Raw genomic sequence first — 516,909 nt, 5'->3', positions numbered from 1 at the left:
GTGTGTGTGGATTAAATGAGACCATGACTTCCCCGCACATTGCAGGATGCCCATCAGACACTGCTTCCTGGGCCCATCCTCCTCCCCCAGAGTCTGCCTAGCCAGCCAGCTGGACACAGCCCCTGGGAATCCCAGAGCTACTAGGTCCTTCCACAAAAATGCAAAATCAGAGTCAGTCCCCAGAGCGCTGAGCCTCCTGCCCCCACCCCCACCCCCGTGTCTGAGGTCAAGGGACAAGGGAGACAGCACATGGTCTTTGTCTCTGGACATTTCCTCCTCATTAAGCTCAGATGTCACCCCCATCCCTGCAGTTCCCCGTCACACAGGCAGGAGAAGGCTGCACCCTGAGGGGTCATCACATTTTCTCTTCTCCCTCCAGCCTCTCCCCACCCCCCCCCCCAAGATCCCCAAGCTCCTGGCAGAGCCAGGGAGTGCCATACCAGGTGAGCCCTGGGGCCTCAGGGTCCTAGCTGGCAGGGTCCCAGGTAGAGTTCTGTGTCCTCTCAGAGAAGGACCTCTGCTTCTTCTGGTACCCTGTGAGGATGATGGAGCCTGCCCCTGAAGGTGTCATCAGTTGATGTAGAGGCCTTTCCAGCCGGCTATGCCTGGTCTCCAGGAAATGCAAGCACAGGTGGGATTTGGCCTTGTAGCAACAGAGTTTGGGTTTGGCTCTGGGCTGGATTCTAGGCTAATTTTTTTTTTAAAGATTTTATTTATTTATTTGACAGAGAGAGAGAGAGAGAGCCAGCGAGAGAGGGAACACAAGCAGGGGGAGTGGGAGAGGAAGAAGCAGGCTCCAAGCGGAGGAGCCTGATGTGGGGCTCGATCCCAGAACGCTAGGATCACGCCCTGAGCCGAAGGCAGACGCCCAACGACTGAGCCACCCAGGCGCCCCTCTAGGCTAATTTTTAACAACTATCCATAAGGCTAGACTTGGGTGAGTCCTGTGGATTCCCCTGTGCTTTCCAGAACTTGCTTCCTAATCTATATGTTAGCACTGCTGCCCCCTCAGCCTGAGTTTGTCTAGAGCTGGAGGCTGGGCTGTTGTTTGCTCTGCAGGCACTGGGTGGCAGTGTGAAGTGCTCTCCTGCCTGCAGCCCTGATTCTCAGACTTGAGGGCACCAGAATCATCTAAGGACTTGTTCAAACATTTTGTCCTGCTTCTTACGAGCTGTGTGACTTTGGGCAGGTTACCAATCTTTCTGAGCTGATTTTCTGATTCAGCACATGAAGGCAGGGCTGAGAATCTGCATTTCTAACAAGTTTCTAGGCAATACTGTTGCTGCTGTTCAGGGGACAGTATCAGGGGCTAAGAGCTCTCCCGGGTCCCTGGGAACCCAGTTGCTTGGGATCAAGCTCTCTGATTTCAGGAAGGAGGTGGAGGTGGCCACAGCTCGCCTCCCTGGAAGGCTCCTCTGCTGACGCCCCCCACCCCCAACATCCTTTGTCACTGAATCCCTAGGGCACCTCTCCACCAAAGCCCTCAATGGCCAAACAATTAACGTTTCTCCAACCACAGGAGTTCAACAGAGGGCAGGTGCCATTGAAGAGAGAACGGGAATTGGAGGAAAGTAACTGGAGAAGGTCAGGGAGGAAGGAGACAGGAGGAGGGAGCCCTATACATACAGTGGTCCCACGGCCCATCCCAGATGGGATAAGCACCATGGGCCCCGGGCACCTGAGATCAGGAGACAGACCTTGCCAGCTCAGAAGACCCCTGGAGGCCAGGTGCTAGAAGCCCCCTCATGCACTTCTTCCTGGCCCCGTTCCCAGGCTCTTTGTGGCCTGAGACTGAGTTCTGGCCGGTGGAATGGGTGCTAAGGGATGCCATTCCTGACCTGGCCCACAAAGGCTCCCTTGTGATCCTCCGCTCTCCCAGCGTGTGTGCCACTTGAATGCCAAAGTCCTGGCCTTCCTCAAGGGTGACAGAGCCTTTGGCATCCTACACGAATGCATGGGGCAGAGCACCCCAACCCCCACCCCATGCCATTAGACTGCACAGGACAGAAGCATGAGCTCCTACTGGATGAAGCCGCTGAGATCTCAGTATCTCCCTGTTACCACAGCTAGCGTTCTCTTGACCAATGTATCTGACGCCCGCCCTGACGGGAAATGAGAAAGAGAGCAGGTGCCAGGGCAACGTACAACCGTGCGGGTTTCTCCAAGAGCCTAATCGAACAAGCACACTTAACATTTCCCGCTCAGGACAATCAGTCACCACCTACTGAGTGTTACCAGGTACCACACATGCTTTCTCTTCATGAATTCATTATTCCTCGCAGCAACGTGAAAGGTGGTGCTATTATAATCCCCATTTGGAAGATCCAGACCCGAGGGGGGCGGTTGGGGTGCTGTTAGGTACTATGCCCAGATCACATCGTGATAGCCTCCCGCAAGAGGCAGAGCTAAGATCCGAATCCAGGATATCCGTCTATAGCCCACACACTCTGAACTATACCATCTGCTCCCCCAAAGACTCAAGGCCCAGTCCTCAGCTGTGAGGGGCTTATGCCGAATTGGGAAGACATGATGGATACCCGGGAGTCTGAGTTTGGGATTGGGGAGCAGAATTTTTCTGACCCTTCGGTTGCTTGCTGTGATACTGTGATCTATAATAAGAAAGATATATTTGGTCTTCGTCACTGTTTTTGGCTCAAGAATCCTAAAACCCTTGGAATTTCCTGTGATAAGAGTGATGAAGTGTCTTCGGTTATGGTAATGAGAGACTTTTGGAAATTACCTAAGGATGGGAACTGGTTGCCAGGGGAACAAACTACATGATTAGAAGGATAGAACTTTTGGTCTCACCCCCCTCCACACACACACACCTACCTCGGGGAAGGGGAGAGGAGGCGGAGGTTGAATCAAATGCCAATGGCCGATGATTTAATCGATCATGCCTATGGAATGAAGCCTCCACAAAACCCCAAAAGGACTGGGTTCTGAGAGCTTGGTGTTGGCGAGCACGCGGAGATTCAGGGAGAGTATCTCACTTGGAGGGCACGGAAGCTCTGAGCCCCTCCCCATACCTTATCCCATGCATCTCTTCCATACGGTTGTTCCTGAGTTACAGCCTTGTATAATAAACTGGTAGTTTACTAGTAACTAGAATGTTTCTCTGAGTTTTGTGAGCCACTGTAGGAAATGAATCAAACCCAAGCAGGGGATCATGGGAACCTCTGATTTATAGCCAGTTGGTCAGAAGTACAGGGAACTTGCCACGGATGTCTGAAGTGGGGAGTCTTCCGGGACTGAGCCCTTATCCTACAGGATCTGAGCCTATTTCCAGGTAGATTCTGTCAGAGTCGAGCTAAATTGTAGCACGCCCCGCTGGTGTCCGCGCGTTGCCTGGTGGTGTTGGTCAGCCCCTGCCCCCATGTTGGAATCGGGTGCCAGAACTGACTTAGTAAATGCAGAGACTGAAGGCTCCACAGTGGAAGAGGAAGGAGGAAAGGAAGGCGGGATTAATGTATCAGGACAGATCCCAGGAACTTCATCCCTCAGTTCGATAAAATGATGTGTAAGTTTGGCAACTCTGTGTGAATCATCAGATTCCCAAACTTCCCTTCCCTTCTGGCTCTCTGCACCATTCTGCCCCCTCCTTTCCAGCTTGTGGTTTCAGATCTGTCCCAAGAGTTGAACACAGGAGAGGGTCTGTTCGCTGTTATATCCTCAGCATCTTGAACAGTGCCGGGCACATAGCAGGTGCTCAATAAATACTTCTGGAACAAATTAAGGGGGCAAGGAACACAGCTGGCTGGAACTTGGCACCGGGAGCCTGCGTATCCCCTTGGAGTCTCAAATCATGGAATCTCATGGACAGTGGGACTCTGAAGAGGCCATTTGGTCCATGCCTTGCTTCTACTGAGGACTGCTTGCCAATCGTCCTTTCTCTCCTTTCCTTAAAGTCTTAATGAATGGCAGGGCTGAATGAGACCTTCACAGACCATCTAGCCCCGAGAGTCTCCAGCTTGGCTGTGGACAGTATTCCAAGCTGTGGGAGACTGATGCCTGGATCCACTCCCGATGATTCTGATTTCCCTGGTCTGGGCTGCAGCCCCCTAGGTGGTTCCAATGTGCAGCAAAGGTTTAGAGCTAGTATTCCAGTCCAGGCCCCTCATTTTACAGACTAAGCCTTAGAAAGAGGGAGGAGAAGTATCCAGGATTATTTAGCCAGTTCGTGGCAGGCCTGAGCCCCCAAATCCAATGAGTGCTCTTAAAAATTCATTTAGGACAGAACACCCTTCCCAAGGTCACACCTTTTCTTCCTTTTTTTTTTTTTTTAAGACGTATTTATTTATTTGAGAGATAGAGTGTGTGAGTGGGGAGGGGGAGAAGGAGTGGGAGAGGGACAGGATCTCAAGCGACTCCATGCTGAGCAGGGAGCCTGAGCCCCATGGGGGGCTCGATCTCACGACCCATGAGATCATCATCGGAGCCAAAACCAAGAGTCCGACACCTCACTGACTGAGCCACCCAGGCGCCCCCCAGGTCACACCTTTTAAACCCTTCCTTGACCAGAGTGAATGTAGATTTAACCCAGAGTTTCCGTGCAGCCCAGAACACAGCTCCACGCGACCCTCCTTCCTGCTCGGTGCTGCCCTCCTTCTACACCCCTGCGCATCAGTTCCCTCAGCTTCCTGGGGAGTCTCCAGCCCACGTCCTCTGGAGCGGCTCTCGTTCGCCTCCCCTCCCCTGGCCAGTTCATGTCTGCTCTTTCTTCCTCCACCTCGGCTGCCTTGAACCCACTCACTCTTTGGCCGGCCAAAGTCCTCCCCAGAGCCTCCCACCCCCACGGAGCTGATCGGCAGCAAGACCTGGAAGAAAGGGAGTTCTGCCTCCTTCTGTTTCATCCTTCTCATTGACACCCCCCCCCCCGCCCCCGCCATGGCTCTGCAAAGGGAGGGCTGGCCCCAGAGGACCCTGCTCACAGCTGGCAGACAGCTAACCTGAGTCACAGCCTTGGAACACACATAACCTGTTCTCGTTTGTTTAAAAAAAAAAAAACCAACAAAAAAACCCCCAAACACCAGTAGCCAAAAAAACACTGATAAAGGCTTTGTTGAAAGATGATCCCGAGCAGATAAACTGTTCCTTCATCAGTGGTGCAGTAAGTAAAGCCCCTCCTGGGGGGCCCCACTGAGTATTTTGGGCAGTCTGGAGAGTTTTTAACCCTCATTAGCCCCAACTAAAAATGGCCCTCCCGGAATTTTTACAGGCAGCTATTAAGCCTGAGTAGAACTTCGGTGCATTATTACAAACACTCTTACTAATTATGCCTCCAGACCGCTCAAGAGCAGAGGAGACTGTTTTGTTCCTGCCTCCCAGGGCTGGAATCTCCGCTGCTCTCATGCCTGACAATCCGCACCCCCTCCCCCCCAGCCAGGCCCCCGGCCTTGCCGGGTCACCCTCTGCTGCCTTTTAGGACTTGGCGCACCGATCGATTCTATTTCAACAATGTTACAGCCCCGGAAGCCCGAGTCTCCTGTATGGACGCAGCACGAACACCTAACATCGCGGCCCCTGCCGGAGGACGGGAAGCACTCACACCATGTCCCCGAGCCCCAGCAGGGCCCCCCACACGGCTGCTTCACTCTCTGCCCGCTGCCTCCTCACGCCCAACCCTATTTAATCCTTCCAGAACTCCTGTGAGGTAGCTGTGATTGGACCCATGTTCAGAAGAGGAAATGGGCTCAGAGTCACGCGGCTCAACCCAGTCGACAGAGGGCTCTGTGCACGGACTGTACCTTAACACGTTTTCTGGATCATGGTGGTACCCATTTTCCTAAAGGCAGGGGGCTTCGAGTCCCCACATGGGAGGGAGTCTCACCAAAGGCAAAGAGTCATGGAGGAGGCGGGAGGAGAAAAGTGTGTAGAAAAGTCATCTAGTCCCGAGGGGGCACAAACTGGACATTGTGTGCCAAACATAGCCCATAGTCAGGTCTTAATGAGGCCCCACACTGTTTCCTGATGGAATGTGGGAGAAATCGTCTTTCCTAGAGAAGATCCAGACATCCAAGTCTGTCTTGAAAACCTGCAGATCTGAGCACACCAGCCATTCGGCCAACAAGCTGTGGACACTGACAGGCAGCTGCCCTCCCTAAAGGGACCTCCCCTCTTCGGTTTGCAAGGGGCCTCTCGGCCAGCGTCCCCTGCTTCTGTTACCTGCCCGACGTCTGTTGACATTTGAGTTTAGGGCCCCTGACCTCTTTCTACTTACCCCTTCCCACAGGAAAAGCAGGACCCACCCTGAGAGGTGAAGAGGCCAAAGGCAAAGGCAAACGGGGTGACCTTAAGACCACTTCGCTTCCCTCTGCTGCAATTTCCTCACCTGTCCAACGGGAATAACACGGATAGTGCCTGTCTCAGTCAGCTCAGGCCAGCCTAACAACATACCCAGACTGAGGGGCTTCATTAAACAACAGAGGTTCATTTTCTCCGGGTTCTGGATGCTGGAATAATCAAGGTGCCAGCAAATTCGGTTTCTGGCGAGAGTTCCCTTCCCGGTCCTGCAGACCTCAGCCTTCTTGCTGTGTCCTCACATGGCCTTTCCTCAGTGTGAGCGCTGGGGGGAAGGGGCCAGCTCTCTGGCGTCTCTCCTTACGAGAACACGACCCCTCTCAGATCAGAGACCCACCTTCAGCAGCTCATTTAGGCGTAACTACTTCCTTAGAGGCCCCATCTCTGAATAAACCACACTGAGGGGTTAGGGCTTCAACATACGACTTCGAGGCGACACAAACATTCAGTCCATAACAACACCACCCACTTCCTAGGGGGAACCACTACATGCTCGAAAAGCACTCAGAACAGTGGCTGGCACATAGCGCATTTTCAGTAAATAGTAGCAATAGCATATGATGATAATACTGAGGGTGTGGGCTTCCTCTCACGTTCTGTAGGGCTGCTGCTGCCAAAAGCCACGTCATCGTGATTCCCCAGACACTCTGCTCCCCAGACGCCGCTGTCTTTCATAAAGCCAAGGAGAGTGCTACAATTAAGAAAGGAAAACATGTCGGCATATTTCTAATGTGGACCCTTTCCTCAAAGTGGGTTCTCGGGGAGCACCAAGGGAGATGGTCAACGAGAGACGCCTGGGTGCTCTTCTCCGGGTATGTCCTACCACCTCCCCGCACAGCGCTGGGCTCACATTCTTTCTTCAGCTCACCCAGGAAGGCGTTCAGCCTCTGAACGTGCTTATCCATGGTCTGGATACACGAATGCCTTGTCTTCCCAAATGTGTGAAGTCCTTGTGACATCTTACCTGTCCTTGTGTGAGATTCTCCGGAAGGCACTGGGGCCTCTGCCTGGATCCTGAGGATCGAGGTCAGCAGTCATCTCTGTCCACCCCCAACCCACTTTCTGCTCCTCTCTCTGCCCAGGAGGCTGCCCTCAGTGGACTGCACCCCTGTCTTCTGCTCTCACTGGGCTCCTCCAGGCCCAGGGCAGGGAACAGCTCCAGGGTTACTTGTCATCTTTGATGGTTCCCCTCATCCTGTCAGTGCCTCTGCCGACAGACCCCTCAAAAGCTTTATTTCACTTAAACCTTCTTGAGAGTTCCACCTGTTTCCTGCTTGTCCTTGATGGATACAGGAGGAACCTGACCCACATAGTTTCTCAGGAGACAGAACAGAGCTTGGAACCCAGAGAAACTGCTCAGTGGCCAGGTGTGATAGGGTATGCATGCACTCATCCTCTTCAGGGAAGGTCGTCTGACTCCAATTTCCAAGAATATTCGTAATACTCGTCTTGAGGCATTCCCTAAATACCAAGAGGTGGCTACTTGCCTCACCCAGGATGTTACAGGCAGAGCTAAGATTAGCAGGTGCTGTGCCCTTCACATCACAGAGGATTCCTGGACCTTCAGAAACTCCCCAGTGTAGCTCCTGTATGACCCCAATCACGTGCCTCCCTAGTAACTGCTTTAGGTCTCATTCATCAGCTGGGCAGGCCTGGGTCAGTGTGTTCCCATTTTCCTTCAGGACGGAGGCTATATTGTTCAGCTTACTTCATTTTCACCTTCCTAAAGTACCCAAGAATCCGAAGGACAGCGTTCTCACATAGCCCAGCCATCCTGCGGCATCTGAGCAGTTGCTCCTCTCCATGTGGATCTCAGGAAAACCCCGCAGAGGCCAAATCCAAGTATTTGCAAGATGGTTGCCGTTACAGAGTGAATGTGTGTGTCCCTCTGAAATTCATTCGTGAAATCCTAACCACAGATAGGATGGTTTTAGGAGGTGGGGCCTTTGGGCGGTGAGGAGGTCACACGCGTGGAGTCCTCATGGATAGGACCAGCACCCTCATAAAAGCTCCCTTGTCATTTCCGCCACGTGAGGACACAGGGAGAAGATGGCCGTCTATGAACCAGGAAGTGGGTCCCCACCAGAGCCTTGAATCTGCCAGCACCTTGATGCTGGACTTCCCAGATTCTGGAACTGTGAGAAATGAATGTTTGTTGTTTAAAAGCAATGAAGTCTATGGTATTTTTGTTAAGGGGTAGGCACAGAGCCTTCAAATGCACTGTCCAGAGGGGGACAACAGGTTTCTTCCCTGAAAGCTGCCATTGTGACAGAAGGCGGTGATTTTACAGCAGATGATTCTTTTATTCTCTGGGTGAAAAGTAGCTGTAATCCAAGAAAGTCTTAAATTTCTGCTCCCTCGGGCCAAATGTCCTCAAAGGACCTTAGAACCCTAAGCCTGGTCGGAAGGACCATTGTCCAGGGCCTCGGCTGCTGCCAGTGCAGTCCCTTCCCTGGTGGCTCCTCTGGTCTTGTTCATCCTGTTTCTCATTCTCCGACGTGCTCCCTGCCCTCTGGCACCCCCTCTTCAGGGGATAAGTTAGAAAAACAAATAAGCCTGAAATTCAAGGGACTCCCTGTGAGGGAAAAGTGTGAAGCGTCAGAACAGTTAAACTTTTTGGTCGTAAGGACATCTGGGAATTGTCTGTGATTACCATTTAAGTCCCTGTTCTTCCTGTTAAAAAAAAAAAAGTGAAAAGAAAGGCAGGAAAAAGAAAAGCACAGGATCAGAAGGATCTAAGTGTAATTCCCAGCTCTGACACTTACTAATTACATCATCTTGTGCAAGTTACCTAAACTTCCAAAACCTCATCTGCTTCCTTTGTAAAATAGAAGTGATACCACCTATCTCACAGGCTTATTATAGTAGACATTTACTCTGTTCTCAGGGGTTATTCATTCCCCCTCCTTTTTGAGGTGTTTTACTTGGAAATAACTTCAAACGTACAGAGAAGTGAGTCTAAGAATAGTGCAAAGAATGTCCATATACCCTCTACCCAGATTCATCTACTGTTAACATTTTGTCTTATTTCCTCTCTCACTTTCTCTCTGTACACACGTACACACACACACACGCACATACTTGTGCACACAGTGGGGTTTTTTTCTGAACCACTTGAGAGTCAGTGGCCCTTTCCCCCTCTATACCTCGGTGTGTATTTTCCAAGAATAAGAATCAGGACAGTCCCTGGACATCATATAGTAGAGTTTATCAACTTCAATAAAGTTAATATAAACACAATACTTTTTTTAAAAAAATTTTATTTATTCGAGAGACAGAGACAGAGCATGAGTGGGGGGTAAGGCAGAGGCAGAGGGAGAAGCAGACTCCCCGCTGAGCAGGGAGCCATTATGGGGCTCGATCCCAGGACCCTAGGATCATGACCAGAGCCAAAGTCAGACGCTCATCCAGGTGCCCCTTAATATAGACACAGTACTTTTATCTACTCGAATATCTATATTACTATTATGTCACTTGGTCCAATAATACCATTCACATCATTTTTTCCCTGCAGGTCAAGACCTAGTTTTTGATCAGGTATCACACTTAGTTGCCATGTCTCTTTGGTCTTCTTTAATATGGAACATTTCCACAGATTTTCTTTGTCCTTTATTACATCGACAGTTAAAATATACAGTTTTAAAACCAGAATGTTCCTTATTTTGGTTAGGTCTGATGCTTGTTCGTGATTAGATTCATGCTATGGATTTAAAAAGACTGAGTTCCCCTCAATACCTCTAACTCCAGTTCATCCCACAGGGTCCTTCTTTGCCTCTCCCCGTGCCATGTTGCTATGTTTCCGCTTCCATATGAAAGCACTGTCTTCCAGGGCTCTCAGGGCATGGACTCGTTTGCTTAATCCCATCAGACATCTCCTATAGTTTCAGAATCGTGCAGCCTCTGTTGAACACGCTGGTTATGTCTGGGGGGATTGCCCACCATGTGAATCTTCTTTTTCTAAGATAAAATCTGGAAAACTCCCTCTCTAATTTCTTTGCAGGTAAGGCACAAAGAGGTGACCTGAGTTCCACTAGTCACGTCCACTACATTCAACCATCATGAAATACTGATTCCCAACAAGACAGGGGAAGACGGAGGATCTGGTAAGGGTGGCTGAATAGTCTGGATTTGAGGATTTACCCTTTTTCCAAGACAGATACAAATCCCTTCAGTTATGAAGTCCCTTCAAGGTTGTGGCCAGTTACGATCTCCTAGAAGATTGAAGGGAAGAGAGTCAATGAGTGGAGCTACAGTCTGCCTGATTCAAGCTAGTAGAGCTGGTCCCAAGGCTTTGATTAATATTCATTGTCTCCCTTCTCCGTGACCTATTCTAGACTTCCCTCCCTCTTGTCCAACACTGCAGCTGCTTTATCCGGATGGGTTGCCTAACTGGGTCATCTTCATAGGTGGGAGGAGGTAGGACGCTCTTAATTGAACTGCCTTTATTGAATTTAATTGCAATCGCTGTCAAATTATTGCTTTCCCAGGAGCTATCCCAGTGAGTCCCTGGGGTTTCCTGCCATCCAGGCCCCTCGAGGTAATTAGAATCATTAAACTTTAACTCTTATCTTTGCCCTCTGGCCTGAAATGGCCAAAACAGCCAGGTAGCAGTCGCAGCTTCCAGGTCAGTGGAACCTCACTGTGTACCCTGGCAGAGTGATCTGGAAACCAGAACTGCTTACTTAGCAGAGACCAAAGCTTCAGGGACAAAAAGCACGAATTCCTCAAGTGGGTCACGGGCTGTAACAGTGAAACGTGCCACCTGTACCCCCGTGCCTTGGTTCCGGGATTCATTCTTTCTAGCTATTAAGGAGTAAGTGCCATACAGTGGTCGATAGCTCAAAGCAGGTTACAGCCTGGGGAACGGTACCACAACTCTACAAAGCACTGTACCCTCGCTTTGCCTGAACTGAGTTCCAACGGGCTTTTTCACTACATTATCGGGTGGGCTGTTTCTGGGTGTGGGATTCATGGTAAGACCAATAGACCACGGTCATGGGCCCATTGTTGACCTATCTTTCACCATGAAATGGATCTCTTGTTCTGAGGAAATGTCTAAGGTAACATGTCAATGGATAAGGTATTCTGGAAGCTCTCAGATGGTGGTAGTGCTTGAAGCCCTGTGGGCAGGGAAGGCAACCCCATATATGGTGTTTATATTGATTATGGTTAAGTCAGCTCTCCGCCCCCTCCCAAGTAGAAGGTCCATATAAATTTACGTGCTCTCAGGTGGCTATTGTGAGACTGAGTGCTTGGCATCCATCCCTGCAGGTGGCCAGGTGGGCTCACTCAGCGATGGCAACAGCTTTGGGCCAGATTGGGCTTAGATTTGGAAATTAGGTGAGGGTCTATGATCTTTCACTATGGTGACCAGAGCCAGCCTTCTGCTCACCAGCTATTTTTTTCTGATGATACAATCAAGCGATAGCCCAAGTGGCTCCTCCCCTATCTCACCCTCGGTAGGGTGACCATAGGTATCAGTCTGACTGGGAGGGTCCTGCTGTATACCTCCTGTCCCCATGTAATCATTACTAGCTCACCTTTTCATTCTCAAAAGGAGCTCAGTGTGGAAAATAAATTATCTGAGTACCCGTCCCTTAGGAACACCATGCTGTATTAGCCAGCCTGAGTCCATGCAGAGAAAGTGACCCTGATTGCTCTCCTGCCTTGCTGTCTGTTGGGATATGTTCACCTTGTCCTGGATGATTAAGTGCGCCCACCACGCCTCTGCGACTCGGGGATTGTTGTCTTCTTTGCTAATAGTAGGCAGCCCACTTACACAGCACCCTTTCCCCCCACCATCACTCCTGGACTACGAGGATAGCCACTACCACCTACCTCCTTACTCAGGCACCCTTTATTGCCTTAGTGAAATGACTGTCCTAGGGCTGGCCCAGGGAGCTAGTCAGGTGATCAGTCCTTGAGCCTTACTTACAAAACCTTCTAATATTCTATCTAATATTCCCTCTTTCTTGACTCTTTTGATGCTTCCTCTGCACTACACAAGGAAGTCAGCTTTTTCCACTTTGCTTATTGTTGAGACCAGTCTTCGAAGACCCATCCAAGAAACAAGGGGGTAGGACAAGCCCCAGGCTTCCTTGCTGAAACATTAAATGCTGAGTTCTGTAGGAGTTCTGCTCCCCCCCAATATAACATCTTCAGGATCCACACATGTTTCCACAGTTCCTGCCAGTGCACGTTAGCCAAGCCCTACAATATCTTTGGCCGGGATGCTTTTTCTCCACGGTCTTCTTTCCAGTGTGGGGTGTGCTTGCACTTGACCCTGGGTATTGGTGGAGGCAATAAGTGGTTTTGAGGAGAATAAGCCATGGAGAAGGGGGTCTTTTCTGGGCAGGATTCGAAGGGTCAAGAACACTCATCCACTGAGACAGCCCTATTCTAGGACCCTGGGTCCCACTCTTTCCCTATCAGGGCTCTGACTGGTAGGGAAGCCTGAAAAGGCCATGTATTTAGTATCCTTTGCTGTTCTGCTACTGTGTGATCAGGTCCTGGGCTTGATTTTAGGACTCTATCTTATGGTGGCAGGAAATAAGACTCTTAAACTTGCTGTGGAGGCTCTCTGGCTTTCAGAACTTTCCACGAGCAGGTAATTAACGGCGCTCAGCCTGTCATTTTCTATTTCCAAGGTCTCTCATAGCTTATAATCATCATTGTTTCCAAACTGATTGACTGCCACAGCCACTCGAGCTCCTACTGTCTTGCTCTCCACCCAATTCACTGCAATTAAACACGAGGGCAAGCTGCGGGGCTCCTGCGTATCGGTGTCCTTGCCTTCCCTCCAGTCACCAGCAAAGGGTTCTTCTGATTTCAGAGAGGGAGGCAATACAGCCCCAAAATCCACCCTGATCATTTGCTTTCTAGAACCACTTGTGGAACCAAGTGTTTTAGCTCAGTTTCCCTAGAAAAGCAGAATCTGAAACAACGAGTAAATCCGGCTGAGAGTGAGCAAAATGGGATCCAGGAGAGGACAGGACGAGAAGCAATGCAAGGTGGGGTGTTCCCACGCCAGTAGCTGCCTCCCGAGCGGCTGCAGAGAGCCGGGCAGCTCGCTCAGTAGGGATGTCTGCCCAGCCATGCAGGACATCTCCAGACAGGCTCTGCTGGAAAATCGTGCCTCGGAGTCGTCCACAGAAGGGAGGACGGAAAACCGACTTACGTGCCCGGCTCCCTCCCGCCTCCTGTTTCTCACTGATCAAAAGGAATTGATTCCTTAAGATGCCTCATCTAGCCGCTGGGACGGCTGCTCAGAAGCCACATCCTGCCCTGGGGCATCTCATCTGAGTCTAGAAGTAGTGAGGGGTCAGAGAGTCCGCACGTGTGGCTGGCCAGCCGGGCTGTGCAGCACCTGCCAAGAGGCACCTGCCTGGGGCAAGTGACTCGTCAGTTCCAGGTGGTTGAACTGCACAGATCCGGCTGGCTGCAGAGGCAGCCGTAGAACCAGGAGAAAGGCGAGGTCCAGCCAAGGTGTGTTTGATACATGCCTTACTAGGCTAGTAACATCAACAAGTGGCGAAGCTAGAAATACAACCTCTCAGGTGGGATTCTGTCTGAAATATCTTCGAGACCCCAGCAGCTGGCCCTTGAAAAAGGAGATGCTATTCAATCTGTTTTTCTTGCTCCAAATCTTCGATGACACAGGTCTGCTATTCTAGTCATTATGTCCACAAATGGCAGTGACTGTGCTCTCAGAGGTTGAGCGTCTTGTCACCATGTGTCGCTGTTCAAATCAGAAGTTGGCTCTGTCCCACTGTGTATATATATATATATATATATATATAGCCACGTCACTCTTACTATTTGAACTTTCAAAACCCATAATCTGTCTGGGCCTGGGTTCAGTGTTATGTAACACTAAGTACACAAGGAAATGAAGAATAGAGTTGGCTGGTCCATGCAATGAGCACAATTCTCTAATGCAAAAGAATTCTCAACAAAAGGGCTCTCTGCCTCTCAGTCCTTCACTGGGACAGCACAGTTCACTTCAGAAGCCTCCTTACCACCTTCCAGGAAAAGTAGCCAAATCTCCCAGCTCTCTTCATATGCCATGTCACTTGGGTCCCTACTACACCCCGCAGACCCCTACTGCATTCCAACCAGATAGTTGGAATCTTGGAGATGAACGAAAATGCTTTCCCCCAACTGTCAGGCAGTTCTGGGGTGCCTGGAGCAGGAACATGAACTGAGAACCCTCTATGGTCCATAGGATTTCATTCAGGTAGGGCAGGATCCAGTCCCTGGTATAATAGGGTAATTGTACTTGTTTGGACCTGGCCTGAGTGGGACACTGGGAACTTATGCCAAGGAAGGTGAAACTTGCCAGACATTCTTCGATGTTCGCCAACTGATCACTTGGGCTCCATTTTCTCCTGCGGGATTATGAGGCCAAATTCTCATCCTGTGCACACAGGTCTTCCCCCTCATATCGCCTCCTGGACTTGAAACTGGGAGGAAGTAAGGAGAGTGAGGCGGATTGGAGAAATGAGTGAGCAGAGAGGAAGGATGTTCAAGATGAGAAGATCATTCACTGAGGCATGTTTTCTTTCAACGGAGAAACAAAGCCTGAGGCAATTATATGGTGAGACGATAATTTTCTCTCAGTTTCGTGATTTTTTTCAAGGGTGCTATTTCACTTGTATCATTCAGATAATTTCCTGAATCGGCCCATTGCTTGTTGTCTGAATGGACCTACATTATTGTTCTCATTGTCCAGAACCCTGGTCTCCTCGTCCAGGCTCTGGCTCTCAGCTGGATTCCAGGGCCTCTGCTGGCACTGGCCGCTCACCATGCCCTCCACCATCCGTGGCTCTTTGATGACCACTTTCTTAATTTCTTAACTTCGCATTGCTATCACAACTGCTTACCCTCTCAAAGCTGCCACGGAGTTTAAAGAGAAAGGACATTATGGCCGGGTTCCTAAGTGTCCCTGAGAGAGGAAACCAGAGAATCACAGAACCTTAGAGCCAGAATAGACCTTGAGTGTGTGTGTGTGTGTGTGTGTGTGTGTGTGTGTGTTTGGGGGAGGGGTGTCCTACTCTCCTCTTTTCAGAAAGAGAAGTTAAGGCATAGAACAGGCAAGTGGCTTGTCCTGGGTCACACAGCTTAGCCAAGTGACAAACCTGGACTTAGAGCCAGGCCCTAGGTCAGTAGACTGGTGCTCTTCCCATTTCAGTTTTCTTTACTTTTTTCTTAAGAAAAAAAGGGCGGGGGACGCCTGGGTGGCTCAGTGGGTTGAGCAATGGACTTGATTTTAGCTCAGGTCATGATCTCCTGCTTGGGGGATCAAGCCCCACATCTGGCTCCCTGCTCAGTGCAGAGTCTGCGTGTCCCTCTCCCTCTGCTCCTTCCCTCCCCTCAAAAATAAAGAAAATAAATAAAATATTTTTTTTAAAAAAGGAAGAGAGAGGGAAAAAAAGGTGGCTTTACAGCAAAAATGTTTTGTGGAGTGTGGAAAGGCTCCCAGTTCGTCATGGCTTTCAAGCATCTCTCCAGCCCCTGCTCTAGTTCCCACTGTGACAGAATAGCTGGGGCCTGGCTGACCTCCTAGGTTTTAGTGTCGCATATCAGCATGGGTTTAAAAGGAACTTATTAATCATGACTAATGTCAGAAGGTACATGCTGTGCCCCCTTGTTGGTTTTGGAAATTTTGTAATGTGAGATTTAAAAAAAAAAGGATTTAATTTTGTGCCTTCGTTCGGCAGTCCCTGCCTAAACCGTCCATCACTCCCTGCTAGGGCCCGGTGACTGTGTCCAGCCTTCCTCAGGGAACCAAGTTCTAAGGACAAGCGCTCCAATACCTCCGGGGTCACTTCTTGGGTGGCTTGTTTCTCCACTGCTTCCCACAGCTGCAAACCTTCGCAGTGCCACCATCCCTGGGGAAACTCCGTCTTAAGCCCCATGAAAAAACGCTCCAGCCCCGCGGGGCGCCCAGGACAAGACAGCGATCGGATTTCGCGTGGCCGCCCAGCTCCCCCTGCTCCTCTCCCCTCCTGCCCGGGAACCCCCGGAGCCAATCAGAGCGTCGCGGAGCTCCCGGTTGTAGAGTCCCGAGCCCGGGACCCGCCCCTCTTTGTTGCGGTGGCCAATGGACGCGTTCGGAACATCGGCGGCTGCCCGGGTGACTCGGTTATATGTCACAGAATAACATTCGAGAATGGGACATGGAATGAGGCGACGGCCGCGGCAGCCCCAGCAGCCCCAGCAGCCCCAGGCCCAGGCCCCGCAGCCGCAGTCGCCGCAGCAGCCCCCGCCGCCCGGAGAAGCTCCGCGGCCATGAGGCCGGCCGGCCCGAGGTAGGGTCCGGGAGCTGCGGCGCGCCCGCCTCGCGCCCCGCCCGCAGCTAGTCCCCCGGGTGCCCGGCGCTGGAACTTGGGGAGAGGGGCGGGTGGGGCCACTTGCACCGGCGCCTGGGGGCTGCAGCCGGCCCTCGCCCACCCGCTCCGGGAGGGCCTCCGGGCGGAAACGCGGCCGCCTTTGCAAGCCGAGGCTGCCGCTGCGCCCTCGCGGCAGCCCGGGCGCTCACGTGCCGGCACGTTCTGGGCTCGGCTGGCGCTCCGCCACACCTGGCGCCAAGGAATGCGTGGAGCCTTGCGGGGACCTCCTGCTCCTTCACGCAGCACGAGCTGTCTTTCTTCTCTCTACCCGTCCACTCCGCATCCTCCCGGCTCCTTGGATCCCCCTCCCGGTGTCTCGCGGCGTGTGAAGCTTTGGGGCAAAATTCGAGTCGCCTTCCGCGGGAATTGCAGGGCTGCAAGCCCTTGTGCAATTCCTGGAGGGGGTCTGTCGGCGCGCGGGGGGGAGCGGGGAGTGACGCGGGGCCACTCCGAGGCCCCACCGCCGTTGGACACAGCCCCCGCCTCGGTTCCTCTGGTGTCCACTCACCCGTGGTGTGTGCTGTATCTCCACTGATTTCAGGCTTGGCCCGTAAGCGGAGCTCCCGGTTCGCGTGTCCTGCGGAAGCCAGAGGCATGCAGAAGGCCGTCCCCGCGGGGCGCTGATCCCCGCGCAGCGCCCGCGCGCACACGCCCCCCGCCGCCGCCGCCGCCGCCGCGCACCCCCCACCCCCCCGCCCCGCCCCGCCCCGGCCCCACCATGACCGGCTCCGCGGCCGACACTCACCGCTGCCCCCACCCCAAAGGCGCCAAAGGCACCCGGTCCCGGAGCAGCCACGCGCGGCCCGTGAGCCTCGCCACCAGCGGGGGCTCGGAGGAGGAGGACAAAGACGGCGGGGTGCTGTTTCACGTTAACAAGAGCGGCTTCCCCATCGACAGCCACACCTGGGAGCGCATGTGGATGCACGTGGCCAAGGTGCACCCCAAGGGGGGAGAAATGGTGGGCGCCATCAGGAACGCCACCTTCTTGGCAAAGGTCAGAGGCTTCGATGGACGGGGTGGGGTGGGCAATGATGGGAACACTTCAGTCTGCATAGCAAGTAGAGGCGATGTCCATTTTCCTGGTCCCGCTCTGAACTCTCTTATGCTCCTCACCCCCTTCGCTTAATTGAGATGTTTGTCTTGGAAGCCTTAGAAATGGGGGAGGGAGAGGTAGAGGGCTTGCTGTCCTGGGACTGTGGGGTCCGGTCGTGCTAAGGGTTCTTTAAATCTCAGGCCAGACTCTGTTTGCTCACCCCCATGTACATCCTTCTCCAGCAAAAGCTGTAGCCACCAGGTAACATCGGCAGTGTCAAGAATGCACAGGGCCCCCCTAGGGATCCCACCCTAATTTTCCTCTTTGCAGACTCTTAAGTCCTCCCCTGTCTCTCCCTCGCAAATGATTTATCAGGCTGTGAATGAATTTTGCAATCAACCAGTCAGACTTCTCAGCGTGAATCATTTCTAGACTCTCTGCCAATTTTTTTTCATGACAGTGACTTTCACCTCTGAAACTTGCAAAGCGGTGAACTGTCTCTTTTCCCAGCTTATCTGAGCTCCAAGAAAAGAAGAAGAGTTTTGGCTATTGCTTGAAAGGGACTTTCCAGTGCACATGATGCATTAGTCTCACTGGACAGAGAAAAGAGGCTCAGGAGTGAAACTCTTTTTACCTTGGAGAGAAGCCAGTGAGCAGACTGAGTTTGGTGGCCAAGGATATAGTTAGTAAGGCGGAGGGAGGGAGGTGTGCAGTGGTCACTCTCTGAGACATCAAAATGCAAGCTGCAGAGAAATGCTGCAGAGCCTGGGGGTTATGTCATGGCAGATGGTTTCCGTTGACCCCTGGGGACACTGGTGTGGCTGAGAAGATTCCTGGGCTGGTCTAGGAATGCCAGACCTGAGACCTGAAAGGCCATCTGGCTGAGTCCCCAACCTGGAGCATCTGGTGACCTGAGCATCTGAGCCCTGCAGGCCAGAGAGCTGTGTGTGCCCTTGGAGGAAGTGACAGAGCCCAGAAGCTTCCTGCTGCAGTCAGTCAGTGCTTTAATACAGCAGGTCGAGAGATCTTCATTATGCCCAATGCCCAGGATCTTTCCTGCTTCTGTGTCAGCTGTAATTACCCTTGCTGGGTTTTCTTTGAGCACGAGAACAGCACTGGTCTCGGCTGGCAGTTCTGACTTCAGATTTTGTCCTTGCTTGAGTGAGTCTTGCTTTACTTAAGGAGGACCTAGGAGCCCTTTAACCCTGGGAGAGAGGTGGCCACAGGAGACAGAGTCCTGTTCCTACTGTCCCATGCTCCCATTCTAATTCATCCTCCTGAGCACTGACCCTGCTTCTAACTGTGGCTTCCTCCTGGCCATGTGTACGGGGACCCCTTTTCTCCATGGGAATCAGGGAATGTTTGTTTTTGTGGAGACCAGTCTCCTGCCTCTCAGCAGAATCCCTTCTTCTTCCCAGAGACTTTTTTGGGATGGGGGGCTCATCACCTCACAGGGCAGCTTGGCCCCGGTGCCTGGCCAGATTTGGGTTTTGGTTGTTCGGAAACTCTTTTCTTTGGTGGCACAGACATTCTCCTTCTTCACCTTCAGCCCCACGTCATCACTGATTCTTGCATTGCCCTTTGAATCAGGGCAGCACACGTCGACCTCCTTCGCTACTCACAGCTCCCTAGAATGTTACGACATGGTGCTCTTGGAGTAAGGAGGGGACTTGGAGTAAAAATTAAGGGACTGAATTCTAGTCCTGGTTGTACTACCTATGGGCTTTGTGGCTTCAGTCACTCACTTAAAATCTCTGGCCTTAGTTTTCTCATCTGTAAAATGGGAGTAGAACAGATTTCATATAAAGTTCTTTCCAGCTCTTCAATCCCTTGACGTTATGACCCTTGTGTCTCCAGGTCTCCAGTGCTGAGCTGTGTGACAACAGAGTTGACTTAGAACAAGTCCTCAGGACCTTGACCTTCTGTCATTCTGCATCTTCCTTTAGTCCTTTGTCCTCATGTAGCTCCTTTCACTGTGTCTTAGTGTCACAGTTCCCAGATCAAAGCACTCTCCTCTTTCTAGGACACCTGCTAGTTTGTCACCAGTCAGTCCACTAAAATAAGCATGTATGAAACACAGTCTTCTCAATGCTGTCTGAGCAGTTAGAACACAGATTGCTCTTCCCTGAGATCCATACTTGATGCTTCCATTATTGTGACTGAATGCTGCCTTCTTTAAAAAAAAAAAAAAAGTTCCCTTTTTTATATAGCAGCCACACTGTCTTATCTCTTCACAGTAACTTGAAGTCTCATGAGAACTCCTGCCAAGTCAGAAAAATCCCAGGCCAAACATGGGCCTTGGCTTTTTGAACCTAAATAAAGAACATTTCTCTCTCTTACATTGCATCATAATAGCTGGTTCTCCACCCCCAGCTCCATCTTGGCATCCCCTTCTCCCAGGTCCTGACATTCCCCAACCCCTGACCCCTACCTAGGTCCTGAGATGGGCACAGCTTCAAAACAGCTCCTGGTCCAAGGGTTGTTCTTACACTCAGTTTGGCAGACTTTTTCCTTTGGGTCCATGTCCTTTTCTCCTTTAACCAGTGTCTTGCTGAGGATTTTGCAGCAAGGGGTGGTGGGGTGGTGATAAAGGGTTCGAGAGTTTCAGGCTAACATTTTTTTTTTTTTAAAGATTTTATTTATTCGACAGGACAGAGACAGCCAGTGAGAGAGGGAACACAAGCAGGGGGAGTGGGAGAGGAAGAAGCAGGCTCATAGCGGAGGAGCCTGATGTGGGGCTCGATCCCATAACGCCGGGATCACGCCCTGAGCCGAAGGCAGACGCTCAACCGCTGTGCCACCCAGGCGCCCCTCAGGTTAACATTTTTGACAAAAGAGGACAGGGAAGGTACCAGAGGTTTAGGAGGAGGACTGAATGATACTTCTTTGCAGGATATTTTGTGAGCTGCCAATGGGAAGGTCTGCCCACAGGTCCAGGCGCCCCTACCTGGGCAGGAGCGGGGGAGGGGGGGGCAGGGGGCTCACCTCTTCTGCAAGCCCTCCTTTTCAATGTGTGACTGCAGGCCTCTCCCCCTGATGGTTACTGGGTCCAAGTTAACAGCTGACTACATGAAGGCCCGGGCTTTTCAGGGAAAGTACGATAAAGCAGCAGAGTCAGTTGGAGGATGACAGAGGAAGAGAAGGGAGAGGCAGGCCTGGCTGGCCTGGAAGGAACAGCAGGGTGTGCGAGGAAGGAGCTCCTCCTTCTTCTCTCCTGGCTGAGCTGGACTCTCCAAGGGGCGACGAGAATGGATGCAGCAGGAGACAGCAATGGTTTCTTATAGCCCCCATGTTTTTGTGCCTTGTTCTCATGTCGATTCTAAATTGGGAAAGAATTCACTTTTAGAGGACTCAGCTCTGCCTGAGCGGGGAAGTGTGAGACTGTGGGGGGAGAGTTTGCCGTCAGGGCCCCATTTCTGTCCCCTGCTAGCTCACACAGGCAGCTCACTCCCGCCTCTGTCTTCGATTCAGAACCATGGCCTGTCCTTCCTGCTTGGCCCAAGGTTGAGACCCCCAGAGCTCCATACCAGGCCACCATGCACAGGCTCCGGGCTGCCCCTGATGCAGAGGACTGGGTCCGTCCTGGGCTCACGAGTGACGTTCTGTGCTGCTTCTCCAAGTTGCCAGAGAAGATTCTTCTGCCTGGCGTGTCTGCATAATCACCTGTATTTCCCAGAGCAGGGACAGCAAAAGGCTTTGCTTCCTCCTTGTTCTTTCTTATTGAAGATTCCTGGTGCCGACTGTTCTGGCTTGCCTCCCTGCTTCCTTTTCTGCCTTCCCCCTTCTCTTGCTTATGGTGATGCCAGGTACACACCTACATCTATTCACATCATTTCTCCCTGCATTCTTTGGATAGGTAGTTGTGTTTGCCAAGAATGGGACGAGAGAGAGCCTGACCACAGAAGCCTTGCCTGGGGTTGGTTTCATTATTCTTCAATAACTGTGTTCCCGTCTTGCCCACTCTTGCCACCTGCCCCCACTTCCCAGGGCCCCCAACCGCAGACCATCGGCACAGTGCCTGTGGAGAGAGGCTGGTTTCGATCTCTTCCCTCTGGATTCTGCCTTCGTCAGCTGGGCTGTGACTTGAGGGGCTGGTTGCAGGTGGCAGGAGGCAGGAACCTTGAGGAGAAGTGCCCTGGAAAATCTAGGCTGGGGTTTCAGGTGAAACAGGGCAGGAAAAAAACATGAAGGGGAACTCTTAGGATGCGTCAGGGAGGAAAAAAAAAGAAAAGAGTGTGTTATGGGCATTTTATAAAAAGCTTGTACCAGTTTGTGTTCCCATCATGCCTTATAAGAACATCCGGGTCAGCCTCAGGCCTCCACATTTCATAGTATCTCTACTAATTGGAGGTGAAAATGGCATTTTGCAGTGGCTTCACTTTGCATTTTTCTTTTTCTTTTTTTTTTAAGATTTTATTTATTTATTTATTTGTCACAGAGAAAGAGAGAGAGAGAGCGCAAGCAGGGGGAGTGGCAGGCAGAGGGAGAAGCAGACTCCCCACTGAGCAGGGAGCCCGGTGTGGAACTTGATCCCAGGACCCTGGGATCATGACCTGAGCCGAAGGCAGACACTTAACCTACTGAGCCACCCAGGCACCCCTTTACTTTGCATATCTTAAATTATTAATGAGCTTGAAAATTTTTTTCAAATATCTATTCACTTCTTTTGTGAATTGTCTTTTCATGACTGTTTTTAAAAATCGTGGTAAAATATACATAACATATAATTTACCATTTTAATCACCTTCAAGTATACAGATCTGTGCATTAAGCAATTCACACTGTTGTGTTCCATCTCCAGAACTTTTCCTTCTTCCCTAGCTGAAACTTTGTACGCGGTAAACACTAATTCCCTCTTCCTCTCTCCCCTCTGTCCCCGGCAACCACCCTTCCGCTTTCTGTCTGTATGAATTTGATTACTGTGGAAGCCTCCTACAGTCGGCCCCCCTTCTCCACTGTTTCGCTTTCTATGGTTTCCATCACCCATGGTTACCCACGGTCTGGAAGCAGAGGATCCTCTTTCTGACCTGTGGTCAGAAGGTCACTAGTAGGGGGCGCCTGGGTAGCGCAGTCGTTAAGCGTCTGCCTTGGGCTCAGGGCGTGATCCCGGCGTTCCGGGATCGAGTCCCACATCGGGCTCCTCCGCTGGGAGCCTGCTTCTTCCTCTCCCACTCCCCCTGCTGTGTTCCCTCTCTTGCTGACTGTCTCTCTGTCACATAAATAAATAAAATCTTTAAAAAAAAAAAAAAAAAGAAGGTCACTAGTAGCCTAACGCCCGGTCACGATGCCTACGTCATTCCCCTCACTTCATCTCATTAGGTAGGCATTTTATCACCTCCTATCTCAAGAAGGATGAGCTCACTACAATAAGAGATTTTGAGAAAGATCATATTCACGTAATTTTTATTCCAGTAAATTGTTATCCTTGTTCTATTTTATTGATAGTTTTCATCTCCTTACCGTGCCTAATTTATAAATGAAACATTACCATAGGCATATGTATGCATGGGAAATGACATGGTATATATAGAGTTTGGCACTCTCTGCAGATTTAGGCGTCCGTGGGGGGGTCTCAGAACATACGCCCCGTGGATAAAGGGGGACGACTGTGTAAGAGGTATCATATGATATTTGTCCTTTTATGTTTTGCTTATTTCACTTAGCATGGCCTCAAGGTTCATCCATGTGGTAGCTTGTGTCAAAATGTCCTTTTTTAAGGCCAAATAATATTCCATTGTATGTATTGACCACATTTTTAAAAATAAGCTACACCCAATGTGGGGCTCAAACTCATGACCCCGGAGATCAAGAGTCGCATGCTTTACCGACTGAGCCAGCCAGGCGCCCCTGAAGTATTTTCTTATAACTTTGTATGAACTGTTCATGAATTAAGGATATTAGCTCATGGTCAAGATGTGTCCCCAAGGGGGAAGTGGATGTGTTCTCCTCTTCCATTAGGGTGAGAAGGCATCTTCATGATGTTCCATGTTGAGTGTGCAGAGACTCAAGTCCTGCTGATTCTGTCTTCCAGTTCCAGAAGCGAAGACCATTCAGGCTTCCCCAGTCTAGGTCCCGAAAACACATCGTTGATGAATAATAACATAGCCTACCCTTCTAGAGTACCAAGTGCCAATCCCCAGTTGCCTGCTTTGTACATTAGGTCCCACAGTCTTCACAACCGGCCCAGAAGGTCTGAAGTAGGTGATATTCTCCTATTTTATCAGGAAAGAAACAGAAGCTTAGAGACGTCATGGAGCTCGACAGGGTCCGCAGCCAGTAGGTGACGGAGCAGGGACTTGGATCTTGTGTCTGTCTCAATATTACTGGCCAAGGGGGCCGCCTGGTCCATCGTCCTGTGGGGGCATCGGTGACCTGAAGTGCTGGTTGGGCGCCAGCCCCCAGCCTGAGCCCCAGCCAGCTCTCCCAGACAGCAGGGTGAGTTGTAGTCTGATGACATCAGCCCCTCAGCTGTCTCAGCTCCTCTCCCCACCACAGCCCTGATCCCCAGCTGGGCTTGTGGAATGTGGCCACAGCGCCTGCACTCTCTCAGCCGGGCCTGAGGTAACCAGGCAGCTGTTTTTAAAAGCCCTTGGGCGCCACCGGGCTGCTATTCTGAGGACCAGCTGCTGCGTGACTCCTACCCCACCATCTGGCTCTTGTGGGCTCTGTTGGGCTTGGGGGAGTTGAAATAATTTGGTGGTTGGCCCCCATAGCCACCTCTGAACCAAGTCCCTGTGGCTATGGCAAGGCTGTGACCAAGGGACACCCCTCTGAGGATCCCTTAGGTGACTGGTGATTCTTGGGAGGGGGGGTCATTTCCCCATGCTTACCATCTTTTGTATTAAATAGGTACAAACAGCACTTTTCTGTGTAGAAATATGTTGTGCTGTCTAATTTCCCTCCTTTCTTCCTCCATCTCTGTGTTTCCTCCCCCTGGACTAGAGCTTGGAACATAGCAGGTGCTAAAGAAATGTTTGTCACATCTCCCCTTCTCTCCTCACTTCTCTGTGAAATCTCTGGCAAATTCTTACACAGAATTCCAGGTATGGGCAGATCAGTGGCTGTTACTGCAAAAGCAAGGACAAGATTGACACTTCTAGTGTTTGTAAGGGCAGGAATATAAGGATACATTTCATAATACATCATACATACATCTCATCGGTGTGCACGTGCACCTGAACGTGTGGAAGGGTCACGTGAGTGAATGGTCACGGGGGAATATTTTGCTCCCCACAATTACTCTCCAAGACAGAAATGTGATTTGAGTGGATATGTTGTAAACAAAATGTAGTTTGCAGAACAGCTGTGCATGCGTGTACACACCCCCCCTCACATTCACACACACACTCAGCACCTTGGCTGCGAAATAGGACGTGTGACTAGTTTCCTTTCTGCTGAAGGGGCAGTTGCCGTGACGTAGAAAGTTGCAAAGCCAAGAGGAAAGAGAAGCACTGAGAGGAAGCGAATGTCAAGGAGCATTTTAAGTAAATGCAGCGAAAGATGCAGAAGGTGTGGAAGGCCTAGAAGTAAGCAAGGGGCCCCGCCGCAGGCCCAGGGGCAGGGCACCCTCCAGCCTTACTGCGGGGGCCTGAGCCTGGAGTGCAGGGAGAGTGCCAGGGCATGTCCTTCGGCGGTGTTTGTCTCTGGTGCCCAGCCAGGCTGCCCGGCACTGTCCCCGAGTCTCTCCACCAGCGGCTTCTCCTTCCATCATCTAAGCACTAAATCCCCAGGGCCTCCCTTTCCCTGTTTTCTCAAGGATGAACTAATCCGTCCTGTGGCCCCTTCTGCTCCTCCCTAAGTGGCTTAAGCCTGGAGGAGCCTCCCCTTTCCTTCCTGGCGGCAGCTCTGCCAGAGCCACAGGCTCACGGGGGACCGAGCCTCTCTGTCACCAACAGCCCCGCCCCGCCGGAGGCCAAGCTTAAAAGACTGAGAAGCATAGAGGGAGGAGAAAGCACACACCGTCCCTTGCTTCCCAGGAAAGGAAGGGCTGGCTTCGAAGGCCCTGCTCATTCTTGCTCTTGGCCTCGCTGGCAGGGGTGCTCAGAGCGGCCTGGTGTCTCAGAGCTGGGGTCTTCGCTCTAAATTCCTGAGAAGAGGCACTTACCTCCCTCTTTGCAGTCCTTGCCTGCTGTTGCTCCTTTCTTTTCCCAGTAGTGTTAGAACTTTGTGCGCTCAGTCGCAGACACTCGGTGGGTGGTGACCAAGGGGCAGGCGAGGAAAACAAGAGGTGCCTGGTCAGCTGTAAGGGGTGAAAGGGTAAGATGGCTCATGAGTCAGAGGGACTGCACTCACCTGGGAAAAGTCAGGGCAAGAGGGAAATCTTTTCTAATCCACTTGTCCAAACTCAGGGAAGGGCCGCGACGGGCATGGTGTTGAGGAGAGATGACACGTGTGGGGCCATGCTGCATTTCTTCAGGGCACCAGACATCTTGTATTCGGTGGTGTCCTGGAATATAATGGGTCATACCAGCCATGCAGCAGAAGGTATAGTCATGCAGTAAAAATGTGAGGGGTCCCGGGGCATGCCTGTGAACATCCTGGGCCAGGCTGAGTGGCAGACACTGTAGGACATGGTCCTTGCCTTCAAGGAGACGACGCTGAGGCTCCCGTGGGGAGGCAGGCTGTGTTCACATTCACAACCCACAGAGGGCCAGAGAGAGCCATGGTGCCCAGGGCACAGTGCATGGAGGGAACTCAGAGAAGCAGAACTTCGGCAAGGGACCACGTGGTCTGGGGAAACCTGGTGCAGGGGCCGTCTGCTGTCAGGAGCAGCTCTCTGGTGCTTTCAGCCCCGTGGCTGCCCTCAGACCTGGGGTCCCGGAGCATCTCCTTGATGAAGAGTTCTCTCTACTTCTTTGCAGCCTTCAGTACCCCAGGTTCCAAACTACAGGCTGTCGATGACGATCCCAGACTGGCTGCAGGCAATCCAGACCTACATGAAGACACTACAGTATCCTTCCGACTAGGGTCTGGGCAGACCCAGCCAGGGCACGGGCGTGGCGATCTTGAGCCTGGTGGCAGGTCTGTCCCCAGCTGGTCAGCAAATGCTCTCTAAGGTTGGTGAGGCCGGGCATAGAGGGATGCCCCAGTGTGCCTCTGGAAGGCATGATGATAGGGGAGGGACTTGCAATGATCAGACCCTTCCCCCGTTAGGCAGGTGCGGGCCAGGACGGCAAGGCACGGTGAGGCAGCGGTGCCCACCTGGAGCCCCTCTTCCTTCCTTCCTCTTCCCTTTCCCCTCTCCCCTCCTCAGTCATCTTTGTTTCCCTCCTCCTCTCTTCCTCTATGGTCTGTCTTTCTCCCTCTTCTCTCCTGAGCTTCTTTCTGCTCTTTTTCTTTCCTTTCTCACTTTCCTGCCTTCATCCTGACCGCTCATAATCTGTAGAAGATCCACCCGGTGCTGCCTTTGGCTCCCTAGGTGCCCCAGACCAGCAGCCTTGCTCCCTTCCTCAGGAAGAAATGGGGCCCTGGGATGGGGGTCCTCTCCCCTCATGTGAGCTTGGAGAAGCATGGAGAAGCCCCGTGGGTTCAGGCTGAATTCAGACCAGTGGACTCTGGTCCTTCTCTCTGCCAGTGTCTTTGGCTTGTCTGTAGCCAGGATTAGATCTCTTCTGTGGGCCCGCACCAGCAGCACTGTAAGAGCAAAGGAGCAGAGGCGGCTGGTTCATTGGCCACTGCTGGTACTTTTTTCAGGAATAGGAATCAGATGGGAGCTGGGCTGTCAGAGGTGTCTGTGAGACGGACAGACCGTTCGCCCACGTCCGTGAACATCTCAGAACGAAGCCAGCATCAGATGCCCTACTGATGCAGCTGTTGGCACCCTAGCCCCCAGCACATTGTCCAAGAGGTCAGTTCTCTGCTGACCTCTGTCCTTTGTCCCGAAAGACATAGAATTCAGCAGAAAGGAGTCCATGGGGCACCGCACACATGTCCCACGTGCCCAGCAGAGGCCCTTCCTCTCTGTGCTATGTGCAAGAATCTTTCCTGTGGATTTTTATGTCTTCTCTGAAGGGAAGGGCATACCAGAGGGGGGTAATGCCAATTGCTACTGATTTCAGTAGGCAGATTACCTCATTAGCCTCTCAGTGCCCCCTTCACAGATGATGAACTCCCCTGCATGGCATCTTCCCAGTGGAATCCTGAAACAATAGTAGAGGGGGAGGTGACACCAGCCTCCAGGGGTGAAGCCAACAGCCTTAACCCTGAACAGGATATCTGCTATTGGTGCTGATCCCCAGACTGGGACCCCTGGGGAGCGCAGCATAAACTTCTGCCAGGATAGCCTTGGACCCCAAGAGCCAAGCCTTCTTGGGTGTGACTGACTCCTCACAGAACATTCCAGAAGGTGACAGAAACTAGAACGGCTCCCCACTTCTATCTAGGACATGATCTTCGCAAGGATCATGCAGCCAGAGGTGAAAGGGAATGAGCCTGGCTGGGAATGCCCTATTAGGGGCAAATGTGCATGTGCTTCTCGTATCATTTGCTCATTCTCCCATAAACCCCACAGCACGTTCTCAGCCAACTTTTCACAGTTTGCCTGAAGGATCTGCTTTTTCATTTTCTTCTCTGACCCATGATGAAGGTCACTGACCTAGATCACTGACTGCAGAGAGGGCCGGAAAAGGGAAAGCGCCGCAGGCTGCTGGGATCATACCCCGGTCGCCTGGTTGTCTGAGCCACTGCACAAAGAAGACAGAGTGTGACCTCTGTGTTTTCTCTTCTGACCAGACTTTTACAGGCACACCTTGGAGACATTGCAGGTCTGGTTCCAGACCACTGCAAGAGAGCGAATATGACAATAAAGCGAGTCCAGTGAATTCTTTGGTTTCCAGGGCATGTAAAAGTCATGTTGACACTGCCCTATAACATATCTAGAATAACATAAAGCGTGCAATAACACATCTAAAACAGCAGTCTACGTCCCTTAATTTAAAAGCTTTTATTGTCAAGAAATGCTAACCGTCCTCTGAGCTTCCAGTGAGTCTCAATCGCTGGTCACAGGTCACCACAACACATTATAATAATAATGAAAAAGTTTGACATGTGAGCATTGCCAAAATGTGACACAGAGACACCAAGGGAGCACATGGTATTGGAAAAATGGTGCCGACAGACTTGCTGGATGCAGGGTTGCCACAAATCTTCAGTTTGTAAAAAAAACCCAAAACAACACTAAACAAGAAACCACAGTGTCTGCAAAGGGCAGTAAAGCGAAGGGCGGTAAAATGAGGCATGCCTGTATTTAGGTCCTTGAGACTTCCTACGGCTTTGTCCTGGACACAGTAACGCATGCTTGGCTACCAGGCCAGCCCTGACTATAGACGTGCTCTTTTGGGGACGTGAAAAGACAAATCCTGCCCTCCCTTCTGACAGCTTCAGAGTGTTGGCCATCAGGAGTGCTGATCTTGCATGGGCTTCTGGAAAGACAGGTGCCTCCTGAGCTCTGCTGCATGGGGAGAGGCCTTCTGAGAGTCGGCTCGGGCTCAGTCTGTCATTCTGAAGGCTGTTTACAAGAGGCTTCCCACCCCAGCTCACTTTCTGGGACTCATAACTGCAAGGAACTGAGAAAGGAAGGCCGGGCACTTTTTTGTTATTTTATTATGGGTTTGTCTCACTTTATACACTAGGTGTATAGACTAGATTTATGAACAGGGAGAAAGGCATACAGGTGCAATTTTTGCCCACTGAATTCTACTTTAAATGTACCAGAAATATCACTGTTTGAATAAGATCTTTGGTCAAGTAAAAAAATTGCTTCACAATGAGGTTACATAGCCCCTTGTTTTCTCTTTTCCCTCGACGGTTTTTTTATATTGTATTTTTCAAAAACTGGGCAAGCCTACATACTGTGATGGGCTCTCTTATGGCTCGTGCTGATAATTACAGCTCGGCGAGCTTGTTAAATTCATCTTCTGGCTCTCACCCTGGAACGTCCATCACAACAGCCCAAGGCGGGGTGACTCTGAATGACATCGAGGGTTAGGACCATGGTCTGAAATTGGAATGTCCAGGGGTGGAGCCCAGAGTCAGCTTATAATGAGCCCCCACCCCCCACCCTCCGGTAGTTGTTACGTGTGCTTGTGTCTGAGTGGTCAGGCATGCCTGTCGGGAGGGAATCCTAACCTTCCCCGGGAGGGTGCTCAGCGCCACCCTCGGCCACTGCCTGTCCCACTGTAGGGTCACACATCTACTGTCATACCTCCTGCCAGGTTACAACTTCTTGATTCATTAGCACCTTCCCAACATGCACTTTTTTCTATAGGATTTTGTTTGAGGCAGGAAAGAGAAATGTGTAAAGCAACTTTTCTTTAGGCTCTGAAAAAAATCAAGATCTAGTTTCCTAGAGCATGACATCAGGGAATCTTTGGTCTCCTTCAGAATGACCTGGTGCAGGCTTGCCAGTCCCTGACACTTTTCTGGACAACCAGCTAACTCCCAAGTTGTGGGTAATAGTGTCATCTTCTCAGACTTAATAACCATGGTCTAGTATCAGTCCAGTGAAATGAAGGTGATGTCTCCACAGTAAGCTTTGCTGCAGAGACTGTGCACTATTAAGAAACCATACTGCCATCCACCCACCCTTCTATCCATCATCCTTTCCTTCCATCCATCCATCTGTCCGTCCAGCCACCCACCTGCTTACCCACCATCCGTCCACCTTTCCATTTCATCCTCCCTTCCATTCCATCCACCCCTTCCATCCATTTATCCATCCACCCATCCATCCATCCATCCATCCATCCACCTCAACTCTTCTATCTATCCATCCATCCACCCATCCATCCATCCATCCACCTCAACTCTTCTATCTATCCATCCATCCACCCATCCATCCATCCATCCACCTCAACTCTTCTATCTATCCATCCATCCACCCTTCCAATCCATCACCCTTCCATTCTATTCATTCTTTCCATCCGCCAACCATCCATCCAACGATCCATCCATTCATCCATCCATCTATATACATCCATCCACCGACCTTTCCATTCCGTCAATTCCATTCATCCTCCTTCCTTCTATTCTTCCATCCACCCTTCCACCAATCCAGCCATTTATCCATCCACCTGTCCACCCACCTATTCACTTATTCCTCATTCATTTAATAATATTTGCTAACTGGTATATGTTGAACTTGTGCCAGGCTTTGTGGGTGATATAAAGATAATAAATAAATGGTCCTAACTCCCAAAGAGTTTGTAGTTTCATAAGTGAATGAAGACATGTATTCAACTAAACAGAACACAGAGCAGATTGAAAAAAACTATTATAAAGGTCCGAGGTGTTTTGAAGCATAAGTTAGAAATTAGATTTTCAGGGAAGGGCAGTGAGAAGTAAGAGGCTCTTGGCTACTTTCTGGCTACTGGACACTTTCCAGAAAGCCCCTCACTCTTCATTCCTCATCCCTTTAAGAAATCAATGCATAGCTTCCTCTGCTGGATCACCGGGTCCTTTGGAGTTTTCTGTCACTTTCCCTTTACATACTTCACACAGATACAATCATACAGGGACCCAGTTCTTTGAAATTAGGAAAATGAGACCGCTGAGTGGGTAAGTGGTGCATGATCTGTGGGCCAGGGGACCTCTCTCCTCGAAAGCTGCCAGCTCCCTTTCCCACCCTTTATCCCTGTATCCCCTGCTCTAACATCCTGGTACGTAAGGGGTGGGAGTGCGGGGGTGCCCCAGGGCCAGGTTGGCAGTGGGGCTAGGGGCTAGGGGATGGGCCACTTTGACAGCTAAGCTCCATGGGGGAGACTAACTCTTACAGGGGTGCAGGAGGCCTGTGAAGTTGGTTTTTGTTTTTTGAGTAGGCTTCAAGCCCAGCATCACACAATTTCAGGCTTCTTTTTGGCAATGCAGTTTCAGAGTATATCATTTAAGTAGGCTCCACGCACAGCGTAGAGCCCAATGCAGGGGTTGAACTCACAACCCTGGGATAAAGACCTGAGCTGGGATCAAGAGTTGGACACTTAACCAACTGAGCCCCCCAGGCGGCCCTGAAGTTTGCTTTATGTGGCCTCCTTTCCTTGCTCTTTGTAATGCCCCTTGTCCTAGGGCAATGAGAGGATGCTGTCGCATACAGGCACTAACCTCCAGGAACTAACTCTTGGGGAGAGGAGTGGAGAATTTAGGCATTTAGTTCGGCCGGGTCCAGATGTCCTTTGGCTGCGGCGTCCTGCATAGTGAGCTCTGTCCTTTCCCTCTCTAATGATGCATGGCACTGGGTGTGGAGACAGGCACCTTGATGGATTGACCGACAGACAGACTGCATAATCAAATAAGTCGTGAGATGGTTTGCTGTGCTCTACCCTACAGGTTAATGGAAACAGCGAAAGAAATGACTCGGGAGTCCTTGCCTATCAAATGCCTTGAAGCTGTCATCCTGGGCATGTATCCTTGAAGTTATGTTTGCTCAAGTTTACTCCATAGAGGGTGGTCTCACTATGGGGCCCATTGTGCCTTCGTTGTCCTAGACTCACAGAGGTGATATGCATTGTCTCCTTCGGGGAAAGTATCCAGCTCCCCTGGTGCTTCTCTTTAACTTTCACTTTCTGCAGTTGAACCAAATCAGAGCTTGGTTCCTTGGTTCATCGTCAATGTAAACTGTTAGCTGCACCAGGCCCAGCTCACAGGCCAGATCCACTAGTCAATGGGAGAATTCCAACTTAGAGGGACTGCCCAGAGAGCATGTATCATTATTTTTTGCATGTCTCTGGCATTTCAACAGGATAGTAGATACTCGAGGGGAAGTGGGGTTATCCAAACGCATCTCTGGGGAAAGTTCTAAGAATGGATTGTGGAGGAGACCAAGCAATGGCATAGCGTCTTGACTCTGCGGAACGTAGAGCTGAAACAAGGGTCTGGGCTCTCCCATACTTTCTGTTCCCCTTTCTGCCAGACTCCTGGCTCCTCAGCCTGTGGGAAATATGGTCCAGAAAAGCTGTGATGGCGCTGACTTACTGGCATCAGAAGGCAACAGAATATGATCTGGTAGAGGAGCAAAGAAACTTGCAGTCGTTTGCGGTGGATGGCTGGAAGGGACGGTGACCAAGGGGACGCAGCAAGACATGAACTTGGGAGGTGGTCCCAGGAAAGACCAGGTGGGCCGTGGAATGCCGTGCTGAGTATGACCCTCCTCCGGAAGGCAAGGGCAGCCCCCGTGGAGGCTCTGCAGCAGAGGCACGACACGATCAGGCATGCATATTAGAGAGGTAGCTCTTCTGGCAGACTGAAGGGCGGACTGGAGAAGGTGCTGGATCTGCAAAGCCAGTTGGGGCCGCTCCCTGAGGGAAATGGAGATGCTTGAGCCATGGTCCTGGCCAGGGGAATGGAGGTGAGGGGACATCAAGGAGATAGAATTTCCAGGACTTAGAGGCCAACTGAGTGCAGGAGTTGATGAGGAAGGAGTCAGCCATTACGGTTTCTGGATTGGGTGACAGTTTGTGGAGGATGGGCTGGAGGGATGAGGGCAACCGAGAGGTGAGATACTTCGGCCCCGTAGCCAGGAAGGTGGAGGAAGGAGCTGGGGTCATCAACACCACATGTGGGCTGATTAGCTCTACGTGTGGGAGGAGACAGAGGCAACGAGCCCACATTTCCTGCTTGGAAAACAGGGTGATCTGGTAAGTGTGCTGCAGCCCAAGGGAAGGACTTGTGGGGAGAGTCAGATTTATGGGGAGAGGAGTTCAGATTTGAGTATGTTCAATTTGAGACGTGGGGAGGGGTGGGATGTCGGGGTGGGGTATCCAGGGTGTGATGCTCGGGAGAGGGCTCTGCACTGGAAATAGAAATTGGGGAGCTGCGAGTATTCAGGGAGTGGTAGCTGCTGTCTAAGGAGCGAGAAGAGAAGTTCAAGGACTAAATCTCACCCTTTTTTGGTTTAGTTGGACACAATGAGCCCGTGACAGAGACGAAGAAGGAAAGTTAGAGAGCTGGAAGGAAATCCAGGAGAGAAAGGGGCTAGCGTGACGTCAGCGGAAGGACCGGTGGCTCAGAATCAGACTGGGGACAGGCGGACAGGTGCAGTCTGTGGGCTTGGTCTCCTGGACACGTTCATGAGAAGGGGTGTTTCTGGCCCTCTGCAGTCTGCAGGGCACTGGCCGGCCTCGTCTGAAAGAGATTGTCCACAGGTGCCCAGACTGACATTTGAAAAATGGGAACTTGAGCCCTATTGTGGCCCTTCCCCCACAGTTCTGTCCTACCTCCTTCCTGCTCCTCACAAAGCAGATGAGATGTGTGTCCAGGGAGCCCAGCTGGAGGGCAGAACGGACTGGAAGCGGCAGATGGCTCCGGGGACTCTTCTGTGGCAGGAGTCAGGCACAGCTGTTGGGCAGAGCCTCCTGTGAGTTTAATGGGGGTGAGCAGTTGTTGGGGATTTGCTGGGAGGATCAGGGAGGGAGAGCCCACGGGCCCTTCCCTGGGCGGACTAGCCACCTTCAGACTCCACACACGGGCGGAGGCCATCTTGCTTTACACAGTAGCCGCGTCCCTGCGCAATTGTATAAACCCAAACACTACTTTAGGCTTTCCTGGATTAATCAATTCTTTTGGGATTGTGAGGGATACACTTGTGACTGGCCTCTGGGCCTGTCCAAATCAGAGGACAGTGTGCTCTTTGTTTTCCTTTGTTCTTAACCATGTGACATTTCAGAGAAGTGCCGAGAAGGTGGGGAAGGGTGGAGGAATGGGGCTCACACTGCTGAACGCAGGGAAATTTCACTCTTGGACACAGACAAGAAACACAGACCTGAATTCCAAAAGTTACAGCATCTTTGTCTTTTCTCTTTGCTCTCTGTCAGCATTCCTATGGCCTGTTTTTCTCTCGAGCACAGTGAAGGACATGACTTGGGTCATCTGTCTGTGTCTCCCACATGCCCCTCTGGGGGTTCTTGGGAAACAAATGGCACCTCAACAACTTTGAAACAGGTCAGCTCGGCTTCTGCTTGGAAGCCTGTGTCTCCCGTCTTGTCCTTCCTTGTTTTCTCTCTCTTGACGTTAGTCCAGAGTTCAGGGTTCATTCACGGAGAGCCCCTTCGTTTGCTCCTCAGTGCTTTGCGCACGCTTTCACATGCTTGCCGGAGACAGAGAACTTTGGTTCATCTTCCAAATCCTGGCAGCATTTTGGGGGTCCTCGCTGACCGTGAAGGGGCTTAACACAGCACTAAAGTGCTATGGCTGATTCAGGTGACAGATTTGTTATTAGAGGTGGTGAGGCACGTCCCCAGCAGGCTGGATGCTGGACGGATCTTCCAGGAGCTTGGGCATGTGCTGCTCCCTCGTCCCTAGAAAAGCTCAGGCACTTCCCTGCCCTCATCCACACTTCCTTGTCCCCTCCATCTCCATGCCCACTTCCTCCAGGTACCAAGGCCTTCCTGATGGCCCTAAAAATGGAACAAATTCTAGTGATGGTGACTTGTGACAGGATGGACTGGTGGTCTCTCCCGTCCCCTGTCCCCTCCCTCTTCTTCATGTGGCTGACTCTGCTTGTCCCACAAAACGAATTTTGGTGTGGTCACCCCATGGCCTCTTCTCTGCTCCCCCTGGGGGTGCTGGGCTTGCCTCTCTCACAGCACACATCACGCTGGGTGGTTCTTCTCAGTTTCACCGAGACGGCATTGACATACAGCGCTGTGTAAGTTTAAAGTGAACAGCATAATGGCTTGACATACATGTATTGTGAATGTGTTTTTTTAATTGTAGTAAAATAGTCATACCATAAAATTACCATTTTAACTATGTCTAAGTGTACGGTTGAGTGGCATTGAGAACATTCACGTGGTCGTGCAAGCATGGGCACCAGCCGTCTCTAGAACTTCATCTTCCCCAACTGAACTGAAATTGTGAGGCCCACCGAGCACTAATTCCCCATTTTCCTCTGCCCCCAGCAACCACCATTCTACTTTCACTTCTATGAATTTGACTACTCCAGATAGCTCAGAAATGGAGATCATACAGTGTTTGTCCTTTTGTAACTGGCTTATTTCACTGAGCCTAATGTCCTTGAGGTTCATCCATGTTGTAGCACAAGCCATAATTTCCTAACGTTTTAAGGTGGAATACCATCCCGTTGTATGTATACGCCACATTCGGTGTATCCAGTCATCCATCCGCGGGCACCTGGGGCGCATCCCCGTTTTGGCTACTGTGGGTAATGCTGCTGTGAACAGGGGTGTGCAAGTACCTGGTCGAGTCCCTGCTTTTAATTCTTGTGGGTACACTCCCCGAAGCAGAGTTGCTGGATCATATGGCAAATCTTGATGTTTCCCTTTTGAGGAACTGCCATGCTGACCATGTTGCGTCCATTTTGAGTCTGTCTCCCTGACAGGCTTCCAGAGGAGGGCTGCCTTCTTCATCTTTGGCTCCACAGCCCTACCTGAGGCTGTCTGGCACAGGAGATACGCACCCAGTAAAGGTTCGTTATCCTGACTAAAACAACGAGGGAATGCCCTTCTTCCAGCCCCAGAGAACTTACCTCAGAAAACATGCAGGAATGGATGTCAGGGGACTCAGAAGGTTGTGATTTCACTCCCTCACTGCCGGTTAATCTCACAGGAGGAAGTGAAGACAAAACAGGTAACTTTATAGAGAGGAGCTATCTGTGATTCAGTTGAGGGCAGAGGACAGGGCTGACCTCAGGGCTGCGGGCTGGCTTCTGGATTGGCCCTCACTGAGGCATTCTTTTGAAGTCTAAGGAAGGTGTCCTCACAATGGAGGGTCATCCTTGCAGCAAGCAGTAATGACGCACTTCTGTGTGCCAGACCTGTGCTACACCCGGGGACAGACACCAGCATGCAAAACACCACTCCCGCCCCTACAAGATGCAAACGGACACACAATGACAACCCTGGATATTAAGCACCAGGTGCTACAGGGGTGGGTACTGAACTCATACTGAGGAAGGTCGGGAAGGGGGGAAGGAGGGAGGGGAGAGCAGTGAGGCTGTTCCAGTTGGGGTGCCGCCAGTGTGAAGAGAGTAAGCCTGCAGCATCCTTCTCACTCATGATTCTTACGAGACCCCGAAGATCTCTGCCAGGTTTGAATCCCCTGCACTAGAAGGCTGATATGTGAGTGAAGCCATAAGAGAAGTTCTAGTGCAATAGGGGGCATCGTGTGCAGAGTATGTTTACTGGTGTTTTGTTGAATTGGTCTCAGAGCTTTGTAATGTCAAGGTCATTTAAAAGTCATTTAAGACTTCTAGTTATAGATGACTTCCCATTAGGAGGGAATATATGTGCCAAGGGCATGGGTGTGGATTCTTTATGGTCTCGGCATATCCTTCAAAAACGTCTCGTGGTTGACTGTGGGTCCGTATGCTGGTCCAGGGTGTCGGGGGTGGGGGAGAAACTGGACAAAGGAATGATGAGCAGGGGCTGAATCGTGGCAGGACTTTGGTAAAGGATTTGAACCAAGTCTGGAGAAGATGACAGACAATGAAAACTGAAGCAGAAGAGTTGACACATACCAAATTTTGGCTTGAATAGAACATTCTGGTCTCTGTGTGGGAAGCCCATTGGAGTGGGGGCCAGAAACAGTGAAGACAGACTCTCAGAGTGTGGAGAACTGTATCCACTGACTGAGCGCTTACCACGCACAGGCTGCCATGGGAGCACCTGGATTATTATTTACCTCAGGAACACCCTGGAGTCACCACAGGTTTTCAGCAGAAAAGTGACACCGTGAGTTTGCAACATGCCTCTCCAGAAATACTGGGTCCTTGCCGGGGCTATCCTGGGATTTTGAGATGGGCTTGAGGATGTGGTACTTCTTGTCCATCGCTCCATCGTGTGGAGACAGTGAGGTAGTTACCTGATGCTGTACCTGTCGGGTTGCTGGTCCCAAACCAATACAACAGTAAGAGGCTGGGTTGCTCGATCCAAATGGGCTGATAAGTGGGGAAAGCCAATCTGTGATGCCAAGTATGTTGGGGAATGGGGGGAGCCTGAGGTTTGGGTACTGGAGGCAGCTTTCTGTGTGATACTCAAGGCTGTTGGCATGGGTGTGCTGGGGCCCATGAGAGGAGAAGATGAGGGGCAGGTGTGACCTATTCTGATGCCTTCCCATCCAGATAATCAACCAGTCTGTTTGTTTGTTTCTTTCTTTCTTTTGAAGATTTTATTTATTTATTTGAGAGAGAGAGCATGAGTGGGGGGAAAAATAGAGGGAGAAGCAGACTCCCCGCTGAGCAGGGAGCCCAATTCTGGACTCAATCCCAGGACCCTGGGATCATGACTTGAGCTGAAGGCAGACGCTTAACCGACTGAGCCACCCAGGTGCCCCAGTCTGTTTCTTTTACATCTCATTGCCTTGCCTTGATTCTGTTTTTCATTTTTCTCCTGGAACATTGCAGAGGCCTTCAATTTCTGCTCTGTCCCACACACTCCAGCCAGAATTAATGTCTGAGAACGTAATTCCGATTACATAAAGCCTTTAATACTCATCATACTCTGTAGAGAACTAAGGGAGGGGAAAATCCATGATTTTGTTTTGCATTTATTTAATTACTAAAGTAGAAGGCAAGTTTTTCTCATTGTCCCCTTTGAATTTGTCTTCGGTATGCACCATGTAATAGGTACTCAAAATATCAAGTGAATCTTTTCTAAAAGGATTCGTCTGGATAGGTTAGGTGTGAGCCTCAGAGGCAGAGGGATGGACACTTACTTTGCCTGTATGGGCCACTTCCCTTCCTGGGAGTCCACACTCTGAATTTTCAAGGCCTCCTTTCTCTTCCTTGACTCGGATGGTCTAAGATACTTAACCAATGGACAGGCTTCCATCGAGCGATTCCCCATCAGCTTTAAAACCTACTTCTCAGGAAACTACTTTCACCACGTTGTGCTGGGGATTTATTGCAATGGCCGCTATGGCTCACTGGGCATGAGCCGAAGGGCTGAGCTGATGGACAAGCCGTTGACCTTTCGGACTCTGAGTGACCTCATCTTTGACTTCGAAGACTCCTACAAGAAGTACCTGCACACAGTCAAGAAGGTCAAGATCGGGCTGTACGTCCCCCACGAGCCTCATAGCTTCCAGCCCATTGAGTGGAAGCAGCTGGTCCTCAATGTCTCAAAGATGCTAAGGGCTGACATAAGAAGGGAGCTGGAGAGATATGCCAGGGACATGAGAATGAAGGTGGGTGCTGGGGAGACTAGTGAGTGATGCAAGAGAGGTCTATCCCCATCCTCTGTCTGTCTCCCTCTTGCCTCATGCCCCATGTTTCTGGGATGGTCCAAAGCTCCTTGAGTTTATCTTGCTTAGTAGCCACCCTATTAAAACAAAAGGTGTAAATCATTTGCTATTTGACATGGACAATTAAAGTTACTCTTTGCATAGACTGCTCAAAAACTGGGGCTAAAGTCAATTTAGATGTTAGAGTTAAAGCATGTCTTGGCCTGTACTTCCTTCTAGGAAATCAAATCCGAAATGTTAGTCATTTTAGATTGAGGCTCTCCTTTTGTTTTGTTGTTTTGGTCTTTATAATAGGGTGACCAATCATTCCAGTTTGCCTGAAACTGGGGGGTTTCCCAGGTCGTGACATTTTTCCTACTTAAAACCAGGAAGGTCCTGGGCACACGAGGATGAGGGGGGCACCCGGCTTTATAATCTTCTGCAGAGTTGCATTATATCTCTGCTTTGCTTTATAAATTGCAACGCATTTTGCCATCAAATTCTGACCCGGTGTCACAATAGCAAGGGAGCATTCACTGTGCTGGCTTCATAGAAACTACACTCATGAGCCCTTCTTCTTTCTCCCATGTCACTTCCATGGTGACATCATGCCTGCTTGTCCTTGTCCCTCCAGGGCTTGTGGAGTCACTGAGAGAAAGCCTGTGTGTACTCGGAGGACCACAGGGGAAAGCGATTTTGCTGACCTCAGGCTTGGTTCTGTTTAGCGCCTGGGGACTTGTCATCTTCACCCTGAGGGACCTGGAACCACTCTATGCCTGTGTGTGGGGTGGGGGAGTCCGAAAGAGCAAGCCCATTTCTGGGGCAATGCAGATGGGACTTCGCCCTCACAAGATAGTACCCAGAGGCAGCCCCACGAGGCTGAGGCATGGGGCTCTGCTCCTCTGCTGTGGAAAAGGGGACACAGTGTAATCATCTCAGCCTCTGGGAAGGGGTCCTTTGCTCCTTGCCAGTGCAGACTGAGCGAGCAACATCTGTCAGTACGCCCCCTTGGAAGTCTTCCCCTTGGTACCTCCTAAGCACCGGGATCACGGCAGGCTGGGGGCGGGGGAGGGGGTGCTGTAGGAAGACGCGAGGGCGGTTTCCTTTCGGAGCCCGTGTGGTAACTCCTCACATCTCCTTCAGATCCTGAAACCTGCAAGTGCCCATTCTCCAACCCAAGTGAGAAGCCGGGGGAAATCCCTGTCCCCCCGAAGGAGACAGGCGAGCCCCCCGAGACGGCTCGGCAGGAGAGACAAGTCGTGAGTACTGTTTCCTCTTCCTTGGCTCAAGGCCCAACACACACACATCCGTGGGGTTGTCCTGGCCCATGGGGACAAAGCTGTGTCCTGGGCGTGGCATCTGAACCAGGCCAAGATCTCCAAGAGGACCGCCCCTCATTCTGGGGCATTCCTTGTGGAGAAGGATCCACTGTGCATATCACCCCCATTGCTCTGACGCCACCGCCAGTCAGTTGTAGACTCAGGTGAGGGGATAGGCTCCAGACAGCAAGAGATGAAGGATATCCCCAAATCCTGGCAGTGTGGGAGGAGCCTGCGTCTGGGGCCAGCTCAGCTCTTCGTGAGCCCCGTGACATGAGGCCTGTCATGTCACCTTCCTGGGCTTAAGTTCCCTTAGCCAGAAGATGGGATTGTTAGAACTGATGAAAGTTTCCTAAAACCCTGTAGCCCTCCGTGCCTGGCAGAATTCATGATCATTCTTTGGATCATGGCATCAGAAATCATCTTCCTTGCTGACTCCACCCTCCCCCATCTTAGCCTGAGGCCCGTGATTTCACACCAACTTCTGAGGTCAAAATGACTCACTTGACAAATGACAGATTGGAGAAGCTGAGGAGGCCCAAAGTAACCGGGGATAACCACTGGCCGATATTTGGGCCATAATTATACAGGAGAAAAAATACCCCTTTGACTAATCCCGGCAGCACGCTGGGTCACAGGAGGCTCTCGCTGTGCCCGGGATGGTGGTATGGCCCACGGAGGTCCAGCACGAGCCCCAGCTCTGCCGCCCCTCAGCCTTGCGGCCTGGCAAGGAGCCTTTCAGGAGCCTTGGTTTGCCCATCCGTCCAAGAGGATAAAAACGCTTCCCTTGCCTCTCTCTCTCAAGGAGTCATAGGATCAACTTAGAAGACGTAGTGAGAGCGATCTGTTCATGGTGAACTGCTTTCAACACAAGCATGTCATTATTGCCACATTAATCCTGTAGAGTGAGAAGGGAGAGTTTTAGTTTTCACTGTCAGAGGAAGAAACCAGAACATAACCCAGGTTTGTTATCTTGTGCTCTCTTGTAGCTGCTCAGTGATGGGACTGGCACTGGAGCCCAGGTCCCTTGGCTCTGGGAAGGGGGAGGGAGACAGAAGTGTTGGTTCTGTCTTTGGAAGAACAGGACAGCATGACGTGTTGTCAGTTCTGAGGAAGTTTCCCTGTTTGTCCCCATTCCACTTGCCACTGCTAAACCAAGGTCCGGAATCTACAGCCAGAAGGTGTTGGCTGAGATGACTGGGGTCCGGGCTTTGACAGGGAGGGAAGACGAGGTGGGGGAGGGAGGGCTGGGGAGCTCCTGCAGCAAGAGAAGCTGGAGAACAGGGGGGACTTCAGCATGGTTTTGTCTTTTTAGGGAGCAGGATGACTTCAGATCTTTTGCACAAGCCCCTGACCCTGATCCTGCCTCTGATGCTGACCACCACCCTTGCCTCTTGACCCTGACCTTCACCGTAACCCTACCTCTCCCCCTCTCCGATGCAGTCATCCATTCATCGGCATCCCTGAACAAAGTAGCAGTTGTCTGAGAGGACTGCGCACACGTAAACCCTTCTCGGAGGTCACGTAGCAGGGAGCCAGTGACCCAGAAGTGGCAATCTGGTTACTCAGGAAGCAGGCGAGGGGCCCTTTTCTCTGATTTGTTAGCTTAGCTGCCCCAGGAGGGCTACATCTTCCCTTGGGAGCTCCCGGTCTGCAGCAGACATCTAGCCGTTGATAAAGCCCCGCGTTGCCCTCTACACCCCAAAGTCCTGAGCGTGCCACCTGACAGACTGATGCACCGACTGGCAGTGTGGGGGTTTCGGACCATTCCTGTCACATTTATTTTACTTGCATCCACTGGAACTTTGCCGTCCAAGGCATGTTAAGTTTTTAACCAGAAAAATTTCCCACGAGTGCCCAGGGATGAGAAAGCCAGCAAGATCTCAGACACTGGCTGCGGAGAGAGAAGTCAGAGGCCGTGCCAGGTGCTGGTGGCCTGAGAACAGTAAGGGAAGAAGGTGCATTGGGGCCTGGACTGTGGGATTTGAGCCACTTCTCAGGAACCCTGGGGAAGACCCCTAGAAGCTGCTGAAAATGCAGATCTGGAGCTCGAGGATTAGAGGTCATGACCGTAGAGACATCTGCTTAGCAGTGACAGCTGAAGCGCTAGCTGGATAAGTCGGTGAGGAAAGAAGGAAGCGCGGCAGGCCCTGAGCAGCCCGGAGGAAGAAGCAGCAGAACAGGAGATGGGGAAGGAATAGGCAGAGAGGTTGGGTCAGGAGTGTGGAGGGGCCTGTCTGCACCTGTGGAAGCCAGCTGTGCAGATCGTAGGGGTGGAGGAAGGGGGACATGAGGGAGCGTTTCAGGTCAGGTAGATGAGGACGTAGAAGTTGACGGACTGCATTAAGAGGCTTTTATCCTGCCGGTGAAGGAGGTGCGTCATCGGGTGGGAGCGAGGAGGAGCGGGTGGGTTATCTGCACGGGGTGGAAAGGGGGCTGCCCACGGCACGAGGGCCCAGCTGTGGATAGATAGATAGAAGGATCCTACACCCCCTTCTCAAACGAGCAAGCCCAGATCCCCAGAGGGCTGTTCAAACAGGCTGTGGGGCCCCTTCCCCAGGGTTTGTGATTCAGCAGATCTGGTTGGGGCCCGAGGACCTGCTGTTCTGGCACGTTCCCAGGGGATGCCGGTGATGCTGGTGCAGGGACCACTCTCGGAGAGCCACGGTTTGATCAGTCAGAATGGGAGAACTGATTTGGGGGTTGATTTAAGAAAACAACATAATGTCAGGGTGCAGGCACTGGATCTGCTGAGGGGGCAGAGGAGGCCGAGTGTGAGTCTGGGGCTCAGCTCCTCCCAGGCCTGCCTGGGCCCCTGGAGCCTGAGGTGCTGAGGTGAAGTTAGAGGTTGTGACCCCCGCCTGACCCCCATGGTTGGGCTCCACTGAAGACGCCCTGGGAGGAGCCTGGCTGGTCATTCTAGGGGCCAAGTAGGGACACTGGTGTTCAGTCACCCCCAGGCCATGCCCATACCCTAATCTCTGGCTACTTTGTCACGCAGCCAAGGCAAGCGACCGCGCCTGTGCCTGCAGAGGACGGCTCTTAGACTGCCGCAGTTGTGAGTGCAAAGCCACCTTCTAGTGTCTGGGGCCCCACTCACCCTCATCCCTCCTGTCGGCCGGAAGTAGGAAGTGGGCCTGGGGATGGGGAGAAAGGCAATAGGGAGAGGGCAGTTATCACCGGAGGGGTCAGGAAGGAAGACCTGCAGGAAGATGGGGGTTCCGTTCCACCACCGACTTCCCTCTACACCCCGAAGTCGATCCCAGCCCCAGCAGGGCAGGCCCCAGGTGCACAGAGGTGATGGCTCATGGTTCAGTGAAAACATAAACTTTTCCAAAATGGCAAAGAGTAGCTACAACCAGCCCCTGAACCCCACAGCCCTTTCTCCCAGGCACAGCACTGGTTCCCAGGAGTCTCCCTCCATCAACTCTTTCTAGTGGGTCAGGTCTTAGGGATTTTCTTTTTCACAACCGGGGCAGGGTGACTTTGGAAGAGTTTGACCATCAGGGGAGTGCGGGTGGCTTGTGAGTTCCTCTGGACCATTTCGTATGAGCAAGCCCAGGAAGACCGTGGCCATCCTTGGTAGTTGAAGCCCCTGCCACTATCTTTCCCAGTTTGGAAAAGATTCTAGAGGGCAAATATCTTGGCTGAAGTTTCAAGTGGGTTGAGGTGTTACAAGGTGTTACTAATTCCTCCTAAACGCTGGTTTCTGAGTGGCAGGGCTGGGTAGGGGGTCACAGGGGTTTGAGGGGACAGAGAGGCAAGGGTTGAAAGTAAAATGAAGGGCTGCGTGAGGCAGGGAGGACAAGAAGGACGGAAGCACCAAGCCCCTCCCTCCCTCTCCAGATCCCAGCTTCTGCCATTGCCACAGACTAGAGCCCAGGACACCCTGGTTCCTAGAGCTGTGTCTGGAGGAGAGCGGCTTCTCAGCTTCTGCCCCTGGCCTTCACCAAGCAGGCTTGTCTCCAGGTAATCTTGATTTGGTGAGGAAATGAGAAAGGGACACATCTGGTTGTGACTGAATAACTCCACCAAAATTCCGGGCGTCCTATGGTAGAGTGGCCAGCACTAGGAAGGGTTTGGTGGCTCTGTCACGGTGTTATTTTTTTCAGCATTACATAAGGCCATCAAATCATTTCTAAATGTGTTGGGTGCCATAATGAAGTTTGGGAGTGGCCCAAAGGGTGGAAAATTACCATAACAGGCAAGAGGCCCATCAGCTGTGGGGTCCCAGCCCCTTTCTGTGCTGGGATAATTTTAGTGGCTTTATATCCCTGCCGACCTCATCCCTACAGCTGGAGTTACGTCCAGCCCTGCATTCCTCTCCAGTTTTGCACTTGTCTGAACAATCCTTCTGGAAAGGAGGATCGGTGTCGCTGGGTTGACAGAAGAAGAGTCAGCTGGGTGGGAGGGCAAGCAGCAAAGGCCACACTAGTGTCAGCTCAGGGCAAGGTTTCAAGAGGGAAACAGCGACTCCCCCTCCCTCCACCTACAAGTCCTTTGTCATCCTCTGCTCCCCTAGGAGCGTTTCAAGCACCTTCCACACAGAACAGTCAAATTGTTTCCTGTGGTTCTAAAAGAGACAGGGAGATCGAGGTTGAGATCCAGGGTTTAAGGCCTGCTGTGAACTTCTACGAACTGCTTCCCAGTGCTAGGCCCGGTCCCCTTGCCGCTGGCTTCTCAGCAGCAGACGGAGGGGGACGCCCTCAGGGGACAAGGGTTAGAAATGAGGTGGGAGGAGGGGAAGTTTTTCCTTGTTATAATGATAGATCCCGGGGACAGGGAGTGGGGGCAAGGATGGTAAACTTCCTGCAAAGCTCATCCTCCCCCATTAAGAACCTTTCCACCTAAAATGCCAACAGTTCCCCTACGGAGAACCACGAATACTCCCTGGGGTCCTTTCTGTCTCTGACAGTCCACACTTCTTGGCTTACTGCTTATAGCCGCAACCTGGGAGCACAGGGTGAGCAGACAGTGGTTTTCTGGTTGGGCTGCCCGTGTCAGCATGAAAGCAACTCATGCCAATTGGAATGACCACGTGGAACATTCTTCCCAAGTGGGGCAAGAGTCCCTAAGGACCCCTGAGAACATCTTTGTTCTCTCTCCGCTCTCTGGCTCCTCTTTTCCCCCTCTGTCCCTCCTTGCTCTTCTTTGCTATTTCTGATTCTCTTCCTCCCTTTTTCTCCCTCTTTGATTTCCCTTCTTGGTCATCTGTGTCTGTGGCGGTTTGTGGCTCTAGGGGGCTTAGCTCACCCTGCTGGAGACCCTCAGGGTCACAGAGGTTACTCGGCCCCATCTTAAGATAAGGTCTCCTCTCACTGCTGGCCGCAAGCTAGACAATGGAGTTCCTGCTGGTTCTTCCAGGCAGCTGCCCGAGGGAGGCCAGGAAGTCATAATGAAGTCCTAGAGAATCGGTTTGATTCCATGGTCTAATCACATTGAAGATATTTTGAATGAGGCCTAAGAAGTCATTCCGTTCTCCTTCCATTCCGGATGAGAAAATTTCCCCAAAGGTGGAAAGGAGATAATTTCCTTAGCAAGGAAAGTAGAGGGGAAGCAAAAAAAAAGGAGAGAAAAGTAGAGTGGCTGCAGAAGGAGAGGGAGAAGTAAGCCTCCTGCATGATGTGGAGTTTCCTTCTAAAAGCCCAGACCAAGGAGTGCCCGGCTTAGCTCCCCCGGGATCTCGGAGGGTGTGGGGTCCCTGGCGACACTTGGAAACCAGGGTGGGTGATGAGCTGTATCCACGAAGACCTCCTTACCTGAGTGAGCAAAGAGCCTCCTGGAGGTCAGCCACCACCGGGGGTCCTCGAGGGCTTCTCTGCCACAGCAAGGAGGGGAGGCTGTGCCCTGGAATCTCAGACAGGGACCTGCGGCTCCTGGTCTCTGGCCAGAGCCGCCTACCTCGGGAGGCCTTGGAAGAACGGGCAGGGCCTGGAGAGTCTCTGCTGAGCCGAATCTCTTGGGCGGAGGCCTGTCTGCTTACATGGCAGCTTCAGCTGTCTGCCCTGCACCTGCCAGCAGGGTACCTACCGTCCTGGGGAGTAGGGAATGGGAGCGAGGAGCAGGACGGGCTTGGAATGAGGGTGACGGGTGCAAAGGAACCAGTCCCCCCTCCTGTGGCCCTCCAGCTGAGGCCTACCCAGACAGGTCAGAAGTCCTAAAGTGGTGCCCAGCCTGACCTGATTCCTGCCAGACTAGACAAGAGAGGAGGGCCTGGGGTCTCTCCTTGAGGACTGACAGGTCCATGCTAGAGTTGCACCCTTACTGTATATCCCTTTCTAGAATCCTGAGTCCGCTGGAATAGAGCTAAACTGGTCTTCATCGGTGTGTTTGTGTGTGAGGGTGAGTGGGTGAACACATGGGCGGTGACATTGCCCACCCTCGGGGGCTGTGATCTCAGGGGAGACAGGAGTAAGAAGCATGAATAGACGTGAGGCCCGTGCTTCCCAGTCAAGCAGCCCTGAACTGGACATAGATGGGCCGTGTCCCCAAAGTATCTCCCACTCATAGGGGAGAAACAAAAGGCAAATTTCCATCAGAAGAAAGGGAATGCACTTTGGGTCCAGTGAGAGCAAGAGCTGCTGTTTGTCCTGGTGTAACCCCGAGACCTACAAGGCACTTAGCACGAAGTGTTATTTAATAAATTCTTGTGGGCGAGTAATAGCAAGCAAGTTGCAGGAGCCTTTGTCTCCCCGCCCGGCTGCCACTCAGGCCTGCTGACCTCTGCTCCCCAGCAACTGCTGAGGGGAGAGGGGGCGGGGGTTGAGAAGTGAGGGGAGGAGATGCCCCAGACACAGGCCTTAGTCAGAGGGGCAGAAAAGGGATGCAGGGTTTTGGGGGAACCCTGTAGGCTCTCCTTCCACGTTACTGCTTCTTTTCTTAAGCCCAGTCTCACACAGACACACACCAGCTGGTATGTTCAGCCCTAGGATGTGATGTCCTCACTTGGTCCCCAACATGCTGCCATGAACTTTCTGGTTCTAAGGCTCCTTGTGGCCGCACTGACACAACACAGAATCGAGCCAAGCTCTTTCTGGACACTGAGGCCGCCTCAAGGCGTGTGCGAGACTCGAGGAGGTGGTTCATTCCCCCGGACTGTCAAGAGTTAGGAAGCAGGGGTGAATACGAGCCGTCTTTTACGTATACATTTGGATCAAGTCAATGAGTCACCAGCCATATAAGATGAAGACAAACTGGAACAAAAGATCCCATTGAAAATCTAGAGCGCGGGGGCGGGGGGGGGGCTCAGTCGGTATGGCAGGAGACTCGATCTCAGGGTCGTGAGTTGAAGCCCCACCTTGGGGGTAGAGCTTACTTGAAAAAAAAAACCAGAGTGTGAATTTCCACCATGTGTCACAAGGATGGAAAACTAAGGTTTCCGTGCTACAGAATACCTTCTCTATGGAGCCGCCATCCTGTCCCCCTCAACGTACCTCCCGTCTGAGCAGCCTCTATGGTGGCTGGCTCCAGGAATGCAGGCCTGAGGTTGGGGATAAGGGTCACCTGGGACCAGGCCATCAAGCCGTCACCCTAAATCACCATGGATATGTTTACGTGACAACAGACGAGGCTGGGATTATCCATCTGTGTGCTGAGGGATGCGCCCCTCCTTCCTTCCACAAAGTGTATTACTGGAAACCTGAAGTCCCCTTCCCTGCCTCCCCTAAAACAGAAGGCGGGCTGAGAGCCCTTCGACAGGAAAATCCTCTGAGATCTTTCCCTTGTTTGGACTGGGGAGGGGTTTGGAGAAACACATTGTTCAGTCTAAAATAATAACCGTGGATCTGATGAGAGGTTCTGGGCAAGTGCAGTTTCGGCTGAATCATCATCCCGGTGCTTGTGTTTCTTAAAAATAAATGCCTTTGCAGAATTCTAATTATAGCCAGGAGAGCACTTGGAAGAGGTCCCTTCACGCACAAGCTCCCCCGGCTCTGGCCCTGAGACGAGCTGCTGGCCAGGAGGGAGGAGTGTTTCTGGCTGGGGCCCACAGGCAGGTGGCGGGCTGTGATAACCCAGTTCTGCCCTTCGCCAGGCCGGGAGATCGCAGCCAGTGTCGCGAGAAAAGGGTTTCCTCTTCCAGGCAGTTCACTGGGGACCTGGGTTGAACTCCTTTTCTGCCAGTATTAGCCTTTCTGCCAGTATTCTGCCGTATCCCTGGGTTCTGGATACCTGAGGGGAGAGGGGAGGGTGGGCTACAGAGGAGGGGACAACCTAGTTCCTTTTCTTTGGAAGCCCTCGAGCACTCTGTGCTTGCAGACCCACATTCAGCTTTTCCAGTAGGCAGGCTCCCCGGCAGCTTTCAGAGGTAGGATAAAGCTTCTCCTGGACGGGGTGGGAGGTGGGGGTTTCTTCCTCCTTCTTAGTTCTTAGAATGTCATCATGGTGACTTGAATTCCTGGCTTAGGACGTTGTTAAAAATATCCCATGATAAAGGTAACATAATGAAGGCCTATCAGCCACTGACACGTTAATGAGAACTTGACCCAGGTTTAATTGAGAAGCACGGGCTATTCAACGGTAGGGATTCATAGCTGAACGGACTTGATGCCTGTTCTCAGTTTGTTCGGTCTCCGAGACTGGCGTAAGGAGTAGGAACCTGCAGGATTCTTGAGCAGGCGTAGCAGAGAGAATGCCCCAGCATACAGGGGCGAGGAGTTATGCTGTGTGAGGGAGGGGAGTCAGATACTTCATGGGAGAAGTGGCGTTTCGGTTGGACCCTGAAGGGATGACAGGACATGGTGTTGGGGATTCCATGTCATGGCGCAGAGGCAGGGGCCATTGTGGTGTCATCCTTCGACGCTTGGGAGGATGCTTTGTGTGGGGAGCGGAAGGATGGGGTCTGTTTGCTTTACGGTTAAGGGCATGGGCTCTCGATTCTGGGGAGGATTTCTGGCTCCACCACTTGCTAAACATGTGGCTTTGCTTTAAGCAAGTTCCCCTAACTTTCAGTGCCTCGATTTCTTCCTCTGTAAAATGGGTAGGAACAGTATCAACCCCATCAGGTTATGGTGAAACTGAGTTAATCCCTGTACACCTCTCAGAGCAAGGCCTGGTGTGTTCTCAGTGCCAGCTAAATGAAAGCTATTAAGGGTGATTTCTCAGCACCTGGAAGACCCTGCCAGGGTGGGCAGGGGGAGTGACTGGTGGAAGTGCTAAGGAAAGGTTTAGAAAAAAGGAGGCCAAAAACTCCCAAATTAAAGTACATCTGTTTTCAAGGGAGCCAGTAGCAGACCAAAGGTAAAGATAATGGGTGAAGTTTTAGGAACACAGACACTTTGAAGAATGTGGTGAAAATTCCATTTCCTCGGGGCTGATGGGCTCCAAAGTGAGGGAGTCAGGTGAGTGGCTAGGGACAGCAGCGATCCTAGGCAAGCCCACAGCCCAGGGCCGAGCGGCTAGTGTTTGTCCTCCTCTCGAACCCCTGGACCCTGCAGCCTGTCCGCTGACTTCCCAGCAGGCGCTGTTGGTGGCGGGACTGAGGGAGAGAAAATAGGTCAGCGCAGACCTACTCCACCACCCAGGAAGCCATGTTAGGCTCGTGTCTTTCTAGCACTGTTCTCACACAGGAAGGCAGCACATTTATTAGAGTTTCAGGGAAGGAGAGGTGTGACTCGGTGTTGAGAAAGAGGCCTGGTCGGGAAGAAAGGTGCAGAAGCTGGGGTGAGCTCACTGGTGTGTGCTGCAAAGGGCCCTGGAACGGGGAGCCTCTTGGGGAGCCCGAGGAGTTGCTTGCTCTTGACAGACAATGGGAGATGTGACATAGGTCCTACGCAGGGTGCAGGGCCCCGGCAAAGAAGATGGACTCTTACAAGTGAGTCTCCAGACTTCGTGTACGGTGTGGATTCTTCTCCTGAGTGAGTTCTAGAGAACTTGCTAGGAACGTGTACTCACTCCCCAGGTGGACCTTCCTCAGGCCAACTCAACACCCACCATGACCGGCATTGGAGTTGGTGTTGTATTAGCGAGTTAACGGACGGACAGGATCCCATCAGGATCAGGTTTGGTGGCGGGTAAGGTCGGGGTGAAGCTGTGACTTAGCCGGGACTCACCAGGGTGGGAAAGTGGCCCAGCAGAGACGGTACGGGGTGTCTTACTGCTCAGGGGGCCACGCTCCAGCCACCACTTCCATAAGACAGAAGAAAGAGCGGGAAAACCCAGGAAGGGCACATGCTCCTTGTCTTTGGAAGAGGTATCTGGTCACCTCCACGTCAATCTCAGTGGCTACAACTTAGTCTTGATGCCTGGTCAGCTTCAGAGAGGCTGGGAAATGTGGTTTGTATTTTTGGCAGCTCTGTGCCTGGCTGAAAATTGGGTTTTTACTAAGGCAGAAGGGGGGAGTGGACGTGGTGGGGCAACTAACAGATTCTGCCATGCAGAGATCATTAAAAACATCAGATAAAGAAAAAAAATCATGCACTACCAATGTAATTTATATCTGGATAAGGAATATATGCCCACCTAGTTCCACCATCAGGAAAGGTAGTGGGGAAATTATATTTTAATTGCTCTAGGAAATGACCCCCCCATTTAATTCTTTTGTAAAGTGAGGAATGCGTAGGGATACTTGAAGCTTCGGCAAGTGAATTTTTTTGATTTGCTGAATTTTCTAAAAGTGGGGCACATGGAGGAGGGGAGAAGCAGATTTGCCTTTCTAACCACATTTGCCTTAGGGTGATGTTAACTTAATGGGGAGTCTACCTGAAGGAGGAAGTCCCATATTAGCTGTTTGAAAAGATGACACACTTCAAGCAGGGAAACAAAACAGAGACTCTATTTCAGGCTTTTTGAAAAAATGAACTAGAGGGGTGCCTGGGTGGCTCAGTCGGTTGGGCGTCTGCCTTCGGCTCAGGTCATGCTCCCGGAGTCCTGGGATCGAGCCCTGCGTTGGGCTCCCTGCTCGGCGGAGAGCCTGCTGCTCCCTCCGCTTGTGCTCTCTCTCTCCTTCTCTCTCTCTGTCAAATAAATAAAATCTTAAAAAATAATTCTTTTAAAAAGGAAAAAAAATTAACTAGATACAAATGGACTCTGAACCAGACTTGTCTGCAAGAGCCCTAGTTCTCTTGACGTTAGTGGGCTAAGGGCTGAGATATAAGTGTAAGTTTGAACCCTCAGGCAGAAGCGTGCTCCCTTTAGCTGCCAGCTCAAGAATGGCCCTCACAGTGGCCCCTGGGGTCCACTCTGCCAGTGGCTGTGTTGATAGGGAGTGGCTGATCTCTAGGACATGTACGGCTGGAGGACACCATCGCCCTGAAGGTCAGGAGCCTTGAGCTCTTCGATGCAGTGTGCAGGGGTCTACAAGCAAGCGAGTACGGGGACTTCCATCCTCTGTCAGCCGTATTTGTCAGCATCATCTGTGCACCCTGGGCACCATGAGCAGAGACAAGGAACGAGAGGCAGGATTCCTGACCAGTAAAGCAGGGCACATGGTCACGCTGAGAAATCAGCCTCAAGCAACAGAGGCAAGGAAGTTTAGTCAGCGAAGGTTTCTTGACCACTCTGAATGATCGGGCTCAGAGGGGATGTTCATAGGCTGTAGGGTGTTCATAGGGTGAAGAGGAAGGGAGGGAGAGGAGATGAAGGTGGGCAGAGAGAGAGAGACAGAGAATGAGAATATGTAGGGCGGTAGAACTTGTTGCCCAAATTTGAGCCTTGTGTCCTTCAGCGGCTCCCTTGACATTAGCTGGCTATTGATTTCTGGCTCTGTTAATACCAAAGGAATTGGAGCACATTCATGCCAGGGGGAAACTATTTGCTGTTAGGAAACTCTTCAAAGGATAAACCACGAAACTGTTATATTTTCATTTTGGCCTTTCTTCTTCAAACACTTAAAACAAGGTTCATGTGTAGCCTATAAATATCTTCAGTCTTCTGGTAAAAGTGGCTGAATGTGGAACTTTTGAATTCGAACTCTCTAGCCATATTGAGCCTGCTAAACTTGGTTTATAAGCTCCGTTCTCTCTTATCAGAGAAGGTAGGAGGCTGAGAAATGGAAAAACTGAGAGAAGTTGTGAGAACGCTTAGGCATAATACTTTCATATCAGGAAATCGTTGAGGAAACGTCTTTCACGAAGACAAGTGATGTGCTTTCTGATTTTCCAGCTTGAAGTACTTTCTGACATGACTTCACATAAATGCTTATTAGTACTTTGGAAAATGTATTTAGGGAGAAGAGAGGATTTGCCACGGAATGATTTTCCACATTGACATGCTTTTTCAGATGAGTTGTAAAGGGTTCGCCCCGATGTTATGCACTGAGGCCTGGAAGAGTAATCCTCTATCAAAGATAGCCGAGCATCTCTCTGTGTGAATCTGGCACCTGAGAGGTCTTGTAGTTGCTGGGTTTCCCCCAGGGCACAAGCACCAGGAAGCCAAGGTTTCAAGGAGAGTCTGGCTGAGGTTTTTAGTTCCACGGTACTACGTGTGATTTGTTTTTGAGACCCTTTCCAGGTTTACAGATACCTGGGTTTCAGAAGTTAAGAGTGTGACTGAATGCAGGTTCGAGCTGGACAAACTCATTCGGCAACCTGTGTTTTTTTTCAACTCTACATTGAAAAGCCTGTGAAAATGTTCCCTACATCCCTTTAAAGTGGACTTGAGAACACAAGGTCAAGCTGGGGACCAAGGCTGGAGGTGGGGGGGCTGGGAGCAAGCATCTGAAGGGTCAAGAGAATGAAGTCGAGTTCTCTGAATCAAATACTAAGTGATCTTTCTCTATCCCAACCCCCTCCCCCACCACCTTCCTTTGACCCTTAGGCCTGCACTGCCTGAAAAGAAGGTGGCTGACCTCAGCACGCTGAATGAGGTGGGCTACCAAATCCGAATTTAGGCAAGCCATATCAGCCGGCAAGAGGGCTTCCGTGGTGCTTCTCTCTGCACTTTACCCCAGCATCTTCAGGAGGAACTGCAACTATTTATTGAGAACCTGTGGATTTTATTTTTAAGGATTCACTTGGACACGGAATCTGAGTGGGTGGTAACAACTAATGTTGAAATTCACCAAGGGGCCACCACGAAAAGGCTGAAGTAAGAAACCCCACTGGGGTTGGACTGTCCCCCTCACTACAGATAGAAAGGGTAATACGTAACTGTAGTTTTCTATCTTCCCATTGACCTACTTTTGTTTACTTGCTTTTGAACATGATGCCTCCTCACCAGTAGTAAATATTACTGAAACCCTCCCTCCCACTTTTGATATAGTAAGGTAACTCAGCCAGTATTAATGTCTTTTTTCAGCAATAACAGAGGCAAAGATTGGTGGGATTTTTTTTTAAGCAGTCAATATTACCTCAGCATCTTGACATCAGATATGCAAACTTAATGGTGTTTTTTTTTTTTTTAATTCTATTTGTATTGTTTCCCCAATATTTCCAATGGGGATCTCCATAAAGTTTGGACTTTTTTCCTGGTGCACACGTAATAGGATTTAAGGTATTATATCAAGTGTTTTACTAAAAAGCACTGAAATTCTTCTGGCAATACGGGAAACTATTTTCAGGACCTTGGAGTTACTTCTTTCTTAATCTTTCTTAAAGCATTCACTGACAGCGGTTTTTGTTCTTTCAAAACAAAAAGCACGTTCAGAAGGTAGTCTGTGTTCTGTCACTAACATTTAAACTTTGCAAACTCCAGCAAAAAAAGCACAAGAGGTCTTGGCAGTGTGACACAAATTTAGCAGTATTGCAATTACCTCTGACAATCACAAACTCAGAAAGGCAGAGGCCAGGAGTGAACCAGTCTTCAGAGTCTTGAGAACCAGATAACCTTTCTGTTCACATTTCATCTGATTTTTTAACTCTGAGTCAGGCCTTGATTCTGAAGGACTCACTGTTGTCAGAGAGGTGTTCTGATGTCTTATATTAAGACCAGATGTGGCACGGTGTGATCACCTTCCAGTCCCTTGCTTTTAAGGACCACTTCATGACATTTAGGAATTGCTATTGGAAAATGCGGTGAATTAGAGAAGCAGAACCTTTTTTTAAATGGAAAAGTCTTCAGGTAAGAAAATGGAAAAGTCTAAGGTGTTCCACCTTAGAGCGTGATGGAGTCCATGAAGGAGTGTGAATACCTGTGTGGCTTCTGACTGCAGACCGCACAGAGGAGCTCTACCTGCCACGTCTGTACGTTATCCACGTCACGAGTATGCTTGTTTCATCTGTTATTGCTCAGTGGTCGTGCTGACTCATGAGACCAACTTGCATGTAAGTGATGTCTTCTAGTCAACAGAAGTGTTATTTCAGTTGTCAGGGCTTCCTCTCTGGCTCTCTTTGCCTGAAGGTGAGTTTAGAAAGGGGAGCAGAAAAATAATCTGCTCACTGAGATTCTTTACCAATATAACCACTGAAGGTGACGTCCTCCCTTGGCCACGTGCGCAGGAGCTCACTTTATGCCAGAACTCAATGGCGTTCATGGAAAGTGGTATTTTCTTGAAAAAGAAGGAAGTGTAGTGTCCTTTACATGAAAAGGACCAAACATCTCAATTAGATTAAAATACAGAAGTTAAAACTTCTGAATTTAATCACTTTCTTTAACAATAGTATTATCCGTTCAAGATGTATCTTTGTATCTTTTCGTAAGGCAAACTCATTTGGAGCCTCACGGCCACATGGACTGAAATATTTGAATTAGTCAATTCATTCTTGTTCTAAAACACTACTGATTTAGCTTTCTCTATGAAAAACAATATATATGTATCTTATGTTTGTCAATCTGAAACTTTAAGTCTCTAATAAGTATACAACTTAAAACACTGCGGTCATTCTAAGAGCTTGGAATAGGATTTTCCAAGTATTACTTAAGTACTGTCCCATCCAAAACATAGAATGTCATTAGCTGCACGGCCTCTTGTTCCCACACAGAAGGGTAAGAGAATAGGAACACGGACTGTTCTAATATGCTGACGTATAAGCCTTAAAACTGCCCGCTGGTTTGGTGATTCAATTAGTAACCTGATTTTTTTTCCACTCACTTCTTGATTTTAAGATTCAGTCCCCCAGAGCAAGGGTTAGTCACAGAAACATGAAAAGTAATTTAAAATGCCTATGGAATTATGTTGATTTCTAAAAGATTTGAGAAAGGCACCAAACTCTTAAATTCTAGTGCAGAAATTTAATTAAAATGATATTAAGGCAAAAACAGAACCAAACCATGACATGATTTACCCGCCCCCCCAAACTGATGTTAAAACTGGCTATTATTCAAAAGATAAAACTATGAGATGATCTGAATCTAGTTTCTAAAGTTATTAATGCAAGAGAAATTTTATGCTTAAGCCATTATGGGGGATATATGCAAAGTTTAAATGGATGACAGAAATCTTGATTTTAGACTCCATGTTGTGCTGTTTTGAGTACACTTTATTTCAGAAAGTGATATTTAGTATTTTCTATACACTTTGAAATCATGAGCATTTCACTTTTTCTAAGTCAATTATTTCATAAGGATTTTATTAATAGATATTGGTAAATAGAACTTTGGAAATCTTACTTCTGTATTCTTACTATACCCGAGGCTTTTGTAAGCTATAGTTTTATGTACAACCTTGTACAGTTTTTTTGACACATAATTCAGAATCTTGTTTATTCTCTTGGACTTTGTTCTGGCCAATACATTTTTTTTTAAAACTTTAAGGAAAACTGTGATTGTTTTAGTGGGTATTTTTCTAAGTAAAGGCAAACTTGTATAATGGTATTTTAGAGAATGCCAGATAAGTGCATGTTTCAAGTTAATGTTTTTCTCATCACTTGTATGTTTATACACAGCATGGGACTTTAATAAAACCATCCTGGAAACTTAAGGATTGTTTTTCTTCCAAAAATGTAAGACGGTGTGATTTATTTTTTTCTTGCCCTTTTACTACATACTTGTCCTAGTAAATGCATTTATCCCTCCCTCATCCTTGTCTTCTTCCACAATTCAGACTCTGTACTCAGCACTCTTCTGTTTTGCCACATCTGATCTCACTTACATTTTAGCACCACCCTAAGTAACACAGGCTTAGGGTAATGAAATAGCTTAGAAGGGGCAACAGCCCAGCACACACACTTAGCGCGCCTACCACAAACTCTCCAGGCACAGGTGCACCAGAGTAATAATTTATTAGGTGATTCACAGAGACAAAGTGCAAATAACTTGACTTCTCTGTTTCCCCAACCCCTTGAACTCTCTGGATCTCTAACCTGGTTTTTTAGGAAAGCAAAGGGTTAAAAAGCAGACAGTTGCTAAATCCCACCCCCCCAAAGGACAAGATTTCAAACATGCATATTATCTTGATCTCAAAAGGTATAGTAAAGCCAACATTTTTTACTCCATAGCATCTCTTTCCATTTTAAAACTTGGCCAGTACAGCCCTTCAGACTAGGGGTGATTTGGCTTCAGCAATTAACCAGATTTAAATGCTTTTGGCAGGTAAATACAAGGGTCCAACAAAGTTATCAATTCTTCTGACCAAAAAGAGTAAAGACAAGTGGGTAGTTAATTGTAGTGGAGCTTTAAAAACCTGTGAGAAGGTTGTTACATGGACCCTTTGGCCTCCAGTTCACAAAATACTATTATGTCCTAAAGGCTACAGTGGAAAGCATTTTTATGGATTAACTCTACAAAGTGAAGCATGTGAAAAGGGCCTAAAATCAATATTTTGATCAGGACATAAAAAATCAAATTTTCACAGACATTTTCAGAGATGTTAGTTTAGCAACAATGACCTATACACAAAGTTATCTGTTAATAAACTCACATAACACAAAGCAGTAATTAATGAACTTTCATTTTTCTCTCCCCAATATTAAAAGGGATTAATGATACTATTATTTGATGATGACAATATCTGCTAATTAGAACATACAATATTCTGCAAACTGTTACTAGAAAATGTGGAAAATCTTAGAACTACAGTTAATACTGTAAGTAAAAACCCAAAAAAGTGAGAAATTAAACATTTAAAAATACTTGCTTATTGTGATTTTTAGTAGGTAAATCCTTATAACCCACATGCCTTGTTCAGGTAGTCATTTGATTTCTTTTCTTAAAAAATAACTGTAGTAAATATACTTTAGTACAAAAACCTTTAAAGTCCAGGACCTGGAGTAACAACTGCTTTCTAATTTAAGATGAGGCGTTCTCTGAAGAACACCCGTTGTAAAAATTTTTATAATTCAGTATAATTGTATATAAAATTACTACTTAGTAAAAATGGACATAATTCTTTGATCCTAATGTCTAAAAAAGAGGACATGTTCACTTTTTCTGTTTTAAAATGTTTGCTCCAAATACTCACAGAGCGCCAACTATGGGACTCACTAGACCTGCTCTTAACCACTTTACCAAAAAATGTCAGCACCCCCCACACTGCTGCCTCATTATAAAAGAAAACAGTAACATCTTAGAAACAAAACCACTAAGACGGTTAAAATTACTACTTAAGAGTATTACATCTCCAAGTGGGTATCTCCCCACTAGTTCTGTGGGCTTCCTAAAGATCTGAGGCAAAACCAAAAGAATCTTATAGCTGCCACTTTCTTCTAAAGATAAGCTTCCTAATAAAATAAATTTCCCCAGAATTGGTTAAGAAAAATAAAGTCTCTCCCCCAACCCAGGGATCTCTTCTTGAAACTGAAGAGAAAAAAGAAAATAAACAAACAAACTGGAAGGGAAACAAAGGCGTTCTAACCCAGTCTCTGCCTCTCTCAGGCATGCCGGAATGGTCTGTCTGTCACAGGATGGAAAGAGGGCGTGTGTGAAGCACCTCACCTACTAGTTCCAGTGACCTACATCTCCCAAAAAAATGCAGACATAGCACACGGCTCAGGAGAGTAATAAGATGGATTAAGCAATCTGTACAATTGTAGAAAGCACTATCAAGCCCTCTCAAAACCACACTAAAATGGTTGGTTGGACACTTGTGAGTGATTTCTGAGATGAACTAATTAGGACTCAACAAACAGATGGTCCTCACAATGAAACCAGGCCTTCTGGAAGGGAAACGAGCTGTGGTTCTCAAGAACTCAAAGATACTTTGGATCCACCGTAAAGCTTGCCAAAAATATCAACTGAAATTCTTTACTAACTAAAGAGGATGCACTGTATTTAAAAATCACTGTCAATTTTACTGAGATGTAGAATAAAAAATATTTACAACTCTTTTACAATAAGGAGCGTTCAGACCTCACTTGTCAGGAAAATATTTTGTCGGTATTACAAAGAAAATTGTTGTAAACTTGTTTCTTCTGACCTCTGTCTCAAGCATTTAACATAACCTCTTCAGAAACTCCACGGTGCAAAAATAAACATGCAAACTCTCAAGAAATATTTTACATTTTTTGAAAAAGAATATAAATTGGAAAGAAAAGTATGTATGTAATCAAGAAGAGTCACAGCTCAAGTCTGAACTTAGCCAATAAAGGGAGATGATCTGAAGAATTATTTTCATTTGGAAGTCCGTTAACCGTCCATAAGTCTTGTTCTGTAAGGAGTGATAGTCTGGCCAGAAGTTTCAAGCCACCAACCAGAGCCACTTCAGCTCCTGCATTAAGGAAACACATGTTTAGTGAAACTGTGTCAACAGGTTATTGTAAATTAATCATACAAGTCCCTTTTTGAACAATGATACAGAACTTCAAAATCGTCGGGAGTTTAAAGGGAAACAGCTTTTAGAATATGATTCAATTTCATACTGAGACCTAATTATAGTTCTCAGACACACAAGTTTCAGATTTTTTTTTTCTGGTTCAGATTTTTTTTTTTGTTTTGAGTTCTACAAATAATCTTTAGAAGAAAATACCAGTGTAATACTTAAGTATGTTAAAAGTAATGTGAGGGGTGCCTGGGTGGCTCAGTCAGTTAAGCATCTAACTGGATCAGGTCATGTTCTGAGGGCTGAGACTGAAACCTCCGCTGGGGCTCCACTCTCAGCAGGGAGCCTGCTTGTCCCTCTTCCTCTCCCTCTGCCTCTGCCCCAACTTGTGCACGCTCTCTCTCTCAAATAAATAAAATCTTTAAAAACCAATAAAAATAAAAAAACAAAAAATAAAGTAACTTGAGGGGTGGCTGGGTGGTCCAGTTGGTTGAGTGTTCGACTCTTGGTTTTGGCTCAGGTGGTGATTTTGGGATTGTGGGGTCAGCCACAATAGGCTCCAAGCTCAGTGCAGAGTCTGCTCGGGACCCTCTCTCTCTCTGCCACTCCCCCCACCTCCACGCTCACGCACATACTCTCTCTAAAATAAATAAATCTTAAAAAAAAAAAAGTAATTTGAGATTGACAACTACATAAGAAATTCATCAACTACTCCATAGTTGTATAAACCAGACAGACCCAGCCACGGCTGAGTAGGAAGTTTGTTAGGTGACTGGAGAATAGATTAGTATACTCTGGTTCCCGAGTCTGTGCTCACAGTAAGAGGGCCTGCTGCTAACAGCAACATTTGAGGTGCCAGTCCATGGCACACTCCCGCCACCTAGTGAGCACTTACAGCATGGCAACCATCAGACCCTGACTACAAATTCAAAGCAGCTAACATATTTCATAGTTGATCTAGTTGGGGAGGGGTAAGCCATTTCCTGAGTAGTACTAATAAGGTTATCCTCAGCAGGAAGGAAAACACAACCTGAAGAGAAAAGGAGAAAAGGAAAGCACAAAAGAAAAAAAAGGAAAGAAAGAAAAGAAAAGGGAGAATCAGAAAAGACAAAACAGCTGTCCATATTTTGGATTTGTGACGTTTTCTGCATGATATTTTCTGACTTCCAGTCATTTTAAACTACATTTTCTTCTCCAGATTAAATCCTTTGGTTAATATTTAAAACCATACTTTCACTGAATCATGCAAGGAAAAGTGTTTTATCACCTCTGTTTTTGAAACCACATATTCATATAATGGACTTCTCTTTTCAGAAAGATCCAATATTCTAGAGTCGACATGACAAAACTGTCTATTGCTGGCAATATAAGCAAGGTCCTCTGATGAAGGCAGCATGCCTTAGTAAAATTTAAGTACAAAACTCTCTGTTTTGCTGTCACACACACACACACACCCCCAGTAAATTTATAGTAAGTAAAACCAAAGGACAATATGAGAGACCCATAACTCAGAAGCTGACTGGAACTGGAAGGGGGAGCCAAGGATATCATTCTTAGGCAATAATTTGCTTTGAGGTGCTTCACTGCCTCCATGTTTTGCAGGTGATTAACTGATTTACTCAAATACATTACCAATTTCAAAATATTTTTAACTTTTAAATTTAGAACTTCACCTAGATGTTTAGCTGACTTTCTCGACCTCAGCCCTGAGGTTGGAGTTACTGTCTTCTCAAGCACAGTGTAAGAATCCTGCATTCTTTACCTGGCTGCCTGGCAACATCTTCCTTTTCAGCAGAATAGAAAATATAATCCACAGTTATGGCACTTCGGGAATGACAAGTGGTCACTTCTGGAATTCCAGTGTCAGGAAAATAATGTGAATAAACAGATGACAAGCTGAAATGGTGCTGTAAATTTGAAGATAATCTAAATTGAAAAGAAAAATAGCTTAGCATCCATAAAGTTTTTCTTGATTTTCAGAATCCTTCCTGTTTAAAGCACTTTCTCATTTAATTTCCAGACAAAGCCAGACATTCAGACAAACTTTATTTAAACAGACCACATCACAACTTGGCATTCTTTTATTCCTGTGGTGATATCCAAAACCCATTAACAAGGCTGTGATACGTGGGGTAAAAGCTCATTAACATATTAATATGATTTATTATTTATGATGTGGTTTATTATTATTAATAAAACATATCTGAGAGCCTGCACTTCCTAATAAATATGTATTTTAAAACAATTTATAAGTTATTTGTTGTATTTTTAAGAAAGAAAAATGGCTTTTATGAATGTTACGTAGAAGCCACCAGAGTTTTGATGTCAGAGAGGCTATATTTTTCTACGATTATTCTTGCTACGACATATCACATAATTTTGTACTGCATCTTAAAACAGCTTCTATAATGGTTTATATTTATCTCATGTTACAAATACATGTGATGTACTAAAGAGTTTAAAAATCATTTCCAATAAACACATCTTGAAGTTTAAAGATCTTTTAATTGTGAAAAAAAATTTTTTTAAGCTTTTAAAAATTCAACATTTAACAAATATCCACTAAGTTTTAGGCACCATCTTAGGTGCTTACGATAGACACATAAAGATGCCTTTTAAAGAGCTCAATGTCAAAGAACAAAGGTTATTCTTTCAAAACGCCCTTACTTTCCAGTTTTAGCAACGTTTTATGTCTAAGGACTTATATTTACAATATTATTAAATGTAAAATAGGTTTCCTGCAAACTGTTCTCTTACTATAAATCTTTTGGTTTATAGATATAAGCGTTGCATATAAGCACACTACATTTATATATGCTTAAAAGTATCTTTTCTTGTACCTCATTTTGTTATAAAAAGATTTTAGAATTACTCAAAACACAGTATTTGTTGGGTTTGTCTTTGTATTAATCTTACTCAGGGAGGGCGCCTGGGTGGCTCAGTTAAGGGTCTGCCTTTGGCTCAGGTCACGCTCCCAGGGTCCCGGGATCCAGTCCTGTATCCAGTTCCCTGCTCAGCAGGGAGTCTGCTTCTCCCTCTACCCTTCCCCCCTGCTCGTCATCTCTCTCTTTCTCAAATAAACAAAATCTTTAAAAAAAAATCTTGGGGAAATTTTTACTGTATTTGAAAGGTTTAATCATGAATTTTTAAATATTCTTTTTTAAAAATTCAAAAAATGTTGCTTCCTATCTTACTAGGTTCTTGTACATGAGATGATATTTTCTCAATACAAAGTATACAAAATAAAATAAGACCGAGAAGAAAGCAGATAAAATAAGAGGGGATTCTAATTTGGTCCCTAAATATAAATGTTAAAACAAAAATTAAAACAAATAAAAGAGCCACAATATAAAATCAAAACAGTTTAAGAATCTCCGAAAGAGACAAGATTTCAATCTCCATCCTGCTATATTCACATACATCTGCTTCTCAACCATAGCCCCAAATATTCATGCTTCTTTAATAATAAGGAGTCCAGGGCACCTTCACCCCTCCACCTTTGGTAACTTTTCCCTGTAGTTCAAGAGATATAAATATTTATGTAAACTATATCATTTAAATATAAATACTTATACTGGCATATTCTTTTTTGGATCAATTCTCCTACAGATTGTTTTGAGATCTAGTAAGTCAAAGGAGGCTAAGCATCCTCCTGAAATCTGAAAGGTATTTTCCCGTAATCTTGACCTTTGTTTAAACATGTAATAGCAATATATTTCAGAGTTCTAGCTGCTCCAGGTCCATGGACAGGCTCTTTGCTTTAAATAACACTGTTTAAGCCCTTACTATGAATCAAACATCAAGCTTTCCATGCTTTTCTCATGTAATCCTCCCAACCATCCGAAGCATAGATAAGGAAACCGAATCTCAGAGATGTTAAGTTTCTTGCTCAGAATCACACAGCTAAAATGGAACACGGTTAGGAACTCAGGTCTATTTGAGTTAGGAGCCATCATTCTTCACCAGCATGGAAAAACACCTTTTTCATTTTTTATCCAAGTGATTTTTGAGAAACGATTTTTTGCCCAACTAAAGTCAGTAAATGTCTACTGTTACTTTCCAGAACTCACTTTTCAGCTGTCACTAGGACCTCTGTTTTGTCCAGCTCTGTCTGTGTCAGGTCACTGTCTATAAGAACAAAGAAGAACATATTAAACTATTCAATATACTGTTCTGTTCTAGTTTGCAATAGAATAGTCCCCTTATTCTAGGAATGATATTCAAGACATGTCTAGTTTCAATAAATGCCTAAAGTTAAACGTTCCATCAGGGAACCTTTATGTTTTGATGGTCTCCATAATTAGCAAAACTGAAATGAAAACATTTCCAAAGCAACATGCGAGTAACTCATGCAGATAATTTTGGAAGGTCAACTTAAGAATGGTAAATTTAGAATTCATTAAGAAAAGGAATAAGCAGGTATCATGTTTTTATATATGAATATTCATCCCTGAGATGTTATCCCTTGAAAAATTTCGTTTGATGTCTTCAAATGGAACACTATTATCAAGGAGACTGCCCAAATGTACTGCAAACACTTACCTGTCTTCTCTACCTTTGGTAAGTGCCGTACCTCATACACACAGTCCTGTGAGATACCTAGGTTTGGGGGCCAGATTGGAATAGATAAAATTCTTTGTCCCCGTGAAGACTGTTCCTGGCCAGATACCTAAACAAAATTTCAACAGGTATCTTAAGTGAATAGATTTTAAATAGTTTATGTATTGAAAAGTTTATGTCTTAAATAAGAGGAAATCCAAGAATGGTATGTATTACCCTTTATTCATCCTAGTAAGTGATTATTTGTGCTTATGACATCTTGTTGAAATACAATTCAGAAAGCAGTTATTATTTACATAAAAATGGCAATATTCTCCTTTCCTGTACATGTCATTCTAATTGGCACATTTATATGATCTATTACCTTGGACTAATACTGCCCCTCCTTTTTTGCTACCTGCAATTATATTAATATAAAATGTATATAAAATACTAAGTGAGATCAACTCTTACAAAATTTTAAAACTATCGCTCAAACCTCAGTGGTGGAGAGCTTATTTTGGTTAAAATCCTGAAGATCAAATGATCTGAAGTAAGCAACAGAAAGCACAATGAAGATAAAACATGAGAGAAGTATGGGATATAGTCAGCTAAGAAATTAAAATGTTTACCATTATGGAAAGGAAAATGTACATAATAAAGAAATATTAAGTTACTCTTTTGCCAACTATAGTGCCCACATCCAACATTCAAAATTCTGTTATACCCCATTATGAGAAGTAGCTTATTTATGAAGTATTAATGTCCATCAATGCTTTTATTTTTCTTCTTCTCCCTCATTTTGGATTTTTTGCTGCCTGCCAATTCCTCCAAGCAGAATGTTGCCATGAATAGATGGAAAAGATGAAATTCAACCAAGCGAGCATCATTACTCATTACTAGTTGGGGAACATCAGCATAACTTGGTAAAGCGAGGGTCCCAGGTCATCCAACGTTTTCAAACAGCCATGTAATGAGTATCCTCACACTACAATGAACAGAGAGACTAAGTCCGCCTCCTAATAATGATGAAGCAAGCACTTACCTTGCCGATGGCAAGTCCTTCATAATTCAATTTTCCTTCCTTTATAAAACTATAGAGCGGAGAACCAGGAACAGAATTAAAGTCACCACACATAATGATAGGGCAGAAGCTGCCATCTTTCTGATGGGCAACACTGGAAATCTCTGCCAGAAGCATTGCCAATTGGGTCAACTTAATATCTCCTCGCCTTGGGTTATACAACAGATGTGTGTTAGCTACACAGATCACAGGAGAGGCAGCACTCGGAATTTTGGGCTGCAAGAGTAACACTAATCCAACATTGTCTCTGTCCAACAGAGGAACGTCACGGCGGTAGAATTCCACTGGGTTCACTGATAAGAGTGAAAACTTGGAATGTTTGAAGCATATGGCACAGCCATCAGGTTTCCTTCCGGTCCGCATCTTGTATTCACAGTGATAACCTATGAGGAAGAAAGAAAATTAACATGGGGACTGCCATATAAATATATATGGCAAAACACAGCTCTCCTAATATCTCTTGTCAAAGTGGATTCTCCAAAGCACTAATAATGCAGGATGTTAAGTGTGGGACTGGGTCTAGGTCCTAGGAATGGGTCTCTTTACTGGCAGACTTCAGTCTTAAATACGCTAATGTATGATCATGCTCTCATTTCCATCCTAGGAAAAGTCATGACAAAGACAGTAAGGCCTTATGATAACCTACACCCTCCCAGCCCCCTCTCTGACCTCTCTGCCTCTGACTCTTCCTTGCTTGCTCTACTCCACACACACTTCACCACATGCCTTTGGGCACTTCTGGCTCAGGGCCTTTGCTTTGCTATTTCCATTGTCTGGAAGGCTCTAGGCATGGCTCGTTCCTTCACCTCCTTGAAGTCTCTGCTCAAATGTTACCTTCTCTGGTTGTTTAAAATTGAAACCTGACCCATTCTACTTTCCTGCTTTTGTCCAAAATTATCATTACTTCATATGCTATTTAAGTATTTCTTTGGTTTATTATCAGCCTTTCTCCACCAGAATGTAGGCTCCCCAAGTACAGAGACTTCTTACCCTTTGGCTCACTGCTAGAGCACAGCCTAGACTAGTGCACAGGTTACAGCAGGCATTCAAAAAATATGTGCTCAGGAATGAATGCAAAGTAGGCAGCATTTCTTAAATAGATGAACTGTTTCTCGAAGTGTTCATTCATCAAACAGGTTTTTAGCTTCTACCCATTTGTTACTGGTAGACACTGGTGTTATAATGATGAATCAGACAGAATGGTCCCTGATATGGAACTCAGAAACTTAGGGGTCTAGTGGTGGGTAGAACAACTCCTGGAAAGGAATCCATTAAGAGATTCTTACATACTTTTCTGTCTGAATTAAAATTATATATCAAGGGAGGCCTGGTTGCTGCAGTTGGCCGAGTGTCTTGACTCTTGGTTTTGGCTGATGTTGTGATCTCAGGAGTGTGGGATCGAGCCCCACAGCAGGCTCAGCGTGGAGCCTGCTTAAGAGTCTCTCTCCGTCTGCCCCAAACCCCCAAAAGAAATAAATCTTAAAAAAATAATAATAAAAAATAAAATTATATATCAACCCAAAAGTTCCCACTTAAAATACCTCAATCTTTTTCCTGACCTTTTGAAATGGGTATTAAGTTTTTTCAAAATTAAGATTTTTTTGCCTAAATACACCATACATCTTTGTTAGCACATTAACAATACACAAATCTTTCTCAGTAAATTGGGCTAAAATAAAGGTCACATTGTACCCAAAGATTCCAAACTTGGCCTGATCTCTGCTCCATAATGATCTTCTTGAACTTCTTGCAAACAAAGTACCTTGGAAGAAAAAAATGGCTTGAATTAAAACAGAGAGCAAATACGAATTTTCTGATGCTTTCATCTTTAAAAACAGGCTTCTAAAATTCTAAAAACCTAACGAAAGTTGAAATAAAAAGACATAATGCTTTTTTCTTAAGACTACCAAATTAATATCTCTAGATTTGATCAGTCCCCAAAAACTTGGCCTTTAATTACATGAAGCTCTCTCTCTTACTATCCAAAACTGGAATTTCCCAAAAGAGGTATTTTAAATTTATATGTTGAGATATTTTTTCTGAATTACAATGTTCACCAATACTAAATCCTTCTAGTCCTTTCTTAAGGTGATTTCTTTCAATGTATGTAGATTTTTACAGGCATGACTTACATTTCAAATCAATAGGAATACTTACTGAATATTTAATACACTGCCAGTCCCTGTCTCAAAACTGATGGGCAAGCAGAACTTCCTGGGTCTTTTTTGAAAATTCAATGATTATTTATACTAACAGCCATTAGCAAATGCCTCTTTGGAAGTCATGGCGCATTGTTATAAACTGTTCCATCACTGCATTTAAAACCGTCTTCCCTTCCTACCCCACAAACAAAAGGGATAAAACCATTTAGTTCACGAATGACCTTTTCTTATGGGAAGAATTCTGATGATATTCTGCACTTACGTCTGCATCAAAGTGTTTAATTTCTTTCAGAATATTAGGAAACCTAAAACTCCAGTGTAAAACTGGCCGCCGGCAGTGTCTATACAGGTGTGAATTGTCTTCCAATAAATCTTGTGAAAGTATATTATAGGACATCACTGAAAAGTCGAACTTGTTATCACTGTCTTCACATTTGGGGTCAACATTTTTGTCTCCTAGGATCTTCGTCTTGTCTTTGTTATGGTTACATATATATTCCCAGTGTCGTTGTATTGTGCCTGTTAAAATATATTGAACAAAATATAAATAATTAATGAAAAACAGATGAAATATCACCTTGCATGTAAGTTATTTCTTGCCTTTTAAAAATTCTCGCAAGCAATGAACAGAATGTTTTCCCCTAGGAAATGGCAACACAGCACTAAGAAACTAGAAGTTGTCATCAAATCGATTACAAAGGCAGTACAGTGATATAATGACTGACCAGCAGGTATAAAACAAGTTTAAAAGATCTAGCAAGTCATTTTGGAGACTGAGAGAGTGTTAATAAAGCTAAGACTGTATAGTTTCTCACTTACTTATGGTTAAGAAGTGGCTCTGCCAGACATGCTCAGCAATTTCCTAACCAGGATAATATACAGTTGACCACTGAACAATGCAGGGGCAGAGGGGAAGGTTAAGGGCACTGTGCAGCTAAAAATCCACATAAAACTGCTGACTCCTTCAAAACTTAACTACTAATAGCCTACGGTTGACTGGAAGCCTTACCAACAACATAAACAGTAGATTAACACATAAGTTGTCTATTATATGTATTTTATACTGTATTCTTACAATAAAGTAAGCTGAAGAAAAGAAAATGTTATTAAGAAAATCATAAAGAAAATACATTTACAGTACTGTACTGTACTTATCAAAAAAGTACACGTTTAAGTGGACCCACGCAGTTAGACTGTTGTTCAAGGGTCAACTGTATTTGTATGTCACAGTTGGCTTTTCAATAGTTTATTTCCTATTAGTAAGATAAGATTATCAAATGATTAAGTTCTAGAAATGACTCATCTCAGAACTCTGGTTTAGACATGAATGGTATATGATGGCAATATATGGAAGTGGTATTTAATGGAACGATGCAGACAAAATGAACAAAAGATGTCTTTTTAATGTACACCAAAGCAAAAGTTAAAGATACCATAGTTGTAGAATGCTAGTAAATGACAAGGGCTGGTTGAAGAACCTAGCATGCAGCAACCAGGAACGTGTGATGGTTTATATTCTGCAAAGACACGTGTACCCTGACAGTGATGAAAAGACAATCAAAAAGCATGAGATTTCGCAAATATAGGCAGTCTTCGACTTAGAAATGACCTACAAACACACACACAAATATACATACATACACCCCTTTGATCTTGTCTCCCTCACCCCACTGAAGGAGGACACTCTTACTGCCATAGAAGCCATGAGGAAAAATGTGGAACTTCTAGAGAATCTATGAGCTCAACAGAAGGGGAAAACAAGAAATGGGAAGAACTTGGGAGAACAGATTTGGAGATCAATTTTCAAGCATGATTAAATTTACAGGAAACACCTCAGCCCTAGAATATCTCCCTTTTCCTGCCTGAAGTTTTCACTTTACTGGATTACGATGCCTAAGATTCTACCAATTAAAAATTAAATTGAGGAAAAATAATTCTATACACAGGGGAAAAAAAAAGACCAAAAGGAAATGTACTGGTATTTTTAAGAGCAGTTATCTCCGAGTGGAAGGACTGTGGGTGATTTTTCTAAATCTTCCACAATGATGATATATTCATAATCAGAGTATCAATATACTCCATGAAAATGCCAATAGAGTGAAATTTAAAAATACCCTCTGGTAAACGAGTTTAGTAAGATTGCTTTCCTCAAAATCTAAATGCTGATAGTGGCTGCACGGAGGGAATAGACATTTTGACCAGAGGCTAGAAGAGGAAGATCATTTTTATGAATAGTGAGGTCTGGGTGGAACAGGGGTGTTGGAGACTTACGATACCATGAAGGTACTAAGAGCCTGAGGAGAAGGGTCCAGAAAAAAAGGTGGATGGAAGGAAAACCAAACTAAACAAAAGCCGTCCAGGATTATAGAACTTAGCCTGGAGCTTGTCCTATGGTCAGGAAAGGGACGGAAAAACTATCCCCTTCTGTATCCTTCGCTAAACATGGAGAATCCTACCTGCAAAGGCCCAGAACTACAGCTAATTGCACGGACTCCACAGGACTACTCTGAGATTTGTAACAGTTTCCATGGGGGAAACGGAAATGGATGGCGAACAACTGACTCTCAAGAACTAATTACCTAGAACACAATTCATTCATAAATTGGGGACTGTCTATGATGGTTTTAGCCACAAATCACAGTCTTCATAGGTATATGAGCTGCAAAGGGCTCTAGGCATGCAAACAAAATACAAGCGACCATCACAAAGTTACAGCACTATCCTGCTGTCACCACCACATTAAAATATGAAAGATGAAGGTCCAGAGAAGTTGTTGATATTTTCTTGTAAAATATGTATATGTAAGGGCATTGAGATTGTATTGTCCGGACAAGTGTCTGTAAGCCAACTCTTTTTGCAATTCCATTTTTGAAATAACTGAAATCATGAGATTACCTAATTAACAGAGTGGCTTTCAAACTTCTAGACCTTGTACAACTCTTTGACATTACTTTTCATGTCATGACCATCAACTCCTGGTATCCTGGGGCTGGGACGATGGCGTATAAATACATATTTTCTCCTGACCACATTTGCTTTTAATAAACATACAGAAATGTGTTTGAATGCTAGGGTTCCATGGAAGACAACTTGAAGACGACTTTTAGAGACGACCATCTTTGGCCTTCATAGACTTCACAACATAAATTCACACTACAAAAGCTTATATACCTTCCATGTCAGGAGGAACAAGGTGATCACAGCAGAGAAGACAGATGAATCAAAGAAAGTAAGCAATAGGCCTGATCAGGTTTTTAGGGTGCCTAATTAAAAAGTCATAATTGTGTCACACAAATCCTTCAAATGCCACTTTAAAGTGACAGGCAAGTTAGAAGGCTGTTCTCTTGATGGAAAAGTATTAGTGAGTTATCGGAAGTCACAAATATGGCTTAACGAAGAGCATTTTCCTTATTCACAACACCTAGGAAGAATGGACATATAAAGAGTCAGGTCGCAATCAAAGTTTATCAGTATGTAAATGTAATCCCCCATCTGTTAAAGGGAAAACACCACCACCAGGATTTTCTGAGTACCTACTATGAAGCCGACAATGTATTAGGCACTTTGACATGTCTCATTTCATCCTCAACAGGCTTTCAAAGCAGGCATTATTTCACACTAGGAAACCAAGGAGCAGAGAGGTTCCCTAACCTGTCCAAGTCCACACAATTAGTGGTGGAGCGGAATGAGAGCCCATGTTTACTTTAGTAGGCCACAGCTCCGCTGAGAGCACACCAGATTTACAAAAGGCTAAACCAGAGAGTAGTGTGCTGACCTGATGAACAACGAATACGGGAATGAAAAGCAATCTCATGTCATCATACAGCCCTAGACTTATAGATAATGGATTGATTGTTCTTAGAAACCTAATTTTAATGCCTCTAACACCTTTCATTCATTCAAATATTTGTTGATGAACACATGCTGTGATCAAGTATTATACCAATAGATTTTCACTCCCAGTGCTTAAAATTTCTACTCAAATGTGTAGCAGAATTTCTACTTAAAAGAGCACTAACTTCGAGCTAACCTTCTAGCTCTCACTTCCAAGTGAGACTCACTTTGAGTGTTTTCCTTTGACAAACTTCTGTGAGCTCCCTACACATTAACACCTACACGGTCTATTTCCAAGTATCGTCAGAGGAATTCTCTTCACTGAAAACCATTGCTCAGTAAGAAAGATAACTCAAAATTCTACTTAGATAATTCATATATACTTTGGGGGAGGAGCAGGGCTGGCAGCACAAAGGGAGTCTTGTGAATTATTTGGAGTAAAAAGAATATGACAAAACTAGAAAAGATCAACATATTTAGAAAAAAACTGTTTCTCAAAGTTCAATAAGAGGTCATTCCCTTATTAACAGATAAAACTTTCCCCAGTCTCTCAAGGTTATATCAATAGAATCCACTATGAGAAATATACTGAATAAGCTAAAATCTTATTCTGTAAGAAAATATCTTTCATTTATGATTGCATCTATTTAAGAATATCCTTTTGTCTTACATAAAAAAGCCAGCATTAAACTGGCTGGCACAGTTGCTACAGCACGCAATTTTTGATCTTGGGGTTGTCTGAGTTCCACGTTGGATGTGGAGATTACTTAAAAATAACATCTTCAAAAAAATAAATAAATAATAAAAACATGAAATTTAATTTTTTAAATAGATATGTGGACTCCCTAGAACATATACCAATTTCTAGGAAGTCTAAGAACCTCTGTTTTAAAAACAATGGATTTGATAATTATTCTTAAGTTAGACTTAATGTTTTACTTAGTCGTACATTCCTTCCCAACCTTATTCTCTCTAGATATAGTTCCTTCTATATTTACTGCCAGAAATACACAATAAAAGATAAAAATAGATATAAAGACCTAATTTTAAAAAATCATTTCCTTTTTCCTAATGGAAAACTATTGGCTGAAAATAAATACTAAACCCCTCCAAAATCTGGAGGAGTTTTTAAGGATTATTAGATAGTAAAGTTTCAATAATTCTACAGCTTCTGTCTATTTCTGCACCAAGATAAATGTCACCTTTACCTTGGTGTTTTCTTCGTTTTGATGAAGGCTCATCTCCCTCAGAGTTCATGATGTAACTAGAGAGATGAATCAAAGAGGTCTGGCTCAGGTTGTCAGGTCTCCAGTTCCAGTACTGAAACGGAGTTCTAGACTCAAACAAACAAGGTGGTCTCCAATTTAGTGAAAAATGCCTACTACTGAAGTATGGGTAAGGAACACGAGAATAATGTCCAGGCCACCTCATACAACTAGAAATATGTCTGTTCCAGCAACACCTTTGCAGATTCTCCCACGGTGTCGTCCAATCTCTGCCCAGACTCTTCTGGTGATGGGGTAACATGGGGTATCTAAAAGAAATAAATACACTCCTTGAGGCACCACTATTTGTTCAGCTATAGTACCCAAAATCCAAATCTGTTTCCTCAAGGGAAGATAATGTCTAATATTTAAAATCTGACTTCTAAATCATGAAGGATGGTTGAGGGGGAACAGCCATGATTTAATTATTAGTAGCAACATCTCAAAACTCTCTCTAAACACCTATGAATGGTATTCGAAATACTTAACATAGAATCCACCAGCCTCCCAAAATACCACACACACTTCAAAAAGTCCTCAGTTCACCTGAGAGATTAACCAACCATCAAACTGGTTTTCAGAGTAGCTTTCTAATATCAAATAAACTCTATGGATCCATAAAATCCACGGCAAATGTAATACTTGATTCAATATGGAACACTTAAGCTGAGTACAATTAAAGCGACTCTCTCCTCCAACTTGGGTTTGGGGTAGAAACATGTTTCTGAACAATTTTTTACACCAAGATTACATATTTCCGAACATTTGTATAGCTAAGAAAACAAAAACCTATCACAACTTCACAAAACTACCTCTCTTGCTAATCAGTAGGTGGATAATTTATTTTTCCATCTTTTTTTTATTTTTTTAAGGCATGCCTCTCCTTGAGGGAAATGAAATGGGATAGCCACTACTTATTAATAATTCACCAATACTTCAAACCCAACAGCACCAATTTACTGATCATCCAAAATATCTCCAAAGTAGTGTTATCATTAACTTGAATAGTTATGTTGCTCTTGGGCTCTCTTAAGAAACAATGCAACTTAAGCACCATTTTCTTACCATACTACTCTGGCCAAATTTTGGATTCAGAGGACTTCTATCCTTTCCCAGAATTCATTAAAGGTGCACTTTCACGATAGTGTTAATAATGTCTACTTCTACCACCAAAGAAATTTTGCTTAAACTGTATTTACTGTTATTTGATTTTTATACATTCATTTTAAAGGCATTTAAATTTTTTATGATGTATTTTTGTTGTTTAAGCATTCTCAAATTGTTCTCTAAATTCAGCTTAATTGTAAATCTTTAAAGGCATGACATGGACATCCTATTCTGCTTTGCAACAACTCTGAAAGCCAAAGAGATTTAGGTGCTTGCTCCAGACGCTTTCTATCCTAATAGAATACCATATTGAAATACAATTCTCGCCCTACAAAACTTATTCTCTATATATGCAGTTACTTATATAGATGTCTTTTTCTCAAGATGATGACCTCCTTCAAGGCCAGAGCTTTCTTATTAATTTTAATCCCGGTCTCTCCCCAAGTGCCTAGCACAGTGCCTGGCACACAGCTGGTACTCAGGAAAACATTGTTGAACTGAGTTATCATCAAGCCCCGGACTACAGGAGATTAAAACCAGATCCCCATAATTTATATAATAATTAATACAGTGTTGTGCTTCCCAGGTGCGGTACACCAGTCCGTTTCACATGGTACACAATTAAACTTTTTGATTTTTCACATCTAAGTATTTATTAGGAAAAACCCATAATGAGTACGTCAAACCCAAGATTTCGTGGATACTGCTTAGGGCGACGCTAATATAGGCAGCATTACTGAAGTGCTTTTTTTTTTTTAAATGAGTCAATTTCAAGAAAAAATGTAGTACACACCAGTGTGGAACGAGAATTTGCTAACAACCTTAAAGGCTGGCATACAAATGACTGAAGTGTGAGAGACACTGACACCAGAAACAACAAACCCCTGGACGTGCGTGCGCCGCACGCGCCCCCCTCGGGGTCAGGCCACCCCCGGACCTACGGCGGACCGGCAGTCTCCCCGCCGACGCTCAGCACCCAGTGGGAGCTGAGGGCTGGGAGGAGGCCGGCGATCGGGGGGCTCGGGCTGGCTCGGGGGCAGGGCAGGGGAAATGGGCCGGGTCTCCAAGGCCCAGCCAGGTCGGGTAGGCACGACCCTGCCGGCGACCGATAGCCCCGGGCCCAGCCCGGACCCCGTCCGCCGAACGCCCCGCCGGCTGCGTGCCGGGTTTACCTATCCCTCGGGGTCTCCGGAGGCTCGTCCCGGCGGCACCGCCGCCCGGACCCTCTTCCTCCTCCTTCCTCCCCCAGCCCGCCCCGCCCCGGGTTAACCCGGGCCGCCCGCCCCCGCTCCTCCCTCCTCCCTCCTGCCACCCAGCCCTACTGACCGGCCTCTCCCCACCACACAGCGGCCGTAGCCCCTCCTCACACAGCGCCACGCTTCCATCTTCCCCTCCGCGGGCGTCCAATTCCCAGGCTCCGGGCTCAACCTCAACCTTTACGCCCGATCCGGCGGCCCAAAGCACCAGGGGTTCCCCATCACTAGACGTCGGGACTCCCGGCCCGGCTGCAAGGCATGCTGGGAGGCTCAGGCTCGCCCGCCGCCAAGTCCCCATCTTGCGCCGCGAAAGACTCCGAATTGCTTCAACCCCGAATTGCGTTCAGGTAGCATGCGCAGAGTGTGGAGAAGCCCGCGCAGCCATTTCGGATTAGGGCAAACACCTGACCTCTCTCTTAAAGATACAAGAACTAAACTAAGGGCTAAAGGGCTTTATGAAGGCTACCGGAGGGTACGGGGTGGTTGACTGCGTGAGAGCTAAGAAGAAAAAAAATATGTTTTAGCGTATTTTTATGATGTTCTTGGGAGATGCAAAAGGCGGATGCCCAAGGTGGGGAAATACCATTCTCTGTGTCCCCGTAGAACTGGTACCAGGGATTTTTGCAGTTAATTTTGAGGGAACACATCCACGGGGGTCACTTTTAAGTGTATGCGTGTGTCCTGTGTGTCTTTCCTCAAATTTAGTATAGGACGCTAGGTTATTGGAAAGCATTACTTAAGCGGAGACCATTCCGAGAGAGATAGAGACAGAGACAGAGAGAGAAACTGAGGAAGAAGGAAGAATAAACTGGGGAGGGGGAAAGGGTACTGGAAGGCAGAATCACTGTTTTTGTAGGCTCTGGTGGAAATACAGGGGTTCCCGTGAGCCTCTGGTTACATTTTAGTCACCTAATCGGTACATAACATAACATAACAGCACTACAACTTAGGCATGAGTGAAGCTTATCTAACCCACGTATTTTCTCTGCAAGTCACCTCACAGACGTGCTTAGCAACACTAGACAGCACTTCAGAACTGCACTTGGGGGGCCACTTTAAACAGCAGAATCACCAACAAAAAGCACAAAAATGTGAAATGCATGGTACTAAATAGACTGTGAAGAGGACACTTGTTTATAGTGTGAGAGCTGAAACGAGGGCAAGCTTTGTTTCCTTCAGCCTCACCTGGGAACATGCAGGTTGGACAATTAAATTTTTCACCACTCCGCATGAATGATTGCAGAAGCATCTGAGGGGGCACCTGGGTGGCTCAGTCCGTTAAGCATCAGACTCTTGATTTGGGCTCAGGTCATAATCTCAGGGTTGTGAAATTGAGCCTCCAAGCTGAGTGTAGAGTCTGCGTAAGATTCCCTCTCTCTCTCTCTTAAAAAAAAAAAAGAAAAGGCACTTGCAAGTATTGATTTTTAGAGTTACAGATACATTTTAGTATATAGGCAAAATTCATGAATACATAATGCACGAATAGTGCTGGTCAGATGTATTTCTATTTTATGCAGCCCTATTTTCTGGTTGCACTCAAAATTTTGCAGTTTATTAAATGTATTGACTGGTATCTTGTATGTCTTACCTCTGTAATAAGATAGTAAGTATCTCATGAGCAAGGATGATGACCCATTATTTTCAAAATTTACCCCACCTAGTGCTGTGCTAAGTACACAACAGATTGTAGATAAGACATTTTTGAATGACTGATTAACACAGGACCAGAATTAGAGCAGATCTGAGAATGAAGAGAAACTTCTCCCTCTAATACATCTTATAACCTCTGGTTTGTGATGTGTAAGGAGAAATGTAGCACTTTGAAATAATTAAAAAAGAGATTAATGGATGTTAGAATGTTGGAGTTTGGAGGATTGTCTGATCCTAAAAGATACTCACCTTTATCGTGAATGACTGTTTTAGAATTCTGTAGTGATTAATGTTAACTTGTTGAGAACTGATGGTAATTCAAATGATTATTATCTACGAACATGTGAATGAGTTCTATTCAATGGGGGGGAGAACTTTCCTCCTCTGTAGAAAAGCCAGTTTTGCCTCCATTTGCAAGGTCAATATTACTGATCTGTAAAGTGTCTGCTTTTTGGATTCTCCTGAAACAGACTGTAACATCTCTCTGGTTCCCTTATTCAATAAGTTAAATAAAATCATTTTGTATAACTTTACTTTTTTTTTTTTTTTTAGAATTACCCTTTAACAGTTTTGCAATTCCCATCAAGATGCCCTATGTATTCATTTGACAGAAACAGATGAACTTATGACCAAAGAGGTGTGCCTCATGGATTGCCAAGTCCAGGTATTTCTTTTCTTGCTCCCAGAGGTGAATCTGAAGCACAACAGAATTTTTTAAATTAATTTTTTTTAGGTAGGCTCCACACCCAGCACAGAGTCTAAAGTGGGTTCCAACTTACAACCGTGAGATAAAGACCCAAGCTGAGGGGCACCTGGTGGCTCAGTTGGTTAAGCGTCTGCCTTTGGCTCACGTCATGATCCCGGGGTCCTGGGATCGAGTCATCAGGGGTCCTGAGATCGAGTCCTGCATCAGGTTCCCTGCTCAGCCGGGAGTCTGCTTCTCCCTCTACCCTTACCCCCTGCTTGTGATCTCTCTCTTTCACTCACTCTCTCTCAAGTAAATAAACACAATCTTTAAAAAAAAAAGAAGAAGACCTGAGCTGAGATCAAGAGATGGTTGCTCAACCGAATAAGTCACCAGGTGCCCCTCAACAGAACTTTTTAAAATCTGTGTTTTTCTGGGGCGCCTGGGTGGCGCAGTCGTTAAGCATCTGCCTTCGGCTCAGGGCGTGATCCCGGCGTTAAGGGATCGAGCCCCACATCAGGCTCCTCTGCTATGGGCCTGCTTCTTCCTCTCCCACTCCCCCTGCTTGTGTTCCCTCTCTCGCTGACTGTCTGTCTCTCTCTGTCAAATAAATAAATAAATAAAATATTTTTTTAAAAAAATCTCTGTTTTTCTAATTTTAATTTTCTTCTCCACCAGTTTTGTGTTTTGGTTTGTACAGGGACAATAGATTATGTGCCTCTAGTGGCAGCAGTAATCAGCAGTTTTGTAATATGATCTGAGCATTTGGTGATCTCTGTGAAAGGATTAATGATTTCTAGAGATCTGTCTTTTATTGAGTGAAAGATAGCAGAGAGTCTGGTTTATTAGTCTTGTCTGTCTATTCTGAGCTCAAGAATTCTGTGCCCACTGGGAAGAATAGCTCTTTGGTATCTGGACTAGTGAGTTTTTGTGCTTCTGTGTTGACTCTTGACCCATGGCTGAAATTGTAGAATCAAAGCCATAAACTCTCCATACGTCTGTCTATGTGTCTGTTATTCATGGAGGGCTTTCTCTCTCATAATATGAATATGAGATGTCCTACATGTGGAAGATAGTAATAAGTTAAATTATGAAGTTTATTTTATTAAAGATGTTGTGTCCTGATTGGCTTATAGAGATAAATGAGCACTTCTATACATTTTTTTAAAATATTTTATTTTTAAGTAATCTTCTACACCCAGTGTGGGGCTCAGACCCACAACCCCAAGATCAAGAGTTGCATGCTCCACCAACTGACCCAGCCAGACACCCCAGCACTTCTATAAATTTAATTCCTAAAATTACTGGAAAAAATAAAGAATTAGAAATACATTAATTGTGATGTACTTAAAATAACATATTATTCTTATAGAAACTAATCAGAAATGTTTTAAGAATCAAAACTTACATAATTAAGGTCAATCTCTAGTGAGCAGGTGATTTTTTTCTTGAAATAGTTTAATGCTAATGAGATATGGGTAGACACTGATTGATGTTTCAAAATACCATCTCATCATAATTGCACAGATAGCCAAGGTATTGAGGCAGTGAAGAAGGGTAGTCAAGAAAACCTCAGGGTCCAAGGTCTCTCCTAAAGGGAAGCCAAGTTTTTTGGACAAGCATACAGGTATTCATGTGCTACTCAGGGGACTGCTTAAGAGCTCAGGATCTTGAATTGAGTGGGCTGGGATGTGAACAGCAAATATGGCAAAAAGTGTGAGTTAGTAAACCCCACCCAGAGGGACTGATGTTAAAAGAAAGTGGAAGTGCTTGAAAACCCACATTTCTATGATAGGGGAACTCTCGAGAATTCTGTGTGGGAAAGGACACAACTCTTTAATATCCAGACTGGTGAGTTTTTGTGTTTCTGTGTGTACTCCTGATCTATGAACATGGTTCTTCCTGCCCAAAACTAAAGTCAGTAAGACTGCCTCTCTCTTCCACTGAAGCTGCCAAGGCTGAATTTGGAGCAGAGAGGAGAATGGAGAGATGCAAAGGCATGAAGTCAGAGAGTGTCTCTCTCTAGGAGTAAGTCGCTAGCGGAGGCACTTTTCAGAGTGCCGCAGAGGTACAGCGAGGCTCCCGAAGTAATTAAGGACTGTGCAACTAGAAATAGAGCTGGCTAGAGCTATAGAAATGTGGCAGAAGAGAAAATAATACCAGAAATACACATTTTGAACAATAGCAGAGAGACTTAGAATTATTTGAAAATTGTTTTTCAAATCCTTGGGCAGGGAAGGGACCATTTCAGTGTCTGTTCTGGGACATCCAGATTCGATCAGCCAACAAGGCAGAGCCAGGAGACAGAAGAAAAGTCTAGAACAGACTGAAACAGAAAAACATTTTCCTTTGACACATCTAGAGAAGGCCTTTCAACTAGTTAGCAGAGGACAGGAGGAATCAAAATCCCCATGGGGATTACGGAGGGCACTTGAAGTACTGAGCGCTGAGTGTTGTATGCAACTGATGAACCACTAAATTCTACCTCTGAAACTAATAATACAGTATGTTAATGAAATTGAATTTAAATTAAAATTTTTTTTAAAGATCTACTTTCTATATATGGAATTGTTTTTGTTTATTCTGATTGGTATTCGGTGTGTACTTTTTGTTCTGAAGATTAATTTCTTTTACAATTCAGAAGTTCTGACCCCCATTATCTCTGTGAATTTTGTTTTTCCACCATTTATTTCCTCTATTACCTTTTTCTGGAATTCCTATTAGATCACGATTAAAGCCTCTTTAATTATTTTGTCTTCTGACTACTCTTAACCACTCCTCCTGTCTGCCTCCTTCTCTTTCTTCTTTTCATCTTGTCTCTCTATGCTGAGATTGAGTGAATTCTCAGTTTATGAATTTACTAAATTTTTTCTTCAACTAAGACCACTGTAGAGTGTATTTTGTCTGTTGAGTGTTTATTTCAATGGCTATATTTTGTTATTTCTAGGATTTCTAGTAGATGCTTTTCCACATCAACCTTTATTTCTCCTTGCTTTTATAATTCTTTGTATTTTTTTCTTTTAACTCTCTCAGAGAATAATAAACATACTTATTTAAAACTCATTTTCAGATCATTCTCTTATGTCCATTTCATCTGGAATGAATTTATCTCCTCTCTTTTAATCTTGTTGGTTGCTGTTCTGAATATGAATTCCCTCATATGTTTTGGAATTTTGATATGCAGACATCCTGATTAGGAAATTTGTTTTTCCTTTCTTGCTCTTTGTTAACTCTTAGTTGCCTCCATTTTCCCCCAAGGGACTCCCAGACTAGAATCAGGTCTTTTATTGCTGGCTTAGTCTTGTCTGGCTATGCTATCAAGGGATATTGCAGATTCATTCTCTGAACTAGTGGACAGCTTAGCCCAGGTGCTAGATGTGGTGCTGTGTCACCTTTCTCCTGCCTCCCTAAGCAATGGCTCTGGAAGCAGTCACTGCAGCCTTTTTCAACTTTTTTTCATGGGTGAAGAAGCCCTTAGTTTTAGCAGTGAGCCTGAGACCATTCCTTCCCTTCCTTGGGAGGACTTTTGATCCCTGTTCCCAGTAAGGCAAATTCCTAGATGGGGAGCCCAGCAGGTCTCAGCTTTGGTGTTGTGGGCCTCAGAGAGGTTTATATTGGTTTTGAGCATATCATGGTTTTTTGTTTGTTTGTTTCTTAATTTCTCTTTTTACATTTTAGGTCTCATTACTATGTGTTTGGAGCAGAGGATGTCTTCAGTGCAAGAACATACGAGGTATCTTAGCTGGAAGTACAAATATATTGCATTATATTGCATTATATATTGCATTATGGTCCAGAAACAATTTGTTTATAAGTGCAAAGTCTGTGCCACGAGAATTATGAGGACATCGAGACTCAATGTAACATAGGAAATGAGAAGACTCTCAAAGAGTCAAAGAGACCTGGGTTTTAACACAGACCCTGACACTCCCAGCTGTGGAATTAGCAAGTATATTATCTCCTTGGTAACAGTTATTTCACCTCTAAAATGGGGATAATAATGCCTATGAAATACTGTGAAGCTTAAATAAAATGGTAGCTATGAAGTATCTGTTATAAGACACAGAGAGGTAGACAAGTTTTTTTTCATTTTACATCAAGTTTGTAGGCAAAATAAACTTGAACACATAAACTTGGTTAAGTAAACTAGCATATACTGAGTAGACAATACACATATACAGAACTTTATGCAGACCCTTTGGGAAATAGTATGAAGGAAATTAAAAATAGAAGATAAAAATGTTATAAAGTCAAATGAAAAGTAAGGTAGTGTGATTTAATAGATAATAGAAATCTCCATCTGAAGGGCACCTGGGTGGCTCATCTGACTCTTAATTTCAGCTCAGATCATGATCTCAGGGTCCTGGGAGTGGGCCCTGAGTCAGGCTCTGAGCTCAGCAGGAGTCTGCTTGAGGATTTGCTCTCTCTCCCCCTCCCCCAGCTTGAGGGCATGTGAGGGCACGGGCTCTCTCTCTCAAAGAAATAAATAAAGCCTTAAAAAAAAAAAAGAGAAATATCCACCTGATACTTTCAGATTTTTAAGCCAAGGATGGGTAGGCTAATGTATAATAACCCATTTTGAGCCATTAATTGATGTAAATTTCTCCTGCTTGTCAAGAAAATTTGTATCCTTCGTTAATGAAAACTTCCTGACTAGTGAAGTTACATATACATACAGGTACATAACATTTATATATAAATATGGGGTATAAAAATGACTTTTACCCCTTTGCCCTTAAAAAACAAGATTTGGCAACATGTGGATTTGCAAGGAAAAGCTAAAAAAAAAAAAAAAAGATGAAAATCCAAATTTGAAATGTCTCTCAACTCCCACACATGTTCTTATACATCACTTTCAACCTCCAAATTCTGAAAAATGTTTCTGTATAGCCCATCAATTCTCTCAATAAAAATATCCCAGGTTGTCATGGTGACATAGTTCTTTCCCCTGCAGAACCTTGTCTGGTGTAGTCATTTCCTAAGTCTTCATGGTTGTGGAATGTTTCCTTTTTTTCTTTCATACTGTTTCTCATTTTTCCAACCTCATATTAGCCTGCTAGAGTGGGGGAAAACTAAAGACTTAATTGAAATAGGGAAGATTTAAATAATGGTCTTATAATAAGAAAATTAGTCTGGAAAGCTGATGGGATCCTCCATGAGCATATGTTCTGCAGTAGTCTTTGATGGAAACATTACAGCGCCCAGCCCTTCCTAGTACTTGTTTCTTTCCTAACTTACCGGGTGATGCAATTGAGAAGTCTTGATGTCCAGGCTTCTAAAACAGAGGTACAATTATAGGAATTTGGTAATCAGAATATGAAATTCAGGTTAACCTTTCTCTCTTCTCTACCCCAAACCCTTTCTTATTCCCATCTCTTAGTCCTGAATGGGGGCTTTGCTGATCTGTGAGTCCCTATAGTGCAGAGATTTGTGGTTGTTATGGAATTGAGCTCATCTCTGACAAATGATCTTGATGCCTGGCTTGGTTTGTTTTAGGGCTCCTAGAGTTATCTTTCTGGGAAGGTATTAAGGGGTAAGAGCAGACCTCAGCTGGGGTTCCTTGGGCGCAGAGGGCAATGAAGAGACAGAGCAAAGGAGCATTAGAGGAAAGCATGAGAAATCTGCATGTAAGAAAGAGGAAAAACACGCTTTGTGGATGTTGATACTTATTTGAGGAGATGAACCATGTTTTTTTTGTTTGTCTAAATAATGAATAAATCAATGGCTATTTGGTGGTGACTTTCTCAAGTATTTTGACTCCGCCCGTGCCCAAACTAGACATTTAGCTGGGAGGAATCCTTCGTGAAGGCTAACATCAAAGTGTAAGGTAAGGTTAACTTTTTAAAATGCATTTTTAGTTCATAAAGAGTTACCTTAAGACGGGGAAATCTGGGATCATGGATGTCAAAAAAAGATTTAAGGGAATCTTTGAGTTATTACAATATTTTGAAAAATCTCCTAGAAATTGAAGAAAATTCTGTGACAAGGAAGCAAGGTTTACCAAACCCTCAAGTTTCTTTGCTTTCGACTGAGCTTAATATGGGTACATTTATTTGTTCTTTCATCCACTCAGAAGCTCAGATCAGTAGTTATTTGTTTGTGACTTTGGCAAAGAAGAAAACCAAATAATTGTAACTTAACATACTTTAATTGGCTTGGCAGTAAAAAATCTTTAGAGCTTTGGAGTTCATGCATTTAGCAAATACCTCTTACCTTTCAGCCACTGCAATAGATACTGGAGATACAAATACGAAGGAAGAAGAGCCCCTGCCTTTAAGGAGCTCACAGTATAGTGGAATAAAAACACGTCAGCCTTAAATTAGCCTGAATGGCAGATCACTACTCTCTTGTAGGTGTTGTAGTAGAGATGTGGAGTAGAGATGTGGTAGCAGAGAGGAAAGAGCACCTAATTCTCCTTGAAAGGGAAATGGGGGCTGTGAAAGAGGGCTTCAGGGAGAAACTAGTCCTTTTGTGAGCTGTTTCCTGAAGGCTGGTTGGAGGTGGTGGGAGGTGGGAGTTTCAAAAGAAACAGTCAGCTGGAAGATCTGGAGGTGTGAAATTGCAAAGGGTTTGGCTGAAACCCAGAGAAATGAGATAACAGGTGAACAGGGGTCCAGACATGATGGATCCAAATATCATGACAGAAAAATCAGGGTAACAAGACCCACTGAGGTTTTACAGAGGAATGATACAATGACATACTCTTTTAAAATGGATAATTTTAATGGGACTATGAAGGATGAATTGGGGGGAGCTAGGAAGACCAGGGTAGTTTTTATTTCTTTAAAGATTTAAGAAACTTACTAATTGGGTACAACATACACGCAAAGTTCATAACTCTTACATGTTTAGCTTGATAAATGTTTTCATGTGTCTACACTTGTATAACTGCTAACCAGATTATGAAATTGTCCCAGAAGAATCTCTCATGTGCTTCTCAGGCAATCCTCATTGTTTATCTTTCACCCCCCCGTCCACCTCTACCTTCTGGGATAGCCACTATTCTGACTTCTATCCCCATAGAATAGTTTTAGATGTTCTTGCATTTTATATGAATGGAATCGTAGAGTATGTATTCTTATGTCTGGTCTCTTTTGCTCAATATTAGGTGTGTACATTCATCCTTGTTGACACGTGTAACAGGAGTTCATTCTAACTGCTGTGTAAATTTCATAGTATGATGTATTTTATACCATGTTTAACTTATCCATTTTACTGATAATTGACACTTGGGTTCTGGCAAATTTTGGGACCTTCTGAATAATCTACAAACTTTCTTCTGTGTGTATTTTTTTTTTTTTTAGTGGATATACCCACTCACTCTTCTTGTGTGTATATCCAGGAATGAAACACGTATTATCAGTATTTTTACCTTTAGTTATTCTGGGATGACCATCCCTTGGCTGGGCATTGGGTTGTTTCCATTTGGGGGCTATTATAAATCAAACTGTATAAATATTCACATGTAGGTCTTCATATGCATATATGTATTCATTTCTCTTGGGTAAAATACCTACAGGTGAGATTGTTGGGATATATAGTAAGTATATGTTTAACTTTATAAGAAACTGCCAAATTGTTTTCCAGCATGTCTGTGTCATTTTGAATTCCCAGTGGCAACCTATGAAAGTTTCAGTTGCTCCTGTCCCTGTTAACATTGGGCAGCATCAGTCTTTAAAATTTTAGCCATTGTTTTAGTTGGAAGGTGATATCTCAATGTAGTTTTTAAAAAGAATTAAGATAAAATTCATATAACATAAAACTCACCATTTTAAGTATATAATTCAGTGGTTTTAGACTATTTGCAAGGTTGTGTAATCATCACCACTAATTCCAGGACATTTCCATCACCCCCTAAAGAAACCTCATACCTCCTAGTTTCCTCATCCCGTTTCTCCCTCTATCCTTCGTTAACACTAATTTCCTTTCTGTCTTCATAGATTTTTCTATTCTGGACACTTTGTATAAATGAAATTATGCAATATTCAGACTTTTCTGTCTGGCTTCTTTCACATAGCATAATGTTTTCAAAGTTCATCCATGCGGTAGTATCAGTACTTCATTCCTTTTTATGGTTGAATAATACTCCATTGTATTGGATAAACCATATTTTGTCTGTCTTTTCACCAGTTAATGGACACTTGGGTTATTTCCACTTTTTGGCTATAATGTATAATATTGCTATTAACATTCATGTGAAAGTTTTGTGTGGACATATTTTCAATTCTCTTGGGCATAGGAGTGGAATTGCTGGGTTATATGGTAACTCTATGTTTAAGTTTTGAGAAATTGCAAAAATGTTTTCCACAGGAGATGCATCATTTTAAATCCCCACCAGCAATGTATGAGGGTCAAGTTATTCCCCATCTTCACTAACACTTGTTATTGTCTATTTTTAAAAATAGCACTCTGTGTTAGTTTGCTAGGGTAAACATGATGAAGTACCACAGACTGGGTGGCTTGAACAATAGAAATTTATTTTTGTACAATTCTGGAGGCTAGAAGTACATCAAGGTGTTGGTAGAGTCAGTTTCTTCTGAGGGCCTCTCTCCTTGGCTTATAAATGGCCATCTCTCTGTGTCTTCACATGGTTTTTCCTCTGTGTGTGTGTGTTTTTTTTTCCCCAAAGATTTATCCATTTATTTGAGAGAGAGAGGAAGAGAGCAAGCATGTGTGAGCGTGGGGAGGGAGGGGCAAAGGGAGAGGGAGAGAAAGTGCCAAGCAGACTCCATGCTGAGTGCAGAGCCTGATGTGGGGCTCAATCCCAGGACCCGGAGATCATGACTTGAGCTGAAACCAAGAGTGGGATACTCAACTGACTGCACCACCCAGCCCCCTCCTCTGTGTGGTCTTAATCTTCTCATATGAAAACATGAGTCATTAAATTAGGACCCACCCATGCTTTCCCTTTACCTTAACTGCCACGTTTTAAGGCCCTTCCTCCAAACACAGTTACATTCTGAGGTAACAGAGATTAGAACTTCAACATATAGATTTTTTGGGGGGGGGGACACAATTCAGTCCATATCACCATCCTAGTATAATTTCTCCCATTCTGTGGGTTCTCTTTTCATTTCTTCATAGTGTCCTTTGATGCACAAAACATTTAATTTTGATGAAATTTATTTATTTTTAGTTTGGTTGCTTGTGCTTTTAGTGTCGTAGCTAAGAAACCATTTCCTTGGGGTGCCTGGGTGGTTCAGTCAGTTTAGCGTCTGCATTCGGCTCAGGTCATGATCCCAGAGTTCCCAGATTGAGCCCCACTTCAGGAGCCCTGCTCAGAGCAGAACCTGCCTTTCCCTCTGCTCTTCCCCCCGCTTGTGTTCTCTCTCTCTCAAATAAATATATAAACTCTTTAAAAGAAAAACAAAAAGAAACCATTTCCTAATCCAAGGTCACAAAAGTATACACCTGTGTTTCCTTCTAAGAGTTGTATAGTTTCAGTTCTTACATTTAAGTCTTTGATACATTTTGAGTTAATTTTGGTATATGGTGTTAGGTAGGAGTCCAGATTAATTCTTTTTCATGTGGATATAGTTTTTCCAACATCACTTATTGAAAAGACTATCTGCCACCACCCCTTTCCCCCACCTCCCAAGCCATTGAATCGTTTTGGAATCCTTGTTGAAAATCATTTGACTGTAATGTACCAGTGTATTTCTCAATTCTCAATTCTTTATGTCATTTATTTATATGTTTATCTTTATGCCACTGCCTTGATAACTATAGGTTTGTAGTAAGTTTTGAAATCAGAAAGTGTGAGTCCTTTGTTTTTTTAAAGATTGTTTTGGCTATTCAAAGGCTTTTGCATTTCACATGAATTTTAGGATCAGCTTGTCCATTTCTCGAAAAAGAAGCAGTTACAATTTTAATAGGCATTACATTGAATCTATAGATCAATTTGGGGAGTATTACCATATTAACAATATTCCAATCCATGAACATGGGATGACTTTCTATTTATTTAGGTCTTCTTAAATTTCTCTCAGCAATGTTTTAGAGTTTTCAGTGTATAAGCCTTGCATTTCCTTGGTTAAATTTATTCTCAAATGTTTTATTTTTGATGATATTGTATATAGAATTATTTTCTTAATCTCATTTTCAGATTGTTCATCACTACCGTCTAGAAATAAAATTGGTTTTGTATGCTGATCTTATATTCTGCAATTTTGCTGAACTTGTTTATTCTAATAAGTTCATTCTTTCTTCTTTCTTTCTTTCTTCTTTCTTTTTTCTTTCTTTCATGTATTCTTTAGAATTTTCTAAATATGAGATCATGTCACCTGCAAATAAAGAGCTTTATTTCTGTCTTTACAATCTGAATGATTTCAGTTTCTTTATCTTGTCTAATTGACCTGGCTAGAAATTCCAGTACAATGTTGAACAGACGTGGAAAGAGTATACTTCTTTGTCTTGTTACTGATCTTAGGGAGAAAGTTTCCAGTCTTTCACTATTGATTATGATGTTAGCTATGAATTTTCCATCAATGTCCTTTGCCAGGTTGAGGAATTTCCTTCTATTTCTAGTTTGTTTTGTGCTTTTATTGTCAAAAAGTGTTGGATTTTGTCAAATACTTTTCTGCATTTATTGAAATAATGATGTATTTTTCCTCTTTATTCCATTATTGTGGTCCATCACATTGATTTATTTTCGTATGTTAAGCCTACCTTGCATTTTTGGGGTTTATCCCATTTGGTCATGGTATGTAATTTTTTTAATATGTTGTGGGATTTGATTTGTTAGCATTTAGTTGAAGATGTTTGTATATATGCATATGAAATATTAGTCTGCAGTTTTCCTTTCTTGTGATGTCTTTGGCTTTGGTATCCAGATAATACTGGCCTCATAAAATGAGTTAGTAAGTATTCACCCATCTTCCATTTTTTGAATGAGTTTAAGAAAGATTTGTGTTAATTATTTTTTAAACATTTGGTAGAATTCACCAGTGAAGACTTCTGATCCTGGGTTTTTATTTTGTTGAAATTTTTTGATTACTGATTCAGAATAATTACTTATTATAGGTCTATTCAGATTTTCTGTTTGAGTCAGTTTTGGTTTTGGCTGTGGTCAGTTTAGACAAAGTTTTCTTTAGCAATCTGAACATATTTAAAATAGCTGATCTATTGAATATTTTATTTATTTATTTGAGAGAGAGAGAGCGCATGCACAAGCGGGGGGGGAGGGGCAGAGGGAGAGGGAGAAGCAGGCTTCCTGCTGAGCAGGAAGCCAGATGTGGGGCTTGATCCCAGGACTCTGGGATCATGACCTGAGCCAAAGGCAGACGCTTAACTGACTGAGCCATCCAGGTGCCCCTAAAATAGCTGATTTAAATCTTTGTCTAGCAAAGAATATTTGGGCTTCCTCATAGAGATCGTTTTCATTTTTATTGATTGCTTTTTTCTCCTGTGTGTGGGCCATACTTTCTTGTTTTTTAGGATGCCTTATAATTTTAAGATTTTATTTTTATGTAATCTCTACACCCAATGTGGGGCTCGAGCCCACAACCCTGAGATCAAGAATAGCACGCTTCACCGACAGAGCCAGCTAGGCACCCCTAGATTGCCTTATAATTTTTTGTTCAAAACTGGACATTTTGAATATTATAATGTTACAACTCTAGAAATCAGATTCTCTTCCCTGCCCAGAGTTCATTGTTACGATTTATAGTTGTTGTTTGTTTAGTAACTGTACTAATTTGTAAAGTCTATTTTTTGTTGTGTGTGGCCACTGAAGTCTCTGTTCTATTAGCTTACTGGTCAGCTAATGGTTAAACACAGATTTTCTGAAATGCCTGGAAATAAAAAAAAAAAATCTCCATCTTGGCAGTGGGGCTATGTTTCTATGTTGGGGTACACCCTCAATACACAGGCAATTTACAACTCTGTCTTAGCCTTCTTTTCTTGCTTTTGCAAGGTCGGCCAGAAATGAGAGCTTCGGGCCTTCTTAGGCCTTTCCTAGGCATGTGCACAGTCCCAGTTATGCGCACGATCTTCTAGATTCCCTGGAGCTTTTCAAGGTCCTACTCCTCAAACCTTCTCATTCTCCATCCTTTCCTCTCCAGCTTCTTGGCAGTCTATTATTTGCTCAACTGCTATTAATCACCTGGTGGCAATGGACTAAAACACTGGCCTATAAATGTTTTTGACAAATATCCCCTGGGTAGTGGCTCTAGCACTGGACCAAGTTAGCTAAGAAAAAGACAAGCCTTTTGAGCCCATCCTCCAGGAAGCCACCAGATGGGTCAAAAGAAGTAATGACTATTCTGTGAGAATCAGGCCTCTTTTGCTCTCTCTGGTACAGGTACCAGCAAAGTAGGCCATTATTTTCCAGAACACCACTGAGTTGAAAGTAGGGGATGGGACTAGGTTTTAAGTTAAAAAGTTAGAAACCTTGGGGCACCTAGGTGATCTTGGGGAGTGAGTTTGAGCTCCACATTTGGCGTAGAGATTACTTTAATAAATAACTAGACAAAAAAAAAATGTTAGAGAGCTTGCTGTTCCTAGAAATTTAGCCGTTTTTCTTGAATAAGTGCTCCCTGGGTTGCTGCAAGTTTTTGGTTAGTTTTCAGAGTCCAAAAGAGTTGATTCTGAAAGTTTTTGCCAGCTTTTTTCATTGCTTATATGGAACAGTGGACTTTTGGATTTCCTTACTCCACCATTTCCCTCCTTGTGGCTTTAATCTTTATTTCCTTAAAGATGAATGAGGTAAAACATGTGTTTTATCGCCCTCTGTATATCATTTTTGCTGAAATGTACATTTAGTTCTCTCTCATATTAAAACAACTAAATTGGTTCTTTTTTACTATTGAATTGTAGAAGCTCTTTATATTTTGGATACAAACCCTTTATCAGATACATGTTTTGTAAATATTTCCCCCAATCTGTGGCTTGTTTTCATCCTTAGTGATATCTTTTATAGTGAAGAAATTTTCAATTTTGATGAAGTCCAATTTATCAATTTTTTTCTTTTATAATTCAGACTTTTTGTTTCCTAAGAATCATTTGTTTAATCCAAAGTTACAAAGATTCTTTTCTGTTTCCTTCTAGAACTTTTATAGTTTTAGGTTTTACATTTATGGTAATGATCGACATTAAGTTGCTATTTGTAAATGATGCAAGGTAATTGTTGAGGTCCTGTAATTCTTTCTTTCTTTTCTTTCTCTTTCATTTTGCTTATGGATGTCCAAATTTCCCAGCATCTTTTGTTGAAAAAGTATCCTTTTCCCATTGAATTACACTGGTGTGTTGTCAAAAATCAAATGGTCATTTATGTGAGGATTTATTTCCGAAGCCTCTGTTCTGTTCCTTGATCTATATGTTTATCCTTATGCCAGTACCTCACTTTTTCAATAACTGTACCTTTATAGTAAGTCTTGAAATCAGGCACTGTGAGTTCTCCAACTGTTTTCTTTTTCAAAGTTGTTTTGGATATTCTAGTTCTTTTGTTTCTCTATATAAATTTTAGAGTGAGCTTTTCAATTTCTACAGGAAAGACTGCTGAGATTTTAACCAGGATTGCACTGAAGCTTTAGATCACTTTTAGGAGGTTTGACATATTAACAATACTGAATCTTCCAACCCATGAACACAGTATATTCTCTCCATTTATTTTGCTTTTAATTTCATTTAGCAATGTTTTCCATTTTCTGTGTGGACCTGCACACATTTTGTTAAATTTAGCCTAAAGGGTTTTACTTTTAATTCTAGTTTTCCATTTTTGTTGCTAGAATAGAGAAATAAATGACTTGTTCTGTATTTACTTTGAATCCTGTGATTTTGCTAAATTTGCTTGTTAGTTCTATTAGTTTTTTGTGGATTCCTCAGGATTTTCTATGTAATTGATCATGGCCTTTGAAAATAAAGGCAAATTTTATCTTCCTTTTCAAACTATACATTTATTTATTTATTTATTTATTTATTTATTTATTTTTAGATTTTATTTATCCATTTGTCAGGGAGGGAGAGAGAACAGAAGCAGGGGACCGGCAGGCAAAGGGACAAGCAGGCTCTCCACCGAGCAAGGAGCCTGATGCCCTACTCGATCCCAGGACGCTGGCATCATGATCTGAGCCGAAGGCAGACGCTTAACCAACTGAGCCACCCAGGTGACCCTGTAGTATTTTTTTTTTAAATGTTTTTGTTTCAGGGTAAAGCTGACTTCACAAAATAAGTGGTAAATGTTCCCTGTTCTATTTTTGGATGAGTTTTGGTAGAACTGATATTCTCTTTTCCTTAAATGTTTAGTAGAATTCACCACTGAAGTTACATTGGCTTGGGGTTTTCTTTGTTTTGAATGAAGAATTCAAGTTATCTTTTTATTCTTTAAAGAACTTTGGTAGTTTCTGTCTTTTAATAAATTTATTCATTTCACATAAGTCATCAAATTTATTAGCACACAGCTGTTCACATAAATCATTTTCCTTTTAATAACTATAGGATACATTGTGATGTAGTTTTTTCACTCTTTTTTTTTTTTTAAGATTTTATTTATTATTTATTTGACAGAGAGAGACAGCCAGTGAGAGAGGGAACACAAGCAGGGGGAGTGGGAGAGGAAGAAGCAGGCTCCCAGTGGAGAAGCCTGATGTGGGGCTTGATCCCAGAACGCTGGGATCACGCCCTGGGCCGAAGGCAGATGCTTAACGACTGTGCCACCCAGGCGCTCCTAGTTTTTTCATTCTTGATACCTATAATTTTTTTCTCTCCCTTTTTTTCTTTTTTAAGGTTTTTACTTATTTATTTGACACACACACACACACACACACACACACGCAGAGCACAAGCAGGGGGAGCTGCAGGCAGAAGGAGAGGGAGAAGCCGGCTCCCCGCTGAGCAGAGAGCCCAATGTGGGGCTCGATCCCAGAACCCTGGGATCATGACCTGAGCTGAAGGCAGATGAAGGCAGACTGAGCCACCCAGTCACCCCTCTTTTTACTTTTTTCTTCAGCCCTTTGGCTAGAAGTTCATAAATTTTCTAGACTTTTTCCCTAAAGAATCAGATTTTGGTTTTATTGTTTGTTCTCCATTGCTTTTCTCTTTTCTATTTTAGAGTTCTTCTTCTCTATTTTTTTCTTCCTTATGCTATTTTTGGGTTAACATTAATCATCTTTTTAAAAGTTCTTAAGGTGGAAGCTTAGATCATTGATTCATGACCTTTCTTCTTTCTACTACAAGACTTTAAAGGCTATAAATTTACCTCTAAGCACTATTTTAGCTGTGTCCCACAAATTTCTGGTATGTTATGTTCCATTTTCATTCAATTCCAAATATTTTTAAAGGTCTATTGTCATGGGTTTTAACCCATGGGTGTTTAGAGTTATGTTTTTTACTTTCTAAGAATTCATGAATTTTGCAGGTAATTTTCTGTTATTAACTTTTATTTAATTCCCAGAGGCCCCAGAGCACATATGATTTATAGTGGTCTTTTAAAATTTACGACGTTTATTTTATAGCCCAGGATATGTTCTGACTTGATGAATGTCTTGTGTGCACTTGAAACAAATATATTCTGCCACTATTGAGTGGAGCGTTCTGTAAATGTCAATCAGGTGGAGTTGGTTGATAGAGCTTTTCAGGTCTTCTACATCCTTACTAATTTATTTATCTACTTGTTTTATTAATTACTGTAGAACAGACAGAACAATGGTTTTTGTTTTCTACATTTTTAAGTTGTTATTAGGCACATGCACATTTAAAACGGTTACACCTTCTTGATTAATTGAATTCTTTATTATTAAGTTTTGTCTCTCTTTTCTTGGCAGTATATCTTGTTACGTCTTACGAGTAGTGTTTTCCACGGTATATCTTGTTCCATTCTTTTAGCTCTAACCAATGGCATTTGTGGAATCAAACAAATTTGGAAAAAGTGGGAGAGAAAGTTGTTAAGCATGATTCTCAGAAACTTGGCTAATGTAACTAAGTGGAGAATAAAATCAGTCATTGAGATAGGAACAGGCTTATGAGGAAAAGAAAAGTGCAGATTTTTATCTGTTTTCAGCGGTAATTAGACATGCAGGTAAAGATGTAGGTAAGATGAGTCAAATCCTAGAAGAGAGATATGCCTGGGGATATGGATTTGTAAATCAATGGGAATAAAGAACAAAGGATCAAAGGCAAAATCCTGAAGAGAAGGAACACTAAATCTTCCTAAAAGGAGGAGAAATCGGCCAAGGAGACTGAAAAGGAGTGAATGATTCAGAGTGTAAAAGAAAAAGCAAAGAGAATGCTGACTCACATTCTAAGGACATAGAGGAGTTTTGAAAGGGTGGAAATGGTCAGAAATGTTCAGATTCTGAAAATATTTCAGAATACAAATATGAGATGAAGGTGTTTGTACTAAGGGCTCCTCCCTCCTTCCCCTCCAAGAAGGGCGGAGACAAACGATCGAGGGGCAACACTAAGAGGAACAGAGAACTGAAAATGGCAAAGACTTGGAATGAATGTCAAGGGGAATGAGAAAATCTTGATCAAGGAAAGGAAAAGGAATTGCCAAACACTGGATAGCAACCAATTGAATGGAACGCTCTCTTAATAGTAGCTTTCAGAGGCCGTGTGATTCCCCCCTCCCCCCCCCCCCCCCAGTTAGACGCAGGTTCCAACTTTTAGAATCCGAGGGGATGAATTTTAAGATTGATATAGGGTTGAGGGCTGCTGTGGAGGTTGAAAGACAGGCGCACAGGTGGACGGAGTTTGTCTGAGAAGGAAGGAATGGTTATGTATGCCAGAGTTCTTGCCCTGGGTATTTGAAATGATAGGCCGTGAGTCAGGAAGGAGAGAAGATGCTAGGCTGGGCTATCCCTCCATCCCTTTACGACTCCACGTAAGTTTGTACACCAGCCGCGCGAGGGTGTGGAGCACCAAGGTCTCACCGGCGTGCCCTGGCTCTAACAGCGCTCACAACATCTAGGTGTCGGAGCTAGTGCACAGAGACTTGGTGGAGCAGTCTCAGCTTCCGCAGTGACGAGAGTGGCGGTGCGACCACTTGATCTTGTCCACTTGCCAGGCCCACGCCGGAATGGGGCTCAGCTTTTAGCGTGGAGTCTCCCCTCCCCCAGGGCGCTGGAACCTGACCCGGAAGCTTCTCTGCCGCGCCGGAAGCAGAGCTGCGCGGCGAAGGGCCGCCGTGGAGCCACCGCCCCCTCGCCGCTTCGCCGCTGTTTGGGGAGCCCGGACCGCGGCGGCGCCGGGTTGCCCTGATGGTTCCCGGCCGGTGGCGGCGGCAGAGGCGGCGGGAGGATGACCTCTCCCCGGGAGCGGGGTGCCGATCTGGCCCGTTTCTACACTGTCACCGAGCCCCAGCGACATCCAAGGGGCTACACGGTGTATAAGGTCACCGCCCGGGTGAGTGAGGGTGTAGGGCAGGCGTAGAATCCTGAGTTGGGGGCGTGAGGGACTAGGGTTGGACCCTGGTGTGGGGGTACCCGACCCTGGGTCAGAGCCTGGGGTGGGTCTGGGTGCGCCCAGTGCCTGGACAGGCGTCGGAGGTGGGGACTTCTGGAAGATTGGGGTAGGGGCTGAGTGTTGGATGCTATAGAAGTCGCGGTAGTGCCTTCATTCCAGGGTGGGGCAGGCGTTGATGGTTTTTAAATTGATGACTCAGACCCTATCCCAATAGTACTTTCTCTTCTGAGGCTGAAATCAGCAGAAGTGGTTTTGCTTGCTTCTCCAGGATAGTGTAGATTGGAAAACTAATTTATGTATAATTTGATTTATGTAATAAAAGATATTTCTTCCCTTGACCTTTTATACAGTGTCAGGTCTGTAGTGAGGCAGACTCTTGAGAAGGATGTCACTGTTAGGATCACCAGCCGAGGCCCTCTGTGTCTGTCTTTTTGCCTGAGATTTTCATGATTTGCAGTAGTAGGAGACATAGGAGAACTTCTACTGGGAGTGTGTTGTGTGAGTTGTTTTGAGGGCATATTTAAAAGGTGTGAGGCTCCTTTACATCAACTAACCAATTTTAGTACCCACTTTGTTCATGTTTTATTGCTTTTGTCTTGAGTTTTAAAGAGAGTTTGCATTTCTATTCTTGGAAAAGAATAACAAAAGTAAGTCTGAATGTTTGTAATGTATGTATGTATGAGTATGTGTGTATATTAAGCATGTTGTACATATTACCCAACTGAATCCTAATTTTAATGATGAAGAAATTGAGGTTCAAGGAAGTTTCATAAGTTGACCAACTTTATATCATAAGCAGGTGCACATTTGGGATTTGAAACAAGTTCTGCTTAACTCCAAGTTATATAAAAAGAATTAATTTCATCATTGTCATTAGTTGTTAAAAAAGAGAGGTACAGATAGTAGTAATAGTGCAACATAGCATTTGGAGGATGGAATCCTGTGTGTTGGAGAGCTCAGTAGGTAGGATTTGAGAAGAACCATAAAGGTTAGGTGTATTTAGATAAACAGAGTTTGGGGCATGAAAGTGGTACATGGCTTATGAAAATGGCCCACAATTCAGACAAATGTGAGAAGATGGGAGGAGCAAATTTGTTTAAAGATAAGACCAGGCCTGGTTATCTCAGAGGATTGAACTGAGAATTGAATGAAGTTTGTTACTCCCCCTGCAATGCAAGTAAGGTGGCTATGTAGGTGGGAGTGTTAGTTTCATATTAAGAAATTTTTTCAGATTAAAATTAAGGGACCCTTATTATATCACTCTTGAAACCTTTCTAGTTATTGGGCCCTTCAAAATCTAGACTTAGTTTCCTAACTAACATTTTTTATGGAATTAGAACTGTTTTCAACATACATAGTGTTCCCTTCACAGCACCCTATTCATCCCTTATGATAACACAACAATTACATTGTATTAATCTGTTGACATGTCTGTGTCCCTTAGTAGATTTACAGTAGGTCTCTATCATTGGTATTTGTTTCCTTTTATATCACCTATGGCAATGCATGGCACAAGTGTTGAAAAAAATATTATTGAATGTTTTCCTTCCCATTCTAGGCAGCACACCCAATAAATGTTTAGTTCCAGGCCCTAAGTGCTAAGGGGAATACAAGGTTGAAGAAACCATGTACCTTTCTTCCAAGGACGCTCACAGAAGAGAGTTAACGGGGCTTAAAGAAGTGTAGTACAAGATGGAAAATGTTGAATGTTGTAAGAGACTACAGAAAAGAGCTATGGGATTTCAGAAGACAGATAGCTCTGGCTCACGGGATCAGGGAACATGGACCAATTAAGATTGATGGTGAAAGATGGCAAGAATCCAGACAGGTGGGATCAAAGGAGAGGGCATCATACGTAGAAGGATGAATGGGAGGAATAGAGCCCATAAAGGCCTGAAGGTATGCGTGTGTGTGGATCTTGAATAGGAAACGCTGAGTATGATTATTACTTGTAGTCTTACTTCATAGGAGGAAAGGTTTACCTAATTTACATCTCAAATATCTTTTCTTAAGCTATGAACTAATTTTTATGACAACAGTTAACTTACGGCAATGTAAATTAGAACACGAAGTAGCACATTGCCTTAGAAGTAACCAAATCTATATAATATGCATGCTACATATTGCTGTGGTTATTTGAACTGGGTAATTGCTTACACTGTCTTTTTTCTCCTTGTAAATGGCTATTTCCTCATTTTTTGTTTCTGTTACGGAGTTTTTTTTTTTTTTAAATTTTAAGGCTTGAGGGTCAACATGGAAGTATACTTTTAAAAAATAACTGTGCTTAATATTATAAAACAAGTAAAATATTTATTATTTTTTGAAACTTAAGGAGAAAAACATCTTTCCTCAGGAGAATTAATCAAGTTAAGTAGTGCTCCCCTGAGAGAACTTCATGAGATAAAGATTAGGCATGTCTTCTCAATATTTCCTACTACTAATTTACTTCTAGCCTTAAGAAATAGTCTCTATATTCTTTACCCTTATAGCGTTCTTTATGCAGAAATAGAATTAGAATCATGGGAAGTACTGTTGTTAAATTTTAGGTAGCACAAGAGCTCTCTCATCTTTTAAAAACTCCTTGTTATTTTGTTTTTCAGTTCTCTGGAACCTAGCAGGCTTGGATAATTTATGGCCAGTTATAGGCTTGCTGACAGACTTCCTAGTTAAATTCTGTGTTGTTTATGAATTTTTATCTAGAGTATTTCTGTTAAGAATTGGAAAATTGTAGATTTCCATTGATTTTTTAAAGAGGGCACAGATATAAAAGAGCCATTAGCCATGTTTTTGGTTGTGTCATCATGCTACGTTTACAAAAGTCTTATTGTAATATGGATTTCTCAACAACATTAAGTGAATGGTAATCCTTGCGTGTGTTCTTTCCATGAATAGGGAAAGCAAAAGGTATGCTTTAATTTTTAAATGGCAGTGTTGCCTTATGACTGTATTTTGTTTATATTGAGGCATACTTTATGTACAACCAAGCTCATCAATTTTAAGTGTACAGTTTCTTGAGTTGTGACAAATGTGTATAGTTGTGTAACCACTGCCATAGTCCTCACTGCAGAAGTTCCCTCATGCTCCTTTGCATTCAGTTCCCCCTCCCTACCCCCTGTCCCTAGGCAACCACAGGTCAGTTTTCTGTCGCTATAGATTAGGTTGTATTTTCTAGAATTTGATATAAATGGAATCGTATAGTATGCACTTTGTTTTTTGGTCTGGCTACTTAACTCAGCATGATTACTTGAGATTCATCTATGTTGTTGTGTGTTTTTATTCTCTTTTATTGCTGACCAGTATTTCATTGTATGGTGATACTACAGTTAATCCATTCTGTTGATGAGTGTTTGGGTTGTTTCTGATTTTTGGCTATTACGAATATAATTATCATGAACATTTGTATAGAAGTCTTTGTATAGACATTTGCTTTCATTTTTCTTGATGACACGCCACCTTATTTACTGTGGCTTTGTATTAACATCTTGAAATTAGGTTCTCTTTCTGAGAATTGTTTTTTGACTGTTCTAGATTGTTTGCATTTTTGTATAAAGTTTAGAATCAGTTTGACAAATTCTACAGACATACCTACCCAAATTTTGATTGGCATTACATTGAGAATACAGATCAGCTTCTACAGAAGAAGATATCTTAGCAACATTGATATCTTAGCAATATTGAATCTTTTGATCCATGAACGTATGTCTTCCATTTATTTAGCTCTTTAAGTAGTGTGTGTGTATGCAAGTATGCACGTATTCAAGTATGCACGTCTTGTGCATATTTAAAGCAATTTGGGTGTTTTTTCAAACTGTGAGAATACATGTCCACATTTTATATAGCAAACACTTAATGTGGTGCTTATTTGAGTCAAGCACTGTTCTAATCACTTTATATAAATTAGCACATTTTCTACAGCAGCCCAATGGGTAGGTGCTATTATTATTCTCACATCATCAATGAGGAAATTGAGGCACAGAGAGTTTAAGTAACTTGCCCAGGGTCACACGGCTAGCCAATGGTGGAGTCTAGATTTGAACACAGACTGGCCCCAGTCGCAGTGCTTTTATCCCAGTGCTGTGCTTTTGAATACCTATATAAAACACATTTCATTAGGTGCTGTGGGTGGATGTATGGGGGTGCCTGTGTGTCCCCACAGGGCCTTACTGTAGTTAGGCAAAAGTGATGGGTACACGGAGAATACAGTGACTGTGATAATGGGGAGCAGGGATTGAATGGAAGAAATACTTAGCTTGATTTGAGTCTGAAAATTGCCATTACCAAGGCTTCAAATTGGAACACTGTTGTGTTGCTTGGAGGGAACCTGTTTTCAATTCCTGACCGTATTCTTGTATGGCCTTCTTGTGCTAGGGAAAGGAATTATTTGTAGTTTCTCAAGTATGTTAGTACACTTTTCTCTTAGACCTTTACCTTAGATGCTGTTTCCTCTGTCAGGAATGCTCTTCTCTTTTGTGTTGGTATCCCTGCTCATCTGAAGTGTCAGCTCCTGCCCTGTGTTTTCCAGGAAGCCCTTCTTAGGTACAGAACTCCATGAGTATTATATATTCCTCCATTAAAGCCTTTATCATAATGTACTTGTTTGCTTCCTTCTTTGAGGGCAGACTGCCTTTTTAACTTTGTGTTCATGGTGCCTAGCACAGAGCTGGATGATAGCAGGGATTTGAGAGAAGGCTGAAAGAGGCAATATTTTTCTTTTTACGTGTTCCTTTTTAAATCGATATATAGTAAAATTGACTTGTTATATAATTCTCTGAGTTTTTTACACAGTAGATTCAAATATCCACCATCATCTTCAGGAAAACAGAACAGTTCCATCAACCCCAAACACTCCCTCATGCTATCTATCCCTTTTACATACTCTTCTCCCCACCTCTTAGCCCCTTGGAGACCACTGATCTGCTCTCTTACCACTCTACTGTCTTTCTGAGAATGTTGTATAAATAGAATCATCCAGTATTTAACCTTTTGAGATTGTCTTTTCCCATTTTTTATTGGATTGTTTTCTAACTGTTGAATTTTGAGATTCTGTATTTGTTCTGGATATAAGTTTTTTTGTCAGATATGTGATTGTATGTATGTTCTCCCAGTATATAGCATATTTTTTCGTTATCTTAACAGTGTCTTTCACAAAGCAAAAAGTTTTAATTTTGGTGAAGTCTGTCTTTTTATTTTCTTGTGTGAAGTGTGCTTTTACTGTTAGATCTAAAAATTCTTTACTAACCCCAGGTCACAAATTTTTTCCCCCAGTGTTTTATTCTAGAAGATTAGTGTTTTGCATTTAACATTTAGCTCTGTGATCCATTTTGAGTTTATTTTTGTATAAGGTGTGAGGTTTAGGCAGAACATGCATATGGATGTTCAGTTGCAACAAAACACCTTATTTAAGAGACTAGCCCTTTTTTAATTGAATTGTTTTTGCATCTCTGCCAAAAATCAATCAGCAATATATGTGTGGATCTGTTTCTGGATTCTCTATTTTGTTTCATACCACACTGTCTTTTTTTTTTTTTTTTTTTTTTTTTTTAAAGATTTTATTTATTTGACAGAGAGAGACAGCCAGCGAGAGAGGGAACACAAGCAGGGGGAGTGTGAGAGGAAGAAGCAGGCTCCCAGCAGAGGAGCCTGATGTGGGGCTGGATCCCAGAACGCCGGGATCACGCCCTGAGCCAAAGGCAGACGCTTAAGGACTGCGCCACCCACGCGCCCCCATACCACACTGTCTTGATTATTGTAGATTTATATTTATATTAAGCCTTAAAATTAGGTAGAATTCCTCCAACTTTATTTTTTTTCAAAATTGTTTTGACTATTCTAGTTCCTTTGCTTTTCTATATCAATTTTAGAATCAGGTCGTCTATATCTACAAGAAATCCTGATAGGATTTTGATTAGAATTCCATTAAATCTGTGGGTCAGTTTTGGGGAGAATTGACATCTTTACTCTGTTGAATCTGCAAATCTGTAAATGAACACACAGTATGTCTTGCCATTATCTTAGGTGTTCTTTGATTTTTTTCTTCAATGTTTTATAATTTTCAGTATATAGATTCTGGACATTATTGTTAGATACATAGGTACATATACATATATATTCCTCAGTATTTCATCTATTTGTAGCTACCCTGAATACTATTAAAATCTGATTTTTTTCTGGGGCACCTGGGTGGCTCAGTTGGTTAAGTGTCTGCCTTTGGCTCCCAGTGTCCTGGGATCCAGCCCTACATGGGGCTTTTGGCTCAGCGGGGAGTCTGCTTCTCTCTCTCTCCCTCTGCTTATGCTCTCTCTCTTTGTATCTCTCCATCTCAAATAAATAAATAAAATCCTTAAAAATTTTTTTCATATTTTTTTTCAATTTTTTGTTGCTAGTATAAAGACATTTGGGTTTATTTTTGAGTTGACTTTATATCCTATGATCTTTCCAAGGTTACTTATTAGTTTTAGGTAGAATTTTCATTTTTGTCTACCTAGACAATACATGTTTGGCAAAGGGAATAGTTTTATTTCTTCCTTCCAATCTATAATCTTTTATTTCTTTTTGTTGCCTTATTGTTCTGGCTAGGACTTACAGTGCAGTGTTGGATAGGAGTGGTGAATGTGAATATCCTTGCCTCGTTCTTGATCGTAAGAGGAAAGCATTCAGTCTTTTTCTCCTAAATATGATATTCACTGTGGAGTTTTTGTATGCTGCATGCATCGTATTTAATTTTTGGTTTTGATAGCTTTTTATTTTGAAAGTAATACATATTCATAAACATTTCAAGTAATAATTTAAATCACTGTAAGGAAATAAAAAGCTGCTAAATTTTAAACCCTTACCTGCTTACATTATTACAAATGCCTAATGTTAAAGCAGTGAGAATTATCAGTAACTCCGTGAAGGTTTCTTGAAAAAATGGTTGGTGTTGGCTTACTCTGGAAATATTTTTCAGCAAATGGAGTAGTCATGGGGTTAGGGAGGGAGATTAATTTGTTGAAAAATGTGTTTATGATGAAAAATTTTGAAAAATCATGGCTCTTAACGTTGTTCAGTTTTTTCTAGCATCTTGCTTTATTCTACCTTTCTTTTGTTTTTGATTGTTAATACTGCTTAATAGAAAACTATCTCATGTGAAAAATGTTAGTAAGCAGGTTTTTTTTTAAAGATCTTTGTTTGTTTGTTTGTTTCTTTCTTTCTTTTTTTTTTTTTTTAAAGATTTTATTTATTTATTCGACAGAGATAGAGACAGCCAGCGAGAGAGGGAACACAAGCAGGGGGAGTGGGAGAGGAAGAAGCAGGCTCATAGCGGAGGAGTCTGATGTGGGGCTCGATCCCACAACGCTGGGATCATGCCCTGAGCCGAAGGCAGACGCTTAACCGCTGTGCCACCCAGGCGCCCCTCTTTCTTTCTTTTGAGAGAATGTGAACAGGGGGAGGGGCAGAGGGGGAGGGAGAAAGAGAATCTCAAGGGGATTCTGCACTGAGAGTGGAGCCCGAGGCGGGGCTCCATCTCACGATCCTGAGACATGACCTGAGCTGAAATCAAGAGTTGGATGTTTAATTGACTGAGCCACCCAGGCGCCCCTAGTAAGCAGGTTTTAAAAAGTGTAAGCCAGTCCTGTTTTCATTTTGTGTATTGACAGTTTATATGCTCAGATATTAAGATTTTGTGTTAAAACTACAGACTTTTAAGGGTAATGATTTTGATTTTCCTTGAAATTAGATTGGAAAATAGTTTACCTTAGAGTGGTGCCATTAAAGTTGGTAACTTTGAAGTGGGAAATACAACTTAACATTTACTGAGTATCCAAAGGTACCTTGCTGTTATGGTTTCTTTATTCTCTCTTTAGATTTTGGGAGTTTAATGATGTAGAAAGTAATCATTCCTTTCAACATATTACTTTTATAAAAACTTGTTAGAAAGTGGAATGTCTTAAGTTTTTCCTATTGACTTATCTATCTTCTATGGAAGTTCTTTCATTCCAGAGAACTAAACAATGTTGTAAAATGTCTAATTATGGTTTGTGCAGGTGCTGTCTCTTGGGTCCAGACTACCTGGGTGGCGGGTGATTAACCAACCCAAATATTCTTGCCAACCAGTGACACCTGCAGCTCTGCAGGGAAAAGAGGGAGAGAGGAACTGAGATGCAGGTGATGGGGGAGGAGGGAGGTTGAGTTTGGTAAGAGGACACTTGCCTATGGGAGCTGGGCGCTTTGAGGTACTTACTATTCTTGCCAGAGGGTGTGTGTGTGTATCAAATGCAGTTTAAAGGTGTAAGTATGTTTATAGGAAAGTATGGATTTTATGAAAGTCAAATGCCTGAAAGTCAGGATTGTGTGCATTGCATTGATGAATGTGCCATTTGGTTTACCTAATCACCACAGTGGGAAATGTTAAGTGCAGTACAGCCTTACATTTTTGTATATCCAACTATTCCCATCCCACATTTGGGGAGTCGTATCTTTGAGAGATGAAGAGTGGGCATGTGCCCCCCCTTTTTATGTTTGATTATTTGTATCTTGATACTTAGTTTAAAAAAAAAAATGTTGCTTTTGTAAACCCTTTATCCTCTTAGCTCTGTTACCAAACTGGTAGCTGAACAGCGATCAGATTTGACTGTACTAAGTTACTCATAAAAGTAGCTTCTTAAAATTTATGTTTAACTCATTTCTACTTGGTTCTAAAGGGACTAATTTTGTGATCATTTTTTGTAAGCAATATAATAGATTTGACTGATTTCTGTAGTTCTGTTTTCCAGGAGTTACCTTTCAATCTTATGAAGAAGACAATTCTTTTGTGTGGGTCTGAGTTAAGAGGGTGATTTCAAATCATAATTATGATGGTAATTAGATAAATGAGTATTTTAGACTTGACTTTTAAGGAAAGTTGGTAATACTTATTAAGAAGATAAAATAAGTTAGCGCTCTGAAAAGGATCTAGAGGACCTAATGAATGTTATGATCTGTTGATTATAATGGGCTAGAGCTAGTCCAAGCCCCAACTTTGGGTCTTTTTTTTTTTTTTTTTAAAGAGTTTATTTATTTATTTGTCAGGGGGGGAGAGAGAGAGAGAGAGAGAGCGAGCGAGCTAGTTCACAAGGAGGGAGAGCTGCAGGCTGAGGGAGAAGCAGGCTGCCTGCTGAGCAAGGAGCCAGACTCTATCCCTGGGATCCTGGCCTGGGCTGAAGGCAGAAGCTTAACTGACTGAGTCACCCATGTGTCCCCCTCAGGTCTTTGTTTTAAAGATAGGAAAGAGGGCTCATTTTAAGGTTGCTTTGTCTTTGGTTTATTATTGAACTGGCAAAAAAGCAGTCCATGGCTAGTACCAGAGCCTGTAATCAGACCCCTTTCTTCTTAGCTCCTTCTCTTCTGCCAAAGCATTTCTTCAGCTGCTATTTTTTGGTCAACTTACATTTCTCTGTAAAAGACAAAATGGGTTTACCTAACAGGCATCAGGAATATTACTTGCATACTTGGAATTTTAATCTTTAGGAGGGTTGATTCAGTTGTGTCCTGGAAGGAGTACTTTGTTTGGAATCATGGAGTTCTGAGATCCAGTCTTGCCTGTACCTGATTAATAATGAGTAGTATTAGTATGTGACTGTATGCTCTAGGGCTTGGTTATCTCATCCTACCAGGCAGGATTGTTGTGGTGATTAAATGAAGTAGAGGACTTAATTTCTTAGCATAGTAAGAGATAGTGACCTTCACTGTAAGCCCTTATTTGTTTTCCTAAATTCAGAATTTGCTGTTGGCATTAACAGGGGCAGATGGACTACAAACTGGTAGCATTTCCCAGCTGTATTCTAACTTTAGTGGGTGTTGCACTAAGTAAATAAAATAATAGCACATAACATATGATAAAAATAAAAGTTGACTGGACAGATACTACATATTTTCCTTTTGGAGATTTACTATGCATGATAATATGTTAAAAGTCTTGAGAAATTCTGCTGTAAAAAAAAGTTTCTAAACAAAGGTAAACCGAATTGGTCATTAAGCCCTTCCTTTGAGAGCATGGATTTTAAAGAATATTAATATTCCATACAACACAGTATGGGAAGCACTGCTTTAGGGTACTAATTTTGAAGGTGACTTGGTGATAGAATTCTCTATACCAAGAGGCTCTACAAGATATATGTATAGGTGATAGGTAAGGCTTACAGTGGACATTTATGAAATTAGGCAGAAGGAATCACTGCTTTAAATTCCATCTTTTTGCCCTGCAACAGATGACTGGATTAAGAAGTTGTGGTCCATATATACAATGGAATATTACTCAGCAATCAGAAAGAACGAGTTCTCAACATTTGCTACAACATGGACGGCACTGGAGGAGATAATGCTTAGTGAAATAAGTCAAGCAGAGAAAGACAACTATCATATGATTTCTCTCATCTATGGAACATAAGAACTAGAATGATCAGTAGGGGAAGAAAGGGATAAAGAAGGGGGGGTAATCAGAAGGGGGAATGAAACATGAGAGACTATGGACTATGAGAAACAAACTGAGGGCTACAGAGGGGAGGGGGGTGGGGGAATGGGATAGACTGGTGATGGGTAGTAAGGAGGGCACATATTGCATGGTGCACTGGGTGTTATACACAACTAATGAATCATCGAGCCTTACATCGAAAACCGGGGATGTACTGTATGGTGACTAACATAATATAATAAAAAATCATTATAAAAAAAATATTTCGGGAAGTGAAAGCAATTTTGAAGATAAAACTATCAGTATCGGGATTTATGTAGGATTTTGAAAATTTGAAATCAGCTAGATAGTAAATCTACCAGTGCATATCAAGTCCAGAATGAAGATAAATGACTCAGATTTAAAAATATTAAGTTAAGTGATGTGCATTAACACTGTAGATCTTCTAGTTCATCTCTCTTTTACCAGTTGAGGAGATGGGGTCCATAATGTTATAGGGACTTTCACATTATATTTTGGGAAACCTAAACTCCGGGAAACAAACTGAGGGTTTTAGAGGGGAGGAGGATGGGGGGATGGGCTAGCCCGGTGAGGGGTATTAAGGAGGGCATGTATTGCATGGAGCACTGGGGGTTATACGCAAACAATGAATCATGGAACAGTACATCAAAAGCTAATGATGTACTGTATGGTGACTAACATATCAATAATAATAATAATAATAATAATAATAATAATAATAATAGAACTTTGGATTTTCAGATTCTCTATGTAACACTTTCTTCATCTGACCATGGCACATAAAGTAACATTTAGAGTAAAAAAAAAAAAAATAAATAAATAAATAAATAAATTCCATCTTTTGTGGCATTTATTGGCTGAATTTTATGACAAGATATTGAAAAAAGTTACTAAATGCTAGCTAGTAACCTAGATCAGAGGGAATTTACAGTGTTTTGTTTGTTTGTTTTTTAGAGTTGATACTACCTGTTGAGATAATTGCCAAGATAGCTTTATAAGTTATAAAAATCTGGGTCTGAGGCCTCAGTTTGTTCACTTTCATTATGATTATATTCTTTCTTCAGATTTCTGATTGATATTCTTATTTTTCACCAACTTTAAATTCCTGCTGAAGAGAATTACATGGTTAGAAGAGTTGGACATTTGGGCTCAGCCTATGTTATCCTAACTAACCCTTTTGTGCTTTTGATTTCCATCTCAGGGGACACATTCTTAACTATTTAAATAAGATTACAGATGTAGGAATACTGAATCTCTTATAGTGGGGGGCCAAGTGGTTGAACTCGCTAATGTATTTGCCAGGTGATTATATTTTTATAATATAGTGGTGTAGAAATCAGACTCAGTGTATTTTCTGTTACAGTTCAGTATCTAGAAGTGGAGTAGGCCCTAATATTTGTTGAATGAATAAGTGAAAGAATAAATAAAACCTAATGGTGACAGGGTTTGTGGCAGTAAGTAAACTTAATTACTCCTGAAAATATTACAGATAATTTGAGGGATAAGTATAGTACAGTGGAAAGAGCATTGGACCAGGAGTCAGAAATCCAAGTTCTACTTCCAAATCTAAAGGTGAATAGTCGTGTGGTCTTAAACAAGTCTCTGAATCTTGTTTCCTTATTGGTAAAAGGGAGACTCATAATAACCACTCCTGCCTAGTTCATATGTTGTTGAGGGAATAAAATGAATCACTAGTAAAATGCTTTGCAAATATAAATGTACAAAATCAGTTTTTTTCCCCTCCATGCCTAGCACAGTACCTTGAACAGTATTAGCACCGGTTATAGACTTTCTTTCTTAACACGGAAAGGGAGGCTAAGAAACAGAGTCTAGGACTGATTCTTGGAATGCTCACAGATTGTTGGGGAATAGAAGGAGGAAGAGGAACCTGCAAAAGAGAAGCAAAAGAACCAAGAAGGAAAGAGGAGAATCAGGAAAGTATAGTCCTGTACTTTGCAGACGTAATTTTCACTAAGCTTTGCTTATGCTCTTGGGGAAAGGGATAGTTAATACTTGGCAGATAGCTTTTGATTTAATTTTCTGAACTCCGCCTGAGTAAATCCCTCACCCCTTTACATGAGAAGTATTTGAGGGTGAGGAGAAGTTCTTATAAGCTTAAATTAAAGACCTTCACTTAGGTAGTTTCAGAATACTTAAACTTTGGTTTTCTGTATTTTCTATACTAACTGTGAATAATTTATTTTCATGAAAACATTAAAAGTCTTAAATCCCTCAGCTGTTCTTGACGGCTTCTGGGATGCCGCTGTGGTGGGAACTACGAGCATTCGGTGTCAGGGAAGGTTCTAGGATGAAGTGCTTCCCAACCCATTGCTTAGCACACTGCTGTTCTCTGAGATACTAAAATAAGTTTGGGAAATACAACCCTCTTCCTCCACTCTTCCTTTCCTTCTCCCTCCTCCCCACTTACACATGTCACTAGACTGTGACCTCTGTGAAGGTGTGAATGCAGGGCCTTTGTCTTACCATTGTAGCAGCAGCACATGGAACTGTGTGAGCCCCTGAGACTGTAGATGACAAATCATAATCAAATTGGTTATTTCTGATAAAATGGTTTTAAAATTGTGGGTATTGGGCACCTGGCTGGCTTACTCGGAAGAGTGTGGACTCTTGATCTTGGGGTTGTGGGTTTGAACCCCACATTGGGTGAAGAGATTACTAAAAATAAATAAATAAACTTAAAAAAATTGTGGATATTGTTAGGGGATGGCTAATGTATTTTTGTTTATGCAGTATACATATATTTGATTTCCAGGAATGGCTTATCTGAAGAAAATCCAAAATGTGATTCTTCAGATTGCGTACCAAATCAGGAAATAATTTCTTTTTTTTACAAAAAGGTCATTTGCATACGTAAAGGAAGATTATTTAAAATAGTAAGATATCTTCCTATATTTGCAAAGTGATTGAGTTGTAAATTAGTAAATCTATTAATTGTCCGCAAAAGAAAATTCATAGAATGTCAGGTACAACCAGAATAAACTTTATTGCCAGTGATCATATGTTGACTGTTCTTGGTCGGTGGATTATTAGTGGATTGATTATACCTCGTTCTTCTCATTAGCATATTTTACAAAAATTTAAGAAAAATTTATAGTAGGCAAAATTAAATGATTATGTGAAATACTGTCATAGTTTTAGAAAGGTGCCTGTGAGTTGGGAGGGTGCTAGTATGTGAAAGTAATAGCTAAAATTCAGTATTTGAATAATTTTATGGTCATTAGTTCCCTGTTCTACTCTCTTATTCTAAATCTGTGTTGTCTAATACAGTAAGGATCAGTCATATGTGGCTATTGTTATTTAAATGTAAATTAATTTAAATGGGATAAAATTAAAAATTCAGTTATTAATTGCAATAGCCATGTTTCAGGTGCTCAGTAGCCATGCACATGCATGTGGCCAGGGGCTACTGTGTTGAACAGTGCAGATTTCTTTCCACGATCAAAGAAAGTTCTGTTGGATAGCACTATTCTAAATTAATGAAAATTGCTAAGAGATTTTACCAAATTTATATATCCTGAAAGCTGGAGAATAGAGTGGCAAGAAATTAGAAACCTTTCCTGTCTGGAATTCTTAGGTGGGACCTCTCAATATAAATTCTCTAGTAAGGAAGAGAAGGAACTAACTTTTTTATTATGAAGTTCTTGGCGTGTTCTGATTTGATGTCCATCAGAGCCAGGCCAGGCAGGGAGTATTATTCCCCATTTTATAGAGGTCATGCTTGTTGAATGGCTCATAATGTTCAGTTTATGGTTCTGTCACCAGTCAGCAAAGACTTTTCTTTTTCTCATCCATAGGCAACTATTTTAATGTGTTTGATGTATCTTTTTGTCTTTGCAAAATGCATATTATAGCATTCAGTTCATGAAATTTACATTTACATAGATGGGATTATGTATCTAATGTGAGATTTTCCCACTCTTCAGTGCTGTTTGATGATTTAAACACCCTGCCTTCTTAAGTTTTGTGAGGAAATCTTTCTAAATGGTGTTAGGCTTTTTAGTCTAATTAGAGAAGTGTAATTAGAGAAGTCTGAAACAATCCCCTCTCTTTCTCTTCGCTCAGGTAATGTTGATAGGATTATTTGTCCCTGAATGCTATATATAATTTTTTTTTGTAAGTTACTTTTGTTTTTTGTCTTCACCATTAGGTGGTCAGTGATTACTTCTCACAGATATTGGTGTGTCTGAGCATTATGGCTGCTTTTTTTTTAATTGGAATTTTTATTGAGCTAATTGTAGATTTACGTACAGTTGTAAGAAATAACACAGAGCCATCCCTGTGTACTTTGTATGGGTACAGCTGCTTTTTTTGCTTCTACTCTATATGTAGGCTGGGAAGGGGAGTAGACAAGCTTGTTAGAATTATGTCAAGTAAGAGTGAAGCCAGGGCATTCTCTTATGAATGTAATGCATGAACTTTAGTGTGTGGGCATTTTTTTAGCTGCCTTTTTCTTTTTTTTTTTTTTTTTTAAAGATTTTATTTATTTATTTGACAGCCAGCGAGAGAGGGAACACAAGCAAGGGGAGTGGGAGAGGAAGAAGCAGGCTTCCAGTGGAGGAGCCTGATGTGGGGCTCGATCCCATAACGCCGGGATCATGCCCTGAGCCGAAGGCAGACGCTTAACGACTGAGCCACCCAGGCGCCCCCTAGCTGCCTTTTTCTTAATTTTTTAGCATGTGTTTCAGATGGTGAAGTTATTGTATAGCTGAGTTCTTTGTAAGTGATACAATATAGTGTTTCTTTTCCTTTAAACAAATTGAATTTCTCAAATACTGTTGTAATTAATTATACGAATGTGAAATCTTAAATTTTGGTAATGATGAGATATTTCTGTGTATGTTTTATTTTAGGTTGTTTCACGAAGAAATCCAGAGGATGTCCAGGAGGTAACATGTTTATACATATGAAAATATTATTTTATATATTTGATAAAAAATTAAATGCTTTGTTGAGGAATCGGAATTGTTGGTATGCCTGTCTTCGTATTTATGTGTTTGTCTGCAGATTATCTTTAGCTCACAAAACAGTAGCTGAAGTTTCCTATTTCAGACCTGTTAAGTACGTGTTAAGTTTTAGTAGGTGTTAAGTTATACAAAGAAGAATTTAAGGAATTATAGTGCTGTTTAATAATGTGATAATGTTTCTGATAACTAACATTCCTAAGATTTTAGTACTAAGAGCTCTTATCTATTTCAAAATCATAAATAATAAAAAATGAAAAGTATTTGATAACTAATATTAATTTTAAAGATCATAATAAATTATGGGTTCCTGTCTACTTTCACTTTTATATTGAGTTGATATGTTGACACCTTGGAAAACTGCTTTGGGTGTAGATGTCTGTTTCTTTTTTAAATTTGTAGTTAGTTCATTTGCAGACTCTTTGTCTCTCAAATGATACCAGCTTGTGTGTTTTTGCTTTAAACTATGGAATTCTTTATTTGTAATTATGTCGTGCTTGTTATATACCTTTAGGAATCCTAACTGGGGAGCTTCCTTGTCTTAATGTTTTTTGATTTACTTTCATTTTGGTACCTGCTCATTTACACCATATTAGAAGGATGTATGTTGGGGATTTTTTTTTTACTAAAATGTTTAAGAAAGACATTATAAATTGGAAGTCTTGATTCTGCAACAATTTTTTTTCCCCATTTGAATTTTAATGTCTTCAGATGAAGTATGTATTTTCCAACAAGCCCCACTACTTTTTACTTAATAAACCTGGCTTGATTCATACATTTAAATCGATTGTTTGGTACTGGTTGGTTTGAGTGTGTGACATCAGGTATAGACAATATTTGAACTTTTATACATTAGCATTTAGACCTGTGCCAAAGATGTCTTTGATTCAGTATTTGTTTTGAGGTCAATAAAACACAATTTTAAAAGATTTCATATAATTTTTCTTAGGGGCTTTAAGATATCTCACTTTTCTGCCTCAATAACCAGGAAGAGAATATTGTAATATAGTTATTTGGGAAGAAAAGGATATATGTATTTCTGTATCAATATCCTTCCAAAATGGAAATGAAAGTAATTTGCACCATTGTATAAAGTACTCTCTCTACTTAAGTGTCAATCGGCTAGTATGGACTTCTTTGGAATTCTTCTAATTATGTTGAATTAATAGTCAGTACAGGCTGTTCTGCTTTTGAAATTTTACAACTCTGTTAAAATTAAAGATGGGTTGTGTTTCCTTTGAATACATTGTCTGATTGCTATGCTGTAGTTTGTAGCTTGATGTTCCCGTTTTCCAGGGAGAATCCTGAACCAACCTATCCATGAACATACTCTCTGCCATTTCCTTAATCCTCTTTTGGGGAAAACTCTTTTATATTAACAACTGTTGGTGAACCATTCATCACAAAACTCTTGTAAGTGTCCTTTAGTTAGATGATTGCATGGTCCTTTGCTAGAAATGGTATAAAAATTTTTAAAAATGTCTTCTGTCTTGCCAGCTTCTTGAAATATAGAATAACCTTGAAATTTAACACTCTAGCTTCTCATGTATTTCATTCAAACATTGGAATTCTCATTTAGGAGAGAAATTTGTTACCTAGAGTTTGTTTCCATTTCCTTTCCTTTCACTTTCTCTCTCCTGTTAACGGAGCCAGTTAGGTACTGCTTTAGAATTTAGTCAGGCTTCCCAAGAGCTATTGAGGATTAGAAGATGTCCTGTTAATCTAACCAAATATAGGGCTAATAATATGCTATCCTCGTAAAACTGGAGATGTTTTGTTGTTTTTTTTAATAGATATGTTCGCACACCTTGGTACATGCTACCAGGTAGCAGTGTTTTTTTCCTAAGAACGCTGAAATACTCACATGGAGGAAATAATTTAAAATTATCCAGGATAGATTTCTTTTACAAAATTTTATCCTTCAAAAATTCCCTCTAAATTTTTATTTATTAAGAACAGCACAGGATGGGGCACCTGGGTGGCTCAGTTAAGCATCTGACTTTGGCTCAGGTCATGGTCTCAGGGTCCTTGGATCGAGCCCCACATCTGGCTTCCTGCTCAGCGGAGACCCTGCTTCTGCTTCCTCTGCTGCTCCCCGGGCTTGTGCTCTCTCTCTCTCTGTCAAATAAATAAACAAAATCTTAAAAAAAAAAAAAAAAAAAAGCAGCATGGGAAGATCTGAGGGGGACAACAACAGTTAATGTGGCCTCTTGTTCAGTAGATTCTCTAAAGCATGAACAGCTGCAGAAGGGTTAAGAAAAAAGTAGAGCTGTTGTGCCCTCCCTCCCGTACCTTTTTCAAAAAGTGACCTATAACTGTTGCTCTATAGGTAGTAGATTTTACTGGTGACATTTGGGAAAAGGAGAAGAACTGAAATAGAACTTTCTATGTATCATGTCAGAAATCTGTTAAGTCATTTCATAAATAATATAGTTTGATAAAAACCATTTGAGAACATTTAAAATGTGTCAAGGGAAAGAAAAGGCTCTTGAAAAGGGGAGAAAGAAAATCCGTAAGCAAATATGGTAGTGATGCTGGTTGCAAGAAAAGATGATCCAGCAATTTAAAAATAATATGTGAGAGGACAAATTTAATCGAATTGAGTGGTTTTGTTTATGGGATCTAAAGGTTTTTGCTATCACTAAGTGAAATTATCTGAAAAGAAAACATTGATTTTATGTAAAAATTACTTAAGGGAATGCTTTTAATGAAAGTTAAGCTTTTACTAAATTCGTAGTGTATATATGACTGTCACTGAATTAATATTTAATTGGGGAATTTTATGCAAAGTAACTATAATGAATAAGAAATTTCTGCCAGGGTTGGTTCAATAGAATAGTAGTTGTTACACAATTTTTTTCTAATAGGAAAGAATTACTAGAGAAAATAATTTTTGCATGCATCTTTTGGGACTTTGCGTAGTTCAGTTATAAATATTAATACTGCGAACGTAATGGAGATGTGCTTTTGTTCGCTTTGACATTTTGAAGATTTCTAGAAATGTCCAAGGTTAAAAGGAGTATGAAGAAAAGTAGGCAGTAGATGGTGACATTTTGTGATGCTTTGGTTGCCTGCATTTCTTGAGGGTTTATATTTGCTCTTAGATGTTTTGGTTCTGTAGTTCTAGTGTTGAGAATAAGAAGGACGTGAGTGAATAAATTAGGCATGCTAAAAAAGAGTCTCACCTTGGAGGCTCTAATTCTTACTCTGACAGATTATATGCTAGTTTATAGACCATGTTGTTATTATCATTATTCTGATTAAGTTATTAACTTTTGCCCCTTAAGTTACTCTGCCTTTATTTAAAAATGACCCTAACAAGAATAGAAATTTTACCTGCAAATTTAACTGTTTCCATGAGCTACAGTCTTTTGAGTAGTTCTCGTTTCTAGTTTATAATGGCTGTAAGGATGGCATTTATCTTATGTAAGGTTACTTTCACAAGCCCATCACCCATTTCTTCCTTAAGCCTTTGGCAGCGTGGTACCACCACAATTTGATCTATTTTAAAAATATAAAAAAGCACTGTTTTTTTCCCCATGACAGAATTATTTTCATATATCAAAATTAGAAATTACAGAGAAGCAAAAAATATGAAAATTAAAATCACTTGTATTCTCACTGTCCTGAGACCATTTACTTTTCAAGTATTGGTTTGGCTCTCTTCCTTGCTTGTTCCTCTTGCTCTTTTACTGGAACTGTTGGTTCTTTGCTATCAGCTTTTGTCTCATTCACTTCCATTTTAAAATAAAATCTTTTCTTCCATCCAGGTGGTCTGTGTCATGGCACAACCAAGCTTCTTAAACACCTACTTTGCACTTGGTTTCCTCTTCTTTATTTCTGGCTGACTTCTCAGTGTTAGGGTTCCCCATTGTTTTGTCCTTAGCCTCCTCATCTTGTTACAAATGCTGAGAAAGCTTTCCTGAGTGATTGCCACCTCTCTGCTGATAATTCCCAAATGAATACATCTTGCTTAGTTCTCATTCTTGAACTCCAAACCTGTGCCAAAGATGTCTAAAATTGAACTTTGTTCTTATTGTAAAGGTTTCCTCTCCCCTTTTTTTCACCTCAGAGAATGGCCCACCATTTATTCAGTTGCAAAAGCCCAAATTCTAGTGGTTAAATTTGGCATCTCACTCATTTTAAAAACTTCATCCCCAGGGGCACCTGGGTAGCACAGCGGTTAAGCGTCTGCCTTCGGCTCAGGGCGTGATCCCGGCGTTATGGGATCGAGCCCCACATCAGGCTCCTCCACTATGAGCCTGCTTCTTCCTCTCCCACTCCCGCTGCTTGTGTTCCCTCTCTCGCTGGCTGTCTCTTATCTCTGTCGAGTAAATAAATAAGATCTTAAAAAAAAACAAAAACAAAAAACTTCATCCCCAATCCCTTCTCTCTCTCTTTTTTGTTGGTCTAATCACTACTTGCCTTCAGTATACTTACCTAAGGTAATACCTTCCGTAGGTGCTCCTTTCATAACAGGGATTGCTCCTTGGGCTTCCTTTGTCCACATTTATTACACTGTCTTGTGACGCAATTACTGTGTTGGCTTGTCCTGCTCACCTAGACCGGAAGTCTTTGAAGGCAGGGTCTGTGTTTCTCATTTCTTCATTCGTCGTGCTAACACAGAGCCTAGTACAGAGTAGAGACATGAAAATACTGGTTTTGGTAACTAGTTTTGTTGAGTAAATGAATAAAAGGAAGCATCAGAAGGAAACAGTTTAAATTAATTCATATTAAATCTGACTACACTCCTAGGATTATAACTATAGTAAAAATAAGAACCTCATCATGGTAGAATTTTTGGTAGTATGATAAAGTTTAGTGAAGAATTTTTCTTTTTTTTTTCTTTAAAGATTTTATTTATTTATTTGACAGAGATAGAGACAGCCAGTGAGAGAGGGAACACAAGCAGGGGGAGTGGGAGAGGAAGAAGCAGGCTCATAGCGGAGGAGCCTGATGTGGGGCTCGATCCCGGAACGCCGGGATCACGCCCTGAGCCGAAGGCAGGCGCTTAACCGCTGTGCCACCCAGGCGCCCCATAGTGAAGAATTTCTTATATCCAGAGAGTAAATTTTTTGACAAGAATCTCTTAAATCTCACTTAATTACCTGCTTGGCCTAAGATTTGCTTATTATTAACATTACATTCTATTGAGTTTGTTAGAAGTGAGGTAATTAGTTTTTTTTTTTTTTTTTTTTTTTTTTTAAGGAGCAAAGACCTACTATACCATGTAATGGAGTTTAAAACTCAGTTTTATCCTATTTTGTGGTGACTGAGGGGCTGAATCAGTGATATCAAAGTCATGTGTCAAATCTGTTTTCTTTATAAAGGTGTTTTTTTTTTCCTTGAATTTAATCTAAATAAGGTTAAACTAATTCAAATTAATGGAGGTAAACTTTTATGTGTTATATAATCTAGATGACTGTGATTTCTGTTTTGAAATATACTAGTTTTAATGGTATTCTGTTCAGGATTCGTCTTGCTTTAAGAAATCCTTAGTATTACTTTAAACTGAGATTTGTGAAATAAGGTTTATGAAATGTAAAAGTTAAGATTGATTACTTGGTACACAGCCATTTCCTCTTCAGTGTTATTTATTCTTTTAGGCAAATGCTATGTAGGTACTTTATGTTTAAAAATTGTTTAGGGGCATCTGGGCGGCTCAGTTGCTTAAGCGTCCAGCTCTTGATTTCAGCTCAGGTCATGATCTCAGGGTGGTGAGATCAGGCCCTGCGTTGGGCTCTGCGCTCAGTGTGGTCTGCCTGAGATTCTCTCTCTTCTGTCTGCCCCGAACCCCCCCCACATGTGTTCTCCCTCTCTCTCAATAAATAAATAAATCTTTTTAAAAAAATTGTCTAAATTAGGGGTGTCTGGTTGGCTCAGTCAGTTAAGCCTCCACCTCTTGATTTTAGCTCAGGTCATGGTCTCAGGGTTGTGAGATTGAACCCTGCTTTGGGCTCTGTGAGCTGAGCGTGGAGCCTGCTTGGGATTCTCTCTCTCTCCCTCTCCCTCTGTGTGCCCCCCACCCCTGGGCTTGTGCATGCACTCTCTCTTTTTCTCTCAAAAAAAATTTTTTTGTCTAAATATTTTGTGTTTATAAATATGCTCTTTTTGCGACAGAATATGTATTTTGACATCTAGCTCACTTCCAGGCCAATAGTAATTGATTTTTGAAGAGGTTAAGTGCCATTTTAGGTGGCATAGACCTTCTTTGTACCAGGTTGAATACTTTTCCAAGGACACAGTACTGTGTAAAATGAAATTTAAAAACCAAAACAGAAAAGTTAGAGAAAGAGTTGCTGCTTTTTATTTTTAAATCAGATATTATTATTTAATCTGAGATAGTTAACCATATTGGTTAGAACATATATTTGTTTGCCTTTGCATGACAATTTTAGGCACTTTCATGAAAAGATTTTTTGTTGTTCAGATATCTGAACCTACATAGTTTCACTGTGAGAGACACATTTGATTTTTCTTTTTCTTTAGATAATCGTATGGAAGAGATACAGTGACTTTAAGAAACTACACAAAGAACTATGGCAAATTCACAAAAACTTATTCCGGCATTCAGAATTATTTCCTCCATTTGCTAAAGGAATAGTGTTTGGTAAGTGACTATTTTGAAATTGTGATTTTTAGAAAGTAATGATTGGCTAATTGTGTGTATATGCTGAACCCTGCAATTCTATACGATGAAGTCAAGAGCCCTTATTAGGATGACTCACATCAGGCAGCAAGCACTTGAAGTTGTTTTTTCATGTTCCTGGTGTAGGCTCGTTAACTTCGAATGCATTTACTCTTCCCTTTTGTGAAACAACAGCACACCAACTTCAGTTCCAGCCAGTCAAGCAAATAAAAAAACAAAACAACATGTAGGAACATAAGAAGAGATGATACTGAATTATTCTTATAGTTCTGAAATTTGGGGATTTTTGAAAGTTTATACTTCGTACATTTTTTCTGATACCTTTCTTACAATGTGAATGGTCATGATTTGAGGCACCCAGCCAGGCCAGATATAGATATTTTGGGGTGGTAGCTCTGGGTGTGTTACTGATTAACAACTATTAGATTCATGGCTTTGCAAAATTTTTACAGGAAACTGAGGCACAGAGGTTCCTAATACTCTGCTCCTGTTGCTGTGTGCTGCCATTGGTGTGTTTATGGGGGGTATGTCCCCCTCTGGCAGATTGTGTGGCCAGTTACTGTCTGCGCCTCCCTGCCTTCCACTCTTGGCATGCTGGTGCCACGGCAGAGAGGTTCCTGCTGATCCGTCCCGGCCTGCCGGTTCTTGTCCATCAGCTTCGGCCTTCCTACTATAGAACAGCTCTGACTGGGGTAACCCAGCTGACTTCTCGCTTTCCGTGTGCTGGGGCCACACTGTCTCCAGTGAGATGTAAAGTCCGCCTTGGGAGGGAGGTGCCCCTTCCAACTACTGCCTCTGTTTCTTTCCCTCAGCCATAGGGTATTCTTTAGAGTTCTCTGCTCTTGCCTCTTAGTAGTTAATCCTGTGCAAATAATTAATAATTCCTTATAAGACTGTTCAAATTGCTGTGTGGACTCCATTTTCTCGTTGGACCCTGGCCACTATCTGGGCAGTAGATAGGCTCATTGCAAGTTGCTTCTAAGGTTCTTTTCAGCAGCTAGTGTTAGGAAACATAATGCATTTCTGTACATTGCATACATTATACGTGCTTCCATCCATATACCCTTCTGCATACATACATCAGTGTGTGATATATACTTTTATATACACTACGTAGACATATTTTAGAATTGTGTATAATAGGTTTTGCCAAACACATTTTTATATGTTCGGTTCTGTTCTTGCCCCCTCCACCTCCTAAGATTTTGGGTTTCTGGTCTCGATTAGAAATGTCTCCCAGTTCCTCTATTTGCTTGTAAGATGATTTTTAGAGCTTAAAAAAATTCTTTTTAATATCCATGTGGAATTTATATTTGAATGGGATGTCAGATGATACTTCATTTTATGTTTCTTTCAGATGGATAGACATCTGAGATATTTATTAAATACATGTTTTTCCCAATGAAATCGATACCATCCTCATTATGCATTAACTTTTTATGCATTGCCACTAATTTAAAGTTTTTCTTTTATGGCATTTATTTATTCTTATAGTAATACGTATTTCTGTGCCATGTTGATTTTTGTGCAGTGGCTTTATAGAGTATGTGCTGATACCAGCTATATTTCTCATTGACATTGGAGAAATTGCTGCCTTTTAAGACAGGCCTGGAATTCCTGGGGCTTTTACATTGGTAATTCTAAGAAATCATGACAGTTATCCATTTAGTGCCTCTTAGTTTCAAGTCTCTTTTTTCATTTTCTGTTACACATTCATGGGTTGGACTCTTTAAATATTTTTCCTTTACAGTGAGTATGCTGTTCATGGTAGAGGATGCTGGAGGGGCATTGCGGGAGGGTAGGGGGCTTCTGTTCCTCCTTCCAGTGTGCTTTGGATTTTGTTTTTCTTTTTGCTCCTCCTACACTGTTGCCGGAGGCATCTGCCTCAGCCACACACCTAAACACAGTCTGCTGCCAAGCTTGCGTCCCTTGCCCATTTGACCACTTGGCTGAGTACACCAGGGCACCCCAGATCTAGTGGAGAGTGGGCTTCTGATTCTGTAACTCTGACTCTGTGCTCTGGTGACATTTTAGACTCCAGACCTCGTTGCTCTGCAGGTGAGCAGGCTGCTGATGCCCTGTCTCCTTCTGCATGCCTGTCTGCCAGCCTTGGCCTGCCTTTACCCCAGAAAATTGTTTCCTGTGGCTTTGTTAACACAGACATTGTGTACCCCAGGTCTTGTGTTACCTTGCTTGTGAGTGGGCTCCCAGCACTGTGATTCTCTCTTGTTGCTCGCCTGCCATTCTGGTCCCATGTGAACTCTGGAGGGGTCTTTCTCGCTTTCCTGGCAACTGTGGACCAGCTCTGGCCTAGGGAACCCAGCTAACTTCTCCCCCATTCAGTGGCTACAAACACATCTTCTCCAGGAAGATCCCAATCCCAGCTTTGGGGGAGGGGTTCTCCCTTCCAGGTTGTTCCTTCCTTTGGTACTTTCCTTTACCCTGGGGTACTCTTTAGAATGAATAAGTTAACTGTTGTTTAGTAGTTTTTGTTTATATTAAGCTTTCCTTGTTCAAATTACTATGCGGATTTGGTCTCTGGACTGAACCCTACTGATGCTCTCTTTGATTGAGGGAGAATTTTGGATGATTTGAAATTATCCAATCTCTGCTGGCTTATAGTTTATATGGAATAGTGATTCCTTCAGGCTGATTGCAGGACCACAGTACTCAACTGATCTTTACACCTTTCTTAGGATATTTTGCATGTTTCGCAACTCCTTGAGATCTGGGGACAAGAAACACACCTAATAGTATAGTAACATCAGTGGCATTTATGACAGAATGAAGTGGCCATCAGAAGCTTTTGCTACAATTCTTTAGTTTTAACAAATACTTAATATTAACAATTTATGATATTTAATGATGTCTTGAAATATAAGTAATCTCAAGACGTATCTTCAGTTCATAATTACAAAGAAAAGTATCTATATTTCCTTAGGTGAAAAACAACTGAGGGATGTGGACAACAGGGCAGTAGCAGTAGAACCATTTGTTTTGATGGTACCATCAATTCATTTTATTACCCTGCGAAGCATTACGGGAATCCATAAACTCTTGTTAATCTTTGCTCGCTTTTGGCGTTTGAGCTCAGAATCATGGTATTCACATTTCTGGTGCCTTCTTTTCATTGTTATTACCCAATATCTGTGGTTCCTTACTTTTTTCCTTGACACTTTTTCTGATTAAAGTTGTAGTTGCTTTTTGCCTTTGAACCTTTTCTGATCATGATTCTGCTGCTATTAGTAGTCTTCTTTGATTAATACCAGTCCAACTGTAATTATCTGGAAATTTTATAGGCATACTTAATTCAAGAAACATTTTAAAAATAGGCACTATGGGTATGATGATTCAGCCTCTGTCTTCTGAGAAACTTAGCTGAAGTGAGCATCATGATCTAGAAGTTCTGAAAGGGAAGTGTGACATCCTTACTGTCAAGTTTTTAAGTTTTGTAGCACTCTACTTTTTTAAAAAATATTTTTTAAATTGAAGTATAGTTGACATATATAATATGATAGGAGTTTCAGGCATACAACATAGTGATTAAACATTTACATAGATTATGAAATCAATACAATGAGAATAGTTACCATCTGTCACCATACAAGTTTATTACAATATTATTGACTATATTCCCTATGTTATACTTTACATCCCTGTGACTTATTTATTTTATAACTGGAAGTTTGTACCTCTTTATCCCCTTTATCCCCCAACCTCCCTCCCCTCTGGCAACCACCATTTTGTTCTCTGTATTTATGTATCTGTTTCTGTTTTGTCTGTTCATTTGTTTTGTGTTTTAGATTCCATATATAAGTGAAATCGTACCATATTTGTCTTTCTCTAACTTATTTTACTTGTCATAATACCCGGTAGGGGCATCCATGTTGTCACAAATGACACATTTTCATTCTTTTTTATGGCTCAATAACATGCCATTGTGTGTGTGTATGTGTGTGTGTATATACACCCCATCTTCTTTATCAATTCCTCTATTGATAGACACTTAAGTGACTTTCATATCTTGGCTATTGTAAATAATATTGAAATAAACATAGGGATGCATATATCTTTTTGAATTAGTGGTTTCATTTTCTTCAGATAAATACCCAGAAGTAGAATTGCTGGATCTTATGGTAGTTCTATTTTTGATGTTTTGGAGAACCCCCATTCTGTTTTCCACAGTGACTGCACCAATTTCCGTTTGCACCAAAAGTTGCAAGAGGATTCCCTTTCCTCTGAATCCTTGCCAACACTTGTTATTTCTTATCTTTTTGAGCCTACCCATTCTGACAGACGTGAGGTGGTGTCTCATTGTGGTTTTGATTTGCATTTCCCTGATAATTAGTGATGTTGAGCATCTTTTCATGTGTCTGCTGGCCATCTATATGTCTTCCTTGAAAATATGCTTATTCAGATCCTCTACCCACTTTTTAATTGGATCGTTTGTTCTTTTGGTGTTGAGTTGTATGAGTTCTTTATCTCTTTGGAATAGTAACCCCAGTGACACTCTGTTTTAATTAGAAAGATGCAAATAATTAAAAATCACCAATCTTAGGAGTTTTTTTTTTTGTTTTAAGATCTTATTTATTAGAGAGAGAGTGTGCATATGGGATGGGGGAGGGGAGAAGCAGAGGGAGAGAAAGAAACAGACTCCCCGCTGAGGGGGGCTCCCAATGCGGGGCTCGATCCCAGGACCCTGAAATCATGACCTTAGCCAAAGGCAGATGCTTAACCAACTGAGCCACCCAGGCACCCCCAACCTGAGGAATTTTAAGAATCATGCTTCTGAATGCACATCAAAAAGTGTTCTTTTGTATTCTAAAAATAAGAGTCCTCCTTCATACTTAACTGTCTTTTCCTCCCTCTTTCTCTCTCAGTCCTTAACACGACTGCATGATTAGAGACTGCTTTATTCTTACTTATGGCTGTATCTTCAGCATGTAGGACCATGCCCGATATATAAATGCTTAAGAAATAAGTTAAACAAAAAGAAAGAATGAGTTAAAATTTAAGAGACAGAGTAGTTATAGGCAATGATATCGTTGCAAGTCAATCTCAAGGCAGAAATTAAGAAGTCTGATTATTCTTAGTACGGGGATATAGGTGCACAACAGGAAGAGTATAAATTTGCACAGGTTTTGGAGGTCAGTTTGAAATATACCTTTTCCTTAAAAAAAATGCCTTTTCCTAACAGTTGTGTTTTTACTAAATTTTACTACACATCTATTCTCACATCTGCATAGGAGATGTTTATTTATCAATGATTATTAGACATTTTAGTCTCAGAAGGCTCCTTTACACTCTTAAAAATTATTGAGCATCTCAAAGAACTGTTGATGTAGTTGTACCTACATATTTCTAATACTTACCATATTAGAAATTTAAAAATAATGTTGTATTAAAGAAAAAATAAAAAGTATATTACATATTAATATTTTTATGAAGAATATTTGTAAGAAAAGTTGTATTAATTTACATTTGTGAATCTCTAATGCTGGGATTAAGAGAAAACAGCTAGATTTTCATATCTGCTTGTGGATCCAATCTTGGTGATAGATTGTTTTGATTGAAGTATATGAAGAAAATTCAGCATCATAGAGATGATGTAGGGAGGAGTATTTTAATAGCTTGTTGGGCAATTGAAGATAATCGTCTTTGATACACCAAAGCTTAGTAAGTGGTAATTTCTTAAAAGTTTAGTTGCATTATGGAATCTGAAATCTTACCAACAAACCTTTGGTACTTTATTTTATTAAAATTCATTTTTCTATCTTAAATTTGAGTGGTTTTTTTAACGTATGCATGAACTTGTAACATCATGCATTGGTCATGTGAAAAATATTGGTTCCCTGAGTTATGCAGATCTTGCATATGTTGCCCTATTTCATTATATGGTATAAAAAAATGGTTAATGTCATCATAGATCTCTAAAGGAAATATTTTAAGTATTGGGAAGCAGTCAAGCTCACAGTGACTTGATGGCTTGAATTTCATCACTGACAACAATGCAATTGGTAGTTTTCCTTGAGTTGTTGGCCTCACTGTGTTTATGTTTTTTTTTGGAGGGGGGGAGGTTTTAGCCAGATAACCAAATCTGAAAGGTTATAGTTTTTTTCCCCACAGACTTTTGAAAAGAAATGGTCTCAAGGGTCGAAATTTAATAAAGTTAATAATTTTTATTGCTTCATCAAAGATGTTCTTAAGTGAAACTGACATTTGGAAATTTTTTTTAATATGGGTGAATGGCAGTCAGGAATATGGTGATTACTAGTAAGTATAGTTTGGTGCCATTGTCTTGATTCCTGCTAAGAGGTTTGCAGTTTTACTGCTATTGCTTTTAGGTGATCAGTGCAGATGTCAATTCGGTGGAAAAATGCCTATTTAAGAAGCTGGACTGTGTATCTCCCAATATTAAAGCTTAAGAAATATGGACACAGTGAAATTCCATAGTACAGAAGGTATAAAATAAAAAGTAAATAGGAAAAGTAAATAGGAAAATGCAACTTCTGTCTTAGTATTATTATGAAAATGGTTTTGACCTTGTTGATCCCTTACAAGGCCCTCGGGGACCCTCAGCAGTCTGCAGATCACGTTTTGAGAATGCATACACATACAGATGTGTGCACACATATGTACATACATATGGGTGTTCTCTGCAGCATTTTCAGTAGAAGAAAACTGAACAGAAACTGAATATTCTCATTATATGATTGTACAGATATGCCATAATTTAGGCAGTTAATAGAATTCTTTAGCTCTTTGAAATATTTCAAATATTTCAAATCTAGTGTGGTAAGATATCCAGGCTATATTTTTAAGACGTGAGAACAAATGTTGCACAGCAGTATGTTTAGTAAGCTCATACCTGTGTTTGAGTAGACATACGTACTTGTGTGAAGACACACCTACACACGTTTGTATAATGTACCTTTTCAGGGTGTGGGAGGAGGGATGTTTTTACTTTTTATTTTATACCTTCTGTACTCTGGAATTTAACTGTGTCCATATATCTTTAATATTGGGAGATACACAGCCCAGCTTCTTAAACAATAAGCTTGTCACTGGGTGAAAGGGAGTGGTTCCTAAATTGGTTGAGATTTGTAGTTATTATTGCTGTTGCTAATGGATTATCTTCAACTTTTCTCCACATCCTTACTTATTAAAGAGTGAAAGTTTCTTATTAATCTTGATAAGTAAGCAGTTAATCTTTCTCAGTAAATGGTACAGTCCATTTGTAATACTTGATAACTGCAGTGAACCCTGCAGCCTGCAGCTGTGCTTGTGTGGAGGGACTTGCTGGTTAATCGTCTGTCTTTTTTTTTTTTTTTTTTAAAGATTTGATTTTTTATTTATTCGACAGAGATAGAGACAGGCAGCAAGAGAGGGAAACAAGCAGGGGGAGTGGGAGAGGAAGAAGCAGGCCCATAGCGGAGGAGCCTGATGTGGGGCTCGATCCCAGAATGCCGGGATCACGCCCTGAGCCGAAGGCAGACGCCCAACCGCTGTGCCACCCAGGTGCCCCAATCATCTGTCTTTTTAACTGCTTTCACATTTTTAGTACGTGAACCTCAGCAGCAAAAGGGGATCCTATTGTAATTGACACAGCCATCAAAAATGTAGTTACTAGTCTAGCGGTATAGTGAAAAGAACATGCCTTTTGAAATCTGATGGCTTTAGGCCCAAATCTTCTATCCATGATTTACTAGCAGTGTGATTTTATACAAATTAACATCTGAGTGTGTTTTTCTTGTTGGTAAGATAGGGATAATATCTTCCTGTTCTGTGCATTACATTTGCAGTGTGTGTCTAGCTCAGTGCTTGACACACACCTGCTACCGTCGGCTATCCTCTCTTGCTCAGTTACCGCTAACGTACCATACTCTCTTGTGTCTCTGAATTCAGCGTTGCACTGCTCCACTGCGTACTTTCTTGTGAGCCTTGCAAACTTTTCAGATGTCTCCTCTTCTTGGAGGTTTTCTCTTGTTTCCTTTAGGCTGAGTTTGTTGTTTTCCCCTTAAGTTTTACATGTTACCAGTAGAGCACCTAACTTATTTTTTTCCAGTTTTTTTTTTTAATTTGCAAAATTTTTAAGTTTACAGAAAAAAACACAAAAGAATAGTGTGGTAAATACTTTTATGCCTTTGGCTCAAGTTCATCGATTGTTAACAATTTGCTGGATTTGTTATAACTCTCTGTATATCTCTCATTTTCTTTCTGAACCAATTGAGATTAAGTTGCAGATATTGTGACATTTCAACCCTGCCGTTCATATTTTCTTATAATCAATCCCATATCACACTCAAGAAATTTAACCCTGATACAATAATATTATCAAATATGTAGTCCTTATTCATATTTTCTCAGTTGTTCTAAAAATGTCCTTTTCAGGTTTGTTTGTTTGTTTTTGGATCTAGGATCATGCCTCTAGGTTAATCTAGAGTATTCCTTATGCATTTTTTGGTCTTTCATGACAATGACATTTTTAAAGTGTATGACAGTTTCTTCATAGGTTTCAAAGTCTCTACCTGTCTGATTGTTTTCTCACGATTAGATCATTGTTTTGTTTGTTAGATCTGTTATCATACTTTGCTTTTCTACGAGAAAGAGAAAAGCAGTTCCTGATAGCTAAGAAAGAAGTGGCCTTGTACTACCTATTAGTTCGACCTTGGCGTTTCCTAGAGTTGGCTTGGCATTCATGTCTAGGCTGTGTTGTTCTCTTGTTGAACGTAAGCAGTTTCACAGAACAGGAACATTAGACAAGGCCACTCTGTGTCCTTGGATCAAGACAAAAACAAGACCATTCTGGTATCATGTCTGAGCATAGACAAAAACATGAACATTGTTAAAGTCACAAAAATGATCAAGCATGTCTTCATCCTGGCTACCGTGAGTGACTGCAGCTTATTTATATAAATTACAGCCTTAGCCTCTCTTCATTCGTCTTGCCTCATAGTAAGATTTGTTAAAATTGTAGCATCATAGAATTAGATAGAATTCATAGAACCATGGAATTATCGCCACTTCCCAACAGCATCAGAACAAGGGCAGAGCCCCCATTTCTTTAAACCTTTCCCCAAAGTACCTAACACAGGCCCAAATCCTGCAAGTCCATTCTAACACCCTCTTAGTGAAATGTCCCAGGGTTCCCAAGAGTATACATTTTCCCTAGTTGCAAGGAGTAATAAATCCAATTTGTTCATTTAGAGATATGTTCTTGGTGCCGTTGACTGGAAATTATTCATACCCGAAAACCTTGGCCTCTCTTTGTTTTTACGCTGAATGAATTTTTGCTTCAGTTAAGAATCAGCATCAAGCTTTTCTAGCTATTTTCTTACTGGTCAAGGGCAACTTTTAGTTCCATATAGCCAGTTTTTGATCATTGACATTTGCATTTTAAAAAAGTTGTAAGCTCTGATATCTGGGTGTTGTTCTACATTAAAAAAAAAAAAAAAAAAAAAAGATCCCAAAGGCAGCTTAATAAATCAGAGAGGGAGACTTTATTTCCGGTGATTTACCAGCTTAATTAGAATGTTTGAATTTAGTTTTTCCTCCCACAGCTTTTAATAAAGAAAGCATTATTTGGTCATTGGGAGTGAGCGGCTAGCTTATACATAATAAATGTACATACACACAAATAATATAGTATATAATATGTAATAGTACACAGTAAATCTTCTTATGAAAAATACGTTTTGCATTTTCTATTGTAAATCAGCTATAATTTTTACTCTGTTCACAGGAAAATAAACATTGACCCTGTGAATGGGAATTTAAAGCAGTGATAAAGAAGTTCCTGTTTATGATTTCTCACTGTTGCTGCTTTTGAGCAAGGTTTAGGTGCCACTAAAGGACTAGCAACTAGAGAAGAGGCACTACTAGGGTGTTGACTACCATTAGGATGACTGTTGAATCTTGCTACTTTTTTTTTTCATTTAAAATTAGGTGGCTTTGTTAAATCTATTAAGGCTAGTAGTTATTGGATTAAAATTCATCTGCTTTTTTGTTTATGCTACAAATCCTGTTTTTTTGTTGTTATTCTGAAATATCTTAGGAACAAAGAAGTGAGCATGTTCTTTCATCTGTTTGTTCTGATGATAAGATTCAGTGTAATTGAACCTTTTACTGCATAAGCCTTTATTTTTGATTGTGCTTGCTCCATTCTGAAAAATATTTTAATTCCTCTCCACTTGTCCAAGTTTAGTGGAATGGAAATGCATAAAGATGTGTTTTATTCTCTTTAGAAGTTGATGTACTCATTGCTTAAGCATTTTAGTCTAGCTTAATAGGGAGGTGGGATGAATCACTGATTACAGTTAGGATTGAAGCTCCCAAATTAATATGTATTTGTTTTAGCTACTGAATGAGATTTTTTAGGGTGTCATTAAATATTAGTGAGTTTTCCATTAAAATTTCTCAACAAATAGTTAACGCATTTAAAGATAATATCAGGTGGTTTTGTGGGTTGAAACATAGTATGATTTTTTAATGCATTTTCTGGAGTTTTGTTCTGAGATTCTATATGTTTACAAAATTATTGATATTAATTCACAGGCACTGGAATTAAATTTTGTTTAAGGGATAAACATATTGGACTATAATCATAAGTACCAGTGTATACTTAATTTCTTATTTAGATAAGAAACGGAATAAGGGACATTAGCTATCATTTTAACCGGTTTGGCCAGTGCATTTTTCCCAAGATTGAATAACTTAGATTGCTGTCCAGAAAATTTGCTTTACAGGGAGGGGCACTTGGAAGTTTGTTTCTAGATAATATTATTAATAGCTAAGCTAGCACATCATTTTAGATTCTCATTGGAAGAACTGAGTTAAATTGAATTGTTACATATGAACTGGGAAATAATAGAAACACAGAACGCTGAAACACCAAATAGCGTAATGGTATTAGGTTTGGTTTCGTGTGATAAACCTTAAAACCAGATAGAAGTTGATTTCTTTCTCATGGTGTGAGATCTGAAGGTAGCTCCAGGCAGGGCAGCTGCATAGTGATCAGGAATCCAAGCTCCTGTCTTGTTGCTCTGTCACTTCTAACCACCCACGTCACAGTCCTTTCTGGAAAGGGACAAGGAGAAAGAAGAAAAGGCTATCTCTTAAAGAGATTTTTAGGAAGCTCCAGTATAATTATTGTTTCTGTGTTTTGGCGAGAACGTCGTCCCTGTCCCCATGGAACTGCAAGGCAACCTGGCAATGTAGTGTGTGTTTGTTTTTCCTGGTTTGCTATGTCCACCAGTTAGAAATTGGGGATTATTTTACTAAGGAAGAAGGTAAAAACAGACACTGGGCTAGCAACTGGCTGTCTGTTACATAGTATAAATAAAGCAGTGTCCTGGATGTTAGGGATCCTCTAATTGACTGCCTCTGGCGTGTTGGCCTTTACTGGGCCCTGGGCTCTTTGGTGATGCTGATAAGAGCTACATACTCGTTCCCTGGAAAAAGGTACTTGTGGGCACATGCATGGAATTTTGTAGGACTCTTGTCTCCGGAACCCATCCATTAAGCTGAGTAGGTCGTTTATGGACCACTGTTAAGATTAAAAAAAAAAAAAAATCAAGAAGAAAAAAAAGATTTTTTATTAATGAAAGATGACTGTTTTCTAAAAATGTTCCACTGTTAAGACTGTTCTTTTTGAGAATTTTTCTAAATTTCCACCATTCATTCTTATAGTTAGGTATGAGTTAATTAGCATGCTCTGTCTGCTAGACAGTGCGATGAGACAGTGTGATAGTCGAAGGCATCGTGATTAATTTATTAAGTGCTAACTATGTGCCTGTCATAGGAATCTTAAGTACATTGTTCATTTCCTCCGATTTACAAATGAAGAAATTATCTAAGATTTCGTAGCTAGTGAATGATAAAGCTAGTATTTACACCAGGTTTGACTCTAAAACCGTTTCTTTTAGTTTTCATGAAATAGATACTTCACCATAAGCATGAGACACATTGAGCTGAGAGTTTTTAGTGGTTTACTTTTAAATTCTTGTCTTGGGTTATATAACTAGGAATCTCTTTGTGCGTCAGTTTTTTGTTAACATTTTGCAAAACCGCTTGAAATATTTATGGGATGATGCTCCTCTTTTGATTTTGTATTTTTGAAGCCTGGATTGCAGTCTGTGTGCTACATGGCATGTGACAAATGCCAACCAGGAATCTGATCTAAGAGGAGTACAAAATGGTCGTATTTTAAAATGTCTTATCAGCATTCAAATTGTATATAGCATTAAAACAATTCTATGAAAACCACCTTTCGATCACCATGTAAATCAGAGCTCACTGGTGCTGTGCGGACCGTCTTTTTTCTCACAAGCACGCTGTCACATACGCTGACAGTGGCACACGTGGAGTTTGGCTTCAAAGCTTTTTTGCTTCAAGCTGAGGTTTTTGACCCCACTGATATACAGATGTTCTCATAATTTCCTCTCTTCAGCTCCTTTATAAATCAAAAAGAGTGGGAAAGGGAAAATTATACGAGTAATTACAGTATTAAATTACTATGGAAAACCATTTGAGTTCTTTAGAATTCTCTTTTCAGCTTGAGTTTCAAATCACCAGCTTCTTAAATGTTAAGTTTCCTACATGGACAGGCCTTCAAGTAGGGCTGCACCATTGATTTATCAGTTCACACCTCTGTTTCATGTTGTATCAGAAACATTATTGTCTTTTTTAGGGAACAGTACGCTGATTCCGATAGTGCAGTGATAGGCCTGCTGCTTCTTTCTGATCTGTGAAGGTAAACTCTCATAAGCCTTCGTTCCTTCCTTAAGTCTTGGTTCTTATTTGATTCTAGGACGATTTGATGAAACGGTCATTGAAGAGAGAAGACAGTGTGCTGAAGACTTGCTACAGTTCTCTGCCAATATCCCCGCTCTTTATAACAGTAAACAACTCGAAGATTTTTTCAAGGTTTGATAGTCTTTCTGAAATATTTTGTACGTTATTAAATATTTTTGTTTTCTAATTTGTAGTAAGGCGGGATTCAAATTTTGTTTTTTAACAGAAAATGTCATTTACTGTTGGATTTCATTATTCACTAAAATACGTAAAAGTTAGTTGCTGAACAACAATGTCTTTGACATATCTTCTGTTTTTAGTGTAGAAATGTTTAAGATTTTTGATTCATAGATTTAAAAAATTGATGCAAAAGGCTTAGAGATTATCTCATTTACTCCATCATAATTGAAGTACAATAGAAAAAATTGAAGTATCATGAAATTTTAGCTGTTGCCTTCATTTTTTGAGGTGTCTTTCGGTGGTAGACTTTTTGGGATAGAAACCACTATAAGTTTATATTCACTTTGTTATAATTGTACTAATTTGTGTAAGAGATGGAGCAAAAATAGTCACTGTTTAATTTTAGAGAGGTAGGCTAGTATAAATTATGTGACCAGAATCATTGGATATTAGTGTTTCCTGTTTCTTGACATGAAATGTTTTCATTCTGAGTTCTTTACCATTTTATTTTATTTTATTTTATTTATTTTATTTTTACGACTTATTTATTTATTTAAAGAGAGAGAGAGAGTGCCAGCAGGGGTGGGGGGGAGCAGAGAGAGAGAGAGAGAGAGAGAATCCCAAGCCGACTCCGCACCCAGCGTGGAGCTCGACGCAGGGTTCCATCTCATGACCCTGAGATCATGACCTGAGCTGAAATCAAGAGTTGGACACTTAACCAACTGAGCCACCTAGGTGCCCCAGAGTTCTTTATTGTTTTAAATAATAATTTTCTAATTTATTTTGTATTGAGCTTGTGCAGGTTGTTGATATCAGTGTCTTTAACGACCACAATTTTCCTATTGCCTTTAGACTTCCAGAAAAAAGCTAGGCAATTGTGCCGTACTTGTTTTTTCCTTTCTTCAAACATCTACTCATTTGTATAAATGTAATTGTTAGAACATATGAAATATATGAATAGTATATGAGTATGGGGATTTTTAATTTTAGTGATGCCGGTGGACCTACAAAAAGAAATTATCTTTTATGACCAATTTTAACTTGCTGAAGAAAGTTGATCTTTTGAAAGATATTATAAACTTATGACTTTACACTAATAGGAATACAAATAGAAATAGAAAAGTTTGTAGTACCAATAAGATTTCTAGTAATTGATTTCATTACTTAATTTTTCATTACTGTGTCAACCAGGCTGAGATGATGAATGTGGTTCTGCTTATGACATACTGCGGATCTTTAGGATAAAAGGCCAAATCAAATTGATACAGTATTTGCTCTTTGCTATTCTTGGTTTACAGCTCTATCTATGTGACAAGCAGTCTATGCTTATAGAAAAAGGCAGGATTAGGGGCACCTGGGTGGCTCAGTTGGTTAAGCATCTGACTCTTCATTTCAGCTCAGGTCATGATCTCTGAGTCATGAGATCGAGCTCCTCACTGGGCTCTGTGCTCAGGGGGAATCTGCTTGTGATGCTGTCTCTCCCTCTGCCTCTCCCCCTTCTCTCTCTCTCTCAGGCACATATATGTGCTCTCTCTCAAATAAATAAATCTTAAAAAAAAAAAGGCAGCATTATTAAGCAAGAAGGATGTGGCTTTATAGAAATTGTGAAAGGCAGTCATGCAAATTAACACATGCCCAGGGCTAAAAATATCAGTCTAGGAATATAGAAGTCAGATCTTAGACTTTGAACTATTTATTTATTTATTTATTTTTATAGATTTGTTTCTTTATTAGAGAGAGGGAGAGAGTGCACGTGCACTGGGGGGGGGGGCAGAGAGAGAGGGAGAGGCAGTCCTAAGGAGACAACCTGATGACCCTGAGATCGCGACCTGATCTGAAACCAAGAGTCTGCTGCTTAACTAACTGTGCCACCCAGGTGCCCCTGACTTTGAACAATTTAAATATAAGTTACCTATTCATTCTGTTTCCTTTGGATCTGGGAATTCCTGATTGTAACTGCTGCTGAATGACACTTTATAGGCTTTGTGGAAAGAGACAGAAGAAAAGAAAGAAGACATTGGGCACTTTAAGGGAAGTCAAGCTAATCTTAGAAAATATATTAGAAATACCTTAAGTAGTGTGCTGGGCAGGAGAGAGACACTGATTTGATAATATCACAATAGTGGTAGTCAGTCTCTAAATAAAGATTAGAAAATAGGATCCTTGAGGGTTATTTAGCTGCAAGCAAAAAAAACATAAAAAGCTTACTATATCGGTTTAAATAAGAAAGGGGTTTGTCTCATACAACTAAGAAGTTGAGTGAGGAAGATAGGACAGGGTTGATACAGAGCTCAATGATATCATCAAAGCCTTAGGTTCCTGGTTTGGGGTGTGAAAGGAAAAGGGCTGATAAATGAATGAATGAATGAATGAATGCATGCCAGTTTTGAAAAGCTTTCCTAGAAATTCTACCTAGAGTTAGTCCTTACATCTTATAGTTCAGAACTGGGTCACAGGACTATCCTTAGCTTCAGAGAAGTCTGGGTAGGTGACTCTTTTAGCTATTTCTTATTGTGGATGAAGGTATGGAGGGGAGGTTTTTGGGTAGCCAGGTCAGAGGGTGTGCTACAATAACGTAGGTTTTGGTTTTTTTGTTTGTGTGTTTGTTTGTTTTGGGGGGAAACACTGATGATAGATACCACATGCAAATGACTACCTAGTCACCTGATTTGATTTTTGTTTTAACATACACAAGAGTAGAAGGAATACTATCATGAGCCTCCATTACACATTACTCATCTTAAAAAATTATCAGCATATTGCCAAATTTTTTTCATCTCGATGCCATATTCTTTGCTGGTTATGTATGTATATATATATATATATATATATATATATATATATACGTATATATGTATGTTTTTACAGTTTTATTGGCATACTTTAAAATTTACCAATTGTAGTTATAGCATTCAGTGACTTTCAGTAAATTTATAGAGTTGTGCAACTATCACGTTTCTATCACCTCAGCGAGTTTCTCCGTGCCTGGTTGCTGGCAACCCCCTTTCCCAGCCCCATCCCTGGGTAACTACTTACCTGTTTTCTGTCTATAGATTTGCCTCTTCAGGACATTTCAAATAACATGGAATCACACAATATGTGGTTTTTTGTTCTGGTTTCTTTCACTTAGCATAATGTTTTGTGTTTCATCCATATTATATCGTGTACCAGTATTCTATTCCTTTATGTTGCTGAATAGTATTCTCTTACATAGATTATACTGCATGTTGTTTATCCATTGACAAAATGATGGACATTTGGATTGTTTTCAGTTTTTTGGCCCTTTGTCCGGTACTGCTGCCAACAAATTTTTGTGTACAAATCTATGTGTAGATACATGTTTTCATTTCTCTTGGGTAGATTCTGAGGAGTGGAATTGCTGTGTCTTCTGGTAAGTTTACGTTTTTAAGAAACTGCCAAACTGTTCTTCAAAGTGACTGTACAGTTTTACATTCTCCAGCAGTGTATGAAGGCTCTGGTTCTTACACAATTTCACCAATTGTGTGAAATTTAGATTATAGCTGCTCTAGTATGTGTTTAGTGCTATCTCACTATACTATTAGCTAATTATCATTTCCTAATGGCCGGTGATGTTGAGTTTGTTTTCATGTGCATATTCATATACTTTGGTGAAATGTTTATTAAAATCTGTCCAGTTTTGGTTGGGTTGTCCTATTATTGAGTTGTAAGAGTTCTGAATATATTCTGGATACAAGTCCTTTATTACATATGTGTTTTGCAGATATTTTTCTCCCAATCTGTGGCTTGTCCATGTTCTTAATGGTGTCATTTGAAGTATAAAAGTTTTTAGTTTTGGTGAAGTCTAATTTAGCAGTTTTTCTCTTTTTTTGAATCATACTTTTTTTTGTCATATCCAAGAACTCTTAGATTAACCCAAAGTCTCCTGTGTTCTTTTCTGGAAGTTTTGGTCTTACATTTAGATCTGTGATCCATTTTTGGTTAATTTTTGTATACAGTGTGAAGTAACAGTCTAAATTCATCTTTTGGCACATGAATATCTAATAGTCTTGGCACTGTCTGTTGAAAAGGCCATCTTTTCCCCACTGAGTTACCTTGGCATTGTTGCTGAAAATGAATTGAATGTAAATGTAATGGTTTATTTCTTGACTTTTGATGGGTTCTATTGATCTGTGTGCCTGTTCTTATAACAGTACTGCATTTTCTTCATTATTGTAGCTTTATAATAAGTTTTGAAATCAGATAGTGTAAGTTTACTGTCTCACTTTATTCATCCTTTTTCAGAATTGTTATGGCAATTTTGAGTCCCTTGAATTTCCATAAAAATTTTTAGCAGCAGCTTGTCCATATAAACAAAAAATCTGATGGAATTTTGATTGGAATTGTATTAAATCTATAGTTCAATTTGGGGAAAATTGTTTCTTAACAATATTGTCTTCCAATTCATGAGCATGAAATGACTCTCCATTTATTTAATTAGTCTCGGCAGTGTTTTGCAATTTTCAGTGTATAAGTTTGGTACTTCTTTTGTTAAAATTATTCATTGTGTTTTATTCTTTAGATGCCTTTGTGAACAGAATTGTGTTCTTTCTCTTAGCATTATGTCTTAAAGGTTTAATCGATGTTGTAGCATGTATCAACACTTCATTCTTTTTTGTGGCTATATCGTATTCCTTTGTATGGATCCGTGGATATACTGCATTTTGTTTATCCATTCATCAGTTGAGCACATTTGGTTTGTCTCTCCCTTTTGGCTATTACTAATGATACTGTTATAAATATTGGCATATACGTATTTTGTGTGGCCCTATCTTCATTTCTCTTAGGTATATACCTAGTATTAGAATTGATCTGGGAGGATTTCAAATTTTAATTCAATTTATTTACTTGTTACAGGTTTATTATGATATTCTCTTTCTTTTTGAATCAGCTTCGGTAGTTTGTTCTCTCCCAGGAATTTTCATCTAAATCGTGTAATTTGTTAGCATAAATTGTTCATAGTATTTCCTTATAATGTCTTTTGATTTCTGTAGGGATGGTAGTGATGTTCCTTCTTTCATTCTTGATTTTGGTAATTTGTATCTTTTTTATTTTTTTCTTGGTCAGTCTGGTTAAAAGTTCGATATTGTCGATTTTCTCAAAGGACTAACCTGGTTGGGGTGCCTGGGTGGTTCAGTCAGTTAAGCATCTGACTTTGTCTCAGATCATGATTTTAGGGTCCTGGGATAGAGTCCCACATTGGGCTCCATGCTCAGGAGGGAGTCTGCTTCTTCCTCTGCCCCTCCCCCTGCTCATTCTCTCTCTCTCTCTCTCTCAATTAAGTAAATCTTAAAAAAAAGAAGACTAACCTGATTTTGTTGATTTTTCTGTATTTTCTATTTCATTTTTCTCTATTTCATTTTATTGATTTCTACTCTAAACTCTATTTCCTTCCTTTTGCTTGGTCTGGATTTACTTTGCTGTTTATCTGATTCCTTAATTCCTTAAAGTGGAAGCTTAGGTTACTGATTTGAGATATTTCTTCTTATCTAACATAGGCATTTACAACTATAAATTTTTCTTTTAGCACTGCTCGAACCTCATCCCATAACTTTTTATGTTTTGTTTTCATTTTTATTCAGTTCAATGCATTTTTTAAATTTCTTTTATGATTTTTCTGTGGACCCATTGATTATTTTGAAAAATGTTCTTTAATTTCCAAATATTCATTGTTTTCCTAAAGTTTCTTTTATTGTTGATTTCTAGTTTTCTTGCAGTCATGGTGAGGAAACATATGTTGTATGATTTCAATTCTTTTAAATTTATTGAGACCTGATTTATTTCTTAGCATATGACCTGCCCTGGAGAATATTCCCTGTGTACTTGAAAGGAATGTATATTCTGTTGTCAGGTGGAATTTTATGTAAATTTTAGTTCAAATTAGTTGTCAGTGATGTTTAAGTGTTCTGTATCTTTGCTGATTTTCTATCTAGTTCTGTCAATTACTGAGAGTGAGGTATTGAAGCCTCCAGTTATTATTGTTGAATTTTCTATTTGTCCTTTCAGTTGTTAATGTTTATTTATTTTGGAGCTCTCTTGTCATGTGCATGTGTATAGCTTCCTGATAAGTTGATTTTCTTAGGCTTACGAAATGGCCGTCCTTGACCTGAGTAGTATTTATTGTCTTAATGTCTATTTTGTATGATTTTAATACAGACCACTGTTTAATAAAGACTATTCTAGGTCTCTTTTTGCATGGAACCTTTCTTTTCATTCTTCTTCTTTTTTTTTTTTTTTTGGCAGCAAAGCAAGGTTTACTGAGCAATAGTAAAGTGATAGCACGAAGCTCCCAAGGAGGGAGGGGACCTGAGAGGGTTGCCGCTTTCTTTTCATTCTTTTGCTTTCAGTTTGTTCGTGTTATTGAATCTAATGGGTATCTCTTGCATGCACTATATAGTTTGACCTTATTTTTTTTTTCCAGTCTCAAAATTGCTGTCACTGATTGGCATAGTCAGTCCTTTAAATTTAAATATACCATTTTGCTATATGTTATATATATTTCATATATTTTTTGTTTTTTTCTCCTTTTTGTCATCTTTTGTGTTAAATATTTTTTATTATACTATTTAAATTTCCCTTTTATGTTCTTTAAGTTATGTATGTATTTTAAAGATTTATTTATTTTAGAGAGAAAGGGAAAGAGAGAGAGCCTGAGAGAGTCATCATGCCAGGAGTGGGGGAGGGGCCGAGGGAGAGGGAGAGAAAGAATTTCAAGGAGACTCCTGTTTAGGGCAAAGCCCGCTACAGGGCTGGATCTCACTACTCTGAGATCATGACCTGAGTCGAAATCAGGAGTTGGACACTTAACTGACTGAGCCACCCAGGTGCTCCTTAAATTATATTCTTTTTTTTTTTTTTAAAGATTTTATTTATTCGACAGAGATAGAGACAGCCAGCGAGAGAGGGAACACAAGCAGGGGGAGTGGGAGAGGAAGAAGCAGGCTCATAGCGGAGGAGCCCGATGTGGGGCTCGATCCCACAACGCCGGGATCACGCCCTGAGCCGAAGGCAGACACCCAACCGCTGTGCCACCCAGGCGCACCCTTAAATTATATTCTTAATGGTTGTTCTGGGGATTAAAATAATGCATTTTAATTTATGACAATTTACTTAAGATTAATGTTAACTTAATTCCAGTAGAATATAGAAAGTTTGCTCCATAAAGCTCTATTCACTCCTCCTTTTTTGTTATCATATGTGTATCTCAAATATATTATAAACCTAACAATATAGTGTTATGATTTGTTGTCTTTTAATGTTAAGGAGAAGAAAAGAGAAGAACATATATAGTCTTTTATATTTACCCTCATATTTACCTTTTTCTGGTGTTCTTTATTTGTTCAGGTTGATTTGAATTACCGTATGTTGTCAGCTTGAAGGATTTCCTGTAGTTTTTTGTGTGTGTCTAAGGCGGGTTTATTAGCAACAGATTTTCTTTGTCTTTGGAACTGTTTTTGTTTGCCCTTCATTTTTAAAGAATAGTGTATCTGGATATATAGAATTATTGATTTACTGTTTCTTTTAGCATTTTGAATTTATCATTTCAGTGCCTTTTGTTTTTCATTGTTCTTTTTTTTTTTTTTTTTTAAAGATTTTATTTATTTATTCGACAGAGATAGAGACAGCCAGCGAGAGAGGGAACACAAGCAGGGGGAGTGGGAGAGGAAGAAGCAGGCTCATAGAGGAAGAGCCTGATGTGGGGCTCGATCCCACAACGCCGGGATCACGCCCTGAGCCGAAGGCAGATGCTTAACCGCTGTGCCACCCAGGCGCCCCTGTTTTTCATTGTTCTTAATGAGAAGTTGTTACTTTTACTGTAATTCTGGTATAGAAGTCTTTTTCTGTTGCTGCTTTCAGAATTTAGCGTTTATCTTTCAGTAATGTGATTCAAGGTGTAGATATCTTTCTGTTTATCCACTTGGGGTTTAATTTATCTTCTTGTATTGGTAGATTATTATTTTTCATCAAAGTTTGAAAGTTTTCTGCCTTATCTTTTCAAATATTTTTTTCCTCTCTCATGCCTGGTACATGTAAGTTGGTATGCTTGATATTATCCTTACAGCTCTTTGATTCTCTTTATTGTTATTAGGTCTTTTTTTCCTATGATTTTCATTTTGGGTAGTTTCTATTGATTTTTAAGTTCATTTATTTTTCATCTTAAATCTGTTGAATTTTGTTACTATGCTTTTCAATATGATTTCCATCTGGTTTTGTTTTTAAAATTGAGATTCACATAACATAAAATTCAGCATTTTAAAGTATAAAGTTTAGTAGTATTTAGTATATTCACAGGGTTATGCCACCACTATCATTGTCTAATTCCAGAACATTTTCATTACCCCATAAAGAAATCTTCTGCCCAGTAGCACTTACACCTCCTTCCCCACTTGCCCTAACTCCTAGCACCCACTAATCTATTTTCTGTCTTGATGGCTTTACCTATTCTGGACATTTCACATGAATGGAATCATACAGTATGTGGCCTTTTGCATCTGGCTTCTTTCACCTAGCTTAATGTTTTCAAGGATCATCCATGTGGTAGCATGTGTCAGTGCTTTGTTCCTTTTTATGGCTGAATAATATTCCATTAGGTGGATATGAATATGCCACATTTTATTTATCTATGATTCAGTTGGTAGACATTTGAATTATCTCCACTTTTGGCTCTTATGAATACTGTTTCATTTGGTTCTTTTTTATAATTTGTATTTATTTATATTTTATATTTGCTATTTCATGAGTCATAGACATCATACTTTTTTTTCATAGACATCATACTTTAAGAACTTCTTTAATCACGACTTGTTCAGTTATTTAATATATTTATAAATAGCGCTTTGAAGTCTTAGCCTTTTAAGTCCAGTATCTTTATCCCCTCAGAGTTAGTGCCTATTGATTACTTCCCTTCCCAATCCCCTGCATATGGAGCACACACTTTCTTATTTCTTTGTATGTGTCATGATTTTTTTTGTTGAAAACTGGAAGTTTTGGATAATATAGCAGATCGGAGTTCTGATTTTTGCCCTGAGGGTTGTTAGCATTGTTTTGTTAGCATGTTCAGTAAAGTGTCTGTACTGAATCTGCGGAGTCTATTTAATGGGCAGTGAATGACTGCTGATATCTCTGCTCAATTTTTAATTTTTATTGTATTTTTAAACCTGGCTAACTGTGGATTAGTCTAGTATCATCCTAGCTTAGTGGTCAGCCAGTGATTGGTCTTTGCTTGTATTTAAACACTTTGTTCCATTATATGCTTCCTCCACATGCTGATGATTCTTGGTGTATTTTCAAAGTTCAATCAGTTTTCAAGTTTGCCCTGGCTTTTGCTTTCCCCTGGGATCTCTTGGATTTCCTTTGTGTGTGTGCACCATCATGGTTTGCCAGGGATTTGTAATTGCTCAGTTTCTCTCTGGTCTCTCCTGCATGGGGGGGTACAGAGCATATTAAGAACCCACATGGCTGTGTATTTTCTGTATCTCCCTGCGAAATGTCTGGTTAATATGCTGGTTCTTCGCTTGCCGCAACGTCATGTATGCTGAGCCACTGTGTGTTAGCACTGGGATCGCTACTATTACTGATAGTGCTGTTTGGGGTGGACTTTTTCTGTGCTTCAGTCCAAATCGTGCCAGCCTCCTCTGCAAGTGAATCTGCTGAATTTCAAGGCTTGCCTTGCCCTTGTATAATTACCATGGCAACCCAGCTGGGCTGGAAGGTGGGAGAAACCCTGGGCAAGAATGCCACAGACTCCCACAGTTCTTACCTACGGTTTTATGGTTTTTCACAGGTAACCGCTTCTTCATTTGTTTTACATTTTTGGTCAATTTCCAGAGCCCTCAAATGGTCGTCCTGACAGTTTTCTCTAGTTAACTGCTTTTTGGGAAGAGTGTTTGCTAATCTACTTATTCCATCATACCTGAACTCCTTCACCCTCCAGACTGACATTTCGTTAACAAAAAACTTTGAAATGCTGTGTAACAAGAGGTGTCTGCTGTGTAGTGAAGAACACCAAATGGTTAATGTTTTGGTCTAGAGATCAAAGTAGCAATTAATTTAGAGATTTAATGTAGAGATTAAAATAGAATTGTGACATATTTTCCCACTACTTTCCTCAGGTTCCTATGGAACAGTTTTTATTATTTTGTTTAATTAAGGATTTAGTCTGCATTACTTTGTATAATATCGTTTGTTCAATTAGGTAAATAAAATTTCTCTGGGATTCTGAGCTAAAACATTTTCTGCATTCTTTAGTATTCTTTTGTTATTTTATCTTGTAAACAGATCTTATATCAGCTAATATTAACAAATAAAATTATTTTGAGTGCTTATGTTGTTCTAAACACTTTACGTGTGTGAAATCTTTTAGTCCTAACCACTTACTGAGTTATAGATAATGTTTCCCTTTTATAGATAGGTAACTTAAAGTCACACACCTGGTGGTTGAAGAGGTAGTTAATAGTTGAAAGGTACCTTCTGTTAAGTGAGATTATAAACAAAATCAGCTTTGTCTATTAAAATTCTCAGGAATATTTGCAGATTTTCTTAAGATTTGATTTGGATGGCTTAGTCTGAAATAGATACTCTTCTTTTTTAGAGAAGAATGCAAGTATAAACTGTGATTTGAATATTTTAATAGACAAATAGAACAAAGTGATATAAATTCTTGCCTCTAAAAAGAATAATTGTGGGACTCCTGGGTGGCTCAGCCAGTTAAGCGCTTGGCTGCCTTTGGCTCAGGTCGTGAACCTAAGGTCCTGGGATCAAGTCCTGCATCAGGCTCCTTGCTCAGTGGGGAGCCTGCTTCTCCCTCTCTGCCTGTTACTCTCCTTGCTTGTGCTCACTCTCTCTCTCTGATTAAAATAATAATAAAAATAATAAAGAGAGTAATTGTTTTAAAGTTTCAGCTCACTTAACACTCTGAGAAGTAAAAGTTGGTAATCTGAGAGGGACCATTTAAAATTTTTCTTTCTTAAAGATAAGCAGGCAGGGAGACTTTTTTTTTTTTTTTAAGATTTTATTTATTTATTTGTCAGAGAGAGCACGCACAAGCAGGGAGAGCAGCAGGCAGAGGGAGAAGCAGACTCCCCACCGAGCAAGGAGCCTAATGTGGGACTTGATCCCAGGACCCTGGGATCATGACCTGAGCTGAAGGCAGACGCTTAAGCGACTGAGGCAACCAGGCGTCCCAAGACTTTTGATTATGTAAAGAGAGTTGTTGAGTTCTTTGTGCTGAAGGTGAGAGGAAGTAGGGGGTCTTGTGTTTCTCTTGGGTTTTGCTATCATGGTAGTAGTGTTTGGGGGCATGGAACTATTCATGGATGGTAGAAGGAAAGATGTTAAGAAGCAGAAGAGCTATTCTTTTAGTTATAATTATTTAAGGATTATAAGCCTTTATATCCGTGATTGGAGCAGTCCGTGAAACGACAGCACAAAATCACACCACCACCACTTACTTGGTAAGTACCATTCTCTAGTTGCACATAGAGTGAGAGAAAACAGCCTTTTGAGGGTTGAATTTGCAAACCTAAATATAGAATTAAAATAATGGTCACATGGAAAAATCAATTTTGTATTTATTAAAAATAATACAAATATCTTAAATTTGTTTAATTTTACATACATTATTATGTCTTAGTGGTTTTCAAATTTAGGGTATTTCTGGAATCACTGAGGTTCTGTGTGATGTATTGTAGTTTTTAATTTGATAAAATTAAATGACTTCTAATGAGGTCCCATCATTTATCACTAATCAGAATGATCGGTCACTAAGGATACTGAGCAATAGTCTTTACTTGGTGGTGTTTTTTTTTTTTTTCTTGCTTTTTTTAAATGAGTATTTTCAATACATTTAAAAAATATGCTTTTATAACAAGCCATATGATATTATAAACATAATATTCCTTTTGAATGTTAATAGACCAAAAATAGATTTTAATAATAGATTATTTTTTAGAGCAGTTTAGTTTACAGAAAAATTGTGCAGAAAGTATAGTGCTTTCAGGGGTGCCTGGGTGGCGCAGTCGGTTAAACTTCTGACTCATGATTTCAGCTCAGGTCATGATCTCAGGGTCATGTGATCGAGCCCCATGTTGGGCTCTGCGCTCAGTGCAGAGTCTAAGTTTCTCTCTCCCTCTGCCCCTTACCCCTGTGTGTGTGTGTGTGTGTGTGTGTACGTGCGTGCGTGCGCGCTCCTCTCTGTCTCTCTCTGTCAAATAAATAAATCTTAAAAAAAAAAAAGGGAAAATTTAGTGCCTTCCTGTAGATCCCCTTCCCCTTCACAGAGATTCCCCTGTTATCAATACCTTGCATCAGTGTGGTACGTTTGTTACAGTTGATGTGTCAATACTGATATTCCTATTGATTTTTTTTTTTTTAAAGATTTATTTTATTATTTATTTGACAGAGATAGAGACAGCCAGCGAGAGAGGGAACACAAGCAGGGGGAGTGGGAGAGGAAGAAGCAGGCTCATAGCGGAGGAGCCTGACGTGGGGCTCGATCCCGGAACGCCGGGATCACGCCCTGAGCCGAAGGCAGACGCTTAACCGCTGTGCCACCCAGGCGCCCCCCTATTGATTTTTTTAAAAGCAGTTATTATCTAGTTTAACAGATGCATAGTTCCTGTAATCCTTATACATACTCAGTTGAGATAACTAGTGTTCATTTATTATTCATTTTTAAAATACTCTTATTAACAATGAAACACAATTACTCTCCTTTTAGGGTGGAATAATTAATGATGGTTCTGAATTGATTGGTCCTGCTGAAGCATATTCGGATTCCCTCGTTGATAGCTTTCCTGAGTGTAGTACAGAAGGTAGGATATTCTGATTTTTTTTCATTTCATGGTTTTGATTGCAGACTATAAATCATATTTGAATTGCAAAAGAATAGATGGCTATAGGAATTTGAGAGTATTTCACCAATTCTAAGATAGTTTTTTCCTTCACATTTTAGTATCACTGATATTGGGTGCATGAAATTGGGTCGATGATATCTTAGATTTATTTGACAGCTTTTTTTCTTTCTTAGTGATATATAATATAATGTAATGATTTATCCTACAATTAATGGCAAATTAGATTTGATGAAATGTGGTGTAATGAATGTTCAGAATTTGTATTGTCTAAGTGTTAAGAATATTTTGCTAAAGTCTATTTAGCAGCATCTGACTTTTAGAGAATTAATTTCAAGACTGGCTTTAAAAGGTTAGTCATGTTCCCAGAAAGAGGGCAGTTTTAGTGTTTTTAGTATGTTTTATAATAACATGAGTCTAAAGCAAAGCAGTTTTTGAAATTTTAATCACTTTAATTCAAGAATGCTTAATGTCTTGTTTTATTCCTTTGTTAAGCCATCCTTGAATTTTTATGAAGATTTAAAATACATACATTTTGGTCTTTAAATTTCCTTAGCTAGTTTTCTTCCAGGGACGATTTTGGAATTAATAAAGAGAGATTTGGAGATAGGGAGGGAGAGTCTTTAAAAATAGGTAATTAGATTTGTTTGAGGAGGCTTAGGTTTGTTTTATATAAAAGTAAAATCATAAACTAGGTATTTCTTGATCTCTTTCATGGATAACAGTTTATGGTAGAGGAGGATGCTGAATATGGGAGGTAGCCATAGTCTCATTTCAGTGATGTTTTTGTAGGGATATGTACTGATGTCATATATCAGCAGACACATCGATATAGGTTTATTGCAGTAAATTATCATCTTAATTTGGGGAGCAGCAAGTTCCCATCCATCATGTAGGCTGAAGCATTTAAAATTTGTTTGTCAGGGGCCTTGTTAGCGCAGTAGTAACATGTCAGTCTCATAAAATTTGTTTTTCTTTTGTTGCCACCACATTGAGAAGTGATTAGCTCTTCTTGTTTTTCATGGTGGCTCCCATTGACTTAAAAACAAAGTCCGTTCATTTATACCTAGTGTTTTGTGTAATGTATGGGGACCTCAGGCCCATGGATTTCCATCAGGTCCTCAATATCTTTAACTCCATACTGAATCAGCCAAGGTCATAGAAAAACACTGCTGACAGTAATTTTACTTTACAATCCAAATACCTATTCTTTGTCACCTGTTTTGAGCTGTGGATCCTTGCTAGGCTTTGAAAAATCTAGTCCCTGCTTGGGATCCCAGTGTGATTCTGTTTTTAGAGCTGGTTTCCTTGGTAGGTGACTTTATCTGGGATAACCTGATCTGGTTGTTGCCTCAGAGATACTCTTTTCCTGAGAAGGAGGGAGAGGGTATCATCTGCCTGTAGATGTGCTGATTTGGTGACATCCAGTAGTGGACAGATAGAAAGATTTGTAGGAGAGTGTTCAATGAGGAGTACAGTTCTTGGAAATGGTAGAATATTTCTTAGTTTCTCTCCTTTTGTGTTTTGTTACAGGAATCTAAGGTTGCATGATTTGGGGATGGCTATATTCTTTTGATCTGTGCTAAGCCGTTTTTACTACGTGTACGTCAGCTACGGTGGGAGACGTGTGTCTCAGGAACCTATTTTAGTGTAAGGTCGTCATGGATGGGAATGAGGAAGAGGTCTTTTGCCCTTTGTTATCATCTGGAAGAGAAGGGGAGGAGCATTAGGGAAAAAAACATAGGAATGTGTTTTCTTGGGACGATGTTCTAAAATATGGGAAGCTGTTCAGGGTAAAAATGTGGCTATGGTAAAAATGTGGTTAAAAAAAAAAAAAAAGGATGGGGCGCCTGGGTGGCACAGCGGTTAAGCGTCTGCCTTCGGCTCAGGGCGCTATCCCAGCGTTCTGGGATCGAGCCCAACGTCAGGCTCCTCCGCTATGAGCCTGCTTCTTCCTCTCCCACTCCCCCTGCTTGTGTTCCCTCTCTCGCTGGCTGTCTCTGTCTCTGTTGAATAAATAAATAAAATCTTTAGGAAAAAAAAAAAAAAGGAGATAGTACCTAAAGCTTGGATGAGTTTGTAATTTATTGTCCAAACTGGGACACACATTGCTGAGAAGTAAAGAGGATGCGAGACCACTCTCATAAACCAGGACTGCCCCTGGCACACTGGGACAGACAGCTTGGGTCGTCCTACTTAAAGCAGTTGTTTCAGGGTTTACGTTTGAAGTTTCGAAAAGATGGGTTTTCCTTGGAAGGATTTATCTTTTTTTTTTTTTTTTTTTAAGATTTTATTTATTTGACAGAGATAGAGACAGCCAGCGAGAGAGGGAACACAAGCAGGGGGAGTGGGAGAGGAAGAAGCAGGCTCATAGCTGAAGAGCCTGATGTGGGGCTCGATCCCAGAACGCCGGGATCACGCCCTGAGCCGAAGGCAGGCGCTTAACCGCTGCGCCACCCAGGCGCCCCTGGAAGGATTTATCTTTTAGGAATATGCTTTTATGAGAGAAATTGGGGGCAACCTTTTTGTTAAAAAACCCCAGAGAAGACTTATGCTACCAAAAAGTAATACTGGCATTTCATCCTTTCCATGCATAGTTTAGTTCTCCAACTGTATTACCATCTCTGAAACACGCTGTGATCCGTGACGAATGCAAAATGTGGAACTAGAAAGGCTGTTAATGCTTATTTTTTTTACCCCCTCCCTCTAAAAGCCTTTATGCCTGACTAATTAATCCTGCTGAAAGACACCTTGTTGACAAATACAGATCAGAGTGTCAGACAGCTTGCAAATTCATTGTTATATGAGAGGGGAAATGACTTTTAAATATCATGAGATTGTCTGGCATACTGGGTAAGTGGAAGATACACTTTCCTACCAAAAGGTCTGTAACACCCCCCCCCCCCCCCCCCCCCCCGAGACAGCCAAGGGAGAGGGCCTCTTCTAGCAAAAGAGCAGGAAAGCTGGCAGCCGGCCAAGCCCCACAGGTATGCAGTGAAATGGAGGGTTGTAGAGGGATTGTGGTGGTAAGTGCTTGTGGTTTGGATTTAGAGCCAAAATGTGAGGAGGTGATTCACTCCATAACAACTCCTCTGAGTGTAGTATTTTAAATGGTGTTTCAAAGGTGTATTCATTTTTCATACTTGTGATTTAGTTTGCCGGTGAAATGAGCCAGAGGGGCAAATCTTAATATATCGTCTGCTGTTTCAAGGTCCTTCAGTAGAGTTAGAATGACATGGCAAGTATATCACCTGTCAGAGAACAGATGTAGAGGCTAAGTGATCATTATTTTTATTAGTACCATAAAAATGCAATCAACAGGTCTTAATTTACCTTGAAGGAAAGTTTTCTGAGGAAAACTTTAAGAGCTGGAATAATGTGTTTTGTTTTTTTAAAATTATTATTTGGTAGTAATGGGATAGAGGAAACCTTTTTTAAGGTTTCATAAAACCAATAATTTGGTGATTAACTGGTAAATATATTTTATTTAATATGAAATTGAAAATTACAAAATTATTCAGTAGGTTTTTAGATAAAAAGTTAGTATTGTTTTATGTTTTTAAAATGAAATGCTGGTCACTCTTTATCTCCTTTGTCCAGAGAAATTAAGCTGTATATATTTTTAAAGATGAAAGAGGATTGACTTGATTGTTAACATCTTATTTCCTTTTTAAACTTGCATCTTTTCATTTGATTAAACTTAGCTATGAAGTTAGTATGACATTTGTGGAAATCTGGCCAAAATAGTGCATTGGAATTGAGCTTCTTGACATGTTTCTCTCATCTGTTGGCCTGTTTGAAGGGTGTAGGTTGCTTTACTGCCATACTGGCCTTGATATTGGAGCCTTTGATGTTGGTAGACTCTCATCTGGTAACCTGTGTCATTTCCTCTTCCTAATACGTTACTTGACTTCCTTTGCAGTTACGGGAGGGACATTTTCCAGGTGTATGCACCAAACAGAGAAAATAATTATTAGGTGATCATAAACACAAATACAATTGAGAGATCAGCTTCTTATATGTAGATCTTAAGAGTGAATGTTCTTAAATGTCTCCTGGGGTAGCTGCTGCTGCTTCTTCTCCCCCCCCCCCCCCCCCCCGTGGTAAATTGTGGGTTAAGAGCTCCCTGGGGTTCAATTGTAGCAACTGTAGACGTAAGAAAGGATCTATTAAGCTGTCTTGAATTAGCCATTTTAGAGTAAATGAGAGGTACATTTTGAGACTAGCATCCCCCCATTGCTGGTCTATGTAAGGGATCTCTAAAATCATTTTCAGTTCAAGATTTGTGTTTTTATTTGATGGAGGAGTGATAATTCTTTCCATTAAAGCATGAAGATTACGGTTAAACTCTATTAAATTGAATAATGTTGATTAGTTTTAAACTGTTAGGGGAGACTAATTGGAAGGGTTTATAGTTATTTAAATTTGAAGAAAATCTTCTGTGTCAATGTACCATTTTATTATTATATTTCGTTTTATTATTTGTGTTATTTTCATTTAGTTGATTTAAAGTCGATGCTTTGAGGCAGGATCATTTTAAAAAGGAATATTCTTCAGTTGATTGGCTACTTAAGAGCCTAAATCTATTTTTCAGGCAAACTTAAAGTCTAGAGGTGGTGTAAGATGTCAAAATATAGAAAGCCTGATTAAAAGTAATTTAAATTTAAAGTAGAATTTAGAGCGAATGTCCACTAGGTGGCACCATGAGAACTCTAAATCTTGTTACTGGGATTATTCTAAGCCCTCCTGTATTATGAGAGTGGGTTTATTCACTTTGAAGTTCCTTTTTCTTTTAAGTGCTTATCTACTTAATGTTATTCATTGTCCTTTATTAGTTGAATCTTCTTTCATGAGGGAGTTTAAAATAAATAGGGAAAAGAGAATGGATCATTATTCTCAAGAAAAAAATGAGAACGTGTCATTGTTATGTGTGCATGTAAAACAAATGATACAAATTATAAATATTGACTCTTAAAAACCCTAGGGCTATTGAGGATAATGTTAGCTATTAGGAGTTTAGGGGTTGGGTGGGGAAAGTAAAAAAGAAATTCATGATATGTCATGGGAAGTGTTTTAGAGTAGAAGGAACATTAAGAATGTTATACATAAATCCCTTATTCCACAATTAAAAAATTGGAACTTCAGAGAAGTAAAGCCGTGTGCCTAAGGCAGTCCAGGCATTCTAGGTAGTCAGCAGCAATTATAGAAGTATATTTTGAAAGAAGAGATTTAATTTTATGGAGAAGGATGCAGTGAGAATACATATTTGGTATAGAGAGCTCAGCGCGAGCTACTTGTGTGCTGGTAGCAGGTTTGATTTGCAGAGAAGATTATGGAGAGTAGCAACATAAAAAAAGTTCATTAGGTAGAAAGGAAAGCCAACTCATAGATCTTTGTTGTTCATGATAAGATAACAGTATTAGGGTTGTAATTTTAATTGATGTGTTGTTTTCTGAGGTTACTCTCTTTTTCACCAAATATGCAGTAAATATACTGGTGCTCTTTTCATAAAATTTCAAGGGTGAAGCAAAGACTTGTCCCCAGGACATTATAAAAATGTGAAACATCACAGGAATGGTACTTTTTCGTAACAGTAGCTCTTTCTAAATGATAAGTTGGTAATCAAGTACAGGAATCTTCATTAGCATCAAGTTTTAGATTTAGGTATTTGCCTAAAATCATATTAATAAGGGCTTGTTTCTTAATGGGGATTGACACGTATGTCTTCTATCTCAGGGTGACCTTTGTTCTGCTGCCTAGATATTTTGCTTTGTGTGTGAAGCATGAGTCATTGCTACTAGGAAAAGTAGAAATTCCCTTTCGTTGACTGAACCTCAGTGCTCAGTGAAAGCTATCAGCTAATAATAATGAGGCCATGTATTTTATATATAGTTGACCATGAGAGACCACCTGTTGTTCTAAAGGAAACTGATCTCTTTTTGCAGATGGTCTTCAAATACAGATTTCTGATAGTTTATAGTATAAAGATTTATTCTATAGCAACTCCACCTTTTCCCCTGGTGCCTGTCTTTCAGAGGTGGTGTCCTAGACAGATTTCACTAGACTGCCCTACTCTGAGCAGTTCAAAGCACAGAAGGTGAGGGTAGGTAGGTGAACTGGGATGCTATAGAAACCCCTCATGTCTGTAGCTGCTTTTTAACCGGTCACCTGGGGCCCTCTAATAGCCCTGAGACTTGAATCTCTGTGATATGAACCTGGAGGCAGAACGCTTTCATAGAACCTTTGACTCTTCCCCCTCCCATCTCTTCCCCAAAAGGCTGAGGTTTTTGTCTTGATGGTGTTGGTGAAGCATGTACCTTTTACTCTCATGATGGCTCCAGAGGGCCCCTTTAAACATGGATTGACTTCAGGTTGGTTTAACTTTTGACAAAGAGTCTCTGACTTGTCAATTGTTGCCCTGCCTTATCCACAATGTTCTTCCTACTCACCCTGAGAACCTCTTGCTTGTTGGCTGCTCTGTATATCTTATTAACTTTCTTTCTGGGTTTTAGGAAGCTAGTTTCCACTTCATGTGCTATTTATATGGAGCTTTGTGTAAAACAGGTTGAATGACAGGACCGTGATTTCAAGGAGTTGAGCAAGCACTTTATTAAGTAGATATGTTAAGGATATAAGGTGAACAAACTAGGTACTGAGTGTGTGTGTGCATGTGCGTGTGTAAGTAAATGGTTCTTTGCTGTGGTGGTGAAAGGGAAGTGTTCTCGAGTTGGTTGGGAAATACTTCATTGAGAAGAAGGGGATTTAGAAATAGCTTAAATGCAGAAGGGAAAGATTTCAGAGAATACTAGAAGACGATTCGTTGCAGTGTATGATTGCGATATGATAGAGTTAGGCTTTTCAGATCTGGTAGGGTGAATCGTAAGAGGAGAATTAAAGGAAGAAGACAGGCAAGGAAGAAGTGTCAAGGGTTAGTCCGCTTCAAACAGATCTGTCTATAATCACTTCTGCCTTCTCTCTTAAGTTAGGAATTCTTGGCACTGGCTGCTGGATGATTCATTTGGGTCTATATTTCATAAATTATGTCTGTGTAACATAGATTTATTCACAAATAAATTCCCCGTTTTAGCCCTCGCTGTATCTCCTTTTATATCCTTCAGATACTGAGGCTTAAGAGCTTGTCATCCACGTAAAGGAATGTGGTTAAGAGTCACCTGTAATCCCACCGTATAGGGAAAATTACTGTTAATGTTTAATACACTTCTCTAGTCTTTTTTCCTGTGTTTTTGTTTTAAAATTAAAATTATAGTATATGTATGTACTGCTTTACAGTTTGTCGTTTTTGCATAATAATGAACACTTTAGCATTAAGCATTCTTCTATAACATAATTTTTAATAGCTGTATAACATTTTCTCAAAGGGATGTACCATAATCTCCTATTGTTTGGAATTTGTTATTTCCAAATTTTCACTAATTTTTGTGATGGATATTCTCATGTATAGATCTTTTATCATATCTCTGATTGTTTTTGATATAAATTGCTGAATTTCTGGGTCAAAGATATAAGCATTTTTTGCATTTAGTATGTATTGCCAAATTGTCCTCCAAAAAGTTTAAATCAGAAGTCTTTTTGCTTCCCTTTGCTTCTCCTAGTTGGACTAGAAAAATTCCTCATCCTAACTTGCTTGTTTTTCTTTGTTTGCTCACTTTGAAAGATTCTTCATTTAGAATTAGGTAGAATTTGAAAAGGAAACAATTTGAATATTATTATTTATTAGTTTGTTTCGTTATCTGACTTTCTTCCTAGGTATTTTGATGGTCTTACTCTTCTGATCTAGTTTTATTTAATCATGATTTCCTTTGCTAAGAAAATATGATTGGAAAGGTAAGAGAGGAAATAAGACTTATGTCACCAGATTTTTGTGGTCAAAAGCCAAGAAACTGAGTACACATAATTTTACCCCTTTGCCCTTTGGTATTATTGTTCTTGTTAGAAAGGAAAATCAGGCAAAACATGAAACAGTACAATGTGATAGATGATGTGAAGGTTATAGTGACAAGACACCAGAGAGCAGACAAAAGATCTGTAACAGCATTTCCTTTCTTTTATGATTAGCTGTATAAACCAGAACTTGTTTTTTAAACTTTGACTATTTGTTTATGAATATAAATGGACCAGGTTATATAAAGCCCCCAGTTAAGGAAATAAATGTGCGTTGAAATATATAAAATATTTTTAGATCATTAAAAAAAAAATCTCTTATAAAGTTTGTATATTTCTCAGAACAGTGGATAAATAATTTTGTAGACTGCTATAAAAGATTTTGATTTTGAAGTGCTGTCTGTACAGTTGAAATGTCAGAGATTGAAAAGATTTCCACTAGGTCCAGTGACTCTCATCTCAGATTGTGGATTTAACGAAGTCTTTTGCTTTTAGGGAGCAAAATGAGTTCTTTATGGGCATTCTAAGGATTTGCGAAAAACCCCTGAAAACAGGATATGTTGACAGGGTGCCAAAGTAGTGTCTGGAGCTGAATTGAAATTTGAGCTTAGCTGCCAGTAACATGTTTTTACCCTAACTTATTTTATTTGATATAAAGTAAGCAATTTGAGTGTATAAAAAGGGTTGACAAACTATGGCCTGTGGGCCAAATCCGACCTGCCACCTGTTTTTATATGACCTACTAGCTAAGAATGGTTTTTACATTTTAAAATGGTTGACAGAATTCAAAAGAATATTATTTTGTGGCATGTGAAAATTATATGGAATTCAAATTTCAGCATCCATAAATAAAGTGTTACTGGAATACAGCCATACTTAGTAATTTACATATTATCTGTGGCTGCTTTTGTACTACAATAGCAGAGTTGATTAGTTGTGACATAGATCATATGGTCTACAAAGCCTGAAATACTCACTCTCTAGCCCTTAGAAGAAAAGTTTGCTGATCCCTGATCTAGAATTGTATCGTCTAACCCACCTTTAAGTTTGGCTTTATATATGATCCTGAGGAAATAATTTTCTTTTCAATATATTTTCTTTCCTGAGAAACTTGAAAGTCAATATTCAGTGGTAATACAGGTCCCATAGTTGTTCCCAAACTTAATTTTTACGTAGCTTTATTGTCCTGCTTATTGAATGATATAGATCAGTGGCTCTCAAAGTATGGTCTGAAGACACCTGGGTATTCCGGAGATCTTTTAAGGGGTTCTGCAAGGCAGAAACTATTTTTTATAATAGTCTAGGGAATTATTTGCCTTTTTCATTGTGTTGACATTTGCACTAATGATGCAAAAGCACTGGTAGGTAAAACTGCTGGGCCTGAGTATCCATCAGGACAGTGACAACAGACTGTCATAGGAATCATTGCATGTACTTGCAGTAATGCCAATGCTAATTTTGCCTAAAATGCCCTTGGTAAAGCAGTAAAAACTATTAATTTTTATCAAATCTCAACCTTTGGGTACATGTCATCTTGATATTCTGTGTGATTAAATGGAAGTATGCATACAACACTTCTGCATACTGAACTGCTGTGGTTGTCTTGAGGAAAAGCACTTGTTTGAGCCATGAACTAGCTGCTTTTCTCTTGGGACACCATTTTTGCTTGAAAGAACCTTTTTTTTTTTTTTAATAATAATTTTTTATTATGTTAGTCACCATACAGTATAGCCTTAGTTTTTGATGTAGTGTTCCATGATTCATTATTTGTGTATTAACACCCAGTGCACCATGCAATATGTGCCCTCCTTAATACCCATCACTGGCCTATCCCAGGCCCCCATCCCCCTCCCCTCTGAAGCCCTCAGTTTGTTTCCCAGAGTCCATAGTCTCTCATGGTTCATTCCCCCTTCTGTTTACCCCCCCTTCATTCTTCCCTTACTTCTCCTACTGATCTTCCTGCTATTTCTTATGTTCCATAAATGAGTGAAACCATATGATAATTATCTTTCTCTGCTTGACTTATTTCACTTAGCTTAATCTCCTCCAGTCCCGTCCATGTTGCTGCAAATGTTGGGTAATCGTTCTTTCTGATGGCTGAGTAATATTCCACTGTATATATGGACCACATGTTCTTAATCCATCTGTTGAAGGGCATCTCGGCTCCTTCTACAATTTAGCTATCGTGGACAATGCTGCTATGAACATTGGGGTGCATATGGCCCTTCTCTTCACTACGTCTATATCTTTGGGGTAAATATCCAGTAGTGCAATTGCTGGATCATAGGGTAGCTCAATTTTTAACTTTTTAAGGGACCTCCACACTGTTTTCCAAAGTGGCTGTACCAACTTGCATTCCCACCAACAGTGTAAGAGGGATCTCCTTTCTCCACATCCTCTCCAACATTTGTTGTTTCTTGCCTTGTCAGTTTTTGCCATTCTAACTGGCTAAGGTGGTATCTTAGTGTGGTTTTGATTTGAATTGCCCTGATGGCTAATGATTTTGAACATTTTTTCATGTGTCTGTTAGCCATTTGTATGTCTTCATTGGAAAAGTGTCTGTTCATATCTTCTGCCCATTTTTGGATTTGATTATTTGTTTCTCATGTATTGAGTTTGAGAAGTTCTTTGTAGATCTTGGATACCAGTCTTTTATCTGTAGTGTCTTTTGCAGATATCTTCTCCCATTCCGTGGGCTGCCTCTTAGTTTTTTTGACTGTTTCCTTGGCTGTGCAGAAGCTTTTTATCTTGATGAAGTCCTACAAGTTCATTTTTTCTTTTGTTTCTCTTGCCTTTGGAGATGTGTCATGAAAAAAGTTGCTGTGGCCAATGTCAAAGAGGTTGCAGCCTATGTTCTCCTCTATGAGTTTGATGGATTCCTGTCTCACATCGAGGTCTTGCTTGAAAGAACCATTGACAGACAAACTGTCGTTCAGACTTGGGTATTTGTCAAATATTTTTTCAAAAGCAAACAAAGTGAGCTGACACTTTAGGGAAAATGACTGACAGTATTTGTTGCCAATGATAAAATGTGAGTTTTCAATTCCAAATTTGAATTTTAGAGAACTTGTTTTTTTGTTTCTGTTTTTGTTTTTTTTAAATCTTTACACCCAGCATGGGATTCAAACTCAGGACCCTGAGATCAAGAGTCACAAGCTCTGCCAACTGAGCCAGCCAGATGCCTGAATTTTGGAGAACTCACACCTGCTACTTTGAGCTTGACAGTTTCCTAGTGTCTAAAGAATATTCTGATGAGATTGATGATGATAATAACAAATGTGATTTTGGGGGGAATATTGTAATAATGAAATTTGTCAGTATTTGCAAGATCTGTATAACTCAGGGAACCAGTACTTTCAAAATGTCCAGTGTGTGATGTTACAAACCCAGGCATGGATAAAAGAGCCATTCAGTGTGTAAGACAGACCAATGGATTTGAATGTAACAGAAACAGAAATTTCACTGATAAGAATTTATATTCTACATGGCAACTAAGCTTTAAGAAACTACCACTTGTCAAGTTTTGGTGTAGTTTCAAAAAATAATATCTGTAAATATTTGAGAACGCTACTAAAATATTCACTCTATTTTCATTACACGTCTATGTGAGATTTTCCTCAAATCTTTCGACCAAAATAACATGACAACAGATTGAGTGCGGGATCAGATATGAGATCTGCTCACCTTCTGTTAAAAAGATTTGTGAAAATTTAAAACAGTATCACTTCTCTTACTAAATACTTTTTTGTTTTGGAGAATATAGTTTTTTTTTTTTTTAAAGATTTTATTTATTTATTCATTTTGGAGAGAAGAGAGCGAGAGTGCATGAGCCGGTGGGGGGAGAGGCAGAGGGAGAGAGAGAAGCAAACTCCTCGCTGAGCAGGGAGCCCGACATGGGGCTTGATCCCAGGACCCGGAGATCATGACCTGAGCTGAAGGCAGACACTTAACCAACTGAGCCACCCAGATGCCCTGAGAATATAGTTATTTTTAATAAAAATTATGTTAACATATAATGGTTTTTAGTGTTTAATTAAAAATTTTTAGTCTATTTAAATATTAAGATTGGTAAATATTTATAGGTATAATCCATAAAAACAAAAGATTTTTGAGACTGTCAATTATTTTAAGAATATAAAGGGAGATCCTAAGACTTTATGCTCATTTACCATGAAGTCAGTTCTATGAAATAGGAGAAAGAGTTTTCATTGCTGAATATTTCAATACCACCTGTTTGTTCATTTTCTGTCAGAAAACTAAGAGATGTATATAGACCAAAGCTCTCTCTAAAAGCTTGTGGAAAAGATTGAAAGAAAGATTTCTAAAAATTTAGTCCTTTAAAAAAAACCCACAGCTAAATGGCATACATTTTCCAGATATGGATGATTATCTAAAAGCACACCTCTGTGAGGGTACATTGTATAATAGTTAAATAATGATTATATAATTGCTATAATAGTTGTAATTGAATGATAAGTCTATTATGCTTTATACGCATTAACTCTGTTCCTCATTTAAAGTCCTGCATAATAAGTAACATTAAGTGACTCGCTCTTGGTCCCATAGTAAGTTTTAAGAGCTGGGATCCAAGCACTTGTTTTTGTCTTATCCTGAAGCTCTTACTCTTTTCCATTTATCATAATGATGTTGTTACAAGATCTTGTGGTAAAGGCTCTTCTTTTTGACAGCAAGGCTAGATAAAGAGTTGCCTTCAGTTTTACTGTGATAATTAAGGCAAAGAAGATTGGCTTCGAGAGGTTACATTGAGCGTAGACATGAATGAAGTAAGCAGAAACAAATTGCTAGGCACCAATCTCTATCAGGCAATGACAGCCTTCCTAATCGACTTGGATAGTATGAACAAATGAATAGTCAGCATGAGTTGTATTCTTTTTGGCTGATTCTTATTTTAATATCTATTTACTATTGTGATCATATTTCTAGGTTTCTCCAGCGACAGTGATCTGATATCTCTTACTGTTGATGTGGATTCTCTTGCTGAGTTAGATGATGGAATGGCTTCCAATCAAAATTCTCCCATTAGAACTTTCGGTCCCAGTCTTTCTTCGGATCCTTCAGCACTAGGGGCTTTTGCTTCTGACAGCGAACAGAACAAACCAGAAGAAGAACGGGAAAGTCGCAGCCTCTTTCCTGGCAGTTTAAAATCCAAGCTTGGCAAGAGAGATTATTTGGAGAAAGCAGGAGAATTAATAAAGCTGGCTTTAAAAAAAGAAGAAGAAGAAGACTATGAAGCTGCTTCCAATTTTTATAGGAAAGGAGTTGATTTACTCCTAGAGGGTGTTCAAGGTACAATTTTATCTGTATTAATATGTTCTGGAATGTTTTTATGTTGGTGTCTGCAAAGAAAAGTATATATTTATAAATATACTTTGCATATAATCCTCTGTAAAAACAAGACTGAAAATGAGAAATTACTGAAGATTACATGACCTGCATTTGGAATTGTGTATGTGGCTCAGTCATTTAAGCGTTTGACTCTTGATTTCGGCTCAGGTCATGATCTCAGGGTCTTGAAATTGAGCCCCGCATTAGGCTTTGTGCTGGGCATGAAGCCTGCTTAGGATTCTCTGTCTCCCTCTCCCCTGCCAGCTCTGCTCACATATGTTCTCTCTTTCTCTCTCTCTCTTTAAAAAAAAAAAGGACCTACATTTGGGTATATACTTTTAATTATATGAATGGAAGGCAGTATCAGAGCTGCTTTAACTCTCTACTTTGATCAATTAACCCAACAAGTTTTACAAAAATGAAATCTCCATGTCTCTTGTGTGAATAATAATCTTTTTTCTGACATGGCTAGTGTTCACCAGCCTTCACCTCTCTCTGAAGTATTTGCCGAGATTCTTTAGTGCATTTACTCGTGCTGGCCTGAAGAGAGGATATGAAACGTAAAGGCTCTTGATTTGCCTACTCTTCTGTTGTTAGTTATCCTACATTCTCAGCTAATTACTGGGGTGATGTGGGAGCTGAATGTTTCTGAATGTTTGTTAGTAGGACTTGACTTTTTTTTAAGCTTCAGATTTTTTTTTAAGTCATTTGTCTTTTTCTTATAGAAAGAGTGTGAAGCATAACCGTAGTTAGTCATGTGACTTTCGGACACATTAATCCAATGTTGATAGGACCTTCTTCCAATTGGTTGCTTTCCAGAAAATCATTTTTACTGTTGTTCTGTGACCTTTGACTTGTTAGTGCCATTCAGATGACCATAGTCTCCTGTAGCAGTAACACTTCCCTCCTCACTATGCTTGGTGTCCCGTCTAGAGTTTTCTTTTTTATTAGAGTATGAACTTTCAGTCTTCTACTGTGGTATAAGATGAATACTTGGCTGCATGGACTGAAGAGGGAGTGGGTGTCGTGGTATCAGTGCTTTTTAACCAGAATTCTGACTCATTCTCTTGTTTTTAGCCCTTACTCTGATTTCCACAGCTACCCAGTGTTACCAGTTCCCAAACTTTTGGAGAGATTTACGGTGTCATGTATGTCAGGCAGCCTCCTTGAGCTTCCCAAGTCAATAACCACTCAGCCATCTGTTCTCTAGCTTGTAAAATGTTGCTGCAGTCTTCTCTCTTAATCTCTTTGTCCTTTTGGGCTTTTGCCTTAAAAATAGTTATTTTACTGCCATTTTTTTTTTTTAAAGATTTTATTTATTTATTTGACAGAGAGAGACAGCCAGCAAGAGAGGGAACACAGGCAGGGGGAGTGGGAGAGGAAGAAGCAGGCTCCCAGCGGAGGAGCCCGATGTGGGGCTCGATCCAGAATGCCAGGATCACGCCCTGAGCCGAAGGCAGACGCTTAACGACTGAGCCACCCAGGCGCCCCTACTGCCATGTTAATGGAGTTTCAGAGAGAGCATTTCTCATGGTTTGACTGATACATTATTTTGATACAAATTTTTGTTTCTCAAGCAGTGTCATGGTCAATTAGGGTTTTTGTTTGCCAGTAGAGCATTCTGGTCTTTAAAGATCTACACATTTTTCTTTTTTGTCTTAACTCTCATTTTGGGTTGGGAATTTAATATCGAGATAAGTTGCATTTAGCTCTGATACTTTTCCTTTTCTTTTTAGATAATTGTGTGCTAAAAAATCACTAGTGTTTAATTGACATGGATACATCAGCGTGATATTTTTCTGTCTAAAAGTTATTTGCATTTAAATTTAGAGCACTTCATAATGTTACCACTTGATGGCACCAGAAAAATAAAAATCTTTACTTCAAAATGAGAATTATGGATGCATATTAGCAAATAACAGAATAATATCATTTAGTTAGTTACTTTGTGATATGATGGTGAATTATTTCTCACTAGAACTTGATACCAAATCTACTAGACCACTATGTCTAGGAATTTTACCATTTAAACATATTTTTCCCATTTAACATATGCCTCTCTTTCTGAAACGACAATATCCATTCCTGCCATGGATTGGTTTTTGTTGTCAGTGTGCCATCAAATCCAAAAAATTATACTTGACTCATTGCTTTTAGCCTTTTATTGTTTATTCATAATGTGATCAATTTTTTTCATACAAACTGTGGGAACCACAATCACAGAATTCTAATTTTTAACCAATATGCAAAATAATCTTTGTTTTAGTCCTTATGGTTATGCTTTTGACTATGTGTCCAATGTAATGTCAGGGCAGTGCTTTTGGTCGGTATTTAAAAGTGTACCAGTCACCACCTAACAGATGTATGGACATTATTGGTTTAAAAAAATTTCCCCCCAGTTTTATTGAGATATAATTGACATATAACATTGTATTAAAGGTACAACATGATTTGATAACATGTATATATTGTGAAATGATTACCATAGTAAGTTTAGTTAACATCCTTCCCCTCACATAATTACGTCTTTTTTTTTTTCTTGTGATGAGAGCTTTTAAGATCTACTCTTTTATCAACTTTCAGATATATGATACAGTATTTTTTTTTAAAGATTTTATTTATTTATTTGACAGAGACAGCCAGCGAGAGAGGGAACACAAGCAGGGTGAGTGGGAGAGGAAGAAGCAGGCTCCTAGCGGAGGAGCCTGACGTTGGGCTCGATCCCAGAACACCGGGATCACGCCCTGAGCCGAAGGCAGACGCTTAACAACTGGGCCACCCAGGGGCCCCGATACAGTATTTTTAAACTATAGTCTCCATGTTGTATATTATGTCCACGGAACTCATTAATCTTATAAATGGAAGTTCATACCTTTTGACTGCCTTCACCCACTTCACCCATCCCCTACCCCTGCCTCTGGTAACCACCAATCCCTTCTATGAGTTTGGTTCTTTTTAGATTCTACACATAGTGAGATCATTTAGCATTTGTTTCTCTGTCTGATGTGTTTTACTTAGCATAATGACTTCAAGGTCTATTCATGTCATGGATGGAAGGATTTCCTTCTTTTTTGTGCCTAATAATATTCATGTGTGTGTGTGTGTGTGTGTGTATGGACACACTCATATATCATATTTTCTTTATCCATTCAGTCATCAGTGGGTACTTAGGTTTTTGTTTCCTACAGATGTATACCTAGAAATGGAATTGCTGGATCATAGGGTAGTTCTATTTTTAATTTTTTTTTTTTTTTTAAAGATTTTATTTATTTATGTGACAGAGAGACAGCCAGTGAGAGAGGGAACACAGCAGGGGAGAGAGAGAGGAAGAAGCAGGCTCCCAGCGGAGGAGCCTGATGTGGGACTTGATCCCGGAACGCCAGGATCACGCCCTGAGCCAAAGGCAGACGCTTAATGACTGCGCTACCCAGGCGCCCCTCTATTTTTAATTTTTTGAGGAGCCTTCATACTATGTTTTATAGCAGCTGTGCCAATTTACAATTCCACCAGCAGTGTATGAGAGTTCTCTTTTCTCTGCATCCTGGCCAACGCTTGTTATCTGTTATCTTTTTGATGGTAGTTGTTCTAACAGGTGTGAGGTAATAGCTAGTTGTGGTTTTGATTTGGAGTTCCTTGATGATGAGTGATGTTAAGTACCTTTTCATGTACCTGTTTGGCATTTTTATGTCTTGTGAACATATCTTTTCAATTCCTTTGCTCATTTTTTAATCAAATCGTTTAGGGGTTTTTTGATGTTAGATTATGCGTTCTTTATATATTTTGGATATTAACCTCTTATCAGATCTGTGATTTGCAAATATTTTCTCCCATTTGGTAGATGGCCTTTTCATTTTGTTGATGGTTTCCTTCGCTATGCAGAACCTTTATAGTTCGATGTAGTTCCACTTGTTTATTTTTGCTTTTGCTGCCTTTGCTTTTGGTGTCAAATCCAAAAAATCATGCCAGGAAAGCTTACCGCCCTGTTTTTTTTCCCCTAGGATTTTATGGTTTCAGATCTTATGTTCAGGTCTTTAATCCGTTTTGAGTTAATTTTTGTGTGTGAGATAGGGGTTGTGTTATTTTTTTGCACGTAGTTTATTTTTGTCAGTACCATTTATTGAAGAGACTGTTCTTTCCCTAGTGTATATTTTTGGTTCCTTTGTCATAAATTAATTAACTGTATATGTGTGGTTTTATTTCTGTGCTGTTTTATCCCAATGATCCATGTGTCCAATACCATACTGTTTTGATTACTGTAGTTTTGTAATATAGTTTGAAATCAGGAACTGTGATGCCTTTAGCTTCATTCTTTATTCAGGGGGTTGCTTTGGCAATTTGGGGTCTTTTATGGTTCCATACAAATTTTAGGATTTTTTTTTTAATGTGAAAAATGTCATTGAAATTTTGATAGGGATTTCATTGAATTTATAGATTACACTGGGTAGTATGGACATTTTAACAATATTAATTCTTTGAGTCCATGAGCATGTAATATTTTTCCGTTTATTTTTGTCTTCAATTTCTTTTGTTAATGATTTGTAACAGATTTCATCTGTTGTTCTAACAGTTTTTTGGTGGAGTCTTTAGGGTTTTCTATATATAATATTATGCTCTCTGCAAATAGAGACTGTTTACTTCTTCGTTTCTGATTTGGATGCCTTTTATTTCTTTTTCTTGTCTGATTGCTCTGACAAGGACTTCTAGTACTATGTTGAATCAAGTGGTAAGAATGGGCATCATTGTCTTGTTCCTGATCCTAGAGGAAAAGCTTTCAGCTCATTACTGTTGAGTGTAATGTTGAGTATGATGGATTTATTCCTTAATTTGTGGGGAAACTGGGGGCTCTAGCTTGTGAGCTGACTTGACGTTTATGAGTAGAAGAGATGTTTTCTTAGGGAAAGTTTGTTTTAGTGTAGTAAAGCTGTAACTGAAACATCACTATAACCAGTAATACCTCTGCATCATTTTAATGTAACTCTTGCTATAAGAATGGTTGCCTGTGGGAAAAAAAGAAAATAGAATTGTTATCTGTGACCTTGGTTTGGTTTGATAATGCTTTATAATAAAATCATTATTTCTGGTTATCTGATAATCCAGAGAAAATTATTTTCCAGAGCTAAGTAGGAGTGCTTTATACAGGGTTCTTACCATTTGGCAAATTTTGTTACTCTAAATACTAACTATTCATTCTAACTAAACTATTCATCCTAAAGGAGTTTATCTGCGTTATTTGTAGATCTGATAAAGATGGCTTGATGTTTTTCTTACTTAATTGGTGTTTGCACAGCTGAGACTAGAGGCAGAACACAATAGCAGCAGTTCTCTTTGCCCATCCAACAGAGAAGAAGCATACCCTGATAGTGGTAACTTTGAATTTTCCTTTTGAACCTGACACTTCCACCTATTTCTTCAATCTAGGAATGGCTCTTGAAGTTAAGGTACTGTCTACTCTTCTAAGTCATCAAGTCTTTATGTGTTTAAGATAGAAAATCCAAAAACCAAGATTGAAGGAATCAGCTGGAATTTTTGAATACATATCCTTCACTTCTGTCTTGTTTATATATTTCTGCAGTGGCCTGATATGATTAATCTATATTCTCAGTGTGGGTTTATTAGAATAATAGTGAGAATGTAGAGTGGCAAATGGATGACATAAAGGTATTAGTAAAATACTTAAGTAACCAGGATTTATTGTCTATTATGCCTGTCACTGTACAAGGGGTTTTTCTTAACTTTATTTTAACCCTCAGAACAAACCTATAATCTGAGCTATGGCTGGTCATACTGGGCTTTGTCTAAGGACACCAGAATTTAGAGGGTGCAAACATTTAATGTAATGATTCTAGAAGCTTGGCACCTAGTTAGCAAGAATAATTATTTAAAACAGGAAGCTACCAGATGGCGAGCATTGTTAGTAACACCCATCTGTGGGCTGCATTATGAATTACAGAGTTGATTGGAGAACTGGTTTTGTTTAGTTTGTTCTAGGTGCCAAAATTGCTGGTTTATTGTCTTTGTAAGGTAGATACTGTAATCCCCATTTTATAGGTAGAGAAAACTAAGACTTGTGTGAAGTAAGCAATTTGTTCCACAATACAAGCCACTAAGAGTTTCATCTAAGATTTAAATCTCGGTCTTTCTGAGTTCAGGTCTTGTCTTGTTTTCACTGTGCCATGTTATTTCTCATACATTTCTTCCCTAATTAGAGTAGCTTTTTAAAATGGAGAAGATTACAAGTCTTCAGAGAATATAAAATATTTTTAAACTCTATTTTGTTATTTGTTCTTTTTCCTTCCTTTTGTTTATTTGCTCATTCAGCCATCTATCCATCCAGTTGAGCTTTCAACAAGCTTCGGTTAGTAGTATGTACTAGGTATTGTGATAGTGAATATAGAATGGTTTTTAAATAAAAATATAGAATTGAGTGATGACCTCCTCTCTCTGTTTCTGTTTAAATCTTGTGCGTACATTATAAATCTCACCTTGAAAAGCATTCCTGGATGTTGTTGATATCTAAGTTTTCTTTGATCATCTTGATGATATTTTTAAGACCAATGGGACTATTTCTGATGTTACTACTCAGCTAAGAGATGCAGACAATCTTCTGCAATTTTCATCCCAGTAAATGGTATCATAAACAATACAAAGCCATTTTTCTTAGTTTATGCCATCCCTGGTCATATGTGTGCTAAGAGATGTCCAGACTTATTTAAAAAACTGTGACCTTGTGTGTTGAGGTATTGCATCATTCTGGGTCTCTTACTGGGTGTTGACTATTCTCTTTCCCCTTCCCACAATGACGAATCGAATTCCTGGGGAGACTACAAACCCAACTGTATTTCTAGGTTTCCTTTGAGTCACTTAGAGTAGCTTAGAATTGTAGGGTTGGTTTTAGAACGTGTCCAGACTCTATGAATATGGTTAGTCTCTGTGCATTCATAATGATATATGCTCAAGTATTGTAAAAGGCAATTTGAGTCATTGATTTATTGCTTTGAATAAAAGTGACTCAATTATAGGGGCGCCTGGGTGGCACAGCGGTTAAGCGCCTGCCTTCGGCTCAGGGCGTGATCCCGGCGTTCCGGGATCGAGCGCCGCATCAGGCTCCTCTGCTGTGAGCCTGCTTCTTCCTCTCCCACTCCCCCTGCTTGTGTTCCCTCTCTCGCTGGCTGTCTCTCTCTGTCGAATAAATAAATAAAATCTTTAAAAAAAAAAAAAGTGACTCAATTATTAAGAAACCCAAGTACATACTTGTTTGATTTAGAATGGATGGATATATGAGAAGTATAGTAGTAAATTTATGTTTGATAAAGGGAAGGCAGTCACGTGGTTTCTTATTGCTGAATTTCAGAAGTGAAAATGTATAACTTTAAAAATAAAAATTTGACTTGTTTATTGTTTGTTAACTCTGAAGATAATATGAAAATATTGTCTAGCCCACTTCCTTTGGGATTGCCCACTTCACTATGAAGTATGGTATAGTGTAAGTCTAACAACACCAAAAGCTGTAATTTCAGTTTATTTATTTTTTTTTAAAGATTTTATTTATTTGGAGAGAGAGAGAGAGCAAAAGAGAGAGAGCATGAGTAGGGGGAGGGACAGAAGGAGAAGCAGATTCCCTGCTGAGCAGGAAGCTCAATGTGGGGCTTCATCCTGTACTCCGGGATCATGACCTGAGCTGATGGCAGACACTCAACCAACTGAGCCACCCAGGTGCTCCCAAAATCTGTAATTTTAATAGGCAGTGGTGGTATAATCATATTGTCTTCTAATGCATTAGCTTCTAGCTGTTTCGACTTATGATCTTCTTTGAGCAGTTTGTTCTTTTTCAATATTATTTTGATTTTTTTGGGTCCCCTTCCAACTCTATATAAATTAAAAATCACCTTTTATTTATTTTTTTCAATGAAAATTAGAAGGACTTTTAATTTCTGTCTTTTGAGAAAGTAAAATTAATGCAACAAAAATCGAAAGATCTAGCTAATAAATTTAACAACAAGCCAAAGTAGTTTTGTTACATAAGTTAACCCATTTGTTGTAGGCTAGCAGTGTTTCAAATGGTGGAGCTTCTGCTGGTCTTTCAACTCCTTCAGTCTTCTGATGGCAGACTTTGCTGTGATGGCAGAAGTGGTGCTGTAGGTCCAGGCACCACTGGCGACAGTTTTCACACAAGAGCCACAATGCCAGAGCCCCACAGCTCGTCGTTTCATCTTGGTTTTGTCACAGAAAGAGCAAGTGCACTTGGTTGGCATGCTGGCTTATTTCAGTCTTCTTCGCCATTATCCTGAAGGAGTCACCATAACAGGTCCCGTATTTACCCAAGATTCCAACCTTCTTGGCGCGTAGCCATGTCGCTGCAAAGTACGTCTGTGCCCAGGGAGAGCTGAAAAAATCACCTTTTAAAAAAGTGTTATAGTTGATGTTTTATTTATTTTTTTATTGTTTTTCTTTTTCCTTTTAGAAAATCAGTTTTTCTGTTTCTCCCCAAAAGGCTGTTGGAATTTTGGTAGGGATTGCATTAGATCTGTAAATAAATTTGGGGAGTATTGCCATCTTAAAAATGTCATCTAATCCATGAACACAGGATGTCTTTCCATCTATTTAGATCTTTAATTTCTTTCAGCGGTGTTTTGTAATTTTCAGTGTATGCCTTTCACCTCCTTGGTTAAATCTGTTCCTAGGTATTTATTCTTTTGAACATTATTGTAATTAGAATTGTTTCATTAATTTTCTTTTTGGATTGTTCATTCCTAGTATGTAAACACACTAATTTTTGTGTTTTTATCTTGTATGTGGCAACTTGCTGAATTCGTTTATTAGCTGTAGTAGTTTTTTGGTGGATTCTTTGAGATTTCTATAAGATTATGTTCTCTGTAAATAGACGTAGTCTTGTTCCTTTTCAAGTTGGATGCCTTTTTATCTCTTCTTCTTGCCTAATACTGTGGTTTGGACTTCCAGTGAAATGTTCAGTAGCTTCAGTAAAAGAATTGGTCACATGCCTTCACCATGTTTTTCTAGCTAAGGAATAACCTAATTTGGTAGAGGTTACTTACTCATCTCTGCAAAGGAGACGAGGCATCTTGGCTCGTTCTGGAGTTTGGGGGAAAGCTTGCCATCTTTTGTCATTGAGTATGATATATTTTTTTAAAGAATTTATTTGAGAGAGAAAGAGTGTGAGTGGGGGGAAGGGCAGTAGGATACGTAGAGGGAGAGAGAATCTCAAGCAAACTCCCCACCGAGTGCAGAGCTCCATCTCATGATCCTGAGATCATGACCTGAGCTTAAACCAAGAGTCTGATGGTTAACCAACCATCTGAGCCACCCAAGTGCCCCTCCGTTGAGTATGATACAGTGTTAGTTATTAGTTTTTCATAGGTGCCCTGTATCATGTTGAAGAAGTTCCCTTATACTCCTAGTATTCTGGATGGTTTTATTATGAAAGAGTGTTAGATTCTGTTAAATGCTTTTTCTGCTTCAGTTGAGATGATCATGTGTTTTTTTCCCCCTTTATTCTATTAATATATTACATTGGTTTTCTTTACATTAAACCACCTTTGCATTCCTGGAATAAATCCCACATGCCACAGAGATATTTGTCTTATATTTAAACCTAATTGTGCTTTTAGTTATCTCTTGAATATTAGGTTCATCACTGTAATATAGTTGGAAAAGATAGGCTGCTCATTGAAGTGTGAACCCGCTTGTCCATCTTAATCTGTAAATTGCCATTTTACTTTTCAAAGAGCAGTACTAAACAAATTCAGAATTTTTTTAATGAAAGTTTTCCACTGCCATTTCTGTTTTAAAGATTTTATTTGTTTATTTGAGAGAGAGAGAGAGAGCGAGCACAGAGGGAGAGTGAGTGGGAGAAGCAGACACCCCATTGAGCAGGGAGTCTGATGCAGGGCTCGATCCCAGGACCCTGGGATCATGACCTGAGCTGAAGGCAGACGCTTAACCAACTGAGCGACCCAGGTGCCCTGCCTTTTCTGTTTTAAAATAAAACCTGTGCTCGTCACTATAATTCAGTAAATTGTAATTCAATAAATTGCTTTAGTTGAGGAATTTTTAGATCTTAACTGTTTTGAAACGGGCTAGAAGAAAGCATTTTAAAACAGTAAAACTCAGATTTTAAAAATAGACATTTGAGAGTAATTATATGTCACCTATTCTGTTTTCCTGTCCCCATCATTACCCTGTTTCTTTCTCTTTCTTTCTCTTTCTTTTCTTTTCTTTTCTTTTCTTTTCTTTCTCTTTCTCTTTCTTTCTTTCTTTCTTTCTTTCTTTCTTTCTTTCTTTCTTTCTTTCTTTCTTTCTTTCAGTATCTAGGAAGTGTCTGTAACAGGAAAAAGGAGGTACTAAATGCAGTGCTCTCAGAAGAAACTATTTCATAGGTTCAGGGAGAAGATACTATAGACTGAATGTGTCTTCCCAAAATTCATATGGAAACCTAATCCCTAGTGTGATGGTGTTTGGAGGAGAGGCCTTTGGGAGATGATTAGGCCTTGAGGGTTCTGCCCTCATGAATGGGATTAGGGCCCATTAGAGACCTCAGAGAGCTCCTTTGTTCCTTTCACCATGTGAGGGCACAGTGAGAACAGCCATCCGTGAGGAAGCCAGCACCAGATAGCAGATCTGTTGGAGTCTTGCTCTTGGCCTTTGAGCCCCTAGAACTGTGAGAGATAAATTTCTAAGTTCCATGGTATTCTGTTCTTGCAGCCAGAATGGACTAAGAGAAGACTTTCGATTCTCTAGCTGTGATGTTCACAAATGAAGAGAGAGTTGCTTTTTAAATTATCCTCTACTCAGATCAGTCCTTTCAAGTTTTGTGTTATACTGGATTCTTTCAGTTACAGGCTAACAAAACCAACTCAAAGAAGCTCACATAGAAAGTGTTTTAGCCCACATAAATGAGTAGTTACATATGGCTAGATTCAGGTGTTAGAAGTGTCACGTGGTTTCTATGCCTGTTTGCTTATCTTTATACTTGGCCGGTACTTTCAGTCCCCTTTCTCTGATTTACATTTATTTCCAGGTGGTGTGAAAGATAACCCCCAGCAGCTATAGGTTTACAGAGGCTTTTTCCTCTGAGTTCTAGAGGAAGAGGGTGTTTTCCCCCTAGCTCCTGTAAAAGCATGGGTCACATGCCTTCATCTTGTTTTTCTTAGCGAGGAATAACCTAATTAGGTATAGGGTATTTACTCATCCCTTCAAAGGTGGGCAGAACTATCCCTAATGAACCACATGAACTGAACAACATAGCGATAGAATGTGAGGGGAGTGGACCAAAATGGGAAAGGGTTATTAGGCAGAAACAAAACAAAATTAAAATGTCATCCTCCCCTTACCCTTCCTAACCCCACACTTATCCCTCATATGCTTTCTCCCCCTGCCATGGTTGTTTATATGTTTTTTCATATATGTTTCTTAGATTCTGTAGGGAACAAGCACATCTATTTTTTTTTTTTTTACTTTGAATTGAATATACAGAAAAGTACATATTGTAAGTATATAGATTGATATATTTTCACACATGGAACACACTTACGTTACTGGTATCCGGATTAACAAATAGAACTCGACTAGCACTTTTGAAGCTTCCTTCTGTTCTTTTCCAATTACTACCTCTCCAGAGGTGTTTGCTGTCTTGATCTCTAATAGCACTGATTGCATGAGAGCTGCCTTTTTCTAGTTTTACTTTTTGTGTGGGTATGGTTCCAGTTTATGTCCTCTTCTGTCCATTCACCCCTCTCCTGTGCACTTTCTTTTATGGATGAGGATGGCGGAGTGGTTGGTGTTTCTCTTTTGTTTTTATAGGCTCCTTACCTTTCTCCTCTCATTTCCATTATTCCCAGCTTCCCTTTGCTGTTACATCATGCCCGTTTCTATATAGGGTCTATTTCTTCTCCAGAAGAAAAGCTTTCTTTACCAAGGCTCTCACTTTTGGTTCCATTCACACTCAAGTCTTTCTTTATATTTATACCCTGTGTTTTCAAACTACCAAGTCCCAGTTTATGTTTTGTATTTTGGTATTTAATTGGACTTTCTCTTTCTGGGGGTGTTTATGTTTTCTTTTGTTTGTCTTCTGTTCTTTAAGTCCTGTGTACCCTGTATACTTTTTTCAGGGCTCTGTTTTTAAGCTCTTTCTTCTCTGGTTTCTACATTCATGGACCTGCAATAGTGGGGCCCTTGGAGCTCTGTTGTAATTTGGTTTATTTCTCTATTTACAGATAATCTGAAGGTCTTGGTATTCTTTTCTTAGTAATGCTCAAGGTGTGGGTCATATGTGGTTTTATTTACTCCCCCAGTTTTTTCATTAGTTTTGTTTTTTGGTTTTGAGAGATTATGTGGGGAGATTTGCAATTGGGTGGCTATGATTATCCTCCAGACTTGAGATTCCACACTTACTGTTTTTTTGAATGTTAAGTAACCTTTGCATTCCTGAAATAAACCTGCTGGGTTGCAATGTATCTTTTTTATATATCACTGGGCTTGGTTGCTAAGATTTATGTGCATGTTTTTATTTTTCGTAGTTATTGTCTTATTTATCTATCTATATTCACACACACATATGTTTCAAACATGTCTATGGAATTAAAAGTAAGTTATAAACAACAAGGCTTTGACCCTTATGTAATAGACATTTCTAGAAAATAAGGTCATTCTTTTCCATATCCACAATGCCAGTATCATACTTAACAAATTTGAGAACACTTTTAGAGAAAGGGCTTTAATACTGGGTTTAATTTCTTTAATAGATATCCAACTGTTAAAATTGTATGTATTTCTTCTTTTATCAACTTATTGGTAAGTTGTATTTTTCAAAGAATTTATTTCATACAAATGGTCAAATTAATTTTTTTCTCTGCTCCTTTACTTTATTTCATTATTCTTATTGAGATATAATTGGTGTATAACATTATTTTAGTTTTAGGTGTATAATGTAATGATTTGATATATTTATATATTGCAAAATGATCACAGTAAGTCTTGCTAACATCCATCACCACACAATTACAAATTTTTTTCTTTGTGATCAGAACTTTTAAGATATATTCTCTACATAACTTTCAAATACACAGGACAGTATTATTAACTGCAGACACCATGTTGTATATTATACCCCTTGGATTTATTTCGTTTATAACTGGAAGTAGTTTATACTTTTTGACTCCCTTAACTCATTTTGCCTACCTGCCACCGCCTTCCCTCTGGCAATCATGAGTCTTCTCTGTGGCTGTGAGCTTTTTTTTTTTTTTTTTAATAGATTCTAAATATAAGTGAGATCACACAGTATTTATCTTTCTCTGTATACCTTATTTCACTTAGCATAATGCCTTCAAGGTTCATCCATATTGTTGCAAATGGCAGGAGTCCCTTCTTTTTTATGGCTGAGTAATATTCCTGCGTGTGTGTATGTATGTGTTTGTGTGTGTACCACACTTTCTTTATTCTTTCGTCCATTGATGGACACTTTGGTTGTTTCTATTTTTTTTGCTATTGTAAATAATGCTACAGTGAACATGGGTTTGCAGATATCTTTTTAAGTGTTTTTGTTTTCTTTGGATAAATACCTGGAAGTGGACTTGCTGGGAATTAGAGTAGTTCTATTTCTAATTTTTTGAAGAGCCTCCATACTGTTTTCCATAGTAGCTGCACCAATTTATATTCCCACCAACAATGTGCAAGGGTTTCCTGTTCTCCACATCTTGCGAACTCCTGTTATCTCTTGTCTTTTTGATAACAGCCACTCTAAGAGGTGTGAGGTGATTTCCTAATTGTGGTTTTGATTTGGATTTTTCTGGTGATTAGTGATATGGAGCATCTTTTCATGTATCTATTGGCCATCAGAATGTCTTTGGAAAAATGTCTATTTAGATTCTGTGCATTTTTAAATCTTTTTTTTGTCTTTAATGAGTTGGATGAGTACCTTAAGTATTTTGGTTATTAATCCCTTATATGGATATACAGTTCGCAAATATTTTCTCCCATTTGGTAGGTTCATTTTGTTGATGGTTTCCTTTGCTGTGCAGAAGCTTTTTAGTTTGGTGTCCCACTTGTTTATTTTTGCTTTTGTTGCCTTTCCTTTTGGCACAAACCCTCATATTTATTGATTGTAGAATTATTTATAGTATCTTTCTATCTCTTTGATTTCTGTTGGATTTTTCCTGATGTTGGTAACTTACTATATTTTCTTAATTAGTCATATTAAGGATTTACTAGTTTTATTAATGTTAGAATATTATACTATTGTATGTTACTTTTCTATTTTATGGATTTCTATTTATTTTCCTCCTACTTAACTTTAGGTCTGATGTTTACTTTTTGAATTAGGAGCTTTCATCTTTGAGTTTTGGCCTTTTTTTCTATATGTTTAAGGTTATAAATTTCCCACTGAGTACTGCTTTAGCTACATTCCATAGGTTTAGATATGTCGTATCTTCATTGTTAGCAGTTCAAAATATTTTTTTTGGTCCCATTAGTTTTCTGTGCTGCTGTAACAAATTACCATAAATTTACAACACAAATTTATTATTTTATGGTTTTGTAGGTTAGAAATCGGACCTGAATTTCACTGGGCTAAAAATCAAGGTATGGGCAGGACTGTATTCCTTTCCAGAGACTTTAGGGGAGAATCTGTTTCCTTGTCTTTTCCAGCTTTTAGAGGCTGCCTGCATGCCTACTTCATCTTCCGAGTCAGCAGTGTTATATCCCTTTGACCATTCTTTCCTAGTTAGGTCTCACCCTGATTCTCAGCAAGGAAAGGCTACCTGATTTTAAGGACTGATGTGATTTGGTTGGGCCTACTCTGATAATCCAAGATAATTGCCCCATCTCAAGATTCTTAACCTTAATCACATTCGTAAAGGCACTTTAGCCAAGTTAAGTAATTTATTTACAGGTTCCTGGGTTAGGACATAGCCATTTTTAGGGGTCCATTAGTCTGTCTACTGTACCTGTGAATTACTTCTGAGTAATATATTTCTAAGCGTCATAAACATACTACTTAATTTCCCAGCAGTTGGGATTTTTCTAGTTATCTTCCTGTTATTGATTTATAGCTTAATTCCATGGTGTTCAAAGAATTTTGAATGATTTCATTTTTTTGAAATTTGTTGAGGCTTTCTTTATGGCCAAGCTACTCTGCCTATTTAATCATTTTAAATAGCGCCTTGAAATGGGATTGCTTGCTACATTCAAAAAATTAATTGAGGACTTCATGATACTTTCTATTACATGACTATCTTTTGTTTGTAGGACACCATATTATAGTAGTCTCTGTCTTTTTTTTGGTAGTTAACCAATCATTACAGTATAGTCATTCTGTATTACTGAACAGTCATAACTACTTATGATTAAATGGATTTTTGATCTGTATGAGATGTTATTAAATTTTTCTGATTAATGAAAACATATCTATTTTATTGGCTGTGAGTTAAAAGCTCACAAATACAATCAAATTGTGTTGTAAATAGTTACCTTGATTGAGTCCAGATCAGTGATAACCCATTCCCCTACAGAAGAAAAGTACACTGTAGGGCAATAAAGAACAAAGATGTTGAGTACTCAGGACAAATAAAAGCAGAGATTAGAAAAAAGAACTCCAAATTGAATTTTTTGTTGTAGTTGATTGGTTTGTTATTTGCAGGGATAGGGGACAATGCCCTGACTTATACTATAAATGAAAGGCCCATCTTTGCCCAAGCAACAAGAAGCAAGATTAGAAGGAATAAATAATAAGAAGCATAGATGTGACATCAGTACATGGTAATAATCCTTTTACATGAAGTGATCCAGTAGATTTGCATTGTGTGATCTAGAAAGTCAGGTCAACTTTGTTCCATTCAACAAAACTTTAATGGATGACTATTATGCTCACTAAAATTAATGAGCACTTAAAAGATATTGAGGGGGGAAAGAGTGGTAAATAAACAATTTAAAAAGTTCCATTATTTTGTACTTTCCTCCATTTTTCTCTTTAGCATCTCTCAGCTATCTTCCATTTCTCTATTTATCTTAGTTTTCATGATCCATCATTTCAAAAAGTCTTGGCAGATACCTTAATCTCCCTTCTGATCTTTTATCACATTTACCTGGCAGAACTCCAGCCCTGGATTAATTTATCCATTTGTTTTTGGAGTATCCATGTTTCCATGATTTCTGGCTTACAGAGGCAGACAGCTGGGCAGCTGAGTGCTGTTGGAAGAAACCACACACTCTGGACAGATTGGTAACTAAACTGAATTCATTGTTACTAATCTTAACTGGACTCTCAGTAACGTTTCTTATTCTTTATGTTCTTTCGTTAACTTACATATATACAATCTTTAGTTAACTGTTTCATACAACCTCTGCTTTCCTAAATTGCCTGTTATTCCAATGACACCATGCTTTTCTTAGTTTTTAATTCTTAGGTTAACCTTTTTAAGTCTACTTTGCCAGCTCCTTCTTCCCCACTTGACCTTTAAATGTAGAAGTTTATTGGGATTTGGTTGTCAGCCTTCTTAGCCTCCTTACGCTACTTTCTTGGGGATTTCAACATTATATAATTTCAGTGACTGTGTAAAATAACACTGTATTATAGAAATAAAACGTGACACACATATGTAATTAAAAAATTTCCAGTAGCCACATTAAAACTAGACTTCCACTTACTCATATGTGGAATTTAAGAAATAAAACAAATGAACAAAGGAAAAAAAAGAGACAAAACAAAAAACAGACTCTTAATATAGTGACCAAACAGATGGTTACAGAGAGGAGGGTGGATAGGGGGATGAGTGAAATAGGTGAAGGGGATTAAAACAAAACAAAACAAACAAAAACACTAGGATTTCTACTGTTGGCCAAGATGGGCTATAGGGACTGTATTTACTCTCCTTCCTGAAGAAACTAAAAAACCAGACAAAGTAATATAACAGTGGTTTTCAAGGCACTGGACATTAGACAGTGAAGGACAGTGGTTTTTGAGAGACATGAAACAGATAAGGTGAGTCTTAAGATTGCCCAGCTTACTGTCTTGAGTTTCCAGGTGTGGCTTAGGAAGAAGGAAGGCAGATGAATTGTGGCAAAACCTGCAGATTGAGGAGATGGGGCTGAATCCAGCAAGACCAAAGCAGAGTTCACAGTTGGAGCTTGCAGGATCGTTGCCTAATGTCTGGTGTTTTATCTAGAAAGGAGATGGCTGTTCAGAGATTTGCAGTGTCCCCTGGAATACTTAATGGAGTAGTGATTAGTGCCTAGCTGTGGAGAAACTATTCAAGGTGAGAGAAAGATCCACTGAAAGGATTAGGGGAGACATTCTGGGTGCTCACACAGGGCTGGGAATGTGTCTCTTCCTAACGGGTGGTCTTGAAAATCTCTTTCATGTGGCATTAGGTGGAATATTCAAGAGTCTTACACCATGATTGTGGAATAATAGTTTGCTCCAGACCCACCCTAACAAATCTCAGAAACAAGACCCAAAAGGATCAAGCTGCTTCTAAGAATCATAACTGTATTCTAGAACAAAGCTTAATATTTGTAGGAATAAGAAGATATCTACCACCTAATAAGGGAAAATCACAATGGCTGGCATCTAATAAAAAATTACCATTTATTCAAAGAAACAGGAAAAATATGACCCATAGTGAGGGAAAAAATCTGTCATTCAGAACCCACCCAGAATTGACACAGATGTTAAAATGAAAGGATGACGACTTTAAAACTTAGTAGAAATGTATTCATTATGTAAAGTTAAGTAGAGCAAGGGAAGATTTACAAAAGACCCAATTGAACTTCTGGAGATGAGAGCTACAGTATGGGAAATGAAAAATAATGGCAGATTAGATATTTTAGAAGAAAGGATTAATCAAGTGGAGGACATAGCAATAGATACTATCCAAAATGAAATAAAGATGAAAAAATCAAGCAAAAAAATTAATATAACATCAGTAGGCTATAGAACAGTTTTCTTCATGTAATTGGAGCCCCTGAAGAGGGGAGGGCAAGAAGGAGACTGAATATTATTTGAGTGAATAATGCCTGAAAAATGCTTTCCAAATTTGATGCAGATATTCTACAGGACCAAGGAACTCAACAATGCCAGGCATAAGAAACATGAAAGCCTATACCCAGGCACATTCTAATCAAATTTCTCAAAACCAGTGTTAAAGAGAAAATCTTAAAAGCAGGCAGACACAGATAGAAGAACAAAGATGAGAATGATGTCAGATTTCTTTCAGAAACAATGCAAACAAGAAGACTGTTGATTAACACCTTTAATGTATGTAGAGAAAAATTCTGTCAAGTGAATTCTGTACCCAGTGAAAATATATTTCAAAAATGAAGGCAAAATAAAGAATTGTTAATTGTAGGGTCCCTGGCTGGCTGAGTCGGTAGAGCATGTGACTCTTGATCTTGGGGTTGTGAGTTCAAGCCCCACATTGGGTATAGAGCCTACTTAAAATAAAAAGCGGGAGGTGCCTGGGTGGCTCAGTCAGTTAAGCATCTGCCTTTGGTTCAGGTCATGATCCCAGGGTTCAGGGATCGAGTCCTGCATTGGGCTCCCTGCTCAGCGGGGAGTCTGCTTCTCCCTCTGACTCCCCCCCCCCCGCCCCCCCGTGCTCTCTCTCTCAAATAAATAAAATCTTAAAAAAAAAGAATTGTTAATTGAGAGTGATGGATATGTTCATTATTTTTGATTGTGGTGTCTTTGGGTTTTTTTTTTTTTGGTTGGTCTAGATAAATATCAATTTCATCTTTTCAAAAAACCAACTTTTGATTTCATTTGTTTTCCTCTTTCTAAATTTTCTATTTAATCGGTTTCTCCTTCTTCCTCTGCATTCTTTTTGTGTAGTTTCCTCTTCGTTGTTTAGATTTGTTTCATCTTAAGGGGTGGAAGCTTAGGTTATTGATTTGAGATCTTTTCAACATAGGTCTTTAAAGCTATTAAGTCCTTCTAAGTAGTGCTTTTGCTACATCTCAGAAATTTTAATTGTGTTGCTTACATTTTCACTCAGCTTGAAATTCTCCTTTTATTTTTGTCCGTTTTTGCTTCTGTTTTAGGACTGTTATTAGATGCATGCATGTTTATAACAGTTTATCTTTCTGATTAATTTAACTTTTGACATTATGAAGTTTCTGTTTTTGTCCCTAGTGACATCTGTTTTTCTTAAAATCTATTTTATTGGGTATTAGTAAAGCTATTTACTTTCAATCTGTTAGTTTCTTTGAATCAAAGTGTGTTTCCTATAGACAGGCTACAGTTGGATCTTTAAAAAAAAAATCTAGCTTTATAATCTCTGCTTTTTGATTGGTGTGTTTAATCCATATACATTTATTGTATTTAATAATGTGGTTGGATTTATGCTTGCCATTTTGCTATTTTCTATATGTCTCCCATCCTTTTTTGTTTTTTACTGCCTTCTTGTGTGGTAAGTACATATTTTTTTCTAGTGTACCATTTATTCTCTCTCTTTTTTTTGTAGACTGTATCATTTTGAGTTTTTTATTTTCCGTAGTGGTTTTTCTGAAGATTAAGGTAATAAGTGCTTTAACTTAAAATATTGTACTTCAGAGTAAAATTACCAGAATTCTAGTAATATATAGGTAACTTCACTTCAGTATAGCTCTCTTCCCTTCTTACATCTTTTTGCTAGTATTATCATATATGTTACATTTTTATATAAGCTCTACACTGTAGTCTTATAATTATTATTTAAATGGACTTATCCTTTAAATCAGTTTGGAGAAAATCTGAGTTTATCTTTTGCTTCTTTTAAGATTTTCTGTTTTGGCTTTTGAAAGTTTGGTTATTATGTGTTTAGATGTGGATCTTTTTGAGTTTATCCTTCTTGGTGTTGTAGTCTTGGTATTTGGTGATCTTCTTGGATATGTAGATAAATGTGCATCAATTTGGGAAGTTTTTTGCCTTTTTCTGCCCTTTCCCCCCCTTTTCTGTTTCATGAACTGCATTTATGTATATGTTGGTGTGCTTGATGGTATCAACAGCTGTCTTAGTCTGGTCCCCCCTCCCTTTTTTATTGTTTAATTTTATTCAGAGTGGGTAATATTTACTCATGTATCTTAAAATTTGCTGATTCTTTTTTTCTGTCAGCTCATTATGCTGTTGAGTAATTTTTAATTCCAGAATTTCTATATAATTTTGTTAGTTTTTATGTTTTTGTTAAAAAATATTTGATGATTGTCTTTCTTTCTTGATTCTAAACCATTCTGTCTCTACCGATAGCCTAACTGACCTTTTGAAAATAGACTCTCATCATGTCACTTTCTTGCACTAAACTCATTGCTTTGAGGATAAAATCCAAAGATATTATGGTCTATTAGGCTATGAATGATTTGGCTTCTGCCTTTCTCTCCAGGCTCATATTGAACCAGTCCTATTCACTTATTCTTTTTAGCCACAGTAGCCCTTTTTTACCTCTTAGAAGGCACCACGGCCCTTCCCGTGTTCGAACTTTCACATAAGCTGGGGTCTTTTTGAGTGCTTTACTGTACTTTTTCAGTTGATAGTTCCTTCTCGTTCATGAGGTCTCAGTTTCAGTGACATTTCCTCAAGGGAACATTTTCTCACCTCTGTTCACACCAGAATAGACTTCCTGAACTTTGCTGTCATTGCGCACTGTTTTGCTTCAAGTATTTATCATATTTACAATGAAATAATAATTTGTGCAGTTACTTAATGAATATCTCTTTATTTACTTGTAATATCCTTGAAGGCAAGGTATTTTATTTATTGTATTTTCTAGCACAGTGCCTGTTACATAGGAAATTCTCTATAAATATTTTGAATGAGAATGATTCTATAAATACATATAAATGGGCACTTGACCAGAGAGAAGGAGAAGGCTTATAGGGAAAGTTTTTGCAGGAGGTGATAAATAAGTTGAATCCCAAAGTATGTATAGTAAACAGCGAGGATGCATGAAAGTAGCTCTTGAAAATACCAAATAGGTTTAAAATATCTTCTGTCTGGTATATCAGTACTCTGCACAGACATTAGTATATGTGTCCCAAAGGTTTGACAGCGTGTTGAATTCAGCTGTTTGAAATGGCATTAATTGTATTTTTAAAAAAGATTTTGCTTATTTATTTTAGAAAGAGAAAGCATGTGTGTGGGGTGAGGAGCAAAGGGAGAGGAAGAGGGAGAGAGACTCTGAAGCAGACTGCCAGGGGCAGAACCCAGTGTGGAGCTTGATCCCATGACTGCAAGATCATGATCCTAGCCGAAACCAAGAGTCGGATGCTCCACTGACTGAGCCACCCAGGCAACCTGCATTAATTGTATTTATTATTACAATTATTATATTTGTAGTATCAATAGAAGTAGTGGAACTCAGTGTTGAGACTTCTTGATTGTCTGACCTTGAGTTTGGTTTCTAGCTTTAATAAATAAGCCTCTGTCCTATTCCCTTACCCAGTCTTAGTCATGTCTTTCCTATTCTAGCATCCTTGGAATGGGAGCTCTGTTCTGTTTTGATCAGACCCAACCCAAAATTCTGCAAAACAAGCGTTTAACCTAAAATTAAAGCTTGGGAGCTGGGAAACTGTTATTTGATTTGCTGTAATACTTTGCTCGTGTTCTTATTGGGAGCAAGATGGGGATAGACAGGTACTTTTAGCATACCTCAATAGCTAATATTCAAGGGAAGAACGGAATAGCTCACTTAGAAATATTTGTATCAAAATGAGGAGTTACATAAGTTTGGACCCAGAAGGGTTAATTCTACACTATTTCTAAAACTGTTTGTGAAAATAAACAAACAGAAAAACTGTTTCCTGAGAATTCTTTATTATCAGGGTTTCTCTGTATTACAGGTAATCATCATAGATGTTCTAATAAAAATTGCCTTTTTTAAAAAGAGGAAGAACCTTACAAAAATATTAAAGGGTTGTGCTGCTTTCTTCATTTTAGATTTTATTAGCTTTGGAGACCAGAAGTCTTGGGCCTTCAGGAATATCCATCTGAGGATGATTATTGGTATGCGATATTAGTTCATGCATAATAGTAATAGTAATAATAATGATGATTACCTTTTATGTAGTTAGAATCAAAGTGTATGAGTATGAAACAATATATTTTGAGGTTTTGGTTCTTCATTTGTTCGTCTCATGTCAAAGATATATGTGTCTGATGGGTCTAGATGGAATAGATATTATACATTAAAAACCTATAAGGAGCCTTCTAAACTTCTGATGTTCAGGGCGCTTGGTTTCCTGCAGCTGATGGGCTTAACATGCTGTATTTCCCATAGGTTTACAACTGCAGGAAGAAAGTCTGGGTGAATCGTTTTCTGTCAGATGTTTCTTGAATTGTTGGTTATTTTGGTGTCAAGTTTTATGTTGAGAGTTTCACGTTTTAATGACAAAAATGTTTACTGGAAATTATAGCTTGGAAAAGAGAACCACATTCCTGCTTCTACAAAAAAAAAAAAAAAAGCTAGGTAAAACATTGATGTAGGGTAAAGTAGCTGTGGAGTTTTATATTCAGATTGTATGAACAGTAAACAGAGCATCTAAAATAACCACTTGCACATTGCAACAAACACATCATCATTTGCTTAAAAAAGAGTTATAATTACAGTTGACGAAGCATGGACACCATAAAAAATGCATTAGTTTGGCTTGACACATTAATTACCTGTTTTTGCAGATGTTTTTATGTATTGTTGTGTGAACAGTTTACAAAATAATTACAGGAAAGTCGTATGGAAAATAAACTAAGTGGGTGGTTTCTCGTCTAAATATTTTCATTCATGTGAATCTGTGTGAGGCACAGCTGCTCGATTGCAAAAGCAGAGAGAGAGAGATGAGGATTCTCGAAGGGTTTTTTACTAGTGGTCTCGGTCATCAGTATCCCCACATTTTTATATCTTTAGCAACACAGCTTAAAAACATTAAAATGAGAGGGTTGATTTAATTCCTGTGATTACTGGAAAAAGCCTTAATTCTGCTCAGAAGAAATATAGATATCTATGAGTATTTTCAAGTGAACCAAACCAAACTAAAAAACCCTAAATGGAACCTATTGCTGCTTCAGTACTAGGAGGTATTAGGCACTTTGTGGAGTCAATTATTATTACGTAGTTTTATATAACTTATAGCTTAAGTCAATCTTAATAATTAAACATTGAGCCTTGTGTAAATTACACAGAAGTTGAGTTTATTCTCTTTTAGGAAGTATTAAGACCGTAAACCTGCTTTTTCTCATAAGCTTAATGTGTTGCCATTAGTGATCTCAAAGTGTGTTTCATCTGAAAAATAACCAGATCATTGTACAGGCATATTGTACTCTTACAAACTGTTAAGAAACAGATTTTCCAAAGTTGTAATTGTCAAACAAGAAAAAGTTCATAGACTTCATTCTGTTTTACACAGTGGTTTACAATTAAGTAGCATATCTATGCTTGTGTTTCCCTCATTGATGCTGTCATGACAGTTTTTCATAAAACTAAATAAAAAATGTAGATTGTCCTTTTAGTTCAACCATACCACTTCTATGCTGTGTTCCTCCATATTCCTCTCTTACGATTTCACCTACACAGAAGATAAAGACAATAATTATATAGACATTTTCTAAAATGCATTTATCTTAACTAAGTTCAAGAAAGGCACTAAGTTATAGGAAGAGTTAATTGGAGCATCTCTAGGCATGATAGTATTGTTATCAGACCATGTAGTATTGGTGCAAAATCATTCGCTTTTCCATTCATTTATTAAAATTTATGGAGGGTCTTCTATATGTGATGTTTCTGTGACAACACTGAAATGACTGTAAACATTGAGAGATAACTGTGTCTGGAACATAATAGATGCTCGGTAACTATTAGGCATCTTTCTTTCTGAAGATGATAGGAGCAGCAGAATATGTGGTTGTGGAGAACTTTTTCACTTTGGTGGCTTACTTACTTCCTGGGGAGGATTTTCTTTGTTATCCCGACATGGGCTTCAAATGTGATATACTGTGGGTGTATTGCTTGACGCATTCTTTGAATTGTTTAAATGTGGAGATACGTATCTTCATGTTAAATAAATCTGGAGATGGAATGGAGTCTGTTCTAATTCTGGTATACACTAAGTCAGTTTAATTTTAAGGTGGGGATGCATTAAAGGAGTCTGTAAAACCTTTAAGATTCAGAAGAATTAACTGCATATAGTCAGTAATTATCACTTTACATCATCTCAAAGGAAAATATGTGATCCAATATCATGACATCAAGAAACCAGTTGTTGGACTTTAGAGCCTTCCATGGATTTGCTACATCTAAAGATGTCTCTTATAGCGTAAAAGAAATGAGCAAAAGCCTTTGTGGGGGTTGGGGGACTTCTCATATTTACTAGTATAGCAGATAAAACAATTCTTAGTTTATGTGGAGTTTCTTTTCCATATTTTCTCTTATCTTTATTCCATCTCAGAAGGCAGAGTTTTAGCTCCTAGGTTTTAATTCTTCATTCCTTTTTCCTTCGATATATCTATAGTTCTTTTTAAACTTTCTATCTTGATCTTTTAGAAGCCATTGATTATAGTATAAGGGACACTTAGGGGATTGATTATGTATCAATGTATGTATCTGTCTATCTGGACAAGAGTTTAGTGTCACAAAGAGACTGGCCAAGCAATGTTCTTAATGAAAGGATTGAATAATTGATGTTTTGGGTACTCCCCTTTAAAATTGCAAAACAAAAAAATGGGTTAGGGAGCAGGAAAAAAATTATTAAATCTAAGAGAAGATTGTCTCTGTAGGCATCTGATTTAATGATGTGTTAGTTTTCATTCAGTATTAACTGATAGGCATTGAACTAAACAGCATTGAAGGCAGTCATAATTGAGGCAATACCTGGGCATGAATATTATTATGACTTTTGCTTTTACTATTCTTTGGTGACTTTTTGAACTTCTGGGGCTCACATAACACTTGCTTTTGAAAAGACATTAATATGGGTTTGGTTAAATGCAAATGGGAAGCAGATTACCTGACTGACCAGAGTTTGTTCTATGTGGAGAGGCTGATGGCCCCAGTTGTGGTAGATAAGTAAAACCATAAATTACTGTTTTTCTCAAGGTTGCCTTTTGTTGTCAGAACACTTAGCATTAGTCAGAAATTATACCTGAAAAGAACAAAAAAACCCATTAACTATAGTAAATCAGCACTAAAAAAAAAAAAAGCAACTGTAACCACCAAGGCCACCTCAAGCAGACATATTTTTTTATGTTACTAAAGTTGTTATTAAAAAAAAAAAAAAAGGAAGCACCAATAAACAAAAACTCATTCCCTCAAACCCACATTGATTTGAATGTTCTTTCTAATGTGGTAAATCTGAGTTTAAAACTGGGCATGTCAGGGGCGCCTGGGTGGCTCAGTTGTTAAGTGTCTGCCTTTGGCTCAGGGCATGATCCTGGCGTTCTGGGATCGAGCCCCACATCAGGCTCCTCCACTGGGAGCCTGCTTCTTCCTCTCCCACTCCCCCTGCCTGTGTTCCCTCTTGCTGGCTGTCTCTCTCTCTGTCAAATAATAAAATCTTAAAAAAAAAAACACAAAACCAAAAACCTGGCATGTTTGACCAAGAATACAGTGGAAGAGGGGCTATTGGAGAGTGTTTGTTGGAGTAGAGAAATAGAGATAAGAATATAAGATGTGCCTAAGTAGAGTCTTATGTGGGGATTAAATTCCGTGCATATAGCAAAAATCAGGTATAGTCAAAATACTCTTAAAAATCCCTTAAAATTTTGCATAAAATACCGATGTAGACATACTGTCTTTCAAGTAATCTAACATTGTTAGTTTTTCCATCATCATTGCTTTTCTTTAGTTGAGCCAATGATAAGGCATTAGCTATATTCTTTTTGGTGGCTATGGGTAGAATAACAGAATTGGAAGAACTACTTTTTCTAGTTTGTGGAACTGATTTTCACTAGTTCTGTGAATAAAAATGCCTTTTTGGGTTTTTTTATGGGTAAATGAGAAAAGGCCCGTGTTTTCCAAAGAAAGCCTTGATTAACAAGGATGTTTTGAAAGACCACTTTTCCTCAGGAAGGCCCATTCTCTTTCACACAGTGTGAAATTTATACCTCTTTGTAGCTCTAATTTTCCTGTGTCCTTCTCTGTCGTCTTCAGTCTCTTTCTCTCCAGTTGTACTCTGCTATCTTGTCTGATAGCCTCCCGTCTCAACTCTTAACGATTATTTTCTCTTCCTCTTTGTTCCATACTCACTCATAATTGTCCCATGCTCTCTTTTTTTCTTGTTCTACTCAGTAACAGTGTAATGCACTTCAAATTCAATCACCTTAAGCATGGTATCATAAGACCTGGTTTCAGTTTAGTACTTAGATTAACTTTTCAGCTGAGAAAGACATTCCACATCCCTGAGCCTTAAGTTCCTTAGTTGAATAAGGAAGGTAATGTATCTCTTATAAACAGGATTTAATATAATGGAGTGCCAAGAGGTGAATAAATTAGAATTTCATGATTCCGTTATCTACAGATTGTACCTTCTATAAAACTTGGAAACTTAAGTCAGAGTTGGTGCTCTGAGACATGCAGGATGGGCAGTGCAGTGTTTCTAAGAATTTCAGGGACAACTTTGACTTTCTCCTCATTTCTCGACAGCTACACCCTATTCTTTCACAGATCATATTCTTTAATCACCCTATATCCATCCTCTCTCCTGATTAGAAATTGATAAGGTTGACGCAATATACATAAGACATTTTTTTTCTGGTACATACAGTGGAACTTTTTGACATAAATCTTAGTAAATAATGGGAATAGGTTTTTTCTTTTGAATGCTAGAGCCCAGTGGATATTCTTACTGTATCCAAATTATTAACAGAAATGTAGAGAAACTTAATGAAGGTACTGGTTTATCTTTAGATGGAATGTAAAATATGTACCCATTTTTAAAAGCATTTATTAAATGTCTACCTGGATATAATACTGAAGAAATAATGGCTACATCACCCAATATGGAATTAAAAGTTGAATTCCAGATAACCTAGTTTTCCTTGAAAAATAACCATTATGGGCTCTGTGTGTGTCTTAACATGAAGATTAAGAAGAAGTGGAGTCGATGGAAAATTTTTAATCAGTTAATATCTGTTAAAGTCATATTTACCAATAATTTGATCAGTTAAAATTATTCTGGAAATCCATAGATTAATCTTTTCTTCCTAGTACTTCACAAACCTCAGTAAGTTTCCAGCAGTAGAAATCTGCAAGAGGTGATTTTCATCCTTGGCTGCTACTGTTGATCAGCAGTGGTTGTGACCTACTTTTATTAAGGGGCTGGTAGGGAAGGAGTCATAGTATGTATATTTAAGGTTACGTTTAAAAAGCCTTCCAGTATTCCATCACTTCATTGTTGTTTCCATGGAAGCAGAACCACTGTCAGCAGCAGGAGTCCATTTCAACTGCTGGCTTCCGGTACTTGTTTCTCTGTTACTATGGAGACTGCCTAGAAAGCAGCAGAGATACCAAAAGTTTAAAAAACAATGATTTGATTACAAACTGTGGTTTTAACTCTAGCTTGAATTAAGGTGCTCCATAGTCTTAGCAGTTTTAAATTTCAAATTGAGACAAATTAATTTTTGTGAATAAAGCAGATTTTGAAGTTGTGTTAAAGCTTGTGATCACACTGAGTTAAAAAACTAAATTGCCATAGTTTCTATTACAGTTTAGCCTATGCTGAATCAGAAATTTTAAATGGGGGATTGAGGTAGAACCTGCAGTGACCGGTGCTCCTGATAATGGAAGTAGCAGAATCCGTGAACAGTAAACTCAAAACTAAAGGACAAGTAATGTGTAGAAATAGTCTTATTTATGTGGCACACTTTACCTTCACAACATCTTTCAATTACTTAGGTAACTTTCACAGATACATTGTATAAAAATAAAAGCTTGCGTTTAGAAACTCAGTGAATTTTAAGGGCAGAGGCAGGAATCATTGATATTTTAATTTTAATTGAAGTTTGGGGAGTTGGAGAGGTAATAAATGTAGACTGTTCATGGTTAAGAAGCAATAGAGATTCTCCCCGCCCCCAAGACTAGTTACATTTTTGAGTTACTCATAAAGGAGAGAAGAGATGAAATAGTAATGTAAAAGGTGTGAAAGGATGGTTTTTGGTTGTTTTTTTTTTTTTTTTAAGCAAAATTGCAATCCCAATTTGGTTGCTCTTTTCCTTTGAGGGCTCTATTCAGTTGCGATTCTTCAGTTTGCATGTGAGAAAATCCACCTTTAAGCTACAGTAGTCAAAGAATGGCAGGAATGTAGCTTCCGCTGAAATCTGGGACCGCAGTCACACCAGGATTCCTTTTTTTTTTTTTTTTTTTTTTTTGGGTCTCTCATAACTACTTCTCTCTGTTAAATTCCTTCTTTCTGATTGGTTCTTTGCACCTTGGCAGAAACTAAGGCTGCTGGCAGTTCCAGTCCTCTTATTTCCAGCATCAATAGCAGAGAGGGAATGATTGGCCCAGTTTGTGTTGGGCCAGTTCCTCCCTTCTCCAACTGTGGCCAAGAGAGTGGGCTTCTGTCATTGGCCCAGCTTGTGCCCAGCTTGTGACAGAGGGCTCACCCTTGACTGACTAGTAAGGGGCAGAGGGTCAGAGATCAGAAACACGAATGCAGTTTTCATTCACACTGTGCCTTGTTAAGGGGTGAAGTGGTAGGGGAGAGGTGGAGGACTACGAAGGGGAGAAGAAAGGGCCATTCCCCAGAAGAAATAGAAGATGTGATTCTAAGGCAGAAATAAGGTTTTTCTACTAGTAGTCTTTTGGGGCGGGGGGAAATGCCTGCTTTATTATAATTCAGTTCAGTTCACTTCAGCAACACAGCAATGTTATTTTGTAGGATTTGGTTTAGAGAGAATCCCAAGATTGAAAACCTTTACAATTTAGTGCTTCCTGTATACAGCTGTCTTTGTTGTGGTGTCTTTTATGTATAGTCTCCTTTAATCTCTGTAGTCATTTGAAGTATATATTTAGAGAATGAGGAGGAGGGTCAGAGAGTTGAGGTGATTTATCATTGGTCACATGACTAGTGAGAGGCAGAGCCAGAATTTAGATAACCATGGTTTCCAGAATGTAATCAAGGGCACTTTCCATTGTTTGATACTTGCATTTTGGTTAATTTCATTCAGAAGATGCATAGGGTGAATTATAAAAAAAGTACTGTGTATGAAGTGCTTTGAGAAAAACGAGTCATGAATGTATGGAATATTATTTATGAAAGGGGCCTTAGAGATCAAAAAATACAGTGGTTTTCAAACTTTTTAACTTTCAGTCATGGAATCCTTTCTTCAAATGAAATGTTGTATCACAGTCAAATATATAAAATGGGTAGAAGCTTAGGATCTTTCCACTCTAGAGAGGAGAGAGCCCAGTACTTCTTTCATGGGCTGGACCACCTCTTTTTCAAGGTCTTAAGTTCTTTGGATACCTTTTGTTTAGAGAAACAGAGCCAGACAGGGTCAATGATTTGTTCATCTTCATATAATTGTATATTACAGGGATTTCAATTACATTCTTCTTTTTCTCTATTTAAAAAGTTTTTATTTTAATTCCAGTTGGTTAACATACATTTCAATTACATTCTTATTTTCAGTCATAAGGTGGGTGACAATTTGTTGTTAATGAAAAAACCATGAAGCTTACAAAAATCAGAGTGAATTCAGAGTTCCCTAAATAATTTTATTCTCCAGTTTGGTGGTACTTTTAGAGCATATCAAATCCATGTCATGGCTTTTACTCCACATCTACTGCATTTAGTCCCAATTTGTTGAATTGGACAATTGCATACTGCCTGGACTAGGCTAGTCTTCTGTCTGTGGAGCTTTTTATACTATATTTCTTATATATCAATGCCTCCTATAAAAGGTGTCAGGTGCTCTCTCTATATTTAAATAGGAAAATTTCCGAATTTGGATAAATCAAATTTATGGTGGTAATATTTAGACCTTCTAATACTAATAAATTTGATGTCTGTTCCAACTTTGAATCTCTCCTCTTTTTAGTTAGAAATGTGAACAAGTGGTGAACTGGGTAAAAGGAAGGTAATCTTCAGATTGGATAAAAGAAAGTTTGTTTATTTTTCACATGTCGTGGCTTTGTTTTCTCCTTTTAGGAGAGTCAAGCCCTACCCGGCGAGAAGCTGTGAAGAGAAGAACAGCAGAGTATCTCATGCGAGCAGAGAGTCTCTCCAGCCTTTATGGAAAACCTCAACTTGACGGTGTATATCAGGTATGTCTTATGTCCCATTTTGTATTTTCCTTAGCCATTTCTGCTGTCTTATCTCTCAGCTTTATTGATAATTAGAATGTTTGAGAATTTTGGTTTTTGGAATTTTCTCAATAACTTTCTAACAAGTGTGTTGGTGGGAAGAAAAGCATTAAAGTGAACCACCAGGTGTGGAATAAAACAGTACTTGCTTTCTCCTGTCCCTTACTCTACCCCTAAAACTCCAAGTGTAAAATGACAGTAATTTGTCCCGAATCTTATTTGAACATTTTTTAAGGTCAACTAACTTTTTTTGTACAATTCTTGTACAGTTTCATTGATTCATGCTAAAACTAGTGTTTGAAACATAAGTCCTACAGGTAGCTGCTGTAGATCACCTAGAATTATAAAGGCATAAATCTAATCGGGTTACTTAGATTATTTGGGACTGTCCTTACTTAGTCTGGTCTGGAAAGCAGGTGAATGCTTAAAACATTGGAAACATTGTGGTTTATTCTTACTGTTTTTATGTCATATCTATCTGGATTTGACACATATCAAGAAGTAACTTTCTGTTTTTCTTCTTTATATAAACTAAGTTTTTTTCTGATACAATTTAAGAATTATATCTTCTAGAGATGGGAGAAAGTGCTTATTTTCTTAGTTGATCTAAGATGCAGGTGGGCTTGTTTATACCCCAGCTGTGTTATAAGAAGCCATGGAAGACTGGACAATTTTAGGTTCAATTTCTACATCTGAATAATGATAATAGTGATTCCTTCCTAGGTTATTGTTATATTGTTATGTATTGTTATATATATATATGTGTGTGTGTGTGTGTGTGTGTGCATGTGTGCACTCACACACCCACACAAATACTGTAAATCAAGTGCCTACCTCATAAAAAGACTAGCCTGTAAGCTAAGCTTATAAGAGTAGCTTAATAAGTTTTAGCCCTATTTTTCATCTCCTTTCACATACTGCTTTGTGTAATTTTTTCCATATTTTTAAATGCTTATATACTTTTTGACAATTATAACATGTCTCAATTTTCTAGTTTTAAAAATAGTCCAATACTTAATCTTGATTCATTGGACCATTAGACTTTTTGTTGCTGATTTTCTGAGTCCTTTTCATTTTGTGTGTGATCTTTTAAAATATACAATTATCAAACAAATATTTATTATTGAGTATTTTCAATGTTAAGTGTTTGACTATTCTTTTTTTTTTTTTTTGAGAGAGATAGGATGAGTGTGTGAAGGGGAGAGGCAGAGGGAAAGAGAGAGAATCTTTTTTTTTTTTTAATTTTTTTAAAATTTATTTATTCGACAGAGATGGAGACAGCCAGCGAGGGAGGGAACACAAGCAGGGGGAGTGGGAGAGGAAGAAGCAGGCTCATAGCAGAGGAGCCTGATGTGGGGCTCTATCCCACAATGCCAGGATCACGCCCTGAGCCGAAGGGAGACGCTTAACCGCTGTGCCACCCAGGCGCCCCGAAAGAGAGAGAATCTTTTTTTTTTTTTTTAAAGATTTTATTTATTTATTTATTTGACAGAGATAGACAGCCAGCGAGAGAGGGAACACAAGCAGGGGGAGTGGGAGAGGAAGAAGCAGGCTCATAGCAGAGGAGCCTGATGTGGGGCTCGATCCCATAACACCGGGATCACGCCCTGAGCCGAAGGCAGACGCTTAACCACTGTGCCACCCAGGCGCCCCATAGAGAGAATCTTAACCAGGCTCCACGCCCAGTGCAGAGCCCATTGCGGGGCTTGATTTCACAACCCTGAGATCATGACCTGAGCTGAAATGAAGAGTCGGACACTTAATTGAGCCACCCTGGTGCCCCTGACCATTACTTTTAGAATAAAAAAGTTATGTTCTGATTTGGAAGTAATATACTTTTGTTACTTGTTCTTATATAATGAATATGTTTTAAATAAGATATCTGCTGTTTCATTTTCAGATTATTCCGTGTTCTGTTTTCTAATCTTTTCCTATTTTCTATCATTGTTGTTTTAACTGTATTATTATTTTTTGAACTCCGTACTGTTTTATCTTTTTTAAATTGAATATTTATCTGAAGATTACTTTGAATTCAGGTCTTACTTTTTATGGGGTTGACAGCCCTCCTTGTGTACATTCTCAGTTCCATTTTGGGGGACAATTATAAAAGTATTAAATAGGATAGCCTTAATGAACTTACTTGTTTTACTAATTCATCTTGTATGTAAATATTCTAACAGCTTTAGAAAATTACTAGGATTTTATTCTTTCCATTAATGTTAACTTTGAATGTTCTATCTATTCTTACTCCTTCAAACTCCCTACTTATGCAGCCCGTTATAGTTTCCTGTAATCACTTCTGTGAACAATAATTTATTAAGCAAATAAATATATAAAGCCTGCTGTATAGCTTTTGACTTGGAGAAAGGAACCATAAAGTATATCATTCAGAAATTCCCTTCGAGCATAACTTCTTTTTTTTTTTTTTTTTTTAAAGATTTTATTTATTTATTCGACAGAGACAGAGACAGCCAGCGAGAGAGGGAACACAAGCAGGGGGAGTGGGAGAGGAAGAAGCAGGCTCACAGCGGAGGAGCCTGATGTGGGGCTCGATCCCACAACGCCGGGATCACGCCCTGAGCCAAAGGCAGAAGCTTAACCGCTGTGCCACCCAGGCGCCCCTCGAGCATAACTTCTAATGAAAATAAAACAAAGGAGATCTAATACAGGAGAATTGGTTGTATTAGATTATGTATGAATTCACTAAGCATTGGTTAGGACTTCCTATATATACGTTATCAAACTAGATATACTTTGGAGTTATACAAAAGATAATGACACAATCTCTGCTTTTGTAAACCCTATATAGTATAATTGAGGACACAAAATATGTACCTCATTGAGGATACAAAATTTAGAGAGAATGGGAAGAGTCATGTGGAATAATGGGAGCTTGTATCAAAAAGTGTAAAAAGGACTACCCATGTGAATGAGATTTGATATGCTAGGATTTTTTTTCAACTCTTAGGCAAGGAAGCAAGAGAACAGTTTTTCTTGCTAGACCAAGGATGTTTCTCTTTTATGATTAATATTTGCTTTTGATTTCACTTCTGTATTTTATGCTGTTGAACCTGGTCCTTAGTCAGGTCAGGGGCATGCTTGATTATTTTCTTATCTATTATTTAACTTAAATGTCTTCTAGAGGTTCTTGATGAGCTTGGTGAATTCATTATTTCTTTCTTTAACCCTCTTTGGGCTTCAGTTTCAACCAACACAATGAGAGGATCAGTATAAATGATTTCTAAGGCCCTTTTAGCTCTTAAATTCTGTATAAAGCAGATATGATTTCTCTCTAGAATCCATGTGCAAATATTTCTTTCTAGCCTGGTTGATTAGGAAAATAAAGGAATTCCTTCTGGTTTTACAGTTTTGTGTTGATTGTCATTTTCCCCATTGGTGCGGTCTAGGTCATGACTCATTCCACCCGAGTTTTCTGTGATGATTTAAGCTTTTGCTTTATTGAATTTATTTATGAGACTCTTTTGTGGTAAATATAAAAGTTCTGAACTTCCCAGTCATTGATGGTAATATCCTTTTTAAAAAAGGACAGAAAGGACCAAAAGCACACTTTGTTTTCTTCATTACTTCATTATTAATAGGCTCTAAGAAAACTTAAGGGGCAGGTTTCAAAAAAAGGGAAGTGAACTTTGTTTGAAGTAAAGGTGAAGTCTTAACTGACGGAGATAAAGTTCTTTTTCTCTTCTTTCTTTCTTCTTCTTTTTTTTTTCAATTGGAGATTCTTTGGATGATTTAAGAATTAATATTAGAAGAGGATTTTCCCGGAAAAGACTTGGAATAGCTTTTTTGCTCTTTTTGGCTCTAGGAATTTTAAACCAAGATCATTGAAATTTAGAAAAAGACAATAAATGGTCTATATTTAGGACACAAAAGATTGTGTAGTTTCTAATGTGTGAATACATTTTTTGTCATGCCGTTAAATAAGGTGTGAATGAAAATTAATATGTAGAATGCATGTCTTTCCTGAATATTTGTAGATTTTGAGTACAATTGCTATAATATTGAAATATTTTTCTTTTGTGCATTTTGTTGACTGATATTTTTTTTTTTAATGATTTTTTATTATGTTATGTTAGTCACCATACAGTACATCCCCGGTTTCCGATGTAAGGCTCGATGATTCATTAGTTGCGTATAACCCCCAGTGCACCATGCAATACGTGCCCTCCTTACTACCCATCACCAGTCTATCCCATTCCCCCACCCCCCTCCCCTCTGAGGCCCTCAGTTTGTTTCTCATAGTCCATAGTCTCTCATGTTTCATTCCCCCTTCTGATTAACCCCCCTTTCTTTATCCCTTTCTTCCCCTACCGATCATCCTAGTTCTTATGTTCCATAGATGAGAGAAATCATATGATAGTTGTCTTTCTCTGCTTGACTTATTTCACTTAGCATTATCTCCTCCAGTGCCGTCCATGTTGCAGCAAATGTTGAGAACTCGTTCTTTTTGATAGCTGAGTAATATTCCATTGTATATATGGACCACAACTTCTTTTTTTTTTTTAAAGATTTTCATTTATTTATTTGACAGAGAGAGAGACAGCCAGCGAGAGAGGGAACACAAGCAGGGGGAGTGGGAGAGGAAGAAGCAGGCTCATAGCGGAGGAGCCTGATGTGGGGCTCGATCCCACAACACTGGGATCACGCCCTGAGCCGAAGGCAGACGCTTAACTGCTGTGCCACCCAGGCGCCCCTGGACCACAACTTCTTAATCCAGTCATCTGTTGAAGGGCATCTCGGCTCCTTCCACGATTTAGCTATTGTGGACATTGCTGCTATGAACATTGGGGTGCATATGGCCCTTCTCTTCACTACGTCTGTATCTTTGGGGTAAACACCCAGTAGTGCAATGGCTGGATCATAGGGTAGCTCAATTTTTAACTTTTTAAGGGACCTCCACACTGTTTTCCAGAGTGGCTGTACCAACTTGCATTCCCACCAACAATGTAGGAGGGACCCCTTTCTCCACATCCTCTCCAACATTTGTTGTTTCTTGCCTTGTCTATTTTTGCCATTCTAACTGGCGTAAGGTGGTATCTCAGTGTGGTTTTGATTTGAATTTCCTTGATGGCTAATGATTTTGAACATTTTTTCATGTGTCTGTTAGCCATTTGTATGTCTTCATTGGAAAAGTGTCTGTTCATATCTTCTGCCCATTTTTTGATTTGTTTATTTGTTTCTCGTGTATTGAGTTTGAGAAGTTCTTTGTAGATCTTGGATACCAGTCCTTTATCTGTAGTTGTTGACTGGTATTATTGACATTTCTCAGTTTTCCTTTAGAAAATATTTTAAAATGAGTATTGTGTCATGTCACCCTTAGTGAGACATGGCTCAAGCAGCGATGGCAGTCAGGGGCAATCCACCTCAGTAATAGAACTGCAGTGAAGAGACATCCTTGAAATGTGATCTAAGGAGGCTTAGGAAACCGGGTTGGAGGGTTAATAAGTTGCCAGTGAAAGTCTTGGCAAAAGCCAAAATTTTACAGATGAAGCCAAGTTCAGAAACTAGTCTAGTTAGCCCTCAGGTTTCAGAGTGTGGGTTCTTGATATGTTTTTTGTAGTGCTTTCCTTTTACCCTTATCTCCCCATGTCCCCAGCCTCGCCCCCCGAAATTGTGACTTACTCTTCATTACTTAAGGACAGGTAGCTAGCCCTATTCCACATGCGGTTGGTGGACCAGCAGCATCAGCATCACCTGTTAGTTTGTTGGAAATGCAGAATCTTAGCCTCTCTCAGACTGACCGAATCAGAATCTCCCTTTTAACAAGGTCCTCTGGTGATGTGCAAACACGTTAAAGTTTGACAAGTACCGCACTCATGATTGGTAAGAATGGAGGTAGATCTCAGTGAGATCAGGGATTAATATCAAGTGAAGAAGACTGTGGACAGGATAAACAGCAACTTTAAAGAAATCAACAAAAACAAAGGTAAGCATCACTCAGCCATTTAGAGAATGTAGAACAGAAGTAGTAAACAGATTTTATTGGTGTGTTTACTCTAATCCTCTGGTAATTGCTGCCAAGAACACTGCATTATGAGACAGAGTGTGAGATTAACAGAGATATCTGCCAAGGGCTTGAGCAGTGGAGTGATACGTATTTGCCATCTTTGGTTTTGAAGATTGTTGGATCATCATACATTCGTATAAGACCCATCATGTATCCTCCCCCCACCACCTCGCCTTCTGTGTTTTGTTTTGGTAGAGATAAATACAACCACTCCTTGCTTCTCTAGGCATCTTCTGTTACAGTAGTTAATATATACAAGTGAAAATTTTACTTTTTTCATTGAGGAAATCAGCCATGTTTCCTAGAAATGCACCATATTCTCCCATCCCCCATTCCCTTAGGATTGGCTGGAGTTTCCCCAAACAATGTTATATTATTTTATAAGTAAGATTTAATCCCCTCTTATCTATTATCTAGTTTTGTCATCTTAGATTGCTTAACCTTGCCGCTTCTCAGTTTTCTCATCTGAAAAAAAAAAGAGAGAGAATATGTTGGACTTGATCTCTGTCTCTTTCTGTTCTTAAAATTCTGTGGATTTATGTTTCCTTTTGCCATCTGAAAAAAGGAATAGATCTATAGGGATTCTACCCAATTTAAATGCTGCATATAAGGAATACAGGATTTTTTATTGATGATTTTATTTCATGATCTTTCTTTGTTCATTTCTCTGATCTTAAACTTTTATAGATGGTTAAAGTGGAAAGAGAACTTTAATGATCACTTTGCCTTTGGTCTTTCCCCATTACAATTTCACCATTCCCATCTTTGCAGAAGTAACCTTACTAAATCACTGTTTTCATTGGGTTGTTTCTCATACAAAAACTTGTTTTCTAGACTCTGGAGAATATGGTCCAGACCTGGCATTCAAGGCCTGTGAAAACTGACTGGCCCTAAGTGGTGTGTAATTTTATTTTCCTTTGTTCTACAATGTGAACGTTTTTTCCCCACCAGGCCAGTTTCCTTCCAGTCCAATATTTAATATCCTTTTCCTAACCTAATTTCAGCATAACCTTTAAAATCATCTTTAGTTCCACTTCTTTCTGAGACATCATATACGAACTAGAGACTTATCTCTATTGTCTTGTATTTTTAAAAACTGTTTTGTTGTTATTTAGTTTTTCTTGTATTTGGCTTATCTCCTCAAATAAATTATACTTCTTGAAGCTAGGGAATCATGCCTTTTGATGGTATCTGTTCTTCTCAGTTATTATGTACATAGTGGACACACAGTCATTATTCACTGAAAGGTGCAGTAGAGATTTTATAGTTTGCTTCTTTGTTGTTGAGATTGCTACAGGGAACTAGAAACTTTCTTTGGAAACGGAAAGATCCAGTGACATCAGTGAGTAAGAAAGTATAAGGTAGAAATAGGAGATAGGAGACACCTGGGTGGCTCAGTCAGTTAAGCGACTGACTCTTGATCTCAGCTCAGGTCTTGATCTCAGGGTCGTGAGTTCAAGCCCTGCATCAGGCTCCATGCTGGGTGGCTCAGTCAGTTAAGAGTCTGACTCTTGATCTCAGCTCAGGTCATGATCTCAGGGTCATGAGTTCAAGCCCTGCGTCGGTCTCCATGGTGGGCATGGAGCCTACTTAAAAAAATTTAAAAAATAAATAACTAGGACATAGGGATGTTAGACTCATTTGGCAATATTTTTAAAGGTAAAGGTAGTGGATCATTTAAGGTATTCTTTCCCTCTATAACTTTTCCTCAGCATTTCTCTTACCAAAAATCACAAGTAGCTCTTACTCTTCCTGATAATAGTGACACTTGATTTATCTGCGTTACTGCCTTCTGTTGTTTTCCTACTCTCTTCCTCTGTTTTCCTCTCTCCTTCCAACTAACATGCTAGGTGCTGTATGAAGATGAATAAGGTGTATTTCCTGTTCTCAGGGAGCTCCGTGTCTAATGATACTGGTCTGCACAAGGACTTGAAGTATCAAAAGTGGTATCTCAGTAACTGTTAATCATGACATTTCATTAACCAGGATATTTACCTTCCATTCACGGGGAGAACAGTGTTTCCTGTATGTTCTGATAGACTTCTAACAACAAACAGTTCTGCTTTGAGGATACATTAAAGGCTTTGTGTTTCCTGTCATCCTTTGCAGCATTACCATTTTACTATACAGATTAATATAACATTGCCTTCTGGTTGTAAATGCCAAAGGGAGGTGTCTTTGGAGTTTATTTAGACTAAAGTCGTACTTTACTGAAGACCAATGGCTGGGGAGTTATGATTATTCTTTCATTGTGTCTGGTCCTGAAATATCCTTTCCCGTTTTCACCATCTTTTTTGTAGCCAACAGACCTAGTTTTCCACATCACACATGTTGAAATATTTTTTTAAAAAAATTGTTTTCACTTGTGAGTCATCTCTTTTCTATGCTTAAACAACCACGATTGTAACAATTATTGCTTATATGATGGAGTTTCTTCATTTCTCACCGTTATTGACAATTCTTCTGGTTAAACTTGAATCTGCCAGTCCTCTTAAAATACATAGTATATTTTTATAAAGTAATATTAAAGGACTATAGTTTTATGATTAGAGAGAATGACTTGTGTTGCCTTTCTTCCCAAGTTTATCGATTATTACATTGTTTTTTAGTACTCCCCCTTCTAAATTACTCTTGAGCCATCTGGGGTAAATATAGGGTTGTGATTGATGGTTGGCTCAGTTTTCCATTTGTTACAAAGTTTCATTATAGCTGTACAGTTTTGAATTGAATTATTGCTCTAGAAACTATCCCAGCTCATTATTTTTTCTTTTTAAAATTTTGTTTTCAATGTTGTCATGATTTATTTACTTGCAACTTTTTTCTTGCTTTTTCTTTTTGATTTTCTTTCTTTTTGATTTTATTTTTTTTTATTTTACATTACAGACAAACAGAAACTTCCTCCTTTCATCTTTCCGTTCTCTGATTTATGATAAATTTAGTTTCCTTTGGCCTGGCATTTGCTTCAGCAGGCAGTCTTCCTTCAAGTACCTCCCTGATTGATGTATAATCTTTGATATCTTCCATTAGCCTCCAGGATCACTAAGTTCAAGGCCCCCTTGGAACCTAAGGAGCCCTGCCGAGGAGCTGAAGGCCTTCAGAGTCCTTGGGGTGATTGACAAGGTAATTCTTCAGTGTCTCTTCAAGAGTTCAGTCATAAATCGACTGCATGCTGACATTATGTCTTTGAAGCTTTGGATCTTAAGGATATGAAACAAAAGGAGAAAATGACTCAAATGCATCTGCACTTTAAAATAACAAAAGCAGAAGAGAAAAAGCTTTTATCTAAGCAATTCATGTAAGGTCATGCAAAATATATTTGAGCTAAAGGAGAGGGTGCATATTTGTTGGCATTCAAGTTGAGTAAGGGTTTGGTTTTATAAATCTGGTAGATCAGGGTAAAGATACACTTTTTGTTAGTTACAAAGACTTGTTAGTAATTTTCAACATTAACTGGTATAGTCAAAAAGAAAAATGGCACTCTCCTAAGAACTACCATTTACTGAGTACCTACTATGTGTTAGGCTGGCTACTAGGCATTTTATATAAAACAACTTGCTTAGTCCTTCCCACAACCCTGCTTTTTCCATGCCCAGAAGTCACATAGCTAGTGTAGGGTAGTACTGGAATTCACACCTAGATCTTTCTGACTCCAAAAGCATTTTTTTCCCTAGTACACTCCCCCCCATACACACATACTTTTGTATCTGGAATAAAAATAAAGAGATTAACAGAGATATCTGCTATTGAGTTTCCCCAAATTTGGTGACATCTCAGATACGCCAAAATTTCACAGTACTGGCTGAGAGCGTACAAGTGTAATTTAAAAACCATACACAGTAAACCATGTTTTATATGTATTTATCAACCACCACCTTACCTTTCAGAGTAAAAGAAAATGCTTTATTTAATATTAAGGTATAAATTTAGGTTTTTAAAAATATTAACCACCTTTTATGAAGCACCTTAGTGTTCATTTATAACTTACCGTCCATTGAGTACTTCTTATGTTAGGTATGCATGTGATTTGTTGCTACAGCTGAACAATAAACAGCATATCTCAGGTAAGTTAGACAGAAACTAATGGTCTGTGGTATTCCGAAGGGAACGTTAGATTGGATATTACATGAAGCGCTCAGTGTCTTATTAAATCTTATAAGCATCATTTTTCTCAGATAAATTCATATAATTGAATTTTGACTTCAAGAATTCTAAGCAGTCGTACTTTTCAGCCTGAAATATTTCTTTAACCATGTTTTCCCTAGCTTTTTCAGTTTGGAGAACATTCTGTTTGAGAGTACAGAGAAGCAAAATAGGAACTGAATAGTTCCTAGGTTGTTGGATTTCTGTGCAAGCAAATACACTTTTTTGATGTCGTGTCTGTTCCCTCTCTTTGATGTATTTATTTTGATAAAGTATGACCTTTCATTGCTATGCTCTAATCATGAGTAAGTCACCTTGAAGTCCTGGTAATATCTGTGAGTCTCACAGGTTTATCCAAACAAGCACTTTCAGCAGTGGAGGAGTTCTTAAATTCTTTGCTGAGGCACAATTTGCCACTGTCTTTATTCTGTTAACCTGGGAAGTGTGTTTGGTGTTGAGAAGGTGACATTTAACTTTGTAAGTAGAGATAAGGAAATATGTATTTGGGAATTAATAAGCTTTGCAAATAATCTTAAATTTTACAGGAGTCACTCTGTGTAAAAACATTATTAGATTTCTAAAAATTTGAATTATTTTAAGATAAATTCTTTACCATTTGGGTTTTAGAAACTGGAAGTTTGGAAGAACAGTGTTGAATACATTGAAATGGCAAATACACAAGATATATTTATCTTAAGCCTGTACAGACCACAGTTTCTCTCATTCTGTTTCATTGCAGTATTTGTTCTTTATGAGTTATTTTGAATGTTATTGTCTATAAACTTAGGAAAATAAAATGTCCCTAGGAATAAGATTTTACAGACTTTTAAATAGCAAGTAAATCAAATCTGTTCATCAATATCTAGACCGTAAGCTCCATGAGAACAAGATCTTGTCTTTCTTGTTCTCTGTATTCTCAGTGCCTAGAATCGTGCTTGACACATAATGGGTGCTTAATAAATATTTGTTGAAGGAATAAATTGAAAACTTAAATAATTTTAAATATATCATATATAGAGTGACACCTACTGGTGTAATGTGAGACTGCTCCCTAGTACCATTGCTCAAGACACTCTGGTATCTGTACCCAGACAGATATAGCTATATCTTGGATATAGCTATGGATAACTATATCCATAGCTATATCTTGGTCTAGTATTCAAAGGGAAATAAATGACTTTTTCCTCTTCAACTAGGATAACAAAATCCTTCATTAACATATATGCAACAAGGAATTTAAGCATTAGGGCTCTTGGAATATAAATAAACTGGTGCACATTTAGAAGCAAGAATGATAAGGCTAGTGAAGGGGCCCTCAAAATCATATACAAAGAATAGCTGAAAAAATGAAGTATAGTTTACCTGATAAAAACATGTGTGTACTTCATATTTTTGAGGACTACCCAGGATAACATGATTAAATAATGTTTTTTTCAAATCTTGAGGATGAAAGGGTATATTATGCCCAGATGAAGAGGTGCAAACTACAATCACCTTAGGCAAACCAGGATGTATGGCTTTCCTGGAAAAAAGGTAGTGAAGGGTAAGATTTGCTTGTTAATATCCCCATAAGATACAACCAGAACTAAAAGAGTACAAGTTTCCAAATTTTAGCTAACAATTAAAAAGATACCTTTTAAGAATTAGGAGTGACCAAAGGCAGACTGGATTCCATCATACTTACTTGTTTTTTGTCATTAGAGGTATTCAAAGCTAAAGGGTCATTGGTGGGGATGTTGTAGAAAGAATTCAAGCACTGGATAGATTTTGACATTAGATACCTTTTTTTTTTTTTTTAAGATTTTTTATTTATTTATTCGACAGAAATAGAGACAGCCAACGAGAGAGGGAACACAAGCAGGGGGAGTGGGACAGGAAGAAGCAGGCTCATAGCGGAGGAGCCTGATGTGGGGCTCGATCCCAGAACGCCGGGATCACGCCCTGAGCTGAAGGCAGACGCTTAACCGCTGTGCCACCCAGGCGCCCCGACATTAGATACCTTCTAAAGATTTCTTTTGGCCTTCAGATTCACTTACACATAGTCTTCAGGTAGTAATAGCAAGGGAAAGTAGAAATTAGTGAAAAACCAATCTTTTGATGAGAAGGATGGATTGCTATTGTTTCCACATAAGTTCGTGCATGTGTGCCTGCAAACTTTTGTGTTTGTGTGCAGGAGGTACGTATATATAAGGTGTGTATATGATTGCGCGTATAAGGATTGTTTATATACAGGTAATTTGCAGTTGAATTAGAAGTCTGGATTGGTCATTTGACTGGTAGTAGAATGCCCAAATGTGGGAGAGTTTCTGAGAAAGTTCATTATTCTATAACTTACCTACCAAAAGGGTAAAGATGTTTATAGTCTAGTAAATAGTAGTGTACTAATGGCAGTTTCCTGGTCTTGATATTGAGCTGTAGCTATATAAGACATCACCATTGGGAGAAGCTGGGTGAAGGGTACATGGGACTCTATTATTTTTTGCAACTTCCTGTGCGTTTAAAAAAGAGTTAAAAAAAAAGGCTTGGAGGACACTGACTTGAGCAGAGGGTAATAATACCAAGATATGTTCCCTTCATGTCCAGTTAACTCTTCTGAGTTGTGTGTAGTCACATCCTCCTGCATGTGGGTGTGTGTCTGGTGTTCGCAGGGTCAACCAGTGAAGATAGCTGGATTGCTCAAATTCATTCCCACTCCTTAAAAAACAACTTCAGTAGGATGCTTGATAAATTGTTGTTACAAGAGATGCCACATACTTTGTAAAACTAAACACAATTACATTAAATGCCTTGGCATTTTGTAATCACGATAGCTTCTCAGCTTTATCTCAAGCTTGGCAGGCAGAATTCTTAGTTTGACTTGCCATTGGAAAAATATAATTTTAGCTAAAACATTTTTGAGAAAATTTGTACAGATTGTTCAAATTGAGTAGATGTTGATAGAACCTTAAAAAATAAGTACAGGGGTGCCTGGGTGGCTCAGTTGGTTAAGCTTCTGACTCTTAATTTCAGCTCAGGTTATGATCTCAGGGTCATGAGATCGAGGCCCACATCAGGGTCCGCTGGGCATGGAGCCTGCTTGGGATTCTCTCTCTCCCTGCCCCTCTGCCCCACCTGTCCCCCACTCACGTTCTCTCTCTCTCTCAAAAAAAGAGTATGAAATAAATACTTATTTTTTAAGTTTCCTAAATACTGTTTTCTATGATGATATATAGATAAAGTGTCCTTATTGGGAACACAGAAGCATCAATATTTGGGTATTTGCTCATCGAGAGAACATTAGGTTGAACTGGATTAAGAGGAATTTGTCCTTTATTTAAACAGTGTGGCAAAAATATTGCCTAAATGATGTTAAATTACAAGTGTTGCACTTTTGCTTTAGAAAGATGGAATTACTTATAGAAAGAGATCCTTTTCCATATTTTTTTCTGCTTAGTATAATTAAAACTCTGGATGTTATACAGAAAACAAACAATAAGAAGACTAGAAACTAGAGAGTAGAAGGAAGACTGGCCAATGACCATGGGATCCAATGACCGTGTAGTGGTAAATTCCCTGTACTATGTTTTCCTCACATATTCCAGACTGGTTGTTGGAGAAATGGGTAACTCAGCAAAGCTAACAGGAACAGACAAAAAACAAACTTAACAAAAAACTGCTCTTTCTAGCCAAAGGACTGTGAAATGGGCAGTTTCATAAGCCAGAACACTTTTAGACAATAACCACTCTACTCCAGCCAACACTACAGAAAAACTTCAGCACTATCCCAGTACCACTAGCAGGGGCCGTGTGAGGTGTCTATACTTCCATCCTTGCAAGACTGCAGTGTGGTGCTGAATCCCTTCTATTAGGATGGTGTCAGAAATGGCCAAGTGGGGAGATCTGGAACTTCTATCCCTACTGGGCAGAAATGACACATATCAGTTGTGATTACTTGGGAGCCTGGACTTTTAGTCCCAGCTGGTAGTAAAGAGGGTCCCTTTCTCTTCCCCACTGAGGTAGTGTTAGAGGAGGCCTGGTAGAGATTCAGAATTTGACCACTACTCAGTGGTAATGAAGCCACTTCCCACATGGTATAAAGTGAAGGCTACATGAGAAGCAGTAATGAAGCACCTCTCTTCCCACCTGGGGTGTTACCAGTAGAGGCCTGAACTCTTACCTCTACCTAGCAGTAACTAGGAGTCCCATTTTCCTCCCCCAGATATCATTTTCCTCCCCAAAGGGGGAACCTGAACTTCCACCTCTACCTGGGAGAAGCAAACTGATTATCTCTTTCCTCCATCAGAATCATGTCAGAGAAGGAATGCTAAAATAAAAATTTTTGTAAGATGCAGAGTCTTATAATATCCAAAATATCCAGGTTTCTGTAGAAAATCATTGAGAATTGGGGTGCCTGGGTGGCTCAGTTGGTTAAGTGGCTGCCTTTGGCTCAGTTCATGATCTCAGGGTCCTGGGATCGAGCCCCATGTCAGACTACTTGCTCAACAGAGAGTCTGCTTCTCCCTCTCCATCTGCCTCTCTCCTAGCTCATGCTCTCTCTCTCTCTCCTTCGCTCACGCTCAAATAAATAAATAAAATCTTAAAAAAAAAGAAAAAGAAAATCACTGAGAAAAGACAATCAACTGATACCAACACTGAGATGAAACAGATGTTAAAGTTGTCTGTCAAGGAGTGTAAAACAGCCATCGTAAAAATGTTTCAGTGAGCAAATACAACCACATATGAAGCAAACAAAAAATAGGAAGTCTCAACAAAGAAATCAAAGATATAGAAGATATAAAGAAATAGAAAGATATAAAGAAAAACCAAGTGGAAGCTTTAGAACTGAAAAATACAATTAGAGAGAGGCAAAAACAAACCTTAGTGGGCTCAAAAACAGAATAATAGGACAAATAGTGAATTTGAAGATAGGACAATGGAAATTATCCAATCTAAAGAGAAAATAAAATGGGGGAAAAAGTGAACAGAGACAGGAACCTATGAGACTAAATAAGAAATTCTAACTTGCGTGTCATTAGGATCATAGATGAAGAGGAGAATGAGGGTGAAGCTGAAAAGTATTTGAAGAGGTAACAGCCAGATATAAACCTACAGATTCAAGAAGCTGAATCCAAAAAAAGGATAAATCCAAAGCAATCCATGGCAAGGCACCTCATAATCAAACTTCTTAAAAACTAGACAAAGAAAAGAATTTGAAAGCAGTGCGAAGGAACCACTGGTAATACCTATAGAGGAAAAACAGTTTGAATGACAATGGATTTCTCATCATAAACCGTTGAGTCCATAAAACATAGCACACCATTTTTTAAGTCCTGAAAGAAAAGAACTGTGTCAACCCAGAATTCTGTATCCTGTGAAAATATTCTTCAAAAATGAAGGGGAAGTCAAGCCATTCTCAGGTGAAGGAACACTAAGAGAATTTGCCACTAGTTAATTTATCCTAGAAGAATAGCTAAAGTAAGTTCTGTAAACACAAAGGAAATATTAAAAGTAGGAATCTTAGAACATTAGGAAGGAAGAATGAACAATGAAAAGGGTAAAATGAGTGAATACTTTCTTTTTCCTCTTGAGTGTTCCAAATTATGTTTTATGGTTGAACAAAAATTCTAACTGACCTATTTCTAAATGTATGTAGGGAAAAAATTTAAGACAATTATGTTATAAATGAGGGAGTATAAAGGGATATAAAGAGAGATAAGTTTTCTGTACTTCATTTGAAATGGTAAAATGATGACACCAGGAGACAGTGGTCTAATGTAAATATAATAACTAGAGCAAACACCGAAAAAGCTGTAAAAAGAGATACACTAAAAAAAAAACAACTACAGATAAACAAAATGGAATTCCAAAAAATGTTAAAGTAACACACAATAAGGCAGGCAAAAGAAAACACATGAAAAAAGCAGAGAGAACAAACAAAACATAAATGAGCCTCCAGAGCAAAGAAAATGGTTAGAGCCGGAGAGGAACATTATATGATGATAAGAGTCAATCCACTAAGAACACACAGCAGTACTGGGTATATATACACCAGACATCAGTTTGTTGAATATGTAGTTGAATGAATACAAAGAACATATCAAAATTGATGGGGAAAAAATTGATGGGACACAGCCAAAGCATGCTGACAAAAATTTTTATAGCACTAAATGCTTGTGTTAGAAAAGAGGAAAAGTCCCAAGTCAATAAAAACTCTAAGCTCCCACTCCAAAAAACTGAAAAAGAGCAAAATAAACCTTAAGCAAGCAGAAAGAAATAAAAGTAAGAGTAGTGATCAGTGAAATTGCAAATAAAAACCATAGAGAAAAATCAGTGAAACACAAAGTTGGTTCTTTGCAAAGGTAAGTAAAATTGATAAACCTTTAGCAAGACTGACAGAAAAATAAACGAGAAGACACAAATTACTTTGTCCGTAATGAAATAGGATAGTATTGCAGGTCCCACAGATATATCAAAAAGATAACGAAGGAATAGTACAGACCACCTTATACATGTGAATTTGATGATTTAGATGAAATGGACCAATTTGTAGAAGAGCGTAGACTGTCATCCAATATGAAGTGAATAATTTGAATAACCCTATTACTATCAAGAGCGTTGTATTTACAATTAAAATACTCCTAAAATGAAACCTTGAGGCTCAAATGGTTTTAATGGAGAATTTTACCAAAATTTTAAAGGATTAACACCAATTCTGCATATTTTTTTCCCAGAAAATAGAAGAAGGTGAAATATTTCCCAGTTCATTTTATGAAGTCAGTGTTGTCCTAATAACAAAATCAGACAGTACAAAAAAGAAAATTACAGGCCAGTATTTCTCATGAATGTAGCAAAATATTAGCAAATAGGTATCAGCGGTAACTAAAAGGAATTATGTACTGTGACCAAGTAGGGTTGATTTCCGGAATGCAAAGTTGGAATAGTGTTTGAAAATCAATCACTGTGGGCATTAAGGAGGGCATGTGATGTGATGAGCACTGGGTGTTATACGCAACTGATGAATTATTGAACACTACCTCTGAAACTAATGATGTACTATATGTTGGCTAATTGAATTCAAATTAAAAAAAAAAAGAAAATCAATCAGTGTAATCCAACTACAGTAACAGGATAAAGAAGAAAAATCACATGATCATTGCAATTGATGCATTTAAAGCATTTAAAAAACTCAGCACCAGTTCATGAAAAAAAAAATCTCTCTAAAAACTAGAAATAGAGGGGAACTTCTTCAACTTGGTAAAGATTAGCTACAGAAAACTTACAGCTAATGGCCTACTTCATGGTGAATGACTGGATGTTTTACCCCTTAAGATCGGGAATAAGGCAGATCCTTCACACTTCAACTAAACATAATATCAGAAGTTCTAGAAAGTGCTATTCAAGAAGATAAGGAAATAAAAGGCATATGGATTGGAAAGGAAGAAATACAGTTGTCTGTATTTGAAGATGACGTAACAGTTTACACATATAAAACCATTGGAATCTACCAAAAAATCAAAACTAGGAGGTGAATTCAGTAAGGTTGCAAGATATAAAATCAGCATACAAAAATATGTTATATTTCTGCATACTAACAGTGAACACATAGAAACTGGAATTAAAAATATAGTACCCTTTATAGTCATAATTGATACACAATTTTAACCCAATTCCTATCAGATTCTCAGGAAGGTTGTGTGTGTGTGTGTGTGTGTGTGTGTTGATGTAGGCGAGATTATTAAAAAATTTATATGGGAAGGTATAGAAACTGTAATATCTAAAACAATTTTGTAAAAAGAATAAAATGGGTATAATCACTTTACTTGATTTCAGGAGTTGCATTGCTACAACAGTCAAGGCTGGGTGGTATCGGTGTATAGAGAGACACATAAATCAGTGGGACAGAATAGAGGATGTATGGCCAGCCAACTTTTGACAAAGGTACAAAAGCAGTTCAATGTAGGAAGGGTAGTCTTTTTAAAATAAGAGTGCTGAAGCAAACAAACAAACAAACAAACAAAAAAACCCCCCAAAAAACCAAACCTTTGGCCTGTATCTCACACCTATACAAAAATTAGCTCAAAATGGATCACACATTTAAATGCATAATGTAAAACTTTTAGAAGTAAACAAAGGAAAATCGTTAGGACCCAAGCCTTGGTTTGTAGAGGTTTTAGACATGATGGTGACAGCATGATCCATAAAAGGATTGTCTAATATTGACATATTAGACGATGAAGATTAAAAACTTTGGGTCTGCAAGACACTTATTAAGAGGCTGAAAAGATAAGCTACAGACTGGGAGAAATTATTTGCAAATTGTGTATATTACAGAAAACTCATTTAGAATTTATATAGAATTCTTGAAACTCAACATTAAAAACCCAAATAATCCAACTAGAAAATTACCAAAAGATATGAAAAACCATTTCACCAAATGAAATTATGACAAATAAGTATATGAAAAGATGGTCAACATTACTAGACATTAGAGAAATGCGAAGTAAGATCACAGAGGTATCACTATACACCTATTAGAAAACTTTCTTTGTAATAGCCCCAATGTGGAAACAACCAAAAATATCTTAGAGTAAGTGAACAGTTAAACTGTAGTACATTAATACCATGTGATATTACTCATCAATAAAAAGGAATGAACTGTTGAAGCAAACATCTGCTGGGATGAATGCATGAGAGGTCATTATCCTGAGTGAAAAAAGCCACTCTCAAATAATTATATCTAGTATGATTCCATATATATATATATATATATATATATATACATATATATATATCATTATATATATACACCATATATTTATATATTTATATATATATATATACCATTTTCAAAGTGACAAAACTATGTAATATTTTTCTTCATTCATTTCCCATAGTTCATTCTTTTTTTTTTCTTTTTTTTAAGATTTTATTAATTTGACAGAAAGAGAGCACAAGCAGGGGGAGCAGCAGGCAGAGGGAGAGGGAGAAGCAGGCTCCCCGCTGAGCAGAGAGCCTGATGCGGGACTCTATCCCAGGACCCTGGGATCATGACCTGAGTTGAAGGCAGACACTTAACCAACTGAGCCACCCAGGAACCCCTCCCATAGTTCATTCTATTTAAGAATTGAGGTAGTATAGGATGAAGACATATAAAAGAAATCACTAACAAGGTAGATATGGATTAATAATTACAGGTGCAGTTTATTGATTACTACAGTGAAAGCTGATTTAACATGCTTCCATATTTTTTGAAAAATTTTATTTTGTTGTAATCTTTAAGAAATCATCCCTGTGAATGTTACTTTATAATGTATAAATTAATCTGTCATATATATAAGAAAAAAATACATCCTACTACTATATTGTTAGTATTTAGATTAAATATATATATATGTATTGTAAAATTAGTAGTTTACAGTAAAATTATCAAATTAGAACCTGCAAATACAATATAACCATAGTTTCAATATATTATAGTATATTCAGCAGTATTATAGATGTAGATATATTTAAAATGAAGTAGTTTGTTACTGTGGTTTTGTGTGTAACATGCTACTAATAATTTTGGTGCTGAAAACCTATGTGTATGAACACTTAAAAATTCATTTAAGAATTGGGGCATCTGAGTGGCTCAGTTGGTTAAGCATCTGACTCTTGATCTTAACTCAGGTCTTGATCTCAGAGTTGTGAATTCAAGCCCTGCATTGGGCTCCACGCTGGGCGTGGAGCCTACTTAGGGAAAAAAAATACATTTAAAAATCAATGTAATGCCTTCTGGTTTCTGGTCTGGCATGGAAAGAGCTTGGAAGGCTCCACTACATCCTAACAAGAAGTAAAAAGCTGAACGAACTGAAAAATCGACAACTCTTCTTAGATCCATTAGAGAAGTGAAGTCATAGGGCAAGTGGCTGCCCCAGAATTGGAGAGGCAGGCATACACATACAGGGAATCACTGCTTACTAGAGTAGAAACCCATGAGCAGAAACCTACATGGGAACTAGTGCCTGGGTAGAAAACCAGACTGTAATTGACAAATTGCTGGCGGCTCAATGGGACAAGTCTGAGAGCTAAAAACTCCAGGGGTTGCCCCCATACTTTTATGAGTTTTACCTTTTGGAGCTTTATCAGGTTCTCACAGTGAGTATTGGAGAAAAATCCCCTCAGGCTTTCATTAGAGAGAGGGGGAAAGTAGCCATTTTGAAATATACCAGAGCGTTCTATTCTTCACAAGGCTTGTCTTCAAGAAAAATGATTTTACCAGAGCCTAACCAATGAGGTTTTATCAGAACCTAACTGGCTTTGGGGAAAGGAAATACCCAGTTCTGGGCAGCTTTAGCCTTGGGTGTAGAGGAAAGGGAATACCCAACTCTAATCCCCCTCTGACCTTCCAGTGGAGGAAAGAAATACCCAACTCCAGTCCCCTGCAACCATTTAGTTCTACTTAAAGCTGGGGAAAATCTGATAGGAACTTGTGAAGTTCACAGCCCATGGCCATAAGCTTACTAAATGACTGAGACATAATCATAGGGCTGTAGAATTCTTTCCTTCCTCCAATATCTATCTTACCACATTACTAAAGGCCTATTTATTGGAGTTCCTTTTACCTAGTACATCACATACAACTTTCAACAAAAAATTACAAGGTATGCTAAGTGGCAAAACAAACAAATAAGCAAAAAACCAACCCCCCCCCCCAACAACATTTTGAAGAGACAGCAGGAATCAGAACTAGATTCAGATATGGAGGGATGTTGGAATTATCAGGCAATGAATTTAAAACAGCAATGATTAATATGCTGTGTGCTGTGACAGAAAACGTAGACAACATGCAAGAACAGATATGTAAGCATAGAGATGGAATATCTAAAAAGAATTTTTAAAATGCGAGTGATAAAAAATAGTATAACAGAGATGAAGAATGCTTTTGATTGGCTCATTGATAGATTGGACAGGGCTGAGGAAAGACTTTCTCAGCTTGAGGATATGTCAGTAGAAACTTCCAAAACTAAAATAGCAAAGAGAGTAAAGACTAAAAAAATATGGAACATCCCAGAACTGCAGAATAACTGCAAAAGGCATAACATACATGTAATGGGAATACCAGAAGAAGAAGAAAGAGAAAGGAGCAGTCTGTTTAAAATAATAGTGACAATGTATTCAATTATGTATGCTTATGTGTGTGTGTGTGTGTGTATACTTATATATACTTGTGTGTAAGTGAAGTGATTAAGAGCAATGATACAAGGGATAGGAGAGATCAATTAGGGATATTTTGCTATTATAAAGTACTTGCACTACCTGAGAAGCAGTATAGTGTTATTTGAAAGTGGAGTTGAATTAGTTGTAAATGTGTATTGCAAACTCTAGGACAACCAATAAGAAAAGTGAAAAAAAAAAGTATAATATGCTAAAAAAGGAAAGAAAGCGGAATCATGTAAAATGCTCAAAGCCACAAATTAGAGAAAAAGAATGGGAGAAAAAATAGGAAAGAGAACAAGGGCAATGAATAGAAAGCAGTAAAAAAAAGTGTGGTAGGTATCCGACTTTATCAACAATTGTAAACATGAGTGCTCCAAATGCACTAATTAAGAGACAGACATAGTCAAAGTTGATTAAAAAAAAGAACCAACTATTTGTTGTCTATAAGAAACTCACTTTAAATGTAAAAGACACATACAGATTAAAAGTAGAGGGTTAGAGAAAGATATGTCATGTTCACACTATTCAAAGGAAAGTGGGAGTAGCTATAATAATTTCAGGCAGGGCAGACTTCAGAGCAAGGCAGATTATCAGAAATAATGATAAAGGGGTCATTCTCCAAGAAGATCTAACAATTTATAGAGTATATGTGCCTAACAACGGAGCATCAAAATACATGAGGCAAAAACTAATAAAACTACAAGGAGAAGGAGAAATAGGTGAATCTACTATTATAGTTGTAGACTTCAACACCTCTGTATCAGAAATGGACAGATCCAGCTGGCAGAAAATCACTGAGGACATAGTGGAACTCAGCAGAACCATCAATCAACATAATTGGACATAGCTGAACATATATAGACTTCTTCATCCTACAAAAGCAGAAAATATATTCTTCTCAAGCTCACATGGAACATTCACCAAATTAGGCCACATTCTTGGTCGTAAAACACTACTTGACAAATTTAAAATGTTAGAAATCATAGAATATCAGTTCACAGTGGAATTAAACTAGAAGTTGATAACAGAAAGATAACTAGAAAATCCCCAGATACTTAGAGATTAAATAACACACTTCTAAGTAACATATAGGTCAAAGAAGAAATCCGAAGAGAAATTTTAAAATATTTTGAATTCAATGAAAATGAAAACACAACTTATTAAAGTCTATAAGATGCAGCAAAAGCAGTTCTAGAGGGAAATTTATAGCATTGAATACATATGTTAAAAATGAGATCTAAAATCAGTGATCTAAGTTTTGACCTTTAGGAAACTAGAAAAAGAAGAGCAAATTAAATTTAAAGTAAGCAGAAGAAAAGAAATAATAAAAATTAAAGCAGAAATCAATGGAATTGAAAATAGGAAATCAATAAAGAAAATGAACAAAACCAAAAGCTGGTTCTTTGAAAAGATAAATAAAACCAATAAGCCTTTAGCTAGGCTAAGTAAGAAAAAAGGACAGCTGTCATACATTTCTAAGATCAGAAATGAGAGAGAGTACGTCACTACAGACATGGACATTAAAGGTAATAAAAGAATATTGTGAACAGTTCAATGCCCACAAATTTGATAACCTAGATGAAATGGACCAATTTCTTAAAAGACATAATCTGCCAAAACTCACCCAAGAAGAAACACACAATCTGAACAGGCCCGTATCTATTAAAGAAATTGAATCCGTAATTAAGAACCTTCCAAAACAGAAAGTATCAGCCTGGATGGGTTCACTGGTGAACTCTACCAAACTTTTAAGGAAGAGATTATACCAATTTCCTACAGTCTCTTTCAGAATATAGAAGCAGAGGGAATACTTCCTAACTCATTTTACGAGGCTAGCATTATCCTAACACTAAAACAAAAGCCATTATAGGAAATAAAAACTACAGGCCAACATCTCTCATGAACATAGGTGCAAAAACCCTAGTCAAAATATTAGCAAATTGAATCCAGTATAAAAAGAGCTATACACAATGAGTTAAGTGGGATTTACCCCAAGTATGCAAGACTGGTTTAACATTTACAGGTCAATTACTGTAATACAGCATACCAACAGAGTGAAGAAAAAAAAATCACATTGTATCAATCAATTCTGAAGAAGCATTTGATGTAGTCCAGCAACCATTCATGATAAAAACTCTCAGCAAATTAGGAAGAAAAAGAAACTTCCTCAGCTTGATAAAGAACATTTACCAGAAAACCTACAGCTATCATCATTCTTTATAGTGAGAAACTTGAAGCTTTTCCACTAGGATCAGGATCAAAGCAAGGATATTCCCTCTCAGACTTAGTTTTCTCAGCCTTCCTCCATACTGGACATCCTCACTGATAAGTAAGACAATAAAAAGAAAGATACACAGATTGAAAAGGAAGAAAGAAAATTTGTTTGTAGATGACATAATCATCTATGTAAAGAATCCACAAAAAATCTGGTGGTACTAAATGATTATAGCAGGGTTGCTACATGCAAGGTTAATGGTCATTTTCTTATGTGCCAACAATGAGTAAGGGGAGTTTGAAATTAAATACACACACTTGCACAGGCACAAAAACACAATATCATTTATAGTAGCACCTTCAAAAAATGAAATACTGGGGTGCCTGGCTGGCTTAGTGGGTAGAGCATGTGATTCTTGATCTCAGGGACATGAGTTTAAACCCTGTGCTGGGTATGGAGACTACCTAAAAAAAATGAAATACTTAGGTATGAATCTGACAAAACGTATATATCATCTATATGAGGAAAACTACAGATCTCTAAGGAAACAAATCAAAGAAGAACTAAATAAATGGAGAGGTATTCCATGTTCATGGATAGGAAGACTATTCATGTCAAGATGTCAGTTCTTCCCAATTTGATTGATGCATTGAGTTTAATCCCAATCAAAACCACTGCAAGTAAGTTTTTTGGATATTGAGAAAATGATCATAAAGTTTTTATTGAGTGGCAAAAGTCCAACACAATATTGAAGAAAATCCAATACAGTATTTAAGGAAAAGAACAAACTCAAAGGACTACTGTACCCAATTTCAAGACTTACTATAAAGCTCCAGTAATTAAGACAATTATGAAAGAATAGACAGATTCATGGAACAGAATAGAGTGCCCAGAAATAGATCTACATGAATAGAGTCTAGAGATCTTTGACAAAGGAATAAAAGCAATACCGTGGAGGAAAGATAATCTTTTAAACAAATGGTGCTGGAACTCCAAGTCCAGTGGACATCCACATGAAAAAAAAATGGACTTAGACACAGACCTTAAGTCATTCAACAAAATGAACTCAAAGTAGATCATAAACCTAAATGAAAACACCAAACCATAAAACTTCTAGAAGATAAAACAGGAGAAAATCTAGATGACCTTGTGTATGGCAGTGACTTTTCTGATCACCAAAGACATGATCCATGAAAGAAATAATTGGTAAGCTGTACTTCATTAAAATTAGAAATGTATGCTCTGTAAAAGACACTGTCAAAAGAATAAGACAAGGTACAGATTGGGAAAGAATATTTGTCAAAGATGTAGATAATAAGGAATGTTACCAAAATATGTAAAGAACTCTTAAAAACCTAACGATAAGAAAATGAACAACTTGACTTAAAAAAAAAAAAAGGGCAAAAGTTCCGAACAGACATTCACCAAAGAAAATACATAGATGACAAATAGGCATCTGAAAAGATACTTCATATCATTTGTCATCAGGTGTATTCAAACTTAAAAATTCAAACAAACAATGAGATACCACTAAACACTTTTTAGTATGGCCATAATTGGAACCTTAACAGCACTAAATGCTGACAAGGATATGGAGCAACAGGAATTCTTTCATTGCTGGTGGGATTGCAAAATGGTACAGCCATTTTGGAGGACAGTTTGGTGGTTTCTTACAAACTAAACATAGTCTTAACATATGATCCAACAAATCCCTTCTTGGCATTTGCCTTAAATGAGTTCAGAGCTTATGTCCACACCAGAACCTGCACATGGATGTTGATAGTAGCTTCATTCATAATTGCCAAAACTTGGAAACAACCAAGATGTTCTTTGTGGGTGAATGGATAAATATACTGGGTTATATCCACGTGATGGAATATTATTCGGTGTTATAAGAAATGAGCTATCAAGTCATGAAAAGACATGGAAGAACCTTAAATGCATATTACTAAGTGAAAGATGATGATTCGAAAAGGTTACATGTATGATTTTAAGTATATGACATTCTGGAAAAGGCAAAATAATGGAGACTGTAAAGAAATCAGTGGTTACAAGCATTGGGAGGAGAGAGATGAGTAGTGGAGACAGGATTTGGAGGGCAAAAAACTATTTTGTATGATATTATAATGGAGGATACATGTCATACATTTGTTAAAAACCATAGCATGGGGGTGTCTGGGTAGCGCAGTCGTTAAGCGTCTGCCTTCAGCTCAGGGCGTGATCCCGGCGTTCTGGGATCGAGTCTCACATCGGGCTCCTCCGCTGGGAGCCTGCTTCTTCCTCTCCCACTCCTCTGCTGTGTTCCCTCTCTCACTGGCTGTCTCTCTGTCACATAAATAAATAAAATCTTTAAAAAAAAAAACAACCATAGCATGTACTAACTGTGAATGAACCCTCATGTGAACTGTGGGATTTGAGTGATAATAACGTATCACTAGAAGTTCATCACTTTCAACAAATGTACGAGTCTTGTGCAAGATGTTCATAGTAGTGGAGGCTGTGGTTGTTTGGGGGCAGGAAGTATATGGGAACTCTACTTTCTGCTCTAAACCTAAAACTGCTCTAAAACATGAAGTCTGTTTAAAAGGGAAAAAAAAAAATCAATACAGTAATTACCATGTTTGGTGAAAGCTTATGGGACTTTCAACAGTGCCTTCACCTACAATTGTCATGTAATAGCTGATGTTAAAATTGTAAAAGATACAGGAGAATATTGTGATTGTGAGTTAACTGACAGCCAGTTCACTATTACAGTTGTGCTTCAGATTACTATAGCTTTTTATACTCTTAGTTTTCCCAAGACCAGACTCTTAGGATTACATACTACTTCCATACCACACACTATTCTAACCTCTCTACGAAAACTATTTAATGCTCTCACTTCTCGCAGGTAAGGAACCTGAACTCAGAGAGGTTAACCGTCTTGTCTAGAGACACTACTGAGTAGCAGAGCTAGGGTTTGGCCCCAAGACCATCTCTTTCCAAAATCAAAGATGTCTGTCATTATTCAGAACTGTATTTTATGTGATGATTGTAACATTTATGTCCCTTATCAACTTCTTATATTTCAGTGCATTATTCCTTTGATTTTGCTTTTTAAAAAAATCAGGGCACCCTTATTAATATAAATGAATAATAACATTTTTAAAAACTATGGCAATCAAAAACTTCCACAGTGACTAATAAGGTTTTGCTGGAACAAATTGAATGCCCGAGTCATGTTCTCATTTGATCCTTACTAACCACCATGCATGGTTTACTTAATAAACACTTTGATGTCTTCAAACTGTATTAGCTTAAAGGTAAAACTAGTGAAATAATTATTGTATTTATTGATTAAAACGTTAGAAATTGAAATGTACACCATTTACCATCTTTAAAGTTTGAACCTCAGAAAGTCTATGTGATCCAACTGGGAAATGCTGTTCTAAATTATTCTCTTTAATGGTTTTATACTATTCTACCATATACTGTAATTTATTTAATCAGTTTGCTATTGTTTGGCTCTTCAGGTGGTTTTCCTATTTTTCTCTGCCTCTAATGAATATTCTTAGAGATAAATTATCTCCTATTATGATTTCCTTAGTATACTTTTTCAGAATTGGAGATCATGAGTCAAAGAGTGTGTATCAACATCTAGAAATATTGTACTGTTCTACTCCTACTAGTAGTATGTAAGAAGACTTATTTCCTAACATCCTTACCAACAAATGGCATTTGCAGGATGAAAATTTGGATTTCATTATCATTTTAATATGCAATTTTAATTGCTAATGAGGATGAATTTTTAAAAACCTTTATTGGCTGTTTGTGTTTCTCCTTTTATGAAATGACTTTCATTTCCTTTTTCCGTATTTTTTTATTAGAGGATTATGTTTTCTTAGTGAATTTTAAGACTTCTTTATTTAAGGGTTTGTAAACCTTTGTTTTGAATATACAGGAGTTATTTTTTTTCATGTTTCTTCACAAAAAATTCTCATTGTGTACATTCTTCATTGTAGAAAAGAAAGAATAAAGAAGCTAAAATAAAGAAGATACAGTCTACCCATAACACTGCCACGTGCTGAGGATCCTTTTTACATTTTAATGTATATTCCCCCTGTCTTCTTTTTGTGTTTATACATACCCCTAGGCCCCATTAGCGTATGGTTTCAAATGAAGTCCTAAAGACATTAATAGCTAAATTATACTGACTTTTAGCTCTTACCATGATAGTGGGACCTCCCTCTCTCTTCCCCACCCCAGAAATATTTTTGAGATTCCTTATGGCCTCATATGAATTTAAGAATGAGTCTGAGTCTGCCTCCTGGAAACTCCTGTTCTTCTGCCAGCCTTACCATTCTCTGGGATTTCTCGGATGGTCCCACGTCTGAATTAGACCTTGTTCTTCATTCCGGTTGGACTTGTAATCCTCCAGCAGAGTACTTATTAAAGTGTTTGTAATTGCTCCTCTCCCGTGCTAAACTTTAAGCTCCTGCAGGGTAGGGACCATATTTGGTGTGTTCATTGTGCTTTTTATCCATGGCTAGGACAGTGCTTGCACATAACAGGCATTCTGTAAATATGTCAGTTTGTTGAATTTTAATATATGATGGGGGTGGGAGAAGACTCTTGCCCATCAATTTACTTTTTATGTATGATGTTAAATTTTTTAATCTTCTCGTTCTTTTTCTTTATGATTTGCCTTTAGTATTGTTGATTTGTTTCTTTTTAATAGAGGACTTTTTATATCCTTTGTACTTTCACAGCACAACAAAATTGGTTGTAGTTTTCAGTGCTAGTGATTCTGAGTAATCCCATTTTAGCATTGTTGGAATATACTGGAATAGATTACATGGACAGCTTTGAACTCTCTCTTCTAGCAGCCTAAATCTGGTAATCTTCAAAGAAAACAGTTTTTCACAATTTGCTACTAAACAATTTTTTAATGTAGTTGTTAATTTTTATAATAAACTTGAAGGAGTCCATTGATTTTGCAAGTATTTCCACTTTCAGCACCTGTAGTATCTGTACATTTCAGTGCATAAACCTCTCGTCTTTTGCCAAGGAGGAGGGCAGCAGCCTGGCTGGGTGTGCAGTAGCACAGAGTAATACAGACTTTTTCCCCAGTCTTGTTTTCAGGAAAAGCTGGTACCTCTCATTTCTGGATTTCTGCAGCAGGAATTGGCTTGCTTTTTGTTGCTTTTTCCACCTAGAGACATTAGCATGTTTTTGTGTTCTAAAATTTTGCCATCTGTTCTTACGTCTATGGTGTCTAAATGGGGTACCTCTTGTTTGGATGGGAGCCCCCATGTGGGGCGATGATCAAGTGGAAGCTAGTGGTCCGAGCAAAGGAGATAGAAGTTTATTGAATCCACCGCAAGGGACAGCATAGGAGAGGCTGTCTGCAGCCAGGCAGTGGGTGGAGGATGTTTTTAAAGGGGAAAGATGAGGAGGTATGGTCACGGATGGAATCTTCCCTTTTTTCGTAACTGTGCCTAGTTGTAAGTAGCCCATTGGTTAGTTAGGGCCCATGGCTGTTTTGAGCTGGGTCGCCTGATGGGCCTGCCTGTATTCAGCCAGGAGTTACTGTGGCCCTTTCTGCATTCCACCGCTCAAGCCCCTTTGCCTAAGAGTGGCCCCTGCACTCTCCTTTCATGTTTTCTTTGTAGTCATCATTGTGCATCTTTTAAAATGTCTTTACTGTTATTTAGTGACATTTTTATAGTGGGTGGTGACCTATATTTAAGAGTGTTACATTTAACACATTATATAGCCCTTCTTACACCTCACAACATCCATAATTTTGACCAACATGCCTTTGTTGACCTTTTTCACGTTGTTAACAAATGTTTTCAACAAAACAGGACAATGAGTCCTGGGGTGACATGTAGCTAGAGTAATCATTTCAGGTTGACCCAGTGCCCTCTGGGTACTGCTATTTACATCCAACCCATCTTTCCTTCAACTGTGTTTCAAATTAAAATTTAGGCATCCCAAATTATTTGTGAATTTAAAGGTATACATTATCTTCTTTATCCCCCCTTTAGGATGTACTATCATTTGCCTCCAGTCCGATTTTCTTCCAGTTCATCATAAACACTGCTGCCAGAATAATTCATAAAACTGATCCTTTAGAAAAATGATCTTTCTAAAACTAAAAACTCTCTTGCTTAAAATCCTTCAATACCTTCACATAGTTTTTAGGAGAAAGTTATAACTTCATAGCTAAGGCTTCAAAGACCTTTGTAATCTAGCCCTTATTTCTCTGTTGATTCTCAAATTGTCCACCACCTGCCCCTAGTCCGCCCCCAGACCACCACGAAATGCTCTCCTGGTTACAGCACTATGAAACTTTCAGGGTAGATTTCATTCATGATGTACGTATCTGCCTGGAGTGACCTTTGCTTTTCTTCCTCCATTTATTTCATCTCATTCATGATTATTGTCTTCTTTTGGAAGGCTCCCTTGCTTACCTGTACTGTCTCATTTTTTTTTTTTAAGATTTTATTTATTCGTTAGAGAGAGAGACAGAGAGAGCACAAGCATGGGGAGAGGCAGAGGGAGAGGGAGAAGCAGACTCCTTGCTGAGCCGGGAGCCCGACATGGGGCTCGATCCCAGGACTCTGAGATCACTACCCGAGCCAAAGGCGGACGCCTAACCATCTGAGCCACACCTGTACTGTCTGATTTAAATATCTTTTACTGTGTCTTTTTAATGTCTTGAGCTTCTTTGTCATAGCATTCATTCATATTGTATGGTAGCTTTTGATATTACCTCTGTGCCTCCAGCAAGCCTTCATATGCCTCAGATGAACATGGGTTTTTCTTTGTTTTTTTTTTTTTAAATTTACATTTTTATTTTGGCACAGTATTTACAGACATCTATTAGACAGGAAAGATAGTCTAAATACGGTGCTCAAGATTCAGGTCTTTGGAAAATCAGTCTCTATAACATGTCAAACACCAGCTTAGTAACTATCTTATTTAATTTTGTATTTTTGGCCTTTATTGTAGTGACTTGTGGATAACAGATACTCAATATATGAAATGGTTGAGAAAAATCAATGAATAAACGATACCTCCCTACCCACATTATCTCAAAAAAAAGTGGAGACCATTTATTCTAATTGGCTTACCTCCTCACCATTTCTCTGCATGTTTTTTTTTTTCCATTTCTGTTTCCTTATTTATTCATTCAACAAATATTTATTGAGCTCCTGGCATGTGTCACATGTGGTATTAGCAACGGGAGATGCAATGGTGAACAAAACACACCTTATCTCCACCCTCTCAGAGTTTATAATCCAGTGGGGAATATAAATAAATAAACCAGCAGTTAACCCAGTGTGAAAAGAGCTTTGGGTGAAGAAGTCCACTAAGGTAATGTGACACCGTACCGGAGGGCCCCCTGTCTTGGGGCTCTCCATAGGCTTCTTAGAGTAAGCAAATAAACACAGGAGGGAGGGGTAGGACTTAGCTCACAGAAGAGTGTTCTAGGCTGAAGGAATAGCATATACAGGGCTGTGGGAGTCTTTGAGAGCATGCTCTCTCTCTAGCTTCTTCAGCCCTTTCAGTTCTTCCTTCTTGCCCATTCTTATTTAGTCCATTCTTTTTTTTTTTTTTAAAGATTTTATTTATTTATTTGACAGACAGCCAGCGAGACAGGGAACACGGGGAGTGGGAGAGGAAGAAGCAGCCTCCCAGGGGAGGAGCCTGATGTGGGGCTCGATCCCAGAACGCCGGGATCACGCCCTGAGCCGAAGGCAGATGCTTAACGACTGCGCTACCCACACGCCCCTATTTAGTCCATTCTTAAACTTAGCTGAAGCTTACCTCAGTAACTCTATGCTCATCTTTTCTGTCTTTGAATTAAGCTCAGCATTGTGTATTATTTTCACCTCTTTGACTTTAGTTGCCTTAAATATATAGTTAACCTGTCCCTAGAGGGCAGAGACTATATCTTACCCCTCTTTGTTTTCTCTGATCATGCTTAACTACATACAACATTGTCCATGCAGTAAGGATGTAGTAAATGCTTGTTGGATAGTGGTAAAGGGAACAAAAAGAAACAATTTATGTGTTTTTTCAGATTTCAGATACTCTTTGAATCTGCACCTCAAAATGTACCACACCTGCAGGGTCACAGTAAGAGGGTAGTTTGAACTGAAAATTGCCAAACTGTCCTCTCTGTGCTCCCCTCCCCCTTCCCCTCTCACACAGAGTCCACTATAGATTATTGGCAGGGTTGGTTGTTGCAGTCCATGAACTTGTCGTTTTGAGAATGAGTGTTGTATCTTTGTATTTCATAGGTGCTGTAAAATATTTTGGAATTTTTCAAAACATGGATACATTGTATTCTTATATTAAATAAATTTTCTAGGTCATATGAAAACATTGTTAAATTTTATTTTATTTTTTTTTCCAAAGATTTTATTTATTTATTTATTTGACAGAGAGAGAGAGACAGCCAGCGAGAGAGGGAACACAAGCAGGGGGAGTGGGAGAGGAAGAAGCAGGCTCCTAGCGGAGGAGCCTGACGTGGGGCTCGATCCCAGGACTCTGGGATCACGCCCTGAGCCGGAGGCAGACGCTTAACAACTGAGCCACCCAGGCGCCCCAAAACACTGTTAAATTTTAATCAGTTCTAGAAGTTCAACTCCATCTGCTACAGAAGTACAAAGCTCATTTAAAACATTTAAAGGGGCGTCTGGGTGGCTCAGTCTTAAGCGCCTGACTTGATTTGGGCTCAGATCATATCAGGGTCCTTTGATCGAGCCCTAGGTTGACTCAGTGCTGGGCGCAGAGCCTGCTTAAGATTCTCTCTCCCTCTGCCTCCCTCTCCCCCCAGTATTTAAAAATAATAGCATTTAAAGCTTTCTTACTCTTGAGGCATTTTCTTCTGAATTGGAATCAGGCTCCCTTTGACATTGGCAGTTTGGTTGGATGGATATGTATTGATTGACTTGAAGATGTAGCCTCTGTGTCCTTACCATTATAAGGTTCCGTTTATTAACTGTCTGTGTGCATACTGCACTGATTCTGAATACTTTGTAAAAACTATGTGGACATATTTGCGTTTTTAATTGCAGTTTTCGGGGCCTATAAATTGATTTGAGTATATTTATAGAGCCTATCGGGCAGCAAAATGGAAATACTAAAGCATAGTATGAATTGATACAGTTTATAGCAGCACTGGAGTATTAGGTTTTTCTAGCAAATGGAAATAGGATCTAAAGCTAAATACAACTGACTTACTTTTAATTGAATTTTCATCTAAATTTAACAGTGTCAAATCATTATCCCAAGTGAACTTGAGAATTCAAGCCAGAGAAATAGAATAAATGGTTTCATTATGGAATTGAATGGCATGAGCTGAACTTGGGCACGAAAACCCAGAACTTCGGAGTTTTAACCTCTCTTTTGCATAATCTCTTTGTGGCCTTGGGCAAGTCGCTTCACAAAAACAGAAAGCAATCACAATGAGAATGATAAAGGTGTAGAGATCTAGCTTTTAAAGCATTTGGATCTGAGAAGAGCCTCCTAAGTGGATGTTTTTCCTAGCTCTTCAACATGTCTGTTTTAAACCCAGTTTTTCTTTTATATTTTGCCTTCTGCTGTATTTATATCCAGTTTTCTTACAAAGACACATGTCCTTTGGAAACAGGGTTTCTGAAGTGATAGATGTATAGGCCTAGGATTTGAAAAATTATACAAAGTAAAACTCTTTTTTCATATATGTATGTAAATGATATTTTTGTGATAACTTTATTGTTCACTAAATCATTAACCTCACCTTCCTGGTAGGAGAAATCTTTGAGGGGAATGTCTTACATTCACTGACATTTGGCTAATAGGAATATAAAAGATTTTAAATTAATGTTTGTGGTTGAAATAATTACTTCCTGGATTATTTTCTAGAGAATAACATATTTTGGCATTGCTTTAGGGCAGGACCAGAGTTAGCTGTTTGCTAAAGATGAATAATCCAGGGGTTTGGCTAAGTGACTTCTAGATCTAGGGAAATGGAGAAACATTCCTTGAGCCCTTTTTATCTTTTCTGATCCTGATAATAGTCTGTCAAAGAAAATAAGCTTTGCCAACCCTATTTCAGTGCCTCTTGAAGGAATGAAACTTTATAGGAATGAGTGGCCTTTGCATTTTGAGTAAATTACTTGTATCTGCAAATCTGTTGTAGCGCCACCAAAATATGCATATTTTCTTTTTCTAATATTATGATTCATGATATATTCATAACATGTCTTCAAAGATAAAGTTATTCTGGTAACATTTATTTTTAGCTATCACAGTGACAAGCTATGATTCTTTAAAAAATCACCGTGATTATTATTGAAGTTACTAAGTATACAAAGGCGTAAATTGAGTTCACGTGGGGCATACACACACAATACAGTGTTGTATTAGGTTATGGAGACCACAGATAGTTGCACTCAACAGATTAGGGCTATATTCAGTTTAAATAGAGGGCAGGACAAATGGGCTTCATTATGCCAGTTCTTATGGTACATAAATGCTTAATAATGCCCTAGTTTTAAATTAATTTATGACTAATTCCCTACGGAAGCTTTGAAGAAGATTTAAAAATCTGGATTAAGATTACAGTTACTATAAATCAAATACATCTGTTGCCATTTTAAAGCCAAGAATTAAAAGATGCTTTTGTTATTATTTTCTAAAAAATATTTTCTATATTGATTTTTCTCCTAATTGAATTTAAAACACGGAAAAAAGCCCACAGACCCCAGAAAGCAAATATGACGTACAGGAAAACTTAATATTAGTCCATTTGTTTCAAGATGAATATATGCTGGTTATCCAGTATTATGATTGAATATAGCCAGGTTCTTGAGATTCTCTGTTTTTAATATTTTAAAAGACACTACACTATTTTGTTTCTGTATAAAGTATTGTGGCAAATAGAATCATTACCTTAAATAAATGACAGTTTTGTGTAGCCAAAAATCAGGGTTTTTAATTGCTTTTTTTGTAGATATTATTAAACCTCACATCAAAATGTACATTTTCCTTGGGTAACATTTGGATTGTGGGTATGATGGTACCTAGAAAACAAACCTTTCAGAACAAAAACCTTATTTTATGACTGCATAAAAAAATACCTTTATTATTATTCATAGACTGATTAAAACACCTTAGCTTTTATATGTCATTTTATTCATTGTATGCTTATTTTGAATAGAATTATGGGTGACTTTAAATATGACTAACCCGCCCTCCCCTTTTTTAAGGGAAAAAAAATCATCACATTTACTTAATTTACTTAAGTAAATCCCATTAGAGGGAGTATTTTTCTTGTCTTTTTGTTCAGCCACTAGAGTCCCCTGTGACCTTGGGTACGTATTGTAAGAGGTGACTGACGGTTCATGATGTTCTGTATTTTCTGGTAGCTTGCCTGTTGCCTGCCTCTGGGTTCGTCATCCCCCTTATGCTGACTTAGGCAGTATTAGGCAGCCTCTTATCTTCAGGCTTTGATGCATATGTTCTGAAGGTGGCCACAGTGACTTTGGGTAGCAGCAGATGGTAAACCTTCAGGCTGCCACCGGCTATACTGGTGTTAAGTTGGAAAGTTAACGTTTGATGAAGAATCAGTAGTGCATATGAAAGAGCTTTCACTGCTGAAATATCTTTTAATTAAAAAATTAGCATACTAAAACCTTTGCAAATGTCTGGGCATTTAAAGAAATCTAAAATTAGTTGTTTTCTTATAGAGAAATTAGTTTATGATCAGCTTAGTTGTGTTGCTTGCATTTCCTAATGTGGTTCTTTTCTCCCTTTTCCTGCCCCAGTTTGCCTGTAGTTAAGACAGATATTAGATAAACCGAAATAGGAGATGTTTTTAGGAGTTCAGTGTGTTTCTGTGAACACTTAAAGTTTACTTCGAATATGGTATCTTGGATTTTAATAATGAGAAAGAAATGTGGATCTTCAGTACTACCTCCATACAATCCTAGTAGATTTGGTCTTTCGTTTCCTACCTTTGAAGAGATTTCTAGCTATATAGAAGCCTGAAGAACTCAACCTGCCTCCAAAAGATATTTCAGTGTGTTCTGAGTTGGTTGATAATTTTTTGACTTTGCCATCAATCCACAAAGCAATATCCTTTTTGGTTGTTTGTTCACTTACCTCATGATAATGTGCCATGTTGAAAGTTCTTGCACAAATAAAACAGTGGGAAGACCTGTAAGGATTTTGTTTGTTTGTTTGTTTTCCTTAAATCTTAGGGGTACATTTTATGCTTTGCTAAACATAGATCCTTCAGAGTAGTAAAATGAAAATACCCTTTAGACCAGGGTTACAAGTATCCATGTCAAATTTTACTCTTCATATTTGAATTCTCCTCAGTGAAATACTTTTGTGAGCATATGACCATCAAGAACAGATTGTTTTAATGACATAACATGAGAGAAGTGCCTCTACGCAGTCTGTTCCTGCTGATGCTCTTGACAGTGCAACTTCGGATGGACAGCACTGTAGGCTCCACAGCTTTTGCTTTGGAGTTGCTGGACAGTGGTACAAGGAACGTTACTAGATTTCGTGGTGTCAAAGAAAGAGAAAGTTAGGGCCCAGTGGGGGGAGTTGTTGGTATTAAAGGTCACCTAGGACTGTTCCTTGTTTTCTGGTATTTGGAATTTTATGAGATCTCTCCTGAGATTAAGGTACAGAATTAAATAAGAGTGGAAATACAGTTTCAATATTAAGCATACGAAATGTGATGGGTTTTTAGCAGTAAATATAAATAACTTGATTATCATCACATGGTATTGGGGGGAAAGCAAAGATTTAGTGCTCTGGGTTTGTTGTTCAAAGCCATTTCTGCAGAAGAGTAACATTATTAGCTCCTGTAATGCTGCCAAGATGAGTTCAGTTAATAACTTGATAGTGGTTAAGTTTGTTTTTTTTTTTTTTTTTTTAAAGATTTTATTTATTTATTCATTCAACAGAGATAGAGACAGCCAGTGAGAGAGGGAACACAAGCAGGGGGAGTGGGAGAGGAAGAAGCAGGCTCATAGCGGAAGAGCCTGATGTGGGGCTCGATCCCAGAACGCCGGGATCACGCCCTGAGCCGAAGGCAGACGCTTAACCGCTGTGCCACCCAGGCGCCCCTAAGTTTGTTTTTTAACAGAGTACAGTGAGCGTAATCTTATCCATCTGAAACTCTGTTGAGAAAAACTGTCCAACTTGCAGAATTGGGCTTCTGTATTTTCTCTGGCTTCTTTATTATGTTGATCCTATTCTTTTCTCTTATGTTTATTTATGTGTGAATTCCCAGTAGTATAAGTTGCACAACTGAAGTCCATTCAGATTACATCTAGCAAACATGAATAGTACTGTGATATCATTAAAGGAAAGGCTGTGTTTGTCCAGTATGATTACCTCTGTAGACTTTTTTTTTTTACATTTTTTAAAACTTTTATTAATTGTTCTGGAGTCCTGTGAAGTAACTGGCACCAAATTAGAGATAGATGTTCCCTCAAATTACTCATGTAATCTTTCTTTTTAAAGGTATTGGAGCTGAAATTTTTAGAGACTTTCGTACTTTGGATGTCAACATTTAAATTAAATATGTAAAAAGATTTAAGAGTGACACTTAATCCTCACCACAGGGAAGTCTTCACTCTTCCTCACAGCAATGATTGTGTCTTTAATCATTTCTCTCTTTTCTCCAAATTTATTCTTCATATGTTTAAAAGAAATCATCATTTGATGCCTTTGATATACTTCCCCACCCCTCCCGCCTTCTCAAAAGTGGTACCTAGTTAAATATCAGGCCTTCCTTATTCTACCATCAGAAAAAACCCAGACTGTCATCAGTTGGAGCTTTTCCTACCACCGTTAGGAAAGACAAGTGGGCAAGTCTCATTGTGCTGGCGGAATTGAAGAACAGATGAGGCTGATCCTTAAGGAATAAGTTGTCTGCTTTTTTCCCCAGTTAGAAGCAGTCATTCTATGTATTACTACAGGCAAAGATGGAATAATCTCTTCTGTTAGACCATATGCTAATAGAGTGCTGATAAGTGAGTGTGAAAAATGAAAGGGAGAAATACATTAATTGTATTCTCTCAATAAGGTATGCTATCCAAGGTAATTATTTCATGACAGTTTTAGTTATAGTACTTGTTTTATCATGAAATAAAAGATGGTTTTAGGAGCCTTTTATTGGAAAGACAATTGTATCAAATTAGTACCAAATTAGATTTTTGTCTTTATAAAGGTGAGCAAACCCATGAGCAGTTTTTAAATTGATGTGTTTTAGTCCACAAATGAACAAATTCTGTTTGAGGGTTAAAGAAGCTATTATTTTGTCCTTTATGCTGACAGCTTCATTACAGATTAGCCTACTGTTGGCATTAAAAAAATGTTTGGCTCCTTATGATCTTTGTGCATGCAACTATAATATTAATGCAGTGCCATAGCACTGTTCATTAAGAAATGACTTTAAATGAGGTTGAAGCGTGTAAATTTGGAAAGATACAGATGTTAAATGCAGTCGTTTCTCTTTGTATACGGCCGTATGGCTAATAATTTCCAAGTGGCTAAAGCTCTTGTTAGCAGGAGTGCTGGTGTGTTAAGAATGGCTCTATAAATAACTTTAAGAACTGAAGTTGAAGGTGCTTCTTTTAAAGACTATTGTTAACTAAACATTATTGCCAAACAGATGGAAAGCATTCACCAGCCTGATGTTTTTAGGTCTAATTATATTATCACCAGCCCTGTACGGCTCAGTTGAAGAGGTGTATCCAGAGGCCAATTTATAATCATTTAGCCAACACCTGTTTGGGAGAAATTGACAGTCAAAGGGCACATTTAAAAAAAAATCACATATGTTCTTGTGTTTATTGCCTCAATGTGAACGTTGTCTAGTTGCAAACAAACTTGGTAGGAGAAGAAAGTAAATGTAAACAGAGCAGTACTTCCCAGCCATGTTTATCGATCTTAATTTGGCATTTTTATCTGATCCACTTCATGCTTCATGGCTAAGTAAGATCAGCAAAGAGATACCACTCCTGATTTATGTAGGTATATTCTGTTAAGCCAATTAAGAGGTTCCTGGTAGGAAAATGAAATTCTTTCCTTTGTACATCTTCCATACCTTTTACTTAATGAAATACATCATATAGATGTATCTTATTTAAATAGGATTGGCATTCTGGTGAGTGGCTTAGAAGAGTCGCAACTTGGTATAAAAACAAAGAGGATTTAAGGAACACTACTTTTCTTCACAGACTCAATTGAGGTTCATTAAACTGTCCTTTGCAGAGAGAGGGCCGAAGTGCCTCTTTTTGCACATGTGATACGTTACTTTAAATCTCAAGGCTCAAGTTGTTTGAATGTGTTTCCATGCTTTGGAGATTCAACATTGGTGATGAATATAGCTCAAAGGGAAATTATGGGGAGAATAGATCTACTCTATCTGAAAGTAGTTTGAACCTGATGATCCCGTTAACTTTCATTTTAGTGTTTTTCCTTCTTTTGGCGTACTTCTCTATTGAAAGATTTATATAAGTTGTCTCCATTTTCTTATCACCCAGCAGTACTGAAAGTTACCAACAATTTCCTAACTGCCTTAGGCAGTAATTGATTCTCAGTGGCTTCTCTTTGTTGTTTAGGACAGATGATTACTCTCATCTTAAGTATTCTCTTTCCCGGGACACCTGAACCATTTAATATTTTCTGTCTTTCTTTGTACTTTTCTCCCTCTACTTTTAGTTGTTGTCTTATATACCCTTGATACTACAGCTATGTATAATTTTCAAATTCAGATGTAAATATAGCTTAATAGTTAATGGAGGAAGAACCCTGGAGCCAGACTGCTGGGTTTTAAATTTCACCTCTACCGACTTTTAGCTTTGGGAGCATGGACAGGTTAACAGTTTTATGTTTGTTTCCTCATCTGTAAAATTGGTTAATAAAAATATACCAACTTCTGAAAAATCATTTGACAAAATTCATCCATTCATGATAAAAAAAAAAAAACCAACCTCTTCAACATACTGGGTATAGAGGGAAAGTACCTCAACATAATAAAGGTCATATATTAAATATTAAAAAAAAACCAAAGCTACCCTCATAGTCAGTGGTAAAAAGCTGAAAGCTTTTCCTTTAAGGTCAGGAAAAAGACAAAGATGTCCACTCTTACCATTTTAATTCAACATAGTACTAGATGGCCACAGCAATCAGACAAGAATAAGAAATAAAAGGCATCAAAATTGGTAAAGAAGAAGTAAAAATCATTATTTGCAGATGACAGGACATTGTATATAGGAAATGCTAATGACTCCACCAAGAAACTCGTAGAACTAATAAATGAATTCAGTAAGGTTGCAGGATACAGAATCAATATACAGACATCTGTTGTGTTTCTGTACACTAATAACACACTAGCAGAAAGAGAGATTAAGAAAACAATCTCATTTACAATTGCATCAAAAAGAATGAAATACCTAGGGATAAATTTAACCAAAGAAGTGAAAGACCTGTACTCTGAAAACTATAAGACATTGATGAAAGAAATTGAAGACAACACAAATAAATGGAAAGATAGATACACCATGCCCATGGATTACAAGAATTAATATTGTTAAAATGTCCGTAGTACCCAAAGAAATCTATAGTTTCAGTTCAGTCCTTATGAAAATACCAATAGTATATTTCACAAAACTAGAACAAATAATTATAAAGTGTGTATGGAATCCTAGAAGACCCCAAATAATCAAAGCAGTCTTGAGAAAGAAGAACAAAACTGGAGGTATCACAATCCCAGATTTCAAACTATACTTCAAACTGATAATCAAAATGGTACAGTACTGGTACAAAAACAGACAATCAATAGAACAGTAGATCAATAGAACACAATAGAGAGCCCAGAAATAAACCCATGCTTATATGGTCCATGAATCTATGACAAAGGAGGCAAGAATATGCAATGGGGAAAAGAAAGTCTCTTCAGTAAACGGTGTTGGGAAAACTGGACAGCTACATGCAAAAGAATGAAACTGGACCACATTCTTACACCATACCTGAAAATAAACTTAAAATGGATTAAAGACCTAAATGTAAGCCCTGAAACCATAAAACTCATGAAAGAAAACATAAGTAGTAAATTCTTGGACATCGGCCTTAGCAATATTTGTTTGGATCTGTCTCCTCAGGCAAGGGAGACTAAAGTAAAAATAAGCAAATGGGACAACATAAAACTAAAAAGCTTATGCACAGAGAAGGAGACCCAGAATAAAATGAAAAGGCAGCCTAATGAATGGAAGAAGATATTTGCAAATGATGTATCTGTTAAGGGGTTAATATCTGAAATATATAAGGAACTCCTACAACACAACACCCCCCCCCCAAAAAAAAATCTGGTTGAGAAATAGGAGAAGACCTGAATAGACATTTGCCCCAAGACATATAGGTGGCCAACAGACATAAGAAAACATGCTCAACGGCATTTATCATCATGAAAATGTAAATCAAAACCACAAGGAAGTATCACCTCATACCAGTTAGAATGGCTAATATCCAAAAGATAAGAAATAACAAGTGTTGGTAAGGATGTGGAGAAAAGGGAACACTCATGTGCTGTTGGGGAATGTAAATTGGTACATCTTCTGTGGAAAACAGCATGGAGGTTCCTCAAGAAATTAAAATAAAAATACTGTACAATCCAGTAATTCCACTGCTGGGTATTTATCTGAAGAAAATGGAAACACTAATTTGAAGAGATTACATGCACCCGGCATATTTATTGCAACATTATTTGTGATAACCAAGATATGGAGGCAACCTAAGTTTCTGTCTATAGATGAATGGATAAAGAAGATGTGGTTACGCATACAACAATGGAATATTGCTTAGCCCCCAAAAGGGTGAAATCTTGCCATTCATGACAACATGGATGGATCTAGAGGGTATTATGCTAACTGAAATAAATCAGAGAAAGACAAATACCATTTGATTTCACTTGTATGTGGAATCTAAAAAACAAAACAAGTGAACAAACAACAAAATAATAACAGACTCCTAAATATAGAGATACAAATTTGTGGTTGCCAGAGAGGAGGTGTGATGAGGGGGTATAGGTGAAATAGGTGAAGGGAATTAAGACATACAGACTTCCAGTTATAAAATAAAATATAGGAATGAAAAGGACAGGGAATATAGTCAATAATATTGTAATAACTTCGTATGGTGACAGATGGTAACTATGCTTATTGTGGTGAGCATTTCATAGTGTATATGATTATTGAATCACTATGTTGTGTACCTGAAACTAATAAAATGTTGTGTCAACTGTATTTTAATTAAAAAAAAAAAGCCAGTCACAAAGGAAAAAAAATATAAATACCTGTCTCATCGGATTGTTGAATGCATTGTATGATTTAATTCTTTGAAACCCAGCATAGTGCCAGGTATAAAGTAAGCACTTCATTGGAGGAACAGTCTCATGTTTTTAGCTATCTTGATGGAGAATGCTCAAATGTAAATCTTTAGTCCCAACTTATTCCTAAGCTCTATTCACATATTGACATCTGTCTTCTAAACATTTACACCTAAATTTGTTCACATGTGTTTATTGAGCATTTACCATGGGAGAGGGATGTGTTATATGTTGGAAGAAATATAGTTTCTGCCCTGTATTAGTTTTCTATTGCTGTCATAACAAATTACCACAAACTTAGCATCTTAAAACAACTAAATTTATTATGTCAGAGTTCTTTGGTTTTTGTTTTGTTTTGCTTTGTTTTTCTAGATTTTATTTAAATTCAAGTTAGTTAACATATAGTCTATAAGTTTCAGGGGTGGAATTTAGTGATTGATCAGTTGCATATAACACCCAGTGCTTATTACATCAAGTGCCCTCCTTAATGCTGATTCCCCCAGTTACCCCATCCCCACACCCCCTTTCCCTCCGGTAACCCTCAGTTTGTTCTGTATAGTTAAGAGTCTCTTACAGTTTGCCTCCCTCTCTGTTTTTGTGTTATTTTATTTTTCTTCCCCTTCCCCTATGTTCATCAGTTTTGTTTCTTAAATTCCACATCTGAGTGAAATCATATGGTATTTGTCTTTCTTTGACTATGTCAGAGTTCTTTGGACCAGAGGTCTGACATGGGTTGCATTGGGCTATAATCAAGGTGCTGGCAGGGCTGTGTTCCTTACTGGAGGCTCTGGGGAAAAATCCACTTCCAAGTTCATTCAGGTCGTAGGTTGAATTCTTTTCTTTGCAGTGGTAGGACTGAACCTGTCCTTACTGGCTATCAGCCAAAGACTGGTCTTTACTTCTAGAAGCTGTCTGCTCCTTCTCATGCTTCCTATGAGCTCCCAGAGGCCCATCTCCAGTGGTGACATGTGGGCATCTGTATCTTAGCGCCAGCAACCGCATATCCCTCTCATACTTCAAATCTCTCTGATTTCCCCTTCTGCCATATCATTTCTGTGTTTCCACTTCTGGCCAGAGATAGTTCTCTGCTTTTCAGGGTTCATGGGATTTGATTGAGCCCGTTCAGATAATCCAAGATAATCTGTTTTAAGGTCTGTATCTTAATTACATCTGCAAAGTCCTTTTTGCCAGGAACATAACATATTCATAGGTTCTGGAGATTAAGGTATGAACATCCTTGGCGACCATTATTCTGCCTACACTATGCCCATAAAAACCTTGAAATCTGGTTGAGAAATAGACATGTGAACAAAAAAGTCAAATCGAAGGGGTTGGTACTGTATACAGTGGAAGAACAAAGAATGTAGAAAATCAGCGTTACTTGAGCTCAATATGGAAGGATGAGTACTTGCTTGATAAGGGGCTGGGGGTGGGGTGGGGGACATGTCAGGAGAAGCAGCAATAACAGCTATAGCAATAATAGTAACAAGTGGCTATCCCAACACTTTTATAAGATGACTTCACTGAAATTCTCATGAATGGTAGATGCTGTTATTATCTGCCATTATAGCTTCTGCCGATGAAGTTTTCATGTCTTCACTTTTAGAGTAGTAAGGGTAAAATTATCGTATCGGGTAGTTGAGAGAATTAACATTGATGGCTAAAGCATAGCACATAGTAAACACTTAGTACATGGTAGGTAAACAGAGTAGAGGGTGGATAGGAGAAATAGGTAGTGGACTTCGTCACTGGTTATAAAGGTAGGGGACAGGAGAACTCATAGTGACCGAGGGAGCTTTTTGGTGGTGGGCGTGTTACATGGATGGTGGCGTTATTCAGTACTGTAGGAGGAGAAACAGGATTTGGTTTTATTTCTAGTGGGGACAGGGCTTTGAGAAGAGGAAGGGGTGAGTTCAGAAGATATCTGTGGGAATATTCAATTGAATTTAAATGGAGACTTACCTAGTGTTGGTCAAACACTTGTAAGGGAGTTCAGAGATGAAGTGGTCACCATCACTTCAAATTCATCATGTCTAACATGGAATTTACCGTCTTCTCCTCAGGCTGCTCCCCCATCTTCTCACCATTCTTTCGTTTTCCCAAGCTTGACATCTTTTCATCCTTGACTCTCAGCTCTCTGGACGGGAAACCCAAAGCCCTGTTTACAGTGTTTGCAGGTGTCTGTGGTGTAAATACTCCAGACACGGCCCATTTCAGATAGTGGCTGCTTTTGTGCTGCTGTGGCAGAGATGAAGAGCTCCAGCAGAGACCGCGTGGGCCGACAAAGCCTAAAATCTTTACTGTCTGGATCTTTATAGAAAAAGTTTGCACTGCTGCTATAGTGTCTCAAAGATAATAAAATAGTAACATGGTTGAATCATTCTGTATCTCTAGTCATTCCTTCTATCCATCAGGATGGGTTGGGGGAGGAGGTAATCTGAGGGGGTGATGTGTGAGATCATGCATGGTCTTGAGATAATTTTTTGGACTTAGGCTTTTTTTTTCTGAATGAGAGGAATGATATGGAGGAACTTATGTTTTTAAAAGAAAACACTGGCTGCTCTTTAGATAGTAGACCATAGGGCAGCAAATAAGGAAGGAGAGAAATCTGTTGGGAGGCCATTATTATAATCCAGGTAAATCTTTGGATCAGGGTAATAGCTGTGCAAGTGAGTTCACATTTTGGATACATTTTGGAACATAGAGCTGACAGGATTTGCCAATGGAAAAAGAGGAGCTAGGATAAGTCTTGGATGGAGAAAGCAGTACCAAAAGGAGTCTTAAGTTGGAGCCCGAGTTACTGAGATTACATTATACCACATTGCTACGTCAAGGATTTTAAGAAGAAAAATGAGACTTCAGCAATGCTTGTAATTTTTTTTTTACTTCTTCTTAACCATATATGTTCCATGAGGAAAAATTCTTTGTGTAAAATAATTTTTCCTTTTAAGCAATATATTTTATTTTATTTTTTAAAAATATTTTATTTATTTATTTGAGAGAGAGCACAAGCAGTGGGGGAGAGGGAGAGGGAGAAGCAGACTCCCTGCTGAGCAGGGCGCTGATGCGGGGCTCAATCCCAGGACCCTGAGATCTTAACCTGACCCAAAGGAAGACCTTTAGCCCACTGAGCCACCCAGGCGCCCCCTAAACAATGTATTTTAAAATAAATCTAGGAAAACATAGAAATGTTTCTAAAATATGGAATTTTTAGAAGAGGAAACTATAATAAAACCTACTTTAGAGACTGTTTTAATCCTGTGATTTGGTGGCTTAAAAAAAAAAAACCCATTTAGATATTAACAGTTTTGGTGGAGTCAGTTCCAGCATTTACCCCCAAACCCTTATAGTTTCAAAAACTTACAAGTCAATGTTTCATTGTACTGTGAGTAAGTTATTACTCATGTCTTTTATGTAGGTTTTACTTGTAATGGACACAAGGACAGAACAGACATTCATTTTAAAAGTAAGTAGAATTTGTATATTTAATGAATTTAGGCATTAATTTTCCAAATTATGCTTCTGAAAGAAAAAATATTTAATATTTTTTCCTGGGTGATTGGATGTTCTCTTATGTTTGTGGTGATCTATATTTATTTTACTTTCTGTTCTTTATCACAGTTGATAAATACATTATAGCATACATTTAAAAAGAGTTTTAGGTTATAGAGTATGGAGGTGATAGTTTGGATAAGTCGAAGACTCATTCCCTGCTGTTTAAATATATAGTGTGTACTTTAAACACATCTCTAATACATTTTGTGTAATTTGTGAAGATTGCACAGAATTGTACCTTTGATTATGATTATAGCCCCAAAGAGCTGAAATTTTGCCTTTAAGTCTCTGTTTCAGGTATTTGGGAAAGTGTTATCTACATCCCTGGTCCTCTGTCTCTCTCTCTCTCTTTTTTTTAATCTAAATTCAATTCTATTTCTTTATATAACTCAATTTCTAATTTCTGATTTTGTAATTTCAGAATTGAAATGGATTGTGACAGTACATATTCTAAAATATCCTAATTTATTTCCATAAGCAGCTAGAAATAATCAATTTCAGATCAGTTTTATATTTTTTTCAGATACTTTTACTTACAGCATGGCAGTAGGTTACATTGATATATATTGAAACAAATTTCTTTCTGCGTATACCTTATCACTGGCATTTCCCCGGATTTTAAACCAGGCTTTGATACCAGACACTATACTCACCTTGTTCCTTTGGAGAAGACTTAAAGTGGTCTTTATACTTTTTTTGGCATAAAATTTTCAGATCTCCTGTTTAATCTAGGAATATCTTTTGTGTCTCCGAAATTTGAATGATCTCACAGTGTTTTGCTTTATTAAAGACATATATATATAGATACGTGTGTAAAATAAAACTTAAGAAAAGGTCATAGAGAAATAACTGCGTGTCATCCTGATGACTTAGTTTGAGAACATCTCTAATAAAAACACTGACCCACGTAATTGATTTTAATGGCAGCTTTGTGGCATCTTCCGTTCTCTGGATTCACGCCAGATGCCATCAGCAGAGCCTCCAGGGACTGAGGGGCATAGAGCAGCAGATGAGTGGTTTCTCTGAAGCCCAGAGTAACTCGGATAGATTAGTTTGGTTGATAAACACAGAGCACAGCAGGCTCCAAAGGCAACTGAGGGTACAACTGACCTTTTTGTTCTCTGTCAGGGTCTAAGGAAAAGCAGTGAATACAGCCGGAACAGAAAGACCATCATCCCCCGCTGTGTGCCCAACATGGTGTGTCTGCACAAGTACATCATTTCTGAGGAGTCCGTATTTCTTGTGCTGCAGCACGCGGAAGGTTAGTTTGTGGTTTAAATTGTTTACAGAGCAAAGAGTGTCATCTACTTAGCTTTTCAGTGTCGATAACGTCTGTTTACTTCTGTCATTGCATGGGCAGATGAAACATACGAAACACATGTAAGAAACTGTTTCCTCATTCGATCTCTTTGAGTTGTGAGGGAAAATGAAAACCCAGGTGAACAGCAGATTTCATTTGAACTACAGTAACATTCTTAGATGTACATAACTACTTACTTTCTCCTAGAATTGAGCTACTGTGATGAGCACGTTAAGGTGAATGTGTGCTACAAGAGCTAGGTTTTATTTTAGGGATTTTATTTTGTTCTTTTGTTCTCTGCTAAAAGGATACATTAATGGTAGATGACAAAAATAAAAAGCATCCCCTGAAGAATTAATTAATTACCTCCTTTTTTAGAATGCATGGGTATTTGCTTAACATTTGACATTACCTAGTTATTCTGATCTGGGTTTTTACGAATACAGCCATTGGCGTCACATATGGGTACAAAGTGGAGGCATGGTGCTCTGCCTTCAAACTATTTATAAAATTTCAGCTCATGGTAGAGGGAACAGGTGGCAAAAAAATACTATGTTTTGATTTGTTTTTGCCCTTTAACACCTGAATTTAAATAAATAGTCTTTTATTTAGAATGACTGAATACAGCATATAAATATAAATCCGCATAATAAATATTGCCTTTTGGCCTTAAGAGGTGTTTTTAAAATAGTAAAAAAAATTTAAATTATTTTCCATGTTTCATGAAGGTGTTATTTCTATTTTTACATTACTGAGAATAAAGAACTGTTGTGTTTTACTAATAGGCATGACATTTGAATTTAATGCATTTTCCCAGGAAAATGAGTCATTGCTTTGTGGAATGAGGTCTTTTATGATAACTAATGCAAGATTTTTGATGGGGGCAATAAACTATTAATATTGTTTATTATGAAGTACAGCACAAGATAACTACAGATGGAGGGAAGACCTCCATATGTAGTATTTAATAGGAAATTCAGAAGGGCTCCATGGTCTCTCAGGTATTAAGAGAGTTAATTGCGTGTGTGAATTGGATAACTAATTCACCTTTGTTCAGACATTATAGACAGCTTTTATCTGAGGATACCAGTGCATTACAGACATTATTGAATTAGAGGTCATGTCATCTGATAGCGAAATACAGCCACCTCTGGTGTGGAACAAAATAACTTGCGTAGTAATAATCCATAATAATTTAGAACAAGGTCAGTAGGATGAATGTAATTATAGTCAATATTCTATTACCCAGTGTGGATTATTCATGTTGGAGATTATCTGTAGCAAATTTTCGATTCTAGTTTGCCTCTGCTATTTGCAGCTTCTTCCTGCTCTTTCTCTTCCTTCTCCAGAACACACTTCAGCTTTTCTTCTCCCATCTTCTCACTTTCTCTTATACCCTTTAAGGCTGATATTTCAACATTATTTTACTTTAATACTGAGAAAATCTTTATAATCTATTTGAAAGCCATATGTCTAGATTTAGGTTATCTTTACCAAGTTTCTTCTCCTTTATTGTTGGCCACAGCTGACTTTGAGTGGCTACATGATATTGAATCTGTCCTGGATTATTTACACTTGGTGGGGGAGGATGTCTTTTTGACTGTTGATTTCAGGTGTCTGCTGTTTGATTTTAAGAAGATTTTATAACACGAAGATATTAAATTATAGTGCAAATAGGGACTGTAGGTTCATTTAATATTCAGCAAATTTACTGAGCATGTATTATGTACTAGACTCTCTTTGGTGAACAAGACAGGAAGAGAGCTTGCCTCTTTGAAACTTACATTCTTGTGACAGTCATACAGAAAACCAAAGAGCATGATAATATTGACTAATAGTAGGGACTGCTGGTCTCTAACACAGTGAGCTTTAAAAGGAACTACTGGGAGACTACATTAGATGAGGTAGTCAAGGAATCCTGCTCCAGAAAGGCGACATTTTAGAGGAGTTTTAAATGACAAAAGAAATAACCATTTGGATGTAATTGGGAAGCACATTTAGGTACAGGGAGCAGTGTAGGAAATCAAAGGCAAAACAGTATCTGATGAACAAGAAAGGAGACCATTTGGTTGGAGTGTAGTGGGTGAGGGCAGTCGTGGTATATGAGGCTCTTGGGGAGATAGGCAGGAGTCTTGTACTGCAGGAAAAGGACTTTGGCTTTTATTCAAGTGCATTGGGAAACCATTGGATATCTAAAGCAGTGGCAAGATCTATTTACATTTTTTAAAAGATCACTCTGGCTGTTGTTTAGGGAATAGATTATAAACAGGCAAGGAACAGTAAACTAGCAGTGAATAGTGTAGACAAGAGGTGATGATGGCCTGGCTTTCTGGGGTTCTAGCCGCTATGCTTTGAGGGTAGACTTAGTGGGACCTGTGATAGATTCTAGGTTAGGGAGAGAAGAATCTAGGTGAATTTTTTGGCTTTAGCTTGAGCAATCAGGTGAACTGTATGCAGTATGCTATCTTTTACATATTAGTGGTATCTGTTACCTCTATGAGTTAGAAGTTGTGCATATATCATACGCACATTACTTTTATATGTGTAAATAGCTATTCTTGAAAAATAAGTGTTGAACAATTGTTTTCTCTAATATGAATGCTTGACTATTTATGATTTGTGGCTTTAGCTTCCTTCTGCTTACAGGACAATTCGAGATTCATGTAAGTCTCTTGGACTCATTTTCTTTCCGTTTTTAGTTCATTTAGTCAGAAATATATTGGTGCTAATTGGGATACAGGCTTAGTTCTAACATGGCGGGAACAAAACTGATGAAGACTTTACCCACATGGAGCTTACACTGAGAGGCAGAACAGACAGTAAGCAAATACACAAGTAAATATATGTCAGATGGAGATGAGTTCTATGGTGAAAAGTTAAATAAAAGAAGGGAGAAGGGGATGCCAGAGGGTGAGGTGGGGGGTTACTACTTTATCTAGAGTGGTCACTTCATTAAGAAAGGGACTTTTGGCCAGTGACCTGATGGAAGTGAGAGGGGGAGCATTGTGGGTATGCGAGGGAAGAGTATCTCAGCGAGAGAGAACAAACAGGCTTGGAGCCAAGAGTGTACTTGGGGTATAAGAAACAGCAACGTTACTGTGGCCGGAGCAGAATGGGAAGAGCTTAGAGGTGGGAAGATCCTCTGTGGTCTTAATAGGCCACTTTAGGAACTTTATATATATAAATTTTTTTTTTTTTTTAAGAGCACATGCAGGGGTTAGGGGGCAGTGGGAGAGAGAGAATCTCAAGTAGGCTCCAGGCTCAGTGTGGAGCCCAGTATGGGGCTGGATCTCACAGCCCTGAGATCATGACCTGAGCCGAAATCAAGAGTCAGACCCTTAACCGACTGAGCCACTCAGGTACCCCAAACACTTGATTTTTCTGAACAGCTAGGAAGTGGTTGAGGGATATTGAGCAGAGGAGTGACAAGATAGGGGTCATTCTGGCTGCTTTGTGGAAAATGTAGTCTAGGAGGGCAAAGGCAAAAGCAGGAGAACAGTTTGGAAGTTTTTGCAGTGATCCAGGTGAAAACAATTGTGGCTTGCACAGAGCATTTGTGGTAGAGGCGGTGAGAAATGCTCATTAGATTCTGCATCTGTTTTGAAGGTGGAACTGACATGATTCTGCTTTACACGCCAGCAAGGTTTTTGGCTCACAGAACTGAAAGAATGGAGTTCCCATTTACTAAATGGGGAAAGCTGCGGGAGGGGTGGATTTAGAGGAAAAAATCAGGGATTCGGTTTTGGACTTGCGAGTTTGAGATGCTTCTGAAATGTCCAGGTGGTGTTGAGTAGGCAGTTGGCTATACCAGACAGGATTTTAGGAGAGAGATTGAAAATGTTTATTGTTCCTATTAATGAATCCCTTATTTTAACTCTGGAGAAGAAAAGGTAAGAAGAAAATTTTATTCAGTCCAGGCCACGTGCGTTAGTAAAACTTTAAGTTCCTAAGATTAGGGATTATGTCATTTTCGTCACCTGTATCCCACCATGTAGCAGAATACTTGGTACATAGAAGATGCTCGGTGTATAATCGCTGAATCCTGAGTAGGTCAGAGGAAAGGTGACATGCCTAGGTTAGAAGGAATGCCTGCAAGTGTGGACACACCAGATAGGCAGGGGATGGGAAAGAGTTTTGCCCCAAGTTACTTGGGGACCCAAGGGGTGAAATGATTCTCTTTTTATTAACTAGTTTTTTTTTTCAATTATGAAACTAATATATAAAGCAATACATTTGAACTATATATAGAAGTATAGAAAGTAAAAGTAAAAATAAAAATTCTCCCTTCCCAGTCACTTTAATGCCCTGTTCTTTTCTCTAAAAATGGGGAAATTTTCCAATGTGTGTGAACATATACTCCCTACCTGTCTGGTTTAATAAAATGGATCTTCCATATTGTTGTATGGCTTGTTTTCTTCCTCCATCTTAACAATATACCTTGGACAACTTTCCTTGTCAGTACATATAGGTCTGCATTAAGAGAGACCACAGTAGTGATTAAAAACAAGGATTCTAGAGCCAGACTACATTAGTTTGTGTGACCTTGGGCAAGGTATTTAACGTTTTTGTGCCTCCATTTCCTTATCTATAAAATAGGGATGATAATTATCTACCTCATACAGTTGATGTGAGGATTAAGTAGTTGATATATGTAAAGCACTTAGTGCCTGGCACGTGGTAAACACCGTGTAAGTATTTGCAAATGTCGCTCTTGTTGTTTCGAATAAAGAATATTTGGTTGTACCAGTATTGTAATTTATTTAACTACTCCCTTATTAATTGGTGTTTAAATTGTTTCTAGTACTTTGTCCTATGTATCTTTGTGTAATTCTGTTTTCTTTTTTGAGAACTATTTATAGCATGAATTTCTTGACATAGAACTGCTGGTTCAAAAAAAATGACTTTGATCATTGTTCCAGCAGTATTTTATCATACATATTAAAGTCAAGTCCTAATTCTGCTCAAGCAAATTTAACAAATATTCTTTACACTTATTCAGAAAACCAATAAATTAAAATTTAATGAGAGACAAAGAGTTTTTATTAAACTTTATGAACTGCTATTTCATAGCTTAAAATAGCTGGTATCTCCAAGTTTTATATGCTTCAGTGAGGCTTACAAAGGTGTCATTTATATTTCTAAAGTGTTAAAAATTATAAATATGTTAGGTATTTTCTACTTATATTTTGAGGTTTAGCAATAACAGGGTTTTTTTTTTAAGGATAATGTTTTTAATGTTACAATAATAATATTGACATTTATGTAAGTTTGTCCATTAGGCCTGATCTTAATTTGATAGAGAGTAAAACACACTCAGCTTTTGTGGGTGAGAAATTTCAAAGGAAATAATGTGTTCTTGTAAGTTTTGTGATTTTCATGATTTTGTAGTTGAAAAAAAGTATGGGATAGGACCAAAATTTTGTTTCCATAGTTGCATATCAAACATTAAATTTAACTGGGCACCCAATGAATAATGGAGAAGGGCTAAAATAGTTTCATTCTCTCTTGAAAAATGCAGAGTTTTTACAATTCCCTTTAGGGTACTTGTTTAGGTTAGGAAAAAATGTCATAAAGAAAGTGTCAGCCATCATATTTAAAAATTCTATGTAATAACCAGAAGAACGGAAATTAAGGGAGATGCCATATTTGACTAATCAAATTGGTCAGCTTGCTAACATCCAATATAGGCAAGTGCTCTGAAGATGGCATTAATACACATTGCTTATAGGAGTGGATTCGGGTACAAACTTTCTGTAAAGCAGTCTCATAACATGTATCAGAAGCATTAAATATATTCATGCTTTTTGATCTAGTATTTTTATTTCTGGGATTCCGTCCTAATGAAGTTATCAGGGATATCAAGTACTTCCATGTAAAAGTACATATTTCAATTCTAATAGTAAAAGATTGGAAACAATATAAATGTCCAACAATAGATGAACATTTAAACACCTCATAATATCTGTCACATGGATATGCTTATATAACCATTGAAGTTCATAGTCTCATGAAAATTAGAAAATGTTTATGAGGTGATGTTAGTCACAAATAAAAAGTTTGAAAATAAATGTACAAATAACAGTGTTTTTTAAAAAAAAGATTTATCCATTTATTTGAGAGAAGGGAGAGAGCATGCGAATGCACACGTGCAAATGGGGGTCAGGGCAGAGGGGAGAGAGAGAATTCCAAGCAGACTTCCTGCTGAGTGTGGAGCCCAATATGGGGCTGGATCCCACGACCCACGAGATCATGACCTGAGCCAAAATCAAGAGTCGAATGCTTAACCGACTGAGCCACCCAGGCGCCTGTAGTTAATAGTGGTTATAGGTGATTTGTATTATTTTGAATTTTTCTCTTCTGTTCTTTGCTGTATTTAATTTTTTTGAAACCATGTGAAACCATATATTTGTTTTAAAGCAGGAAGAAAACATGACCCAAAATAATGATATTATTAATATTTATAGACCCTTATTCTTAAAAGTTTTTCCAAATACTTGGAAAGATGTCATCTTTTTACAACCAGATTTAATAAATATTTATTTAATACATATTATTTTATACGCTAGGCAGAATCCTCTCCTTGTAGTTATAAAGACCCTGCAATCTGGTAAAGGAGATGGTAAAAGTATAAAAGCATAAAAGTAATATTAATATGAAACAGAATATTTTAAATGTTGTAAGAGGGACTAAGTGATACAAAAGATTCAGAGAATCGGAATCCACTGATGGGATGTCAAAAAAATTGGTAAAAGAAAACAAATTCTGAGGGACTGTCAAGAATGATTAGGATTTTGACAAGTAGATATTGGAGAAACTAGTAAGAAAAAAAAATTCTTTAAGTGGTAGGTGTAGTTTGAGCAAAAGGCCAGCATAGGTTATATTTGGAAAAATCCTATTCCAGTGATTATTTGGTGAGTTGAAGGGGAGGACCAACTCATAGTTTGACACATTGTGTTAGTGAGTGGTTCGATGCCTTTGTGGGGTTGGCACCTATGTCATTCAGTAGGTGGAGGGGATTTGGGTTCTTTTTTTTTTTTTTTTTTTAAAGATTTTATTTATTTATTTGACAGAGAGAGAGACAGCCAGCGAGAGAGGGAACACAAGCAGGGGGAGTGGGAGAGGAAGAAGCAGGCTATCAGCAGAGGAGCCTGATGCGGGGCTCGATCCCAGAACACCAGGATCACTCCCTGAGCCGAAGGCAGACGCTTAACGACTGAGCCACCCAGGCGCCCCGATTTGGGTTCTTGAATGGAGAAATAATATAAGATCTGAGCTAAAATGGAAGATTAATTGGGCAGCAATTAGTGTGATAGAATGATACAGAAAAGAGTTAAAGCAGGGATCTAGTTGTAGCTATAAATTAGTCCAAGAAGCAGACTGGCCAAAGGAATCATAGAAGAGGAAGACTGCATGAAACATTATGGACATAACCTATAAGACTTGAAAACTTGTCCAAAAGAACAAGGGAGAAAAAATAATCGAAGCTTGGTCCAAAGCTTTTTTGCCAGAGTGGCTTGGATGTCAGAAAGAGGAAGTGATCTGGGGGGAAAAAGGAAGAATTTAAGCACATTGAATTTTAGATTTAGATTTCATCCAGGTGAAATTTGCCTAAGAATGAATGAAACTTTTCTTAGAACTTTACTGGGTACAGTTTCTTGGTGTTACTGGAACTTTGCAACTGCAAAGACTGTCTACTTTGTGTTGGCACATCTCATTCTGATGAGTTATCATCTGAGTTAAAGCAGCACTGACTGAATGCCTGTTATGTCCTGCACACTGTTTAGGCAGTAGATACAGAAAGATGAAAAAGATGGTCCTGTCCTCACAGTAGTCCCCATCTAGGAAAATGGAAAACAACACACATTGTTTCAGTTGGATTGCATACAAGAATCCCAGCTCCAGGTTCAGGCTTTATTGTTCCTGTGTCACATCGACGTATTTGTGATAAGAGGAATGTGGCTGTTGTTGTCAAAAGATGGGAAAAAGATGGAATCAGTGCATAGCTGTATATGAACCTTAAATTTTATTTGAATATGGGGACGTATGAAACACTAAGTATAATCTAGTGAGGACAGAAAGTTAGCTAAGAAAAATGAAAGGGAAAAGTTAAACACCATGATGTCCAATACTACTAATTATTATCAAAATGGGAGAAGACTGTTAACTGGGGAGTTAGGGAGGGAGACAAGATGTCTGAGTAATTTAGGATTAATATTATGACGGCTATCCTTTATTATACATTTACTTTATAGTAGGCACAGTACTGGGGGTGCTTTTTGTATTTACTGAGTTCCTCTAAATGAAATGCCAAGTACAGAAAGATTTTTTTGGATGCTTCCACTGACCTTTTTATACATATGATTGACTGTCGGAGATTATTTCTCTTTAACATTGTTACCCTTGGTGTATAGGATGCTTAATAAGGATATTAAAAATGTGCTGGGAAAAAAAAATTGCCTTCTCTTTGTTAATAGAGGGATTCATTTTTAACACATTATTTCCCATTTTTGGAAGCTACAGTTATATCTTCACAAAGTATGCATGTGCAATTATTGTTTATAAGATTTCTAGATCAAATTTAGCTATTCTTCTTGTAATACCGTAAAGCTTTGGTGGGTTTTTGATACTTAACAGTTATTTATTCAAAGATTCTAATGAGCAAAACAGGTTGAGTTTTTAATGGTTAATATAACACAAAAGAAAAATAAGGTGAAATAACTAACAAGTATTGCTGGTAAAACATCGGATTTCTTTGTGTTCATTTGATTTCTATGAAATTGATTTTTATGATTTTACTTTTCTGTAGGTTTCTCATATATATCAGAATAAAGAACCAGAATTACAATAGCCAGCCTCATTAATGACTGCCCAATTAATTTTCCTCAATTGCTTTACTTGGTCTTCTACCATATATGATGTATATGCGGGAGGGGAATGGGAGAGATGTTATTAATGTCATTTACAGTGGCATAATTATACACCAGATGCCATATCGCCCCTGTAATCTTGGACTGGGCATTTTCAAAATGGAGTAATACTGTTGATTTTTACCCCCTATAGTATATACAGTTTTAAGCAGCCCTTATTTATGTATTTCCACTTGGCCAAGGGGCCATGCTTCAAAAAATTATTGCATAAACAGCTCAGAACATAGTCAGATGTTTCAACAGCTAAATCATATTTAAAGCAGTGTTCTAGCTGTGGGATTTCATATTAGTATTTTGTTAAACTAATTTCAAAGGGAGAAATAGGTTGTCATTTAAAAGATAATTGATATCAGGAGGTATGTTTAAAACTATACTCAACAGTCAGCAATAATAAAGCATTTCATTAAAATGCTTGTTTTATAGTATACTCGATATTAATGGGTATCATTGACTTGCTTTTGGTTGATTATTAGAATACTCTTTGTTTTTCTGAGGGCTTCAATAAGTAACCATTATTTTGGGGATCTTAAAAATTTTTTTGGTTATACTTGTTCACAGGTGGCAAACTCTGGTCATATATCAGTAAGTTTCTAAACAGAAGCCCTGAAGAAAGCTTTGACATCGGGGAAGTGAAAAAATCTACACTTACTAAAGTTCACCTGCAACAGCCAACTTCTAGTCCTCAGGACAGCAGCAGCTTTGAATCCAGAGGAAGTGATGGTGGAACCATGCTTCAAGTTCTGCCTTTGAAGACTAGTCTTACTCCGAGCTCTCAAGATGATAGCAACCAAGACGAAGAAGGCCAAGATAGCTCTCCAAAATGGCCAGATTCTGGCTCAAGTTCAGAAGAAGAATGTACTACTAGTTATTTGACATTATGCAATGAATATGGTCAAGAAAAGATTGAACCAGGGTCATTGAATGAGGAGCCTTTCATGAAGATTGGAGGGAATGGTGTTGATACCAAAGTTATTGAAAGCTTCCCAGCGCACCTTGCTGCTGACAGCGACAGCCCCAGCACCCAGCAGATAGCTCAGGAGCTGAAGTTCTTTGCTGGAGATGATGATGGAGAAACAGTTAGTTCTCCGAGGACATCAGATTCCCTTAGTAGATCTAAAAACAGCCCCATGGAATTCTTTAGGATAGATAGTAAGGATAGCACTAGTGAACTGCTAGGCCTTGATTTTGGAGAGAAATTGTATAGTCTAAAGTCAGAGCCTTTGAAACCATTTTTCACTCTTCCAGATGGAGACAGCACTTCCAGGAGTTTCAGTGCTGGTGAAAGCAAGGTAGAGTTTATAGCCCAGGACACCATTAGCAGGGGCTCAGATGACTCTGTCCCAGTTATTTCTTTTAAAGATGCTGCTTTCGACGATGTCATTGGCACTGAGGATGGAAGGCCTGATCTTCTTGTAAATCTACCTGGTGAACTGGAGCCAACCAAAGATGGTGCAGCAGTGGGACCTACTAAGTTTACACAGACAAATATAGGCATGATTGAGAGTAAACTATTGGAAGCCCCGGATGTTTTATGCCTCAGGCTTAGTACTGAACAATGCCAAACAAGTGAAGAAAAAGGCACAGAGGAATTGAGTGATCCCTCTAGACCTAAATCCCCGAGTATAGCAGAGAAACACAATGCACAGGGGGATCTGGGGATGTTATTTGTAGCAGCTGCTGATCATAGTAGTTCAGGAGACGTGTCTTTGTTACACAGCTCGGATTCTAAGCTCCCAGGACTTAGAGTGGTAGAGTCGGCAGTAACTGCAAACAACACGGAAGAAAGTTTATTCCCTATTTCTAAGCCACTCTCAGGTGCTAATGAATATAACGTAAACACAGACACTTTAAAAACTGAAGAAGTATTGCTGTTTACAGATCAAACTGAGGATTTGGCTAAAGAGGAACTGACTTTATTTCAGAGAGACCCAGAGACTAAGGGAGAGAGTGGATTAGCACTCGAAGGAGACAAGGAAATACATCAGATTTTTGAGGACCTTGATAAAAAATTAGCACTAAACTCCAGGTTTTACATCCCCGAGGGCTGCATTCAAAGATGGGCAGCTGAAATGGTGGTAGCCCTTGATGCTTTACATAGAGAGGGAATTGTGTGCCGCGATTTGAACCCAAACAACATCTTATTGAATGATAGAGGTCAGGAACTTTTGCAAATGCATTTCTTTTTATTCGCTGTTGCTTCCAATTAACTGAGTAGGCGTTTTATCTTGTAATTAGTATCTTCATTTCCTGTCTAGAGCTTCATTATCAGTGCGGCAAATTCACCCCCAGTAATAGCTTCTAGTACTTAATGATGCCATTATTCTTAATGATACTGTTTTTAGCTACAAAAGGAGTAATTACAGTTCACTTCTGCAGAAAATGGAAGAGAAAAATGTTTTGATTTCTCCTGTCGTTTTGTTTTTAGGACACATTCAGCTAACGTATTTTAGCAGGTGGAGTGAGGTTGAAGATTCCTGTGACAGCGATGCCATAGAGAGAATGTACTGTGCCCCAGGTTAGAGCAATCTCCTAAAATGTTTCACTTGAAAAAGTAGTTCAGCAGCTCTTTTTTCTTTATAGAAGTTGTATTTTTCACTCTCAGTTCACATATGTGTTGCATTTGAGGATCTCTAATCCTTCAAAAAAGAAAATTTGGGGATAAAACCATTATATATTCCAATAGAGAGAGAGAGAGAGAGTGTGTGTGTGTGTGTGTGTGTATTTGTTGTTGTTAAACAGGTTTGTACTTCTTTTAGAACTGGCAGTGAATTCTGTCTTAGAAATGTAACTTCTTAGTGTTTAGAAGGACCTTTAAATACCCCTAACCTCTTTAAATGGATGGTTTTATTAATATAGGAGAGGTAGCCGACAAAAGGGGTAAAATTCCCAAGGATAAAATGTGGAATTAAAAAAAAATGCGATATTGTGACTTTGAGTGATGAGCCAGGCTGGCGCTGGAGAGCAGATTTTAGAGTGTTTCTATATCTGAGACATTTTAGGAAGTGTGTTCTTCTTGGTTTAAAATAGCCAGTTTAGCCAAGTATTTGACACAACAGGTTTCTCTTGCTCTTACTATATTGTCTTTGTTTTTTAAAAATTAGAGATTTATTTCTGGGGTGTGTTAGATCCTTTGCGGATAATTACAGGTCATTGAAGCATCTGAATTGGATTTGAGTTAGTGTCTCTCTCTGTCAGTGCAGACGGGGCCATATTTGAATCCAAAGTTCGTTCACCTTTTGCCTAGCTGTCAGCCTCTTTGGATGCCCAAAGTTGCTTCACTTGTCACCCCGCTAGCTTTCAAAGGAGGTTCAAGCTGATTATGTTGACATGATCTGCTTAGTTGTTGATTAATACAGTATTTAATGCTTCCAAGTAACCAGTGTATTATTGATGCTAACATTGCTTCCCTGCATAATGGGAAATGATTATAATTAGGACTGAAAGAGCTTTATTGTTTTTAGTTACAACCTTCATTGTTAAGAATTATTTCTGTATTGGGGAATAGCGAAGTTTTTCAACCTGCGAAGCAAATACCCTAAAACTATTTCATGAAAACAATGATTTGGATTTTTTTCTTACTGTTATACTCTTTCCTTTCCACTTCCTTCCCTCACATTAGGGGTGTTTGATTTTATTTCTTCCTAGGGGCAATAGAGCATGCCTACATTTTTTGTTTCTCTCAAATAGATAGTATTATGCTGTTTTTTGAAGCCTTATTAGTATGACTTAGTTAATGGGATAACAAAAATAATTTCATAGTGCAATCACTTTATTATGGTTATCTGGTTCTTTTTTTATACTCACCCACTTTTCTAATTTGATAAATAACATTTTAGGTACCATTGTACATAGTACATTATTAATTGTAATGAATTTGGAGGTTTTAGGCTCAAAATTAAATCCCGGAGTTCTTTGAAATGAAATCTGTTAAATCCAGAAGTGAAGTGCAGTATAAACCTCCCATCAAAACCAAATGTTTATGAGACATTGTTTAATGTTTATAACTGACTCCTTATTTCCTATTTTTATTTTCACTCTGTCATCGAAAACTATAGGGTCGTCCTTTGGCATTCTAGCAGATTGTTTCTTCAACGTATAGTCATGTTTACTTTAACATTCATAGCACGTTGACATCCTGAGAATTTTAATATGTGTGGAATGAAGCTCTACTACATTCATCAACATACATATTTTTAATTTTGTGTCCTGAAATACAGAGTTTAATCCAGATCAGTTTCCAAATTTTCCTTAAGCTTTTCTCCGGAAATCACGATTCTCATAGTTTACCAGCAGGTGGCAGTCTACCATTAATGGATTTTTGTTGTCATCTTCCAGGTTGCCCTTCACTAACATTTGAAAAAAGCTGTCATCTGAAGAAGGGCTTTGTTTTCATTATTTGCATGAAAGAATTGTACTTTCAAGCTTTGTGAGTTGCAGAAGTGTTCTAGCATTATGGCATGCATTGAACAATATGGAAAGTCTCTTCTATTCTTTGGGCCTATTAATTTGTTTTATCAACGGGGGAAAAACAAAACCAGGAATGGCCTTCACTGAAAAGTAAAGCTAGTGTTGTAATGTAGATGATCATAAACCCAGAGAGTTACAGAACTCAGGTAAGTCTGTGTTCTCCCGCTCCTTGCTTATAATGCAAGGGGAATTGGGACCAAAAATTGTAAATTACTGTTTGTTTCAAAGGTAAATAGCGGTGCTACTGATAAAAAGTATAAGTAGGCTTTCCCCCTTCTTCTCAAAGGGTAGGAGCAATGCTAATATGCTATTATTTCAATGCTTAAAAGTCACAAATCCATTAACACATGGGGGCAGAGAGTACTTAGTCATTTTTTGGTCTGCCCTTAGAAACACTACAGGGTTGCAGTCATTCTCTCCCACATCCCTTCTGCCTTTCCGTTTTCCAACTCTAACCTTAGTATTATTGTCCAAGTAACTCTAAAGTAAAGCATGTTAAGCAGCTGATGTTTGGTTAGAAGGTAAAGTTGTCATAAGATTATGATGAGAACGATCCACTTCTGTTTAAACAGCATGCAACCTCTACCCCGACCCCTCCTCCCTCCTGGGAATCCTTATCACATATTTGTCCTAAAAACATGATCCACCTGCCCTGTACTTTATAATATCAGCAGTGTATCTTTTCATCTTGTGGGTGATGTGCCTTTATATTTTGAGAAAAATTTCCAGTAACAGATTCGATTTACATGGACAGAAACTTGAGTACATGCCAAACTAGCAGGGGGGCCATTATTCTGCTCTATAAATAAGTTTAAAAAAGAAACAACACACACACAGAAACCTGTGAATCAACATGTTTTGGTCTAATTGAGGGGAAAAGCAAGATAGATAAATTTTGAAATGCAAATGATCACCTTCTGTTATTGAAGTATAGCTTCTGCCAACTTTGCGATCTCAGATTTTAAAAAGTCATAGTCATTTCAACAATGTATACTACCAAGGATATCTGATGTTCACGAGTTTCTACAACAACACGAAGAACTTTCTTAAAAAGTTCCCACTTTTTTATATTAAAGAAAGCAAGTCCAATAACAAAAAGACAAAACCCGTGGAGCTTTCTCTGTCTACATCTGTGAAAAAGCCAGCAAGTAAATGGCTGCAGCTGCAGGCCGATCAAGAGGGTCTTGAGAATACGAATTCACTGATCAAACCCAGCCCTGTTTTCAAAGTAGAAGCCATTCCTTTTAGGTTCACTTTGTATCCTTAGATTATCTAGCATGATTCTCTAGAAAGGTTTTATTTTAAATAAACTTCATTCATGGTAAATGGGTTCCTTTCATACCAGAGAAACACAGGACAGAGTTCAGGAAGAGAAAGAGCAAAGAAATAGACCCCAAAGTGGGAACAGATTGTATAGTGTGACAATATAAACATAACACTGTCTAGTTTCAGTATTAGGAAACTTTTAGATACCTTATTAAGAGACTTTAAGACAGGTTGTTCTATTTTTCGTTTTGAGAGGTTATAGAATAAAAATTGGAGTAAATTGATTATTCTTCTCTAGAGGACTTCCTTATAGTTACTCTGATTTTATTTCTATATTTGTGTGCATACACACACACACACACAGAGGATTTTATGTGCTATATCATCATAACTATTAATTTTCATAACGAATAAATTTTTGTTATAGCATTTTAAGTATAAAGGAAAAATAAAATGTCAAGAAATTATTTTTTTTCTTAACAGTCTTTTGACTCTTCATCAAAAAAAAGCAGTTAGAAAACAACCTATAATAGTAAGCATATAAAATACAAAAGACTATATTTGAAAGTTTAATATGCAATCTAAGGCAAGTGCGTAAAATTGTTTGTATGTTCGTTATTATGCTAATATAATCACTTCAGGTTCTTATTCTGGTCTTCACGAGTTGATACGGTATCCTATCACTGTGTGTCCTTCACCTTTATTTTCCACTCCATTATGAGCCTTTATAAGTGCTTGAAATTTACATTGATATTTCTCGTTGAATACTTTTCAGACTTGAGAATTTAGAGGTGAATATATGTGTAAATTGAAGAAATCCAAACTGCTTTTTACTGCAGTCCAATCTCCACGCTCCCAGATGTCAAATGACAGCTTTGCTTCCTCTCTTAGGCGATTTCACACTTGGAAACAGCTCACAGCTGACAGTGAAAAGTGAAACATAGAAAAATCATGCTGAAAACTGTCTGCAAAATTCAGTGTTAGAGCATGACATTTATTTACTACCACTCTTTGCTCTTCTACCCTGACTTTATCCAATAGTCCATGAATATATTTTTTGAGGGTAGTCTTCTCTGCCCTTTTTCATAAATGTGTCTAACATGTTATTTGTTGCTTTTTTAAGCATGGTGCTCCATGTGATAGCGATGTATTTGATACTTAGATTTAGGACTCAGACCATGGTTGGTTTAAAATATCGTGAGGCCGTCATAAGTTTAAGATTTAGAATCATGAGGTGGAATTAAGAATTACCAGCCTTCAATATTTGTCCCACATCAGCCGTTAACTCATTGCATGGCATTGGGCATGCTATTTAAGACTTTCTAGACCTTAATTTACCACTAGTAAAACAGATTTGTTGAGTATAAAAAAGATCACAGATAACAAATCACCTAATACCCTTCTTACACAAAATGTAGTCAGAATTCAAGTTCATTTTATTAAGGCAAGAATTTTTTCCCCCAAGGATAAATACTGATTTCTTGTCGAATATTAGTAGGGTGAAAATAATTATTTCACTTGAGTACTTTCTAAATGTGTGTGTGTGTGTGTGTGTGTGTGTGTATGTACAAAATAGATTTATTTATTTATTTGAAAGAGAGAGGGGGAGACCACAGGTAGGCAGAGTAGCAGGCAGAGGGAGAGGGAGAAGCAGTCTCCACGCTGAACAGAGAGCCCAATGCAGGGCCTGATCCCAGGACCCTGGGATCATGACCCAAGCTGAAGGCAGACATGTAGCCGACTGAACCACCCAGGCGCCCCTCTAAGTATATATTTTTACCATTTATTAGAGTATTTACATAATATATATGATGTAGAAATGAAGGATTTATGGATAGTATTTTCATTTGGAGGAGAAAAGCCAAGATACCTTTTGAGTAAGGTGAAATTTGATTGCCAGGATTCTTAACAAACGAAATTGTTTAAGGAGGAAAGAATCATTTTGCATATGAGAATTTTGGGGTCCTGGGTAACTTCACCAAACATGAAGAAATGCAAAGTTGAGAGAGAAATCGTATGGATATAGATGTATATTTTGAAATAATAATGATATAACCAGGAAGTATGGCTATATCTCTGGTGTAGGCAAAAATTTTTCCCCCACAAGGGAGATAGAAGAAAAAGGCAACGGGGAGCTATAGAAATAATTTTTAAAAGAGTAAAATATTTGTGGTTAATATTTAAACATTATATTTCAAACACTAACTCTTTTGCTTGATTTACCCTTAAGCAAAACTTCACCAGTAACTCTCTTGTACATAGTAGATGTTTTAATGTTTTCCTTGAACAATTAGCAAGTACTTTTAATCCTTCGCATTTAGTTCTTACTGTCATAAAGACCAAATCTGTATCCTCTTTAGGAGAACCAGTAACTTTTCAAGTTTGCCATGGAATAGTGAAAATTTTATACTGAGGAAAATTCTCTGATGTATTTCACCCCTCTATATTGATGAAGTTTGTGCCATGAGTGTAGAGTCGTATTAAGATAAGCAAAAAGAGAGCTTCCAGTGAACTCAAATCTTACCTTGTCTAGGCAAGCCCATCCTGATGGAAAGATTGAAGAGTTGCTTTATACTGGCTTGAAGGTCTGGAACCTTGGGATCCATCCCTAGGTAGAATGTATCTTGGATCTCTCACAAATCCCCCAGTGATGGGCCAGTCACCTTCACCTCTGTGTTCAGGCCACTCCATGTTGAAATAGACCCATTCTGAAATCATACCTCTCATCAGGACAAAATGTGATTTGTCCCCACTGATGGGAATGAGGCAGAGTAATAGCAAAGCGTTCCATCCATGTGATTTGGCACCTTAGTGAATAACACATTAGCTTTTCTCAGGAGAAGAGATTCTTCAGTCAGAACTAGAGATAAGAGTCAGTTAATAATGTTTTCATACAGAAGAGGTGAAATAAAAGATCTCTATATGTTTCACAATACTGTCTGATATACCGGGAAATGGGGGTTACCTCAAGCTTTAGATTATTAAGAGGAAGTTAGTTTTAACCTCATATTTACTCCAAACCTTTTTCTTTATGATCTTAGATAGATTCTTTTTTTAGAAGAGGAATAGGAGACTAGATACTTGTAGTTTTAAGTGATAGCTGCATTGTAATGCTTCTTGATTTTCAGGTCTAAGTTGATTTTTGGCAACTATTCAATTACTTAAACCTCACTACCATATTATTGGAAAAAGGAAAACGAACTTTTACCTCTGATGTTTAATGCAGAAAGATAATGCTTTGTCCTAAACATTATGTACCAGAGCTGTTGTCTAGCTACTTTGACCAAATCATCAGTTTCTATACCATGTAAAATTTTGTCAGTTTGACTCTCCATGAAGTAACCAGGGCTTACTCCTTCCAAGCAATTATCCACAAATGCTTCCTTCAAATAAATGTTTAAAAATGCTAAGCTTTTAAAAAATGGATGACAAAGCAAATGGCATTCCTTAAGCTCCTTTAATAGCAGTGCATGAAGCTCTCCCTGCCTAACATGGCAACAGCAGTGGGGGGGTGTCGGGAGCTGCGTCTGTCATTTTCACAATTTTCAGTTAGCCTTTTTCTCATCAATCAACTTTAATGGCTTTGGTTGGGTAACACTGTGACACCCGATGGCTATTCAGAATGGAGTTGTTGTGATATGATCAATGGAAAATGGAGCATGCTGTTGGTTTTTTTTTTTTTCCTACTAGAAATGCAGGGTGAGAGAGTAAGCAAGATTGTATAGAGCTCAGAATTATAATTATAATCAGTCAACCAGAAGTCATATGGTAGTTACCCATTTCTTATTTTATTTCACAAGAAGATGGTATAGTAATGATACCTATAAACTCCCTTGAACAGGTAATGCTTGGCTCTGGAATGCTGAATCAAGTTAAATCAAAGAGTTTTGATGCAACTTATGCAGATAATCGCAGGAAAGCTCAGAACATGGTTGCCAGGTCACCCCCACAATAAGAAATTCAGAGCTGAGTAGTGAGAAAAAAGCAGAATTAAGTATTTGGTCAAGCCCAGCCTGCATTCTCTGAGTGTGATGTGTCCTTACGTCCAAGTCCCCACATTACAACTGGCCCAGGGTTTCAGGTAATTAAAATACATGAAAACCAACTGGATTAATAATGAGGTGGTGGCAGGCAGCAAGCTTAGAGCCTGGGATGAGCCGGGAACACAAGTGTGTGAGAGGTAGAACAGCACACTTGTCCCATTGCCTTGCGGTGCTGGGAAGAGCCGAGCTCTGACCGCTGCATGCTCTTCTCTCCGGAAAGTGCTAGCCTCTGTCTTCGCTCTTCTCTGGATAATACTCTAATGAATGAGAGGACTGTGATACCGGCAGTGTTTGAGTAGTTCATCCACCCTACTGAACAAATAAGGCATTTGAATAATCAATTGAGTACAGAGTTGGAAGACTTTATGGAATGGAGAATGGAGAAGTGGGCAGCCGGCATTTTCTAAAGTAGGATAAAATATGGAAAAAAGGGAGCAAAATGCAAATTCCAGGCTCTAGCTAGTCTATCATTCTGAGAATTAAGATCTGCCTAAGAGATATGAGACCTTAGGCAAGTAGATTTCTTTTTTATTTTTTTAATTCTTAAATGATTTTTATCATATTATGTTAGTCACCATACAGTACATCCCCGGTTTCCGATATAAAGTTCGATGATTCATTAGTTGCGTATAACACCCAGTGCACCATGCAATACGTGCCCTCCTTACTACCCATCACCAGTCTATCCCATTCCCCCACCCCCCTCCCCTCTGAGGCCCTCAGTTTGTTTCTCATAGTCCATAGTCTCTCATGTTTCATTCCCCCTTCTGATTACCCCCCCTTTCTTTATCCCTTTCTTCCCCTACCGATCATCCTATTTCTTATGTTTCATAAATGAGAGAAATCATATGATAGTTGTCTTTCTCTGCTTGACTTATTTCACTTTGCATTATCTCCTCCAGTGCCATCCATGTTGCAGCAAATGTTGAGAATTCGTTCTTTCTAATAGCTGAGTAATATTCCATTGTATATATGGACCACAACTTCTTAATCCAGTCATCTGTTGAAGGGCATCTTGGCTCCTTCCACGATTTAGCTATTGTGGACAATGCTGCTATGAACATTGGGGTGCATATGGCCCTTCTCTTCACTACGTCTGTATCTTTGGGGTAAACACCCAGTAGTGCAATGGCTGGGTCATAGGGTGGCTCAATTTTTAACTTTTTAAGGGACCTCCACACTGTTTTCCAGAATTGCTGTACCAACTTGCATTCCCACCAACAATGTAGGAGGGATCCCCTTTCTCCACATCCTCTCCAACAATTGTTGTTTCTTGCCTTGTCTATTTTAGGCAAGTACATTTCTTCTGTCCAAATTATTTCATTTAAAATACACGTTCTCTTGAACACTTGTGCACCTTCAGACTTTTAAACTTTAAACATCTCAACTTTGATAATTTAGTATATTGGTATTAGTTCAGCCTGAAATTAAAATGAAATTTTTTTCTCCTAGTCGATATGGCTTTTAGTTTTGCTTTCACTTGCAACATTTTGTCTTGTTTGTGGAAACTTGTAAAAAAATTGTCTTTATATCTAAAATAATACCCTTGAGAAACTAAGAGGTGTAGTTGTCCTAGTGTACTTAAGTGAATTTGTTTTTGGTGACATTAAAAGAATACTAACTGATACTAATTCTCTCACCAGACTAGCAGCCAGATACCGTAGCCGGCTTATACACTGGTGGCACCTTTCACAGGACGGTGTGCCTGGATGCCTCACATTGAACAGGGGCATGGGAAACCCTGAGTTACCTCCCAGTCCTGTCTTCTTCCTGCTCCCAGGGCTCTTCGGCTTTTTCTTTTGCCATGTGCCGTCCCCTCAGAACAAACCGAGGCAGTCCCTGCGCTCTGAAGAGGGGAGCACTGGAAGGCGGCCACTGGCCCACCCTCTTTAAGCCACCAGCGTTAAGCCACCAGCGTCTCTTTCCTGGACTACCGCCGTCATCAACTGACTGACCTCCATTCTCACCCGGCTTTAATCTGTGTTTCATCCAGCAGCCAGGGTGTGCTTTAGATAATGTTTGAAACTTTCTAGCCTACCACGTATAAAAGTGTGAAAGGACTTGACGTAGATCTCTATGGTCAATGGGACTTAGGAAAATGAATGTGATGAGGCCTTTGTAGATGCTTTGAACGCCTCGAATGAACAGTGCTATAGAACACAAGATGGATATATTTATTCAACAAACACCTATTAAGTGCCTCCTGTGCCTAGGAGCTAGAAATAAAAGACATAATTGGTATAGTATTGACAGTTAATTTTGAAGACTTATGTAAAAAAAAAATAGAGACTACTCACACAGAAGACATATACAATTGGTTACCTAGAATGTTAATAGACCTTTATAGGTGAATAGTTGTATTTATAGAATTGTAATTTACCACGCTAACAAAGGATGTGCTTAGCCATTTCTCTTCTCACCATTTAGTTCCATATATTGTTGGATTAAAACAAAAATTCTTTCTTCTGTGTTTCTTTTCTCTTTGTTCTTTAGTCATCAGCTGTAGTGGAAGACTAATGCTCAGCCCCTGCATAGAAAATCTTTATACACAGCAAGAGCTGGTGAGAGAAATTGACTAGAATTTTGTAATTCTAGTCCCTTTCAATTAGCAACAGATGCTGCAGGGAAAGATTGTCTGTGTAGGGACACGGGACTAATGTTTCCATGCTCTAGCTGACATGGAATGCTCATTGCAGAAGAAAGATGTTCTTTTCCTTGGTCCAAGTTGTCACTAATGATAGACCAGATTTTTTTTTCCTTTTTTTTTTTTTTCCCCTCTTCTCTATTCCTATCTAAGGCTATTTTTTTGGGCTTAATTTTTTTTATTTTAATGTTTTTTTATTATATTATCTTAGTCACCATACAGCATATCCCTGGTTTCTGATGTAAAGTTCGATGATTCATTAGTTGCGTATAACACCCAGTGCACCATGCAATACGTGCTCTCCTTACTACCCATCACCAGTCTATCCCATTCCCCTACCCACCTCCCCTCTGAAGCCCTCAGTTTGTTTCTCATAGTCCATAGTCTTGGGCTTAATTTTTATATTGTTTTATTCACCAAGGAGCTCTCTTTTATTCTAAAAGCTAATGTATTTGTGTTACTTCTGTTTCTTTTCCAGAAGTGAGAATTGTAGTCCTTAAAGTCAGATACTTAAAATCAGTTTTTTTAAAAAAACTCTGTGGCATTAGAAAACTATATCTCATCTTGCCCCCCCCAAAGTATACTTACTGCAGATTATTGTTTTAATTTATTGCATAGATCTGTGCTTTTAAAATTGTTCCATCATTCTGATATTTGGATAAAGTGCTATATCATTTATGTGACAAATTCTTCCAGCATCTAAATGTAGATTTGATTTGACTATCACCTAAATACTTTATTTGCAACAATTGTTGCTTTTTCATCGAGTTTTATATGTTCTCTTAATAGTTCCACAGTTACTAGAACTTTGAGAGTGAAAAGAATTGAGGCTTCTAAGATTGTATTTATTGAAAAAGTGTTAAGGAAACAGTTTGGGAGAAATGTTTAAAAACTTGTTCTGAATGAAAATAGAATTTATATGTGAAATTCTCTTCTAAGTAAATTTTGACCCTACTGTATTTCCTGCCATATCCCATAAGGAAGGTAGCAGCAACAGAACATACTGCCAGAGGGAGGTTATGCAATTGTCTGGAGAGTTTTGCAATGGGCCTGGGCAGCTGTGCTGTTAGGAAGGGTAAAGGGGAAGGATGAGATGACCCGTGTGGGTCTCCCTTAGTGAAAAAGCAGGGAACAGAATCAAGTGGTGTCACCACTTGAAAGTGTGTCTTACCAAATCCATCGAAGAACTAAATGTAGAATATCAGATTCCCTTATTTATCAAGCAGTATAATAGTAACAAACCCTTAAAGAAAAAGTAAACTCTGAATTCAGGATGTTAAGGGTACCAAGTTGCTTAAAATGCAAGATGATACATCTTTGTCAAGCTTTGTAGGAAGGTTGGTCTTTATTTAAAGCATGAGTTTGACATGCGTTTTCTAGCTTTTTCAAATTTCTGTACAATTTCCAGCATAGTTTTATATCATTATCTTTGGTTATTTTTGAGTCATGTCTTTGGCAAATCCATGTGGTTTAAACTATGTAGTTAGTCCCTAAGAGGCAGGATGCATGCCTGTTCTTAAGTATATGCCATGATTTCAGTAATCCTGGGGTCACATGGTCTCTCCATGGTTTGAAAGAAGAAGTGTACACTCTGTTCCTTCACTTCTTGTGCAGGTATAGACATTTTATGATTTCTTAAGTCCAAGCTTTCTGCTTTTTTACTCCCGTATTTTTCAGGAGCGAAGATTATTATAGCTACAGTTTTGGGGGTCAGGTTAACATTATTAGTTTTGGCTATAAGAGGGAGACTTAGTAAATTGATTATCATAAGGACTGTAAAACTCTTATTCTATGTTTTAGTGAGCCCTTTGACAATATGGGTTACCAAGGCAGCATTATTTTTCTGTAAAATATCTTGGCTTGTTGAAGAGTGTTCTATGAGGTGTTAAACATGAGTAAAACAAAGGTAGGCAAAGCACATTTTATGTTGTGATATCTTTATTGTTTTATTTAAATGTGTTTATTCACTTGTGAAATATTATGGTTTGATTCATTAGTATGAATCAGTAAGTTATTCTATATTGTGTTAGAATGTGAGAATGGATAGTGCTGAAATGAGAATTCTAGAATTTTAGTAAACTGTTCTCACATATTTGATGTCCTTAAAAATTTTTAGATGGATTGAAATCCAATCTGGGGCCAATTCTGTGTCTCCGTTACATTAAAAGATGATAATGATTAGATTGAGCGACACTGATTCAGTTCGTCTGTCACCAGGCCTCTTAGGGAGAGGGAGTCGAGGCTATGGATAGAAGGAGAAAAAGGAAGTTTGAGGGATGCTAGTCATTTTAGCATAATTCCACTCTTTGGGCATCTTACGTTAATGGAGGGAGAAGAAGTTTTGAGAAAGGCTCGAGAGTGCTTTTGCAAACACTTTCAGGATCATAAAACTACAGGTAGAAAGAATGTTAGAGATCTGGCTGTTCTCATTTTCAGAGTAAGCTTAGTATGACATACTCAGCCAGGGTCAAACAGTAGCATGACCAGAGCCCCGTCAGTATATTTCTTTGATTCAAAGACATAAATCCAGGATTCTTTGATAACACCATCTCTTTTTGAGTTTTTGTGGGAATAATCTTGAGAACTTGTTTGTTTTCTTAGGGAATAGTTTATTTTTCCCTTCCATCACTTTGCTTAATGCCTATACTGTAGTAAGTATTGCTGCATTTGTGGAGAGTAAAGATACTATTTTGCCACCCTGGAAATTGCAAATACAGAGTGTCGCAGTGGGGGAAGGGCATGTGCGGAAACTTTACACATTGGTTTTTATAGGAAAAATATTTTGAAAATTGACAAAACAGTGGTAAATTTATCCTTTAAAATATTTTTCTGCTTTTTTTTTTCAGAGATTTAAAAAATTCAGGGTAGGAGTTTAATGGGATTTCTTAGCTTCACTGTGGTATACTTTTAAAACAGTCTCACAGATTTATTTGGTATTTCTTTATATTCTCTGTTTTGACATTAGATACATATACATGACTATTTGCCTAGTATTCGTGGTAGTCGTCATGTAGCTTTATATATAAATCAGTTCTCTTGGTTTACGTATAAAAGTTTTTGTATAGATTTTGCAAGTAAAGCAGTTTTAGTGCCTCAGGCTTCTTTTTGGCACACAGCCTCAGGCATCTTTTTGGCAATGCAATTTCAGAGTATATCATTTTTTTTTTTAAGTAGGCTCCACACCTAGCGCAGAGCCCAGTGTGGGGCTTGAACTCACAACCCTGAGATCAAGACCTGAGCTGAGATCAAGAGTCAGATGCTTAATCAGCTGAGCCACCCAGCACCCCATATCATTACTTTTTAATATAAGAATGATTGGTCCTTAAACAATGTTAAAAAGACAACCAAAATCCTTCATTCTGATTATTAAAAGAAGAAAGAAAATTTTGTTTGAAAATCCTAAAGAAGAAATTCCACAAGTACTCTAGTTGTAATATTTAAATTTCCTAGCCATTTAGAGGTTCCTTTTTGTATCTTACCTAAATACAGAACTCTTTGTTGTATTTTTGAGTCATCTGTGAAAATCAAGGTCAGTTGGTCATGATGTCAGTTTCACATCCATTTTTTTCACACAATCTAATTTTATTTTATTGTATTTATTTAGTTAATTTTTTTGGATGTAGTGTTCCATGATTCATTGTTTGCATGTAACACTCAGTGCTCCATGCAATACAGTTTCATGTTAATTAATGAATCCCTGCTTAATATAAAATCATTTTGAAAAGCTTCAAGCTGCATTCTGATGGATCTAAAACTTGTTTAGTGTCCTTTTCCCAGATTTCCATGAAAAAAAGTTACCTTTTCAGACTTGTTATCCTTCTTTACTGGCCCAATCAGAATAAAGACAGCATTCAGCCTAGGGGCCTTCATACTCTCAGAAGCAGTTTGTCTTAGATTAGGATCAGCAGTCTGTTTCGGCCTGAGTACCCTCAGAAAGCATAACCACTTGACATCCGAATGGAGGGAAGAAAGAGAAAGTAAGGGGAGAGGAAAAGAAGCTAGCTGTCCCTGGAAGAAGGAAGAGGAGAAGATCAAGGAAGATGGAAAGAGAAATGGGGAGCCCAAGAAGTAGACTAAAGTCAGCAGTGCTAGAGGAAAACCAACAGTGATGTTGGATGCCAGTTGGTACCTCCTGGAGCAGATATGAAGCCCAGGGAGAGGGGGAGGTCATTGGCTTTAGGGCCTACTTGGTTCTCTTGCTACCGCCTGTGTTGCCTCGCTCAGATTGGGGCCCATTCACATTTGAAGCAGTATGTTGGTCATTATCTACCTGTTAAGGACTCTGGCAGAAAATTGTAATAGCTTTCAAAGCAGCATAAACCCAGTGAGCCTAGTTCTTAGACCCCTTAGTTGAGCAAGTTCACAGCAGCCAGTAAAGGAATGCACCTTGTCCGTCTCATGAAGAGCCTCTCAAACTTTTCTACCCAAGTACTTCTGACTGTAGAGATGATATGAAATGGGTACCCTAGGGGACAAGTGAAATGTGATCCTGAAGTTTCTCCGAAGTCTTTTTATCTTATAAATCTATGCGAATTTTATATTCTGGTCCATAATATATCTGTGTTTCCTTTACTAGTAAAGCAGTGTCCCACCCACTCCCACAAATATGAAAATCTTTAATGCTCAGGAAGATGAACTGTGCTTACCTGGTAGCTTCAGGGACCACCCAGCTGTCCCTTTCCCCCAGCAGTGATGCATTTCACCCAGGGCACATTCCCAGCAGTGATACAGGAGAATAGGCCTAGCATATAGCCTTTGAGGGGCTGGGCTGCACTGGCGATGACACCTTGGATCTTTTACTGAATAAAACGTTGCCTTGATAAATTAGCCATTGATTATATTATATAGACTTCTCTCAGCAGCCCTCTACTCAATTCTAATAGGGAGCTTGGGGTGTGGCTCTAGTCTAGAGCTCCTCCGGGCATGTTATTAGACCCTATAAAACCATCTCATTAATTTTCACAATTTTCTCTGAGCTGACTGGGGGTCAGATGTTCCTCTTTCTTGGGCACACAAACGCAATAATATCTTTCTCCTCCGAAGGCATCCTCCCTAAGTGGGTTCTCCATAAGGTTGCTTGGAAATTTTAAGTAATTCATGTAAAGTGTTAACTAGTTCCTTACGTAGATAAGGTGTCAATAAATGTTAGCTGCTGGCTTATTGTTGCAGCTCTCATTGCAGTGCGTGCCTACTGTGAGTGAAGCAGCCGTCATACATGGGGTGTGAGGTTTCATGGCTGGCCAGTCGTTTTGGGTCTTGAGCTGTGAACTGATATCTCCTTCATAAAACTAAGAAATATATACTTATTACTATATGAAAAAGAAAATAGGATAGCAAATGCTTGAGCAAAAAGATATTAAAAAAATAAAACCATTAACTATCCTAGTGGGAAAACTTGATCTTAGTTTCACATGATTTAGTGACGTGGCCAGTTAATGGAGTTCCGTGGAGGAACAGGGCCTAGCATGGTGCCTGGTTTGTGCTGCTTATGTATGTTGGTTGAATGACTATGGTAGGTTGAGACCCGAATATATACATGCCTGAATAAGCAAGGCATTTAAATGTTATTTAATGCTCAGTGAGAAGCCATTTCAGGATTTTGAACAGGGAAATGATGTACTCCATTACTTGGTTTAGACTGGAAGGAAATGTGCAAGAAGTTATATTCGATGACTGGACTGTGGTCAGTTTTTTTACTTTTCTGAAGTTTCTAAGAACTTAGACCCTTCCTAAAGTTTTAAGCGCACACTTCTGAAGGTGACGGTGCCTCTCTATGGGGAGGTTGGGAAGGCGGTGGGGGCAGTGAGTTTGAATCTGGGAAGGGCAGCATAAGTACTTTGAGAGCTCCCAAAGAGTTGTCCTTCAAGAGAATCACTATTTTAGGAAATCCTCGAGTATCAAAATCATAGAAGTTAGAGCTAAATTTAACTAAGAGGTCTTCAGATGTAACCCCCTTACAACCCTCTGTTACAGATGAGATCACATGGATTCATCAGGGCCCTTCACCCAGGCCTCCTGATTTCTAGTCCCCGTTGCACTCTCTCATATAGAATACATTTACATTGTGGGAAAAGGATGGAGGCAGACTCTCAGGAAGGATTGGCCAGCATAGCTTCATCTTCCTGCTCCAGCACACCCGGATGTTTTCATGTCTTCTTGCTATCTGTTTAAAATGCACCACTTAGCCGTTCATGTAGGTTCATAAGTATAGGGATGAAGATAAACATCGCATCCCTCAGAGGCAAATCACTAAAATATTTTATCATCTTTTCTCACCGGTATATTTTTTAAATACATACTTCTAAAATTAGAATTCTCTTGTTTTATACCTTGTTTTTTAAATTTAATATACCCATTTACTTATATACTTAAACTTTTTATGAGTACATCATTTAAAATGCTTAGTAGTAATAGTCCATCATACTGATGTGTGTGTGTGTATGTACACACACTGGTACATATATATATAAACACACACATACATATATACATAATGTATATATAATTAAATCTCTATTGTTAGGTCTCAGTTTTTCAAACAAGCTGCTACTTTATAAAGGCACATGACTTCAGTAGGGTTAGGAGACTTTTGGTCATTCACACGTAGTTTGAGTGGTTAAAAATCTGTTTTTACCACTCGGCTGAGAGCAGCTAGTTAGAGACTGGAGGTTGTGATTTGGCCCAGAGCACATCCCAGTAGGAAAGACTGGGCAGGGGCTAGTGTGGAAGGATGTAGTTCTTCACAGGCCGCTTGAATTCCAGAAGAAGAGGGTAGGTGCCGGGGATATGGAAGATGATACTGAATAGGAGGAATTTCATTATTTTCATAGGAATGGCTCTGTGTTCTTCTTCTGGTCCACCTGACCTTTGCTCCAAGGCTTAAAACTCAAGCTGTTTTCTGAGTTTTGTGGTGGTTCTATGCAGTAGATTTATGAAGTATTGGTTAAAAGGCTGGGCACGTGAGCACCACTTCAGTTATTTCCAATTTCCGACCTTACTACTTAAAAACTTTTGAACCTGCACCCAAATATTAAGTGCGTTATGTCAGCCAAATGGAAGTGAAAAGGTAGACATTGACAGGCTTAGTGACTAATCGAATGTCATTAGGAAAGGACAAGAAGGCGTCAAACAGTAAGAGCCAAAAGCCTCAGAACTGGTAAAATGAGGAGTGTTGCTGATTTGTGGAGAAACCTGGAAGATGACACCTGAAAACTCATACTGCATTTCGGAAACTCATGCTGGTAAAAGATAGGGCTAACGCAGATAAAACTGTAATTTGTAGATACTCTAAACACCCTTATCTTCGCTAGTAGTTTCAGTTAGGGCTTAAAATAACATGTCTATCTGTACTTCTAAATATCAAAATGGGTAAATTTGTGTTTCACATACTCCTCCTTTAGTTGAAAACGATTATATAGGAGAGGTATGGTGTTACAAATCGGTTTCAGTTCTGCTGATTTACTTTATGACATTGGACAAGGCATTTCACCTCTCTGGCTTCTAATCTGTAATTAAAAGGATAATTACTGGTTTAAATAATTTTTGAAGTTCCTTCTGAACCTAGAGTCTTTATTTCTAAAACAAAAAACGACCCCTGAGGTAGCATTGGCTATACTTTCTTGAATTTGAAAAATTAAGCAAAATGCTGACCTAGTAGATTCATGTAACTTTTAAGTGTAGCTTCTTGAAGGTGTCCCTCTATCAACTAAAGAACAAATGTCTCAGTTTAATATATGACTGCATCAAAAAAAAAAAAAAATGCAACCACAGTAGGTGACCAAAGGGGATAAGTAACTTTCAGGAATTTTGAAAGCCCAGTAGTATTTAGTATATGCTCTCTCAGCATTAAAAAGGTCACCTTGCTAATACATGTTAATTTTGAAAGTTGAATTGACCTTTGGAATTTTAATATCAACCTTTTTTGGTGTGTTTAGAGGTTGGAGCAATCACAGAAGAAACAGAAGCCTGTGATTGGTGGAGTTTGGGTGCTGTCCTCTTTGAACTTCTCACTGGCAAGGTAAGCAGTGACCTGGACATTTAATAAGTTTACCCAGATGCTACCTTGATTTCAAATTGAGAACATTTAGCCTTTGCCTTTAGTTGTTAGATCAGGGACTAAATAAGAAAACCTTTGATCCAAAAAAAAAAAAAAAAACAACAGAAAAATGCAAGTTTATCTAGATTTCAGATTTTTTAAAAAAGTATTACATTAAATAAATAATAAAATTCCATTATGTCATAATGTTAGTACGTAGATATATGACTGAACATTCTTTCTGCTCATTTTCTATGATTCAGTTTTAACAGCATTAAATCTGTAATGTTCATGTAAGGATGTATCAGAATTCTCTGAATGTTTTAAACATCTTGCTGGAAAGCAGGAGGGAATTCTCATTTTAGAAAATTAATGTAGCTATAAAAGGTAACATTATCTTTTTTCTCAATACTGTAAATTTTTCCTGTCCTAGCTTAAGGACAGAATTTATACTCTCTCTGATCAATAACTTTTAAGTAGGATGTTTGAGGTTAATAGACTTTACTAGAGTATTGTGCACATTGCCTCCTGGGAAGAAAACAGAGGAAATGAGCAGTCCTACTTTTTTAAGTAGTCATCTACCTTGAATATGTAGGTAATACTGAACTCTTAAGATTGCTATGGATTATTATAGATCACCTACATGTACAATTAAATCATAAAGGGCTATAAATATATTAAGTGTTATTATTAACCAATTCTAGACTTAGAAGGTTTTTAAGAACATTAAAAAATTCAGAGATACCAGGGCCCTTTTTAGTTTTTGTGTGTAATATATGCTTTTCTATTTTGAGCCATTCCCTGTATAACTGAGGGAAAAGAGCTAGCAACATAAGCTTATGATGTGATTTTGATGATTGCCTTCATTTCAGTTAGAAGTTCTGTAGTCTCATGGCCCTTGGCCTGAACTGCTTAGGAGACACTGTTGATTACTACCCCCCCCGCCAAGTTAAGATGGTTGTTGGGCTTTCTGTACTTGCTGTCCATAAATCCTGTGATAGAACAGAATATGATGTTATTTGGGATAAGAAGTGTACCTGATTGATTATTTCAGACTCTGGTTGAGTGCCATCCAGCAGGAATAAATACTCACACTACTTTGAACATGCCAGAATGTGTCTCTGAAGAGGCTCGCTCACTCATACAACAGGTAATTTAATTGACCTACTGGCCAAGTATATCAGCCATGCAAATTAGCAGAGTCCATAGTTATAAAACCTTAAAGAGATTAGTTTGGGGTAAGAAAGACTCATTACTAATTACAGATTCAGAACCGATACTGTGTATGGTTAGGCTTCTGCTATTATTTGAGTGTTCATGAGGTCAGAGAACAGTTAAGGCTTGTTGGTGTTTAAGTCTTTTTTTTTCCCCCAACAATTCAGACTAATGTTTAGTTAATTTCATATATTTGTGTAGGTATGAGATTTAAGTATTGTTTGTAGCTTGTCTGGAGCTGCTCTGTTTCTGGTATTACATTTTGTAACCATGTATGATGGCTGTTTTCTTTCTTTCTTTCTTTCTTTCTTTCTTTCTTTCTTTCTTTCTTTCTTGACTGGATATTTTCAATCTTTAATACAAATTTAGAAATTTAGGAATAGGCTACTCAGGTTGCTTTGGAGAGAAGTGGTGTTAGAAAATCTTGCCAAGTTAGATTACTCCTAGCTTCATCCATTGATGGAAGTTGGGCATTGATGTCAGTTAGTGCATTTTTGGTGGCTTTAAAGAAAGAGACTATTGATAATTAAAGTTCAATATCCCTGAGGTAAGCTTAGAACTCCAGTGAGCTTCTTAAATTGACTCCTCACATTTAAAATGCTCCTTTAGTTTTGAATGGTGAGTTTTGGTGAGTATACTGAGGGTTGTCAGCATTGGGGTGTGATAGGCTCAAAGCACATCAGCAAGAATTGTCAGGTCTAGGATCTTTATAGTTTTATGAGAAACATGAAGGGAAGGTTATTTGAAAAAAATCAAGAACTCATATTTTTGTTTCATGAAAGCTGAATTATTTTTTTTAAATTAGAAAAAACAAAATTTAAAAAAAGAAAAAAGGGGGAGGGGAGAATATATTAAGAAGATAATTACCTCGTATTCTCTTGAAGAGTGATTTATGTTCCATTCCACAAATACATACACAAATATATGCAGGACATAGTGCTGTAAGCGATGAGGGTAAGACTCACAAATAACTATATCATGGATGGATTGGATCGAAACCGTCAGAGGCATAAAAACTCCTCTGGCAAGTCATGATAAGAAGGGGTTCGAGTTGATGCAGTGATAGGATTACGAACGTTTTTGTGTAGCGGATGATATTTTTGTGGAACCCTAGAGTTTTGGCATGACAAGATGGGATGTGGGGGGAATAGCTAGGTGGAATGAACAGCTTCAAAGAGGGAAGGAGTCCAAAAACCCAAATTAGGAAATCAAAAGTTTGGTTTATCTGGAGTGGAGGGATTAATACAGGAATGAGTAATAGTAGTACATGGGTGTGGAAAGGTAAGTTGGAATTCTCTTATGGGGTTCCATTATGATCAGTAGGGAAGAGTGATCATACTTAATTCAGTAAAAAAAGAAAAAAAGGATATTTGGAATTTTTGTGCAGAAGAATGAAAGAATCAGAGTTGTGCTTTAGGAAGATTAAATTTTCCCAGAGAATGTAAAACATAAAGAAACATAACCAGGTTGGAAATAATGAGATGAGAATACCCTTGCGCACTTTTTTCGAGCACTCAAAAGGACTAAGAGGTAATGCAAAGATGTAGAACACGTTTCATTCTAATGGGGAAAAAAAGGACAGCTACTCATTTGATTTCATCTTACTTGTTGTGGCATGACAAGATAAATTCCAAGTATTTTTTTGGTAAATAATTTGAGGAGGGCTAGCAAATGCTTTCTGTTTGTTTCCCTCCTTAAAGTCCTTATTATATAATACTAAGAATAGAATTACCTACGTAATTTATAAAGGTCTGCTGCTCCTGTCTTTATTAGGAATTATGTTATAAAGGAATCTTGGCTTAAGGTGTGTTAAATCCTCCGATAGAGATACATATATGTTATATAGTAAATCAGCATTCTGTCATTGGCCTGCTAAGGAAACTACCACTCATGTTGAGGAAACATCATCAGGAAAGGGAAAAGGGGTCTCTTGGCATGATTAGCAATTTGTCATTTTGACTTTCCTCTTCCACTACCTCATGGGTCGTAGGGGTCATTTTTTAAAAAAATCACAAAATGATTTATATGGAAATAATTATTCTGCTTTGGGGAGATTTCCCCCTCTTTGGCCTTTCAGCTTCTTGCTTTCTTCCTAGATTTCATAATCCCCTGTACGCATGGTTCAGTCATCTCTGTCATGTGAGTGGTGCTAAAGTAGACATAGTTACATTTTAAATGCAATTAAAAGAAAGATGCTTACATTTTACAAATCCTCAGAGCATGTATATTTGTACTTCACAGTGTACATGTAGTTAATTATGATGCAATTATTTTGTTAGTTGAAAAATATGAGAAAAAGACCTTCAAAACAAATTTTTGTGTCTTCATTGCTCAGCCTTATTGCCTGAATATTCTTCAGGAGATGGGAGGTTGGCAGTGACTATGTTGGTTTCGTCACTGGCTGACACATTTACTTATGCAATAGAATCTTTGTTTGGTCTCTCTTGAGGCCTGGTATAGTATTTAAAATGGCAGGACAAACAAGATAGTCATGGGTAAGACAATTATACTTTTGTCTATAGATTTATATTTACAGATTTGTAGTGAAGTCCATGAACTAATTAAATTGACTTCAGTAAAAGTCGAAATAGGAACCTTTATTGGAATTTCATCGTGAAGTCATGTTTTGGAAAGAATAGGGGTGGAAAAGTCAATTGTAACAAAGAAGAAAGAACTTTTATATGTCCATATGTTTACTGAAATATCAAAAATACGTTATAGTTATATTTAATTCTTACCGATGTTTGAAATTTTAAATTTATATTAAATGGTTTGATGTTTGATGCATTCCACATTTCAGTCGGTTAGACATGAGTTGTCAGATTTTGAAAATGGATTTGATACATTTGGGATACTCTTACAATGTTTGTTTTATAATAGCAGCTTTTCACTTAACACCTTTTAGCAATAGCTAATATTAAAATTCTTTGAGCAGTTAACTTTAATAAACAATAGTCATTTTGAATGCCAGATATAATAATTTCAAGTGAAAAGATTGAGTACAGTCTTTTGAAGTATATGCTTCACACCTCTTGTGTATTTGGTAATAGTAAAGTGAAGTAGTAGATTCTTGGCATTTGCAAAAAATTACATACTCATGAGGCAGTATAATGTTATGTTTAAGAGCATAACATTAGTCTGGAACCACAGTGCCTAAATTCACATCTTGTCTTTAGTACTTACTATTGTGTGATCTGAAATAAATTACTTAATTTCTCTGAGTCTCTGTTTTCTCATCTATAGGGAGAATAGAATAGTAGCTATTCATAGAGTTGTTGTGAATTAAATTAATTAAACTATGTTAAGCACTTAGAATAATGCTTGGCACACAGTGAGTGTCACATTAATGTTTTAATCATTATTGATAGGACAATGCTGAAGGTTCATAATATATAGTAGTTTGTATTTGATGAAGCGTGTGTTGAATTATAGGGCTACTAATGTAAGAGTGAGTCAGCTGCTGGTGATAGAGGTGAAAAGGTCTAAAAAAGTAGTGGACTGGCACATAATAGGAAATCAATTGATATTTTTCATATAAATAATTGAATTAATGAATCATGAATGAAAGAAAAATAGAAATAAAGGTAAAAAGAGAAGAAACAGAAGTTTCGGTTGAATACATAGAAACAGTAATGTGAAGAAATCATTTAAATATTTCAGTTTATAAAGAAAGATTCTCAAATTTGAATGGCTATAGCCATATGAGGAAGTTGACAAATTCTCTCTTGAGAAAGGAAGTTATAACATTGGACAGAATTGGCAAAAACAACCATCTCAGTGCTCTGGAAATTGATCAAAGGGATACAACAATCTGAAAAGTGTTTATACTTGAAAAACAGCCAAACTTTGGGAAGAAGAGTGGGACTCTGGCAGTTTTACTGGGGCTGCTCCCATTCTCTTTTCTCTGCTCGGTCAGGTGTGAAGTTTCTTCCAGATTGAAGCAGGTCACGAAGACTAACCCTGAGGTTGCATGCCTGTGTATAGGAGCAGTGAAGGAGTCCAGTTGAAAGTAAAAACCAGGGGAAGATTTGTAAGTGGCCTAAACTTTTAATGTGTTCTCCTGTGCATCGGCAGAGGACAAAAGCTTTCGGGGCCGAGGTTTAATGTAACCTCTTTTCAGTCACAAATTGATCACTAAGCTGTACACACACGGGTGATCCCTAGGAAGTGAAGCTCAAAAATAAAAACAAGGAAAAAAGAATGAGCAGAGATGGCAACAGCTGCTTGTTGCAAAGCGATGGGAGGAGCAGATTTACAGATCTAGCTGAAATAAGTTACCAAACAAAGAACAAACCAACCAACGGCAATGACGATAGTCTTCTTGGGGAAAAAAGTTGGGGTCTAGAGTTGCTAAAATATGTCATCCAAATGTCCCATTTTCAACAAATATTGTATGATATACACAGAAACAAAAAAATGTGACTCAGATGCAGGGAAAAAAGCAGTCAGTAGAAATTGACTCTGAATGTCCCCAGGTTGAATTAAACAGACCACAAAGTGGTTATATTAAATATGTTCAAAGAACTAAAGGAAACCATGTTTAAAGAATTAAAGGAAAGTATGAAAACAATGAATCAGCAAATAGAAATTCTCAATAAGGAGATATAAATTATATTTTAAAAAAAAGAACCAAACAGAAATTCTCAAGTTGAAAAATACAATAATAACAATAAATATTGTTTCAATAATTGAAATTCATTAGGGGGAGAATTTATTAAAGCAGCTCAACAGCAAATTTGAGATAGATGAGGAAAGAATCAATGAATTGAAGATGGAATGATAGAAATGATCAAATCTGGGGGAAAGAAAAGACCAGAAAAAAGAAAAATGAACAGGGCTACACAAACCTGTAAGAAAATATCAAATGTACCAGGGAGTCCCAGAAGGAAAGGAAAGAGAGAAAAGGGGAGCAAAAGTATTTGAAAAAGCAATGGCTAAAAACACCCCAAATGTGATGAAAAACATTGATAGGCATCCAAGAAGCTCAATGGACTTTGATTAGGAAAATACACCTAGTCATATTGTTGAAAGACAAAAACAAAGAGGAAAATCTTGAAAGCAGCAAAAGAAAAATCACTCACTTTATACAAGGAAACCTTAATGTCTGATTTCTCACCAGAAATGATGGAAGACAATATACACTTTCAGCTATAAAATAAATAAGTTGTGGAGATGAAAAGTACCACATGGGGAATGTAGTCAGTAGTATTGTAATAACATTGTATGGGGACAAATGGTGATTACACTTACTGTGGTAAGCACTGAGTAAAGTACAAATTATTGCATCAGTATGTTGTACACCTGAAACTAATATAACATTGTATGTCAATTATACTTCAATAATAATGATAAATAATAATAATAATACCAGTGGAAGACAGACGACAGTGAAATGAAATATCCAAAGTGCCGAAAGGAAGTTAACTATCAACCAAGAATTCTATATCCAGCAAAATCATCCTTCAAAAATGAAGATGAAATAAAGAAATTCCTGAATAGAGACAGAGAATTCATTGCTAGACTTGCCTTACAAAAAATAATACAGGAACTCCTTCAGGCTGAAAGGAAATGACGACACCATATAGTAACATGAATCTGTAGGAGGAAATGAACAGCACTGGAATGGTAAAATATGAGTCAATGAAAAAGACAATGAGGGGCGCCTGGGTGGCTCAGTCGTTTAGCGTCTGCTTTCGGCTCAGGGGTGATCCCAGGGTCCTGGGATCGAGCCCCGCATCGGGCTCCCTGATCCGCTGGGAGCCTGCTTCTTCCTCCCCCACTCCCCCTGCTTGTGTTCCGTCTCTCACTGGCTGTCTCTCTCTCTGTCAAATAAATAAATAAAATCTTAAAAGAAGAGAAAAAGACAATGAAAAAGACTATTTTTTCTCATTTTTCTTCTCAACTTCTTTTAAAAGACATAAGATTGTATGAAACTAATTATAACATGCTGTTGAGTTTTAACATCAAATGTAATATATTACATATAGGACAATAATAGACCAAAGGCAGAAGGAATAGAGCTATAATAGAGCAGAGTTTCTGCATTTCACTGGAATTAAGTTAGGCTTAATCTGAAGTAGATTGTGAAAAATTTTATTTTTTTTTTAGAGAAGGGAGGGGGAGGGGCAAAGGGGGAGAGAGAGAGAGAGAATCCCAAGCAGGCTCCATGCTCATTGTGGAGCCCGACGTGGGCTCGATCCTATAACCCTGAGATCATGACTTGAGTTGAAATCAAGAGTCAGACGCTCAACTGACTGAGCTACCCAGGTGCCCTGCAGATTATGATAAAATAAGATGCATATTGTAATTCTTACAGCAACCACTAAAAAACTAGTAAAAGAAAATTAATAGAGGAACTGAAATAGTAAAGTATTGATACAAAAGAAGGCCATAAAAGTGGAACAAAAAAGACAGTAGACATAGAAAACAAGTGGCAAAATGGCAAATTTAAACCCACCACATCGATAATTACAAGTCAATATGGCTGTCTAAACATGTCAAACAAATGGCAGATATTATTAAACTGGATAAAAAAGTAAGATTCCGTTATCTTGTGTACAAGAGATACACCTTAAATTCAAAGACAAATAGGTTGAAAGGAAAAGAATGGGAAAAGATAAATCATGCAGACGGCACCATAAGAGAGCTAAAGTGGCTATATTAAATTCCTGACAAAATAGATGTGAAGACAAGAGACTTACCAGAAACTAAAATATTTCATAGTGATAAAGGGTCAGGTCTTAGAGATATAACAATAAATGTATATTAATAACAGCCTCTATACATATGAAGCAAAATATGAATTGAAAGGAAAACAGATCTATTTTCTCGAAGATAGATCAGCTGCTGTACCACAAAACAAGCTTCAGTCTTAAAGCCGTGTTTAAAGTCATACAACATAGTCTGATCGTAACAATTTAATTAGAAATCGGAGAGAGATCTGGTGAGTCCACAAATATTTGGAAATTAAACCAACACACTTCTACATAACCTATGAGTCAAAGAAGAAGTCTCAAGAGAAGGTAGAAAGTATTTTTAATGGAATGAAAACACAGACTATATCAAAATTTATCAGATGCAGCTTAAATCAGTTATTGAGGGAAATTTATGGCTTATAAACACCTATATCAAAAAAGAAGAAAGGTCTCAAATGAAAATCTCACCTTGCACCTTAGGAAACTAGAAAATTACTAGAAAATTATTGTGTTATTAGAGCAAAGATAGGCATATATAGATCAATGGAATGGAATTGAATATCCAGAAATAAACCCTTACATTTATGTTCAGTTGATTTTCAATAAAGGTGCCGAGAGAATTTGATGGTGAAAAAATAGTCTTTTCAACAAATGGTGCTGGGAAGATCAAATAAGTCACATGCTAAAACCAAAATGATCTAAGACCCTTACTTCATACCATATCCAAAAATTAACTCAAAATAGCTCTTACACTTATATAGATGGGAGCTAAAACTAAAAATTGTAGAAGAAATCATAGAAGAAAATCTTCTTGATGGGTTAGGCAAAGAGTTACTAGATATGACACCAGAAACATCTATAAAAGAAAACAATTGATAATGTAGGCTTTATTGAAATTAAAACTTTTATACTTCAAAAGATATCGGTAAGAAAATGAAAAGACAAGCCACAGAATTGGAGAAAATATTTCAAGTCGTGTAACTAATAGGGACTTGTATTCAGAATGTATAGAGAACTCTTATAGGGGCCCCTGGCTGGCTTGGTTGGTAGAGCATATGATTGTTGATCTCAGGGGTGTAGGTTCAAGCCCCACAATGGGTGTAGGGATTACTTAAAATCAAATCTTAAAAAAAAGAAACACTTATAACTCGATAAATAGACAATTCAGTATAAAAATGGGCAAAGATTCACCAAGGAAGCCATGTGAATGGCTTAGAAGGCCATGAAAAGATGCTCGTCATCATTATGCATTAGGGAATACAAATTAAAATCATAATAAGGTGCCATCAATAGCCACTAAAAGGGCTGTCATCAAAAGATAGACAGTATCAAGTACTGGTGAGGATGTAGAAAAACTGGAACTCTCATACATTGCCGGTGGGAATGTAAGATAGTGCACCTACTTCAGAGACGTTTGACAGTTTCTTAAAAAGCTAAACATAAATTTGCCACATGACCCAGCAGTTCACTCCTAGGAATGTCCTTGAGAGAAATGAAGATGTGTGTTTACACAAAGACAAATATGTGAATGTTAATAGCGATATTAGTCATTATAGCCTCAGCCTGGAAAGACTAAATGCCTATTAACTGGTGAGTAGATTAACAAAATATGTTCTATCCAAAAAATGGAATGCTATTCAGAAATAAAAGGTAACAGGCTGTTGATACCTATACAACAATGGATGAATCTGAAAAACATTTATGTTAAGTAAAAGAAGGCAAGTACAAAAGGCAACATATTTTATGAGTCCATTTACATGAAATATCCAGAAAGGTCCCATTTATAGAGACTAAAAGCAGATCAGTGTTTGCCTAGGGCTGGGGTTGGAAGTGAGGATTAACGCAAACAGCATGAGGAAACTTTTTAGGGTGATCAAAGTATTCTGGAACTGGATTGTATGATGGTTTCACAACTTTTTAAATTTACTAAGAATCACTGAATTGTACACTTACACCAGATGAATTTTATGCTATATAAATTATCCCTCAGTAAAGCTGTTAAAACAGAATTTGAGGATGCACGAATGTCTGAAGACACACGCTTTCAGCATGCCCATGAAAGGAGTAAGTGGATGTCTCAGATTGTGGTGCAATATCTAATCAATGTCATGACGTGCTTTGGAATAGGAAATTGATAAGTGTAACTGTCCTACTCTACTATGAGTTTGAGAGAACCAAAGTGAGTTACTCAAGGTCATGTTTCAAATCAGTTCAAAAGCCCTAAACTCAGATATCCCCCAACACCCCACAGCTACAGTGGTGTTAGATACCGCTCCCTTCCAAGGAAATCTCGTCGGTTGGCTATTAATCAAGTCCATTTGTCACTAGGGTTGAATCAAGCAGTTCTTTCCTTTCATATATTTTTCACCACTTGGATTCCTATTACTTACTAAATCCTTCCTTTTTAGCTCTTGCAGTTCAACCCTGTGGAGCGTCTTGGTGCTGGAGTTGCTGGTGTTGAAGATATCAAATCTCATCCATTTTTTACCCCTGTGGATTGGGCAGAACTGATGAGATGAGCATAGGGCAAGATTATCTGTGCACATTCCGACCTTCTCTATGACAGGCGTCTCTAGCATGGAGGTGGCCCTGCCCCATGCTCACCGATGGAGCACCGAGACATTGGGATAAAGACCTTTAGAGTAAATGAGGGAAGAAAAAGGCTGAAAGAGAATGATTTCTTTACCATTACTCTCTGGACAAGATATTGGCTACATCTGCAAGGGGCGTTTATGTGCAAACCTTAAACAAGGTGTGATCTTTATTTTATCTGCATTTAGTGTTGCAGATGAGTTGTAAACCCAACTGAAGGAGGAATGCCCTTCAAGAACTTCCTCTGAAAGCTCCAAGTGTACATTTAAGTGTTACTTGAAAGGAGGACCTTTTACATGGCAGCTAATAGAGCTTTCAGCTAAGCAAGATTGGTTTATATGATCATAATTAATATTTGCTGAATAATACACTAAAAGTGCTTCATGAATAGTGTCATCTATGGAGCTTAAGAAGTGAGAAAAACAGAATATATACATCATGTCTGATAGAAAACATGTACCACGATGCTATATAATTAATGTATGCTGAATGTGGTTCCATGTTGTTTCGTACTTTCAGAAGTCCACTGAGAAGAAAACACTCACGTTGCCAACTTCGTATACTTTGTTGGTTGGTACTGCTTACGGATGGGTTCGTGGAAACACTCACCGTCTCTTTTGCACTTCATCTTTCTGCTCCCTACACCTGTGGCCTAGTCTCTCATATTCTGTCCCCCTTCCTCCACTAGTACATATGAAACAAAAAGGGAAGGGAGTATTTATTTCCCCAAATTGTATCAACTTAATACGGACTAAGAAATCATGATTATAAAATAAACGTGATAAAAATTGAAATCTCTTCTTCATTTAATTGCTTAAGTTTTTTGTTTTGCTTTGTTTTAGAAAGGCCTCTCTTTCTTTCGTCTTAGAATTTTCGCAATTTCTGCTGCTGCTTATGCTTGACTTCATTTTAGATTTTTCATTTGGTATCATAAGAACCAAAGGGTCTCATCTAAATGGAATTGAATGGCAATCCTATTTTATTACTTAGTGGCGGGTTCTCCAGATCTGACTTCCTAATCTACTTGACATGATGTAGAAAGAATATGAGTATTTACACCTCTCCAAACATTTGTATTTATTATTACTGTATGTTGCTAAGCTAGCTCCTGCATTTGTGCCTTGTTTATACCAATTTACAAATGTTTTTAAAGCGTAATGTCTGTTTTTAAAACTTTATCCAAAGAAGAAAGAATAAGTCACTTTTTCGGAGTTAGGAGCCATCAGAAATAATGGAAGTTTTCCATATATTTTAGTCCTTCTGTGTGGGAGCCCAAGAGCTCCATCTCCACAGCTTCCATGTGCCTCCAGCCAGGTCCTCCCATCAAAGTAAATGGAAGCAGAAAATGCTTTAGTGAAACAAAGGAAATGTGCAAGCATTTTTTTCTTTTTCTATTTTCCTACTTCCCCCTTTTCCTTCTGGTTCCCTTATAACCTGAACCTCAGATGAAGGACTGCAACAACACCAGGATGGAGAGCAGGTCACCAGGATCAAAGCGCAATCAAGATGACATCAGTCCCTGGAACTGGGTTTCAACTCACCAGCCCCCCTGGCCTCATAACAGGAACTCGTGCAGGTGAGACTAAAGAATGACTTCCTGTGTAGGACCAGTAGGAAATCTGCAAGTACTTAGAGCTAGCCATTGCAGAGCTTCCTTCCAGAAGTGCCCTATGACATGAAAGTAGGACTTCACAGCTAAGGTGAAGCTCCCAGCCCCGCCACGTGATTTTGGTTCCTTGGATTCAGGACAGTAATGTCGACAGATGGCTGCTGTGTCAGTGTGTTGACAGTTCCATTGCTTCAGTTCCCTCTTTCTGTGTGTTTGGTTGGACCTTAATGTAAATACATCATCCATAATCATGGTGGACGTGATTTATTATAGTAATAAATACGTAGGATATGGCTTTGGGGTGATGAACCCAAGTCTGTTTTTACTTGATGATGTATATTAAAATATTAGTATTTCTAATGCTTTGGGTGATCTTCCTTTTTTGTTGTTGTTTTTAATTTTTTTTTTTTTTTTGAGCATATGGCCTGTGGGTCGAAACATAACTTGCCACTTTGTATTTTTTATTTGATTTTTTTTTGTTGAAGTAAAACATATGTAACATAAAATTGACCATTTTAGCCACTTTGAAGTATACAGTTTAGTGGCATTAAGTACATTCCCATTTTTATCCAACCATCACCTTTTCATTATCCCAAACCAAAACCCTACACCCATTAAACGATAACTTCCCATTCCCCTTCCTCCCAGCCGCTAGTAGCCACTATTCTACTTTGTCTCTATGAATTTGACTCTTCTAGGTCTCTCATGTAAGTGGAATCCTATAATATTTGTCCTTTTGTGTCTGGCTTATTTCACTTAGCATATGTTTTCAAGGTTCATCCATACTGTAGCATATATCAGAATTTCATTCCTTTTTAAAGGCTGAAAAATATTCCACTGTATGTAGAGACCACATTTTGTTTAGCCGTTCATCTGTCATTGGACATTTGGGTGTTTCCTACCTTTTGGCTGTTATGAACATGGATGTTCAAGTCCCTACTCTCATTTGATTTTATATTTTTATATGAAATTACCAATGTCCTTGACTATTATTTTACGGTCCTCTTTATAAGAGAGCTTTTCTACCAGGTGGTCAGTAACATGGTGGTATAATGCCACCTACCTTAAGAAAGGATATGAAAGTCGATCGTTTCTATTTAACAGAAACAGAGTTAAGCTCCCTAAGAGTAAAAAAAAAAAAAAAAAAAAAAAAAAAGCCATTATTTTAGCAATTTAACCATTACATGAGTTAAGACTTTTTGAGACATAGAACTTTTCTTTTTTTTTTTTTTTTTAAGATTTTATTTATTTATTTGACAGAGAGAGAGACAGCCAGCGAGAGAGGGAACACAAACAGAGGGAGTGGGAGAGGAAGAAGCAGGCTTCCAGTGGAGCAGGGAGCTCAATGTGGGGCTCAATCCCAGGACCCTGGGATCACGCCCTGAGCCAAAGGCAGATGCTTAACAACTGAGCCACCCAGGCGCCCTGAGACATAGAACTTTCAACTTTTTATAACTGAACTCTTGATAACATAATTCAACCTGCCTTTTAAACATTTTAAAACAGCTACAATTTCTGTTGTATTTCGACCCTTAAATTTTTTCTAGCTAGCCTGTCTTCTTTCAGTCATTGTGAACCACAATCAAGTTTTGCTTTCATATAATCCATGTACTGAAGAGTATGAAACTTATAAATGATACTAATCTATGGCCAAAAACACTATGTTAGGACCCCATACATAATACGCCTTTGTTGAATTCAGTTGCCCATATTTATGAGTCCAAGCAGAAAGAAATCTGACTATAGTACTGAAAGGCTTTTTGCTTTGCAAGGGGCCCCTTATAGCATCTTTATCGGGCTCACTTAGGGAGTGCTGCATAACAAAGGCCAAGGCATAAGCTGGATCATTTTTCTTCTTACGAGCAGTTGATTTCACCTCTGGTATAGTTAAAGCTGTGGATAATGAAGCCTGGTATTTCAAGCTCTTTCTTCGAGGATTGTGAAAATAACAAAGTTTTAGAGTGGTGTCCTGGTCCTAGCTCCGTGAGTAACTAGCATTTTACTTTAATCAAATAACAATATTCTAGACCTATTTCCTCACCTATAGAATGAAATAGTAGGTGAGTTCTAAGCTTCACAGTATATGATGGACTTTCTATGTTTCAGAGTGAACTGAAATTTGATAAACTAACATTATAGGAAGACAAGGTTAGTGAAAATCTTAAATTGGTACTTAACTGTTTTCTTATAATTTTTTTTCTAGTAATACCAGCTACTTGGGTTGCTGCCATGTACCCGCTCAGCAGCATAGCCCTTAGTGGTTACGTGGCTGTAAATATTATAAATAGAGTGAAATATTAAAAGGTTGTTTCTCAGTCAGCTCCACACTGGGATAGGAGAGTTGAAGGTCCAGAGAGAAGCACAGAGAGGTGAAAGGAGGTTAGGACACACCTACATTTGCTCACTCCTTAGACCTTTCTCAACAGCTGTGGTGGTATTTCTACCTCTCTTGCCCTCATCTATCATATGTTATGTGTTTATTTGACTCAGTTCTTTGGCAGGCCTAATCAGAGTACAAAATTGATACTTCCTGTTCCTATTTAATGCAGAACATTAACCTCTACCAGTCTAGGTAATTTGGACTTTTGAGTAGTTGATGTCTCCTCAGCTCATTTTAAGGAATTCATATTAAGTCCTTATGCTGCAGGCTTTCTCAGTGGCAAAAGCTGTGAAGTCAGCTCTTTCTACACAAAGTTGTGAACATAATAGCAGCAGGGAAATGGGAAGCCAAATACTATGAGTTTTTGTGACTCGCCATCACTTCCTTTCTCAAGGACAGTAAACAGGAAGCTGGGGAACAAGCTTCCTCTTTGGGAAGATTTACGACAGTGGTGACGTAGAGTCAGATGGTATGGCTTTGGATTTTTTTGTCCCTATCACATGACTTCTTCCCTGGATCCAGGTATCTCCACCTCGGGGAGAAAGAGAGGCAGAGAAGATTTGTGGAGGTGTAAGGGAGACAGTAATTTGAAGGAGGTGGTCTACGGAAATGGAGCAGGCACTCATCAGGTGTGCTGGCCCGGTTGTCTGGAGCAATAGAGAGCCTGCTTTGTGGAGCTAGATTTAAAGGGCAATTCTTTGTTCTTCGCCCAGGAAGAGGTAGGCAGAAACTAAAACTCCTCCTACTATTCCAGGAAAGGAGATCAAGAACTGCCTTTTTGGAAAAGGATTAAGTGAGGAGCTTATCAGAGTCTGTTCTCTCTCCATCTCCTTGCTGAAGACAGCTGGTATGGCTGGTAGGAAAGCAAGAGGCCACGAGTGTCTGCAAAGAGCTACTGTGATTTCTTTTGGGCAAGAAATACCTCCTACTGAATGTTGTGAGAAAGAGTGACACACGAAACAGCTTTCGGTCACACTTACAAGTTGTTGCTGTCCTGTTTTTGTGAACCTCAAAGAAATTTCATGTCAAAAAGGTAACCCTTCTAGTCATGTTGATCAGATTCCTCCTAAAGTTAATCCACAAGGCAGGAGTTTGACCAGCCCTACCAGAAAAGGCAAATGTCAAAGGGGATTTGACAAATGTAAAGAGATTCAAGTCTATTTCAGTGATGATGATTGCAGTGTGATGTTGCCTTTTTCACATGGGAGATATACATACAATTGACTCAAGAGGGACAGAAAACAAGAAGAAAAGGGGGTGTTAGTGTTGGCAAAACAAAAGAAAACTCATATATAACTATTCAGTCTCTTTAGATTGTCCTGGAGAGGAAATGCGTTAAATATTCGAAGAATCTGTCTTCAGCAAAAAGATTCTGAATGACTAAGAAAACTTTAAAACTGAGTTTCCCCTTTGACCATGCCCTCCTACTGTTTGCTCATTTCTTCCTTTTTCTCTCTTCATCTCCTCTTCATCCACCCTTCTTCCCTCTTCCGGACTCTCTGGTCACTGAACAAAAGACATGGTGCCTATCTTCAAGGACCTTGTAAAACCCAGGGGAAGGAAAGCATAAATAATAAGTAGGGCAGATTGTTGTAAGTGTTCTAGGGAACAAATAGAGTACGGTGAACACACAGAGGAGAGATCTGAGGAACTGCAGGGAAGCTTCTTGTATTGGAACAGTGGCCTGAAGTTTGAATAGTATTTTTAAACATGAAGATTTTTTTAAAAAAAGATTTTGTTTGGGGAGAAGGAAGAATTCCAGGGGAGCAAAAAACACAAAACAAAAACCAAAAAGACAAAACACACACCCCCGACACACACACACACACACACACAATTGTGTACAAAGAACATGGAGATGGGGAAATGTAAAGCTGTGCATATTGTTTGGACTGGTTTGTAGGTAAGTGAATCTGAACCAGATTAAATGCCATGCCGAAACATCTGGAATTCATTCTCTAGGTTGTAGGGAACTAGTGAGCGTTCTTAGCTGACATTACTGCAGCCTGCCATTGAAAAGATAATTTTAGGGTTAGAATGGAGAATAAATTGGAGAATGGTTAGAGGCAGAGAGCTCAGTTAGGAGTTACTGCAGAAATTCAGGCAAGAGCTGAAGTCCTGAATTAAGGTGGTAGAAAAACAAAGAAGGGGGTACATAATCGCCTTCTTGTCCATGTCTCTCGTGTATAGAGTAGAGTTTCCCTATCAAATAATTGCTTTCCTTTTTTCTTGAAGCCAGTTTATACCAGGAGATTATGGATTTGTTGTTTTTAAACTCACTCCCAAGGAATCACCAGAGAGACAAACCAGGGGAGCTCACACACTCTCCCCATTTGTTGATAATGATATTTACTATTCAGAGCTTAAAGCTCCCCAGGTCCCAACTCACTTTCTTTTCTCATTTTGTGGCGCTCCTTCCCGCCCTTGGCCTTTAAATGATTGGTTTGCTTTCTGCTTGGATAGTGTTCCACTCTTGCTCTTAGAGGGCTTTGCATCCTGCCAGGTGATTGCTGTCTGTCCCAGAACTCTGACACAGCTTAGCTCAGTGGTTCTCAAAAACTCGTCCCAATCTGGGTCAGGGGAATGGGGTGTTTTACTCTTCTTCCAACTTCTCTTTAAGTTTGAAATTTCCAAATAAAAAAGTTTCAGCAAAATGAAAGAAAAAGTGATCCTCAGACCGTGCACGTTAGCATCACCTGGAACTTGTTAGAAATGCAAATTCTCAGGCCCAACCCCAAATCTACTTTATCAGAACTCTGGGGGCCTGCACAGCAATCTGTTTTATTAACAAGCTCTTCCAGGTGATTCTGATGCATGATTAAATTTGAGAACCACTGGCTTAGCTTAACAAACGCTTATTGCCTCTGCCTTGTATGATCATATGCAACCCTCCTTGTGATACATGTTTTCAGTTTGAAGACATTTCCCAACACTTAGAATATTTCCCAGGAGGCTGAGCCAGGGAGACCTTGCATCAATGGGAATCACCAGAAGTGAGGACAAGGAGGAAGGGAAATGGCAAGGGGGAATAGCCAGTTGCATAAGGCAAAAGAGGGGGTAAGAGGTGGAGCACATGGGGAATGATTTGAAATCCTCAAGGAGACTCAGCCAATTCTGTCTTGGTTTTCTAGATTCTTCTGAACCCACCCCTTATGGATAGCTCTGTTATCTCAGATCTCTTTTTGAAATAGAATAAACACCAAATTATAACTACAATTCTTTTCATTATTTGTTGTATACTGTTGGATTATTTGTTCTTTCTTAAAACAGAGCCACGGTGAAAATTTAGCATTTAGTCCCTGCATTGTCCAAAATCTGAATGTAAAAATGCTGGAACAAGTCTGGGAAAGACACCAGAATGTTCTCATCGGATTGTGAAGTGTGGCAGAACATTCTCAGTAAAGAGATAAAAAGAGTATTCTCTTTAGAACTGAGGGACTCAGCTGGGGTGCTTTCTCAGTAGACTCGGTTTTGCCTTTTGAAAATGGGCATCAGGCTTCACAGGGGTGAAGTGAAAGTTCCTAGATGTTCCCTGAAGGTTAAGTGTGTGTATGTGTGGGGACGAGGGGATGTGGGTGATCCACTGTCTTCTTACTCTTCACTTTAAATTAAGGCTCTGTTTATAAGGTACCAAGATTGTTAGATGAGATTATTGATAAAGTTTCTTTTGACCAAACAGATACTTGACCTCCCCCGAGCATCTGCAGAATGTTTAGATAATCGTGCATTTTCAGTAGGTGGGACCTCAGTGACAGCAGTCGCTGCCTCTGTCTCTGTGCTCTTGCCGTGCCCCCACTCAGCCTCCAGTTGCTTCAAGGACCACCCGTGGTGGGCAGAGGTTCCCACTAACACCCACCCTTCCCCCCCGACTCCCGCTGGTTATGTCGAGAGGCACACCGAGGTGGTTCTGGTTGGGGAGGACGGTATCTGGTGAACAGAGAGGCCACCTTGCCCCTGAGAGAGTCAGCTCTCCTGTTGGTAAAGGACCTCTGGGGCTCTTTCCCCGAATCTTCTGACTGCAGAGTGCGGGACTCTTTCCACCTTACAGTCTGTCTCTCATTCACTCACTTCTAAAGCCTGTCTTTCAAGTGTAAGGCCCCGGAGCAACTCTTGGCAAACATGATGTGGGGCAAGGAGATGCTGCACAGAATTTGGTATTTTGAGAAAGATGAACTGCCACCTGCTTCTTACTCTCTCACCTCTCACCTCAAACCCTAAACTTAACTCAGTTCAACCCTCCCCCTCCCGGGCCATACCTCCACCTCATAGGATGCCAGCAGGACCCGAAGCCTCACTCAGGCCGGTCTCACCTCAGCATCAAAAGCCTCGGTAGGGCACGGGGTGTCCTTTTGCCTGTCCCCTGCTCCTGAGATCAAAACACCCCGGTCATCTTCTCTTGATTGTAAGGATCTCCTCCAGACTGCCGGTCTGGATCTCGCCCTCACCATTTAGCTGGCCTTCCTGGCGCTGGCGAGTCTTGGCACCCAGAAAGCAGAAAGCGACAGCCATCCTGATGTTGTCACTCTCCGTCCCTCTGCTGCAGACTGGAGCGCCATCCAGTAGCTTCTCTCCACTGTGGGCTATCATGGTGTGTGGCAGAGGAGGGGTGAGCGATGCTGCCTGCTGCAGCTGTCTCCTTTTGAATCAACTACCCCGCTCCCCAGGTGCCAGAATAGCTCGCTGGGTTTAGAATGCTCCCCATCTCTACCTCTCCCGCCCATTGCAGCATCGGTAGCAGCTTTCCAACGAGCCTTTTGTTGCGGAAGCTCTAAATCCATGGTAGGGAAATTACCAAGAGACCCTTCCACCGTCTGCCCTCCCTCCCCTTGCTCTGTCTCTTTCTTTCCTTCCTTTGTCTCCTTCCATAGCTAGGGTCAGAATCCCTAGCCAGACTGAGAACATGGTTGCTATTCCAGGACCCAGATGCCAATATGTGGCAGCATCTGGCTTATTGGCAAGCGTCGCCGGCAGTTGTGCTGGCTGCGTCTAGGCCTGTCATGTGGCGGAGCTGCTAACGGGGGCCCTGTCACAAAATGGAGTTTCTTTGAGAATATGGGTTCAACCAAGGAGCCCACCAGAACACAGGGAGCTGCGCCGGGAGGACGTGAGTTATTGGACAGGGTGACCGCCTGCTGTAGCTCCGATGCTGGTCCTGGGCCTGTTCTGCAGAGATCCCTGTGTTCCGTGGCTGGAGCCTGCTGTTCGTGTAACCTCACCGTCTTCCTGGTCGTGTTTCAGGTGCCTTAAGGCATGGAGCTCCTTGAAAGGGAAACACAAATCACTCAAAATGTGGAGATAAAATCCTGCTCCTCAGAGGCGCCCACTTGGCACGGGGAGCGCGTGATAACAGCTTGCTTCAGAAAGGTGACATTTCTGCTGAAGGCTGGGTAATAAAAAATGCATTTTAAAAACTCAGCTCTTCGTGTCTTCTGACGGTTGACTTCTGAAGTGAAGGCCATTTCTTCGATGTGAAGGGTCATTTTTGAGGCGAGCCTCTCCGTCCCCCAAACAAGGGCCTATTAACTCTTGTGATCATTCAGGAGACTGAGGAACTTTCCAAGTTAATTATCACATAACAGGGCTGCTCGTACTTTTTTCAAGGTGCAACCAGTGAGTGTTCAGAACGTGTCTAGCACCGTCAGAGGCAGGGCGGGGGCAGGGACAGCTGCCGAACGCCTGGCTCCGGCCCCCAGGATGTGGCTCGTGGGTGAGCCGGTTGCATGCATATCCTTCCATTATTTTCTTTCTTCCCTACCACCTGTACAATTGGACAGCGCAAGTGAGATGCTCTGTGTTTTACAAATGGAGAAACTAAAATCCCAAGAGGATGATTTGCCCCAGTTGGCATGACAAGCTAGTAAGGGCTGTGGTCGGAAACTCAGGAGTTGTACTTTTGCTTCACCGAGTGCGTGTGTGTTGGACTCTTCCCTTACAGACTCCTAAGGGCAGGAACTGTGTCTTTAACTTTTTGCAACGTGCCCCCAATTAGCAACTTCCTGTCATGCCTGACCCCCTTTCTACACATCTCTCCCAGACACACACACAACACGCCACACAAATACATCTATATAAAAATACAGGGGCTCTTCACAAACCGAGGCCACGTTTTTCCTGTGACAGGCTGAAAGAAGGAACCAAGAGAAGGAACATGGCTTGAATTAAAAGATGGTAATGAACCTGGGAGGATGGTGGTGGTTAATGGCAGTAGCGTACTGCCTACATAATCCCACATAAAAATGTACAGAGATACGTAGCAAAATCAAAATTCATAGGCAACATTTACAACAAGACTAGGTGACAAGATACCACAAATCTCAAAATGCAAGCCTTTGGGGACAGAATAGCAATAACCAGAAGACTTGCGTGAGAGGGGCATCTGTGTGGGAGACAAAAAGAAGCCACACTACGGCTCTTGACTGAGTCTGAGAACAGGAGAACCCCAGATAGCCAACTGGTGTTCCCTAGGAAACTCAGTGGACCAATTTGAGAACAGCAGCTGAAGGTGAAGGCATTTTGCCTGCTCTAACACCTGGTAAGTGCAAAGAGCTCGTAATAAGAGGAATTAAAGGTGCTGGCCCTTTGAACTCTCAAAATTGACCCGCCAGAACTGCCTTGTAGTACAGGGCCCTACACGGAGGAGAAATTGTGGGAATGGAATCAAAATTGAGCAGGGTAGGGACAAGAGAAAGGTCCAGTTCAAAGGAAGGGAAGAGCAGCCAGGAAATTTCAAAGCAATGTGTCATTTTTTTTATTTTAACACTTCACAAAAACAACAGAAGAGGGAGCTCTGTGAAGTTAGAGCCTTCTGACAAATTCAACTTGTTTCAGTCTCATTGTTTAGAAAAACTAATTTCACATGAAAAATGCACAACAGGAAAGAATCAACATCAAGTCCCATGTAAAGTTATTATAAGGAAAAAAGAGAATTAGGAATAGAATAAAATTCTTACAATGAAAATACTCAGAAAGATGCGCTAACAAAACATAAAAATTAATTTACTATTTCAAATGAACTGAAGGACACTAAGAAAATCATATAAGACATGAAAAAACAACGTAAATCATAATTGGAAAACTCAGAAATGAGGTGATAACTTGGGAAGGAATTAGAAATAGAAGAAAAAAATTAAAAAAAAAACTCGGGAAGGAATTAGAAATAAAAATTTCTATCTTAGAAATGTAAACTAAATTAGAAGGACCTCAAGAGTGAATGAACACAACAGACAATGCCTTAAGAGAAATGTAACAAAAGAAAAAAAAAATTTTAAGACCTTTAAAACAGTTTCTGGTTCACAGAGGAATTGAAAGGAAGTTACGGAACTTTCCTGTAGGCCCTTTGCCCCAGATATACACAGCTGCCCCCATTATCAACGTAGCCCCCCAGTGTGGTGTATTTGTTACAGTTGGTGAATCTACTTTGCCTCATTGTCATAATCACCCTAAGTCCATAGTTTGCTTTATGATTCACTCTTGGTGTTGTACATTCTCTCAGTTTGGACAAATGTGTAATGACCTGTTTCCATCATTATGTTATAAGCAGTATTTTCGTCGCTTAAAAAATCCTCTGTGCTTTGCCTGTTCATTACTTGCCACTCACTCCTCACCTCTCCCCCCCCCCCCAATACCTGGCAACCACTGAATTTTCTGGTCTCCATAGTTTTTGCTTTTTCCAGAATTTCTTGTAGTTGGAATTATATATTATGTGGCCTTTTCAGATTGGCACCTTTCACTTAGTAATATGCATTTAAGCTTCCTGCACGTCTTCAGGGCTTGGTAGCTCATTTCTTGTTAGTGCTGAATAATATTCCATTGTCTCGTTGTGCCATGGTTTTATCTACTCCCCTACCGAAGGCTATCCTGGTTACTTCCAAGTTTTGGCAACTACGAATAAAGCTATAAACATCTGTGTGCAGGTTTTTGTGTGGACATAAGTTTTCAACTCATTTGGGTACATACCAGGAAATACTGTTGCTGGATTGTATGGTAAGAATGTGTTTAGCCTGGTAAGAAGCTGTCAAGCTCTCTTCCCACGTAGCTGTACCATTCAGTATTCCCACCAGCAGCGAACAGGCGTTCCTCCTGCTCCACATTCTCGCCAGTATTTGGTGTCGTTAGTGTTCTGGACTTTGGTCATTCTAATAGGTGTATAGTAGTATGTCATTGTTTTCATTTGTACTTTCCTCATGACATATGATGTTGAGCATCTTTTCATGTGATTATCTGCCATCTGTATATCTTTTTTTCTTGATATACTTGTTAAGTTCTTTGGCCTGTTTTTTAATTGGGTCGTTCATTTTCTTATTGTTGAGTTTTAAGAGTTCTTGGTGTATTTTTGTGAACTGTCCTCTATCAGATGTGTCTTTTGCAAATGTTATTTCCCATTCTGTGGAAGTCCTTGTCTTCTCATTCTCCTGATATTGTCTTTTGCAGAGCAGAAGTTTTAAATTTTAATGAAGTCTAGCTTATCAGTTACTTCTTTTAAGGATTGTGCTTTTGGTATAGTATATAAAAGTCATTGCCATACCCAAGGTCATCTAGCTAGGGTTTTTTTCCCCTATGTTGTAGTCTCGGAGTTTTATAGTTTGTATTTTACATTTGGGTCTGTGATCCATTTTTAGTTAATTTTTGTAGACAATGTAAACTCTGTGTCTAGATTTTTCTTTTTCACCTTTATTTCTCCTTCCTTCCCTCCTTCCTTCCTCCTCCCTCCTTCCTTCCCTCCTCCCTCCCTCCCTTCCTCTTCCCTACCTCCCTACTTCTTTCCTTCCTCTTCCTTCCTTCCTTCCTTCCTTCCTTCCTTCCTTCCTTCCTCTCCTTTCCCTCCCTTCCCTTCTTTCCTCCCTCTCTCCCTCCCTCTTTCTTTTCTTTTCTTTTCTTTTTTCTTTTCTTTTCTTTTCTTTTCTATTCGTTTCTATTATTTTTTCTTTCTTTCTTTCTTTCTTTCTTTCTTTCTTTCTTTCTTTCTTTCTTTCTTTCTTCCTCTTTCGCAGGCAGATGTCCAGTTGTTCTGTCAATATTTGTTGAAAAGACTATCTTTTCTCCATTGTATCCCCCTGGCTCTTTTGTCAAAGATCGGCTGGCTGTATTTATGTGTTCTATTTCTGGGCTGTTTGTTCTGTTCCATTCATCTATTTGTCTATTCTTTGCCACTACCATACTGTCTTGGTTACTTTTGCCACTTCCATAATGTCTTTGTGACTTTATACTAAATCTTCAAGTTGGGTAGTGTCAGTGGTCTAACTTTGTTCCTCTTCAATATTCTGTTGGTTATCCTGGGTATTTTGCTTATCCCTATAAACTTTAGAATCAGTTTGTTGATATCCACAAAATAAATGCTGAGATTTTGATTGGGATTGCACAGAATATATCGATCAAAATAGGGAGAATGAACATTTTGGCAATATTGAGCCTTCCTATCCATGAATATGGAATATCTTTCCATTTATTTGTAGTTCTCTTCACATAGAGCTTGTCCTATTATTGTTCAATTTATACCTATGTATTTTGTTTTGGTGGGAATGCTTATATGTTTTGTGTTTTTAATTTTAAATTCCACTGTTCATGCTGGTATATGGAAAATTGTATACTGCAACCTTTTCCCAAGCGATTTTTGGCGATTTTTTCAGATTTTCCAAATAGATGACCATGTCATTTATGAACAGTTTTATTTCTTCCTGTCTAAACTGAACTTTTGTTTCTTTTTTCTTGTATTACTGAATTAGCTAGAATTTCCAGTATGATGTTGAAAGGAGTAGTGAGAAGGGGATATCCTTGCCTTGTATCTTATCTTAATGGGAAAGCTTCAAGTTTCTTGCCATTAAGTATAATGTTAGCTATAGGTTTTTTGTAAATGTTCTTTATTGGCTGAGGAATCTCCCCTCAATTCCTACTTCACTAAGAGTTTTTACCATGAATTAGGGTTTGATTTTGTCAACTGCTTTTTCTGCATTTACTGATATCATGTGATTTTTCTTTTTTAGCCTGTTGATGTGAGGATTCATTAGTTTATTTTAGAATGTTGAACCAGCCTTGCATACCTGGAATGAATCTCATTTGGGCATGGTGTATAATTATTTTTATACATTGATGAATTAGTTTTTCTAATATTTTATTGAGAAATTTTGCATCTATGTTCATGAGAGATATTGGTCTGTAGTTCTTGGAATATCTTTGTCTGGTTTTATTATTAGATAATGCTGGCATGGGATACCTGGGTGGCTCAGTTCGTTAAGTGTCTGCCTTTGGCTCAGGTCATGATCCCAGGATCCTGGGATCAAGTCCCTCATTGGGGTCCTTGCTCAGCGGGGAGCCTGCTTCTCCCTCTGCCTGCTGCTCCCCCTGCTTGTGCTCTCTCTTTCTGACAAATAAATAAATAAAATCTTAAAAAAAAAATAATGCTGACCTCATAGAATGCATTGGGGAGTATTCCCTCTGCTTCTGCATTCTGGAAGAGATTGTAGATAATTGATAAAATTTCTTCCTAATTGTTTGATAGAATTCACCAGTGAACCTATTTGGACCTGGTGCTTTCTGTTTTGAAAGTCTATTAATTATTATTATCGATTCAATTTATTTAATAGGTATAGGCCTATTTAGATTACATAGTTCTTTTGTGTGACTTTTGGCAAATTGTGGAATTTTCCAAAGGAATTAGTCCATTTTCATCTAGGTTTTCAAATTTGTGAGCATACGGTTGTTCATAGTATTCCTTTATTATCTTTAAGTGTTTGTAAGGTGTGTAGTGGTTATCCCCCTTTTCATTTCTGATATTAGTAATTTTTGTCCTCTCTCTTTTTGTCTAGTGAGAGGCTTATAGATTTTATTGATCTTTTCAAAGAATCAGCTTTTGTTTTTGTTTTTCTTTTAGTTTCCTGTTTTCAATTTCATTAATTTCTGCTCAAAATTTTATTATTTACTTCAGCTTACTTTGGATTTAATTTGCTTTTCTTTTTATAGTTTCCTAAGTAGAAAGTTAGAAAACAGATTTTAGATCTTCCTTCTTTCTCAGTATATGTATCCAAAGCTGTAAATTTCTTTCTAAGTACTTTCACTGCATCCCACAAATTTTGGTAAGTTGTATTTTCATTTAGTTCAGAATACTTTAAAATTTATCTTGAGATGTCTTCTTTGACCTGTGCGTAATTTCCAGTGGTTTTTCGTTTAATTTCCATGTATTTTAGGGTTGTCCAGTCGTCCTTTGTTATTAATTTACTATTTATATTTTATATTTTATATCATACTTATATTTCTTTATTTAATTTCATTGTGGTTTGAAAGCAGACAAATGATTTCTGTTTTCTTAAATTTGTTAAGAAGTGTTTCATTGCCCAGAATGTGGCCTATCTTGGTAAGTGTTCCATGTGAGCTTCAGGAGAATATATGTTCTGCTGCTGTTGGATGAAGTAGCTTATAGATCAATTATATCTAGCTGATTGATGGTGTTGCTGAGTTCAACTTTGTCTTTACTAATTTTCTGCCTGTTGGTTCTGTCCGTTTCTGATAGAAGAATGTCGAATCCCCCAGCTATGTTAGTGGATTCATTTATTTCTCTTCGCAATTCTATTAGTTTTTGCCTCACATGGTTTGGTGTTTTTTTGTTAGGCACATGCACATTAAGGTTTATTATGTCTTCTTAGAGAATTTACTCATTATCATTACATAATGCCTCTCTTTATCCCTGAGAACTGTCCTTTCTTTGAAGTCTGCTTTATCTGAAATTAATATAGCACTCCTTCTTTCTTTTAATTAGTGATAGCATGGTATATTTCTCTCCATCCACTTAATCGTAATCTATATGTGTCTTTATGAGTTTCTTGTAGACAACATATAGTTTGTTCTTGTTTTTGTGATTGACTTCGACAATCTCTGTCTTTTTTTTTTTTTTAAGATTTTATTTATTTATTCGACAGAGATAGAGACAGCTAGTGAGAGAGGGAACACAAGCAGGGGGAGTGGGAGAGGAAGAAGCAGGCTCACAACGGAGGAGCCTGATGTGGGGCTTGATCCCATAATGCCGGAATCACTCCCTGAGCCAAGGGCAGATGCTTAACCACTGTGCCACCCACGCGCCCTGACAATCTCTGTCTTCTAATTGTTGCATTTAGACCATTAACTTTCAAAGTGATATTGATATAATTGGATTAATAATTCATTACTCTTCTCTATTTTTTGCCCTTGTTCTTTTTAAGATTTATTTATTTTAGAGAGAGGGAGAGCATGCAGGAGGAGAGGCAAAGGGAGAGGTGGAGAGAGAATCTCAAGCAGACTCCATGCTGAGCACAGAGCCTGACATGGGGCTCAGTCTCACAACCCTGAAACCATGACCTGAGGCAAAAATCGAAAGTTGGATGCTTAATTGACTGAGCCAGCCAGGCACCCCACCCTGTTGTCTGTAGTTTTGTTTTCTGCTCTTTTACTGCCTGGTGTTTTAGTTGAGCATTTTGTGTACTTTGAATTTCTTTCCTTTCTTAGCATATTGGTCTCCCTTCCTTCCTTCCTTTCTTCCTCCCTCCCTCCCTCCCTCCCCTCCCCTCTTTTTTAGTGGTTGCCCTAGAGTTTGCAATATGCATTTACAACTAATCCAGTTCCACTTTCAGATATTATATCACTTCACAGGTAGTCTGAGTACTTTGTAATAACAAAATAATCCCAATTCCTCCCTTCTGTCCCTTGTATCATTGCTGTCATTCATTTTACTTATATATAAGCATATATATATATATATGCATATACATATGTGTGTGTGTGTATATATATATATATACACATACATAATTGATTATGTTGTTGGTATTATTTTGAACAAATTGTCTGTTAGATCAGTCAAGAATAAGAAAATAAAGGTTTTTCAGTTATTCCTTCTTTGATGCTTTCTGTTACTTTATGTGTATCTGAGTTTCTGACCTATATTATTTCCCCTTTCTCTAAAGAACTTCTTTTAACATCTCTTGCAAGGCAAAAATCTGGCAACAAATTCCCTCAATTTTTCTTTGTGAGAAAGTCTTTTTTTCTTCTTCACTTTTGAATGTTAATTTCTCAAGGTACAAAATTCTAGGTTAGTGGTTTTTTTTCTCTCAATATTTTAAATATTTCCCTGTTCTCTTCTTGTTTACATGATTTCTGAGGAGAAGCTGGATATGATTCCTATCTTTGTTATTCTGTAGGTAAGGTATTTTTTTACTTAGCCTTCTTTCAGATTTTTTCCTTTGTCTTTTCTGTAGTTTAAAATGGTATGTGTACGTGTAATGGTTGGTTTTTGTTTGGTTTGGTTTGATTTGTGGGGTTTTTTGCATTTATTTTGCTTGGTGTTGTCTGAGCTTCCTGGATCTGTGGTTTGATGTCTAACATTAATTTGGGGAAATTCTCCATCATTATTATTTCAATTATCTTTTTCTTTTCCTTTCATCTCTTTCTGGTGTTCTCATTGCATTACACCTTTTGTGTTTGCCCCACAGTCCTTGGATAGTCTGGTTTTTTTTTTTTTCCCCTTCAATATTTGTTCTCTTTGCTTTTCGATTTTCAAGGATTTTATTGATATATCCTCTAAGTCAGAGATTCTTTCCTCAGCCATGTCTAGTCTACTAAAAAGTCCTTCAAAGGTGTTCTTCATTTCTGTTGTAGTGGGGTTTTGTGTGTGTGTGTGTGTGTGTGTGTGTGTGTGTGTGTTTAATCTCTAGCATTTCTTTTTGGTTCTTTCTTTTTTTTTTTTAAAGGTTTTATTTATTTATTCGACAGAGATAGAGACAGCCAGCGAGAGAGAGAACACAAGCAGGGGGAGTGGGAGAGGAAGAAGCAGGCTCACAACGGAGGAGCCTGATGTGGGGCTCGATCCCATAATGCCGGAATCACGCCCTGAGCCGAAGGCAGACACTTAACCTCTGTGCCAACCAGGCGCCCCATCTTTTTGGTTCTTTCTTAAGATTTCCATCTCTCTGCTTACATTGCCCATCTGTTCTTATGCACTGTCTACTTTATCCATTAGAGCCCTTACTGTATTAATCATAGTAGTTTTAAATTCCCAACATGATTATTTGAACATCCCTGCTCTGTCTAGTTCTGGTACTTTCTCTGTGTCCTCAAGTTGTGTTTTTTGCCTTTGGGTATGCCTGTAACTTTTTCTTGGTAGCCGGACATGATGTACTGGGTAAAATGACTTGCTGTAAATAGGCCTTTAGTAGTGTCATAGTGAGGTGTGAGGTAAGAGGAAGCATTCTGTTGTCCTATGATGAAGTCTCCTTTACTGAGGTGATGCCTTTGAACTGTGAACTTCACAAGTGTTTCTCAGTTTTTTTCAACCCTCTTAGGTAGGACAGGATGGTTAGAGTGGACTGGGGTTGGATATTTCCCTTCCCCAGGTCAGTTGTCTCTAATAATACCCAAGCAGGTTAGGCTCTGGTTAACTGGTTTCCCCTGAGGGCAGGTCTTGTTATAAAGAACAGAGTGCCCTGGCATATTTCAAAATGATTTCTTCCCCTGCCTTGCTGGAAGCACAGAAGCACAAGGGAACTTGGTCAAAGTATATTTCATAATACTGTGGGATATTGTGATTGAGTCCCCCGGAGTTTTTAACTCTCAGATATTGTGATTGAGTCCCCCAGAGTTTTTAACTCTCAGATGTGTCTGCTCTGGGCCTCCATCCATTTGTCAATTGCAGTTCAGGTTTTCCTACCCTGGCCTTGGTTCCCACAGTGCTCTGCACTTATAAGTCTCTGCTCTGGTAAGCTATGACGTCACCTGTCTTTCTCTCCAGTCTGGGGGCAGCAGTTGCCTTGTGTACCCTCCCCTCTCTTAAAATTCCCAAAAGAGTTGTTAGTTTTCCAGTCTATTCAGAATAATACTTGTTGTGAGGATGGATTGGTAGCTCCTCACGTGTGGAACTGGAAACTAGAAGTCAGAACAATTTGTAAAAATAAAAATAGTTAAGAAAGAGATAAAATGGATTCAAGAGAAAGTGCTAAATATTGAAGTAGGCAAAGAAGATCAAACACATTGTTGTTGGAGATTACAAAGAAAACCAAACAAAGCAACCGAACTGTAAAACATGAATTCAAGAAAACTTTTTTGAAATTAAAAAAAAAAATTGAAACTGCATGGAAAGAGCACACTGCATACCTGAGAACGTTGGCAGTATGAGTAACACCAAAAAAGGGGGACATGCGTGACCTTCTAGAATAAAAAGTGCACATGACTTACAAGGGAGAAAAGTTAGCTTATAATGACACTTCTCAACAGCAGTACTTTATTGAGGGTTGAAAATGAAACAACATATTTAAAGTAAGGAAAGAGAAAGAGAGCCAAGGATTTTATACCCAGGAAAACTGACTTTAAGAATAAAAGGCACAAATAATTATCAACATGCAAGTTTTCAGGGAGTATTGTTCTCATGAGCTCTTCCTGAGGAATCTAGTAGAGAATGTGTTGTAAATGACCGATGCAATGAGAAAGACACCAACGTAAGAACTTGCACATTAAATAGTTTCCTGTAGAAATATTTCCTGTAGAAATAGTGTCAATGGCTACATGGTCTCACAGTGTGTAGATGTAACCGAACTTTTTTTTTAAATGGGAAAAGTAGGGAGAATGTATGCAAAAAAAATTTAAATGCTTTTGAGAACTACCACCATCATATTGGTGGTATTATTAGTATTGTCATTCTGAGATTGTTACTGTGTAATGTGGGATAAAGCAGTAACACTGGGATGTTCTAATTGTGTCATTCCCTCTGCTCTTAAGAACCCAGGATTCTCAGAGTGAAGGATCAGAGATTCCACTGTTATAGAGTGGTTAAGTAAGAGCTCTATAGTATTGAATTTGCATAGAAAATACAATATAAATTTATGAGGTGTTTTTGTCTTTGAATCAATATTTCGTAGTTCTTTCCACTGAAAAGTCCTAGAAGGTATGTCTAATTTAGCAAAGAGCATCTCTAGCACCCAGATCGGGGTTTTGAAGTACCATTTCACTGTAAAAGAAATTAGGGCTTCTTGGAGAAATAAGTCTAGGGCAGGAAGTTTATAAAATGAAGTTGGAACATCTTAGATAATAAGGAAGCTATCAATGACTTCGAGGGTCATGTTAAAAAGACTCAGAGCCTCTTGCTGGTCAAAGATGGGACAGTTTGACCTAATTGAAACCCATCGTATATGTTTAAATTCATTATTAAACTATTCTAATTACAAAACGAAAAAGAAGTGATAGAATATCACCATTTTGCAACCCTCAATGGATGGATACAGGCATTCAGCATCACTAACAGCAAAGATTATAAAAAGAAAGATGACCAGACATCATGTGCCTTCGGTAGTATTATTGCTAGGCACCACCTACAGTCTTGCTAAAGGGATCTAACCTGGGTCCAATCGTTAAGTGGACTGAGCTTCCAATTTGCAGGAAATGCAGAAGACAGGAACTTGTTGGGCTTCAGTGTGAGTATGCAGTCAGCAACATCAAGACACGGTGGGGAATTATAGGTCAGATTGCCCGAATTCTTCAACAGATGATTCATAAAGAAATGAAAGGGGTGGAGGAGAAATTCTAAAGATTAAAAGAGAATTAAAAGATACTAAAATTTTTAAGAAGGGCAAACCTTAACATAGTGTCTAGTGATACACATTTGGATGATAAAGTGATTTTAAAAATGCAAAGAAGTGACAGCTATAATAACTAATTGTTCTGTTGGGGGGAAAGAGGGGTTATGATTGAGTGGGGGCACAAGTTGTCCTTGTGCAGTGTACAACTTGCACAACTTTATGAAATGACCTTGAGTCTCTATGTTGGTTCAAGTTCATCTCCATATGGTGTTTATTAAGGAAGGGAATTTATTTTTTTGCAAGCACCATTTTGTTCTTTGAGAAATTTTACTTCAATGCGCTCTAGCCATCCAGTGGGATAGAGAAAGTGCTTATTCTCACTAATATTTCTCTTGCTTATTATAGCATGCAGTATCCCTGAGGTAGAATTAAGTACTTCCTGAGATGTTGTGTAGTATTAGAAATGGTTAAGAGGGCTAGCTGGCTGTGGAACCAGGAAGTTCTGTGGTATCCTACCCCTGCTGGGGTGGGCACGATTTGGACTCTAGACCCAATCTTTGGCCAGGCTCAGAACTTGATTCACCATAAGTTATCAGGTTCAGGGGGATAGACCCACATTAGCCAAAGTTCTAAAGATTATGATCTAAGTCAGAATGTCCGTTTACTAATTTTCCATAATAATAGTAACTGCTAAATGAGTGAGAATACTCATGTTAGCTCTGTTCTCCCTGTGAGGCAAGTACCTTTGAAGCCAGAAGGTGGTGTGGCTTGCAAAGGGAGGTGGATGGTCCTAATGGCTGGTGACATTCTCGTCACATACTGGTCCACCATCGCCACTCCAGGGAGATGCCTGCCAGCTGGACCAAAACACTTGCGTCAGCCGTGTCAACATCGTGCAATAGACACACTTACACATTCTTGCTTTCTAGCTCATGTTTTCCCAGGCTCCACATGGAGGAAGGGAACACCTTTCCAGTCAGCCAGAGCATCTGGGTCAACCCTTGTGATTGGTGGCATGACAGTTGAAGCAGCCAGCTTACCTCACATGACAAAGAATTTCAGGTAAAGGAGTCTAACAAACATGGAGCACCTTCCACGGACTAGACACAAAGAGGAACCAGCCACGGTTCCTGATCTAAAGTAGACAACCTGGGGGCACCTGGGTGGCTCAGTCGGTGAAGCGTCTGCCTTCGGCTCAGGTCATGATCCCATGGTCCTGGGATGGAGCCCCACATCGGGCTCCCTGCTTAGTGGGGAGTCTGTTTCTGCCTCTGCCCCTCCCCCTGCTCATGCTCTCTCTCTGTCTCTGTCTCTGTCTCTGTCTCTCTCTCTCTCTCAAATAAATAAATAAAATCTTTAAAAAAATAGACAGTGTGGTAAGGCCAGATTTAACATTACTTGCCCACTTGCTCACTTCCCCGAGTTGAGATATATATATATATAGCATGTGTGTGTGTGTGTGTGTGTGTGTGTCTGTGTGTTTGTGTGTGATTGAATCGGAGAAAGGATCAAAGTAAACTTCAGCTTGGCATGTGTCTAAACTATCCGAAATGCTGATCGCTGGGTTTCTGTCTAAACAGTTTTATTGGGTTTCTTTTCTTGGACTTCTGTGTTACAGGACTGGACTACACCTGAACCCAATCCATAAATTTTATTAGATTAGATGCAGCCTTATCAGGTGGAAGCCTGCCGTTGGGCTGTACATTTAGACAAACAGCAGTGACTTCCCCTGAGAGTGGCAAAGTACTGAGAAACAGGGCTTTGTCTCTCCACCCTTCCTTTAATGCTGTAGGTCTATGTGATTGGGTTTGCCTGGGGTTTGGGTTGGTTTGTCTGTTTTTTGAGTCTAGCCTAGAGCCTGCAACTGTCACTGCGGCTCCGGGTTTCTGGGCTCATTCTGCTCTGAGCTCAGGTGACCACAGAGTGTGAGCCCGCTGCCGCCCCTCAACAGGGAGCCACTGTTTTATCTTCTCATGAGCCTGGCACCTGGTTTGGAAACAGAGTATCTAAAATTAAAGAGTTCTTTCCGTCCTGGAACTTTGAACTAACCTTTAGAACTCAAATGAGGGCTTGGCGATGACAGAATTAATCTGGGAAGAATTAACCTGGGAAATTGGATGCTCCAGAAGAAGCCTTAGAGACCCCATCCCTTAAGTATATTGGCCCGGAAATGGAGATGATTATGTATATTTTGGGTTTAAAAGAGTTTTGTAAAGACAATTTTTTTTCCACGAGTTTTTGGTTTAATTGCCTGGCAGGGTGGGAAATCCCGACACAACAGCGTGGAACTGGGGCATGAAAAGCAGCAAGTGAGACGGATTTATGAAGCCCATAAATAAAAATGAAACTCATTTCATTGTCCAAACTGAGTGGAAAGGCACAATCTATCCCAATTCTGATAAATGGAAGAATGGGACACACATAGAGGAAAGTTCTTTCCATTTTAATAAGGCAAGATAATGGGTGTAACATAACTGAGGAATTTCAGAGAAAAGGACATTTCATTTTGCCAGATTTTGACCAAGGAAGCATGTTACCCATATCCACTCTAAGGGAGAAAATGTGCACTTTCCCAGAATAAAGTGCAATCCACTGCATGTTTAAATATTGCCCAAATGAGCTTTTTTTTTTTTTTTTCCCTATAAATTCAACAGCAGTGAAAGGAATGAGAAGCAAAGGCCAACATAGCAGCCACGTTAGGCAGGAGATTTTCCTACTTCTGGAATTTGGGGGCTTGCTACCGTGTTCCTATTCTCTCCTAAGAAGCACGCTGGTACTAACCTGTTCTTCGAAGCCTGTGTATTCCTGTCCAAAGGGATCAGATAAGACTGCAGGGAGTGCCAACGACGAACCGCTATGTTTTTTAAAAAGGGATGAGATAGAGTGGCTCCGGGTGGATCAGCAGGCTCTCGGGGCTCGGTGGCTCCCCAGTGAGGCTGGGCCACTCTCTGCCTCCCACTGCATGTTGACGGCCAGCCCCACCTTTTCTGATGTGGCAGTTCAGCCCGTTCTTTCTAACTAAATGCCGGGGGTTTTCCCTTTTTTATTGTAAAATGTGTATTTTGTGCATGTTTGTACACTATGTAAACTATGTACAGTCATAGTTTACACATCAGAAAATGTCAGGTTAAGCTTTTTTTTTATGTGCTTGAGTTAAAAAAATTTTTAAAAATTATTTTATGTTAGTCACCATACAGGACACCATTAGTTTTTGATGTGTTCCATGATTCATTGTTTGCATATAAGACCCCGTGCTCATTACAACACGGGCCCTCCTTAACACGCATCACCGGCCTAGCCCATCTCCCCACCCTCCTCCCCTCTGAAACGCTCAGTCTGTTTCCTGGAGTCCATAGTCTCTTGTGGTTCGTCTCCCCCTCCGACTCCCCTCCCCCTTCATTTTTCCCTTCCTTCTCCCAATGTCCTCCCTGCTATTCCTTTTGTTCCACATATGAGTGAAACCATATGATAATTGTCTTTCTCTGCTTGACTTATTTCACTTAGCATAATCTCCTCCGGTTCCACCCATGTCGATGCAAATGATGGGTATTCATCCTTTCTGATGGCTGAGTAATATTCCATTGTATATATGAACCACATCTTCTTTATCCATTAGTCTGTTGAAGGGCATCTCGGCTCCTTCCACAGTTTGGCTATTGTGGCCATTGCTGCTGGCTTCTTTAGATTTTTGGTGTTTTGTTTTTTTGTTTTTGTTTTGTTTGTTTGTTTTGGTTTTTTTCTGGTCCATTATCGGTCTCTTCCCAGGCAACTACACAAGTTTGTATAGATGACACATGCGATCGCTAGTCACAAAACTAGACGGAAGCCAGAGGGCTCGTGAGGAAGAAAACACAGGCATGATTTTGTTGTCTTTGACATGGAACTAAAGGCTCACTTGTCATTCATTTAATAAACATTTTGAACCCTTGTCTTGCACTACTTATCCTACTGGGCACTGTACATGATTTAAAGATAAATTAGGCCTTGTCCCCCTGCCCCCAGTGATCCCACAACCAATGGCAGTTTTTGCTTCCTCCCTCAATTTCATCAGCACCTCCAGGTACATTCAATTTAGAAAAAAATGGCATGCTTGCTTTGTGGATATGGCTTCCAGACAAGTTCTTCAGCCCTTTCCGACTGGATTGCTCCCTAAACCTGTCTGAAATAGAAATTCTGGAGTTACCCCAGCCTCACAATGAGTATGCACTGAAAATGCACTCCAGCTCTAATGGGTCATATAATCAAACCATCTCTTCATCTGTCTCTTTATTCGTGAATGATGCTGAGCTCACACCGAGGCCAAGAAGATGGGTAGCTTTCTTCCTGCTTCTTTGTGTGAATTTCTGGGAACATCCTGCCACCTTTTTGTCCATCGAGGAGAAATCGTCCTTCTCTGGGAGCTGATGCAGCCTCCTCCCGGGCCTCCTCCTGCCCTTTAGATTCAAGAATCGACTCTACAGTAACTTAGCCAAATTGATTTAAAACCTGTCCAATATGGACTCCTGGAGTCGATCTTTCTTGTTTGGTGTCCTATCCTTGGATCATTAAAGACTGTGACTGTGAAGAGCTTCTCACGTGTTGAGAATTTGACTAAGTAAATCAACACTATATGAGGAACTTTACCATTAGATAAAGCAAAACATGTGTTGGTGAACGGGGGAGGACTCTGCCCTGGAAATTGGAGTCTAGAGAGATGGAAGTGGGAGTGTTTGCAGCATTGTATAAGGGAGAGGCACTGTGCAGGGATCATAGTGCTTTGAATACGAGAGAGGCTCCCTGTGGCGCGAAGGCGCAATTCCATTGGGCAGGACTCTTCCACACCATTCTGCTTCCCTTTTCTGATTTTGAGTTCACCAAGGAGGATTCCGATCAATAACTCAGCATCCTTGGTTAAGCACGCTGGCATTGGAAAGGGGATCCACTGGGTAGGGAGCATGTGAATTCCAAGCTCTAGAATGGGAATTTCTGAATTCCTCCATTATAAATTAGTAAATTAATGTACTCATTTATTGGCCAATTGTATGTTAATTTGGTTGGATTAAGGTCGTTGCTAAGAAAAATCTGACTTGTAAGCCTGAGGATCTGCCTCTGGGACTTGTTACCTTGAGGTACTTGAAAACATCTCCTGTGACCCCGCTGTGTGGCATCTTTCCTGGTGCCTCCCCAAATTCAGGCACAGTTCCCATCCCTTTTGACCCAAGGATGAGACCCTCCATCAGACTGGGTGCTAGTTAGGTTATGGGTTTTAAAGATTTTATATCTTTCTCCTTCTTACCACCTTATGATAGACAATAATTTATTAAAAGGAATTGGGGTAGAGAGAGCTAGATTATGCAATTTAACAGAATCAGTGAGAAACAAAAGAAGGACTGCAGACCCTCCTAAACCATAACTGGGTATTTGCTCTGATTTGCTGGTGGGGACTTGAACAACATCTCTCTGACCAATGAGCACTCCTCCACGATGCTCCCCGCAAAAGGGGGAGAAAGAAATAGAGAAACGCACCATTAAAGTCAGGCTAACCTCCTCTTTGAATAACTCTGACCTGAATGAGGGAAAAACCCAGAAGGAAAAAATTTGAAAAGTTTACTTCAGGTTGCGAATTTCTAATTCCACCACTTTTGTGTGTGTGTTGTTGTTTGATAGACATGACAGCATCTCCTCATTATTATGGAAAATATAGGGTTGGTGTTAATTACTATCTGAATATGAATGGGAGCAGAAGTGGGCATAGCCTGCACTGGCCTTTCTTTGACAAGGTATAACTTTCTTCTGAATTTCTGTGTTAATTAATGCTTATTTAAAAACCACTTTAATTGGTAGTAAACACCTCAACTTTTTGTACTCATTAAAATGCAGCCATTGATGTGTGATGGATTTTTTTTAAAGCTTAATTAACTTTCCTTCTGTATATATAACCTATAATAATGACAAACATATTGGGAAAAAATTACCCCTGCTTTTTCCCCCTCTCTCCCTACCCCCATTATAAAGACATTTTTAGCTATGGATGTCTCACTTTGTTAGGATCAGATGCCATTAATTTGGCATTTTGGAGAAGAGTAGATGGCAGGAAATCAAAGCTTTTTGAGACACTGGTCATTTCTAAACCAAGTATTCATATTTCTAGGGGAGAAACAGTCTATTTTTATTTAAGTGAAAAGTTTAAAGAAGCTAATACCCCAGATGACCCAAAACTTGACTTGACTATCTTTATGGGAAATGTAAAATTCTTAAGATGTTCTTGGAAATGTTTTCTTGGAGTGGTTATAGTTTTGTAGAAACCAAGTAATGCATCTCTCCCCACTTCCATTAGGAGATATAGTTAATGTTAAGATATTTTAACTACCGTAGAGAAAATTTGGAAAATAGAACCATTCTTAATTGTCTCACTACCCTCACACAGCAGTTTTTAAGTTTTCATAATTTCTCTGCATTCGGTGTCCAGTGCAGGTACAAAATTGTTAAACAGCAAAACCATAGTCAACAGGTGAGGAAGGAAATCAGCAAGAGCGCCATTAGGAGGAGGAATTGGAGAAATGAGGAGGAATTGACTTTGTGGTTTAATAGCCATTGAATCGGAGATTGGGTTTTATGGAGAGCAGTGAGAGCTATAGCTGCAGGGGCCAGGTCATACAAAGGCCACAGTAGGGAATTTTCAGTCACTTAGTTTCTTAGAGTCTCTCCTTTTGGTCAACAGGGTCACCAGATGCCATCATCTGATCAGATTCTGATTTGTTCCCACCTTAAAATTATATAACTTCTGTTGATTGCAGTCTCAGACTCACTGTTGAGGACTACTATTAGAGTTTCTCGTGACTTTCCCCTTAGTAGTTGAATTTCAATTGAATTTCAATCATTTTTTGAACAAGTGGCTGACTAGAAGCATTTAAGACTCTGGAGAGAACACAGTGAATGACCATAGAGACAACATGTATCAGAAGAAGTATCAGAAGGCCTTGGTAATTCTTATTAGTCCAGATCCTGCCTCACCTAGGATCAGCCAGGAGAACAGTTCCATCCTCAACCCAAGGAGAAGGGAGTTTTGCTATCAGTAGATTTGCCCAGCTTTTTGTTCATCCTCCTGATTTATAAAGGTTTAATCTCTGGCATCTGGAATAACATTATGAATGGAAGGGATTTTAAGAATCTCATTTCAACAAAGTTTTAAGCAAACAGAAGAGAAAAGATAGTTATAAAAAGAAGGAGGAAAAAGAGACAGATAAGGAGAGGATAGTCAGTGGCTTCCTGTGTTCTAGGGTCTTGATAGGAGAGCATGGTCCAAAGCTGCCCACGTCTAGCTGCGTGCTGATTGATCAGGACTCTTAGGAAAGCTGTCTCCTTGTGATACCATTTGCTTCAGAAGAATCCTGAGGACATCTCAGTTTTAGATCTCCTGTCAATATGGTAGTCTAGGATGTAGGTATATATATCTTGGGAATCATGAATCAAATGGGGGTGTTTCCTTGGAATTTCACTGCAGTGTTTGTATTTAATGGCACCTGATAAGATTCCATCCAAGAGGTACACTGTCTGTAAAATCACCAACACATAAAATAGATAAGGCAACTGTGATATCCTTACATGGCGATCAGAGTAATCCTGGAAGGTGAGGTCTGAAAATAGCTTCATGGACTAGGTTTTTGACCACTCAATTTTGATATGAAAGATCTCAGGGAAAGCTGCTAAGAGAGATCTTGTCTTATATTTATGCTCTTTTTATATCTGTCCGTTGTCAAATTGTGATTTATATATTTGACATAATTTTGATAATCAGAGAAATTGATAAGAGTATAAGGAGTCCCGGGATACATGTTCCTAGGACAATCCTTAATTCTTCAGTGAACTTTTTTCTTTCCAGGGGTTGGAAAATCCTTAACTAAATTATGCAAATCTAATCTTTTTTTTTTTCAAGATTTTATTTTTATTTATTTATTTGACAGAGATAGAGACAGCCAGCGAGAGAGGGAACACAAGCAGGGGGAGTGGGAGAGGAAGAAGCAGGCTCATAGTGGAGGAGCCTGATGTGGGGCTCAATCCCACAACGCCGGGATCACGCCCTGAGCCGAAGGCAGGCGCCCAACCGCTGTGCCACCCAGGCGCCCCTATGCAAATCTAATCTTGACCAAGTGGTAGAGTTATAAGTCCATTGCACTTGAGGTGGTTTTTCATCCCCACCTGTGTTTAAAAAAACACTGTGGAGCAGTATTGTCCAGTGAGGAAGGACGTGCTTAAGAAGGGGGCAGTGGAGCAGAGGAAAGGGTCTGGTGAAGGTGCAGAAGGAGAAGCAGAGCAAGAGTGAGGAGGAAGTTAAGGTTCAGGGAAGCACGGGAAGGTCCGTATGCAATCAATTGTGTTAGGAGAGCGAGAAGGGAGTTTAAGTTTGGATCTTAGATCATCCAGGAATTTACTAACCTTTTCTAAGGAGTCCTTAAATAAGCAATTTTAGAATTTTCCTTTCTTTCACAGGCCTCTTTATAGCAATAAAAAATACCATGAAACATTTGGACACTTTGAACCCTTTTAAGTTTTAAAGTGGATTATTTTACTCATATCCAAATTTACTACAGTGGTCCCAAATTCTAAATTGTTCTTGATAAGATTGCTTCAGAGCTTCAAATATTTGGTGTTACTGGTAACCATATTTATACATGTAAGAATAGCTGGAAATTCATTGAATGGCTGGGGATTTTCTCAGAATCTTGGTGCTCCCTACTCATCTTTGTTGTTGAGATCCCCGAGTTGTCAAGTAAATCAAACATAAGGTTTTCACCGAGGACAGTTAAGAGGGAAAAACAAAGGCTTAGGTTGTGCTTCAACGAAAAGAGAGTCAAGTATTACATTCTAGGCAGGGGTAGGACTTACTTCGCTGTCTAGGCCCTGGGCCTTCCAGAAGGAGAGCCTGGAGTGGGGGTGGGTGCGGGGAAAGAGACGGGTCTCCTGCATTGTCTGTCCTCATCAGAGTGACTTGGGCTGAGCAGTTTTGGGTCCAGGCAATGATTAGAGTCTTGGCGTCAAAAACCATGGGTGATAACCAGCTAGAGCTTCATTAGCATAAGCCTTTGTTTGAGTGCGGAGTGTGAGGAGACTCGGGGGGACTGTTCTCCCTTGGAGAAGAAGAGTAGTGTTTCTACAGAGCTTTAATAAGGAGAATCTGCTAAAGCTCAGCTAGTTTGGAGAAGAGGTGGTCGGAGATAGTTCTCCAGGTTAGACTTGTGGTTTAGCAGCCATTGGTTGGGCAATTCAAGTTTATCAAAAGGGATGGAGAAAACAGTGAAAATGTTCGAGTTTTTTAGGATCTTTTATGCAAGAGAGCTATATTGACAAAGCCACTCTAGTGTGATGGGAGAAGTGAGTAAAAAGGGAAGAATCTTCCAAAGGCCTTCAGCTCAGCAGTTGTTTTCTTTATAAAAGCAGGGGAAACACAGATGCCTCACCCCCATCTCCAACCTACTTGTCCCACAGTCCACCAAAGCAGCAGGGGAAATAGAGTTACAGCGAAGCAGCAGGAGACAGCAGTATCATGCAAAGTTCCAAGGACGGTATTATGGACTGAATGTTGGTGTCCCTCCAAAATTCATATGTTGAAATCTTAACACCCACCTGATGGTATTAGGGGTGTGGCCTTTGAGAAGTTATTAGGTTGGGAGGGTGGAAACTTCATGATGGGTTAGTGCCATTGTTAGAAGAGGCACAGAGAGGTACCTCTCTTGTCTCTGTGCCAGGTGAGGATACAAAGAGGAGGCATCGGCAGACTAGGAAGTAGGCCCTCATCAGATCCGGTAGTACCTTGATCTTGGACCTCCCAGCTTCTAGAACTGTGAGAAATAAATGTTTGTTGTTTCAGCCACCCAGTCTATGATAATTTGTTACAGCAGTCTGAGGTGGCTAAGACACTGACATTGGACAGGACTTCCGGTTTCCAGAATTCCATAGTAATGATCAGGAACAGAGAGAGCCTGAGCTCTTGTCGCCATCTGACTGAACTCACACAGACTGATAATGCAGCTTCATTTTAAATGATCCCCGAAAACACAAGTCTCCACTGTTTGACCTTACCCTGGGGGCCATGTGGAATTTACTCGTATAATGTGAGACACATCCAGACAGGAGTAGACCTTGTTCAGGAACCAGCATGTGAAAGGACAGTTTATGGCTCCCCTAGCCTCTCTCCACTTGGAGTACAAGAATCTTGACACACGGTATCCCTTGTGCCTGTCCAGTCCAGATACCTCTGCTTACAGTGTCTGAAACAGCCTCTTTAGCTGATAACTTTCTGACATCAAAGAGAAATATCAACTGCGAAGAACTGAGCCCACATTATGGAATGAGTGCGTGCATTTAAAGAATAGATGATGTAAGCATAAATACGCGTACCTAGAAATAACTACATGTGATTTGGTTTTGATGTTAATTTCCCATCCATCTGGTTTTACTGCTTCTTTCTCTGGTTTTATTTTACACTGATCTTCTCTGAGCATCCCAGTCCCTGTCCCCAGCTGAGCCTCCCTGACAGGCTGCCTCAGGGTGAATTCAACCCAGGAAGATCCTCAGCCTGGGGGCAAGGGCTTATCGATCCTGAAACTCCTTCACCATTGTCCTGGGAATCCTTCTCAGGTCTCTCCTGTGTTAGATCTCTAAATTCTTGAATCCTACATCTCCATCTTCCTTGTTCTAGTAACTTTCAGAGTAAGGTTGCAGAGAGATCCCGGTTTTTTATTTTGTTTTGTTTTTTAGTATTTTGCCTGAAAATACATAATTCCTTCCAATTGGATAGTTTGGCTAGGTATAGAGTTTAAGCTGGAGCCATTCACTCAGAATTTTAAAGGCAATTCTGCATTATAGTCTGTTTCTGACCCTTTGGGTAACACTTTTTTCCTCTTTGAAAGCTTTTAAGATCTTTTCTCAATTCCTATTGTTCTGAATTTACCAGTCAAGTGCCTTTTTTCTCAGTTTTCCCAATGATGAGCCTTTGGTAGGAACTTTTGATCTGGAAACTCATGTCCTTCAGCCTGGAGACTATTTATTGTGTTATTTCTTCTGTTTGCTGTTCTTGCTGGAATTCCTATTAGCTAAGTTTGGGCCTTTTTGAGTGATGAAAAAACGTTTTTGGTTTTCTATTTTCTTTTTATTCATTCTCAGAAATTTCAACTTAATCTCCAAGTATTTCTATTGAGTTTTCTTTCAGCAGTCATCTTTTTAATTTTCAAGACTCTTTCTTTTTCTTTGGATATACCTATTTTATAGCATCCCATTCTTATTTTATGAAATATATATATATATATATATATATATATAACTTTTGAAGGACAGAGGAATTCTAGTTTTGGTTTTCTGTGTTTGTTTTGCCTATTTCTAATATGATTCTCTCTGTTCTGGGTGTCCAGTGCTGTGTAGCAAACTCCCTTCCCCCCAGTCTTAGTGGCTTATTTTAACATTTATTTTTGTTCATGAGTCTTCAATTTGAGCAGAACTTCGTGGATATAGCTCATTTTTGGCCCATTCCATGTCAGCTAGGGCTGGAATCGTCTGAAGGCTCACTTACAGGTCAGGTGTCTGGGTTGGGAAGATTCAAATAGCTGGGGCGTCTTTCTCTAGCAACATGTGTTCCTTCAAGCATGGCAGGTCAAGGGACATCAGAGTTCTCTGTGATGAATAAGGGCTCCTAAAGGTGCATTGTCCTAAGAGAGTGAGAGCTGACTCGAAGCTTCATCCTTTTTAGTACCTAGTCTCAAAAGTCACAAAGTGTCATTTCCCCTTTATTCTGTTGCAGTGCTGTCCAATTGAAATATAATGTGAGCTGCGTGTGTAATTTTAAACTTTCTTTAGTAGCCACATTTAAAAAGTAGAAAGAAATAGGTGAAATTAATTTTAATAATATATTTTATTTAACATACTATATTCGAAATATCGTTATAGTATGTAACCAGTATAAAACCATTAATAAGATATTTTACATTGTGTTTTCATCTTGTCTTTGAAATTCAGTTTATGTTTTATACTTTTAGCACATCTCAGTTTAGATGCCTTTTTTTTTTTTTTTTCACCAGATGCTGGAATTTTAACAGTTGATATGAAATAGAGTCCAATCAAAACAAGGTAGTGGAAACATTTTTTTTTTTTTAAGATTTTATTTATTTAACAGAGAGAGACAGCCAGCGAGAGAGGGAACACAGCAGGGGAAGTGGGAGAGGAAGAAGCAGGCTCCCAGCGGAGGAGCCTGATATGGGGCTCGATCCCAGAATGCCGGGATCACGCCCTGAGCTGAAGGCAGACGCTTAACGACTGCGCCACCCAGGCGCCCTGTGGAAAACATTTTAAACCGGTTCCATTTCTAAATTATGTAGAAACGGATACAATTATCATTTCAGTTCCTCAGTTGCTATAACACATTTCAAGTGCTCTATAGCCCCATGGGCCTCGTGGCCATGGGCTCCCATATCGGACAGCGCAGCTCTGTTAGTTGAAATACCACCCAGATTCAACATCAGCGCCACCTTTCAATGAAAGAAGGGGCAAAGTTTTAAAGGAAATGTGGAAACAGAAACAGAAAATATAATCTGTCATACCTTCTACATTTCCATTGGTTTATTTGCTTTGGTTTCTGTATTTCATGGTGAAGACTTTCCTGTAATGTTGGCTCACTGAAACTGAGGCTTTCAGAGCGATTGCGAGCTCTCTGTGTGGGGCAAGGCTTATCTATTGATAGACTTCACTAAAGTGTGATTGATGGGGCCGGGTCGTCTTACTGGGGATACATCACAGGTCAGCGTCTGTTGGTTGTCTCTTTTACGTTAGATTCTTCAGAGCAGAATCAATCTCCTTAGGGTATATAAGCCTAGTTGTCAGTGCTCTGGAGGTAGCGGAGGAGGCAGGGGTAGTGTTAATGTTCAGCTAATACATTCTTTCTGTAAAGCATCTCACTTCTACTCTTTGTTTTTCCTGATTTCTCTACCAGAGCTACTCCGCTCTAATTATACAAAGACTAAACTTCCCAGGGCTTGCTGAGTTGGGAAGGAGTCGTGTCTGGCTGCCATAGGTAGGGTTGGGAGCAGCCAATTCTTGACTTCCAGCTCCACCCTCTGCCTCGGAGGAAGGTTCCAGAGCCTATCTGTGTCCTCTCCTGTGAAGTAATCCCATGTCTGGGGCATTGCCTCTACAGGCTGTTAGGGTTCATATTTTTCCACTCTGCTAAGCCAGTTTTCACTCATGCATCCACTTTCCATCCCCACAATATTTGGAGACTTGCGTTCTGTGCAGTCTTCTCCTCTCCTGTTTTCTTTGCCCTTTGTATATGCCTTGGCATATGATTTTAGCAGTGTTTTAGCAGGAAGCAGAGACTGCTTTAAGGAAGGAAAGTCCCCATGTCCTGCTAATATGACAATGCCACCAGAACCAATGTCAGGGCTATTTGGTGCCTTAGAAATATGAGCTATTGGACTCAATGGTTGTGCTGCTTTTAAAATTAAAATTTATCATGGAATTTCATCATAAATTACAGTCATTATAATGACCAGTCAATAACTATTTACTGAGCAACTAGTAGATGCCGCACGTTGTCACGGGGACGCAGTGGTAAACAGGGCAGAAAAGGCATGGGTCCAGTGCTTCTTAAGCTTTTGCGTACACACATCACCTGGGAGTTTTTGAAAAATGCAAGTTCTGTTTCAATCGATCTGGGGAGGGCCTGAGATTTTACCAATAGATAAGCCTCATCCCTGCATACAGAGCTTCCAATCAACTTCTGAGCACTTCACTTTTTGTGTGAACAGACAGTAGAAGGAAGTCTGTAACGTGAAAGATGTTTACTTTCACTAGAAACCTTGCTTAGGAAGAATACGCTCTGCCTGTTTGTGCTCTTATGATGTTTTTGCTTGGCTGGAAGTTGGCTAATGGCCATTTATAGGTTTCTACATCTGGTGTGTTCATAGGTTCCTAGAATCTCAGGGTTAGAAAGGACCTAAGACGTGATGCAGTCTAACATCCCATTTGTAGCACTTATATTCCTAGTGTAGTGTCCTGTGGGTTAAGGATCAGCTCCTGAGGTTACTGGAGCTTATCTTCATATCCAGTGCCCAGTGGCAGGGTTGAAGTGTGGTGGGAGACTGACCAGCCAACTAACTGTGGCCCATCCACATGTGGGCAGAGGTGTGACCATAGGTCCCATCTATCTGTCTCAATAGCTTCGGTGTCCCTACAAACACCTGTTACCAAGATCAAGCCTGGGAGAAACCCAGGGACAGAACTCATGTAATATGCTTTTCATAGTACTTGGCACATTGTAAGTATCCAATAGTAGCAGCTTATGTCTTTGTGTGTATTTCCCCCCCGGACCTTTGATACTTAACCCATTGTCCAAGTGCTGGAAGCATCAACATTGCTTGGGAGCTTGTTAGAATCTCAGGCCCAGCCCAGATCTACTGGAACAGAATTCGTACTTTTAGCAAATGCCCAGGTGACGTGCATAAACACTTAAGTTTGGGAAACACTGATCGTCTGCCTTAGAAAAACTTCGGCAGTGCCTTCTGGTGCTGGGCTCACGGCACTGCTCAGTAAGTACCAGCTGATGGGCTGACCTTCTGCACGCCAGCCTGCAGCATGCATAAGGGCTCTCCATGTAATGAGCTCCACGTCAATTCCAGGATGGGCGGTGGAGAAGATAAAGAAGTCCTTTCTTTGTGCCTGGGAGCTTTAACCTTTTTGGAAGCCCCAGTAGCCATATCTAATGTGTTCTCTTCAAGATTCATCTTAGGATTTTCCAGACCGAAACAGACCTTTGAGATCCCCCCATTCCTAAAGCAATCCTGGAACCTGACGCCACCCTCGACTCCTCCCAGCTTTGAGGTTACTTGGGTGTTAGAGCAGATTTCGTGCCTGCTTGGATGCCTGGGCCCTGGAGCTGTGGTGCAAGGGGCAGCTCGAGGACTGGAATGTGGGGCATGGCTCTTCCCCACACATGATCCGCACTCTGGCTGTGTTTCCCCTGACAAAGGTGAGCATAGGGTGTGCCAAAAGCATGGAGAATCCAGCACCTTCCTGCCAGCCGTGCTGAATTATTGTAAGAATCCCTGGATTTAGGATTAGCTGACTTGAAGATAGCCTTATATTACCACAATTTTATAAATAATTTAACAACAAGGCTCTGAATAGTGTTATAATAGTATTTAATTTAATTAGTAACCTATCAACTAAAAAATATAAAAATAAAACATCCCTTCAAAAGAGCCATCATATTGAACATTAGTGACTTCTATCTAGGATTGCATTTAGAAGGTACAGATGGAGGGGCTAAAGTTTTCCTCACCCCAGAGCATACCCTGGAATAATTAAAATCACTGAAGCTCTGATATAGATTTATTTTGTTTAAAATAAAAACTTTCTCCTTATTTAAAATAATATATATTCACCAAACAGAACTTGATAAATATAGACACTTTCGAAGAAGAAATAAAAATCACTATAACCCATCATCAGAGATAATCACTGGTAACATTTTTAATTTATTTCCTTTGAGTCTTCCTGCATTATATATTGTTATATAAAATTGAGATTATTCTGTACAGAAAGCTTTGTATTTTTTTGTTCACCTAACATTATATTGTATTTCCACATCCCACTAAACATTCTTCGAAAACACCATTTTGCTTTACCCATAATATTGTATTACATAGTTGTGCCCCTCTTTGTTTGTTTGTTTTTAGCTATTCTTCTTTTGCTGATCATTTTGACTATTTTCAGTTTTTTGCTGTTACCAGTAATGCTACCTTTCCTGAAAACTGTCTTGGGAAAAAGTCAGCAATTCATGCAAAATCTTTATTACTGGATCAAGTCAGGATTTAAGGTTTAAGACTCTTGATATAGACTTGCCAAACTAGCATCTGGAGTCAGGTTCCACTTTGCTCTGGCTTAATGGAACTAGGTTTTTGAAAAATGCTGTGTCAGAAACCCAGTGTTCTACTTAGCTTCACTTAGCGGAAGGGAGATGGCACCCATGGCCAAGCGTGAAGGAGGTTCCAGAACAGAGGAGGGGAGTGAAGAAGGGTTAGCAGTGATGGCCAGGGGTTCACTGAGATGGTATCTAGTGTGTGTCTGATGTCTTAGGTAAGGACAGACGTATGACCACTCATCTCCTGGTAATGGATTCTTCTGTCCATCTTCTTTGTCCCTACCAGCCCCTCTCTCCTGAGTCCCCTATGCGCTCCATCCCCATCTCCTTTCTCTGTCAGGTGCTTGGCTCATCCATCCACTATTTGGCCCCTGTAACTTTCACGAATCTGGTTGCCAGTCCGAAATGGCACTGGGCTGAAGTTGGGGATCAGGTCTTGTCTCCGAGCTGGCAGACCTCATTCATTACTGCATCAGGACAAGTTAGGAAATGCTGTGGTAACAAATACGAGCAAAATGTTGGTGCCTTTACATCATCAAGTTTATTGCTTGCTCATCCAGTGGAGTGAGACTCAGCGATCCAGTCAGGTTCAATTTGGCAGCACCCTGATCCCGAGACATGATTTTGGGATGTCCAGGGCAGGTGATGAATGTACAGAAAACTGAGTGTGGTCTCTTACGTGCTTCAACCTGGAAGTGACGTACAATTACGACCTTTGGGTCAAAACTAAGCACATGACTTCACCTAATTGCCCGGGATTAGGAAAATGTGATCATCTGTATGTCCAGATAGGAAGAGAACTGGAAATATTGATGAGGATTATGATGTCTACCTGAATTACCAAAAAAGAAATCTTAAAATATACTCCAAACACAGTAATTAGAGAAAAACATCATTATTAAGTATGTGCAAGCAGCACTGATAAATAGTGACTTGCGAGCATCCGTTATAGGCTCTATGTTTCAAACAGAATTTGTTGTTTTACAAATAGGTGAGGCTGTATGCCTCATGGGAAAACAACTCCAACAAATTAACCTGAATGTCACGAGGGAGCGCAAGATCGCTCCGGAATCTACTTATATTTCCTGGTACTCGAAGGGAGAGTGTTACCATACAGCTGATCACAAAGGGGCGGCAAGCAGGCTTCCATTTGTGCGCCACAGCTGCTTGGTGGGTGGTAAACTGGAATTCAGTGCTGCGTGGAGCAAGACTCTAAGGAAGCGTCTAGGCTCAGTGGGGAGGAGTGCAGTGATTCATTCATTTCACAGATATTGACAAAGCGCTTACTACGTAGCCTGCACTGTCCCAAGTGCTGGTTCCTGCAGCTCTCACGGAACTTCCATTATCAATATCATTTAGCGATGTCTGTCATGGGATGCTAGCCTGCGTGCCTGTGTGCCTGAGTGTGTGTGCATCTGTGTGGTGGGCGAGGGGAGTGGGGCCATACGATTTTCTTCCTCTTTCCATCTCTGAGCTAATGCGACTGCTTAGTTAGTGCCAGATTAATTCAAGCAATGAAGTAATGGCTAACTGGCTATCTCTCCCATGCACTCCCATAAGAAGCATGGAGGTTTTTGAAGTGCTTTCTCCTTGTGTTGATAAGTCCTGCAGTACTTACCATATGCTTCATCCCTATAACGTTTGCTTTCAAAGAAACTATAGGTGTTAATGGGGTACCATCTTCTCCTTTGTTTCTCTTCCCCTAGCTCACCCTTCTGGCTGCTATAAAACTTTTCTTATTCTTATTAGGTCCCAGATTCCACCCCGCTCCCTTTACCAAATTCTCAATTTTCTTAAAAAACTTGAACTAACAAATGGGAGTGATATTACTTCCCTTCCTCTGTTCATCTAAGTTTTGTTTTGTTTTAACCCACCCAGGACGGAGCAGGAGGAATGCTACCTTCCCTCTTCATTTGTTTCAGCAGAAGTCATTTAAAGACCAGCAGGATCCCTAACGGGGCTCATTCTTGGCCAGGGCCCTGGGATGGCTTCTCCCTAGAATCTGTACCATGAAACTCAAGTGAAATGGTGAATGACACAAAGAGAGAATGGTGGTCCTCAGCAGGACCACCGCCCGTCACTTTACTGGTCTCTTGTCACCCTTTGTTCTCATCAGCATGCTTCTCTTGGCTGCTCTAACCTCTCTCATTCCCCGACAGAGCAAGAGCACCGTACTGGCTGGGGATCTCCTCGTGGTTTGCTGTGGGCAGCAAGTCAAGCCCCGTACCAGCCTGGAGTAGTTGAGGGCTGTGTAATGATATTGGGCTATTGCCAAAATTAGAAAGAAAGAAAAAAATGAATTTATTTCTAAAGAAAAATAGGAAATACATCCTTACCCATTTTTCTTCTTCTTTGCTTTCTCTATATCTATATAGTAAATAAATGATACATCCGGGAACAGGTTTTCCAAAATATTTTCTCTATTAGGACCCACTGAATATTTAGTACTCATACTTATATAGAAAACAGACTTGGAACTAGATGGTTCTCTGCTAGCAGACATTTCAGACCCATTGTGAGGAACTTTCGAAGCTGTTTCTTTGGTGTAGGGGTCCTTTTGTCCTCTGAGTATTCATTATCTGAGTCCAGTTGCATATGGAAGGGAAAATCACTCTAACAAGAAAATTCTCGGTAATAATGGGACCACTTATAAAGTCAGTCTCCACTCAAACATTCCTCCCTGTTTAACACTGGAGTTTTAACCCTGCCCATTGGGTCAATATCTTTAACATTTTGGGCTTTCAGTCCATCTCTAATTTCAGGGTATGGGAAACATTTGACAACACTAATGCAAATAAAATATAAACAGATTGCAAAACGAAATCGGAAATCTTGCCGGAGATCCAAGTTTTCCTGAAGTTGTTGGTAGTGGTGTGGAAGACTGTTCTAGTCACAGGAAAAGCCTTGGGCAATGGAGCTCGGGCAGAGCTGAATTAATGGAAAATGGAAGAAGAGACCATGAAATGGATAATGGCAGTATGGGTGTTTGAAAAGAGGATTAATTGAACCCGAAGAACACTGATGTAATACCTGCGAATTTAGAAAATGATCCTCTTTATACTCTTACTTCTTGACAAAAATGAAGTGAAAAGTGTCAAGTCCATGGGAACTTTAGAATTCTTTAGTCCATCACCTTAGAGATGAAGACCCAGAGAGGGGAAGGCCTACAGTCCTACAGCTGGTGATGAATCGGGGCTAACCTGGGACCTGCCCACCTCATCAATTCTTCTAGTCATTTCTAGTCACTCCCTCTGGAGTTTGACTCCCCACATCCCACCCATTTGCAAATCCTACTGGCCTCTCTTCCAAAACACTCCCAGAATAATGTGACCGCTTCTTTGCATCTCCCCTCCCCCATCTCCCACTCCCTCCCCGGGGTTGCTGGGACAGCTGACAGCTCTCTAGCTGGGCTGTCCTCCCCACCCTTGTCCCTGAGCTCCAAGTAGCAGTCACTGGGATCCTTTTAAAGCAGGTCTTATCCCTCCTCTCTCAAACCTTCCAGTGGCTTCTTCCCTCCCTCAAGATAAAAATCCCAAAGCCTCCCTGAGATTATCAGCCGCTGTTTACCTCGCCTCCCTGTCTGTGCTCAGGACACCTGGCTTCTTTGCTGTTGTTCAGCTCCCTGTGGAAACGCCCTGCTTAAGGTCGTCACCCTTCTCCCGCAGCCTAGAAGGCTGTCCTTGAGATGTCTCACTTCCTTTCCGTTCTTTGCACATGTCCTGAGCACCTATAAAAGAGCACTTCACCTTATCATCCCTTCCTACTGAATTTCTCCTCATAAGAAAAATCATCGAGGCCTGGCTTGTATATTTATACATTTATTATCTGCCTTCCCATGTCAGAATATAAGCTCTGTATTCATCGTGTGTTTTCGGTGCATCCGGCAGGCACCTGTAACACTTTGGCGGCAGGGTCTATTAGAACGCTAATGCTGTTAATAAATGCTGAATAAGTAATTCTTGAATAAACAAAGAAATACCTAGCATGAATGATCAAATGAATAATTGCAATCATCTATATGGGGGCATCATGTAAGAAAATTGCTTTAAAAGTCAGAATGTTTGGCCAAGTTGCTTTCCCCGCCAACATTTCATCCCGCTGTGGTTTCTCTGCCCCGTGCACCTCGCCTGTGTGTTTTGTGAAGCTCAGCCGGGGAGCCCAAGACCATTCAGACCCCTGCTTCTCACTCAGTCTCGGTGATTCGACTGGAGGGCGGGGGGGGGGGGTGTGTGTGTGTGGCAAAGGCACTCATTCAGAGCTTCAAGATTACAGGCTTGCAAGGGTGTGGGGAGACTTGCTCACCCAGAGCCCTTGGGGGGGAGGGAAAGAATTTCTTATGTGGATGAAGGACTTTTTTTTTTTTTTTAATCTAAATTTAGAATTTAGGCAGCTCTGTCTTGGTCAGAGATTACTTATGCAGTTTCCGGGCATTTGGCCCTTCGTTTGTACTCCTGTGTTTTGGCCAGAAGGAAGGAGGGAAATTCCACTTCAGCAGTTGGGAGTGAGAAAAGAGGTTGCAATTCCTGGGCAAAATCCACTTTGTTGGATTTTTTTTTTGGTGGGCGTGGGGTTGGAGGGATGCTGGGGAGTTAGGCAGAAGAGGGAAGCTTCCATGCAAAGGCGCATGTGCTGTTTGGGAACATTAGTCTTGAAGGTTTGGGAAATACTTAAGGACAGGTGTTTTTTTAATAAAGATTTTATTTATTTATTTGACAGAGAGAGAGAGCACAAGCAGGGGGAACAGCAGGCAGAGGGAGAGGGAGAAGCAGGCTCCCCGCTGGCAGGGAGCCCGATGTGGGGCTTGATCCCAAGACCCTGGGATCGTGACCTGAGCCGAAGGCAGACACTTAACCCGCTGAGCCACCCAGGTGCCCCAAGGACAGGTTTTTAATTTTAATTATTATCATCAGTTAGCACTGGAGAAGGGATATTTGGGGGACATGTGAGGTAAGGAGGGGGGAACTCAGCAGAGAGTAAAAGTAGTCATTGCAGTTGAGGGAAGGGGGGCCAAGCTCAGGATGACGACTATGACTCTACCTACCCAGAGAGGCCCGGAGGGAGGCGCCAACCAGAGCAGGTGAGCAGCTCTGTCACATGGGACAGCTGGGTGGCTCTCTTCTCAGGGGGTGTCGGTGTCTGGGAACCGAAGATGACTCAAGGTGACCGGCTTGGCTTTTATCACCCTCGATTCTGGGTCATTGCCTTCCATTTCAGGGTCGGCAATACTTAACTCATGCTGGTGACAATTGATCTGACGAATTGGCCCCTGGAAGAGTTTCAGGGCAGGAAGATTCTATGGTATCTCCAGTCCTCTCCCCCACCACGGCAGCAACGTGGGGGAAGTTTGGAGGGTCTCCTGCCCTCGGCTCTGCCCCATAAACACTTGCCTCTGCTATTCTGCAGTGTGGAATTTCCCTAACGCTGCACAGGGAAAGCGAGCCAGGCCCTTGCCGCAAGCTCCGTCCTGATTGAAAGCTGAGTGAACCTACTAACAGCGGTCTGGAGCAGCCTCCCCAGCCCCACAATGTGAGGACAGGGTAATGATGTCCAATTTTGCACACTTCAGATCCATTAGTAGCAATTACCTTTCTCGAGGTGTTTTGAGTTAGTTTTAACATAGCATTCTTACAGTTGGTGGATAATGACAGTAATAATGTGCACAACATTTTCAAGTCGCTGTTTTTAGCTACAATAACACCATTAGTAGGTCTATTTAACAGATGCATTTCATGCTAAAAGTTAAGGTTCTCATGATTCCTGTCCCTTCCCCCACGCAAACCTTCACCACTGTTTTATTCAATGGAGATTTTTACTTTAAAGTTTCAGAGCTATTTTTCCTATTCTGGGTCTTTCTATTGAAACGGGATGGTTGTACGACTGGTTTGATCTAGAATTATTAATTATTTTGCTGTTCTTTTCATGACTTGCAAGCTGACCTAGAAATCCAAAGCTCACAAAAATGGAAAATGTATGTGTTTTCTAAAACTTGTTGGGATGTCTATGAGAGATTATAGGGTTTTACATGACCTCTTCAAGGCTGTGCGTGTGTGTGTGTCTGTGTGTGTGTGTGAACTCCCCCCAATAACCCAGAAGATCTGTGTGTTTGCTCCACACCACCCAGCCCCACTCCTCCTGGAAGGCATCTCTGACCACCCCGGCCGCCAGAAAGTTCTCCTTGAAAGCCCTGCTTCCTTGTTGACTGTACTTGCTTTTGGACACCCCTGACTGCCTCCTTCCCTCCTTGCCTCTCGTATCGGTACTTACGTGCGTCACCTTCCTGTATTAGTTTCCTAGGGCTGCCTTAACCAAGTAATACAAACTGCGTGGCCTCCGAGACATTGACTCTGGAGGCTGACAGTCTGAAATCAAGGAGTAGGCAGGGCCATGCTCGCTCCGAAGCTTCTAGAAGATCCTTTCTTGCCTCTGCCAACTTCTGGTGGGTCCTGGCTTCCTTGGATTATGGCAACATAACTCCCATTTCTGTCTCTTCACATTGCACTTTTTTTTTTATTTTTAAAAATTTATTTAAATTCAATTAATTAACATATACTGTATTGTTTGTTTCAGGGATATGGGTCTGTGATTCATCAGTCTTTGATAACACCCAGTGCTCATTACAACACATACCCTCCCCTGCATTCTTCTTATAAAGACCCTAGTCCTATCGGATGAGGGCCCACCCTCATGACAATATCTGAACTTGATTTCATCTGTAAAGGCCCTATTTCCAAATAGGGTCACATCCAAAAATAACAGGGGTTAGGATTTCAACATATCTTTCTAGGAGGACACAACTTAACTCATAATACCCCTCAAGGAAATTGTAACCTTCTTTTTTTTTTTTTTTTTTAAGATTTTATTTATTTATTCGACAGACATAGAGACAGCCAGCGAGAGAGGGAACACAAGCAGGGGGAGTGGGAGAGGAAGAAGCAGGCTCATAGCAGAGGAGCCTGATGTGGGGCTCGATCCCATAACGCCGGGATCACGCCCTGAGCCGAAGGCAGACTCTTAACCGCTGTGCCACCCAGGTGCCCCGGAAATTGTAACCTTCTTAAAGCCTAGAGTGTTTGATATACCCCTTTCCTAAAGGGGGGTTTCCTAAAACCTTGAGCAGGGAATAGGAATCCTTAGGTTCTTGTTAAAACCAGGGTCTTCTTGCCAAACATATTAGCGAAACACTGCATCTATGTCCCTGACTTAAGATGCTGATTAACATATTAAAGGCTCCGAGAAATCTTGCTATAAAGACACTTGCTTAAGCCATACTTATTTCCACCAGCTTTTTTGACCACAGGGACTTTTTTTGGCTCCAGGTTTCCTCCATTAACAGCAGTGGAATATACTTGGGGGGAAGATAGGCCCATTGAATGAAATTCCTGCCATATGAATTGTCCCAAATGAGGTAAGCAAAATAACATGGCATTCGCTTGAGCAATTTTTTTTTTTTTTTTTTTGGATAATATGAAATGTGCCCTGTAGAAGAGGAGCAATTCTAAGACTTAGTTCTGAGTGCTACCCGAATTCAGCCTAGAGTAGGACAGAATACTTGACCCCCCCCCCCACCCCCGTCCCTTGCTCGTCTACTCACCTGACCCCTGGATGATGTGTTGCCTCATTTGAAAATAGAGACAAGCATATATCTTGAAAATGTGCTATACATAATTACTCTTTGAGCCCAGTAATTCAGTCAGGAAAATCACTGAAGTCAGTGCGTCCTTATGCTATTCTGTGCTTTCAATCACAATGATTTTAAATGAAGTGATAGAATGGTGAGTTGCCTGGGGAAAACTCGATTTTCTGCTTATATTTAAAGGAACATAATGATGATAATTTTCCAACAACAATAACAAAAAAATCCTCTTTTTGATCCTTTCAACACCATGTGAGTTCTTTTTGCAGCTTTTTGTAAAAAGTTTAGTCCCAGGTGGGCTTTTTGGCAAACTTGTGGTGGTTGCCTCCTTCCCCTCTCTGTCCATTGGTGCGATTTGAGGGTTACAAATCCATTTCAGTACCAGTGTGGGCTATACCTGAGAGGCAAGGTCAGTCTTCTGGCAGAAATGCCACATGTTACATTGTAAAGCTGAGTAAAAATGTTTTTTTGAATCAGGGGTTTGTCTCAGTTTGAGATAAAGCTGGTATATTTATTAAAAATAGATACATTAAAGGGCTATTTCATAAAAGGAATTATTTGTTGTTTTTTTTTTAAACAATTTGGGGTTCACCACAGGTTCTCTTTAAATAGTAAATACCCTGGTGTATTTCAGTTGAGACTTAATTTACATATACCTGATTTCCATACACTTTTCCAATCATATCAGTAGTTGTGTGGAGTGGTTAAGAGCATGGGCTTTGAAGTCAGGCAGACCTGTGTTCAAATCCTGACTAACTTTACTCCTTGCTATCCCTGTGGAGTATGCAGTATGTACTCAGGGAGTTTCAGTTTTCTTATCTGTAAAATGGGAATAATAACACCTGCATCAAATGGTTATTGTAAGGACTAAACGAAATGATGTATTTAAACCTCTGTTCCCAGTATGTAAAGAGTTTAGTTTAATTCCCAGCATACACACATATAATGTGTATAAAAAGCTTAGCTGGGGTGCCTGGGTGGCTCAGTCGTTGAGCGTCTGCCTTCAGCTCAGGTCATGATCCCAGGGCCCTGGGATCGAGCCCCGCATTGGGCTCCCTGCTCAGCAGGAAGCCTGCTTCTCCCTCTCACACTCCCCCCACTGGTGTTCCCTCTCTTGCTTTGTCTCTCTCTGTCCAATAAATAAGTAATAAAATCTTTAAAAAAGAAAAAAAGCTTAGCTAATCACTCAATAAATATAGTTACTATTATCTGCTACCTTATAATCATTTACATCTTTCATTCACTTAACAAGTACTTATTTAGTGTCTATTATGCGCCAGGCACTATTGAAACTGCTCAGGATATAAGAGAGAACAGTTTCCTGCCTGTGTGAAGCTTTTGTTTCAGGGAGAGGGTGGCAATTAACAAATTAATAAGCAGATAGTATATCAGATTCTGAGGATCACTGTGGAGAAAATTAAGCAGGATAAGGTAGGTAAGGCATGCAGTGTGTGTGTGTGTGTGTGTGTGTGTGTGTGTGTGTTGTGGCACTGGGGTGGGGTTGTGGATTGTTATTTTTATCTATAATGATTAGGGAAGCCCTCACCAATCATGTGATGTTTGAGTAGACAGAAAGGAAGCCAGGAAAGAGCCTTCAGGAATAAGTAGCAGCAAATGCAAAGGCCCTGAGGTATATTTGTGGATAGCAGTGTCTGAGAAGCTATAGGAAGTTAGCATGGCTGGGCATAATGAGCCAAGGGGAGGACAGTGGGGCGTGAGGTCAGAGAGGACCCCTAGACCAGGTCAGGGGGCCTTGTAGGATCCTGTATACACTTGGGATTTTATCCTTTGGGAATTGGAGCCATTGGCAAGTTTTGAGCAGAGGAATGAAAAGATCTGATTGTTTCAAGAAGACCAGTCTGGCTACGGTATTGACAATATACGATATTGCAATGGGAGTGTAACACACGGTGTGTATCCATTATACAATGGGCATAACTCCTGAAGAAAGCGTTCTCTGATTCATTGTTTATCTTCTCTCTCTAGCCCTAGTCTCCCACACCCCATGGAGCACTCCCCTTTTGTAGTTGCCCATTTCCCAGGGCAGCTGAATATCACTGATGTCAAGGGCATTGTCTTAGCTCAGGCCGCCACAGCAAAATACCATAGATGGAATGACTTAAATAACAGAAATTTATTTCTCACATTTCTAGAGACTGGCAGTCCAAGATCAAGGTGCTGGCAGGGTAGGTTTTATTCTGAGGCCTCTTCTGGTTTGTAGACTGACCTCTATCTTCACTGTGTGCTCCAATGGTGGAGAGAGATGCTGTGTCTTCTTAAAAGGACACCGATCCTCTCGGACCGTGACCTTGCCCTTCTGGCCTCATTTAACTGTAACGGCCTCCATGATGACTCTTCCTGCAACATACAGTCACATCGGAGGTTAGGGCTTCAAAATATGAATTTGGGGACAACATAAACACACAGTCCGTACAGGAAGGAGGTGGCATATTAAGAGTTCAGTTCTTTTTACCAGAACGGAGAGTATACTCACTTGGCTACTATAAAAACCTGCCACCCCTCTCTTCAGAGAAACCTAGCAGTCACTGTCATTTGTCATCCTGAGGCGTAATCTAACAGAGTTGCCCTGGATATGGTACTATCTACCAAGGGATTGAGAGCTGGGGAGACCAAGACCATACCCCAAAGGCTTCCATGGGGCTGGTTTTACTAGATGGGACTTCCCCCTCTTATCTATCTATCTATCTATCTATCTATCTATCTATCTATCTCAAGTCTAATTAACATACCAGATTGCCCTTTAAGGTGGGAAGCTCTGAGAGGAGACGGTCACTGGTGTCCCCTCAGCAGGGCCACCACAGGCATTGTGCAGGTTGTGCTGTGTACAGGGGCTCCTCCCTAAGGGGGGTGAGTGAGGACTGAAATCCAGCCGGGCTCTTCTTGCCAAGCCTGAGCCCTTCTGGGCCACACTGGCCTGACAGGCGCCATTTACCAGCCCACACAGAGATACCGGTGGGCCAACAGCAGTTTCCTGATGACAAGAGTGTGACGAGACATTGAAGAGCATCTTCTCTGTCCTTAGAAGACATTTCTTTCCAATGTGAGTATCAGAAGTAGTGGTGCTTCCTTGGGCTACTGTTTGCTTTACGTTAGGGGTATTTACAGCCGTGTTTCCTCTTCCCACGGACCATGAGAACACTGAGAGTCAGGTTGGCGCCTTCCTGCTCGAGAGTAGATGGGATTTCATGGTAAGCGTTCTGTGTGCTCAGGGCCCTTATGAGGAGGATTCTTGGCCTCTTTGGGTGCTATGGGTGGGCCTGGGATACGCTTCTACATTTATTAATTTGAGAACATGTGTTACGCACTGCTTGGACCGGGTCATAATTGAGTTTTGGTCTACTTACGTTGGAGGATTGTTATAAGACGTTTGCCTTCATTCCACAGGTATTTACTAAGTATCCCACTCTGTGCTCGTCACAAAATGGGGGTGAAGAAGACAGGTTGGGGCTCTACTCTCAGGAGCTTGTATGCTAATCAGGGAGAAGGCAAGTAAACAAGCAAGCGAGGTGATTACAGTTTGGGACAGGAAGCAAGAAGGTGCTGTCACGAGAGTCCCTGTGTGTGGAGGGGAAGGGGAGGTCGAAGGGGACGGGTTTCTTTAGACAGAGTAAGGGGAGCTTCTAAAGAGCATTAATTTAGATGATGTAAGTTAAGTGCTTAGCTTATGCCTGACACACGGTAAGCTCTCAGTTCTCGAAAAGTGTTCTTGTGACTGTCAGCATCACCCTCCCTCATTACACGCTGCTCAACACGCCAAGGCCAGAGGAGCACCTTGCCGAATTGGAAAAGATGGCAAAGGCTTGGCAGTTGTGTCAGCAATGGACGGATGGTTGGGGAACTCCAGTTCATGACGGCCGGATGTGTCTTTCCCCTCCTTCTCTCTTGAAAGGCCATCTTTCCTTGTTGGGTGGTACTGAGGGCCTTTGCTGTACAGCTCAGTTTGGGTTTGTAATTTGAAGCCTTTTTCCAAACCATCATCCCCAAGCATTAATCTGCGGCACCTGCCCCACATCTTTAAATCTGTATTTTCCCGACGGTAAGTTTCAGTTTGTGTCCATTCAGAAAAAGATGCAAAACATTTTGAATGAATATGCGAGCAATGATTAGGAAAAGGCCCTTCCTTGCAGAGATAATAATACTCAGGGTACGGGAGAGTTGTTGGCTGGGTTAAAACAGATTCCTTCCAAAGTCCTCTTTTTGAGCATTCTCTGAGCTTCTAGAGCCAGGCGGCCTATCTGGTGGAAGGATTAGGGCCCGAGGCGGGGAGTCTGGGTGAGTCTAACAGGTTGAGTTCACTGTGTTCCTAGGAACGATGCAAGGCCCATCCCAGCACAGGAGCTGAGCTTGCCGAAGTACTCAGAAAAGCGAGGGTCTCCATCTTGCCCACAACGCAGTGCCTTCCCTTGGTTACCTGAGGGAACCCACTTACGACTCTATTACCCGGTAAATTAGGAGAGTGATTCAGTCAGGTGTATTTATCATGAAGAGAACTGAAGATAATTAATACACTGCATTGAATGCAAATTGCACCCCCAGCACTTATCTCATTTTCAATTAGCACAAATGTTACAGCACTGCAGGCTTGTTATGGTTTTACCATGGGCTGGGTAATTAATTTCCGCGAGCCACATATCAGGCACCTGGTAATGCCGTTTATTAATAAATGTCACCCCAGGTATCGGTTTGTTAGAAGAGGTAAATAAATGGAATGTGCAGTTGTCTGCCCTGTGCAAATCTATTTTTACACCTCGCTGAATCTTTTCACTTGTTTGTTTATTGACTTGAGTGACTCCTGAGATTACAATTGCAAACAAAAGAAGATCCCCGCCCGTAATGTGGCCTCAAAGGGGGGAATTCCCTTTTCTTCCCCCTTGGGGACAGTCAGGCCGGTGAGTGGAGTTAGTCACAGGCCAGTTTGTGTTGCTTCAGAAAGCATTTTCCCAAATGAGACCCCCGGGGAGAGTCAGAAAGGAGAGACTTCTCCAGGCACACCTGTCCCACCCAACCAGACTCCCTCGCTTGGATCCTCCCCACCTGCAAATCTTTGAGGAGCAGAAGATCTTACAGCCCCCTTACTGGTGCCCCCCTCCCAGCCCATCCTGGCCCCCTTTCCCTGCTCTACGTCTCATTTACTCTTAGTTACTAAAAAAGGTTCTGGTCACCCCTTCCAATGTGTGCGTGGGGGCTGTTTCCCCACACCACCAAGCAATCCCTGGACACCAGCTTGGGGTCCGACAATTCAACTCCATTCTGGCACAATCTACAAGGAGATGGCATCAGATTCCACAGGTTGAGGGCTTGGTCCCACAAGACTGCCACCACTTTAGATGCCAATCACACGTCCAGCTTGTCACCTGTGCTTCTGACCCACCCTCTCTAAATCAGAGGTTTCCATGACCTCCTCCCCCTCAGAATTCAATTAATCAGCCCAAACGACTCATGGAACTCAGGGAAATATTCACTTACATTTACCGGTTTATCATAAAATGTATGATGAAGGACGCAGACTAACATCCAGATGAAAGTGTTGCATGGGACAACATAATGGTCTCCCTGCTTCTGTCCTTGTCCGTCTATGGTCTATTTCTGAACATGAAAGCATGTTCTCCAGGCATGCCGCTCACCCCGAATCATGTGTTCCCCAACCTGGAAGCTCTCCGAACCCTGTCCTTTTGAGTCTGTATGGAAGCTTCATTACATAGGCATGATTGGTTAAATCACTGGCTGTTAGTGACTGACTCAACCTCCCGGAAGTGGGTGGGTAGCCCTTCCCCTCCCGGGAGGCTGAGGTGCCACTGAAATTTCCAACCCTCTAGTCACATGATTGGGTCTCCAGGAAACCAGCCCCATCCTTAGGAGCTTTCCAAAAGTTATCTCATTAACATAGCAAGAGATACCTTTATCCTCGCCTCATTTAGGAAATTCTCAGGATTCTAAGAGCTTAGTGCCAGAAATGGAGCCAAAGTCCAAATATGTATTTCTTCTTCTAAGTCACAATGTCAGAGCTAACTAACCTGTGACATTGGGGACTCTGTCATAACAAGGTGGGAGGATTTGGTGGCCTTCCCACAAAAGTGGGTTGTTGAGGAGAAGTCCCATGTTTCTGTGAGATTTTCCACATTTCTGACTTGTATCTTCTCTCTCCATACTGGTAGGTGACATTAGATCTTTTGTAAAAAAATAAAAACCTAGTTAGCAGATTCTGATTACATATTTACCATGGGTCTGGAACTTTCAGAGCTGGAGGATTAATGTGCCCAAATCCCATTTTATCAAAGTTCTTGTGGTGATGTCAGTTTTGCCAAGTAAATAGTTTGCTCTTTACTGAACCAGTGGGGGCCATAATCAGAAATCAGCAATTCTCACCCTACATTTTGAATTTTGTTGCTCCTCAAGTTCCCTTGAGGACCCTATTTGAAAAGTCACTGTGATTTGATTGAGTTCATCCATGTGAAACACTCTGCACAGTGCCTGGTACCCAGTAACTTGGCAGTGATTAATATGGTGGTTGTTATCAGCACTGGTTACATCAACTCAAAGGCTCCTACAGGGAGTGATCATCTGTTTAGCAGTTATTTATTGAGCACCTACTATGTGCCAGGCACTGTTTTGGCACTGCAGATGAAACACAGAAATCTTGGTCCTAATGAAGACAGGAGACATTCTATTGGAGACAGGAAATAAACAAGCGGGTCAGTAGGATGCCAGACAGTTTGAGTGCTCTAGAGAATCCCAGGTAGGGAGAGAAGACTGGAAGTGAAAGGGCGTTTCAGCTTTAAGAAGGCCTTGCTGAAAAGGTGCTCTTTGAGCAGAGAGAGACATGAAGGAGGTCAGAATCAGCTCTTAGATGTCTGGGAAGGAGCCTTCTAGACAGAGGGTATAGAAAATGTAAAGGCCCAGAGACAGGAGGATGCCAAGAACCCCAAGAAGGCCAGTAAATCCAGAGTAGAGTGACTGGGAAGAGCTGGAGGAGAGGAAGTCTCAGAAGTTATGACTATTAGATCGGGTAGGGCCTTGTGGGAGGTTCTGAGAACTTTGTATTTTACTCTGACATAGGGTATGGTGTGAAGATATTGAACAGAGGAAGATGGGATCTGACTTAGATTTTAAAAGGCTCTCTCTGGCTTTCATGTTCAGAAATAGACCATAGAAGGACAAGGACAGAAGCAGGGAGACCAGTAAGGAAATGTATTAGTTTCTTATTGCTGCTGTAACAACTTACCACAAGTGTAGCGGCTTGAAACAACACAGATTTATTATTTTACAGTTCAGGAGGCCAGAGTCCTAAAATCAAAGTATGAGCAGGGCTGTGTTCTTTCCAAATGTTCTAGAGGAGACTTCCTTGACTTTTGCAGCTTCTAAAGACTGTCTGCATCTCTGGACTCTCAGCTTCTTCCCTGGCCTCGAAACCAGAAGCAGACTGTCTTCATCTCTCTTTCTCTGACATCTGCTTCCATTGGTCCATTTCCTTCTTTGACTCTGACCCTTTTTCCCATATAAGGACCTTTGTGATTAAGTTGGCCTCATCTGCATAAGCCAGGATAATCTGTCCCACGATCCTTAAATTCATCACATCTGCAAAGTCCCTTTCACCATGTAAGGTATTCACAATTTGGGGGGACTGAGATGTGTTCATCTTTGGAAGGCCATTATTCTGACTACTATGAAGGTTTGTGCATTTGTGTGGGTGAAGGATGAAGGTGGTTTGGGCAAAAGTAGTGAGAAGCATTTGGATCCTGGTTATATATCAAGCTGCCTCATATCTTGGGCCATTTTCAGCATGGAAGCTTCCAGAATTCTCTGGGCCTGTGGCATCAGCATCCCCTTTTCCATTATAATTTCAACAGACTTGGGGGCCTAGTTCTCATCCCCCTTAACTAAGGAACCATGGATAGTTGTGGTGGGAAGGGACTTCAGAAACTAGCAAGTTCCCAATTATGCCTTTATAAATTCCTGCTTTGTCCTGGGCCCATCAACTATATCTGTTTATTCTTTTATTCATTCATTCAGCATTTCCTGGGCATCTGTTGAGTGTGCCGCTCTGTGCTGTGTAAAAGTAGAAATAGAAAATGTAAGAGTCATGATCCTTATCCCTGGGAGATAGGGATCTATTTGCAATCTCTTTGGAAAGAAATCAGAGAATAATTTTAGAGCCAAATATGAGTGAAAAATGAAATGCAGGATTTATGCATCAGTACCAAGGGAGTGAAGAATGTGAAGAGGCTTCTTGGAAGAAGTAACAGTTCATGGATTTTTAGTTTTCAACTGATGGCCAGTCAGAGAATTGCCAGCTTTTAATTTTATTAAGAATGAACATTAGAAAAATTTTTACCATCCCTTATTGCCATCATTTTATAATAGGTAGGACATTTAAGCATCTAAGATATAAAAAGGACATGATTGGGGTGCCTGGGTGGCTCAGTTGGTTATATGTCTGATTCTTGATTTCTGCTTAGGTCGTGATCTCAGGGTCATGAGATTAAGCCCCTCATCGGGCTCTATGCTCAGTAGGGAGTCTGCTTGAGATTCTTTCCCTCTCTCTCCCTCTCCCCTTCCCCTGCTCATGTGCACGTGTGGGCTCTCTCTCAAATAAATAAATAAATCTTTTTTAAAAAAAGGACATGGTCTCAGAATGAAGGAGGAGTCTCTTGCATAAAACATATTTAGCTTTATAAAACCTCAATGCTTTATTTTTCTCATTTCCCTGAGAGTTGTTGTGGATCGGTACAGGTCTCTAAACCTCAGCCTGGAGACAACAGGTTGTTTGGGTTGTTCATAGTTTGGATTTCTGACTTTATTGACCATCACCCTCTCCCTGTATTTCTTTGGGCCCTGAATTCAGGTGGCCGGTGACCAGATGACCAGATGACCAGGATCTAATGACTTGCTTACGGATATTCTTGAACCTGTTCCCTGCTCCTGGCTCCTTTACCAGAGGGAAATTTGGGAAGCAGAGGAGGGAAGAGAAATGCAGACCAGTTTGCCCTGGGGCATCTGTGGTCATCTTCTGGTGAGTGAGTGGTTGTTCCAAGTGACAGTCTAATTCTACATTGAGGTTTTGGGATGTTCTGTGGGTTTCAGTCTTCACGGTTGTGTTAGTTTCTTGTGGTTGTTAAAACAAATGACCACGGGGCGCCTGGGTGGCATAGCGGTTAAGCGTCTGCCTTCAGCTCAGGGAGTGATCCCGGCGTTCTGGGATCGAGTCCCACATCAGGCTCCTCCGTTATGAGCCTGCTTCTTCCTCTCCCACTCCCCCTGCTTGTGTTCCCTCTCTCTCTGGCTGTCTCTATCTCTGTCAAATAAATAAATAAAATCTTAAAAAACAAACAAACAAAAAAAAAAACAAATGACTACAAACTAGGTCACAGTATTCTCTTGTAGTTTTGGAGGTGGAAGTCTGAAATCAAGGTGTCAGCAGGGCTCTGCACCCCCTGTAGGCTCTGGGAAGAAGGGCTTGCTTGCCTCTTCCTGGCCTCGGGTGGTTGGCCAGCCATCCTTGTTGCTCCATGGCCCATACCTACGTCACTCCAGTCTTTGCCTCTGTCATCCCATGGCACTCTCTCTGTGTGTCCATATGTATGTTGTTCTCCTCTTAGAAGAACATCAGTCACTGAATTTAGGGCCCCTCTAATCCAGCAACACCCTATCTTAACTAATTATATCTGCAAAGACTGTATTTTCAAATGAGGTACATTCTGAGGTTTTGGCAGATTTGCGTTTTGGGGAGACACTGTTTTGGGCTGAATTGTGTTCCCTCAAAATTCGTATGTTGAAGACCAAACCCCTAGTACCTCAGAATATGACTGTCTTTGGAGATAGGGTCTTAAAGAATGAATTAAGTAAAAATGAAACATTGGAGTGGGCCCTAATCCAATTTAACTGGTGTCCTTATTGGAAGAGATTAGGACACACAGAGACACCAGGGGTGCTCACACACGAGGAAAGACCATGTGGGGAAACAGGAAGAAGGCAGCCATCTGCAAGCCAAGAAGAGAGGGCTCAGGAGAAACCAACCCTGCCAACACCTTGACCTTGGACTTTCAGCTTCCAGAACGGTGAGAAAATAAGTTTCTGGCTTTTAGCCTACCCAGTCTATGATATTTGTTACGGCAGCCTGAACTGACTAATACAGATATCATGCAACCCAGTTCAATGCCAGATATCCTTTATTTTTAGCTTAGACCACCCGGGGTATGATGGAGGGATTCCAAAGTGGATTTCGAGATGTCTGTGTTATATCTGTACCTTTTGTTACCATTCCCTCCATATCTGTTGCTACACGTGGAATAGATGTGCCGTGCTTAGAGGGTGGGTTGGCAAGGGAGGGGAAGGACTGAGCGCTTTGACGCAAGATGTTGTGAGATGGCAGCACCCAGATAGACGTCCAGATTCTGCGTAGGTAAATTATGGATTCGGGTGTTCTCTTTGGTCCCAGATTCAGCAGCCGTGTGTACATATTGGGGGGCAGGTATGTGAGGGGAGGGGCTGGGACAGGGGCTCTAACAGCACTGGTTTCCCTGCTCCCAGCCTCATTATGGCTCCCAAGGAACTCTGTCTGACCCAGGCCAGCCCTGCCCCCTTTCTGCACCCAGTAAACATTGCCGGTTTGCTTTCTCATGAATATGGATTTCCATCATCCCTCACTGTAGGGATAGATGTTGGGGGCAGAGCTGTTGATTACATTTCCAGCCAATCATGCCCATTAGCAGGGAAGAGCGATGGGCATTATGCCTCTTCAGTGAGGAGCCATTTGCATTTGGTTGGGCCCTGCTTTCTTTCTGAGCAGCTATGGACCCTCAGCACACTCAATTACTCCTGCATCCGGCTCTTCCTCTGTGATGCTCTTTTGCTTTCTAAGTGTCTTGATTGGATTCACCAAATAGCTTGGTGCTAACTACAGCTGTTTAGCATATCCCTGGGTGGAGGGTGATAAGGACATCAGGGCTTGGGGTGGCTGTAACCAGCAGGAAACAAATATCTTTTCCTTTCTCTTTCTGCCCACACCTCTCCCCACCCCCACTACTGAAAGAGTCCCCAGTTGTTGGGACCGAGTAGCCCCAGCAGGCCTCGAGGTACACGCTGGCACATTTTGCATCTTTTTAGGGGAGGGTGAGAGGCCCTTCATCCCAGAGTTCTCTGTCCAGTTCCCTGCCCTCCCCCTTGCTCCTGGGAGTGTTGGTTTCCCAGCTGCTTTGGGGGTGGGAGATTCTCTGGGGTCTGGCACAGAGAGATGCCAAGTTCCCCACACCACTTCCACTTCTGAGAAAAAGGGGGGTAACTGGGTCTAAGCAGAGCCCATTGGGAAAGCAGTCTCCCCTCCTTTCCCAGATATTCCAGCAGAGTCATTGGGCCATATGGGAAAAATGGAGGCTTGACCTGGGAGACAGGCGTTTTTCACGTCCTGTTCACAAATCCTTGTGATCAATAAAGTGTGAAGACAACTGGGAATGCCACCGGGTCTCTCTCTTCTGCAAGATCATGTTATTTTTAACCCCCTTCTGCTGCCCACGCTCCACTGGAAAAGCCCTTCTCCAGAGTCACAACCGTTTGTTTGCTCTTCTTAAGGTTGGAGCCATTTTCCCTCCTTGCTGTGGGCATCGCCTGTGTGCCCCCAGCGCCAGCCCCCCGCTCTGCCGTGTTACTAGGGATGCCGTTTTGTTGTCTTTTCTTCCTTTGTTTTGCCTCTTCAAGAAAATGGAAGTGAGCACCTGAGAGAGAGAGAGAGAGAGGAAGGCAGAGAGGGAAAACCGTGAGCACCAGATGAGCTGAGAATGATAAAGGAAGGTTACCTGTGTGTTTGTCAACAAGATGAAATAAATAAGAGCAAAAAAAAAAAAAAAAAAAAGGACAGCAGTCAAAGGCAATCAAATATGTATTTAATTAAAGCAAACATAAAAATAAAAGTTACATGTTGAATCAATAAACTGCACTTTTTTCTACATGCATTTTGAACAAGACAGATCAGAATCTTGCATGATGAAGACATAATGTGTCATAATAATTAGGAACACAGACAAAAGAACAGCTAATCAGCATGCAAATGTATGCAGTTCTGGTGATTCAGATGAGGCAGATTTCTACCTCTTTTTTGCTTGATTCATCTTCATTGCTAATCATCTGAAGGCTGCCAAATGTTCACTGACACTAATGTATTATAGGTCAAGAGAGGCAGGTCTTCACCTATTACCCCCCCAAACAATACGCTTCCCTTCCCTGTTTCCTCTTCAGGATTTTCAGCAATCACTGCCAGATGCAATCAGACTCCTTGAATAGGAGCAACTGAGGCTTGTTTGTGGCTCGGATTCATTAGAATCAGGAGGCTGAAGAAAGGAATAAATTACTTAATTGCACAAAAAAGTTGCAGCCAAAGTGATGGCGAGAGAAACTGATTGTGTAGACGCGCGTTAGGCCACTCTTGGAATGGGGCGTCTTAGAATAGCTGGTAGTTTGGCCTCACAGATTCAGACAGATTTGGGTGTCCTCCAAAACAGATGGCTCCACATACCATCTATTCTTCTCTTTGTCAGGTTTTACCATTTATTTGATCTTGGCCCCTCTCTGATGCTGGTTGTATTAGTTGTAACACAAATATGCATTCAGATCATATCCATTTAGTCTGGCCCCTCTCCTGTTCTTCATCTTTCTCTTTTCTTTCTCTTTTTCTTTTTCTCTTTCTCTTTTTCTTTTTCTCTTTCTCTTTTTCTTTCTTTCTTTCTTTTTTTTAGGAGATGGTCAAGTTGAATAAAACCCTTTCCACCTCCTGAGTTATCCTTCCCGTGCAATGCGAAGCATGGATAGGAAGGTTGCACGAGCCTGCAGCGCGGGAACGTGAGCCCAGCCTGAGCAGAGGAGGAGGGAAGAGTCGTTTCAGTGGGGCAAAGAAAGAAAAAAAGAAGACACTGTTTTCCAACCACCAGGATGCCTTTCTTGCCTCGGACTCTTAATCTGTTTAAAGAAAAAAGGAAAGCGCGCTGTTAACCGTTGCTGTTCATAGAGAACGAAGGAAGAAGAAACACAACTGTGCCGACCAGTCTTGCAAATGCTTCCTCCCTTTCCTCGGCCACTCTAGCATGTGTCTCCAGCCAGGCGTCTCTGCCTCAGGCGTTCCACTCAGGTTTTTGGTCATGTGCCTGACTTGCGGGTGGTAGTAAGGTCTTGAAGAAGCCACCGCATTTTTTCTCTGAGGTTCCTGCATTGCTATAGCAGGTTGCTTGTCTCCGTGTGTATATGGGTGTGTATGTGGGGGGCGGGGTAGGTGGTGTTAGAGGACCAGGTTGATAAAAGACAAGAGGTCCTGACAGGGAGGAAATTGGGAAAGAAATAATTATGATGGATTTTTATCTGGGGAAAAAAAAAAAAAGCATCAGAGAACAAAGGGACTTTTCTGGTACTGTTGAGAAAGTAATTGGGTCAGCTGGTCTACCCAGGTTTGTCCTGTCACTTCCTCCCCAGCCTCCCTTTGCTCTAGCCAATGTTCCCTCACCTGACAGTGCTTCCTTCCAGATCTTTCCAAGCCTGGGTCTCCCCATCATGTCGGCCAATTTTGCCCTTCAAATGTCAATTCATGGTCACTCATCCATCCCCTTCTCCACCGCGTTACCATGTTTTTATTTCCTTTATAGCTTTTAGCACTATCTGAAGTTTAGTTGTATAAGCACTATTTACTTATTTAATTTTATTTACACGTATACTATCCGTTGTCCCTATTAGAGGGTAGGTTTTTTGAGGGCAGTATTATCTGTGTGTTTTAGTCCCCACTCCTCAATGTCTGCACCCAGGTCTGGCCTTTAGTGACATGCGATACTATGTGTTGCTTAAACAAATTATTTCTGAAAATAGGTATTGTCCTGAAGTCAAGTCACATTAACCATCAACTCCAAGAGTTCCCCAAGTTATTTCCTGAATCGTGGTACTGTGGCAAATTTTGTTGGAGGCTAAAATGTGGGCCATGGGTCTCCTTTGGTTACAAAGATATTTTGTCTGGTTCTCCTTGTCTAAGTCTGGTGCTCATTTGATGGGCAAGCCAGGTAGTGGAAGGACATTTCTTCTCTTGAGTTCATGGTTTGTGTTGTGTTCTCTTAGTGCAAGCTGGGAGTCTGCCATCTTTGTGGTTCTGTGCTGATCTCTGGGTGGGAGTGAGAATGGCTGGAGGTCTGCGTGATGTGAGTAAAGCGGGGAGGAGGAAGAGGAGAGCAGAGAAGGGGAGATCAGAAAAGAAGAACATTTTAGACAAGGGAGGGTCAGAAGGCTCCTCCTCGGCTTGTTATTGCAGACCTTGGACCCTGGAAATTAGAGACAAGGCAAACGGCCCCCACAATAGCTGAAATGCTGAGTGAAGTGCCAGGTTCATCTCTATTAATTACATGGGCTAACTGCTTTTTTCCAGGAGCTGAATAAGCCAAGAGAGTCACGGGGAAAGGAACTTCCTCCTCTGGTTGGATTATGCCCTTGAAAAATTCCTATTATGTAGACCACGGTTCCAGTTGCTAAGAGTTGCATCTCCCCAACCTGAGCCCCTTTCCAGGGCGGGGCGTGAGTTGCAGCAGGCAAGTGGAGAAGTCCTTTTCTGTTGGTTTAGAGTATCACGTGGGCCATTAAAAACAAAATAAAACAAAAAACAAGTTCTTCTTTTTCTAGAACTTGCCACAACTGATATAAATGGAAATTAAATTCATCTTGGGGCTTGTTTTTCTTTCTCTGTCTTATAGTTGGAATGATTCCTTTCTCCCAGGAAGCTCAGCGAGGCATTTCCCAATGGCCTTGATCTCATTTCCAACTTCAGGGGACCCATGGGGTCACAGATTTATGGGGAGTGGAGCGGGGGGCAGGTCCTGAGCGAGTAGCTCAGCTCTGGGCATTTTAATTCCACATGGAGTTGGCAGAGGGAAGGCCAGAGCAGGCCCCAGACCATCTAATCCCTTATCGCGAGGACCCCAGCTCGATGCCAAGAACTCGACTTTTGGAGAATGGCAGTCTCCTTGGGGGAGGCTCTCATCTCTGCAGGAAGCCAGCAGGCAGAATGGACACCACCAGATAGAGCCTTCTGTAGCCAGTCCAGAGGCATCTGATTATTCAGTGGATGATTTTTTTTTCTGGTCCAAATAAGCCTCATATCCCTTCATCAGAACAAAGCTGGACTTTCCCACTCTCCGGCTGGCGGAGATAGCTGTCTTAGGCTCCTTGGAAAAAGCTCCATGGTTACCTTTCTTTCCCTGTTCCTTAGATCTTTTTGTTTGTTTGTTTGTTTTCTTTCTCATAAAGTAAGAAAGACATTCTTCTGTGCCTTGGCAGACAGCTGTCTGAGGTCCTTCCTCTACTGGGGTCTCACCGTTGGACCCCCCCCAGCCCCTCCCAGTCAAACAGGCGACAAAAGCTCCTCCTGCCTTGCCTTTCACATACCGTGTCTGAGGGAAGGAGCCGATCTCTGTGCCAGCTAGTGAAACCTTGGCACCCTCTCAAAGAAACCTGAAGTGAGAAGGGTTCAAGAGGGAGGTCGCTTTGTGCGGAAAAGCTCCCGCCACAGACTCCCCACCAGCTTGTCTGAGGGCCTCCTGTGGGGGCACCGGAGAGATGGGAACTTGGTGGGGATTGTGTCCACCCTGGCTCCTTTAGCCATTGCTTTAACTTTAAAGAGACTGAAGAAAAAGATTCCCATGGAATATAGGAGAAACCTAACCCCACTCCCCTCCCAACCGTGTCTGCTCCAGACTGGAGATTTCAGTCTCAAAATGCCTCATTTCCCCTAACCACCAAGTTAGTTCACTGACCCTCTCCCTGGAAATGCCATCGGGAACTGGCTCCTCTGTTCATGTCTCAGGTGAATGTTTCTTTAGCACAAATACACATTTATCATCAGACACTGAGAAATCAGATAATTAAATCACCGTCCTGTTGGAGTCCAGGAGGCAAGAGAGAGAAATGTAAACGATTAACTTTCAGTGCAGTGTGATGGGAGCCTGGACGTCTGTGGCTTAGCCTGGAAGTTCCCAGGGAGAAGCTCTTCCTGCATAGCACCTGGTCTGTGGGCTATTGGGGTTGTTAAAGCCCTTGATCCTGGTGACTGATGGCTCCGCCCTTCTCAGGCTCAGGGGGAGGGAAATTGGCAGTTAGGACCCAGTTGGTGTGACTATTGGGAGAACAGAGACCCACCCTGAACCTCTTCTCATTTTACTCCTGCAGGGCAGTGACCTGTTTGGAGGGTGGAGAAGGAAAATTCCATGAGGTCATGGGAACAGGGTGCTGCTTTCCACCACGCTGCGTTCTCTTGAGAAGGTGAACATGGCTGAAGTGTCTAGCTCTTGGGTTTGAATGTTTTCTTTTTCTCCTGGGAGAACTTTTCATGGCATCAGCAGCTACTTTCAGAATTAATTGCTAAAACAAGAGGAGATCAAATCTCTGTTGAGCAGTTCACAAGCCAGGGAAACTGCCAGAAGAGTAGAATCAGAAGGTGACATTTTATCTTGGCACATGGAAGAAATAACAGAGAAGAGATGGTGGTAATGGTTGTCTTTTTTGGCATTTGAAGAAAAAATTTGCTTTGTCCAGGGTAGGAGGGGAGTAAGTATCCCTCTCCGGGTGCGACTGTCCTGGCACAGGAGACTCATCGACTTAAGTTTCTCTGTTTTAATGACACATGGAAAGTTCATGTCTAAGAAGAAGGTTGAACTTGATGAACTCGAGGCCCACATTCAACTCTCAAAATTCTACTTGTCCATAAGGTAATCAGCATCATTGACTGGGCGCCCCGTCCATGTAGGAGGGGGTGCCCGTCTCCGCTGTGGGTGGCTACTTTGCTCTAATTGGAATCCGGAAGTTTGGGCCAGGAGATGAGAGCCATGCGGTAAAGAGTATTGGTGGTGAGGTCGAAGCCATTTGAAGTTCAGTTTGGGCAATTATTCATTGGACAACTATGTGTTATGGGCCTGGCCCAGGGCTAGTGTGGGCATACAGGGCTGAAAGAGATGAGCGTGGGCACGCAGAGGGCCTCTGTGATGTGAGGCTGTGCAAAGCGGTACGAGGCCTCTGCGCAGGAGTCCCCATGGCGCCGCTGTCGCTCCACGTGTGTTCCTGTCCGGGGGCTGGTGGGCCCAGACGGGCAGGGTTAGCCACCTACGTAGGGAAGTTGGTGGTGTGGCTATCATTCGGTCTTGAAGGAGGTGGTGACTTTTGTGTAAAACAGAGGTGTGAAAGGTTGTGGTCCTTTTGTGTGTGGGCATGGCCTACGTCAGCCTGCAATTCTCTGAAGACTCCTGAGGAACTTGTGCGGGTGCCTGAGCTCATGGCCTCTCTCCTGGCCTCCTCCCTCCCTGCCAGCCCAGGCAGCCTTTGCTTTGACATCTTTTTAAACTCTCCTCTCCATGTTTCCTGTTTTCGTGGATCTTCCCCTTTTGCTGTTTTTTTTCCTGTGTCTGTTTGCTCTCCCAGATGTTGCAGCCACTGGTTATTTTGGTAGCTATCTGGGCATCACAAGATCTGGAAAAAAAAAAAAAAAAGGTAAAAGAAAAAAAAAAGAGAACAACAACAAAAAAAGACAATGGAAAAATCCTATATTGGAAAAAAAAATTTTCCATATGGGAGTCCTAGGTTGCATAATGGGCCACCCCAATGTTTCAAATGCATAGCTTGGATGGTGTTGTGCTGATGGAGCCAATCACCCAAAAACGCAGAGAATTCAGTTAAAACATCCACCATTCTTTCGTGTTATGTCACTTCCTTGGAGCACATCGGAGCACCCCACACATAGTTGGCGCTCACTGCATGTTGGCTGAATTAAACTTATGAAACACTGGCCCCTCCCTGGAGAGAGATTTTTAGGTGTAACAGCGCAGAGTCCTTTTTACCATTCCTCTCCTAGCTGTCACGTAGCAGAAAATTAATGGGTACAGCAATCCAGTCAAATGGCGGTGGAGGCCATGCTTGTCTGTAGATGCGAAATAAAAGAAATCCCACAGAAGACATATGTTGCTCCGATGGGGACTCTAATAGATCTCTGGCACCAGGACGGCCGGCAGTGCCTGGGAATTTGGCCTGAGAAAGGCCTATAGGAAGAGTCTCATTAGTTAATTCGGCGTGGGCCAGATCCTGCAGGTAGGGAAACGGTTTCCTTAGACAGCGTTTAGTTAGCAGCTCTGCGGGTGGGTGTGGCGGTGGCCCAGCGGGGCCGGGCATCCCTTCCTGTGGGGAGGGCTGTTTTCTCTCTGCCCTGACCACAGACCGCACTTCTGTCCAAAAGAGCAATCTCAGATGGGGGCACAGTACAACTTGCTCTTTTTTCATACCCACCATGGGACAGATCTGGCATAACAAGTGGCATAGAACAATTGACAAAAAGGACTCAAGTCTTTCTGTGGATTTTCCCAGCACTCTAGGGATTAGGTAGAAGCGGCATTCCTATCCTGCTTGGTTGGAAAGAATCTCAGGGCTCCCAGGGGCCACGTGGCACAGCTGGAAGAGCAGGAGCTAGAAGGAGCTAGAAGGAGCTAGAAATCAGGGTCTCTTCCTGTTCGTGAACACTTCACCCCACATTCAATCTGTGGAAAAGTGTTATGGATTCTACCTCCCAAACTATTTCTCAAATTCATTTTTCTTCCCCCTATTCTACAACCATAGGTGACTTTTAGGCCAATAGTTACACATTTAAAGAGAAAAAGCCGTTCCAGCGTTTCTGTCGTGGATGGGTGTGGATCAAGTTGCCACAAAAAGGCAGGGAAGAGGAGACTGTCAACAGATCCAGCACATTTCCTGTCACAGTTGTGACCTAAGTTCCTGGTATTTCTTTCATTCCCCAGAGATCTGTATTTTCTAAAAGTAAGAAGCTGAATCTAGTGGCGTGAATGTCATGAATTAAGGGAAAAGCCTGATGCGTCACCTGTGCTAAGGGCATCGGACTTAACTCACCCACGACGTGGCGATTGTCTCCTGTTCAGTGAAAACATCCATGCCCATCGGCTCCATACACGCAGGAGACTCCAACGGATCCGCAGAATGACCAACCTCAGTGATTTATCCTGATGTGTCAAACTGCCTTGTGAGGGGCTCAGGGTGAGGTTTTGGGGTGACTATTTATTTGTTTTGGTTGCTTGATTTTCTGCAGCTTCATGAAAGATGTCGCTGTAGGAATGTTCCTGAACTCTTTTCCTGTGTTCCTGTGATGCTTTGTTTTGAGGAACGTTTTGGCAACAAGGAGGACTGACTTTTTCATCATGACTAGAAGAGATTTGCAGGAGAACCTCAAGAGCACGATGGAGAGCTCCAGGGCTCCCAAGAGGAAGCAGAAAGAAAATTCCTCACATGTCAGGATGCTAATAATAGCAATAGCGTTTACTGAGGTCAGGTCCCTGTTCAAAGTGCTTCAGGTGAATTACAAATTATGCCTTTAATCTTTACAACCACTCCATGGGGTAGACTCCATAATCTTCATTTTATGGGTGAGGAAACTGAGGCACAAAGAGGATTAGCTTGCCCGAGGTCACGCAGTGGGCCCACATTTTGTTAAATTTGGGAACAACTCTATTAAGTTTTTCTCATATACCATTTTTAAATACATTATGCAAGTGATGTTAAGAGATTGGTGGGAGCCATTCCTCCGCTAGGCCCACCAGCAGTAAGTACATCAGGGATCGCAGGGCACACAAGTATGCCCCACGTACCCCAAACCTGGTGTATCACCGACGCAGCTTTCGCTTAGCCCCCAAATGCTCGTAGCCATTCCTCCACCAGCCGAGTGAAAGTCGGAATGACAGAGCGGAAAGCGGGAGACATCTTCACTGACTCTTACTTACTAAAATATCTTACTTCTGTAAACTTTATAAAAACATATGGTCATGTGAGCACACTGCAATTGCCTCTCCCGGGGTCTTTGAAGTGGTTGGTGTGAGGGAGGAGCCCTGAAAGTTACCCTCATTAGCTTTACAATACATTTTCTCCTGGTCATAAGGTGTTTACAGAATTTATGTTCACGCTTGTGTACATGCACGTGCGCGCACACACACACACACACACACACACACACACACACACACTGGTAGCAGGATGCATGTCCAGAGGTGTGGATGCCTGTTTTCGCCACCAATCCTGTTGGGTATTACTGTCACTTGGGCTACATTTGAAGTAGGTCATGAAGCTGAGGCTTGGACTCAATGATTTCCCCACCCCACCGCACCCCACTGCACCCCACCCCACCCTTCCCTACAACAACCCCGTTAGACAGAAAGTATTATCCCCACTTTGCACGTGCGGGGGCTGAGGCTCAGAAGGGCACAGGGTAAAGAACCAGCTCTGATAGCCACTTTTTGCTGTATGAACTAGCGATGGCCTCTATAAAAAGCACAAATAAAGATCACATTTCATGGCCTCGAGAGGATGGGATGGCAAAGAGCTTATTGCTCCTTAGGGGAAGTTAAGCACATAATGACAGGCTGTTGTATTGGGTAGGATTTGTTTTGGCTGTGAGTGGCAGCAACTCTTAAATAGCGGTGGTTGAAATCAGATGGGTATTTATTTCTCACTCATGTGAAGGTCCAGGGAGGTGGTCCCCTGTCATCAAGGGCTAAATCCCTTCTGTTGTATTGCTCTGCCGTCCTCAGCATACACCTTCTAAATCATGACCCAGAGCGGCTGCTATATAGCCTCAATCATGAGGTCCATATTCTAGCCAGCAGGAAGGAGAAGAGGGGGGAAGGAAGACAGACTTCTTTCGAAGTACACTTACTGAGAACCCTTTGTGATCACACATGCATAGAACTTCTGCCCCTATCTCCAATCCCATTGGCCAGGACATTGTCATATGGCCACACCAAGACACAAAGGAGACTGGGAAGCGTAGATTTATTCTGGGCAAGTATATCAGCAGATAACACTGTGGGAAGAGAGTAGAAGTGATATCGGCACAGCTAGCGCAATTGTCCTGTGCTATATGTCATCACGTTATGCTTTTTATCTTCTCAAGAAGACTTCATTCTCTTTGAAGGCAGGAATTCTGTTCTATATTCATCATAGAATCAGAGATAGTTTAGAGTGAGAAAGGGCCATAGAGAACATTCTCATTTTCAAACTTATTTTTATCAGTATATTTCCTTTTTCATAAGAAATTCTTTATGGGGCCCCAATATGGTCTTTAAAAGAAATACGCTGTTAAAAGAAATGCCTTAAGTTCTGAGTTATAGTATTTTCTTATTTTAAAATCAGCCAAAACTCAAGTTAAAGAATTGAAGGTATGTAACGTGCCAATATTTGATACATGATACTCTGAGGGTGTATTTTCCACTGGCACGGAAATAGTTTTTAAATCCACTTTTAATGAGGAAATTCAATACCATATTTTCAGAACTACCTTCAGACTTGAGCTTGAAAATGACCAGTCAAACCTGAACTTCTCGTACAGCAAATATTTTGAGGCTCAAAGTGGTGAAGTGATTTGGTAACATCCCAGAGCTAGGTGGTGGCAGAAGTAGGCTAAAATCAAGTATACGAGTCAAGGAGTATGGACTAACTTTCCAGCATGGCGCCAGGTGCCAAGTACTTCTTATTAGATCTCTCTATATTGCCTAGGAGACTGTTGGGTACAGAGCGGCCATGTGATACATATTTGTTGTCAGCAAAAGCCCTTTTCTTAACGATGGGTATGTCCAATTAAGGAGAGTAGGGACCCTTGGGGTCACAGGGTCATTATTTAATATGGAGGGAATGACAATACCAAAGACTTGTTTGGCTTTTTGCATGTTTACAATGTGCTTTTATATATACCTTATCTCATTTAATCCTCTCAAAAGCTTTTCAACAATCAGGGCAGATAGTATTCCTATTTTATAGATGAGCAAACAGGCTCAGGCTGTTGAGTGACTTGCCCAAACTCATAGGGCAGGTGAGTGATGGAACCAGGAGTTACATTTCTGGAGCCACATTTTCTGAGTCCAAATCCAAATCTCTATTCCCAGTTCTCACCCTGCGTGTTGAGTTTTTGATGCACTTTGTGCGTTTTCCTGTGTCGCACCTCTGTGGGGGATACCATTCCCGCTGCAGTCTATGGAATTCTGCTCCAGTCTGTTTACATGGCCTACAATGTGAATGGCATCTTTACAAGGGGCAGGGGGTAAGCCTTGCCTCCCATTCTCACCATTTAAGTCCTGCCCTCCTCATTCTCCCTGGCTTGGTCAGGTAGGGCTCAGAGTCCTCACTAGCCAGCCCATGTATTGCAGTGCCAAGTGAGGTACTGGGCTGAGCTTGGATCTGAAGCCAAAAGACCTAGGTTTGAGTCTCACCTTCATCATTAACTAGTTACGTGGTGTTGGGTACTAAGTCCCTTTGTCTCTCTGAGCTGTTGCCTCGGTAAAATATGGAGATGTTCTACCACCATTCACAGTTATGTTAATTGTATGTATCCAGCTCTGTGGACTATGTGTGCCTCCCCACCAGCTTCTGAAGGGCATAGTGCTGGGAGCAGTGAGAAGGGAGGGATGCAGGTTGGTGAGGTTGGCTGATTTGCCCTCCATGTTAATGCACTCGGGGAATGGTCATGAAATACTATGCTGTTTCTCCCAGTGTCTCATGGTCACTATGGTTATTGATTTTGATGCTGTTCTTGGTGAAGACTGGACCTAGCTGATTGGCTCCTGGCCTACAGAATACATTCTGTTAATCATTCATTCATTCAACAGATACTTATTGGGAGTCTGCTATGTGCCACGTATATTCAAGGGGCTGGGGGTGATACAGCTCTACACAAAATAGATTGCGTCCTTGCCCTCATACAGCTTATAATCCTGTGGGGGGAAAGGAGACACACCGGAAGCAAAGAAACACAAAAGTATGTAATACAATATAAAGTAGGGACAGTTTCTCTGAAGACAATGAAGAAGGGTAAAAGGTTAGTGAGGGGTGAGGCTGTCTGCATGTGTTTCATTGGGGTGTGTGTGTGTGTGTGTGCACGTGTGTGTGCCTGCGTGTGCAAGTATGTGTGGGACAGTGGAACAACCTCCTTGAGAAGGTGACCCGAATTAGGAGATTGAACTCTGTGGTTATCTGAAGGAAGAGCTGAGTTCCTAGGTTCTTGGGAAAGTTTGGTTGATGTTAAGTAAATAATTATTTATGGATCTTGAGCCTACTCTGTTCAAACCCCACTTCTCTTCCCATGGAACCCCCAAGTCCAAATGGCTCCAAGGGCCTTTCCAGCATGACCCTCACTCTCTCCTTCATCTGATTGTCTCACTGCCTCCGACACATCGAGTAGTCCATTCTCTTCACCCTGCTTTGGCCTGGCCTGTGATGGCCTCCTTGCCATGACTGCTCCATGAAGTCTTCTCTCATGATTCATCGATCTCTCCTTTCTGGGCATTTTTATTATACTTTGAGCCCACAGCTCATAGTTTGTACATACTTCGTTTCTGTTTCATTCATGTTTGTTGGCTCTGCCGCTTCAACTGCGACTGTATTAAACTTCTTCTGGATCCCCTGTGGGACCTCCCACAATGTGAAGTCCATGGCAAGTTCTCAATACCCCTTGGTTACTGATTAATTGAAGAATTATTTTCTCCCTGGAAAGAAGATATTGGAGGTAAGCCTGCTGTGATAAGGTGCAAGCAGTGGCACAAATTCCTCCCATCGGGATATGGTGTCCATTTCCCCAGCCCTTGAATTTAGGCTGGTCTTTTGAGGTACTTTGATTAATAGAGTGTGGTGGAAGTGAAGTTGTGCAAGTCCCAGGTCTAGAAGCCTTGTGGCTTTTGATCTTGGGCTGGAAATGCTTCCAGCACTGAAAATGCCAAGCTAGCCTGGCAGAGGGCAAGAGGCCACATGGAGAGGGGTCTTGGCCATCCCAGCTGTGGCCCCAGATATGGGAGTGAGCTTAGCCAAGAACAGCTGAGCCTAGTTCAGACCAGAAAGATCACCCAGCTGAGCCTGGCCCAAATTGTCCATCCACACAATTATGAACAAATAACATGGTGGTTGTTTTAAGCCACTGAGTTTGGGGTGGTTTGCTCTGCAGCACTGAATAACCAATATATTCTGAGACCACTCTGGTAGCAAGGCAAAGTGGTTCTAGAAATAATCCCTTGCAGTCATATAACACATTAACTTTGTACTTTAAACCTCTTTCCTGTTCATTACTTGATTTAATTCTTATAGAAGCTTTTTGAGGAGACAAGCATTTGTCACTGTACCTATTTTACAGATTAGGAAAGCAAGACTTTAGAGAGGTTGCCTCAGACATACTAGCTGGAAGGGCATGGAGGGCTAATGCTCAGCCTTCTGTTATGCAGAAGTCTCAGGACACATGGTGGCCTTTCCTGTTGGGGACAGGTTAACCCTGAGGGCAACAGCCCGAGTTAGACAAAGAAAGCTGGGACCTGAGGGCCCCACTCTGAGGCTGCCTGTTCTAATGAGCCTGGCTACCCCGGGCTCCTCTGACCTCCAAGTAGGCAGGTTGTATAATGAGAAACTCATAATGAGGCTTAGCAAGTCCTTGTTTTTTCCAGAGTTGCTATGAGCCTCTGCTTTGCTGCTGGATTAGGCTGCTTGTGAAGGTTTCTAATTCGGGGTCTTAATTTTTGTAAAGCGTGAATTACAAGAAGTCAGAAGAATGATGCAAAGAGCATTTAATAATGCACATTCACAAAAGAAGTGGTGTAACTACATTAATTAGGCAAGTCTTGCGTAAAGATGCAATGTAATTATATATTTGAGACAGTTAATTAGGGAGCTACTTGGAAATTTCAGTGAATATTAAGGTAATTATACATAAATACTATAACCATTAAGACTGCACCCATAATGAAAGCAATAACTAATTACATAAATAACAGCATACTTATGTTTTTACATTACCAACACCTAACAATGCTTCCTCTTCCCCGCCTCCCTTCACCATGCAAATGACAAATCTTCCATTTTTAACTCAGATATTCTTGCAAATGGTTGGAAACAATGACCTTTCTGTTTCTTTCCTCTATTTTGACAAATCTGAGCCCACTGGGGAAGCTGCCAGTGACTGGACAGAAGTGTGGGATGTGAGGGCTGGTCAGCCCTGCCTGACTTCACCTGAGTGGTTGTGGGCAGGAATAAACCAGGGCCAAACCACGCAGTGGCTGGAGAGGGTCAGGTAAGGACCATGGACAGAGTCAAGGTGTGGGCTTGGAAGACCCGGCCTCCAGTTCCAGCCCTGCCAATCATCAGTTGTACCACCTCAGAGAAGTCACTCTGTGCCTCTCGGCCTCAGTTTCCTCATTATGTCAAATGGGGATGATAGCAATCCCTGCTTCCCAGGACCATAATGGAGAGCAAATATAAAACTGTTAAATGCCATCTTGTGTAACTGGTTGAAATTTGCCTTTGAAGCTCCTGGTCATTGCTCTCTGTGCCTTTTCCTCCCTCAGCATGTCCCCTGCATCTTCAGGGCTCTCAGATACCCATCAAACTGCCTGTACTACCCTCCAAATTAAGAACTGCTCTTGTGAAAGGGTCTGGCACTCATTCACACTCAAGTTGTGACTGACTAATGACTTAAAGCCCAAATGTTAAAGTGTTGGGAAGGTCTGGTAATGTATTTATATTTTAACAGGAAGCAAGTTCTCTAGCTACTGCCCTGTAGAATGCCCAGTCAACAGGTAATGAAATGTTTGGGTAGGAGCACTTCTGGACACTCCTGGTATTACATCATGTGGGCATTTGCTATACCACATGGGAGTGGCCACATAGAGTGTTTGGTAAGAGCTGATTGAGAAGTCTGAGATATCTGGCATTAATATCTTGGCTCCACCACGAGCAAACTACTTAGCTCCTCTAATAATAGCACAAATACAAGCATTTATTGGTGAGTTAGTATTTTGAAGGCAACGTTTTGCATGTATTAATTAATTTAATCTTCATAACAATCCCACAAAATACATCCCATTATTGTCCTCACCTTATATGTGAGAAAAGTGAGGCACAGAGATGTTACGTAACTTGTTTCGGGTGACCTAGCTAGGAAGTGGAGGAACCTGGATTTCAATCTCAACACTTGGCTCTACAGCCTGTATTCTTTGTCTCTATGATATACTGTTTCTCTTTAAATGCAAGGTGATGCCAATCGTCATATTTACTGTATGGAGCTATTGTCAGCAGTACATGAGATAGTGCAGGTAGCGTGATTAGTTCAGTGCCAGCACACTGTAAATATTCTATCCTATTAAAGTTTTACTCTTAGCCCAAATGTCAGAAAATATTTATTCTCTGTTTGATCCTTCTCTTGGCAAGTCAGAGTCTCCAATGCTCCCCATTTCCCACTATCTTTCTTTATTTGCAACTCAGTCAATGTCCCACCAGGTGGTCTTTTCTTCTGTGTGGGGTGCGGATGTGAGGGATGAGTCTGATTCCACCTGGCTCACCAGAAGAATGCTGCCTGTTCAAAGTTCAAAGGGAAGACGGACGCTTGACTTGACATTGCTTCCGCTGCCCAAAGTCTGACTGGTACCATCCCTACCTGTTGGGTTCTGCTGATTACTTAGAAATCACACGTCATTTTTTACTGGAGAAGTCTTATAATCTCACATATTGACCAGATTTAGATATGAATTGCTTTTAACTCTTTTAAGAAAATAAAATCTTCCTCTTTGGGAGTAATAAGCAGCAGTAGTATTTGACACATAGAGGCCTTTTCTTTAAAGAAACATGAATGGTATGTCTGGAATGGGTGAAGATTCTTTAGTGAGGCTTTTGGTACCTCAGAGTGAAGCCTTTCTTAGTTGGTGTATGTTGAACATCAGCCTGTCTCCCTGCTCCCACACATGCACCCTAAGGTAAAGCCAGTCGATTGTCAGCCTTCCCATATATTCACAGCTTGAAGTCAGTCTTTTTATCCAGAGGAGAGGCATACTGGGAAAAACACTTAGACAATTACAGAGAAAAGTTTTACTACCATCTATCTATATTAATCAACCTTTATTCACAAGTATAAATAAATCCTTTATTCATAATAGACACTAGATTGTCTCTAGACATCCAGGGCAGAAAATGTAAAGCACAAAACAGTAGAGCCAACTAATAGAGTTAATCCCAGAGAAAACAGAGATACTTTAGAAAACAGAAGGTGGCTTAAATTATTTTAGTTAGTATCCTTAGAAGGAACCAAGACAATATTGCATTATAAAATAACTCTAAAAAAGAGAGAGAAACCAAAAACAAGAAAGATTTTTTGGAATTAAAACATGTGGATACTGAAATAAGCATTTCAATAAAAGTCCTGGAAGACAACGCTGAAAAGCTCCCTGCTTGTGGAGCAAAAGACAAAAAGATGTAAGATACAAATGAAAAGTTTAGAGATGGGAAAGATCAAACAAAGAGATATAGTCCCGTCCAATAAAAGTTCTAGAAAGAGACAACAGACAAATGAAGAAAAGGAAATACTCAGATTTCCCAAAGTGCAGGAAAGGTAACCTTTTTTAAATTACAGTTAGCCGTCAGCAAATGAAGAGAAAATACCCATACCTAGGTATTTATTCATCAAATTCCAGAACATAAGGATAAAGAGAAAATCCTAAAAGCTTCTGGAAGGAAGCTTATCAATCAAAGAAAGAGATTCAGATTTCTATTTAATTCTCATCAGCTACACTGGTTGCTGGAAGAGAATGGAACAATACCTTTCAACTTCTTCTTCTTTTTTTTTTTTTAAAAAGATTTTATTTATTTGACAGAGAGAAAGACAGCCAGCGAGAGAGGGAACACAGGCAGGGGGAGTGGGAGAGGAAGAAGTAAGCTCCCAGCAGAGGAGCCTGATGTCGGGCTCGATCCCAGAACGCCGGGATCACGCCCTGAGCCGAAGGCAGACGCTTAATGACTGAGCCACCCAGGCACCCCTACCTTTCAGCTTCTAAGGGAAGTTATTTTGAACTTAGATTTATATACCCAGCCAAACTATCATTCAAATGTGTGGTCTAAGGACACTTTAGAAATGGAAGGACTCAAAAATTTTATCTCCCTTACTGCTTTCCATACAAAGCAAAGCAAAACAAAAGCATAAAATCTGAGCATGTAGACTAACAAAATAAGAAAGTAATTAAAGAGTGGGGAAAAAACAGGTTCCAATACTCAGAGCATTAAGAAGAAATCCCAGTCTGACAGCTATGCAGCAGGCCAAAAACCAAATGGATCAAATTAGAACAGAATGTCTGATACTCTAAGAAGAATGTACGAAAAAGTGGGTTTCAGTAAGTAGTATAATTGTGAGCTTTCAATATCTTATAGAAATTACTTTTAAAATATGTAGTTCTTTTCATTATAAGAAAAAGAAAAATTTAGGAATTTAAGGAAAAACAAAAACCAAGAATCATGGCCCAAATATGGCATGATTTTGAATATTTCTATGGATAGTTGTTTCTCATAGCACATAGTATTTTTTAACATTCCTTATCATTTATCTTATTTGCTTTTTCTTTGTTTTTTTTTTTTACCCCCACTCGAATGTAAGCTCTATGAGGGCAGAGAGATTTATTTATTATATTCACTGTTTTATTCACTGTATCAGTCAAAATGTTTAGCACGTAGTAGGCATTCAACATTTGTTAAATAATTGAGTGAATTAAGAAAATGCAAATCTTACCAGCATCCTAAAACTGAAATTATCAGTCTTTTCTTCTACTTTCTTGAGCATAGTAATAATAGTTATTTCAAAATTCTTATCTGAAACTCCGATATTCCTTTGGGTCTGTTTTTGTGTCCGTTCGCTTGTTTATAGACTTCATTTTTAGAGCAGTTCTAGACTCACAGCAAAATTGGGTGAAAAGCACTGAGATTTCTCATAATGCCCTTTCCCCTCACCAACGTCCACAGACTCCCCTCTCATCAACAACTGGCACCACAGTGGTAAATTTGTTACATCCAATGAACCAACATTGACATATATTTATCATCAAAAGTCCGTAGTTTACATTAGGATTTATTCTTGGTGTTGTTCAATCTATATATTTTGACAAATGTTTAATGACATGTATCCACCATTATAGTATACGTCTTGGCTTCTTCCAAGTTTTGGCAATTGTGAATAAGGCTGCTATAAACACCCAACTGCAGGTTTTTGTGTTGACATAAGTTTTAAGTCTCTTCTTCTTCTTCTTTCTTCTTCTTCTCCTTCTCCTTCTCCTTCTCCTTCTCCTTCTCCTTCTTCTTTCTTCTTCTTCCTTCTCCTTCTTCTTTCTTCTTCTTCCTTCTCCTTCTCCTTCTCCTTCCTCTTCTTTTTAAAGTAAACCCCATACTCAACATGGGGCTTAAACTCAGGACCCTGAGATCAAGAGTCATATGCATTACCAACAGAGCCAGCCAGGTACCCCAGTTTTCAGCATTTTTTAAAAAAGTTTTTATCCATTTTTTTGAGAGAGAGAGAGAGAGAGTGAGAGACAGCAGGTTAAAGGGCAGAGAGAGAAGCAGACTCCCTGCTGAGCAGGGAGCCTGATGTGGGACTCAATCCTGGGACTCCAGGATCATGACCTGAGCTGAGGCGGGTGCTAAACCGACTGAGCCACCCAGGTGCCCAGTTTCCAGCTCTTTTGAGTAAATACCAAGGAACATGATTGCTGGAGCATATGTTAAGAGTATGTTTAATTATGTGAGAAACTATCAAATTGTTTTCCAAAGAGGCCGTACCATTTGCATTCCCATCAGCAATGAAGGCATTCCTGTTGCTCCACACCCTTTCCAGCATTTGGTGTTGTCGATGTTTTGAATTTTAGCCATTCTAATAGGTATATAATGGTATCTCCTTTGTAGTTTTGATTTGCAATTCCCTATGACATGGTGTGATCTTTCATATGCTTATTTACCATCTATGTATCTTCTTTGGCAAAGTGCCTCTTAAGATCTTTGGTCCATTTTTAAATTGTATTGTTTGTTTTCTTGCTGTTGAGTTTTAAGAGTTCTTTGTATATTTTGGGTAACAATCCTTATTCAGATATGTCTTTTGCAAATATTTTCTCCTAGTCTGTTGCTTGTCTTCTCGTTGTTTTGATGGATTTCTTTTTATTGTTTTTTCCTGTTTTGGTCATCTGGTCTTGCCTGTTATTATACCAAGTAATTTTTTATTGAATTATGGGTGTTGTGAAATAAAAATTGTACAGGTGTTCTGAAGCTCTGGATGATATTTTTTTTTTTTTGAAATGGCAGGCATTGCACCTGAATCCAGACAAGGGTTAAATTTATTTGAATCTGGGCTTTAGTCTTGGTAAAGACTGGTCTATTTTGGTTTGCCTTTACTTCTAGGGAATTGTCCTTTTATGGAATGACTGGGATATTTTCCAGGCTTACTCTGTATTGATGGGTCTTACGCTCCAATTTTCATTCTCCTGGTTATGTGAGATTGCCTAGAAGTCTGCTTAGCTCTCAGACTTGGGGCTCTCACCTTATATTCTGCTTCTCTGACACTCTGCTTCATGGCGTCTTATCTGAAGCTTTAAGAGTTGGCAAATGCCTTGAGGCTAAAAACTACATGGATAGCTGACTTTTTTCTGTACTTCTCTTTGATATCTTGACTCTCTGAAATCCTCCTATCTTGGCAGCTTTCCAGTGTCTTCAAAATTTTTTTTCTTCTAATAAATTTTTTATTGTGGAATAATTTTAGATTTACAGTAAAGTTGCAAAAATAATGTAGAAAGTTTCCATATATCTTTCACCCAGCTTCCCCTAATGTAACATCTTACATTACCGTGGTATACTTGCCAAAACTAAGGAACAAACATTGGTACATTACCGTTAACAAATTTCAGGCATTATTCTAATTTTACCAATTTTTCTATTAACGGTCTTTTAAAAAATTACTGGAACCAATCTAGAATATTATATTGCATTTAGCAAATACATTTTTAAAATCTAACTTTTTAGTTATTCTTGGCAGGAGGGCTGATCTGTTACAAGCTAATATGCCATAGCTAGACACAGATTTCCTACTTATTGTTTTTTCAGTTTTTATAATTAACCTGTATATAAGACACAGAAGGCTTACTATTGGGTATGCAGCATTATAAAAGATTGAGTGATGAAAAATTGAAACTCAAAAAACTCTGAGAAGAGTTGTAAGGTGGGGGTAGTATTAGAGAGTTAAATTTTGTCAGTGTTTTTTTTTTTTTTTAATTTTGTCAGTTTTAATAGAGGAGAGTCAATTGATATCTTCAAGTTCATAAGTCATAATACAGAAGTATAAGAAAATGATTCAAAAAACAGAAAATAGAATTGGTTATCTCTGAGTAATGGAACAGAGGTTGTGAAGGTATAAGATTTTTCTTTTATTCAAGCAGATTTACTTAAAGTTTTTTTTTCAGCCATAGGAAGTAGAATTGGCTTGTACTGACATAGCATAATGCCTGTTACAGTTTCCAAGTGGAAAAAAAAAAAACCCACCGACAATACAGTATGTATGAATGATAACTTTTATGTGAAAATCTACATGCATACACATACATATAGTATGATTTTACAAACAGCACATCTGGCCTACAAACTTACAGGAAATTCGGTCTCGATCTGAATTACTCAGTCCTCTATTTCCGGTAGCAGAAGTCAAAGGTGACAAATACACTTATTATAAATGTCTCATAACTAACAAAAAATGTGAAGAAAGAAATAATATCTTTAAATGTTGAGTGACAAGAGGCTTTAACCCAGATTCCATAGCTGAAATAAAGCCCCCTAATACTTAAGATTCAAGATGATACATAGACCATTTCTCACATACAACAATCGAGATAACTAATCCCCTAAGACATTTCCAGGTAAATTAATAAAGGATGTACTTCAAAAGAAGAAAAGTGATCCCAGAGAGAAAAAGTTATATGCAAAAAAGGGGTGAAAATTGAAATTAATATCTATTGGTAATAAGATTAATTATTGTAAAAACTGTTTTTTTCCATTTAACTAAAAGTGCAACAAGAACATTAAGGTTGCCCGTTCTCAGCAGATAAACAGTTCTTGCTTTATCTTGGAGGAGATTTGAGACATTGAACAACTTGAGAAGTAGGAAGCTGTATACTTAGGTATATATATTCAGCTGGAGAGGGTCATTAGGGTAATAGATACAAGTTTAGCTTTCAAAAAGCAGCAGAAGAAAAATAAAGGAGCAGAGGAAACTTTATGGATCCTACAGTGGGTAGGAAATGAGAGGGGAATGAAGGCGAACATGACTTAATCACAGAGGCCAAGCCCCTTCACATATTCACAGGTTATGGGGAGAGAACACGTACATCTTTGGGGAGCTGTTACTCGGTCTACCTCAGGAACCTACATGCAAAGGCCCTGAGGTACGTGTGTGGTTGGCACATTCTAGAGGGTCAGCTTGGCTGAGTGAGGTTGGGCGAGCGAGGAGGGAAGGTGGGAGGAGCTCCTGAAGGACCTAGACCACACCGAAGAGGTGAGTCATCTCCTTATAGGGTCTGAGGGTGGATGGGTGGCTTTCGGTACCCTCAAAGTCACTGAACAGGAAAATAAACTGGGGAGCTTGTTAAAATACAGATTTCTGGGCCTAACAGATTCTGATTCAGAGCCCGCAATTTTCTAAAGCGTCCCAGATGATTTCATGGGTGGTTCCAGGTGGGAACAAGTCAGAGGGCGTGATAATAAACACCTTCCGTCTGACTCTTCCTCTTCTTCTTCCTCTGCATGGTTGCTGTGGCTCGCCTTGCCGGGGACTGGTGTTGGAGAGCACGTGTGACCTGATTCCGGCCTGAGACACGTAGGGAGAGGTCTCCAAAGGTGCTTCCACAGACGTTGTCTTTGCTTAAAAGAAGACCTGTCTGGAATGGCAGCCATTTTTCTGTCACCTTGAGGGTGATGCCAACACCATGGGTGGCAGAAAAGAAATGTAAAGAACACAGGCGTTGGGTGTTCTGCTGTGAGAACTGATACTTGTTTAAGGCAAGTGGCGCTGGTATTCCCACAACCGGCAGCTGAAGGATTTCTAACTGATGCTGCGAGAACGGCCCTGGCTCTGGCTCTGCTGAGCTGCGCCATTGTTCTGAGCGGATGGAAAAGCTGTCACTCCTTGCTTCTCTCTCTTGTGTATGTGACAGTAAGTCCCATCAGGCAGGCTTGTCAAGGGACAAAAGGAGATAATGTCTCTAAAGCACTCAGCAAGCATGGTGTCTGGTCCAGCGTAGGGTTTAGTAGGTGCTCCTTGAATGGCATGAATGAAGGGATGGGGATCGAATTCGCCGAGGGGCTGCAAGGAGACCTTAGCCTTCACAGCACCACACACTGGTGTTCATTTCTGGGATTCTCTCTTTCTTTCAAGTCGGCATTGAAGGGTACCTTGGCTTTCTTTGGCAACTATCCTGTTGTGTTCATTACTCGCTTCTAACAAATTTTCTATTTGCTTAGAAAGGTTAAGTTTTAAATTTATGATTATACATTTTTATTAACTGGGTGCAGGTCTTGTGGTTGTTTTCTTCCCTTCTTTTCCCCCTAGCCCTCTGCCCCCTACCCTGTGCCATGGGCTACCACCTGGCTGACCTGTAGGAGGGTCCCCCATGAACGCTGGGGTGATTCAGGGCAGCAAGGAGCGGTGGTGTGGATTTTGGCTCTATGATACTTGGTGTTGTCAAGATGCTTCTATGACAAGCCTGCTTCCCCCTGCCCCAGGTTCTCCAGGTTTCTGGAAAACACCTTGCTGGGTTGCAATCATTGTGTCAAGTAGAACGAACAACTGAAGTCCAATGCTAAGGTTCATCAGACCCTCAGGAGGGTCGTAGATTGGCAAACGGGTCCTAAACACAGGACGGCGGTCCTCCAGGTAGTTCACAGTCACTCCTTGTTTGAACCCGAATGTGTAGAACTGAAAAGCTTCCAAACACAAGCACAGGCCACATAGGAAACAAAACAGTCTGGTACTTCAGGATCTCAGAAGTAAAATTGGAAAACAGGGCTCCAGTCCTTTATAGCAAAGTTGCTGAGAGCTGGCTGTGCTACTGGACCTGGCAATAATGGTCAAACTTGACAGCGCCATGAGCATGTGATGAGACGGGGTATTATTCACATTTCTGTTCCCAGAGACAGAGAATCTCATCATGGGAAATATAAACATTTATGTTGATTGTTGGACTGTTTTCATATTGAAGGTTATGACTCTATACCCCACCCTTCCCCAAATCCTCACCCAACTCCTGGCTGACGCAAGTGGTCTGAGTGCTCTCCTAGGTCCCAGGGATTTGGGAACTGGGCAACTTGGGAGGTGTGGATTTAGATCCCTAGAAAAATTATGGGATGGCATGTTACTTCATTCTGCCTGGCTAATGAAGTCTTGCTCCTGAAGTGTGTTCCCCTGTAGTAAGCTTGGGGATGGCATCATGACTCAGAAAGGTTTTCTTCTTTGTTCCTCCGCTCCCACTTCCTCTCCCTGTCCTCCTCCCCCTCCCTCTCTCTCCGATTCCCTAATTAAAGCCTTACGTCTCTAAGATCACATGTGGATAGAAAGTAAATCAGAGAGCAGTCTTGCAGCTTTGCAATCAGAACTGACCTTGTTGTTTCTTTTCATCATATACGTGGACAGCTAGGTGGGGTTGTGAGATTTGGATCTGGGTACAAATAGAGCATTCTCTTTTATCAGCGAAAGAGCAGGTAAGGGTCTTGGTAAATAGGGCTGTTACTTCTGGGGCAGATGTGTGTGTGTGTGTGTGTGTGTGTGTGTGTGTGTGTGTGTGTGTGAAAGAGAGAGACAGTACGAGCACATGACCTCTGAGAGTTAGAAATCAGATTTCCTAAAAGTCGACACCTGGAGGGGCGCCTGGGTAGCACAGTTGTTAGGCGTCTGCCATCTGCTCAGGTCGTGATCCCGGCGTTCCGGGATCGAGTCCCACATCGGGCTTCTCCTCTGGGAGCCTGCTTCTTCCTCTCCCACTCCCCTTGCTTGTGTTCCCTCTCTCGCTGGCTGTCTCTCTGTCAAATAAATAAATACAAAATCTTAAAAAAAAAAAAAAAGTAGACACCTGGAAAACCCTGTGCCATATTGGCTATTGCTTCTTAAGAATGACATAATGGAGCTGGAGAAGATCCAGGGAAGGACAGCTGAATTAATTGAAGAGTTGGAATGGGTTTTAAAAACATCCTTATTTTCAGATTGTAAAAGTAATATGTATTCATTATAGTAAACTTGGAAGACAGTCAAGGCAAAAAGAAAATAAAATTATGTGTTTTCTTACCACCAGAGGTAACAACGTTTAACACGTTGGTGTACGTCCCTTCTGTCTTTTTTCTATGTACACAAACATACATATATATCACTTTGCCATATTTATATATACACACACATATATATGTATATATCATATATATATATAAAGTTTAGAAGGCCATCTAGGAAGACCTCTTTTCAGTGGCTACTCAGGGTCCCTCAGAGCCAGAATCCTGCCTCTCGTGGGCCAACAGATCTCCCGCTACGTCCTGGCGTGTCTACATTTTCAACAATCTAAGGATGCAGCTAGCATGTCGGCGAAGAGCTGTTGTTTCCATCCTAACTTGGGCCCGTTGACGGACTGCTCTGGACCTCAGTTCTTTGTCTCTAAAATAGAAGCTAATAGGACCTACCGTAATTGCTTGCTGGCAGCATCAAAGGTGGTCGTGGATAGGAGGCTTAGCTTTACCTGGTCCGTGGCTGCGCGGCAGCCTTGCGGCTGTTCTCCACCCTAGTTGTTTGAGTGCTGGTAGGGACAAGAGCAACAACCCCTTGCACTGTGTGGGGCTTAGGAAGTACAGTCCTTTCATGGGCATGAACTCAGTGAAACTTCACAACTCTTCACTTGACCTGGCCTGGGAAAATCACCTTGTCTCTTCTTTCCCTAACAGATTTTTTAAATTCTGATGTGTTTCTTTGGGCTTAAATGAACAGTGTGGGCAAATTTGTAGAGAAAAGGAAGTCAGAAAGTTGTGGCTGAGGGGGCTGGTGGAGGGGGCTTGGTAGGATGATGGGGGGCCCTCATTTTCAGAACCATTTGGCAGGGCCCCTTCTTACCACACCAACCTCGCTCGAGGTGTGGTGCTGGGAGATAGGGCGACTGCTTAGAACCATTGGCTCTAACTTGGGGTCTACCGACTACCACAGGTAGCGGGGCAGCTGACGGAAATACCCACAATCTGAGATGCTCACTCCTCAGGGAGACTCATAAGTTGCTTTTAGTGAGAAGCAAGTTACATAGCATTTTGCAAAAATCATGCTCTGGAGTAGATTTGCATAAATGAATGCATTGTATTTTTTTAGAGACCATGAAAGCTTTAATTACCTAAACTCTAATTAAACTTGTCTCTTGCAGAAAACACAGGATATTAGCTTATTTTGTATTTGGCTCAACTTTTCTGTTTTTAAATAGTGGGTGGTATTCTATGTCACTCTCAGCTAAACTCAGTGGAAACACATCAGAGATGTTTTCAATCCAACAAGTGTGTTATGAACACATACTAAGTGCCAGCCTGGCTTAGTATTTAGGGGCAGAGGCCCTAAGAGCCAAGCTGCCCAGGTCCATTCCTGGTTCTGCCACTTGCTAGTTGTATGACCCTGGGCACATCTAACCCTCCTCTGCCTCAGTTTCCCCATTGGTAAAATAGGTATTCTAGTGGTACCTCTCTCAGAAGGTTGTTAGGAGAATTAAATGAGATAATGTGAGTAAAACATTTAGAACAGTGCCAGGACACAGTACTCGGCACAGATCAGCCTTATTATGCACTGGACACCAGGCCAGGCACTGGGGACACCTAGGATGTCTGCTTGCCTCAGCTTTTCTGGGGCTCTGTCCCTTTCTTACTGCAGCCTGGCTTCCTCCATGCATTTTAGAAGATGGTAACCAACAGTGCTGAGTTCACAACCATATAGCTTTCAATCCAAGGGAAAAAACAGCCCTTACCTCCAGTTTGGAAAATTCTTGGAAGGATTCTGGTTGGTCACTGTATGCAGGGGGATGTGGTAGTCATATTGGGCCAGCCAGGGCCATGTGTCCCCCCCTCTTCATGATATATGAGATAAGGTTAAGGGCTGGGTGCTCCCTGTGATTCACAGCCCCACCAGGCTGTATAGGATGGGGAGGAAGTCTCCCCACATCACACAGAGAAGAATGTGATGGAAAAGTGCTCATGAGCATAACCCAGAGCTCCCACAGTGTCCTATAGTTAGTTTTGCAACTAGGTTAACAGAAATGGAGTCTTCAGGTTCTCCTCCCTTTGGTGACTGAGATGATGTGTTATTATCTCCATGTTTAGGACCCAAAGGAGACCAGGCAATGGCACAAAGGATACCATCAACAAATACAGTAAAATATCTTTACAGTTTTACACTTAATGAAAAGATCAATATTAATTTCATTCAAAAATGTATTATTTCAAGTCATAAGTAAGTACGAGACACTGTGTTAGTACTGTGTCTGGACCCCAAGACAGCTAGAATAGGTCACTTCCCTTGGCAGTCATGATATACTAGGGGGATTAAACATGTGGTAAACACGAGAGGAAAGGTACCATGTCTGCAGGATCTTCAGAAGAAGAAGTGATTATGTAATTCCTCTTAGAGGCTCAGTGTGTGGTATAGGAGGAATTTCATTTGGCTACTAGAAAGAGACTTGACCACAGTGGTTTAAACCACTTTAGAGGCTTATCTTAAGTAGGCAGCATGCCAGCACCAACAAAGTCATCTGGTAGTCAGGCTTTCTGCTTTTTGCACTAGTTTCCATCCTCAAGATCAATTGATGGCTGCTAGAATTCCAGCCATTTCATCTGCATTCCAGGAAGTGGGAGAAAGAGGGGAGAGGGCAAAAGAGACTCTTTCAGTTCAGTCAACTCTTTTTAAGCAGCGTTTGGGCTTGTCTCATACAACACTTTGGTTTTCATCTTTTTGACTAGAGCTTAGTTACGTGCCTATATTAAACTATAAGGGAGGATGGAAAATGCAGTTTTTTTTTTTTTAAAGATTTTATTTATTTATTTGACAGAGATAGAGACAGCCAGCAAGAGAGGGAACACAAGCAGGGGGAGTGGGAGAGGAAGAAGCAGGCTCCCAGCGGAGGAGCCTGACGTGGGGCTCGATCCCAGGACTCTGGGATCACGCCCTGAGCCAAAGGCAGACGCTTAACGACTGAGCCACCCAGGTGCCCCGGAAAATGCAGTTTTTTAGTCACCCTGAATAAAATCTATCTTTTGTTACCAAGGAAGAAGGGGAGATTGAAGATCTGTGGCCGAATGGTGATGTCCACCAAGACCAAAAGTGTTACAGGATATTGGGCTTTTATGCCAGGATTTATTAGTATATGATTCAGCCATTTATCTATTTAAGAACATTTTTAAGCACTTTCTGTTTATGTAGCAGGAGCTCCATACATGTTGACATAGATGCAATAGAGGTGGAGAGCACAATCCTGTCCTCAAGGAGCTTGTAGCTGGGTCAGGAGCGGGAGACAAGCATGGAGGGCAGTTTCTACAAGCCAAGCTCTTCACCATGTGGATGGGGGCAACAGGGTTTGGGGGTGGAGATCAACCAGTTCGTAACGCTTTGGAGCAGAAAAAGTAGTAACAGCCATGGCAGACCATGTTGAATAAAGATGGCCACGAGGAGTCTCCCATCCCACTTCGACGGTACCCCGCCTTGCCTGTCCTCAGTTAGGAGGTGGAGTCATCCTAGCCCAGGCACCAGATGTTGGAGTGAATGAGGCTTCTGACCAGTCTGGCTTCCAGCTGTCAAGTTACCCCCAGCCTTCGAGTCCTCCTAGAAGAGACCCCAGACATCATGCCGCCATCATTCCTGGGCTTTGTCCAAAGTCTTGTCCCACCAACACCATGGGCATAATGAAACACTTATTTCAAGATGTTTAGTTTGGGAGTAATCAATTACACAACAATAGTAACGGGAAAATAGCCATGGCTTGTATTGTCCCAACAGTACACTGGGTACTGTTCTAAATGCTTTAACTCCCGGACTCTTCACAAAAAATCTCTTAGGTGAAGTGCTGCTGTTATCTACCTTTTATAGATGAAAAAACTGAGGCACAGAGAAGTTAAGTAATTTACCCAAGGTCACACAGCTAGATGTGATAGGTCCTAAGCTTTCTGGTTCCAGAATCTGTTCGCTTGCCTACTACACTCAATTGCCATGTTGTAGGTGAACACGTGGTCTGAAGGCAAATGAGAAGATCACATAAGTAGTTAAGTCCTGGTGGGTGTAACTGGCTCCATAACATCTTCAGAGCCAGGTTATCACAGCACTGGGCCACTCATACCAGCAGCCCTGCCTGTGGGACTGACAACTCATTCCCTGGACTTCTAGTCTCTCAGAGGCATGGCTCTGCATAATTAATCTGTCTTTCACCTTTCTCTTGCCCCCCACTCTGCCAGCTGGTTACGTTCTAACACCTAAAAACTTTCTTTCTTTTCTTTTAAAGTTTACTTATTTATTTAAGTAATCTCTACACCCAATGTGAAGCTTGAACTCATGACCTAAAGATCGAGAGTCACATGCTCTTCTGATTGAGCCAGCCAGGCGCCCCTAAAAACTTTCTTTATATCCCTTTGATCAATGAGGATTCAGTCCAGTTGTGAGTAGTTGAACATGGTACTAACATGGCTAAACGAGGAGGAGATTAATTTTGCTCACGGAATAAGGAGTCTGGAGGTACTTAGAACATAATCCAGTGCTGGGCACCTACTCAAGGATGTTAACAAGGACCGGCTCCTTCTGTCTTCCAACTTTACCATCATTAGGGATGACTTTTGTCTTCATGGTTGCAAGATGGCTGCTGCATCTCCAAGTGTTGTGTCTGTGTTCCAGGCAGAAGGGCCTTGGCAGAAAGGGGAGAAGTGAAAATGGCAAAGGGCAAAATTCTTTATTTTATGGGCTTGCCCATTCTATGGGAAGGAGGAGGGATGTTGAGTGGGGGATGGGGAAAGCCTCTCCAGGGAGTTCTACCTACATCTCATTGGTCAGAACAATTTCACACTGCCTCCCTTAGCCACAGAGGAGGTTGAAGTTCAGTATTTTGCTTTCTGGTCTCTATAGCAGAGGAAGACAGAGCAGAGGTGGCTCAGCTTATGGATGGTTAGTGTGGGCTCAACAAACTTACTTAGTAAAGGATCAGATAGTATATATTTCAGGTTTTGCGGGCCATATGGTCTCTGCCACACTGCTCACCTCTACCACTGTAGCATGAAAGCAACCACGGACAACACATAAATGCATATTTACGCGTTCCTGTGTTTCAATACAGCTAGGTTTACCAAAACAGACAATGGGCTGGATTTGGCCCATGGGCCATAATTGCCAACCCCTGGCTGAGTGATTCAACGTGCAAGATTTGCCACTGGACTCAAATATTTCAGCAAAATGTTATTCTCACAAATTGGGGGCCAGATATCCCTGAAAGCTGAAAGTGGGGAATGAATCTCGTGAGATGATTTGATGCCAGCGTTGACTCTGATGGCTGACTGCTTTGTGGAGTGATCCCTCGGCATCACTCACTGTATGTCCCTCCCCAAACCACAGGTCTGCTCACAGAGGTGACCAGGGGGCACTCCAGCTGGGGAAGAGAGAATAGTAAATGCCGTAACTAAAAATATGAGGGTTGAATGGGCACATAGGATTCATTGAGCACCGTAAATATCTGTTTCCATATTCTTGAGCTCTTTGGTACCCAGAGAATAGACGAACAACAGATGTTTGGGGTGGGGGTTAGAGAAGCTTCTCTAATTTTCCTAGCCCCACAAAATTTCACATTTGTATCTGGCTTCACCTTTGCTAGAGTAGAACCAGCTTTGAGACAGTATGTGTTATATAATCTCACATCAAACCTTTGTGTTTATCATTAAAAATATGGCAACATCATTGCGGTTATAAACAGAGTTACCAAGGAAACCAGTTTATCATAATTAGCTATTTATTCCCTCTTCTTTCTCGCTCTCTCTCCCTTCCACCTGAGCTTTCTTTGGGCTGAAAGGTATGATAAGCTGTTATCAGCCTGGGCTCAGTGGCTAATTAGGACCTAATATTGATTCTTAGAATTACGGTGCTTTTTTCCCATAACCACGCTGTAGTGCATTGTCTGTGCTTATTACGAATAGACACAGTGATGGAACAATTGGTTTATTATATGTGTTTTAAAGAGTCATACTAGCTGTCCCCTAGGGCGGCGGTATATCAAAGCCCAACGGACAGAAGGTAAAAACTTTTGGGTCTATAAAAGACTTGTGGCCCTTTCTCTTGCATTAGCAAATGGTTGTGTATGGAATTTCTTTGTGGATGGGGTTTTCCAGTCCTGCAGGATTTTTCTGGTATTTCTTGTGCATTACGATAGAGAACATTAGATAGTATCCATATTCCACACTGATACCCTAGAGCAGGGGTCAGCAACTTTTTTTTTTTTTTTTTTTTTTTGTAAAAGACCAGATAACAAATGTTTTAGGGTTTGAAGGCCATATGCCCTCTGTTGCAACTGTGGAACTTTGCCTTTAAAGCAGGAAAGTAACCATAGACCATATGTAATGAGTAGGCATGGCTGTGTTGCAATAAAACTTTATTTACTAAACAAATGGCAGGCCAGATTTGACCCACAGGTTGTAGTTTGCTGACACCTGTCTACAACCTTGATCCTTTTTTTTTTTTTCAAATTTTATTTTAATTCCAGTGTAGTGCACATACGGTGTTATATTAGTTTCAGCTGTACGATACAGTGATTCAATAATTCTACACATTTCTCAGTGCTCATTAAGATAAGTGTATTTTTTAAAAAAGATTTTTATTTATTTATTTGAGAGAGAGAAAGTGCATGCATGCATGAGTGGCAGAGGGGGAGGGAAAAGCAGACTCCCTGCTGAGGGGCTCGATCCCAGCACCCTGGGATCATGACCTGAACCAAAGGCAGACGCTCAACCGACTGAGCCACCCAGGTACCCCAAGTTAAGTGTATTCTTAATCCCCCTTAATCCTCCTATTTCACCCATCCCTGCCCCGTAACCATTAGTTTTCTATAGTTAAGAGTCTGTTTCTTATTTCTCTCTCCCTCTCTCTATTTTTTTTCCCTTTGCTCATTTGTTTTGTTTCTTAAATGCCACATATGAATGAAATCATAGGGTATTTGTCTTCCTCTGACTGACTTATTTCACTTAGTATTATACCCTCTAGCTGCATTCCTGTTGTTACAAACAGCAAGATTTCATTCTTTTTTATGGATGAATAGTATTTCATTATACATGTATGTATCTATATCACTATACATATATAATGGAATACTATTTTTCTTTATTCATTCATCAGTTGATGGACGCTTGGGCTGTTTCCATAGTTTGGCTATTGTAAATAATGCTGCAATAAACATAGGGGCACGTATCCCTTTGAGTGAGTGTTTTTGTGGGAATGAGCATCCTAGAGTGGGAGCAATACCCAGAGAAGACTGGATGAGCCATCAGGATCCAGCATGTTCCTACTCAGCTGTCCTCCGTGCAGGTCTCTCCCTGCTTGTCAATCTGTGATCAAGAGGGAGGTTTCTCACGGTGACCTTGCCCATGGAGGGGTGAACTAGGGATCAAGTGACTTGGGGTCAGTCCTGACTTGGATGCTTAACTGGATGGCATTTTATCCTCTGTAATCCACTCTGCTTACCCCAAAGAGCTGCAGGAGTCAACAGAGACAATGAATGGGAATGTGAACCGTAAACCACTAACCCATACCACCACATTCGGTGTGGCTGTTAAGGCATTGCTACAGAGCAGATGACACAGAGTTTCAGGAAGGGAATGACCCTTGAGATTGTAGTCCAGCTATCATCTGGGCCTTAAGCCCACCCTTCACTACCGTCTGGGAAGCTGTCCAGCCTGGATTTTAATACCCCCAGTGACCAAGTTCATGACCTTCCAAGATAACGCTCCATCTAGAGACAGTTCTGGTTGTAAGAAATTTCTTGCTGATGCTGAGCCCAAAGCTATCTTTCTAGATCTTCTGTCCATTGGTCCTGGTTCTATGGCTTAGCATTTCCAGAGAAAGATCAATCTCTTCATCACTTGACAGCTCTTTGAATAGGAAGATAGAAGCCATGGTCTCCAAGTCTTCTCCTCACCTGGCTAAACACCAGCAGTTCCTTGAACTGTTTCTCTATGACATAGTTTTGAATCGTTTTACTGTTCAGATTGCTGACCTCTGCACAAGTTCCAGTTCCTCCAAACTCCTGATCGGAATACCCGCAACGGGACACAGTATTCCATGCATACCCTGACTGGTACAGAGTAGAGTAGTATTATCTCTTGTGTTCCAGATTTAATGCTTCTGTTGATGCAGCCTAAAAGCACACGTAATGCATCACCATGTTAGATTTTATTGAGTTGAAGTTGACTAAGACCTAAGTCATTTTGATACATACTACTCAGTCATGGCTACACCACCATCCTGACTAGTACAGAGGGAGGTTTACCTGGATTTCCAATAAATATTTTTTTTTTGGCTGGATTTGGCTCCTTTTAACACAAAGTCAAAGTCCTTTTGAATTGTGATCACCTATCTTTTCAGTTTGGGTAGCCGACTCCGTGAGAATGCTGACTGTGATGTCAACCAGATATCTTCACATAGCCTATTATGCGCTCTGTTGGTGTCACAGGTGCTGGTCAATTTGTAGCTGTAATAAAAGCGCTGCACTGAGGAAGTCTAAGCTGAACTCCACACTGCTTAGTGACCAACGTGCTCCGTAGGCTGAACATAGGCAGCGGGCCAATGAGCGTGCTTTGGCTCTAAGCGACATGCTAAGGTCTTGAGCGAAAGCCTTGAAGCTGGTTTAAGGAGGGTAGGGGAGAAGAAACTGCATCTTCAGAAAAAGGATGGTGATAAGATGAAAATTATCCTTGAGGTTCAGTCTTAGTTAGGGTCCTAATGGAACCTCTTCAGTCTGGATTTCAGTGGGGACATTCAGTACACACTTATTGATTTCTTCCTTTTTAAAAAAATTTTTTTAAAGAAGATTTTTATTTATTTATCTGACACAGAAAGAGAGAATCCCAAGCCGACTGTACTTCCATGACCCTGAGATCATGACCTGAGCCAAAATCAAGAGTTGTTTGCTTAACGGACTGAGCCACCCAGGCGCCCCCACGTTTGCTGATTTCTCATGCTGGGAGAGCCATTGTGCTGGGCACTGGAAAGTTACAAGTGTAAATAAAATATGGGCTGAGCTGTGGCGAGGGAGCCTTAAATGGTAACAAATAACAAGTCCTGGCCTAGGCGGCTAGTGGCCTCCTCCAAAATCATTCTGGCCTTTCTCCTTATAATAGAACCCTGCATTTATTCACGGCAGCCTGTCCTCTGGGGAAAGAACACATATTCCAGCATCCCTTGCAGTTAGACTTGCTCATGTGATTTGCAGTAATCATCTTGTATCACGAGGGCACCTTCACAAGTGAATTTCATGCTACAGGGATGTTGGAGCAGACCGGCAGGAGGACCCCAGATCTCTGATGACCTCGTGGAGCCTCCAGCCCCGCCTCACTGCGGACGCCTTTCACATGACAGAAGCAACCCTTGGGCCTTCTAGTTCCTGTTTTATGCAGCTGAACCTCACCCAAAGCCGCAGAGAAATTGATACTTGGAAGGGGGTTGCTCCAAGAATCGCCATCTAAGGTGTGATATTGACTGAGTGGAGGAGGTGGGAAGGCAAATATTTAGAACTCAGATTTCGCTCTCTGGGAAGCGGGTGGCCCCAGTTAGGCATCGGTAGAGCATGTGATTGTGCCGTTGCCAGCGATCACTGGGAAAGCAAACTCCTGCTTTGGAGGAAACAGCAGGAAAAAAATCAGTGCTGCTTTGCTGTCTCCTTGCCGCTTTCAGCAAAGTCCTGCAGATGAGAGCAAGCCAGCCTGAGGGCAGGTAAGGAGAGAATTGCTGCTTTGCTGAGGAGCTGCTCTCCAGCTGGGACCTGCAATCTAAGTTTCTCGGGAAGGTGCAGCTTTGCTGGCTTTCATGCTGTCAACTGAAGTGGGAGTTCTAGTGGCTCCAGAACCAAGCCCTGGCAGGAAATAAGGCTGCTGTGCACCCAGCGAAGACGGGGTTGAGGGGACTGCCTTCCACGACATGGACTGCCTGCCTCCGAACTCATTTATGTTAGTGAGTGAGCCCTTGTCTTTAAGCTTCTGGTATTTTGGATGAATGTAATGGAACTTCTTAATTGAGCCTCGGGGACCGGGGGAGGATGGTGAAGGTTTTTTTCTGTTGTGCTGAAGACTTGGTACGTTACCCTCCAGGCAGGGGGAGGGGCCTGATAAGACCTGATAAGAGTGCGTTTAGGGGAGGAACGGGCAGCCTCTCAGATGGTACCGGCTGTGAGGGTCTGAGCAAGGCCTCCCGTTCCATCATACCTTCCTCCCTCCCTGCTTGCTGGCTCCGGACATTCTACCACTAGACTTGTATTGGTTGAATTTCCGAAGGCATTTCGGATGTTGAAAGTCTCTTCTTCTTTTTTTTTTAAAGATTTATTTATTTATTTAAGAGTGTGTGCGTGAGTGGGGGAAGGGGCGACAGGAGAGAGAGAGAATCTCAAGCAGACCCCACACTGAGTGCAGAGCCCCTCGTTGGGCTCGATCTCACAACCCTGAGATCGTGACCTGAGCCCAAACCAAGAGTTGGACACTCAACCGACTGAGCCATGGCCCTTGAAAGTCTCTTCTTAATGAATTTCAAATACTCAGAAGAGGGGATGGGCACCAAATTGCTCCAGTCCTTGGCTGCTGCTGAAGACCCTGGTGCTATGGGGCCAAGCTCCAGGGAGCGAGGCAGAGACGCCTAGAAGTGGTAAGGATGCCGAAAGGGAATGGGGGCGGGGGGGGCGCACGTCTCAGAGAAATGTAGCCAAGCTCATAATTCTGCTAAAGGCCGCGGCAGCCCGGGATGCCGGGGTACTGGGACAGGTTCCTCAGTCAAAGCCATTCTCTCAGGCCCAACCTGTGCTGCGTCAGTGAACTGGAATTTGATCCATGTAGACAGCTGATTTGGACATTTTTGGCCTGGATTATTTGTTTGGCTGTCTCCACTGATCAAATTAACTGGATAATTGCCAAATCTCTTCTCAGTTGTGCTCCCTTAGGCAGCTGGTGCGGCCAGCAGGATGGGGTGGGCCTCCAAGGACAAGCCAGATTGGAGAATTAGCCCATGCTTGCTACCTGGTACACTCAGGAAACCGGCCATTTAATAGGGGGTGAGAACTGGGGGCCGGGGTGGGGGGAAGGGCATGAAAGATGGGCCTCCGTTCTCCTGGGTTCACCAGCCTCATGCAACAGCGATGCAGCCTGCATTTGCCCACGTAACCGTCCAGACCAGCAGGTAAGACCGCGTCTGGTTAGAACTAGCGAGCTGCCCTCATTCTGTTCCGACTCACTGAGGTGTGTGCGTTTGGGGTATCCCAGGGTCTATCTTGTGCGGGGAGATGAGTTTCTTCAACGTGAGGGCCAAGAAGAGCTTAAAAGAGGCTGTGAGAAAGACAAGGAAAGAGGTCTTCTTTTTCTTGCCTCTTCTCAGGATGGTGGGGATCCCATGCTGTATCTGGGATCTAGCTGAGAACTAGAACACTTGACCGTTAACTCTGACCGTTGTGCGTGCGTCTTGTCTCGTCAATCAGAGCACATCTTCTTTAAGAGCACGATTTGGGTTCCCTTTGTACCCAGTAGAGTGTCCTACGCATAATCAGTACTCAGTGAGCTGGTTGGTCCATGGCTAATTCGCTAAGATTTATTGGGCACTTATCTGTGCTTGTATGCTCTGAGGAGAACAAACGTGGCCAAGCCTAATTTATGAGGAGCCCCAGTTTCATGGGGTGAAAGAGGATCTCAGTGCAGCATGGGAAGAGAGATGGTAGTTTGGAATGGAACTGCTCTGGGGTATTAGAATGGCGTTGGAGGCCAACACACTCTCCCTGAGCCAGAGCCTTGAGGCGGCCGAGGAAACAAGGGAAGCGATATTAGCCCCATTTAATAGATGAGAAAACTGAGGTCCAGAGAGAGTAAATGACCTGATCGAGGTCATGCCACTAGCAAGTCAGGACTGGAGTTGGAACTCAAGTTTGCTGACCCCCTTGCATCTCCGGAGGGCCCTCTTTTGATAGATTACATCTTGACGTTCAGAGACAAGGGCAGGGGCACTGGGTACCTGCATGGGGACGAGATCTCCAGCTGATGCCCCATAGCACAAAGCAGCCTGCGGATGGGTTTGTTAGGTTCAGACGGTGGTGGTGTTTTTTTAAAGCAAACCGATGTTTAAAAATGAGGATATTTCACATAAAGATTCAGATCTCTGGCTTCACTTTAAAAAAATGAGAAGAACTGCCATTCCTGTGTAACAACGTCTGCTGGTGTCCAGGGAGGGTTGCCCGCCCTGAAAGGGGGCCCGGGCTTTGGGGTTAGCTGGGGTGCACACTCACTTCTTCCCTCTCAGCTGAGCCTGGATTTGGGGGAGCAGAATGCTGGCCCCTCCCTCAACTCTTATCCCTGGATGGTCTTTTTATTTATTTTTTTTAAGTTTATTTATTTATTTATTTTTGCACGCTCACGGGGTGGGGGAGAGGTGAGGCGGAGAACGAGAAGGGGGAGGGGCAGAGGGGGAGGGGGGAAACAGACTCCCCACTGGGCAGGGAGCCCGATGCGGGGCTTGATCCCAGGACCCTGGGATCGTGACCTAGCCGAAGGCAGACATTTAAGTGACTGAGCCCCCCAGGCGCCCCACCCCTGGTTGGTCTTAATAAACATAGTCTAGTAGAGCACTGGACCGGGAGTCAGAAATCTGGGGCTGTGGGTCCAGCTCTGTGATTTGGGGCCGATCACTTTACCTCTTCCTGTTTCCACAATCGAAATGAAGCCCTTCCATTGTCTCTGTTAGCTCCCAGGGTTTCTGTGTAACGGGGAGAGGCAACAGCACTAAAAGCCCTTCATAAACTGTGGACAGCGAATAAAGGACAGGCAGGTGGTTGTGATGAATGAATGCTTGGGGTCTGTGAGGGTGGGTGCTGTGGAGAGAAGGGGTGTCTGCCCGGACCCCGGGGCTGGGGCCTTTAGTCTGCCTTCAAATAGGGCACCGGGAAGTGGACGGTGACAAGCGTAGGCTCTGCTTCTGGTCCAATTGTCCAAATGTTTGCCCTTAGATCCATTGAGCCACCACCGACCAGGTGGGGAGGTGGGTGCAGGAGGGGCTCCCGGAGGCCTTTGTCGACAGAAGCCTCGGTCCCCGCGCACATGGTCTGGCCCCGAGGGCCGGGTACAGCTGCACGTGGCCCAGCCTGGCAAGGGGAGCGAGGCTGGGTGTCTGCCCGTCTATTCGAGCTCTGTTCCGTGTGAGTTCCGCAGCAATCGCCCTCAAACCATTTCTGTTGGACTCCCTCTCTCGGGAACTTCTGCTTTGTCATTTAAAATAGTTTGGGAACTTCAGATTTAGCCGAGTTTCAGAGCAGTTTATTTGGTCTGTAGGCGTTTTTGTTTTTAAAATTCATGACAAGTTCCTTGCAACATGTTTTATTATATTTTCACCACCTGTTCTACCTTGGGGGTGGTTTTAAAATCTGGGACTATCTATCTATCTGTCTTTTTTTTTAAGTTTCCTTATTTGCCATTTATGTGTGTCTTACAAACACACACATACACACACACACATACACACAATGTGAATTTAAATATGGATATGGGTCTATATATACTCTTCTCCCCCTGTGGCTTGACTGGCTTTAAACCGTAGTTGTAATGTTGAAGGTATGTGTTTTGCCAGGCTAATTATGGGGTTTTAAATGATAAATTCGTAAAACAAATAAATACTTGTAAAACCCTTTGCCAGCGTTAAGTGCTATCTCCCTGAACATTAGTAGCAAAAAAAAAAAAAAAAAAAAAAAAAAAAAAAACCCAACAAAAAAACTCCACCAAAAAAAACCTGACCAAACCCCAAAACAAACAAAAAAACCCACCCCACAATATTTAATCCTCTAAGGAGAAAAGCCCTTGAAAGCTTTACAGCTTCTTCCAGCTTTCACTGAAGTGAAAAAAGAAAACTAGTGAGCCCATTTTTACAGATGGACAAATCAAGTCTTAGCAAGGGTAGTCAGAGGGTCAGTGGCGGAAGGCGGGGATCCATTCCCAAATGCCTACATCCATGCAATTATTTACGGTATCTTTCTGTGTCCATCAGGACAAGGGACCAAGACATTTATAGGACTATATTCTATTTCCTTTCTCTAAAAAGACAAATAGCATCCGTTCAGGTTTAACGATGGTCTCATTTGAGCCCCTGGATCTAACTGTGCCCGAAGCTTGGAGTGTTAATTTATGTGAGCCAATAAATTATCTTTGGGCTTCTTCTACCAGCAACTAAAGAAAAAAAAAGTTTTTTAGATCCCCAAACCGAAAAACAGCCCAGAGTTCCACGTTTAACATGCTACGTACTTAAATTTGGCATAAAAGTGTGCTGTGAGGTGGGTATTATCCTTCCACTTTTTAATAGACCAAGAAACCAGATATGCACATAGAATATCTTATGGCTTATAGAACCAGGTCAACAGATATATAAGACTCAAGCTTCTTTTAGAAGAAATAGAAAAACAGTTTACTATATTTTCCTAGTATCATTGGAAAATATGTATTAGGGTCCCTGACATGGTGCCTTGTCATAACACTTTTGCTGAGATTTTCAAGGAGGATTTTGTTTGTGGCATTGAGACGCTGACCCTCTCTCTATTGCACTGAAACTAAAGCTTCCCGAGGACAACCAGAGAGCTCTCAATAACCCTTGTGGGCTCCGGCTCTTCTTGTCCCACGGGGAGACGATTGTAGCATTGCATGAGGGGTAATAGGGGGAACAAGTAGAGCGGTATGCATAAGTTGCTTAATTAATGCATGAGGTATCTGCAGAGCAATGTCCTGGAACTAATAAAAAGCCAGGGTCTTGTGAGGGCCAAGAACATGGACTTTGGTCTCATGTAAACCCAACATCAGCAGGTTATTTGCCGTCTTTAAGCATGAGTTTCTCTATCTATAAATGAGAAGACTATACCTGATAGTCCATCTCCATACATAGTAGCTCTTCCTATTTTCCAGAAGTCTGATCAAATAAATATGGAAGCCATGGCATGCTGAAATCTTCATCTTTGAGATTCATAATGTTAATTAGGATAGTAAAGACTTGGAGGAGTCTATCAATAGGAAATGAATTGCTTTTATGTATCCCGATGTTTTCAGATCTAACCTAGGCACCAAACGCTTCTCTCCTCTGCAATTTTCCTGTGGAACCAGGCGTCCCCTGGAACCCACTTTGAGAAACCCCAGGGGTGTGTCACCTATAGTAATTGAGGGGGATTCATTAGGCCACCACTAGGGGGTGTGCCAGCCAAGTTTTCTGATTCTCAGTAGGAAAAGAGGGTTTGCTCTGGGCTTCCAAAGAATAGAAGCTTTTGAAGGATTGGCTGGGGAAAAAGAAGAGGCCAAAATGGCAGTGGTTTAAGGAAGCGATGGCAGTGAACAGAAGTGTAGTCACGCTAGGTGGAAAGATGGAAGTTTACCTGCTCTTCCTTTCTGTGAAGACATGCACATGGCTGACCTTTGGATAATGAATCAGCAGAGACCTCAGAATGGCTGAAATGGGAGGCATGACCTGGGGGGCAGGCCCGGGCAGGGGAGGGGAGGCAGAGGCAGGCCCTCAGCAGAGCAGCGGAGGCTTCTGGGACGGGGAGTGGGGGGGGGACCTCGAAAAGACCAACCTTCTCCAGGACGTTGGTTTCTATGTCTAATATGAAGATTCTAACATAATAATAAATCTATAGAGTCTTCACATTGGACATAAAATATCTATTTCCTAAATACGGATTTTGTGTGAAGTCAAATTTTCCCTTCACCTTGGCAAAGTATGTTTGTGTCTACATGAACCAGAGTGGTGGACTGGGAGGTGGATTTTATTGATGAAAAAATGTTCACAGTGGAGAATCTGGGAAATGCCGGGAAGCCAACAGAAATCCCTTGCAATCACACACCCCTCCCCAACAACATTTTGGAGTCGAAAGGGGATGTATCAGTAACTGGGTGTTCGAGGGCCCACATATTGGTTAGGGGTTCTTTTGGTTACAAGGATGGAAATCCAGTTCACATAGCTGGGGCAAAAGGGAGACTTTATTAAAAGGATCTGGGTTTGTCCGTCTTGTGGACTCCAAGGGCAGAAAACGTGGCTGGGCCTCAGGAACCAGGACAACAGCAAAGACTCACATGCAGCCAGGACACACTGTTTCTCGGACTCCTGTTTTCTCCCCTGTGTATCTGCCTCTCCCTACCTCTTTTCTCTCTGGATCAGCTGCTGGTGTCTCTGGCCCACCGGGTGGGACATGTGGGCCCACATCTGCACCTCCTGGCCACGCTGTCCTATCGCTTCTCCCGCTGGAAAGAGACAGATTCCCTCAGTTCCAGCTCCAGAATGGCTGGGGAAGGAGAGGATTGTCCTGGCTGGGGTCAGATGTCTACCTTGGACCAATGCACTGTGGCTAGAGGCCAGCCATCCTGGGCATAATGTGGGTAATGGCTCCTCTGTGGCAACTGTATTTGTGTGTGTGAGTGTGTGTGTGTGAGTGTGTGCGTAACATTCCCAGAGAAGCTGGAGTTGGGGGGGGGGAAGGGGATACCGGCAGACAAAACAATATCGAATGCTGTATGTATTTTGTCTATATATATAGCTGGGATCAAACTGGATGTACATGTATTCTGTATCTTGCTTTTAATCAAACCTTATGTCATCAGTATTTCCCCAGTCCTCAAAACCTCTGTGAAGAGCATTTTATTTTGTTTTATTTTATTTTAAAGATTTTATTTATTTATTTGTCAGAGAGAGAAAGGGGGGGTAGAGAGAGAGAGCACAAGCAGGGGGAGTGGCAGGCAGAGGGAGAAGCAGGCTCCCCGTTGAGCAAGGAGCCTGATGTAGGACTCGATCCCAGGACTTGATCACGACCTGAGCCAAAGGCAGATGCTTAACTGACTGAGCCAGTGAGTAACATTTTAGATTATTGCATTGTATTCAATTATTTGGGTTTACTTAGCAAATTTTCAATTGTTAGATATTTGGATTGTTTCCATTAAAATGGTTTTTGGGGGCTATATTAGTAATGCTGTGATGGAAGAAAATTTTCATGACTTCATGCAAGGATTAGGTACGTTATTGTGAATGAAAAGAAATAGGATTTGGTCCCACCGTTGCCCTCCCCATTTCACAGTGAATGCAGACTGTTCTGGATCTCAGCCCCTCCAGGGCTTCCCCAAAGCCAACAGTGGAGGGCTGAGCAGTGTGGGGGAGAGTGGGCACGAAGAGAGGTATGGTGGTCCCTTGGGGCTTTGAGTCTACCTCGTTCCCGCTTGGAGTTTGTCTGGAAACAGGTCTAGGTCAAGTGAATCATCTGTGAGTAAACCTTCCTACCTAGTAAACCAAGGTGCACATCCCCAAAGTCAGGCATCTCAGGAACGGGGCTCCATTCGGATGAGGCCAGGTGTGTTCACACAGGAGTACCCAGGAATGGAGACCATCAGGGGAACTGAGGGAAGGCTGGATCCTCGTTCTGTGTGGAATTCAGCACCAGTCTGCTGTGGGGAGCAAACAAGAGTCCCCCAGCCACTCATCAGCCACACTCTTCTTTGGAAAGGGCGGTCCTTTGGTGGTTTTCAACATCCCATGATTTTTCTCAAGTTGGAGTTAAACATTTGCTCAGGTTGAAATGTGGCTTTAAAGCCCTTCGTGGAACGAGATTTGCTGGATGTGTGTGTGTGTGTGTGTGTATGTGTGTGTGTGTGCACGCGCGTGTGGTCACTGGACATTCTCCAGTGGGCAGCAAAGAATTCCTAACTATGATAGCCTTAGCCAGAGAGCTTAGACTGCCTGAAGAAAGCTCCACTGAACGCCACCAGAAAGGGGAGGACACTAAAAATGATGTCTTTCTGTGTGCCAGGCACTGTGCTGGGCGCTTGACATTTTATCCTCCTGAGGTTTTAAATGGGGGCGTTACCCTGGACGGTGCTCTTTACTCTCTGTGTGGATTTGACCGGACATTCGCTGCTGCTCTGTTATTTCAGGTGACCTCTGTTTTGGGGGGAAGGTTCAGAATGTCCTCTGCCATTGTTTTTCTGCATTTTCTAACACTTTCTATTTGTGGAATACTATGGTTTTTATTAGATATCCCAGTTCCTTCTGTGCTGGAGTGGCTCCAACTGATGTTTTATCATTCTTATTTGTTTTGAATAATAATAAGCGAATAATAATACTAAATGCCGTGACTCCAGGAGGTGGAACATTTCTCAAGCTAGGGCTGTATTTAATTTTGTTTTGGAAACTGCTGAAATTATTCAGCACAAGAGGGCCAAGAGGCACTATGTTTCTGATCGGGAGTGGGGAAACTGGAAATAAAAGTATTCTTGCTTCATTTGAGAGGAAGGGAGTCTGATTACCTGCACGTGATGCTCACTTGCACGGTCAGATCACACCTGTGAGCCGGGAGCAGTTTGGAGGATCTGGATTGTATAGGAAAATCCCATTTGTTGGAACTTTCTACCAAAATTGGGGACATCGATCTATACTTTTACACTATCTAGGGAAGAGGTATTTGGTGAGTAAAGAACAGCTCCTGTTAGGGTAACTCTGCTAGGCTAACTGGTTAACTAGTTAACTGAGGGGTAGCTACCTGAGATTAAAGGGGGTGTGCTCTTTCTTGCTGATAAAGCCGCATTTCTGACATGACAATCACACTATGACTTTCTAATTCAGATCCCCCTCTGAGTAAGGAAAACTTCAAACCAGTTTTCTTTCCCCCTTCCTCCCTCCCTTCCTCCCTCCCTCCCTCCCTCCCTCCCTTCCTTCCTTCCTTCCTTCCAAAGATTTTATTTATTTATTCTTTCCTCCCTCCCTCCCTCCCTTCCTCTCTCTCTCTCTTTCTTTCTTTCTTTCAAAGATTTTAGTTATTTATTTGGCAGAGAGAGTGAGAGGCCACAAGCAGGGGGAGCAGCACAGGGCGAGGGAGAAGCAGGCTCCCCACGAAGCAGGGAGCCCGATGCAGGGCTCGATCTCAGGACCCTGGGACCACGACCTGAGCTGAAGGCAGACGCTTAACTGACTGAGCCACCCAGGTGCCCCAACACACAGTTTTCTATATTATTTGGCCTTTTCAAGGAATTATAGCGAGTCACTTAGCATTTTTGTGCTCAGTTTCTTTATCGATAAAGTTGGGATAATAATGGATCTTCCATATGACACTGCTGGGAGGATTAATTGAGCTAATTAATGTAAATTGGTTGAACTGTGCCTGGCATGAAGTGATCAATAAATTCTATTTATTTATTTAGGTGAAGGTCAGGTGCACTGTGGTGGCCCCCGTTGAACTGCATTGGTATTTCGCTCGTAACTCCATAACAATGAGCTTGTGTTCCCTGAGTCAATGCAGTGAGAGTGGCCGAGAAGTTTGCAGCCACGTTAAAACAGGAAATGCGCAAGTGACATTTATTGAACTCACACTGTCGCATGTACTGCACACCATTATTTTATTATTTAACAAACATGAAGTCAGTACTAAATACTCGGTGAATGCATGAAAATAAAGGACAGAATACTTTGCCCCTTGAGAGCCCAGGAGAAGTGAAGAGTCTTGCCAAGCAAGAGCCGTCAATGCACCCTGCCTTGCAAGCCCATCCAAGGCTCCACACCTGCAGACCGTCTGCCAGGTGCATTCTGGAGGAAACACAGCTTTGTGAATGCTTTATGCTGGTATCTGATGGAACCTAGAGATCCTGGTCCAGGCTACTCCAGATAAGATGGCCCATCAAGAGAAGGTTGGGCCCCATCGTCAGCCCTAAGGCGAGAAGCGTGGCCAATTCCCAGGCGTTTAGCGCAGGTCTGTCGCACGCAGATGGTCCTATTGTTATCTAACTTCAGGCAAGTTCCTTGACCTTTCCGAGTCCTATTTTAATTCTCTATAAAATGGGGATGATGACACCCACCTTGCAGGGCTGATGAGGGTTAGAAATAATCCCTAAAACTATACAACATGGGCATCATAGTACCCACCTGTTCTAGATTGAATTGTATCTCCCCGCCCCTAAATTCATATGGTGAAGTCCTAACCCCCAGTGCCTCAGAATGTGACCTGGTTTGGAAATAAGGTTGTTGCAGATATAATTAGTTAAGATGAGGTCGTATTGGAATAGGGTGGGCCCCGAACCCGGTGTGACTGGTATCTTTATAAAAAGGGGACATTTGAGCACACAGACAGCACAAGCATGGGAAGCGTGTCCTGTGAAGATGAAGAGAGAGATCAGGGGTTTGCATCTATAAGTCAAGGAACTCTGGAGACTGCCAGCAAACCGCCAGAAGCTAGGAGGGAAGCAAGGAACAGAGACTCCCTCAGTGTCCTCAGAAGGGACCGACCCTACCAACACCTGGATTCTGGCCTTCTAGGCTCCAGGTCTGTGAGACAACACGTTTCTATAGTAGAAACTGCCCGGTTTATGATACTTTTTGTTACCACAGCTTGAGAAAACTAATATCCCAACCAACAGGAGCCGGTCATCAGCCTTGATAATTGTCATGGCTTCCTCTCTGTGCCTGCCTTCCTGGTGGCCTTTTCCAAGGCATCCAGCAGGCAACCAGAGCCACTATTTGGAAGGATACACAAAGGGAACGTGCTGTGGGGTGGAAAGAGCGGTGCTAAGACAGAGCAGGGATGACTCCCACTCCGGGTCTAAATGTCCCCACCAGGCGCAGCTCGGCCGGGGCGGAGTGTCCACCAGCCTGTCCTTCCTCTCGCGTCCCTGTGCTTGTCTTCTGCTCCTCCTCCGCCCGCGTGTCTGCTCCAAGCCCATCTGTGCGGCGGGGTCTTAGAGAAGACTATTTCTCTAAGTCCCAGCAAGGCTCCTGGATCTGCCAAACAAGGATGCCTGGCTCGGCGGAGGGATCACAGAGAATTGTCATGACAACTCCCTAGGCTTGGGAAGCGCTTCTGCGAAGTGCTTTCTTCTCTGTTGGCCCTTGGAAGAGTCACACAGGGCAGGGAGATACCTGGAGCAAACCGGGTTTCTGGGAAGGTGGGACTGGGGGCTTGGGGTTGGCAAGGTATGAATAAGTTTAAAGAGGGAGGCGCAGGAAGCAAGATGATGGTGTTCTGATTTCTCAAAAGCACTGTGAGCCCGGCGGCAGGCAAGCAGGGACCGAGAGGCTCCTGGTGAAGGCTTGGGGAGAGTTCTGGAACACAGTGTCTATTTTTCTCTCCTCCTTTCCCCTTCCCTTTTGCTCCCTGTCTTCCGCACGTTGCTTTCCTCTCCTCCTTCGCTGGCTGCTTCTGGGGCCAACCTTATGTTGCACCCGCCGAGTCCTCCCGTTCCTCTGGTCTCGTTCCCAACGTGTGATTTAGCGGTGGTACGTGCCCCGGACGCGAGCAGGAGGGGGCGGGAGGGGAGAGAGAGGCGGGGTGGGGGGAAGACCGTTTGATCTGCTCAAACGCACCTTAAGAGCAAACCCATCCACATTACTGAAGGTATCAGCTGGGTCCTGCCTACAGTTATGTCAAACAAAGTGTGCTGCGAAGTGCCAACTCTCCCTTTGTGCTGTGACACCGAGAGCTGCCAAAAGATATTAAAAAGCTTGCATGAACTAGGTGATGGCAGCTGTAACTATCTAAGTTATTGCCTGGCAGCTGCAGCACTGCCTCACTGCTGCTGGCCGCCTTTAGAGCTGGGTCTCCATTTGTTTGCCCTTTCTCTAGCAACGCCGAGCACCCAGCCCGCGGTGGGCGCGCGGTCGCCCCAGCCCCCTCGCGCCTGCGGCCCGGAGGCTTGCAGCGCCGCCGCCCAGGACGGGCGCCCTGGTGCACGCAGCTCCTGGGAGAAGTTGTGCTTCTCTTGGCCCGGCCCCAAGCCTCGTTTTGCGTCGGTCAGCTCCACGTTGAGGAGCCTTGGACGAGTGAATGCACAGAGCGAGCACGCACACCCAGGCGCACACACCAAATGCAGCTTTTTTGTGTTTGTGCGTGTGGCTTTTTTTTTTTTTTTTTTTTCTCCCTTCCCTGTTGGCTCCGAGTGAGCTAGAACAATATCGCCAGCTCCAAGCCCTGCCAGTCCTACATCTGCTCCCTAAAACCTCCAGCAAATAAGAATACGGTGGGGTTGTTTAACCAACACTTACAATATACACACTTTTCAGCTCCTCTCCCCCTGGGTTGCCCAGGCTCAGAGATCTGGATGCTGGTGGCAAAGGGTTGAGAGATAAGGGGCTAATGATCCCTGTGGGCATCTGTCTCTGAAGCCTCCTTCTCTGGCACGTTGATCTGTGGCATAAAATACATTTCATTGTCATGGGCTTCGGGGAAGGTGTCTGTACCGAGCTGTTTTTTTGTATTCTTCTGTTGAGTTTGGTCTTTTCAGCTGTCTGTTAAATAATTCATACAGCTCATGAAAGTAATATTTCTGGGATGTAGGGGGTTCCATTTTTCCAATTCCCTTTCACTCCATCTTTTTTTTTTTTTTTTTTTGAAGCGGTTGTGGGGAGAACTTGGCAGGCGTGGCCTGGGTGGTATAATAAACCCTTCTGTCTTTTCCTCTCACCTCTCCAGCTCAGGCTGGGAGGGCAGGAGGGGTTGCTGACCTTCAGTGGGCCAAGTCAAGGTGAAGGCTGAGGTCTGAGTTTGGTTTTCATCTCAGAGGTCAGCCATCAAAGCGATCCAAAGGCATAGGCCTTTTTTTTTTTTCTTTAATTGCTGACAGAGCCATTTTCTTGCTGCGAGGGCCCTTCTCTTCAATATTCTCCCAAATGCTTGCCCAGTGCCTAGCATGAGGCTTTACCCCTGGTAGGTAGGCAGTGAAGGTCTAGCAAAATGGATTGAATTGAGGCCATTCTGGAGAAGGCAGGACTCAGCATTCCTAACCTCTGTTATGGTGAAGTCAATCAAATAATCACATTGGCCATTTTGTTTATTTTCACGTGTCAGGTTGGTGTTTAAGCATTGTCAATGCAAAAGCAAAGTGTGTTATTCTAGAACGAACACAGGCTTTTCCTTCTAGCCCAGCAGAGCCCCAAAGCTGGGTTATATGTCCTACAGAGTGCTGGCCCCACTTTTGGCCCTGGATTGTGGCTGAATGGTTGTCTATAACACTTAAGTGCACTGAGAGTTCCCTGAGAGCAAAGAGCTGGTCTGCTTTGTTCACGACTGGATGCCCAGCACCAAAAGCAATGTTGGACACATCGCAGGTTGTTTGTTGAATGAATATGTGAAAAGACATTTTCTGCAAGCAATATAGTTTTTTGTTTGTTTGTTTTAAGGGAGGGGGAGAGAGTGGGGGAGAGAGGGAGGCAGGCAGGGGGAGGGGCAGAGGCAGAGGGAGAGAGAGAATCCCAGGAGGGTTCTACACCCAGGTCAGGGCCTGATGGAGGGCTTGGATCTCATGACCTGAGATCATGACCTGAGCCGAAATCAAGAGCCACCCAGGTGCCCCACAAACAGGTTTTTATGATGTCAAGTATAACCTTCCTTAAAGTTTGAGGTGGGAGGGAGTTTCCAGAGCCCTCCCATCCCACTAGAAGCCCCCTTTATTCTGGATCTCCTCTGCCCCTGAGGTGCTCTTGAGGAGCTCATGTCCACGTGCTGTGGCGTGCACGAGGCTCTTCTGTCAAGTGTTGGTCTTTGGGAAGGCTCTGAAGACTCAGGCTCTGGAAGCAGGTGGCCACCCACTTATTGGCTGTGTGACCCGGGGCAAAGATTCTATATCCTCATCAATGAACTCCAAACCCACTTCAAAGGATTATTGGGGTGTGTTATGAATTGAGTGTTTGTTTCTGCCCCAAATTCATATGTTGAAGCCTTAATTCCCAGTGTGGCTATATTTGGGGATGGGGTCTCCAAGGAAGTAATTAGGGTTAAGTGAGATTATACAGGTAGGGCCCTTATCCTAAAGGGAAGAGGCGCCAGAGAGCTCACTCTCTTTCTGTGCATGCTCAGAGGAAAGGCCATGTGAGGATATCGTGAGAAGGTGGCCATCTACAAGCCGAGACAAGAGCTCCCAGTAGACACCGAATTGCCTGGAACTCTCATCTTGGACGTCAACCATGAGAAAATAAATGTCTGTTGTTTAAGCCCCCCAGTCTGTGGTGCTTTGTGGTGGCAGCTCAAGTTGACTAACACAGGGGGATTAAACGAGATAAAAATAGAAATCTTAGCACAGTGTTTGGTACATAGTAAGGAAAACAGTATCCAAGTCTTTCTCAAGTATTTGTGGTCTATGAGGTAGAAGGATACGAGGCTGGGGTGGGGGGAAGGGCAGAGAGAGCCGAGGACCCTCCCTGGCTACACTGAGAAAAGGCTGGGGATGCTTTTAGATGAATCTGGGAAGGCTTGTGGAGGAGGTAGGATTTTAGTGGGTGTGATGATGGTTGGGGTCTTTGGAAGGTAGGAGTAAGGTGAGGCCTTATAGGGGCAAGGTGAGGCCTTTTTGATCTGAGGTACAGACAGAGGGAGGCATGGGAGGGGGAGGGGATTGCCATTTATTGGGAGCTGACTATGTGCCAGACCTGTGCTCTGTATGCCACACGTGTCCCTTCACTCAACTCTCTACCCATCCCCCCAATAGGTACCGCCATCCCCGGTCTACAGACAAGGAAGACGATGACAAGAGCTAGCGTCGACTGCACACTTGGAGGTGTCCAGGTACGTGTGTAGCCCCCCTTGGTCCCCACGGAAATCCCATGAGGCGCATCGTGGTGTCATCCCCTTTACAGATGAGGCCCTCGGAGCGGGGCTCTGTGAAGTAACTGGCTCAAGGTCGCACAGTTCGTGGTGCTGGGGCAGGGATTTAAACCAGGCGGGCTCTAAGTCACATGCTTTACTGCTTGGGTCGTGCTTCATGTTTCGTGGGGGCTAAATGGGTCTAGAACCCACACGGGCACGGCTGAGCTTGAACCGGGTTCTAACTGGCATCCAAATCGTTCTACTATATCACGCTGCCGTGGAGGCAGGAATGTGACCCCTCCGCAGTGGGGTCTGCCGCAGCCACAGCCGCAGTAGTAGCCAACACGGACCGGGAGCGATGACGGCGAAAGACGTCCCGGGGGAGACAGTGTCTGCGCCCCACGAGGTGGGGTACGGGGATACAACCGCGGTGCGTGCAGTGCGAAGTGGGGGGTTCTTCTTCCTCACAACCCCACGGGGGTGGTACTACCGTTTTCTCCGCTTTAGAGGGGGAGGAAAGCGAGGCACAGAAGAGCTAAGAAATGTGCCCAGGACCACCCTACACGGCAAAAGCTCTGGGAATCCAACATGGACAAGGTAGACACAGTCTCAGCCTATAGAGAATGTTCAGTCCAGGAAGGGGACCGTTAAGCAAGTGTGAAGAGGGTCCAATAGACAGTTAATCCGGATGTCCCAAAGTTCTGTGGAGGGGGCTTATCGGCCACAGATTTGCTGGAGGGATTTGTGCTCAAAATGCTAGACTGACGAATGTGTTGGTATTAGTAAGTACATTGCAAGGTTTAGTAAAACCCATAGATTTAAGTGTTTTAACTTTTATTGCAATTGCCTGGCTTCCAATTAACTGCAGGTGAATTATCTGCTTTGTAAATTGCCCAGTTTTTAGTCTCAGACTGACCAGTTCCCACCACTTTGGTTTTCACAAGTCCTCTGCGCTGCCTCACGACCGACCCCGCTCTGCATATCGAATTTGTCCCATTCAACAACACGATTCATCATGAGCCTGCCGTGTGCCAGCCGCTATGGTGGGCCTGGGAACTGTAAGCTGAATCAGACACAAATGAATCGAGTCTGATTCAGTTCAAAGAATTTACAGTCTTTTCCTGAAAAGTTGAGCATAAACCGATTTCTGTAAATCTGATATCAAATGTATTAAGAGAGTTTCTTTTTTTTTATTTATAATGATTTTTATTATATTATGTTAGTCACCATACAGTACATCCCTGGTTTCCAGTGTAAGGCTCGATGATTCATTAGTTGTGTATAACACCCAAGAGAGTTTACTTCCTAAAGGAAACTTCGAATTCAGTGTTTGAGTTTCTGTACACTGGGTGTCTTGACAGTGGGGCAATCCCGAACTTGTAGTAGCTGAAGCTAAAGAAAATTAGGAAGGCAAAGGCACAGGCTTCTAGAACTGAAGGGACCCAGGCAACTGTCCAATCCAACTTCTAGATTTTTACAGATGAGACAATCCACACCCTGAGACATGACACGAATGTCTCTGTGGCTGACCTGGCCAGTGGCAGAGTGGGGGTTCACGTCCAGTCCTCCTGCCTGTGTGTCCCAATGCTTTCTTATGCTGCTAGACCATAGCCCAGGCTTTCTGGGTTCCCTCCCTCTGCGTAAAGAACTGGCTGTATAACATTTCCATAACACCGGACAGGACTGTTTAATCTCAGGCCAAATTACCCCCCAAAACTCTGGTCCTTGTGGGCCCAGGTTCCGGTGCTCTTCTTCCACTTGGAGCTTCCGAGCTGGAATTTCAACCCTGCTGCAACATTTGGCTACTTGAAATCACTGCGTTCCAAGAGCGTATGTGATGCTGACAGACCTCTTGTGCCCAGAAACCCCACTAAAGGAGCAAGGACAGATGCAGCCACCACTGCCCTTGGTGGGGGAGGCCATCGAACAGAAGGGCACGAGAGCAGGGACGTGGCACACGGAGCCTATTGTTCCAGCCACGGCAGCCCTGGGCACGTCAACGCCTGTTCTCCTGGGCTGTAGAGCTTGAGGCAGGCGGAGCGCGGCCGTGGGATGGGCACGTGGCCCTGGAGGCCACCCCAGCCAGCAGATGTCCTGCTGGGCACCGGGAGCAGGAAAGGGCCTTGCACGTTCTTCGTGCAATTCCTCACTTGTTTTCATGACCAAAGTATTGACTTTGGGAGTTTGACTCTTCTTGCAAATGAAAACCCAAGGGCTTTGGTGAAATGAGAGGTAGCCCCAAATCAAGAGTCTTTCTTCACAGTGGCCCCCACCTGAAGGGGATGGCTTAGATTTTGGCCATGTCCCTGTCACCCCCGACTCATCTCCCTGGCTGGGGTCCTATGCTAGCCCTGGGAAAGGTGATGCCCTTACCGCACGCATTCAGAGCGGAGAAAGGGGAAGGGGGCCGCTGGGAAAATCTCATGGTCATCTGGAAGATGCTGATCTTCGGCCCAGCGCCTGTAAGATGATTCACCAGCCTGGCCAGGAGGAGAGGGGACAAAACCAGATAAAAGAAAAGACCCAAACAAAGAGCGTTCATTTCAGCTTCTCTATCTTCTTTCAGAGAAGACTAACTACATGATTGTTGTGAACTAGAGTCAGGACCACGGGGACCAGAACATTCTCTGCTGATTTTCTTTCTTTCTCTTTTTATATGGAGGGGTGTGTGGTGGAATAGTGGGGGGACGAGAAACTTGTTGAAGAGAGCTGAGCAAACAATGGCTGGTGAATGCCAAAGCTGGCAGTCAGTGGTTCTTAATGTTTGAATGGAAGTGGCTGGAGCTAGTTTTTTTTTTTCCCCCTCCACAGTCAGTGTTGCCAAGAAAACAAGGAGTAGCTGTTTTAAGCATTTACAAATGGTAATGTACCAACAGCTGGTCTCAGTCCAACCGAGCTATTGTAGGGTATTAAAAAGACAGGCCAGAGTTGGAGATGTACTGCTGACCTCCCTTGCAGAGTTGGGGAACATTTTCCTTGGAAAAAAAAGGTCTTATATTCCTGCAGAGATCGACAGGACGGTTCTCCCGTGGAGTCAGTGCCTTGCTTGGCAAAGGAGGCCGCGCGGGCAGGCGAGCCAAATGCTTCGGCGACAGGGAAGTGCGGAGTCAGGGGACTTGCGGCGGATTTATCAGCGTGGCCACGCCGCCTCCCTGCCCGCGATGCGCCGCGATGCGTGTGCACGTGCGTGGGGACACGGCTGTCCGCGTGGCCGGCTCCGCGTGGCCTCCGACCGGCGGCGCGTGCGCGGTAGCGCCGGCCGCTCCGCCCGTGTCCTCCCTGCTCCGTGGCTCGGCTGTGTCCTCTAAATCCGGCGCTCCTTTCCTTTTTGCTCGGGCCAAAAGAGGGAGGAGAAAAATGTGAAAACTTCATCCTCGCTTCCCTCCTTCCTCCTCTGCCCCTGGATGGCACAGGGAGGCACCTGAGGGAAGGGCAGCCCACCTCTTTCCTCCCGCTCTTCGTCTCCACTCCCCGGTCTGGGGCGTTCTTCAGGGTTTTGTTCATCTCAGGAAATTGTAATACACAGAGCATGCTTCTTCGCTAAATGTAATTACCAGCGGCCCTGTGTTTATGGATGAGGCATGGTGGAAAGTAATAGAAAATGATTATTTTTCGTTCTGAAGGCCTTCTTTATTAGTGGTGCGGTAGGGACGTCAGCTGCCTTCTCTGAATGGCAATGCAATGTTTTGCTTTCCCCAGCAAGATAAACGATCTTATTTGTTGATGTTTGGTGCTTGAGATGACATTTATGTGAAATAAAAGGGACCAAATTAATAATAAAAAAAAATGATTAGCCAGACACAAATGAAAAATGTACATCTCTCCCCCACCCCAGTTAAGTTGTTTGTATTTACATGCTATTCACAAATAATGGCAAAATGCCCAATAGTTGGATGGCAAGGATTTTTTTTTCTTTTACAATCATATGGCTTGATTCCGTTTTCCAGATCTTGTCTGAGAGCTGCTATTTGAAATAAAAATGTTTGCATCCATTTCCTCATTAATCCTTCTGTCGTGATACAACCTGCTGCAGAGAAATGGCAAAACAGATGCAACAATGAAAATTAAAAGGGATGGACACTTATCTTGGGCTATAAAAGCTGCTAACCATGTAGGAACTAGAGAGGCTTTTGGACAGAAAATATGGCAAATGATAGAAACAATCATCGGACTAAGAGTTTGCTATTTGGAAAACTCTGGTGGGACATTTCTCTGCTCGTAACGGCTGGAGGATCACTCCTGAGTTTAGTGTACACCAGAGAGAGTGTTTGTCTGCTTTGCCTTGAGGCCTGTCTTCAATATTTGGTGCGTCTACCCATCTGGTTTCTCATTGGGCTGGAATTTTCTCGACACAAACAAGCGCTTTGCAAAGAATCTATAGACCTCATGGTTTGAGGGCCCCATATTTTGCTTGGAAATATTGCTTCCTGCCCTCTTGGGAATCAGAGACTCGGAGCAAAGCTGCACTGACCCTGATCTTTATTTTTGCAACCAAATGCATTATACACTGGGGAGGTGGGAGGGTTTATAGCATGGGTAGCGGTGAGGGATCATGATTCTACGTTGTTCAAACAACTTGGTGAAAAGGAAGAAGAAGGTTCAAATGCACCTTTTTGGGAATATGTGATACCAATTTATATATCATTCTAGGGTTTTTTTCACTATGTAATTGTCTGATGTTACTTTGTGCCTATATTTACCTCCTGAATTCAAAGGGATTTGGGGTCATAAGTAGACTCAGCCTTTCTGTGTGTATTTATTGAGCATAACCTGTTTGCAGTCTGGAAGTAATACAGAGAGACAGAGAAAGGCAGAGACATGGTCTTTGCCCCGGTACAGCTTATAAACCTCTTGGCGGGGACTGAATTGGCACAACTAAACACACATAGAGACAAACAGCCAACCAGAGCCATGCACACGGGAGTTGATGAGTGGGATGTGAGATGAGAACATGACTCGGGGCAGGAGGTTTATTTGTGGCAGATCCCTGCATGCAGTGTGGAGGGCACGAGGCAGTGCCACTTGCTGATGGACGGATCCAACCCTAACCCATGACCTAAACAAGCAGGGGAGACGGGAGCCCAAGCATGTGGAGTGTTTGTCTGAATGTTTCAGACTTCCGGTGACTAGCTCCTGGCTCGAGCGACACAATGAAGTTAGTTTTGGGTCAGGACAGAGATGCATTTCCGGCCTGTCTAGCAGGTCTGGTAGAGGAAGACTAGTGGTAAAGAGGTTCTGCAGCTGGAGTAAGTCTTGGCTCTGACACTTAACTAGGCAAACATCCTGGGCTTTAGTCTTTCAGTGCCTCAGTTCTCAAATCTGGGAAATGGGTAGAATCATAGAGCCTACTTGATGGTAACAATGCGAGGATTAAATTATAGAATATAGCACAGGGCCTAGCACCAAGTACATGCCCAATAAATGTTAGCATAAACAAAGAATTGCTCTCTTGCTATATATATATTTCTTTTGTTTTCCTTTCTATTCTTGTCTAAGGTGTGGGGCCAAGTGTGTATTAATTGTGCTACTTAGGGTCATCAGTTGACGGGGAAGATTCTTATCTCTTCACTAAAAGGGAGGCCCTCTCCAAATTATGGAGCTGAAGGCAGGAAGCAGGGCTGAACGACCTCTCACAGTCATTTCTAGGAATCCGGTTCTCACATCTTTTGAATTCTCCTGCTTCAAAAGCCTTAGCAGGGTTTAGCCCCAGGGGAGTATGGCTTCTGGTGAGTGGGCAGGCAGGCAGAGGTTAATTTGGCACAGCCCCCAGTACAGAAAGAGTCCCACTGATGATGCAGTTGGGAGTCTGGTTTTGTTGAAACACTGCTGAAGCAGCTTTATCAGCAGAGCTGGTGAGCTGATCATGGGGGCTGCCGAAACTCAGCACCACTAGGCAGGCAGCAGGGTCCACGCACAACTGCTGGGGGGCGGGGGGAGCAGGGGAGGCAGGAGACACAGGAGCACTGTGACTGAAGCCCAGTGTCAGGGTGTGCGGGCTGGCAAAAGGCACAGCAGAAGGACCACACTGGTGCGGTGTGAGCAGAGATGGATCGGAGGGTGGGAGGAGGGTGGTCTGGGCTGGGAAGACGGCTCTCGTCAAGCTCAACCCTAGGGTAGCTCCTAGGGAAAGGACCCGAGGCACATCCTCCTCTATCACTAACTCGGACGTGAGCCTTAGCTGCCTTACTCCCAAATGCTGAGAGGTGTTAACTAATGATCTCCTCGAGGGAAAAGCCACAGCTTAAGCATCTCTGTATTTATTTTAATATCGCTTGCAGTTGCTGGCCCAGAGAAGGCTCTTGCTATCTGTGATTAAGTGACCGACTGTGTGAGTACTGCACACGCGTGCTTGTGCAAAGGAAAACTGCTTCCGCAAACTGACGTTTTCTTGCCAAGTGTGGATGCAAGACCCACGTGTGTAGCTTCCACAGCTAGGAAGAAAGTTCAGGATTTCTGATCTGGTGTTCATTTCTTTGGTCAAGTGAATCATTTCGAGAGCTAGTTTCTGTGCCTTACGTGGGGATGTCAGCGTATGAAAAGGCTAGCCGGATCTTTCTTTTCCTTTCTGGGAAGGGAAGGATATGTGAAATTCAGTGACATCTGCTGAAATTCAAACATATTTTTATTTATTCATGGCCATGATCAGGGCAGAACCTCTAATTTCAACCAATAATTAGACTTGACAATAGATGTGGAAATAAAACATTTTTGCTGAATTCACTTGTCATTCCTCCCTGCTGTAGCTGGTGTAACCCAGATGTCAGCTGTCCCCTTATTTTTCTCTTGGAGCTCCCCCTCCCTCAATCCGTTCATACTAATGCTTCAGTGAGCCTTGTGGCATTTACTCAGGGTTCCGTGGGGGAGACGGAGAGACAGCGCCAACGTTGCAGACGTCACCGTCACCCATTTCAGTTCTTGAGGTCCAAGAACAGTTTTCTAAAGGCATTTTTATGGCCACTTCACCAAGAACCCCTTTTTCTTTCTCTGCTCACCTACCCAGAGCAGTCGACTTCAATCCTGCACCCTCTCTCCCTCCACTCACAACCTCGAATTCCTCTCCTTGCTACTCTTCAGTCTTTTATTTCATTTTCCGTGGAATTCCATCCTTCCTGCTGCTGTTCACAGCCAATTTAAAGACTTTCAGAGCAAAAACCCCACCGGCCTTTGCTACTGGACTGCCATTCCTTCTGGAAAGACTGGGATGATCGCCATGTTCCACACTGATCATGCAAGTGTTGATCTCTGCTTTTTGTTGTGTGGCCCTTGGAATCAAAGTAAGGATTCTGAGATGGCCATATCTGCAGAAAGTTGTTGCTGGCCTTTCCCTGAGCTTTCAGGGGAGTGACGGGACAGGAGCTAGAGGGTCGGGTTGTGGGGAGTATATGGGAGATGAGGAAGCAGAGACAGTGAGAACAGACAATACTTTCAGGGAGTTGGCTTGTGAAGGAGAGGAGAGACATGGGGTGGGATGAAGGGTCAAGAGAAATTTGTTCCATGAAAGAGGGAGATACCAGCGCATGTCCAAATGGTGATAGGAAGGAGGAAGTAGAGAGGGAGGGGTTGAGGATTAGAAAAAAAGGGCAGAGCCACAGAGCACTGTCCCTGAGAGGGTGGGAGGGCATAGGACGCAGAGCAGTGGAGGAGGGACTAGCCATGGCAGAAGACAGATGTGTTAGGAGGAGAAAGGGCATGGGGTCCAGGGCTGTGGACAGGTTGGCAATGGGGCTGAGGGTGAAGGGGGTAGAGGTGAGGCTGGCGGATGGTGACCTCATGGTAGCCTATCTGAGTGCAGTCTGAAACTCTTCCCAGGTAGGGGCTATGCTGTTGGTGGTGACTGTTATTTACTGTGTACATTCCCGAAGCCCACCTACAAACCGGGTCTGCAGGCTCCCTGTGGACAAGGGTCTTTTCAGTGGTTGCTGGATCCAGCTCCTGCTGAAGCTGATTGCTACATCTTTAGGAAGTTTGCAAGCCAGTCGTTAAACCACTGGTAGCTTGCGATCAGCCATGGAGGGAGTGTGTGCGTGCTACAGAAACTGGCAATGGCTACAAATCAGAATGAACCTTCTTTTCTTTCCCTGGAAACCTGGTTGTTCACATTTGGCTGCACACCATTGCTTTTAGCTCTTACAACCCCACCTTGCTCGATCTGGTGCACTGTTTGACCTCGTCCCGCCTGCGGAGTGCCCTGCCCTCCACCTCCTAGAGTCTACATGATGGCTTTGCTCTGCTGTGCCTCAGTTTCCCCCAACGTCCCCGGGTCTTTGCAGCCCGGGAGACCAGGTAGAACTGGAGTATGTGGGGGTGGAATATGATTTCGGAGAGGGCGCACATGGGTGCACGTCACTGAGGGAACGGCTGCGCCGGAGTGTTCATTGTGTTCAGCAAGAGAAGGTCCTGGTGGCAGGACGGCTGCTCTCCCCGTCCACTGGCAAGCCTGGCAAACTTCGGCTTTAATGATTTATTTCTGCGCCTGCATGCTGGCAGGAGAGGGATTTCCCCATCCCTCCCAGCTCCATAAAACACATGCACAGAAGATGCAAGCCGTGCAGCTGCCCTGCCGCCCAGTATGGGGGCGCTGTTAGTGCAGGGGTAGCTGGTGAGTCACCTGCAGAGCGGCTGGGCTGGCGCAGGCTTCCCGGGGTGGCTCCTGTCCTCCCGGTTCTCTAGCACAGTGGGGGTGCTGTCGTCCCCCTGCCTTCCTCCGCCACGGCTTCCCGCAGCTGCTCCTGCCCTGCTCTTGGGCCGAGAGCGAATATTGGGGAATCTGGAACTCAGCACCTGATATGTCATGGGTCTGCTGACCAGAGAGTATGAGGAAGGGGAGAGGGCCCCCCCAGCTTTGGAGTCTTACAGGCCTATGCTTGAGTTGGGGCTCCGACAGATACTGTTGTGTGACTTTGGGCAAGGTATTGAATCCGCCCAGCCCCAGAGTTCTCCTCGGCAAAGGATTTAATGTGATCACTTCTGCAAAGAGTCTGGCATGTGGTGGGATCTCAAACAGTGCTGGTTGAAGGTGACAATGTGGAACGGAGGAAAATTAATTAGGGGTTCAGTATTCCCTTCCTCCAGGAAATGCCCTGGACCACTGCTGTCCTCCGGTCATTACTGACTGTCCCCACTGACACTTGTGATGATGCCCTATCTCTGGATGCTTCCATCACATGCTGGCACTCAGTATAAGGATGGACACGTTTCATGGAACTGAGCAGGAAGTGAGGTGGGGAGCAAGGGTTGAAAGCAACGGTGTGCAGCTGAGTGTTAACAACCAGTTTTCTGGGGCGGGGGGTGGGGAACCTGATTTGTAGCCATTGCCAGTTTCTGTAGCGCACACACTCTCTCCGTGGCTGATCACAAGCTACCAGTGGTTTAATGACTGGCTCACAAACTTCTGGAAGATGTAACAATCGGCACCAGCAGGAGCTGGATCCAGAAGACCACCCACTGAAAAGACCCTTGTCCCCAGGGAACCTGCAGACCTGGTTTGTAGGTGGGCTTCGGGAATGTTCGCGCTAATAACAACCACTCCCGCCAATAGCAAAGCATTTAGGAGTAGTTATAAAGCAGCACAGGGCGGTGCAGAGAAACCACTCACATTTGAGGGTGTTCCATAAAAGGAGGGATCAGAGCTGAGTCAGGCTGGCATTCCAGATGAGAAGGACCTTCCCTCTTGACGGAGGGGAGGTGGATCTTGCAGAGCAGGCGAATGGCATCGAGAAGGCTCGACGGAGTTCTGGAGAGTCCGGCTCATGGGTGAGGTGGGAAGAGCTCAGAGAAAGAACATATGCTGAGCTGATGGCCTGGGTCTTGGGCTCTGCAGTCTGAGGAGGGCGGTTTTGCATCTTGGTCCCACCACTAAGTAGGATATTTATGGCCCTAATTCATAAAATGGAGACGCCATCTACCTTTCAGTGATGTTGTGAGGATTAGAGATAACATAGGTAAAATGTTGGCGAGGTGCCTAGAGTTAGGACTCGATGAACGGCAGCCATTAGAATCGCTGTTTGCCTTGTCTCTTTCTTCATGCCCCAGGGTCCCCGAGTGTCCTCCATACCCAGCACAGAGCATGGCACATTCTGGGTGCCCACCTCGAGTACTCTGTCTGACTGATGAATGTCTCTGGGCAAAGGCTGTGCTCCCTTCCTGCCCTTCTGGCTCTGGCATCATGGGGCGGCTTTGAGAAGCTTTGGGGTCACTACTTTCTCTTGTGTGGTGGAGCCTGTTACCTTGAGAGGTCCACAAGGCCTGCTGTTCCCTCTTTGGTCTGCTCATCCTCTCCTCTAGACAGGAGCATCAGGGAAGGTGCTGGCATATGGGGATCCTTTGGCTTGCTCTATACATTTTATCAAACACCTGGGCCTGGCACTGTGCTGGTCACTGAAAAGCAAGATGAATAAATAACTCTGGCCTCAAGGTCCCACATGAGGGGGGCCATGAGGGTACTCAGTGATAAGTTAGCGTCTATGTGCTGGGATAGGTGCATTCATACCATGGCGGACTTGGGCATAGGCTCCACCTCAGCCTGGATACCAGGTCTGTTTATGGGACTTGCCAGCATCTCCAGAAGCCCTAGAGGCTTCCATAATGCCCCATCTAAATTCTTAAAACACAAATCCTTCAGAACAAATCAATGTAAAATCTATCTTCATCTTTTGAGCAAGGGGTACTAAGAATGTCCAACACATCAGATAAGATGTTGTGGCTATTAAATGGTTGGGAATGACTTTGGTACAGCAGGGCTCCCCCCTTCCTCCCCCTTCCCTGTTTGGGGGGATAATTCTGTTGCCTGTGAGGCCCTGTGCGGTGCTTTGCTCAGATGGCCCAATCCTGACATCGGTCAGTGTTTTGCAGAAGACTGTACCACTCCTCTTCTGCTCTTCTGCTTCTCTCATTTGTTGTACCAGTCCTCTTTTTTTTTTTTTTTTAATTCTTCTTCCCTCAAACCTTCAAAGGGCTCTTATAGGCACCACTCAATTCCCAGGCGTTTTAAGGTTAAAGGAGTTGCTCGTTCTCAGTTAAATTCTGTTCAGTCCATAGAACAAATGATTGGTTCTAATTTACTAGCATTCCACTGAGAAGGATGGTCTGTCAGCAACAAGGGGAGTTCTGGAAAGGTGGGTCTGAGGGGTGCTGAAGCTAGCACAGGAGTCAGGAATGCACACACACAGACACACAGACACACAGACATTCTAAGTCCGGGCAAATTAGAATCTAGGTAGGCCCGCAGATGATCTGAAATTCTAGAGGTCGAGGTACAGGGGTAGAGAAGAAACCAGAAAGGAATTTGAGACCCACATGGACTCAAGCATTAAAGAGTTAGGCGGGGCGGGGGGGGGGGCGCCTGGGTGGCTCAGTTGTTAAGCATCTGCCTTTGGCTCAGGGTGTGATCCCAGCGGTCTGGGATCGAGCCCCACATCAGGCTCCTCCGCTGGGAGCCTGCTTCTTCCTCTCCCACTCCCCCTGCTTGTGTTCCCTCTCTCGCTGGCTGTCTCTCTTTGTCAAATAAATAAATAAAATCTTTAAAAAGAAATAAAGAGTTAGGCAGGATAACTGTTAATGAGGAATTAGGAGCCACAGAGGCAGGGTGGGGGAAAGAGGAGGCATGACGGGGATCCATGCTTTGGGGAAACTTTCATATCAGTCCAGATCCCATCGTGGCAGAAAGTCCTGCGAGTTTCCCACCAGAGTGAATCTGCTTAAGGCCCCAGGGAAAGAGGGTTGTGGGCGAGGCTAGGAGAGAGGGGACACAGAGATGAACACAATGGCAATCACTGACAAGAGTGCAGAGACAGCGTCACCAACTTCTGACTCTTATGTCTGACTGACTTTTCAGCTTGGCGAGTGACAGAACGTTGTTGCAGTGACCTGCCGTACTTGAGGCAGAACGCAGCAGCCTGTGTGTCACGTGGGTGAGGGCATGTGTTTTCATTGGCGGGGTGGGTTTTGCCAAGCCCCTCACACTTCCTTTTTGGGGGTGGTTGTGGCCCAAGGCGCACGCTTGTGATGCCGGATTCACAGGACTTCCTTCATGTATGGATTTAAAAACTTTTGGACTTTGAAATTTGTGTAATCGTTCATGTTTTCTTCTTTCCTTGGCTCTTCAGAACGAAATTGCAGTCCATTTCTTCAGGTGCCCCTAGGAGAGCCTCGTTTTATTTATAACTCACCCTTGGGTTCATCCTATTTTCTTCCCTTATATTTTTCTCATGTATTTTTCTTAATCTCTCTTTGTATATAATCCACCTCGGTTCTTTTGGAAATCACACTTAGAGTTAAAGAAGAGGGACCCCGTCCTGTTTGTGTTTGAGTTGAAATAAATGTGTACTAGGGAGTGCACAGGATGGTTTGTGAATCCTTGAAATCTCAAACAATATTGAGCCTGTAGGGCTAGAGAGTAATGAGAAGATAAGTTCCTGCCCTCGAGGGAATTCTAGTCCCAAATCATCGGCAAAACAGATAGATTCAAGCGAACAGGATTGTTTAGCTACAGGATTATGGAGGCACTATGAATGGAAAGGTTTCGCTTGGTTCTAAATCCATTCAAGAAACATGACTGAGGGGGCGCCTGGGTGGCACAGCGGTTAAGTGTCTGCCTTCGGCTCAGGGTGTGATCTCGGCGTTGTGGGATCGAGCCCCACATCAGGCTCCTCTGCTGGGAGCCTGCTTCTTCCTCTCCCACTCCCCCTGCTTGTGTTCCCTCTCTCGCTGCCTGTCTCTATCTCTGTCAAATACATAAATAAAATCTTAAAAAAAAAAAAAAAAAAGAAACATGACTGAATACCTACCATGCTCGAGGCACTGGGTTATCTCCTGCGGTAAAGCTGTTGGGCCATACAGACAGTACGTCCCTTGGTCATGGTGAGGGTGTTGGCTGGGCCAGCTCTCTGGAGAATGTGGCTTGTGAGAATGTGCTAGCAGGACAGGAGTAGAGTTGAGTCCATCTTTGGCACCTTCTTGGAAGATGGGAGATGGGAGCTTTAGCCGTTGTGCTTTCAGTGAATCCAGCATTTCCCCCTCATCTATCATTAGATGGTCTTTTGTTTTTGCTGAGGAGGTGAATGTTCCCTCCAAAGACTGCGTCAATGCTCAGAGTTTTCTGCTTGTGGGCGGGATGGCTTTCCCAAGCTGCTCTGATAAACTTCCCCTGCCTCTGTCGCCTCTTTGTACATGACGTCCAGACCCTGAGCCAGAGAGCTGTGGGCCGCGAGGTGCATGAGGCCGCCAACCCTCGCCTACCTCTTGCCACAGAAGCCCAGCTAGGAACAGCGCTAAGATACCCATCGCTATTGGGAAGACGGAAGTCAGGGCGGGCCAAGATGGCAGATGGCTTAGAGTGGCATGCTGTTTCCAGGCCCTTCTACCTTGGTTACTGGTGCCATTCGAAGCTGCTGGTTACTGTTTTTAGCTTGGCTATCATGGGCTTGAGGAGGGAGCTTTTGTAGTCACTCAGGAATGCAGGGTATTTTTAGCGAAGAGATTCTGCTTCCTGCATGTGCACTGCGTTCTAATTACAGGCACGGTAGAGGAGAGCTGGTCACTAAACACTTGGGGGACAGATTGGAATTCATAGAAAAAGGAAGGGGGCGGGAATGTATAATCAGGACCCTCCTGTCCCATGGGATTAAAAAACAAAATATCCCGTCTCTTCATTCCTCCTCAGAATGCTGCCCGGGGGGAATCAAGAGGTAGACTCCAGGAAGGATGAAAGGGTGGGAGAGAAAGTGCCCTGAGGTTGAAGAACTGCCTACCAGGACCTCCTGAGCCATGGACACCACATCTGTTGAGCCTGATCAAAAGAGAACAAGTAGTAGTGAAATGAACAGTCATTGAAACTTTTATCTTGAGCTTAAAATCAATTTGTAGTTATTTCTGTTGTAATTAATTCACAAGAAAGAACGAGCAAACGAACGTTGGCCCATCCACGTATGCATTCAGGCCAGAGCGGCACACAATTTTTACAGCGGCTACAGATCAGCTAGTCAGTCCCTGACTTCTCTTCCCTGCCTGACATCCCCGCCTCTGTCTCTTTAGAGATGGGGAATCTGAAGCCCAGAGGGGTTAAGGGACTTACTCAAGGTCATAGTAGTTAGTAGCTGCCTTGGGACTGGAACCCAGGTGTCCTGACACCAAATCGCCTGTTTTCTATATTGTTTCTATGTGGCCTATGTTTATATGTTGTTGGAAAATCTCTCTGTTGTGTACCCTCTGTTCTTATTTTAATGAAAACATTAAATAAGAGCTTAAAGACTACCGGGTAGAGAGGTAAGCGGGGTCTTGGAACTATGAGAAATTTTTAGCTTCTTTCTGGGCTACTTTTGTTTGGTTTCCTCTGTTCAGTGTAGCTCCCACTTCCTGATCACCTAAGATACCAGAGGCCCTGTGCTGGGTATCGCCACGTGGATTATTTTGTGAACTCAATGGCCTTTGAGGGAAACATCAGACCCATCTTTTCAAATCTGAATACTGAGATACAGAGGGGTTAAGTGATTTACTCAAGATCAAATAACCGACAAGTGACAGAGGCAGAATTAAAAGCCAGGTCTATTTGCCACAAAGACCAGCGCTCTTTTGCTGACCCCAGCTGTTTTCACAGTATCAGCAAGCTGGTGTTTTTTTTCTGTGTTTTGGACATGACAGTGGGCCCTCTGCTCAGTGGAATGTGCTGTCTATGTTCACTTGCAATGTGGACTCCCATGAAAATGTTGGAGGAGATGTAGCCTGTCCTTTCTCACTCCTACATCACTAATCAATGAAATGTTGCCCCCCCCAAACCCCCCAAGAAGTCTTCCCGAAGGGAGCCCAGATTGTGGAGACCATTCCTTCCTGGGACCCTCAGCTTTGCTTTACAGCTGCTACCAGCTTCCCTGGGTTCTTACCTTTGTTCCGGAGCTCTTTGTGCGTGTGTTTTGTTTTTTTTTCAGTGAGTTTAAAATAATACAATTTAGTATAATTGAGTGAGTGTTTATTGAATGCCTCCCAAGGAGCTAGGAGCTGGGTCACAGAGGTGGCTCTGTGATCGCATGACAGGACTGGGCCCTGAGCCACTCATTTATTCTCTTAACAAGCACAGTGCCAGGCAGCCTCAAGTTGCAAACAGTCTAGTAGGGGGAAATATAAGTACACAAGGTAACCCAAATGTCCCAGACACCTCTAGCTTTGCGAGCCAAGGGGGCTTAGCAGGACCCAGTCCTACGTCGTCCACTGGTGTCTTCAAGTCTCCAGGAGCTAGCTCCCTGCCTCGCCTTGACGTCTTGAGACAAAGTGGGTATCCACATGAGGCTGTGTCCCTCACCCTTCACTCACTGCACAAAGATTTCAATATCCCATTTGGAACATTAAGGATACCGGAGGTCCTAAAATGATAGGAATGAGAACTGGGAATCTTATTTTCTCAGGGAGTGAGGTTCTCAGGTTGGATGGGAGGAGGAAAATCATAACCTTACCGTCCCATTGAGATGACATGACCGGCCATCGTAGGCCATGTGTGAAGCAACATTTGATTGAATATTAACGCGTGAGGCTGAGTTTAGAGAAAGCAGTGGTCGGTAAGGGCCAGGATCATCAGAGAGGATTTGAAGGGGAAACCACATGCCCAAAGCCACCTGTGAAATGACTGGTGTCAAAAAATGGCACTCAAGGCCTCCCATTCCCTCTCCTTGGGCTTTCCCCTCTCAAGTGACACAAGTGGAAAACAAATGGGGTGTTTAGTTTACGCCCCTACTTTATTCAGCTCCTTTCAGGCCACACCAAGTTTCTGTTTCAACAAAGCCTCCAAAGGGGCGACTGCAGAACCCTCTTGTTCTGCCCTAAGCAGTGGGATGGGGACAGATCGTGCCAGAGTGTGGTGGAGGCTGCCTGCCCTGCCCCAAAGGCACACACGCTGCCTTTCAAGTCCCCGGTTAGTAACTGGATCCTCCCTTCCGGGCTCTCTGTGGGATGCAACCAGGCGGGAAAGTGAGGGGGGAGGAGGTCGTGGCCGTTTTGGCCTCTTCAGGGTGTGCGGAAAAGGGTTCGTTCTGCACTGGGAAAGAAATGTGCCCTTTTGCTGCTGCCTGTGATTCCGCTCTGTGCATCCCTACCCCGGGCAGGGCCACCTGCGCGGCCACCAGCCCTCAGGCCGGCTGGCGAAGAATGGGAATGTGGGGGAGGAAATCCTTCTGCGGGGCGGCAGGACTTTCTCGGGGTTCTCTGGCTCGGGGCCGCCGAGCCCGTCATTGACATCTCCAAGTCACAAAATGTCGGATGGGAGCCGCTGTCCTTGGAAAGAAGGGCAATTGGCAGTTGGTCCTGGTCCATGGCAGGGATCCTGAAAGGTTTCCTGTTTAACGCTTTATTTGCATTCAAAAAAGAAAATCGCCGGCATCTGGGAACTGGAGAGAGCCCAGCGTGCGGGGCTCCCGGTGCTGGGAGCCTCCGCCCCGCACCAGACCCGCGCCTCGACAGCGGCCATTTTCAACACGGTCCTTGTGTTTGCTTGGCAAAACCCGGCCTTGGAAAAACAAAAGGTTTTCCTGCCAGATTCCATTAATTTCAGCAGCAGCAGTAGTGGCAGCAATCTGGTTCTCTCGGATGCATGTTTGACGAGAGTGGCCAGCAGTGGGGTTTGGGGGTCTTGTGGGGTCTCTTTCAGTGAAAGTGTAGGCTCTCCCTGCCCGTATTTTCTCTTCCATCAGCACATGTGTTCAGACAGGAGGACGGGCAAATGAGCCGGCCACGTACCCCATGCGGGAGGGAGGACGGGGCGCCCTGAGAGGGGGCAAGGATGTGGAAGGAAGGGACAGTGCGGGGTCTTCTCTGGCCCAGCCAGGGGAGGGGTCAAGGGTCACCCCTCACCTGCTGGAACTGGAGGGCGTCCAAGGGGCCTGGTGCTGGAATGTGAGGCCAAAGGATAAGTCCCAAGGTGTCTGCTCTCACGGGTTGCAGCACACGGCCTGCCAAACAGGAGCTGCCCCCTGACAAAGGGCCACGTGGACAGAGGGGGCCGGAGACCCACAGCGAGCAGCAGTGGGCTGGGGAATTTCCACTGCTTCCATGGGGAGGTTGGCTTGTGTGTGTGACCTGCCTGGAATTTTTTAGGAGTCCTGTAAGAGGACCGCAGATGCCTCCCTCAGGGGTAGGTACGGTCCTAAAAGCTGGTCCTGCAGTCAGATGATGAGAGAGACAGAGGGCTCTTGGCTCAGTTATTTTTCAGTTGCATTATTTCCCTCTCTTTCTCTGAGATTTTATAATCTGGGAAGACACGTGATGGAATTGGGAGGATCACTGAACACGTGACCAGCAGAGTGCGCTCACTAGATGGTCACTGGCCTTCCCCAGGACGTTAGAGGAAGGGTGGATGGTGGCCCCAGGGGAGCTGGAACCGCTCACATGTCAAGAGCAACTTACCCCCCGGGAGAGAAGGCACCTTGGATTAGATCACGTCCCTGAATTATCTGGTTAATCGCAGCTCTTCTATATGGACCGCAAGCTTCCAAGGGGTTATTTAAAAACAAATAGCAACAGCGACACCCCTACCCTCCATCTCCCCGCAGATATCTCACAGTCCTCTTACAGAGCGCTCGGTCATTCTGATGGTACTGACTTAGTGTTGGTGGTAGAGCAGCTTGGCTCACTGAGTCCTTGCGGTGCTGCCTTGCCCTGGCCACATTTAGTCCTCTGTCATTCCTAAGAAGGCGTGAGCACCTTCATTTTACTAATGAGAAACCAGACTTCAAGCCCTTAACTTACCCAAATGAAGCTGGGACTTTAATACGGGTTTGTTTACCTGCAAATGCTGGCTGGAACCCCCAACCCCCAAGGGGTAAAGTCTCAACACTGAGGCTCCATTGCTCACCCAGTTGAGGGAGAAAGGAGTGGGCATCTTGGTCCCCATTGTCCTGCCTGCAGGCCTGTCATCCTACAGGTGGCCTCAACCTACTGAATGTCACATTGCTGCTTGAAGTTGAAGACTGCTTCTGGATTCCTCACCTTGTCTGGGGGCTTCTGGGATATAGATTTCTTGTGCGTGTGGAGGGGTGGGTGTGCGTGTGTGTGTGTGTGTGTGTGTGCGTTGTGTGTTTTTTCATAAGCATGGGAAAGAGGGAAGAGGGAGAAGGGGAGGGAGACGGAGAGGCAGGGGAAGAGGGAGGAGACTTCTCAGGAAGGCAAGCCTCCAGATTCCTTGGAGAAGATCTACAAGGAGAAAGAAAGCAGTGTGAAGATGGGTGGGACAATGGAAAGGAGCCTATTTGTGGCATTTGTCCAACATTGCTCTCATCCCTCTCCAATGCCTTGATACGCTCTGGGGCACCAGGCAAAGTGTGGGATTTCTGCTTCCTGGCATTGTCCAGGTGCGCAGGACATGCCTGACGAGTGCTGCTTGAATTGAGAGCAGTGAAGTTTGGCTCACTGGAATAGAAGCTCTATGAAGCAAGGGATAGGTCGGTTTTGTTCATAGCTTATATCTGGCCCTTAGGGTAGTGCCTGGCACATAGTAGGTGTGTAATAAAAACCTACCGAATGCCTCCCGCAACTACAGACCTATTATCCCCACCAGTGACCTGCATCCAAGTGTCCTCGAGGACTTCCCCTCTGCTAGCAGCATGGGGAGACGCCTAGGGCATCCATTCTCTGTCTGGACAACATGAGAGCCTGCTGGGCTTTTTCTTTTCTTTTTTTTTTTAAACTAAATTTAAACTTTAAATTTCCCAAATGTAACCATGAGCATGCTAGGTGAAAATGGTTGGTGGGAAGCTGAAGATTAAAGTCACACTCTGTAGTCGGGATGCCAGGAAAGACTGGTGGCCCAGGGTGGACTGACATGATGTAGGACCTCACACCCTTTTCCTGCTGATGGGCAAGGTTGGTGGCATAGCCCACATCCTCATGGATGTTTCCATTCACTGTCTCATCTTCCAATACCTGTCCACATGGCTGGGCTATAGTACCCAGTGATGTCATCGAGATGAATCTAGGTGTTGCTGTGCACGCGTTTCATAGATGTGGGTAACACCTGTCAGCAGATGACTCTGAGTGAAGGGAATGACTCTTGAAAATGGGACTGGGGCTCATCTGATCAGTTGAAGCCCTGAAGAGCCAAAATTGAGGTTTCTCTGAGGAATAGAAATTCTGCCCCAAGACAGCAGCATCTATCACGGCCCAAGCTTTCTGTTGCTAGCCCGACCTGCGCATTTCAGACTCGCCTGCCCTGGGGAGTTTGGAGTTGCCAGTTCCCATAACTGCATGAACCAATTCCTTGAAATACTCTCTTGACTCACACACACACACACACACACACACACACACACACACGGACACACACACACACGGACACACACACACACACACACACACATCCACGCACGAATGCCTTCTACTGTTTCTGTTTCTCTGGAGGACTGGACCACATGGGTCTTTTCTGTAGGTTCTATTAAATCGTAAATTCCTAATCCTATAGGGAGGGGTTATATTATCATTGCTCAATAATTACATTTATTGGGCAAGGCAGTGTGATAAGCTCTGTGATAAAGGGGTGATCTGCACTGAGCTATCTACACAGAGAGTCAAAAGAGGAAAGAGCATGGCTTTTTCTCAAGGGACTTGAATTACAGTCGAGACTCCTATTCTTTCTATCTCCCTTCCATAGCCTTCATACTGTCACTGAGAGGGGCTCTGCGTGCCCAAGAGGTGAAGAACTCGTCCTCCGTGGCACAGAAACTTCCTACAGCAGGCTGAGGAGGTGGAAGTCTGAGGGCGTGATGATGTCAGGGCACACGTGAATGGACTGTTCTCACATTTGCCTTCTGTTTTCAGTTCAACTCAATTGCACACGCTTATTAGCACCTCACCGGACGAGTCTCACTCTTGTCCTCTAAAAGTTCCCACAGCTGACTAGAAGGCAAAGTATGGTCTGCCGATGCCATGCAGAGCACGCAGAACGTGAAGGGACACAAGGAAGGGGCATTGTGCTGAGGGTGAGGGCAGGTACCATTTTAATGGACTTTGAATGGTGACTAACCTTCGGCCAGAGGGGCAAAGGCAGGGGGTACCGTGCCTGAGAGAGGAAACAGGGAAAGGCACAGCATAGAAAAAATCAAGAGGTATGTTCAGACACCTTTGAAAGTAGGTTTAATATTCAACTTAGCTGATGTATGGGTTGATAGAAAAGAAGGAACACCAAATAGGATGTGGACCTGAACAGGAAAAGAACTGAATTTTTAAGTTCAGATTTGGGATCCTATACAGAGCAGAATGAGAAAGCTTTGAGAACGGGTGCTCTTTCCCACCTCAGGTCGATGTGTTACATGGTTCCAGCATGGTTCGTGTGTGCTTTATATTTTAGGGGTGGGGTAGGACATCTGAGAAACAGAGAAGGTACAGCCAGAGGTCTAAGGGGTCTATAGTCATACAGGGATGGTAGATTTGTGCGTGTAACATTCATTCAAGAAACTTTCATGCAGTCTCTGCCATGCTTCAGAAACTGTTGAAGGGTATAAAATTGAATTTAGGCATGGTCCTGCCTTCAAGGGGTTTACAGTCTGGTGGGAGAATACAGAAAGCTAAATTACTCCTTGTACAGCAGTGTTTAAGTGCTGTGATGGAGAAATCACGCTGGTGATTCTGGAGTCCAGAGGACTGACTTGAGGGGGTAGGAAAGAAAGGGTCTCTAGAGGAGTGTGTTTGTTTTTCAATGGCAGCAGAGAGGGAGAGACTAAAGCCAGAGACTAAGGACAGGTGGATGGAATGTGGTCCCTAAGAGGGGGGAGGGGTGGAATCCAGAGCCAGGTGGAAGGATCTGCCTTGGACAGAAAGAGGGATGCTTCTGTCAGGAAAACAGAAGGAAAGAGGAGAGGACAGGCTATGGTGTAGACAGGTTCATGGTGAGGAGGAAGCTGAGGTAGCATGTGCCCTAGTGTCTCAGCATGTTTAGTGACGGAGGCAAGGCTGAGGTGGAGTAAGGAGGAGGGGGGCCGAGGGGGGATTTTGAGGTGAGAGAAGATCCAGAAAGGTGGATGAAGAGAGAGAGAAAGGACTTGGCGACAGGGTTGAGACTGGAGACCCCAGATTCATGGAGACTCTGGGTGTGTGGTTTCCTCTGGTGGCTCTCAGCAGCCTGGCTATGGAGCAGAGGACTTTGATGGATCCAGAATTAGGATCCCGGGTCAGGGAAGTGGACCTCAAGGATCACAAGGTGTTGATTAGAAAGGGAAAGATGTGAAGCTAGATGGGTGCTGGTACATGGAGAGAAATTTAGCTTGTCATTGACGGAAGTGTCCATGAGATGAAAAAAAAAACCCCAAACCCACATACATTGAAGGAAAGAGAGGTAAGAAATACGAGGATGTAGCGTGAAGGGTTGTCCTTCTGACTGTGAAGGCTCCCTGGGGGATTGCAGGACCAGCACGGAGAGGAAGACAGCCAGATAGATGAGGGGGAGTGACCATGAGGTCAGAGCACGTGACCTCCCTCCCTCTCGTCCTGCTGAGCACCCTCATCCCCTGACCTCCAATCCCGCCCCCCTCATCTACCTGCCGCTTAGCGCGGCCCCTGTCTATGGAAAGCTCACGATGGTGAGGCCAGATTTCAGCGGGCCCAGCCAAGTGGCAGAGGGGAGTCAATTGAGGAGGAAGGTCAAGGCGTGAGTCTGGCAGAGGTGAGGGCTCATCTGGCCGAGAGGGAGGCGCTGCGGTGGGAAGGTGTATCTAAATTGCTGCAGGCCCCCCGAGAGGTTGGAGCCCCTTTTCTCATGTGGTACAGTGGCCTGCCAGGGTTTTGCTGGAAGTTGGAGAGAACATTACAAAGGCTGCTGGGTGCCTTCATGGGGCTGGGACTTGCCTGCGCGGAGGGGTTGTTGTGGTCTGATGGAGTCAGGCTGGGAGACGCTGGGGCTCTCAGTGCCTGCTGACCTTGGCCAAGGTCGTTCCTGAGCCACAAGGGAGGATGAAAGTGGCTTGTGCCTTGATGGAAGTGGTGGACACTCTCGGGCATCCAGGCTGGGAGAGGTTGGCCCCAAGTGACTGGGCGAATTGGTTGATAACACAGCCAACCTTCAAGGTGGTCTTTCATCACCTGCCGAAGTGGGTGGCACAGGTGAAACGTACAGCAGGCTGTCAGGCTGAAATGGTCCAGATGAGTGCTGAGGGAGCTGGGCCATTAAGAATGGGTGCATTTCTGTGTTTCTACTGGGGGAGGTAGAAGCTGGCTGAGCTCAGCAGGGGGCGGTGTTTCTGAGAGACCCAAGACCCGTCAAGTGAAAGGGCCACTCAGTCCCCTGTTTGGCTCCTGGCAGCTGCACCGATGGGTCTGGGCTGAGGGGGCGTGGCAGGCATCTTCAGGGGATAGCAATAAGCTTGGCGAGTTGGTGACTCAGCAGATTGGCCCAGTCTATCATGTTGGCCTCCTTGCAGGTTTGGGGTGTTCAGAAGTCTTATTGTTCAACCCCAGTGTTCCCACATGTTTTCATAGCAGGCACAGGATGGCTGCTAAAATCAAACACCTCTGGAAACCCCGGTAGGTGGAATGACGGGCCTGGACAGCGCCCCATGATTTTGTCTGCATCACTGGTTCCCGCTGAGACTAGTTGAGTCCCCTTTGTTTGTGCCTGGCAGGCCATGATGGGACATTCCTCTCTATCAGGGAAGCCCTCATTAAGTTCTGTCTGCAGAAGCTAATTCTATTCTAGGCTACCCTTCCTTAGATCTGCAGAGCAAATGGGAGATGGGATGGGATTGGGGTACGGGCAGGAGAGTGGGAAGACTGCACAATTATGGTAAAAAGGAAGGAGGGAGAAGATACCTCATGCCCTCTCTTTGATGAGGACACTGAGTCTGATAAAGCCTAACCTAGGGGAGCAGAGGGATGAACTGTAGCTCCTGGCCCCCTTCCATCCCGTTATTCCTCTGCCCCCAAGTGACCCATTCCCTCTCTACAGTGGTGTCTCAGTATCCTAATATATTTCTTATTTGGGGCCACGTCCCACACCATGCAGAGGTCCCTGCTTCCCCCTTCAGAAGCTGAGGTGGGGCAGGTATGCTCTGTTCTGTTCCCTGAAATCTGGGCAACGTGCAGGTGATGTGGTCTTGGACAACAGGATCCTCCCATCTACCTGATACTGGAAACGACGAGGGTCCTGCAGGGACAATGCGTGTCCAGTGACAGGCGAGGTACCTGGGGCCATAGACCAGACTGTGACTGGGAGTAGGCTGGCTGCCCCTCTGTCCCTGGCCTCGTCGTTCTGTCTGTTGGCTGCTTTTCTGGTTTCCATATCACCTCTATGAGCTCTCAATTATCCTTCTAATAAATCTCTTTTCTACTGAAGTTGGAGTTGCTTTCTGTTGTTGGCAACTGAGAATCTTGACTGAGAAGCAGTCCCCTGGAACCCACAGTGCACTTTCTGTCTTTTCTTGAATTCAGAAGCCCTTGGTGCATGCTGCTTTTTGAATTGGGTTTACGAATCTTGTCTTCCTATGGTATAAGCTCCTTGGGAGAAGGGAGCATGTTAATTTTTCCTTTCCCAAGAGTACCTATCTCATTTTGTTTGCTCTGTAAATATTTACTGAATAATGGACAAATAGATGACTATGTAGCTAAGTGTGTGTATTAGCTATCTACTGAGGCACAATGAATACCCCAGAACTTAGTGGCTTAAACCAGCAATAAACATTTATTATCTCACACAGTTTCTAGGAGTTAGGAATTTGGAGTTGTATAGTTGGGTGTTTGTCTCCTATGGTTTCAGTTAAGATGTTGGGTGGGACTGCTGTCTTCTGAAAACTGGACTGCATCTGGCCAGTCTAGCACCAGGATACTTCACTCAGATGGCTGGCAAGTCAGTGCTGGTCGTTGGCAGGAGCCCTTAGTTTCTATCCGTGTGAACCTCTTCATCGGGCTGCCTGAGTATCTTTACAACATGGCAACAGGCTCCCCTAATGCAAATGAACCAAGACAGAACAAAGCAGAAGTTGCACTATCTTTTATGATCTAGCTCCGGAAGTCACACGCCTTTATTTCCACGATATCCTATTGGCTACGCAGTGTGGGAAGGAAATATACAAGGGTGTGGCTACCAGGAGGTGAGAATCATTAACAACCGCTTGGGGGCTCTCTCCTGCCACATGGCTCACAAAGACAGCTGGGAATGGCTTTTCAGGGTCGGGGTTTACCTTAGGCAGGTACTCTAGAGATCACAGAGGAAGCTAAAAATGATGTTGGCCTTCCTGTCCTCTCAGGTTAGTCTTGCCCAGGGGCCTTCACTTTCAGTTTCCTGATGTGGTGAGTGGAGCCCATCTAATGATGCCCTGGGATCCACACTCTGATCCTCACAGGCCTGGAGGTGGGGGGGGGGCAGTGGGGCTTCACTTAGAGGGACCTCACCCAAGGCCTCTTGTTCCCCATCATTTACTCCTCTGTGGTGATTGCTCTGTTCTGCTCTAGGAAGGGGGTGTTGTTGAGTAGCGTCCTTTTAAAATTCATGTCAGCCTGGAACTTTGGAAGGTGACCTTCCTTGGAAATAGGATCATTAAAGTAAGGAGTGAGGTAAGAACATGCTGGATTAGGGTGGGCCCTAATTCCTGTGAAAGTGTTCTTCAAAGAGATAGAGAAAGACATAAGGGGACACAGAGAAGGAGGCGACATGAAGAAGGAGGCAGAGATCAGAGTGATGTATCTACCAGCCAATCGACACCTCTCCTTCAGAGCCTCCAGAGGGAAGCCATCCCACGGACACCTTGCTTTTAGACTCCTGGCCTCCTGCACTGTGTGAGAAGGAATTTCTGTTGTTTCAGCCACCGAGCTTGGGGTGATTTGTTACAGTAGTCCCGACGGGGGCCTCTAAGTGTCCAAGAGAAAGGAGGAGTTGCACGTCTTTCACTTTAAATCGAAAGCTGGAAATGATGAAGTTTAGTGAGGAAGGCATGTCGAAAGCTGAGATGGGCCCAACACTAGGCCTCTTGTGCCAAACAGCCAAGTTGTGAACACAAAGGAGAAGTTCTCGAAGGAAATTAAAAGTGCTGCTCCAGTGAGCACACAAATGATAAAAAGGGAAACAGCCTATTTGCTGATGTGGAGAAAATTTGAGCGGTGTGGATGGGAGATCCGAACAGCCACAACCTTCCCTGAAGCCAAAGCCCCATTCAGAGCAAGGCCTTAACTCTCCTCAATTCTCTACAGCCTGAGACAGGTGAGGAAGCTGCAGAAGAAAAGTCTGAAGCTAGCAGAGGTTGGTTCATGAGGTCTAGGGAGAGAAGCCGTGTCTGTAACATAACAGTGTGAGGTGAAGCAGCAGGTGCTGGTGGAGAAGCTGCAGCAAGTCATCCGGAAGATCGAGCTAAGGTCATTCCTGAAGGTGGTTATGCTAAACAACAGATTTTCAATGTACACAAAACCACCTCCTTTTGGAAGAAGATGCCATCTAGGACTTGTGTAGTCACAGAAGAGAAGTCTATGCCAGGCTTCAAAGCTTCAAAGGACAAGCTGACTCTCTTGCTAAGGGCTAACCCAGTTGGTGACTTTAAGTTGAAGCCAATGCTGATTTAGCATTCTAAAAATCCTAGGGCCTTTAGGAGTTATGCTAAATCCATTCTGCCTGTGCTCTAGAAATGGAACAGCAGAGCCTGGATGACAGCACATCTGTTTACTGATTACTTGAAGCCCACTATTGATACCTAATGTTCAGAAAAGAAGATTCCTTCAAAAGATTATTGAGGATTGACAATGCACCTGGTCACCCAAGAGCTCTGCTGGAGATGTACAATTGGATTAATGTTGTTTTCATGCCTGCAAACACAACATCCATTCTGCAGCCCGTGGATCAAGGAGTCATTCTGTCTTGCAAGCTGTCTCATTTAAGAATTACATTTCATAAGGATATAGCTGCCATAGACAGTGATTCCTCTGAAGACTCTGGGCAAGAATCCTCTGGAAAGGATTCATCATTCTAGATGCCATTAAGAACATTTGTGATTCATCAGAAGAGGTCCCCAAATGTCAACATGAACAACAGTTTGGAAGAAGTTGATTCCACCCCTTGTGGATGACTTTGAGGGGATGAGGACCTCAGTGGATGAAGTTACTGCAGATGTGGTGGACATGGCAAGAGAACCAGATGAGAAGAGGAGCCTGAAGATGGGACTGAACTGCTACGATCTCATGATCAAACTTGAACAGATAAGGAGCTGCTTCTTATGGAGGAGCAAAGAAAGTGGTTTCTTAAGATGGAATTTATTCCTGGCGAAGATGCTGTGAAGACTGTTGAAATGACAACCAAGTCTTTAAAATATTACATAAAATTAGTTGATAAAACAGCGGCAGGGTTGGAGAGGATTGACTCCAATTTTGAAAGAAATTCTACTGTGGGTAAAGTGCTGTTAATCAGCATGGCATGTTACAGAAATCATTCAATCAATTTAGCGAATTTCATTATTTTCTTATTTTGAGAAATGGCCACAGCCACCCCAGCCTTCAGCAACCACCACCCTGATCCGTCAGCAGCCATCAGCATCAAGAAAATACCCTTCACCAGCAAAAAGATTATGACTCTGACAGCTCAGATGATGGTTAGTATTTTTTACCAATATTCTTAAATTAAGATGTGCACATGGGTTTTTCAGACATAATGCTACTGTACACTTACTAGACTACAGTATTGTGTACACATAACTTCCATAGGCACCGGGAAACCAAGAAAAGTCATTTGACTCACTTTACTGTAATACTCACTTTATTGTGGTGGTCTGGTAACCTGCAATATCTCCGTGATAAGCACGTATAAATCTTTGAAAGCCTCACCCTGGCTCAGAATGCATAATTGGAAGCAGGAGGCAGGTTTGGGTAGTACTCTGGGGGAAGGGGGGGGTCTTTCTTCGTAACCTGGAAAACCTCAGGACAGTTTCCTGTCCAGCTTTGTTGAGCAGTCCTTCTGCCACCTTCCCACACCCAGTGGTGCTCTGTCCATCATGGTCCCTGGGATTGCTGACATGTTGGGCTGGGGTGGGACCAGAGATTCAAACTGGCTTGCTCCATCTGGAAAGGTAGAGTGATCAAATAAGACCTGTTCCATCCAATAGCCCATTCGTGGACTTAATCGACAACTAGTTGATTGATTGACTAATTAACTACATTATTAATTCAAGGTTGACCATGCGCAAACACCGTGTGGTTATTTCTTGCCTCTTCTCTAGAGTTTCTTCCTACACTGCACCTAGGAATCAAATGCTTTTTTAAAAAACTGAAGCCCCTCCATGAGGTACAAAGAATTTGTTATACTAATCCATACCAACTTAATCATGCTATTATTAGGGCTCTAATGGATTTTTCCTCAACTGGGTATTTGCATTTAAAAAGTGAGATCTGAGGGGCGCCTGGGTGGCACAGCGGTTAAGCGTCTGCCTTCGGCTCACGGCGCGATCCCGGCGTTCTGGGATCGAGCCCCACATCAGGGTCCTCCGCTGGGAGCCTGCTTCTTCCTCTCCCACTCCCCCTGCTTGTGTTCCCTCTCTCACTGGCTGTCTCTATCTCTGTTAAATAAATAAATAAAATCTTAAAAAAAAAAAAGTGAGATCTGGAAAACTTAGTCATTGCTCTCTGGCGCTTGTGTTGTAATCAAAGTAAGGCTCCCCTGTCCTACAGCTCATCCCAGAGCATTGATTCTGCCTGAATCTGTTGATGACAAGCTAAGAGAGTGGACTTCTCTGTGCCATCTCTGCTGGGATAGGGTTGGTGCTGGAGACGGGAGAAATGGAGGGAACCCTTTCTGCCTTTGGGCAGCTTCATTCCCAGTGGTGGAGGGGAAGGCTGGATGTGGGGGTAGCTTAGCCCAGGGCCTCCTCCTTGGGGTGGAGTTGACCTTGAGAAGAGCAGTGGCATCTACCATCCTTTCCTCTGGGACTCTTTAGTGCCAATCTGAACAGTCTGGAAATGGAATCTCTGGGACCCCTCCCCATCACTATTATTATAATAAACTCAGGATTGTAGCCGCAGAGCCTCAGGCTTCAGGAATGCAGCCTGTAATTACCTCGCTTCTAAATGCTCCTGGTAATGGATGATGAGGCCTCGTGCATCAGACCAGTTAAATTGCTGTGCGACTCGGCCACAATTTAACTTGGCAGACAACACACTCCAACTTGGCAATGAAGAGAACGTGAACTATTTGGGAACTGTTAACTTTTAGAACAACCTGGAAAGTGCCAGGGAAGTCTCTGGAAGGGAGAAGTGAAGTCAGTGAAGTCTTGGACCATGAGCTGATTATCCATGACCATCTCCCCTTTACTGCTCACCTGGTCCCATATCGTGGTGAATACAGTTTGCAGGGATGACCTGGGTCCTCCATTGGGATCACACTGACCATACCAGGCACTCTGCTGGATGCTGGGGATAAAGGACCCAGGTCTCTGTCCCCCAGGAATTTATCTGCTTCATGGGCTGTGGTGGGATCCATTCTGTAGAGATACAAACTGAGGATCTGGGGCTTAATGGTGATTGTGTAATCTTGCTTGGAGTGGGAGGGATGATGGAAGGTGTTAGAGGAAGGGTGACGGTGTCTGATTTAGACACTGAAGCATGCCCAGGGTTTGGGCAGGCTGAGGGGAAAAGTTAGGGCATGCCACAGGTGCTAGGTTAGCTGGAGAAAGGAGGCTGGGAACAACGTCGTGGGCCATGAGGTGAGTGGGCAGGTACGACGGGAGGGAGAAAAGGAAAGGGTGGCACTGTTTCCCATAAGCTGGGGCCGGGTATGAAGCCAGATGCATCTGCTTTCCCAGGGGAATGTACTGGTGCAGACCCCACAGGTTCCAGTCTAGCCAATCCCTGGGGGCACGCCTCAGCTGGGATGGCACATAGGCGGCTTAAGCCCTGGACCCACACGTTGGGCGCACGGCCAGGGTTAGCTCAATGCTCACTCAGTAGTGCAGCAGACCAGCTGGACAGCTCCAGAACTCCCAGGCACTGTCCCTCCGCTCCCGTCCTGTCATGTCCTTGAACTGACTGGGGTGTGTGTGTGCTCATTCCTACCCCTGGTGCAATCCTCTCCTCTCCTCCCCACGGCCCTTTGAGAGCTTATGTTCTGAAAGGGTCGGCCCCAGCTCCAGAGAACCTGACCTTGGGGCAAAGACCTGGCAGCAGGGAGGCTCGTGGGCAGACTGCAGCTGGCCCTGCGCAGGTCTGGGGCACGGTGCTCCCTGGGGCCCGTTCTGTCTGCTGGGAACGGAGATGAGATGTGGCATTTCCCATCACCCCGGGGATGGGCAGCTGTCCCTGCTGGAGGGACCGCGGGGCTCCCACCGACCTCCCTCAACTGTCTTTTCCTCTTTCATTCATCAGGCCCCGACTGCTTCCAGAGCTCCTTATACATTTGCTACGAATCTTTATTTCCAGATTAGCCACCGTGCACACAAAATGGAGCGTCCCTGATTTGAGAGCAAAAACAGTGATTACTAGATTGGTTCTGTCTCGCCGAATGTGGAGGAACAAACAATGCCACACAATTTTAGTTTGTATAGCGTCTTTCAAACCACGCAATGCCCCGGGCACAGCGCGGAGTTGCTGTAAATAATACAATCACCGAGATAAACATTCTAAACATCTTTGCATCGAGCTTCGTTTCATCCTGCCTCACTGGGCCAGGGAGGCTGGAAGGAGAGATGGGGTGGGCACAGCCCGCACACCCTGGGGAAAAGCCAACAGGGATGTGGCTGGAGGGGCCGTGGCAAAAGGGTACCAGTGGGAACGTGGTCAGGAATGGCTGCATTCGCGTGAGGTCAGGAAAGGGAGCACGGAGGTGGGAGAGCTGGGCACAGGGTGGTCCCAGAGAGGCAGCAGGCACCCAAACAAAGTATGCCCCCCTCTCCCATGGCACCCCTCCGCCGTGGACAGGAATGGGGAGAGGCAGGGAGAAGACCGACAAGGGGGGTTGTTCTTTTGTGGAGGTCTCTAGGGTGTCATTGGACAAACAGTGGGTAGTCAGGGCTTGGCTGTTTTACTTACATCACTTTGCTGTGTGACTCGATTTTGTCTCCCTGACCCTTGGCTTTTCCAAGAGGGAGTGCTATGGGTCATTACATTTCCCTCCAGGCCTGATGGCCTCGGAGTCATTGCTTCTGTGGCCCCCACACACCCACCCCCCGGGCCCCACCCCACTTGTGAAACCATGAGGGGCTCTGTACTTGCCCTCTGACGGAGGAGAAGGGCCGCAGCTCCCTCCCAGCGGTTTCACGGGAGCAAAGCATCCACGCCACTCCTCGGCCAGCTCTGGAGAAGCGGACGGGGGCCTGAGCACGTAGACCTTGCTTGAATCAGTCTGCCTCTGAACCTTCCTGTGCGGCCTTGGGCAAAAGACAGCCTGATTCTCAATTTTGCCAGTTTTGAATAGGCATAAAGACACCTGGTCACGGTTCTGGTGAGGGGACCTGAAATAATACGAACCAGGCACCCGTCTACGGTCCAGCAACCCAGCGAATGCACGAGAAATGGTGGCTCTTATTAACATTTGGAGAGGGCGATTTCATCCATGGAGAGGGAACACGCTTTGCCCTACCCCGCGGGGAGCAGCTGGGGACTCAGGGGAAGTTGCAGGGCTGTGAGGACAGGAGGCCACACACCCTGCCCTGTGGGACCCTGCCCGCCCCAGCGCGGGCTGCATCTGGGATGGGCTCCTGGAGCTCGCTCTCATTTTCCAGTTGCTGGAGTTTTGTTCATCAGTTCCTCCTAATTTGGGTGAAGTTCGCCATATGGAGAGCAGGGAACAGTGTTAAAAAAGCTTTCACACATAGATAGCGCAGCGCTTTCTCTGCTAAATGAGGACTGTCTTCCCCAGCGCAGATTTCACACGCCGATCTCCGGGGTGTTGAGTTCCCTCGTCAACAGGGGTGGAGTTGTTGAGGCTCTTGGAGCCATTGTCTCTGGCCGGCGGGGTCCTGTTCCGACCCCAGGAGAAATCCCATCTTCTTTTTCCTCCCTGGGGGTGAGGGTTTTCCAGCCCGCTCTGGTGAACCGACTGTGCTTCCAAGAACCGTGAGCATGCTGGGCTCCCCCCGCCCGCCGCAGGCAGCCGGGCTGCCAGGCCCTGCACGCCGGGGTCTCCCGGGGGATCCCTCTGGATGCTGCTCTCGTTTCACGTCTGGAAGGGAGCTGGGCTGTTCTGAATTGAGCCCAAGCCCCCAGTTCCCCAACCCACAGTGCATTCTCCAGAACTTTCTCTCCCAGCCAAGACATCTGCCGCAGTGTGACTCCTCACCCCTTCCCCCACCCCTACTTCTTCCTGGCCTGACAGCACCCGTTTGCCTATTTTAGTTGTTGAGAATAAATCTCTTCATTTGTCTCCTGGAGGCTGGAACTCACTGTCCATCACCTCCAAAGGCGGCACCCTTCCTGCAGTGCTCCTTAGGGCTCTCCCTCAGCCAACAGGACCGTTGTCACACTGCCCAGCTTTATCTGCCTGGGTGAGGCTGTGGTTGGGGTGGGGTGGCAGTGGGCAACTCGTTTGGCCTCAACTCCTTCCTTAGTGATCAAAATGATAGTGGTATTCAGCCATTTAGTAAGTACTTACTGTGTATTAGTTCCTTCATTTTATGATCTTATTTCCTACTTACAATAACCAGGCAAGATCTGTGTGATTATCTGGACTTGAAAGAGGAGGAACCTGAGACTCAGAGAGGTTAATGACTGGCAGAAAGTTGCACAGCTTGTGAGTGGTGGAGCTGATGTTCAAATCCAGATCTACTGACCCTACATCTTGTGCAGTTTCCGTTAGCCTGGTCCCCTCTCCCTTGCTGTACGGCTCACGTCTTGTTGCGTCCAAAGATGCCCCACGCTTGGGTCAGGACAAAAACTGCACAGAAATCGATTGAGGACTGAAACTTAAGGACTAGGGGAAGAGAGTTAGCATTTTCCTAGGTTGGCTGGCTTTGTGGAATGGGAGCCTGTGTTAGGAGAGAAGTGAGCGTCTATGACTGTTCTGGTGGAACTCTGCCACCCACATGGGTTTGGCTCTCCTTGGGACCCTGGTCCAGCACTGCAGGGTCTGACTTTGCCACCCTGTGGGAGGAAGAGGAGCTTGAAATTGTTTTTGAGATGTTGTCATTGATTTTCTTTAATGCACAATAACATTTCCATTCACACATGGGCTTAGTTGAGGGGGACAAAAGAAAAGATTTGACACAAATTTAGGGGGCTAGGTGGAGCTCAGGGAGGGAGCCTGAGTGCCTTGTCGATTGCTCTTCAATTTATCAGTATTTTCCTGGAGTTCCTTTGCAAAGCCCTCTGCTTAATCTCGCCGCTGGGTGGGGGATTGGAAGAGGGGACGTGGCTTCCCGCTTGCCTTGGCTTCCAGACCATTTTAGGCCGGCAGCTCTGCCCTGCTCCAGAGCTCTCCTGTTTTTCTCAGACAGCATATGGCTTTCAGGTTAGAATTCTAGGTCCCCAAAAGAAGAAAGTAGGAGACAGGGGTCCAGCCTGCGCCCCTCTGTGGGCACAGGGCCTGGTACAGAACCTCTGTACGACAGCACTGGTGCTCTTGCGCCTGTAATTCACAAGGGAAACAGTCCTACGCTGTGTAACAGCAGCGGGGATGGCTGATAAAGTTCTAGCAATGCTTACCGGCGAGACGAAAATAGAAATTAAAGCAAAATATCATGAATCGTGTTCGTAGGGAGGGCTGTCTCGAGGGGCGCCTGGGTGGCTTATCGGTTGAGCGTCCAACTCTTGGTTTCAGCTCAGGTTATGATCTCAGGGTCCTGGGATCCAGCCCTGTGTCAGCGGGGAGTCTCCTTGAGGATTCTCTCCCTCTCCCTCTGCCCCTCCCTGCCATGCTTTTTCTCTTTCAAATAAATAAATAAATCTTAAAAAAAAAAAAAAAAGAGGGCTCTCTCCAATGGGTGAGGGGAGCAGGGAATAGCAAGAGAGGAAAATGGGGATTCCCAGCTCTCTGTTCCCTGTCCCCCTTCTCCTGAAGGCTGCTAGGCATTCCAGGGTCTCTAGGTGAATTTTCCCTAAAACCTCAAAAGAGCCACCTTCCCAATTTTCCTTGGTTGGCTCCTGTCTCAATTGCTGAGACTGCTGTCATGAAGTACCAGAAGCTGGGTGGCTTAGGAAAACATTTATCCTTTCGCAGTTCTGGAGGCTAGAAGTTCGAGATCACGGTGTCAGCAGGGCTCTCCCCGCTCCGAAGGTGCTAGGGAAGGATGTGGTCCATGTCTCTCTCCAGCTCCTGGAAGTTCCTGTGCATGTGAAGCATAACTCCAATCTTCACCTAGTGTTCTTGCTGTGTGTGTGTCTGTCTCTTGTCCGAATTTCCTCTTTTTATAAGAACACCAGTCATATTTGATTGGTGCCCAGCCTCGTATCCTGTCTTAACTTGATTACCTCTATAGGGAAGCTATCTCCAAAGAAGGTCACATTTTGAAGTGCTGTGGGTTAGGACTCCAACATATCTCTTTCGGGGCACGATGAGACCCTAGTAGCCCTTCTCTTCCCCAGACCTGTTTTTCTGAGTTAACTGTCCCTTAAATTTGAATGAGACTTTACAGTCTGCGAACTACTAGCATAGTGAGAAACACATGGGCTAGAAATTCATAAAGGTCTGTGTTCAAACCCTGGTGTTCCCATGTACTAGCTACATGGCTGTGGAACACCCATCAGTTTCTTCACCCTGGTTCTTCACTGGAAATTGGTGGTAAAATTTCTAGTTTATTGGGAGGTTTGATGAGCTGAAGGGCTTGGTATGGCGCCTGACACAGGGGACGGTGCTGGACAGATGGAGGCCACAACATCGGCCCTATTTGCCGATGAGGACACTGAGGCTCAGATGATCCAATCTAGAGACAGCTCGACAGCCATGTCTGCAGACTCTGGAGCCCCCTCCCCGCAAAGCTCCCCCTTTGGCTTCATGCCTTGTGTGGTTATGGTACTCGCCTCACCGTATTGCATTTACTATGTATGTATTTTTAAACCTGTCTTCTTCCCTTGCTAGACTCCAAGTTCCTTGAGGATTGTGACTCACCTGATACATTTTTCTCTTGTATTTGCTTTTTTAATGGTAGTAAAATATACATAACATCAATTTGACCATTTTCTCCATTTTTAAGTGTGCCGTTTGGTGGCATTAAATATACCTAACATTATCATGGAACCATCACCACCATCCATCTCCAGAATGTTTTTATCTTCCCAAACTGAAACTCTGGACCCATTAAACACTAACTCTCCATTTCCCCCTCCCCGCCAGCCCTCCTCTGTGAATTTCACCACTCTAGGAACCTCATGTAAGTGGGATCATTCAATATTTGTCCTTTTGGGTCTGGCTTTTTTCACTTAGCGTAATGTTTTCAAGGTTCACCCTTGTTGTAGCATATATCAGAATTTCCTTCCTTTTGAAGGCTGGGTAAGATTCCATTGTATGTATAGACCACATTTATCCATTCATCCATTGATAGATATCACGGGTGTTTCTGTCTTTTGGCTGTGGTGAATAGTGTTGCTATGAACATGGGTGTGCAAGTATCTCTTCAAGTCTCTGCTAGCCATTCTTTTGGGCACCTACCCAGAAGGAGAATTACTGGATCCAACCCCATTCACTTCTGTATTCTCAGGGTTGATTATAGTACCAATAGAACTTAATACTTAATAAATATTTCTTGACTGACTATATCGAGGAATGAATGAATGAGTAATTGAGAAGTGAATGAAGCAAGGAACAGAAACCTGGCAAAGAAAGAGAGGTCCTTTTAACAGTGAGAGGATGCAGATGAAGCTGGGCACCAGACCAGGAGGGGGAGAAGGGCATGGTCGGAATTCACAACAACTATCCAATGCATCTTCTCTTCTGGCTCCGTGCTGCTATGGTAAGGATTCAACCAAGACACTTGCCTAATGCTTTTCTCAAAGTATTCTTTCCAAAGTATGAAAGTACCAATAGGTCTGTGCTCTTGATTGGTACCCATAGGTTGTGGTATGAGACATACTGGAGAGTGGTCTGGAATTTCAGACTTGCAGAAGGCAGCTTCTAGGCCTCACCCGCAGACACATCAGGAGTCTCATCGGCAAGGAAACCCTATGGTGTCTTCCAGCATCTTCCCCTAGGAGCTCTCCAGACCCGGCTCCTGGCTTGGGCAGCCGTGCTTTGCCTCGCACAACCAGCTCCACGAACTGCCCGTGTGACCCGCTCCTTTTCCAACTGACATGAATGTCATGCAGCTGAATGTGACTTTATTTGTTTTTCTTTTGTTCGGAGCTGAGGACAAGCTGCCCATCTTCCTCCTAGCCCTGGGTACTGGGAGGCTGTGATTGGCAGTGGCCCAGGATGAAAGACAAATGTGCCTCAGGTAGCGGATCTGCCAGAAAAATTCTGGCTGGTCTGAGCTCATCTCGCCCCCATTCTTGATGGCAGGAGTTTTGAATTTCTCTGGGCAACTCCCTCCTCTCATCCCTCAACCAGCCCCCAAGAAACTCAAATCCCAGGGGCAGCAGCGTTGGATCCGAAGGATTCTTCTTCTCTTGTCAGCTCGTCGCTCAGATTTGGCCACCAGAATGACAAGGAGAGTCCCCAGGAGGGTGGCGTGGGGGGGTGAGGAGGGGGACCGGGCGGCAGGATGGCAACTGCAGATGGCTTAGCCAAGGCTTCCTGCTCTAAACGTTATTTAAAAACCCCATATCTCGCTGACCTTCTCTTTCTAAATAAATAAATAAGAAGCCAGGGAGAGGAAGGACATCTTTTCCACCTCAGACCTCTGTGCAATGCAAATGAAAGCCAAGGCCCTTGTGGAGGCCCAGTTGCTGTTCCTATTTTGCTGTTAAAAGTGGGAGAGCTGATGGGGGAGCCCCAGGGGGCTGGGGCTGGGGAGGCAGCCCAAAGGGGAGCAGAGGGGAGGAGGGGGCACAGGCTGGGTGAATAGCAAGCTCAAGAGCTCTTCTGCACAACGAGATTAGCGCGATGTGAGCATTTCCATGCCAAGGTGCTAACGCAATAATACGCGCGAGTTTGCCAACTTTTCAAATTGAATGTATTTGATTATTTGCTTTTAATTAGTGTGAGTTTTGGAGTATGTACAGGATTGTCAGGGATACACGCAAAGCCTCCTACAGCCCATGAAGCCTCCCCTCGGTAAAGACGGTCCGGGATTGTTCTTTTTTAGCTGTGGAGAATGAGATTTAACAGCTCTGTTAAATGTTTTAGCCCATTTCCATTGTGCCTCTGTTTCAACCTATTGGCAAGACCAATTGAAGTGAGAAAATAAACCTCTTATCTGATCTGAATGCTGAGAGCCGCTCCTAAGAAGAATTTTCCTGCTCAACTTCGGCTTTCCACGAACATCCTTGTTTTGTTTTGTGTGTTCTTTCCCTTTGCTTCCCAGAGTTGCCCATTCCACTGACTTTTTCTCTCCTCTCCTCTCTAGAAGTATGTTTTCGGAAACATCCATACACATGAAGAAAAAGTGACTGGGGGTGGGAGGGAGAGGAGAAGAAATTTGTTTCTGTAACAGAAGCGTTCGGAGAGCCTTTCTATCCACCCAAGGCTGATAATCCTCGTCTGGAGTCTCTCCACAGGGTGGGCTCTGCTCAGGACAATTCTCGAACCTGTGCTGCATGGGGGACAAGGAGGCCATGGAGAGGCAGGGCTCACCTGTGAGGGACCAAGTGGGGTTTAGCGTCGGTCCTTGTGCTCCCTCTGCACCCTGGGGAATGGTGCCATCTGGGCTAAGCTACCAGCTCCCCCACTTTCCACGTTGCTGGTGTTTTAACCAGGATTCCCCATTGGGAGTTGTGCAGGCAGTGATCCTTTACAAAGACAAAGCACGTCCTTCTCGAGGCCCCAACTTAAAGAAGCGGGAGGAGGTGGAGAACTCAGTGTTTGCTAAAGAGGACAGGAAGGATGGGGCGTGAGCAGGTGCTTCCCCCCCCGGCACCCCTTTCCTCCAGCCTCCTCAGGCCCGTCACTCGGTTTGCCTCTGCCCCAGGGCACTGGGGACGTGGGCAGAGGCTGCGGCCCACCCCGGCATGGCCAGCCACTTCGTCCCTTCCTGCTCCCAGCTCACATCGCTGTCCCAGCGACTCACCAGGACCACAGGAGCCGCCATGTCGCAGGGAAGCAAGACCCCTCATACACATTCTGAGGATGGCCGCCCGCTCACCCATTACCTACACAATCTCTCAGTTACATTAAAAAAAAAATCTTTCCCCCCCTCAACAATAGAGAGGAACAAATGGTTGACAAATAACAACAGCAGCAGCTCTCCAACAAAGGCACGCAATTATTACAATTATACTCTCCTTGATTAGGCTGCCATGCATTGCATTTCAATGTAATTGATGTTGTACGTTGACACATCGGACACCAAATATTCTCGCCTGTCCCTTCTCTCTTTTGTTTCAGAAGCTGATTTGCATTTTCTATGCTTTTAGTAATGAAGACTTAGCACTTTTCCTCCATTAGAAAAAAAAAGAGAGATACAATAATCTGCAACTCGGCACTTGTTTAAGGATTCTGACCCTCGAAAATACCACTTTGCTTCACACATTAGCTGCTTACAAAGAAGGAAGCTAATGTATCATCTAATTGGGCAAACCACTGCATCTGATTTCTCTCAATCAGACTATTAGCTTCGTAATTACCCATCTGCCTCGTGTGGAAAAACGGCAAGGCGCACACCCAGCTAATAACGTTCTCAAGAGCACTCCACCACAATGAGAGGAGGCAACGTGGAGGGATACGGTCTCTAACCATTTCGGTGCCAAGGTGGCCGCACAATGCAGGGGGGCCCTGCCAACCTTCCCCCTCCTGAATGCGTTTCATTATTTGTCTTTAATTAGTTGGAGTTTTGGGGGTCTGTTCGGGACCGCAGTCACTGGTGGCCGTGGGGAGGAGGCAGGAGGGTGACCAGCGTGAAGGCAAGGAGGAGGCTTCGCGTGGCCCCTTGCAGGAGACACTTGAGGGAGGAAGGCCGCCTGGCTCCACACGGTGTCCTCATAGGGAATACAGACTCCCCCCCGGGCCGGAGCAGAGAGTTCCGCTTCTCTTTCTGTTCTTTTTCTTCTTCTGGTGTTGGAGTGCCCCCTTTTCCCTGTGAAGATGCACCCTTTGGATGCCTGCCACGGCTCACCTGGGGAGGAAGACATCGGGAAGGGACCTGGGACCTCCTGGTGTGTGCGTGTAGGCTGAGTTGCACAGGGACATCTCTAAAGGGCGGCTTCTTCTGGCTCACGGTCACTTTTGTCTGGTATCACGTTCTGCACACCTTGTCGTTCGGTTCCGGGGTGCTGCGGGTCTGGAGAGTGTGTGACCTTGGGCAAGTTACGAGATGTCTCCTTTCCCCCTGCTCCCTGACCCGGAAGAGGAGGTGGGGCCAGCTTGTGACCTCAAGGACTGCAGTGGTTGGCATGTGGGTGTGTTTGGGAGAGCAGGTGGGGCCAAGTTTGAAGCCAACTGCAGTGAGTGAGTGGGGCTCCCTGCCCCCGCAATTAGAGTAGCTCAGCTATTTTTTATATATCCTTCTAGGAGAATTTTACTTGAATGAAGTGTTCCAGCTCAAAATCCTGACACCAGCTGGTCACACATGAGACCGACTGGTCCGGCTAAGAATGTCTCCTGACTTAATGTCTCTTGAAAAACTCAGTAAACCATGCCTGGGTCAATACCGACATTCATCATTTAACAGTTGGTTGATTTAGAGGTTAGGTAACAGAGGTTAGCATATAAAAATGGAGTCTTTTGAGCTTGACACAGTGATGAATTTTGCTTTTGTGTATTTTTTTGTTTAATTATGATAGGATTTTGAAGACTCGCTGATAGCTAATACTGAAGCATTAGGTTGAGAACAGAAATTTGCATATGCATTGTAACACTTGGGAACATATTTCTATATACCTACTATGTGTGTGTTATGGTGAGAAGCCTTGTAGATAATATTTATATTGGGCATAGTCCCTGCTTAGTGGAGCTCTGAGTGGTAAATAAAAGATAAGTTTGTTCCTTACACAAGTAAGAGACAGAGTGTCAGGATTCATCCGGTCATGCTAAATGCCTCATCAGGCTGGCCAAGATTTTCCATGGTGGGCATGACACATTCATTCCTAAGCCCACCTCAACCTGATTATTCCCATCTCTTGTGCTCAGGCTTTTAACGGTCAGTTCTGTTGAACTTCACAATATCCCATGGAAAGGGTTTGGTCGATCTGTGATATCTTTCCTATTCTATGTGTAGGAAATTGGGGAACTCAAGAGCCACAAGGATCTCTTAGGGTAGAGGAATTTTGTGAAAGATGCAATCACTGAGTCATATAGAATCTTATTTGTAAGGATCTTCTAAAAATTCTTTCCAGGTATCTGTTTAAAGAAAGGGTCAGCTTCCTATGAACTATATATACAGCCTGTATTTTATAACTGATCATTTTTTCCTCTTTGCTTGGGCTACTAGGAAGCTCAAAGGTTAAATTTTAGCCTCTCTCCATTGGCTTAATAAGACTAGATGCCATGTTTTGTGTGTGAATACCCCTAAAACTTTATTATTTTTTATCTCTTTACAATCACATTTTTCCTTCGTTTTCACTTGTGCAAATATTTCTCTGACATGCTTTTATATTATATGCATTTTTGTACAATACCTCAATACTTGGTGGGAAAAGGTTCTGGTAGAAACGGAGACCAGAGAGGTTAAGTAATTTGTCTAAGTTACACAGGAATGAATGAAGTCAAGAAATCTTTCTTGTGCCCAGAGCAGGGCTTCCCAGATGTCTTGATGTTAGCTATGAAATCTGCTAAAATTAGTTTACCTTGTGATCGATTTAATTTCTCTTTGGCGAAATTCACACAATTTCTCAGCCTCTGTTGCAGCTTTCTTACTCTTCCCTGAAAGTCTGGGATGCTAAGCATCCCTGAAGCCACACCCAGGGACAGAGCTAAGTGAAAAGATGGTCTCATTCAGTTCCCCACCAGCACTTTGGGCATCCTCGAGCCTTCTCCTTAGGGCTCTCAGCCTGAGAAGTCAGTGTGTGCCACAGGCCCCGGGACCGAGGTGAGAAGGGAGCTTAGGGAGCGAGCTCAGAAGTGAGCTCGGAAGAGCAGAGGACACGCTACCTCCTCACAGACCACGTTACGAGAGATTTGGCCACCTGTGGAATACGCTGCCTGGGACACGCTCTCATTTCGTCCCCAAAGGAGAATCATCTGCTTGGCAATGACGTGGTTTTTTTACGTGCCTCCAGGCATTCCCCACTATTCTCCAGAGGCCGACAGGGGTCTATTCTCAAAGGACTCCCCCAGGGGCGGAGGTTCCATAGTTTGGCAATTCCTAACCTTTTTGGAGTGGAGACATCCTATCGACTGTTTTTTCACACTGCCGTTTCTCTCCCTACCTTTTTACTGAAAAATGTCATGTGATTTATTGACCTTTTTTTTTTTTCTTTAAAAAGTATGATTCTTTTGAGAATTTGGTTATTATCTCCTCTTCCCTGCCAACATACACGTGGGAAAAACCCGACACGTGGGGCAGGTAACTCACATAGTAACTCTTACAATGTGTTCCAGTTTGAGCAACTCCCAGGAAGTGCTTCCCTATCTCTAACCGCTGTCCCTCCTAATGCATTCTACCCCATTTCCTCTGGGTCTTTCCTCAGAGGAGACGAGCATCTTCCTGATACCAGGATAATTGGAAATACAGCCAACTTTCTATTGATTATAAGTAGATTATGTTACAGTTTATCTCTGGCAAATCTTACTTTCATCTCTTAGTTAACATCTCTGTTGCTTACTTAATTTCTTTATTGCTTTTATAACCGTTGCCATCTGCTCCTGAATTGGAGTTCAACAGGAACTAGAAGACTGAAATTTTCAAAATGAAAACAATGATTTTGAGGCCAACGGGACCAGACAAGACAGATCGTGGTCTTAGAGGAAGGAGAGGTCTGCTTAAACTGACCCCGTCGTGCTCAGTCAGACTGGCCTTAGCAACCATTTGATCAGCTTCCATCAGGTTTATTGATCAGGAAAGCAGGATCTTGATCCAGTAAGAGTCTTGTCAAATGTCACAGAGCGACTTGGAGGAGCCCTGATACTAGGATCCAGGTCTGGGGATCTTTATAGTCTCTCACTATTTAAAAAAATTTTTTTTTTCATATTGACATATGACATTATATTAGTTTTGGGCGTACAACATAATCATGTGATACTTGTATATATTGCGAAATGATTCCCACAATAAGTCTAGTTAACATCTATCCCCATACATAGTTACAATTCTTTTTCTTGTGAGGAGGACTTTTGAGATCTACTCTCTTAGCCATGATTCTTATTTATCAGTCTGAAAGGTAAAATTGCCCATTTGCAGCATGAAATGTGTGGCTGGGAAGAACTGCATGTGGGGACAGAGCTGAAAAATGGGGTGGTTCTCAGCTTCCCCTCTCCTCTAGAATTTTGTCTTTGTGGTGCAATTTCATAATTTTGTGTACAATATCATGAATAGCTAGGACATCAGATATCCCCATAAGAAAAACAAGCAGAACCACAGACTGCAACACATAGACTTCAAAATAATTTGACCTACAGGAATTATTTCTTGTTTATCTACTGTTTGGATTACCTTCGCGAGGACTTGCGCGCGTTTCTGTGGACGATGAGGAATTGGTGTTATTTATGCCTTCACGTGGGAGCCAGGGTATGCGCAGCATCCTTAGCATCTGGACCGAGTCCAGTCTGTATTTTTCCCCATCTGCTCCTGGTATTTTAAGTAAAAATGTTTGTATCTGCATCCCCCAAGCCCTGTTGTAAATTGTAAATCATGCCATTATATCTGGTAAAACCACAATGTCAAGCAACAATTCACAAAGCCACAAAGATTCTCCGGAGTAATTTTCCTGTTCTCGTTGATCAATTTTATATTTTCCCCTTGGCCATATGCACACATTAAATGGCACTAATTCAGTGAGAAAACTCATAAGGGATAATATTTCAAGTGGCGCAAATGGCAGCAATGCCTTTACAAGTATCTATTTTATAATTGCCTCTGTGTTCTACCTGAATCTGCTTTTCTGTTGTTTCAGTGGAGTGAAATGGACACAGAAATGGTGGGGGTCGGAGAGTAAGGGAAGGGGGAGGAGAACGTTGCAGTTAAATTAGGAGCAGAAACAGGAAAATCTCAAGTCAAAAATTGTGTGGCTGCAATTATTGCTTTCATCTGGTGAAAATATTTATTATCTGATCTGGAAAGATGACAGGTGGAGAGAGCCGAGTGGTGCTGGCTAGTCAGGATGGGTGCTTATGGTTGATTATCTCCCACCTATAACTTGATGAAGGTCTTTAGGTCACCGATTCCTTCTTTTACATTTTTTGATTAAATTTTTAAGTGATAATTTTAAAATAAACTTTTAAATTCAAGTACAACATGTATACATACATATATTTAATTCAAGTACAACATGCGTCCATAATTCATAATTATACAACATGATGATTTTTTTTTACAGTGTGAATACACCTGTGTAACCACCACACACATCAAGAGAAAAAATCTTATCAGCTGCCCAGAACATTCCTTCTTACCTCTTTCTTTCCACTTGTGTTGATTATTCTTGACCTTTGCATTCCCTCTCAAGTTTTAGAAACAGTATCAATTTCCAGAAAAAAACCTGCCGGGATATTGATTGGAATCGCCTTGAGTCTATATATCAACTGATGGAGAATTGACATCTTGAAAACTTGCATGCTTCCCATCTTTTAATAGTAATAGGGCTACTCTCTGTAACAGAGTTTCATAGTTTTCTGGGTACGAATGTTAGATACCTTTCATTAGATTTATTCCTAAGCATTTGATATTTTAGTTAGTTGTATTTGTAAATGACATCATTTTAAAATTCCATTTTCTTATCTTTTGTTTCTAATATAGGAAGTGCAATCCATTTTGTATATTGATCTTTTATCAATGACCTTGATAAAATCAATTATTTATTTGAAAACATTTTGAATTGAAGTATAACTGACATACAATACTAAATTAGTTTCAGTTGTACAACATAGTGATTTGACATTTGTATACATTATGAAATGATCACCACAATAAGTCTAGTTACCATCTGTCACCACACAAAGTTAACATGATATTATTGACTATATTCCCCATGCAGTACATTGCATCCCCATGACTCACTTATTTTGTAACTGGAAGTTTGTACCTCTTGATCCCATTCATCATTTCCAATCTCCCTCCACACTCCCCCTACAACTCTCCACCCCTCTGGCAACTGCTGATCTGTTCTCTGTGTCTATCGGTCTAGGTTTTGTTAAGTTTTGTTGGTTCATTTGTTTTATTTTTTAGATTGCTCATGTAAGTAAAATTAGGCAGTATTTCTCTGTCTGATGTGTTTCACTTCGGGTAATACTCTCAAGGTCATTGCAAATGGCAAGGTCATTCTTTTTTGTGGCTGAGTAATATTCCGTTGTATTTAAGTACTGCATCTTCTTTATCCATTCATCTATTGATGTACATTTGGTAAATAATGCTGCAGTGAACATAGGGATACATATATCTTTTCAAATTAGTGTTTTCAGTTTCTTTGGATAGATAGTAGTGGAATTGCTAGATTATACTGTAGTTCTCTGTTTACTTTTTTGAGGAATTTCCATATCGTGGCTGCACCAATTTACATTCCCACCAGCAGTGCATGAGGGTTCTCTTCTCTCCACATCCTCACCAACACTTGTTATTTTTGTCTTTTTGATACTAGCCATTCTGACAGGTGTGAGGTGGTATCTCATTGTGGTTTTGGTTTGCATTTCCCTGAAGATTAGTGATGTTGTGTATCTTTCCATGTACCTGCTGGCCATGCATATATCTTCTTTGGAAAAATTGTCTAGTAATGTCTATCTCTGCCCATTTTTAAATCAGATTGCTAATTTTGTTGTGGTGGTGGTTGTTATTAAGTTGTATGAGTTCTGTAAATATTTTGAATGTTTATATATGGATATATATATACATGTTTGAATGAATATATGATTTGTAAATATCTTCTCCCACTCAGTAAGTTGCCATTTCATTGTCTTCTAGTTTCCTTTTCTGTGAAGAAGCTCGTAGTTTGATTTAGTCCCATTTGCTTATTTTCCCCTTGCCTTTGGAGTCTGATCTAAAAGAATATTACCCAGGTCAAGGAGCTTACTGCCTATGTTTTCTTCTAGGATTAATAAGGTTTCAGGTCTTACGTTCAAGTCCAATCCATTTTGAGTTAATTTTTGTGTGTGGTATAAGGTAGTGGCCCAGTTTCATTCTTTGCATGTAGCTGTCCAGTTTTCCCAACACCATTTCTTGAAGAGACTGTTTTCTCCATTGTATATTCTTGCCTCTTTTGCTGCAAATGAATTGACCATATATACATGGCTTTATTTCTGGGCTCTCTATACAGTTCCGTTGATCTAGGTGTGCTTTGTGCCGATACCATACTGTTTTGATTACTGTAGCTTTGTAGTATGGTTTGAAATCAGGGAGTGTGCTACTTCACATTTTTTCTTTTTTGTTTGTTTGTTTTCAAGCATTTTATTTTATTTTTTAAATTTAATGTCAGTTAATTAACATATAACATATTATTGGTTTCAGAGGTACTGGTCTGTGATTCTTCAATCTTATATGATACCCAGTGCTCATTACATCACATGCCCTCCTTAATCTCCATCACCCAGTTACCCCATCCCTCCACCCCCCTTCTCACTCCAGATTTGTTCTTCATTCTCAGAATTATTTTGGTTGTTTGGGGGCTTTTGTAATTCTATATCTGTAGACTATTTTTGGATTTTATATGTAACCAATTATGTATCTATGAATAATGAGGTTTAATATCTTTCTTTTAAATCTTCATATTGTATATTTCTTTTTCTTGCCTTATAATACTAGCGAGGACCTCGAGGAGTTTACTGTTGAGCAGTAGGGCTGAAAATCAACATCCATCTTGTTTCTTATCCTCAGGTAAAACTTTCAGTATTTCACCATTAAAAGTATACTGCATGATAGACTTTTTCTGAAGTAGATACCTGTTACCATATTAAGAAATTTCCCTTTTAATTTCCTGCTTGATTAAAAAAATTATTTCTGGCATGCTTTTTGAAATGATGAACAGGTACTGTTGGATGCTTTTTTTTTTGCATCTATTGAGATGATTACCTATTTCAGTGTTTATTTTTTTTGTCATTGTGATAAATTACATTGATTGGTGTTCAAATTCAAAATCCACATTTTATTCTGTGATTAAAATAAGTTGTGATATATTCTCCTTTCTCAGGTATTGCTGGATTGGATTTGTCTGCATTTTTGCTGAGTAAACACTTTTAAAAAGGCTTTTGAGTTTATGTTTATTAGAGGTATTGACTTGCATTTTTTTTCCCTAGGATATGCTGATCTGGTTTTACTATCAAAATTATGCTGGTTTGATAGAATAAGCTTGGAAATGTTGGTATAAGATTGGTGTTATCTCTTTCTTAAATATTTGGAAAAATTAACTGATAAAGCTATCTGGGTCTGGAATTTTCTTTGTAAGTTTTTAATTATAAATTCAATTTATTAAATAGATATGGACTATTCAGATTTTTAAATCCTCATGTCACTTTTGCCAAATTATGGTTTTAAGTTAGTTTGTCCAGTTCGTTTATATTTTCTCCCTGTACTTTCCTTGTGCTTATTTTGCTGTTTTTCTAGCTTCTTGAGCTGGATGCTTATATAAATGCGTTTCAGTCTCCGTTATTTTCTAGAATGTGTGTTTAAACTAGAAATTTCCCTCTGAATATGCTTGGGTTGTATTTTACACGTTCTGATGATGTCATATTTTATTGTCTTTCATTTTAAAATGTTTTCTGATTTTCATTTTGATTTCTGCTTTGACCCACGGGTTATTTATAATTTCTCCCCCTCTGTATGCCCGTCTCTGTATTTTCTGCTAATCTATCTTTCAGTTGAATAATCTTATCTTCTAATGTGCTATTGTGCTGTTAAACCTATTTCTTTAGTCCATGATATCTGTAATTGCATTTTTTTTCTGTTGGAAGTTACATTTGATTCTTTTAAAAATAATTCACTGGTGAAATTTCCATCTTTGTATGTATTTTCTTGAACACATTAATCACATTCATTATATAAGTTCTGTGTCTAATAACTCAAATATCCGTATTGTCTGTGAGTGTGACTGTTTTCTATTTTTTTCTTTAGGTTTTCTATGGTTTGGTCCTATCTCCTGGCATATTTCATAATTTTTGATTAAATGCTGGACATTGTATTTGAAAAATTCTAAGGGTCTTGATGATGTTATCGATCTCTGGAGAAAATTTCTTCCTTCCTTCCTTCCTTCCTTCCTTCCTTCCTTCTTCCTTCCTTCCTTCCTCCTTCCTTCCCCCTTCCTTTCCTCCCTCTCTCTCTCTCTCTCTCTTTCCCAACAATTAGACTAGGGGCAGACTCTCTTGATTCAATCACATGTTGAGACGCTTCAAGGCAATTTTAGGTTTTATGTCGGCTCTCTCTGGGCTACACAATTTTTGGTTTCTTCTTTTGGTGTATCAACTAAAAGTCTGGTGTGTAATTGAGGTTAGTCCTCCTTGGTGGGCCTGTATTCTAATTTTAGTGTTTCCACTCCATATAACGGATGGGGTTTTTAATTAATTAATTAATTAATCAATTTACATCTGTAGCCACTTAGCAGCTATCATCCTTGGTTCCCCAGCGTGCCATTCGGGGCTGCTAGGGTTCAAGAGCAAAAGTGACACAGACTTTTAGGTTTATTTTGTTGAAGTTCTCTTTTCTCTAGGATCTTGATTTCTTAAGTCATAAGTCATAACACCTTGGTATCCTTGAATTCCAGCTTCTATCTTCCCAGTACCGTGGGGCTGTCAAATGCTCTAGGTCATTGCTCGGGTCTCTGCCCTTATGCCCTCCGGTGTGAATTGGCAGACGCTCTTACAGGAAAGAGCAGCAGAGGAGAGCCTGGCTCACTTCAATGTGTGCTTCCCGTTTCTCCAAGATCTTAGACCCTCAAATCCTACTTACCTTGATTTTTCTCTGATGCTTTCAAATAGTTTGTTTCCCCCCAGCTTTTATTAGTCTTCTTGGCAGGTAGATGGGTTTGGTGTAAGCGACTCTAGCATAGTTGGACTGGTGATTAATTTTCTTAATAAGAGTTGTTCGTTGTTATTTGGTAGAATTCAGAAGTCTTCGCTGGTGTGAGCACTGCCTCCAGCTGGTGGTTTACATGGATCGCAGAAGACTCATGTGTTGTTGGGGGGGTGGAAGCATACACAAGCTGTTCATTAAGGATGAGCACCAGTGAAAAGACGGGGGAGAAAGCCGGATTAGAAAGGGAGCATTTGACCTCAGGCCTAACAACGTGACTGACAATGACTCTGGAGTGAATACTGACTCTCTGTTGGGCAGAAATGGCCAGGCATTTATACAACTGCCTTGCTAGTCATCACACAAGGAAGCCCCAGGAAGGGCCTGAGCTCATTCAGGTCTTTGAGACTCAGGCGGACCCTGAAGGAGCAGACAACAGTGGCCGTCTCCTGCACTCCCCGCAGCTGGGAAGCAAGTCCTTCCCAGAAGGGGAAACTGGGTGGCACACCTCTTCTCTGCACCAGAGTGGTGACAGGAGAGCACAGGCTCATTGCAAGGAGGTGGTTAGGTGAGGCTGTCAAGGAAAATCCTTGGAGGTAGAGTACGAAAATAGGGCAACGCAGGAGTAAGACAAGGGTGTTGTTCTTCTTAGCCCGTATCCATAGAAGGGGCATAAGATGGTTTTATTATTGTGAACTCTTCTTAAAAATGATTTCTATTATCTTGTTATTATTTTTACTCTGTAACTGCAGGTGCAGGTGGGTCAGCATTGTTTGTAAGAAAGGGCTGGGGAATCAATAAAAGACCAATGAGAGAGAGAAATAGGGTACAAGCTATTGCTTAATGGCACCTCCCTGAAAGGGGTTTCTACGCGCAGCTGATAGAAAGCAATGCCCATCTTCCGCCCATGGCGTGTAGCCACAGAGCTTCGTGGCTTTGGTTCTAATGACACATCTTCCCACGCTCAGGAGAGGATTGCCTTCCATGGGAGTGTGTTTGATAACCGGGTACGCCACACTGCAGGGGAGGTGAGGAAAGCTTTAGTTCCTTTGTGAAGTCATCACTTCCCATCATCCACCCCCCCTCCCCTGCCAGCTCCAGCATCCCAATCACAGCTGGCAGAAACGCTCCAAAGACAATCGCCACCACAAGTCATGAGCCTCCTGTGTGTCAGGCAGGCTCCTCCTGTGTGACTTGAGGACGAGTCACAACCAGATGATGTAACAAAATCCACAAAGAGATCTAAGCGAAGAGGGAATGGGGAGGTGGCTGTGAAGACGTCTCTCTCTTTCCCTACAGTTTAAGAACTTTCTCTTTATTTGCTTCTGAGTCAATTCTTTCTAGGCTCGAACATTTCTTGGGAGGGGCTGCATTTGAGCTGTGAAATGTGAATAGGAACTGGTACCTACCTTACAAATGCTACTGTTAAATAACAGCGTGACAAAGCGATCTTTGTGCCCATTTCAATGATAGTGGGGGGAAAGGGCTTTAGGGATAGACAGAACCAGTGCAAAACCAATTCCATGCAATAAGGTTTTACTCTGTCCTCACTGTGTAGCAGTTTCTCTAGAGAAGAGGAGCTTCGGAAGTTGGCTGTTTCTACAGAAGCCGGAGAAGGTGGAGAAGATAGCTGCCTGGTTAGTTGCCATACAATTTCCCATCACGCATGTAATGAGTGTAAGTCATCAGGAAATGATAGAGAAGAAGTCTCGACCCCTGGCTGTGGCCTGTCTGGGCACCTGCCACGGCTGGGCATCAAGCCCTTCCTTGAGGGAGTTGCTGGGGGGCACATCTTTTGCTCTACTACAGGAGGTAACAGGGGAGCTGATATGTGACCAAAAAGGCACACAAACGAATGACAGCAATACCAGACAGATCAGGTGGCAAATCATCGCGGAGCTCCATGATCCCACGACACTGCGAGCTTTGCCCCAACCGAGTTCAATCACGAGGAAGAGACTGGGAAAGCCTCACGGCAGAGGTGAGATTTGACCTGTCCCTGTCAAGGTGGGCAGGACAGGCTCTCTGTAGGGTTTGTCATAAATGGGGTGTGTGTAGATAATGGTGATAATGGCTCACAGTTAGCTAGATTGTACTCTGTGGCAGTTCCTGTGCCGAGGGCTTTCCATGCATTACCTTAGGGAAGCCTTGTAACCATCATACGCGGTACAGAGACAGTATCCCTATTTACAGAGAGGGAAACTGAGGCTTTGGGAGGTTGGAGTTGGAGCAGCCAGAGCACCCTAGCTACACATGAGGATTGCTGAGGAGCTCTGAAAAGGCCCCCTCGCCTGGGCTGCACCCTGTTCGTGCTGATGCTAATCTCTAGCGACAGGGCTCAACCACCTGTATCTTACACGAGCTCTCCAGATGGGAGCCCAGGAGGTGACCTGAGGAGCAGAGAGGGTTGAGAAGTAGTCACCTGGAGGAAACTCAGCACTACACTCAGCATAGACCCTTTAAACAATTATTATGAACCATGTTGGAAAAATATAGGGAAACTCTAAGAAATTCTTCTCTGCGTGACACCCAGTTTAAAATGATAAGCACTGCTGATCTATTTGGGAGACCCCCAATCTCATCTCCTACCCGGCCCAAGGAGCCACTGCCTTGAATTTTGAGTTTTTCATCCCCGTGCATTTCCATGGGATGGACCAATTTGCCCTAAGCAACCGTAACTCCTTAAAATGTGATTCTGAATGTGTGTGTAGGGAGGTGGACATGTTCCTTAGGCGAGAACATATTAGAATCTCCTGGAAACAGGAACTGGTTAAATTTGGAAAATAAGCCCAGGCAAACCTGACAGTACCTCGTACCTTCCCAGGAATGACTCCTCAGTTGCAGGATCTGTCCATCTATTTCCTGGGCATACCTTCTGCCCCTCAACACACCCCAGTAAGCCTGTTGAGGGCAGGGATTTTATTCTATTCATCATTCTACCCCCAGTGCCCAGAACAGTGCTCACACTTAGGAGGTGCTTAACAGACATTTCTTGTATGAATGAAAGAATCACTGAACCACAAAGTCCTCAAGGGCTGGGAGCTCTTTAAATAACACAACAGAGGGATCAAGAACATGAGTTTGGGGTGTAGGAAGCGTTGGATTGGGATCCCAACCCTTCCACTTCTGATCTGTTATATATTTTGGGCAGAGTTACTCAATGACTCGAAGCCTCAATTTCCTCATCTGTACAATGGGCGCAGCTACTCAGTCTATTGCGGAGAGGGTTGAGTGATACAATGCATGCATGTATGTATTAATATCTACAGTGATTCCATGTGTGGGCAGGTTGTTTTGCACAGTGCTCAGTCCTACCAAGGGTTCGAAGTAGTTTTAGCTGTGGTGGTAGATTTCTCTGGGTTTGTTTCTGCCTCACACCTATTTTGACATGGCTGTGTCCCTTGGCCATACCTGGCTCTTTCCTCCTGGGCATTTGATCCACTCTGGGCCCATCAAAATGCTGCCCCTCTGGCCACAGTTCAGGAGTGAACCCCCAGTGTAGATTGGACCACTAGATCCTTTAACCTTTTAGGGCTTTTTTTTTTTTTTATGACTTGCAACATGTGCATTAGAGAGTTTCTCTCTTTCCGATAGTTGACACTATCAGCTATAGGGTCTAAGATCTGTTGATAGCCAGGTTTCTGCTAATGAACAAGGGTCAAGCTGACATTCTGACAAAAGCAGAGGTAGGAGATGGAAACATTTTGACAATCCCAATACCAGGCATACCTAAGACCCAGGTAGGCCCCAGCTTTTCCTAGGCTTTTCCTAGGTACATGGTGCCACTGGGTGAACTTGAAGAAATCTCCCTTTCTTAAGATGATTTACTTCCATCTATTAGGAAATTGCTCTATTACATCAATATTATTAGTATCCGACACTTTTCTGCCATCTTCTAGAAGATTGTTGAAGTACAACAATTGATGCTCAGAGGCCACCTTGTAGGATTGTACAGTGAACAACCTGCGCAACGGATCACACGGTGGTCCTGTGCGTTGGACCAACAACCCTTGCTTGGCCTGAACTGGATTTCTGTTAGTTTCACCCAAGGTTGCTATGCATTAGTATAGTATAACAATTGTTGTTACATAGTGACATAGTGCCTGGAATAAGTCTATGGATGAATAAATGAATGATTGAAGCTTACCAGCATACCCCTAACAAGGTCACTTCTAGGGTCTTCTTCAGATTCTGGGCTTCTGGATTCTGCAGGGACTCTTGGGTATTAAGGTCTATGGTGCTCCTTAGAAAGCAGTGAGTATTTCTGCCTCCTCCACCCTTGTAGCCCTCTTGCAGGCCTCTATCCCTATATCCACACAGCCATATTCAGAGTTTATTAGAATTTTTTTTTTGGATGCTGAGCTTTGTAATTGTTCAAGCATCTTTGCTGTTGCTTCATGAATGAGACCTGTCAATACTGGCACTTGAACTCTTTCTGGAGTGGTAATCATCCCTTCCCTCAGACCTTGTTTCAGCCTGGGCTATCTCACTGAGGCTGTGTCAGCGTGGCCAAGCCTTTCTGAAAGCCGGCCTGTTTTGCCTGCGCGGAAATGCTCTGTGTTCTTCCTTTCCCTTGGGAGATTGGCTGGGGCAGTGGTCAGGCCGAGGTGAGCTGTGGGAGGTGTGTCGCTTTGCCTTTTCTTCCTGTGTGCATCTGTGAGGGCGGCCGTAACAGGACCACAGACGGGGGGGCTTAACCAACAGACATCCACTGTCTCACAGCTCTGGATGGGAGGAGGCCCAGTTCAGGGTGCCGGCGGGGTCGGGTCTTTCTGAGGGCTGTGGGGAAGGATCTTTTCCATATCGTTGCCTTTGCTTCTGGTGGTTTGCTGGCATTCCCTGGTGCTCCTTGGCGCCCGGCCGTGCAATTCCCTGTGTCTCCACGTTGCTTCCCTCTGTGCTGTCTGCGTGTCTGCATTTCCCCTTTTCTTAAGGACAGCAATCGCAGTGGGTTAGAATCTACTCGCATTTTGGTTTCATCACCTCCCTAAACAACCTACCTCCAAATAGGGTCACGTTCACAGGTCCTCACGACAACGTTTTGGGGGACACAGTTCAACCCATAACACTTCCCTTGGGCTATTCCCTCTCTGAGGCTGGGTAGGATGGGTCCAGTGGACCTGGGTTCAATATCGCCATTCCCTGAACGAACCTCAGTTTCCACATGTGCTGTATTCTAGAACTGCACGTGCGTCCAGCGCCAAAGCGTTAGCAGTCGTGTCTGTTTCGTTTTGGCTTTTTTCATCCTTAACACAGGTGGGATTTTTCCTAATGAGGTTGGTGGACTGTGGGGCTCATTCATGTATCTATTTTTCAGCCAAATGCTCCGTGCAATCTCTGGGGCGTGACGGAGGCCCTGGTCTCTGCCTGACATAAACGGTCAAGCTCTTCCAGGGGAGGGAGAGTTTGTGAAGCGGGGCTGGGAGAAGCCCTCTCATGTCTGCTTTGGAGGGGTGAGAAGCACAGGCCCAGAGTGCCATACAGTGCACCGTGCCCCTAGAAACTCAAAGGGGCATGTTTTTGCGGCGTGGGAACCGACATGGACCCGGAGATTCTCGTCTGGAGCTCCTCCGTACGACGCTGTCTGTTGTGGGTTTGCCTTTCTCACCTTTAATGTCCTTGCTGGTTGTTTGGTAGTTGATGGACGAGGATGTTCTTGACTCGGCCTTAAATATGTTTTCATAGCAAATATCATAATGGAAACATTTTCTTCCATTCGGGAGTCTCTAGAGGCGTGTTTGCGTCTCTTGATTCCTCCGTGGGTAGGCATGTTGCGCTCTCCTTGAAAGGCGGGATGGCCTGGTGGTCAGGTGCGTGGGCCCTGGTGCCCCAACGCCTGGGTCCAGCTTCATGCCACCATTTACCAGCTCCAGAGACTTTCGGCTTTAACCTCTCTGTGTCCCGTTTTTCTCTTCTATAAAATGGAACTAATAATGCAGCTTAACTCATTGGGTCATCGTGAGTCTGAAATGAGTTAACATTTGTAAGGCACTTAAAACAGCCATTCATGGGAGCATATGGTAAGTGCTACACATTAGCTCCTATTTTATTGACAGCTGAGCAAATGCAGGCTCTGGGAAGTTAAGAGAATTCTCCAAAGCCACACATGTCTGGTAAGCTGTAGACCATATCCTAATTCCTGATGGAATGACTCGAAGCCCGGTGGGCTCTCGCCTCCACCACATTTGTACAATTTGAAGCACATTCCACAGCTCTGTGTCTTTGGCAAAAATGTTCTTGCCATTTTCTACCCAGCCCACTCCCACTGCTGTGTGGGTCTGACACCTGCCCTTGTGTTCCCAGGGCCCTACGGGCCACAACCACCTGTTCGTCCCCGTCCCTCCAGGCTACAAGTCCTTGAGGACCTAACGTGAGCTTGTGAATGACTGAATAAAGCTACAGTCTGCACTCACGAGAAGAATGAGTACTCCTTGAAGTGTCAACAGAGCAGTTCTGGGTCACAGAAAGGAAGTGCTGCTTTGTACGGGCAGCAGGGTTTTGATGCCCTATGAGTAGCATGGGGAAAAATTAGAATTAAACCCCAAATGTGTGTTCAAGGACAATAAGCTGGGTTAGATGTGACCTTGAAGATGCCTGTAACATACCTGTGAAACAGATATCTTGGAAGCAGAAACCACATTTTCCTGGAAAGTATTCCTTGTTACCTGTGTTCCTGTTCCTGAGAGAACAGCGAAGTATTTCCTAGTTTTTGCACTGGGAGCAGCTAATAGCCTCGAGGTGGCACACGGAGTTTGGAAAACTTTCCGCCACGTGAAAATCACTGGCATTGAATAGGATGATATCCACAACCTCGGCTTCGTTAGCTGACCTTCCCCAAGTGCCAGGAGCAGGACCCGGTACATAGCAGGTGCTCAATAATTATTTGTTGAATGAACTGAAGGAAGTACCACGCTCAGAGTGGCTCAGCTATGTGTCCGTTGGCTCTAGATTCAGGTATAAGACCACCCCATTTTGCAAATGAGGACACTGAGCCCAAGAGGAGAAGAGGTCACTCAGCTTGGTTGAAAGCTCTGTGATGACAGGGACTCCTTTTCCTCTGTCTATAAACTGTCACTGCCCCACGCAGCTCCTGAGCCTCCTGCATGGTGCTGCGGTTGGGCGGGGTCAGCCAAGTCCAGAGTATCGGGAACTCTCGGTCCGGGAAGCTGATCCCCGGAAAGGAGTGGGCACGGTGCCTGCCTCGGGGTTAATGGAGTGGGCACCGGCCCGAGAACCCACACACGCTGGACAGCGTCATCGACGCTGTAAGACCCAGAATCCTCTTCGCTACCCCTGAATCTGATCATTCCAAACTCCACCCAGCTTGCTGTATTTTTCTCTATGGAGGTGACCTCCTTGCCTTATTTATCATTTCGGTGGCCGGGGGCAGGGTAGTCCGGAGAGCAACCCTGATGGATTCGGAGAATCTCCGCAGGAGGGCAGGGCAGAGGGTGAGGACTAGCGCAGCACAGCGGGGTCAAGCTGGCTGCCCGTCTCCAGGGACAGACTCCCCAGAGGGAAGAACAGGCTGGCCTGTGCTTTCCCGGGAAAACAAAGCAGCGCAGAGCAGGAATCCACAATTGTCGGGGAAGCCACACCCTAGCTGCGGGGGCCCACACTTTCTCCGGGGAAGGGGGGTGCTGAAAAGCACCAGAAGGCAGAATGTTGCTGCAGGCTGACGGCGAAGGGGCTGGTTTCTGGCTCCAAGCGCCTGGTAGCCCTTTGCATTCATGGCGCACAAAGCCCTCCCAAGCCTTTCCTAATGGGAGGTGTTATCTCCATCTTCCAGACTGAGAAGCCTCGTGCAGAGAGGAAGCTGGGCCTTTCCACCCCCGCGCCTCCTCCCAACCTTGGCGGACAGAGGGTGAGTCGGTGGCGGTGCCACAGACGCGGTCCAGGTCTTCTGCTTCCAAACCCGAGCTTTATCTCCCAGACCGTGCTGCCTCTTGGAGCCTTGTGGAGAGGATCGTGCTGTGGAAATGAGCCTCAGTCCAAACTTTGGAGCCTGGCCTTCAAGGGTCTGCACGACTCTCCACCCCAGCTTCCAGCCACCGCCATTCTGCATGTCTCCCCCTTACGGGTCTTCACGGCTGCTGGGGGAGCCCGCAAGCGACTGACTCACTTCCATGCATCCGGGCAGGCCTTGGCCCGTGTTCCGCTTTCCCTTCCTCCCCACTTTATTTTCCTTCTGGAGTTATTTGAATGAAAGTATACGGCTCCTGGACAATACATGGGGTGATTTTCTTTTACACACTTACACGTGCTGTATATCGTATTGGTTACCTGTACAGCCTCTTCACCCATTCATCCGCTCCTCGGTCCAACCTCTTGAGCCCCTGCCGTGTGCCAACCACTGTGCTGGGTCCAAACGACTCCTACGCGTACTGGACAATTGGGGACATAGCAATTTGAAAGGACGGACCAAGTATTTCTCTAGAATACACACATCCAGAGGCTAGTCGAGGGTCAAAATGTGGATAAACCTCTCATTCTATACTCAGGCCCATCAGAGGACCGGCAGGAAGGCCAGTCTCCACCAGCACCCCTCCTCCGGTTCAAGAGAGAGGTGGTAAAACTTGTAATGCATCATTTTCTGTAGTCTGGCTGGCCTCCTGGCTTTGTGGGTATGGTGAGAAGTCCAGACCCTCCTTCCAAATCAGGTGCTTGGCACTAACGCCGCTGCCCCAGGACGGGGACTTTCAAGGGTGCTTCTCACCAGCACCTATAAGGGTTTCTGTTCTCTGCCCACCTTTGGTTCGGAGGCAGAGTCTCTGGAATGATACAGACTAGCAGACACCTCCCCCCCCCCCCCCCCGCCCCCGTCCCTGTGCAGTCAGAGGCCCAGCCTGGACCATGAGCAGCTCTGCATTGAAGTCTGGGGAAGCTTCCATGGAAAGTCCTCAGTGGTTCTGTCCTTGCTACTCCCTCTCATGGCCACTGTCTTCTCTTTGGGAGTGCATGAACATGGCAGGAAAAAAGCGTGGGGTTCAAATTGGACAGACTGGTTTTGGAGCCTAGCTCTGCCACATCTCGACTGGGAGATAACTCGCTCAATTCACTAATCTCAACCATAAAATGGAAAAAAAAAACCAACAAAAAACAAACGAACTCAAATGCCTCCCTGTCAGGGTGCCGCAAAGAAATACAACCAATAGAAGATATATATTTCTGTTAAGGAACTGGATGATGCAATTACTTTAAGGAATTTTAAATAATTTAAATTGGTCGACAATTTACCTTAAGGGATTGGCTGACACAGTCGTGAGAGCTGGCAAGTCTAAAGAGCTGCAGGGCAGGTCAGCAAGCTGAAAACTCAGGCAGGGGTTGATGCTCCAGTCTCTAGGCAAAATTTCCTTTGGGAAACAGTTTGTACTCTTGAAGCCTTCAACTGATTGGATGAGGCCCACCCACATTTCCATAGTAATTTTCTTCACTTAAAGTCGACTGTAGATGTTAGCCCTGTCTACAAAGTACCTTCAGAGCAGCCTTGATTTGTGTTTGATCAAGTAACCAAGTGCCGTAGCCTAGCCAAACTGACCCATAAAACCGATCATCGCACTCTGCCGTAGGAGAGCAATGAGGATTAAGTGAAATAATGTTTGCAAAGTGCCACACATAGAGCCTGGCACACGGTAAGCTTTTATTCACTAGTGCCATTATTATTATCGCCAGCGTTGTTATTTTATACTTGTTTTTGGTCTGCAGACTCAATAAGGCTTTGTGCTTCCTTCCAACGTATTTGCTACTCTGATACTTCACGTATAAGGTGATGTTCGCTCTGAGAGCAGGACGTGCTCTGCGGGGAACTCAGAGATGAGAGTGCACCAGTCAGTAAGGTCCCGGAGGGCAAGCACACGTCTGGTTTGCACACAGCTCAGAGTAAACGCTCAACATCTATGAAGAAATAAATGCACGGATTAAAGCAAACTCCTTATGAGCACGCTGTCCAATGCATGTACAAGATGAGCCTCGAATATAACTTAGAACTTTCTAGTGGCCATATTAAAAGAAGAAACAGATACTACTATCCAAAATGGTATTTCCAAATGGAATCAATATAAAAATTATTAATTGGACATTTTACGTTCTTTTTCATCACACTAAGTCTTTGAAATCCAGCTTGCTGTGTTTGACTTAGAGGATGTCTCTGTTTGGACTGGGCACATTTCAAGGGCTCAAAGCCACATGTGGCCAGAGGCTACTGTATTGGCCAGCATAGCTTTAGAAGAATGTTTCTCTGAGTTTAGTTCCTCGATAATTGCATCCTAATTACTGCGCCGAGGTATAGAGTGGGCGGTGTGTTGATAACGGGCCCTACTCTAGAACAAACTGAATATAATTTGCCCAGCAGGCCTGACTGTTTGTAGACTGTTTATGACCAGCCCTTGGCAAGATAAGAACAGAAATTGAGAGCAAGCATTTAGAAAGTTTTATAACAATTTGACAGAGTAATTTTACATTCATTGAGTCTAGTAATTAAAAAAACTGGGGATTAAGTTTTAATGTTTCGGTGAATTCATTTGTATTGTATTTTACAAAGTATCTATCTGTGATGGAGTGGAAAGAAGTAAAAACTGGTCCTTTACCCGAGATAGCGTGAGAAACACTCCCCTTGATTGCTAAAGCCAAGTCTCTGGGGTGGATACCGGGGATTCGTGTTCTTAACAATCCCCCTGGGGCTTCCTAGGCACATGGATGTTTGAACCTTCTGAAATGAGGCCAAAAACCCCTAGAAGTGTAGACCTTATTTTATTTTTTCCCCCCCAAATTGCTGATCGAGAGAGACAGAGCCTCAGGCCTGGGTGGGACTTCATAATAAGGGCAGCGCTGCTCACTTCAAAGACGCTGTCCCAGCGCCGGTGGGGAGCCCTGTGCCGCCCTGACATCCACACAGGCCAGAACACGAGTCCCACACAGTCCTGCTTCTTCTTGAGACCCTTTGTGAATCCTCTAGGATACTGGGATTTTCAAGGTTTTCTCTGATCCTTCACACAGAGAATACGACTTTTCAATCTCCATCTCTTGGAGCAGACAGGCAATCTGTTTAAAAAAAAAAAAAAGGAAAAAAAATCTCTAGACCCAAAGGAACTCTATTTTTTCTTGTCCTTGCTCAAAGCTTTTATAGAACATCTTGAGTTTTCAAAGGCAGTGCGCGTATTGATTTTTTGTCCCTGACCCCCAGGGTTCATTGCTGCTGTGTTTTGGGCTAAGGCTCCCTATAGAAATCCCAGTGGCCTCAACTCGGGAAGTCTTGGTGATTGGACGGTACTGGAAGCAGTTTCCTTATATAAAACCATCACAGATGTCCTTTGTAATTTGTCATCTTCTCTTTCTGTGAGGCTCTCCTCACAGGATCTTTCTTGTGTGGCTAGAAACTTTTAAATCAGCCTTCGGGCCGGAATGTCTGCAAGGAAATGGAGGCTTTCCTCTGGCTGTGCCCCAGCCTCCGGTGGAGCTGTTTTAGCTTCTGGCCCCCAGCGTGCTGGGCCAGTACTCACTTAGAGACATAGTTCATCTCTTCCCACAAAATCTCAATATATGACTGTATTCGTTTTCTAGGGCTACCAAACATAAGACCATAGACGGAGTAGCTTTGACAATAGAATTTATTCGCACCGTCCTGGAGGCTGGAAGTCCAAGATCAAGGTGCCGGCAGGGTGGGTTTCTCCCGAGGCCCCACTCTTCGGCTTGTAGAGGGCTGCCTTCTGGTTGTGTTTCCTCACGGCTGCCCCTCTGTCCACACACACTCCTGGTGTCTCTTCCTCTTCTTATATGGACACGGGGCCTGTTGGATTAGGGGCCCGCACTTAGGACCTTATCGAACCTTAAGTATCTTATTAAAGGCCAGATCTCCCAATACAGTCAGGTTGGGCTTAGGGCTTCAACATATGGATTTTGGGGGCGGGGGGACACGATTTAGTCCACAATGTAGGAACTACTAAGTTGGCTTCTACTCATGGCTGCAATTCCTTTTGGATTCTGGGGTTCTCACACCTGACATCTGTGTTCCCTACCTCTATGATCAATGTTTGGCTCCTACCCCATCACCCCCTGAAGGCTGTGCCCATGCTGTGTAGAGGCCTGCCTGGGCTTCTTCCAGTGTTGCCTGTGGTGCCATTGCTGGCTCTCAGAAGGGTATTTTGTGAGCAGTGGTGAATTCTATCAGAGCTTGCTCTCCACCCCTACTCTTCAGAAATCGTTCCAGGCTTTATGTAAAACCTGATTTCTGGGTGCATGACACCCATTCTCCTGCTCACCTCTCCCTTGGAGACCTGTCCCCCTTTCACTGCCCCAAATTTGGAGAGAGAACAGGAATTAGTCACCTTAACCCTTGTAGCCATTAGGGTTCCTGTTCTTTCCATTAGAAGCCTGGGCATCTATTTACCTCTCCTCCTTCCAATCATCAGTAGATTGGTATCTAATTATGGCAGGGACCCAGAACTATTTCTGAGTTCTTCGTAGTCATCAAACAAAAAACAATAGAGGGCAAAATAGTCAAATTTAAGTCTTTAGTGATCAAGCTTATTTAATGACTGTGATACGTAAAGAAGCACTAAGTTTTTGTCTGGGACCATTTGTTGATCCATTGATCCATGGATTCATTCATTCGACATTGACTGAGAACCATTACTGTCCCATGGACGATAGAGATGAGACACTCCATCTCTGCTCTCTAAAAACTTTTGGTCTGGGAATGAAAAGAGTCCAGGAAGCAGGTGATTGTAATGCTGTGTGGCAGGGGTGGCAACGAGTACAAACCCAGCATGCTATTTGAACCAGAATGGGACATTCAACCACACTGAGAAATTCAGAAGAGGCTTCCCAAAGGAGCTGAAAGCTTAGTTGACTCTTGAAAGAAAAGTAGGAGTTAGCCTGGGACAGAAGGTTGGGGTAGCGAATGAGGAGGGAAGGAAGGACATTCCAAGAAGAAGTAACAGCATCCGAAGGGTTGGAGGAGTGAGGGACATGGGGCAAGACAGACAATGTGTAAACATTGCATGTGGTTTCTGGGGGGCCGGTAGTTAAAGCCCAAGGATGGCTCTCTCTATAGCCTGGAGGGTGAGGGATACGCCTACCTCAGGTGGGGAGTGTGTGCGTGTGCATGTGTTGGTGTGTACGTTAAAGGGAAGGTCCTAAAATGGAAATGGCACCCCACTAGCTCTCTTCTCGCTTTGCTGACCATGCTCCCTAATGCTTTCTTGGTCTTCTCCTGACCTCCCTTCTCCCCTCTGCTGCCAGCCACCAAAGCTCAGTCCTCGGATCCGTGTTCTGTAGAGACATGGACGTTTTAGAGAGTGACCCTCGCTCAGAGCTTCGCACTGGGCTTCTCGGTAGCTGGCAGAGACCACATCCCATGGTCCTGTCTTCCCCCAGCTCTCCAGGCTGGCATCGCTCACGACCTCCTGCACATTTCCTCCATCAGCCAGTCCAGGGTGGCCACCCATCGTGATTTGCCTCTGTGCTCCCAGTTATGTGTTTTGTTGTGGGGTCATTATTAGCAGTGCTCCTCTTCCCTTTCACTCTCAAAAGTGCTCCAATTTAGACAATAAATTGTATGGTCACCTTACATATGTTTCACCAATCCTAAAACCAAACTCTTTGTCTTCTATCCCTTCCCCTCCAAGGACCTCTTCTGATTTCTTTGTTTCTGATAGTTGCTACTAGAATTTATCGACTGTACCTTCTTCCTTATCATTTTTCTTCAACCCATTGTCCCTCGTTCTTTCTTAATCTCTTCCACACGTAACCTGCCTTTTCCACTGGCACAGCTGTAACCCCATTCCAGATTCTTACAACCTCAGACCCTCTCCCCACTCCCCACTCCCCAGATCTGTTCTGAGTGATCTGTTTCACACACAGGCTGAACTCCTCCAGTGGCCTCCCAAAGTCTACAAGGGAACATCTCTGCTTGAGCTGAACATTCACATTGGCTATATTTGGCCTGACTTTACCTTTTGTTTAAACATTTTTAAAATTATTTCCTGGTTTTTTTATTATTAAATTTTAATTCCAATTTTTTATTACTTCCTGTTACTCTACTTCAGCCAGACCATTCTGTCCACTGACCCTTGAAAATGATGTGCATATTCTGACTTCCAAATCTTCGCCGTGCTGTGTCCTCCTTTGTTCAAGACTCTCTTCACTTCTCTTCCAAATCTTATTCCGACTTCAAGGCCTGCATTGATTCTAGCCCCTCCGGGGAGCCGGCTCTAAACCGTCAAGCCCAGAGGGGTCAGTTGGTCTGTCTCTCTTGCTCTCCCTTCTGGGTCATTGGATTCTGTGCTGTCCAGTGCTCAGCAGGGTGAAGACGCCTGTGTTCGTGCTGTGTGAGCAAACGGAATATCCACTGACTTGAGGTCTTGGAAAAGATATTTCTTTTGTCAAACTCTTATTTTGCCGAGGGCGAGATGCTTGCAGCCAGCACGATCACCTCCAAAGCCATGTGGTAGGGGCGCCTGGGTGGCTCCGTCAGTGAAGCATCTGCCTTCAGCTCCAGTCGTGATCCTGGGATCCTGGGATCGAACCTCACATGGGACTCCCTGCTCAGCGGGGAGCCTGCTTCTCCGTCTCCCCCCTATTGCTCCCTCTGCTCGTGCTCTCTGTCTCTCTCTCTCAAATAAATAAAATCTTAAAAAACAAATAAAAAACCATGGTGTAAAAGCCAGATTTCCAAACCTCAGCTGCGTCCGAATTCTACTCTGTCACCTACAAACCGTGTGACCTCGGGCAAAGGTAACCTCTCTGTGACTCAGCTTCCTCCTCTGTAAAACAGAGCTAATGCTAGCACCCACCTTATGGGGTGGTTGTCAGGATTAAATGAAATAAATTTAAGTGCTGAGTATGGTACCTGGAATGTAGAAAGTACTCGATACGTGTTCATTTTTTTCCCCCAACCAGCAACCCATTCTTGGTAAGAGTTCTTGGTTTACCATTGGTTTTTCTCAAAGCTAGCAATTTAAGACAGCAGAAATAACTGAGCTTACAGACATTTATTTGGGGATAACCCTAATAAAGTCCTTTCTTGGTTCAACCCCCAAATTAGCTCCATCAGGTGGTTAGACTCCAGGCCTGCATATCGCCTGCCCTGCCTAATTCGGGTACATCTTGAAAATAATCCAAGTGGGACTCACTGCTGCCTGCACTGACCCCACCTTCTCTTGGGCTGCTCCCTTGTTGTGTTCTTTCTTCTCTCCACTTACCTAATTCGGACTCATCCGGAGAGACCAATCAAGGTCCATCTTAGAGCATATAAAGTCAATGGACTTTAGCCCTTAGCAATTGTCTTCTGCAGTAAGGAATTACATTTTATCTTTCTTTTATGGAACTCAGAGACCTTATCCCTGTGCCGAACACACAACAGATGCTTCAGAACTATTTATTGGTTAATGGGTCGTTGATCACAACCGTTAGGTTACCTCGGGCAAATTTATTGGGGGGAAAATACTCACCTATTCCATGTTCGAAAGAGCCCCCATCCCAGGGTCAAATCTAAGCGCCAGTTTCTGAGTCTTCTACTGGGGTGATACTCTGCTGAATTCAGGACAAAGAGGGAGGAGAGAGCAGTGGGCATGGTTTAGATTTCTCACTCATTCAGTACCACACCTAAATATAGTATTATTTAGCATTATGAAATAGGCCCATTTAAGAGTCATTTTAAGGAAACCTGTGCATTGAAGCTTCAATATTTTATGTGGGTCACCTGGATTCCCAGTGAATATGAAAAACATGAACCAGATACCTTTTAAGCAAAGACACCTGTTGAATTTTGCTTCCTTAGTGTCCTCCAGCTCAACGTCTGCTGAAGGACACGGTTTAGTGTACAAGCCCGCTTGACAGGAGGACGTTCCTTTCCCCTCCCCTTCTGCTCAGTCCCTGCTGACTCTGGCCGCCCTGCTCCCTCCTGGGCTCCCTCTGGGGCTCCCAGGGAGCAGGCATGGGAGAGCCATGCATGGCCCCTGGGCCTCCGCTGACTTTGTATCTCCAGGGCCTGGTTTTCTAGTTGTCCTGGTGTATCCCGGGATCTCTAACGTCCTTTCCATCCCCATCAGCTTGTGATGTTTGAAGATGCAAGACGGGCTTTCCAGGAGCTTCTGTCTAAGGTGAGGCAGGTCAAGCTGAGCTGGGATGGGGGCCCAGGCCTAGAATCACCGAAGGTGAGAAAGGTGGGAGGCGCCAAAGCCATGACCAGAACGCTGCCCTTGCCTCCCTCCAGCAGCTGGGCCCTCCAGCCAGGGTGGCGCCAGCTGCTTTGCCAGGAAAAGGGGAGGCTTCCAGGTGAACGAGGCTTTTTGAAAACACCGGGGCTGACGGTGTGATAACCACTCAAAAGCCAACAGAACAGCTGCAAAATGTGATAAAAATCACTTGAAAAGTTCATTGATTTTGCAGCAAAACTGTAAGTACTTCACTTTATAATAATTGTTCCCTCACGCTCTCGAATCTGGTACTTGAGCTGCAAGGGCGTTCAGGTCAGGGCGGCGTCCAGCAAACAGGCCTGGGTAGACAATGGCACACGGCTGAAGAGACACTTTAATCATGAGCTAATTTACAAACCAAAGCAAAACAGAGTCGGGTTTGTCTAAGATTATTAGAAGATGTTAATTCTGTGCTTAAATTATGTCTCTCGCTCCTTTCCCTGAGCTCATCACTAGGGAAAAAAAGGAACATCAACCCAATCTCACCCCCCAATTCTTATCTTCCTAATTAAATTTTGTGGCTTGGCATACACGGGTGGGTGGGTTACTTTTTTCCTTTTCTTCTTTTTCCTCTGAGGACAATGTACTTGTTATTCAAATTCTTATTGCTTCTTGGTGTGAGCTTTCTAGCACGCAGATGAAATGGCTGTTAGCCCCTTCTCCCCGTTTTTTTTTTCCCTCTGGGTTGAGAAACAATGAAAGCACTTGGTATAGAATGAGTTCCTCGTGGGTTCTCGACCCAGGAGATCCCAGTGGGCTGCTCAGTGGCCATCCATTCCTTCCACCCTCCTCCCCTGCAGGGCAGGGACCCTAGCATCAGTGGGCTGTGTCCTGCCCTGTCCTATCTTGCTGGCCCCACTTTCCTTCTAGGCTGGCTGGATCCCATGGCCAGGATTTAAAAGTACATGAGCAAACAAACTCCAAACTGGACTAACTCTCAATTATCCGCATGAGTGGAGGGCTAATCCAATATTCACTGCTACTTGGCTTTGGAATACCTTCTGTGATTTGGACAGGACAGATGTACCTGACTGTTTCCACTTGCTTGGGTGAATAGTGTTAGCATTTTTAATATGTCCGTAGGTCGCTGGCGAGGATAGCACCCCAGTAATATTCTGGGGCAGAAGGGAAATCAGTTTGGCTGGAAGAATCTGACAAAGGTAACCTACATCTGGTGTGACTGAGCTGGCTGTCTTCCCATCATCCCATCTCATGGCCATTTCTTCTGGCTTAGGGTTTTTATCCACTCAAAGCATCTGGGTAGACTACAGTATCTTGACTCATTTCTACTTTCTGATGGGAAGGAGACACAGTTTATGAGTTGATTTGTTTAGTCCATAAATAGTTATTACATATCTCCTTCATGCTCGGGGCTCTGGGGATACAACTGCGGGGTCATCAGGGAGCTGATGGAGCTCGCACGCATATGAGACCGTCACGTCCACGCAGTTGTAAGTGAGGGTGATAAGGACGTGAGTGTGATGGGAGAGGAGCAAGGCGTGATAGGATCCCTTGGTAGGGACACCTGATGGAGACTTCTGGAAGGAGGACTGGAGATACTTTTAAGAAGAGGAGAAATCTCACTTGAGACCTGGAAAACAAGTGGCAGTTGTTCGGGGTGCTGGGTGTGGGGTGTAAGAAGGAGTGTTTTGGGCGCACCTGGGTGGCGCAGTCCTTAAGTGTCTGCCTTTGGCTCAGGGCGTGATCCCGGCGTTCTGGGATTGAGCCCCACATCAGGCTTCTCCGCTATGAGCTTGCTTCTTCCTCTCCCACTCCCCCTGCTTGTGTTCCCTCTCTTGCTGGCTGTCTCTCTCTGTCAAAATAAATTTAAAAAAATCTTTAAAAAAAAAAAAAAGAAGGAGTGTTTTGGGCAGAGGGATGTCCTAGTGTTGAGGCCTGCAGAGGCCAGTGCCACAGAGGTGAGTAGGGAGACCTGCAGGGTGGCTGGAGCAGAGCTGGAGGCTGGAAAAGAGAGACGAGAGATGTGGGGACCCGGGGGGGTCATGAAGGCCCTTGCAGAAACGGTGGGTTCTCTGGATTCTATCCTCACCTCTCTGGCTGCAGACTCTGAGAGGGGAACTGTCATCAGTGCCCTGAGCTGGTGAGGAATCAGACACCCCTTCAAGGGACTATTTGACCAAAAAAGTGTAATATTTACTTTTAGAGAATAAAGAGAAAACAATTTTTATTCATAAAAATTGTACATCTTTTTCTTTGTGTTCAAAGTCAGAAGTTAATTCTTCTCCCCTGAATGTAGTGACATAACAATTGAACATATTTGGATTAGGTTTTCTTCTGACAACACATACGTACCTGTAAGGTGTTAATCACAGACAAGCATAACTCGCACAAATGTGGTTAGGCAATCTTGTTGAAAATATTTAAAAAAATTTTTTTATGGCTTTCATGTTGGACAAAAAGTGTTCCGGCTTTCCTGAAGTTTTTTCTTCTGTGTGTGTGTGTGTCATTTTTGGAATTTGACAACTTCCTGTGAGCCTTAATAAAAGCCTTCACATGTAGATAAAAGAAACCACTTGTTTGTTAATCCAAACTGTACCATATATAAGTGAGTATCGAAATTTCCTCAGACTTTAGACGCCCGCCGTGCGGCTGGTCTCAGGCTGGTGGTGTGGCCTAACCTTCACCAAGCACATCACACTGTGACTGTCAGAAATACTCTGCCCTGTTGGGTCAGCTCTTTTGGGGACCATAAACCTACTTTGGTCCGATTGGGACCATTTTATATTTTGTCAATGACGTAAGCTGCTCACAGAAACCTGAGTTAGCTGGTACCACATATTCGATCTGCTTGAATGGTATCTCAGGGTGTCCCATCAACGGGGGCCCCAGAGAGCTCCCAGGCCATCCAGCCCCATAATCTGTTCTGTCTGATTCCAGGAAACACTCGGTGTGCGAGGAACAGGCAGGAGGCAGAGGGAGGAGGGCTGGTGACCTGGGTGAGGGACTGTGGTGGTCTCAACCAGGGAATAGAGAAAACAAATCAATTTAAGAGACACTAAAAAGTGCCCTTGACAGAACTTGGTGGTTGGATTTGGAGAGTGAGGGAAACATCAAGGACAGGCCCTAGGTTTTTTGTTGGAGCAACTTGGGGGAGGGTGATCCAGCTACCAAACAGGGGACAAAAGAGGCAGAGGCGTAGGGGAAGAGAGTGACTGCAGGGCGGACATAAGGGATTTCAGGCGCGTGTGACCCATCTGAGCTGAGATGTCAAGGAAGAAGTTGAGTGAACAGGGCTCTATCTCAGGAGCCGTATTCTGGTGAAAAATACAAAATCTGGATATCATTCCCGTAGAGAAGGAAGTCCTGAAATTAGATAAGGTCATGCAGAGTGGGGGAGAGTAAGTGGAGAGGAAGGCTCAGGACAGAACCCTGAGAAAAAACAATTTTTAAGGAGAAATCCATGGAATAGAAACAATAAAAGGTATTAAGAAAGAGCTGTTAAAGAAAATTAACCAGTTCTAAGAAGCAATCTGAATCTCTGTCTCATTAGCTCTTTAAAAGTTTTATTTATGCTTTTTAATTTTATTCATTTGTTTTATCAGGAAATATTTCAGACATTCAAAAAGGTACAGGCTAGAATAATATAGCTAACACCCATGAACTCTCCTGCTGCTCTGTGCATCTTTCCTGGTCACTGTCCCCGCCGTCTCCTCAGGGGTAACCTGTTCTGTTATTCCCATGCTGTCTTTAAACTTTCATGACACCTCATGGTGCCATCAGGCAAAAGGAACCATTCCCTTCCATTACTACTAGGGCATGATTCTCAAATTCCAAAGAAATGAGCACCTACAAATTGCCTTCCAAAGATATTACGGGTGTGCTTCCATTTATCAAACACCACTCACATTTGGAGTGCTAACTGTACCCAGTTATTGAGTCACTGTCTCTCAGCACCAAATCCAACCTTCTTTGCCCTGGTTTGCGGTGCTGGAGCTGGGCGTCGTACTATTTTTTCTTTGCCCGCTGGTGCAGTATTACCCTTGCCAGTAGAGGGCGCTGAGACTGAACTGCACGAGGTAGGGGCTTGTTTCGGGTTCTGGTGTACTTCTTGCTCCTGGCCTGTGGCCAGTGACTTGCTGTCATGCAGTGGTGCTCACCCAGTGGGTTTCACTGGCATCATAGTAGGTGGCTTCCCAGGGAGTCTCACTGGTGCCCTTTTTGCCCTCAGCACATAGTGTTCTGCCCTCCAGCCCTGGCAGCAGCACCCCAACCTCCCCACCACCCAGTGGGCGGCCGCCACATCCTCCCCAGCGAGGTCTGGCCCTCAGCCCCGGGGTGGGGTCCTTCCATAGCTGCTCTGCCTCTGCCCCAGAGGTAGTGACGACTCCCTCTGCCTGCAACCCCTACTCTTCAGAGTTCTCTCTCTCCTGTCATGGTTAATTACCTCTTCCGAGTAATAGTTCTTTATATTAAACTTTCCTCGTTCAAACTCCTGCGTGGGGTCTGTCTCCTCCCTGACCCTGACTGACATAATCAACAATAGAAAGAACGCTGGTCTTGCGGTGACAGACTCTGACTTCGAAGTTCGAGACACTGCAAAGTCATTTCATCTTTCCGAATTTAAATTCCCCAGCGATAAATGGGGGATAGCGATTCCTCGGGTGCCTCCTGCCAGCATTCCAAGAATCACACTGGAAACTGACTGTGACTTGCTGAGGGCTGGAGTACCGGAGACATAACAGTCCAAGTCCAAGTAGGGGAAAACCGAGGGCTTGGGAGAGAATAAAAGATGAAGTGGAGAAGGTTCGGGGAGCAAGACTCTGATGGGCGTTTATGGCTTCCTGTCACCCAGGAGCCTCTTCTCTCCATGCCTTCTGCTCAGTGGAGTGAAAAGAAGCAAGACTCTGGGATCAGGGAACTTGAAAAAAGAAAGTTCTTTCCTTTAATGATCTTAGAAGTCTAGGAAGAAGTGTCTTTATTTTAGGCTTCCGGAAGCCGAGTGGCTCAGGCGGTTTGGTGCCAAGAACACCTAAGAGCTGAGGATAAACCAACTGTAGGGGCTTTACCTTGACCTCAAATTTAGTTCAGGGGAACTGATGAAATTGCAGGATCGGAGAGAAAGATACTAAATTGTATCTCAGGGTCTTTTAGTTTTATTTTTTTTTCCTCTTCAAAATAATGATCTCTTTGCGGGGGCGGGAGCACTTTATATTTAAGTTTTAACATCCAATTTCAGTGTTTGATCAAAAGAGAGAATATTGGAGCCTGTGGTTCAGCGTGCGTCTTGATGGCATGGCACCTAGCGGCCAAACATCTAAATTGCAGGTTTAGTTTTGTGGGGTGTTTTTGTTTGTTTTTTTTTTTTTGTTTTTTGTGGGCAAACCGGGCCTCTGGCTAAAACCATGGTAACCATATGAAAGGTTACAAGCTCTAGTTAGCAACCATATAGCTGAGATTTTTTCTGAGAAAGTCCTGTTTTTGTGTAGTTTTCTTTTCAATTAGCACAATTGGTTAAATGCACAATAAAAGCATAATTGTATTTAATACCTATGAAGAGTATTCATAAAAATAAATGTGTCCGATATCCTGAGTTGTCTTGTTCGGAGAGCACGGTCTTTGTAGGTGGGTATGGCAGAAGGATTCAGACTAGCTATTTCTTGGTGGTCCCTTCCCCTTCTTGGTCCTTAATTTACTTACGGTAAAACAGGAAGGGTTTGTTGGTTCATTGGCAGTACAACTTTTTAAAACTGTGACTCATGGTGGAAATTGGTTTTTTATTGCATTATTTCTCTCCATCTCTGTTTCTGCCTCTCTGGGTCCAACACACACACACACACACACACACACACACACACACACACACTTCCATGAAACAAACTGCCTTACTAAATGCAGTGCATTTGGTTTATGCCACACCACCCACTCCATTCCGTACTATTCACAACAAAACTTAATAAAAATGTTTGGGTCGGGAGTTCCTAATTTCATGACCTACACACAGGTCTCACCCCAAAGTCCAAGATGCACTGGACAAAGTAATTTCTCACACACAATCTGTGTGTATACGCTTTGCTACTTGATGGTAAATCTGTTCGCTATGGGTCTCTTACAGCTGCTACCACCTGCTTCATCCCACCAAGCGTCGGCCATCAGCAAATCCGCAGCCAGCGAGAACCAAGTCTGAACATAGAATAGCTGCCCTATTCCTACCATAGGATAGCTGCCCTATTCCTTCCTACGGGTAGGAAGTTTTGTGCTCAAAACTTGGCGTGTAGTAGACCTCCCTGACAGGAGGTCTTCTTGTTGGCCTTCTACCCTTCCTCTCTCTCTTTGCTCTGGAGGCCTGGCTGCCTCTTTGGTTATAGAGGTTGGAACTTGTCTCCTGTGTGGCCCCTGGCTGTGTCTTGCTTTATTCTGGAGAAAGCTTCCAGGAAGCGTAATGATAACACCTGTGTTTGATTCTGATGTCTGGCCTCAACATATCTCTATTCATGACCTTTCTTTGGGTATCCTGATTCCGACTCCTGGCCTCCCCAACTAGACTCATTACTCACTCCTATCTGCCACATGAAGATCCCAGTAAGCCTCATGGTCCAGCTGGGTAGATTGGGGAGTGCCTAAACCTATGAATTTATGCTTTTTTTGTGACTTACAGATACACAGCGGGCAGTGGGTAATTTAACTTTCAATTTGCCTACTAAAAATTCTTCTGTGAAGAAATTCCTATTCTGTGAACAATCACTTAAATATACCATGATAACTCATGTTAAAGAAGCATGAAATAATTTCATTTTAAAAACAGCCCCTCTGTGTAATATATCTTCCTTCTCTACCTACACCTTGTCCCACAACTTACCTGTTTTATAAGAATACAGTTTTGTGTATAGTTTCTTAAATTGAGCGTGAGCCTCTTTTTCTGCCCAAAGAAGTTTGTCTTTTTGGCCTTGTATCCCAAAGAGAATTTGGCTACAGCTCAGGGAGAACTTTCTGACAGAAGGAGGTTGTAGAATGCTTTCTTTAAAATAATAGTAATAATAAATGACGGGGGATGGGGTGGGGAGGTTGTCCTGATCTGAGAAGGCCGGAGGGGGGAGTTCAATGACTTCTCAAGGTCTGATCCAGTCCTAAGATTCTTGGAGGTGATTGCTCTGTCCTTCCCTGCTGTCTGTTTCTGATCCAAGGCATTGTCTGCTGGAGCCCTGAGCTCTACGTGAGAAGCTCCGGGCTCTGTACCACCCTCAGCACCCCATGACTTTCCACCAGTTGGCTGACCTGTGAACTCTGGGAATTCCAGACCAAGACTGATGGGCTCCTCTGACTTGCTTTGACAGTCCACCTTCTAGGGAAGACCCACAGTGCATGGAGCTGGTGCACCCCTCCCAGGGATCTTCCACTTCCATTAGTCAACTCATTAGGGGCTTCCCGGGCATCTTCTTAAACTGAGAGTATCCCTTTCATCTCGTTCAGTTTGTACTTCATTGGTTATGCGTGGCTGACCGGACAGCTCCCTTCTGCAACCAACCATCTCATCAGAGTTCAGCTTAATTACTGAGTCCCTAGGTGTGCCTCGGTTAAGTAGGAGCCCGTTCAGTCCCTTTTTGAGTACAAAGTGAACTAGCACGTGGAGTACTCTAGCTATAGCAATACATGATTTGGGGAAAGGATGACTTTAGTTTAATGTCTGTATGTCCATTGCAAAGAACAATTGGATCAAGAACTTATTTGCTGGGTTTGGGTATGTTTTATTACAATCAACTTGTGAGTAGTCTGAGACTCGTGTGAGTCCCCAAATTCATAAATATGAAAATATTTGTGAGACTCTTGGCTTTCTCCTGAACCACATTCCTATCTTGTGAATTTCCAACTGTTGTGGACATTTTATCGCTTACTTGACAAGGTATTTTAATAACAGTAAGTGTACCTCTTGAAACCATTCTACAAATTGCTTTTATTTGTATGCACATATTCATATATTTCTATGTAGAGAACTTATTTTTTTCTTAAAAGATTTTATTTATTTATTTGAGAGAGAGAGAGAAAGAGAGATTGAGAAAGGGAGAGAGAGGGAGACAGAGCAGGGGGAGAAGCAGTGGGAGAGTGACAAGCAGACTCCGAGCAGAGCATGGAGGCCAACACTGGGCTCCATCCCATGACCCTGAGACCACGACCCAAGCTGAAATCAAGAGTCGGACACTCAACCGACTGAACCACCCAGGCACCCTGAGAACTTATTCTTGGTATAGGATCAGGCCACCTGATCTTAAACTTAAACACAAACTTAAACACTCCAATGCATTCCAAACTTTCCTTTTCTACTAAGGTTCATAACTTCCCTTTTAAATTTTAGCTGTTACTTTAAAATTCCTGAACAACACATCAGTTTATTCTTGTTAAGCACTCAAATAGAACAGATAAACTCTTTTTTAAAAATATTTTATTCGTTTATTTGAGAGAGAGCAAGAGAGCGAGTGAGTGCATGAGCATAGGTGGGGAGGGGCAGAAGCAGAAGGAGAAGCAGACTCCCTGTTGATCAGGGAGCCCGATGTGGGGCTCTGATCCCAGGATCCTGAGGTCATGACCTGAGCCGTAGGCAGACACTTAACTGAATGAGACAGCCAGGCTCCCCTAGAACAGATAAAGTTAAAGCTCCCCTGGGCTACCAACCCAAACCCATTTTTCTGGCTGGAGGTGGCCACTGTTAAAAATTGGGAGTGCATCTTTTTAAATTTTAAGTTTTTATTTTAATTCTAGTTAGTTATCATACAGTGTCATATTAGTTTCAGGTGTACAATATCGTGATTCCACACTTCCATACGGCACCCTGTGCCCATCACGACAAGTGGGGTTGGATCTTTTGAGCACTTTCCCCTGGGCATTATTGGAAGGGTACAAACTTGGGCGCCCATCTGCTTGGGTCTGAATTCTAGTCCTGTCGTTATCCATTGAGTGATCTGAGCAAGTTACTTACCTCTATGCTCAATTTATTCCCCTGCAAAAATGGAGACAATAATAGTACCCATTTCATAGGGTTTTTTGAGGATTTTAAAGAGTTAATTTGTGTAAAACACTAACAACAATGTCTGACATACAGTAAGTGCTCAAAAGTGTTTCATATAGATAAGCATACTCTAGAAAATTATGTTTTGCGTACATGGTATCATACTGTACACGTATTTCTATGACTTGTTTTTTAAAAACCCTTTCCATGTTAGCACAATTACATATAACCCCACTTTTTAAAAACTGCTGCATGGTTTTTCATTCTATGTGCATGACATAATTTATTTAGCCGTCCCTTATATATAGATATTCATATTTCTTTCAAATCGTTGCTCCTGTTAGAGTTGCAAGGAGTACGATTCCAAATGCATGTGAATTCACGATGAGCTCATCGCCTCTCTTGTCTGCACACCTGAGTGTTTCTCCACGGTAGGTACTGAGATGTGGAATTACCTGGTTCTAGGCGGTATGTGCTGTTGGTGGTGGTGGTGGTATCTGTGTTTACTATTTTGGATATTGTTAATGTTCTTGCTTTAAAATGCCTTTTATGTTTACACACACATTCACCTTTTCTGGAACTCTTCCCTCTTGCACTGCTGGGCTTCCTTCGGAATCATCTTTAGCTTAAAGAACTTCCTTTGGTGTATCTCGTAGTCCAGAAGTGCTGATGATATATTTGCTCAGCTTTTCTCAGCTTTGGGTTCTCAGAGAACATTTCTTCTTGTCTTCATTTTTGAAAATTAAACTTTTTTACTTGGACATCATCATAGATTCACCTGCAGTTGTAAGAAACAGTACAGAGGGATCCCGTGTAGCCCTTACTCCGTGTACTCCACTGTACGATTCTCTGACACTATGGTACTGAAAGCCTGAGATGTTCATCAGGATCCAACCACGTTGGCTGGACCTGTGCTTTGGCATCTCCCTAGCAGTACAGGACCTCTGAAAACTCTCTTCAGCTCTGTGCCTCCCAGTGGCTCTCTGAGATCCTTGAGGTCTGCCCTCAAAGGTTGGACAAAAGCTCGAGGTGTATTTTATGCAGATTTTTTGGACTCTCTCTCTTTATTTTCTTTTTAGCTTCCTCCTTTCTTACCCTCTAGACATCAATCACTGTGGCAACCATTAATGCATTCTCTGTTTCCTCTATCCAGTGAGCTAGAAAAAGATGCAGTCGCAGATAACATTAGACTAGATTGTGTTGGTCCACATGAGTCATTTAAACTGCTGTAGGCCACTGTAATACTTGATATCATGAATAATCAACACTATAAATGGGTGTTGATTTGGGGGGGCACCTATTGAGATAATCATATTGATTTTTCCCTTTAATGTATTAATGAAATGGGTTACCTTAATAGATATGGAGAGCTGAGTCATCCTACACTTGTAGGATAAAACTGTCTTGATTAGGATTCATCCGTATCTTTAACATACTGCTAATAAATTGCTAATATTGTGGTTAGGACTTTTGCACATCTGTTCACAGGTGATACTGGCTTATAGTTTTATTTTCTTGTGTTATACTTGTCCAGTTTTGGTATCAGAATTATGCTAGCTTCATAAAATGAGTTTACTAGCTTTCTTTTTTTTTTTTTTTAAAGATTTTATTTATTTATTCGACAGAGATAGAGACAGCCAGTGAGAGAGAGGGAACACAAGCAGGGGGAGTGGGAGAGGAAGAAGCAGGCTCATAGCAGAAGAGCCTGATGTGGGGCTCGATCCCAGATCGCCGGGATCACGCCTTGAGCCGAAGGCAGACGCTTAACCGCTGTGCCACCCAGGCGCCCTGAGTTTACTAGCTTTCTATCTTTTTCTATGCTATGCAACATTTGGTGTGAATTGGGTATTCTTTGTTCTTTGAATGTTTGGTAGAATTTTTCCAAAGTTTAATGGTCCCTTGATGTTTATATTTTTGTCTTGAGACTGTTATCATTTATACTTTCCTGTAAAATCATCATTTTTAATCTAGGGTTCAAATTCACTGGCTAACATCGCACATACTATACTCTGATAACTAAAAACTGTATCAGGTGTTTAGATACCCTTTCCTTTCATCTGTAGCTTGCTTTCTTTTCTTGATTAGACTCAGCCAGTTATTTTTTTTTATTTTTCGAAGTGTTAGTTCTTAGTTTTATTGATTAATGCCTTTTAGAAAACTATTATTTTTGAGTACTTTTGGGTTTAACTTTATTAATTCTTTCTGCTTTATTTGGTTCATTTATTTTTACTTTTCTAGACTTTTAATTAGTTCAGTAATCTACAATCCTATTTTCTATCAAATGTATTAGGCCATAAATTTTCTTAGGACTCGCTCAGGATATATGCCCTTGATTTTGGTACGCTACGTTCTATTTGTTGTTCTCCTCTAAATAGTTTGTTGTTTGCACATTCATTTCTTCTTTTATCTTAGATTTTTTCCCCCTGAATGTATTTAAATTACCGGCTACATAGTTGTGAGGCTAGAGGGGTGCTAGAGTGGATGTCATGATGTGCCGTCGAATTCTTTTTTTAGGACTAAGACATCCATCCATTCTCCTCGGCACAGGGAATGTTGGCTGCTGATGGGTCACAGAAGAGTCCATCTTTAATTATTGACCTCAGGCAAAGGGAGCTGTTCATCCAAAGTCACACCTCTTCCCAGGGCAGCTCGCATCCAGTGACTGGTTGATGAGGGGTACAAAGGCCTGGACTTCTTGACTCAATTTGGTACAACCTGGAGAGGCAGGCCCAGGTGGTAGGGTTGGCTGAGACCTCTGTTACTCCCATGATACAGTTCGACTTCTCTCTCTGCCAGTCCTGCTTCCCTCACTTGCACGGGTGTTGCTCCCAAGAGTACTACCTAAACCCTCCTGCACAAATACCCCTCTCAAGTCTGTTTCCTGGGGAACCTGATCTCTGATAGGGCTATCTTTTGGTTGTTATTTCTTTTTTTCTTTTTCTTTTTATCTTTTTTTAAGTAGACTCCGTGGAGCCCAATACAGGACTTGAACTCACCACTCGGAGATCATGACCTGAGCCAAGGTCAAGAGTCGGATGCTTAACCGGCTGAGCCACCCAGGCACCTCTTGGTTGTTATTTCTGATGTAATTTTCATTAGTGAACATTTTTTCTCATGTATGTGTAAGAGAGTTTCTATACCTAGAAGTGGTATCACCAGATTAAAGGGAAAATGCATCTTCGACTTTACTGGATTTTCCTAACTAGTTCTCCTAAGTATCTGTGCCAACTGCCCCCTTTCCCCATCAGCTGTGTGCCTCATATCCTTGTGAACACTGTACATTCCCATCCGTTCCTAGCTCACTTCTATTTGTATTGTTCAGATAGGTTACAGGGAGGTTTAAAAAAACTCACTCAGTGAGTCTCCAGCTTTTACTAGATTAATTTGAAGTGGCCACATTGATTATTAATGTCATTTTTATTAAAGAGGTATAGTTAAATGACCTAGATAGCTCAAAAATGGAACAAGGGGTCAGAAACCTGGGCTCTCATCTCTATTTTGCCCATGATCAACTATGGCCTAGAGAATCATTTATTCTTTTGAACTTCATTTTTCTCATCTGTCCTATATGGAATTAGACTAAGAGAATCTCCTAGACCCCATCCACTTTGACAGCAGATGATTCCCAGGGTTCGATCGCAACCCCTCCTTCCACTCCCATCCTCACCCTGCCACTGCCCACCCTGAAGTCACACCTTAGAGACCATTCTTTCTCTTCTTAGAAGAAGAAATCTTTTGCTTCTCATGGTGATCAGGGACTTGGGGCCAGCTTAGGATAGGAGAATGCCCAGAAGTTGGAGCCAGATAGACTAGGATGGATTACTTCTTTTTGCTATTGGTCTCCCTTCCCCCACCAGTGTCCACCTAACTCAAATTCTGACTGACTTCCCACTGACTGGTCTAGAAACAGTGTTCACTAATTCTTATTTGGTAGTTTTTGTTTAGTTCTACTTGAGATATCTCATGCAGTAAGTAAGAAAGATTTGGTTCTTTAGAAGCTAAGGTTTTAGATGGATCAAAATCCATTGAATAAATATTTGTTGATACTATTTTGGTAACCATGGGAATAAAAGCTGACTGAAATTCTGTCTCTCCCCTCAAAGCACACTGTCTGGTGGTGAGGTCCAGCCCATGAGGGGCATGCTCCAGACAGAGTGCTCTGGGTGTGGCCAGGAATAAAGCTACCAGTCCTGGGGGGCCCAAGGAGCCCTTATGGAGGAGATGGAGTTCAAGATGGCATTGGAAGAAGAACAAAGAGAAAGAGGGGATGAGCCAATATTACATATTCCATTTTCAGTTGTATGTTTCACACTTCTTCATGTGGAGAAATGAATAGAAGTGAAAATCACAGTCAGCTTTTTAAGATGCTTCAAGGCCCTTGAATCTGCTCCAGGCAAAGTCTGATGTCACCCTCACGTATCTGTATCACCTTTATGTTTTTCCGGTTCATAGTCTTAGGGCTTTTCCTCCTGAGAGTTTGAGGGAAGAGACAAGATTGTGTGTGTAGGGGGGCACCTGGGTTGCTCAGTCAGTTAAGTGGCCGACTCTTGATTTCAGCTCAGGTCATGATCTCAGGGTCCTAGGATTGATCCCCATGTGGGAAATCTGTGCTCAGCAGGGAGTCTGCTTGAGATTCTCTCTCTCCCTCTCCCTCTGCCCCTCGTCATGCTTGAGTGAGCTCTCTCTTTCTCTAAAATAATTAATTCTTAAAAAAAAAAAAAAAGAATGTAAAGAAGGGGTTGCTGAAGGGGCTGTGGTTTTCCCTGACAGGCAGGCCATTGGTTTCATATGAGAAGATACCCATTCCACCATGAAAATAAATGACCATGTGTCCTGTCTACAGACCGGAAGAAACCAGTCCACAGATTTAGGAGAAAGCAGGCCCAAGACTGTTAAGGAAATGAATCAAAGGCTATCATTTTCTTTTCTTCTTTTTTTTTTCTTCAGTTTTTTCCTTTTTTTTTTTTTTTTGCTTCACTCTTTTAGACTTTTGTTTTTACTTTTGTATATGTGAACGTGAAACTCCATATTGGCGTCAGAATTGATCGCCTCCGGGCAAATGTCTGTGTGCCTAGAGCCTACTGATAAAGAGGCAGGAGAAGGAAGTGGAGATACTAAGAATTGATGAAGGAACATATGGGAAGAATCAATATAAATTATACCAACTGAATTGGAATTCCAGTGACCAAGCAATGTTTAAACAAAATGGCTGGTGAATTTTCATGTCTGATGGAAATGTCATCCAATAGTTCCCCTTCTGGGAGTAATGCCACAAACAATTATAGAAAATTGACTTTATACCTGAATTCCCAAATGAAAGGGAAAAGTTCCAGGCACCTGAATTCTCAAATAAACACAAAAATGCTCAGATGAAATGATCTGGAACAATGTATCGGCAAATTATGTTCTTTGAAGCAATACATCAACACGTGCAGAAGTTCGTCTGTAGATGGAACCCAAGTGCAGGGACCAATCTGGATGGGGTTAATCAAGGAAGATTTTGGTAAAGATGAATTTTTACATGTGTTTTAATTTCCTATTTTTATTTTAGGCAAAGGAAGATCTAGATTGGGGTTGGGGACAGAGAGTAAATTCCAGGTGGTGAGATCTGTTCCCTGTGGAGGTGGTTTCAGACCACGGAAATCCCAAATGATTGTCTTCCCGTCTCCATCTACCTGAGTTCCCTGCACCAAGGACCTGTAGGTCGCAGGAAGGAAGAACAGACTACAGGTTATTCTTTCCTGAAGCCCAACTCCATGTGAGTTGGTGAACAAAGCCTCTTGGTGCCCTCCCTTGCATTTGTTTCCCCAAAGATGTATATTTCATTCCCAGTATTAACATATCAATGCCACCAATATGCATACATTTTCATTAAATTGCTTTCGGTTGGAATAGCTAACATGCCCTTGTAATGCCATTAAATGTGGACAATTATGAAGAAAGAGAACACTCCATTTGTTCTCTCTTTCAAGACCTCAAACTAGATTACCTTGTTCTCCTAACAGGTGAAAGTCCTTTTGCCCAACAAATTAGACATGGACAAATTACTCCTATTTTAGGCTCTGTTGAAAGCCTTCCCCCTCTGTTACCTTTCCCATTCATGTGTATTTGAGGTACAATGTTAATTCTTGATCATAGGCACTAAATGAAGGGAACTGTATGACAAGTAATAGAAAATGACAGATAATCTAAAAGACATTTTCATTTGGCTTTGGAATATAGATATATACTTACCTTTGAATATGGGGATGTTTGACATTCCAGAAATTTATTTCAAACCAAATTAGGAAGCCAAACTGGGAAGACTTCATGCCCCTGGAACTAAGAGGCTATGTCCAATTTCTAGTCCTGCCAACCCCAATTAATTCTACCTTGCAACTCACTTCAAGCTGTGGAAAAGCATGAAGGACTCTCAGACTCAGTGACATTTTATTCTCTGCCAGACCTGTGCTGAAGCAAGAAAGGAGTTAAATAGACCAGTTTCAGTAGGTTTCCTGGTGTAGACAGGGAGACTTGAGAAATCAACAGAACTCTGGTTAATACTGTTAAAAGATAAACTGAGGCATATTAAAATTTTTGAGTTTATTTGAGTGAAAATTGATTTGAATTGGGCAACATTCAATCTAACAGATAGAAAGGAGCTCCAAGGAGCTGTACAAAATGAAAGACTCATAGGTAGAACGGAATGGGAACAAGGAAGTTACATTAGGCAAAAAAGTGGATTGGTTATAGCAGGTTCCTTTCCTTTAGGGGATGACAGGTGTCTAGCAGGCAGATTACGTAACGAGTGCCATGAGGTGATTCTTCATTGACTGGTTTACAATTCCATTTTTGGGAGAGGCAAAACTATAAAAAGTCTGGGTTTGGTGATGTGGGGCTTAGCATAAGCAACTCCATTTTGGACCTGTGGTCTTGTTTTTTAAAAATACAAATTTAAGTATTTGTCTATAAAGAGCATATGTGTTGGTTTACAGCCCTCTCAGGAACTTGCCGGCTGTAATCTGAAACAAAGCTCACTTACTTGAAGGGCAGGGAGAAACGGAAGAGAGAGCCAGGGCACTCTAAGTTGGTAGGTGGTAGTTTTACGAAGTAAAAGGAAATTTCTTGGGTGGCAGCAAGCCGAATGAATCCCTGCATCTGCTTGCCAAATCTTAGAAGTTTATAAGGAAACCTTCACTGGGTTCAGTCATGTTTACCATGTAGGTGTTCTTAACACCACATCCCTCTCTCAACGCTCTGTCCTTGGACCAGCCTCTGGAGTGAGAAAGGCAAGTGGAACCCACATTCTAGGGATGGGGATGGGGTAAGGAGCCTCTGAGTGCTCGGGTCCAGCTCATGGGTCAATCGATGGTCACGCTTTCTCGACGATCTTCTGAAGTTCTAATAGACCCACTTTCCAAATAAGGTGTAGAAGGAGTTAATCCAGAGAAACACAATGAGTTTATCACGCGCCAGACACTCTGATTGTTACAGTGGATGTAAGATGAAAACAACCGAGCAGACAACGTATTATGTCCAGCAAGTCTCACCTGATCTCGCTCACGCCTGTCTCTTGAACCTCATGTGCTCCTCTCTGCCCCTTGATGATTTTGTGCCCACTCCACCGGTTGTCTCTGGTTTTCTTGACCTGCCAGGTCTTTCTTGACTGAGGACTTTGTACGTTTGGTTCTCGCTGCCTCTGCGGGAGCTCCTCATCTCCCGTCACATGGCCCACTCCTCCTCTTCTTGCAGCTCAAGCGGCATCACCTCGGAGAGGCCTTCCCAGCCTCCCTTCCTTCAACACATCCCCCTTCGTGACTTTCTGTCTTAGTGTCCCCTCCTCTGATGTCTGTTTGTTTCTTTTTGTCTCTGTCCTTACACTCTGACTAGAATGTAAGCGTTCTGTGGACAACAGGGACTTTCTGGCCCGAAGCTGCATTTTCAGCTCCAGGCACCCAGCGTGGCTCACAGAGACATACGTACCTACTTTTGAGTCAGTCGACCAAAGCTGAACACGATCTGATGTGAAAGGGCTCATGGTCTAGTGCTGAGTGGTAGGAAATCTGAAAGCAGTAATTACTGTCAGTTATTTCAAAAGTTACTGTTAGCTTAAAATTTAAAAATAAAACATCACAACCAATTTTAAGGATTTTTTTAAATTATATTTTTTTATTAGAGAAAGTTTCAAATCTTCTTTCATTTCTATTCCCATCCACCATTCTTTCTCCACTATTGGATTATGGAAGCAAAGTCTGGACATCACACAAGGGCCAGTGCTAGGGAGGGGCAAGGGGGGCATTTGGGGGGCAGCACTGGAGGGGTCCTCAGTCCTGGTCCTGCATCATATCATTTCACCAGCAAATAGTTTAGTATGTGCCTGTCTGTTTAAGACAAACTCTTTTGTTTTTAAAGATTTATTTATTTATGTTGGTGGGGAGGGTAAAGGGAGAGAGAGTCTTAAGCAGACTCTGCACTGGGCACAGAGCCCAACATGGGGCTCGATCTCACAACCCTGAGATCACAGCCTGAGCTGAAACCAAGAGTCAGCCGCTTAACTGACTGTGCCACCCAGGCCCCCAAGATAAAACTCTTTAATTAAAAACAAAGCAGGGGAGCCTGGGTGGTTCAGTCATTAGCGTCTGCCTCCGGCTCAGGGTGTGATCCTGGCGTTCTGGGATCGAGCCCCACATCAGGCTCCTCTGCTGGGAGCCTGCTTCTTCTTCTCCCACTCCCCCTGCCTGTGTTCCCTCTCTCACTGGCTGTCTCTCTGTCAATTAAATAAATAAAATCTTAAAAAAACAAAACAAAATAAAGCAAAACCCCCACAGAACTATGTTACTATTATCATACTTAAAATACCAATCCCTTAATATCACAAATGTCTCGTCTGTGTTTAGGCTTCTCTGATTATTTCATACTATTGTTTTTTAGGTTGATTTGCTTGAAGGAGATTCAAAGTCCACACGTTGCACTTGGCTGATACAGCATAAAGAAAATCTCTTGCCATCCACTGGTTTCTCCATTCCTCTTTTTATTGCTATTTAAAAAAAAATTTTGCCTGTAATTCATGGCTTAAAACAAAAACAGGTGATTTGTCCTATAAAGTTCTCTACATTCTTAATTTTGTAAATGCATCTGTGTGACATCATTGAATATGTTCTTCTGCCTTTAGTATGTCCTGTCAACTGGTAATTAGATCTAGCGACTTGACCAGTGTCTTAGTTCAGGCTGCTATGACAAAGTACAAGAGGCTGGGTGGCTCATACACAGAAATTTATTTCTCCCAGTTCTGGAGGCTGGAAGGGTGAGATCAGGGTGCAGGCATGGTCAGGTTCTGGTGTTGCAGACAGCTGACTTCTTGCTGTATCCTTTCATGGCAGAAAGAGTTGGCTAGCCCTAGCCTCTTCTTATTGGGGCACTAATCCCATTCAGGAGGACCCCACCCGCATGACCTAATGACCTTAAAGGCCCCACCCTCCAAATATCATCACATTAGGGATTAGAGTTTCAACAGACAAATTTTGGGGGAACAGAAACATTTAGTCCATTGCAACGAGATTCAATGTTTCTGCAAGGCTATTTCATAGGTAATGTTCTGTCCATCCACACAGACCCATAACGTCTGGTCATCTTGCTTTTTGTGATGTTAGTAACCACTGAAGATCATTGTCTAGATTCATCACTGATTAGAGTTACAAAATAGTGATGATTGGATTTTACTAGTCTTCTTTTTTTGTCGACTAGAATACTTCTTTAAAGGGGAATTTCTCCCCATCAGCTACTTGTTTACATTGAGATACAGTTCATATGGAAAAGGCAGATGAATGTGTGATTCTTTCCCTTCGTGTAACAGTTTTCAGGGTAATGTGTCCATTTTCCTTTATTCTCCAAAGATGACCAATGAGGTGGTGATGTTTTGTATCATCAAGAAATCATGGATTTATAATGTATTTGATGTGTTTCAATAAAGTTTTCCAAACTTTTTGCAATTGGAGCCCCTTTATGTTGGCACTTGAAGCTTTTTGATAAGATCTGGTGGTCTTTCTGGTTGCCTGGTATGACTAGATGCTCCAGGCTCATTTTGCATAATTCATAGCCCAGCTCTAGAATCAGCCATTCCATCAAGGAGCCCAGATTTTACAATTTGAATGTAAAAAGATTTAAGTCCAGAATTTCAAATGTCTACCTCTATTATTATATATTCATTTGTTAAAGGAATATAGTTAATGATCGTTCACAGTCCAAGGCGTGGAACCAATGGGAGGGAAGCCAGTTAAGGCCAAGGCCAGTAGAAAGAAGAGTGAGAAGGAAGATATCTATTCCAGTTCCTCCTTCTGCTTCCTCCCATCTTCCCTACCCGTTCTAGCCCAAATTTCTGAGCATCACGAAAAGTCAAATGTTGCCTTTTTCTAAATGGAAAATTGTTATTGGTCTAACAGATGTAGTTGGGGTAGGAATAAACTGGGGTATAAAGAATTGATTAAAAGACCACTAGGAGGAAAATCCATTTTCCCTTTTAAAAGTAAAGCATTCTTCTTTCTTTCTATTTCTCTGTCTTCATTTTTTTTTTTTTTTTTGGATTATGGATGTATTCTTTTGAGTTTGATATCCAAGAAGGAATGCAAAAGGAATGCAAAAGTTTGGGTCCCAGTATAAGAAATTGGAAAGCGTAGGCAGTGAGGGGTAGTACTGGGTTTTCTCAGGTCCCCCCAGGGCACAGGAGATGGAAGCCAGAGCAATTGTTCTCCATCTAGACCTGGGGCTGGAGATGGGAGTCTCCAGTGGACCCAGAAGAACCTGGGGCTCTCACATTCCTTCTGCTCCGTAATTGTGTCCGCAGCACCATAGCTCACTGGGATGTCCTTACCCGTGGGATTAGGAGCAGTGTTTTATATGGGGGAAAATAGTCACCTCTTCAAGCTGCCTGGAATTATTTTTGTTATCATTTCAGGGGAAAGCCATAATAGCATTTCTAAAAGTGGAGTGGTTGCTTTCTTTATTATTCCCTGTATTTCTTCATTGACATTTTTTTCTAGGATGCATTTCCACAAAAGTTATTGTTCAGGGAGAGACACAATTGAAATCAATTGCTAATTAAATTTGTGTCTAAATTAATAAATCACAACTATTCAGATCAGATCTGTCTGAATAATTTCTATTATGGTGAACATAATTGTTAGATTCAGCATTTAATGAACCATATTGTTCGGTAAAATTCTTATGACAATTGGGACTAATAGAATATATTAACCTTTATTCTTTCCAACTTGACATTACATTGGACCATGTTAACATGAAAGCACCTGGAAGAGTTTCGTCATTAAGTAGCCATTGTGACTCCACTGGCCTTTGGATGGAGCTTATGAGGCTTTGGGAAATTAGCAATGTTTGATGTTTGTCAGTGAGTGTCCTTATCACAACCAGTTTTGAGAGCATTTGGTTCTGTATGTGCATGTCTTCATAAGATGGAAACAGTACCAAGCTCAAGAGCCCCATCGACTGTCAACAATGTATTTGGAGCACCCATCTATAATGTACTCTGGGTCTTAGGCCCTGGGGCAGGTGCATAGTGGAGTGATAGAAATAAACATGACTCTTTTCCGAAGGGAACACACAGTTGAATGCAGACAACAGGAGAGCATTCTAAGAAAGCAGAAAGAACGCTCATTCCAAAGAAATCTAAGGACATTTAACTAGAAGTAGTTTTGTGGACCCTATCCAGATGTGGGCTATCTCTAAGATGTGATTGCTTTCCTAGGGAATGTATCAAAATTTATGACATCCTCTTGGCTGTTATGTCCTTCAAAATATCAGCATGGCAATCTGGAAAACTCTTCGCATGAACTCTGTTTTGGGAGATGTCTTTAGAGTTTGGCATCTGACATTTTTAAATGCCCAGCGTTGAACATCTGTTTCTGTCTTTGTAACTAGGAAAATAACCCCAGTCCACAGAACTAAGCAGTACTGGGTAGAGTTCCAGTTAAAGGTGTAAGTCGGCCTCCCATGTCTACCTGTGACACCAGTCAACCTGTCAGGGACAACAGTCAGTGCTAACGGCCTTTTCCTGATGCCAGGAGCTGAGGGTCAGAGCTCGCCTTCTCTCACCGATTGCAGACCAGCACTTTGTGCAAAATCCTCTAGCACCGAGTAGTAGCCAGGGGCCTTTATGTCTTACAGTTACTGTAAAACTGGCCCCAATAAGCCATGGAAGGTGGCTTATTTCCTGCCTCTGAGAGGGGGCATGGTGGGTTGGGAGGATATATTCCAGAGTGTCATCTGCCCAAGTCACTCAGATGGACACCCACGTCCACTTTTCTGTTGTTTTGTTAAAAGTAATAAACCACTTGTAAGGGGCACGTGGCTAGGATCATTAACTTTCGCTTTAAGCAGATTCCTAAGAGAAACGCTGAACCCTAGTGATCTCTCTAGAAGGAGCAGGACAAACGCCAACACCCTCACGTCTGACGATCTGGGGATTGGTGCAAAGTCCATATTTGATTTACACATGCCACTTGGACTTTCAGTCATCTCTGCTCCCTTTGACCATTTTGGCCTATGGTCTAAAACATGGAAATCTTCCCAAACTGATCAGGATTCATGTTGGGAAATTTTCCGAGAGAATGTACAAGAGTTTTGAAGAGTTAGACAGGATTTAGCAGAAAGCAGTGGGGAGAGCAGCTCAGGGGGGAGGCACAGAGGCGCTCTTCCTGAAGGGAGAGCGAAGGCATAACTGACCCCAGGTGTCTCCTGACGTTCCCAGGCAGCTGCTGTCAGGCCCATACCCAGAATCTTCTACTTCCCTCCCTGTCCTTAAGGCAGTTAGGAGAGAACCAGGCTGCTTCTCCAAAGTTGGTCTTCCAGGATGTTCTCTTCCCTCCCTCTCCTATCCCCGATTCTCCTCCTTCCAATCAGTCTGTTCCCAGGCCTCGGACTAATTTTAGCCCAACTGTTCCTGGGCTCGGGGTGGATGGAGCAACTGCTCCTGTCGGTCTTGCTGTGGGCGCTTGGTGGATGTCAGCCATTAGCGGGACTCTCCTTGGCCCAGGGCCCAGTTCAAACAGAGCAGAGCTTGGAGACAGCCCACAGAAGGGACCTGGAGCTTGTGAACAGGTGCTCTAATCCCTTTGTGAAGGTGGTTTCTGAGAGTGGACACGAGGCGAGTTTTCACATGGTTGATTATGGGAGCAGGAGAGGGGACAGGGAAAAATCGATTCCTGAAAATAGTACTGATGTTCTTCCAGATGCTTTTTCAAAACCATCAGAGATGGCATGTGGAAGGTGGTGGAACGAGGTATAATTTATCAAGCAGGCTAAAGGGGACCTTTCCAGGACACGGTAGGTATTTCTGTTTGGGTGCAAAAATATTTAGTTTTGAAATTATTAAACAACATCATCATCTTCTTGGTGATTTTATCCTTTCAGTAATCTGAGCAGAGCGCATATGTATTTGTGTCTGCAAATTACTTTGGAAAATGCATATTATTTGCTTGTTCTGAAGAGGCTCTTAGGCTCTGTTGTCTAAATAGGAAATTTGGATGTAATAAAATGGGACTATTATAGACTCCCAGACAAATAATAACAGAGGCTAATACCTTTAAAAATTCAAAAAATTTTTAAAAAAAGGTCATTTTGATTAGATAGCAGGACAAAATTCAGTAGAAACCTCTACAACTCATTTCTTTCTTTCTCCATTCCCTCGTTCCCTCGGTTTTAACACAGTCAAGGCAAATCCCCTGGATACAAGGGAAAGTTTCTTCCTGCTCTCTGAGAAACAGCTGAGGCTGTGAGCCTCAGCACCAAGAATGCCTCCTGCCACTGGGGCCCCCTGGGAGCTGTGGGAAGGAGCAACTGGATACCTTCGAAGCAGATTCTGGATGTGTACGTGCTGGTGGAGGAAGAGAGTAGGGGCAAGGTATCTGACCGAACATTTTACAGGATGGGACGTTGGCGAAGGTCCGGTCCCTGTCATCCCTGGGGCCCATTTCACCAATCACAAACTTTGGTGCAATTTTTCAAATGTGATCACCAATTGACCTGCAGAAATCCAGAATCTTGACTTTTCTTTGTTCATCTCCCCTTTCAAAGGCGTCTTAATGAGGGTGGGCTTTGGGGCTATCTTAGCAGGCAATCTTTTTTCTTCCTTTGAACTCTTATGGTAATGACGTGCCTACTGCTTGGTTTCAGACTGTGCCCTGTTCTTCTCTTCCCTGAAACTCAGGTTTGCCATCTGGAAGATAAGCAGAGGTAGCCTTTCTTTTCCCAAGATATCTTATGCAAAATTTCAATGGATAGGATATATACTAATAAGAGTATATAAGCCTCAGTGAGGAGCCCCACCTGTCCTTCTTCACCTGCCTGTCCCTCAGTTCCTTGGTGGTCCTCAAGGCTCGCAGGGAGGTGAAGGCCCGGAGTTCCACTGGTCACTGTTTGAGTCCCAGAACAGAATGATTGCTAAGTCTTTCCAGTTCTGGGGTTTGGATGTTCTAGGCATTTCATGGGTAAGTGGCCATCTCTGGCCTCCAGCGTTGGCTTTGGCATGTGTGAAGGAGAAAAAGAGGGTTAGACCATTGGCGATTGCCCTCCTACTCATTTGCCTTCTTTCGATGGAAAGGTTTGATGACTTAGGGTCTCCTAAGCCAATCTCCTGGAACTGCATGTTTGGGGGAATCTTCTCCCACATGGCTTTCCCAGTTGATTTGGGGTGTCCTGGGGCAATATTCATGTTGTTTCGCTGAAGAGGAACCAATGCCTTAATTTGCCCCTTATATCTGCGGAGCACATGGCTCTGGTGCTGGGGGTGTAGGGATCTGCTTTGTAGGGCATCAGGAGCTGAAAGAGAGGCTCTCAGGAAACACCCAGCAAAGGGACAGGCCTCACTTTCTGGAAACTTCCATGGTTGTAAATCTTAGATTTCCTTCTTGGAGAATCAGAAAGATCAGTATTTACTGTGAGGCTCCTGGCTTCTTCCACAGCCTCTCTGTACCCCCGCGCCCCCCACCCCGGTCACATGACATGCTGGCTGCTTTCTTCTGGAGCCCTTGGTGTCCTGAATGATAATGGATGAAAGATCAAATCTGTCCCACACAGGTAATCTTTGCCATCTTAATATTTGTTAAGCTTTTTGATTTACTGAAGAGTTAAAGTCACATCAGGTCAGAAAACTGCACATTAGATCTGCTTCATGAAACACTCTGAGCGAATGGTTTAACTCATTTATTTCACCATCTTTAAACCAATGTAGCAGAAGAATTGCACCTCCCCTTTATAAATCTTCCCATTCATTTCTGACTCAGGTTTATGGGAGGGTGCAGACCTAGTCTGTTCTGGGGTTTTACGTATGGCTGTGGAAACCTGACATACACTGCTCATCACGGTGAGCAAGTGCGGCTCCCATATGCTAAATTAGCCAGAGAACTCCATCCGGGAAGCCGGAGGCATGTGCTCTGCTGATGGGACTTCCCTTGGTGTCTGAGAGTCACCAGTCCCTTACCTTCCTCTCTCTTCTGCCGCCCCTTGGTTTTTTGTTTTTCCCCCACGTTTCCCTCTTTTACTCCAGAAGTTCAACTGATTTGAAGAGAAATTTAACCAGCAAAGGATTTTCAGAGAATCATTGCAGATGCCTCTAAAAGAGAGGGTTGAGAGACTGTGGAAATGTGACTTATGTAAATGAGGTCCAGAAGAATCCAGTTGTAGCTTTTTGTCCCCCATTCAATTAGTCCCTTACTCCTCAGAAAAGGAGTCTCTAAAGAGGGGCACGATGGCTCGAGGCATCTGTAGCAGCCTGGTAGGAGAGTCGCCCCTGAGGTAAGATCTGAGGCTTGTGCTGAGTGACTTCTTCAAGCGTTGAAATTGGCAAGGGGGTGTCCTTCCCTGGAAGCCTGACTCCTTCCTAACGTGATCTAACACAGGGCTGGGACATTAGGCTTTTCATATTTCTATTTTCTAGATATTTCAAGTTTCATTTGTGGTCTGATATAGAAACAAATTTTAAAAAATGTTCCAAGGATATTTGAAAAGAATTTCAAAGCGATAATTCAAAATATGCAATATGTTTCTATTACGAAGTTCAAAATATATTTATTAAATCAGGCTTGCAATGGTTTCTTCATATCTGTTATATCCTTATTTATTTTTTGTCTATTTCACCTATTGATTTTTTTGAAAGGCAAGTGAAGCTCTCCACCATGATTGAGGTCTTCTCAGTGTTTCCTGGTGTTCCTAATAGATTTTACTTGATAAATTTCTCTGATTTTTTGAGGAATTTATAAATATATATGATGGCTTGATCTTCTTTGTGAATTATACCTTTATCACTGTAAAATATTCATCTGTATTTTCTTTAACGTATAGCTGCTGATACATATTTCTAATGATTATTTTCTTTAGAATGCTTTGTTGGAAAATTAAAAGAAAACTATAAATGATAATATGGTAAAACCTAGATGCTCACTACCCCTGATGAACAAATGTTACCTTTTTTCATGTGTACTTCAGATTTTTTAAAAAATTGATAGACTTTATTTTTTTAAAGGAGTTTTGGGTTCATAGCAAAATTGAGCAGAAAGTACAGAGAGTTTCTAAATTACTCGCCCCTGGACACACACAGCCTCCCTTGTCATCACCATCCTGCACCTGAGTGGTGCATCTGTCACCATCAGTGAACCGACACTGACATGCCATTATCCCCCAAAGTCCATTCTTTACATCAGGGTTCATTGTTGATGTTGTACATTCCATGGGTTTGGACAAATGAATAATGACACATATCCAAAGTTATGGTATCACACAAAGTTTCACTGCCCTGAAAACTCCTCTTTGTCCTATCCGTTCATCACTCCCACCTTTCTAATCCTTGGGAAACACTGATCTTTTTACTGTCTCCATGATTTTGCCTTTTACAGAATGTCGTGTAGCTGGAATCAGACAGTATTGCAGCCTTTTCAGGTTTCTTCTTTCATTCAGTAACAGCATTTAAATTTCCTTTACGTCTTTCTATGGATTGAATAATATTCCATTGTCCGATATACCAGTTTACTTATCCATTCATCTACTAACGGACATCTTGGCTACTTCCAAGTTTTGGCAATCTTGGATAAAGCTGCAATAAACATGCATGTGTACGTTTTTGTGTAACCATAGTTTTCAACTCGTTTGGGTAAATACCAAGGAGCATGATCGCAAGAGCATATAGTAAGAGTATGTTTAGTTTTGTAAGAAGCTGTCAAACTGCCATCCAAAGTGGTGTAACCATTTTTTGTTCCCTCCATCAATGAATGACAGTTCCTGTTACTGTACATCTTTGCCGTCTTTGGTGTGTTCAGTGATTTGGATCTTGACCGTTCTAATAAGTGTGCAGCGGCATCCCACTGTTGTCTTCATTTGCAATTCCTTACTGATGTGTGATATCGAGCATCCTTTCTTATGCTTATTTTCCATTAGTGTGTCTTCTTTGATGAGGTGTCAAGTTAGGTCTTTTGCCCAGTTTTTAATGGTCTGTTTTCTTGTTATTGAGTTGTAAGTGTTCACCGACATTTTGGGTAACAGGTCCTTATCAGATACGTCTTTTGCAAATATTGTCTCCTACTTTGTGAACAATTCATTTTTAAAGAAAGCAACCATCATAGAAAAAGTTTAAATTTCCTGTATTTCCCTCTCTAGTCCAATTCCCTTCTATCCCTCCTCAAAGGGAACAATTCCCAAGAATCTGGTGTGTATTCAGTGTAGACTTTTATGTATTTACTACGTGTATTCATTAATGACATAGTAATGTTTTGTGCATTTAAAATTTACTTAAAAGTTCTCATACTGTACAAGAGTTCCCTCCCCATTCAGTCTATGTTTTTAATTTTTTTATTTGTATTTTTATTTTGTAAAAGATTTTATTTATTGCAGACAGAGAGAGAGAGAGAAAGAGAGAGAGCATACTGGCGGGAGTGGGGGGAGGGTGGGGGGGGGGAAGCAGGCTCCCCACTGAGCAGGCAGCCTGATGCAGGGCTCAATCCCAGGACTCTGGGATCATGACCTGAGTAGAAGGCAGACACTTAACTGACTGAGCCACCTAGGCACCCCTCAATCTATGTTTTTTAAAGATCTATTCACATTAATACATATGGATATACTTATTCATTTTAACTAGTGTAGAGTATCCTACCCCATGAACATATCGCACATTTTTATCCATTCCCCATGCCAGTCATTTGAATTATTTCTAATTTTTTGTTCTTATGAATAAAACTTCAATGTCTCATTGTACTTGTATGAAAGAGTTCCTCTGGTGTATGAAACCAGAAATGGAATTTCTGAGTTATAGGGTGTGCGGGAATTTTTTAGTTGTACTAGATATTGCCAAATTGCTTTTCAGTGTGATTTATGTCAATATAGACATGGAGCATGTGAGGCTTCTATTTTTCCATATTTTTGTCAATGATTGGTGTGGTCAGAATTTTAAATTTTTGTCAGTTTAAAGAATTGGAACTGGCATCTCACTGCTTTTAAAAAAATTTGTTTGTTGGTTTTTTTAAACTGCATCTACCTGATTTCTATTGAGTTGGAGCATTTTTATCCTTATTGGCCATTTTCTCATTTGCTTGTTGCCTGTTCATACCCTTTGCTCATTTTTATGGGATTGTTCATTTCTTATGGAGTTATAGGAGTCATTTATGTATTCTGAAAGTGAGGACTTCATTGGCAAAGATGAGGTTTAAAGTATTAAACAAACAGAAACAGTGAAACTCCAGCACAGCATGAGCAATTACTGATCACAACACATCCCATATTTGATTAGAACAAACTAAATTCATAAAAACATTTACAAATTTTTATTCTAAAATTATAGAGATGTGTTCCTTTATTTTATTTTATTTTTTTTAAAAAGATTTTATTTATTTATTTGACAGAAAGAGAAATAGCCAGTGAGAGAGGGAACACAAGCAGGGGGAGTGGGAGAGGAAGAAGCAGGCTCCCAGTGGAGGAGCCTGATGTGGGGCTCGATTCCAGGACCCTGGTATCACGCCCTGAGCTGAAGGCAGACACTTAACGACTGAGCCACCTAAGCACCCCGAGATGTGTTCCTTTATATCTAGGTATTTAACTAGACTTTTTAATGACTATGATAGAGGATCAATTCTTATTTTAAATAAGAAAAGCCCATTGTCCCAATTTCATCTACTGAACAGTGAATTATTTCTGTACTCATTTTTATGCCCCCTCCATGTTATACAAAGGTATCTTATATATCAGGTCTGTTTTTGGTATTTATTGTTTGTTTAATTGATTTATTTCTTTATCTTTCTGTCAATATGACACTTTTTAAATTAAACCACAGCTTTATAAAGTATTTTGATTTTTCACAGAGCAAATCTTCTTCCTTGTTCTTTTTCTGAAATATCTTGGATATTTGTGGACATTGACTCTTCCACGTAAATTTTAGATTCAGTGTTTAAATATCCAGGAAAAATTCTATCGGGATTTTGATTAGAATTACAGTGAATTTATAGAATAATTAGGGGAAGAACTTTATGGCATTGAGGTTTTTGTTTTTGTTTTTTTTATCCATGGTCATGATCTATCCAACCATTTACTCAGCTCTTTTTTCATGTTCTTTAATGATGTTTTATGCATGTTTTCATAAAGTTTCACATGTAGTTTGTAGTTTGATAGTAATCTACCAAAGTGGTTTGTTAAGGTACCTTATGTTTTTGTAGCTGTCATGAATTCTGTTTTGTTTTCTATTATGTTTTCCAATTGGTTATCAACTGTATTTGAATGTTATTGATTTTTGTGTGCATGACTAGCAAGCTTGATGTAGTTCTTATCAGTTCTAATGGCTTATGTGCAAATAATGACAATTTTGTCTCGTTCTTGTCTTATTGCTTTGGCTAAGACTTGGTATCAGGCTAAACAGTCTTATAAATCAGGAATAGAAAGAAATGTCCTTGAGTTGGTGAAGGGCATAGAGCACAAATTACAGCATGTATTACATTTAATGGTAAAATTTTAAATGATAAAATTTCAGATGTTTCCCATCGATATTAGAAAAAAGGGTCCCTACTTTTCTCCTACTAATAACTTTTTTTGTAGGTATGTTATTAGGTTAAGGAAATTTCTTTCTATTCCTAGATAGCTAAGAATCTTTCATGAATGGTATTTAATATTATTAAGTTTATATTGTACTGTATGTGTTGAGATATCATTTGTATTTTTGTCCTTTAAACGGTTAAACTAGGGTATTACTTTAAAGGGGTTTGATGGTAAACCATCCTTTCATTTCTGGGATAAATCCTTCTTTAAAATTAACATATTTTTATATACTAATAGCTTCAACTTGTTAAATTTTATGTTTGGTTTGTTTTCCATGCTCATTAGTGAGATAGGTCTGTATTTTTCTTTTTTCTTCTGCCACTTTCTTGCTTGTGGATCAAGACTATACTAGTTTCATATAACACAATGATGGGATGCTCTCTCTTTGATTTTATTTTTCTTTAAGTAAATATCATTAAATTTTCTGTCTCTGAGATTTAATAAAACTTACCCAAAAAATTAAACTAGCTCTTCTTGATGTCCATTTTTTTTGAGGAATGGAGGCAGGAGTGAAAAAAATATTTTAACTATCAATTCAATTTTTTTAAAAAATGACTTTTGGTTTACTTAGGGTTTCTATTCCAACTTAAATTTGATAATTCGTATTATACATTTGATAATTTTTATTCTTCTAGAAAATTACATTTCATCTATTGCACAATGTTATCTTTGTAGTTAAGTTCCTCTTTTCATTCTGAATATTATTTGTGCCTTCTCATTTTTTTGTATGTAGTCTTACTACTTTTCTGAATAAATGCTTAACTCACTTATTTTTAATCTTGTTAATTTTTGATAAATGCATTTAAGGTATATATTTTCCACTAACTAATACGTTAGCTGTATCTTTGAAGTTCTGATAAATAAAACTTCTCTAAATAGTTAGAAAACTTTTATAATTTCTTCTTTAACTCAGGAGTTATTTGGGAGTGTGATTTTTAGTTTCCAACTGTTTGGTTTCTAAGGAAAAATGTTTCTTTCCTGTTGAATTCTTATTAATTGAACTGTGGTTAGAAGACATGGGTTTTATGATGTCAGTTCTTTGAAACTGTTATCTAGAATGCAGTCAACTGTTGTAAATATTCTATGTAAAATTGAGAGGAAAATTTAGGTAGAAACAAAGTTCTTGAATTGTAATTAGATACTTACATTGAAATTTCAATTGCTGCGGTATTATAAAATAGATACTGACCAGACTAAACTGTCATTCCCAAGTGCAAATTTTAAAAGTAGGTGAACCAGAACCAGTTTAATGAGTTTTGGGCCCTTTACTTGGAAATCATAACTGTTATATCTAATTGATGTATTTTTAAAATATCTCAGTGTTCCTCATTAGTTCTAGTAAGGTTTTTCAAGTAAAATCCAGCCCCGTTTTTTATGCTCCTGTCTTCGATGCTCTTCTTGACTTGGCAAATTTTGTTTTATTTTGGTTTTACTTTTCTCTGCCTCTGAGGTGGGTTTTTTTTTTTTTAAAGATTTTATTTATTTATTCGACAGAGATAGAGACAGCCACTGAGAGAGGGAACACAAGCAGGGGGAGTGGGAGAGGAAGAAGCAGGTTCATAGCGGAGAAGCCTGATGTGGGGCTCGATCCCATAACGCCGGGATCACGCCCTGAGCCAAAGGCAGACGCTTAACCGCTGTGCCACCCAGGTGCCCCTGAGGTGGGTTTTATTCTAGTTTTCCCCTACTTTTTAAAATTCTATACTGTCTTTTAAAAAACTCAATAAAAAATCTAGTATTTCTGTGTTGGATGTAGAGAAAGAAAATTTAAATGTAAGATCACAGACCCATCTCTTTATTTTCAACACTTTGTTTTTGTGTCGTTTCGGGTAAATCTCTTATAAAGAGTTCATATTTGGCTCTGCCTTTTATTCTTTCAACCTAATTGAGAATCTTTGTCTTTCATTAAGGGAATTTAACCCACTGACTTCTGTTCTTTAGGATAAGTGTTGTGTCTGGTATTGCTTCCTGTCCTTTGTGGCTTCTGTTCTGTTTATTGTGTGTTAGTACCCTTTTCTTTTTCCTAGCTTTTGCTTGGATGACAGCTCTTTGTAACCGTTCTTCTCCACCCTCCACAAAGGGACTTGGAATGTTAACATCGTAACTGCATTCTTCTAAGTGAGGATGTTTACATTTTTAATGAACATTCTAAAATGTATTTTTCTTTATTAATTTTATGACTTAAAATGATCTTCTTACACAAAAAATTAGGTTTAAACATGCCTTTATTTCTTTCTTTCCATCTCCTCCTGAATCTCAGAAAAATCTAGGTTCTTGGGGCGCCTGGGTGGCTCAGTCGTTAAGTGTCTGCCTTCGGCTCAGGGAGTGATCCCAGGGTCCTGGGATCGAGCCCCGCATGGGGCTCCTCTGCTGGGAGCCTGCTTCTTCCTCTCCCACTCCCCCTGCTGTGTTCCCTCTCTCGCTGGCTGTCTCTCTCTCTGTCAAATAAATAAATAAAATCTTTTAAAGAAAGAAAGAAAAAAAGAAGAAAGAAAGAAAGAAAGAAAGAAAGAAAGAAAGAAAGAAAGAAAATCTAGGTTCTTATTTCCAGATTGGTACTTATTTTTCTGTTAGGCCATCTCTTCTTTTTATTTATTTATTTATTATTTTTATTTATTTATTTATTTTTACCATATCCTCTTTTTAAACCATATTTTTTTCATAGCTATACCATCAACACTTATTTAGGAGTAATTATGCATATTACTGGTTTCATTGATCACAATTAATTCATGTGTATTATGTCTTCTTTTTTTATGAGGTCTTCAATTGAATTCATGTTCAATTTGTGGAATTTTTTTATGAGTACTTTTTAAAAAAGATATTTATTTTAGAGGGAGAGCAGGAGGGAGGGGCAGAGGGGGGAGAGAGAGAGAGAGAGAATCTCCAGCAGACTCCCTGCTTGAGCAGGGAGACTTACGTGGGGCTCAATCCCACAACGCTGAGATCATGACCGGAGCTGAAATGAGCTGAAATCAAGAGTCAGTTGCTTAACCAACTGAGCCACCCAGGTGCCCCTATGAGTACTTTCTTTATAGAGAGACATAAATGGTAGACTTTCTGAATATGTGCATGTCAACATTGCCATGATTTCACTCATATATGGAATCTAAAAAACAAAACAAATAAACCAACAATCAAAAAGCAGAGTCAAACTTATCAGTACAGAAAACAAATTGGTGGTTGCCAGAGGGAAGGGAGTGGGGGAGGGGCAAAATAAGCGAAAGGGAGTGGGAGGTACAGGCTTCCAGGTATGGAATGAAGTAGCCGGGATGAGAGATGCAGCCCAGGGAATACAGCCAATCATGTCGTCATAGGTTGTGTGGTGACAGATGGTAGCTGCACTTGTGGGGAGCATAACATAATGGACAGAGAAGTTGAATCACCAGGTTGTACACCTGAAACTAATGTAACATTGTGTGTCAACTATACTTAATTTAAAAAAATCTAAATTCCTTTTCTTTTGTGTTCAGGAGAAATAATTGCTACACTGGATAGAGAATTCTGTGGAGAACCTTTGTTATAAGAATTATGTATAAAGTATCTTTCTGCGCTCTTCCTTTTTAGTGTTATGAGAATTCAGTGACAGTCTTGAGTTGTTGTTGTTTTGAATTCTTGCTAATGTAGTCCGACTGGAAATGTATACAATATGTACGAAACAGTTTCATACATTTGGCAAGACATGCTTTCTTCTGATTTTTTTCCTTACTCTTTTTGATACTTGGCAAACTTTTTCAGTGTGAAGAATTGGGTTTTCCTCCTTATGAAGAACTTTTCTTCTATTACTTTTCTTTTATTACTTAGAAGAACAAATTCATTATTTGTTCTCTCTCATCCACTACTTTCTTTTCTTTGGGATATCTTTTTGTACTGATGTTGGCTCTCTTGGCTCTATCCTCCATGACTCCTACCATTTCTCTTCTTAAATCCCAATACTTTGTGTTTTTGCCTAGTATTTTGGGAGAATTTCTTAAAGCATTCTTCTGAATTACAAGTCAGATTTCATTCATGTGTATTCTGCTGTTTACTTCCTCCACTGAATTATTATGTTTGTTATTAAAAAAAATTCCAATAACCCTCTTGTTCTCAGATTGTCCTAATTCTTTAAGAAACAGAAACCTGCTGCCATTTTAAAAAATAAGTTTTATTGAGGCAAAATTTCACATAATAAAATACACCATTTTAAAGTACGCAATTCAAAATTTGGCAAATGTATACAGTTGTGTAATCATTACCACGACCATCACATAGGATATTTCCATCACCCCAGAAATTCCCTTTTGCCAATTTGTAGTTAATCCCTTTCTTCATCTTAACACTTGGCAATCACTGACCTGTTTTCTGGCACCTTAGCTTTGCTTTTTCTAAAATTTCATATAATGGAATTATTTATTCTGTACTCTTTGGGGTCCGACATCTTTCATTTAGCATGCTATTGAGATTTGTCCTTGTTTTTACATATATCACTAGCTTGTTTTATAGCTGAGTAGTATTCCTTTTCATGGATACAGCATGGTTTGTTTACCTATTCCTCAGTTGATGAACATCTCTTCCTCCAACCCGCATTTTGGACATAATAAAATATGAAAATATTCATGTACAAGTCATTGTGTGTACAAAGTTTTATATTTGATTGGTCATACAGTAGGTGCATATTTAGTATTGTAAGAAACTGCTAAAAGATCTTTCTTTTTTTTCTCTTTCTTTTTCTAAGGTATATTTAAGAGAGAGAGAATGAGAGAGCATGCACGCAAGCATACGGGCGAGCAAGGGGAGGGGCAGAAGGAGAGAGAATCTTCAAGCAGATTCCCCACTGAGCATGGAGCCTGATGCAGGACTTGATCCTGGGGTTGCGACTTGAGTCGAAAATCAAGAGCCAGCTGCTTCACCGATTGAGCCTCCCAGGCGCCCCACTAAAATGTTTTTCAAAGAGGTTGTCCATTTTGCGTTCCCATCCGCAGTGTATGGAGCTCCATTTCTTCTTGAGTGAGCTTTCAAAAAATCTTTTTAATCTAAGTTGTAAACTATTGGAAAGGCATCAGGCCCAGGAAGGACCCCATTAAGGGCAGTTTTGGCAGCTCCTTTTGGCCCCTATCAGCCGCGTATCTGAAACAATTGTGTTCGCAGAGGATATCAGTCCTAACATGAAGAGCGACTTCGGATGAGAAAGAAGGCAGCTGTGGAGTTATTGGGTACAAAGAAAGCCCATAGGAAAGGTGAGTGGCTCTGGGAACTTCTCGTTTGCATTGTGTAATCTCCTTTTTTGTAACTACTTGCCTAGCAGAGTCTATGGTTTTATTCAGGTAGGGTGAGAGTGTGGGCAGGGGCTCTAAAATGTTGACGTGGAAGCTGGGTCTCTTCCGGGTATGGACAAGATAGGCAGGGCCAATCTTTCCTCCCTGTTCTTAGGCTCCTGTCTTCATAGGAATCCAAATTTTCAGACATACAGGTAAGATATTTATTTTCGGTAAGGTGACAAGATTTTTTTTTACACTACCTGAATTGCCTCAGAGAGAGAATTAATAAAAAGAGAAAGACAGCCTCTGATATTATATCACCATCTTCCTAGAATACCATCATATCGCTTATATTAGATATCAGTTCCTGCATCACAAATTACCCAAAGCTTAGCAGATGAAAACAACGAACATTTAATATCTCCCACAGGTAAGGAATCCAGGGGCTGCCTAGCCAGGTGGTTCTGGTGCAGCATCTTTGACAAGGTTGCAATCAAGGTATTGGCTAGAGCTGCAGTCATCTCAAGGCTCGAATGGGGAAGGATCTGCATCCAAGCTCACTCACTTGGTGGTTGGCAGGCCTCCGAATATCTGCTTCCAAGCTCATTTAGGTGGCTTCTGGCAGGCCTCAGTGCTTTGCTACGTGGACCTCTCCCCAGGGCTGCTTCACAACATGGCAGCCATCCTTCCCTGGGGAACTTGAGAGAGGACACTCAAATGGAAGTCACTATCTTTTCGTAGCCTAATCTCGGAAGTGACATCCCGGCACATGTACCATATTCTGTTCTCTAGAAAAAGGTCAGTAAGTCCAGCCCACAAGCCCACATTAAAGGGTTGAGGATTACACAAAAGTGTGAATACCAGGAGCTAGGGATCATATAACTTCTTACTTGTTTGTTCTTCCGTGTCTTGGTTGGAGGTTCACTAGAAGCAGACCTGAAGTAAGGGTTCAATTGTAAATAGTTTATTCGGGAGATGATCCCAGGGAAATCTGGTAGCAAATGGGATGTGAGATAGGAAGGTAGGGAAGCCAGCTCATAAAGGGAATGTTTTTAAGGCACTTACCACCCTGGGCAGCTGGAGATCGATCCTGTGGGGAACTCTGGGAAACAGTATAGAACATACCACAGTGTTATCCCAACCAAGGACTGAGGAAGCTGAGGTATTTATCTACAGACTCTCCATCCATTATTGATTAAGGACTGCTTGTGGAGAAATTAATTCTCTGGTACTCCTGCTTGCCCTGCGTATACTAAGAGTGTTCCTTGCCTTCCTAATCACCCCCTCCCTCAATCCTACCATCTATGAAGGTAAAGATATGGGTGAAACATCAACGCGTTTGCCATACCCAGCACGACTGTAAGTTTCATGAAGGCAAAGACCATCTGCCTATCAGTTTCTTCCCATTGCATTGTCATTATCTAGCGTGCCACCTGGCACATAACTGTTGCTCAACAAATATTTGTTGAAAGAATGCAACTCACTGATGATGGCACCATGAAGGAACTCATGTGCAGTGAGGGAGACAGCCTTGCACTGATAACTACAACAGGGTAAGTGCTGTCCTGTAGATATTAATGGGGTGCTCTCGGACTCTAGGGTAGCAAATGCCAGTTCTGCTTGGAAGTGGAGATGAGGCTAAGTAGGGTTTCACACAAGGGTGGAAGTCTGAATTAAGTTGTGTGGAAAGATGGATAGAATTTTCTGGTAAGATTCTGTTGCTTGGGAAAAAGTAGAAGAGTACAGGGAGAAAGAATGAAGGGCAAAGGCGTATGTTATTTATAAAAATGGGGGATAGGTCCTCCAGGTCCGTTCTCTCCCTTGTCCTTACTCTACCCTAGAAGTTGTCTGTAGTCTGTGCTTTTGGGGCTCTCTCTGGCATGACGTCTTGTCCACAAAGTCATCACTGGCCTGATAGTCTGAACATGTGTTAGTGCCCTCCCTTCCCAACACACACACACGCACACACACACACACACACACACAGAAAACAGTGGTTTCAAAGTCCTTATGGCAAAGATAATCTTTCCTTGATCTTTGAAAAGGCAGGTACAGTACATATACACACATAACAAATGTTTTCTTTATGTATTTACTATTTGTAGGAAGTCTAACCCTAATCCATCATTTATTAAAACAGGACAGGATTTATTAAATTGGCTCAAGTTTATCAAATATGTACAGATTTTTACATAAATTAATTTGCTTGTTAAATATTTGTGAAATTTATTAAGACTTTGGAGGAACTTAAATAATGCCTGAGCTGTCCAACTTAATTTGGCTTAAGTTTTCTTGTTTTTTTAACCTAAGAGATTGATGAGACTCTGAGTTACAGACACAAGACTCTAGACAGTCAGTTGAGAGAGGGTCAGGAGACAGGTGTCACCAGGTGGGGTCTGACAGGCAATGAAAAGTGACATCTGGGTACTTTTGGGCAAACATCTCTGTTCAGTAGGCCTGGAAGATTTTGATGGTGCAGCTTGGGGACAGCGGAACCCACTACTCTCTGACAATGCCCTAAGAGTCATTGTCATCTGGAACCCGTGATGCCTTTCCTGCTGCTCATCGATTCAGTAACGTACCGAGCCCCTGCCACGTGCCAGGCTTGGGCCCCCTGGGCTTGGAATACAAAATGACCAAGACGTGGGCCTAGTTCTCAAAAAGCAGGAAAGATAGACCTACGATATAAGTTTCAAATTCTAAGTTCAAATCCTGTGTTCACCATTTGCAGCCTCTCTGACATAAAAATTACCTGTTTCTTTAGATCTTCATTTCTCAATGCAGAAAATTAAGGTAAATACATAGAATTAGTGGAAATACTAAGTTAAGGCGTATGAGAACGTCTGAGTGGCAATTCCTGCCCTCTAGTTACAGCCAGTCAACAAGTCAGTCCACTGAAGATCTTTTGGGTCCATCCACTTCGCTCTGCCACTGCTTCCACCTGGTCCCAGCCACCCATATCGCCTGCTCAGTGATCTCCCTGAACTCCTCTTTGTCTTCTAACCCATTCTCAAGATGGCAGCCTAAGTGGGTTTGTTTTGTGTTTTTTGTTTTTAAGTCTAAGAATAATCCTGCCATTTCCTGACTTCACAACTCTTCAACACCTTCTTGTTTCTCTTAGGGCAAAATCCTACAAAGACCTACCTGACATGCCCACCCCCTAACCCCTAGGGCATAGTGGTTAGTGCACCTGCATTCAGGTTGCCTGGGTTTCAACTCTGGCTCTGCCACTTTGTGCTATATGGTGGTGGGTTCTTGGTCTTCCTCTCTCCAGGCCTTTCCCCCTTTGCCTTCCCTCTCCTTTGAGTGTGTTTTATTAATCCTTAAGTCTCAATTTAAAAGTCATGCACTCCGGGAGGCATTTTCTGGTTCCCACCCCAGACCAGTGTCTCTCTCTAATATATGTGCCCATGACACCTTGTATCTCATCTAATGCTCATCGCACATAGGGTCACCTAAACAATTTCTGTCTTTTCAGAAAGATCCAAGCTTCCTGAGTCAGGGGTGCCACACCCCTTATTCACCATGGTTTCCTCAGCTCATGCACAGTGCCTAGAGATAGCTGGTACCAAATGACTGTGTTAGCAATAAAACAGAGCCGAACTACCTGTAACAGTGTAACATACTATATCTGAACTTTTTATAAACTATTATGGGTGCCTATATACCTGTCTCACATCCAGAAAAACAAAGTATTAGCTGTGTCCAGAAAAATAAAGTGCCCTGCTGAGAGTTGCTGACAGATATCTGACCCCTCCAGCAAGTGCCCCGGGGGTGGGGAGGTGGCTGCAGAAGTGTTATTTGGTGCTGGTGGTAGCTGTCCATGCCAGAGTCTGTTTCTTCACACCCAGAAGATTCTGGCAGCCTCTAAGATCCAAGAGTGAAGTTTCCCAAGAAAATGAAGGCCTCCAAATGTCCAAATGCCTTCCAGAGTAGGACTCTGCCCCAGGGAACTGGAGCAGGAAATATGCAAATTGCATTAGGCACCTGGACATCATGATTGGAGTCCAGGCACTAAGAATATTTTATTTTCCGCAATGTTGTATATGAAAAATAATTCCGGAACGAGGAATCCTATGTGTCCCAAATTCACATACAATGTCTTCGGAGACTTAGATTTTCATTTGGAATAACTTTTAGTGAGGCTTTTAACACTTTAGTTACCTTGGAGCTCTCTGCCTTGCGAACTGTCAAAAAAAAAAAATAGAAGGAAAAGAAAAGAAAAAAAGTTCTTTATAAAAGTGTAATACTGCAATATAGCCTTTGATGATTCATGTAAGTGTCTTCACATTATATCTGAAGTTAAGAGCAGGTGGTTTTGTGTTCTCCCCCACTTTCCCCTGAGAGGATCGCCCCGTGGTAATGCCGCAGGCAGGAAGCTTTGGGAGGAGCTGGAAGTTTAGGCTTTTAGGGAGGATCTACTTGACTTCAGACTTTAAGGTAGATGATGAGGATGCAAAGATTGGAAGATACCATCCGCACTTTGGAGGAGCTCAGAGTTGAGTGGGGGAGACATAGGAATGGAAAATTGAAATACGATCTGCCGCAGACTAGAATAGAGGTGTGTGGTGGCAGCCCCAAGAGACCCTAAAATGACTTCATAGAAGAGGTGAGGGGTGGCCGGGGGATCCAAAAGGCAAAACCTATGGTATTCCAATTGGTTAGAATTGTGAATGAGCCTATTTTGTTCAAGGGAAAAAGTGAGAAGTTCAGGGTGGCTGAAGCTTTTGGGGAAAAGTGAGGATTTTCTGGACAGGAAAAGGGAGGAGTAGAGAGCTAGATGGGGACACTCAACCCCTCTTCTGCAGGCAGAGGAACTGGCTGGGGATCCCCACAAGGAAGCAACATGATGGCATTTATTTCCAGCATAAGAGCACTGGAAATACCATGCTGGACAGAGTGGAGCCAGACAAAAGCCAGGCAGGGTGTGCAGTTAGTAAGAAGGGCTTCAGGACAATCCCAGCACCTGAGTGACCATGGGCTTAGAATGGGCCGGGGCAGGGGGAATGGAGAAGGGGTGATTTCTGAAGCCCTGTTGGGTGTGGTTTCTACTTTTTCCAGAATTCTTTCAGTGCCATTTCCATTAATGTCCCATCGAATGCAGATCCAGGTCCCTTTCCTTCAGCCTTCATTCCTCCTTCCCCTACAGAAGTTGAAAGCGGCTTAATAGGGCAACAGGTCCAATGAATTCAGTTCCGAGGGAAAGGGCAGCTGCTGTGGGCTCTTCTCAGTGTGGGCTCGAGAGGCCACCATTTGAGCGCTTTGACTCGCTAGGAGGGGCTTTCAGAGGCCAGTCTTTTCTTGCTTCCCTCTTGACTCCCTTGCGAGATGAACCTGGCCTCCATTTCCTCTGCCCAGACATCCATTCATTCGCAGGCTCCTTGTGCTGTGCGTTGGACGATGGTTCTGCTCCTGGGGCATGAGACGGCCCCTTTCAGGAAGGCCTGGAACTCTCTGTGGTCTTCAGAGGAGGGGAGAGGCACTGCCCTGTGGCTGTCTGGACCAGGCCAAGGCTTTGCCTCTCTGGCTAGGATGGGAGGTTCAAGGTAGCAGGACTATGAGAGCTGTGAGAGCACAGTGAGAGCATTAATTGCTCTCGAGGACATCAGAAAAGCAGCTGGTTTTAAACAGGATCTGAAAAGGTGGCCGCAGGTTGTCTCTGTCTTCGCAGTTGGGGAGCGGAGTGTCCCCTGGAGAGGGCGGGGCTGCAGAACACCTCAGGTCATGGCCGGCTGGCATGGGACCTCACCTTCACAGACTTTCCAGAACTTGCTAATCAGAAGTGGAACAAAGGAGCCAGGAGACGATAGCGTGCCCAAACTCAGAGCGACGCGACGGGACAGAAGCAGAGTCGGGCTTGTTCTGGGGAGGAGTCAGAAGCTGCACCGTTTGAGAAGGAACTGTCCTGTCCCTCCTCACCCCACCCCACCCCATCCCACCGCACACTCACCTCCTGGCCTAGTGGTGAGGAGGCATTGAAGGTCACTCTTAAAACGCTTTTATCTGGAACGAAACACATGTGTCACCTGGCGAGGAGACGAATTAACCTATCAGCAGCCATCCTTGCCTGGGAGGAGGCCGACTCCTGGGGAGTCCCAGAGCCAGAGGAGCAGGTGGCCACTGTGGGCATGAAACAGTCAGATCTCCGAGGAAAACTCCATCCACTTGTGAATTTTGCTTGTGAATCCAGGAGGCTGAAGGCCTGGATTCCCTACCCTGGGGCCCGCCTGGCGTTTTCTTTCCCACCGTGGCTGTCCCTTTGGGCTTGTGAACCAGGAGTCATCGTGCTTATCACCTGGGAGAGCTCAAAATGACACATGAAAAGCCAAAGTGGGTTTTTGTGTGAAGGCTTCTCCACCTCCTTTCCCTTTCTACCAACCAGATGAGTGTTTTCACCCACCTTTGTGACTTACAAGCCGCTGAATAGCACTTGTGGGGTTTGAATGTCACATAATAGGCATTGTCGCCAATAGAGAAATGCCCCTTTTCGTGTTTCTGAGCTTTCCTGTGCTTACTATCTTTTGCGTGTACACTCTCTCTTTCCCGCTTTACAAAGTGGCCGTGAACAATTCCTGAAAATGTTTGTCCCTGTTTTTTCAAGGATATATGTCATTGGAATGCTGTGTGGGAACTGCTGTTTCCCTGGGAAACCATTCCCCAGGCGGAGCTCAGCTGGGCATGTGACAGGCGGGCAGGGTGTGGCTCTGAGCCCATGGACGGGGGTTTAAGAGTCGTCACATTCTGGAGGACTTCCTGAGTCCAAACAGTGGCTGCACCATCACCTGGTCATGGAACCTTGGGGGCCCTTACTTAACTTCTCTGTCCCTTGGCTCCTCATCTGTAAAATGTATTCTGGTCTGCACTTCCCAGGGTGGTGAGAAATTTCTATCAGTTAATGTGAATAAGGGTCTTCAAAGAGCCTTGGCTCGCAGTAAGCACTGTACATGTTTGCCGACATCATCGTCATTATTATTATTATATTATTGAATTTTAATATTGCTTTCTCTGAGGACTCAGCAAAACATCTTTGACTAATTTTTCAAGATGGGCATATGTGATATATTTTCTAAACCTTCTATAGCTCTTTCTCTTACCGTCACACATTAAAGATGATATGACAAGGCTTTAAATTCTTGGATCACAACTATTCCCCCTCAAAATCCCATGGATAATTCTCTGTTGCTTTCTGAAATTTAGTGTGGCGAAGAAGTCTAAAGCCGATCCTATTTTTGTGTCTTTGCAGATAATCTGGGTTTTTTAATGTGAATTTTTGTAGGATTTTTTTTCATCATTGTAATTCAAAAGTTTTGGCAGAATGTCTAGATGTGGTTTTCTCTTCATTAGTTTTGTCTGGAAAAGTCTTTAAAATCTACTTACAAATCTTTCTTTAGCTCAAAAAATGTGTCTTTTGTCACATATTTATCTATTTGGGTTTTGCTCTTTTTCATTTATTCTGTATCCTGCTTCAGAGGTAGCAGCCACTCACGTGGCCTCTCCGTTCTCTCCGCTTCGGTCATTCTCTGTCTTGTCATTTTTACCCATTTTCCCTGTATGCCTTTAAAGTACGTCCTTCAAAACAATACGACTTTTTCCAGTATATCATTCTGTGTTCTTTATTGACTCTATTTTGTAATCTAAGTACTGCTATTGAAATTTAAGTATTTTTTCTATCATTCCATCTCTCTCTCTCTTTTTACCTTTACATGCTGAAAATGACTTATTTTACACCAACATGTAGCTTCATACTCTTACAAGACTTGAGGAAGGCCCATTAAAGTTCATGCTTGTTCCTAGCTCGGCTGTTCTCTAGGTATACCAAAGCATAAGATAAGTTAAAAGAACTAGAATATAGAGCTAGGATGAATTTGATAAAATTATAATTATTTTCAGATAATATGATGTTATATTTAAAAATATAAAGTATTACGATACTTTTAAATGAATTACGGAGTTCAGGAGGGCACCTAGATGTAAACCAAACAAAAAAATTATTTGCTTTTTTTGTCTACCATAGAATCTATTAGAAAATAGAGAAACGTATCAATAATAGCCACAAAGTCTATAAAATACCATGGGAAAAACTTATCAAAAGAAAACTATAAAGTATTATTGAAAGACATAAGGGAAATTCAAGTGAATGGATAAAAATAATATGTAAAGAGAACAATAATCTATAGATTTAATTCCATTTCAATAAAAATTTCCAAATGGTTATAGTTGGAACATGACAAAATTATTCTAAACTTAATGTAATGATTAAACATGAGATAATGGTTCAGAGTTTGAGGGAAAAAGAGTAAGACTAGGTTTGTTCTACAAGATATAAAATGTATTATTAAGGTTGAATAACCAAAGTGGTAAGGTGACATTTTAAGTAACTTTGAGAAAACAAAAGATTACTCAATAAAAGGTATTTAAAAGTTGGACTGTAATTTAGAGAAAAAAATTAGTTTCTCCTAAGTCACTCCATAATACAAATCCCATATGGAAGAAATACTTTCCTCAGCCAGAAGTAAAATGTATGCTAGTATTAGAAACAAATACAGATGAATATTGACATCTTTGGTATAAGCAAAATATTTCTTCACAGGTCAAAAAACATTCACCACCCATCTATTTCTATTTCTGGTAGACTTTAAAAAGAAAAAGGATGGGTATAATTATTATATTAAAAATTATGTTTCCCATAAATGTATTAATTAGGAATATCCATCACTGGTAATAACAGAAAACCTGACTTCAATCTATCTTAAATAGATAATGATTTATTTATCTCATGCAATAAGCAATCTGGAGATTGGTAGTCCAGCTGGGCTGGAAACCTGGGGTGTGTCCCTCCTTCCATTTTCTATCCTTATAGAGGTTTGTTCTCATGGAAGTCACCTGATGGTTACATGATGATTATTGTTGTACCACTAGGCTCATATTCATTTTCTACATAGAAGAAAAGGCAAATGGGAAAAATCCTTAGGAGGAATGCCAGCAGAATCTATTTCTTGTAAAAAAAAAAAAAAATTCCAGAGCCTCACTCAGCAACTTTCATTAATATCTCATTGGCCATAATTGGTCACATGGCCATTCCTGGATGCAAAGGAGTCTGGGAAAGTGGATTCTTCAGCCTCTATTATAGAGGAGGGCTAGGGAGATAGAGATTATAAATGGCTTTTGAATGAATATGCAATAAACAAAATTCAGAGACAAATAAATTGGGGAAAATATTTCCACTATATAAAATAAAGGTTAATATCATTAGTAATCAAAAAGCTTCTAGAAAACACTGAAAATAAACTCAGTAAAAAATGATATACAGAGGACATTAACAAAGGAAGGTATAAAATGACCAAATGACACATTAAATGTTTAGTCTCTCCAGTATCCACTACATACAAATTAAAACAAGATTTCACTTTTTATGCACCAAACTTGCAAAGATTATAGGAAAACAGATCAGTACAAGGATGTTTATTCTGTATGCAGTGACAATTAAATCACTGTAAATGCCCAAAATGGGAGAACTGGTCAACTTAATCATGGTTCATCTATAGATCAGATTATCATGTAGCCATAAAAAAGACATTTTATAATATATTGTTAACACTATTAACATTGCCCTCACCCCTGTACTCAGCTGGTGTCGGAGATTGTGACAGTGACTGGAGCAAATGCTCTTAGAAGGAGATCCGAGGGCAAGATGGCACCATGACTACAGGCCTGCAAAGTAAAATCTCTTGGCCCTGCTGTCCTCTCTTCTGAAAATGAATCTCCTGGTTTTGAAACTGGTTTTGAATAGGCGAGTAACAAGGTGAAACGATGGCCTTAAGAAATGGATTTTGTACATGAAAGGATGCTGGTAATGTGTCTTCAAAATTTCAGGATGTGGTTGTGATGGAAACTAAATTTTAGCAAGCCACTCATTCCAGATGGAATTTGATATTTGAGGAAACAACACCATTTCTTAATGGATTGGAGATGCAATGATTGTCCAAATTCTCTTACCACATGCCAGGCCATGTTCCCAGAAAAACATGTCTAGCATTAAGTAACGGTCTTGTAAGATGAATTTAACCTTTCATTCAGTCACTCACTCATTAGTAGTGGGGCACCCACCGGTTCCAAGGTGTGTAAGACAGTCCCTGCGACTGGTGCAGAGCATTCACTGAAGAGTCAGAGGATAAACACCTGTTCATTTTTATTTAGCCCAATAAGAGAGGGAGAGAGAGGGAGGGACAGAGAGGAAGAGAGAATGAGAGGGATGGAGAGAGGAAGAGAAAAAGAAAGAAAGAATAGAGAGGGAGGAAGGAAGAGGGAGGGGGAGAGAGAATGAAAGGGAGGAGGAGAATGAGAGAGAGAGAAAGAGGGAGAGAATGAGAGAGAGACAAGGAGAGAGAGAGGGAGAGAATAAGGTCTAAATATTAATGTCTGGTAATAATTATCGGTCATCAATATGATGATTAGTAATTAGTTAGCAAATAGTGTGGTTTCGATGCTATAACTCAGTGATGATGTGGCCTTCGATCAGTCCCTTATATTTAAAAGGGAATAATAATTCCTGGGGGATTTTAGAAGAATTAGAGATAATAGGTGTCTGGCTTGGTGCCTGGGTGCTATTACTTTCAGGCAGCATTTTCCCTGGAGTGGAAAGTGGCAATTCATCCCATTCCTTTTGCTTTTACTTTATGTTCATTAAGCAACTTTCTGACACATAATTTGCTCCTCTGAGGCCATCACTCCAGGAGAGAGTATTCTGAACGACCAGTGTGACTTATCCCTTAAGATATATTTCCCATACTAAATTGATAAATCGATGGAAAGATTAGAATTCTGGTTGGCAAATTAGGCTCCTGCTAATTTGGTTACAGAAGTAACTTCCCCAAGTATGACCTATTGCAAGTGAACAGGTCCGATCATGTTTCAGGATCATCGAATTTGCGAACTTGGGTGGTAACAGACCCACTGAGGTCTAGCCTAAGTGGGCAGCCGGTCTCACTCTGGAGCGCCTACCTGAAAAGGGACTACGGACTTGCCGATGCTGTAGGGGCTGGTTGGGAATGTGGGGGGGGGGGGGGGAGGGGGGGGGCAGGGTAGGCCTCACGCAGTTGATGGGCTCAGAGGTAAAACTGGCCTGAATTAAGGTGGTAGCAATGGGTACACAAAGAAGGAAAAGAATGTGAAAAAGCTGAGAAAAATGTGATAGACTTTCAAATCCTAAGTTTCTAAAATTTCACAATTCGGGATCATCCAGGTCAACCCCGTTGTTTTTCACCCGCGAATCAGGGGAGCGAGGTGATGTGCCCTGGTTCTGCCTCAGGTAGCACCGTTGGGGGGGGGGGGGGCCCTGGTGGCCACCCCGCCCTGCGGGGCTCCTGAATGCTTCTATTATAGCCTCGAGTGTTTTTTGCTAAAGCACATTGCACAATAGCTATCTCAAGTACGCCCAGGCACGGCTTGGGCTATGGATACATATGCTGTGTGCATTAATCAAGTTTAATAGACCCCAATGTTTGAAACAATGCCTTAAAAATTTCTTTTTCAGGGACCGCACAGAAGTGTGGCATTGTACAGCAAATAAAAGTGTTGCTACAATGCCTGTAAATCAGAGCTTTAAACTATGTTTCAATTATCCTTCTATTATCCAGCTGGTATTTAAGCATGTTTATTATTCAAATCAGCAGCGAATGTGCTGCTGTTGTGTAAACAACTGTCACTTGCTGAAACAATGATTAGGAGGCACCATCCCTTTCAGGTGTACTTAGGGGCACTTATACCCCAGCCACTTGTATTTAAATATCATGTAAACACAATGCTTGAGTGACTACTTTCACTCCTGTTCCCAATGCCTCATGCCAATTCTATTACATTAAGAGGGAAATCTATTAAATTTTTCATTTATACACATCCGTACACTGTTTTTACCCATTGTATCATTAAAGCTTAGATTAATATAATAGATGTGCTGAGAGATACAGTGTGCATTGAAAAAGCCTGCTCGAAATAAAAGCCAATTTCTCTGCATTATTTGGGGGTGTTGGAAAGCTTTTGTGAAAACAATGCAAAGGAAATTATTTTCTGAATAAAAAGCATGACATGGAGAAAAGAAAAATTTGGCCCCCAGAAAGAGCAATCTTGAACCTTTATTAGCTCCATTACCAATTCAGTATATAAAAAATAGAGAGCCAGAAAATAGGACATTTGTTGAATGAATCTGTGTCTCTTTTGTAGGTACGGTGCTATCACTGGGAAGGGGAGTGTGTGTGTATCAGGGCAGGGTTTGTGGGGCGGTGGCTGGGCAGAGCGTGGGATTGCTACTAGCCTATGCTCCCTAGGAGCTGATCATTTCTTAAGTCTCAGCTTCGGAATATAGACCTGGAAGACAAAGTTTCGATCCCAAGGACATTGTGAGTGGTGAGGAATCATGGTCTGATCAAATGGTTGATACTACCAGGGATTTTGCATGATCTGACTTATGTCTTGAGGGCTTAATAAATTCTCATTGATGGATTTCAGTCACTAACCTGCAAATACTATCTACTGTGTTTAGGGAAAGGGGTGGGCGCTAGTGAGAAGGGGATGATGACAGACAGGATTTTCATTCGGCTTGGAAATGCACACGAAAATTCATGGATGGGGGCTTTTGTACTTAGCAGAACCTCCCAAGTGGGTCATAAAAGAGCTTTGACTTCATCCGTGCAGGTGATGTGAATTATGTCCAAAATACTGCCTTCTTAATTGATTTCAAAACACAATAGATTTCAAGTTGCTTAGAATCTGCAGTATATAGGGTAACCATGTATTTTGTCAGACAGCCTGGGACGTTTTGAGAGTGAGATGTGTTCCGTAATTATGCTGGGACATCAGGAATAAACCAGCACTGTCCTGGTCAAACCGGTACGTATGATCACCGCAAAATCACACGGCTAAAAACCAAATCGGCTAAGACTTAAAGCAAGAAAAGAGAATGAAAAAAATAGTGAGTTTGTTTAGTGTTTAATTTTAAAAGAAAAACAGCTGAATTTTTTTCTTTTTACTAATTTGAACCCTCAAAGGCAGTATACTCAACTTTCAAAGCGCATTTAAGCACAAGTCCGTTTTTATACCTTAGATGTATTTGTGAATGGTTTACCTTTCAAGACAATTATTCCATAATGAAAAAACTTACCAGATTCCTAGCCGGTAACCTATTTTTGTATGTGATTTAATTTTTCAGGTCTTGCCTAGAGAATGTCTTTCGCACAAATGTAAAGTCTTTACACTTCACGCGGTTTTAATTTCTTAGCAGGGACTTGGGCTCAGTCAAAAGAGTAAAATGATGATGAGTGGGTTCCACACACATGGTGTCAAACCAATAAATACTAATTCTTGGGTATCAGAGGATCATGCGGGAACTTGGCTAATAAATTTTATACTTTTCTCCCCTGCAACAGACAGTACCCAGAGATGACAAATTTTGTATGGTAGCACACAAGAATCATTTTCTTCTCTTAGACAACCAATTTTTACACTGACGTTTCATGATTTTTAACTCTTTTATTATATAGATATAAAATATCTCTATTTCATTATAGATGTATTTCTTTTACTGAAGCATGATTTTTTTTTTTCCATTGGTGAAAGAGAAATGCCAATTAGTTCGTTGTTTTGTATATTTACCAAACAGCAGAATATCTGTTCTCTTTCCCGTCTGGGCAGATCGATTCTCAGAACTCTGCCTCCAGTGTCTTGGATGGCCTGTTTCCCAACAACTTCTTGGGTTTCTGCTTACAATAGGGGGCTAATTGCCACAGTGACATCAAATAGCGTTATTATGCCTCTTGGTGTAATGCTTAGCAGACAAGGTAGTCCCCCCTTCAATTAGGTGCTCCGTCTCTCCTAAGCCCCATGAATTACCTGCACCTGTCCGTAAACAAGGCTCCTCCATTATGTACTTGTGCTAATTCCTGGTGCCAATCACCAGGTCCTGAATACCTACAACAAATTCTTCAGTGTCCCCAACTGCCCGACTTCTTTTATCCCAAAGGTAGGCACGCTTTTATCTTTGTCATTTAAGCTCATTCGGTTGAAGTAAGTACAGTGTAGTTTGTTTTTGTTGTTGATAGAACATTAACAGGATTTCTGCTGAGGTCTATTCTACATTCCCCAACTTAATGTGGTAAAACTCCAGGCAGGGTTTACCGGCCAAATCATAGGCATTCACAAGGCTGGTTGTAAAAATAGCCTGAGCAGCTCAAATGGGGCTTTCCAGTGACTCTGTAGCTCCCTCTTTAATGGCGAGTGGTGGCTCTGTGAGTTTTGTTTGATTCTGTTCATCCTTCGAGGGTTTCAGTTAGAGTGCCATTTTCTCTGAGCAACCATTCCCTACTGTTCTGATCCTGCCCAGTTCTTCCTTGAATTCATAGAGCCAGAGTTTGTGATGTCCCGTTCTTGGGCTTAATCGCATTCTACCATTATTTGATGTCATTTCCCAGACTTTTCGTCTATGACGCATATTATAAGCTTTGGGGTGGGGGAGGGAGGAGGGTCCCTTTCACTTCTGTGATGGCTTTAGTGTCTAGCACAGGGCCGAGGTCCTAGGGAACTAGGAAACACGAATTCAGCTGATATTGATTGAGTACTTACTGTTTGCAAAGCCTGGTGCTCAGGATCGGGGGAAAATACCATAAAAACATATTCCCTGCCATCAGAGGGGTTTTCCAGATAGGATAAATCTCCAAAGGGAGAAAAGACGCTGGATTTTAGACTCCTCTAGCTAGTCTTCAAAGGAATAATGCACTCAAGAAAATGGAGCTATGAGATAACATAATTCCAGACCCATCTTCAATTAAAAGATAAGTATATCTGTTAGGAATTGAAAAATGTTCAAGAAATGTCTTTTTTTTTTTTTTTTAAGAAATAGGAATGGCGTACTTGCCTGGCACAAAGGCCAAATGCTAGAGGAGCTTTCTCCTGAAAGGCCCTGAGCATCAGTGTCAAAGGCGTGTGGCTTTGGGAACTGACTCTCTGAGGGCAGGAGGGGGCTGGGAAGGTCATGCCCTCATGGCGCCGCTTGGGCATGCCAGGGCTGGCTGCTCAGGAGGGTCAGGGAACAGCAGTCCGGCCAGACACTGGCATTTTGCAGAGGGTGTTGGTAGAGGAGGTGAGGGGTGGTAGTTTGGTGAGGAGGGTAGCATGGGAGAACAAGCCAACTTGTAGACATTGCTTTGGGGTTCTCCAGAAGCAACTAGGAAGACTTGATGTAGGAATGGGATTCCTTCACTCCTCTTCTCCAAATTGCCTGGAAGCTTTTCATTTCTCTTAGAAGAAATGCCAAAGTCCTTAAAACAGCCCATAAGGCCCAGACCCTATTGTTTCAAGGCTTCATCTGCTCTCCCTTCTTCAGCTACACCGACATCCTTACTCGTCCTCCGATAAGCTAGATCCTGTCCTGCCTCGAGGACTGTGCACTAGCTGGTGCCCATGCCAGCATTACCCCTGGCTTACCACTCTCCCCTCCTTCAAGCCTTTCCGTAGACGTCATCTGCTCAAGGAGATGCTCCTTCACTCCTGCCTGCCCCCTGCCCCGGCACTCCCAATTCCCCTCCCTTGCTCTGTTTCTCTGCACTTGTTACCATCCAATATATTCTATAATTCACTCGCTTTTTCTTTATTTTCAGTCTTTCTACTTATAGACTAAAAGGGCACAGGGTTTTGCCTGTTTGTTCTCTGAGGTTCTAGATCACTACCCACTATGTGCTCAGTAAGTCTTTACTGAATGAAGTGAATGAGCAGGAGGGTTTTGATAGTGGCGGTGAGAGCCGGTGTTAATGTGATGCTGACTTCGTCGGCACTCTTAGCTGGGGACATTCCTATTACAGTTGCAGTGATGCTCTACCTTCCTTTCTGGTTGATTGAAAAGTATATCTTAAGGCTCCATTTAAAGATTTCTCTATTCCTTAGTGTCTCTGGAAGTAATTCATAGTCTGTAAACCAACGATTATATGCCCAAAGGAAGAGCCTGGCCAGGAACTTCAGAGTGAATATCTTTATTAAGGGAGACATTTTTTTGGTGACTTGAACAATTGCTGTCTCCATACTTGGAGCCAAATAAGTCAACCTTTAGGCAAAACAATTCTTGCCTCAAGTTAGGCTCTTTTATGAACTGTGAAGAGGTCTACAGCTCAGTCGCTGTAGCTACGGTCACATAGCTCCCTTAGCCTGCTACTTACGAAGCTGCTAATGGCCAACTTATTAGCCCAGTAGCAACTGCTTTGGCCCATTAGCAGACATTTAAGTGGTACAAACTGCTGGGAGTTCCAGCAGAGTGAGAGGCGGTTGACAACAGCGCTGTGATTCCTTGCTTGAATAAATGGGTTTCCATATGTGGCATTTACGTATAATGAGATGCACCTGTAATTCATTTCCCATCTGGGGTGGAATTTTTAGGGCAATCATTTGGAAAGAGGTAGTTTTGTGTTTGTGAACTGCAGACACTCTGCTGCTTATGACTTGACCATTAGCTACCTATATCTAAGTGCCCTCCCTGCCTCCCGCCAGCTACTTCCACCCACATACGAGTATCCCTGGTAATGAGAGATGTGCACAAACGTAGAGGGGTAGCCTGCCTTGATTCCTGATCTGTGTTGTTGCTGTAGGAGGCAAAATAATGCCTCCCCCCCAAGGATGACCATGTCTGAATCCATGGAACCCTGTTTCTTTGCATGGCCAAAGGGAATTTGTGGATGTGATTAAGGTAAGGACCTGAGATGGGAGACTAGCCTGCGTTGTCCAGGTGGGCCCAGTGTAATTACGAGGGTCCTTCAATGTGGAAGAGGGAGGCAGAAAAGGAGGTTAGGGTGATACCGTGTGATGAGATCTCTCTGTGTTGCTGCTCCAGGGTGCAGAAGGTGGGCCGTGAGCCGTGGGATGTGGGCAGCCGCTAAAAGCCGGAAAGGACAAAGAAATAGATTCTCCTTAGAGAGCCTCCAGGAAGGAACACAGGTGTACTGACAGCCTGATCTTGACCCAGTGAGACGCATTTGTAACTTCTGACCTCCAGAACTATAAGATAATAATTTCTGTTGTTTTAAGCCATCATGTTCATGGAAACTTGTCACAGCAGCAATAGGAAACTAATGCGTTACCCAAGGTGATCAGTGGATTTAGTGACAGGGCGATTGAAGAGACAGAGAACACAATCCCTTTTCTGAAGGTGTTGGGGTGGCGGAAAATGGGCACAAAAAGCAGGTTCTCTAACACCATCTATGAAGCTCACAAACTTTGATCTTCACCCCATTCTTAAGATGCTGCTTCAAGGGGGCGAAATCAGAGGGGAGAAGAACCATGAGAGACTATGGACTCCAGGAAACAAACTGAGGGCTTCAGAGGGGTGGGAGGGAGGGGGGGACGGGTTAGCCCAGTGATGGGTATTAAGGAGGGCACGTATTGCAATGAGCACTGGGTGTTATATGCAAACAATGAATCATGAAACACTACATCAAAAACTAATGAAGTACTGTGTGGTGACTGACATAACATTAAAAAAAAAAGTTGCTTTAGCAGGAGCTTAAAAAACAAAACAAACACAAATAAGAAACCCCCGAAATTTCCATCCCAGACTCTGTGGCACGCGCAGAGGAAGATAAATGCATTTACACCTGCAGTAGCTTGAAACGTGAAGCTACACAGTCAAGAGCAACCATCTGGAGAATGAAATAATGTACAAAGCGTGTGGCAAAGGCACACTGACACAAAGTAGTACCGATGAGTAGCTTCATGAATACAACATGCACAGTCTGGCCACCCTCATGGCTACCAACCACACAGCTTCTGTGATGGCCCCTCCTCCCAACCACACAGCTTCTGTGATGGCCCCTCCTCCCAACCACACAGCTTCTGTGATGGCCCCTCCTCCCAACCACACAGCTTCTGTGATGGCCCCTCCTTCCAACCACACAGCTTCTGTGATGGCCCCTCCTCCCAACCACACAGCTTCTGTGATGGCCCCTCCTCCCATATCCCGCGCTGCAGAGCTCACGTACGTGGCCAGTGCCGTGTCTTCCATGCTGCTCATGGCTTGTTGATCGGTCTCACCCATTTTATTTGTTCTCTATCTGGTTATTTCTGACCTGTTTCAATGGTCTTCACTCTCGTCCTTCTTCTGTCTCTTCACTGTCCTCAGAATGCCTTGGGTGTTCAGAGTTTATTTTGCTGTTAGAGCCATTTAGAAAAATCCTAAGATATTTCATTAGGATCTTCTATGACTTCTCAGTGTTCCTATACCTGAATCACCAATTTAAAGTCAAATTTTTAACCCTTGATTAATAAATATTGAAGGAGGTATATATTCTTGTAAATAGTCTTTGGCATTGTATCAAGTGCCACACTGGTGATAAGTATCTGATGTTACGCATACAAACATTCTAAGCTTAATTTCATAAAACCTTCAGAAAAGCGCATCCTCATCCTGGGTTGAATGATGGCGCCCCAAAAGGTATGTCCACATCTTAATTCCCAGAACCTGTGAATATGATCTTATTTGGAAAAAGAGTCTTTGCAGATGTAATTAAGGTTCTAAAGATGAAATCATCCTGGCTTATCCAGTGAGCTTTAAATCCAGTAACAAGCATCTTCATAAGGGACCGAGGAGAAAAAGACACAGAGAGAGACCGGAAGACCGTGTTAAGAGGGAGACTATGTTAAGACTGTGTTAAGATCTCTATTGGGTCACACAACCACAAACCAAGGTATCCCTGAGCCACCAGAAGCTGGAAGAGGCAGGGAAGGATTCTCTCCTAGAGCCTTTGGAGGGAGCACAGACCTGCTGGCAGCTTGCTTTCAGACTTTTGACCTCCACACTATGAGAGAACTCACTTCCGTTGTTTTAAGTCACCAAGTTTGTGTTAATTTGTTATGGCAGTCATTGGAAACTAATACACCCATAAAACATTCAGTACCTACATGGTACCTGTTAATGTCAACATTTATAAATGATCAGACACGCTTTCCGTGAAGTCCCTGAGTCACTGGACCACACTCATTGGCTGGAATGATTATATGAAAAATGTACCCAGCTGAACCTTTCAAAAATACCCTTACGTGTTTTACATCTATAGGACGGCTGATATCAGTAAAGGGCGCAGTGTGTTTTCATGAACATGTTCCCATGTGAAGCCATGGAGTGGGGGTGAAGTTATTTTAGGGAAGGATGGTTACAGATACGTTCTGAGTAGGACCTACATTGCTATATCCCAGAGAGAGGAGAGGGGACTGGGAGTCCCAGCTGACCCATGCCTTTTATAAGAAAATTTAATTACCGGCCCCAGGAAGCATTTTCTTTGAATTTTATGTAACAACTGCATTCTCAGCAGATAGAGGGAGGCAGACCTTGGGGCAAGCAAATGGGAAAAATAATCTATAAAGTGTGTTCACAAAATATGACTGTTATTCCGCCCTGGAACTTAATAGAAATCCTTTGACTGTTGCTCTGCAGTCAACAAGACTCATCTAATTGGTGACCATGGTAACAAAATCAGGTCATACAAAGGTTCATGCTGAGATCAAGCATATGTAGATCTCCTAGTTCAAACATACATAAAGATAAGAACCTGTTGGTAAGAGTCCGAAATGTTGGGTTGAAGACCGACTCTCCTACACCAAGCTTATAACGCTGAGAAAATGATCATTTGTTTGCAATAGCCATACATTGTGCAGAGAAGGAAGAAATTTTTCAAATTCACTGGGGGGGAAAGATAATTCAGAAATGTGAGACCAGAATGAGTGCATAGATGTTGCTTCATAGATCTGTGTAATTTACTCCCTGGGGTTTGTAGTGTGTCTGACTTATATTTTAGACATAATTAAGTAATCAGCAGTGTACATTGTAAAATGAATGTTTAGGCTGCTTGAGGTTAAATTTTCACAGCCATAGCAGCTGCGTGGTATTAGCGACCACCCCTCCCCATGACCAAATCCTCTCCCCAGCATACAGTCAGTCATTTAAAATCTGTGAATGGGACTAAAATTATTTCCACATTCACCATTTTCCAGCAGATCTAAAGAGCACCCACATGGTAACCCCTGGATACCGGATTACTGCACTTCATGCTAGCGAACGTTCTCTGTTCTGGCTCAGTGGCTGCAGTGACAATAATATCAATTATAGAATGAATAATACTTTTATTTATGTGGGCTCTCATTTGATCCTCAAAAAACCCTGCAAGCTAACAAGTTTTCCCCATGACACAGATGAGAAAACAGACCCTGGGTGAAGTTACAGGTTTTTAAATGCAGAATTAAGGCACGAATGCATGTAACATCCTTACCTTGAGATGAGGGAGTGGAAGATCCGATCCAAGAGTCTGCCCCTGACGGTGGGGATGATCATTGTTGCGGTTCTTACTGTTCCATGTCCTAACCCTGTGCTGTTTTGCCAGTCTTGTTGGCACATGCACCCTTATACCTGGTGGCATTTCTTCTTTCTCGCTCCTAATGGCTCTTGCTCCGTGACTCTTGGAGGAGACATATGGTGAGGGGAGAGATAGAAGAGCTCCTTTTCTTTTTCCTTTCTTCTTTTCCCCCACTTTCCTTTCCTTTTTTTTTTTCTTCCTTCTTTTTAATCAAACGTGACCCATACTCACTTTTCTTCTCTACTAAATTCAAGAGAAGATAAAGCAAGAGGGAAGACAGGTGGGAGGCAGGGGTTGACTTAGAATGGTTGTCTAGTTGCTGCAGGGACACACAAACCTAGGATTAACTTGGACCATGGGTTCACTGGGAGGATTTTCAAGGAGATGGGTGAGTATGCTCTCTCTTAAAAAATAAAATATAGCATTTTTTTTATTGTCGAAGAAATAGTTACTGATTATAAAATATACTGATTTTTTAAAAAGATTTTATTTATTTGTTTGACAGAGAGCTAGGGAGAGAGCACAAGGAAGTCAGAGCAGCAGCAGAGGGAGAGGGAGAAGAAGGCTCTCTGCTAAGCAGGGAGTCCGACGTGGGGCTCGATCCCAGGACCCTGGGATCATGACCTGAGCCGAAGGCAGCCACTTAACTGACTGAGCCACCTAGACGCCCCAAAATACACTGATTATTAAAAAAACTCAAGCAAGACAGATAGATAACCAGACAAAATAAAATTCTTCTCCATTCCTACTCCTTAGAGGTAATCATTGTTAAAAATTTGATGTATATAGTCTTGGGTTCATTTCTTGCTTAGTGAATTGTGTATAATATACCCATTATATGATATGAATATGCATTTTCAGAAGTAAATTATCTTTATATATTCTGCAATCTACTGTTTTCATTTAATACCTTATCTTCCCATATTAGCACATGTAAATCTCCCTCCTCCTCTAACAGTTCAGTGGTATTCATTGCTGTACCAGGATTAATTATGTACCAATATTAATTATATATGTGTATGTGGGTGTGTATATATATAAAACATCTTTGTAGGCTCGTGCAACTCTTTGTAGGATCAATTCTTAGAGCTGCAATTGCTAGGTCAAAAAAGGCACACATGAAACATTTTTTAGAGGTCCTTTTGGTCTGGCTCCCACATCCCACTCCCACCATGCATCATGTCCTCCCTTGCTGTCAGTAATTCCTTTTCTCTGGCCTCTCTTAGACCATGAGTTTGTCATGCTTCCTCCCATCATGGAGACTGTACACTCTATTCTTCTCATTTAAAACACTCGTCCTTTGTTTGCCTTGTTAGCTCCTTTGTGTGGCAGACACAATTGTCACTTCCTCAGGAAAGTCTGCCCTGATCTCCCCAAACAGATTCAATCCCCCGCTACACACTCTCAAAGCACCCTGTGTTTCCCTTTTATTACACTTACCACAGTTGTAACTACACCTCTTTCTGCGGTTGATTGACTGATTGATGCCTATCTCTTTTAGTAGATCATAAGTTCCGGGAGAGCAAACACTGTGCCTGTTTCCATTCACCGATGTGGTTCTGATGCCTACTTCCAGTGCCTTGGTCCCATCAGTCGTTTCTGTACATAGCTTGAATGAGTGAGTGAATAAATGAATGCTGTGCTCTAATTACATCCCTAACACCGGTATCTTTTCCAGAGATCTTCTAAAGGACTAATGGGTAATTGGTACCCAAAGTTATTTCCTTCTTCACTTCGGTAAACCAGAGCTGTTATAGTTTCTCTGTTGTTCATGCTTCTCAGTCATGAGGCTGTTGAGAGCACCCAGGAGAGAAGCCTGTAGGATGACCCACAGAGTCAAGGCTAGAGGGGTCTGGGGCGACGTCAAGCCAACCTCCTCATACTACAGGTGGGGCTCCTGAGGCATGGAAAGAAGGAAAGAAGGAAATACCACAGTGAGTGACAGAATGAGGATTCAAGTTTCTCCATCTGGGACAATGCTCTTGCATTGATTTCCCCCAGATGTCAAGTGGACATCAGAGGGGTGAGGATAAGCCGAGCTTTGCAGGATGGGAGCGTTCTGAGAATCCCGCTCTGTTTCTAAGGAGCACTGCCCACCTTCTCCAGCAGGGTGTGGCTCGCTTAGAGCAGTGCTATCCACTCTTCGAGTGCGTAATCCCTACCCACGGCCTGTGCGCCTGACGTCTGGGTTCTGGGCCCATGTGGCCACAAGTCTCATGAGGCAATTGAAATTCACTAGGTCTGGGAAGAAGGCTTTGTCACTTCCTGGCTCTGGGTCCCTGGGCAAGCCTCAGTTTCCCTGTTCTGTAAAGTAGGATAGGCATCTTCACTCCGTGCCCTTGCAATATTGCAAGATAAACAAGACCACAATTGGACGTGATTCAGAAGTTGTAAAACACTGCGGTTTGGGAGGAATGAGCAGGAGCAGGGCCTGACCTGTCTATTAGGTATTTATCTCTTCTGCACTGTGTGGTGGTGGTCAGCAGGCAAAGCAAGTTAAAGAGACACAGCTCCAGGAGCTTCACAGCGGAGACTTCCACAATATTCCGTAGATTCTGAGCTTCTTAGATTTTAGGGCCAAGTCTTATTCATCTTTACAGCACCCGCTGCCCTCCCCAGTGGCTTCCGATGAGTTAGGTAGATTCCAGAAAACCTCATTGTGTCATACAGAAGGACTGCTGGTCTAAATTAAAGAAATGTTTTTAATTCTAAAGTACAGTTGTAAAGCAATGGAATTTTGATTATTTTCAGGAACCATGAGGAGCTAAAACTGGGCTTTGTCTGAAGGAGAGTTTTGGCTTATAAATGATGCCTCGCTCCAGTTTCATCAATTACCTTCACGTCCATCCTAGCACTGTCATAACTGTCCTATGAAGTGGGTTATAATCCCCACTTTATGGGTGAGAAACGGAGGCTCAGAGAGCAGAGGTGACTTAGGTCAGGTTCTCACAGTTAATGTTTGAATTAGGACTTTGGACTGCGGTGTCAGGACTATTCGTAAGCTTTCCTTCTTTCTAATAGATTTCACTCTTGGACACACCCTCATCTTGCTCATCCCCGTCTCTCCCTAGACCCCATCATACTTGCCTGGCAAAATCCCAGCCCGAGTTAATTCAACTCTCCTCCCCTCCCATGCTTCACCTAAACAACCGGACCTCGCTGGAGGGAATCATGGACCATACTGACTGCCTTACTTTAAGTTCACGACTGACCAAGCTCCAGTGGGCTTTGGTGCTCCCAGCAGTCCTACAGTACTCTCCTTCCCTCATCCCTGACCTTTCCTGTCTCCTCGTTGACAAGGTCACATGTGCTCTTATCTTTCCACCTTCCAGCATCCTCTCTGAACTCTTTGGTGATGAGCTTACTTCATATGTCACTGAGAAAATAATGCAAACAGATGAGTGTAAGCACTTGGGCTATCACACCTTTCAGTTCCTCTGCTTTTGCGCCAGGTAATCTGGACCCTCCTCTCGCAGTGGCTTTAGGCCCTCACTCCTAGAGGCATCTTTCTTTTTCCTGCAATTTTCCCTCTCAACTAGACTCCTTTTGCCAACAAACATGCCATAATATCTTCCACTGAAAAAGAGAAAAAAACCAACACACTAAAATTTTCCCTGGACTGCACATCTCCCTCCAGGATGACCCGATCCCTGTCCTCTCCATTACCAGCTCCATTCCCTAATGAAGTCGCTCATACTCCATATGCAATGGAATATTAGTCAGCTATAAAAGAGAATGAAATCTTGCCATTTGCGACATGCATGGACCTAGAGGGTATTATGGTGAGTGAAGTAAGTCAGACCGAGAAAGACTAATACCATATGACTTCACTTATATGTGGGATCTAAAAAGCGAAATAAGCAGAGAAGCAAAAGTAGAAACAGACCCTTAAATACAGAGAATGAGCTGGGGGTTGCCAGAGGGGAGGGGAGTCGGGGTTGGGCAAAAATGGGTGAAGGGGAGCCGGAGGTACAGGCTTCCAGTCATGGAATGAGTAAGTCATGGGAATAGAAGGCACAGCGCGGGGAATACAGTCGATGGTGTTGTAATAGCGCTGCATGGTGACAGATGGCCGCTGCATCTGCGGTAAGCATATAGTTGTCCAAACACTGTGTTGTACACCTGAAACTAATGTAACAGTATGTCAGCTATACTTCAATTTAAAAAAAAGTCATCTGTACTCACTGTTTCCATTTTATGTGCTCTTGCTTTTTCTTGGCTTATCTTTTCTGTTCAGGCTCGCCCCCCACCACTGCACCAAGGAAGACCTTTTCCAAGTAACCAGTGGCCCCACATTGCCAAACACAACGTCTGTCCCCAGCTCTGGCTTACCCCACCACCAGCCCTGTCTCTCGCACAGTGCATCCATTGCTCCCTTTGCCATGAAACCCTCACTCCTGAGACATTTTCCCTCTTTCTCCTCCCGACATCCAGGCTGCTCCTTTTTGGTTTTCTTTCTTTCTTTTTTTTTTTTTTTTAATGTTTTCAGTGTACTTGGTATGTTTTTTTTTTTTTTAAGATTATTTATTTATTTATTAGACAGAGATAGAGACAGCCAGTGAGAGAGGGAACACAAGCAGGGGGAGTGGGAGAGGAAGAAGCAGGCTCATAGCAGAGGAGCCTGACGTGGGGGTCGATCCCATAACGCCGGGATCACGCCCTGAGCCTAAGGCAGATGCTTAACCGCTGTGCCACCCAGGCGCCCCTCCTTTTTGGTTTTCTTAATGAGTTTCCCTTCACCTCTGACCTCTAAGCATGGGAGAGTCCCAGAGCTCAGTCTTTGATCTTTTCTCTTTATCTAGTCTCTAATAATTTCAAAAAGGTCTCCTGGCTTTAAATACAAGTTTATATTCCCGGCTGGCACCCCTCTCTGAACTCCGGACTTCCGCAGAGAGCCGCCTATTTGACATTTCCAGCGGGATGACTAGTAGCATCTGTAGTCAGGGACTCCTAATTTCCTCCCGGTACCTGCTTTATTTTAGTAAAGGACAACTCCATTCTTCCAGTGGCTAAACCTTATACTTTAGGCTCCTCCCTAACTCCTCTCTCTCTCTCACACCCCCACAGTGATCTTCCAGCAAATACTGTCTCTCTACCTTCAAACTATGTCCAGAATCCAAGCACCTCTCTCCAACCCTGTTGCCGCTTTGGTCCAAGCCACTACCTCTTGCCTGGTTTATCCCAATACGCTTCTAACTGGTCTCTCTGTTTTTACTTTGGCCCCATATAGCCAGAGTGACCTTTTTATAGCCCAAGTTACAATAATAATCATTATTATCCTGGTAAGTATTTACCAGGTGTCAGGCATTTCATATATATTAATCTATTTAATCCTCATAATCCTACAAGGTAGGATTTATTATTATACATGTTTTGCAGATGAAGAAACTAAGGCAGAAAATGGCTAAGTAACCTGCCCAAGGCCACCCAGCAAGCAAGTAGGAGCAAGTTCGGCAGGTGGTCCTTGTGAGAGGCTCGATTGGCGTGGGTAGCTCCACCTCCCCTGAGTGATTGATTCTCCTTGCCCAGTGCAGACCGGCTTCATATAGCCATGCTATTGACCCTTTATTGAGTGTGTGTGCTAAGCACTGTGTGAAATGCTTTACACACATCATCTCCTTCATCCTCTTGGGATAGTCCTGCGTGTTGGTGACATTGGCCCCATTTTACAGATGAGGAGACTGGGGCTGCCTCTCAGAAGGCAGTAGAGATGGGATGTATACTTCTGTCTTTGAGACTTCTGAGCCCAGACTTTCCCACTGGACCGATGGCCACAATGAGTGTATCTACTCTCAGAAGGGAGGTTAGTGGATCTGCTGAGTCAGACCGGTACCGTTGGGCTGGGGCTGGAGTTGGTTGTTCTGTTTAGGGAAGCAGGTGGTAGACCAGGCAGATGAGAGCTGTGTGATCCTCGCAAACAGAAGTGGGAGCGCCGAGGAGCTGACAGGCCTGGGGCAGGACGGGGCCTCCACTCCCCGGGTGATGCGGAGGGGCAGGGAGGGGCATGGACAGTTCTATTTGCTCCCAGGCCTGACAGTGTGCCTGGGCCCCGCCAGCTCGGAGGGGGCTGGAACATTGCAGACCAGGGCAGAGCAGTGCTGGGGGTCTCCAGGGCCATCAGCCTGCTGCGGGCACAGAAGCCCGCTCTCCCCAGTCTTTTCTCAACCTCACCTTGACATAGTAAGGACCGCGGTTCAGTCTTTTCTTACCTCCTTCTTGTTATCATCTTACGCTCTTTGGGAACTCCAGTTCTGCAGGAGATAAGCATCTAGTGTTTTTTTTTCTTTCTAGAAGCACATACTCTTTTTTTAAAGATTATATTTATTTTTATTTGAGAGGGAGAGGAGGGAGAGAGAGAGAATGAGTAGGGGGAGGGACAAGGAGAGCAGACTCCCCGCTGAGCAGAGAGCCCCACACATGAGACTGGGTCCCAGGACCTTGGGATCATGACCTGAGCCGAAGGCAGACCTTTAACGGACTGAGGCACCCAGGCGTCCCTAGCCCTGAATTTGGACTTCTCGCAGGAACTCTTCACAAGCCGTCTCTGCTACCTGGAGCCCTAGCCTCAGCCCCACACACATCCCCTTGCTCCTTTTGCCACACTTAACCCCATGCCGCTTTCCATTCTCAGCCTCGAGGCCATTCCTCAGGGAAGCGCTTGCTGATCGGAATGGCTGGTCCAGGGCCCCCGGGTTCGGTCCCAAGGAACCGTAAGTGATTTCTGTACTTACCACAGTTTGAAATGACATTTTCTGTGCTTTCATTTGATTAATCTCTCTCTCCCCAGCTAAACTTTGAAACTAATGTGATAAAGATCACGGTAAGGAAAACAATGACAACACTAATGGCAGCCAACATTCATAGAGCCTGTGTTCCAGGCATACCACTGAGTTTTCCACGGGCGACCTGATTTAATTCTCACAGCACCACTTTGAATTGTGCGTTGCTTTTTATTCCCATTTTACAGATAGAAAAACTGAACTCACGTAACATGCTCAGGCTCACCCTGCTCCTCAGTGGAGTTGAGAGGCTCTGAAAGCAGGTGTCTTTTTTTTTTTTTTTAATTGAAGTACGGTTGATACAGAAGATTGTATTGGTTTCAGGTGTGGGACATTATGATTTGACAATTATATACATTATGAAATGCTTATCACAGTAAGTGTCCTTACCATCTGTCGCCATACCAAGTAACTACAATGTCATTGACTATATTCTCCATGCTATTTTATAGCCCTGTGACTTACCGATTTTATGACAGAAATGCGCACCTCTTCATCTCCTTCACCTATTTTGCCCATCCTCCCCCTCATCTCCCTCCCCTCTGGCAACCAGGTTGCTCTCTGTATTTTGAATCTGGTTCTGGTTTGTTTTATTTTGTTTTGTTTTTTGGATTCCATATAGGAGCAAAATTGTACGGTATTTGTCTTTCTCTGTCTGACTTATTTTATGTAGCATAATAACCTCTAGGTCCATCCGTGTTGTTGCAAATGGCAAGGATTTCATTCTTTTTAATGGCTGAGTAATATTCCATTGCCTCTGTACACCCCATCTTCTTTACCCATTCATCTGTGGATGGACACTTGGGCTGCTTCCGCATCTTGGCCATTGTAAATAATGCTGCAGTAAACATAGGGGTGCCTAGATCCTTTCGAATTAGTGTTTTCATTTCCTTCAGATAAATACCTAGGAATGAAATTACTGGATCACATGGTATTTCTGTTTCTAAATTTTTGAGGAACCTCCGTACTGTTTCCACAGTGGCTGCACCAGTTTACATTCCTGCCAACAGAGCATGAGGGTCCCTTTCCTCTGCATCCTTTGCTTGTTATTTCTTGTCTTGTGGATACTAGCCTGAGTGCAGGCTTCTTGACTCCAGGGCTAGCTTTAAGCTCTACGAGTGGGGACTGTGTTTTAGCTCACCACTGATCCCTGGAAAGAGACTCACAAGAGGAATATATTCAGTTGGTAAGTTGAATTGACTAGTTTCTGGTGGGTCAGTTCTCCTCTGGGTCTCCTGGGGACAGGGAAGCTAATTTTGCTTGGGACAGGGCAATCCATCTGGTCCACTTTGTTCAAGCACCCTTTGTCCTCCTTGAAGCTTTAGGGGCCTACACTCCACTCAAAGTCCTGAGGCCTCCCAGAACAGTTTCTGTAGGAGTTTTCTTCCACTTCTCAGACTTACCCCTCCAGTTTCATGCTTTGGCCCACCCCATCTCTCCTTTTTTGCCTAATGCCCCTGCCTTGGAAAGTGGCATTTGCTTATGTATTTTCTTCCAATAATTTGCATTCTTTCTTTTCTCCTCTACTTCCCTCATCCAGAACTTAGGGCAGTTCCCTGAAGAAATCCTTTTGGGCTCTCTGGCAGATCTAAACAGTCTCTCAGCTATAGACTCAAGATCCTGTTCCCACCCATGATGTTCCAGCATCTAAGTCTATCCCTGAGTATGTCACTCAACCTTAAAATCCAATGGGCCACCATTAAAGTAGAGCGATGAAACCAGTGGGGTCATACCAGACACCCGAATAAACTCCTCATGGTGTCCCATATTTTCTGATGCAAACAGTAAGGAAGGGTCAGTAAGACTCTGTGATGACCCCATGTGGGAGTACATGTGGGTTCTACTCTCAAGGGCCTTATGGCAGGTGGTCGGCCCATTACCACCAGCCAAATGCAGAGAACAGAGACAAATTAAAGCCATATTTCCCCAGAGCTGTTGGCTTACATCTTGCTTGGTTCTTTAGTCCAGTCTGGCTTGTCTTGGAGTTATTCGAGCTCTTTCTGTCTCCTGCACGGAGAGCCAGAAGGGCAGGACTCACACCGGTGTCGCCCTCACTCTGCTCAGCACTGCAGGGGGCACATTGTGGGCACCACGGAAGGGGGAATGAGAGAATGTTAAGGTCTTGGCATAGAAATGACTTGTGACAAAGGCCTTTAGATGATGAGATTTCATGATGTACTTTCCTTCCTGATTTTTATTTGTCTGAGCAGGCATTGAGGAGGAATTGGAATGAAAGGGTGGGAAGAGATTGATGAGCTGAGGTGGGGATGGAGCCCAGACCAGGTGCTGTTATTGGAATGGGGTGTCGATATGGGAGCATGGAGATGGAAGGGACCTTGGGAAAGAGAACCCCAGTTTCCTCCTCTCTGTCTCCGTGTCTCCCCCTTCCCTTTTCTCTCCCACTATGTTTATCTTGGAATCTCTTCTGCTACTCCATCCCAGTGACTTATTCCTGGATGGACACCTGTGATATCATTTGGCTCCTGAAACACCTTTCCTATTCGGAATAAAGAATGAAGGAAGAGGGAAGAGCAGGGCAAAAAAGGACACCATAATTTGATGGGTACCTACTGTGTGTTAGTCACCACAGTGAGTGTTTTCTTACATTGTCTTATATTTCATTCTCGTATCAATCCAAGGAGGTAGGTGTGGTTACGGAGATGAGAAGCCTGGCCTCAGGCAAAGGCAGTGACTTGCTGAGATCACTTGGTCAGTTAGTGGAGCTGAGCTACAGAACCAGGCTGTCTGACTCTGGAGCGGGGCTCCTGTCCTAGCTAGAACACAGCAATTCTCCAGGACCAGAAGGGGGCAAGGAAGTGGGGACCTCCAAGTGGATGAGACGTATTTTATCAGGGTTCAAAGCATTTTAAGCTAAACTCATCCTGGCCTTCTCTTCACTCTTCTCTGGCTTAGAGCTAAGGCTTTGCCTGTGTTACCATCTCCTAGCTGGGTACTTTTCCCCTCAGTGAGCAGAAACCAGTGTTAGAGGACAAATTCCAGTGCCAGACACACGTGGGGTTCTGACTTCTCTAGGTCCTGTGGGGCTCCACGAGGAAACCCAAAGAGCCTGGTGCTCTGAGAATGCCCTCTCCCTCTCCCCTGTCCTTAGCTCAAGTATGCTTTTCTTGGCCCCAGTGAGTCCACAGGTGTGACCAAGTGTGCGGAGACCTGGCGCGCTGAGGCTGGCACGGCTTACGGCCCTCACTCACCGGAGATGGCAATTGTCGCCTTCTGCAGTCTGCCCATCAAAACACATTGTTGCCTGGCACCTCCGTGGGCTCCGACCAACTTGTGAGTGGGCGCCGTGCCATCCCAGCAGATGGGCAGAGGGGTGGGGAGCAGCCACAGCAGTCCCATCCTGGAGGTGCATAAAGCGGAGGTGGTGAGGGTTTGATTTCCAACGAGGATGTGTCAGAATGACCCTCTCTACCTTAGATTTATAGGACAGGAGTTAAAATGGGATGAGGTCTATGGTTTAGCCTACATTGAGTTGTCGGGAGTTTGTTTTGGGGGAAAAAAAGTGACTTGGAACCCATCCGAATATTGTGGCTTTGACTCTAAAGGTCTTCAGTGGAATGTGGGAAAACACTAAAGATAGGAGATAAAGAAAGACGAGAGGATTCTAAAGAGATTTTTGCCTACTATAACCCCTTTGCCAGTCTCTTCTTCATCTCACCTCAGTTCTCTCGACAGCACTGGCTAACAGAATCCCCATGGCCACCAGGCCAAGAGCAGAGTTGGGGTCAGGGCTGGAGGAACCCTTGCCATAAGTGATTGGTAGCACAGGCTAGGGGTTCCTAGGAGGTAGGAGCAGACTCCTTGCGGCCTTTCAGAGGGGGTGCATGGTGCTCCCATTACCCAAGGAACTGTGTCATGATTTTGGATCTCAAGCGGGTGATTGTCAGAATGTTTACATATCTCAAAGGAGTCACCCAGGCCTGGACTGCAGAGTCTGGGAAGAAGGCCATCAAGGTGGGGGGACAGCACACAAAGCCTCTGAGAAAGAATGTCTCGGGAGCAACACGTAGGCTGTTTGTGGAGGGAGTGGTAGTAGCAGCTTTCAAGCCTGAGAGTGAGTGGACCTGCAGGCTGGGAGCTGGGGCTTCACCTGACAGAAAGGGGAGCCATGAAGGTTTTAGTGGAGAAGTGCTTTGATTAGTGCTTTCCCCGAGAAACCTAGAAAATGTGGCCATGGAAGAGCCAGAGCCAGGAAGTTAGAGCCCCAGGGCTGCCATGATGAGTTGAGTCCAAATGAGGGCAGTGGCGATGGGATGGAAAGAAAAGAGGGTGGGAAGGTGATGGGATAAAAACTCAGAGGGAGAGGAAAGAGCCAAAGAAGACTTTAGAGTAACAGAACAGTGGGGCCATTAATGGAGAAGGGGAAGTCAGCAGGGCACTCTGGCTGGACGGGAAGGCCATTCAGCTGGGTTATTTTAATCCACATGGGACATGTTATTTTGTACTATGATGGATTTTCTTGGCCTACTTAGAATTAACTTTGTGTGACAGTTTATTATTCTCACAGGTAGATTGAGGTACATTCTCACAGGTCTGAGTTTAGCTTCCCCCTTGTATCTTGGCCCAAAGTCGGTTCTTCACCTTTATGCAGGTATCTGAGCAGCCTGGCTTCAAAGCTAGCCTCCTGTCTCCCTGAAACGTTCTCCACTTCCACGCATCGCTATCATCTTTTGGTTATCATGTTAAATAATTTACAGCCTCTGCCAGTCTGAAATTACATGCAGGGCTGCTCTGTTTGTGGCCTACCCACCAATTAGCCACACACCATTTTATCACTGCAGTGACACTGCAAAGGGAGAAAACAGTTGTCATCGTCCCAGGGGAAGCTGAGGAATAGCAAGGTCTCAAAGCTGTGTGTGTGGCGGGGTCGGTCGATCAAGGATGGTACCTGGGATGGCACTGAAGTTCTCATACAGACAGGCACCTTTTTTTTCCCCCATGACCTCCTCACCTGCTTCTCACATCTGTTCATTAAGAATCAGAGAATCTGTAAGATAACCTCTTCCTAGGATAGCAAATAGGTTTCATTTCTTGTGTTAACTCTGAAAGACTAGAGGTGGCTGCCTGGAGGATTGCCCTGGGAAAGATTTTAAGGCTCTGACTGGACCCAGTAGGAGAGTGCTGTGATCAATTAGTGATGTCTGTCACAGGTAGAGAATGAGAAAGGGCGGCACATTTGACATTTCTCATCCAGTTCAAACCCGACTCTTGAGAGAGAGAAAAATTAAGGCCTAGAAACACTGTGACTTATTAAAGATAACAAGATCTAACATGAATGTTTAGTACGTGCTAGGGAATATTCTAAATACTTCTTATAGAGAAACTAATTTAATCCTCACAACATCTCCTAGGTATTCCTCCTCCTTTTACAGAGGAGGGAAGAGGAGACACAGAGAGGTTAAATAACTGCCTGAATACTGAGCAGAAAGAGGAGCCAGTCTGCAAATCCACATGGTCTGACTTCAGCTGCGTCCTCCAACCCCTGCTCTCTTGCTCGGGGCCATCACACAGCTCCTCCGTGGTGGGGCCCAGAGCCCCTGTCTCCTGATTCCCAGCCCAGAGTTCTTTCCTCCCATGGGAATAAACTGATACGCTTCCCAGTGTTCATAGCTCTATGCCTCAGAATTGGAAGGGAAACAAAGAATAGTGTTAAGAAGGAGCAACACTTTACTGAGTGTTTAGGGAGTGCCAGGCACTGTGCTAGGAGTTGAGCAGTCGGAAATAAATAAGTCGTATCCAGTTAGTGTCCTTAAGAAGCTCACACCTCAAAACAGAAGCAGCCCATCTGAAAGCCCACCTCATGAAGTCTTGGCCTGCAGTAGCTTACCCTGATTCAGGCTGGTCGACCTTCTTGGCCTTACTGATCACCTTCTCTTCTATACTCAGCACCATCGCTACCCTCCAAGTCATGGTTAATGCTCCGAGTAAGTTCACACTGATACCATGTCAACATGGAGTTCTGCGCAGTGTCCTATTGACCCTGAACCCTGGGTAGTGGCTTGACTTCGTGGGTATTTGTGTACTTGGTTTTGAGAAAGCTCACCAGCTTAGGTCAGCAGGCTCCATCTGGAGGTTCATTTTATTAATTCCTCTTTAGACAGTGGTCTTGTGGCAAAGTAATCAGTTAGTTATTTATACCACATCTCTTTTCAGGAAGAATCTAAAGTGACCAGGTGCAATAAGATTACAGAAATAGAATAAAAAGAGAAAATCTTGATTGAGATAAGAGGGAGCAAATGCTGGCCATCGTATAGGTGAACACAGTTGTTGTGATTGAACACAATTGAAGTGACAGGTTTTATATGGTGTTTCCTAGTACCCAGGGCAAGATGGAAAGGAGAGTGATGCAGCTGTCATTACTGGAAAAGAGAAAGCACGATAACTCTTCAGAGGGCTCCTCAACTTATCTGAGTCAACAGAGCTGCCTTTATCACACTTGGCTATTGTAGCATAATGCAAACATATTTGGTCTTTATTCCTGGTTCCTGGCACAGAGCTCCTAAAGCCTTGAAATTGTCCGAGTGATAGGAGGAGTGTTTTTTGTTATTTGCAATGAGCTCCTTTGATCAGACCTGAGTTTATGCTAAAGAGGTGACTTAAGGCTGGGCTGGTTACTGAAAAGACCTAGTGACTGGAGGGTTGGAACTTTCAGCCCCACCCACTGACCTCCAGGAAGGAGGGAGGCTGGAGATTAAGCTCTATAAAGCTCTTGAATAAGATGATTTGATGATCTTCTGGGCTGGTGAACCCACCGAGGTGCTGGGAGGGTGGTGTGCCCAGAGAGCATATGGAAGCCCCGGGCATACTGTGCCCTGTGCCTCTCTTCTAATGGGCCATCCTTGAGTTGTATCCTTTAGAATCACCTGGGGAGTCTAAGTGACTCCCTGAGTCCTGTGAGCTCTTCTAGAAAATTTTAAACCTGAGGAGGAGAGGTGGGAACTCTTGATGTATAGCCAAAATGCAGAGCAGTGGGGGTAATCTGGGGATTCACACTTGTTTTTTTTCTTTTCATTTTTTTAATGCAAAAAACCAAATTTGTGTTTTCTAAAACACCTTAGGAAGTTAATAGCATTTTAAAAATTATTTGCATATTATAAAATTTCTTTGTTATTTTTTTTCTTCCAACATTTTATTTAAAATCTAGTTAGTTAACATACAGCGTGATATTGATTTCAGGAGTAGAATTCAGGGATTCATCACAAGTGCCCTACTTAGTACCCATCACCCATGTAGCCAATGTCCTGCCCACCTCCCTCCATCAACCCTCAGTTTGTTCTCTATTATTAAGAGTCTCTTATGGTTTGCTTCCTTCTTTTTCTTTCTTCTTCCCCTATGGTCATCTGTTTTGTTTCCTACATTCCACATATGAGAGAAATCATATGGTATTTGTCTTTCTCTGGCTGACTTATTTCGCTCAGCATGATACACTCTAGCTCCATCCATGTCATTGCGAATGACAAGATTTCCTTCGTTTCGATGGCTGAGTAATATTCCTGTGTGTGTGTGTGTGTGTGTGTGTGTGTGTGTGTGTGTGTGTGTGACATCTTCTATATGGGGATCCACACTTGTGATTCCTGTCTAAAGTAGGGAAGGGCAGTTTTATGGGACTGGGTCATTAATCTGTGGGTCTATGCTAACTCTGGGTAGTTAGTGTCAGAATTGACTTGACTTGTAGGATACCCAGTTATTGTCTACAGAGAATTGGTTGTTGAGATGGCTGGGTCTCCGATTTGGGGACAAGGGAATCCAAGGAGCTGGGGAGGATAGTCACATTAAAGGGGATTTTAATTACTAGGAGCCTTTTCCTGCAGGACATCTGACTGTTAAAAGGGACCCTCAGCTCCTTCCCAAGTTCTTACAGTGAATGACTTAGTCCTTTGGTGAATTCCTTGCTTCCCACATTTGGTGGCTAATGAACGTCCGTGTGTGTGGTGAGATAACCAAGAAGGAAGGAAATGTCAGCAAAAGGCAAGTTTGCAGAGTCAGTATTGGGCCCAGCATCTCCTTCAACCCTGGGTGTTTTAGGATTTTAGAATTATGATTCTTTTATTCTAGGACATATTCTCCTGTTCTTTGCATGAGGAATAAGTCTCTTATTAGGGAATGCTCACAGAGTACTGGACCAAGGACTAGCTACATGGGTTTAGTGGAAACTTACCAAACCACCCCACCCATGCTGACCGAGGATGTGAGGGGGTGCGACTGTGGCTGTGGACAGTCTGTTTCATAGTAAAGAACTGCCTGGCAAAAGGAAGATTTTTAAAAAGGTTGAGAAAATAATTTCATAGAAGCAGTGGGGCTTAAGCTGAAGCTGGTCTTTCAAGGAAGACTTTAAGGTTGTCATAGAGATGAGGGGGTGGTGCTTTGGAGTGAAGGAGCAGCTTGAGCAGAGCTGTAGGGGTAGGAATGAGTATGTCTTGAGGTGGGATAGCAGGAAGAGGAGAATTACTACCGAGTAGGAGTTTGTGGTGTGTATTACACACTGCTCTGGACTCCTGCCTGTAGAGAGCTTGCGTTCTGCTGGAGGAGGGAGACATCAAACACAGCAGCAGTATAAACACATACTTAGAGGTTATGATAAAGGCCATGAAGGAAGTGAACGGGGTGCTCTTATGGAGAGTGATGGGGTTGCGGTTTATAGGATGTGTTCTTATCCACTACTTCATCCATGGCACAGCTCTCTGATGGAGGCGGAGCAAGTATCATTATCCCCACGCTGCAGATAAGGGAACTCTGAAAGTTGAGGTGACACAGCAAAGGACACAGCCCCTGGCTCTTTCCCTTCTAACCTGTTCTGTCCACCGCAGTGTTAAATAATTGAAGATGTCCACTGAGCACCTGACTACCCATCAAGCCTCCACTTCCAGCATGGAATCTGCGTGAACACAAGCCTGTTTCTCTTTGTTCTCTTCCTGTGGGAACTGCCGGCCTCGGAACCCGCATCTCAGGTCCTGACATCCGTCCGGCTTCCTGGTGACAGGCCACCAAACATCGGCGATCAGCATTTTGTCACATTGAGCCCAAAGGAAACTTCCATCTCACAAACACATGGCAGCATTGTAAATGGGTGAATAAATTGGCCTGGTTTCCCTTTAGGGAAACTACCATATTCTGAAATGCTGGAGGCTCCTCGTCAATAAGAGGGCTTTCCATCCCTTTCTGTCATTGGTGTCGTTGCCACCATCCGTTTGCTTGACCCAAAGCACAGCAGTTTCTTGTTCACAAGCCATTCCAGATGGAGAGTCAGTGGGATTTTGAGGGTCTTCTTTCTGTGGGGCCCTGTTCCAGATTGGGCTCTCAGTTCTGCCTGTGGCATCCCCAGAGTGAGACGGGAACAGATGAGCACTGGGACAAGTTGCAGTTGTGCTGTTTGGAGCAAGCGGTGACAGACGTGGTAAAGCACGAATTGAGCATTGTTCTTGTAGCATGCCCAACCACCTGTAGTGCAGGACAGCAGGAGAGGGGAGCAATGTTACTGTCGTGAAGCACTGGAGCCACTGGATTGACCTATTGGCTCCATAAGCCCCATTGGACCAAATAATCATGGGGAACACGATGACGAGATCCGAGTCTCAGTTTACCCAGTAAGGAAATGAGCCTGATGCTAACTGATATTTTGTATCAGTAATGCCTTGAGACTGTCCTTGGAGGAAGCATACAATTTAATGACAACCAAATCCATTCAGAGCCGTGGGCAAAGCATTGAGAAAACACATTTGAATGGGACTCTGGGCACATGTTCAGGGAGTGCTGTGTCCAGTGGGAGAGACAGCTGTGTAGACATTAAAAATGGTGTGTGTCAATTGTATAAGCAGTATGGCAGTGACCTAGGCCAGTGCCTTGTGAGCAGATGGCATAAACTGGAGGACCTGGGGAAGATTTCACCAGCAGGTGCATATTTGAACATACCTGAAGACAGAGCAGAAGTTTGCCAGGTAGAGCAGGGGACCCCAGGTTCTGGGGATGAAGCTTCATGCAGGCATTTCTGAATCTAGAGTAGGTGCTGTTCTTGCTCAGCTCTCGACTTTGGGACTTTGTTGTCTTCTCTTCCCACCTTGCTTCCCTCTCCCCCATGGATGGGGTGAAGTAATTTGATAGATTTGCAAGCAGAGTGTTGAAGGATTAGGAGGAATGATTTCTCCACTTACAGAGCTCTCTAGATCTGGATGGCAAAACTCTAGCACATGGCCGCCATCTTCTTTGGATCCATTGTTGATGGGATCGCCACGTTTTCTGCTGAGCCCCACATTTTCTCAGTGTGGTGCTGCGCAGAGCTGCCGCCAACCTGAGTGGGCAAGTGAGGCAACTGTTTGCCATTCCTGCCCAGTCTATCTTCTTTGATCCTGTCGGGCACGCTGGTCCTATAGGCAGCAGAGTCCCCTCCCACTTAGGGAAACAAGAAGTACAGAGCAAGCGTCCCCATTTTCAAATGGATGGGATGGCCCATTGTGGTGAGTAGGTACAGCAGAAGTGGGGTCCCCACAAGTAAAAATTCCTCATTTCCAGCTTTGACTGTGTCGTTTCTCTCTCTGTGGTAAACTGCCCATTCTTACCAAGTTTCTGGCTTTGAGTCCTTTTCATCTTCCCTGTGTGAGGCATCACGAGCTACAGAGAAGGTAAGAGAAGTCAAACACATGGTTCTCAGTCTTAAGAGTCCTCTAATGTATTTGGAGCAACGGGGACAAGCATTCATGACATAGTTAAGAAATTGTATAATTTAACAGTGTATGTTAACATATAGAGATTCTCTAATAATGTATTACACAACATAATAGCTATTATTTTGGTTATTATTTACTAGGCAGTGTATGATTATATGTGCCAGCATAAGCAGGCAGTTAAATTCCACAGGAATTCAACAGTAAGCAATAGCCTGGGCTCCCATGTGTCAGAGAAGCGACAGGGACAAGGACACCAGCCTCTATGCCACAGTGTGACGGGGCTGTGCTCATGCCGTCTCTTAGGGAGGACAGGAGAGCAGGGACAGCCGGACTGGGCATTAACCACTTGGTGAGGGTTTAAATGACATTCCAGAGGGAAGGAACAGTACATGCAAAACCAGGGAGAAAGAGAGAATGACCCATTCAGGAACTGCAAGTGATTCGCATGGGTCTAGCCAGGGGAACTGGAAAGTGATGGAGATGAGGCTGAAGAGATTCACAAAAGATCTAGAAGTCTCCTTGAAGGGTTTGGGCTTGGCTACGAGACCAGTGCCGGGTGGGGGATGCATGGTGAGCAGGAAGGCAGGATGGCATCCCTGAGGCAGCAGTGAGGGGGGGGACTGGAGAGAATCGATGCTAGGGGCATAGAGGAGGCCAGCAGGACCCAGGTAAAGAGTGACCCAGGTGCTAAACGGAGGACAGCCATCAAGGAGGCGGAGGAGGAGGCGGAGGAAGAATTCAGAACACAGTAAGGGAATAGGCAAGGCGGGATCTGCTGACTGTTCTGAGGTTATGTGGGAGGGAGAACTCACCAATGGCTTCCAGATTGTCAGCTTGGGATGGGATTTAGATAGGGAGAGAATATTCAGTTTGAGGTGATGGCTGATAATTTGGGTTCCGAGGGCCCTTGGAAGGCTAAAGTCCAATTTCCTGCCTTTAGCCATCGATGTCAACTTAAAGCATCTGAGATAAATGAGGGTCTGTCCAATCCCCAAAGAGTAGCAGAGAAGACCACCCTTTTCTCTTCAGAATGGGAATCTTTTTTGAATAGGGAACCATTGGATTTGGAACAATTCTTCGATTCTACTTAATTCAGCTAGAATTTTTTGTGATGATTACACGCAAGTTACTGTAGGACTTGGTCTTTCCTGCTCCTGTTTCCTTCACCCCTTAGACCTTGTGGATATAGGGTGTGGACTCTGCCCAGGAATACCCAAGACAGGAAGCTCCAAGGACACATTTTACAGAGGATCCTACTTAGCTGATAAACTTTCAGGTCATGCTGGAATGATTCATGAATGGCTGAGCCGTCCATCGGAATGCATTCTTGTCTGGCAGATGCCGGTCCATCATCCGCAGCATATCGTCCAGTGCACACACACTTGGAGAAAGAAGGAAGAAAAGATGAGAGGAGGAGGTGGAGGGAAAAAGAAGAAGGGGAAGAAGAAAGTAGGAAATGGATCAAAGTGGAATAAAAACATCACATCACATAAGGTCAGGTGTGGGGGGTGTGGACTGACAAGAGAGGAGTGAAGGGAAGGGAAGCCTTCAACTGTAGGAGGTAGAGAGGAGGACAGGGATGGTGCCTGGACCCAGGATGGCAGAGCAAGGTCAGGGATGGACACAGGACAGCCTCCAGGAGACACTTGAGCTAGGATAGCAGCACACGCAATAACGTTAGCTCACAGATTACTGGGGGTGACCACCTATACAATATTCTCTTTTGAAAAGGAATTCAAGGATACAACTTTTCTTTTTAAGCCTTTTTGGTAGGCAGGGGACGTCAGGGAAGGAACAGTGCCTCTAGCGACACCGCGCCTCCATGCCCTTGGTCAGCAGCAGAAGTGGGACCCTGGGTCAGTTACCTACTCTCCAAGCCTCGGGTTTCTTGTCTGAAAAAAAGGGTAGCAACAGCATGGCTGGGGCTTGGTGTGAGCACCACCAGACACCAGGGGCTCTTTTCATTGCTCTCCAACAGAGCCCTGGGATACGCCTTAAGCCATTACCAGCCTCACAGAAGCAAGAACCACACCCACATTTGCTTCTGCTTCAGCTGCGGGTGTGTGTTCCGGCCTGAACAGAGAGGGTGCTGGGAGACAGACAGTGGGGGACGAGGGGGAGCGGAAGCACAGTGGTCCGCAGGAGCCAGAGGCCATGGTTGTTTTTCCATGGAAAGGATTAGGATTGAGTGTTGAGGCATCATTTAAACAAACAGGTCTCGTGTATCGAAGTTCCATTTTGGGACTTAAGGCACCAAAGCTCTGGTGTTGATCCCTTTTAGGGCCTTGGCCAGAGCAGTGGGAGGCACTGGTGTAGGTGCTATGAAGTGTAATGTGCGAGGAGCACTGAGGGACCAGACCCAGGGACAGAAACGCTGTCTATATTTTTTGTCTCTTATAAAATCCACTCACACGAGATCTTTCTTTCCTCAAGCAGGCGAACACATTATCCCCCTAATAAGAATTTTTCCTGTTGATAGTAGACCATTCACTTTGGAGAGGTCCTCGTTTTCGAAGAAGACCACTAAAGGACATTAATTGAGTTTACTTTAATATGTTAATACACCGTTTCCTTTCCCCAGTGCCTCCCGAGCTAGAGACCGACGCTCGCCTCACCACTCTGTATGCGCCAGACCTCCACACCCGAGGCTTATCACAAGCAATTATCTTACCCAAATAAAAAATGAAAATGGAAAAGTTAAATAAATAACAGGACATCTTGATGGAATCGCAGTAATGCTCATCTTGGTTAACATTAGCCCTGACTTTTGGACAGCTAGATTTGTTAATACGCTTGTCCTTTGTTTAGGCATCTATCTGTAAATCTCGTGACTTTCCAAAATGATGGATGGCAGCCATTTCACTCACCCCTAAAAAAACCCATAAAAAACCAAAACAAACACTCTCCAGGAAACTGGAAGAAGCAAAATGGACACTGTAGTCCTGGGGTAAGGACTGCCTAGATTGGAGAAAACCCTCAAAACTGAGTTCCCAAATTACTGCGCTTTTGTTCACTGCATGTTCAGTGTTCCATTGTTCCAGTCTTCCTGCTCTGCAGTCCTGCAACCTGTCGGGCCTCCATGACCTTGAACCGGAAGCTGGAACTTGGGGTCACAGTCTGGATGGACCAGCTTGGGTTCTGGCAGCAAACCATCCAAACCTCGGGGGCTCAACCTGGCAGACGTGTTTACTCCTTCTTCACGCAAAGGCTTGTGGGTGTTGCTGGTTTGTCACGACGATTGCTCTGCAGATCTTCAGCCTGGCATCTCAGCCGGCTTTGACCTTTGAGCATCTCCATCCCAGTGTGCTCTTCTACTGTGGCCACAACAGAGAAAGAGAAGCCCAGAGATTTAGGCACTGACCATGATGTGCTTTGCCCAGGAGGTGACACAGGTTGGGTCCATTCACATTTCCTTGTCTGGACCTGGTCCCGTGGGTAGTCAGCCCAACCACCAGAGGGTGGGAAAGCACACTGGGAAGAAAATGAACAGTCCACGTCGCTGAACGTGAGCAAAGTCTAATTCCTTAGGAACTTTGCGCACTGATGGTTGTTTTCTTTTACTTGCCCTAAGCGGTGGTAACTGAACCCTGGGGTCAGCCATCTGGGATTTCCTGTGTCCTACACACTGTGGAAGTCACCCTTCTTTTATATAAATATATATACATTATCTATCATTTTGAAATAGACTTTTTATGAGCAGTTCTAGGTTCACAGCCGAATTGAGCAGAAAGTGTAGAAATTTCCCGGAGACTCCCTGCTCTCCCCACACCCCACAGCCACCCCAACTATCAGCATCCCACATCCGAGTTGTACATTTGTTATAACTGATGAAACTACAGTGATACATCATTATCACTCATAGTTTGCATTAGGGATCGCTCTTGGTGTTGTACATGTTATGGGTTTGGACAAAGGCATAATGACACGAATCCATCATTATGGTAACATACAGAATAGTCTCCGTGCCCTGAAAACCCTCTGTTCTCTGCCTATTCATTTCTTCTTCTCTTTTAACCCTTGGCAACCACTGGTCTCTTTACTGCCTCCATAGTTTTGGCTTTTCCAGAATGTTGTATCGTTGAAATCATACAGTATGTAGCCTTTCAGATCAGCATTCTCCATGTCTTTTCACGGCTCGATAGCTCATTTCTTTTTAGCACTGAATAATATTCCATTGTCTGATATACCACATTTATTTGTCCATTCACCTACTGAAGGACATCTTGATTGGTTCCAAGTTTTGGCAATTATGAATAAAGCTTCTACAACCATTTGCATGTACGTTTTTGTGTGAACAAAAATTGTCAGCTCATTTGGGTAAATACGAAGGAGCGTGATTTCTGGATCATACGGTTAAGAGTATATTTAGTTCTGTTAGAAACTGCCAAACTGTTTCCTCAAATGGCTGCACCATTTTGCATTCCCACTGGCAAGACTGAGAGTTCCTGTTGCTTCACATCCTTGTCAGAATTTGGTGGTGTCAGTGTTTTGGATTGGGGCCATTCTAATAGGTATGGGGTGGTCTCTCGTTGTTTTAGTTTGAAATTCCCTAATGATGTAGGATTTTGAACATCTTACGCTTATTTTCCATCTGTGTATCTTCTTTGGTGAGGTGTCTGTTCAGGTCTTGTCCCCATTTTTTAGTCCTGTTATTTGCTTTCTTACTGTTGACTTGTAAATATTTCTTGTATATTTTCAATAACAGTCCTTTCTCAGATATGGCTTTTGCAAATATTTTTTCCTAGTCTGCAACTTCTCTTTAGCCGAGTCTTGAATTTTTACAGAACTGACTCAGAGTCTCAATCTCTGTATGAAACCCCATACTCTCATCAATGCCCCTGTAGATTCTTAGAAGTGGGGCGGCTTACCTTTTTCTTAGTTACCTCTAGCTAAGATTTCAGTGTCCAGAGAATTTTTGATCCCTCTCTGAGTAGAGTAAATGCAAACATGAAATATAGTTTTCTTTTTCTTGTAATTCTTTCCGTCTCCGGTGTCTGTCCCTCCATCCTGCCTCCTAGCTCTATGGGTCTGCTGAAGGTTTCGGGCATCGGAGGGAGGTTACAGCATGACTCTGTGTAAAACTTAAAATGCAATAATAGATGTAGCCATTCTTCAAAATTTTTCAGCATACCCAGCATCTCACTGGCCACCTTTTCTTTTCCCTGCGTGTTGCATGTTGCTTTCCCACACCTCTTTCTTCTCCGCTTGGCTTCTTTATATCTCCCGAATGGTCTGCAGTCTCTGAACCTGTTGCCTCCCCCCCCCATTTCTAATTATAGGTACACAAAAATTTCCTCTCATTTCCTGACACAGAAATATTCATTCAATCCTTTCTTTGTTTTTGATTTCTCCTTCTAGAACATACTCTAGGATATGTCTTTTCATCCCCAAATGATCCATTAGGCATCTCATCCAAACATAATAAATTTTCTCTCTTTCAGAATTCCTACTGCTGCCATTTTAAATATCCTCTCACTCATCTTTTTAATCTTGCGAAGTATGATATGGGGATAGGGTTAAAAAAGAATGTAGGAATAGCCCACCTGAGCAAGGCGGCTGAACCCTGTGTCCAGCCTTGGGAATGAAAAGTGTTATTTTATCCATAATAGCTACTCATAAGCATATCTGTTCATAGACGAAATCTCATCATAAAATCAGGTGTTTAATTTTAGGGACAGTTTACCCAGAAAATCTTTCTAAGATCCTCTAAAGGGCTACCACAAAGAAGAAAAGAAATATTTGAACACGTTGCAACTTGAAAGTGTCATTGAAGAGTCAAAACAAACTGGGGGTCTGTCCCCCTCATGCCCGCCCTCCTCCCTGGCAACAAGGTCCTTGGCAGGAGATGGTGTCAGCCTGAGCCACGCATAGACAGAGCCACAAATGGGAAAAGAAAACACAGCAAGGCAGAATCCTGGGACTGGCTTTCTCTCCATCTCCCAGACCATGCGCAAGTCTGAGTTTGACAATTCTAAATGTGAAACTGGCCTTCCAGG

General features: G+C 42.0%; 4 protein-coding genes, 1 long non-coding RNA gene and 1 pseudogene across 30 annotated transcripts; 4 read left to right on the top strand and 2 right to left on the bottom strand.

Moving 5' to 3' along the window:
- The first annotated feature begins 16,215 nt into the window (after positions 1-16,215).
- LOC130544229 (translation initiation factor IF-2-like) lies at positions 16,216-17,359 on the top strand. The gene is made up of 2 exons (XM_057315095.1): positions 16,216-16,610; positions 17,233-17,359. Exons 1-2 carry the CDS (start codon positions 16,216-16,218, stop codon positions 17,243-17,245), a joined length of 408 nt encoding a protein of 135 aa, XP_057171078.1. The 3' UTR covers positions 17,246-17,359.
- Positions 17,360-17,396: 37 nt separating this feature from the next.
- On the top strand, positions 17,397-56,025 carry VASH2 (vasohibin 2). 10 transcript variants are annotated; one of them, XM_044387832.3, is made up of 10 exons: positions 17,599-17,685; positions 23,949-24,159; positions 26,586-26,674; positions 31,222-31,278; positions 32,044-32,118; positions 38,475-38,856; positions 40,036-40,151; positions 43,213-43,269; positions 44,058-44,180; positions 52,965-56,025. In XM_044387832.3, exons 3-10 carry the CDS (start codon positions 26,622-26,624, stop codon positions 53,035-53,037), a joined length of 936 nt encoding a protein of 311 aa, XP_044243767.1. In that variant the 5' UTR covers positions 17,599-17,685; positions 23,949-24,159; positions 26,586-26,621; the 3' UTR covers positions 53,038-56,025. The 10 variants fall into 10 exon arrangements, with proteins under 10 accessions (XP_044243763.1, XP_044243760.1, XP_044243761.1 ...); XM_044387828.3 differs by lacking the exon at positions 23,949-24,159 and having other exon boundaries at positions 17,397-17,625; XM_044387825.3 differs by lacking the exon at positions 23,949-24,159 and having other exon boundaries at positions 17,397-17,685.
- A 261-nt stretch (positions 56,026-56,286) lies between these two features.
- ANGEL2 (angel homolog 2) lies at positions 56,287-74,419 on the bottom strand. Of its 6 annotated transcripts, none has more exons than XM_026509123.4 (9): positions 74,097-74,419; positions 71,607-71,932; positions 66,827-67,083; positions 66,095-66,164; positions 64,364-64,785; positions 63,322-63,448; positions 62,850-62,907; positions 60,542-60,705; positions 56,287-58,728 (listed from the first exon to the last, which is right to left on the bottom strand). In XM_026509123.4, exons 1-9 carry the CDS (start codon positions 74,153-74,155, stop codon positions 58,577-58,579), a joined length of 1,635 nt encoding a protein of 544 aa, XP_026364908.2. In that variant the 5' UTR covers positions 74,156-74,419; the 3' UTR covers positions 56,287-58,576. The 6 variants fall into 6 exon arrangements, with proteins under 6 accessions (XP_026364908.2, XP_026364910.2, XP_026364909.2 ...); XM_026509125.4 differs by having other exon boundaries at positions 74,138-74,223; XM_026509124.4 differs by lacking the exon at positions 74,097-74,419 and adding an exon at positions 73,943-74,026.
- Positions 74,158-80,096, top strand: LOC130544317 (uncharacterized). The gene is made up of 3 exons (XR_008960508.1): positions 74,158-74,373; positions 76,229-76,340; positions 80,040-80,096. It is a non-coding gene; the product is annotated as an uncharacterized LOC130544317 (long non-coding RNA).
- A 13,342-nt stretch (positions 80,097-93,438) lies between these two features.
- On the top strand, positions 93,439-375,568 carry RPS6KC1 (ribosomal protein S6 kinase C1). 12 transcript variants are annotated; one of them, XR_008960504.1, is made up of 19 exons: positions 93,649-93,701; positions 109,083-109,118; positions 110,490-110,606; positions 115,683-115,803; positions 128,651-128,766; positions 141,551-141,644; positions 154,530-154,892; positions 185,049-185,164; positions 194,256-194,348; positions 230,571-230,618; positions 231,836-231,968; positions 241,493-243,088; positions 243,360-243,449; positions 261,289-261,371; positions 262,444-262,539; positions 273,337-273,467; positions 324,792-324,959; positions 360,319-360,521; positions 375,497-375,568. XR_008960504.1 is itself a non-coding variant. In XM_026509129.4 (15 exons), exons 1-15 carry the CDS (start codon positions 93,597-93,599, stop codon positions 271,816-271,818), a joined length of 3,201 nt encoding a protein of 1,066 aa, XP_026364914.1. In that variant the 5' UTR covers positions 93,439-93,596; the 3' UTR covers positions 271,819-272,685. The 12 variants fall into 12 exon arrangements, 7 of the variants coding, with proteins under 7 accessions (XP_026364914.1, XP_057171484.1, XP_057171483.1 ...); XR_008960505.1 differs by lacking the exons at positions 110,490-110,606; positions 115,683-115,803 and adding an exon at positions 139,863-140,064 and having other exon boundaries at positions 93,648-93,701; XR_006410636.3 differs by lacking the exons at positions 110,490-110,606; positions 360,319-360,521; positions 375,497-375,568 and adding an exon at positions 328,675-329,315 and having other exon boundaries at positions 93,455-93,701.
- On the bottom strand, positions 162,974-164,057 carry LOC113262634 (60S ribosomal protein L37a-like; annotated as a pseudogene).
- Positions 375,569-516,909: the final 141,341 nt, after the last annotated feature.

This window comes from Ursus arctos, unplaced genomic scaffold (genome assembly GCF_023065955.2).
Source record: "Ursus arctos isolate Adak ecotype North America unplaced genomic scaffold, UrsArc2.0 scaffold_2, whole genome shotgun sequence".
NCBI lineage: Eukaryota > Metazoa > Chordata > Mammalia > Carnivora > Ursidae > Ursus > Ursus arctos.
Note: the sequence above shows the minus strand (reverse complement) of the source record. Positions and strands in the feature narration are given on the sequence as shown.

What these genes read in the sequence shown, in the direction of transcription:
- LOC130544229 (XM_057315095.1), top strand. Translation starts at nt 16,216, where the DNA reads ATGAAAAAACGCTCCAGCCCCGCGGGGCGCCCAGGACAAGACAGCGAT.
- VASH2 (XM_044387825.3), top strand. Translation starts at nt 17,410, where the DNA reads ATGACCGGCTCCGCGGCCGACACTCACCGCTGCCCCCACCCCAAAGGC. An exon ending in AAAATGAGACCGCTGAGTGG is followed by an intron (nt 31,279 to 32,043) that starts GTAAGTGGTGCA and finishes TCTACCCTACAG; the next exon opens with GTTAATGGAAACAGCGAAAG. An exon ending in CCAGGGACATGAGAATGAAG is followed by an intron (nt 38,857 to 40,035) that starts GTGGGTGCTGGG and finishes CATCTCCTTCAG; the next exon opens with ATCCTGAAACCTGCAAGTGC.
- ANGEL2 (XM_026509123.4), bottom strand. Translation starts at nt 74,155, where the DNA reads ATGGAAGCGTGGCGCTGTGTGAGGAGGGGCTACGGCCGCTGTGTGGTG. An exon ending in AAGGACTTGCCATCGGCAAG is followed by an intron (nt 63,449 to 64,363) that starts GTAAGTGCTTGC and finishes AATTTTGTTTAG; the next exon opens with GTATCTGGCCAGGAACAGTC. An exon ending in GTCCTAGTGACAGCTGAAAA is followed by an intron (nt 60,706 to 62,849) that starts GTGAGTTCTGGA and finishes TTTTCAATTTAG; the next exon opens with ATTATCTTCAAATTTACAGC.
- RPS6KC1 (XM_044387833.3), top strand. Translation starts at nt 93,597, where the DNA reads ATGACCTCTCCCCGGGAGCGGGGTGCCGATCTGGCCCGTTTCTACACT. An exon ending in ATCCAGAGGATGTCCAGGAG is followed by an intron (nt 109,119 to 115,682) that starts GTAACATGTTTA and finishes CTTTTTCTTTAG; the next exon opens with ATAATCGTATGGAAGAGATA. An exon ending in CTCGCTCACTCATACAACAG is followed by an intron (nt 262,540 to 273,336) that starts GTAATTTAATTG and finishes CCTGAACCTCAG; the next exon opens with ATGAAGGACTGCAACAACAC.